The 576,716-nt window shown below is 42.6% G+C and overlaps 9 protein-coding genes across 29 annotated transcripts; 2 read left to right on the top strand and 7 right to left on the bottom strand.

Moving 5' to 3' along the window:
* Window positions 1-16,739: 16,739 nt before the first annotated feature.
* Window positions 16,740-20,684, bottom strand: LOC128916478 (tetraspanin-7-like). The gene has a single exon (XM_054218262.1). The coding sequence runs from the start codon at window positions 20,340-20,342 to the stop codon at window positions 19,626-19,628; it is 717 nt and encodes a 238-aa protein (XP_054074237.1). The 5' UTR covers window positions 20,343-20,684; the 3' UTR covers window positions 16,740-19,625.
* A 17,151-nt stretch (window positions 20,685-37,835) lies between these two features.
* Window positions 37,836-77,528, top strand: TRABD (TraB domain containing). 4 transcript variants are annotated; one of them, XR_008463352.1, is made up of 11 exons: window positions 37,844-37,967; window positions 50,464-50,526; window positions 52,784-52,862; window positions 55,449-55,615; window positions 56,609-56,749; window positions 61,803-61,913; window positions 64,067-64,206; window positions 66,436-66,608; window positions 70,159-70,270; window positions 73,156-76,713; window positions 77,345-77,528. XR_008463352.1 is itself a non-coding variant. In XM_054182073.1 (10 exons), the coding sequence occupies exons 2-10, from the start codon at window positions 50,503-50,505 to the stop codon at window positions 73,331-73,333; spliced, it is 1,125 nt and encodes a 374-aa protein (XP_054038048.1). In that variant the 5' UTR covers window positions 37,836-37,971; window positions 50,464-50,502; the 3' UTR covers window positions 73,334-77,528. The 4 variants fall into 4 exon arrangements, 3 of the variants coding, with proteins under 3 accessions (XP_054038048.1, XP_054038039.1, XP_054038060.1); XM_054182073.1 differs by having other exon boundaries at window positions 37,836-37,971; window positions 73,156-77,528; XM_054182064.1 differs by having other exon boundaries at window positions 73,156-77,528.
* A 2,225-nt stretch (window positions 77,529-79,753) lies between these two features.
* LOC128904423 (uncharacterized) lies at window positions 79,754-84,641 on the bottom strand. Of its 2 annotated transcripts, XM_054188738.1 has the most exons (3): window positions 83,897-84,641; window positions 82,309-82,381; window positions 79,754-81,047 (listed from the first exon to the last, which is right to left on the bottom strand). In XM_054188738.1, the coding sequence occupies exons 1-2, from the start codon at window positions 84,408-84,410 to the stop codon at window positions 82,311-82,313; spliced, it is 585 nt and encodes a 194-aa protein (XP_054044713.1). In that variant the 5' UTR covers window positions 84,411-84,641; the 3' UTR covers window positions 79,754-81,047; window positions 82,309-82,310. The 2 variants fall into 2 exon arrangements, with proteins under 2 accessions (XP_054044713.1, XP_054044712.1); XM_054188737.1 differs by lacking the exon at window positions 82,309-82,381.
* A 168-nt stretch (window positions 84,642-84,809) lies between these two features.
* On the top strand, window positions 84,810-101,515 carry SELENOO (selenoprotein O). Its single transcript, XM_054211597.1, has 9 exons — window positions 84,810-85,394; window positions 86,784-86,987; window positions 87,940-88,120; window positions 91,342-91,472; window positions 91,860-92,140; window positions 92,500-92,650; window positions 94,830-95,015; window positions 96,109-96,265; window positions 96,978-101,515. Exons 1-9 carry the CDS (start codon window positions 84,829-84,831, stop codon window positions 97,170-97,172), a joined length of 2,052 nt encoding a protein of 683 aa, XP_054067572.1. The 5' UTR covers window positions 84,810-84,828; the 3' UTR covers window positions 97,173-101,515.
* A 5,181-nt stretch (window positions 101,516-106,696) lies between these two features.
* On the bottom strand, window positions 106,697-131,156 carry TUBGCP6 (tubulin gamma complex associated protein 6). 2 transcript variants are annotated; one of them, XM_054182019.1, is made up of 26 exons: window positions 131,065-131,156; window positions 129,564-130,371; window positions 127,903-128,066; window positions 126,375-126,585; window positions 125,704-125,877; window positions 124,548-124,669; window positions 124,140-124,215; window positions 123,134-123,243; window positions 121,179-121,270; window positions 120,941-121,080; window positions 119,078-119,227; window positions 118,312-118,393; window positions 118,146-118,234; window positions 117,850-117,965; window positions 117,069-117,207; window positions 116,863-116,979; window positions 115,305-116,616; window positions 114,837-114,892; window positions 114,419-114,611; window positions 113,977-114,145; window positions 112,481-112,622; window positions 111,151-111,345; window positions 110,752-110,884; window positions 110,305-110,518; window positions 108,979-109,178; window positions 106,697-107,162 (listed from the first exon to the last, which is right to left on the bottom strand). In XM_054182019.1, exons 2-26 carry the CDS (start codon window positions 130,308-130,310, stop codon window positions 107,071-107,073), a joined length of 5,235 nt encoding a protein of 1,744 aa, XP_054037994.1. In that variant the 5' UTR covers window positions 130,311-130,371; window positions 131,065-131,156; the 3' UTR covers window positions 106,697-107,070. The 2 variants fall into 2 exon arrangements, with proteins under 2 accessions (XP_054037994.1, XP_054038002.1); XM_054182027.1 differs by lacking the exons at window positions 129,564-130,371; window positions 131,065-131,156 and having other exon boundaries at window positions 127,847-127,913.
* A 446-nt stretch (window positions 131,157-131,602) lies between these two features.
* HDAC10 (histone deacetylase 10) lies at window positions 131,603-173,968 on the bottom strand. Of its 9 annotated transcripts, XM_054188536.1 has the most exons (25): window positions 173,825-173,968; window positions 159,033-160,331; window positions 157,457-157,495; window positions 156,068-156,316; window positions 155,396-155,565; window positions 154,558-154,650; window positions 149,986-150,052; window positions 149,055-149,189; window positions 146,794-146,890; window positions 146,031-146,128; window positions 145,854-145,958; window positions 145,640-145,708; window positions 144,846-144,972; window positions 144,331-144,396; window positions 143,893-143,952; window positions 143,413-143,502; window positions 142,144-142,250; window positions 140,679-140,746; window positions 140,004-140,277; window positions 139,287-139,377; window positions 137,646-137,725; window positions 137,101-137,154; window positions 136,403-136,487; window positions 135,779-135,964; window positions 133,114-133,930 (listed from the first exon to the last, which is right to left on the bottom strand). In XM_054188536.1, exons 4-25 carry the CDS (start codon window positions 156,238-156,240, stop codon window positions 133,739-133,741), a joined length of 2,487 nt encoding a protein of 828 aa, XP_054044511.1. In that variant the 5' UTR covers window positions 156,241-156,316; window positions 157,457-157,495; window positions 159,033-160,331; window positions 173,825-173,968; the 3' UTR covers window positions 133,114-133,738. The 9 variants fall into 9 exon arrangements, with proteins under 9 accessions (XP_054044510.1, XP_054044511.1, XP_054044512.1 ...); XM_054188535.1 differs by lacking the exon at window positions 159,033-160,331 and adding an exon at window positions 131,603-133,069 and having other exon boundaries at window positions 133,771-133,930; window positions 156,068-157,495; window positions 172,855-173,968; XM_054188537.1 differs by having other exon boundaries at window positions 156,068-156,249; window positions 157,457-160,331.
* Window positions 173,969-174,108: 140 nt separating this feature from the next.
* On the bottom strand, window positions 174,109-212,781 carry MAPK12 (mitogen-activated protein kinase 12). 2 transcript variants are annotated; one of them, XM_054188542.1, is made up of 12 exons: window positions 212,568-212,781; window positions 211,801-211,930; window positions 202,288-202,346; window positions 198,357-198,468; window positions 188,017-188,046; window positions 186,221-186,268; window positions 180,679-180,793; window positions 179,959-180,030; window positions 177,765-177,871; window positions 176,891-176,969; window positions 175,120-175,293; window positions 174,109-174,306 (listed from the first exon to the last, which is right to left on the bottom strand). In XM_054188542.1, exons 1-12 carry the CDS (start codon window positions 212,681-212,683, stop codon window positions 174,236-174,238), a joined length of 1,113 nt encoding a protein of 370 aa, XP_054044517.1. In that variant the 5' UTR covers window positions 212,684-212,781; the 3' UTR covers window positions 174,109-174,235. The 2 variants fall into 2 exon arrangements, with proteins under 2 accessions (XP_054044517.1, XP_054044518.1); XM_054188543.1 differs by having other exon boundaries at window positions 177,765-177,844; window positions 212,568-212,780.
* A 7,694-nt stretch (window positions 212,782-220,475) lies between these two features.
* MAPK11 (mitogen-activated protein kinase 11) lies at window positions 220,476-254,262 on the bottom strand. Of its 2 annotated transcripts, none has more exons than XM_054188544.1 (12): window positions 254,070-254,262; window positions 239,924-240,053; window positions 238,904-238,962; window positions 238,152-238,263; window positions 235,647-235,676; window positions 235,465-235,512; window positions 232,947-233,061; window positions 232,752-232,823; window positions 231,056-231,135; window positions 227,344-227,422; window positions 225,786-225,959; window positions 220,476-221,981 (listed from the first exon to the last, which is right to left on the bottom strand). In XM_054188544.1, the coding sequence occupies exons 1-12, from the start codon at window positions 254,180-254,182 to the stop codon at window positions 221,908-221,910; spliced, it is 1,086 nt and encodes a 361-aa protein (XP_054044519.1). In that variant the 5' UTR covers window positions 254,183-254,262; the 3' UTR covers window positions 220,476-221,907. The 2 variants fall into 2 exon arrangements, with proteins under 2 accessions (XP_054044519.1, XP_054044520.1); XM_054188545.1 differs by having other exon boundaries at window positions 239,924-240,048; window positions 254,070-254,178.
* A 57,736-nt stretch (window positions 254,263-311,998) lies between these two features.
* On the bottom strand, window positions 311,999-572,099 carry PLXNB2 (plexin B2). Of its 6 annotated transcripts, XM_054217236.1 has the most exons (40): window positions 572,041-572,099; window positions 563,472-563,574; window positions 489,045-489,229; window positions 460,997-461,317; window positions 429,327-429,395; window positions 391,969-393,079; window positions 390,044-390,226; window positions 387,154-387,276; window positions 383,236-383,336; window positions 381,069-381,195; window positions 379,182-379,332; window positions 376,742-376,856; window positions 375,923-376,025; window positions 375,348-375,449; window positions 369,725-369,817; window positions 368,461-368,548; window positions 363,982-364,154; window positions 361,557-361,705; window positions 358,611-358,719; window positions 345,730-345,866; window positions 344,916-345,083; window positions 343,184-343,292; window positions 341,212-341,439; window positions 340,561-340,737; window positions 339,959-340,098; window positions 338,809-338,909; window positions 336,333-336,562; window positions 335,152-335,333; window positions 334,310-334,376; window positions 334,051-334,197; window positions 330,597-330,753; window positions 329,500-329,600; window positions 328,512-328,596; window positions 322,710-322,864; window positions 321,067-321,227; window positions 320,313-320,460; window positions 319,729-319,793; window positions 318,899-318,974; window positions 316,837-316,911; window positions 311,999-313,904 (listed from the first exon to the last, which is right to left on the bottom strand). In XM_054217236.1, coding segments are annotated over exons 5-40 (5,544 nt in total). In that variant the 5' UTR covers window positions 429,329-429,395; window positions 460,997-461,317; window positions 489,045-489,229; window positions 563,472-563,574; window positions 572,041-572,099; the 3' UTR covers window positions 311,999-313,799. The 6 variants fall into 6 exon arrangements, with proteins under 6 accessions (XP_054073211.1, XP_054069827.1, XP_054071529.1 ...); XM_054213852.1 differs by lacking the exon at window positions 460,997-461,317; XM_054215554.1 differs by lacking the exon at window positions 460,997-461,317 and having other exon boundaries at window positions 563,472-563,571; window positions 572,041-572,083.
* Window positions 572,100-576,716: the final 4,617 nt, after the last annotated feature.

The following is a 576,716-nucleotide window of genomic DNA, read 5'->3' as shown; positions in this document are numbered from 1 at the left end:
GTTTATTCTTTTGCTGTCACAAGTCATATGTAGCTAAGTACATCCGTCCCTCACTTGTGAGCCTTCACTCAAGCTTTGATAAACAACATATTAATATTGCACAGAAAGAGCTTGGAACAGTTTTCCATATACCTATCATGTGTGCTTTGTGTTTATGCTAATTTATTTTATGGATTTATAGTGCTCCCAGTGGTACTGCAATGAAATCAGTGCAGTTATTGTAATTGGGTTTACCTTGCCGGAGGAAAGGTCAGCTTTCAAAGAAGAAGGAATTATTTTACCTTTCCCTTCATCAGCCAGATTCCTCTCCAATGTGTACACATAAAGCTTCAATTTCCACCCACTTTGTTGACTGACAATTTTACTGTATTCTGCCCGAAAATAAAAGCCAGAGTAACCCTCAGCTGAAAGCATTTTCAAGTTGCATTTAGAAATCGCTTTACTCACTCCTGAAGGACAATCACCCCGAGTGAAGGGAAATGGCTTTTCTGATCGGAAGCAGCAACAGACAATTTCAAAGGGAAATTTCAGGGGGAATGGAGAAATCTCAGGCTGTAATTACACCTGGTGAAAATTACCTGGGATTGAAGGCTAATAGAGCACCTCTTTTCACATCCCGTGGGGATGCTTAAGGGCGGCAGAAGGCGGCGGAGAATTCCCATCGCGGGACAGGAGCGGATGAGGTGGAGCAGGCTAAGAGCAGATCTGCGGAAGGGCCCGAGATGGTGTAAAGGATTTGGGCAGCCACAACACAGACGCTGAGACTGGCTCTGTGTGAGCTACACCACAAAAAAGCCCAGCGGGGGAACTGCTCGCTAAGGCACAATACTGTGACCAGGGGACATGCTGCTCTGCGACTGAGCACATCTCTGTGTGGCCCCACGGTCCCCTGCTCACCCACACCAGCCCCAGCCAGCGCTTTCTCAGGAGCTTCAGCAGCCCCACACAGTCTGTCACATTCTTGTGCTCTAAAGTATCTGAATAAGTACATTTATAGGTATCATAGAATCATAGAATGGTTTGGGTTGGAAGGGACCTTAAAGATCATCTAGTTCCCACCCCCCTGCCATGGGCAGGGACACCTCCCACTAGACCAGGCTGCTCAAAGCCCCATCCAGCCTGGCCTTGAACACTTCCAGGGATGGAGCATCTATAACTTCTCTGGGCAACCTGTTCCACTGCCTCACAGTAAACAATTTCTTCCTAATATCTAATCTAAATCTCCCCTCTTTCAGTTTAAAACCATTATCCCTCATCCTATCACTCCACTCCCTGATAAAGAGTCCCTCCCCATCTTTCCTGTAGCTGCTGGAAGGCTGCTATAAGGTCCAAGAACCCCAAGAGTTCCCGGGGAAATTAAAGAGCTTTTTCCGGGCAGGCTTTGTTGAATCATTGTAAAGTTAAACCCCTTTTTGGAAAATATTGTCATCGTATAAGCCGATGTGCTAGCAGAGCAGATTCACAACTGGCAAAGGTGGCTGCAGGTCAGGTCACTGGGCGCAGCTCGGCCTGTGCACAGGATGCACCCGCAGCGCCCAGCAAACGCGTTGCTGCCAGAGACAGCCTTCCCACACGTCTCTGTGTCTCTGCCTGCAAGAAGGATTAAACATTTTTTACTTGCATATTTTCTGAGGGGCAAGGTCAGTGGCTGAGATGATGGATATGGGATCGTGTCACGCCTGAACACAAGCGTAAGTGACCCATGAAATTAAAGGACATTTTCTGGCATTCACTCAGGACAGCTCAATTTTCCTGAAGGTAGATCAGCCTGGAAAGTCCTAGCAACAAAGAAAAGATATTCATCTCTAGGTAGAAGAAATACCTTAAGTAAAAATGCACAAACAGGAAGAATCTAACGTGAGTCCAATGGAATGGAGAAGTGGTGGTGGTTTGGTTGGGCTTTTTTTCACATCAGAGAACAAAATACAAAACAAGGAAAGAAAAAGAATTCTATAGATGTGTTATATCTTGAAATCTTTAAGGAACTGATACCATATAACATCAGTGATTAGAGCAGCTTATTGGGAGCATCGGACAACAGCACTGCGGGGTCTGCAAGGATCTGGCTGCTGCCCAGGCCTTGGCAAGAATTTGTCATCCGCGTCTCCATAAGGAGGGACCAGCCTGTGAGGACTCGCCTCTTTCCACAGCTGTGGTCACAGAGGAGCTCCTCTGATACTCCACCTCATTATAGGGTCGAAGGCTGTTTCCTGTGAGGTCTCGGAGACAAAGAAGCTGCTGCTCTCCGAATCTGAGACCATCCAGACTTGGTGATGCACTGAGCGAGGGTCTCCAGAAGGCAGCTGGGGTCTGCCTCTCTTCTACAGGGCTTTGGAGGGGCTTCCCACAGCTCCCAAAGGGTACGACATGGTATCCAGCCACCTGATCTACTCCTTGAAAACCAACTTGCTAGCTTGATATCCACTACCTTTTGGATTTCACTGTGTTGTCCATTGCATTGTTAAAAACTTGCTGGAGTGCCTACAAACGTGTAGGCATCTCTGTCTTTTTAATAGATTTAATAAATACATCTTCAGAAACTCAATATAAGAGCATCAAGCTGTAACAGCCCAATCTTGCCCATTAGATAAATACCAAAAGTTGTGCAGTTACCGGATGACTAAAAATTCCTCAGCCTGATGGTCTCTAAAAGGGGACACAAGAATTACTTCTCAAACAAAAAATCTTCAGGAGAAGACTGATGTTTGCACCAAGCAAAATATTCATGTCAGCTTTCTAATATCTAATACAATTATGTCAAGCACGGACTTGTTTTTTTTATTGTGTGCAAAGAGCCCTCTATGAAAACGTGCCTATGCAGCGCTTTAATCTGGATGAGAGGCAGGGTTGCCGGGCATTGCAGTGATTTCTCCAACCTACCACACCTACTTGGTATTTGCAGCCTTCAGTTATAATCGCAAGGTACAGGGTGAAGATTTGCAGGAGAAGGAAAAAACAGTTTAGCATGAAACCATATAGTACAATTCTTGTTGCCAGAAATGGTATTAACAGTAGTGACAGCCAAAGTGCAAAGATTTTCTTACAGTCAACTTTATAAAAAGCATAAGGTAATCTGTCCAGAAATGAGATGCCTGGGAGTAAGGTGAACAACTGACTTCTTGTCTGTTCTTTACATAAGGGGGCTGTATGTGCCCTACTTATTATAAAAAAAAAAAAAAAAAAAAATGGATCTTGAAGCTGGTAATTGCATGTTTTAAATGCAGAAGTTTATTTAAAATACAAGCAATAAACCAGGAAATCATTACATAAGGGCATTATGAAAAGGCTTCTGGCATTAATAAGGTAAACTTAAGTTACACAATATTCATGTTTTCTCTAGTGTTCTATAATCATGTTTTCAGAGAGATGTTCCACTAACCCATTGAATTATTCTATTTTTTTCCAAACTTTAAAAGTGAGTGAAAGTATTTATCTTTTCCTACTTCTTATTAGAAGTATTAATAAGCTCTTACTAGCACTCCAAAAAAGTGCTATCTGGATTTCATGGTTTAGCTTTACTCTCAGAATCACAGAATCATGGAATGGTTTGGGTTGGAAGGGACCTTAAAGATCATCCAGTTCCCACCCCCCTGCCAGGGGCAGGGACACCTCCCACTAGACCAGGCTGCTCAAAGCCCCATCCAGCCTGGCCTTGAACACCTCCAGGGATGGGGCATCCACAACTTCCCCGGGCAACCTGTTCCAGTGTCTCACCACCCTTACCCACTCCCAGTGAATGCAACGGGGCACTGTCAGACAGTAAAGAAATTAGGAATATGGTGCTTTGTACTTTGATCTGGTTTCATTTTTGAGCATCCCAGGTTTTCAAGCACTGTATCAGAGGACATGTCAGCAATGAGAATAAGTCTGTCTAATTTTCAGTAACCTTCTCATCGCTCCCAGGGAGAAGATCTGTGGCCCAGAACAGCCAAACCATTCCCTCCTTCATTCTCAGCATCTCTTTGTAGTCCACAACAGCTGACATCTACATGACACATGGGCATGTGCTGGGTCTTCTGCTATTTCTGACACAGAAAATGTCTCTTACTGCTCTTCCTGTGTCTTTTATGCCTCTGGCATAGACCTGTGAGTGTTGTAGAAAACGTCCATATTACCAACCCCTTCTCCTAACAGGGACTTGAGACATTACTAGCCAACAATGTTCTTAGTGCTTACTGTCTTTCCAAATATTTGTCAATTCACAAAGCCCTCTAGGTTCTAATCTCATTTTATTTGTGTTAGAGATACAGCTCTGCCACTTGCATCACCAGACAAACAGCAAGATTAGGAGTGTGCAGGCTGCCGTTCTCAGATTGCACGTTCTTTTGCCAGATGAAAACTGGTTTAGAAATGACTGATCAATTCTGGACATCAGTGATTTTTTTTTTTTTTTTTTTAAATTTACTGCCACTGTAAGGTCAGTAATCTTCACTGAGCATTTGACAGCCACCCAAAGTGCTGAACATCCACACTGAACATGTGAGAAAAGGTGACTGTGTCACTGCCTCCTATTTTTTCACGTGTACATTTGCACAAATGTATAAATGAAAGGTATGAATCTCTTCAGAGAACCGCTTGCCCTTGCAGGGCCAAGCTTGATGGCACGGTTCAACAATAATGTCAGTCCCCAAATCTGCTTGCAGCCCACTACTGCACAAAGGGCTTAACTTAAAGGAAATCTTCCCGCTGTGTCTGTAAAATTCCTATTTCCAAAAAAAGCATCGTCCCAGCAGGCAGTGTACTTCAGCAGAGTGCCTAAGGATACCTCCTGAGATGATACCTTTGGTTTCTTACTTTCTAAAATGTGCCCACACGAATAAAAGTGCCCGACTATAACCTCGAGGCACGCTGTTTAGTAAGTACAGTACCATGATGCGAGCAAGCACCCAACTATTCTGCTGAAGATTATTGTAAAAAAAATGCAGCTGAAATGTGCCAAAAAGCATTGTAGCATATTTTCAAAATCAAGTTTCTCTTATCAGTTAGAATTTATAACATATTTGTAATCGGCATTTATCCTGTCCTCTTCAGAGCGTGTAACACATTCCCATGATACAGAAAATAAAAATGCAGGACTGCGTTTAGCCATATTGTAGTCCAAAAGCTGCTGCATGCCAAGGCTAGGCCTCAAGAACACTTGACTGGTCTGGTCACATCTGTTACTACTCAGTGACTATTGTTCAACATTTGGTTGCGTTTTTCAAGAGGTTTCACTCAATCCTTCAACGAACCAGCGGTTTGACTGGTGTACACAATGAGTAGAGGCTCATCCAAGCTGGTAACCACAGTGAGTAAACCCCAGAAGTGGCATGCAGAGATGCTTCAGTTAGCTCTGTGGGAGCCATCACTGCAACCAGAAGCAGGGCTAGCCACGCCAGAGTGTGCTCTGCCCCAGCTGGGCTGACCTGCCAGGAAGCTTCACAACCCAAGCTGGCAGATTTACATGGTGCTCCACTGAGCCATAGTGGAGCTGGGACATCTGTCCTGGGTTCCTCTGGGTTTCTGCTCCTGGCTATGCCATGGTTCTTCAGTCCCTTCTAAGTGGAAAACCTCCTCAGGAGCGGGTGAGGGAAGGACAACTGCACAATAGGAGCTCATACTGCTTCATCCCAAGTGTCTCCACTCAGCACAATTTCAAATCAGTCAGACCAGCTTGAGAATAGCAATAGGAGATGATGAATGATGTACAAAATCTCTGGACATAAGTATTAACTGAGTTGTCCTGAAATGGCTGGATAAGGTGGTGAAAAATATCACTGCTTCTCGTCTCTGACATAGTGGGACTGAAATTAAGCATTCATCTTCCTCGCAAGTAGAGACGGATTGCCAGGATCTATCTGGAGGTGCGATGCACTGTGTTTGCTCGTGTAACAGTTCTTCTTTTCCCCTCAGTGTTGCCTCAAACCTAAAGTGCGACTATCATGTCTCTCAGTTCTTACGAGTGATCACCGTGTGATTAAACACAGGAGTGCAGGATCTGCAAATGTAGACACCTCTGATATCCAGAGAACTGCACATTGGGCATCCTAAAACCATGCCACGAGACAGGTGAAGACAGCAATTTGATGCCCCACCAAGCCTTTTCTTCTCCAGGCTGAACAAACCCAGCTCCCTCAGCCTCTCCTCATATATCATGCTCTCCAGCTCCCAAACAGGCCTGGTGGCCCTCAGCCGGATGAGTTCCAGCTGGCCAACTCTTTCTTCTCCAAAACTGGACACAGTACTCCAGTCACAACCTCACGCGTGCCAGAGATGGAAAACTAATCTTTTCTCTGGTCCTGATGGCTACAGTTTTGTTAATACAGCCCAGAATGTGGCTGACCTCCTTTGCCGCAAGAGCATCATGCTGACTCTTGTTCGACTCATCCTCCACAGCTGCCACGTCCTTTTCTGCAAAGCTGAAAATGGAACAAACTTCTAGAGCACTGGGCTTCAAAAGTAATCCCACGGAGAATGATTTAATGTTTTCTTCTCGTCTCTACTGTCTACACTTTGATGAATCGATATCCTCAGTTAACATTCCCATTTCACATTAGCTCCTTATTTCTGAACACATGCTCACTTATGTCAGCAAACAGCCCCTACATCAGCTATGATCACCCACGGTACCACCATGGCACAGCTAACATTCCGTATGGAATTATCTGTTTATATGGACTATAAAAATACAGCACCAAAAGCTGTAAAATCACTGGGAGGGTACTACTCCCCCAAGCCCTGCATAAATCAGCATGGATTTGGACAACTGTGGTGGGATGGACAGTGAGGGGACAATTTTTTCACAGAAGGTGTCTGTCCAAGGCAATTGTTCCACCACAAGACAAATGCAAACAATTTATGTATGCGACATGGACAGTGGGATTGTGTACACCCTCTGCAAGTTTGCTGACAACACCAAGCTGTGTGGTACAGTCGACACACTGGAGGGAAGGGATGCCATCCAGAGGGACCTGGACGAGCTTGAGAGTTGGGCCCATCCAAACCTCATGGAGTTCAAAAAGGCCAAGTGCAAGGTCCTGTGTGTGGGTCATGGCAACCCCAAGCACAAATACAGCCCGGGTGAAGAATGGATTGAGAACAGCCCTGAGGAGAAGGACTTGGGGGTGTTGGTTGATGAGAAGCTCAACATGAGCCAACAGTGTGCGCTCGCAGCCGAGAAAGCCAAGGGCATCCTGGGCTGCATCAAAAGAACTGTAGCCAACAGGTCAAGCTCTCATGAGACTCCACCCGGAGTACTGCGTCCAGCTCTGGGGCCTCCAACAAAAGAAGGACATGGACCCATTGGAGTCAGTCCAGATGAGGGCCATGAAGGTGATCAGAGGGCTGGAGCGCCTCTCCTATGAAGACAGGCTGAGAGAGTTGGGGTTGTTCAGCCTGAAGAAGAGAAGGCTCTGGGGAGACCTTATAACGGCCTTCCAGTACCTAAAGCGGGCCTACAAGAAAGATGGGGAGGGACTCTTTATCAGAGAGTGTAGTGATAGTACAAGGGGTAATGGTTTTAAACTGAAAAAAGGTAGATTTAGATTCGATATTAGGAAGAAATTCTTTACTGTGAGGGTGGTGAGACACTGGAACAGGTTGCCCAGAGAAGTCATGGATACCCCATCCCTGGAAATGTTCAAGGCCAGGTTGGATGGGGCTTTGAGCAGCCTGGTCTAGTGGAAGGTGTCCCTGCCCATGGCAGGTGATCTTTAAGGTTCCTTCCAACCCAAACCATTCTATGATCCTATGGTTTTCCCTGTTGCCCCCTATGTATAGCTCAGTAGCACTGCCCTGCACTGATTGAATTAGGAAGAAGGAGTGAAGAAGAGCAGTTTGCTTTCACCAGCACTGGCAGTGATAGAATAAGGAGAGAGTGTTTCTCCCTTTCCTTCTTTTTCTTCTTCTCCTGCCATGTGTCATTAAAGAGTCCTACAGTTTGCCCTTCTGTGTCCTGAACTCAGCCATCTCCCTTAATTAAATGTTTGAAATTCTGTATTAAACATTAAGTGTGTTTTTTTCCCTTTTAGGTCAGAACAGAGCAAGAATTTGTTTCAGCTGCTTATGTTGCACAGGGGTTTGTGTTAAGCTATGTTGGTTATTGGGAACTCAGCACTGAATGAAACCACCCTCTGATAAACACCTTGGCTGTAACCATGGAATCATAGGCTCATAGAATCATTTAGGCTGGAAAAGACCTTTAAGATTGTCAAGTCCGACTGTTAACACTGCCAAGTCCACCACTAAACTATGTCCTTAAACGCCACATCTACCTGTATTTTAAATACCTCCAGGGATGGTGGCTCAACCACTTCCCTGGGCAGCCTCTTGCAATGCTTGATAACCCTTTCAGTGAAGAAATTTTTCCTAATATCCAATCTGAACCTCCCCTGGCGCAACCGGAGGCCATTTCCCTTCGTCCTGCTGCTTGTTACTTGGGAAAAGAGACTGACACCCACCTCTCTACAACCTCCTTTCAGTCACAGTCTATGCCCCGATCAGAAGCAGGCACCTTGATGAAGCCAGGCAGCAAACGCCACAGAAAGACGCTGCTTTCCATAATAAGGCTTCTGTCTGAGCAAGCAGAGCCCAGAGCTTGCAGAGAGGTTTCCACGGCATGCTATGTGAGCACGTGTATCAGCAGCAATGTCATCTTCTCTGTTCCCATACCCAAGTTTACAGGTTCACATGGGCTTTTGGCTTCATGGTTTCATTAAGCAGTGTCTGACCTTTCTGCCGCCAGCAGTGCACAAGGCACTGATAACAGAGCACACCACGAACTTTCTGTGGGCTGATTTCCGATGTGTTACTGCCAGCTGCCCCGACTACACACCCGTCATTGCGTTGGGCTGGTCCTCGTGGCCCTTCCAGGCTCTGTCCCTCTCGCAAAACACAGCAACAGCAGCTGATTCCTTGTGGTTTAATCTGAATTAACACCGTCCTTGGTGAAATTGGGGTTGTCTAGTGTCTAGGGATTGTCCTGGCCCTTCTGTGGAAAAAGAGCAGACCTGGTAGAAACCCTCAGGGCGATATCTCCGTTTCGGCCAGCCCAGTCATGTCGAATGGCTGAGCCTGGGTCATATGATACATGGATATATGCACACACTACTGTACAGGTTGTCCAATCATGCTTTCTATGCCCATATACACAGGTGTCCATCAATAGTGTTACAAAGCAAAAGAATCTAAGAACTCTACTTTTGCGGAATTAAGTTTTATTTTAAGTTCGCGATGGTTTGCAGCTTTGTGCCAACCAGCTCTGGAAAAGAATCCCAGGACTCAATATTGCAATGATTTGGATCAAGTTAAATATGAAATAATTGATCTGACATTTAGGGTGTCAAATGCTTTTTAAACCTCATTTGAAGCAGAACAGTATGTCCTGGAAACATGAAAATACCAGATAGAAATAATCAATATGATAAAAACCAGGCCGAAGCACAAAGGAAACGCAGTTCCCAAAAATGTAGCAACTAAGCAGCTGACTAGCAGTATGCTGGTTGTACTACAATGTCAGAATTAAAAGCCGGAGAGGAAGCAGCATCAGGGGAATTGCGTTAATAAAGCTTAAATAGTACCATTGAGCAAACTCAGAAAAATAAATGGCTTAAACGCAAGCAATGCTTTTTATGTGACAGAATGCTCTGTGGGCAAGAAGATTAATCTGTGTTTCATATCATAAATTAGAAGCAACCAAGATATCGCACAGTGTAAACTCAGTGAAAAATAGTACTGCCTTTTTTTTTTTAAAGAGTGAAATATGTAGGAAGCACTGGAGGAATCTTACTGGATCCACTTGCAGGGACAGAATGGCATTTCAACACTGCTGCTAAGCCTCCTGCAAAAGGAAAAGAACACCATGAAAACTGTCTTGAGCCAAAAATTGAGTAATAAATAAATGTAAATGTCATAAACACACAAGGAACGTCATACAGAATGGAAATAAAGGATGACACCCCTGACACACTGGAAGCATGACATACACAACATATGCTAGAAAGCTGAATTCAAAACAGCACTCACATCTCCATTTCTACTTGTTCCTTGTAGTAACCAGGTATAGGTCTCAATGCCCTCTGTCAAGAGACTTACAATTAATCTCTATTCTGCTTTCAAACCATGAAGCTCATTTTCTGGGAGTCTAGCTGGAAGAGAGACCTGAGTTCTACCTCCACTTTCTCCAGGAAGTATGTGATGACATGTTTATTTTCTGATGAGTTTGATCAATGGTACCTTCTAAACTTCATTAATTAAATTATTACCATAATCACTAGAGCTGGTCCAAACCCACTTATTTTCCTTGTAAAATAATTAGGATACCTTCTATCTAAGTTTCCCAGAGTATTATCATCATTCTAACAAAACAACAGCAACAACAAACAATACCATCAAGACAACAAAGATACATAGGAGGGGGGTAGGGGGTGGTGTTTGCTTTGGTAAGAAACAAATATAATCTAATAGCAAAATAGCTATCTGAAATTATTGTTTAATTATGTCTGCCTTTTTTTTTTCATATAATTAAAAAACATAAAGGTGACTACTAGTGCTAGAAAGCTGCTGTTACTAAAGCCAGGCAGATCAAAAGGCTTCTTTTCAAAAACCTGTCCAGCCAGGAGCTCAGACCTGGACTCCTGGGGTGGGAAGCTAGAAAAGAAGGAGGAGCTGGTTCAAGGGACCCAGAAGATAGCAGAAAACCAACAACTGAGAGGAGCATTACAGCTAATAACACTCCATGAATGTGGTGGAGTTACAGAGACAGGTCTGCGAAGGGCAAAGTGGACAAGAAAGTGTGAACATGCTGCAATGGTGGGAAATTTTGCAATATTAATGAGTTCCCAATTCTGCTTATTACCTAGCCACCCAGCATTTTCTTTACCAGTTTCGGTGAACAGATCTATTCCAAATCATGAGATAGGTATATTTAGCTGTTGGATTTGTGCTTTTCTTTCAGGATTATTTTGGCTGAACTCTGCACCAAAACTCAAGGTACTACTGCAAATGGCAAGCCTCCACCTCTATCTCTTCTGAGAGTTCCTAGGCAAGAACGACTGTACCTGCGATTACAGGGAGACAAGTACACTATGTCAAGGAGCATGACAACTACTGGGAACAGCATCTTGCCAAAAAGGTGGTTTCAAAGTCTACTCAAGGCAGTCCCCTCTCAGCAGTGAGCTGCTATGAGAGAAGACATTCCTGCTGCAAACTCCAGCACAGCAGAAGCTGACAAGAGCAGAAGGGACACCGTCACTCCAGTCCTCCAAGGGAAGCTTTATCATGTGGAAAAGCATTCATGGGAAAAGGTGTATTTATTACCCTTTCAGTAAAAAACTACAAATTTCAAAAACAATGTAAAAGACATCCACTACCTAGAGAGGTTTCCTTTATATCGTGGCAGGGATGTTGAAGGCTCAGAATGTAGAGCACTGTATTGCACGGGTCATTTTCCCGACACTACCACTTGAGTTATTTTGCCTGTAAATTACTAAAAGGTAGCGGGCACCCTACACAGTGCTGTCTGCAAGGTCAGGAAACCAAACAGCAGAGAAACAGCCCTGGAAGATGCTCTCAGAACAGTAACAAAGCAGTAGGACTACTCTAATCGATGCTGACATTTTAACCCAGATATTATCAATCCCAACTCTCCAGTCAGCCCTAGAATTGACATGGGATACTCCCAGCACCCCATCTTTGTGACCTGGAAGAAGTGGAGCTATCAGAAATGGTTAACACTACGCATGAAGGATCCCTTTTCTTAGGTTTTATTATGAGATCATATCAGTGCTTTAAAGTGCTGATAGTTTAAGAAGCATGCATCTCAAGTAGAAAGAGTAGAGCTATAGAACTGTTATTTTGGGCAGTCTAATAACATGAATCACCAGACAGCATTTGACCTATTTGTTGCAATATTAGCATGTAGTATGATACTCTTTGCCATTTCCAAGGAGTTGCCTGTCTTGGTCAATGTGAGCATTGCACCTCCCTTTATTTTGCTGTGGTCTTGCCTAAGACTCGCGATGCTGCTCAAAACCAACAAACACAAATATTATATTCATAATGTATCAGTTTGAGTACCCTAACATGATAAAACAGGAGTAATACGTACAAAATGGGAATAGTCTAAGATTCAAGCTTCAAACACCGCAAAACTGAAAACTTTGCTGCTGTGAAGCCGGCCTAACAGTGACTCTGGACATCAGCAGAATGGGAGAACAGGAGAAGCAAGGCTTCACAGAAACCGCTTGAAGCAGATTAGAGAAATCTTTATAGAATTAGAGCATTTGAAATAATGTTTAATTTGACAATTTTAATCCTGTAGCCCAGATAAGATTCTCTACTAAATTCTATTACATGGATTAAAATCATTAACAAAAGATTTCCTCTCTCCAATAGACAGTACTGAGTGCTCATGCAAATGAAAGCTAACATCGAGGACAGAATGATATGTTCCTTAGATATCTCCTTTTTTTTCTGTCACTGTTTGATCCACAAGCAAATCCACATATCAGACCACATCTGACCACAAATCCAGTAAATACAGAGCTTCTGAAAAACATGTGTGTGTGTGTCTGTGTTCTCTTTGGAGTACATGGGAACACTTTATCCATTGATATTTGAATTTTACTGGCCCAGAAAGTAGATCAGGACAGTAAAGCGCACAAGAAAACAAGGTTAAATGGAGATACTTTTGTCGGTTTCTCAGCAAACTACAATGGTATATTGAACAGATTGAAATTCATCGTTTTCAATCAAATTGAGTTGGCTAGAAACATGTATTTTTACCACGTTGAAGGATAATGGGTGCATGACCAATGAAATACAAACCGATGTAAAACTACACAGATATGTTTAGCCAATTAATGTAATGGTGTCAAAAATTTTACCTTACAAAGATGGCCAGCTTCTGAAACAGAAGGAAACAAAGAACCACAGGAGATCCTACCACTAGATTGTTTTGCACTCTAGATTGCTCTGCATGTCCTTCCATAATATCATCCTGAAAAGTGTAGAATTCAAAGGTATTATGTGCTCCCATTAACTTTTCAAGATGCACAAAGTAAATGTTTACTTTAAAAAGTAAACACTACACGGATGAGAAGGCTAATGGCAAAAGGAATTCACTCACAGTTAAGCCCATTTTGCAGCTCATGCTTAAATTCTGCTCAGAAAATAGTCTCTTTATGGCAGTGCAGAACTTAGCACTGTTTTCTCCGACTTTGCAGTCTCGCTGTCACCACATCTGCCCTCACCTTTGGGCATTTTCTTTTTTTTTTTTTTTTTCTTCCTTCAGGTCTCTAGCCAGATCTAAACTCTTTTAGATTCTGTCTGGAGCTATTTCTTCATGCCCTGGCACTGGACCAAAAACCCCAAGAGACAATATTGGTACAAAATAAACCAATATGAACTGCCTGCTTTCCTAGTGAAAACAAACCTTTCACCACAAATACTTTCTTTAGCTGTTTGAGACAGAATTTGGGATGTTACGGGGAAGTGACTGTGGCTCTGATAAGCTCTCTGAGGTGGAGATGTCTGGTTGGATGAAGGGGAAGGACTGGACATGTAACGTCATTACAGATGTTCCCCTGATCCTTACAGATACCCTTAGAAACTATAGAGATCTTTTTAAGTTAGGAGTATCTTTGGGCTTGCTTTGTTCAATGCTGACGCCAGCACAGCTCAAACAATCATAATACCAAAACCAGTGCTACTTCCCTGATGGTATCTGCTATTCTTCTGTGCTGAAGAGATTTCAGATGAAAAGAAAGTCTCAGACTCTGTTAGCTGTGTGACTTACGTTTAAGTTTCTGACCAATATTTTGTGGTGCTTCGGAACAAGACTGTGGTAAGACTTCTTAACTTGACCACCCAAACTTTCCAAGGACATGCCTTTTTTATTGGAAGCCAAAATATTTGATTGGGAAAACACTGAATTTCCAGCTCTCTTCCCATGCTGTCTGATTTATCAAAATTTCCTGCAGGTTGCTGGACCTATGAAAAAGGGCATCTTTACTGTAATTTATCAGTGGAAATAGAAGGATGAGTACTCTTCTTGTCAAGGGCTTTATACAATATCAGCTGCTATGAGTGGAAGTCACAGAGGTAACAAGTGATTGTATTTTCTCCAGAAGAAAGAAGATAATGTTGTAATAAGATAAATACATAAACGTAAATTACTTTTTAACAAAATAAATCTTTTTTTTCTTCTCTGATTTACCCAATCTTACTGTTTACTTATTGTTCAAGTTTTCTGATGCTAGAAAAGCCACCTAAAGCCTCTAAAAAAGCCTCTAAAAATTCAAGATCCATTATAAAGACCATTTTTAGTTCTGGTTATCTGTAATGTCAAATTCAGTTACACACCAGTCCAGTGAATGATGTTGGACAAAATCTCAAAACACTTTTGAAGTTTTGAAAGAGTCATATTCTTGGTATTCTAGATCAATGTTATAAAATAGTCCTTGTTTCATAACATGGGCCTAATCTTCCCACCCTGTTAATTCTAAATCTCTGTTTGTCCAAACAACAGAGCTATTGTTTCTACAGCTGCAACACAGCTTGCTCCTATACTTAATTTGGTATGGTTTTTAATTGATTAAATAACCAGTGATGTTAAAATTGACTGGCTTTTTGTAAAAGATGGGATCAGCTTTTATTGAAATATACCATTTTGTTGAGTGACTTTATGCTGAAGAGGATGACAGAAAACAAATACATATTCCAGTAAGGGGCAGACGATGCTGTCTGGTGTAACGTTTTCCAGTTACGGCCATTCTGACCATCCAGAACAAAATTAACATTAAATCTAGAGAATTTTAAAAATTAAATTAAAATTTGGTCACTGAGCACAAAGATTTCAAGACAACTGAAACAGCTACTGGGAACCAAGTGGGATCAAGTGTACCCTCAGCAAGTTTGCCGATGACACTAAGCTGAGTGGTGCGGTCGATGTGCCAGAGGGACGGGATGTCATCCAGAGGGACCTGGCGAGCTAGAGAGGTGGGCCCGAGCAAACCTTACGAAGTTCAACAAGACCAAGTGCAAGGTCCTACACTTGGGTCAGGACAATCCTCGTTATCAATACAGGCTGGGGGATGATGTCATAGAGAGCAGCCCTGTGGAAACGGACTTGGGGGTACTGGTGGATGAAAAGCTGGACATGAGCCAACAATGCACGCTTGCAGCCCAGGAGGCCAATCGTATCTGGGGCGGCACCAAAAGAAGCGTGTCCAGCAGGTCGAGGGAGGTGATTCTCCCCCTCTACTCTGCTCTCGTGAGACCCCACCTGGAGTAACTGCATCCAGCTCTGGAGCCCTCAGCACAAGAAGGAGCGGGTTGGAGCAAATCCAGAGGAGGCCACGAAGATGATCCGAGGGCTGGAGCACCTGTCCTGTGAAGACAGGCTGAGAGAATTTGGGTTGTTCAGCCTGGAGAAGAGAAGGCTCCGGGGAGACCTTACAACAAAGCTGGGGAGGGGCTGTTTGCAAGGGCATGTAGCGATAGGACAAGGGTTAAACTAGAGCAGAGTAGGTTTAGATTAGACATTAGGAAGAAATTCTTTACTGTGAGGGTGGTGGGGCACTGGAACAGGTTGCCCAGAGAGGTGGTGGAGGCCCCATCCCTGGAAACATTCAAAGCCAGGCTTGATGAGGCTCTGAGCAACCTGATCTAGTTGAAGATGTCCCTGCTTACTGCAGGGGGTTGGACTAGATGACTTTTAAAGGTCCCTTCCAACCCAACACATTCCATGATTCTATGATTCTATGAATCTGATTAGTCTGGGAATTAATTACAGAAGAATGACATTTCTTACATACATCTACAAAAGTTAATGTTGTTAGTTGTTATTGGAGGAACTAATAATCAACATTCAACTAAAACTCACAGCCAGTCTGTGAAATATTCAGTGACAGAAGTATACTTAACATGTACGTGTTCATTGCCAAGGTTTATCCTGTTTCAGTGAGCGTAGGCCAAGAGTGCAGAGTGATGGTTTACATTTTGAATTATTCATTACATTAAGTTGATGTCCTGGGATTCAGGCCTGGCCACCACACAAACATGCACTGCTACACTTGTCAAATCATTTCTATTTTGGTATTCCTAGCAACTTAAACACACAAAAAAATCAACTGAAGTGAGTATCTACACGAGATTTTTGGCTGAATGAGTTTTAACAGCATCCTTCATTCTGACTGACTGCTGTGTGTCATATAACGTAAGCAGGGTCAGGATCAGAAATAATTTTAGTAATCAGTGGAGTAAAAAAAAGAGCAATGCTATATTCTTGAAAGTTTTCAGAGCTTACTGATTCAGAAAAAGAAAACTGTTGTGATAAACCCAGCGCAGCTCCATGTCCCTTTCCCACGCTCTCCGCAATGCTTGTTTTATTGCTTCTTTAATGGATCTTCTGAATAAAAAAACCACAATATGCTTGTGTCTTTACATTTCATTATACACTTCATTTCACTTGCGCTTAGTTGACCCATATGGAGACATACAGAAATACAAATACTGAATTGGATTCAAAACAGTGACCTGTTTTGCCTGTAGCACTTGCTAAACTTTATTTCTGAAGTACCATTCCCCATACAAACTATACTTTTTGCCCTTTGTTAAAATGGTAAAACATGACATTGATTTCCAGAAAATAACAGGAGTTCCACTGGGTGCATAACTCCAAAAAAGTGGTGTTAAAACAGGGATATTTACAAACAAAAATAAAAAATTATACTATGTAAAACAATAAACAATAAACAATAAACAATAAACATCAGCGCTAGAAAAAATGAGGCATTGTTTTCTCTGTAAAGACAGGTTCCAAACACATTTTCAAAGTTCGTCTATTCAGAAGAACACTCAAATGACTGAGAAGCCTGTTTACATCGCACTCTTCACCTGGAATGTGATTATCGCAGTCACATAGCCACCTAATACCTCAGCACAGGGACAGTTAAGATAAAGCCACAGCTAACACCCAAGTACAACATAACTGTTAACTCAGAATCCTAAGATCCATCCATGCAGACTAAAATTGCTCTCCAAAAAGGAAAACCCAGTTTCTATTTTTTCACTTTTGAGCTTTGGTTGAGAGAACTGACCCTGTGGGAATTATTTCCATGACCATTTGTATAAATTCACTAAAATCCGTTTGTGTGCCTGGACTAACACCCGCTGGCCCTTGTAGATTTTTGCTTGTAAATACCATTCTGGATTCAGCAGTCCTCAGCTGAAACTTCATTTAAACTTTATTTTGTGTATCTGAAGAGTAAAACGTCACTTTTCCATGGAGATGCCTATTTGCCTTGTTTTGGTTTGGGGTTTGTTTTACATTCTCAACTACCATCAGGTTTGCCCAATTGTTAATATAAGTTGGGGGAATTCCCTTTTTGTTCCCTGGACAAACCTGCTTTGCTCTGCAGGAACACTGCACCTCTATGAGGGCAGTCCAACAAGTCAAGGGCTGGTATGAGCAGGTCAAATTGCAGCACCGTCCCCAGGTCAGAAATAGTTACAGTCCTGCAGGAGGAACAAATTCACCATAGAATTAGGGCAATCACTCTCCCAAAAAAAGAAGGCTGGTGGGAGAAAAAAAAGGGGGGTCTTCATCATCACAAAAGACAGGGAAGTGGTAGCATTTCCAGGTATTTTTCAATGGTATAGACCATTAAAAGGAGTAAAGATACCTGAAACCAGAATCTTTCCAAGTGAATACACGTTTTGCCCTAGTTTCACTCCCAGAGCATTGTCAAACAAAATCCTAGAAGCTCATTTTCAGCAGGGGAAAAGCACAGAGATACCATGGCAGGGTTCTTTTAGGTATAGAAAATGTGAGGTTTTAAACAGCGGGAGGAGAGTGAGCTCTGCGTATGCCCTGGTTTTCCCATGGAGAGGCTGAGATGGGTTTGCTCTCCCTTCACCCATCTCACCAGGACCAGCTCCGGCTCCCAAAATGAGCAGGAGGAGAGGCTCGTCCTTGTCGCCAAAGCAGTAGGTCTTCAGTGGGAGGAAGACAGAAAACCAGAAATGTAGTCAAAAGTAGTAAAGGCAAGCCAGGAAGAAAATGACCCCAGCCTTCCTCGCCCCTCACCCCATGCATTCATTGCCCGCGCACCAGAGCTTCACTGCTAGTCCCCTTTCCCCCAGGGGAACTCCGCTCCTCCCATGAAGCTATCAGTCGTCTTCTTCATTCCAGATTTCCTGTCCTGCTCGTATTTGTCGTCATTTGACCATTCTCCACAGCTTTGCTAGTCACGTTCCTAAAAGACGCCACATCCTGGAGTCCCTTTGTGGTTCTTGGCTCTTTTCTGAAATCCTCCCCTCCCCAGTTTGCTGGGCAAGGGGGGTATTCAGCACATCTTTGTGCTGTGAGGCAGAGAAACATGCAAAAGTCCAGTTTGTGGGTTTTAAGGAAGTGAGAAGAAGCAGGGGCAAAGTTCTGAAAATTCAGAACCCTCTGAAGTGCGGGGCCTTTTTTCCTAAAGCTCCAAATGCAAGCCCAGAACTGTTGGGAGAAAAAAAATCCTGTAGATTTACACTGCTGTCCGTCCTGCACACACTCAGGGCTGCAGAGCAAGTCCTGGGGTCCTCTATTTACTCTCCGGTTGTATAGAGCTGGCTTCAAAACTATAGGTGAGGGCACACTTCACAGACAGATCCTTTGAAAAAATAAAAATGTCAAAGAGTCTGAGGGCTGGTTTTCAGAAAACCTTCTATAAAACAGAGAGTCTGTTCCACTCACCCTGAAGTTAACAGCAAAAGTCCAAAAGAAACTTCTGAAGGGCAACGTGCCCTTCCCTCCTCTTGCCACCCCTAGTCAGGTCTGATCCTACAGCTTTTGCCACCTTCTTGTATGACAGGGACACAAGTTTAAGGTCTCATCCCTGCAAAGACACAAGCAGCAAAGCACTGGCTGAGAGCACCCCTGAAGGAGGGAGCAGCACTTGGAGCTGCAGCTCCACCTTTAGATGGAGATCAGCATGGGAAACACCACAGCGGGAAAAGCACCGGTGGCAGCCAGTCAGCTTGAATCTGCTCACCCTGAAGGTAGGAAATCTTTGCGGCGGTGGGGTGCACACTGCAGGCAGACCCGATGGCAGACCCCGATGGCAGCTGTTGGCATGGCTACCTGGGCGTCCCCGGCCCAGACCTGACCTTGGGCACTTCAGCAATTTTCCAGTAACATCATTTTCCAGTCTCAGAAGAACACTCACCCGGTGTAACGCTGAGACACACCTCTCTTGCTCTCCCAGACCCTCTGCTCTTTCCTGGGCCCCATTTCAGATCCTTGGGATGTTTATGTCTCCCAGAAAAACAGTCAGCCTTGACCCAGCTGTCTCCACTGCCCCGGAGGGCGATGACTGTCCATGCTGCCACCACTCTCTGCGGTCCAGAGGCTCCAAGGGGTGCCGTGGGGACCTGCTGCCCTGCATGGCCAGGCCAGGAGGCACCTTCCCAGCTCTGAGGGGCTGCGGAGATGCCTGTGGCATTGATGCACCTGAGACAGGCTCCAGAGGAGGAATGGAGTCTGGAGGAGGAAGCTCAGGTGGAAGTGGAGAGTATGAAGGGAGGGTTTTCCCAATGGGGTGCACCCAGGTCTGGGGGAAAGAAGGGAGCTGGAGGGGATGAGGGGCAGGACCGGGGGGATGTCAGCGAGGGGTGGCGATGCCCAGCCGGTGGGCAGGGATGCGGGCAGCCAGCAGGCAGGCCAGCACAATACCGATGAGCTGCAGCAGGGCCAACCCCAGGGCAGCCGTGGCAACGTAAAACATGTTGCTGCTGACGAAGGCCGACACCTTGCTGAAGCAACCGTCGCGGTGCAGCCCGTGTACGTTGGGCGGGCTGGGCTGGCAGCCCCGGCGGGCCTGGCAGCAGCTGAGGGGCACCGAGCCATTTCGCCCCTGCCCCCAGGGCGAGGTGAGCCAGTCCCGGTAGCTCTTCACACCACAGCAAGACAAGGCACTCTGCAAAGCATCTAGAGCGTCCGCCATCCCCTCATCCTCCCCGTAGGCGAGCAGGGCCTGGTGTAACCCTTCTTGGAAACCCTGGGCAATGTTCTGGCGGTAGAGGAGGGCCGAGAGCCCCGCCGTCAGCCCGGCCGCCAGCACGGCAGTCAGGAAGGTGCTGTAGGCACGCAGGAGGCCCCGGTGCTCTGTGGCGGTGCCAAAGCAGCCCAGGAAGCCCCAGATGATGACAGCAGCGCCGGTGGCCAAGAGGATGGCAGGGGCGCTGGGGTAGTCATTGGCCGACAGTGCCAGGTAGCTCCCCAGAGACACCTTGGCCCAGAGACCGATGATGAGCATGGTCAGCCCCGCTGCCCAGAAGACGAAGCTGAAGGCCATGAGGGACAACTTAAGCACGGTCATGGTGCCCTCAAGCCCTGGCCCCCAGCGGCCCGTGGGCTGTGGTGGATGCGGTGAGGATGGTGCCGCGGCTACTGGAGCTGCCAGGCGGCGAGGAGGGTCCCGGAGCCCTCAGTGCTGCCAGGTGATGAGGAAGGTCCAGTGGCCGTCTGGACTGCTGGATGGTGCGGAGGATCCCGAAGCCCTCGGTGCCGCCGGGAGGTGAGGAGGGTCCCGGAGCCAGCGGTGCCGCCGCTCCCTGGGAGGCCGGTCCGCGGCGCTGGGAGGGGAGGAGAGGGCTCCGTGGCGGTGCTGGGGGTGCCGTCGGGTCCCGCCGGGTCTCCCGGGCAGTGCTGGGTGCGGGGACCGGCGGCAGCCTCCTGTCCGCCCCGTCCCGCGGCAGCCGGTGCCGGTCGCGCCGCCCCGTCCCCTTTTCATCGCCCGGCGCGGGGGCGGGACAGGACGGGACGGGACCGGGGTCGCCTCCCCTCTCCCCGTGCCCTCCTCTTTCGGGGTGCAGTCAGGGCGCGCACCGGCAGCTCCCGCTGCCCGCGGCGGGAAACGTTCCCTCGGCTGGAAACGTTCTGCGAAGTGAAAGCTCGAGGTTGAACTTCTACTGGAATATGCTGCAGCCCGGGTTTATCCTGGGCGAGGGACTAAACAACTTCTCGCAAGCATGAGGAGTAGCACCTAAAAAAAACCATAAATAATCCACTGGAAGCACAAGAAATCTATTAAACGAGAGGTTTTGGTTTTATTTCTTATACTTTCCTATAGCTGTGCTATTAGGAGACTTTGTAGAAACAAGCGTAAATCCATACCTGAATATTAACTAACTACAGTCATCCAGTCAGTCAGTCAGTCTTCATTTTCTCATATGGAAACTATTTTCCAGGTGGCCTGACTCTGTTAAATATTCACTTGATTTAGCCCATAACACTGAGCCACAGAGAAGGCATTAAATGGCCGTGCAGGAATGTCCATGGAGAGACAATGCAATATAACAAGTGGCCCAGGAAGGTCTGATACGAGATTCCACCATCTGTACAGTCTCATTGCAAGAGATAAGCTACTCCTACAAGCCAGATAAGAAAAAGCTGAAAAGGAAACAGTAAATGAGGCAGGATCTCAGGCAGAGGTAGAATTAGCATCCCCAGTGCTAATTCATTGCTTAAGGAGTCTTTGACCAATTTCTCTTTAGCATTTCTTGACAAGACCACAAGAGGTATGTAGTACTCTTCAGTTCAAGATTTTGTATCATCTTCATTACTATGGGTCTTTGCACTGAATACAGGAACTACTCAAAGGCATTGCAAGACATAGAGTTGACTTTTGTATGCATTCACGTGCTCGAGAAATTAATTTTGTTATATGCAAACATACCATCAGGCCTCCATAGAATGCTTTTTAAAAAATGTTTTAATAAAATGTTTATTATTACAGTTTCATTAGCTGGTGAAAGATCTTTAACCTGTGCAGTTTACTGGATCACTGTGTGCTTCCAACTGTCAGTCTTTTTTTTTTCCACTGATACAACTTTGAGTGAAACTGGGGGTTTTAGTTTGTATATGCCGTAATCACCCCAAAAAATCAGGTCAGAGTACCCTGTTGCTCACATCTTTACCAGACTCCTTTGGGACTGAATTCTGAGGTTTAATTGTGTTCCAATGGTAATTTTTGTGTGGAAGTTTGAGAAAAAACATTTTGTTGGTTTCTTTCTATTACAGAATCATGGAGGGAAAGGAGTTGCTTTATGCATCACATTTTATCAAATCTGTTTAATATACAACCAGAAACTCGTAGTTGTCAACGCATTAATATAGCATAATCATCATTGAAATATCATCTGTTCTTTATTAGAGGCCTTAAGAATTTAATTAGCTGGAGACATCATTTTACATTCTTCTACATTTTACAGTTTCTCTTCTTTTGCCTTTTTGCAAGATTAAGCTCTTCATCAGTTTCTTGACAGCCAAGTCTGAGTTAGTTCCTTTGATTCTCAGATCTTCTCAGAAGACTGCCAGATCTTCATGTCTAGATGATTTAGGAATGATGATTTCCACGCTCTAGAAGTCCCCGGTACATTGCATTATCCATCTTAGCACTAAATCATATGACTAATGTCCACAGGGAAGAATAAAAGCTCATGGCAAAGACAAACTAGAGGTCCGCAGGTATGGAATTTCATAACCAATGGCTAAAAGGTGATGGTTTTCACGGTTTCACACCCGAGTGAACAGACAGTGTTGGGAGGCTCTGAAGGTGACATTCATGAAGCTGTGTACCTCCTGAAGCAGCGAGTCTCTGCTGGCCAGGCAGTTGTCAGCCATGCGGGGAAAAGTCCTTGCTGTCCTTGGAATGGGCTGATCACTGCTGCGTTGCCATCTTCCAACCACCTGTTTTTTCTCTTAGGATTTTAGACCTTTTCATAGCAGTGTTTTTTCCTTTTGAATCCTTGACCTGGTAACTATCCACATCTCAAAACTCCCTGCTGCCGTTTTGCCTTTCTTATCTTGCATGACACTGTGTACTTTCTCACGATGGAGCGGTTTTTTTCAGAAGTTTCTCGGAGCTGGTGCTCTCACAACTAGGTCTTGGATCGCAGACAGCTGAAACCAGCAGGAGAAGGGGTAGACTACCCAGATTGAGCAGTTCTAATGGGGGGCGACAGCCCCTTTTCTCGGGACAAACCTGTAAATGCTCTCTCAGGATACTGTCTCAGGTTTGAAGCCACATTTGGCTTCAACACCAATAAAGAACACCAAAGAGAACACCAATAAGTGGTGTTTCCTGTTACCCTTCCCCTTCCTAAAGCAAAATAGCTTTAGAACAGGCTTGTACAGGTACCTCGGGATGCATTATGGAGGAGCAGCCAAAATACAGGCCATATGGGCAGATCTGTTGTCACCCAGGTTGCTTTAGCATGTGCCAGAGATGAAGGATGCTGCTATGGGTACAGAAATCTAAAAATATCTCTGTAAAGATGTTTTATGATCTGTCGGTGCTGTTGTGAAGTATTTGGTGCATAATAGGTGTTGGTTTCACTGGCAGTTCAGTGATGAGCTTCCTCCAAAAATCACATTAAGCATTCAGTGTTAGAAGATGCCAGATGATATCAACATTTGTGCTGTTTTTAACCAGGGTGAAATGTGTATACAGGGCCAAATTCTGCCTATTCTCATAAGCTGTGCCACTGGAACTGTTTGGGTAAGTGAGGAAGCGGGATCGGGCTCCTTGAGTGTATGTGAAGCCATAAACAATGAAAGGGCTTCAGTGTCTGAAAAACAATCTGTCTAGAAAAATACTTACTAAAAATAATTCTTACTAGAATAGAATCATAAAATGCGTTTACATCTAAGTAAGAAAACTGTTACAGAATCTCACAAAGTCATTCTAGTGAATAAACGTTCATGATACCGCCTGTGATATGTGGACTGACAACTCAATGAAAGAGAAGTGATGTTCCTTTACACGTCATTCTGGAAAGCAAAATGTCATGGACATACTGTAAGAAGTGAGGATTCAGAAGCGCCTGACCCGCTAGGGAGAGCAGCAATGCCGATGATTGAAGAGTGGTTACAAACGGGGGCAGCAAGTACAGTGCAATTGACCTTGGAAAATGCAAACTAATATATCCTAGAGAAAACTGGTACTTAGTGGCAGGAAGAAGCCTGCCAAAAAGTGCATCTGAAGGATACGTGGGTGATAGCAGATAGCTAATTAGGCAGCACTTTGCAGTACTATTTGGCAAGGAAGAGCAGTCTGCTTGAAGCATGAATTTTCCTCTTTCCTTACTGTTTTGGTTTGGGCACGCTTTAAGTGTTACATCTGTTCCCTGGCAGAGGCACGATGATTTCAGTAGAGTTCCTGTGGGTTTCTTTTTTAGTCTGAGTTTACACTTGCAATTCCGAAGTGCCTATTTCTGATAGGTCTGTAACAGAGAGAAAAACAACGCAGGGATTCTTCATGGCTTCTCAAGGAAACTGAGTCCTTTTGCGGTCCCCAGTCCACGGCTATTTAAGGTAGCTCTGGCTACAAGAACAAGTGGCAGCACTGGCACAGAGGGCGAGATCAGGTAGTTAGGAGCTTTACCATAAAAACATGGGTAGCAAGAGTAGTTTCAAAAAAGCAGTGTTAGTTCAGTGTTCACAAGTGTGCTCTTAGACACCTGAATGAGATTTTCATGTCATGACTCACGGAGAGGTACTATAGCTGCCAAAGTACCTGCGGTTATTTACCTTGGGGAAAACTAGAATTCCTGTGACGCCACCATAGCATCCTGCTGTTATATCAGTGTGGTTTTGATGTTGTAGTTATTTATTATTGGTATTTTCTTGTCTGGTGATATGCTGAAGAGCTCCTCCCACGGACAAGATGCCTGCTGGGTGGGATCCTTGTAAATACAAAATAAAAAGATTTCTGTTAAAGCCTGATTTTGTGATGCTTTGTCATGTTGAGTGATCTCTTGCACCATAAATTCAATGCCATTGAATTCAATAGAACTGTTAATAGGAAAAGCAGCTATTCAGTGGTGAGGAAAGTTATCAAAATCCAATTCGAATTATTTTTATGTAAAACTGAATGATATATTTATTCTAAATGTAATCAAATGGAACAGAAGTCATAGATTTACACTCTCCCAGGGCTGTGCAGCCTGGATGTAGTGCAAGACCAGTCTGTACGGGAAAAGAAGATGGACTTGGAGGAAGAAGGAATTTCCCCTGGATCTTCCCATTGACTCTGGGAAAGGAATGTGTCAACGTTTCATAACATAACTCACTTCCATCTGCAATTCCCTTCAGGGAAAATTAACAGATTATGAACTACCACCTGGCCTGGGCCCCCTTGCAAAGCCTGGATCCAAGAGGAAATATTGGATAAACCACTTCTGCGCTGTGGGAGAGACTGAGGAATGCAGGCTGAGCAGACCGGAGCGGGATTCGGGTGGGATTGGCACCAGCTTGCCCAGCGGAGCTGGAGACATCTTTGCCTGCAGCAAGTGTGATCCTAAGGCAGAACTCAGCCTGCTGTTTCTTGGAACGTACTTCGCCGACAGTAGTAGCATGAGTGCTATTTTTTTCACACTTCGGTTATTTTAGGAACTCAGGTATACAATCTCTATTATAGATCAGCTACTTTACTATTAATAGCAACGATCAGAGCTCCTTTGGATTAATGATTAACTTCTAATGTGTTTTTTAACCTTAAAATAAAGCATAAAATTTAATTTTAGCTATAGCTTCCCCGTAGCTACGGAGGATAATATGATCCATGCCTTGAGCAAGTCTCTCAAGGAAAATTCAATGCACTTTCCAGTTACCCCACAGAAAATTATTATGTGCTGAACATCAGATATGTTTCAACACTAGTATATCCAACAGCATGCAGGCTAGATAGCTGGGAAAGACTGCCAAAATACCATCTCAGAGGAATTAAAAAAGAAGTAGGTGTTTGAGCTTTTCATTTCAGGGAGAAATGGGAAGACAAGACAAGCGTAAACATTGCCAAGTTTTATGCTTGATCTTAAAAAGATTTGAATATGTTACTACTAATTCTAAATTTCCACTTGTTGCATTAGGAGCTGAGGGTGTTAAGTATTTCACATACGGGGATCTATGTAATCTGCATATTGACAGCTGTTAAGTGTATTTAGCAAGTCATCATTCATCTAATACTTACCTGCACTTATCAATATGGATTTCCATATATGAGGGAGATTTCCAAAATCTACAGTAGCAACAATCTGTTCCGCTTTTCACTTGGTTGGGATAATTTTGTATCCCCTTTACTTCTTTAAAACACTTTTTCTTTTCCTATCTTATCTTAAACAAATGCCATTATACTAATTGTGGATTAGCCAATCCAAAACCAAATAAATCGAGGGTAAATTAGGGAGTCCTCTAGCATAGCGCAACAACCTCTCTGTTTAATTTTATCTCAACACTGGAGGCTGCCAGTTCATGAATGTTGATGCAGGATAGTGGTGTAAGGGAGAAGACTGTTCCCCCATGGATGCATATGATAGACCACAATACACCATGTAATGTTATTTTTACATGTAAATCAAAGGACAGTAGACTTTTTAGTAATATTGCAAGTGTAGCTTTATAGAACGAACACCGGTCATTGCTGCTTATATTAACATTATTATGTACACAGCCTGATATATAGAGGTGATCAATTTGTTGCCTGTAACGTATACGTATCAACAAATATCTACCAGTAGTCCCTTGCTTCCTACCAGTGCTTGGCACAAGGTTAGTGGGGAGAAGGAATATTTGGTTACAAGCGAGCTTTATGCTTTCTGGGTCCCTGCGTCGGGAATTGGGAAATCCCATGGATAATTGCCACAGCTGAAGCATCTAGCAGAAAAACTGAGGTCCAATAAAAAGGTAGGTATTCCACATGCACCGGCTGATCCACACCTGCACGTCTATCTTATCTCTGCCGTGTCTCCAGGTTTTGACAGATATTGCCATGACAGGTAGAGGACAAGGTGACCACGGACTCTCTGTGGACTGGTTAAAGAACGCCACGGGGCACACAGTGTTATCCTGGGGTCACTGAAACCTGCGTCCTTGCTGAGGTGAATGGTTAGGGCATTTCTATAATACAACAACATTAGAGCACTAGAAGATTTTCCAAGCCTTGGGGGCCGGATCCATGGACTTTTACAGCTTCCTTGAATTGCTCACATGGAGTGTGCTGTCCTCAAGCAAGCATCATTCTTACCTGCTGTAAAGGTCAGGAAAGACTTATTTAAAGGAAACAGGCGGCGTTCAAACGACACACCACACTGGCATCATTGCCCTTAATCAGGGCAATAATTTGTCAGCCTGCCTGTCTTCTCTGATACTCTCGGATATGAAGAATCTTGCTTAGTTCTCCCATGATGGTAAAATCTTAAACATTCTTACTGTGATTTTCTTTGAAAAATGCCTGTTGCGCTATTCATTAAATTATATACCTTGCCTGTATGCAATAAAGCATTAATCAGCATGATACTGAATGTGAGAACTACAGGCAGTTTTCCTGAGGTTTCCTATAGTAAGGACTGCTGAATACTTTCTTTTTTTTTTTTTTTTGAGAAATTTTCATGTAATTTTAAAGTTACTGGTCTTCACAGGTTTATGAGGGGGAAGTCCTGCTTAACTAATTTAATTTTCCTTCATCACAAGGTCACCCACCTAGTTGACCAAAGGAAGCCAGCAGATGTGGTGTTCTTTTATTTTAGCAAAGCTTTTGATACTGTCTCTCACAGTAACCTTCTGGATAAACTGTCCAGCACACAGCTAGACAAGTCCATAATACATTGGGTGAACAATTGGCTGATGGGCCAGGCTCAAAGAGTTATAGTAAATGGGGTTACATCAGGCTGGCAACCAGTCACCAGTGGGGTTTCCCAGGGCTCAATTTTAGGGCCTTTTAGGGCTTTAATGTTTTTGTAAATGATCTGGATGCAGGAATCAAATGTACATTAAGTCAGTTTTCTGATGATACTAAACTAGGAGGAGCTGTGGACTCCCTTGAGGGTAGAGAGGCCTTACAGAGAGATTGGGATAGACTAGAGAGCTGGGCAATCACCAACGGTATGAAACTTAACAAGAGCAAGTGCAGGATTCTGCACTTGCTCAGTGGAGGGCCACGAAGATGATCAGAGGGCTGGAGCACCTATGCTATGAGGACAGGCTGTGAGAGTTGTGGTTGTTCAGCCTGGAGAAGAGAAGGCTCCGAGGAGACCTCATAGCCCCTTCCAGTACCTAAAGGGGGCCTACAGGAATGATGCAGAGGGACTCTTTATCACGGAGTGTAATGATAGGACATGCGGTAACGGCCTCAAACTGAAAGAGGGGAGATTTAGATTGGATATCAGGAAGAAATTCTTCACTGTGAGGGTGGTGAGGCACTGGAACAGGTTGCCCAGGGAAGTTGTGGCTGCCCCATCCCTGGAAGTGTTCAAGGCCAGGCTGGATGAGGCTTTGAGCAACCTGGTCTAATGGGAGGTGTCCCTGACCGTGGCAGGGGAGTGGGAACTAGATGATCTTGAAGGTCCCTTCCAACCCAAACCATTCTGTGATTCTGTGATTCTCCACCTGTGACGGGGTCATCCTGGTGATACGTACAAATTGGCAAACAAGAGGCTGGGGAGCAGCCCCATGGAAAGCAATCTGGGGGTTTGGGTTGATGGTAAGTTGAATACGAGTCAACAGTGTGCCCTGGCAGCCAAAAGGGACAACCAGGTCCTGGGGTGCATCAAGCCCAGCATAGCTAGCCAGTCGAGGGAGGCGATTGTCCCACTCTACGCCACACTGCTGTGGCCCCACATCAAGTACTGAGTGCAGTTTTGGGCACCTCAGTATAAGAAGGACTTCAGACTATTAGAGTGTGTCCAGAGGAGGGCGGCCAAGATGGCGAAAAGCCTTGAGCACAAAATTTATGAGGAGAGGCTGAGGTCACTCGGTTTGTTCAGCTTGGAGAAGAGAAAGCTGAGGGGTGACTTCATGGCAGCCTACAGCTTTCTCACAGGGGGCAGCGGAGGGGGAGATGCTGATCTCTTGTCTGGCGACCAGCAACAGGACACAACCAAATGGTATGAAGCTGCATCAGGAGAAGTTCAGATTGGACATTAGGAAAAAGCTCTTCACTGGGAGGGTGGTCAATTACTGGAACAAAGGACAAAGGACAAAGTTCAGCCTGATAAAAGGGGTGACATGGCCGTAAATTGGGAGAAAGACCTGGAAAATGGAATTACAGGCCATTTGAACATATTAATCAAAATAAATTGGGTGGGGGCAGGAAATCAGAGGGGATTTGGAAATCATAAGGAGAGGAAGAGGAATGTCATGCGGAGACAGCCACAGTCTTCCCATTCAGAGTAGCCTGTCTTCTCCAGGAGACGGTGAGTAGAAGCTGAGTTGTGAATATGTTCATTTTTGATTTATAGTATTGATTTTAAATACTCTGACAAAAACAAATAAAATTAAACCTTCAATGTCTCAGATGGATTACCTGAAATCAGTGCACAATTCCTCATTCTAAAATTTCACGTCATCTCCTGCCACAGGATATAATGCAGATAGATTAATCCAGGTTTGTAAAACAAACCAAAACTAATAAAAGGAAGAAGAAAATTACAACATCCAACACTGGAGAAAAAGAGAGCTGTTGTTTTACGTAAGTCATGAATTAAAAATTTGCAGTGAATCTTAACTATACACAATTCTTCCTTTACCCTTGATGAGGAATAAGGACTGTTGCAGTCAACTCAAGGATGACTAATTCCTCCCTAAAATAAAAAATATAGTAATCCATCCTTACAGAACCTTACAGATTCAAAGGAACATCGTTTTATCTTTAAGCTACAGGAGGATTTCTGCTACAGAATAGTATTTTAATTCTTGCTAAACAAGTAGATACAGCAGAACATGCCCCTAGGCATATAACACTTGATTCTTCACTGCATGGAAAGGTCACTCATTAAAAGCAAGCCCAAACTTGAGTACAGCAGTACTGGGCAGATGCAAAGCCAGAGTAAACACAGGCATCAGGACCTGTAAACTTTGATGGGGAGTTTATCTTACCTTTCACCCTCCTTCAAAATATCTGGATGCTATCGTCACCTGCCACATCTCTAATTTACCCCCTTCACCTGTTCTCTGACAGCTTGTAGACAACTATTGTATTAAAAGAAAAAGACAACCAGAGAACCCACACTCTCATCTTCTTGTTCAGTTATCTAAAGTACTTAGAAACCTGTGATCTGCTAGCTAAATCTGGATTTTTTCCTAACAGAATTCTGGTCATTATTACCATCCCCAAGATAAGTTTGTTTGTGAAGAACTTCACTTTTGATATGGAACCTCACCTCCACGTGTGTGAAAAAAAGTTCCCCATTTAAATTGGGTTAAGTCACATTTCCAATTGTTTGTAAATACTTTGTATCACAAATGGTTCTGCTTTGTAATGGCAGCTCTGAGATATGTCAACAGGACATTTATCACGCCAAGTAAAGCTCTTGGCACTGATGTTTACCATCTGTGGGCTTGCAAAGTCCTCTGCCTCGGGGGTGTCTTGTCTACTTCTTTCACAGCTAAGTAGTATTATTTCACAGTCTTCTGCTGCTAACAAGGTTAACTACACAAGAAAACAAGCCTGAGGTTAATATGTTTATTAGAACCCTTAGAAGACATGGTTGTTAGCTCTGGTGTGCCATCTGTGAACGTTACTTTAAAACAATTTATTTTGCATGATGCCCAAGTCATAGGTATCATACACTTCTATACTGTTGTAGTTTTGTTTTGTTTTCACAATAAGAGCTGCAAATGTAGGCAGTAACCTGGCTGGGGGCTATTCTGTTTTTCAGGTGGAGGAATTTTGTTGCAGGGCACAGGTAGCCCTTAAGAAAATGGTTTAGGAAGTTATTGCTGTTAGTTCCTAGATTCTCACAGGAGATGGAGGGACAGATTACAAAAGTGCTTCTTAGGCCACTATCATGCCAGGTAGGATGGATTTGTATAAAACCTCACAAGTTCATTAGGGGCACTAAACTCTGATTGAAGGGTGGTAGCTCTTTAAACCACTCTACCAGGACCTACTGCAGGTGGAAGCTGCCCACTGTGCTCACTGTGCCACTAGTTTTCACCTCCTTTTTTCCTTGACAGACTCCTTTTCAAACTTGTTGCCCTTGTTTCCCCAGTAAGTTCTCCACCTTCTCAGAAAACATTTGGCTTAAGGTGAAATTGCTGCATACAGATCAGAAGCATGTTCAAGACCCCCCTGTTCCACACCTTCAGATTAAGCCTAACAAAGAAAATAAGGAGCATTTCTCTTTCTTGATGATGTCTCCTTCCTTCTCTTCACTCCTACTTATCCTTAGGTTTACGCGCCAGGATTTTCTGCAAAAAATTTGAACAAGCTTTATTTCTTGGAGCTTGCACCTCCTCATTTCAAGGTCTGTTAGGAGACACAGGCACAGGAACTGACATTTTGATTCAAATCCATGGGAGGTAATCGAATATTCTGATATGCAATAGATAAACTTTGGATTTTAGGTTCTGATTCTGCACTGTAAAACTATTCCCTACTACTGAAACATGTACACAAATACAAGGTAACATTAAGGTGGCCTAATGATTTTATTAGCAACTTAATTTTTTTCAGGAGGGGGGCATTATGAAGGGACCTTTCAGGAGTTAAGCATTTTCCCCATCTAATCTATGAAGGCAAAAGCAGCTGGGATTTTTGAACCAGAGGATTTCTAGATATTGGTAATATAGGGATTATAATCATATGCGAGGCTCGATTTTTTTTAATCAAATGACACAACTGAAGGAAATACGATGTTAACAGTATTGATGCTTTCCTGCCTTAGCCCGCTCATAGCAAGCTCCTTGAGCCAGGTCCTGCGGCCACTGAAGTGTGACAGAACTTTGCCAGTGACTTTAATTGTGCTAGCCTTGTCCTTAAATGAACGCATGTACACGTAAGGAGTCTTAGAGCTCACGCAAACAGGGGAGATGATGATTAGGCAAGTTGATTACGGCACTTTGACTAATTCCCCAAATGGACATTGTGTGTGGGGAAGCCACCGCACCACCTACTCCAAATTAATTTATTGTCTGCCTTGAACGATCCCCTGGGAGTCAGTGGAGAGCAGGCAGGACCTGGCTCTTTCAGTCCCCAGCTCAATTTGTTGCAGGACAAGCTGTTAGTCTTTATGTATGCCCTAAGGCTTGTGAGGAGGAAGGAATTTAACAGAAAAGTCCCGTTGCTAAACCAGGGTTTTCAATATAACTTTAAACCAAGGGTTTGGACACATCCTTTTATTCCTTGTGTCCACATCTCGCCTTGACATCAGCAGTGATTTCCAGTGCTTCATAATCTGGCCTTTATCTTCAACTCGTTTGTTTATTTTTTTACAGGGATTACACCCAAAGTCTCCCATAATGCCATATAGCTTTCAAATCTGAGGCAGACTAGTGTGCATTAAGGATTGCAAACTGGCTTTAGCCCAGACTTTTCTGCTCTGTAGCTCTAATCCAACCTGATATTAGTTGAAGGCAGTATTGTGTGATTTGATTGTTCCCGTGTAGGAAGAAGACCGTATACAATAGCTCCATTGACTCTCCTTGTCTTCCAAAGGCTCTGGGCATTAGGCTCTGTGGCAGGACTTCTGGTTTCTTCCAGTGAACAGAAGGATTAAGTTGTGCAATCCTAGGCTCCCTCACAGGGGCATGTCTCTACTTTGCCTTCTTTTCCAGCCTTTCCTTTAGGGAAGCACAAGCTCTCATTTGAAGAGTGAGAGCATCAAGAAGAGTGTGGCCAGCAGGTCGAGGGAGGTCATCCTCCCCCTCTACTCTGCCTTGGTGAGGCCGCACCGGGAGTGCTGTGTCCAGTTCTGGGCTCCCCGGTTCAAGATGGACAGGGAACTGCTGGAGAGGGTGCAGCAAAGGGCTACAAAGATGACGAGGGGACTGGAACACCTCTCTTATGAAGAAAGGCTGAGGGATTTGGGTCTCTTCAGTCTGGAAAAAATACAGCTGAGGGGGGATCTTATCAACACTTATAAATACTTGAAGGGTGGGTGTCAGGAGGATGGGGCCAGGATAGATCTTTTCAGTGGTGCCCAGGGACAGGACAAGAGGTAATGGGCACAGACTTGAGCATAGGAAGTTCCACCTAAACATGAGGAGGAACTTCTTTACTTTGAGGGTGGCAGAGCACTGGAACAGGCTGCCCAGAGAGGTGGTGGAGTCTCCAACTCTGGAGACATTCAAAACCCACCTGGACGCGTTCCTGTGCAACCTGCTGTAGGTGACCCTGCTCTGGCAGGGCGTTGGACTAGATGATCTCCAGAGGTCCCTTCCAACCCTATGATTCTATGATTTGCCTCCTGGGCGATCCTGGAGGAGGAAAGCCCAGAGTGTGTCTCTCGCATCCACCTTGCTGTCACAGCAATGCCGCATTGCTCACCCCACATGCCTCCACCACCAAAGCATTGCTCACAGCCATCGGCTTCCCTTCGCAGCAGCCACTCGTGATGGGCTGACCCCAAGCGCCACGCAGATTTTAAGGGTAAATCGTAAAGTTTGGAGGCAGCCGAGTCAGTGCAGTGTGTGGTTTGGTTCTTCTGATTTACCAAATCAGCCTGAGCCAGTTCTAGCCACGTACAGCAGCTGGCATCGTCGAAGCAGTGCTGAGGGAATAACTCCGAGATCTTCCCGGTGCTGCCGGGGGCCGGAGCCTGCCGGAGCAGACACACCGACACCGCAAAGGGCATTGGGTCTGGCTGGCAATCTTGTGAGCCGGCAATCTGCAATCTCTGCAGGAATAATAGAAAAGCCGTGACGCTTCTGGCCACAGCAGAACCAGAATGTTAATTTTCCTCTCAGGACATTGCATGCAGTTGAGATGGTGCTATTTTGGCGCAACATAAGTACACTCCATACTCTCGACCTTAGGGAATGAAGTCTAGCAGAGCTGGCTGCAGATGCTTTTTTTCTGATAAGGACAATGCAGCGAGTGAGATCGAAAAGATAAATCTGTCTCTCTTCCAGGGACGTCGGTCAAATAAATCCCGCGGTGCTACGAGCCGTTCTACCTGCCTCTCTTCTTCTCACCCGCAGTCTGAAATGTGCGGTCTCTCCGAAAATCGCGTTAGAAAAGAAAAATTAAAGATTCGGGGAGGGGGGGGGGGGCAGGGTGTCCCCCGCCGCTGCGCGCCGAACCCCCGGGGGGCGCTGGCAGCGGGAGGCCGCCAGAGGGCGCCATAGCTCCGCGGCAGCGCCCCTGCCCTCCGCGCCCGCCCGCACCGCTTGCCCGCCCGCACCCCCTGCCCGCCGCGCCCGCCCGCACCGCTTTCCCTCCCGCCCGCCCCTGAGGCGCCTCCCCGCCGCACCGTTCGGGGCCGGCCTCTCGCAGACGCACCGTCGGCTCCGTTCTCCGTCGCCCCTTGCGGCGGCAGGCTCCTGGCCTGCGTGGCCACCGCCCGGCTTGCAGGGCCGGGCAGCAACGCCTGTCTTTCCCTGCCTGAGGCGCGCGTTGCCCCAGCCCGGTGGCGGCCAGGGCTGGCCGTCCTGTCCCGCCGGACCTGGCGCTCGCCCGAGGAGAGCTCTCCACAGAAACCTCGGTTTTGTCAGAGCAAGAGCTGCTGGGCTTGTATGCAAGCAAACATCGGCTTAGGTTGGATGCCTGAACCAGGTTTTTAATGGTAGGGTTGTTCTGGGTGGTGGTGGTGAATCCTTTGTTACTGCAAGTTCTTCAGAACCTGTTGTGACAGGGACAGACAAATAGCGGTCCAGGCCCCGGTGGCTCCCCTGGGCTGATTCAAATGCAGTAACGGGTTTCTATTTCCTACGAGCCAGAGATGGCTGAAGACCCTCGAGCGACTGGAGCTGGTGTCACCATCACTGCTGTCAGTTCCTAAGGAACCTCGCGTCACAATAACTTGCCAAGAAAAAGAGAGAGGAAGAAGAGAGAGGAAGGGAAGGAAGGGTGAGGGCAGGAGGCAGGGAAGAAGGAAAAAGGGAAGGAGGAAGGGTGGGCAGAAGTACACTTAGCTCCTCTCCCTTCTCCTGCCACATCCTGGAAACACCTCTGCCTAAGAGTAGCGTCACGTGCATAACAAACCTTTCAGACTCTTTACACAATAAAATGACCTCAGATATACCATGCTGTGGCTGGTGGCTATTCAGTGAGGCTCAGTTTTGGGGGGGGGGGGGGAAAAAAGGCAGTTTAAGTAGAGTTGAAAAGATGAAGAAATCCATGAATCAGTGCCAAACCCTCTCTTCACTACTGGCATCTACCATTGACCTCAAAACAATCCCACGTCAACAGTGACATTTAAAGAAGATGACATACAAGTATTAAAAACAACTGTTAAGAACTGGATTTATATGTTTCACAAGGCCACTTAGCAGACACCAGCAACCCATCTTGCAATTGCTAATTAATGGAGTATTCAATTAGCACAACCCTCTGCAAATAGGGATCAGAGCACTATCTGCAGCCATGCACACTCCCGCGGTGACACCACAGCTGCCAATGGGATCACGAGCACAGTCCTGGCAAGTGGCCGCCTCACAGGACACCAGCTCCCCTGGGACCGCTGGCCACAGCAATGCTGGTAGCTTTGATGAACTTCCTCCCGTGTCAGCGCTCCCTCTCCGCTTTCAGAAGTGGTGTGAGCCACAGACTGGGCTGAAACAGCCCAGGCAGTCTCCAGCCGTACCGTCTTGCGTCAGCGGAGACCTGCATCTTACCTTGTGAAGGCACGTTCAACCAGCACAGCTCTTGCTGAGCCAGCAAAGGAAACACTGCCTGAAGTAACCGTATACACAAAAGTACCGTCACTGTTGACGTAATCGGGGTGCAGCATCATGAGCTGAAGGAAAAATGGGCTAACGAGTATTCCCACAAGCAGACGACTTGCTGATCAGATCAGGTGAGGCCTTTCCTGCAGGCTAAAGCAGTGCTCCCCAGCTCCGACCAAAAATCACGGAACCTTTCCAGCTGAAGCAGCGGGAAGCGTGGGAACATGTCTGTGGCCTCTAAGGGGCTCACAAAGTTGGCAGAGGATCCCAGCGGTGGTGTAGCAGGAGGAGCCGCCACTCAGAAAATGCTGAATTGTCACTCTTGATGTGCAGCTTGAACCGAACACATCACACTGCAAATAGCTGCAGCCTGAGCTGATAATTGAACAAAGCAGCGTAAGAGAGGATAAAATGTATGATCGGCTGCACAAGGGACACTAGTGTGACTTAAGATTCAGGTTGCTGAGCAGGACCTCTGCCACATGCTGCTTAGCCAACGCTACAGAGTATCGCTCCTACCTGCCACACTACAGCTCCACAGTGGATCCAGGATGTGGAATGCCTGTGGCTGGGCAAGGCCAATGCCTGGAAGAGGTGGGATTAGAAACAGGCTCAGAAGCCGGCAGCTGCGGTCAGAGGGGAGCCTTTGGAAACGGCAGTACTCGGAGTGGGGGTGCCCTCGGATGACAAGGAAGTCAGTCCCCACAAGATGCAACCACCTTGTGCTTGTCCAATACAGCGTCCAATCTTTCCCGGTGGCCTTCCCCCACCAGTTGTGAAAAAAAAGGTATTTGAAATCAATTAAAATGCCCAAGGTCAAATTTTCTTATCTGTCAGACACTGGATGGCTTTTTTTCCCAGAAGTGAAGGTCTGCATAGCTTATACCTGGATTACGTGTATTTTCAACGTTCATGCATGAGATGCCTGCTCTGTGCTTTTATAGCAAGTTGAAACTATTATTACACCAAACGGGAAGTGAAATTCCCAACTGTCTCAACATGTCTGTACTTGATTTCTACATACCACCTACTTCCAAAGCTCAGCCCAATCCTAAACTAACACTGGCTAGAATATATCCATGAAGTAAAATATGTAATAAAAGATCAGAAAAGGTACCCTCAAATATGTTCTAGTGAAACTGTATTTAGATAAAAAACACGTGCTCTGACTGAACGCATGTTTTAGCCATACTGTCATTGAACTATGACCTACCAGAAACAGAACAGAGGAGCAGGAAAAAGAAAATAATCAGTAGCTATAATCAACTCCTGACACATCTTCTTGAAAAAAAAGTTTTCTCGACTAATAGAATAATTGTACGTGTCAGCCCAGTAATTTGAAGTATCATCAAATGCCACTTGTACTTAAACAGGTGGTGCAACACAGATTTTTGAGGTTTCCTGGGTGAAGCACTAACCATTCCACAGCAGACGAGGGAAGGTACGCCGGAGGAGAGGACGGCGCAGCAGCGGCACGCAGCAGGGCTGCACCAAGAGGAAGTCGTGGGGTAGGTTCGGCAATGACGAAGTTTGGGCTTTGACTTCCCTACGTCTTCCATCGCCACTGGACCATGGCCACGGCGTGTTTTCCCGTGGATGCCCCGTGCAGCCCCACACCTAAGGGTGCCACTCTCTTACCCCTTATGCCAAACACACATTCCCACGGAAGGCGCCTGCCACAGCGGCCGGGTGATGGCCAGCATTGTCTTTTCGCTCGTGGCCACCGCGGGCACGGCCACCTGCCCAGCGCTGCGGGGTCACAGCCCAGGACTAAGGGCCAGCTCCAAACCAGGGCTCTTGCCCGGGGCCCGGCGGGCCTGGCCGAGGTGGGAGAGCGGCCACAGCACCCGCCCGAGCTCCAGCTCACCGGGGAGAAGCGGCCTTCAAGAGGATGCGGCTCCATTCCTTGACAAGAGGCCCCTCCGCTCCCGCTGCCGGCTCCACCGAGCCTTTCCCTGCCCCGGGAAACCCCGAGGCGGCCTCTACGAGCCGGCGCAGAAACCCAGCCGTGGCCGGCGGAGCGCAGCCGGGCGAGGCGGGAGGAGGGGGGAGACCGGCGGCTACCGGGCCCCGCGGCCCATGGGCCCGCCCGGTGGCCCTGGGAGCTGTAGTCCGCAGCCGCCCGCTGCCCCTCGCCACCGCCCGGCCCGGAAGCGGCGAGGGACTACAAGGCCCAGGTTGCCCAGCGGCGCCGGGCCCGCCCCCCCCTTTATGAATGACTAATACAGCATGTTGTCCGGCTAGCGTGTCCCTGGCGCCGGAGCTCCGCGGAGTTGCCGCTGCCTCCTCCTCCTTCTTTTTCTCCTTCTTCCCCCAGCGGGATCCGCCGCCCAGCACGGCAAGTGAGAGAGGCGGAGGGGCCGGGGGAGGGCGGCCGCGATGCTCCGCTTCCTGACGGGGGGCGGCGGCGGCGGTGCCATGTTGGGGCCGAGCGCCGGTGCGGGCGGGTGTGTGAGGGGAAACGGGGGGGTTGTCGTGTTTCGCCCGGCGGGTGGGGAGCCGGCCCGGGTACGTGAGGGGGCAGGCGGCGAGGGGAGGCGGCTATGCCGCCTGCCCCCTCACGTACCCGGGCCGGCCCATTCAGGTGGCCGGCACGCCGGGAAGGGCGGCCGGGGCCGGCTCGGCGCTGGCCCGTCGGTGACCGGTCGGACGGGCTGAGGGCCTGTCTCCGTGTGGGGGCGAGCTCGGCCTCTCTCCGTAAGTCCCCGCTCCGCAGGGAAAGGGGTGGCCGCTGCTCGCCCCTTTCCCCGCCGGAGCCCGGCGAGAAGGCCTGGCCGGCCGGCGACCTGCCGCGGGACTCGGGGACGCTCGGGGACTCCCCGCGGTGTGGCCGTTATGGCCGTTTCCTGGCTTGGGGGGGAGGGGGAGGTTGGGGCGGGGGCGCGGTGTGGGCAGAGCACGCCGGGCTGTTGTACGTTTTCTTGGGTGTTTCGTGATGAAAGCGTGGGATTTGCTCGCGGTTTTGGTTGTGACGGTGAGCTGGAGAGGGGAAAAAAAAGAAAAGACTCAGGGTTATTCATCTCTCCTTTTTTTTTTTTTTGGTCGCCAAACAGTTGTGACTCTTTCAGGCCGTCCGCATTGTGCATCGCATGCGATAATCTTTGAAATCAGGATTTTGAATTCACCTCTGAAAATAGATCTAATTAACCCAGGACTCGAAAATAACTCGTGTCCTAGGCATGGCCTGTGCTTTTCTCTTGAGGGGGGAAAAAATACCTGTCCCGATGATTCCGTAGGCTGGTATCCGTACAAGGAATTTTTGGCTAGCCTTCAGGAAGAGAGAGAATGTTTTTGTTTGGTGAAACTTTGCAGAAAGTTGCCACTGCTGAGCAGCTGCTGCTCTGTTGGAAAAGTGAGAGGACGGGCTTTTAAAAGCGAGGTGGTGGTGTTAGCAGTAGTCCCAAGAAATATAAAAGGTACCTGGAATGTCCTCACTTCTCCATTTTGTAGAGACATGTGTCAGTGCACCTACTGTTCAGCTGTTAATGCACGTATTCCTTCTTGGAAATCTAACAGAGTAAAGCAGAAGTTTAAAGACAAAAAAAACCAAACCACAACAAAACAGATTTCAGGGGTTTCCCTGCTGTATTTTAGCAGGGAATGGATCTTATGCAGTAGGGGAAATGCGTACATTTAATTATTATTAATTATTATGAGTTTATTAATTGAAAATGCTGGGTTATGGCTGGGGCGTTGGTTTGTGCCCTGCTGTTTGTGGCTTTCAGTAGACTTTCAAGTTTCAGTGACTTGAATTGCTGATTGTAAATTTGTCAGCCGTCGCAGTGTCTGGCACTCTTGTGTCTTAACTGTAGACTCAGATATTGTTTAATTCAGTGCTAGCAGAGTTATATGTATTTTTCAGTGCATTCTTTCTTCCATATGGTAAATATGATGAAACACTGCTGCTGCTGCCACGACAGCTGTGAATAAAACACAGTGGTATTGGCATCTTATTTGTGGGAGAGTCATCCAATTGCCTTTTTCTTTTTTTTTTTAGTAGTACTTTTCAGAAAGCATCTTCTTTTTCCTTGTGTGCTACTCTGGAAAAGTGGAAATTTGGGGCAGTCTTAGGAAATGAAAAAATGAGAGCAGGCCAAAGATAAGCATGCTCCAGATTTAGTGGGAGTGGTGTGTAACTAGAGCTGCCCGAAGTGGTATCGCAGCGTGTGCTCTGCCAGCCAGGGCCAGTAGGAAGGAAGAGTTCTGCAGCTCTCCTTGTCCTGCCAGGGAAGGTCCACGCTCGTTAGCAGCACCAGTTGTCTGTCAAAGATTTAGTACTAGATCTTGCCAGTAAATTCTGTTGGTAATGGTTGTTACTAGATTGGAAACCTATTTGCAGACACCTACATGAATTGTTTCTCAGGTCAGACCTTCAATTATTGAAGGTTTTTGTAAACGGCTAATCAAATTTGAGATGCTAGGAATGTGTTAGTTAATACTGTGGTCCTGCATTTGAATTTACAAACTCTACAAATGGGAGTGAATTCTTTTTCCTGTCTGCAAAATGACTTGGGGGCATATAACTTCAATGTTAACTGCAACATGCATGCAGTTAGTGACATGCTCTCTTCCTTCCTTTCCACTTCTTTTTCTTATTAAAAAAAAAAAAAAAGTTAGAGAGTCTGTTTTCTCCTCCTGCCTCCTTCCTTACACCCCCCAACCTTTAGTTGGTGTGCTGTGCAGTTTGATTGAAATCACCAAGGGTTGCAGGGACTTAGAATCTCCACATAGATGCATGTAAGCATCCTGATGACACCACATCTCAAAGTGCAGGAGAGGCTACACTGGAGCTCCGGGAGTTCACATTTTCCAGCGATTAAGCCCTGCAAGCTGTCTGCAAAACAACCTCATCTGTATGGAGAGTGCAACATCGCACACCTGTGTTGAGAGGTCTGTGTCTCTGCAGGAAGGGTGTGCAGGCTTGCGAGAGGGAGCAGGAGCCTGCACCACGGCTCAACAGCAACACGAACACTGAAGAAGCTGAAAACAGGTCTCCAGTCACCTATGCAGTACCTCTGGAGATCCTGATCTTACCTCGGCAGGACGCATATCTCATGTGTTGTACAACTGGGAGCCATCCTTCAGAAGGACAGTAAGAGAGATAGTTACAGGGTAGCCAATAAAGAAGTCTAAATAAAGCAACCAGGATCAGGAATTGCTGAGGGTTTTCTCATTTCTTTGGAGGGCAGCAGATAGGAATGGAAATAGAGATCATCTTTTGAGGGAAGATCTTTTTTTTTTTAACTTCTGAGCTTGTCAGGTGCAGGGTGCTTCACACGTTAAATGAGTGGTGCAGCAGCTAGATGGAGTTGCAAGCAGAACGACTTTCCTGATTAGTGTGTGTTTGTAATACTGAACGGTTAATGCTAACACGTGGGGCTCCTGTGTTTGCAGGCTGGAATTAGCTTGCTTTCCTGGGGTTTTGCTTTCCTGGGGTTTTGCTTCCCTGTCGTCTTCAAGTCTGTCTTGAAACCTGACCCTCTTTCTTCAGTTCCCTGCCACAGTAGAGCTGTGTGTCTTTGCTTGTTGACAGTACGTGGGCCCGTGTCATGTAACAAATGTTTTCTAGCTTTTGTGATCACCTGATGATTTTGAAAAACAGATCAGCTTGTTACCGCCACTGTTTGGAGACTAGGATGGAAGGGGCAGGCAGAAGAGCGCTGATAAATAATGTGTTTGGCAGTTGGGCAAAATTATTTTGTCCTACAAAATGCCAATTTTACCATTATAAGGATTGCATTTAAAAGTGTTCAGAACAAAATGAATGAATGTGACACTGTCTGGAAACCCAGCTTCTGCATATCTCAGCAGACAGCCATTGATACGTGGAATAAATGTGTGTGTGGATTTTAAGAATTCTGCAACACTTCTGTAGCCCACAGTCAAATATCTTCCAAGCCACTAGTTAGTTGTCCATGGCAGAACTTCTTGATCCATCTCCTTTGCTGGCTGCTTGTAGGTAATGAACAGAGAGTGGAAAATTTCTTCTTGTTAGAACGCCATAGGAACTGTGCATACAGCAGCTGTGCTCTTTTCCTGTTGCTCTGCTTGAGAATGTTTTGCAGAAGGTTCCCCAGAATCAGAAGTAGCACTTGGCTCATAGTTTCGAATGGCCTGGAGGGAGGAGATGTGCTGAGTGGATATCTTACCCCAATCTGCTGATCGCAGGAGAGTCTAATAAAATTATTTTTGTTCCAAATCTTCCCTGAATTCACATATCTTTTATTCATATTAGAATAGAATAGGAAAGTGACTTGGGTTGGTGTGTAGGTTCTAAGGCAGTGTGAATTTCTGAGTGACTGGCCAGGCTTGGGCCATGTCACTTTGGCCTTTCTGTCCCATGTTTCTGAATGTAGCAGCCTCTTAAAACAGTAAGGATTTGGCCTATTGTTTGTTCTCAATTCTGCTCTGCATTAACATCCTGATTCACCTTGTAGTTAGTCATTTTACCTACTAGCTGTAGTTAATGTAATAACAATAGCTTCTAAAAACACAAAACGTATATGAGAACCTCTTCTTGTCTTTTGCTGATAAACGTGTTTTCAGTGCATCAGTGTCCCAGGCCAGGTATTTTCATGTTCCTACACCTTCTTTCAAACAAAATGAGTTTAGTTGTCTGTGACTTATCTTTTAGCTTCCAAAGCATGCAAATGGATGTTGGCTTCAGTGTGCAGGTACCTGAGTTTAGGCTGCATGCATCAGCACAGTTCATGTTGCACGAACATCTCATTGATGCTTAGAGGGTAAAAATCTGTGTTTTGAAATTTATGAACTTTCTGAGTCATGAGAAACCAGAGCTGCAGTCTACACCATCTGTGATCACAGAACCAGTTGCTCAGTTGAGTTTCAAAGGCGTGGGTTGTGTCAAAGAGATACGTGCAATATGTAGAGTAGGTCACCTTGGTGATGGTTTTGAAATACGTTCCAATTTCTGAATTTGGGGCTGTTGCATCAATTGGCAAGCAGGTTTCAGCTGATGCATCCTTCTGAGTATGAGCAGTCAGTCTATCAACAGAGAAGAGACAACATTTGGAGCTGATGATAGTTTGTTTGTAAACATTTGTAAGATTTCTGTGCATAAGCATGGAAAAAAACTCATCAATCTTAAATACTCTGCTTCTGTTGCAGAGGACGGTGCAGAGACATAAGGGGCTATCTCTTGATTTGGCTTTGCCGCCTTATAGGTTAAATGTTAGGCATGGAAGGTACTTCGGTAGGTATTCCAGACAGCGAGTAATGAGTGCAACAGTTTGTCAGTGGGAGAAAAGTTATGTCTGTATCTTCTGAGGTATTGATACGCCTCTTCTGTTTACATCAAATAAGTGGCCCTGTTAATGGGTAGCAGCATTCACATAAGATGTACTTATGCAGCGCATATTATGAATCTGGAGCGCACAAGCTGTACCAGCTAAACTGAGTATCGGTGGCTAGTGAAACTGCTGGTTTAGAGGATGGAACATGGCACACTTGGTGCATGTAGATGTAAGTTAATTTTTATTGCCACAGTTTATCCCAAGCGGACGAAGCTGTGTTCTGGCCAGGGATACTGGTGTTAGAGGGCTGGGTCAGGAGGCTGTTCATGAATTTAACCCAGTCTCCTTCTATGACAAAGTGACCTGCTTAGTGGATGAGGGGAAAGGCTGGGGATGATGTCTGCCTAGACTTTAGTAAAGCCTTTGCTGTTTCCCACAGCATTCTCCTGGAGAGATTGTCTGCCCATAGCTTGGATGATCATACGCTTCACTGGGTGAAAAACTGGCTCGATGGCAGGGCCCAAAGAGTGGTCGTGGATGGAGTTAAATCCACTTGGTGGTCGGTTACAAGTGGTGTTCCCCAGGGCTCAGTCCTGGGGCCAGTTCTGTTTCATATCTTTATCAACCATCTAGATGTGGGGAATGAGCGCACCCTCAGTCATTTTGCAGATGACACCAAGTTGGGTGGGAGTGTTGATCTGCTTGAGGGTAGGAAGGCTCTACAGAGGGACCTGAGTGGGCTTGGATCGGTGGGCCGAGCCCAATGGTATGAGATTCAAAAAGGCCAAGTGCCGGGTCCTGCACTTGAGTTACAACAACCCTGTGCAGCGTTACAAGCTTGGGGAAAAGTGTCTGGAAAGCTGCCTGGTGGAAAAGGACCTGGGAGTGATGGTCAACTGCTGGCTGAATATGTGCCGGTAGTCTGCCTGGGCGGCCAAGGCGGCCAACAGCATCCTGGCTTGTATCAGAAAGAGTGTGGCCAGCAGGACTAGGGAAGTGATCGTCCACCTGTACTTGGCACTGGTGAGGCCCCACCTTGAGTATTGTGTTCGGTTTTGGGCCCCTCACTGCAAGAAGGATATTGAGGTGCTGGGGTATGTCCAGAGTAGAGCAACAAAGCTGGTGAAGGGTCTAGAGCACAAGTCAAGGAGCGGCTGAGGGAACTGGGGTTGTTTAGCCTGGAGGAAAGGAGGCTGAGGGGAGACCTTATTGTTCTCTACAACCACCTGAAAGGAGGTTGTATCGAGGTGGGGATCAATCTCTTCTCCCAAATAAGAAGTGATAGGGCAAGAGGGAAACAGCCTCAAGTTGTGCTAGGGGAGGTTTAGATTGGATATTAGGAAAAATTTTCTACACCAAAAGGGTAATCAAACATTGGAACAGGCTGCCCAGAGAAGTGGTTGAGTCACCATCCCTGGAGGTAATTAAAAGACGTGTAGATGTGGCACTCAGGGACATGGTTTAGAGGTGGACTTAGTGGTGTTAGGTTTATGGTTGGACTTGATGATCTTAAAAGTCTTTTCTGACCTAAGCGTTTCTATGATTCTATGAAATAGTTGTTTGCATGTGCCTGTGGCTTAATTCCAGCACAGGTCAGTTCTGGCTTGGTTACAGTGTGCCCTGTGTGAGGTGTGCTCCTGGAGAACACCTGCTTTATTGTTCAGCAGCTTGCTCTTGAATCAAGTTCAGTCCTTAGCCTACCTCTCATCTTCCCCACAGTGACGCTAGAGGAACAAGGATGAGTGATGTTGGCATGTTACTGTGAGGAAGTGCTGTCTCAGGGGGGTGGTGATGATGATCATCTTCTGAAGGGTCAATGATTAAAAACAAAGGAAAATTCGCATTGCAAAATCGCGACACTTTGAAAGCTCCAGTAGCCTCCTAATTACTTCCTTAGATACCAGAGGTCAGGTTTGTAGATGAATTTAAGTATTCATGTGCTTCAGTTTCTTATTTGTAAAACAAGGAAGTACATATAATCCCATCTCAGAGGCTGCAGGACTAATACTCTGAGTACAGAGAGGTGTGGATGCCTTCTGCAATGCTAGGGAATATTGTAAGTATCAAAAGCAGTAATACATGCATTTAGATTGGAGGGAGGAGGAAATCAAACATAAGAATTGTTGACTTTCCCTTTCAATAAAAGGTGAAACAAGTTGTGGCAGTATTGTAGCTCCTAGCTTCTTACTAGTTCTTCTGATGCGTATGCAGCACATAGAGAACACAGAGCAATTATAAGACTACAGAGAACTTTATTTCCCCCTAGCAATATCACTGTGCTGAGGAAAGCAAATGCTGCTTCTGAATTTCTGTATTGCTCAGAAGGAAAACAACATTCAATAAAAATCTTTTTAAAGAGTAGCTGACTAGATTGTTTCATAGGTAGAAGGAGCATGAGAGTTTTTAAAAAAGCTTTTTTATTGATTCAGTTGAATCACTGTCTGAAGGAAGCAAATTTAGACAAGACAATAAAGGAAGAAATTCAGCCCTGCTGTAGGAGGATACCTTAATGAACTGCCTGTCCATCCTCTGTGTTGTGCTTGAATTTTCTCACTGAACTACCTAGTTGAAACAAAAGGAGAAAAGGCATTAATTCTTTAACGGTAGCTCATGTTTTAGTGCCTGTAACTTGCCTTGCTAGAACCCCTGACTTGTGAGTATACCTCTTGTCTCCTCGAGACTGCGAGCTAAGAAAGTTTCAGATGCCTAAATATGCAGCTAGAACCGAAACACTTTTGTCAGCTAAGACTACCCAGCATGAAAAATGAGCTAGTAGTTCACAAGCAGATTTCAGGCGAAGAGGAAGCTCTGCTGAAGCTGTTTTACATAAGGAAAGCTGGAGGACTGATGTGAAATAGCATGGCAGGGAGGTCTTTCTCACTTTGCTTTTGTCACACATTGCAGGATAAGCATTGCTAGAAGATGTTGCGCTTACCTGTGGGTTACTTTCTGAACTTGTGTTGTGGGGAAAAAAGAGTAATCCCCAAAGTGTAGGGGAAAAATATAGCCCTTTTTCCACAGTGCTGTTGTCAGTGTGAACGGCTGCCCTGTGTGTGCTGTCAGGACAGGAAGACCTCGAAAGGAAATAGGTACCTATGAGTAAGATGAGTAATGGCTAAATTTTAGGTTTACGGTTCTTTGGGTGGTCTCAGAAATTCCTGTTTGTTGCCTAGGTATCTGAAGAGTTGGGAAAAGGGCTTCATTTGTTCATACCTGTATACATAAAGAACAATATTTACTCACCCAGTGAATGGCAAGCACTCTGGGACTAGCGAGGGTGAAACAAGCAAAAGAATTCCACTTGCTGGGCAAAAAGCTGGTTGAGTTGGAGACTGAATTGTGAATTCAATTATCAAGGAGTCCTTTCAAGAAAATACTAGAGGCAAAGCCCAATCTTACTGGATCGTAAGGAGCCAGGTCAGGCTCCTTCTTGTTTCTTCTGGCTCCAGGAATTTTCTTGGTGGCACTCTCAGCAGGAGGAATGAATCCCAGATCCAGACAGTCTCCTGGCAGATAAGAGAACAGAAATACTTTCTAATCTCTGATCTTTTTGAGTGCCTAGAAGCTGCATCTCTCAGTTTGTCTGAAAGAAATGCACTGTCATATCTGAGATTTTCAGTATGTGATTTATCTCTTGAGGGCCTCTTACAGGCCTTTGAAGTAGCTGGAGGAGAGGGATTTGATTGGTTTCACATGTTCATGCCAAATCCCATGGTAATTAGAAAAACTTGAGGTTATGAGATGTTGTGGTATACATGTTATGAGACACAATAAATAATTGTCTGACAGCTGCTTTTGCCTGTGGCTTTACAGCTTGGGGTTGAATTTCCTTCTGTTCCCTGGCAGATTCTGCTGACCTCTTCTTTTTCACACGCACATGCACCACCTCCTGTAATCTTCAGTAATCTTTTTTTCCTGGAGGAGCAGCACCTCTGAATGACTGTGAGACTCTTACCTCCCTGCCAAATTTGTTTAAAATTTACCTGTGCATTAGCAAGCACAGATAAATAAGCTCTGCCTTGTTACCTAGTCTAATTTCTTTAGGAAGTTCAACCGTATTAAAAAAAAATAAAAAATTAGCAGAGTTGAAAAATCAAGCTCTAAGGAATCTGGAAATGCTTCGATTTAAATTGCCCAGATGCTTGCCAGGATTTGACCTGAATCAGCACCCTTTTTCTTGCTGTTGGGTGCAGTGGGAGGAAGCACGGATTGATTCATATCCTTCAGTTCCTAATCTGTAAAACAGCAAGGTATGTTCAGTCCTCTCTTGGAGGTTTCGGGATTAATATTTCAAGTATCGTGGGATGTGAATATCTTCTGCGAATACATAGGTATACAGGGATGGTAACTTTTCCACGTGGATGAGCTAAGTCAGCCTGGAGTCCATGACATTGGACTAGTTCCCATAACTTTCTCCTATGTTGTTGATGAGGACACTGACTAGCTGAGTAGTCAGCCTTGTCCGTACTCTGGTGTTGACATATTTCGTGCCTGTTGTCCCTCACACTAAGGAAGAGCTTGAACACACACAGATTTTCACAGCAGTTGTTCAGTTGAGTTTTAGTTTACTGTTGACAAACAGTTGTAAGAATTTTCTTAACGTTGACTGAATAACCTGAATGCCTGTGCATGTTCTAAGGGGGAAAAAAATTATAATCCAGAAACAGGTCTTCTGCGTGGAAAATTTCACCTTCAGTGGATCTTGAGTAGGTCTAAGCACCTGAGAACAAGATCTCCTAGAAGAAAGCGATGGCAGACTTGCCTGTTGATGTGGCTGCCCGATCTCTCATTGTGACTGTTGTGCCGTGGGTTCCCTGCAGATGCTGGAACCCAGCTATGGCGGAGCTGGGAACCACACTGAAGAAACAGCTTTCCTTTCTCCAAAGGTTGTACAGGTCAGATAAAAAGCAGTGCTAGTTAGCATGAGTACACTTCAGAGATATATCTCTCTCTCTCTCTCTGATATCAGACACATCGTTTACCCACTGGTGAGAACGGGATGAGGTTTTCTAAAATGTCACTTGGTGGAAAAAATTCACTTGGTGTTTCTGTATAGAAGTCTATTCTTCAACTGAAACTTACAGCTTACTATTTTTAAGAGCACTCTCATAGATAAGAGACATGTTTTCAAACCCCGACAGGCCTTAACCAAGCTTAGAACTTTAGTTTGTATTCAGGGCTGGCTGATTCACTGGCAGAAAAACACTGTGGTATTTTGCACATAAACCAATTGAGAACCGAGCCCATAGCAGAGCATCAGAGTGTTGGTACACCCCTGACTGATGTTGTAGTTGAATAAATATTTTTCTCAGAGGCCAGTGTTGGTTTCAGCATCTCCACTTCATACTGTCTCTTCAGTTTTGCTGTCGCAGTTGTTCCTGCAGCTGTTTGGTCATCTGAGCTTAAAATGCTTTGGTAGGGTCGGGGCGGGGGGAAAGGTTGTTTTTTAACCTGAATCTGCTCTCTGGTCTGGTTTACTGCACAAGTCAAAAAAAAAAAAAAAAAAATAGTTAAACCAGTCTATTGGAGACAGGACAGGATGAAGACAGGTGCAGGGTTCACTTAAGACCACAGTGCCAGCAGACAACTCTGGGCAGGCTGTCTCGTGTGGGGCATGAGTGGGATGGAGTGTCCCCGTTCAGGTTGCAGGTCTCAGGGCAGGGGTTTCCTTCTGCTGTGCTTATTTAGAGCCATCCACACCACATCTAACTCACAGAAACGCTGGAGCAGAAAAGAGCAGTTCAGCTTCGCCTGCCTTTTCAGCTTACTCTGACATCCAAGTTTCCTTGACTTGACTCCTTGGAAAGGGGAAGGCATGGTCCTTGTTTTAAATTTAAAAGTTATGCGTTGTAGCAAAAACAATGGAGTACTTACCTGTGCCGCCTTCTCGCATGTTTTTGAATAAATAGTTGTTACTGAGCCTCTTGGATCACTGGCAGTGTGTAGTTCTTGTTTTAACAAGGTATTTGCCTTGCAGCTTGGGAGCTGTGTCTGTAGCTGTTGCCTGCCAGGGGCACGGGGCTCTGTTGGGTTTTGTGGGGATTTTTGCTCTGCGGAGCATGCAGAAGCCAGGTTTTTGGTCACTGCATTTTTCTTGCCCAGCCTGCAGCTGTGATTCCTGTTTGCTGGCTGACCACTAGCCGTGGACAACGTGAAGGTCTGAATTGCCAAAGTCCCTCCGTACCCGCATGGAGGGAGATGTGCCAGCTGTCTGAATTACTCTTGCAGGCTTCACGCTGCCCGGGAGAACGCTCTTTTTATAGAAACGTATTTTAAGCAAAGCTAGAAAGCAAAACACTTGAAAACAAAGGCTAGAAAGCAGGATGCAGAGTGCTAATCAGACTCAAGGAGATTATTGCATTTGGGAAGGCGGGGGGGCTTTGCCACCACATTCGTGTACTGGAATCTGCCGTCACCAGGCGCCAGCCAGCTTTTCTCCAACCTCACCGGGACATAGGGCAGGAACCGAACTTGTCCCTCCGCCCCTCAGAGCCAGGCTGCAAACGTGTTGTATGAGTAAGCTGGTCAGGATTGCTCTCCAGCCTAGTAAAATAAGGCACTGTTCGCAGGTACTGTGAAACAGGTCAGAGGGACGTAACCCAAAATGCTGAAGTGAAGAAGCAGCACTTTGATTGAGCACTTCAATTTTAGTGGGATAGCAGTGAGGATAAACAGAATGAGAACCAGTGTCCTGTGCAATCCCCTTAGAGTATCATCAAAGTCAAATCATAGCACTCTCCCAGCTTCAGGGAGAATTTTTGGACCTGAACAATGTGGACGGAAGAAGGACTCTTAAAAGTAAGGAATGGAAACCATTCACTAAGGGTTTGAAAACCCAGTTCCCAGGGTTTTTCACACAGGCATGATCTTACTGATGCATGACCCTGGCAAATTTGTAAATATATACATGATAACTTGATGCAGAACAGATAATGATGTGTGTGGCTTTCTAGCTGAATATTAAGACTGTGACTGCTCTCCTGTTCCTTGTAGCAGTGAAGTCCTAGACATATAGATGTTTCCTAAAATATGCCTAAAACCTGTCTTGGTGTAGTTTGTTTGGACAAGACAGAACTACTGATCCAGTTGAGCAAAGGTTTTGCTATTGCTTAAACCTTTTTGGCAGCTGTCCTGTATCTTCAATTACTTAGGAGTGATCTGGAGGAAGAAGGCATTTTTGCAGAATCTTAGACAGCAAAAAAAGCAAATTCTGAGTTCCCATGTAATCCACCCTTGTTTATCAAGGTATTCTCAGTGTGTGTGAGAACAGGACTGTGCACTGGATTTAGAGCCAACTCAAGAACCGGAGTGAAACAGGCTAGTTTTACCCTACTGGGGGCGGGGGGTGTTGGGGTTTTTTGGAGTGTGTGTGTTTGGCATTGGTTTTTTTTAACAGCAGCACGGTTGAAAAGGTGACGTTTGTGCATCTTCAGTTTGCCGCTTTTATTACTTCAACTCTTATTAGAGATTGTAGAGACATCTCTCCTTTTTTTTTTTTTTTCACCCCTCCTTGCAGTTCTTAAATATTATGGGTTATGCCATTAATGTTTAATTCTGTTCCGTTCCTTTTACTTCTTGCAGTTCTTTTGTGGTTGGTGAAAATAAGTCAACGCTGCAGGGATGCAAGAGGAGCAACAGCCTGAGGTAGGGCTTGGAGTTGAAGACTTTTTTTTTTTTCTCAGTAGAGTTGCGGGGAAGGTCAAGACTCTGAATCAGCCAGGTTCTTCCACTCGTCCTCAGGGAAGGTCTGCAAAGTCAGAGGGTCAAGACTACCAGTGTGAGACCCTTTTTAAAACAGGGTGATAGGGGGCTGAGTGCTATTTTTTTGCCACATTTAGGTTCATCTTTTCAGGGTCCTTTTCCCTCCAATTGCAAGAGCTAAAAAGGGTCTTTTGTATTAATTTCCTTGCAAGTGAGGAGTTGTAGAAAATGGCCTAACCTATGAGCTTAACCCTTTAGGAGGAAAAAATGTTTTGTGAGTAAGTTACTCAAATTGGTTGTATACAAATGATCTCACTGCACATAGGTTAAGTACCTTGCCAAATTAAACAGAGATGCTTTTTTCTCTACCCTTTCTGTTGTTTTTCTTCTCCTTCCATATCCATGTGTCTCAAAACCTTTTTCTGGTGTAATAGGTGAAGCTCAGGAAATGTTTTTCTTATGAGATACAAGAATGTCAGTTCCTGTGTCCTGTTAGTTAATTTAAAAAAAAAAAAAAAAAGAATGGCAGACTCTTAATGTGGCGCATAGTGATTATTTTTTTTTTTTTTTCCCCACTGCAATGTTGTAATGTTGTTATGATGACAAAGCCAGCATAAGTGACAGGATTAATTCCATATGTTACAGATGGATACATTTTTACAAAATATTTTTGTGACTAGAGTTACATATGCAAGCAGTAGAGTCAAGCCATATGTTGTGATCAAAAGCTGAGCTGGTGTTAAATTAGATTTGTGAATGTAATTGCAATTTGCAGTGTAATTGCAGTTTGCAGTTGTCAATGAACAGACTCTTGCTTTTTAGTGAAAGGATGATATGTTGTTGTGAATGTTTTAAACTTTGCCCTGTAAAGCTGTTGTACTTTTTGGTCTTACTCCATGAAATGTGCAATAAATTTTGCCTTACCTTCAGTGGGGCCAAGGTAAGACACCCAGGATTTGTAAGACACCCAGGATTTATTATCTGAAATTTATTGTTTGGCATAATGGAATGCGAGAGGAAATTAATTACGCATGTTGAAAAGTCTTAACAACTGTATGTGCTTTGTACAATCCTGTTTTAAATCTTACCAGGTTAAGTACAAAGTGAATAAACCAGTCATTCTAGCTAAAAAGCTGACTTCCTTCATGAGAGCTTGGCTCCCTGCTTGCGGACTCATTAATACTGTCTTTCATTGGGAGGGTACTTGAACGACGATGGATTCACATCCTGTCTCTAACTTTTTGACTTAATCTTGTTCAAGGATTCCAAATTCTCCCAATAATCACCCTGATTCGACTTTGAATTAGTATAGTTGCCTAAAGATAGTTTATAGCTGAGCTTTCCCTGATTCTTAGTCTCTTTTCTACACTAACTCTGCTTCTCTGGCTTGGATGACGTAGTCTGAATGACTGGGATTGCTTGAATTCTATGCACAGGTTTCAAAACTTGCCTGTTAGTTAAAAATAAGAAAGGTTTTGTTAGCCAAAGACCGCCTTATATACTTCTAGTGATAATATTTAAAAGTCAGTCTCTGGGAATCTATTCAATTACCTTCTGATCCTTTAGAGAACAAAACTATGCAGATGCTTTGCATCCTTTTGGCTTTGATTTCTGATCTATATAAAGTCAACATACACGTAAATTTCCTAAGACTGGATGTGCATATTGTGTAATTACCTTACACTTATTTCAACACAGTAAAATACTTAAGCAGACCCTTCTTGAATGGCTGTGTGTATTCTTGTGAGTGCTGATTAACTTTGTCAGACTCCCAACAAACTAATGCTGACTGGTAGTTGAGTCAAATACACCACCTTATAAATGGGAATGGTATTATAATAATAGTGCACATCTTAATTTCCAGCACAGAAAACACTACAGTAGTGGTAGAGATAATTTTATTCTTTTTATTCTAGAATCAGATTTTTTAAAAAAGCAACACCCTCCATGTCAGGTACGAATACTATCTTTTAAAATAGGCATGAAGTGGTTAGTTTTTAGTACGTTCTTCCTCATATTTATCCAGCTAGGAGAAAAACAGTTGTAAAACCACAGACATCTTGAACTATTGACACTGCTTAAATTATTTACTTGCTTGAATATTATATGTAGGTTCAAATCGAGCAAACTCACAAGGGGAAAGATGTATTAAAACATTTCATTATAATTCCCAGCCTCTTTTTGAATTTGTTTCATACAGGCTGCTGCAGATCCAATGTCCTCCTCTGATGCACCAGAAGATGGCCCAAAGGAAACATCAAGTGTATCGCAGAATATCTGTATGTTCCTGGTTTGACTGGGGAGGGTGTATCATGTTGGAAGTATATTAAACTAAATGTCCATGCTTTTTCCTTACCTAATAAGGATGTGGCTGTTAGCACAAAAGGGAGATGCGAATGAGGTCATATCTGACTTAATCTGTTCATGATTTATAGAAAGGCCCAGTTGCATAAACCAAATTTGGAAAGGGCAATGGTATATCGATTATCAGTTTGCTGCTCCCGTGCTTTCAAAAGAAAGTAAATGCATTTTGATTTAATAGGTATACTCAGCTCTTGTTTTAAGATTGGTCATTGCTGTCTAAGCCAGAGATGGATAAGTACATGTTTGCTTCGGCGTTCTGGCATCTAGTGTTATGAAGTTGAATCAGTTGTCCCACATGGAACACTTTGCCTGTACCAGCATGATAATGTTTGGATATGAAGGCCAAGCCTGCAGGATATGCAAATAGTATTCCAGCCAAAACTGTCTTGTGAAGCCCAGGAAGAGTATCAGTCCTTACCTTTTAATGGTAAGGATCAGATGATGACAGACATTTCTTTCTCAGGAGGAGAAAACAAAAGCTTCTTAGGATTTGCCTTGTGTTTATTGATACACCCTTACACTGTTAATGCATACGATGCTCATTTTGAACAATAGGAACATTCAGGTTATGCTTTTTGGCAAATAATCTGAACCACTTTAGGGCAAATTAGCCGGTCATAGCAACATTACTATAATGCTGATGTTGCTGAATAATCCCTAGGGATCACAGCTTTCAGAAATAACAATCATGGGAGCAAGAAGAGCCTTGACTAGTGCTATGGGAGAAGCATTCAGACCTAAAGAAGCAGATTAATTTTTTATGTTGCCTTTTTCTCCATATATAGAAGCTGGTTTAATAAAAATCATAGCTGCTTCTAAGAATGTTTTCCTTGATTATGTCTTTAAATGATAACATCTGGTATTGCACTGTGGTAGCACTTTTTCTTCACACGACATGTTATTTGAATATATGTATGAGGTGAAGGCATGAAAAATTAATAGAAATTAAATCCTCTAAGGGCTACTGAATATGTAGAAACCATTTTCAACTGGGAGAATCTGAGCCATAAATGGCTTTAGGCTAGGAGAATATTTGGGAAAGTATTGTCCACACTTCCCTATTTCTTATATTCTTCCTCAGATATCCACTTTTGAGCATTGCGGGAGGCAAGATATTTGTAGATTTTGCTTGATCTACTATGGCTGCTTTTATGATTGTGTGACTGAGAGTGCTACAAATGCAACAGCCCTGCCTCTTCTCCTTCCTTTTACAGTCATGTTTTCCTCACCCCCTCCTTAGCATCACCATCTGTTTTGGCAGCAAAATGGTCTTAGATCAGTCCGTACTGATTGCAACACACCGTGTTCTTGGGTATTGACCATGAAGTAGTAGGCTGCTAAAATGCTAACTAAGGAGGATGTTGGAGGGTGGCTTTTGTTTTGGGTTTTTTGACATAAAATCTTGTGAGATAAATATTTGTGGGACAGGTCTGGGGCCAGAGCCACATAGTTAAACCAGATTAATGAAATTAATGAATGTATGGTAGGAGGCTGTAATTTATCTGTAACTTTGACGTCCTGCCTGCAAACTGTTCACTAACCCTTGTTTTTTCCTGGGATTATGATCCTATTCCAGGCTTCTGGACCACTTGAGACTTCTGCTAACTTGTGCAGCAGCTTGCCAGAGAAAGAGAGTTGGTTGGAAACAAAACTCTACTTTCCTACTTGATGCTTTTTTTTTTTTTTTCTAAGATGCATTACAGCTTAAAGATGACTCATTCAAAGTTACTGTATTTCCCATTGATGTAAAACTGAAGCTTCTCTATCTCAGTTGCTGAAGCTTTCTGGCATTTAACAAGCGACTGTGATGGAACTGATAGATCTTCCTATTTTCCATGGCAAGCTTGACACAGATGGGCTGAACTCACATTGTACCATTTTGGTCTTAAATAGTTTGTTGTTGAAACTAGGGAAGAATGATTGGTTTCCTGACCTGAATACCTCTTAAGGTTTTATTTTCAATTGTATGCTGATCCCTGGTGTGTTAATCATAGAAAAGGCTAAGATTGGTACTCTAGGTATCCTGTACATGCCAATATGTGCAGGTGACTTTACCGGATGCTCACACCAGTGTACATGGGTTGCTATCATTTATGCAGATAAAATTCCAAAAGGGAACGCTTTTGTTCTAGAATTTAAAAAAATGCTCTTTTTTTTTTTTTCCCAATTTAGTGGATACCTTTTCTAAGTATTCTTTGCTTCTCTATCCACCTCACCTGCCACACAGCTTCTCTCTTTCCCTTACTGAACTGCGTGGACAACCTGTCCCAGTGTCCACAGGGTAGGAAACCTGGACTGAGACCCATGCTTGGAGGCAGCCTCTCCAGTGGTGGCACTCTCAATGATGTAGCCTCAGAATTGAATGTAAGATTACAGTGGTAAACTAATGGCCTTTTAGCTCTGCTCTGCTGTTTAGTGGTGACATTTTTATTTTCTGCTTTACTTGCCTGCACTTTATAGTCATGTGTGCTTTTCGTTTCTGTTTTTCTTTACACTTATAGCTGATGCAGATGCATTTAAAATTCTCCTGGAGATGAAGATGAAAAAGAGGCAGAAAAAGCCTACTTTACCAAGCACTGTGACTGAGCTTGACACCGAGGATGGTTCTAAAGTGTATGTGGTTGGAACAGCCCATTTCAGTGACAGCAGCAAAAAGGATGTAGTGAAGGTAAATACTAAGTGGGAGCCCACTCAGCAGCATGTTTATAATGTTGTCAACTCAGCATTAAGCAGAATGAAGTCCATCTCTCTGACTTGGTTCTGTGGTGTAACCTCCGGACTCTTTTTTTTTTTTTTTTTTCTCGTTAGCTCTTGGAGGGCTAACAGTGCTGTGGCATGAACTAAAAGGCAGACATATTACCTTAATTTTTTGATGCGGTATGTTGCTCCACCATCTCAAATATTTTTACTTGCCCTTAAACAGCAAATGCAGATATAGTGCTAAAAGTAGAAGTCTCACTAGCGAAGCTTACGTTGCCTGTCACGATACAGCATCACATCACACCTACAGTGCGTACTGTGGTTGTTGCATACTCGCTGTGATGGGGATGTGCTGAGAAGATGCAAAGCCTAGAATAGAAACTGCAGTTTACAACTTCTGCGTGCTGGGGGTGTATAATACTGAGCTGTAAAACCATGTTGCCCCAAACTTGGATTCCATTCTCAAGATGCAAATAGGTCTGAAGCTGTGGTGAAAGTAGGACCTATTTCATACTGTACCTCATGCAAAGCCTGCAGTTTAGGGTGGCTTTATTCTTCAGGAGCTAGAGGAGGAGGAATCTTGTGCCAGAATCGTCAACCCTGGTTCTTACAAAGCTTATTCTAATTCAGATCACAAATGATCACAGAGTATGGTCAAAGGAACTTTGTGAATGTGAAAAGTTTAACATCAAGTTTTTCTCCACCCCCACCCCTACCCAATGTGTTCTCCATCTCCCAGTCCCAAAGCATCCAGTAACTAAAGCATTTCACTGTCATCTTCCTTAATGTTTTTCTCAATACATAGCTAGTTGGAGGTCTTATTTACTCTTTCACTGTTCTTTTAATTGAAAATTGCTGGAATGTGCTTTTATTAGGTCCCTTTTCTCATGAAGGTATTGATATTGGCTGCATTTCTGTTTAATCCTTCCTAAACTGGTGTAAATAAATTAATCTTTTTCAGACAATACAAGAAGTGCAGCCTGATGTAGTGGTGGTGGAACTATGCCAGTACAGAGTTTCTATGCTAAAGATGGATGAAAAGACGTTACTAAAAGAAGCCAAAGAAATAAATCTGGAAAAACTTCAACAAGCTATAAAGCAGGTATGATTGCCACAGTAAGAATTTAAGGTTTGTGCTAAGAGCAATTTGTCAAGTTACAAGCAAACCCAGTGTTCCCACCAGCTGGGAACCTAGTGCTGTTCACCGAGGTGAGAGTACCATTACAGTGGCAAAGTTGGGTTTGGTGGGGTTTTTTTCAGCTGCACTATTGAGGGCTTCTGATCCACAGCGAGATTGTGTGGGCAGTTGATCTCATCAGGAATCTTCCTGGGTTTAACAGTTGCTCCATTTGCAGGACACAAGTCTAACTTTGTAACTGTAATGCTCTGCTAATGTATTTAAATATGATTATTATTCCTGCAATCTGCATCTGTGTCACAGCTATTTAGGGAGCACTTAATTTTGGTATTGTCCGTCATGATCTGTTTAGTTGGATCTCTTCTTCATCCTAGTGTGTTGCTCTTTCTTTTCAATTTTCATCACTTGGCTTTTGAGTAGTTTCTAATTGACAGTTGGCCACAAGGGAAGTTTTTGAAAAATCTGGGCTGAAAAATGTGGGATTCCATTCAAATCATAACTACTCTGGCAGTTTGATGCTGTCTGGGATGTGTGTGCAAAATAAGTGTTGTCCTGTATTTTTTCAGTTTCACACAGTTAGCTTGTATTTAAGTAATTTTAAGCTAGGCACAGTGAAACAGCACAACGTTGACTTAAAAATGACAGGATATTTGATAAGAATGGCAGTATGTGGTCAACAATAAGAAGAGTTTCCAGTGTCCAGTTGAATGAACAAATTCATAGATTGTTATTTTGATTGTGTGGTAATTATATATTGGAATTGTTTTATTGATGTTACTGGGGAATTTCCAGGATTGTACCCCTCGTAAGAATATAATCTGCATCCACGCAGAAGCACTTGCAGTGGCTAGGGGCTCGTTTACCTGGGTGTGTGCATGCACATAGTGTCTTAGTGCAGGCTTTCTGACTCGGAGAGTTAGGCAATAATGCGTCTTTCCTGTTTTCTTTATTTATGTCCTGTCAAAGGAAAGAACATTGCAAAACACTTGCATATTGCATGAATTACTGCATCCATCCATTTATTTTAGGTAAGGCGGATTGTTCTGATGCATGTAGGCAAAAGACTGCATGTTCACAACAACCAGAGCAGTATAGCTGTGGGTCTTCTGACCTAGTAAACAGGCACAGAAGCCTTTCTTTTTTTTTTTATATCAAAGCTAAATGCACCAGTTTTTGCTATGCTTCCCTCTTAAGAGGAAAAGGACAATGAAAATAAGACCAGACTTTTTTTCCTCTGTGATGAAAATTTTTGTTGGCAGCTTCATAATTAGCACTTCCTACTAGTGCTTGAAGTGATCTTGCGTGCAGACAGTAGGAAACGCAGACTGTGTTGGCTACACAGCCAGAGAATAATAAAAAGATCCTTCCTATTATTACAACTCAATCTTAGTCTCTGTTGTCACCAGGGATAATGCAAATAATAAAATTTGGACATTGTGTCTTTTAAATAATATATTTCTCCATCTATAGTCTCTCAACCAAAAAAAAAGGAAACCCAACCTTCCCCCTTTGATTCAGTAGCAGCATGGGGTTTATAGGGAAAACCAGAAAAAACAGTCCAACTGTCTCCTGCTAAATTATAGTGTCTTTGTTTTTCTCTAGTAAAAATCAAACCATCTGCGAAGTTGCTCAGTCATGCTTCAGTTGTCCTCTCTCATTGAAATGCGCATTCGGGCCCAAAAGTTACACCAAAAGTCAAAACTGCTTGTAACTTTCATCCTTGAGTATCAGCTTCGGAAAAGAAAACAAGTGTGTGTCTTTATAATCACTTGTATAAATTTTGATGAGTAAAATTGCATTCCATTACTGTCAATTGGGGTTGGAGGCTGAGCAGAGCGTTAATGTGAAACTATTACACACTTGGTGTGGGTCACTGGTATTCACAGCTTATTGAGCAACTGTTGCAGGTTAAAAACAGCCTTTCTCCAGCCCCTCCTTGAATTTCAAAACCCTTACAGTTGTTTGCAGAGAACTGACTGTTTGCTTTCCATTAAGCAAAGCAACACAGTGCAGACTGGTATCTGGCTCACATGCAGGTTACCTGAAGATGCACAGTAACAGTTGGCTGGAACCAAACTGGGAAGACAGGTTTTGTCTTATCTTCTCCCTGGCTTCCTGTTTCCACTCTCCCTTCCGTGTCCACGCCACGGCCGTGTGGCAGTCTGAACAGGGCTTTGTAACTGGAATTATGTCCCTGTGTGGCTGTAGGGTTTGCTGGTCCTGGCACAGAGGAGGAGTTGAGAAACCTTGTTCTGGGGCAGAAGAGAAAGTGGGCTGGTTGCAGCAAAATCTTAGCTCAATCTCACTCTTTTAACGTACTCCTTCAGGCTGAAGTTACCTGTGCAGGAATATATTGTAAAGTTGGATTTTTTTAATGCTTCTGGCCAGTGAAAAAGCTCTCATTTTGCACTGTGTAATACAGCCCTCCATGTTTAGGTAACCTACAGGATTGTCCTGTTAAATAAAATGGATATAATGTGAATTGGTAGATGACAGGTACATCCACAGGGACAGGAGCAGGCTGCTGTCACTTGCTACCTTCACTTGTGCTTTAAAGTCTAACCTCTGGTGTGCTTGCAGCAGTAGGAAAACCAGTTCCAGGCTCCAGGTGGCAAGGCTGTGTTTGCATAAGGATGTGTCCATGGGAATTAGGGTTTTTAAAAGAAGAAATACACAGGATTAAAATAAAAACAGTTTGTTTCTGCTCACAGTTCTGCAGGTAGTGCTGGATCTGTGGCTTGTTATACAGTCCGAGAGTAGCTGCAGGGCCCCCTCCTTATGTCGTGTTTCCATACATAGTATAAGCATGGCTGTGCTGAGGCCGATGGAAGGTTTATCTGCTCCAGAAGCCGTCTTGACAGCTAGCAATAACAGATGCCTGGGGAAAGGCATTAGAACCTGCAGTCGTACTTTACCTGAGTATTTGTTCCTCTCTTCTCCTATCCTTTTCATTGTCTCCATGCTAGTCACAGTGTCCGATTAAAGTGTATCTTCCTCAGTCATCCTTTCCCAAGCCTCGTGAGCATTTGATATGTTTAATCTTTTCTCATATGTTTGGTAGTTCCTTGCACACTTTCTAGTTCAAGTGTCTTGTTTTCAAGGCAGGAGTCCACTAAAGATTGTACAGCAGCACATTGATGTTTGCGTTTTGTTCCTTTCCTAGTAATCCCTCTCACTCTTCTTGCTTTCTGACTGCTGTTGAGCATTGGGGTGATAAAATTGGTATTTTGCTTTCTCACTCCTGCCTGCTAATAGCTCTGCACCCTTCTGCCTGTGCAGTTAAGTTTCTTTCTACATGTGCATTGCGTTGTGTTTATAGCTGTTGTATGTAACCTGTGAAATTATTGCCAGCCACTCAGGATTTAGTGGGGGTTTTTTGTGGTCAGCTTTCCTTTATCTGACATTGAATGATCTATTATTGATGAGAACCTCTTTTACTGTTTGGCTGCCATCGTTTTTCGTACACTTTGCACTTTATCCCCAATACTTTGTGGCTGGCCAGTTGTTGCTGGTTGCTGCTACATATGGCTGCCTGTCACCTTTTATCTCTTTGTTGCTGAGCAAATACAGCAGGCACTGAGTTTCCTGCAGGTGAAGAGCACAAATGACTCAGACGCACTTCAAAGGTGCGTCCCTCTGCTAGCCAGCAGGATGAATCTTTCTGTCACTGTGTAAAAATACAACTTCAAATACATCAATCCTGAAGGGGAGATCAGCCAGAAAATGACCTCAAGCTGCATTATCCTAGTTTTCTTTTCTTCATAGGCATTTTTCCTGAACTTCTGGAAACCTTTGTCCCCCAGACTTTTGAACTGGATGTCAAGGATGCTGAAAACCCTTTTTCTCACTGCCCTCTTTCTTCCTCATCTCTCCCCAGGAGGCCATTGCCCTGTCTTTCTGCCATGCTCACTAGTTTGTAGCATGATAAAGCAGATAATTAATTAGCTTTGAAAATAGCCCCTCTTTTTTTGCCAGTTCTGGTCCTCCATGACTCCTGAGTCCATTCAACGTGCAGAAACTGCCTGCAGCCTTTGGAGAGGTCATACGAGTATCAGATCTAGCACAGGGTGGGTCATTTAAGCTTGTCCCTCAGAGGAACAGAGACCAGGACCTTCCTCTGGTAACTTCAACAAGTTATATTAACTCAGGCTATCCCACGTAACATCATCTTCAGTTGTGTGAAGCTGGTGATATAGCAGGAAATTAACCTTTGGCAAGGGAAGGTGGAATGCTCCTTTTGCTAGTGGTATGGACTGATGCCAGACTGGAGGAGATGCATAACCAAGGTACAGGTTATGCTTGGGGATGGGTAGCAGTCAGACACTGATAAAAAATAATAGACTTTGTGTGGGGAGGAGCCTTTAGTCGGCTTATGGGAGTGAGTCATGCTCAGGACCGTCAGGTCTTTTCTAAGGTCTTATGTGCTGAAGTCATGCACAGCAATTTCTTGCACAACACTGGATTCTCTGTGTTTCTGTGGCTGTTAACCTAACCGGTGCTCAGCCTAGTGTTTCCCAGGATTGTGGAAGTGTTTATGATTAAATGACTAGCTATTTCCCTTTCAGTATCTCTAGCATGGCATTCACTGTACATTCAATGGAATGTACTCTTGTAGTCCCTTTTGTTTTTTTCACCAGATCAAGAAAAATTAAATGCACAGTATGAGCTGTTTTACCATTCAGTTATTTGAATGCTTGCTTCAAGCAGGTGTAATCAATATAGACTGTACATCTGGCTGCCCTCCTTTTCTTAACTCTGCAATACGTTTTTGTTGAAAGGGAGCATACTTTAGCTGCCCACTGAAGTGAAAAGCTGCTTCACAGCAGATAGAAACTGAATTAAAAGAGCTGTATTGATCAGTGAATTGGCTCCAAAAGGTAGCTTCAGTGCTGCTTCTTCACTAAGATAATTAATGTTGTTTTCATGACTGAACAGTGCATTGTTCTTCAGAGAAATCCACACAGGTTATTGATTTTTCTGGTTGTTTTTTTTAACGTTTTTCTTCCTTTTCTGCCAGAATGGAGTCATGTCTGGATTGATGCAAATGCTGCTTCTGAAGGTTTCTGCTCACATCACAGAACAGCTGGGAATGGCCCCAGGAGGAGAATTCAGGGAGGCTTTCAAAGAGGTGAGAACTTGAAATGTTTTTTCTGAAGTCAAATTACTAGCCTTTTGCTCCCAGAGTCAAACTAAATAATACCATTTGTTAGTGACTAGATGTGGTGGTTTTGGCCAAATTGGCCAATGGCCGGTGACAGATGCTCCCTCCCAGCCTCTTGTGCACAGAGAGGAGGAGGAGAGAGAGAGATTTATGAGTTTAGAAGAAACTAAACTACTTTAATAAAATATTAAGAAGAAAATAAAAAGGAAAATAATGAAATAGATACAGTATATACAAAACTGTATTAAGCTCCCAGGATGATGTCACCATCAGGCACTGGGGAAGTCCCAGGCTGGACTCAGCGACGAGTGGGAACCTGGTTCCAGAGATGGAGTCAGGAACACACCGATCGGGACCAAAGGCAGTTGAATAGACAGTGTCCTCCTCGGATGTCAGCCATTGAAGGAAGAGAAGTTGACCCTTTGATCCCTCGGCTTTTATACTGAGCATGGGGCAGATGGGACGGAATACCCCTGTTGGTCAGTTTTTGGTCACCTGTCCTGTCCACTCCTCCCTGCAGGTGGGACCCCTCTGTTCCCCTCCGCCTCCAACCCTCCAAGGGGGCAAATAACGAAATTAGCTGAGCTTGGTTGTTATAGCAGTAAGTGTAATCAAGAGCCTCTCTGCATACCATTCCTTGGCACAAACTGTCTTACCACTCTGAACAAATGGTTTCAGACACAACATGCTGTTAATTTCGGAGAGTTAGAAGAGGCCTAGCTAAGAAGTAAAATTACTAAAACAGAAAGTTGGTTCTGCTTTACCTCAAACCAGGAAACTACAAAAGAGCACTCTGGCCATACTTGTGCTGACTGAAGCCTATGAAGTAATAAGAATCATTTTTGCCTTTGAAGTGTACTCAAAAGTACAGAGGTTTGTAGCCCTAAATGGCATGAAAGCAACTCCAAAAAGGCTTCACATAAGGGTTTTTCCTGATGCTATTTCTGATGGCATTTGTTTTCATTAATAATTTTTTGTTCCTGTAAAATAATTGGTTTTGATTTCTGGATATGGATCTTCGTCTCACCATTGGTGGTGTCGAGGTTTCAGGCTGTGAAAACAAGCTCTAAAGCATTAGTGATAGCTAACGCATTCATCTAGAAAGAATGTTTGGGGAAGTAAAACATCTGCCTGGTCTGTTAGTCCTATCTGGTGTTTTAGCATTCCCTTTTGTACTACTGCCCGCTGTGATACTGGGAAGTATCTGCAGTTCTACTGTATATCACAGCCACTCTCTTTGTCTGGGAATACTGAGACATTGTTTTAACTGTATGTATCCACCTTGCAGAATGTTTCTTGCTATTTTTATGTAAACTGGGTACTAGTAAGGAAATCTGAGATAACATGGATGCTAAAGAATCTGGAATAATTTGATGTATTTATCGTTAAGAAAACTGTTTCAAGGCTTACTTTCCTGAGAATTCCAGGCAAAAGTGAAACATTTTAAGTGTTTTCCATTTTAAGTCTTTCCTACAACAGTGGGAAAGAAAAAATACATATATACTAGCTCTGTCCTGTTCTAGAAGGGTTGTTTGAAATTTTCACACAGGTATGCATAGGAAAGAATTTTCTAGGAATTCCACACTGTGCTAAAATTTGTCAGTCTAAGCTATGGCAAAGTCTCGCCTTGCATTGTGTAGTGTCTGGCATCAGTTCTTGTTTTGTAAGCTCCTTCTTGAATATGTTTTACCATGGTAAGCTAGTAGGTTTGTGATCCTGACAAATCCTAGGTAAAAGCAAAATGAGCACAGTCATTTTACCTTAGACTTTATTCAGACCCAGATAGATATTGAGCCCCATCTGTTCACATTAAGTAGTCAAACGCAGCAGCTTTCTGTTTAGGTAAAAGTAACCTAAAGAGGGAGGCATTACAACTTAATGTTTTTACTTAAGAGTAATAACATAACATAATACCTACTCTATCTTGTAGCTGAGGTATTCTTTTATAAAGTAGTACTTCTGAAATTTTATTTACTGCAAAGCTAAAATATTTTTTGATGTTGAAGTATGACACTACTTTCTCTTTTTTAAGAAACTTTGTATAACACAATGAAACAAACATTCTTTTAATAAGGATGTACTGTGCTGCAGTATGAAATGTTGACTGCCTTCTCTTTCAGGCCAGTAAAGTACCTTTCTGTAAATTCCATCTTGGAGACCGACCCATCCCTGTTACGTTTAAGAGAGCGATTGCTGCACTTTCTTTCTGGCAAAAAGTCAAGCTTGCCTGGGGCCTTTGCTTCTTATCTGACCCAATCAGGTATGAATAAGCATCCCATATGTTATCGAGGTGAATTGTTCAATTCTTCAGTTTGACTTCAGTATGAGCTGGAAGTCCTCAGTACCTAACCTGATGTAGTGACACTTCCTCAAGTTAGTGAGGAGGATAAATATACAAACTGCCCTGTAATAATCCATATTTTTTGAAAAGAAAGCTGCTTTCTGATCTTTTTCCAGCACTGTCTTTGATTGTCTGTTGATAAATTACTTCCAGGTCAAGTGAAAGATTTGGTGCTGGAGAATTCCTAGTGTACTTAAAAAAATTTTTTTTTCTTTTATTTTTATGCTGAAAGTAAAATCTTTCCCACTACTGTGTGTTGATATTGTAAATGGAAGAGAGTAGGGCCTCGGTACGCTAATTTATACTTCCTTAAGTTTTCCAGAGGATGTAGGCCTGCTGCGCTAAGTTCCATCTAAATCAGGGCAGCTTGAGAACTGATTTTGCTGTCTGAGCGGATTTTTGGAACAAGAGAAAACATTTAAAGTCTGTGAACAACATGTGGACTCTTAATGATTACTGCCTCTTTAAAGGGACATTGTTAGGAACTCTTTTGCCTTTCAGTAATACTTCTCAGACAGCTATTCTCTTGCCCAATTTGATTGCCCCTGCCCTTCAGAGACATCCCAGTGCCAAGTTTGCTTCCTCTTTCCTTCTGTCCACAAGTAGGTGTGTGGTAACTTCCTTGAACTGGGTGAGAACGCATGCACAGCTGTCCTCCTAAATTCAGTCTGCTCCTCCCAGACTCGCAGTGGTGGGAGGCTTGCCAGAAATGGGTTCCCCGTGCACATGGTCCCTGAATCTCAGTGCCTTTCTGATACCCCGTGACCAGAGCTCTGCACAGTTCATGGAGTGATCTATGGCGTTTTTTTTCAGGCTTTTAAAGTTGGGCCTAGTCAGGTCAATTAAACCTTCTGTTATCAAGTTTTAGCACTTAGTTAATTGTAGTTTCCTGTAAATACTTGCTGTTACATTCATCTGTAAAATGAGTTTGACCCTTTTTCAATCCATTAACTCCAGTTCGTGCACAAAATAAATTTTCTTACTGGTCTCATACCAGCATGAAACTATTTGCAGGCCTTTGGGGGGCATTGGGGGATGTATTTCTCTGCAACTTCTCCCATTCTTCTATTCCTCCTAAGAATGTTTTGGTTTTCAACTGCATTATTAAAACAATTACAGTATATGCACACTAGCTTCCCCCTGAATTTTGGACATAACATCTCAGTTGTTGTTGTAAATTGATTGATTTTTAAAAATAACACATGGGTAGGGGTTGAAAAGGAAAGGAAGCTGTTGAGGGGGTATTTTGCACTCAGCCATCAAGACGAGATTCTACAGAAAATGAAGTAATAATTAAACATCAAATTTGTCAGTCTGGTGCCTCTGTGATCTGTTGAAAGCTAGCAATGCATTTGTCATTTTGGCTGTGCCTGTTGACATTTGCAGTGTCCTTTAGATCTTGGAAACTTAACGATAAGTGTGTTTGGCGTGATTCTTCAGTAGACAGCAATGCAAAATCAGATTATTCTGTTGACACAAACTATGACTGTACCACAGCTGTGGGTGCAAACAGGAGGTTTAACAGCACCAATAAAAGGATAAAAACGCATTACGTTTACTCCTACAGTTTCTATTTATTTATTTTCTGCCCATTTCCTATTCTTCTGTTCAGGGAATTGATTTATAACTTTGACTTCCCTGCTGAAGACCTGTGATTGACCCTAGGAACCTGCAGAACTCTTTCCATCCCCTCAGACTGTGCGTTACGGTGCGCTTTTTTTGTTCCTTAAATAGAGCCTCTGTGTGTTCAGTGATCAGATCTGCTTCCTGAGGTGTGCTCTGTGTTGCACCTTCTAAGTTTATTAATATACACTGGAAGTGGGGCACCATGACAACTATTTCCTTTGAAGCCCTGGTGCTTTTGCTCAGTTGGGTTGTCAGCTTTCAGACTGGGAAGGGTGAAAATCCAGTTGCACCGCCTACAGGCAAGTGACCTCTCTCCCTTTCCCTCACTGCAGAGGCATTGTTAGGTATCCAGTTTTACAGGTTTAGGGAGATTGTTTTGCAGGAAGAGAACTGGGGGAGAAGTGTAGAGCATGGGTTTAGGCAAATAATGTGTACAATACCCAATTGTTTTTATTCATTGGTTTGTCTGTATTGGGCTTTAAAAGCATAACAGATACTGAGAAAACTTTACCTTTCTTTCAGTAAAGATGATGTGGAGAAATGCAAACAGAAGGATTTACTGGAGCAGATGATGGCAGAAATGATTGGAGAATTCCCCGATCTTCATCGAACGATTGTCTCAGAACGAGATATTTACTTGACCTACATGCTGAAGCAAGCAGCAAAGCAGATAGAACTACCTCGAGCCTCAGAAAGTAATTGCTGGTTATGACATATGCTTTAAAACAAAGTGTTCTTTGTGTCCTAGTCCAAAGTTCAGTTCTTGTCAGGAAATCTGGGATGTTCTGCTCATGTGTGCCACGTGTCTCATACGATTACAGTGCTTAAAAAATTAAAAAGGGATGTTACTTTTCTGTTGCAGCCACCTAGGGCAGTAGACTCCAAATTGTGATTTCTTTCTCATTGTGCTATTTTAGACTGGAAAATACCAGTTAGCCTGACATCTTTTTCAAAAGGCAGGCATCTGGTATTACAGCACAGTATGGGACAGTCTAGGCTTATGTCATCCGTCTCACATCCACCCTGTTACCTCACCAAATTCATTGTCACCACTAGCTGCTCAGGAACACATTTCTTGCTAAATTAATTGCCTCTAATTTCAGTGCTCTTCATGCTTTGCTTAAATTGGGCTGCTAAGAATCCTGATGATGTGGCAATGATGGTGAAACATGTGACTCCACATGTTTCAGCGAGGTATAGGCATAAGAATAATTGCAGTTCTCTAGCCTTTGGAAGTATTTTGCTGCCTTATGTAATCTGCGTGCCCTTCCTCTGTATAAGCATACTGAGATATGGGTTACCTCTGATTTGCTATCTTAAGAAGATACTGTTTGTTAATCACTTCAGTGCAGACCTCTGGCACTGTCATGTGACTGAAAAAATAGCAAAGTGATTGCACGTGTGTTCTTGCATCTCCTTTGCCTAATATTACCTCAATGCTGCCTTCATAAAGTTTGTCCAAACACAGTATTTCCTGTTGGCCCAGCTGCTCTGGCTGAAAGAGGCACAAATGCATTCAGTTACTTGGTGCAAAGCGCAGGCTGAAAATGTAGTTTTATTGTTCGTCCTTGACTGGGTTGTGAGCCACAAGAGGAATTGCGTAGCAATTCCCCTGCTCTTCTTTTTTCCCCCTTTAAATCTACCATTTTAAAAGCTCAGTCTCTGGATCATTGATCAGTGAATGTCTGGGAAACTGGAAGGGGTTTATATGCATTATGAAGGGCTTAAAATAGAAGATGAGATGCTCACGAGAGGCAAAGAGGGGAAGAAAAACAGGTAAGTCATATACTTAAGATTCATAGTAAAATACAAAACCCCACAATTCAAATGAGCAGAAATATAGGACATCATCACCATAGTCCAAATCATTTGCTATTGTAGGGCCAAAGTAAGGGGAAATTCCTGGACACTATTTGCAGGACTCAAATATACTTTTGGTCTGGTATATTCCTAAACTAGGTCTGATTTGTTCCTAACCTTTATCTGTTTGCCTGGGTGAACTCTTCCAAAGAGCTTGCAAATGAAACTTTCATGTTTAGTTTTTTCAGTCTGTCTTTACTCCACACAGAACCTTCTGAGGAGAAAAGTTTCTTTCAGGACTAAGTTTCAGGCAGGGCTTTAACCATTACTGGTATCATCTTTGAATCATGCCCCGCAGCAGACAGGAACACGGGTGGAGGCTGGAGCAGCTGTGATGTGCTGTGCTCTGCCTCTCTTGTTGCAGCTCTGATTTAGAGCAACCCTAGAACAGGCTGGGAAAAGGCAAGTCCAAAGAAACAATTTTGAAAACGTGTGTAATAGGTCTAATGTTTTTTAATACAGCTATGTTTCATTGGGGAGGGTGGGGAGAGGCTGCTTTTGAATTTTTATTTTTTTTTATTCATTCCTGGAGAAAAATTAGAGGTGGATATCTTAAGCAAGGCACTAAGACTTGCTCACATTTTTTATTTATGTCTTTGTCACGTCCCACTCTCAGTGAAGAGGGAGGGTAAGTGACTTCAGATTTGTAAATTCTCAACAGTGCAGACTAAGGTGAGATAAATCTCAAGGTCCATATAGAAACACTTGTTAGCTTACCAAAATGATTAGTATAGCTCTTAACAAGTCCACGATAACTGGTTAGGTATATAACAAACTATGGCAGGTGGTGAGGTATGCATTGTGTTATTTAGCAACAGGTATAGGACAACTTATGTCAAGCGGTACTTAAGGTCGTACTTAAGGTCATTACTTAACAACTCTAACTGTTACTTAACAATTCTAAGAGAAAAGAGAAACTGAGGGATAGAGAAAGGAAAAGACAGAGAAGAAGAGATAAAGAGATCACCCGTCCTGGTTCCAGCGTCTTTTTCAGGGAATCTTTCCAGGCATAATCTTCTTCTTTCTTGGGAAGAATCTTCCCAGGCACGGTCGTCTTCTATTGTTTCTTCTTTGTATCCCCTAGGGGCACTTATTTTCCCCTTTTATGTTTGCTGAATCAGCATGGTCCACCCCCCTTGCTGAGGACAGCCTTGTCTCAGGTTTCTCCCTTCTCCCAGGTGACGTGTAGCATGATTTGGGTGGAGAGACAAGTGCCATAGTCATAGATGTTTAGCATGATCTCTATAATCTTCGTTAGCATATGCAGGGTGTGCGCTTTCATATGCATTTTGCGGATAATGAAGCAGAGGTCACTCATCGGACACAATGGCCTTGAGAACTGAGAACCAGCAAGCTCACCACACGAGTGGCAGAACTGTCCTGTCTTCACAAGACAGTTCTCCCACGCTTCCAGGCGCCAGAAGTGTTAGCCTTATCAGTTCTTTCGAAGGCCAGGCCTGCATTATTGATTTCCTTGTGAGTGTTTGAGGCATTCCATTGAAGGCTTGGAGGGCCTTCTGCCCCTTGTCAGGGAATTTACAGTCCGTCCCTTACAGTCTTGTATTTACATATAACTTTCCCCATAGGAAAGCAGCCTGATTACTATTACTTAGAAAGTTTTCTGTGAATTACTTTTATTGTGGTGCAGTGTCAGTTTTTTTCACTGGGGAAGAGGCAATCCCACAACTTTGAGGAACAACACTTTAACTTCCACTGGGTGTTGTGGAATATGGATGGTAGACGGGAGGTGAGGGTGAGAGCTGGCATGTGTTGAAGTGGTCTAGTGGTGGCTGTCTGGCCAGCCGCTGCATGCAAATGGTACGTGTTTTGCTGTTACTTGCCGAGGCCAAGTCTGTAACAGGAAAGTTAACAGGGGCAGGTGTGGTCTCGAATGCTGTTCTCCGATTGTTCATTCTGCTTGTTAGCCCAGGGCTCGTCACAGTTTGGATGTGTGCCAGCTGCCACTGTCCAAAGCGGTAGAGAAAGCTCTCTGTTCAGGAGGCAGCAAGGACCAGGGCTGTTCCTGATAAGCAGTACAGAAACATGACCCACACAGGGAAGGGAAGGAATTAACGTAGCTTGCATCTGCTGAGCCCCTCACCCCAAGGCTGGAGTATGAGCCCTGGCCAGGTCTGTTTACTGAAACAAACACTTCCTGAAAATCCAGAAACCATGCTGGTTTTATTTTTTACAGACTTTCAACATAAGAAGCAGTAGGTGAGACGAGTATTAACTTTTCATATGTAACAGAGTTTTGGTATCTAGTAATAAGGGTCTTTACCTCTCGGAAAATTCTTTTTTGTAACCTCACACATTACATATGTTTATAGCTTGAAATTAGTTGTTTTACTGATGTGTTCCTCTTTTTCCATCTTTCTTTCTCAGCTGAACCTCGAAAATATATCCCAGCTGTTGTAGTTGGTGTTGTTGGGATGGGTCACGTACCTGGAATTGAAAAGAACTGGAACTCGGACTTAAACATCCAGGAAATAATGAGGTAACAGTCATCCTTTCCAAGTTTCTCTTGCTAAAAGTCAGCGGTAATTGGCTCGTTCGGGGGTGGTTGTGGTTTTGGTTTTTTTTTTTTTCTTGGTTGTCACAGTTTGAAGAAACATCCCTACTGTCACCTCTGGCCTGTCAGTTTACTGACTTGCCATGCAGTGCTTGGAGATTGTGCTTACAGCAAAGGAAAAGGAAATACCAAAGGAAAAAGTAAATAGTTGGATATCGAGGGAAGTAGAGATGAGAAGATGCCTTTGTCTAGAAATAAATTTATTGATCCATGTTTCAGGCTTTTCAAATGAGGTCTGTAGAAGATGGTGAAAAGTGTAGCTTCCAGATGGCTTCCAGTCTAGCTTAGGTAAATGCAGACTTTTGGATTCAAACCTTTTGTTGTGTCAGGGCACTGCTGGCTCTGGCAAGCTTACTATCACAGTTGCTCATAACCTATTTTTAACTGTATATAAAAGTAATAATATGTTTTAATGTATATAACTAAATATGGGCTGATTAAAGCTGTGTATCTGGAGAATTCTTGCTTCAAAGTACCTATTAAAATAGGCGTATGTGCTTTGTAAAAGAAGGAATTGAAGAACCAAAATGTTCGTGCTGTGTGTATTCTGTAAAGCTACAAAGGTCAGGACTTCAGAAATGTGGGAGGGATTATAATACGACCTGGTAATACAGGTCTGTGGTGGTTTAGGATAATAGAGCCTTTCAAGTATTGGTACGTTATCTTATCCCATCTGTTCACTGTGTTTATATAAGCACCTCACTGACTGTTTCTATCTCATCAGAAGCTTTGAAAAACTGAAAAGACTGTGCCCTACCTAAATGGTGTATTTAGGTATCTAAAATATGATTTAGAGAGACTTTTGGTATCTGGATCCAAGAATGCAATGGACAGAAGCCCTGCCTAGCCATTCATAAGTCTGTATCAAGACTAAGCCTGGAGTGACTCCAGACTGGAGTCACAAACTAGGCGTCCATATTCCTCTGCACCCTCACGCATAACCTGTAAAATGAGGTTGCCCAAATCCATGTAATTGTATAGTTAATGTTGGTTCCATCATTGACATTACAGAACTGAATAGCCCAAAGCCTGACTATGCATCTTCAAGTTCACGTACGGGGTCTTTTTCATCAAAGTTCAGGCTCTTTGACTTGATCATCTTTACCATGACAGTGCCATAACTAAGTGGAAGGGCTACCAGTATCTTTCATAAGACATTAATATTCAATTAACGTGACTTTCTAAAATAATATGAAGCAAACGACATTCATAAGACTACTATATTTGAGACCCATTTCTCGTTAAATGTTTTTACCCCGCATGCGGTTGCACTGCAGTTGCAGAGGGGAGTTACGAGGGGGTTTTATGTGTTAGTGGTTGTCACCTCTCTAAAGTGAAAAGTTCTTTAGGCTTTTACAGGTATTTAGTAAGGTTTTACAAGTTGCAAAGGAATGCAATCTTGGAAGATCATCTGGATAGAAACAAACATTTCTCAGACTTCCAATTTTTTAAGTTCATGCATTGAACCTGACTCTGAGCAGACCTTACTATTTCTTCAGATTGTTATGAATTTATTTTTTTTAAAAACTCTTACTGTATATTCTTGTAATATGCAAAAATCTTACCAGTAATACCTCTGCCCTAATTTGAGCACATGGATCTAAACTCAGTCTAGTTGTATCCTAACCTCAGCACATCTAACCTGGTTTGAGTGGGCCCATAACGTTTTTGCTCTACTGTAATTGGTTGCTGCTGAATACATTAGAAACATTTTCTAGAAATAAATAAATGAGAACTTGTGGCTGCTTTGAAACAACACGCAGAGACCACTCTGTCACCTGTGAGAGGCTTATCTGAGTTGCAGTGTAGGCACGCTGTGGGCGCAGGGCCAGCTGAGCTACTGCACAGCCTGGTAGTGAAGGTCCAAGGCCATGCGTGCATGTGGCTGTGCTTTCAAAGCCAGTTTTGTTTTGAAGGTAATAGTAACCGTTTGCTTCGTACACAAAGTTAATAAGACAGCTTGAAGGCAAGGGTAGGCCTGGTGTGCCTGTTGGCCTCTGCCCTCCTGGTTCCAGGCGGCCGGTGCAGAGACTTCCAAGTAACTCTGGGAAGATCTCAAAGCCAGCAGTATCTGCCAGATCAGGGACAGCTTCATGCAAAGCCTCTCTGATTTGTCTGCACTGTCCTCTGTGGAGCTCTGGAGGCCAGGAGTACTGCAGGGGCCTGGTCTCCACGTGCTCGTGCTGGGAGCTGCAGCTAGGCTGGTGAGCCTGCCTGGCTTCCAGGGGTACACCTTGCTGAAACACCCCCCTGAATCTGTGCAGGGGCCAGCCTGGCTCCAGACCTACCTCTCCTGGCTGCACAAACCTGACCAGGTCCCGACACACATTATCCGGAATATCCAAGCTCTGTTTTCCTCCATTACCCTGAATGACAGTTAATTGACTGTACGGGTGTTGGATTTAAGCTCTGTTTCTTCTGACTTCTGTCTCTGTGCAGAGGTATGCATAGTAATTTTATAAACAGTTCAACAAACTATATTAACTTCTAGTATTCTTCAAGAAGTGTTGATGTTGTCTTAGTTATTTAAATAGGGTGATGGCCAAGTCAAGCTCCATAGCCGTTAAGAGTGGCATCATACATAAGCAGAAAAAGCTTTATTATTATTTATTATTGTTGTTGCTGTTACTATTTAATTTTGATGTGGCTTCTTGAACATCAAAGAATACGTTATTCATTCATGACAAACCTGTTACCTGAAAGTCTCCTGCACCCTAGGGGGGCAGGGGCGAAGATCCTTGTTTTGATTGGAAAATGCCTGTTCTTTCCACCTGTGCAGGTGTTAACATTGTTTTCTGTCTCTGCTTCAGCGTGCCTCCTCCATCAGCTTCAAGTAAGATTTTCAAATTTGTCATAAAAGCAACAGTATTTGGACTGATGGGATACGGCTGCTACCGAATAGGTCAAAGGACAGTTCAGTTTATCCTCTCGATGCCGGCAGCACAGAGCTATCTTCAGAAGCTGACAGAAATCAAGTCTCAGCATTGAACGTCGAGTGGAGGCCCTGTGTGAAGAAGGTGGGAAAAAGGGTGACAGAGGCAACAACTGTGAACTGGACTGAAAGAAGAGGGAGATAAGGATTCTAGGCAGAGGTGATTGATGCTGAACAACGCTGAATCGCTGTATAATAAAAGATTTGATACTAAAGTTACACCAGCTATGATCTAATGAATAGGTTTGATTCCTGGTAAGTGTGTTGCATGAAACCACATGATTCCAGATTGAGGTAAAAGAAATATGTACACAAATATATATATTATATATATGCATACTGTATATATAATATATATTACTGATGATGTAGTACAGACAGCTTAAAGAGTGTATGTTCGTGACTTCTCTTCCAGAGGAACAGAACAACACGAAGTAACCTAATTGGCTGCATCTGTTCCGAAGTTCAGGGACACTTGTCTTGAGTGGTTCTTTGCTTTTTTTCCTTAGGTATGATAATACCTAGTGGTCGTTTCTGGTGCCAGACACTTTTACATATCATTTAGAAGGACATCTTCTCAATGTGTGTTTTATACTTAAAACATTTAGGCTTTTTTTAAACTTAAGAGCTTTCCAAAAATTTCAGAATTGTACAGGCTGTCATACGTACACCGCTCAAATTTTTTACAAGCCTTACTGAAGAACAGGAACGTTGCCTTTAGATTGCGTCCCTTGTTACCACCGCCAGTTGAATTGTCTTTCTCCTGCATAGAGAAGGTATAGCCACGCCACCAGAATGCAATGTGGTTTGTGTCAGATGTTTACAGGACACTGTGTTCCTTTAGATTAGCTTATTTAAACTGTATTATTTAGACAAATCCTGCTGGATTCAGTATTGTAAATTTACGAGACTAGAACTACTGTACAATTTACTTTTGTTTCTCGGACCTTTCATTATTGGGACAAGAAGTCTGGAGTTGATAGTACCCGCCCCTCATTTTTGATACATGAAAATATTTTATTTATCAATGTAGCTTCTCAGTGAATTAATGTCTTTAATCTATTTAATAGAAAAACAGTGTTCAATTTAGTTTTTCAAACTAGCTGTAGCATTTTGTTTGGATTACCTCGTATTTATACACAGAATTATGGGTACTTCAGACTGCTGTGATTTTCTTTCTTAATTATGCAGGACAGCCATCCATCATCAATCTACTTATTTATTATTTTTTTTAATCCTAGGTTTGTATTTCATAGGAATCTCTTTTGTACCCTTTATGCAGGATTGTCAGTGATTGTAAAGTGCCCTCTGCAATCAGCTAGTCCCAGTTCAACAGTACAAATAACTGTAATTGTCGTATCAAAATTTTAACCTGATGTATTTGAATGGAAGAGTCCCGTTTGCTCCTCAGGCTCATCTAAAGTTGCTCATCGCTTAAAGTTAAGTTTTTATCTGTATTGATTTCTTTTGGGAATGAAAGATACAGGAACCAGTGTGTGAGGCAGGAGGAGGAGGAAAAGGTGGTGATGGTGTTTTATGTTTCTTTGTCGTTTTCAGTTGGTTCAACAAAATCAAGGAAGCGCTTTTAGTAGGGGATATTTCCAAGGCCTTGTGTTGGAAATTGTCCCAGACAGTCTATTGTTTGCTGAAAGCATGTACATGGATCTTGCGTGCAGTGTTGTCGTCTTCAAGCTTTTTAAATGAAATTAAGGGTCTAATGCTCCTCGCTGTGACGGCACTGACTTTGCTGGGAGCTGGTCTGTCCATGCAACCTGATGCTTTTTCTGCCTTGCACTTTGAAATTTTACGAGTCCCAGTGCAGCAAATCATTTAAGTGCATGTTTATCTTTAAACCTATTAAATCTAACCCGATCCTGCAGAGCTCTTTAGACAATGGTAGGTGCTTTTCTGGATCCGGGCCTTAGAGTTGTGCAGGGAATCAACCTTAGCAAATGAGAATGGCAGCAATTCACGCTTCTTGGACACAAAGTGCAAATGATAATAGAGAATTCAGTGAAGGCGGGTCCTTTTATTTTCCATCTATCAGTGCTTAAGAAACCACCAGCCATCTCTAGCAAGAGGAAAAGCAGCATTTGTAAACAATTTATAGAAGACTAGAGTGACTGCGTGAATTTTGATTCCTGACTTTTTTTTTAAAAAGGTTTTATGTATTGTTTACATTTAAGCAGTCCTATTTGAATAATTCTATTACATGTTATGTACATTTTTAAAAGATGAAAGCAGAAGCTTAAGCTCATTCTTCTCCTGGCTTTACTGACATACCAAAATATTGTTTTGTTAGTTGTCTTTTTGAGAATTTTTAGCTGGTAGAATTCGATATATTGATGTTTTGCTTTAAGTTATCTACGGATTTTTAAGGTATCTGCAGATATTTTAAAAGTTCTGTAGATCTTTGATATCTGTGCTCAGGTAATTTTACACAAAAGAAAATAAATCTAAGGTAAATTTTTAGATATGAGCCTTAAACTTGGGTGGGACTAATGCTAAATGATTGTCATGGAGCATTCTTGCAGACTTAATGTTTTATGCTTTTTAGCCAGAAGTGATTACCGTGTAAGTTGTCCGTTTATTATTCACTCACTTTCTCCAGTTAACACCTTAAGTCTATTGTTTCACTGTGTTTACAAAGCATATCAGCAGGTTTCAAGGAGCCTGTTTGTGGATGGAGAATTTGCAATTTATCTTCCCACTATTGCAACCTGGCAGATCGTACCCACGCGCTGCTCACTCGGTGGCCCCGAAAAGCCTGATGAATTTGCAGAACTCACAATCCTACGAATCCATACAGGAATGCTCAATGTTGTGTATTCAATGTGTTGTACTATTTATGTAACATAATCAGTGTTTTAGGTCCGTTCTTTTCTGTTCTAGTCAGTCCTCTCAGTGTTAACAGCATCCTGTAAAATTTAAATATATGTGGAATTGTCCCAGCCCCGCCTCAACCTTATGAAGCCATATTGTATTTTTTGGTGACATGTACATCTGTTTTATGCATTTGTACATGTGATGTAAATTTGAAGTATTTTTAACAATGTGTGCCTTTACTCGAAAGTGATTTAAAGTAAACAGCAGTATGTTCTATGATATAAAAAATAAAATATTTTAACCACCATTTCTGTTGAAGGCATTTATTTTCCTTATTATTTTTATTGAGAACAAACCCTGGTTAGCTAGATGTAGTACATGATAATTTTGTCATCTAACGCGTTTTTCTGAACAAAGTCAGTTGGAGTAAATACCTCCCACTGAGGGGCAGCTGTGTGTAACGCTGAAGTAGGGGAATTCATTTCTCTACCTACCAGATGTAATGGGTTAAGAGAGGAAAGGATGAGTTTCCCTGCCCTGCTCCACGTGTGAGGAGACTGACTGACATCTCAGCGTGAGTACCCAAATTCAGAGTCCGGAGTTAGCCATGGTGAGTGGACTTTGTTGTTGTTGTTGCTTTTCTTTTAACGTCTCTCCAGTGCTCAGTCGTGCAAGGAGCCGATGGCCTTAGTCCCAGTCCAGCAAAGCGCTCAAACACTGGCCTGACATCAGGCGCAGTCACTTGTGCTTACAGTGCTGCCCTCTGCATGGGAGTCAGAGAGCCTTTATGTGGAAAAGGTGCTGAATTAGTGGCAAAAAGAGTTTAATCTTTCAAATTGAGCCAGGTAAATCAATATGTACCAGCTGAATGGCCTGCTGCCTGTACACTTTGTCATCAGTAAGTCCATACTTTTTGATAGTACGTGTGTGAAGTCCTGTTTCCCTGGGTCAGACGAAGTTCCCTTCAGTTGCACTTGGAGCTGCATCTGCAAAGAAATGCTGGGTAAGCTGTTCAGGTGGAAGAAAAAAAATTTTAAACGCTGTAGTGAAATGCTGTCCGTGGGACTGGCAGATGACACGCTGCGCAGCTTGTCAGCTCAAGCAGGGCCCAGGCAGCCTCAGCGTGTGCCAGCGTGGTGTGCAGCAGCGTTGGGTGCATACTGCTGGCCCAGGTCATGTTTATCATGTGTCTCTTCTATACCCAATACTGAACCAAATTAAAAAACTTGGGTTTTTTTGAGGTGGGTTCATATTTCCTGGATTTCCACTGGAAGCTGTTTCTCTGTGTGTGTACTGTAAAACGTCTAAAAGGCAGTGAGAAATATATCGCGTTATCTCAAAGTGCCAGGCAGTAGTGGGAACTACACATGGAAAAGAAACAACACACTGTCACTTGTGTAACTCTAAGATGCTCATGTACCTACTTTCCTGTTCCTTTCGAAAACTGAAATAAACTTTTAATTTTAGACATGAGTGTTTTGAGACTGATTTTATTGCAAGATTTGGGGGTTTTTTAAGTAGTTGCAGAAGGGCCACTTTTCTGGCTCTGACTGATGGAGAGACCTCAGTGCGGTGCTGAGCCCTTTCAGGTGGCTGTGGAAATGTGCCTGGAAGACATCAAAGATGCAAAGGTGAAATTGGTTTACTGCCTCATCAGGTGAAAAAATACAAGTGCTGCACCTACCCCCACAGCAGCAGGTCGTCTGTGTCTGATTGCATGTGGGGGGGTTGGGGAACATCAGAAGCAGCTGTCCTGGTCAGCAGCCCCTACTGGGAGAGGCTGGGGGGGTTTTGTCTAATTATCCCCTCCCTTGTTGCTTGCCTGCTGCAATCTTACCTCTGGGGAGCAAATGAAGCCTTCTGCGCTCTGGGAAGGCGACAGCAGGGAAGATGGGGCTAGCCTTGTCCTTGCTCCCAGTAGGGAAAAGGGTGGCAACTGGGGGTGCGAGTGCTCTTTTCCACCGCAGGACCTTGCCCTTGGGTCTTGTCCGGCCCCTGCTCAGGTAGCTCGGTGCTGGGGGTGGCTGTGGTGCAAGGTGAGGGAACACTTGCTGCTTTTGGTTGTTTAATGTTTTGTCTGTTGGTTCATTTAGTACTGTGCAGGGAAGCTCTAGTGATGTTAGTTTGGGGGGGGGGGGGTGGTGAGATGTATGCTACCACTTTCCCACTTGCCTTATCCAAGCTACTTGGTGGCGGTGCATCAAGACTGACGCATGAGGGAAAGTGGAAAGAATCAGACTTAAACTTAAAAAAAACCAAAAAAACCCACATAAACCCAAAAAGCTCTGTTATACACTTCCAGTTTCAGTCAGTTGCATCCCCTCCCAGCTAAGTGACATTCAGTGGTAAAACGACCCTACTTTTGGCTACAGAGATGATTCACAAACTGGGCAAAGTAATTAAGAGTAATGTCTTGATTAGATCTTGGTGGTTATTAACGTGCCGTGTCTCTGCAGGGACTGAGCCGCACACCTGCCATCCTCAGGGCCAGGGGGAGTATTTGTGCAGCCTCCCTGCCTCTCCCCCCCTGCTGCCATGCCCCTGCCATCTCTCACCTCATGATCACAGCCCCCCCTCCCCTCCCTGGGTTCTTTGGAGCCCAGACGCAGCCTTTATTTTGCATTCTTACCTAGCTGGAAAATACAAGTAATAGTAATAATTTAGTGCCATCTACCGACTGCAGATGGTTTACCTGGGATGTCTGGTTTTAAGCGGAGGTGTCTCCCAGACCCTGAGGCTGTAAGGGTACAGGTAAGGTACCCCACACACAGGGTAAGTGTGCGTACCTTGGAGGGTTTGGTTTTGACTCACCGCTGTGGTACCTGCTATCAACTGAACACAACAGGAGCATCCTGAATAATTACAGACTTGTAGTATCTGCCCCTTTCTCGTGATTGTATTGATGCTTGAGAGGCAGATTCCCGAATCAGCAATAACATATTAATCTTCACTTAAAAAAATTAAATGGCTACCAAAAAAGCATTATTATCATTATTATGTTGCTTCTAGGGTACTTTATGGAAAATACAGAATTACATTTCTAGAGAAGAATGTCCTTATTCCACCTTAATTTTACTTTTTGTAAGAATCATGATTTTAAAACAATTGCAAGTAGCGTGGATTGCTTCATTTGTTTCGAGGATAGCCTTATTTTGCCTATCATGCAAGACCCAACCTCAGCAGACCCGTACTCTCTTTCTTCTAAAAGTTTAATATATTTTTGTTTGTTGCCTTGAGGGACTGCTGCTCTTCTAGGGCAGCTGGAGAGAACGTGGGCTTTTTACCCAAAACCACATCTACCGTGACCGCCCTGGCAGGCTCTTGGTGCCGCTCTTTAACATGGGGCAGAGTGGGAGGACTTGGGGAACCCACAGTAGCCTCGATGGTTCATCACAGTTATCAGCAATTCCTGCCTGGCCACTACAGACATGGATTTCTACCTCTCTGACTGTGCACAGACAGGCCCATAATGGTGTTCCTGGCATGTGGCGGTCAGACCCCCTCCTACACATGCTCTCTGGGAAGCCCGGGCCTGTCAGAGGAAGGCTGGTGACAGGCAGCACTCCCATGGCACAGACCACAGCTCTGCGACTGTGCTGAGGTGCAGCTCCCCTCTTCAGACCAGTTACCCGAGACATAACCGAGGCACACTGTTTATTGACTGGTGAACACTCTGAGGAAACTCAGCAAACCAGAAAAATCATCAATGACCTAAGTACCATCCCACTGATCAAGTTACACATTGATGCAAACCGTAAGGCACAGCTATGAAGTTACAAGCCCTCCATCGCAGATCTAATGAGTCCCACACACGGCCAGCCCTCAGTGACAGTTTTGTAAGTCCCAAGGTGCAGGTTCGTCCCCCCACACCACCACGTATGGCCAGAGAGCTGATGGAGCGAGTCCAGCGGGTTATCCCAGGCAATGCCCTCCAGCATCCCAGGACTTGAGTCTGCAGGTCAGTGTTGTTACCTGCTGTAAGCGTCCACACTCCCACCAGCAGCAGCAGCCCTCTGGTCTTCTTCGATGGACTTCATACCTCATCCTTCATTCTTTGGCATCAGGGCCCACCTTTTTGCCACCTCCTCTCCTCCACCCAAATCCCTCCCAAATAAACAACCTGCCCCCGATTACTTCCTCCCCGTTGGTCCTGGTTTTGCTACAGCCATACCTAGCTGCAGTACTTCTGATGCCGTTACCCCGGCAGTCAGAGCCTTACATGGTGTTACTGGCAGGGCAGCCTGGCTCCCACAACTCCCTCATGGTTGTCCCCTTGGGTTTAGTTTACCTCCTGCGATTACTAGACACAGCTATTCCACATTAGCCTTGATCCCCATACAAGCTGACCGAGCACTAGCAGGACCTTATCTGGCAGTTTACATACCAGAGGGCAGCAGCAGAGGCACTTGTCACCCTTCTGCCAGCGCTGCTGGGGCCTCGGCTCTGTGGGGCTGCGTGTTCCAGCAGGACCTCTTGCTCACAAGTCACCCCCTGGTCTGCCTGACCTCCTCCGAGGACATTCAGACCACTCTGGGTGCTCATAAACTCAATCCCTTCCGGCTGGAAGCCACCACAACTGTTAGGCTATCAATGCACGCAAGACATTGAACTGGGCATGTGAGCACACTCTTCCCTTCTGAAGCGATCAAATCATATGTAGAAGAATAAGGAACAACGTGACTTCTATCATAACTAATGACAAGTACAGGATTAAGTGCATAAGTGCTGCATAGCGGTGGCTTTTGGAAACCAGCCCATGGATATGTCATACTAACGATGTACAGTTCAATTTCAGTCTCTGGTTCTGACAGTTCCTTACTCGCCAAGGTGGTCCTCGGGCTTGCAACTTGTCTGCTCTCCGGTTTCTCCGCTCCCTTCTGTGTGCTGTCACCTCATCCCGGCGAGGCCTCTCAGCTCCCAGACGGACATCATTAGTCCCTCGGTCTGGAACAAAACCCTACTTTTGAGAACAGGCAAATGAATGTATACTGCCATCGGATGTAAAGCCAGATCTTTGGTCTTCTTCTGGAGCCACAGAGGCCACATTATCCTCCCACTCTCCCATTACAGGTGAGGCAACGCAAACACAGCCCACACTGTTACAAAACACCACCGGCATTCCCATGCTGACTTGCTCCGCTCACATGTGACGATATCCTCCTACGGTCCACAACCAATTGTACAGAACTAGTACATACGTTTCATTTAGTTGTCTATTTGCAACAGCAGCTGGTGAAACTTAGCTTGTAATTGGGATCTCTTTGTTGTACTACCCATGAGAACAGAGCTAACCCAACTGAAAAAGCTGGTTTAAGAGCTAACAATTGAGCTTGAGTACAATAGAAAAATATTACTGAATTTAATCCCTTATAGTTTTTTGTTTTCTTAACTCAGCAGTTGCTTTTACCAGGTGCCGTGTTTGGTTATCCCAGGCAGTTACCATTGCTGTTGCACCAAACAACAGTCTGAAGAGTTTGTTACCCATGTACCTTATGTGAGATTCAAAACTGTGGCCATTTTCATAGAATGAATCACAGAATGGTTGAGGTTGGAAGGGACCTCTTGAGATCATCTGGTCCAACCCCCTGCTCAAGCAGGGTCACCTAGAGCTGGTTGCCCAGGACTAACTCCAGACAGCTCTTGAGTGTCTCCAAGGATGGAAACTTTGCAATCCTAAGAGAGGCGCAACCCATGTACATACGGGTCACGCTCCGGATGTATTCTAGAACAGTTCACACCTCACATATCAATTCCCCACCTCTTTCCTCCATCTTACAGCATTAATATGGATACTGTCCTACAGTGGTTTTGGACAGTTGTGGATGGTGTGATTTTAGTTTTGGACATGCTAAATGGCCAAAACTAAATCCGCACCATCTGAACCACTAAGAGCACATCAGGCAATACAGCTGCATCTCCCCGTTACTACACTTATTGCAAAGGTACCATTTGCATCCCATGCAACTTCTGTGGCTGACCCATATTGGGATCCAAGCTGAATATATAATTTATTAGTTCCACCTTTTTGCCCTGTCCATGCTCTCTTATGGGTGAAATCAGTTAATACAAACCCTCCTTCAACCTCTTGAAGGGGCCCACGTAATCAATTTACCACTGCTTGCTCAAGTGGTGCCCACTCCCAGGGGTCAAAGGCATTACAAAGCATGGATTTACAGTTCACAGAACGGTTTGGGTAAGAAGGTACCTTTAAAGATCATCTGGTCCAACCCCCAAGGTTGCAAGTGGTCTCCACCATCCACATACTCCACACCCCTGGACTTCAACAGAAATTGTAAAAAATAGGGATTTAAAATCATAATCTATTCAGCCTTCATCGCGCTCCTGTATGGGTACTAGGACAGGAAGAGGGGGTCTCCAGCTGGAACCACCTCACACTCTTCATTTACCGCCCTGTTTCTGTTTCACTTGTAGGCTGGCACTTCACTGACTTGGGGACTCCGGTGATCACTTCACAATACAGTTTTCCCTTGGACAGATCTACCTTGAACTAAGACAGGAACTTCATTACTAAAAAGTTTGCCCCACACCCCCACCCCGACCTTTACCAGAATTATCCACCCATCCAGTTTATCTTCCCCTACCCACAACTGGCCTTCTACCTCTTTTCTCCTCATTTTCCCCCTTCCCACTCCCAATATCCAGATGGATTTAGCTGGGAGTGAAGGACCCCGATAATCTAATAATGTTGTCTCTGATCCCGTAGCAATTAAGAAAGTTACTTCCCACCCCACCCCCAGCTTCAACAGACATTGCACTTCCATGCAGCCCCTTCTCCCTGCACACCAGGTCAGTTTGGTGGAGGTAAACCCCCACCGGGGGTTGGGACTCCTAATCTTTAAGGTCCCCTAAGGGTGGGTAGAGCTTTCTCTTTGCAATAGGGGGAGGAGCTGATTGATTCATCTGCTTCAGTTTTTCCCAGATCTCCTCTTGCTTCATCCCCTTTTCCTGAAGGATTTTCTTCATTTTGGCAATTAAAACTCCTGTGGGCTGACTATCTAGCTCTCCCTCATTCACCCCCTGGTTTATTAAATATCTCCAAATTGTCCCTCTAGGAATGTATTTCCTCCCTTTTGGCCCCATCCCGAGCTTCTTGGCCATCCCTTTCCCCTCAACTCCCATCAGGGTCCCCATGTTCTCCAGGGTAGCCATGCATTCACCGAGGGGGCGGCCGATTAAGGTAGACCCCAGGCTGATGAAAAAGCCCTTGTGCAGCTCAGGAGCACGACAGGCCAGCACCCCCACGTCCCCCTGCTCCACGTTCACCCCAAAGATGTCAAAGTCGGGGGTGACCGGTTTCTCCCTTTGCTTTAACACCCGGAGTAAGACATTCCCACACACATAGGCTGACACCTCCTGGACATCTCTCCAGGGTGCCCCCTCCATGTTGTCTTTGAGAGGCTCGTACTCTCCCAAATTTCTGATCACCAGCCTCAAGATCTCCCCCCCCAAGGTCTCATCGGCGGGCAGGGCTCTGATAATCGCCCCTACCTTGGGCCACGGCAGCCCGATGGCCGTCACCACCCGCTTCGCCACCTCCTGCGTGAAGGGAGTGCACTGCTCCAAGGCCCAAATTCGGTTTACCCACACAGGCCATCCCTCCTTCTGTTTCCTCCAAACCTTCTCTTTCCCGGACGCATCCCCTGCTCCCTGGCCTCTCTCCCCCTCCGTCAGCTTTGCTTTCCGAGCACCTGCGGCGCCCACCCCTGCCACCGGCAACTCCTCCAAACTCCATCCCTCCCCATCCCACGCCTCCGGGTCCCAGTCCGCCTTACTGAGAGCCGCCACCTTCCTCTGGTCCAAGCCCTTCCCCAGCGAGAGCAGGGTGCCCAAGCACTGCACCTTCCTCCTCAGCCGGGCGTTCTCGGCCGCCTCAGCCCTCAGCTCTTCCCTCAGCTTGGGCAGCTGCTCGGCCTGCTGGCTCAGCTGCGAGCTGTCGCACCGCAGGGCCAGGATCTCGTTGCGGGCCACCTGCAGACTGTTCTGCAGGTTCTGGATACACTGCTCCTTCTCCTCCACCGCCGCCTGCAACGCCCGCGCCAGGTCGAACAACAGCCACTGCAGGGCCGAGCACTTCTTCTCCCCCTTGGGATGGTACACCGACACGTAGTTCAGCCAGTGCCTCTCCGCCGCCTTCAGGGAGGGCTCCTGCCCCACCACCTTACAGTCCCAGGGGTCCCCGCCGTGCTCCAGCACGGCCTGCACCAGCACGCCCCTCTCCTCCTGGCTCGGCGAGCTTCCTGCCTCCTCCTTCTCCTTCGACTTCCCTGCCCTCGTTAGCCAGGACATCTTAACGCCAGCCAGCCTGGGCGACCGCTGCGCGCCTGGGGCCAGCCCACACCTGCCGCTCCCCGGGGGTCTTCCTCCTCAGAGCCGCGGGGCACCTGAGCCCAACGGACGCGCTAGCCCGCTAACGGACAGGCCAGTCCGGTAATGAACGCGACACCGGGACACCAGACCACCGGCAAAGCGGCCCCTCCCGCACGCCCCCGCGACCTGCTGGCGGCTCCGGCCGGCTGCCCCTAGCGATGCCTCCGGGCACGTTGGGCCACCACGCCCCAGGGACGGCTTTTATAACCCCCACCCTCCCCCTGGCTCCCGGTGCCGAGCTCCCGCTGTTCGCCACCCTCCCTCCGGCCCGGCCGCGTCCCCGCCCCGCGGCGGGCGGTGCTCTCCGGCGCTCTCGCCCCGCCCCGCAGGCAGGCGGATGGCCGCGACGCTGCGCAGCGGCAGCCGCTTCCCCCTACTGCTGCTACCGGCGGCGGTGGTCCCGGTCCGCCGCGGCTCGCTGTGCACTGCCATGCAGCAGCCCGCCGCTGTGCCGGCGCGGCCCGGCGGCCCTGAGGACGGCGGCGGGGGGTGGCTGAGCGCGCTGCGCTTCGACAACCTGGCGCTGCGCTCGCTGCCGGTGGACGCCTCGGAGGACGGCGGGCCGCGGGCCGTGCCCGGCGCCTGCTTCTCCCGGGTGCGGCCCAGCCCGCTGCAGAACCCGCGGCTCGTGGCCATGTCGCTGCCGGCGCTGGCCCTGCTGGGGCTGGAGGCGCCGGCGGCCGAGCGGGAGGCGGCGGAGGCCGAGGCGGCGTTGTACTTCAGCGGCAACCGGCTGCTGGCGGGCTCGGAGCCGGCGGCGCATTGCTACTGCGGCCACCAGTTCGGCAGCTTCGCCGGGCAGCTGGGCGACGGCGCCGCCATGTACCTGGGCGAGGTGCTGGGCCCGCGGGGCGAGCGCTGGGAGATCCAGCTGAAGGGCGCCGGCCTCACCCCCTTCTCCCGGTAAGGCCCCGCGGGGCGGCCCGGCCCGGGGGGGGGAGCGTGGAGACACCCGCCCGGTGGGGCTGCGCCCTGCGGGGGGGTCTGGGGAGGGGGTTCCCTGGCCGCTAATTGCATTAGCGAGGTGCTTTTCCAGCCGGTTTTGTGCTGAGGGTCCTTCCCCATGGCAGAGGTCGTCTCCTAAAGCTCCTCCCTGCACCAAGTGCGATGCTTAAATGCCAAACAAGAAGGTGGCATTTTTTTCTTTGGAAAAATAAGACGCTAATTGCATCTGCTTCAGGTGGTACGTTACTTCAGTCCCTGGTTATTCTCCTCTGAGGTTTTCCTCCCCTTAGGAGGATGCAGACCGCGATGGAAGTGGGGACAGAGGCGTGCAGTAGCCGCCTGGCTGCTCGCTGCCATGTTGTCCCTATGGCCCACACAAATGGGATCTAAAATGCTGGTGTTTGGTTGGTTTGTGCCGCTGGTCCTGCTGCTGGCGGTGCCTGTCCTCCATCCTTCCTGGCTGTGGGAGGGAATGGCGGAAAAGGCCCCCAGAATGGCGTGCTGACCAACCCCTGTGAGGGATGGATATCTTCGTTAGTCAGTTTAGCCTCTACTGCTTTAAATCTCTCAGGTGATTTTTTTCCCGCTTGCATTTCCTATGTTTTCTGTTCCAGCAGTGCACAGGCTCAGTAACACAGTAGTTTCATACATGCGATGCTCTGAAGGCCGCCTTCAGGTCTGTGAAGGTTAAAGAAATCCCAGTGGCAGTCGCAGATGCAGTGGTCACATTGTGGGTCTGCCCTGGGCAGCTCTTCTGCTTGCCCATGGCTTCTGAAGTGCTGGGGCTGTAGGCTGAGAACAACCCATGCCTGCTCTGTTTACTTGATATCTATTAAATAAGCTAGTTTGCTATTTGCTGTCTGTTCAGTTTGGGGTTTTTAATGCAACTCCCATGCATGCTGTTATTTAACACACCATTTCTAGATTACTTACCCAGAAAGATCCAAAATAATATTATTTTTCGAGAGGCATAACAGTAGCTGTTTTAGTAAGAGGAGAACAGTGACTTATAATAAAATAGCTATACTTGTCCAAAACTTTTTTTTTTTAAAGACTATTGCATCAATAAAACCAACAGAGTTAATGATTAGAAGGGATATGTGTAACTGGAAGGTTTATTTTGATTTGTTATGTGTGGTCGTCATTGCAGGTGTGTTGTGTCCATCTAATTGAGCTGTAACAGAAGTTTGAAGGTCCGGCTCTTGTTCTTGGTTCTGCCTCTACTTTGTTGTGTGGCTGTGGACAGAGCACGTCACTTCTAGGCTTTTGTTTCCCCACTGCTAAGGGGGAGACAGGAGTTCCTGCCTTTATAGGTCTCTGTAAATGGTCTCTGTCTTCTCGTTGCAGACAAGCTGATGGTCGGAAAGTCCTGCGGTCGAGCATACGGGAGTTCCTGTGCAGCGAGGCTATGTTTCACCTTGGAATTCCAACAACGAGGGCTGGAACGTGTGTGACATCTGATTCAAAAGTCGTCCGTGACATATTTTATGATGGGAATCCAAAAAGTGAAAGGTGTACAGTTGTTCTGAGAATAGCTTCTACGTTTATAAGGTAGAAACCTATTTTGCTGGCTTTTTTTTTCTTTTTAAAAAAAGCACAGCAGTCTTCTAAAATACCATTTTAAGCATATTTCCATAACAGCACCATGTGGATGTTTCTTGTTCTGGAGGCTTGGAACTCTTTTGCCAGGCTGCAGGAAGCTGGTCTTCTTGCCCAGCGGATGGGATGAGCTGGTGTCTTTGCACACAGACAGATAACGCGAAGGATGCTAGCCTGGTAGAAAGAACAGCTAAGTTCTGCAGATCTCAGAAGAGATTTTTCATGTTTATGCCTGCGCAGAAAACATGCTTTTTTTGATGTTGGTAGTAGTGGTGGATTGTAGCTCTACCCTTAAGTCCAAAGCTATTCTAATATAGTACTATCAACGTTTGGGTGTACTTTCCCTGTCTGAGAAGTGTACGAGATTCCTGCTCTTACACAAAATATTATGAGTTTCAGGAAGTTGTGTTGCTTCTTGTAAGGTAACAGAACATTAGAGGAATGTTAGGCATAAGGCATATGTGTGTGACATGTATGTGTATATGTGTGTGCATGTATGTGTGTATGTGTGTGTGCCTGTGTGGAAGAGTCTGTCTTGCACACTTGCTGTACAGTCTAGTATTTTAAATTAGTCCAACTCCTGTATATTTACTCAGGCTAAGAATTCTTCTGTAAAAGTGGTTGTAAGAAACTTTAACAAACTGATCTTTGTACTGGCTGGGGTCTTGATGTGTCAGTTTATTTACACATGGATGTATGGGCTTCCTTGCCTTGAGTCACTGAGTCGCGCTAGGTTTGGTGTAGGAATCTCGCGGGTCTTTTCTGTCCATCAATTGAAGAACTGGTGTTAAGAGATGACGTGGTGTTATTGCAACAACAGTAAATGTTTTTCCTATGTGTAATATCAAATGAAGTTAATAGTATCAAATAATACTACAACATGTTCTTTATTATTTTAAAACAGATTTGGTTCTTTCGAAATTTTTAAACCTCCTGATGAATACACAGGACGCAAGGGTCCCAGTGTTAACCGAAATGATATTCGAATACAGATGCTCGATTATGTGATCAGCACTTTCTATCCAGAAATCCAGGAGGCTTATTCAGACAACAGTATTCAGAGGAACGCTGCTTTCTTCAAAGAGGTAAGAAAGATCAGGTTCTCTTCATAAATCCATAGCGGTCATCTTTAGGAACTTCACCATCGAGCACAGGTGACTGGAGTTGGTTAGTACCTTGTATCATCCGATTGCTCGAACTATTCTTTTCTTTGAAGAAAACGCTCTTAATAGAACTGCTTATCAATGAAAGCAGTGTTGATCAAACCAGTGAAAGTGGTTTAACCTTTTTAATAGTAAATCATGATTTCTCTGCTCTATGAGAGCTTCCCAAGACTCTCTCCATTGGCTGAGAGTGGCTTAGACTGCGAGGGGGAATTCTGGCCCCGACTGTCAGATGGTGAGTTGACGGTACTGAGACATGACTTGCAAGGCATTGTCTTGTAGAATACTGAGAATGTGGAGTCACTTCCTGTCTCTCATTTTCCAAATTACCAACAGGAATGTTGACTGCAAATCACTTTAACTTCAGGCTTTAGAATTGAAATGTTTAAAGGCAGTCAGGCACTGTGAGGGCTTGCCTGAGAAAGTTGCAAAACCTCCAGCTCTGGGAATGGTAAGATCAGGTGAGATAAATATGTCTTAGGTGTGGTGTGGTATCAGGTCATTCTGCAGTGGCCCAGAGGAGAGGCTGGGTGGTTTCTGAGAGACCCATTTGGAATCCTTTTTCAACTACTGTATAAATTTAGACCTTAATAATCATGGAGATCCATAATAAAAATCGGAACTATAACATGAGTAAATGTAGAATTACTGTATTTCTCTTTGAAGTAAAACAGCTGAATAAATTGGTATTTACATTTTATTGCCTGACTATACCTTTTGCCTTACTGTTGATACTGTGTTGCTATTCTTGACATCAAATTTCTATTACTATATTCCTTTGTCTCAGTGAGCAAAGAAAGAATTTGGGGTCAGGTAATAAGATGCTTCTCTTTGTGTTTTAGTGATTAGTATATAGTAATCCCACCCGTGCAGAAGGGATCCAGTTGGAAAATCCCGGAGAACTGTCAAAAAGGCTCCAGTTTGGGTCACCTGAAATTCAAACAATGTTACAACCCAAATGAGAATGTTAAAACTAGCCAGTAAACAGAATAATTAAAAAATACCACAGTCTACGTAAATGTATTTGTGGTGCTTTGAAATCTGAAACGATCTGGTAGGGACTGAGGGAATGGCTGTGACATGATGCACATTCCTAACAGACCAATAAGGGGTCGAAAGGCAGGCTTAACATCTGACATTCTTTAAATTGTATGGGGTTTGAATTTTTGTTGTGGGTTTTTTTGTGATTTTTTTTTATTTTTTGCTTTAACACAACTTTTGCGTACTTGCATGAGTTCTTCAGATGCAAGATGTGGTGTGTGTGGTCCACCACTGGCTGCTGGAGAGTTTAACTTTGCTGGACAGGCCTTTTGCGTTGAATGAATGGAGCCGATGACAAGGACTATGTCTCGTCACCCCCTCTGTGCCTACCCCACTCTGCACCTGATGGCATGTTTACTTCCTGATGTCAGGAAAGTCATGGGACTTGGGGATCTTTGCAGATGTGTGTGTGTGTGTCCAGTCCTGCCTCTTTCTGCCATTGGCTGCTTTTCCTGGCCCAGTTACTACTGGTTTCCTCTCCATCCTGGCATCCTTTCCTTATTGCCCCCATCTCCATTCTTTTGTTTGCCGTGCTTCTCCAGCCTGTGCCTGTCCCCACTCCATGCCTGTGCTAGCATTGCTTTTTCGTATTTTCTCTCCTCCTCAGTGGAGGTTTTCCATACCTGTCTCCATCTGAAAAGCACCCCGCTCCCTTACCTAGTTTTCCAAACATGTCCATCTTTTTGAATAGCAGGGAAGTGCTGTCAGCTCAACTCTTTAACGTGTTTTGTCTTTCTTTTTGCACTGTGGAAGAAATGGAGGAAAAAAGTACAAGTGATTGCGTTTGACAGCGCTGTCTAGAAAGCAAACAGCATCATCTGGACTTCTCAAATAATTTGTAGATGTTGTTTAAATTTAAATGAACGTGTCCTTGAGATAGTGCTTTTATTTATAAATACACCATACTTGTTTTCTAGTATGGCTAGCAGTAGGAAAATGCAATCAAAAAGAATAAAGGTCAAAGTGAGTGCAAAGCTGTCTCTTTCTAATCAGTATACCCATCTTTGAGTGGTGCCCAAGCTTTAATTTCTTTCAGGTGTTCCCATTAGTGGGCTTTATTTTTTACCAGAACACTGTCAGTGTGGAGTGTATTCATACAAAGACATCCAGCAGTCATGAATTGCCTTACCTCTGGCGTGCTTTCATCCCAACCCTGCTGGCCTGGACTTTTTTCCTTATTTTTAAGTTTTGCCATCTTGCTGGCACAGAGCCATCGTGCAGGGTGTGTCTCCCTTACTGGTTTATGGCATGTCGGTAATCGGTTTTGGACACATATAGCTACTTGGAGTGCCTTCTCCTCTGTTAACTAGCTCGGTTTTTAAACATTAATAAAGTGCACTTAGATTGCAGCTGGAGAGAATATTTGCTTTAAATGTATGTACAGATGGGAAGATGAGTGATTTTTAGCTCTGAAAATAGTTTGATTTAAAAGTTTTAGCTAATGACAACATAAAATTTTTATTTACAGCAATGCAGTAGAATATTTAGAAATACCCAGGTTTATTTAAAAGCCATGTTAGCTTCCAGAATTTTAGATTTCATAGGGCATATCTAGTTGCAGTTGCTAGGTGGGCTGATTTAATTAAATAACTAGAACTATTTTAAAATATTACACTATTTATTTGAGGAATGAGGCACATGCAGTGATTACAGTCAAGGATTCTACAACAATAACTCTCAGTTAAGCAACTGAAAAACTCTGGTGAAGCATGGATTCAGTGAAGAATTGCGTTTAAATAAAATTGTCATTCTTGGAATATTTTTACTTAACCTTGTAGCTTTTTTCCACTCTCAGCAAATTGAGGGAAGAGCTTATCAGTCTCCAGTACGTTTTGAAGCTGTCCAGTTGACTTGCAAGTCAAGCGTGGAAGGAAAGAAGAGGAAGGAAACAGAAATGGGAGAGTGGGAAACAGGGCAGTTACTAACAGGAGGAGGGAGGCAAGCTGTCCTTCAGATATGTGTGTGTATGGCATACTGCCAGAACCCGCTTCCACCGGAGCTGTAGAAAGATGGGTTCAGACTAGGAAATGCTTGAAATACATGAATGTACTGGATATACGTTGCATTCAAAAATAATAATAATAAAAAAAAATCTCTTTTAGATAACAAAACGGACAGCGAGATTGGTTGCTGAATGGCAGTGTGTTGGGTTTTGCCATGGCGTGCTGAATACAGATAACATGAGCATAGTTGGACTAACCATTGACTACGGCCCTTTCGGATTTATGGACAGGTCAGTGTGGCATAATTACTTGAAATGTTTGTGTGTATTTGCTAAATGGAACAATCCTGATGTTCACGATTGCTTTACTATTTTAACTCTAAGCAGATTTATGAATCCTCTTTATGGCAAAGTAGATTAACTTAGTTCTAGTTGTCCTGTAATTCTTCAACTTCTTAACTGGATTCACAACATCCCTAACTGTTAGGCTGTTCTTGTAGCCTGTGGAGTTTTCCGGTGTTTGGGAGTGTAGGAAAATATCTAATAAGGTGACTGTGGGAAAAGAATCAAGGAGGAGTGTTCCCTTTCAAATGTTTCAGTTTCCTAGAGGAGACTAATACTTCTCATGGTATTGGTGGGCAGATAACTAGAAGAATCTAACTATTTCTTCATTTGTAGATATGACCCTGAGCACATTTGCAATGGTTCTGATAATACAGGGCGCTATGCTTACAACAAGCAGCCGGAGATCTGCAAGTGGAACCTGGGGAAACTTGCTGAAGCCCTAGTTCCAGAGCTGCCCTTGGAAATAAGTGAACTTATCCTGGAAGAAGAATACGATGCAGAATTTGAGAAACATTATTTGCAGAAGATGAGGAAGAAACTAGGCTTAATCCAACTGGAATTAGAAGAAGATAGTAAGCTGGTGTCTGAACTCCTTGAAACCATGCATCTCACAGGTTGGTGAGGAACACAGCTGGTTGTTACGTAATAATAACCATCAGTATTTTATAGTTGAACTATAATGTGGTTTTTGTCTTGACCTTACAAGAAAACAGCCTTGTGCGAGTATATGGTCATCTGAGAAGAGCAAAAGACTGAAAAATAATTAACGTTCTTGTGAACTGTGGGCAGTTGTTGCCTTCTCCAGGGCTCCCCTGTCTCGCATTTGCAGCCTCCCTGAGGGAGCAGTTTATTTGCCTGTTCAGAGAGGCGAGACCTGTGTTGCTGTGGGGCAGGGAGGGGTTAGAAAGAAAATATGGGATCTATTTTCCTGCTGATTTATTAGTTTCATCACTCATAGAGTTTACTTTTTCAGGTGGAGACTTCACAAATATTTTCTACTTGCTGAGTTCGTTCTCAGTAGACTCTGATCCTTCAGAGTTGGAAGATTTCTTAGAAAAGCTTACGAGTCAGTGTGCTTCTGTGGAGGAACTGAAAGTTGCTTTCAAACCACAGATGGATCCAAGGTAATATTCTTTACTTAAACGCTTTTGACCTGTGCTTTTAATTTCATCATAACCGTAATGAACTCTGCATGCTGTGTAGTATTTGACTAAACCTGGAAATTTCACTGTTAAGAAGGTGCATCGTGACCTACAGCAGCGCAAATTCTTGTGCGTTTTGTGTCTGGTGAATGCTCAGCAGTGACTTTGCAGCAGTTGGCTCCTGGGCTGAGGTTGTCTGAGCTTTTGTTCGGTCCTTTTTTTTTTTTTTTCTTCACTGTCTTTGCTGACTAAGGCAATGAGAGTGCCAGTTAGCAAAGTGATATAGAAGTATTTTATAGAAGAAATGGATTTACCATGTTCTGCCAGTGTGCTGTCAGCAAATAATCACCATGTTCTGGGCTAAGTATAAACTAAGCACACACTTCAGGCTCTGAAAACTGTGTGGTGCCATCCACGTCCCATTTGATGGCTGCTGTTCTGCAGCCCAGCTGCTCTGAGCATGGAAAAAGAGTAAGTTTTGTTCAGCTGCTGCTTATAACAGTGATCGCAGCAGTTTTTCACTTTTTGGAGCAGTGGAAAACAGGAAATGTGTCACCCATGAATTTGTGGGATTTGTGGGGGTTTTGGTGGGTTTTTTTTTTTCTATCATCTTCCCAGATGGGGATGGGGAATAAAGTTGGGGGTGTTTTGGGTGGGGCCACCCCCTGTTTAGTAAGTATTCCATGAAGCTAATGAACCTAACAAATTTTTCAGCGTTTTCTATGTGGTGATACCGCAGTTAATTTGTGAAAAGCAGGGACTTGAGAAGATGAACTGGTGTGAAACTCGTCCATACAAGTTTGGTGTTATGCCAGCATGGCTGGCTGTAGTCGTGTATCATTTTGGAGATACTACTGATTATTGAAGTTTTAGTGATGATACACTAAAATGAAAGGGAACTGAATTAAGGTGGTGGATGCTGCTTACTTAATTGTGTTCCAGGTTTCAGCTACTTTGAAACTGTAAACAGATATAATGCAGTATGAAGACAGCTCATGTGACAGATGAGGCAATATTTTTTTTAAGATTACATTCAGGCTTAGAGGAATGTGAAAAGTAGCTATAAATCATCATTATATGGATGTAAAGCTTTGGAGCGGCGTAGTACTCTCTTAAAGCGAGTACATAACTGATTTTTATCGCAGCACTTGGATGTCACAGAGCTGGGCATGTCAGATGTGTAAATCAGATTTGGATAGTACTTTATATAAACTCAAAAATCAAAGCACCTAGCTTATCTCTGCTTATTAAAAGTAGGAAAATATAACCTGATATAATGAGTTATCTGTTTTGAGGCCAGGCAATAATGTTTCTTTTTTTCTTTGTTCATAAACGCATTCATAGAAGGAAATAAAAATATTTAGTGTGTTTTGATAAGCTCCAACTTACACTTTTTGGTTTTTCATTTTATCTTTCGCTGTAGTGCAGTTATTATTCCAGGAAAAATAAAAGTGGGCTAGCACGGTATCAAAAATGAGGTGAAGCTGTTGTACAACACCCGCTAACACTGTTAAATGTAAAAAAAGATACAATCCTAGTCAAAGTTGCGGCAAAATAGCCTGGATATTGTTAGAAATTTGCTACTACAAAGCAGTTCTCATTCTGTGATTCAGACTGGCTAAATAAAAAAAAAAAATAAACTGTTGTCTCATACGACTTAAATGAGGTATCTTGCCCCATTTGATTTGGGTTTTTCATAGTAGTGGTAACATTAGTAGGTGTTAGATCCTTATTCTGCATGGTGTTACACTATTAATGTTAGGAAAAAAAAAAATTTAAAAATCAACCCTGTGGATTCTATATTATCCTGGTACGTAAGTAAGATCCAATTACTGATTTCAAATTCCTTTCAAAGTTCCAAAGGTGTTTTGATGGGAATTGCAGATCTAAACCCACTGGTAATTCTGAGAATCTACTGTCTGCACTTCATGTACCACCAGAATGTGAATTGAACACACTGAAGAAGGGGGAAGGAACAGTAAAAGTAGTACATTTTATTATAAATTTGTTCTATTAATTATAAAGTACTGTTATTTAACCTCTCTAGTGAAGTCATAGCTTACTGTGAATGTTTTCATATTTACTTTATGGTTGCAAAAAGATGGTTCTTGACAGGCAGCTCAACTTTAATGTGTAATGTGTTTGTTTCTCTTGTTCCCAGACAACTGTCAATGATGCTAATGTTGGCTCAGTCTAATCCTCAGCTGTTTGCATTATTTGGAACAAAAGCTAATATAAATAAAGAATTAGAACGCATTGAACAATTCTCTAAACTGCAGCAGCTAACAGCAGCTGACTTACTCAGCAGAAATAAAAGACACTGGAAAGAATGGCTGGAGAAATACAGGTATTCTTCCCCATATTCAGAGCAGTATATTTGTTCTGCCGTTTTATTTGAGAACGGTGTGCCTGTCTCACGAAAGACACCCTGTCTCAAAGGATGTAGGTTGGGCGGGATGTCTGGGGCACACAAATCAGGATATTAACTACTCCAAGATCAGCATCTCTGTTGCTGGGCAAATTCAAGGGCATCTGTGTATTTTAGTTTACTGGATTTTGGGGAGGGGCGAGGACATAGAAACCACGTAGGATCAAATCTGTTATTAAAAGTACTTCAAGAATGGTAATCTTGATTCTAGCAGAGACTAATTTAATTTGTGAGCTTTTAAGTGCTCAGTAATTACAATTGACTGACCTTGAAGCATTTCATCCATTTTAGGGTTTTTTTTCTGAAAGAAAAATCTCTGTATTAATATAGAAAGCAGGTTAATCAAAGCGTAACTGTAAAAGAAATCATGGCCAGGAAAAAAAATGTCCGGACTATTTTAATAGATGTAATTTAAAAGCCTAAAATCTTAGTGTTAGCAGCAGACTTTTTTTAGTAAAGACAAACCCGTAGTAGATCGTTAGTTGTTTCTGCCGTGTGGATTAGATCAGGACTCCTTTCCTCACCTGGTTGCCTGTGGTCTTGTTCTCCAGCGGGATTGAGGGGTTTAGCAAGCATTCCTGCTAATGGGTGGATCAAACTGCCTCAGCTCTATTGTATCCCTTTGCTTTTATCAGAATGTCAAAAGCTTTAACCAGTAAACAAGTGTAGAAATACTTAAGCCAAGTTCTGAATGTGGTGATTTTTGCAGAGCAGTGTAGAACAGACCATGCACCAGTGTGTGGGAGCATCTTAATCGGACTTTTCAGTCAATATACAAGGTGTGTCGCTTCCTCAAGCCTTGTCAGGACCTGCTGATGGTCTGTAACGCTGCTTTTAAATAGGGTGGTGTTTTGTAATCTGTTGTTGTGCTGGATTTTATAAACTGAGAGGATTGGAGATGATGTAGTATTTATTAAGAACTGCAAACTGAGAATCTCAAGGCAAGGAAACGAGTCAACTTTTACATGTGATTCTTGAACCAAACCAGTTGCTTTCACTTGCTTGATTTCAGAGTCCGTTTGCAAAAAGAAACAGAAAATGTTAGTGACGCTGATGCCTGGAATACTGATCGTGTGAAGGTCATGAATTCAAACAATCCAAAATATATCTTGAGGAATTATATTGCCCAGAATGCCATAGAAGCAGCTGAAAATGGGGATTTCTCAGAGGTATGCTGTTACTACTTGCCATCTCTCTGGGTTTGTGTGGATGTGCTGCTGTTGATGACTGACGTTGTGCTAGGAGAGATTCATCCTGCCACCGCAGGCAATTGAGGGATTGGGAATTTACTGTCCTGAAGGTCTGCATTATTTTTGAGGGAGCTGAGGTTTTAATGACTGCAGAACAAAGAATGGAATTAAAAATCTGAATTGGAACTCCACCAGCTCTTGTAGGCTGGTCCCAGGACAAGACACTTACCCTTGCTTTTACTGTCTTCTCCAAGGTGTTTACCTTGGGAGGCAGTTGGGGATTAATTTGGACTTGTTCATTGCCGTGCTGTGTGTTCTCTTCTAAAACTTATGGTTTTCACCTGTGGCATTCAGCATGTGAATTGTTACACGCAGAACATGGGAAAACTAGGGGTTTTTTTTGAGAAATTACATAAGAACTTGTGTTTGAGACTTGCCTTTTATGTTATTTGAGCTTGGTTTCCATACAGATGCAAACTCAGCCAGTTAGGACTTTACAGTTTTCAGCCTATTTGATACGCATATTGTTCATATATTTCGTATTTGGATTGTCTGGAGTTTCTGTATTAAATACAATATACTCAGTCATTATAAATACAGCATATTCAATCATTATTTGGTGTGAGGTTCTTCTCTACATCATTTTACCTTTACTTTCTAAATTCTCATAGCCATGCTGTTTTCTTTCTAGGTAAGAAATGTACTAAAACTCTTGGAGAATCCATTCCAAGAAGCAGAAGGCTTCAGGGAGGTAAAGGAAGATGCAGAAGAGGAGGGAGCAACTGCTACAGCAGCTGCTTGTGCTCAGGAGACCCAGAGCAGACTACCATACTGCAGCAAACCTCCGCTGTGGGCTTCGGAGCTCTGTGTTACATGATCTTCATAACTGCCTTGTTTTATTTTTTGCTGTGAACTGAAGACTGTTGCTCCTTCAGCAGCGAAGAATTCAGCAAGGCAAACATCAAAGTGCTATTAAGTTATTGAAACAACCCTACATTTGGATGCATCTGCAACAGTCTTCAGCTGTGCTTAATTTGAAGCAATTGTGGATCATTGCAACAAACCAATGACAATCAGCACATCAGTAATTTAAATGTTTTGAGACTGAAAGTCTTTATTCATATTGCATTGCAAGCAGAGAGCAATATTTTATGTTGAGGCAGGCTGAATTCAAACATCCAAATGGAATTGTTACGTGAAGACAAAAATAGCAAGTCAGGAAACTGATCTGTTTTTGTCTGATGTCTTAACTAATAGTACTTCTGACATTTATTTACTGCTTTCTCTATGCAGGGACTTCTAGTCCTCTTTAATGGAGGAATAGATTCAGCGTTGCTTGTTTTAAGCTGTTTCATTTAATTAAGTCGTTCATTTCTTGTGAACCTCCAGATTAATATTTGTCTATTTTTAGAGAATTTGTGCAGGCCAGGGTTTGGGGGGAGCAATTGAATATGGTGTTGTTTTTGTTTGTTGGGGTTTTTTTTTTTAAATACAATAAGAGCAGAATTAAGGGATACTATAATATTTGCACTTGAAAATCATGGTGGTAAAGTTTCTTCAGGTTCAGTATGTTTGCATACAACACATGTAAATATTTACTAAAATCATGGGTGCAGTTTGCAAGCCAGTTGACTCGGGCAAGGTCAGTTTGCCAAATTAGTGTGAACCTTAAACTACCCCAGTGCTCCAGTCCAGGTTCGCTGGCTGTTTGTTTGTGTACTCTTAAGAGTCTCCTTGTGGGAGAAGCGTGGGGTACCTGTTTGTTCTCCCACCACACTGGTCGGTGGGAGTCTGCCATTCCCACTCTGGTCTTGTACCACTTTGTTGGCTTCCGTGGTCTCTGGAAATCTTTACGCTGAAAGCTGCTGTTCAGGAACGTGCTATTTGAGCTTGTGTAAAAGACAGAGGATACGAGAGGAGGATGGAAGCTGACTTGCTTGCAAGTTACTCATTGATAGTGTTTCAGTTGAGGTTTCAGGGGAAAGTTTTTTGCCATTATTGTCACGGCAGAAAAAAAAAAGTTGTTCTGTAGTTAGCTATTACTTTGCTTTCTGAACTTCTTTCTTAAGGACTCTATTACTGGTTCAGAAACCTGAAATGTTGGGAAAAGTTTGGTTTAATGCAAAGGTTTCTTTTTTCCAAAGAGACCACCGTCTTACACTGTGAGTTTAAGTGTACTCTAGTAAATTCTTCCTCCAGACCTCTGCAAGCTTGGTTAGCTCAGGTTGAATTGTGCTCTTTTAAGTCTTCCTCAAAATACGAGCTATCAAAAAACAGGGAGAACAGTTGGGCTACTGCTTATCCATCCGTACTGATAATCAATCTGTTCTCCTTGCTGCCGCAGCGAATACGTGATGCTTTGAATGTAAACATTCATTCTGTCTTGCCTTCAACCTGGAGAAACTGATTCAACAAGAAGATGAACTGTGTGCTGATTTTGTTTCTCAACTTGTACCTTTTTCATTTTGGGAGGCAGAGGGGAACAGTGTTTTGGAGGAGCTCTGCCCAAGCTTTTGTCTTAGCAGAATGGTCTAAAAAGTAAGGATTTTACACCATACCTAAGGGATCGAGTCTTTTTAACAGCATTCTGATATTAATTTTGGGGGGTTGAGTAGATCTCTATTCATAATGGTATGGAGAAGGAACATAGGAGAACTTGATTTAACTGCCAAATTAGTTTGCTTATAAAGATACAAATTATTTTGCACCTGTAACGCCAAGCCACTTTCCATCATTTACCAGCAGTCCTGGCAAACAGGGGAGGTCCCAGTTGACTGGAGACTAGCAAACATGATGCTCATCCACAAGAAGGGCCGGAAGGATGATCCAGGGAACTACAGGCCTGTCAGTCTGAGCTCAGCGCCTGGGAAGGTCATGGAACAGATCATCCTGAGTGCTGTTGTGCGGCACGTGAAGCACAACCAGGCGATCAGGCCCAGTCAGCATGGGCTCATGAAACGCAGGTCCTGCTTGACAAACCCGATCCCCTTTGATGACAAAGTGCCCCACTTGGTGGATGAGGGAAAGGCTGTGGATGTTGTTTATCTGGACTTTAGTGAAGCCTTGGACACCATTTCCCACTGCATGCTCCTGGAGAAATTGTCTGCCCATGGCTTGGATGATCATACGCTTCACTGGGTGAAAAACTGGCTGGAGGGCCAGGCTCAGAGGGTGGTAGTGAATGGAGTTAAATCCACTTGGCGGCCGGTCACAAGTGGTGTTCTCCAGGGCTCAGTATTGGGGCCAGTTCTAACATCTTTATCAACCATCTAGACACGGGGAATGAGTGCACCCTCAGTAAGTTTGCAGACAATGCCAAATTCTGTGGGAGTGTTGACCTGCTTGAGGGTAGGAAGGCTCTACAGAGGGATTTGGACAGGCTGGATCGATGGGCTGAGGCCAATGGTATGAGATTCAACAAAGCCAAGTGCTGGGTCTTGCGCTTGGGTCCAACAACCCCATGCAGCATTGCAAGCTTGGGGAAGGGTGGCTGGAGAGCTGCCCAGCAGAAAAGGACCTGGGGGTGTTGGTTGACAGCTGGCTGAATATAAGCCGGTAGTGTGCCCAGGTGGCCAAGAAGGCCAACAGCATCCTGGCCTGTATCAGGAATAGTGTGGCCAGCAGGACTAGGGAAGTGATCATCCCCCTGTACTTGGCACTGGTGAGACCCCACCTCAAGTACTGTGTCCATTTTTGGGCCCCTTGCCACAAGAAAGACTCTGAGGTGCTGGAGCGCATCCAGAGAAGGGTAACAAAGCTGGTGAAGGGTCTGGAGAACAAGTGTTATGAGGAGCAGCTGAGGGAACTGGGGTTGTTTAGCCTGGAGGAAAGGAGGCTGAGGGGAGACCTTATTGCTCTCTACAACCACCTGAAACGAGGTTGTAGCAAGGTGGGGGTCAGTCTCTTCTCCCATGTAACAGGCGACAGGACAAGAGGAAACAGCCTCAGCTTGCACCAGGGGAGGTTCAGACTGGATATTAGGAAAAATTTCTACATTGAAAGGGTTGTCAAACATTGGAACAGGCTGCCCAGGGAAGTGGTGGAATCGTCATGCCCAGAGGTATGTAAAAAACAAGTAGGCGTAGTGCTTAGCGACATGGTTTAGTGATGGTTTTGGCGTGTTAGGTTGATGGTTGAACTCAATGATCTTAAAGGTCCCTTCCAACCTAGACGATTCTATGATTCTGTAATGCCAGAATCATGGAGAGAGAGAGATGCTTTGAAGTAATTTGGTAGTAGTTTTATCCTTTGAAAGGGAAATTGAATGTAACAGTGAGGAATGAAAATGTGATGTCATTTCCTGCTAAATATGTTCTTTGCTTACATATAAATCAAGTGCAAGAGGTCTAGAACGCTTGAAATGATGAATGCAGACCCTTGGTGTGCCGCTCAGTGAAGTTATATTTGTAATAGATGCAGTATATGCACCAGCTGGTAGAAATACTGAGAGGGTATTCGCATGGTCTAACTGCGCTGACATTCAACTGCCCGGTTTCTCAGTGCATGCGGTGACATCGATGCTTTGTATTTGAAAAAGTGTGATGATCAGAAGCCAAGTGGAACACTGGTGCTCTTCTAGCACCCTTTTTCAAAGGCAGATAGCAGTTTCAGCTCTGATGATAGTGAGTTTCTTCTTTCTGGAGCAGTCTGGAAGCAGGAGGTTGCTCAGGACAATTCAACCACATTTTGTCCGGGTAAGAACTTTATCTATTAGCTCAGCTCTTTAGAGGGAAGGGAATACAGCTTACAACATTTGGGAGTCTCAATACTTGAACCATAAATTGCTGCTTGATTTTTAAAGCTTGTATTTGCAATACGTAAACCCGAAAATAACATTGGTCAAATATTCTGCTTGTATAAAAGCCACAGACTTGTGCTGAAAATGAATTGGTGACTCTTCACATCAACAGCTTTCTGTGGAAATACTTGATTAGGCGTAGTCTGTGGCTACACAGCCTGAGCTACCCTTGCATAAAAGCAAGGGTATTACAAAACTGAAATGAGAAGCTCTTGGAGACGTGTCTCTGGGTGGTCGTGGGACTGCTGTCACAACTTCGTAAGATCTCACTGTAACTCTGCTTCATCAGCTTGCAAATCAACAATTGGCGAATGTTTTATCGTCACCTCTCGCTTTGGAATGTTTTGTGTTGGGTTGTTTGGTTGTTTTCCAAACAAGTGCTACGGCTTTCTTTGATTCTTTTATTAAAAAAAATAAAAATGCAATTTTAATATTTTTGGTCATGCCTATTTCCTGAAAGAGTTTTGCTGTTAACCGTACTGCTCAGCACACTTTATTTCTTTCGACGTATTTACTCTGTATTACGGTCAGATGCCCAGGTTGTATTACAGAAGCCTTACTAAGTATTTTGGCGGTGTTTCCTGAGGAGTGAATTATCCCAGGTGCAGTCTCCTGCCTCGCCAGGGATTTCAGTCGTATTCTTGGAGCAAGGTAAGGACCCTCACCTTTTTCAGAGGGAAACCTCTCTCGTAATTACTTATATGCTTGACCTGTATGCTGACACTTCTTTAATTCCAGTGATGTAGGGTCCAGAGGCTCGGGAAGCACTTCTTTGGTGAGGATTACTCTCCATCTCCTCCACAGCTCGTTACAGGCAGGGCCGAGGCGTTTATGTAGTCCCACACTTGGCTTTAAATGAAAGCCATTTCTTCGTTAACATTTCATCAGTTATTTTAACAGATTACTTGGGTTGTTTATGGCTTCCTTGAGCAAGGTTTATGACTTTTCCTTGGATTTGGGATGAGAACGGTGTTGGTAGCACACTGGTGGTTTTGGTTGTTGCTGGGCAGTCAGGGCATTTTCTGTTCCTCACAGCGCCCTGCCAGCGAGGGCTGGGAGGGCACAAAAAGCTGGGAGGAGACACAGCCGGGACAGCTGAGCCCAAGTGACCAAAGGGATATTCCGTGCCACGTGATGTCATGCCCAGTGTATAAAGCTGGGGGAAGAAGAAGAAAAGGTGGACATTCAGAGTGATGGTGTTTGTCTTCCCAAGTAACTGTTACATGTGATGGAGCCCCGCTGTCCTGGGGATGGCTGAACACCGGCCTGCTCATGGGAACAGTGAATGAATTCCTTGTTTTGCTTTGCTTGTGTGCAAAGCTCTTGCTTTACATTTAAACTCGTAAAAGTAGCAGAGGGCTGAGGCAACTCCCCGGGTCCACTGAAAGACCTAACTCAAGCTGCAGTTACCCTGAATTCACGTTGTCAGATCCACGCTTCACATGTTTGAGCGTGTGGCTCCACACAGCACCCTTCACTAGATGACACACCACCGCGTGCTCAGTCTGCTCAGTTACGCCAGGTCATGTTCAAGCAGCCACAAGGCCTTTTTTAACAGCCCCTTGAGCTCCGTCACGCAGGCAGGTGGGAGCGGGGCAGCGTTCCCTCTGACCGGAGCGCGTGTGAGCCGGGCAGAGGCAGTAACCTGCACTCGCCCCCCCAGAGCCAGGCGCTGCGTGAGGCTAATGGCTGTAAACCCGACAGGGGGGTTCACAACGCAGTCGGATCTGCTGTAAGATCCCACAGTTGAGGCTCTATTCTAAATAATACAGCCCATACTTATGCTACATCTTTTTGTTGGCTTTACGCTTCAGGCATTTACAGTGGGAGATTGGCTGTTTGTGCAGTGGCAGTTCTCAGTTGCTCTCAACTGCGTAAATATGTTGCATTTGTGCTCCCCTCTCTTTTAGCACCTCTCTTCTCCCCCAGCCCTGGAGCAGCCCCACAGCTGATGGATGCAGCTGCCCTGGCATGTGGGACGTGGCATAGAAATCAAAGGACACGAGGGGTAGTGATAAACTTCCAAACTGCTATGAATATAGACTGCCTTTTTTTCCCCCATCCATAATAAATAACCAATCATTCAGTTTTGACAGTAACTGCCTAATTAACAGTGGAGCAGAAACCCAAGGGGGAAAAAAAAAGTCACGCTTATTTGTCTCCATAGCCAAGGCATGCCAAAAATCTGAAGGTCTGTACTGTTCCTTCTCTTCCCTGCTGCTGCTTTGGCTGGGCAAGGACAGAGCCGCAGCACTGCAGAGCTCCTGCTAAGCCTGCGCGTTCAGCAGGTAAACCCAGAGGTGGGACTGAATGATACTTTGCGCAAGTATAAGCAGAAACAGTTTTAGTAGGCTAAGCTGCCCTACGAAGGTTATTTCATGTGCTTTCTATTCTGGACTTGATTTAAGACAGGAGAAATGGGCATTTAATAATACAGTAGAGCAACAGTTTAAATTGATCCTGAAATAGCATATGCTTCCGTTTTCCTTTTTTTAAAAAAGTTTTACAAAGAAAGATAAATTATGTTACTATTTTTCAGGTGGAGAACCTGAAGCACTGGTAGATTAAGTGATGTTGCTGATGATGGAGAAGCTGTGCTGGCTCCCAGGCCCGGATGGTGTCTGAGCAGGTTTTCCATCCCCGAGCAGCCCCCTGTGGTGGTGTGAGCTGGGCGCAGGAATGGAAAGGACCCTGGGCTGATGTGGTGGGCAGCGGTGGAGCTCAGTCGTAGGCTCAGTCGTAGGCAGCTTTTTACCTCCTCGGCCGCGGTGGGCCAAGCAGCTGCGCAGGGAGGGAGGCTGGCTGCGTGGGTACTTCCATCTGGCCCTCTGCCTTTCCCTGGTGGCTGTCGGCCAGGAAACCTTGTATCTGAAATGCTTTTTTTGTCCATTAATCAATTCAGCACCAGGACTGGCATTGTAACACTCCAGTTAACTGGCTTCTCCCCTCTGTTCTCTCTTGCTACAACCCCCCAAAAAAGGTGCTCTATCCACCCTTTAACTCTTTCCCAGAAGCGGAGATAGCAGATCCCCTCATTAATAACTACGGAGCCAGGGCAAAAGGACGTCAAGGAGGGAATGCCCTTCAGCTGCCTCTGACACTGGGAGCTGAGCTGGCTGAGGGGCCTTCAGCCTTTAATTTGGAGTTACCAGTGCCAGAGTGTGGATCAAAATACTGCACTCCAAAGTTTTATTGTGCATAAAAGCAGGGAGCTACTGCAACCATTTCTATACTGAAGTGCTCATGTAACACCACAAAGTTGGAAGTTAGTTTTTTCTAGCTTGAGGTCATTCTTGGTATTTCCTAACTGGCCTTTCTAAACAAGCAGTATTTTCCAAAGCAAAATTAATTTAACTTTGTGCAGTGTCTGGCTGGACAGGATGGAGTTAACTTTCTTCATAGCAGCCTGTACGGGGCTGTGTTTTGGATGTGCAGCTAATCCAGGGCTGATAAGACAGCAGTGTGTTGGCTACTGCTGAACAGCATCAAGGCCGTCTCTGCCTCTCCCTCTGCCCCTGCCCAGGGGTAGGTGAGAAGCTGGGAGGGGGCACAGATAACCCGAACTGGCCGAAGGGCTATTCTGTGCCCTGTAACGTCATGCTCAGCAATAAAAATGGGAGGGGGGGGAAGAAGTTTTCTTCATTTCCATACTTTGCTCTCATTTTTTTCTAAAGGCTTTTGTCTGTAAGGAAGCAGTTCATCACTGCAAGCCTGCACCTAAACTCTGACCTCTGCTGTTACATTTTTCACAAGTTGCATCAAAAAGGATCAATTTGGTAAAATGATCAGTGTTACAGAGCTGGGCGTGAGGACAGGGAGTGTGAGACAAACAAATCCAAACAGCAGCGTTTGAGCTGAATCAAAAGGATCACAGAACAACTGAGGCTGGAACGGATCTCTGGAGATATCTAATTTTAAACCACCACCCCCCAAATTACTATCTTTATAAATGTTTGAAACAGAGATGTATGAATGTGGCAAAAATACAGGGGGATTAAGAAAAAATAAAGTACTTCCAATTAATTTTAAGAGAAACTACTTGTTTAACAGCAGTTTAGTGTATCTCTCACCACCACGAGGGATGAAGTACGCGCCAACCAACTGTAGCAATGCAGGCTAGTTTTATCACGCCGTACCAGGGAATCTTGCGTTAATATGCAGTGGGATGATGCAGAGCGCTACTCACAGCCTGCATTTGAGAAGTCTCTGATTTGTAGCTGTTGCTAATCTTGCTAGCCTTTTCCTTCATCAGATAGGACTCCTTTAGAAGTCAACAGGCAGAGGGCTGCTCCTCTTGTGTAACAGTGCCAGGAATTTAATTCAGGTGCTCTGAATCACATTTTCTCTCTTCCCTCTTTCTACTCTCTCTTCGCTGCCTACATCAAGGGCCAGCTAAGGCACCTGAGGCATTTCGGAGTGCTGACTGCAGGCAGGCGGTGTGGACCTCCTCAGGAGTTACACTGAGTTCATGGGAAAGCTAAAACTTTGTCTTTTTAAGCTTCCAACTGTCATGCCAAGCGCCGGGGGCAGCCACTCACTCCCTGCAGCAGCTGCACGGCTGCTCTCTAGTGGGGAGTCGTGCCTCAGGACAAGGCATCAGTTTGCATCAGAAGGCAAGCTGGCACTTACACACCTGGCCTGGGAAGTTCCTGAAGGTAAACAACCAGCTCTCCACCTGCCCAGGCAACAGAACAGTTCAATCTGCAAGCCACCTGCTCTTTCAATCTCCTATTCTGTAGAACAGAAGGAAGCTAGTTAATTACATACAGCACAGATAACGAAGGCGTGCATTACAACCGTGCGTTACCACATTCTTACACTGACTTTGGTAGCAGAGCAGGAGCAGAAACACTCAGGTCAACTTTACAGTTGCTATATTCTGACTCTAATGCTTAATTTCTATTTCAGAAAAAAAATAATACATAAAACTACCTACACATCATCAGAAAATAATCATATTCAGTACTGCTAATATGCTAGTGGTGCCTATACTTTTAAATAAGTGGCCATTAATCAGACAATGAGCTCCTGAGGACTAGATCCACATTTTAAGGGACTGCAGAATCTCAAAATCAACGTATTGCAAAGCTGAAAATTTCAAAGCATACTGTCTCTCTAGAACATTTTCATCCCATGAAGTAAATAGTTCAATTGTGTCTTTTCACAATATAGAAAGGAAAAAAAGAAAACATCAAGGAGAAGGAAAATCATTAGCAAATTGCAAATGTGATCCTGCAGTTGAAAGCAGTAGTCAGAATCTATTTGGAATCAGATTTGTTTCACTTTAGTGATGCTGAATTTCCATTTTATCTGTTTTACATAATCACCACAAAATAAGGTGTAAGGTTAAGTGAGGGATAAAGAAAGTTTGGCACAAGTGATGCAATAATTACCAAGTGCTTGAATAGTCAAATACTGTATCTCCCAGGACACAGCCTCACTGCAAGGTGTTTTTATCATGCCCCCTTCCACTGTGACCAATGGCCTTGAAGAAATCAGTTACGTTGAGATTGAGAATTAACAGCAATTTGAAAATAAAACACATCATATGTGTCTTAAACACACATTTATGTGTGTCTGAATATTTGCACCTCATACTCATCTCTCAACAGTTTTAGAAAGTATCTGTTAATTTATTTCACATACATGTATTTACATTGGAGGAAATTCACAACACTGAAAATACAACATTTACACATTCACAAATATACAGTTTTGCACTCTCTCCCCTGTCAGGACCAGGCACTCAGCTTTTCTATCTTTGCAATAATGACAACATCAATTCTCAGTAGATCAAAACACTGGTAGGTGTGGTGGATTTTAAGAAGCATCATTCTCTGTATGTGGTGGTTATATACTTCAAGGTTATTTCACTGAAGAAAAATGCCTCTTGCATGGCATTTGCATAAGCTTCTATAAATGATAAGCACATAGGTTTGTTTCTGGTTTACCATGCTATCAATCAGTGATGCTTACTCTATAGAGTTCAGTTATCCTTGTAGTAGTTATTAAAGTTGATTCGCAGTAGAAAGTCCTCCAAATGCGGTTGGTATCCTCTATTTACAAGCTTTGTTACCACTGGAAGAAAAACAAACCCAAAAAATAAAATAAGCTTCAACTAAGATTAGTATTCTAAAGTCAGTGTTGATAGTATTTGTGCATTTTAACTTAAAAAAAAAAAAAAAAGCAGCCTAATGCAGAAATCTGAAAACAATGGAAAAATGGAAACAAATGTCTTATTTTTGCATAAGAAAGGTTCAGGATCTCTTTCTGGAATTACAAAGTATTTCAAATAAGATTGAAGAGAAGGATTCTGTGTCAGTTCTAAGTGAAGCTGTATTATTCTAACAAAGAAATGCTTTCTCAAGCTGCTTTCACAATAAGATGGTATATTCTTATCATAATGTCAACTGACCAGGAAGCCTGTTTAGGTCCTCTGGTGACCTCTGTGAAAGAAGAAGCTCTGCTGAAGTTTTCTTGACGAAAGTCCATTGGGAGAAAGAAAAAACAAAGAGACATTCCTGGAACAAACCCCTCAAGCTCGATGAATGAACAAACCAACTGCTCTAAACAACCTTAGAAACAGAGGAAAAAAGGCAATAGAAGCTCCCTACGCTCGTAAACATCCCATGCACTAGTATAAAGGGAATTAGCAAGCAGCAGTAGCATGCAAGGAAGACGGGAAAGTGTATAATTAGAAGTTAGGGCCTGAGCCAAAGCCATTGAAGCCCAGACTACTTTGTATTGGCTTTCAATGGATTCTGGATCAACCCATTGTGACAGAGAGCATTTTACAGTACGTGGTGACTGAAGGAACGAGTGTAGAGGAACAAGCACACATTTGTTTTGTAGTGCTTAATGAAGAGAGTGTAAAGAACTAGGTCACTCAGCAAATTTCCTTACGGAACGCTCTATTAATCTCTGTCCATGAAGCAACCATAGATCTCGTAGTATGGGCTTAGGTGGCTCCCAGAGGTGTTCTGACTTCCTGTAGAATTTGGAAGCAGCCATTCTAACTCATCCTGAAATATCTGTTTTTGGTCCTTTGACACCATTTTTGGACACCCTTAAAGAATAAAAAGGGCAGCTCATTTCCTGAAGAATAGAGTCTGACTAAAAAATATTCTAGAAAAATAGATCTAAGAAAAACAGTTGCACTTCCTTCAGGAGTTAAGGAATTCCTAAAAAAAAACCCCAAACCCCATGAACCACCTTTGTACTCAGGGGAAGGGTAAGTAACTTCTACTAAAATCACAAGCAAGATCTGAAAGAGAAATGGAAAGAAAAGACAGATCAACCATTTCTTCACATTATAGGCTAAGCTGACAGTGAGAAGAAATTTTATCACGTTAAAGGAAAAAACATTTGGAATGATGTGCAGGTGAAAAACACTTCCCTGGAGCACTGGATATAAGCTATAACTGGTGCTAGGAGGAGACTCTCTGAGCTTTAGTCCAACATGGGAATCAGAATTTTCAGATCTCGTAACAACAGTAATACTCAGCTAACGCAGACATGTCTAAAATTACTTCTAAATGGTATCTAACTACCTCTCATTGTGGCCAATAAAAAGTTCCAGAACTCAATTCCAGAGAAAAGAAAAATGTGAGCACATAGATAGAGCTAAATACCAAATACTTATTTTGCAAATTAGCAAAAACTTATCGTCAGTTTTGGGATATCTGTTAGATTTCTTGCGTGGACATTTTAACTGATGGATGTGCAGATCTTTGCAAACCATGATAAAGCAGTTTTCATTTGGGAACTACATCTTCTAACACACACTAAGTACAGACATTGTCCTACTTTTATCTTATACTTCCAAAACCTCCTTGTAATTTTTTCAGTTGTCAATTGACTTTTTCTTCTATCTAGAATTTATGCAATTTCTTACCTTTGAATAAGAAGTGGGAGTAATACTTGAACGTATTGTACGACTGCTGCATCAGACCAAAGTTGGGATGAACAGCCATTTGCTTCCCTGTGTCGAAGCTCCACGACTGGGAGATCAGCTGGCTGCGGAACTTCAAAATGAGGCTGAAGATGCTATGGATAATGTTCATCACAGGGGCTGCCTTCTCTGTCAACAGACCCCTAACGGAACAAAAACAACTTTAGAAATGCAGTTGACACGATTTATTGGTTGTAGGGAGAAAAATACAAAGCGGTGACAATCCTTTAGGTTTCCTCTTCACTTGCTTTAAAAAAAAAATTCACGGGACTGCAGCCAACTGTAATTGATTTTAGAAAAGGTGCCTAAACCTAACATCATTCGCTTGCACTTCTAAAGAACTAATATTTGTATTGGTTTGTTTGATTTCTAGGATGACATCTGCATTTGCAAAAGAGATGACATTTAAAAACATTATCATGCTCTGAGTTTCCTTAAACTTTAATCCCCTCTCATCCCATCAGCTGGTATCCAAACAGTAACTTTAGCCAAATTTTTTCTTATTAAAACTGAGAGTCATGAAAGGACAGATTTCTTTTCTTGTTTATAATTTTCTTGTTTATAATTTCTGTTCTTTATCATCTCTTCTTCCTTCATCTCTCCACTTTACCATTCCAGTGTATACTCTTTAAGAAAACAAAAAAACCAGACCTCCTGTCCTCTTATTCACAGCACCTTTCTGCCTCATATATGGTAACCAAAGGGCTAAGAGCTTGTGATTCCTAAAAGACAGATGTCTCTTGCGCTGCTCATAAATCTGGACAGAGGCATCAGGTCACATTTATTCCTTCCAAGTCCAGTCCTGGTCACTGCACATTTATTAAAAGCATATATAATGTATAGAAGAAGCATTACAATCCTTGAGCAAGGCTTACTCGTGCACATTACTCATGCTGAATGAAACAGCATTCATTTACAAAGGCTACGACAAGGATGGGGTGAAAGAAAAACAGAAACTGTGGCAAGTGTGCCCTTAGTTTTCAGGTTAGAGCCGTCCTGAGTGGACTTGAAGATTCCAGAGGCAGGGTGAACTGGAGCTGGAAGCAACTCCAAGGAGTCTGGGGAAATGAAGAGGACAGGTAGCTGAGGAAAAGCACCAAAGCACGGACTTCATACCGTGCCGTGAAGTTTGTTTCCCTTACTTAAACTTTCATATGTACAGACTACTGAGTATGTCAGGTAGAATTCACTTCTGCACAAATACGTTAGGCTAGACTGGCAGCTCCACTAACTTAAATATATGAAGCAAAAATAAGTATGGTAGCTTGCCTGAAGATTGCTTTGTTGAGGTATTCAGCGTGTGTTCTGTGAATTTCTTCCAGGTTGCCTACAGAAGACAGTTTGTTTCCGAATTCACACCATGTAACATGAAGAATCTGATTGGCAATGTAACCTTGAATAACTTTCACAAAATGCTGCATTTCATGTTTATACAGCTGGAGCTGTCGAAACTGAACAGAATTTGATGCACTACTCACTAAAGCTGAAAATAAAAACAGAAATATATTATCATCAGCACCCAGGGAGACTGCCTAAAATCAGATTTTTAAAGGAATGAAGGTTTCTGTCAGTAGAGTCTGTTTAAAATGCCAAGGAAGTTTCTTTTAAAAATTGTGGCTTTTGAAGCTTGGCATGACTGTTTATAAGTGATTGTCTAGCACAGGGTGCTAAAAGCGTTTTAAATAGGATGCTCGCTAGTTCACTCATTATACTTACCAGTGCGTTTTAAGTGAAACCAAACATCCTTGAGAGTCCACACCATGTGCTTCAGCTGAAGCAAAAAGGAGAAGATCTTGTTGTATTTGTTCATGCAGCTCTCAGTAATGACAATGTTCAGAGGCCAGTCAACCTAAAAGCAATAACAGTGCTATCATACCACATTTTTGTGTTAGAAGAATATTTCAGATACTTCAGGAACATTCAAATTACTGTAAGTATTTTAATAATGTAACGCAATGGCCAGGTCAAGTAAATCCTGTAATTTCCATTACACTTTTTTTTTTTTTTACTCTATTCTTAAAAGTATTCCATTATTAAGAACATATTCACTCTACTGTGGTACATAAGAACCATGGTATAATTGCAGTACTACGACCTTTCTCCATGCTTTCTTACCTTGTACCTTAGCTCTAAGCAACTCAGAGCATCAGGCGCATTGGGCTTGAACACTTCTGGAAGGTACTTGAGGGCGAAAGAAAGATTGGAAGCAAGCTGGGTGTCACCATGAAGACTGTACTGTAATGCTTTATTTAGGATAGAATTAAGAACCAGCGGATTCAGCAATTCACCAGGTGTTTGTCCTGATCCAAGCTAGGGGTAAAAAACCAAAAATCCTAATTACACAGTATTAATAAACAGTCTTGGCTCCTGACCACAGGTGAATTAAAGCAGAATGGTAAAGTGGTGACTATCCTGCCTTGCTCCACTGTTCTGACTTGAAGTTTCTACTTCTGCCACAGGGATGCATAAACAGCATAAGAAGCAACTTCTGAACTATCCGCTGTTCACAGCATGCAGGTAATCTCATACCTGTACTGATTTATTTTGATATGTTGGACTGCAGGAATACAGCCTGCATCCCTACTGTAGGGATACAGCCTTTAGGCTTTAGTGGGGCCGAAAGCCAGCGACAGGACTGGTGTTATCCACCTGACTGCAATCTGCCTATCTCATCAACTCAGCACCCTCAGAAGATTACAAATAAAGCTATTCATCGAGTCTAAATCCCCAACTGCTTTCCCTAGTTGGGTCCAAGCCAGTCTTAGGATTCAGAGAAATGCACTAACTATACATAGCTATACAGCCACTACCTCCACTGGCAACCAGCTGTATTAACCCAGGCTATTCCTCCCACCTCACTGTCTTCCCCATGAACACAGGGGTAAGTCATGAAAACACTGTCGCATCAGAGGGCCCAGCACTCTCTTCAGACGCCCTCCCCTCTGCTCATAGGACATTTGAGGTAAGAATAGGTATTCTGCGACACAGGCTTTTCCATTGGATTTTAGCAAATGGCAACAGGCTCTTCTAGCCCTGCTGCCAGCAGATGGGAGGGGACAGAGCAATAGTGCAGCAGTTTTCCCAGAGAGAGTGAAATACCCTTCCATGACTGCTTATCTGTCAAAGTTTGAAATTATTATCTTTGATGTGCCAAATCCTTGTACTCTCTCTACTGCTGGAATTAGCAGTAGAAAATACTACTCTCCTCCTTGGGACCTCCTTGGGCATTGCCATCCCTTCCAAGCAAACACCTTTTTTGCCTCAGCCCTTACAACATTAACATAGTTCCTTGCTGTAAGACTTCTTGGCATGGCACAAAGGAGGAAAACAGAGCAAGCCAGGATTCTAATTCACACCGTTCCCTCATTCTTATCCAAATTAATCCAGAGGTGTCAAGCTAAAGCAGACAACCCAAAACCAAGGGTTAAGACAACAAAACAAATACCTTCTCAAACAACAGGTCACTGAGTGACTGAGCAAACTCCCCGTCTTCCATTAACAAAAAGTGTCTCAGTGCTTCAAAATGCTTCTCTACATTCAGTTCCACAAAGTAGTAATCAACTATTGCTTTGTTCACAAGAGAAACACTAAAAATAAAAACAAATAAAAGGTATTATTCTTACAAGCAACTCCTTCTTTACTGTTAACATTCAGCTGTGGCTACATCAGATTAATGCTCCAGTATCTAACTCCGATATCCAAGACAGGATGATATTCACATAAGCAAAAAAAGATGAGACAAAAAAATCTTCATTCAGAACATATCTCAGAATTAAAAGCTACCACTTCATATAACTGGGTTTTGAGCAGTACTGTGGAAGTATTTTAAGACTGGCTATATATAATGATCTTTAGAACACGCTGCTTCGCCTGGAGCAACATTTTACCAATAGCCTTCTGTCTTATCTCTGTCACCTACACAAACAGATTAGGAATTATTAAATCCCTGAGAAGAATATCCTAATTGGTAAAGCTCTGACACTAAATATTGAGGGCAGGTCTATACTCCAGTTTGCAGTACAGTGTAGGCATTCAAGCTAGCTTTAAATAATTTAACTTGCATATCAGGGACAGGCTAATCCTGCCAGCACACAACTCAGGCTCGCTTACTTTGCTTTGCTGAGTACATGAATCTGTACACAGATCATGCTGGTAGCCAATCTGGATGTTTAAAACTAAGTTAGATAATTACATCTTTCTACAGTGCACCAAACTTTGCGTTTAGCATACTCACAGTTAGTAAATGGAATCCAAACTTACGAGATAGCAGATTCCAAAACAGGAAGCATTTCAACACATCTGTGAGTAACTGTTTGCATGACAGAAGCTAATTTTGTACATAATAACAAAAACTTTTCTTTAAAATACCATTAGATATACTAACAAAATGGTCCAACGCATATATGATTTCCCTATATAAACCAAATAGTAACAAGAACAGCTTCTATTTAACTTCAAAACAGCCTCGAAGCTGGAGTTCCCATAGAAACACAAAATACATCCTTATCAATATGCATGAGCTTTCACATAATCGAAAGATTATTCTTTTTCTCCCCTTATCTTTGATCTGCCAAATAAAAATGAGCACAAACATTATAAATAATACACCTTCTTTTTAAAAGAACAAGGAAACCACTGGTGTCAAAACTACTGCTGCATAATCCAGGAGTCTGAGAGCAAACGCTTCCCTCCAAGCCCCTGTATTTTAAATAGACGGTCAAATTTTTAATTTACAAATGAAAATGTAAGTTTATGTTACTATTTATAATGCAAATCTGAACTTTTTAGTTAGTAATGGTCCATCCACTGAACCAGTTCTGGGAGCAAAGAGAAAATTTAAGCGAACAGCTCTATGCACAACTCTTGTCTCATGAAAGAACTAATAAAGAACATGATGTTAATTGCTAAATTATGGATTCACTATCTCTAATAAATACTCACTGAGATACAAGTGGAGCAGTAATAGAACGCTTCATCAGCACTGGCAGAGACAAGAGCTCACTCAGCTGTACAGCTGTTTCATCTGTCGCTGACTGTACCATAGGATCCACAGGAAAAGTGTACGATCTCGGTATCACATGATGCAAGAGATGGGAAACTGGCAGTTCTGCTAAATTTAAAAATATATAAACATTGTATGTTATTATATTTAAGCAACTTGATAATCTGTTTCTATAAAACTCTACAAACCCCTCTAGGATAGAAAATCATAATGTGTCAAAATGTATTTCTCATTTTTGTGCCTAGAAGCAAACTGTTTGGCTACTCCAGTTCATAGTACTGGTAATTTACTGGAAATTCAGGTATTTTTTCCAGCACTCAGCTTTCTTGCTCAAGTTTACCACATCTTCTATTAATCTACCGTTCCAAGAGTTCTACTCACACATCAAATCGTAACTATCTTGATATTTTTCAATACAATACTGATCCGATAAGGCTTTCAAATAAGCTTGTTCTTTCTTCCATGTATCTTCCTCTCCCTCTTCCTCCTCCTTCGCCTTGGGAGCATTAGGTTCAGAAAATGAAGTTTCCTCAGTCACGGTATCTTTTGGAATTGCTTTTTCAGGTTCTTCTGCCTAAAAGAAAAAAATGGTCAAATTTTATAGAGATGCTGGCTTTGTCTGCTCACACTTAGTGTGTTCTTACAGGTAACTGACTAGTTGTTCCAACTGAAAATAAAAGAGCTGACATGTAAAAACTATACGGTATTACAGTGATTACTAGATTAGGACAGAAACTACCAGTGTGTTTACTCCTTCAAAGGAAAAGGAAGTCTTCTCAACAAATACTTTGTTTCTTACCTGTAAACTCTGTGAGGAATCTGGAGAAGGGTCCTTGTTGACCACATTTGCAATTACTGTAATTACAAGTAAATTAAAGAAAGCATGTACTTAGACCCGCTAATAATACTTAGTTCATACGTCAGATCTGCTCCCAAAGTTCTTCAAAATTTCTCTATAGACTACCAAAGAAACAATCATCCCAATAACTGTCCCTCCCCACAGTCCCACCCAGGCAGTTTCACGCATGTTCTCTACTTGAGATCACACGAGGTCCTGTTTTGTGAAGTTTCAGACTAGGATTTTTAATGCTCTGTTTCTTGTATATAGGAGACAAGACTAAGCTCAAATTCTTTCCTCTGAATTCTAACAGCATCCGACAAGTTATGCAAGGAATTAACTAATAAGTGCCCATTTTGAACATAAACATCTACAGTTACTTTCATGAGCCCTTAAACAAATGCTGACTGAATAAAAATTTTATTTTACCTTCTTGTTTCTCTTCCATTATATTTTCCTTTTTGTCATCTTTAACATTAGCATCAGTAAATACTGGAACACTGTCAGGTGACTGCAACTGCGGCAAAGTCTTCTCCTTAACTTGTGACGTTTTTGCTTCCTTTCTGCTCCCTTCATCAGGAGGTAATTCTTCACTGTACAGAAGTGTCTGAACTGTGGAGTCAGATGAAGGACCCAAAATGGTTTTACGATGAGGTATTGGATCATTTTCTGTAGATGGGGCCCACTTCCCTATTCGGATGCTTGACTGAGATGCGTGACCAAACGGGCTCCAACGAGATTTCAAAGGCTCTGTGTCTGAAACTAGTTCTCCAATTTTAATGTGCGACTGTGAAGCATGCCCATGGATGTTCCAACGAGGTCTAGCTGAGACCACCTCTGACACATTTTCACCAATTTTGATATTGGCATCAGATGCATGACCATGGACGTTCCATCGAGGCCTTGTAGAAGCTACATTTGACACATACTCTCCAACCTTAATATTGGCTTCTGAAGCATGTCCATGAATGTTCCACCTAGGCCTTGAGGGCTCTACTTCTGAAGCATATTCCCCAATTTTAATATGAGCTTCAGAAACATGCCCATGAATATTCCACCGCGGTCGGCTAGATTCAACTTCAGAAGTATAGCTGCTGATTTTTATATGGGAATCTGAAGAATGCCCATAAGGACTTGAACGTGGCTGATTAGTGTCCACATGAGGTACATATTCTCCCACTCTAATGCTGGCATCAGATGCATGTCCATGAATATTCCATCGAGGCCTTCTGTACTCCACATCACATACATTTTCTCCAACTCTAACATGTCCCTGCCAAGCTGCAGACGGTCTGAGAACTGTATTAAAATCATACTCATTTTGCTGATGCAATGGTGCACTGTCTTCTTCCAGCGCTCCTCTCAAGACAGGCTGATTTTCACTTACCTGAGACGTCTCAGAAAGATCTGAGTTAATATTTCGGAATGCCTCATCTAGCAAAGATCCTTGTACGCTAATGGCAACAGGTTGTTCATCTTGTGGCTTTGATAAGAAATCTTCTATATTCACATTGGATTCAGGCAAGGAATCAGCACTGTACAGAGGACTGCATGCTTTCTCTGGACTTTGGAGACTGCTTTCAGATCCTGCTGCTTTAGGTTGAAAATGCTGATCAGCATTATTATTTGTGGGCTCTGGCATGGGCAGTGCATTGTCAGCAGAAGTAGCATATTCCAGTCCAGGTTCAGATTCTTTTCTGCCAACTGTCTCATCAGAATGCAGAGGTTTCACAGAAGACACCTAAAAAAGAAATACTACACTGCATGGCTAGTCACATAATCAAGCTACTTATTAGGGCGCCACTTTATTACAAGTAAGATTTAAAGTTTTCCAATTTTTCAGATGTACTACAAATAATGTGATAACTGCTTACCCTGCTGTTACAGTGAACCTTGTGTTTACTGAACTGAAATGAACCATGAAATGAACTCCCTCGAGGGAGACTTGGAACAGCAACCTGCAGTTTATGTAAGAAAATAAACACACCTCTGACTGTGGACCTTTCCCAACAGGGTTTTTGTCTAAAGCCAACTGGCACTGTTTGTAAGGAAGAATATCTAATTTTCTCCTGTAGTTTCCATCTGGAAGTTTTTCAAGCATTTCCTGTAAGTAAAAATGACAAAAGCAAAAGTCTTTAAGTACCCAGTACCAAAGTTTCTAAATTACATTTCTTAAATCTTTTCAGAAGATACCTCGATGCGTTTTTGATCTTCTAATAGAAACTTAAGACGGGCTGTTTCCAACTTGTGTCGCTGGATTTTCCATAACGCTCTTTGTTCCCTACGGGCTGCATCATCAGAAAGTTTGCTATAATGGTCAATTAATTCCTGCCTAAATGAAGGTAAAAATAAAGCTAAGTTAGAGATTTTCGCATACTGGTCTTCATCTTCTCTTCTAAAGAATAAGACCTTTTAGCACTTCAGAACTGAGAAGCAATTTTTTAAAAGTAGAAGCCAGAGGTGGAGAAAACAGGACTGTATTCTTAGTCAATATGTATTTCTGTAACTATTCTTACTAGTTCACTCATTTATCTTAAGTATTTTTAGATATAGTGGAAGAAAGTGAAATACAACTAGTTGCACAATAACAGCAATTCAAATAATTATCAATCTGACTCCTCTGTCTGCTTTTTACTTCTGCTTTGACATACACATGACCATTTTTGCTGTGGGATCAGCTTTTAGCACAGTTAATTTTTTTCCTGAAATTCTGATCATAATAAAAACCATACTGGCACAAATCAGTGGGTCCCGGATTTTTGTGCCGCTGACCATTCCTACATCACAAAATTTTGATTAGCTCATGGATTACCAAAAATCCTTACATCCATCTTTTAACTGGAAACATTACCTTTGTAGAGCAATGTCTGGGAACTGCTAGTACCATAAATTTTAATATACGATAACTTTTTCTGAGGTCTTTCTGATGGTTTTGGAGTATCCAAGTTTTGGGAGACTACTCAGATACATTTACCTTGCCTTCTTTTCCAGTTCTTCTTCTAAAGCTTTCAGTCTTTTTTCTCTCTCTCTGAGCTCTCGGGCATAGCTGAAATCATCATCAATCTCCTCTTGCTTTATTGCAAGGCGACGCTGCATAAATATTTAACACTTTTAAAAGCCACTCTCAATACCAGCTGTAACACACACATCTGCAAGAAGTTCTTATTTGTACCCCATGAGCTATTCATTCAACTGCAGTACAATAAATCAAGATATCCTTTCAATTATTTGCCCAAGAAATACAGCTGGCCTTTACACACACAGAAATACCTCTTGGTCTTTTGCAAACTGCTCTTTCAATTTCTGAAACTGTTCCCGTTTCTTTGCATCCAAAGCCATTCGTTCTGATATTTGTCGATCTGTATTACAATATAGATATCGTTAGTTTACATTAACAAACCCACTAGAAAACACAGGAGACAGCACTGCGACTTACCATTAATGGCTTTTAGTACTTTGCTAACAGTTTCTCGTGCATGAACAATTAATTCTTGTTTGGCTATTTCCATGCGCAAATCCTAAAAAAAAAAACCAACCAAACAAAAATAGAATCATAGAATTGTCCAGGTTGGATGGGACCTTTCAAATACAGGTGGGATTTTTTTCTATTATTTCAGACTTGCAAATACACTGTTGCAAAGAGAGGTGCACACTTGATAATGGTTATTAATCTATGATTACCATACAGAAATATGAATAAACCAATTAATTAAATGGAACGTCTATAAACAAATACTGAAAGTTAATATTCCAGACCTTACAACAAACCAGATCCATCTGATATATACATTATATTGATGGCACCTGAAAGAGAGAAGTCTCCTTATAACGAAAAGAGTTCTGAAAAAAGCAATTAGCTATGCAAATTATAAAAAGATTCTGATCTGGTTGTCACATTGTTAAATTAGAATCTAACAATCTTTTCAGTACTTTTCCAGTAGGAGGGCAAATCTGCTGCTGCAAAGAACTAAGATGGAAGTCCAAAACTCAGTTAATACATGCAAACAGATGACAACACACCACCTATCCTTTTAAAAGCTATATTAAATAAGTTTATTTGCTGCGATAACAATTCAAACAGCAATTGACCAATGAAAAAGTTCTAACGAAAATTACAAATTCTTTCAAAGTTATAACAAAAATGAAAAATTAGTATTAAAAAAAATCCCAACAACAAGGTCTTTATTCTTTTATTCATTTACCTTTTCCTCCTTGCTTATGGAACTGTATCGGGCAATTCTTTCCATTCGACCTACGTACACTGCACAATCTCTCTCTATTTCTTTCAGTTCCTCAAGCGAAAAAATAACTGAAATCCGGGGAACAGGTATATCTGACCAACATATATAATGCTGAAAAATGAGAAAAATGAGAAATTTCCTTTTAAATACTTTTTTTAAAATTGTAAAATGTTAAGATTATAAACTCATGTTATATACTTTTTCTTAACTTAGCAATGCTTCAAGACACTGAAACAGGATCTAAAATTTTTATTATCAATTTTAGCATTTACATCATTCGAAGTAGGAGACAGAGATATAACGTTCCAGAACCTGGATCACAGGTCAAATTCTCAGGGTTCCCACTTTCCCACTGAATTGGACAGGAATCTAAAATCTGATACATAACATTTATAGTAGTCATGTTCTAAATGACTGAAAGTTTGCTTTTCTGAATATCCAAATTAACTGAGTCTGAGTAACTCAGCGCTGAATGCCTCTCTCCTATCAAAAGTTCGATTTTGTTCATTTATGTTCCCCACTGATCCCCACTTAATAGGAAGTGTCTGGAGCATATTTAACACACACCTACAGGAGAGCGCTCTGTACCAGACGTCTCTCTCAAAAATATGGCCAGTTCACATCGCAGAGTACTTGTTCTCTAAGTAAGTATCTTAGGTCTTTCTGCTCCACACCAGCATCCCTAAATCTCTGAAGCTGTTCTATGCAGTACAGAAAGATAAGTGAGCTATATAAAAAGAAAAGAGCCCACAAGCATGGTCACACTGGATTCCTCAGTCTACTGGTAAAAGCAAGAAGACGGGATGCCCAGAGCTGCGTTCCTGGGACTCTGTTAGCCTTAGCAAAAGGGAAGAGCCAGCTGTTTAGGGCATTATCATGGAAAGGGATGAAATGTGACTGGCACTCTCAGACAGATGGAAGAGGATTGAACCCGGGTGCCCCGCATCCTGGGGGAATGTTCTATCTATTAAGATACTGGGTTAATAACTGATAAAGCTATAATTTATAATGGAAATAATAGCTGACATTGTTTTATAAAAAGCCCAGTACTACTGGCGCACCTGAGTCATGATTTGAGAATGCTTATCAGAGCAGACTCAGGAGAACTTGCAGAGGGTCATCTCATTTGAGACATTATGTTTATGCCCTATACCTGATATCAGGTATCTGATACTGAGCTGCTCAGCTGTGTCAAGACTGGGCAGCTCTGATCTTAAAAAGAAAGAGAATACTAGTTACTGGAAAGAGTGTCTATAGACTTTAGGCACCTCTGTGATTGTTTCACTGTTAAGACATATATAGAGAAAAGGGATGACAAAGTAGTCTAACATATTTTTCTTATCAAGGACAAGACTTGTTCTGCAAAATATGAATAAATAGAACTATTTAAGCACTTCTTGGAAATGTAGGGATAGAGCCAAAATACAAGAGCTATGCAGAACTGAGTCAAGACCTGGTAAGTGAGGCATCTTTAAACCAAAAAATAGCAGTATGAGTTGTGCGAAAAATGGAAGGCACTTGCTTGGAAGCCTAAAATGTTTCTGCTTTCAATACAAAAAAAAAAGAAGAAATATAGTACGTGCGCTGGATATGATAAATTTGATGCTGTTAAAAATTTCTACTTCTGCAGTGAGGTTTTAGCAATTAGAGTGGATAATCGGCTCACAAGTATCTGAGAGCAAGTAATTGCCTTTCATGAATCAACATCCTACTTATGCTATACCAGTTTTCAATAAACGAGCGAACGTGCTAAAAACCTAGAAACTTGCTCTAGAGAGACACGATTTTGTCAATGTAACAGGAAGGAACCAACCCAAAACTTACCCTAGGACAGCACAATTTCAGCAAGTTTATGGTTTTCCCGCATATGTACACATCATTAGCAATATGTTTAAGAAATACAGGGACACAATCTTCTACTTCTTTTGAAATCAAAACATAACCATGAGTCCAGTAATGTTTATCTACACATACAAAAAAAAAGATGAAAGTATATCTTTTTAATTATGTAATTAACAGCACAAATTATATGAATTACAAATGCTCCATATACATACCGTACCTCTGAAACAAAGATAATCCTCATTCACCTGGATCATAAATTCTCCATAAACATCTCTGAATACACCACTGTATACCCAATCGTAGATAAATCTAAAAAAAATATATAATTGTACAATATTGAAAATCAATCTGCTCGCCTTCTCAACTTTATTATAATCAAACAATAAGTATATTCTTTAAAACATCAAAACACGCAAGCTATATGCAGGATAAAAACCAGCAATTAAGTGCTGTCACATTGATATTTAAAGATACACACAGGTTGTGTCTCTACAGTTTTCTTAGAATAAACCATCTTTATATAGAACATTTCAGTGATAATTACTTAAGATGAAAGAACATTGCCTAAATTAAAACAAAGTTTTTATTTCTGTATATTAATTTACTAAGCATATATTAAAAATTTCTAGAAATCTTTGCGGCAGATGCAAAGCATAGGGAGAAATAAGCAGGAAGGATTTATTTTAAAGAGAAGTAACTTTATCAGGGAGAAACTGAAAGGGTATAAACCAAAGATGCAATACCAAGCATCTTTTCCCCAGACCTAGAGACATTTTTAATATACTTGCAATAATGAGAACTACTATTTTGGAATATTTTTTCATGTTTTTTCACAATTCCTCTGGGTGAAACCAAACTTTTGAAGAAATAAAAAAAAAATAAAATTATCTGAAGCTATAGATAAAAAGGCTTGGAGCACCTTGAAGCTAATCTTTTTTTTTCTTACTAGTTGCAATACTATCAATGTTTCTAGATGTTGTGTCAGCGTAACAAACAGGAAGCATTTAGCACAGGAACCACCATTCAATTTTAAGGTTGCAAGTAAAAAGTTAAGAACTTTTAAAGTGTTAAATCTGATCTTTCAATGATTTATGTGAGCAATAACTTGTATTATTTAATTTCTTTCAGGTTAATAAATGAGTGGGGTAACACTTTCTGCACATAACGGAAGTCCCCTTCCACGACAGCCCTGATGCATGATTGATGTTTCAAAAGAGATCTGCAACAAATTTAGGAGTCAATGCTCTAAGTATCACATACTAGTAAGCATACTTTTATATTTTTTAGGTTCCTTGTGATGCCATGACATCCTGCCCTTGCCATTTCAGAAAACTGACTACCTTCTATAAATTGCAGGGCAGGAGCTGTGAAGATATTTCAATGAGTCTTCTGGTAAATCTGAAATTAAATTTCTCTGAAGAACATTTTATTTGGAAGGAATTAAAAACAAGAAGGGTGGCCATGGGAGGAATCTTAAATTTACACCATTTTGACAGATTTGTGTTTTCTCTCTCTAGTATCACTCCATCTATTAAGTATTATTGTAAACTGATGGCGGACTACAGCTAAAATCCCTATAAATAACTATTAAAAAAAATTTAGCATCTCTTCAGAAGTCTATAAACTAACGATTTCCAAATTGATGTCCACTACTTAACAAAACTGTTTCAATCCAAGGAACTCTACTTCCTACTGCTAGCCACATCTACTTAATGAATAACAGATATTTTTTTTTTTAATTTTTGCTCACAAGAAAAAGAGAGTGGAAATAAGCACGAACTTTCCCAGTTTGTGCAACACCAAGAGAAACCTGTTAGCTGCCAGTTTCAGGACTTTACTACAGGTATGAGAAAAAAAATAGAAGTTGTTTATTGAGTCATACTCCAGCATCAATTTCCAGTATCAGCAGCAAGAAGGAAGTCTTACTTACATGTATTTATTTACTAATCTAGTCACATATAAAACCCTTGTGTTGCTACTAAGCTGGAAAAGAGAGGGAAAGAGGATTCAGCAACATGAATTAATTTTTATATGTATTTTGCAGATACAGCCATATTTGATATTTTTTCTGAAAACGTTAAAAGCCATTGTTAAATTAGTAGAGTTACTCACCAGATTACTAATTCAGAACTGCTCTTAAACACAATTATGCAGAGAACAGTATGCACGCACCTTGTGTATGGTTCACAGCTTGTCTTCAACAAAGACAGAAGAACTGGATAATGCTCATTGCTACAGTTGTTGAGAGCCTCTTTGTACAGATACGAAAGCAATTTAACACCCTAAAAAATTGGAAAATATTCTAATATTAGGCAACAAACTTCACTACAACTTTAATAACAAAAGACTCATAAGTACACTGCTTTACGTGTTTTACTAGACACAGAAGGCAGGATTGTTCAGCCTGAAGAGATGGCTCCAGGGAGACCTTACACCAGCCTTCCAGTACCTAAAGGGGGCCTACAGGAAAGATGGGGAGGGACTCTTTATCAGGGTGTGGAGTGATAGGATGAGGGGTAACGGTTTTAAACTAAAAGAGGGGAGATTTAGATTAGATATTAGGAAGAAATTCTTTTCTCTGAGGGTGATGAGACACTGGCACAGGTTGCCCAGAGAAGCTTTGGATGCCCCATCCCCAGAAGCGTTCAAGCCCAGGCTGGATGGGGCTTTGAGCAACCTGGTCTATTGGGAGGTGTCCCTGCCCATGGCAGGGTGGTGGGAATTAGATGGTCTCTAAGGTCCCTTCCAATCCCCAAACTATTCTATGATTCTATGATTCATCTCACTTCCTCTAGCTACCTGCAGTTAAGATCCCTTTATCAGAGCTAGCTACCTCAAGCTCACTTTATAGTCACTGAAGGGAAACAGGTGTGTTTAGAGGTATGTTTAGAGTTGGATTAATTTGACTTGCAACAAACACTGCCTTTAGAATGCAGTGAAATGCACTGTAAGGCTTATTTTGGATCCTTTGTTTATTTTAGGAATTGAAAACACAGGAAAAAATTCCAAATTTTAAAATATCTGGAGAAAGGATCATGGTATTCTAACTGGAGATCCAAGGTCATATCTTTGGTAACAGAGAGACCAACACTAAATATTTTATGTAAAATCCTACCTAATTTTGAACAATATTAATGTTGTAACCCAAACCAAACAAAAACAGCAAATTAATTATCACCGTGGGAAATGAAGCACCAGCTCCACCACTGATCCCCAGCGCTGTTGTTCCTATGCCACAAAGTTCAGCTAAATACCTAGAAAACAATATTAAATCATATGTAACAATTCCAACCAGAAGTCTCTGAGATCATAGTGATAAACTTTGCTAAATTTGAATATCACACAACAACCCTACTGTATCAGCTGAATGATAACAGGGATAACAAAGAAAATTAATATAAAGACCTTAACATGTTTTCCCTAGAATCTTCTGGATATAAAGAAATCTTTCTGTAAAAACAGAGGAAAAATACTGACAGACCATGTAAGAATGCCTGTGTAACACTGTCTCTTTTAGTGTATATGGAGAAACAGATTGCAATTTTTCTGATGTGAAAAGCTTAAATATTTAATATCATTCTCTTACCGCAACTGACGACCTAATTTTCTGAAGAGAAAGCTGATCGTCAGAAGACTTAAAGTAGGAGGTGTTGACAAAACACAGGCTCGGTAATACTGAAGATACTTCCTCAGCCCACTTGTGAACGCCTAGTATCAACAGAAAATATATAGAGTCTTACTGTTAAAGCTGTTAATAATCTATGTCTCAAATCAATTGCATCAGTGTGAAAACAAACCTTTTACTAAAATAATTTGCATATGCAGGTAAGAGGGACTTGTATACCAAAGCAAGGGGAAAGCACGAGTTCATGCAACTTCAGACATTCAAATTGGCCAGATGGCTCCTCTATACTCTATACATCCAATGCATGGAGCCTGTACCCACACACAGTATAATAAAATATCTTGGTTCAGCTTCTTTGAATTGCCCTTTGAGGAGCTATTCATTGTCTAACAGCTATAATAGGAACCTAGGGAAAACAGTTTCATCACTTTCATGCCTAAACTGGATACTGGAAAAAACTCAGCTAGAACTTTTTTTAACAAGACAAAGAGAGAGATCTTCTTATTCAATTTCTGTTAACATTGCTGTAAATCAAATCTTCAGAAAGAATACATTTTCATAACCAATCCTAACTTAGTTCTATGGATTAGAAAGAGATGAAATAACTTGATATTACACAGTGTACATGCAGTTCAGCATAATACACAGAGGACTGACAGGGAAAATTTGCACTTAATTCTGAACTGAGAAAAAATTATTAAAGCTATTAAATATATTTCCCTATTTCAGTTTTTATTTTTTTAAAAAAAAAAATATATATACACACACATACTGTATTAAGAAAGTTCTTGTATTTTAACTTTATACATCTTAAGGCATAAATATGTAATGTTTCTAAAACATCTAAAAATGAGGTTACTTTAGTCTTCAACAGAACAAACAAATCACGCTTCAGGTAACGAAGACCTTTTACTACATGTTTCAGTGCAAGCAACTCCCCTAAGCACCCAGAGCTGTGATTTAAACACAGCGGCACTGTTCATTGCTGACCTGGAATGAGCATTACACTTAAAATGCTTTGCAGTTTTGCAGAACAAAGAAACTCCGTCTTTACACAAAATCAGTTACCTTCTCTACCTGGACATTAAATCTAGATGATTTAATACGATTGTTTTACCTGAAACACAAGGCCTTTGCTGTATGAAGAATCTAAAACCGGCTGAAGAGAAAAACGACTCAGGCGTGTGTAATAGGTTCCATACTCTGCAACTTCTGACAGCAGGTTGTGCATTGTCTCCGGTGAAGTTCCAGACACATATACCCCCTCCTTTATCACAAATGTCTGAGAAGCCTAAAGGGACATAGGAAGCAAAAAAAAGGCAGATTCAAATATTTCATAGCTGTATTCTGATTTAAAATAGCAAACATTTATACACAAAAAGCAGACAAAATTTTTCTCTTTAGATACTCTGATGACTGAGGCTATATAGCTAGAACAGTGTGATAAACTTATTAAACTGTAGCAAAATTTCAGGAGTATTAATAGTACTTCCAAATATACAGAATAAGACTCATTATCTAATTCCTTAAAGAAAATCCAATCTACAAAACTATTTGCACACCTATTTTCGAGTATTCATAAACCTATTTTCACTTAGAGGACTACAAATACTCTTAGCCTATTGCAATAACATCATTATTGCAATATATTGCTGTTAGGTCACATTCAACTTTTTAACAGTATCTGCAACTGCAAGATCTCAAGAGAAATATATGTATTGAAGAGGAAACCTCTACAAAGAAAAAAGGAAAAAGACACAACTAAGCACAGTTAAAAATCTTCCATACCTGATTGAGTGAAAATGTAGTGGATACCACACCAATGAGGACATTCAAGACATCCTTAACGAGCTCAGGTTCTTTCATCAGCACAAGCTGTGGAAGCTGAAGTACAGTATTACTAAACAGTTGCAATTCCCCTTCTCGAAGTCTGTAAAATTTGTCAAAAGCTTCTCTCCCAGCTTCAGTAAGATAGGGTTCCTCTTTTTTACCAGGTGGGCTGTGTCAGAGTAAACACAACATTACAAAGTGATTATATGCAAAGAAGGAAATATATCTCCTAAAGAAAAAAAGGCATTTCAGAATTTTACACAGCCAGTGTTGACCACAGAAAAAGCTACTAGTAATATAGTACATTTTCAAGGGAATGAGCATTCTGTCAATGAAACTGTAGCCCAAACTCAGTACAGTGAAGAAATAGGTAGATAATTTGAACATCAGTTCAGAGACAGAAACCTTGACAGACAATTACCAGCTGCTTCTGTGGCCTTCCCTGATGCAGTTTTCTCATTAGGAAAATGAGGTCAACATATACCAGGGTTCCAGGGTCCACGACTTGTATAATGACTTGTATTAACACATTTTAGCTCTTCCCAATGAGGATCACTATCCCCTCCAAAAAAACTTCTCTTTCTAATTCTTTCAAAAATTCTGAATTCCACTAGCATGTATCACATGAAAACTGTCAGGCATGCGGTCTATATTTGACTCTAAAGATCCTTACAGTCTAAATTGCAGCAAGAAAAACTGTCTTGTACTAGGAACAAAGCCAGAGTGTGCTACAGTGGCTTTGAAAAATCAGATCAGGGAGTTGCTGACTTTCTGAGCTTCTCAGGCTCACAGCTGAAAAAGACTGTATAACGCTGCAACAGACACATCACTAGATTATTACTTAGAATTACAGAAAACATGCAGAGCAGTTTCGCCAAGAATCAGGCTCACCACCATCCATCAGGAATGTAAGGAAGATACCTGCCATACCTGCCTTTTTTTTTTTCCTTCTATTTTAGGGAAGCAAGGAAGCTTTAACAGGGCTATACAGAGCATTCTCTCAGGAGACACATCTTCTACTCAACAGTCAAAAGTCTAACTACACCATCAAGAAGTCTGTTATAACAATTTCTGATTTGGTTACAGAGAGGGAAAAGGAATACAACACTACAATTCTGGGAGATACGGGTTTAATTATTCTAGTGCTCTACAAGTACCACTTTCTCTTTCGAAACTGAAAATATGGAATCATTTTAGATTGAAATAAATTGCATAGTGTATAAGAAGTCAAATTAGTTATAAAAATGCTGCATTTCACACAAACAGCAAGTGTTCCCATAATCCCTTCAGTGTTTTTGACAAAGATGCAATCTGAGAACTAGACCTTTATTCCGTTCTCAATCATTAATGCATTATATTGAATTTTGTGAATTAAATATGAACATTTCACTATTTATACTAAGGCCACTCGGATCTAAGATGACATGCACCTTCATACATTTGCATATGATGCATAGTAAGTTTGCCAGTAACATCAGACACATACTATCCAATTCTTTCCCAACATCGTCGTTTGCTGGGTCCATATGTAAGCACTGCATCCCACAAGTCTATGTCTGGAGTCATGCTTGGCTCTGACTGAGAATCAGGAGTCAGATTGGATGCTGACTGGAATCCCTCATCTTCTGACTGGTCTATACTTTGGGGAACCTGCCAGAGAGAGTTCAAATGTTATATATGAAAACATTTTACTGAAGAAACACATGCTAATAAAGAAGATGTTCTGCTATCCAGTGACTCTACATATTCAATATGCATCATCCACCCTCCTCTTATATGTATTTTAAGTTCTTCCTGTAAGCACTCTTTTCATTTGCTAAGTCTCTACAGTATTAATGCCTATACGTAAAACAACAATCCCCATCAAAATAACATACTGAGTTTGTCAGTGTTAAACTTGAAACTTACTCCTTTGGTAAGCATATAGTTCCACAAATTGACAATCTGAGGTCTGGATATTCAACAATATGTAACACTAATAAAATCATACTGCTCAGTATTTCGTTTGGGCAAATGACCCAGGCCCTAATTCTTCAGATTTCAAATAATTTTGTTAACTATGACTAACATAATTTGTTCCCTTATGCTTATTAACATACAGAAAATCTGCAGGTGTCCAAAGAGCGCATATGCCACATCCTCAACTCCCACTCAACAGGAGTTGTATATGCAGAACAGTACCCAATTTTAGCAAACAACAATCACACCCACATATGAAGCAGCATGTTCTTCAAGAAATTGCAAATTTTCCAGTCTGATGGAAAGAATACAGGACTTACTCTGAAAGGTTCTGCTTCCCCTAAGTTGCAACTTACATCCACATGTGCACATATGAATGGCACAGGGGTTTTCATTTTTAATGTGTCTGCCTTCAAGTTTCAATTAAACCCCCGAGTTAAAGGAAATGCAGGAACTATTCATATGTTAAGTAGAGGGAACAAAATGAGGATTAAAAGTACCGAAGTATAAAAAATCTACCTAGACACAATAAAAATGGAAAGAAAGAAAAAAAATCCAACAAATTTATCTAGTACCTCTTTGAGAGTAAAACACAGCAAAAATAAACAGAATGGACAGCAAAAGGGGGAAAAAAAGACACAGTATATACACTGAAAAGGTAAAAAGACAGCGGGAACTAGGAGGCTCAGTGACATACAATAACTGAAAAAAACGTTTTAAGATACAACAAGCCAAGAAGAAAACACAAGAAGTTAGGTAATGTAATCTGAACAGCAAAACACATACATTCTGACAGGAACGCTTATGCAGTCAGGCAGAACGGTAACAAGTAAGCAACAACACAACGGACTTCAATATACAAAGCAGGCAAAATTGCAAGCTAAAGATTACAAGGTGGGGAAGGCATAGATATAGCTGGTAAGGGCTTAACTTCATAAAGCCTATGGTCACATGATGGTTTTGTACACTGTTATAGGACAAGACCAAGGTTTGTGTTATCATACATCTCTGTATCCAAAAAGCTTAGCTGGTTCTCAGCAAAGAAAAGGATCCCTGCTCCATCTTAAATTCCAACACTGTATGCTTCTATTACAAATTAAACTACTACGTATGTTTTAAACTATAGTTTCAAAGTGGCATATTGAAAGCATGCATATACTCTTAAGTCCAAAACAAATGATACCATACTTTAATTGCAAGTCCAGACAAATCTGCATTGTCAGGCACTGGTGGTAAATCCAACTTGATGTCCATATCATACGTACGGCTATGGACAAGAGCACCAAAGAGGGAGACCCGTGTTTCTTTCTCAAACTTGTCACCAGCAGGATAGTTCTGTGAGAACATCCCTATGGCAGGGAGTCCAGTGCCAGGTGCAGCCTCCATTATCTGAAGCGTCTTTTGAATTGTGTCATTGAACTGACATTCTTCATTGGTTATTAGAGATTGTATATCAGCTTCAAATACACTTACATCATAATAATCATAACCCTGATACTTGACATTTCTCCCAACATATTTGTTGTTCAGAAAATAGTCCCTTTTTTGTGGTACAAGCTGAGGAGGACCTGTTCCAGCGAGCTGTACTAAGAGATCCAAGACAGAATTAACTTCAGTAAACGGTAAGCATTCCGTTGTTTCCAGTTCCTCCACGAGATTCTCCAGTCTATCCGCTTGAGCACCTAGGCCACCAACCCTCAAGTTGAAAGACAGCATCAAAATTTTGTTTTTCACTGGAAGCCTGGAAACGTTTGATTGCAGCTTACGAGCCTCATCTTGGAAAAGGTTTATGAACAGAGCATTATAAGCAACCCTTTTCAGATTTTGCTTAGCCCTTTTCTTGCTGATCTTCCGCCTGCCCAGGTGGACCTTCCATGGCAAACCTGTCAAGTGCGCTTCACACAGATCATTGAACAACTGCGTAATGCTCTCCATTTCAAATCAACTTGTCAGGTTACAGCAGCTACAGTCTGGATTTCTGGTTTCATGCAAAGACCTGAAAAACAGCAGGAAAAGGAAGAAACACTCGTAACGTGTATGAGAAATTGATGAGTATGCTTTAACTTAAGGGAAGACAGCCCAAAATGAGAGAGAACTGACCTAGCACATATTTAGGACATGAGCTATAAAAATAACACTATGACTTTGATCACAAGCAAAGTGATGGTGGTGCAAGCTTAATTCCAGACACCCAATTTTGCTTGGTAGATGCAAATAGAACAGAGATGGTTGTCCTGATCTAACACAGGACGCATGTGGAACACCCGCAAAAGCTTCACCACTCCAGCTCTTCTTAGAAGACCCCTGCCATCTCCCTCCCACCTGTCCAGCGCCCTCAGAAGCCACGGGGCCACCGCAGAGAGCGGGCGAGGAGATGTGGGCAAGGAAAGGCGGGTGCTGATGGTGACAGGCAGCACCGGGCTGGCCTGCGCGACACCGGCCGTCCCCGGGGGGCGGCTCTGAAGCACCCACCGAAAAGGTGGGGGGGTGCCGGCAACACCCCGGCGGCGGGGGATGCCCACGGATCAAGCTGGGCCCAGCTCTTCCACCCCCCGAAACGCCTACCAGCCTCACCCCTCGCCCCCCGCCAGGGCACCCCGACACCATCCCCTGCACCGTCCCGCCGCCCCCGGCCCCTTCCACCCTCCTCCGGCCGTACCCGGCCCCTTCCATCCTCCTCCGGCCGTACCTGAGGCGACTCCCCGGGGACCGGCGGGAGCGGGGCGCCACCACCGCCGCCGCCGCCTCCTCCTTCCCTCAGCGCCGCGCGCGGCGCCGCCGACGTCACCCCAGCGCGACGGGCCTCGGTGTGGGGAGAGGCCGGCGGCGGCGCTGGGGGCGGCCCGGGGCGTTGCGTCCCTCTTGGCCCCGCTGTCGGGGCCTGCCCTCGCCGGAACGCAGCCCAGGGCAGAGCGGCCGGGTGCCACGGTCCGGGCCCGCCCGTCGGCAGGGGCAGGAAGTCCCCGGGGCCGCGGGCCCTCCCGGCCACCCCGCGATGCGGTAACGGCGCGTCTCCGGGCCCACCAGCAGCGCAGGGCGGCCTAAAGGCCGGTCCATAAAGCGCCGGATTAAGACAGCTGAGGATTTTTAAACCATTCCTGTCATACGTGTAGCGCTGTCACTCGGTTTACAAGGGTAACTCGGTGAACCACGCTGGTATCGCGTCCCCAGCCCTGGAATGTAAAGCTGCAGGCTGCTGATGGCGTTCCCAAACTCGCCACACCAAAAGTACTTTTTTAAAATCTTAATTCACGTTTTAATAAATTTGATTAAAAACTTAGAAAAATACACATCAGAATACAACACTGATAAAATTCAAACACTGGCTGTAGAAATCCAGTTGAACAAAGGCAGGTAAAAGGGAACGAGAGATTTCTGAGAAAATGTTTTTTCCTTCAAAGTGATTTATTGTCAAAAAAATGTATTTTTTTTTCAGGGAGTGAGAAGAACAAACCAACAAATCTGTTACGAACTTTTGTTTGTGACATGTTTGACACGGCTTTTAGTTTCGTTTGAAACAGACTTTCATTTCAAAATGTTCAAAGATTGGGTATCATTTCCCATCCAGCAATAACTGAAAACCAGTATGAACGAGGGAATCACTGCAAACAGTTAAAAAAAGACAACTGTGAAGGCAGATTTAGTTATTCAAATTACGTAAAGTTGATCCCAGTAGCAACACCTGTATAAACATAATTTGAAGCGTTTGAAATCAGAAGGTCATGTTATTGAAATCACAGTCACAGAAAAGTCCTCTTGAAAAGGAGCCCTAAATCATATCTGGAATGCTGCAAAACAAGGCACACTATGGCTATTGCCTCGGGATGGTTATTTAATTTTGAGAATTCACATGATGCCAGCCTTAGGCCACAACCAAATCTCTGGGAGGTTTAGGGTTTTATTTGTTATATAGACAATTTACATTTGAAAAGAGGGCAGAGTGAAGTCCTCTTTACGCTGCTTTATTCAATGATGTAATTTTATATATGCAAAATATTTTCCTTTTTTCTCTTATGCCTGGTGCAGTTCAGGAAATTAATCTCAACCATGCAGGTGTGATATAGCAAATGCATACACTATAGCTGCTCAGCTGCTTTTCTTTCTTAACTCTTTGCAATTGGCAATTACTCATTAGAAAAATTAAAAGAATAGACTGTGTTAGGTGAATCCTTTAAATCAGATTATGAAATGAAATTTCATTAATCAGAAGGACCTGTTGTTAAGTTTAAACTCCCAATGAAATGGTGGCAATCGCAGCACTGCAAGCATTTTGGTATTGTATTGAATAATATTAAAATGTTTTGGCTATTACGATTGCTCATTTCAGATTCCTGTCTTCTGGAATTCTTTAACATTCATGCACTCGAGCTACTGCATATGCAAACCTGACTTTAGAATATCACAAGTGACATGGGCCCCAATTTGCAGTAATGAAGTACAGGAGTTGTTTTCAAAAATGTCAGTCTTGAATAATTAGTGCCAATATAGAATTTGCAAGCACAATTCTCTAGCTAAGAATATGGATTTTAAGTATTTTAAAAACAGGAGACAACTGCAAATGGCTTTTTTTCTGTTTAGAGATTGACCACCTCTTTTCCTGATGATTTAAAAGGCAACATGAACAGCAACACATTTTCTTCTGCTGTATAGAATGATTCTGAAGTGAAGTCAATTTCTCGAAATCCCATCCTTCACTGAAAAGAACAGCAATAAGAAAAAGAGTTATTAATCAAGCTCATACCACAATTCCCAACCCCACAAGAACATTTTTAGTGGAACCAGACCACTGCTGTTGGCCATTTCTTCTGAAAGCAAGCAGGGCGTTTTCTTTCAGACACAGATGCCCACCTTTACCAGTGTTTTGGGTTTTTTTTCCTGTTGAAAACCAAAAGTTATTGAGTAGAGAACGGTTTCTGGACAAGTATGCTTGAAAACATACATACCTGCCCAATCTGATTCCTATACAAATGCAGCTATTTGTGAATGTACTTTAAGCATGACTCATCACTATTGAATGATTTGTGGACAAGTTAAATTAAATAAAAATGTAACCTGATTCTGCACTATATTCAGAAAATACATTAGCAATCAGAGCCAGTGCACATCTTATTAACCATTCTTTAAGCACATAGTACTTTAGTAGTTTCATTTCAAAATTTTGGAATAACAGTATTCAAAGTTCCCGAGGGTACAGTTACTACGCTACGGAATTCAGTGCTTTCTGGCTCAAGTAGCAAAATTAAAAGCATTTGGAGTTTCATCCTTTTCACATTAGATCAATGAGCTCCCACTGACTTTAATATCCCATTGACTTAAAAGATCCAGCTGTATTTTATAATATTTTCAGAAACTTGCATGTATTCCTAAGAACTAAAGATAAAAACAGACAACTTACCTGAACACTGAAGCATTTTCCATTCCTGCTGAAATTGGTCTCTTAATATTTTTATTTTATTCACTTTTTCTTGGGTAGGAGGTACATAAACTCCAAAGTGAGGTGCAGATGCACCCACTAATGCTTTGGCTAGACTTTGCATTAAATTTCTCTCTGTGTCCTATTTAAGAAGAAAAAAAAGTACTCCTGGGAAGCAAACTTTCTTCATTTCAGTAATACATGAAATATTTTAAAACAGGCTTTTGTAATATTTGTTGCTAATATTAGTAGCAAGAATGACCAACTTTCAATTTGCAAATAAAAATGTGTCAAAATGGAGAATTTTTTTCTGAAAAAGGTAAATTAATTTTTACCTCCTGTAGAACTTGGGCTTTTTTTCAAATAGGGAAAGAGTATTAGTTTTTCTTTTGTGATTGAAAAGAAACAGTGCTGGGTTAAAGGTAAAAAATGTCAAGAGGGAAGGGGAGCATGGAGCTTTTTTACTTCACACATAATTTTTTCTATATTTGTACAAAATAGCAATATATTTTGCTTCATCAAAAGGTGATATTTTTTGGACTCCTGACAGTCTAAATCAATGTCATTTACCCACAGAAATTATATTATGAGGTGTCCATAGTATATGAGGATTATTTACATTTATTTTGAAGACTGTAACTCTATTTTATTTTTAAAAGATACAAGTCTTTTTTTTTCAATTATTCTAAAAAGCCAAGCCCATGTATTGGAAGATCCCCACACATTAGATAATCCTGTGATGGAGCTACCTGTGGAGTACCAATATAAAAGTCTCAGTCATTTCTTAAAGGTGTATGTCTAACTTCCTTTTTATCTCCAAGTTTACCCTTCACAATATCAGTAATTCTTTCCATTTCATACTCCTAATTAGTAATGTGCAGATACACTATTTCTGTAGACTGTATATCAATGTACAAATTATATTAGCTTAGACAATTTACATATCAGCGCTGTAAATTAAAACAAATAGCAATTGAGAAGACTACAGAACAAAGCATGTCAAAATCCACTTAATTGGCAGCTTAATGAATAGCATGTCTTTAATTGGATACTTGCTAGGAAATGGATTAGAATAAAATTGCATACGTGGGCAATTATTCATTGTTTTTCATTAAAGAAGAACTAGAAGGCACAAAAGCAATCAAAAGTTACTGTTTCACAGAACACCCAGAGAAATTGTGTTACTCACAGCCACAAGATGCTGCAGAGGCCAAGAGTATAAATTGAGTTCTTTAAGAGATTAGACAAATTCATGGAAGATACACTCACTGGCACTTATCACACACTGGTCTGGATACAGCCTCCGACTTCCTAAATTTAGAAATCCTTAATGTGGTAGTGTATGGAAACACTGGAGTAGGGAAAGATCCATATATTCTTTATTTCCTTGCCCAGGCTCTCTATCAGAAACACAAAGCTCGGGTAGATTGATCCTCAGTTATGTATTATGGCAATTATGTTCACTTAAGCGATATGTGCCATTTTAGTTTCTTTTCTGCGTTATGGAAGTCATGTGTGATAAAGAGGGGGAGAAAAGGAGAGGAAATTTAGTGTTTTATGATAAACAGGACAATGGGCTGCTTTCAATCACATTTGATGGAAAGAGGCCATATAATTAACAGACAACGAGTGTTTCTTTTCAGGAGACAACTCTGAGCTGTGAATCCCAAGCAGAAAGGGAAGTTAATCCCCAAACTGTGGCAAACTGTCAGAACATCTACTGTCTATAGACAGTATACAGACAGGCTTGCATTCATGCCTCAGCTTCTCAGTCATGCAGGCTGCCTACAGCTTGGTGTGCATCTGCGTCTGCCCTTCTTCTCAGGCCACTTGGGCTATTTGCATCGCGAACTCAGAGGTACCAAAGACAGTACAGATACAGACAGTATTTTCTACTGGGCAGCTTGAACCAGTTCATACCAAGCACACTGCTGCTTGATTTGAGTCCTGTCTTAGGCACTTTGAAGTACCACAGCTTAGCACCACTTACCTCGATCATTGCCAAAATTCGAGACTCGGCTAATCCTTGTAGTAAAGCAAAAAGCAGAGAAATCTCACTTATTCCAAGGCTCCTGTTTGGTCCAACAGCTATTACTGTCAAGTTAGGTTGATAACTATATGCTACAGGAAGGATGAATCCAAGTACGGCAGAAAAGAAGTCGTTTCCTTCAGCATCCTTTAACAACAGCGAGGAACTGTTTAGCACAAATGTAAAGCCCCAAATTCCCAGATACAAAATAAAACAGCAAGGTGAATCTCAAAAAGCTTTTGATTGACCTAGGAAACAGGATACTGATCTGTTTTCACAGCAATTTTTATATTAAACAGGCAGAATATTCATCTTTTCCTTAATGTCTTCGCACTGTAACTCTGTCTTCTTGAAGATGAACTACAGTAGCTACTGAAGGTTTCCTCAACCCTACGCATTCTAATACGCTCTAAAGAACTGTGAAGGAGTACTACTCTGCAAGGGTAAGTAAAGGAAATATTCTCAAAGGTCCCAATTGCAGTGAGGGGTGCAATTCTCAGTGTCATTTTATGAATTTGTAAATATATTCTACTATTTCTGTTAAAAAGCTTTTCTCTTATGTTGTTTCCAGAAAATGAATCTTACCTCTTTCCAGTTTAGAGAAATATAGTGTTTGGAGCTGCTCTTTCCAGACTGTTCTTTCTCACAAATATGTATCATGAGTATTTTTCTGTAAATAAAAAATGCATCTGAGTATTTAACAAACAACTTCCAATGAGATAAAAAGATATTTTCTTTCATCATTCTTTAAATACTAATTCATAATACAGCAGCAAATAAATATTTGCATTACTACATGCCAGAATGTAAACACCAATTAAAAATGAAATCCTTTTTAAGGTATTTTTAAAAAGAGTGGGCAAATGGGCAAATTACTTTTAAGAAAAAAGGGAAGTAGCACAAAAAGTTACAGATAAGTAAAGATGACTTTCAATAAGGAACTCAGCGTGAGCAGTATGTGTCCCCTGCAGTTACAGGGGGGTACACCCTACATAATTAATAGTTGTCTTCTTTATTACTTTCTATTTGCAATAGCAATCTAAATTTCAATTAATATACAAGGATTATACTTTAAGCCTACAACTAAACTCACAGAGTGGCACTTAGAGATTAACAGTTTGTCTTTAGAGATATATTTGGGGATGTTTTGTATTTTGTTTCAAGCTAAACATAATGAACATCAGCTCTTGACTGACTCCTTAGTGCAGATTTCATCATACGTATGGACAATTAGTAACGTTTATAAAGCCTTTGGGATTTGACTCCCTGAAGTGAAACCTCACCCATCTTCTGTGTTTGGTATGATTTGCATGTCTCCAACAAATATACAAAGCACTCTGCAGAAAACAAAGAAAAATATACATACACTTACATCTAGAATTATTTTTTTTTCAATTAGTGCAATTTGTTTAAAGAGTTTGCATGTAGATTAGATGCATAAGAATATAGTTTCTGAATCTGGTCCATTAGAAGTATAAAGAAAACACATTTATAACAGCTCAAGGGAATTCCTTTTCTCCCACCAAATACTGGGGAGAAAAAAACACCACCAAGAAAATGTCCTCAGGCCAAAAACAATTGAACTCTGACAAAGAAAATGTAGGCTAGCACAGCAGTCATCCTTAAAAATGTTTTGCCTTTGGTAAGGCAAAAGGTTTTTGCTGGCGTATACAATATTGTCTGTACTACATATTGAAAATGGTACGCATGTGGAGATGCTATTTGTTTTAAAATTAAGGTTTCAAAGGCAATTTGCCGTATTTCACACACTTTTATCTTATTTCTACATTTTGTCAAAGGGCCCCAACTGCAAAAGATACAAATTCACCTTTGGAATCCCAAACGAACAGAATGTCTTAGTGCAACAGCAACAGAAGATGCGGGTGATTCTACAATTCCATTGCATACCTACAAAATATATTTTTTCATTCAGAAATAATTAACGCTGCACAAAATTGTATCATTTCTTATTTGTAGCAACTGTATTTTTACTTGTTTATATGTATCAAACAAAGCCACAGCTGTATGAAAGGGATGTTAATGATCTATCATAATAGGGTTAAGAAAATGTTATTAATTCCGTTTCTACAGAAAGGCTGTATTTGATTATTATGCCAAGAGCTGTTCTATTACTTCAAAAGGATAGTGCAATGCTGAAAGGCAACTGTAAAAATAGCTTTTGCAGGGGAAGGTCATCTTTACTGGTTCTCTCAATAGTCTGCAGATCGGATACACTCAGTATGCCAGTAGGTTCTGCGCCAGAAAAATAAACCCTATGAAAAGGAGGTTGTCCCTGAATTCTAATTCTGACTCTTCTTTAACCCAGGCCAGCTATTCCTTTCTGGAAAATACAATGACAGTATTACTCAGTCAAGCTTTCAGTGTTCATTTGTGTTGTGTAGTGCTTTGAACTCTACGTGAAAGCTAAGCAGAAAGATAATGCATGCTCTCCTCACTCCTCTTCGCATTTGTCAACACAAAAAGCTCAGCTTAGCATCTGCAACTTATGAAAAGTTCTAGTTCTTGTTGCCAGTTACCTTTCTTTTTCATTTTTTTATAGGCTCTCCTAGAGGTATGTGCAGTATCTAATGTTAGAAATTTGTCCCCGAGATCTACATATGTGCCTTCCAACAGTAAGATGGCAGCTTACAGGAAAAAGGCCATTGTGGCAGTTACTCTTCCTTGCAAGCCTGGTACTTTAACCAGAGCTTTTCCTTCCAAGGGAGAGACTGATTTATTATGATGTAACAATCTTTTGTTTTCTTAACTTGTTTGCAGTTTTTCTCTATGTATAAAAACTTGTAAAAGCAAAAATAGAAACGTGCATCCTCTAAGCCTGCCTTCTCTTCATTCCTGACCCTGCAAGAATCAAAATGCTGGTTTGGAATTACTCTGTTCAGAATCACAGCACACAGGGGTGTTTTAAACAGCTCCACTAAAGCAACGTGTGTGTGTAAATCAAAATTCACTTGAGTAAATTGTTGTACAAATAATGGTAAGTGGGTGCAGCTTGTAAGGAAGGGTAATGCAGAAGTAAACTCTCTCCTAAAGACAGAAGGCAAAACTCCGTGCACTGAGACAGAAAAATTTTTGACATTTCTTGCTCAGATTTCTTGCTACTGCTCGATACACCAACTTCTGCTCCCCTCAATGGGAAGACTGAATGCCTGGCTTACCTGTATGTCTGATAGTGATGAGAAGGTTATTACTGACTCATATGCTATGACTGCAGAAAAGCAGGACAACGTCTTGCCCAAAGATCATTAGAAAGATGTCTTGGGTTTAACGACTGTCCCTAAATAGTTTTTTCTCATCTTGCATACTCAGACTTGTAGCAAAGCACATTCTAGCTGAGATTAGTGGGGTTGGGAACTACACAGTAACTAGTTTCTGCTTTTACTATATTGTCCAGATATCAGAGGAATCCAACTCTCCGCCCACACCCAAGATCAAAGCACTTTATTATTACCTCCTTTTTCATTATTTTATCTAGGATGGCCAATATACTGCCAAGAGAGAGCAAAGTTTTGTCCTCTTTCACAAGGTCTGCATAACTGCCACTGTAAAATAAATTATATGAAGAAAAACTAGGTTAGAGGCAATAATGCATTCAAAGAGGACAACGATACTGCACTTTGCAGTTAGTACTGACAGGGTACATTTTGTGCAGGAGCTACACATTCATTCTCAAAACCCCAGCTTTAGCAGGAAGATGACAACACTGTTGCCTGACAGTCTGGAGCTCTCTAAACCTATCTCCATTCTGCACTGGAAAGAAAATAGAAATGTCTGACGATATTCAGGAAATAGAGTCCTGTCAAAATTAGACTTTCTAAGACAAAAAGTTGAGCCTCCCAAATCAGACCAGTTTGGTATTTTTTTCAGCTAAAAATGAACACAGAGCTTTAAGGCACCTTCCTAGCAAAATCTCTTTCTATATAAATACATTTGCACTAACTGTTCTATCCCCACTGAAATAGTTTTCTCAAAAAGTATTCTGATTAGTTCTTTAAAGGACTTCAAGGCTACGAGTGATAACCAACACCAATTACTTCATTTTTCAAAGGGAGAAATTCTGTCTATAACTGAGTAGACTAAGGCCAAAAAGATGACCATGGCAGAGACAGTCTATGCAGAGGCCTCTCATCCTCATAATTACATTGAAAATTCAACAGATAGGACCAACCTAACAAGAGCCTTTATTTCAGTTTTGTCCATTTCCTTCACCAAATGAACGGGTACAGGGAGTAAATGTGCTGAAACTTTAGCATCAGTTGTTGTTGCTGTTTTGATGGGAGGCACAGGAAATAGAATATTTTTCATATGCAGTTCCAAAAACCTTTCTACTTTGACAGTTTCATCATTGCTAGGCATCTTAGATTCATGTTCTGTGGAGGGATTTGTATTAGTCTTCTTTAGTAGGTGCGAACTGGTGCTCAGATTTTGTAAAAATGATGTGTCTAGAGGAAAAAAAAAAGAGGGGTTTCACATGTATTAATTCCTGAGCACTGTGTTAATATTTGGTTAAATTTATTTACAAAACAGAGTATATCTGTAGTCATAGTATGTATATTTATTCCCATGCACTAGCTAAAATGTTTCCTGCCACAGATGTTATTTTTTAGTGCTGCTATGTTTGCTCCAATCTAGCAATTACGTTCATATTTTTGAGACAGAAAACAGCATCCTCAAACAAAGGTATCAAAGCGCTTTTTGGTGGGATCACTGCTTCATCAGTCACTTGATGACTAACTGGTAGTTCAATTATTTTAATCCACTAGTATTAATCTTAATCATTTTGAATCGCTGTATAAATCCATTTACCAATCACATTTGCTTGAAGAAAGAGATGAGTAATTACCTTCATACATCAACCATTTCCAGTAGGGTTTATGTGCCGCTCTCACATTCTGAATAGATTCAATTGCACTACAAAAGAAACAGGATTAACAGTATCAGCACTAAAGAAAATATATGGAAAAACAAAACCAAAAAAACCCAACTGAATATGAACACCTTCTGTCTTTGCTCTGTCAGAGATTTTATCTACAGAATGTAAAGATGTAATTAGATTCACTCAAAAGCAAGACTATCTGTTCAGGAAGGTTCAGAGTGGGGCAGAAACCAAGTAAATCACATTCCTTACCATTCTTTGTGTTGAAATCTCTTTTTTATTATCACTGCTATTTTCAGCGCTATAGGCAAATGGTCCTGTTACGCTAGCTATCATTCAAACATAAGTCAGGTCATGTTAAATCCAGAACACATTTTGTGTATGTGGAGATTATTTGCAAGGTGTTCAGGAGCTGGACTGATACAATGGATGAATACATAATCGACTCTCTGTTACCTCAGATGATAGCAACCCGAGATACTGCAGTCTGTAGAGAAGAAAAAGAGGTGATACAAGTACTATGGGATGTGCTAGAAGCAAAATAACCAGCTTTGCTTCATCAGTTTACCAAACCAAACTGCGCACAGCCTGCGTATATCTACACTGCTTCCTTGACTGATATGTGCTCCAAGTTTTAACTAACACAGCCAGCCAGTAGGTCCTGCCACCAAAACACGAGGAGCATTACTGCTGAAAAAAGGCATGGAACAACTGTTTAGGTGGGAGAGAGACTGAAGATGGAACACAGAGAGGTGGATATGGTACAAACAGGCAGAGAGAAAGACACTGTTTACACATGTGACAGAGAGATTCAGAGTGCTCTACTGGGTCAGATTCACCGCTGTGCAAACTTACTGTCTCCAAAATAAGTTAGACCCTAAGTTTAATTATCTCGGTACAGCCCTACACAGTTGAATGCTTTCACACCCCAAGCCTTGATACTCCAAATTCCAGAAACAGAAGGAGTCATCAAGACTGGCTCTGCACAGCGTCAGCTCTCACTGGTGAGAGAGGTTAGCTCCAGCCATTGCTGTACTACAGCAACTGCAGCGGCTCTGGAGTTTGACGAACTAATACTTGCAACTACATACTTTCCCAAATACTGGCTGTTATTAACTAGCATTGCCTTGATCACAGCAAGACTATCTCAGCCTTGAGTGAGATGGATCTCCACAGGATAACAAGGCCCAAAGATAAATAGCATAAAATTATAAGCCATTAAGAAGTTTTCACAACTTGAAATCATTTCGGAAACAAAAGTATACAAAACCATACCTTGGATGACTATTTTGGAAAGCAAGCTATCCAAAGCAGAAAATAATATATTATAAAGCACCATATTAAAACCTTGCTTCAGCAAAATGTTCAAAGCACACGTCTTCAGTCTCTTTGATAAATACATGGGTTATTCTAAAATTCTTCATATGCTTACCTTAGGCAAGGTGCCATTTCTCCAGTTATTTGAGGTACAGGATCTCCAAGCAAAGTTTTTACAGTCATGCAGACTGATTCAGACAATGACTTTAAGTGGTATCCACCCTAGAAAAAAATACTTTGTGTCGCCTAAGGAACAAGTACTTGTAACATCTATCTGAACAGCATCATGGAAAACAGATTAAACTTTTAAAATATATCTGAATTTACAGAAATGGAAGATGATACACAAGTGCATCTAAGTCAATGATTTTCAATATGAAAATAGTAAGTTAGAGGCTACTTGCTGAACTTCACTGGCATCCCATGATTCAACTCACTTTATCATGGTTCGATTCATTTCAGAAATCAAGTCATGACTTTGCCTTGAAAACCCTGGAAACACACGCCTTCTCCATTCCTATCCCTGATATGCCATCTTCAACAATTCTTGTGGAAGATTCCACAGAAGGCAAATACTATCACTGTCCTCTAAAACGTCTGTACAAGGGAAATCTCCTGCAGCCTGACATTTTTAAGATATGGTTGTCTATAACAACCTGCAGGAGAGAAGGATGACAGAAGAAAGGTCATGCAAAACAGATGGCAAGCAAATCAATTCATAAACAGTTCACTCTCTGAGACCTTGTTGGCAGTAGTATTTCTACACATTTATTTATGTGTAGAATAGCCACCATTTTTCTAACATGCAGCAGAAATAGGGAGTTGAAATCTAGATTTCAAAAGGAGGAAACATTTTCAATTGTTGAAAAAAACACACTCTTAAAAAAAGAGCTTGCATAGAAGCTTTTAATAAAAAAAAAAAAAAGAGGGAATCCAGTAAGGGCTCCATTACTAAGTAAGAGTATATTTAGGTTAAAGGTTTTTTAAACTCTCCTGAAGTAAGACATACTTGTAAAAACATTGGTAATGCAGCTTATTCACTAAATGCATTTTAATGAGTTTGTGACTGTCCAGAGCAGCAGACTAGTCACTGTTCACAAAAACTGAACATATCTGTGAAGGATATGGTTTTTTGAACAATGAGCATACGCTTCTCTGCTTCAAAAATGTAAGTTAAAAAAATCAGGTTTTAAGACATACATTTCTTTTAAAGGATAGGAGCATTATCAAATCTTAGCCATTTTTGCAGTCCTGATTCTAAAAAAAAATAAATAAGAAGAATAAATGATTTTGTTAAGAAGTTTTGCTTCCTAGCTTCTAGCTTGCCTTATATGGCTCTAATACAATGACCCTTCCCTTGGGAGTATGTTTCCAAAGTCTTTACCTCTAGGATGACACACAGCTTTCCATTAGCTAACTGCATCAGGAAATGGGTAAGGTGGGCAAAAACCTCAGGAGTGGCATTCATCTGACCCTAAAGGAAAGAAAAAGTGTTAAGAGCTAAAACGCTGAATAAAAAAACATTGGTAACACTGTAACACTCCCCTCCCACCACCTTTACAATCTGAAATACATGACTTGGAATACTGGAACGTTTGCCTCTCATTGTAGCTAACAAAATGCTGAACCAACTGCTTTAAAGGAAGGTGCAAAAAACAACACAGTAATTACACCTATGGATAATTTGCCTTTACATGTCTTCTTGTGGTATTTAATGAGCTGGGGTCAGTTTAAGGACTCAAACATGTATTTTTAGCTTGGTCAAAGTGAATTTCGCCTAGCCATCACAGGACATTTAAGAGGTAGGAATATTTTGTGAACAGATTCATGACTGACAGCAGGAAGGCGACAACAATTTACTTACTTCAGGGTCTCCAATTCCAGAATCATATCCAGAGGAGACAAGAATCAGTTCAGGATCAAACTGTTATAAAACAGAGAGAGTTGTAGCACATTCTTATGTCCTATTTTCAATTTTGTACTGGATTTCAACTGTATCATGTTCAGCTGTTTTTTCAGCTAGAATATGAAAAAAAATAAAGACTCTCCTTGAATAAAAACTAAGAATACCCTTTTACACTATTTTCATTCCTGCTAGAGAAGTTGCAGATTGATATTATTTAAAAGCTAACATTCCATAAATAATGATCAGGATATTCTTCATACCAGCAGAAATAATGTGTTAACTATGCTACTGGCAATTACTGCATTTCTACAAAATACTCAATGATACCTGCTTAAGAAGTACTTAGGAAGCAGTCTTTGGGTTTGCTATTCTAATAGCAGAGCAGTAAAAAATTACCTCAAAAGCCATTGGAAGCAACACATGGAAAAATGCAGCAAGATAATCTGAATTTCCCATCCCAACCTGCAAAATGTGAGAAATATATGTCACATTTTCATGTCGGAATAATAAATTTTCTAAGGTTCTTCAAGACTTTAGGGAACAAAAGTATCAAAAGTTAAAGATAAGGGAACTTTATGAAGTAAAGTAGAACAAACTCAATTTAAGTAAAGTGCATAAATATCCACCATTTTTCTCATCTCCTGAAACACACTCTGTTTTGATGCCTAGGCAAGATATTAAAGAAAAAAATAAGAATATATGCATGTTTCTCTCTCCCTCTCTTTTTTTTTTTTAACATTATAATATTCTCAGTGATATTTCTTAGCAGACATTCCACTGACAGGAAGAAGGTACACTGTGTTAAGACACCTGCCAAGCAAGTGAAGCAGTGCGCTTCTCAGAAAGTGTTATGTAAAGCATCAGATAGAAGGGTATTGTATTTGCTTTCTTGTGCTGTAAACAATATTTACCTTATTCCAAGGCAAATTTATGTTAAAACCTTCTCCCTTTCCCAGACCCACAGCATCATAATTGGATTCTTTGAGTGATGGCCAGAATTCCTGATGTTCATAGCGATGCCAGGAAAAATACAAAACACTGAAAGACACAAGAAACAAATCCAACTTGAGCAAAAGGTTCTGAAACTGACTTTATATCCTGAACCCGGTGGCTGCATTGACTGAAAGCATGAAAATAGAATCATCCTTTCCCCTTAATTCTCTTAACGGACTTGGACTGCAGAACCTGGTACATTAAGTTCTATGCCAAAATTAACCTAGGACAACTGCTAAAAATGTATTGTATGCATGCAATCCCTTCACGTCAAAGACAGGGCATTTTCAGAAAAGCAGACTTGTTTCTAGAATCTAATTCTGTGGCTTTTCAGAAAACAATACAAAGCTCATGTGTTTTATCCAACTACAACTTGAATACTCGAACTGAGAGACTCCTGAAAGAATAGAGAGAATAGAGATATTACCTGAATACTGTCATGGAGGGATCTTACTACTGGCACACCAAGGCAGTCATATTGCTTATCTTGATTGTTATTCTTTACAGTAGAATAAATTTATGTATTTCTTTTTGTTACAATTTTCCCTCTATTTGATACCAAGTGAAAACAACAGCGTGACTAAAATAGCAAGGAGAATGTTTTATAAGATTCTAGTTTTAGAAAGTTAAGAAATCTTGTTCATTACAGAGGAAAGCAATACTTGACTAGCTAACATTAAAAAAAAAAAAGAAACAACAAAATCCTTCAAACCTTGGATCCTCCTCAAATATATATTGAATTCCTTGCCCATGATGCACATCCCAGTCAACAATTAGGATTCTGCATAGATCAACAAAAGAAAATATTCAGCGGAAGAACCACAGCATCTTGATCTAGAGGACATACAGATGAATAATATTTTTCTGTCCCAAAACTTACATGACACCCAGAAAGCTCATTCATCTAAAAGAGTACAATGTCTTACCTCTGTAGACCATATTTCAGTTTTGCATATTCTGCTGCAATAGCAACATTGTTGAACAAACAGAACCCATTAGCTGCATTTCTCTGGCTGTGGTGACCTGGAGGTCTAAAACAAATGGTTAGTCACAACAAAGGAAATTTTGGGGAGAAGTGAAGACTTTCTCACATATTTTCTTACCTTACTAATGCCATTCCATTGCACACTTTTCCTGACATCACAGCGTCCACCAGCTGCAGAGTTGCTCCTACTGCAAGTCTGGCACAGCGGTAAGTGTTCTGAAAAAGAGAATCTCGTAGTTGTCATCAATCACTTCTCATCTTGTTTTAAACTAATCACACATGACGTGCTTTTGCACCCCAATGGCAAATTGTCTTGACATAAGTCTACCCTACTGAGGTGCATGCAGATAGTTGAAAGCAGAATTTTACCATACCAATTCCAATGTTCTTTCTACTAGGTTTATCTGTTTGTTATATCCTTCATAAGGATGTTCTCTCTGGAGCAGTTAAGATGGACAAACTGAACTGACCAGTGGAATAACATGGCATCTTTGAAAAAAAGGAATGAAACCTTACAGAAAGAAAACACAAAAGATTTCACCTCCATTACCTGGCACAACATTTAAGAAAGACTGTTACCAAAATGTGATTTACAGGTCACTAACGGTCTACAGTGACATTAAGTGACAAAAATAGAGCTAAAATTTGAGTAGTGCTCTATACTGGCATGATGCAATTAAAAAAAAGATGACAGGACGCTTAACCAATTTAAATTAAAGTATTACACTAAACTTGAAACAAATAATGTCATAAATATATGTAAATCTACTTAAATAGCAAAAAATGTATTGTTCTTTTTCCCTACTTAGAAAAGTGCCACTAAGATGCAAACCCACAAATACTTGTAACACCCAATAGAGCAAGCAGTTTAACTTACACACCGGATGAAAGAAAAAAGCATCATAATTTCCAGAGACTCTTTTCAGTTCCTCATCATTCATTGTCTGCGTGCTTTTCGCCACTTCCAAGTGTTCCAAACTGCAGAGGAGAGAGAGATTAACACAACACGTAACTAAACAAATAAACCTATAAAGTTTTTTTTAATGCAACATATAATTACAAGTAAAAGAATATATGTTAAAAGGGGCTTCTGTGAGACTTCACAAGTCCAGTAGGTGCTCTGGAACACTAGTTGCAGGATATTGTGAAAAAAATAAGGAGCACTGTGAAAGGGTTCTTGGATATCTTAAGAATTCTTCTCCCTTTTTCAGTGGCAAGAGCAATTGCTTTCAAAAAAAGGCTCTTTGCTCATCGTACACAATTTATTCTGCAATCCACGCGACATATAGATACCATCTCAACAAGAACTAAATTAGGATTCTGAAAGTCATCGGAATACGAATTATAACTCTGAGAATGTGTGTCTAGTGCTTCCTTATTCTATGGAAAACAAGTATTTCAATTAATCCCTTATCAGGTGTGTACTAACTCCCACTTTTCACTGGTTCAAGAGTGCAATAAGTACCAAGGCACAAGAATCAATGTTCCCCCAATTCCCTGACAGTGCTCTCCTGCCCTTGTGTAGTGAGCTGGAAATGGAAGTTGATGGTATCTACTCTCCCATCTGTGTCCTAATCCAGGACACAACAACCACATGTGTTCCTCTAGGTGGACAATGCCAAAGCAACCAGAATTTCACAACAAAATGAGACACACTAATGCTGCCTAATGGAAATAAAGCTAAACAGTGTCTTCAAAATGAAGGCACTAATAGGAATAAAACCACATGAACCGGAATGACTATATAATTAGTAGTTTAAACTTCACCACCAGCCTCATAACTAACTGTGAACACAAACAAAACATTTTTATAGGAATTTTAAATTTGTTTCAATCTACAAGTGTCTTAGAAAGGAAAGAGCTCTATTATCTCTAGCTTACCTATGGAAACCAAGACAAGACTTATTGAAGTCATTTGTCCCCAGTCATCTATCAGGAACAATTCAACTGGAAAGAGTGACCAAGCCTCTCCACAGCCAATCCGCAATGTATTTACTATGCAAATTAATTATATTTGTACACAGCACTAATTGCATTCTAACCAACACGCATGTTCTTAGGAAAAATACTCTTTTGCAATCTGAAAATTTAAGCGTGATTTATCTTGTCACAGGTGTCAGGGTCTCGAGCGCATCCCTTCCCTCCTGAGGTTTGGCTGCTGGGTACAGAACCAGGAGAGATAGGACAGCTGGTCACCTTGAAAGAAAGTGATAGAAGAAACCTCAGCTCTGCTAAGAAGTCTCAGCAGAGGCTCCCCCTCCTTCCCTTGGCACTTGCTTTTAAGATAAGGCTCTCACCCTTGGCTACAATGCAGCTGTGCTGTGTAGCCATGTCTGCGTCTGGCCATGAACCCCACTAATCTGGACCTGCGGAGTGACTCTCTAGCTTGACCTCAGACCTGCCATGTCACTATGGCCTTGTCAGGCAATCTAAACTCATGGCTGAATCTGGTTACCACCACTGGACCGGTGCTGCTGGTCTCATTTGGGTATTGTGGGATTGAGCCCTTGTCCCGGAAGCCACTGCCTCTGTTTGCTTTGTCATCACGCTCTGCTTTCAGAGAAGGCTGCCCTTGTCGCTCCCTGATAAGGGCAAATGAGCGCACAAGCAACAAGCAGAATCATCTGCAGTTGGATGCAGAATCATCACACTGAGGTGACAAATGCCAGAGCAGATTTCATTGCCGTGACTTCAGAATGGGCATGCTGCTGTTCCTCTTAACTTCCACCCCCCAGAATTAGCTGCAAAGTTTTTCAGTTTGGTTCACTGTCTCAAAGATGCTTGGGAATAGGAGGAGATTATTATATTTCTAAGGAAATACCCCTTTTCCTACACTCTTTAGAGTCTTGTCCAAATTTTTATTAGCAGTTTACTTGTAATCCTATGTATAAATCAGCATTCATTGCTTAAAAACCCAAAGAGTGAGAACGGGGCTTTAGTGGAATAGCAGATTCATACTTCAGCACCTACACCATACTCAGCATTATTTGCTTACTAAGTGTGACACATTTTCCATTGAAATTCCTGGAAGCCACTGAATTTTGGAGCAGACCTTTTCAAATGGAGCAAAACATGACCTGGAGGTATGAGATCTGTTATTTCATTGAATTAATCTGAATGGTGATGAAAGTAAATTTCAGACCTGTGAACCAACAGGATCTCCTCCTCGCTGCCTTCTCTGGCAGGCACATGGACACACCTTTCCACAAGATGGTAACATTTAAGCTGCTCATAGGAGGATGACAGTCTTTCTGGCACTTCGATATCACAAACAGGACTAAAAATAAGCAGTAATCATATTAGTACGATAACATACCAGCAGAGCTAACACATTCATAATGCCTAGTTTTTACCTTTGCATTGTCAGAAGATTCATTACCCTCATAGATGGATGTGTGAGAGTAGAAGAAAAATAAAATCTTTAAACACTTTTTGTTTTGGAATTGAGACAAAAACTGGTTCTAAAATATGTAACCAGAAAATTATATATGGTTCTTAAATAAAAAACAATAGCATAATTTTTTGTTTCCTCTCTCCACCGAAAGTAACAATGCTTAACTACAGACACGGTAATGCTGACATGAAAAGCTGTAGACTACAATAAAGGTGAACAGAGGAGAAGTGGGTTTGGGAGAGAAAACACGGGCAGTGGGAGAGAAAACTCTGAGCACTGCAAAAGTATTGGTCTAGTTTATATAAATCTAAGCAAGTCACATATACCAATTTCTAATTGAATTTAATTGACGGGTTTCAGTGGAGTGAGTATATCTACGTATTTTTTACAAGATCAATACTTTATTTAAGGGGCTATTCAGATGCTTTAAGCTAACACTTATCAAGGCCTACAAGACTGGAGGCCTACTGCTTCTCAAATGCAGCTTCAGATTATCATTACAAATTGGGAATAAAATGAACATTTTTTTTCCAAAAGGAGACTTTCTATTTACTAGGAAAATGACAGGGTAGCTATAACTAGGTATTTCCTATTACATTTACAAAAACCGCATCTACTTGGTCCTTCTCTCAGAAGTCCTAGTAAGAAACTATTCATAAAAAGGACGGCAGTGACTTACTCGCTCCAAAGTAGTTTATGAGTGGTCATCTCCTCATCGTAAATCAGTGCTGTTCCTGAAGCCATTGCTACAGACAGAACAAAATAAAAATCCCAAGACACGTATTTCAGGCAAGAAGTAAATATATATTAAAACAAACAATATTGGATTAGCTAATGACTATACGTACACAGCTTATCTTTTTGCATGACACTTTTGCACTTCAGACTTTGTACTTACGGAACAAAATCAAAGAAAATCATTTAGGAGGAGCCCTGACAAGACCCAGGAGCAAGGCAGCAGGGTAAAGCCAATGGCACAGACCCCGAAAGTGGGTGCTGGCAGGCAGGATTCACGACTATCTGAATATTCAAAACCTCAGCGTGGGTATTTCTGGTGCAGGCCAAGGGGTATCTCCCCTCTACCCTCTCTCCAGGCTCCTCCAGCCACGCTGAGGGCCTGGCACGGGCCGTGGAGGACTGAGCGCAGGCCTGCGCAGGCCTCTCCTCCCACAGTACCTACCTGTCGCTGACGTGAAAGGAGATGGCTACTTCTGAAAGCTTCAGTTATAAAACCGCCACGAAGTATGAAAAACAGGGTTATCTACCCCACGGGCAGCACAGTGACAGGGATCTGTTGTGCTTAAAACTCCATCGCTCTTTCAAAAACCCAAAAGAGACGGGTAAGAGAAACAAAGAAACCGATGAGGAGCAAGCGAAGGCTGAACCGCGCGGCCGGCCGCCGGGCCGCCTCACCGGAGCCGCGGGAGGGCGCGTTAGGCTGGGCCAAGGGCCCGCCCTGCGCCGTTCCTCGCCTCCCGCCCGCCGGGGGAGCCCGGCAGCCCCACGCCCCCTCACACGGGGCGGCCGGCAGCGCCCAGGACCCCGCAGCGGGCCGCGGGCAGGCCCCGGCCTTCGGAGGCGGCGAGGGCGGGAGGGCGGGAAGCCGGCGTGCCTCAGCGGCACCTCCCCGCCTTCGGCCCCGCCGCTCCTCCTGCCGCCGCGGCAGCGGCCCTGGGAGGGCCGAGCGGAGTCCCCGCCCGGCGGGCGGCCCTGAGCGCGGCGGGCGGCCAGCTGGGGAGCGGGGCTTAAATTCCGAAATGTAATTGTCGCCGGCAGCCGTGCCGCTGTGCGTGTCACCGGCGGGTAACGGGGGCCTTCAAGAACGTACAAAGGAAAACTTGTACTTTGCCAGAGCGCTCTGAAGTAGGCCTGGCAGTTTGAATTCTGTTTTCATGCCGACGGTAGTTCAGCCACAGGTATTGTGAAGTTTTTAGCATGTAAAAAATCCAAGAGCCAAAAAAACTCCACAGCCCTGGACTGTATGGTATAGTAGAGGCACAGAATGGTTTGGGTTGGAAGAGACCTTCGACATCATCTAGTTCCCACCCCCCTGCCATGGGCAGGGACACCTCCCACTAGACCAGGCTGCTCAAAGCCCCATCCAGCCTGGCCTTGAACGCCTCCAGGGATGGGGCATCCACAGCATCCCTGGGCAACCTGTTCCAGTGTCTCACCACCCTCAGAGTGAAAAATTTCTTCCTGATACTTGATCTAAATCTCCCTTCTTTCAGTTAAAATCCGTTACCTCTCATCCTATCACTCCACTCCCTGATAAAGAATCCCTCCCCATCTTTCCTGTAGGCCCCCTTTGGGTACTGCAAGTGGCTATAAGGTCTCCCTGGAGCCTTCTCCTCTCCAGGCTGTATCCTTTAACATAAAGAGAAATGAAATAAAAACTTGATCTAAAGTGATTACTCCTTCATTTTTGCAGAGTAATGCAGGAACCAGCAGCCAGCCCGTCCTGTCATGTCAAGCCCCCAGTGCTTCTCCTGGGGGTCCTGAGCGGGTCAGTGGCTGCCAGGCTGCCCATTGTCTTGGGCAGCCTCTGACAGACCCCTCCTGGAGCCGTGGGTGTGTGTAGAGCCATAACAGGCTTCTTTAAATATTTACCAGTTTTTCCTGCAGGGACTAGCACAGACTTGTCAGGATCAAATGAACCGAGCTTTTGAACAACCTACTTTTTTCTAAGCAGTGACTTCATTATACAACATAAACCGAATATAGGTTGTTTCAGCTTTTTTTTCACCTCAGTTTCTACTAGTTTTCCAGTTCATGGTAGAAAGTGGTGGAGCAGGTATCATCAGGAGCATGCATGCAAACCTGCACTTAGGGGGGACTGTCAGGAGTACAGATCATTACAGATGGGACTTTTAGAAAGCTACCGACCATAAATTTTCCCCGTACTTGTTTCAAGAAAATATGACCATAATAGAAATTGTATTACTGAAATAGCTTCTAATTTATGTATTATCAATTACCTGTTCTTGGGTCTATTATACATATGTATAAAACTAAAATTAAGTCAAGTTCTGTCCGTCTTCATGTGATCTTTAATGTCAGTGTATTGCACTGACAATGAGGATGTTAATCATGCGTCCACTGTAATATTTTGCATTTCTTTGATATTATTGCTCCATTAGTTCCCTGCAGTCCCCTTAGACAATTGGTGAAGATTCTGCATTGGCTGTTTTAATGTGTCTGGAAATGAGAAGGGACCTTTCAGTAGGGGGGGGCGCAACTTAGATTCCAGTTGAACCATGTTCCCTTCAAGATGGCCACGCAAGAATAAAAGGTTTCAAAAAACTGCATTTAGCCTGTGCTCTCAGGGGCTACCACTGAGACGCTGTCAGCTCTGTCATTGATGCCCCAGTAACCAAATCTTGTAGCTGGGGCCAACCATATTGTGCTTACAGTTAACGCATTCCCATTTATTCCACTTTCATTCCAGCAAAAGTGACCAGCAGAGGGCTGCCTTCTTTTAAAATACTCTAATGGGAGAAAATGAGGTGGATTAATGAAACATTAAGCAAGGGAAAGTTTAGGTAACTGGAGAAAATGGCAGAGTCAGCAGTATAGCAAAATACATTAAAGGTAGTCAGCTGGATTAAAACTGTTTTATGCCAGTTTTTGCACATATTACAAAATATTTTTGCAAAAACTCAAAGAAACATTTATACATGCTCGGCCAAGTTCAGACTTGATGTGGATAGCTAGAACACTACAGAAAGGAGGCCTGATAACACTGGGGTTTAAGTTCAACCTATAATACAATTTAAAAGGAAATTAAGACTTTACATTCCGCTTATAGTACATTCCTATTTACAAGATAGGTTTGGCATGAGAAGTCTAATAATCTTTTTTACAAATAATACGATAGCTATTTACAAGCATTTATGGTATCTCCACTTCTGAGTGGCCAAAGCCAGCTGGGAGTCCCTCCTCTGCCAACGATAAACCTGGTTTACTAAAATGACACCCTCTTCAATATTCCCCACAAGGAGATACACCATGGGGCGATGGGTCAGCGTCATCCTCTGCGTACAGTTTTCATTGATAAGCAACCACTGTTGTATCATACTCTGAGTTTCGTAAGGCAGGAGTGAGCCCTGGGTAATGAATTCCACTTGGCATTCAATGTTATATTCTTGGTCACCAAATACTGCTCTCTTTTTGGACAGCTTTACTTTCACTGCTAAGGAAAAAAAAGGAAACACGTAAGTCACTCTGTTTACTCAAATGCGGAAACAAACACTAACAATGAAAGCAGGATGAGTCCTTAAAAATACTGTCATAATTTATGCTGATAGAGTATGGCAAGGCTTTCTCCAGCAGCAGTATACACTCTAAAATATTTTTTTTTAATAAAAGCTATGTAGTAGAGAATTTTTTAATGGAGTAGTAGAGATTTTTTTCACAAAGGTGAATAATGTATTTTTTACCATCACATTGTATGTTAGACATTGTGGATAATTGGGCTGCCCAGCTTGCCCGAGCAATTCTCCTGGAACTCACGTTGTCCATGTTACGAACCCCTCAGCAAAAATAGCTAGTAATGCTTGCTGATACCACCCTCTTAGATACTCCCTTTTCATTATAGGCATCTACCTGCCCCCCTTGACTCCACCAACACTTTTTGGCATGAAATTTCTCTATACTGCCTGAGCTAAAGCCAGCCAAAGCCGCTGAGAGTCTTTACACTGACTTCAAAGGGCTTTGCAGGAGGCTTCTAGGGCAAACTCAAAAGTATCGCCTATCCCTCCAGTAAGACAACATGAGGTAAGAACTTCTTGTACTGATAGGATTTTCTGAGTCTCCTTTTTAGTAAGCTATGTATCATGAATAACTCATGCCCACAAGTAACAAGAACACACCACTCACTGGTGGAACAACCGAAGCTTTACTTTGGGTTTAGCCGTGAATGAAAGGCAAACCCTTTATTTTTGGCTTTTGCCAGAAATATTTTCCATAAAGCATGTTGTACTACAATGTATCCAACTAGACAAGAACAGAAGAGCTGTTTGGTTGTAAAATATATCATTAATAAATCTTTTGTGCAAAATAAATCCTCCTTATATTTTGATTAGAAAAAACATATTCTGATAAACAACCTAAAGTTGTCAACAGCCAGACTCTTAGGATTAAGACTTTGAAATCCCAACAGAAACTGTCAATTATTTAATCCCAATTTTAAAGCATTTTAGAAGGAGAGCGGTTAGTCTCTCTAATAGCGGCCACATTAGCAAGGACTTACCAAAGTTATTGGCACAGAAAACTTCAAGAACTCTTTTGTGTGTAAAGAATTCCTCCACTGCTGGGCAGGCCTGGCAGGCAGGCTTTGGTAGGACTGGTAAGAAATGACAAAGTTTCATCGTTATCTTTTAGAATCTTCTGTATCAATTTTCTGCTCTCAAAACTGACAGCCCACTGTTTAACCACAGGGATGACAGAGAAAAGACACAATTTGTCAGGGATAATGTAAAAGTACACACTTCTCTGAAAACGTGGATGAAAAGGAGTTTCATTTTCTGTGCCCATTCAGTCCTTGTTCAGCCTGACAAACTCAATTATCAGCATCAAATACAGCATCAAATACCTTTGTATGGTTTTTGCTGTGGCTAAGGTTGGGTGGGGAAGGTGTTAGGTGGATGGTTCTATCAGTGACCCTGCGTTCAGCTGCGCTAGGATTGTGAATATATGAATTCAGGTGTGCCATTTATCCGTGGTAAGGTCCATTATTAAGCCTATAAGAAGACCTCCAAATAAATCAAATACACTGTGCTGTCATGGGTATGATACTGCCCATAGCTGTGTGCAGGGTGATAATGGCCTTCCTCTTCTATCTAAGCATAGACTATCTACACTTTGTGTTATTGAAGCGATGCTGATTTACACCATCTGAGGTCTGCTGCAGCTTACACTGCACGTACCAGCACTTTCCCTGCCACCTGGACAGAAAGGGAGAAGCAGTATGGATAGACACAACTCCATTTAAAAAATCACAAACTGCCTGGGAACGGTGTCCCTCCTGTCTCCTTGATTCCCAGCAACACAGACCGCGGCCACCCTCCCCTCTGCCATCTTCCAGCTACCTTTGTGCAAGTGTTTATACTCCTTGGTAAGAGATGCCAGGCACATGTCCTCATCCGCCGGGAATCGATCGCAGTCCAGACTGTGTGGCCAGGGGTGTCCGTGGCAGGCGAGCACGGGGGCACAGCTGTCACGCACGGCAACACACATGCTTCTACAAGGATGGATAAACCTGCCGCCGCAGGAAATACCAGCCTGAATCAGTTAAACTCACTCAGCGATAACAGAAACTATTGGAACAGTGATTTCTGTGCAAAGTATTTAACATCCTTCAATAATATTATAATTCCAGAAGCAGCAGCTGTGCAAACTGTGCAGGTGATCTGTATACGGACTGGACTGTGCTTACAGGATTAAGTCACAGTTTTTAAAATGCTTTTATTACAACCCGAGAAGAGCTTCAGCATCAGACTGATTCTATTCGCAATAAGTGCTTCGACTCTAAATTAACGAGAATGAAATTTCAACGTGATATCCTTTGACAACAGCATTCATTTTCCCAAGGCAAACAAAAGTTGAACAAGTTTTCAGTACTTTCCTTTTTAACTAAAAAGTTAACAGAATTGTTTCAGAAAAAGTGGAGATGGCCTTTAGATTACGGTAAACATGCATTTCATTTGATCCCTGTTCTGGCAAATAAAGGCTGGAGTTTTGTACCGTGCTGTGGTACTTACGTATCTAAACAGACGGGCGCAAACAGGGAGCACAGGAATGTCCTCAGGTGAGGGTGACAGTCCGTGTGAGCAAGGTGCTGCCAGGTGGTGGATTTCAGGATAACTTCTCCCATGCTTGTGTGTCCCATCAGGTTGGGAAGCCTCATTTCGGAGTACCCAATCTTGTGGCACATGTCCAGCTCCTTGGGTATCACCACACATTTCGTGGATAATCCAATGTCAAAGCCTGCTGCCACACTTAGGAAACCACTCAGAGCAAAACCAAGTATTTTTGCAGTCAAGAACATCTTCCAGTGACTCCTGGGCTGCTGAGCAGGGAGCTGTCAAACCCCCCAGGCGCAGGGGCACACTGAAAACCTTGTGGCTTATATACCCCAAGAGCTTAATAAACCATTGGTTATCAACTGCTTATCAAATCACTCGAGACAAGACCAGGCCTTATTGCCTATTTAAGGGATTGTTGTGATAACCAGGGAGGTGGAGGCAAAGTATAGAAGTATGTTCCCAAAAGACACCGATTTGGTATAGCCTTTCACGCGTCCCACGGTGTCAGTTGCTGCAGCGTGCTATGTGGCATATTAAATTTTGACACCTAAGACGGTTTGCTATGTGCTTTCTAAAACAAATTAAGAGATCCCTCAGAAAAACGGTTGGGCAGACAAGCTGTCTCCTGGGGCTGCTGTGTCTCCTTTGTTTTCAGACACTGCTGACAGGGCAGAAAAAACAGCCCAGATTGACTTATCAACTGAAAATGTTTTGCTTGTGCTAATTGCTCGTGTCTCTTCCACTGTTTTACAATGCAGAAGAGCTACTTTCTTTATTTGGTCAAGCGCTATAAAAGAGACAGCCTCCCGCTATTAGCCAAGTATTTTGTCTGGAAATTTGGATCCCTGTCCTGTGACGTGCTAAAGGTATTAATTTTAATAGACACCCGAAAATACAGAATTGTTTTACTGATTGGATTATGTGCCTATCAGATGGTTACAGAATTCGCATCTTTCATTTATTCAAGTTCAGTGGTGGATTTAATATTGTAGGACTATTGTGGCTATTGGTATTTATTCAGACCGAAAAGGCAGTTATACATATAGAGAAAATTTGTATTACTTCAAATGAACACTTAAAATTACACCAATAATGCAACATTTCACCTCTTTATCAATAAATGATAATTACATGAAGCCGTATGACAGCAAATGATAACCAGATGTGTACTACTTGTTCGCAGCACAAAAAATAGTATTAAATTTCTTAAGTTAAAAGTTAACAGAGTTACTGACTGAGTACTTCATTACTGTTCTCAGCATAGTACTGATAAACACCTCTTCGCTATAGAGAAGTTGGGGAATCAGTTAAGGTGACAGAGGGTCTGAGTAATGTGTAGCTTACCTGTTATGAATAGAAAAGTCAGATTATTAATTACAGGAGCTGAAAATTGAAAGAAAACATTTTGTAGAAATTTTTAATTCCATTAAACCATTTTTGCAATTAGTTATGGGCGTTAATTTTTATTTCCATTTCTTATTACATGATTTATTAGCAGAAATGTTTAGATACTAATAATACATAGGTGAATCTACTGTAAAATATCTGGCTTGATTATTAGGTTAAAATGAATATGTTCTTAATAGTGTATCAGCTAGTATTACTGAAGATTGAAATACGTTTTTCAGAAACAGCAGCTTTTTGTGCTTATACCTAGACGTAGCACAATCAGACAATGCGCTATGTATCATTTACATGTTTATACCTAAATGCTAGATTATTAATCCTAGCGTCTTTGAAATCAATGACAAACCACCACTGATTACTCCTTAGCTGTCTTCTTTACTCTAAGCTACTGGGAAAATTACAGTATGTTTAAATAAGTCAGAAAAAAATGACAGAATGCGAGGTTCCAGGTACCAAAGACATATTTAAAAGAATTGTCAGTTTTTCTTTTCATGTTTTGTTGCCAGCTCTGTGGGTTTTTTTTTTCAAATAAATTTGTTTTCTCTGTATCTGGTATCACACTTCAAAGCGGAGGAACTGAATTCCTACCCTGATTTAGGCCTGATGGTAGCATCCCTTTGCCAGGTGCCCCATGTATTCCGTAAGAAGGTGAAGAGCCTTACTAAAACTCGGTAAAAGTCCTGTTCTTGCTAAATCTCTGGAGATATCCCTGGGGGCTGCACTTTCCCATGGCTGGAAAGGGAGAGGGCAGACCTGCACACGAAGCCATGTTTACAATTCAGGTTGCGCTCAGCAACCTGGGTGAAACTGGGCTCCATTATATGAGTGTCCCCCTGACCCAGCAGGTAACTGCATCCATCCATGATGCTGATGTCTTTACCAAGTCACCCTATAATTTCATGGAATTAATCAAATTCCTCTCTGGCCCCAGTAGTATTCTTCCATAGCACTTTTCTCGTCTGGTTGTTATCTGAAAGTAGGTGCCAAGATCTTTGGTGAAGGAAGCCCTTCCATTTCATGTGGGGCATGGTATTACACACACATTTCTGAGTGATATAAAATATATATTAAGAAAGAGTATTTGGTCTCTGAATTATTTAGATGTTTTTCTCTGCGACTCTCTTGCAACCCACAAGAAAACTGGATTGATCCTAACTCCTGAGTCAACTCTGTTACTCCAGATAATGAGGGGTCACCAAGTCACTTGCTGTGCCAGTGCTGTTCTGCAGGAACAATGTCCTGGTGGTGCTGTCAAAGGGGCTTGCTCTGCCCCTTCCCTCCACCAAGTCCTGGCAAAGCAACCCCCGTGCTGGGCCGAGCTCTGGCTGTGCCCGAGACCGGGCATGCTGCGCGGGGGTACAGCAGGTCTGGTTTTGGGAGCTCCCTCTGGGCCACCACCAATGGACAGAACAGACATAATGAACAGAACAGGAATAAGGAGAGCGTGTGAGATGAGGGTGCTCTAATGAGAGCTAATACCGCTCCTGACAAACTTAGTCTCCATAGGAACTACCTTGAAATAAATAATTGTGTATCTCCAAGTCACTGTTTCCTACTGGGGCTTCGCAGGGGGTAAGTGACTTATGAGCCACCGCAGGGCTGTGCCTTAAGGTTTCTTTTAGCCTCAGATATGTCCCAAAGGAGGCCAGCTATCTTTGGATGCTTTGCTTTTGGCGAGCTGACTTTCAGTGGGTCATCATTCTGTAATGCTGAAGAAAATTTTCTCTGTATGAGGATGGTGGCATCTTTGGAGGCTGAGGGCCCGACCATGCCGGAAGGTTGGTTGGGAAGGAGCAGCACTCCACTGCTCGGCCACGTCTGGTACGACCCTTCAGGGGGGAGCCGGGGGTATTCAAGGGCATGGGGGACACGCCATGGCTTTGCCATCAGAAGAATGGGAAGTCATCCGCTTTGCTTTTGTTCTTGTTTTCTTGCTGTTTTGAGTGAAGTAGCCATTCACCCCAGGATTAGCAAAGCTTTACCGGTTTGTCAGGAATGAGGAACCAGGACCATCAGGAATGAGGAATCAGGACCATCACCAGTTCCAAGAACAAAATGTGCCCAAATGGCTTTGCTTGTCACCTGTGACTGCGTTGGGTTTAAGGCTGGATCTGAAGCCAGAGTGTTATCTGTAATTCGGTCATTTCTGCTAGCCGCCTTCTGTCAAGAAAGAGCTTCATTTAGGGGAGCTTCTGATTCCTCTCCTTTCTGACAGTCACTGGGTTACAGACGTTAGCTGGGTCAAATTCCTTACCCTGTGCCATTCCTTACCCTATGCCATTCCTTACCCTGTCACCATTTACTAAGGAATTTGCCAGTTTGACACTTCTTTTCGCTACGCTCACAAGATGCTTTTAAGCAAGGGAATGACTTTGGCTGTGCTTCTGTTTAGCCTAATTATTTTGATGTTCTTTGTGAGCAGATGCTACCCTGAAACATGGTTTGACAGCAAGTCATTATCATTTATCATTTTTAGCAGGAGTCTTGCAGAACAGTTATTAAAAATGAACACGTGAGGTAGATTGCCATTGCTTGGAGAGTGCTTCGGGTCAATCGGAGGTTGGCTCCTCGGCAGAAGCCTGAGCTGCAGCACCTGCGTTGCTGTGCCATAGATTCTCCTTTCTTCGCAGATGCTCAGCTGCTCGTTGACACGGCGTGGAAAAAACCGCCAGGCAAATATACGCACAGCTTGCTTGTGGGAACACAGTAAACTGTGATTCACTGTTGCCACACCAGCTAAACGTTCAAATTACACAAAAGCTGACAGGGGCGCAGTATTTCTAATAGTGTGTAGAGGTTGCTTGAATAAAGACTGTATAAAATAAAAAAAAATAAAATTATTTGTTTAGCAAACTGCCACGAGAATTGCAAGTGTCTGCGTACATTTCAAACAGGCAGCGTAAAACGCAAGACCTGAGGGTTTAGAGAAACTTCTGCCTCAGAGTCTGGAGCGCAGCTAATGCTCTTTGAGACTTCTGAAGAAAGCTGCGTGGTTGTTCCCTTCACCACGGGCTGCATTTATTGTTCCTGGATATGAGAAACGGTCACCTGCTGATGGACCCTGATAACAGGACCAGCGGCAGGAGGCTGGGTCCCTGCCCACCTCTGGGTCGTCTCCTTTGACTGTTACCAGGGAGACAGACAGAGATTAACCAGGAGCCACCCATCAGACCCCAGGAAGAAATGGGACTGAATTTTTTTCTTCAAAGACAAGTAGGGGTTTGAGAGCAAACTAGCAGATGTAGGGATTTTGGGTTTTCATCTAAACATTTGTTGCAATATTCGGCTGGAGTCATCTTTATCTGACGCCTAATTGCGGAGATGTGAGGCTCTCAGACAAGGATCAAAGCCGTGACTGTGCACCCCGACTCGCAAAAGCCGGCTGGGGAGGGGTGGCCGTCGCTCTGGTGGCAGCTTTGCTGGACCAACATCCTTGCTCTGTGGGGCAGGATTTATTTCATAACATTTCCTTTGCTTTATTAAAAAACCAATTAGGCACGAATGGCATCTGTAAAACAGTGGAAGAAGAGTCATAGCTGGTTTTGAAAAGCCTTGTTAATTTACTCATCGCAATGGCTTTAGCATTGCTTTAATTTTATAGAACAGAAATCCTGCATTTCCTTATAATTCTATAATGCAAATAGTTAAAGGCTTACTGCCCTGGCATGCTGAGCTCTGTCCTTATTGCTCTTAATTGATTAGCTGAGAGGAAATTTTGCTTTAATAGTGAAAGAGAAAGTTGATGATTTGGGTGACCCACACTTAGTTTCTGACTCTGCCGCAAGCTTCCTGCTGAAGCTTTAACCCCACCGCACTGTACTGCTCCACACACGGACTGTCCTGCTTACCACGGCGGGGGCGGGGGGAGGATGCTGGGAGTTAAACGCATTCCAATATGCAGCATTCAGATGCTACAAGAGGCACGTAAATGCCCCCGCGGATTCCAACAGTATCACCTACAGGCACAAAGGGTGCTGAATACTATACAAAACCGGGGTAAGTAGCATTTCCTAACTAGGCCAAGTAAGTCAGGGATGGAAAAGATTAGACGAGTTGCTAATTAGCTAGCAGCTAACGCAGGCGTACAACCCTGAGCTTTGCCATCGCAATATGCATTGACACACTCAGCTTTTGGGTCTCCTGCCCAGCAATATTTTGGTCACTGCAGAGCAGGACAAGTTGCGTAAAGTGATTTCAGGGGAAGAACTGAATTCCTGTGCTGATTTACGAGCGGTGTGCTCACGGAACTGCATCCAGGCCCCATCCCATGCGCATGGCAAGACCTTACGGTGAACACCCTATTGCTTAAATCCTGTGTGAAGCCGTTTGCTCTCAAGGTGGCTGAAAGGAGGGGCCGAGCTCCCGCACGATTATCATTAAGAAAGTGGGATTTTGCTCTTCAATCATAAGCAGTGCGGCAGACTCAACAGTGGTGTTTTGCTCCAGGGGTAAGCAAATTCCAAATAATGGCTTTCAGGTGGGAGAAGAATACAGTCTGTCTGAATTTAGGGGCTTACGCTATTGATCATGTACCAGAGGAGCACCTTCCACAGAGAGCCAGGAGTAATAGCCACTCTTCTCTGGTTCCCCCCAGGTAAAAAATTAAACTTCTTACGGTTTTTTTTTTCTTTGGTTGGTATTGGTTTGCTGGTTTGGCTAATACTGCCTATTTTTCTTTCCAGTTTTCAGTCAGTTTTACTGGGTTTCAATTTAGTTTTGCTCTGATTTAATTTTGTGGAAGAAGGACCATTTGACAAATAGAGTTTCACGTATTTCGGGCACAACCCTTGGTCTGCAGAAAAGCTCCTGTTTCTTTTAGATTTAAGCAGTTTTTGCAGTCTTTTGGCCACTGGGCTGATGCTGTTTTTCTCTCTATCAAATTTCTGTCATAGCCGAGTCCCCTCTCATGCATTGTATGTCACAACCAGCTCCAAATGCAAGAAAAAGGGAGGTTAAATGGAGAGCGCAGCGAATCGTTTCCCAACCTCTGTGAACAAAAGGCAGCACAAGAAGACTCAAGACTGTTTCATAAGGAGGCAGAGGAGCGGATGTTTGGGCTCCAAGTAAACAGCAAGTACATACCAACTATTTGTACTCCGTTGAGAAAGTAAACAGGGTCATCTTGTCTATTCCCTGCCCCCCTGCCCCAGTTCGTTCTTTGTCTGTGGCCTGTAGCCAGCTACTGATCACCAAGATAAGACGGAAACACATTAAGTCTTGAAAATTATGTCTGGCTTCTGGCTGTCACTGGAGATAGCTCTATCAGTTAAGCAAGTAAAACCATGGGTGAGTGCTCCGCTGACTCCAGCACACCTGGAGCCCGTCCCTTTTAAGTCGCTTGATGGCATTTTGCATCTAACTTCTCTGTATCCCAGCCGCCGGAGGAAAAGCTCTCAGCATCTGACATTGCAGCAGTACATGGCAGGCCAAGCTCCCTCCGCGTCAACGCCGAAGGAATCAGCAGACCTGAGGCATCTCTTTAAAAGTCAAACTTCAGCCTAAATGCTTTGCTGAATAAGCAAAATTAAATAACGTCTGTAAGGCTTCACAAATAAATAAATGTGCTTCAAGTATCTGAATTAGACATTATGGCCAAATCTTCTCTAAGCAAAATTCCCTCTGGCATTAGCATGATTTTTTTTCTTGAAGAATGATAGTAAAATGTAATCTCTTTCTAGACATTCAAAATATATTTAATAATCAAAACAAGTGTTCCTGTCGCAAATGGTTTTGGTGAACTGAGATTAAAACAAAGATTTGTTGAGAAATAGTCAGTTACACCCTGGACATGAATTTCAGATTCTGGTTGTTGGAATCCTGGCAGGTTTTTTTGGTTATAAATTTCTCTTCAAGCCATGACTCATATTGGTTTTAAGGGTGTAGATATACATTTTAAAATTTAAAAAACCCCATATTTTCTGGATAAATCCTAGCCTTTATTTTTAAGTTTCCATGTCAGAGTATTTTTTGAAAGAGATTTTTTTCCTAAAAGCATTTGCAAGCTTTTTCATTCAAGTACACATGTGCATACTAAGCTTTGGGTGGCTTAATTAAAACAAGTAGCTGTGTCCTGAACTCAAGTGTGTGTGTAGATAGAGTCAATATTCAAAAACTGTTTTGTGACTCACAGAAAGGACAAGTATTTTTAATTGTGGCAATTACAAATTACTTAAAAGAGTAAGTGCTTCACAGATGAGCGTGCATGATATATAATTGCTACCTGACTGCTATGCAAATAGTTCTTGTCTCTTCTGTTACTTCAGCTGTGTGGCTGAAGAAGAGATACTTGCTGAAGGTCTGAATATTCTCTACTTATTTTCACTCTCCCCATTTTGGATATTCCCTTACCCGCACCTTCTGGCAAAGGATGACCACAAAAGACAGTCTTTTGGAGCCCTTAATGCACCTTCTTACTCCACCAAAAGGCACATTTGCTATTACAGCTGTCACTTATCTACTTTTCTTCAGTATTTCTCATGTAATTCTCAAGGAACTCAAAACGTTTTTCAGGTTTCAGTGAACGAAGCCACCAGCCTTTTGTGTAGCCCATTTTGATTACAAATGCGTAGCCAAATCACACCTCCTCGTGAGGAGTGAAGGCGGCGAGAGGGAGCCGGAGCACGGCTCTGTGGCAGGTGAGCGGCAGGACCATGCCAGGCGTTAACAGGATGATCACGGGCAGCTCCGGACATCAAATGTCATAATGGCTTAACAGACACTACTTCTTCTGAGACAAACCTCTATGATTTTCTCTATGTTGTCATGCAGGGATGGTATCCCTGTAAATAGCTTGTAAGTCTTCTTGTCCATCTGAGAAGACATCTAGTACAACAGTTACGTAAAAGTAAATAGATTTTGCATCTTGTACACTTGCTAAATCTTTTTACATACACCCTAATGGGGTTACATAGTGCTTTCTCATAACACCCTGATACCAGGCCCTAAAAATATGCAAAACCTCAGCAATTGCCCCTATAGAGAGCATTCATATTGCCGCAGCAATTCCTACAGCGGGCCTAAGAGTCAGGTCAACCGCTCCATCCCTGCTCCATTTTGCGGGACAGCCCCATTGGTATTCATGACAGACTTTAAATCCTCTGCAAAGTGGGAGAATTCAGTTAAAAAACCCAACCAAACAAATCAGTCTCCAAACAGAAAGCATAGATGGAATATGCTTTAAAAAAGATGGGGAAGAAAATAAGTTTTCCCTTTCTTTGGCCCTTCAGAGGGCAGATAGCAGGTTACTTCCCTTTCACCCTGGCTTATGTCGCACCAGAACCGTGTCTCTATTGAGATCAAAGACATTTGGTTTCTATTACCCTATCTGGAACAGAAGTTCACTGATAAAGAAGTCTCCACCCTGATGATTAAACCCTCTTTGGATTTAAATACCTGGGCAGAGCCCTTCAGCCGGCAGGATTCGAGGGTCCGTGACTCCAGCGCCCATTTGCTAATCTGGATGCAGACCGTGTTTGGCTTTCACAGCCCTTTACCCTCATCCCAGGACAATCTTTTTCTTCCAGTGGCGCTACCGGGAAATGCAATGGAGATGAATCTGTCCTAAATAGCTACACAACAGCAAAAGCTGAGCAAATAAGTAAGGAAAAATTATAGACCAAGCGCTTAGAAATGGCTCAAAATCAAACAGTATATAAACGATCTTTAAAACTGTGGCTTACATCTAATTAGTTTATGAAGCTAAGGGAGGGAGAAACAGAAAAATAATTAAAATTAAGGTTAATTAGGAGAGGCTGATTATTTTTTTTTTTTTTCATCTTAGGAACCATTTTCATTCTCTAAATAGCATTAAGGGTTTCATGCTGGTTGCAGTGACCAAAGATTAATAACTGTATCCACAGGAGGCTCCTTTCATTATGGAAACCACAGAGGAGCGAATAGTTTAGAGGGGAAGGTATTTTGAAATTAGACTCAGGAACATCCAGAGACAAAAGGTTTGTGATTGCAGCTCTAGTTTCAGACCTTAAAAGGAGCGTGTTTGCCTGACAGCTTCTTCAGCTTTTTTCCCCTGATTATGCCTGTCTGATAAAAGCTATCACCACTCCCCATAAGCCTTGCCTTTTTATACCTACATCTCTACTACAGCATTACTGCTGTTAAATGTACTAGGCCAGGAGGGCTTTTTTTGTTTGGTGAGGGAGAAAAGTATTTTTAGAAAATACATCCAGAGATTGTAACCTGAGCACTCGGTTGTGTGGGTAAATGCTCTGTATTTCTTTTCTTTCCTTTCTTTTTTCTTTTTTAACAATTGAGTGAGATTTTGCAGTCCTTACTTATGCTGAGTAGTATTTTTCTTCTTGATATGCTATGAAAACGGAACAGAAGTACTGAAGTTATTAACAGGTTGATTCTGTACCCAAGGAAGCCACTGACAGCTTCCATAACCCGTGATTATATCCTGAACACTGAGATTCTGCCAATTTTTCTTATGCTGAGAGTTACAATACACACTAGTGATGTCAGTGCCGTTCTCATGGCATACCTTGGTGTGAGCAAGAACCGACGAAGGCGTTCAACACAAACAGGCCACCCATTCCACTCTTTTGGGTGAATTACCTTTCAGGAGGTTATATAAAAATGCTTGGTTTGGGAACAGAATATTAAAAAAGGATTCAGTATGGAAGGTACTTTGCCCTGCCATTTGGTTGACTGAGTAAAACTTCCTCCCCCTAATATCTTGGCTCCGGCAAAGGATGCTGCAGGTGCATATGCCAAGCTTTAAAGGGAAAAAACAACCTATCTCCCTGGGCTTGCTGGGGTCCTTACACAGCCATTCCCTCCATGCATGCCCCTGGGAGAAGCCAGCTTGGGCCTGTGCCCACACACGTGAGAACATTCCCTTGGCCATTTCTCTTTTGGAGGATTAGTGGCATTTGATTTACCTGGTAAGAACACTCCTTGAGTAGATAAAGCTAACACAGAAAAATGAGGGGAACTGCTGCTTCAAACTCTGCCTACTTCCAAGTTTTCATTTTTCTCCTTTCCAAGAGGAATGGACCATTTCTGGTTCAGGCTCTTCATAACCAGCCTTACTGACATGCCCATGGTTTTTTTTAAGGCCTAGTACTCCTGGACAAGAAGAAAGAGATTTTGTCTTCTTTAAACCTAATAATTGATCACAAAGGATGGACAGAGCAGCTGATGATGTCACATCACTATACTAGAGAAGAATTTTTTAACCCTAAGGAGCCCTCAGGCAACCTCTGGTACGAATTTGGCACATTAAGGCAAGTCAGTCTTTGGGGCACAGCGATGCTCTCAGCTTGTTCAACTCAGCTCTTCAGCCTTTCCTGAGCATTTTCTCATGGGTGGTCATGCTTACCCCACTGCTAAGGTTTGAGGTTACAGCACAAAGAGAATCTTCCCCTTACACAAATAATTTATATCTCAGAGTACATTAACAGTGCCAAACAGTAGCTATGGAAGGCAATTCAAAAGCTGGAAGACATGCAGCAAGTTCATAACATTTATAACCGTATCAAATCCAGGTGGTCAAAACCACTAATTCAGCTATAAAGCATGAATGGCTATAAAATCCATTGAGAAACCCAAGGAAAAGTAGTTAATGTTCTGGTTTAGGGATGTAAAATGGCAATACTGAGTAGCTATAGTAATTACAGTTATAGTGAGCTGTTTGTGAAGAGAACCCTGCTCATTTTAGAGTCTCCAGATAGTTGCTTGTTTACATATGGTCATAGTTTCACACCTGTTCTGATAATTCAGCAACCTTAATGTAAAGCCTTAACAGAGTGTGTAGAAGCCGTAAGGGGAGTCGTGTTTAAAGCCAGTAAGGTGACATGGGACTGAGAGTTTATTTGTGTCCCTGGTGACTTAGCCTTCCCACTCTGCCAGCAGGTGGGACATGGTCTCAGCATTCACAATATTCTCACTTCGCTGGTTTTACCTCTCTGTCCGGTCCGATTGTTTATTTAAGATATTAGTAATGCCTTCGAAAAATCCTCCTGTATTGTCTTTTCTTTGTTGAAAGGAAATCTGTGCTCTCTTGCAGTTATTTGCCTTCCTGTCGCATCATTACCTTTTGCACAAATGCATCATGTATGAAAAACTTAATTAGGGCAAATGACCTTGTCATGGTATTTACTTGTTCAAAATCTTGTTAACAACAAATGAGAGACTCACAGGGACTTACAGTAGATTTGCCAAATGGCAGGGGAAACGCATATTATTTCCATTTTATTCTGGAACACTGCCAATAAATCTTTTCAACTTGACCCTAGTTTAGTATCTAGGTCAGGGCAGAAGGCAGGGGGCAGCCGGGGACAGCCCCAGCCCGAGGTGTGGGGCACCTTCCTGGGAATGGGGACAGGCCAGGCTGGAACATCAGCCCGTGTGTGGGACCCATGGCCGGGGGGCAGCAGGAGCTGCATCTCAGGACGGGCCAAGGCGAGATCCTCAGCTGGAAGCAGCTCCCCCAGCCAGAGTTCGGCCCCACGGTGTCTGGGAGCCTCTGCCCAGGGTCACCGTGGGGAAGGGGCCACCCACGGCCGCACCGGCTCTGAGCTGGCCCCCAGCCCCGGCAGCCAAACCTCCGTGAGCCCCCGGGGATGCTCTCACAACCCTTACAGCAGGGCTCACCATCACTCGCTCCTAAACAACTACTTCACAAAGGCTGCATTTTTATTATGTTATGGCTAGAGGACAACGGCACAAAGAGATTGGAGTCATATCCATCCACCCACCCCTTTGGGGTGAGCACAATTCTCCAGGAACTGTTGGCTCTGTGGCCATGCCTGTGCTAGTAAATTAACCCTGCCTGGAGCAGTTTGCTGGATCTAAGTCCAGCTGGCAAGAAACTGCCCAACTCCGCACTATGAAAGCCTCTAACCCTCCGAAGCTGGCCAATGGCATCCCATTGCCTGTTAGGAGCACAACCAGGCCACCGCCAGCTCCTCAGCTGCGCCGGGGGAGTCCAGGAAGATCACAGCTGCCCCAGGCCAAAGTTTGTTAAGTTTGTGAGTTTGTTAATGCAGCAACTACGTGTCCATCACACAGCTCCCGCGAGCTTCCAAGTGCAAGCACAGAGCTTTCCCTGCTGCAGTAGGCACCGAGGTCTCCAGCCAAGCAGCCAAAACAGGAGGGACAGCCAAAGGCAGCTTTGGCGGATGGGGGGAGAGGGATCTATAGCTTCTACAGATGATCATTTGGGATACCACAACCATCAGACTGTGCTTTCATGTCCTGCGCTCCACCTCGTCTTAGTGATCACATAGTTGCTGCCTTCTGCAAGAGCTGGGGTGCAGGATGTAAAAACATCCTAACACAGTCTTAGAGCAGACTTAGTCATTGCCCTCAATGAAGGTGATACCACATGAAGAAAAATAAGATAAACCTGTGTGATAAAACACATAGGGGATCGTGAGTTCCTTGGCTAGGTAACCTGTGTTGACAGTAGCAATGATACGGACAGATTGAGACTGTTGGGACCACGATGAACCCCTGAGATTAATTTCCCTGTAGGTCCGTTTTCGCCTGGGAATCCAGAATTAAGAACTCTAGCTAACACACTCCCTGCAGACACCTTACATTTAATGTAATCATTTAAATGGAATCAAACATTTGCCTGATTTGATCATCTTGTTCCAGCAAGACGGAACAACATACATGTTTCTAGATGAACCTACGTTTCTGAAGGACGCTTTCCGGGAGTTCCCCGCAGTGTTGTGCTTCCCTCATCAATATGCAAACCTGTTCTTAAAAAAAAGGTGCCCTGCTTCAGGACTAGGAGACATTTTGTGTGCACCTGTCATGCTTCCTCTTTATTCAAAGTTTATGCTATGTATATTTTCTGCGTTAAATAAAAAGCCACCTTGAGATCCTTTTAAGAGTTCAAATTCTAACCAAAATGACTTGGTTACTCCAGCCATGGTTCAAGATTCTTCCCGAGTAGCAATTTTAATTCCTTATAGCTGACCTTTATTTTATAACGTATCCTAGATCTTGAGAGGGGTTTGCTTTAAAGAAAGCTTTAGTTAATCTTTTTTATGATTACACTTCTCAGCCATATTTTCTCTCCTTACAGTAGCACACTACCATTTTTATGAAAAAGGAAATTCAAAGTTGACTCAAGCCCAAAACGCACGGGGTTTCTAGGAACATCAACATGGTTGGACACATGCCAAAGTGGTACTACCTGGTGGCAGGAACAGGGTATGGACAAACAGGGCTTTTAAAATGCCTGAAAAAAAGCTGCCTTGGCCCAGGCCCCAGCGGACTAAATGCCCGTGGTTTCCCAAGCAGTGTAATTTTACAGTTATAACCTGTGATAATGTTACTGCTATAATAATAATAATGAATTTCCCATTGATATCAGACTGAATAGGATCAGGTGGCAGTCTTTGGTTGTGTTGGCATCACGAGTGTCACTCGGATGAGAGCCTTGTTGCTGCAGGCATCGTGCAAACGCAGCAGGAGACTTCTGCTCCTTACGAGCACGTGGCCCCCGGACAGCAGAACTGAGAGCATTCTCAAGCGGGACCTGAGCAATTTCTTTCATTACATTTCATTTGGTTGCTTCACTGGTTGCCTCATTTTGCCTCTCAAAGATAACAGCACATTCAACATACTTCAGTGAAAGGCTTGTGAGAGTTGCATGCCTGGATGCAACCCAGCTGGGAGACCTTGGAGTGAACTAGAAAATTCCAGCATGGAAATGTAACGAGGTTAAGCGTAAAGGAGCTCTGTTTGCAGAGCAGGATAGCAGCAGACAAAAATAATGAATCCTTAAGTTATTTTCCTTGCCCCCGCTTGCCTCCTTGCAGAGGGATGCTGTTCCTGGTAGCTAAAAAGCACGCATCATTCCCATGCCCGAGAGCTGCATGTGGTTGCTAGGTGGCAATCCAGTTTTTAGATCATTATGTTACCACCCCAGAGAGCCGCAAATAATCTGCGCGCAAGAGCTGCTCATTAACTGCTAGTCCATGAAGTTTCAAAGGGTGTCTGCACGATGGAAGCCGCCTCCCTTGATCTTTCTCCAACTCATGCTTCTGAATTCTTAAAAATACTTGGGAGGAGATTTTAAGTGCTGTAGTCCATGAAAATGCTTCTCGTATTATTTGACTTGCACAACCAGTTGCCCTACAGTGTTCAGGAGCTGGAGAATTAATCAGCGGAGACAGTAGGTGTTATGAGCCCCGATTCTCTCCCTGGTACCTGCAGGGACCATCTAAAGTCCTACAGGAGTATTTCATACCAAGATCCAGTGAATGACAGCATCTAACAGATGCCCCATTCTCTGACAACCTTAGCTGAAGCAGACCAGAAGCAGCTGATACTTGTATTTGAACAGCAGATCAGAAAGTAGGAAGCTCAAAGAATCCCACCCAGCTCATACGCCTGGTAGTTCTGAATCAAGAACAAAGTGGATCTTCCGAACACATTTTGCAGGCCGCGTATTAGCACTCACCTCAGTGTTATTCTGTAAAAAACCCCAGAAAATAAGTGAAATTGTGAGCCACATTTGGCCCACACCACCACATTATCAAAATTCAACATGAAAGATGAGTCTTCAATGCAATGAAGACTTATACATAAGGGGACAATCTTGCTCTAAAAGAGTCGGGGGGCACATGGGTTTTCAGGGCAAAGGTTCCATACATCCTACTAGAACTCTGTTAACTCAAATTTCCCTGTCTGACTTGAAGCTAAAATCAGGCTGAGGAATACAACTGGGTTTTAAGGACTGAAATCCTGTCCTTCAGAACAAAGCAGAGATGTCTGGTAAAATCCAAGCTGCTGTAAGAAATAATTAGGTGGCAGCAGAACAATCAGATCATCTCCGTGGCTGACTTACAGATTGGAAAATGGGAGAAAGGTTAGGATCTGTCGTCTGACTGACTTCCAAAATAAACTACATCAGCAGGTCATATTACATGAAATGTACCTACAATATTAGGTTTCATACAGTTCCCTTATACCAAAAACACTATTTTCAGGAGTGACTATACATTTGGGAATAGATATGGGGAAAATAAGACCATTATTGTGTAAAAAACAAACCCTCAACCTTTATTTTTCACAATACACTCATTTCAAGTACATGCAGAACGTGTTTACATTTCTCTTTAAGGCAAACAGAAACTGGGTTCTTATTCCTGAGTTGCTTAGCACCAGCAGAAATAGCAAATAAAAACTTCGGAAATGTTGTCTCTCCCTTTGAAGCAGCAGCTGCCTCCTATGCAAAATATTTCTGCTTTCACCTTACATTTCTTTTAATGAACTATTTATACTACTAACCTCTGATGCTGTTTGGAGCCATTTCTACAGATTTCAATCTCTTCGCAGAAACATCACGCCAAGAGGTGACAAACTTTCCGTTTGTTATTTTACCTTGCAGACTGTTTGCTGACTAGACAGCACAGCAGTACTTCTGTCTTTGCTGGTACGTGCATCAAGGTCTTCTCTTCGGTTATTTCCAGAGTTCCGTGTTCGCCCAATATCTAGAAAAAACTAACATTATCTCCTTATGTCTTTCTCACGCAGGCTAGCTGCTTCTCCAGTACTATGTCAAGATTAAGAGAGGTTTTAGGGCTTGACTTCACGAAAGCTAAGAGGAGGGGAGTGAAAATGCCTATTTGAAGTGTTGGCATTCACAAAGGAAATGCAAACCACTTTTTCAAAGAAAAATCATGCTCCCTTGAAGTCTAACATTTGAGCCATTTGGATTATGTTGAGACTTCAGACATTTGCTAGAATTTAGGGTGTTGAATTTCCATTTAAAATACAGAGGGAACATTTTCAAAGAAGTTTGTGACATTCTTCCATCCCCCTCGACTGGCTCTATCAAAACCAAACAATTCCAATAGGCCCTTTTCTCCCGTGACTTTTAAGAGGACAACAGGGCACGATCCTAAAAGAGAAAACACCTATTCAGTAAAAAATAAAGTTCCAGTTCCTATTTAACATAGAAGTTGTAAGTCCAAGCAGAAAGTCAATAGTGCAAAATGGGGTATGACTCTTAAGTGTGCCCTCCTCAGTGACCTGTAGTGTGGAAAAATGTTTTGTTTCAAATTACATTCTCTGCTTTTTTTTGCATGCATTCCTGAAACTATAGTTTTTAATGACTTGTCAAATACATCAATAATCCAAGGCTTCTTTTACCATTTAGTCTCTCTAGATGCCCATCTCGGCTAATCAATGCTTATCACAATTTTTAAAGAAATACTAATATTTACAGGTGTTTAACTTAAACGTTCATTGAAAGAAACAGAACAACTGTGCCTTGATTAAACTTCTGGTTTAAATTGGTTATTTAAAGCAAAAAAACCCCAGTAATTCCTTACTTCTTTTTCAGTTATTACCTGCTAAGATCAAGTGTCTTTTTTCACAACTGTTTCACTCAGTAGCAACACGCAACAGCATATTGCGTTGGGAATAATCCACATTCAAATAGTCAACTGTAAAGAGATTATCTTTAACAAGGGCAAGCAATCTCAGAAAGCAATTCTTCACCAAAGGTTTGCCAATTTTTTTTCCTACCTCTGCGAGATTATTACAAACTAAGCACCTAGGAAAATATAATAAACGAACCCAGACAGTAAGAGGAACTCACAAAGTGTCTAATGAATATCCCATCCGGAAGCTGACTCTCTCTGGTAAGGCACCTCCCAACAGAAGGTCTGAGGGTTCCCCCCCAGGTAAGATGAGTTCAAAAAGGCTAAAAAAAGGAACGGTTGTTATTCTGCACCTGGCAACACCTCTATACGCTGTGAAAAAAACAGCAGTTTGCTGCAGGTATTCCCAACAAACAGCCGAGCGTTGCATTTTTACCCTCATTTTATTCTCTATAATGCGACCCACATGCACCTTTATTTCTAAAATCAGCACCGCTAATTCTATAACCAGGACGTCCTCCAAGAAGATGTACTTTTTCAGTGATCATTTCAATACTAAGATGCTAAAGAGGTTACAAAATTTCAGAAAGTCATAATTTCTCCCTGGAAATCCTTGATCCCTAGTCTACACAGAGACTGCACTGTATCCAGAGGAAAACGTTGTACCCCTTGACCGTGATTGCTTGTCTAGCAACTGTTCATCTAGTGCATTTGTCAAAGCTTGTCCTGCTACACTGGTTTACTTTGAAAAAATCTAGGACACTGACACTTCTCCGCTTCTTGCCTCTTGCCCAGATCTGTGAGAACCGTCCGAGCTCAAGTTGTCCTCCACTCATATAGGACAGGGGTCACACAGGCATTCATTCAGGCTCTCTCTCTGCTACCTGCTGCACTAGCTGAGGTAGCAGAAGCCTGATTAGCCTCCCAGGCATCTTACCAAGATGAAATATTCCAGAGGAAGTCACACAAATGCTTCTTGTATTCAAGACAGTTCAATGGCCTTGGAGAGTTTGGTGTCTCAGCTTGCCCGGGGTGGTAACTTCTGATCTCTGGTTTGAAGAATTAGTCCTACCTGCTTTTTTGAGGATGGCACCAGGTTATCACAGTCGGAATCCTTTCATGCAGAAGAAGGAAGCTGTAGGCAAGAATAAGTTTCTGGACGGTTTCAAAACGCTACTTCCAAAGGCACCAACTTTCACATGCGAGTAAAAGACATTGCTCTTTCTGACAGTGAAGATGAAACAGATTACATCCAGTTTATTTATAAAAGTTTTATACACCTGAAGTATCACAAACATTTACAACTTTCCTGCTTTCTTCTGAGTTCTGAAAAGACCGAGTCGTACAATTACACCGCTGTCTCCTTTGACTCCGATGTCTGTGGCGCCTTGAAGTTCAGTATTTCTTTATATGTAATGCCTGGAAAACAACAGAATAAACAGTCTTGCTGGTCTAACCAGAAAAGAACCTGCACAGATACAAGCAAGGTGCAACCCCCAGCACGGTTAGGCTCTGATGTAGGTCAGGAAGAGAGAGACCTCTTCAGGCAAAAAAGAGAGAAAGAGTACAAAAAGTACGGGAAACAAGGATCGTTTTTTCACTACTTCAGATTTGAAGAAGTCGCCCAATACTGAAATGTCATAGGTGCTTTCAAAGAGATGTGAGCATTGACTTTACAGTATAGGGGGCAATACCCTCAGAAAGAACTACACAGCACATCAGCTTTAAAAGTCAAGTCCTCACTTAAAAGCCAAAATAAAAACCTCTGATGCTAGATGAAAACTAGATTCAGACTTAAATCCCTGCTGAGACAGGTATGTTGTCTCCCTCTCAGAGAACCTCACTTAAAATTAAGACAGCAACCGTTGCAGTCCTATAGAGCAACAGTTGAGGAATCTGTTCACCTGTCCTATCCACTGGAAAGACCATGTTACAGAAATGGTTCCTTTCCTATGTTGCAGAAGATGGGAGGATAGACACGGGGGAGAAGCGGGGGGGAAGAGGGAGAAGGGGAGCCTCTGTTATGAGGCAGAGAAGAAACCTTTGGGGATTGTTCCAGGAGGACTTGACAAGAGGAACACTGGCTTATCAATAGCGTTTCTCTATCTTAATGCTGTCTAATTACTCTGTTCCATCAAAAGCAGAGAAAGTAATTTGTAAAGGGGAATATTCCTATTTCTGGATGGCTTTTCTATCTGGTCATTTTTGAAAACATCACAAAACCAAACTCACGCTTCCACTCATCTAGCGGAAGATCCATGTTATCAAATGTGTCATCATATTTCTCAGCTTCAATTTCTTCCTCAGGATCGTGAACTGGCTCAAAGTAAGGATGTGTCAAAGCCTCAGCTGCTGTGACTCGCTTCTCTGCATCCAGCACCAGCATCTTCTCCAAAAGGTTTACAGCTATTGAGAGAATACAAACACTGCATTCAAATCACGCCACTCATTCCAGCTAGTACACAGTAACGTTGTCCTGGAGATATTTCAAATAAATACACAGAGTTATAAAGCAGAATAAATTGGGTGTTGATCCTATAGCCACTGGAGCCCATCTGTGTGACAAAATAGTGTTGTGAGTAAGGCGGGACGTGTACAAAGCCTGATGCAACGCAGAGATGCTCCCTTGCTTCTGTATGCAGTACAGCCACATCGCCTCAGCTAATGACTTCTCTGCTCCAGCACCGCTGGGCTCGGGGCTTTCCCAGGTGTTGTTCATCACTGCTGCCACGGTGTTGTCGTTCTCAGGTACATCACGACCTGACAGCAGCAGAATGAACAGGTGGGTGTAGAGCTAATGAGAACTGCTCCGTGTGTGACCAAATCCAAGGCCAAGTACGCTCTGAAGTTCACTAAGACAAGACAGTTGTCCACGCTCAGAATCTCAGTGCTGACTTTATGTGTTTTTGACCTCAGCCAAAACAATTAATGAAAATCTTCTGTGTTCCTATCCGGTAGATTTTGGATCAGGTTCACTGTTAGACTGTTAAAACGGGCTAGCGTAAACAGATATAATGAATGATTTGTTTATTCTCTGTTTTTCTATCCTGAAAGAACGTTCCTGGGTTGGGTGGAGCAGCTGAAAGGCAGAAGAGGCAGCAGCGCAGGACAGGATGCTGCAGCTCCTGCTTGCCACACTGTGGATTCTCTCCAGCCTCCTCGCTCAGACCATGAGCAGTTGCTCGTTCTCTGTGTAAGGAGCAGCCAGATGGGCACAGAATTGATAGGAAGAAACATCCTAAAAACTAAATGGAAATGTGTAGAGTTTGCTGTAGCTGAGAAGGTCAGTGAGCTATCATGCAGGCATGATAAGCATGCTGCTTATCATGTTTATTTCTATTGCATCTGAACATGCAATGTTAACATCTTAAATTGAGAAGATTCAATCATCCCAACTGATATTCTAATAAAGATGGCTTTGTGGGCATTCAGGTCATTGGGGAATGGATGAGGTTTTGGCAGAGCCATCTCAGAGCTCTGGCTGCCTCGAGTCATGTTACTGTTATGCACACATGTACACTCTTCTGGCTGCTTATATCTATCAGATCCAAGCCAGTGCTTCTCAGGAACGCACAGATGTTTCTCAGGATGCATTCATTCCATGACTAAAATGTCAGCTTTTTAGTTGCTTGCATTTCTACTGTCGACCAGATTGAGCTTTCAGAATTATATTTCAAATACAATACACAAAAATTTATTACACGTATTTAATTTCTCAGGGCTTTTGAGAAAGTTGCTCCAGTAAAACCATTAAGCAGATGCTGGATTGAAGCCTAAAACACAAACTACTTCTTTTTTGACTCTTCTGAGAAACATCTGATTCTTGGCAGAGTCTAAACTTGGCAAAGTTCAGACACTAAAATCAAAGTTATGAGTTATGGAAAGCAGGAGAGAAAAGCCCGAGAACCATCACATAACCTATCACATGACTGATACTGCTGCTGCCTCCAATGCAAACACAAGAACAAGACAAATGGTACAACATCCACACAAACTGTCTTACCCAAAGGATTTGCGTACTTCAAGATGGATGCAAAATCTTTTTTCTGGACTTTTGGGAGGCTTTTGATATAGTTTTTTGCCTTAAAAGAAACACGAATATTAAATTAGACCTTTGCTGCCTTTGTAATGTGACAACATCAACTGTATGCTTAATGGGTAACTCAACAATGCTTCGATAGCATATTGTACAAATGGATTTTTTTGGGGTCATAAACCCTGATTATAAAACCTTGATTACATTTCACCTTCTTGGTGAACTTTTTTTAAAAAAATCAAGCCTTAAAACAGTTCAAGAAATGATAATGTAAAGCTTTAATTATTAATGCCAAATATTTAATGTATTAATTAGAATAAAAATGTATGCATAATTTGAAAGAATGTCATAGTGAGTTTACAGGAATCTCTAGAAGTGAACCTTACACTTATATTCATTAGTATTTAAACTGTATAGTTAGTCTACTGATGAATTTTAGTTTTTTTATAGTAGGGGCTTCAGGATTCTAGAAGGACTTCCACACAAGAATAGGAAAGACCAAGTCAGAGACACCTACAGAACAACTGCTTTTTCTAAATAGATTCATGTTTTCAGTATGTTTCCGATAAAGGTAGTAATGCATCAGCTCAACTGTTTACATGGTACACACTGGAAACTTTGACGTATTTTAATATCTGGATTTTTCAAGTGTCCTGATAATTTTCATTGCCCCCTTAATCTCCAGTAGCTATTCTGGGCGTGCAAAGCATTTCAAGACAGAGATGTACCATCAGGGGTCATTTCAGTAGTCAATACATATTATCTCAGCCAGTCTAAGAACTGAGCGTGGCTTAAGCCAAATTAAGACATGTAAAATCAACTGACAAAGAAGAATACTCACATCTTGACTCTGCAGTTTTTGAACAAAATCTTGAGTTGGCGTACCTGTTATTTTCATTATTTCTGTGAGTTGGTCCAGATCTGAGTACCAGAAATAAGGAAAAAAGTCTTTCTCCATAAAACTAAACACCTTGCAAAAATTTTGAGTTTCTTCGCTATTGGAGAATAAAGCAAAAGTCATAATGCAAGGACTGAACAGAAGATTTATAAAAGATGAGATGAAAGTTCTCAGTTTTTCTTGCAAAAGGCAAAGACACTGAAAGCATTTGAAATAAAATATCCTGTAACTTAGGAACACATAATGGAATCATTTGCAAACTCCTCTAATATCATCAGGTCTCCTCTATATTTTTCGTCAAAATCAGTCCAAAATTATTGGAGTATCTGAACAATCAACACATGTATCGCATGCATCGCCCTGGTCTATCCGTTACTTAGGTGACATAGAGGCAGGAAAAGTCACAGAGAACATCAGATGGTGTGATAAACAGAACAAAAATCAGAGGAAACCAGTCTGTGTTAGCTCTCCATGTTGAGAAACTTGGAGAAAGGAAGGAAAAAAAAATTAATCCCTCCCCCCCTCATTTCCCACATGCTTAGCTCAATTCCAGAGGCTGAGATGTTGGAGACACTGAGGTAAGGCAACAGAACGCTCCCTAGTCTTCTGTGTCCTAAACCAGCACAGATTAATTAGGAACACCATTAGCTGTTTCAAAGAAGAAACACCATAATCACAGGAGGCTAATGCTGCAGAGAACAGCTTTATGACTCATTTGCTACGCTGGTAAGAGCAGCGGATGAGAAGGCAGAAGGCAGACAAGCGATCGGCACATGAGGATTCTGCCAACCTCTGCAGAAGGCGGAGATGGTGGGTAATGCTGATGAAATAAATAAATAAATAATAAAATCCCAAACCAAGTTTGCAGGATAACCTATTCCTATTACTAAAACAAAAATCCCTTAAATTAGGTGTTTTCTTATTCACCTGCCCACAGCTGAACCCGTGGCTGCATTTCCCTGGCAACCGGTAATCCCCATTCATATACTCAAAGGCCAGCAAGGACTATGATGCTGCGGTAATTTGCTTTGTAACCCAGGACGCAGAACTTCAGCCAATAGTTCTGAAATCTGCAGAACCCAGTGTGACTAAAATGCTAGCTTTTCCACTCTTACATTTACAGTGCAACTTGAAAATTATGACTCATTCATTTCCTTATTTATGTACCAGAATGCTCAAGGTTCTTTGGCAGGCATTCTTGTATTTCCTTGTTAAGAACTAACACATCCTTAAAATCTGTACAGCTGAAATAATCTGATGTATTCTACTTTTCCATAGTCCCCGTCATTTTTTTGTGTGAATGCAATCTTCCTTTTTTATGGTTTTCCTCACTAAATCAGAATAATATGATCCATGCAATGAAGTCCTAATCTTACACGTAAGTACTTAGATACAAATATGACTAAAATGAAGCAATTGTGATTCTGTGATTCTGTAAACAAGTATTTGCAGATAAGCAAAGCCTCCCCTCCACAAGGAGAAAAGCAGTGCAAATTACTAGGCTGAGGTGTCAAACATACACAGCTGGAAAACAAAAATAAAAGTAAAAAATTCTTGCTGTCTTCTATTAACACCGTCTTCTATTAACAACTATCACAGCTATTACTGTCTATGAAGTTGAGGTTGAATTATGGTTTAATCTTAACTATTTTCTTAATTCCACAGCAATTAAATGATAGGACTAGATTCTTTTTGTATATCTAAAACATTTTACTAGGTATTACTTACATAACCTTTTTTGGCAAAAGTCTCAAAATGCATGAAATGGACTAGCACGCGCACGTAACTCTGTATACTACAGCTGAATCTTTTGTGCGTGTTCCAGAGTTGTGGAATCAATTACTAAAAAAGTCAAAATATGCCTTTTCTATCATCACAGAACCTTTTACCTGATGATTTGAGATGTGATTCAAAGACCACCTCTCTTTCTCTATTCAAAAAGTTCAATAACACAAGTTTTAATTTGCAGATGTGCAAAAGTGGTACAGATATTAAATAACCAATTAATGAGAAAGGTGCAAGCCATTTTACTATTCATTTCAATTTATGCTCATCAGTTTTTGAACAGACCTACTGTGTCACATAAAAACCTCTCATCATTTTCTTACATTAGTGTCATAAATTCACTGAAGGATACGATCATTTCCTTTGAACAGAGGCCTCCCCGTTATCATCTCAGCCATTATACAGCCCACAGACCAGATGTCAACTGAAAAAAAGACCAACAGTCACATTAAATTGCTGAATACGTGGCCATTTAAATGTACATAAAGTTTAATTTAAAACATATTTTAAAGAAGTGTAAAATTTACCTTTATAGGCTGTTACAAAATGATGTGTGCCTTGCCAAACATGATGAACAGTATAGGCAAAACTACCAGCCTTCCTAATTAGCAAACGGGAGATAACAGAAATACTGCCAGTAACAGGCAGATGCACGTGGGAAGTAAATTTTCAATGCTTTCAGAAACTTCCATAGCTATCCTAGAGTTACTCGAATTCCCTCCTTCTCCCATTTTACCTTGTCTGTTTGAGTTACAACCAGCACAATCTTTGCAGGAAGATGACAGTCAGTGCAGAACACAAGAAGGTAGACCAGACTGTCACATCTGTATACATCTGTATTGCTTTTCTGTTGTATTGCACTTTCTGTTACTCAGAAAATATACAAAAAAGCCCCCAAACTCACAACCACCAACCCATTACCTGCAATTCGTCTGCAAGGAAGTTTTGCATCATTATTTTGTCATTTCCACCTCCAATTTACCATTCACTTCAGAAACAAAGATTTCCTTATGCGTCGTCTGATTCAGTAAAGGCTTCAGCTCTGTCAAGGCTTTTCTGAAGAGACACTGACCTGTTTGTGTATAATGCATCCAGTTCAGGATGACCTCTGGGGCTCTGTACCACCTTGTAACCACGTAACCCGTCATCTCGCTGTCTGTATGTCTCGCCAATCCAAAATCCAGAATCTGTAGGGGAAGCACAAAGAACATCCCGATCAAACAGACAGTTACCTGTTTTATACATTTATACATACAAATGCAGAAAATAAAAGAATTGGAGCATTCTGCAGAGATTGGCTTATTTTTGCATCTTTTTCCTCATTGAAGCATCTTGTTCTCATTTGAAAAAATGAAGACAGAAGCAGCAAGGAGCTTTACAATATTTTTCCCCATGTTAGATAATCCTATAGCAACACTAAAGGCTGTAAAACCAGTAAAGGAAAGAATAAATTCTTCAATTATTAATTAAAAAGATATGGGTCCCATTCAATGCAAAAAATTCCCTGGCCATGGAATGACTATTGTAGCTTGTTAGGGCTAAACTAACAGCATCCACCTTAGGTGGTATCCATTGCTCTCATATCCCAGGTGGCATAATTATTCAAGAGTGTGTTCGAATAATATTCTGAAGTAAGCAGGAATAATTCTCTTTTTTTATGCATTTTCATACAAGGAAAAGCTTCCTCTAGGTCACACTGAAAACATACAACAAGAGTAAGGAATTACCAGTATTTAGTCCTACTGAGTTTTCCCCAACCTACCGTGTCAACTACAGAACAACCCTCTAACAAATGCAAGGTCCATGCAATTCTTTAAGGGATTATGCGCAACTCATCTTATTTCTAAGACTCTCAGATATTTATCTCTAGATATAGCAATGTGTACAGCAGCAAGATTAAAAATGAATGTTATGGCCTTTCATCAACTTCTACAAAATTGGCTAACGTAAAGGCCCATCTCTACGGACCTTCAAAAGATGGTGCCAAAAGATGCGGCCAACAGCGAGGGACACTCCTGGAATGACAGTCACTTCATAGTTTATGAGGAAGTTCATGCTTCTTACAAGAAGCAGGGGTCTTGGGGAAGTAAAGCCTATTCAGGATAAATCATCATTGTCCACAGATACTTGAATATGCAGCTTTGCATAAACAGCCACTAGTTTCCACGTGTATCAGGCCTCATATATATTGACAGGGCAGGCATTTTTACTAGGAGCACCTGTGCATTAACATACCAAGAGTGATGTGCTTGTAACGCTCTCTGTAATTAAACATTTTGAAATATTTCAGGATAGTTTCATCATTCTCTAGAACTAGCAGAAAGAAAAATTATGTTTTCATTCATAGATCAGGAGTATAAAATGTTATGGCTTATCTTTATTGCCATACTTGAAACATCATTTCCATATCTTCCCCGTAACTGCTGATTACCTACCTATTTAAGAACAGGAATAGGATGCCAAGGGAGGGATTTTTATTCTTACCGATAAAATACAATTGATTACAGCCGAAGTTACCCCTCAGAACTTTGGGTACTGAAGATTTACTGGAATCAAAACATTTGCAGTAACAAAATACACTTTTATATACAGCTTTCAAATTTATTCTACACATACAACACACATTATATCTTCCCAGTAACATGGGAGGAGAGATGGAAGGGATGGAAAAAAAAGGAAGCTTTACATAATAGTTAAAAAGCCACATGTGGTACCCTCTATTCTGTCACAGTTTTTTACGCCTTTTACATACCAAGGCTTGTGACACTTGGAGACAGCTAAAATATAGTCTGGGTTTGTATTTTTGTAAAAGCAGAAAATGACAGTGAGAATTTTTGTGCAATATGTATTAACTTTGGGATTTCTTTTCATTTACATATTCATTAGGCTCAGGACCAAGTGTATCTTAATATTAACTTAATAGTTAGTACTTAATATTAACATGGTACAACTTCAGCAACAATCTTCACATGAAACTATTATTCTCATATTCCAATCTTCAACTTTTCAGCTGGAACTTCCAAAGCAATTTTCAGAGGAAGTCTGCAAAGTTTCCTTTTTATAATGCAGGAATTATGAAAGAGAGAGCAAATTTCCCTCAAGGATAAGCTCCCCTTCTACTCAGCAAACTTAATTTTCCTAACTTGCTTCAGTAACGGTAACAAAAATAACTTGTAACTTCAAGACTGCAGAAAGGGCAGTGATTTCCCCTAAGGCACCCTTCACTATCACGTTTCTGATTCCTATGTAGCAGTTGAGAGCATCAGACAAGGGAGCCAGAAAGCTCATTGTGGAAAATAAAACTGATCACCTATTAATTATTACCAATTCAAGGAACTGTTCCAACTTGCTTACAGCCTCCCTGCCGCCGGAGCTGATGCAAGGGAAGCTGCTGAGTGCATAGACATGAGAGAAAAGGCTTGGACTATCCCTGGCAGCGTGGTCCTGTGCTTTCTTTTTATAGACCAGAGTTGCCTTTTGACAACCAATATTTCCTAATTGCAAATGTGCACTTTTCTTCTGCATGTGGTATCAGAGCTCATCGTACAACCAAGGACAGCATCATTGCACTCAGAGTCAAGAAACAAAACCTAAAGCTTAACACTACATATTCTCCCTGTCGTTTCACAAAATTGTGCTCCGATACAGAATTATTTGCCTCGGTTTATCTAAAAGCTAAAAAATGTCCAAGGTAACAGAAAAATAAATCGTGTTAAATACGGAGATACAGTGAAGATTCTTGGAAGAATATGTTAGACCTGGGCTGCATCTCAAAATGCAATTGCACTGCTGGGGGGGAGGGAAGAGAAACACGTAAACTGTTTTTTCGAGATCCTCTTCCCCACCCACCCCCCATCACTCTGAGACCCGCTCAGCATTTGGCCACCTACAAACCAGGAGGAGACAACAGCTTTTTGTGTTAGATAGGGAAATTCTGAAATGACAGGATGCAAAACATTCAGGTCAGTCTCCAAAGAGCAAAAAAATGTACTACAACAGCTACATGCAAGTATATAACGTGTATGTTATATGCTGAAAAACATTTTTGCAGTGTTACATCAACTTTTAATTAAGAGAGTGCTTCACAACCTTTGATCTTCTGTATCTCTAAGCTTGTACAGTTAAGACTTTTTATATTTATTCAAAGCTGGAATTCCCACATAACTAACTACTCCCATAAAGTCTTATGTCTCTTTTAGGGAGGAAACCTTGGCGATAAGACCTAAATGTCCTTTGATATCAGGACAGAAATGCCCTCATTCAAATTTACTGTTGTTTGGTGAGGATGTATAGGCCAGTCATGATTCAAGCACAGGACAGAAGATGTAGCTTGATTTTGTAATTAACTGAAAAACCCTGACTAGCCTTTCAGATTGCTAGAGCTAAGAGAAGATAGGTGACAAAAACAATTCTAAAAATCAATAACTATCTATTAAAATACAAGAATAGAATTGACTGGGGACTGGAAGCAGTCTGAGGCTACTATCTCTACACTCAAGAGAATAAACTAGATTCATAAAACAAGCAGTGTTGAGTACTACATAATTCTATTTCCTAATAAATAATTGGCTTTTTTATAACAAAGTTAATTCTACGCAGACACATAGATGCATTTTTGCTTGGTCAGGGTACATTGCATAATTATTTCTGAAGTACAAATATACCCACTCTAACAGGCTTTGGAAAATTTCCAGTGTATCTAAAAAGCCGCAACCAGAACTGCTCAGATTCAGTATTTCAGGTCAATGATTTAGAAGGAGGCCTGAGATGACAAACGTTGTGCAGGAGAGAATTACTACTCAGACGGACTCTACTGAGAACACTTCCAAGGAAGCGGCAACAGCTGTGCTTCAGGACAGATAACTTTCCGCAGCGGGTGCCACAGACCAGGTCTCCAAGGGGGCATGCCAGCGAAGGCCACTTTCCACACTGGCAAGGGGTGTGGGTGTGCACCATCCTCCCACCCATCTCTGGAGGGAAGCCCCGATGGGGACGATGAAGGGACTCACGGCACACGCCAATACCTGCCCCACTCCAGAAAAGCAGCAACCAGGTAATACAACAAATGTCATCAAAGGCACCTCTCGTGCAGCATAGCGGCAGAAACAGCCAATAGCTGAACTACAGGAGTCTGAATTAGGAATTGTCCCTCTTTAATATTTTTTTTTTCCCCTCACTACTTCAATTAAGAGGAAAAATGAAGCAGAACTGATTTATTCCTGCTATGAAATACACTGTAGTCTACATGCAATTGATACTACTGTTAGCTGTAACAGTGCAGAAGGAATCACTTTCAAAGAAATAAGATGTTCTCGTTCATGGCGAGCAGTATGTGATTCCTCTCACGCTTCTCTGAAGTGATTAGCTGCAACGTATTATAAAAACAGTTCTCCATTACTGCTCTTCTCCAACTGTAACCACGCCATGAATTTTTCTTGAAAAGTATTTTTAGTTGAGTGACTGCATAAAAATATACCGATATTCATTGCAACACACCCATCACACGGGAAGAGGCTGTTACTGTCACGCAGACGCCCTTGCTGTGGGCACACAGCTGTGGTGTGGACCGCTCCACCAATGCCAAACACACAGAAGCAGTTTCAGTTCTTACACTGTCCTTCGCCCAGCGGGAGGGACCCAAGTCAGCAACTGCTCCCACAAAGCCATGAATGCAATGACTTCCTCACCAGAAATCCTTCTCTACATCTTGGGGTCAACCCCCATCTCTCCCCAGTTAGTGCTGGGTACCAGTTTCCTGGAGCGTCCTGTCGGGACTGGATGTTTTCATCTGGGACATCCTGGGCAACATTTCTAGCTTGAGGCACAGCCATTTCTTGTGCTTGGCTCCAGAATGATCTCAGAAATCGATCATCGCCTCTGCCATTCATATGAAACACACAGAATCACAGAACGGTAGGGGTTGGAAGGGACCTTCAGAGATCATCTAGTCCAACCCCCTCTGCCAGAGCAGGGTCACCTAGAGCAGGCTGGACAGGAACACATCCCAGCAAGTTTCAAATACCTCCAGAGAAGGAGACTCCACAGCCTCTCTGGGCAGCCTGTTCCAGTGTTCCGCCACCCTCAAAGTAAAGAAGTTTTTCCTCATGTTGAGATGGAATTTCCTGTGTTCCAGCTTGTGCCCATTGCCCCTTGTCCTGTTGCCAGGCACCACTGAAGAGTCTGGCCCCATCCTCTTGACACCCGCCCTTTAGATATTTATAAGCACTGATGAGATCCCCTCTCAGTTTTTATGTCAGTCAAGGACATACAAACAGGAGGTGAACAGATTCTCACTACTCAGGACTTTATTTCTTAAATAAATACTTAATTATTCTTGTGGCAACCGAAGTCAGACAAATGGGAAAATACTTATAAGGAGCAGCCTCTTGTAATTTTTTTTTTTTTTTCCCCAAGATTGTTACCACTACCCATCTGATGCTCTTCCCTTTCATTTTCCAGCGTTCCCCTATTTCTCCGTGGCTCCTCAAAGCCCCGGCGCTGAAAGCCTGGCCCATCACCGAAACCAGCCAGCATGTCTACAGCTGTTTCACCTGTTGTCTTCTGTGGTGTTTTTATAATACATCTGACTGTCTTTTCAAATAAACATATCCTACCTTCAATTCACAGTCTTCGTTTACTGCCAAGTTTCCAGGCTTTAGATCCTGTAATCAGATTTGAAATGGATGTTATTTATTTATTTTACAGCAAGCACAATAAAGCACACTTTGTTTCTTTCTTTCATTTAGGTTTAATGTTTTTGATACAACTACTTAGAACTGCAACAGGTAAAACGATGTCATAAATCTAAATTAGAAAATTAAATATAAAAAATAACAGAAACAAAACCACAAACTTGTGTATGCTTGGCTTTTTTCCAGTATGTTTTCCCCCCAGACAAATCAACTTTTTTTCTGCTAGAAGTCAGGAAAATACTTGCCAGTGAAGGAACTCACTCACCTTACTGTGACTGGGGTTTGGACATAAATTTGTTGTTTTTAATACTAACACCACAAAGTTAAGGATTTACATATACTGAGATGGAGTAAAGTAAATTTCCTTCATTATTTCTGGACTGTACACATTGCATATCTAAATATACTTTAAAAAGGTTCCATACCCTGATAGACCTAGAAAGAGTACTGAAGGAATCAAATAAGATTTTACATAAAAGCCTATGCTCTCTTCTGTGGGAAAATCAATTTCCTAATGAAGTCAATTGAATCAAGACTGCAACATCCAAAAAAAAAAAATCCCTTAAGCCTCTTCAGCTCTTGTACAGACTTCTAATGATCTTTAAAAGTTGTACTTCCAGATTTAGCAGCAAAGGGAAGAGTACCGGCAGACTAGTAAGATTTTGCAAAGTCAGTGACTCTTAGACATTCACAGTTATAAAAAGAAAGAAAGAAAAAAAAAAAAAAAATCGGAAATAAGTTTCTCTTCAGCCTTTGCAAACCTTTGTCCTTTTAGCACAAGAGGAAGAATCTTCTCTCTGAACTTTTTAACAAGCATCCAGCTGTTTTAGATGAATATTTTTTAAGATCAGAAGGGCCTTGGAGAGAAACAAATTGGTGCAAAGAACCGTAATGAAACCAAGATGCTGAAGAGCCATCAAGATGGAGCTTAGAAAAAGTCTAAGCAACTGTACACTGAGACCATAATCACAGTAGTTGTAGAAATAAAAATATCAATGTATTACATTATTTTGGCAGTTTGCGGTTTCCACATCCAGCTTAAAGCTACTATACAATGTGCACTTTCTGTGGTACTCCCGATATTTTATTACAAATGGCCTGTTTCTACTGTTCTAATGCAGTTTTTGCTCCTTGGTTCCATGGGGGCATTATTCAGAACTCCTTCTTCACAGTGCAGAAGTGATTTTAGGCGGACTTCAGACACAGCAGGTATTAAAAAATAATCAGATGCTTAATTTCTCTCAGAAAAAAAATTGAAGTTTTGAAGGCTCTAAAATTTTGAACTATTTTTTTAAGTTTCTATGTTTTCGTCCCTGGCCCCTGCCCCAACTTTGAACATTCACATGATGTTTTAACAACATTTAAACATTGCTTTTAAAAGTTTAATCTTAATTTAAAAAAAAAAAAAAAAGCCAGAAAAAGCTCTTATCCATCTCAGTTTAGACACTATTTGCTCTTGTGGGGGCTTACAACTTAACTTCACAAAGTAATTTAAGAAATCCAAGTCTAAGCTGTATTCAGCGCAACTTGAGTGCCTAAATTACACTGATGTAGCCATGCCATCTTTTGTTCCTACTGAACAAGAAACCAAGGCATCATCAAACAGTGTAAATTGAGACACTATAAACAGAAGTTCAGGCATATTTTTGAGCATGCTTATACACAAACACCACTCACATTACCAGAATATAAATATCTTTTATATTGTTTCCACTTACCCTGTGAATTATGCCCGATGAGTGAATATACTGCAAAAAGAGAAAATATTTTTTAATTAATGAGGCAGGGGAGAAAGTACTTTTTCATGGTGCTAAAGTAATCTGAAATTAGAAAATGTTTATTTATTGCACAGAAGATCTTTTTAGCTATGTTTTTAACATTCAGATAATTAAACTAGCATTTTGCCCTTCCCCTCCCACAATGAGAAACCAGTAAATCAGTTTGAGTACTGCAACAGGTCATATAGTTTTTTCTAATTCTTCCCATATATAAAATCTCATTTCCAGTTAATTTTTTACATTTCTATATACATATATACGCACATATATATATAAAAAAATAAATAAATCCTGCTATTTTATATATCAGAAATGCTCTCTTGCAATAGACGCCTCTGGTGTGCCATCATAGTTTAGATTCATATGTTCCAGCAGCACTGAATTTTAAGATATCATTTAAGACCAGCATGAAGGCTAGTCAAGGTCTTAGTTGAGAAGTCTCACTACATGCTTCAATACTTTCTCAGTGAAACACGGAGAGGTCACGTTACAAGACATTCTCCTTTACCGGAACCTTTTCATCAACCTTCCAGTGACCTATTTAAGGGCTCATGAAAGTCAAACCAACAAACAGGACACCTAGGACTAGTTCTTTTGGGAAGACACCTGACCAAATACAGATGTCTGCACCCGTGACTGTCACCAAATGCTCCCCGCTGAGGTACACAGTTCCTCTCACCAGCAGAATGATGCCCTAGGAAGAGACCATTTTCATCACAGAAAATAAAGGGAGCCTCTAGTAACTAGTTCAGACATAGGCACCCCTTTTGCAAGGATCGAAACGCAGGAAGTTGTCCTCAATTGAGGACATGCTTTCCAAGAGTGGCCTGGGATGTGCGAGTACTGTTCACTTCAGGTGTGGGGACCTGGTCTGAAAACCGCACAGACCATGCTACTGACTGCGGCTCATGCTACTGACACTAAGCAACACCAGGCTTTTTAAAAAGTCCCCAGAAAAGATGGATGAGATGTGAATCCCACCAGCTTCACATGGAGGATCTTCATTTTATTTCACCCTGAAGAATGGGACAATAACTGGGAAAAGAGTTACTGGGAACCAGCTGTCAGAGCCAGGAAAGACCAACCAGGGACAGTCAGGGTGGTGTCACGGAGATGCACAGAAGCACTGAACTTTGCAGGATGACTGCCAACCAGCCATAGCCCCAGTAACCATTATCCTCTTCCCCAGCAGCCATGAAGATGAGCAATTAACCTTGTAAATGCAACAGCCCCTCTGCAGAGGAATCCTCACGGTCCACCTGATGAGGGGACCGGGGAAAAGAAAACCAAGCTACAGATCAAAGCCAACTTCTTCAGACAGGTCCAATGCACATTTCAGACTTAGCTTTCTGAACTTAAACAAAACCCATACATCATAAGCAGCACGAGACCTGGATTTAAGGCACCAAGTCTTTAAAGCAGCGACTGAACAAAACCCAAAATCTCTGACGTTTACTTTTTCCTCTCGTACACCTGACACAGCGCTCCAGGTGTGGTCGCATAGGTTCTGAACAGACGGGGGGGGGGGGGAAGTAAAGAATCAATTCTTTTAACCCCATGGCTACAACTTCACCAATTCCCCAATCCAGCCTAGATCGTGGTAGGGCTTTGCTGCGGCACAGGCGCACTGCTGATTGCCATGCCCCAGCTCATGCAGGACCTGGCAGCTGTGGCAGACCGGTTCCTGCTGCACGTTACTTGCAGATTAGGCAAGGTTTAACATCAGCCCTAGGAAACGCCGAAGTGCTTCACAGGATTTCCTGGGGCAGACACAAGGGGCTGAGGGCGCAGGGCTCCTCCCCAGAATGTGGGCTGTAAAACCGCCACAGCAAGCAAACTACTAAACGTTGTTTCTGTCACGGATGGGCATGAAGTGGATTGGGATGGGAGGAACCAGATGAAAAAAGAGGAATTTTGTCATTCGTATGTGGAGAAATAAATGTTAGGCCCCCAACACAAGAGGAAAAAGCTGATGACTTCTGCCAATAGCCATCTTGATCAAGGGAATCACAATGACTACTTCCATTCTAAATCATTGCAATGTCTTCTCACTGAAGCCTCCTAATTTTCCAGGGCAGATGCTCAAAATATTCTATAGGCTATTTTTGCTGGTATGACTGTAGATAGTAAGGAAATAACTGGCAGACCCAGGAATTTCTGCACCTCAGAATGTGGCATGTAGAAACGTGAATTAAAAGGACTGCACCTTTGGGAGCTTTAGTTAAAGTAAATCTCATCTATGCGGGGGGAAGAGCATGGTTTTGCTGGTGTTCTCACCCCACTGAAGGTTTTATGAGTGTTCACCGCACCAAAATCATGTTAACACTTTGGGGAGAACTCCCATATATTCTAAACACTCCTCTTAATACACCACTACTGAGATTACACGAAATAGCACTTATTCCTGGTGCTAATGTACACAACAGCCTCTCTGTAAGATGAAATACTGGCGCTGTGCTGCTGTATTTCTTTAACAATAGCGGTATTTTTTTAACTGCATTTTATTATCTCCTGGCAGGTAGCAGCACTGGAATTACACCAGTCTTTGTTCAGAAAATTTTCCATTTCAGTTCAATAACCTTCTGAAACGGGATCTTATTCTTACTGACTCTCCTCACTAAATTATCCATTTATTGACAGATTTTTCACTCTTAACATGGCAAAACCATCCAGACCAGAGCAGGCATATCCTTCACAATGTTATTACCACTTCACCTGAACAATATTTGATTCAAGAACCCTGTTAAAGTGAGCAAAGTGCCTTGGAGCACAGGAGCTCTGTGCATTATCCTACAGACAATTTTTGGTAGCACGCATAAATCCTTGAATGCAAGCTTCAGATTGCGCTAGGAAGCTATCCAACAGTTGTCTAAATTCTAAGCATTCTTGACTGTATATGCAATCTCTACACAAAATAAAAAGCTAATCAAAAGGGAATAAGAAAAGACTCAGGAGAAAGTATTCTAGGCAGCACGCAAAATGAAAATGAGGAGTGACTTGGCGGGGAAGGAAAAACTGAAGAGGAAAAGGGTGAGAGGGGGAAGGGAAAGCAGAGATGCAGAAAGAACAACATAGATACGAACAAAAGTCATTAAGTAGAGATGACAAAAGGAGAAAACTGGAGCAGGTAAATATTACCATGAGTATGACAAAAGAAGTTTGAACAGGTGTTTGTACGGCATGAGAGCTATCTGTCCTTTCTCAAATACTGAAGGAATAAAGAAACAGGGCTGCCACCCACCTCCCCAGGCCCCCGGGAACGCAAACCCAGCTGGCACTCCTGCAGAAGAGGGACCCAAAACTGAAAGCGCTGGAAGCTCCAGCCCCTTCCCACCTACACAAAAACATTTACGTTCAGCTTGCCTTCTGTACTCTTTGACAATACACAGCTTTCCTGTCAAACAAAAAAAATTGATGAAAGCCCTTCCAAGTTGCAAGCTCATACTTAAATAAAATTTAATGCCAGACTAAAGCCTGACTAGGAAATAGACAAAAGAGAGGCATGTCATTGTTTTTAAGCGGTGTCAAATCACGTTGGTTTTTTCCTACCACAGATGAAGTTAAATTCTTATAAATTACAAAGCTCACCTTGTGACATGAGAAATGAATATTTCATTCTCTATAGAAAGACGACAGTAAAATGGCAAGAACATAAACCAACTGACAAAGCAAAGATCTGAGGGCTTGATAATGCATCTTCCTGAACTCAGTATGAACTTTCCACTGACCTCAATTTAAATATATCTTTTAAATCAAACATGTTTGACCAGCAGGTCGAGGGAGGTCATCCTCCCCCCCTCTACTCTGCCCTGGTGAGGCCACATCTGGAGCACTGTGTCCAGTTCTGGGCTCCCCAGTTCAAGGATGTCAGGGACCTACTGGAAAGAGTCCAGTGGAGGGCTACAAAGACGGTTAAGGGACTGGCGCACTTCTCTTATGAGGAAAGGTGGAGAGACCTGTGTCTGTTCAGCCTGGAGAACCTCATCAATGCAATAAATACTTAAAGGGTGGGTGTCAGGAGGATGGGGCCAGACTCTCTTCAGCGGTGCCCAGCAACAGGACAAGAGGTAATGGGCACAAACTTGAACATAGGAAGTTCCACCTAAACATGAGGAGGAACTTCTTTACTTTGAGGGTGGCAGAGCACTGGAACAGGCTGCCCAGAGAGGCGGTGGACTCTCCAACTCTGGAGACCTTCAAAACCTGCCTGGATGTGTTCCTGTGCAACCTGGTGTAGGTGACCCTGCTCTGCAGGGGGGGTGGACTAGATGATCTCTGAAAGTCTCTTCCAACCCCTACCATTCCGTGATTCTGTGATGTTGAGCATTTTGGTATAAAACCAGTCCAGAACCATTCTACGGGTAGAACGTAGAAAGAAAGCCTGAAAGGAACTGACTTGGGGTCTTAGCAAAAATCTCTCTTATTCCTTCACAATACGTCACTCGTGCAGAGTTTTTTATACATGCATTTAACTGTCACATGTGAACAGGTTGTTACAATAGAAGTATGTAATGTGACAAAAATGATGAACAGCCTTCTTCCCTTGGACCAGCCATAAATATAGATGCCATAATGTGCTTACGTACTTTACACAAAGGAAAAATGCATATTGCAGGCAACATCTTTAACACCAAAAAACACACCAAAGTGGAGTCCATCAAAGCTAAAAGATGCAAAAAAATGACATGCATTACAAAAATGAGAGGTTAGCTTGGGAAGCTGAAAGAGTTTTACAACAAAGACCTACAGAGCAGCATATTCCTCCTTCCCAGGTGTTGCAATTATTTTCCCTTATAATGCCTCAACTGAGCACTAGCTAAGTGTATGCTTTGCTCCCCCTGCCCCACCAAAAAGCAATCTAAGTAAACACAGGTGGGCTGTGTTTAATCCAGATACAGTAGACCTTAAAAAGTACAAGATTTTCATGCAAAACTTGGCACACCCTTTCTTAAACAGCTAAATTACTGATATCTGTAAAAGGAGGAACAAATTGCTGACCCATTTTCTTTTTTCTCTGTGGCAAGCAACACTGCTTTCAGCTTAACCCACTTCCTAGCACAGACAGTGCTGCAAGAATGTCTTAAAGATATTTCCAACTAGGCGTAGTATTGCAGCTGGATGAATTGGTTCAAGAAAAATCCAAAATCTAATGGAACAGATACAGTAAAGACTGTTCCCAAATATTTCCTGTGCAATAGGAAATGACAAAACATCAGAGTCTAGTAGCTGAATAACATCTTATTTCCTGATGTTAATTTTAAAGCAAGTACAGTTGTGCTCTTCAAGAATGTGGGGGAAGAGACAAAATATTCAGGCGAACCACTTCTTATCGAAGATCTAACACAGCTACAGAGACCAGAAATGCCAATTAACTAAGGCTATCTCAGCATCCCTGCTGGTTGCCTTGTAACTGGAATGAGAACTGCCCTCGTTTTTATAAAATTCTGGGAATAGCAGCTTACATCAAGAACTTCCTGCGCTTTTCCCCTGTGGTGGGTTGACCTTGGCTGGCCACCGGGTGCCCACCAAGCTGCTCTCTCCTTCCCTCTCCTCAGCAGGACACAGGGAGAGAAAATACAATGGTAAAGCTCATGGGTCAACACAAGGACAGGGAAATCACTTACCAATTACCATCATGGGCAAAACAGACTTGACTGGGAAAAGATCACTTTAATTTATTGCCAATTAATATCATAATAGTATAGTTAGAAACAAAAACCAAAACTAAAATTACCTTCTCCCCACCCATCCCTTTCTCCCAGGCTCAACTTCACTCCTGACTCTTCTACCCACAGCAGCACAGAGGGACAGGGAGTGGGAACTGGTGGTCGGTTCATTACGTGTTGTCTCATCTCTGCTGTTCTTCCTCCTCACGTTCTTCTCCTGCGCCGGCATGGGGTCCTTCCCATGGGCTACAGTCCTTCAGGAACTGCTCCAGGATGGCTCCTTTCCACAGGATGCAGTCCTTCAGGAGCAGCCTGCTCCAGTGTGGGTCACCCGTGGGCCACAGGTCTTGCCACAAAACCTGCCAGGAACCTGCTCCGGTGCAGGCTCTCCATGGGCTGCAGCTTCCTTCAGGGCACATCCACATGCTCCAGCACAGGGTCCTCCCTGGGCTGCAGTGTGGATGTCTGCTCTGATGTGGTCCTCCATGGGTTGCAGGGGGGCAACCTGCACCACCATGGTCTTCTCCATGGGTTGCAGGAGAATCTCTGCTCTGGCACCTGGAGCACCTCCTCCCCCTCCTTCCTTACTGACCTGGGTGTCTGCAGGGTTGTTTCTCTCACATTGTCTCACTCCTCTCTCACAGTTGCTATGCAGCATTTTTTTACCCCTCCTTAAATGCGGCACAGAAGTTTAGCCAGCAGTGGGCCCATTCTGGAGCCAGCTGGAACTGTCTGTGTCTGACCTGGGGCAGCTCCTGGTGCCTTCTCACAGAAGCCACCCCTGTAGCCCCTCACTACCAGACCTTGCCAAACAAACGCAATATCTCCTCTTTAATTCCGGCTCCGTTTTCTTCAGATGTGTGTCAACCATGCACAGTTGCTCCGCTTGCCTTCCACATTTACTGATCCAACAGACTTCAGTGTCAACCTTCAGTGCCCACAAACTCCACTCTGTTGGCCTCTGTGAGACAATCTAGGCCACTAGGACCAAAATATGTTTCTAAGCCATTTCACTGGAATTAAATTCATTATTCATCCTTTCCACTACACTCAAGCTAATTTTTTTACAGTTCGTATATTGCTTGCCTGTAAAATTAGCCCAAATGATGCTTTTCATCTCTGGTGAATAGCACACCTCTGCTGGGAACCTGTTTCCCCGGCAGTTACCTGCAACTAAAGAGACCACTACGCTTATATGGTCCTTGAGAAAACACTTATTAGTACATGGCTTTGTAATTAGGGAACTAACTACAAAACTGAAATGATAACTGCACGTCAGTCAAAGCCCAGATCGGAGGTGAATTCCCTCTAGTTTAAATAAAGCCAATTTCCCCAAACCTGGCTTTAGTTTCTGTGTTTGTAAAATGGGACTTACAGGATTTAAATGCACAACTGTAGAATAAAAAGTATAATTACTTTGCATACATAAAAGGTTGTGTGAGTGAAAATCTACTAAATGAACACCACAAAATCTGAGGTAGGGTCAAAGAGAAATTAATAATGCAGAACTCAACAACAAAGTATATTTACTAAATTTTGTGACGAGAGTAAAACAATTTACTTGCCCTTCTGTATCTGTTAAGTACTGAGAGACAGAAGAATCTTGGGTACGCTGTTCCCGATGTTCTTGTCCAGGAACAGCATGCTGTCCTGGGATATTATTTATTTTTAATAGTGTTTGGCAATGCAAATATAGATCTGGAAGAATCAGCACCCTGATGGACGTGCCAGACCTTCCTGTATCAAAACCAGTTCTGGATTTCCACTGCACCAGCACAGCCCTGTGCAACACACCTTCCAACACACCAACTGCGCTTATTGCCGTATGAGTGCAGAGCAAAGTCTGCTCGTACGCTGTATGTTGCAGGCACAGGACCATAAAACCAAAATTGCACAGTGGAAGCAGCAGCCAAGGAATGACATTCAATTCCGGACAGTGCAGTTCCACGGCCTTGTTACAACGTGCATCTCCAGAGCAGCAAAGGGAATTAAACAGCCATCGATGCAGCAAAGCCTGGCTGAAAGCTGCAGAGCTTGGTCAAGGTTTTTGTTCTCTTGGAATTGTGTCACCAAAAGAAAAAAATAATAAAGAAGTAATAGCCTTTTTATGATCAACAGTAGTGTATGTCCAAAAAGCAGATACTGTAATTTAAGAACTGCAGTACCAATCTAGACTGAGAAGCAGTTTCACACCACATTAAGGTAGGTTATAGATGGACAGGGAGCTTAAAGAGTATCTTCTTTTTGTGTTGTAAGATAAGAACTTTAATAATCACAGTCCATTTTTTAAAAGTTAAATAGAAGAAAAAATCAGTAGCAATAATAAGCAGTACTTAGCAGAAAGATGAGGAAGAAAAACATATAAAGAATATGACAGCTAATACATTTGGAATCATCTTTGTGAGAGTCAGTAAAATTCAAACCTATGTTGTTTTGCTGTAGTTGTTGGCTCTGCAGTCCACAGAAGTATAAATCCAAGAGATAAAAGAGAGATGAATAGAATCATAAAGTCATTTAGGTTGTAAAAGACCTTTAAGATCACCAAGTCCAACAGTAAACCTAACACCACCAAGTCCCACCAAACCATGTCCTTAAGTGCCGCATCTACACCCCTTTTAAATACTTCCAGGGATGGTGACTCCACCACTTCCCTGGGCAGCCTGTTCCAATGTTGGACAGCCCTTTCTGTGAAGAAATTTCTCCTAATATCCAATCTAAACCTCCCCTGGCACAACTTGAGACCATTTCCTCTTGTCCTGTCGCCTGTTCCTTGGGAGAAGAGACCGACCCCCACGTCTCTACAACCTCCTTTCACGTAGTTGTAGAGAGCGATAAAGTCTCCCTTCAGCCTCTCTTTCTCCAAACTAAACAACCCCAGTTCCCTCAGCCGTTTCTCATAAGACTTGTTCTCTAGACCCTTCACCAGCTTTGTTGCCCTTCTTTGGACACACTCCAGCACCTCAGTGTCTTTCTTGTATTGAGGGGCCCAAAACCGAACACAGCACTCGAGGTGGGGCCTCACCAGTGCCGAGTACAGGGGGACAGTCACTTCCCTAGTCCTGCTGGCCACACTCTTTCTGAAAATGCAGGCCCACTGCTGACTGGGGCAGAGCATCAGGCCAAGGTACCCATCTTTACCAGTAATATTTGCCAAATCCTAGGTCCCTGAGACCACTGGGAAAGTCTGGAGCAAGGAAGACTTACCCTTGGCAGAGCAGGATCAGATTAGGGAACATTTAAACAAACTAGATAAACAGAAGTCCTTGGACTCTGAGGGGATGCATTCATGAATGCTAAGGAAAGTTACTCAATGTCATTGTGAGGCCAGTCAATAACATGTGAAAGGTCATGGTGATCAGGAGATGTTCCTTATGATAGGAAGAAAGCAAATATCATTTGTGTCAAAAAAGGCCAAGGAGGAAGAGGATCAAGGAACTAAAAGCCGGAGCTACGCCTCACTCCCTGTGAAGGTAATGAGCAAGTAATTCTAGAAACCATTTCCAAACATAACAAGGACAAGGAGCAGCCTGACAGCAGTCAACATGGATTTACAAAGCAGAAAATCATGCCTGATTAACCTGTTAGCCTTCTACGATAAGATGACTGGCTTGGTGAATGATGGGAGGACTGTCGGTGTTGCTTAGCTTGATTCTAGTAAGGCTTTTGAAACTCTCTCCCGTAACACCCTCATAGACAGAGGAAGTACGAGTTAGATTAATGGACAGCGAGGTAAAAGTTAACTGAGTCAGTTAGCTGAACTGCCTGGATCAAAGGTTGTGATCAGTGGCAGGAAGTCCAGGTGGAGGCCCATCACTACCAGTGCTCCCCTAGGGTCAGTACTGAGGCCAGTCCTGTTTAACATCAGCATGGTACATATCTACCATACCTATACGTATAGTATGTATACGCCATACCTATATATGTACCATACATATAGGTATGGTATAAATATAGACACACATCCACACACACCCCTCCTATCACGTATATATGCACATAACACACACAAACACACACACATATATAAAAGTCTTCATAAGAGCACAGAAAGATACACTTAGAGCAGGTTGGGTGCAGAGTGCCTTAGCAACAGTGTATAGACCAGTATTGGTGAGACATGGAAAAATTTTCAAGTTAGGCAAATCTGAAGTTGGTGACATAGCTGAGGGCTCAAGTCAATGGGAGTCCTGCCTCAGAACGCGACAGTGGTTTCATTCTCGGTCTCTGCCTCTCCAACTAGCCACAGTAAGAGATGTGGCAAAGCAGCACCACAATCAACTACTGGACAAGGCAACTAAAAATCACAGCAGGGACGTTCTGGTGTACGCAAATAAGGAAACCAAGGTCATCCTGGATCAATGTACTATATACATCTTGAATGACTACCTCTTCTTTTTGCTTGAAAAAAGCCATGGACAAAATCATCACACAAAAAAAAAACCCAGATAACATTTATCATCACAAAACAACTCCTATGCAGAATGTCATTACTTTTACTATACAAGGCGAGATAAATTTTATCCTGCTATCAAAAGGTAAGTCTTTATAGCTCTCCATAATGACTTACTAGGAAAAAAAGATTGTGAAATCAAAATAATAGTAAAAGTGGCAAACCTTTAATCCTTTCAACATCTGATATACCAGGAACTGGATTCGGTCTTCAGTTAGTTTCTCATGCTTCATTATCTTACTCAAGTCTGTTCCCATAAATGGCATGACAAGGTAGCTTAAAAAAAAAAAAAGGAAAAAATAAATTAAAACACAATTGTATGTTATAGTTCAGTGACAATATTAAATTACAGATCATTCAATTTACCAAACAATTCCATAATCATCCCTCTGCCTTCCAAGTTTCTCTGGTTTTATCTATTTTGTTTGTCATAAAGAGGTATTTCCATAATCAATACAGGGTTGGGCAAGTTGCTAGTTATCAAAAGAGTGCAGATTCTGAACTAGTTAGAAAGAACCTAACCAAGAGCCACGTGGTATTTCAAAGACACCTACACAGAAAATGAGGACATTCACGCAATGCTATGTATCTCACAATCATGATCATAGCGTTGAACTTGCAGCAACCAAACCACCTAGATGGTTCATTCAAATAGCCCAGGTCAGACGTAACAGAAATAGAGTCAATCAAATTAGGAGGCAACAATAACTTCCATTAATTTTCATCTGGCATCATAAACTGGGATATTCAGTACTTAGAACTGGCAAGGAACACCAGCAACAGAAAGCTTGCGAATGCCAAGCTGGCATTTCAAGGCTAATCTTCACTTAAGATCCAAAACTGCTCTTCATGTTGCTTGTAGTAAACTCATCCTTCAGAGTCTATCCTTAAAGTCAGGTCTGAACACAAGACAGAGCCTGTCATGTCTGGCATCCACTTTATTCCCGAGGATAAAGTCATCAGTTTTCCTCTTCGTATGAAGAGGAGCAGATGCATTTTCACGAAGAGAAGAATTAAATTTGATCATTGTTGCATAGCTACAAATTTTATTATTTAGACTTAAATGGGTTTCCTATGGTTAAAACATGCAAATTATAATTCTGCTGATTTCTACTACTAAACTTGTATGAAAACTTCATTTATTCTATTAGAATTGTAACTATCAACAAAATAGAAATTGAATATAAAGTCATGAGGGTGACGGGGCACTGATTTAGTCACTAGGAGTTATAGGTAGTATTTTTAACATTTCCTAGATATCAAATATTTTTTTTCCCAGGACTTCAGGGATCAGGACTCAGGCTCCCAGTCCCAGCATTCACAGACAAATTTGCTATCCTTCGGATAGAAAAGATGACAATTTAATTCTGTAACTATGTAAGGACAGAGCAAATATGGAGAAGAGAATGACATTGCTTATCTCTGCCCCAGTATAACATACAAAGTGTTTCCCATCAACAGACCAAGTGACTTAAAAAATGGAGTTTAACTTCTTTGTTGATGTTCCTGACTGTTGACAGCATATTAAGTTCTCCCACTCAGACTTATTAACTATATTTTCCCAGAGGTCATTAATATATGTAATGACTCATAAAAAAGAAAAAACCAAAAACTTTTAGTGACTGTTCTAGAAAAAACAGAGGTAGGAAAAAGTCGGGCAAGAGAATCAGAGAAATCTGATTCTTTTACTTGTGAACTTCTTTTACTACTGGTAGCGATCCTCAAGCATTCATTAGGATTTTCCTCACCTGGCATCATCTGTAGAAATCGCAAGGCTCTGCACAGATTGTGATTTATGTGGATAGACAAAGCCCAAAACAATATATAACCATTAAGCACTGTAAAGAACAGGATGAAAAGGACAAATAAAAGCGTATTTTTACATATGTACAATCTGCTAAGTTTACAAATTGATTACTTCAATTTGACAGACAGAGAGGTGGTGGAGTCTCCCTCTCTGGAGACATTCAAAACCCGCCTGGACGCCTTCCTGTGCAACCTGCTGTAGGTGACCCTGCTCTGGCAGCGGGGTTGGACTAGATGATCTCCAGAGGTCCCTTCCAACCCTACAATTCTGTGATTCAAATCTTTTAGAGTCAGAGAAAGGTCTAGGTGGGTGGAGAAACAAGCAAAATACAAGAGAGTGAAAACCCACTCCTATCTAGAGTATGAAAATCCAAACTTTAGTAATCATTTATAAGCATTGGAACAGCCAACAACGGGATCAAACACTACGGGCTCACTTTTAACACTTCATCTACTACTTAAAACTTCACAAACTTATTTTTATTATTAAAAATGTATTTACAATTGACAACTGGAGTCCCAAAACAAGCTGAGGAGGTTGGGAACCTGATTAATAAGTCACTTAAATGGAAACTTGATGCCTAAAGCATTTAAGTTCTTTGCAAGTTACAGTTAAACCCCAAAATTCTTACAAAATGAGGAGCAGCAACCTGTTCTGGCACATTGCGTATGATACAAGCATGGACAATGCAAGGAATACAGATGAAGGGAGTGAAAAGCTGCTCATAGAGCAGGACTTAAATTGGTAAATATTTATGCATTTCTGATTTTGTACACCACTTCAATCAGCTGAACTTCTAAAACTGAAGGAAGTTCAACACAAGCATGAGCAGGGAAAGGACGCTGAATATTCCTTCATAAAGGAAATGGGACGTTGTCTTCAATCTCTGTTACATTGACTGGTAGAATAGAGAAGCAGGAGAGCAGAGTGGCAAGCAGAGCAGGAGCGTGCTAGAGCTAGATGTTGGCCGAGACCTCGGGTCCTTTAGGGGCTGGCTCTGGTGAAACCACCCACCTTGCTTCTGCTGCTTCTAGCTGCAAACCCGCTTGAATTTGATCTTTATACAATAAGCCACAGATAACATCTCATGACTAGTCAGCAAAAACAAAGTCTCCCTCAAATGACCCGTTTGACCTTTAGTTCACAAAACCAGTTTCTCCACTTTTGTTTTAAATGTACACACATCTACCTCTGCTCATCTCTAACAGCTTTCCCAAAGTCTTGAAAGTAAATTTTGCCATAGGTCCATGCGATGCAGTTTCACTTATAAAAATATCCCCCCTACTTGACTTGCACCTCCAAAACTTGAAGGATGATTTTAGGCTCCCATTTAAAACACAGTGCTTGAATGCTAATCATCTACATGTGTAGTTTGTTATATATGCAATATAAAATGCTAGCACAATAGGCAAGATGGACAACATCCTTTTTGGCCCACATGATCAACATGAACACACAGTCCATGTTTTCTGTACTTTGTTTTCTACATTTTCCTATCAGATAGCTTTCTTTGTTAACACATAAATATGCAAGTTTGTTTTTGAAACATAGCTACATTAGATGAAATCAAGAACAGGTCTATGACTGCAACATGAAATCTACACTAAGCCCACCAGGACTTCTGACCACTGTTTCTCTAGTGACTCTAATTCACAAGAATTGCAGCAGGGTCAGTTGCAACAAGCAAAGGTCAACAAGCAAAACAACAGACTTGCTAAATATCTTGTGTCTGAGATGCTGCCGAAAGGTGAGGGAGATGTACGTGCCTGGTGCTAGGAACGATCTGTATCTGTGCTGTTTAGACCACTGGACTCAGAAACCAATCAGGGAGTACAACAAACCACAGTGCAGATAACCAACTAAAATTCAGCATCATCAGCAGTTTTGAATTAATCCTCGAATTAGGATGGATCGCACCGGAGATGTTTCATGTAGCAGGCATGAATTTCAGCCTATTTAGGTTAAGAATTGTCCTATCATTTGGACAACCTTGGCCTTAGGGAACGGAATCAGTACTTGAAAGGTGGATTAGGGAATCCACCAAACTGCCTTTTACTAAGGGCTGAAAGAAGTACACACCTTATAAGATAGGTAACTGGTTCTAATGATGATCCGAAAACCTCAGCCTACCAATTCTGAAGTTGCGCATTAAGAGTTATATTAAGACGAAACTCAGAAAAAATCCATGAAGCAACAATTTTGGAATTCTCCATTTAAAAAAACAACAGCCCTTCTTCCTGCACACACAACGACACCCTGCTCCCAAACACAAGCAACTCGGAACTTACAAGTCATTAAACTTCTCCAGTGTTACATCTGGTGTGAACACATCCAATATTCCAATGACCTAAAAATAAGGGAGAGAAAAAAAAAAAGCAAACATGGATTAATACTGATTTAACACAAAAAATTCTGAACTGCATAATAAGTGAAAAAATATAATCAAAAATATTTCCACAGTGAGACAGGCATAAAGACAGCAGAAAGAATACCTAAAGTAGTGCCTAGCAACACCAGGATTTGTTATGTGTAAAATTTTATAACTCTGAGGGCTGTTTGACCCTGTGATAAAAAGTAAAAAAATGTATTTACTTGAACAAAAAGTTCAGAGGCTAACAGTTTTATGTAAGAGGAAAGAGTATCTATTAACTCGAACCACTGAAGTGTCAAAAAATAAACCAGACAAATCGGTTTATAACCTGAAGCAGTCTTAAGTGCTATTCTCCTAGCTGGGCCTGCTGCCTGACAATGAAGAACACTTTAAACATCTTCTAATTTCAGTAACAGGGTAATTTAGGTACATAAACTACAATATCCAATCGGGAGTACGAAGAAGAAACTAGGACTAAACTGTTTTTATAGAGAGTAAATTATCAAGACCTTAATATGATTTGCTATGGCTTATACCTTAGGTTCTCCTTAAGAGTACGTTTTGTCAAACAAAAGCAATCACTCAACAGAGGAATAACAATCTAATAAAACAGACTTCCCACCACAGTTTTTTCCTACTGGTATGGTTTCTAGCAGAATCATACCAACAGAGGAGGTGCATTATGGTCACTGCCAGTGCTTGTCTCACCAGAAAATTAAATATACAGAACTCGGTACTCCAAAAGATGTAGCTGGAATTGCCTAAAGCCAGATCTCAGCTTGGATGCAGCTTAACCCAGGTAGTGCCTAAATAGCAGAGGCTTTTGGAGTTGCTTCTCTTCTACTACTAATTCACGACCATTTCTGCCTGCCCAGAGGAAGCCTCCGAAGCCCTGGACTGCTCGTGGTGTCTCCCAGGTGCAGGCTGCCTCATCGACAGGGGTGTGCAGGGGTTCACTGGAGAGCAAGTTAGAAGACTAATAACCTTTAGAACCTTGTTCAGACCTATCTCTCCGGCCGTACAATTTAAGGACATAAGATTATATATCAAACTAAAACCGTATAAAATTGGAAACTGCCAAGAAAGACACCAGGGGTAACGGCATATTACATTGCAAAGTACTAAAAGGAGGACTGGAAAATACACTTTGACAACAATCAAGATGGATTTTGGACATTACTGCTATGTCTAAATTGCTCCACAAAACAGAGGTCTTTTAAAAAAGTGCTTGAAAGAGACGCAAGAGCAGAAATGCAGGAAAACAAATGCAAGCAAAAAAAAAGACAACTTCCGTAATTTAAAGCTTTAAATAAAAATCTCCAACTGTGATGAAATCCTTACTGCACTTATTTTTATCTTTTCCACATTCAGGGGAACTACTACAGTCAGCCTGGATATTATCAAAATGTCACAAAGATGAACAAGACAGGAAAACTAATAAAGACGAAGACAGAAAATTACAACTCTCTTTCTTTGTAGCCACATGTATCTTTGAAAAAAATCACTAATAATATTTTGCTGAAGACTGTTATATGAAACTAATTAAATAACAATAATATAACTACCATAAAACAGTAATTAAACCCACAGAGGATATGGTTATTATTTGAAGTAATACCTTCAGTGCTAACTTTATAGCAAGAATTTTTTTTTATTATTTTTTTTGCATGACAGTTTTACATAAGGTTTTCCATTTCTCTGTGGAGGCAGGGAGAGAAAGGGAGGAGAAAGGAATTAGGAAGATGTCCGTGACAACAATGGAGCATAATGCAGCTCTACGGGCATTTCCTAAGGCAGCGTGTGTACACACACAGAGCATACACAGCCAGAAAAGTTGTGTGCTCTCCAAAGATTTCAGTATTAAAAGAAAGGAAGTTAACGTTTTAACAGTAAGCTTTATCCAATATGCACTTCTTTCCCTATTAAGCCCCACTTTTTCAGAAGTCCTGCTTGTTCTTCTCAGGGAGCTATTTCCATGCCTTCATTTACCTAAGCAAGACATGTAAGAAAATAAACCCCATCACATCTGAATATAGCAGTGAAGACACAGGGGCACTACCACGAAAAGAAGGATGAAACAGTGTGGCGGCTGTACTGCATCCCTCCATGAGCCGAGGCGTTACCAGGCACCGCTGTGAAATGCAGGAGCGTGAAGAACACGTTTCCATAAAGAGCACGCCAGCCCAAAAACACACTTAATGGAGTCCACTAACATTTTATTGCTTCTCCATTCAAGTAACCAGGGTTCCCAGTAGTTACTTAATGCTGCCTGATATACAATATCTGTGACTCCTGAGGTGAGGCTGTGAACTGATGGAGACAAACTTACCATTGCTGCAAATCCTCCTGGGTGAGGAATACCACTGAGACCAACCCACAGCTCCCATTGACGGGAACCGTAAATAATAAACCAGAAAACTCTTTTTAACATACCAAGGATTTCACAATACTTCTTTTTCTTCTTCCTTTAGCTTTCCAAAAATCCTGAAATACATTTTAGGGTCCAAAGTGGTAAGGCACACTAATAGTTAATCAATACAAAAATAAAAGCAAGGGACCCATTTCCTTCTCCTCAGTGATCTTTATTTAATAGCTGTGCTTTGGGATGATTTTCCTGGCCTGGAACAGAGTCACTAGAATTTCCATTTAGGTCACATGTTTCTGCAGATATGTTAAGCACGAGGAGGTAGAGAATAAAATAAATCCTCTGAGGAAGACACAACTCCTGCTATTTCTTCAGGAAAAGAACTAGGCAAAGTATAGGAAACTCCCTTCTCCGTAATATCATGGAAAATCCTGTGTCTGTCTAAAATGCTCTCAATTAAATACAGTATTTGTAAAAAATACTTTATGATACTTAAAGATAATGTCCCAGCACAAAAGTAAGCCACCGTAAAAGAGTTACAAGAATCATTTATTTTTCACAGTGTGGCCTCCACAAAATGTAATGGGGGTATCTGTGAAACCTTCCGTAGCTCTGTTTTTGGTGTTAATTCGACACACTGACTGATGCTACCAGAGATGGAAGCACAGCTGAGGAACGAACCCAGTACACTCTGCGATGGCAACGAAAAGCATCTATGAAAACCAGCAGCAGCACTGGCCTTTCAGGGTCTCATTTTTTTTCCCCCCATTAACTCTGCCAAAAGGCAATTAGCCCCCAAAGAATGCACCTCTTTTTCCTACCATCCACCTGACTGAAAAGCAACATGGATTTCTGCAGCCTCCACTGCGGTACCTTCCTTGCTCAGGGCTCGAGGAGTGAGTGTGATACTGTGTCTCTCTCCCATCTTCCTCCAAAGCAAAACCACAGTAACAGCAAAACTATCCGTCTGCTGGTCTAACTTGTTTTCCATGGTTATGCTTTTCCTCAACATATTTAATTTGTTGATTGTGTCTCTTCCCTACGAAGCCACTGGGGGGTGGGTGACAGCATCTCCAGCCCTTCTTTTCCCTGTTATCCCTCCCCAGAAGACATTGATACTGACCACCCTGACTAACTTTAACTACTGTGAACAAATAACTAACAGCTTTTCATTGGTGACGTGGTTTCTGCCCTTCCCTTCTCAGCTGCCTCCTTTTCCAAACTTTATTCCAGCAGTGGAGCTCCTCATCTCCATCCTCCCCCGCACTTTCACGTACTGGGTTACTTTTATTCAAGGGCTGTTCCACTGCGTTTCTGTAAAGGAAAGTTTCTGATGTAAGCAGCAGCACACCAACAGAAGACTCGGATCTTGTATAAATTAATAAGTACGGTAGGTTATGTCTCTTATACAGTAAGTGCTGCTTTCTCTTGCGGATGTTACGCATGAAAACACAGTGAAGTTGAGCGGCTTTGGCACTCAGGCTACAAACGAAAGTACATTTTTTTAAGGGACATCCCTGCTGGGGTGCACTGAACTACATATTACGCTGCATTAGATTTTCTGCAGGGTTAGCTTCAACGTCACGTTCCTGCGCTGTTCCACAGCACAGGGCACCTGCATCCTTTTCACCACACTAGGAAGTCTCAGTATTTTTAAAATTGTAACTATCCACGCACAAGACTTGCACCACAGTCACCTTTCTTCCTCACCGATGACCACTACGTGACAGGAGGGATGCCTGCTGACGGACAGGGAGCCCCTTTCCTTTTCTCCTGCCACTCAGCACACCGGCAGGCCCAAACTGTACCCACGAGCATCACCACACTCTTCTTTCAAAGGACCCACAGTTAACTCCAGACAGATCCAAATCCTGTGGACTGAAACACCTTCATCTCTGGATTGGATGGCAATCCAAAGAGAAAGTTTGGCTTACAGTGCTGTGTTCCTTATTTTCATTTACTGGACAAGGCTAACCAGTCTGCTTTATTAGTACCCAAGGTCGGGGTGTGAATAAATGGCTCAATAAAGCGGCTGAAGCCTAGCCTAGGTAAAACACATACCTATTACACAGGTTTGTGAAAATAAGCAGAAGTGACAAACGACACCACTATGTTGATTTATTGGCTTTTGAGTACCAAAATAAGTGACTGTGGTGTCCTGTTAGCTCCCTAGCTGCGCTAAGCTTTCAGACCGCGGAAAAGCAGCCAGAAGTGTTTCTCCACTACAATCTTTTAACAGCAATAAACTATCCAGTTACAACTGTATTTTTGCCTTCATAAGGAGATTTGCCATCACCAACCAGAATTCCTGAATTGGAATTTACTGGCACTTGTGTACCCAAAGGATGTGAATTTTCAGCTGGTGCATTCCTGCAGGACTCACTGTGGGAAACCTCTTCTAAAACAGTGAGCATGCTTTCATTTGTAAAGGCATCGCTCATCTACAGCTCCCTTCTGGGACGGATTTTGTACACTGCAGAGGCTGCTGCTCTTCCAATGCTCACGTCAAAACTGCAAAAGATGATGGTTTTAAGATTGTCTCAGGCAGGAACACAGAGTGCCCCATTATTTTCTCTGGAACAAACTCCTCCCTTGGTTGACACTGTGTAGGTATAAATAAAAAGCCCAACATTTTTTCAAAATAAAGAAGTCGACAGAATTAAATATTAGCCAACCTAGAAGTGAAGGCCTGCATCATCCTGAGAAATGTAACTGTAGACAGACAGACAATTTGGTGTTTGTTGAAACCGGCGTTCTTTCCAAAGGGGGAAAAAAGCTTCATGGTTCTCATAACACAGAACACACTGGTCTTCAGATGTGGGAATACACCAGAGAATAATTTCCACTCATGATACAGAGTACCTTTAAACAAATACTGCAGTTGCCTCTTACATACAAGGGTTTCCAGGAAGAAAAAACATCTGTAGAATATTAAGTGACCCAAGAAACGTTTAACGGGCATTTGCCAAAAATTTTATGCCAGAAACACATCCAGAATTTAAGCTGGTACAACTGATCAGAATTCTCTTGTGTGCTTGTATGTATAAATAGGTATACACGTATGTACACACACACACGTACCACGCTGACCATATTTTCACTGCTTTAGGTTTTAAGTCAGAGACATAATAGATAGCTCTAAGGGTCTTCATTTTAACTGAGCTCAAAATGGAAAAAAACAGGGAACAAAAGCAGCACTACTGAAAAAAACAGTAGGTAAACACTCCTCTTCTATACAAGATGCAGCAAATGCCAAAGAAATAATCAAGAGCCGCTAAGGCTGTGGTGGGATGAATACTTCAAGCTAGCATGAATAAATGAAGAAAAAAACCCCACCTACCAAAACAAGTGCTTTCTTCATTCTGCCTTAGCTGTTTTTATTCCTCATTTTCACACCATTCCCCCTCTAGTGCCAGAATAGCTGTTTATGCAGCTACAGAGCGATCCGGCAGCTTATCGCACTGGAAACTAACTTTTCTTTTTGGCAATGTCTGAGGAATTGATCTGGGTTAGACTGCTGCTTAGGCAGTAGAAGTAGCTTATGATAGTTCGTGCAACACCCCAGATCCTCTCAAATTAAAAGGGCTACCAAAAAAAAAAAAAAAAAAAAAAAAGGAAAAGGATAAGAGTGCCATTAAAGACGGTGATTTGTGATTTATCTCCTAACAGCCTGCTCTTGTCTTCACACACAGCCTCTGCCCTGTGGTGCTCAGCACCATTTGTCCTCTGGTTTTGTTTGCAAAGGGTTGATGAGAAGTCCCATGCTACCAAGTTTGCGTGGTTTATATCGGAATATTCCTCACTCCACTTAAGTAATGTCCCGTTTGAGAGCCATTAGAGAGAACAAAGGTCTAGCAGATATAATGGAAGATGGTCATGCCAGCAACCAGAGTTGCCTCCTCCTGAAAACATCTAAATAGATAAGCAAATTGACCCGTGAGTTAGCTTCCTTACAAGGTAAAATACAATTCCAGTAAAATTCAGTAGGATGACTCCTACATTTGTTTTTACAGGACTCCCGGTCATCCTTCAACCCTTCCACATTAAGAAGATTAGCATATTCCTCAAAGGGTCTATAATAGAGGTCATCCAGGGTATTAAACAGTTTTCCTACGTTTTCTTCACTGAAGCGTGACGTGCTGATGAATTATATCACTGTGGCACGGGTTTAATGGTATCTTCTGCTACCTTAATGGAGCATCAGAGATGCTATTTTTAACACGATGTGTCAGACCATTACAATTTCTTCCATCATTCTGAACATAGCATAAGGCTAAATAAACTATGATAATGTATTGCTACATGCTTAACACAACACTTCCCCGAAAGCTATGAACAGCAGAGATGGTCCATCGAGAGGTAATCACAGTAAAACAAACAAAACATCACACTCGGCATGTAATCCAACATCAAATGCATCATGATTACAGAAGTCATTTTAAAAGAAAAACAGATCAGAAGAGCAAACTGGATGCAATTTTAACCATTAAATAAACAAAACCTTAAAATGGTTTATATCCTGAAGTAGGAAAAAAGTAAGATGAAGATTAGTTCTGGCAGATTAGTGCAACGTGTCAACAATATCCCAAACCTAATCCATAGCGGCAGTATGTTAGACCAGCTATCACACACCAACTCCTCTACATACTTAGATTACCAACACCCAAGACAGAGAGCACGCTGGCATCAGTATTTTATTGCGGTCTTTGAAACAATTACTTAAGTTTTATTGATTTTTTTAATAGCAGTTGTATTTATAGTACAGCCAGAAAGATAACTGCTATTTTGTAGAAGTATACTATAACGTATTAGTTAACAGAATAATCAGGAAAGATACTTCAATCACTGTTCTATTCTACTAATTCCTGTTATAGGGAAATACGCACCCACGTGAGTGGGGCCCGTTCAAAACTCCATAGCCAGACTCATGGAAGCCACGATGGTAAGGACAGAGAACGGGCAGGTGTCCTGCCACTGCTGTACGTACCAGTAAAGGTGTGCACAGCACACCGGGGACTGCTGATGTGAATGGGAATGGACCTGTCTGCCTGTAAATCCATCCCTTGGTAGAAACATGCAAAAAAAGAGGCTCTTTGACAGAATGGTGGTGGATCAAAGAGGGGTCTGAAAATCCTGACGAGTAGTGATGCTGGTTTAATTTTGGATGGGTGGAGTGGCTAAATGAGTATCCTGAGATCAGCACAGGGACTAGAAATCCTAAAAGGCATTGTTGCTATTCCTAATTCACTGCGGGCAAAACGACCGACAGGAGGGTGTGAGGCTGGGAAGGTGGATGGAAATTCTCTTGATGGGCTGTACTGCCACCTCAGCCTCATCACGGACGGGTGGAGTAGTCACCTTCTGCCTCCGCAGTGCCCTCAAATCCCTGCAGGACCATTTATTCAGTCTTTGTTCTCTAATGAGTAGATGCCATAATTCATGGCAAAACTTCTCATTAGTACGTAGACCAGATTCTTCTTTCTGTGGCCCAAACTGTTTCCTAAGACTGTAAATTATTCTCTTCCTTCATATATATTGATTTTTAACTTTTACAGATTGTGCTCACGTTCTCCAGTGAGCATTATCTTCTAGACTCTTTAATTATCAAATAAGGCCGTGGAGGGGTTCCAGAGCATTATCCTGAAGAGCATACACCAGGAGTGGAAAACGCTACCCAACAGATTATTCTGGGAAATGGAAGAAAAATAATCTCAAAATTCTGGACACAGTTAAGAGCTTGGCAACTGCACGAGCTGCTCTGCTCCCAAATGTTCAGTAAAGAAAATGCTGCGAGTATGAAAACTCATGCATGACACACAAGTTCCCTGGAAACGTTAACTCTTTAACATATACAGCAGTGGTTATGAAGCAGTTACTCCAAAGGAATCAAGTAAAGTGATCAAATGTGTTAAAAGATTCAGACTGAAATGTTAGCAGATACACAGGTTCTTAAGCCTACAAAAAGGTCCGTTTTTTCCTGGACAGTCAGGACATCCCACAGATCATTCTTCAAAATGAACCTGGATACTGTTGGTACTCACAATGTTAATACCATAACGTTAAATGGCAATAACTGGATATTGTTATTACCAGTTTCTCTTATCCTCACTTTTGATCTCTCAGCTTTCCTTGAAGGCCATCTGAATGGAGCTATGCTCTAATCTCCCACATTGTTAACATTTTAAACCAGACCCTTATGCATCATTTTAACAACTCCCTCCGAACTCTTCTTTTTTCCCCCCCATACATTCACAACGAACCGCATTTAAAGCCACTACTGTGATCCTCCAAGCCCACCCTGGGACCCTTCTCACCTGGAGGCCGTGCTTTGATTCCACAATAACTGCTTCCACACAAATCTCTCCTCCTTTATTTTTTTTCTTAAACGACTAAGCACTATTGGGACTAAGCATCTTTACCTCAATGACACTTTCAACACTTTGTTCTATGGCTGTCCGTCCACGTTACGTGGGAATCTGTGCAGAGCCTGTATCTATTCTCTGCTTCCCAACAAAGCAATTTATTTAGTCATTCACGAACTTTTCCCGTTTCACATTAGTACCAACGTAAAACTTTCAAATGCTTCATGAATGAAAAAAAAAAAGAAAAACCCTACCTTCTCCCCAAAGATACGCATGCGTACCATAGCCATCTTCATGGAAGTTGAGAAGAAAGATGCTGGCACCCAAGACACGCCGGGACAGACCCATGCTCTGCGCTCTCCTGCGTCTCACAGGAATGCAGTGATGGAGTTCATAATTTCTGGTCCTCAGTCTCTCTCATTAGCTCTGAGCACTAATTCCACCACAGTCCTAACCTTCCCCACCCAACCTTTCCTACATGGAAACGAAGTGGTGTTTCCCATAGGATATTCTAGCTTGTGCGAACTGATGTTTGTGGATAAAGGACTGACAGACAAAAGACAGACATGCAGGTCTTGCCCAAAGCCTCCCAAAATCCACGCAGCCACACATCTGCCTCATCCAACCCTGCAAAATTTTCTTTCAGTTTTTAAGGTGTGTAAACTGGGGCCTCGGGGGGAAATCTGCTAGCGACCCAACTCACGTTTTCGTGCTTCATGTGTTTCAGGAGGCGCAGCTCTCGGTAGGCTCGTTTGGCAAACAGTTCGGACTGGAATGGGCGGTACAATTTCTTAATGGCCACCTTGGTGCCACTTCTTCCATCGACGGCTGAGCTTTAAGGGAAAAAGAAGAGTTTGGTGAGTGAGGACCGAAGCCGGACCGCAGCATCCTGAGACCTGCCAGGTGCCAGCGTGGCCACCCTGGGACAAGGCAGGAGACCACCTCCCCAAAACACCTCGCCAGCAGTTCCAGTCGTTTAAAAGGCCTCGTGATGAAAAGCAGCCAATTTTCAAAAGCTTTAAAGAGGAACATCTGGGGAGGAAGGAAAGGGAAAGAAAAAAAAAAAAAAAGGAAAAACCAAAAGAAATAATCCCCAAACCAGCACCAACACTTGGCGTCCCATCCCGAGGGCCAACACCCCGCGTTCCGGGGACGCTGCCGCTCCGGGGGCCGGGTAGGGCAGGGCTGGGAGGGACCGGGCTCCCCCCGGGCTCCGCTCGCTGCGGGGACGAAGCTACGCGTGTGGCGGCGGGCCGGCCCCCCCCGGCGGCACAGCCCGGCTCCGCGGGGGCGGCCAGGTGGGCAGCGGGGCCGCCCCCCTCCGCCCCCGGGCCGGGCCGGGCGCAACAACCGGGAAAAGTTGGCAGGGAAGACGGGGAGAGGGGGCCGGGCCGGGGCGGGCAGCGTCCCCCCAGCCCCGGCCGCCCCCGGCCGCCCCCGCCCGCGGCCGCCCCGCCTCGCCCCGCTCACCAGACGGCTCCGTAAGCGCCGGACCCCACGGGCTGCAGGTCCCGGTAGCGGTCCCGCACTTCCCAGAGGGTCTTGGTGATCTCCTGCCGGTAGAAGCCGTTCTTGGGGGAGGACATGGCGCTGCGGCCCCCCGCCGCCACCCGCCGACAAAGAGCCCGGGCCGGGCCGGGGCTGGGGGGGAGCGGGAGCGGCCGGCGCCGCCGAGCCGAGGCGGGCCCCGGCGAGGGGCTGGGCTTGGGCGAGCGGCACCGCCCGCCCCCACCCCGCCCCCGCCCCGCCGGCCCGGCCACCGCGCACCGACACCGGGCCCCGGGCACCTGGGACTCCGCCGAGGCGGGGGGCGTGGAACCGCAGGGTGTCCCGGCGGTGCTGGGGGCTGTCCCCAGCCGTCCCGCCCGCCCGGGCCTGGCGGCAGGGGAGCAGGTGCCCGGGCTGTCGCTGCCCGCACAAGTCATGGAGTCGTGGAATGGTTTGCGTCGGAAGGGACCTCAAAGATCATCCAGTTCCCACCCCCCTGCCGTGGGCAGGGACACCTCCCACTAGACCAGGCTGCTCAAAGCCCCATCCAGCCTGGCCTTGAACGCCTCCAGGGATGGAGCAGCTTCCCCAGGCAACCTGTTACAGTGCCTCACCACCCTCAACAGTAAAGAATTTCTTCCTGATACCTCATCTAAATCTCCCCTCTTCCAGTTTGAAGCCACTGCCCCTTGTCCTATTGCTACACGCCCTTGTAAAAAGTCTGTCTCCAGCTGTCGAGTCCTGGCCGTGGAGCTGAAATCGAACCCATGCCGGGGCTCAGGTTGTCCCTGTGTCCCCGGGGTGTGGCACCACACTCGGGGCCGGTTGTGCTGTCCTGGTTTGCGTCTGCTGAGGTGCAACCGGCTTTTCCATGAAAGTCCTAAGGAACATGAGGGGCTGTAAACTGACAAGAGCTGGGGGTAAAAAAGCGAGGTCTCAGATGACCTTTGCACAAAGGTGCGCAGCTGAGGGCTTCCCAGTTCATCTCAGGGCCAGACTCCAAGTTTCAGCAATATTTCGTACAGTTACATAGAAACAAGCCCACGCTTGATGCAGTTGCCCAGAGCAAGCGGTCCCCTGCGTGGCTGGTGCAATGTGAAGCAGCTCAAGCAGCAGCTTCAAACAGTTGCAGTCCTGGAGCAGGGAGAACAGCTGCTTCTCTTATCTCTATAGTAAATAGGCCTGGACCAGCACGTGTAAGGCAACAACCTGCTTTAAAAAACATGTTACGTGTTCTCTGTGTGAATATAATTAAAATTCTTGTCCTTCAGGGTCTGTTAAAGCCTTTGTTTTGTCTGACTTCACCCCTGAGCAATGTTGCTGAGGTTAGATAATTCAGACTTGCTGCCACTAGAGTTCAATTTGTGGCTTAACTCGAAAGGGGCGATCTGGCCAAGTTTCGTTGTTCCTGATGCCTTTTTGGTAGCTGCCATGGGCCCGGACCTTTTCCTGCCTGACTATGAACCTGGAGCAGCCCTGCCCTCCCTCCTCCCGGTGTTTATGTGTCGGGTAGAGGGGGAAAATGTCCTTCCACCCAACAGCTGTGAGCTCCAGCGCTGCTCTCTGCTGACGGTGACCTGTCCCACTCCCTGGTTTAGTGAGAATGGAAACCAGCCTTCTGACACTTAGCAAGTAATGTGAGGCTCGTGTCAAGTGTTAGATTAATGATAGACATTTGCTTTTAAAATCCACTGCCCCAGCAGATATATATTTTTTTTTAATTAATTTCTGACATCCCTTTTACGCTGTGTTTGCCACACAGATAATGGCTGGAGTGAGATGTGGTAAGGGCAAGGTGAAGGATAGAGCAGCTTCCACTAAGTTTTGAGCCAGTCCATTAGTTAAATTACTTTTAATGGCAAATACATATGTTTCCTATACAATAAAGGTTAGTTCTGCTTTTGATTCCTCACCTGCTTTTCCTTCATCCAGTTGTGGCAAAATGATGCTTTCTTACTGCTTGCTTTTTATCAAGGCAGAAAGTAAAGGATTTTGATACAGTAGCTGAAAATACTAACCCAGCACCAAGACAATGTCAGTCTTGTGCAGAAGCTGAGAATATTACAGAGCAACTTTTGTAAGACATTTTAAATTCGTTGGCAAAAAGTTGGCCGGTGTTGATTTTCCCATGCTTTTCCTTCATATAAGTACTTAGGTATACTTTGCTATAGATGGATGAGGTAAACGCAAGGTCAGACACAAGATCACCTTTCCCCACCAGGTCACACACATAGCAGATGAATTGATAAACTTACTGAAAAGACGAGGAAATCAGCACAGTTGTATCACGGGAAGCTGTGTCTAATACAACCGTTAAAAGTGTCCACGAAGGGAGTGAGATGAGAAACTTGGATCCATCCACAACTGATCTATCTTACAGCAGCATCGCAAAAAGCATGAGCCTCAGCATCCTGCTAGGCTCGGCTGGAGACACGGTGATGTGTTTTCCCAAAGACAGCCTGTTGCAATGAGACTAATAGGATACTATGGGCGTGTATTATCCCAGGCAATGTGTGCTTGACAGGCTAAATTAACAAAGGAATGCTATCAGACGTTTCTGCTTTTGGCAGATGTTTATTGTAAAGTTTATAGAACAAAAAGGGACCTTCTTCAGGCATCATGAATAAAAGATAATAAATCCATTGATGATGCAAAAATCCCACTTTTCTAATGCCCATCCCATGAAGGGAAGCTTGGAAAGGTTTTACCAGGAAGAAACATTCATTTTGATGCCTTTGGGTTTTTTTTCGAGAGCCAACTTTCCACATGTTGGAAGGCTGCCATCAGCTGCAAAGCATATGAGGTAGCCGGGATGCACACAGTAGTCTCTAATCCCTCCGGGAAGACTGAGAACTCCATTTACACTCCAGCCTGGACGTGAGGCTTCGGTGCTGGAGCTCTGCAAAAAAGCAGTGAGAAAGCTAACCGCGTTTTCCTGAGCAATCCTGCACGTGTGGAGTCTGGTGAGAGAGTCTGATGGCAAGGCTGCTCCCAACAAACTGTTAATTAGCAGTGCTGAATGGGCACAGCTTATTTTGCCAGGAGCTGAACTGCGGGCAGCCGGGCCCCTGGGCGAAGGAGGTGCATCTGTGTGAGCAGGGAGAGGGACTGGGACCTTCATCCCCAGACCAGGCGCCGGTAAGGTGGATTCAACCGGGGAAAAGCAGGAGATATACAAAGTCCTTGGAAAAATCAAGCATCTTCCCACCTTTCTGTTTATAAGATGTCTTTCACTTGGTCATTTTATTCTTGATACACTAATTGACGTATGAATAATTTAGTTCTGTAAATCATACCTTAAATGTCAATAAACATAAAATCTTGCTGAATTGTCAAAAGCCGGTTCCCTGAATATTATTTTTTAACCAGCTTTCTATCTCCCCACCTTCAAATAGTACTCTGTTCTTGTCTACCTAAATATATTGCCATGGAGGAAGTAAGTCCATTTGATTTATTACAACAAGGAGTAAAACTCAAATAAAAAAAAATAAGCTCAGTTTTCATCTGAAGATACTGCCACGCTGTTGTGTCCCCACCCTTCCCCAGCGGAACTGCTGCCAACTATTTTGCAGCTTCTCCGGTTTTGTCTCCCTGAGCAGGGTCCTTCAGTTCCAGTTTCTGTGACACGCCTGGGGGCCTCCCCACGGGGCCACAGCACTCGTCCAGCAGCAGAAAAGAATAAATAAGCAATACCTAAATGCTTTTGGTTTTTTTTCCAAAGAAAGAATCGTTTTTATTTTTTAAACTGGCCGTTTCGTTTCTTCAAGAGGTATTCCTAAGTAACTTTGCTACTCCGTTATCCCTCCTTGCTGGAGCGGGGTGGAGGAAGCGAGGCCGGGTGTAGAGGGTAGCAGACAGCTGGGTGTAAACCAACTGCTTTTAACACCCCACTAACTCTTTCTCCTCAGAGCCTGCCTAAAGGTCCTCTTCATACTCATTCCTACAGCAAACTGTAGGAGTTTAGTTTTTAAACTATCCCAGATTACCACAATCTGAGACGCTGTTGCGCACAGAGGAAAAAAATACCCTCGTGTTGAAAAGTTTCCTCACTTCAATGCAAAAATCATACAAAAAGAACATGAAAATGTATAGTTGATAGCTTTATGTATTTGTCATTACATAGTTGTGCATATCACCTGTTTAAATCACCAAAAACTTAGTGTTACTCTTACCCCGTCCTTCCCATTCTCCTTAATATTACATTCATTTGTTGCCTTTCCATCTCACCCTAATGAGACAGACGGACAGGACAAGAGTACACTGTGTTATTTTTGCACAGAATATAACGTAACTAGGGTTTATTCCTGATTTGAGCCTTCAGGCTTTATTATAAAATAAGTATGAAATAGGAGTATGTTATCTTAGTGCTAATCTACAGGATATTATTCTATAAGGAGCAAAGTGTGGCTCAGTGGAGGCTGCCAGTTACGGCAGATTTAATGTATATTTGTCTCAGGGCTGCCACTGTGATTCAGTATTTCCACTGCGTTCAGTATTACTTCTGATCAAATTGGAACCTAAAAGGACCAGCTAAAACCTCTGCACTACGGTACACATCTTCATTGGTGACAATAATTGAAGCTGGGGGACTATGCGAGTGCAAAATGAGGCGTTTGCATGCACGCCGGACTGAAGCCTAATTGAACAGTTTCATTCATTATGTAGAAATTTCCCATCTAATGGATTAAGTGTCGGATTGGTTGGAAGATCAGCGTTCGCATCGGAAGCTCACAATGTATTCCCTCCTCGTAGTGAAAACTTGGACCCCTTTAGGCAAATCAGCTCAATATTTTATCTTACAGCAGAAAGAAGGTCAGTGGCAGCTGCACTGATGCAGCTTTCTGAGTCTCTTGACACTAGTCCCATAAAAACCCTTACGCTTTTTGCCCGGGCTCATAAATTAATGACACTCGGTACTCTGACGCGTGCGAGCGTGCTGGTTTCCTAAGGACCAGTTTTAGAGGGTTGCGTTGCATCCGCAAACAGCAGCAGCACATTTCATGTGTAAAAGAAACAAGCAAACAGAGGTGTTGCTATTAGGTCCTTCCTACGGAGGCTGAGCTCGCCGCGGCTGAACTCCTTTCTGCTGCTACCAAAGGACGTAATTTACCCAACCTGCAGTGCAATTCTCTTTTAGCGAGAGCTAAATCTTTACCACTGCTCATCTGTCAGGGATTCTTGGGCCAAGTCAGCAATTTGCAGATGTAGCAAAGGATACTTGAGTAATTTGTGCCTGCAGCTAAATACGGTACTTTTTTAACAGATTCACCGTCGACCAGGTCCTGAGAGTGGGGAAGGTGGCGGTCTGTTTGCTTGTTATGACCCAGGAGCACATGTGACGGGAAGAAAGGAAGGAAGTGGCTTTTGTATTGGCAGCTCCCCACCTCTGTCCTTGAAAGGGCTGTCCCCCTCCTGTCCCCCTCCTGTCCCTAGGGTGAGCCGCCCTATCGGGTCCTGCAGCGTACTGACCGCCTTCCCTCTTGCTTTCATCTTTTGCACCATGTCAAAAACATGCCAAGATCACTAATGGGACTTCTGCAACAATGCTGCCTAATTAATGGTTCTCGACCTACTGGTGCGGTGCATGATGTAGCTTTTCATAGAACAATGCCAATTACCTGATTTCTTATTGTTTTTCCCCTATAAATTCCCAAAGTTGTTAGTAACCCGGCTGTTTCATGCTGGCCTAGCCACTTTGTGTGTTCTCTGTGTATTATGGCAAGTGATACCTCCAATGCTGTGCTTTTCCTCTAAACCGTCCTCACTTATTCTTTCCAGAGCACATTGTAAACTGGAGATTTTTTTAGTCTTGTCTTTATTTCTGCTTTGGCTGTGACATACCAATTTCTCGCTGCTGGGCTTCGGTGCTGATGAGGCAGAGAGGTTAAAAAATAAAGATACAGATATTAAAAGAAATGTGGCTTATACTTACACACGTCAAAAGATTGAGATGCATGCAAAAGACTTTTTTTTCCTTTTGCAAGACCTTTCGGTTCCAGTGATGATAAAATTACTAGACTTGGGATTGCACTTAACACTGATTAGAGTGAGATAATAAATATGAGGAGTGATTTCAATTCAGTAGGCGGAGGGATAACGAGCTCTTGTGACTGAAAGCTGAAATTAGGTAAATTCAGATTAGAAGTAGATTGTTAACAATGACAGTAATTAACCAGAGAAAGCCCTTGGAGAGTTGCGTTCTCCCCCAGGTGGAAGCCTGATCTGCCTCCTCTGCCAGCGTCGCCCAGGCCTGCTCCTCCCGGCGTCCCTTCTGCGCTCCGCAGGTGCTCGGGGATGGTGAGCACCCAAATTTAGTGTGGGCTAAAACCTGTGACGCTCTCCTCAAACATGGGATGTGTACAGGACCTACAAAAGCATGATTATAATCATGAGAGTTAAGAGTGGTGTCAGGAGATCAAACCCCCACAGTTTAAGCTGGCTCCGCTACAAGTTTTGCAAGTAAAATTTGGGCCATGTAACCAAGGCCCTAATTAAAGACATTTTTAGCAAATAAAATTTTTAGAAAATAAAATCCTTCCTTTTATATTCATTTACTCTTTAAAATTTGCTTTTAAGTGATGTGCCTTACGGGTTCACCAAGTCTGACAAAGCCCTCACTCCTGGATGTTCACCTCCATTCCTGTGTTTGTGTTGGTTGACAAACTTTTTTTTCCCCATCTGTGCTCAAACGATAAGCGTTGCTGGCGCTCAGCCCTCCACCTTGCTGTCCCGGCGGGGTACCGGCTTTCCAATTACCCTGTCCTGCTGTTGTAAACTGATAAACTTACCACGTTGCATTACCGCAAGGGAGTCGGTTACCTGCTCTAGAAAAATACTTCAATTAGTGGCTTTCGAGGTCTAAGAAATCGCCTGCATTTTGCAAATTTAGAAAAAAACATCTCTCTTCCTACTGTTTTTCTTGACATTAAAATGAGATGATTTATGGGTTTTGATGGTATGTCATTAAAAATAGCTGAGCTCTTGTTACCCATTACTGTCACCTTTGATTAGTTTAAATGTGGCTATGACCGTATGCTTCCTAAATAATTTATCTCCTAGAAAAAATTACATCTTTGATTGTAGAGGGAAATATTCAGAGGAAGATTCAGAGTTGCTTGAAGAACAAATTTGGCAAGTGATAAAACTTTGTTTCTACCCCCCGTAGCAGGGCCATGGCAAGCGCAGACCGTCTGGTCTTTGCCTACCCCAGAGTTTTACGCATCCTTTGAAACATTTGGTGACGGCCACCCTCATAGCCCGGAAACCAGATTAAACAAATGATGGGACAAATCCCACACTAAATGAATTATTGTTGGATGCAGGAGGTTCTTGTGAAATCTCTTTACTTCATCCTTGCCCTTCCAGCTGGAATAGAGCTGCAGAACAGGCTAGCAAGCTCATGATCAGATTTCAGAGAAAATAAAGCACTGAGCTACTTTTCTGTTAACTGGAAAACCAAAAAAAAAAAAAAAGGAAAAAAAATATATTTAAGACATGACTAAGTGATTATTTTCATTATATAGTCAGACAAATAATTCAAGGATTTACAACCTTTTCCCTTTTATCAGTCAGCATGATGTTCAGTGCTTGCATGACCATTACAGGCCTCATCCAGCTTCGTAGGAAGCCAAAGTAATGGCACCCACTCTCGTGAGGACTCACGAGAAATCCACGCAACCATTTACTTTCAGATTAACATCCCTTGCAGAAAATTGAATACAAGTGGCTGTATTCCACTGAAAGCAAGTATTGGATAACTGGCCGGCATTATCAACAACAGTCCACCACTTAGCCCACATTTTCTCCGTGGAATGCTTATTTCTATTTCTCAAAGATGACAAACGATACTGTATCAAGTATCTCTGAAAAATCAAAGTTCTTGGACTTGCCTTTTTTTTTTTAAATCTGTTTATTAAGAAAAAGCTTTTCTTTTTACATAGAAAAGATACAGAGGAAGGTAAATAAATGCAGTAGAGTTCATTACCTCATGTAATAGCTGTACAACTGAATCTTAATGACAGAAGTTGCAGAAAACCTAAATAATATAAAAAGCCACCTCCAAAATAAGACTCTGACAGAGCGAGAACGAGACACAAAAATGAGCAACATTGAACAATCGTGAATCACAAGTACGTAGAAAGACACAGCCAGTACACCAACAAGAGGCCTCATGCCAAAGGGTATTCCTGTTTCAGTACTATGCCTTCAATGAGGAAATCAGATAAATTTAATTCTGTGAGACATTTTGGTACCCAGTGTTTTTATTATTTATTTTCCCAGCTTTTCAGAGCTGGAAAGCCTTTAAAATTTTGCTTAAAAAGAAACTGTGACGAGATGGATATTTTGTTTTTCACAAACAAATTCTTAAATCATCTTGTTTTGTCTTGTCTTCCAATGGCAATTATTAGATTATTTTCCCAAGAATTACGTGAAGGAAAAATAAGACGATGAGGAACACCGAATCCAAAGCGGGGAACTGAACTGAGTACTCTTGCACTGCCGTCTGTGACAGCCTTTGCTGAGGCTTGCAGAAGACTGCAGAGATCTGCCGCAGAGCCTTCGGGGCACCGTCCTGTCAACTCGGGCAAATTCACCAGCGCTCCGCCGACGGCGTGGTTAGGAGTGCCATCAGCGAGTAAAATGGTCTCACAAACGGGTATCATGCAGATTAGAAAAATATACATGGGTGAAAAAAAAATGAGAACGGACACTTGAATGGCAACAGAAGACAAAAGGTTTATTTTTACTGACTCAACTGGTGTTAAGATCGCTTGAGAGACATCCAGTAAATCTGTAAGACCACCACAGAAATGACTACATATGCATATTCTGTCTATCTCACTACCACGCCCTCTCTTCATAAAGGCACTAACTATAAATAATGTGAAAACGGACAGATAAAACACCAGAAAAAAAAAAAAAGGATTGCTTGTATGGATTTCTATGTTTATGTTTGGATACATTCATGCTTTAAATGTACAATTTTGAAATTAATTTCAAAAGTCACCTTTATTTTGGCAATACAACTGATAAAATGAAACATGCAGAACACACAGCTCGACAGAACTCAGTGCATAATTTTGTCAGAATGAAGCAGTTCTTTATCACCCTTTGTGAGTCGGGAATACATTCATATTACAAGGCAAAAAAACCCAACCCACCCCAAACAGACAACATCTGGCTTCTGTGTAACGCGTCTGCTTTTCCACATCTTCTCCAACATCTTTGGATAGTAAAATCTACGTCTGACCACAGGTTAAATTGTATGGTTTTATTTTAACAGTCTTCATAGTGCAGCAAGGCAAGACAGAGCTGCCTGTATTCACTGTTCTATCTCCAGGCTATCCATTTTTAAGTCAGGGGGTTTAAAACTAATCACTTCTCCATACGTAAGCTCTGTAGAGAGGGTACAAGGGAGAGAGAAGAATTAGGTGATGTTCTCTTCAAAAGAAAAATATTCCAGACAAAACAGTTCTACGGATGCACGTGACTTGTAGTTTGTATTTCCAGCCTTTTTAGAGTCCAGATCCAAAAATAGGCTGAACTCACCAGGAATCCTTCTGTGAACCTCAGATTACGAGTTAAGACTCACAAATACTGTTATTGTACAACATGTCTGTCCCCTTCAGCTAATTACTAAAACACACAGGCCCTGAAATGGAAACATCAATTATGCTGTCAGATGACCTGCCAAAATGACGTAATAAAAGACAAAATGTAATGGAAAATGGAATCTTTAAAAGCACCCAAACAGGTTTTAAAATGTACACTTTTAACAGCTGCGAATGTTCTTTATCATCTCCCAGTCCATTTCCTTCACCATAAATCACTTGTGATTTATGTGCTAATGCCTTGCGATCTAGGTTTTGGGTTTGTTTTTTTTTTATATATATATATTTTATTGTAAATAATTTTAAGGTCCTCTGAAAAAAATGTTCTTTTGTCTTAGAAGCACCTAACAGTTCTATTTTCATCAAGAAAGGCTTACCTAGAAACACGGACTCCTTGCTATTTTACCCTGCTTTAGGAATAGCCTTTTATCTTTTCATGCTGACAGTCATGTCCTATTTTGTGCCTTCCACAGCAATGGAGTATGTCGTCATCGGCAACCTCCTATATATTTGCTCAAGTTAGATATTGTATTTTAAGGACCAAATCCTGTTCACACATAATATACGGCTAACAGTGCATTACTTCAGGATCTGTTTCCCAAACAGTGCTGTTTGAGTCATATCACTCTTGTGCCTATTAGCTGGCTTATTAAACAGATCTGCCTGAGACAGCTGCCACACCTGCAAGTGGACCCAGCACTCCTCTAAAAAGCATGTAAAAATCTTGCTTATGCTGTTTGTGTTATGCTGTAGCATGGGAAGCGATGGTGCCTCTGTACTCGGCACTGGTGAAGCCTCACCTCGAGTGCTGTGTTCAGTTCTGGGCCCCTCTGTACAAGAGGGACATTGAAGTGCTGGAGCGTGTCCAGAGGAGAGCTACCAGGCTGGGGAGGGGTCTGGAGACCAGGTCATATGAGGAGAGGCTGAGGGAGCTGGGCATGTTTAGCTTGGAGAAGAGGAGGCTGAGGGGAGACCTCATTGCCCTCTACAACTACCTGAAAGGAGGTTGTGGAGAGGTGGATGTTGGCCTCTTCTCCCAGGTGAATAATGACAGGACCAGAGGAAATGGTCTGAAGTTGCGGCAGGGGAGGTTTAGATTAGATATTAGGAAGAATTACTTTACTGAAAGAGTGGTCAGGCACTGGAACAGCCTGCCCAGGGAGGTGGTTGAGTCACCATCCCTAGAGGTGTTTAAGAAACATCTAGATGTGGCACTTCAGGGCGTGCTCTAGTGGCAGAGACTGTAGGTTGTTGGGGGGTGTGGGTGTGCGTGGTTGGACTCAATGATCTCAAAGGTCCTTTCCAACCATGAAGATTCTATGGTGTATGGTGACCACCGTGCCAGCTTCCGTGAAGGTTTTCTCTGAAAGACACCGAGTGTGTCCCCGAGGTGGAAGAATTCGTTAGGTGACTCTTTCAGTGATTGATCTGAGGCTATTAAGTAGCATCTGGCCAGAGGCAGCCAGGTGGGAGCTACAGCGGTTCTGATTGAACTTGGAGGAAGCCAGCGTCCCCACAAATCACATGCCTGGGACTGTATTAGAAATCATTCCTGCTGGCTGTGCATTACGTGTTTACGAAGCTCTTTGCCCAGTTTTCGTGCCACCTGCTCAGCTGAGAGTACAGATGTTAAGCCGAGACATGTGCAACTGGACATGAGAGACAGCGCACGGCATCCAACTCTGAATAGCATACTCTTGGCCTCTAAAATTTTAAATATTTTCTAACTGATTAAACACGTCAGAAGAAAAATCTATGACCTTGGGCTGCAAGCCTCAGCAGTGTGCGATGGAGGTCAAGGAAACTCTGACATGCATAATGTGTAAGACAAAGTGTCTGAAATCTCATTTTACTTTGGTGCTTGGTCCCTCTTGGGATCAAGCGCTGCTGATTTTTAACTTAGCGGGACAAAAGGGGAAATACACCATTAATGTCTTGAGAAACTGGGTCAACATTTCATCAACAATACGAACATTTTATGCAAACGGTCACCTTTCATGTCATCTTACTTAAATGTGGCACATACCGTACTTGAAAAGAAAAAAGTTTATTCCCCAAGATAAAAATATGGCCAGGAGGAAGAGCTGCATGTCCTGCACCAGTTTGGAGGGTTTTGTCTCAGGCATTTTTTTTTCCCCCTGTATAAAGAAGGAATTTGACCAGTAGTTCCAGCAAGGACAATGGTGTATAAAAACATGATACTGTCCTTCCTAGAGAATTCACCTCCACGTCCTCATTTCAGTTCGGAAAGTGTTAAGCTAAGATTGTTCCTGAAATCATTTCGACGGAGTTTCATCACAAACAGAAATCAGCTTCATGGCTCGGCAATTGTTAAACTTCCCTGTTAAAGACTCAGCCAACTGAAGAAGTAGCAGAAAACAAATCATCCACTGGTAAGTACAGCAGCAAATTGAAGATGCTTCCCAATAAAGATGATGTATGGGTGGTGCCCTATGCTGCCAGGTTTTGCAGAGGAGAGCGTGTGTAAGGAATAAGTGATACCAATCAATCCTCCTTGTTTGTACAGAAGCAATAGGCTTCTAGAAAACCCTTTTCAGGGCTCTAGGAGGTTGCTTTACTGTAGAAAGACCCATGACCCCACTCCTATCTTTCTTTAAGAAGTATTTGCTGTAGTCAGTCTGCTTGTCTCCCCTGCAACGCCCAGGATAAAACATGGAACAAGTGCACGGGCATGAGTAAGACCGGGGAGGTCACTATTTCTCATCATAAAGCTACCCACTATGCTAATGTATTTTTATCAAACCTTTCTGGAGTAAAAGTTATAGAATATACAACTAGAAACAGAAGAACATTTATTTTATAGAATAGATATTTCATCTTAAGTCAAAGAAAGGACTTTATTGATAAAGAGGAACAAGTACTTTTCTAGAATATTAGTCTCAATTTAAAAATGTCTAGTAAGGAATTTTTAGCGTAATATATCCTTATTAGACAATGATGAAATTGGACTGTACTTTTCAGTATACTTACAACCTAAATGTTTGGCCATGTTACTTCCGTGACTGTAGTGCAATATGATCATGATGCAAGCACGGAATTAACTAATAGGAAAAGGTTGTTGCAGTATTTCTCAAGAATGGGTTTTGGGGTGTCAATCCAAAGTAAAATCATCAACTCTCATCTCAAATAGCATCAACAGCGTGGTTTACCTATTAATTCCAATTACTTGGCTAACTAAAGAATGATTAACAAAACACACATCTATGTGGAAAATACTAATTTCTGGTTCTGAAGAAAGGTAGATCAGAATCCCAAGTAATGCCACTTGCCCTAGGACAGTTACTTCAGCTGAGGATCTGACCTAGAAAACTAAAAGCAAGACAGAATGTGTGGTTACCCGCTACAGGGAATCTAGCGAGAAGATGATAGAATGGGGGAAGGGAGCGAAATCCCGAGAGGAAGAACAACCCTTTCCACATCTCCACTCCCACAAGCACATACATGGACTTATCTTGTTTCGCTGAGGCTTAAGAGTTCAAATTGCTCTGGTTAGAGACAGAGGAAAACTGCTATTTAAGTAAGGTTTTGTTCTGCTGTACGTATTAACTACCGTGTGCAATTCTGTTACCTTTCCATTCATCTATGGTTCGCTCCTTATTCTCTATTGACTCATCGTACAGCTCGGCCTCAGGCTCATCGTCCGGATCGTGATACTGTACAAAGTAGGGATGTGCAAGTGCCTCCGAGGCAGTAATTCTTTTATCGCTATCTAATATAAGCATCTTCTCGAGAAGATCTACAGCTAAGGGAAAAAGAGAAACGGGGTTCAAAGCCAGAAGAGACCATCTAGAAATAAAAGAGAAGGCAACTTTTTACACACAATCTATTCTCACTCACCTCAAACATAGTTAACATCATTGGCAAACCCACAAGATTCCGGCAATATAACAAATAAGTTTTGAAGATTTTGTACTGTGAGTACTATTTTCAGAGCTGAAAGAAGCTTCTCGTTTGCTTGTGGTGTGCACAAAGGTTCATTATATTCTATTTGATATCTGATTGACCTCTTCAGACACCCAAGACCTTCATTCTGAAAAGATCTGTGTGCTTAGAAGTTAAAGATACTGTGTTGCGCACCATGTGCCTAATTTGGTCCTGATCAGTGCAAATGTGAGGAACTTAAAATTGTGACTGTGAGATTACACTTTTAATTAGCTGCATCAACAAAATCATCAGATGAAAACCCCAAAGCAACTTTACAGGACCCAGCATAAAGAAAATACATTTGAAGTCAACAGTTGCAGAACATTAGAAACGAGAGAGATCTGTAAGGCTGAAATTGGTTTTATATGGAAAGTTTATCATAACTATTTAAAATATTATATAAAAATGATTTTAGTGCTTTCATTAAGAACTGTTATTAATTTGCCTTTATGTTATTAATATGTAGCATGCTTTCATGTACCTCCTGCAAATAAATCCCATTTTTTATAAGAAAGTGTTCACAGCTACTTGTATTTGTAAAAAGAAAGTTGTCTTTTAATAGACAGAGCAAATTCAAAACATTTTAACTCATTACAGTTCCCCATATGTAATGTTTTAATGTGCACTTGACGGAACTGACCAGGCACTGTAGTAAGATGACTCCAGTGACTCAAACGTCTCCTTTGCCATGTCACAAGAAATGGTTCACAGAAACATCTCTTTTGCACAGGCAAAAGCAATTGGTTAGACATAAAACCAATTGTGCAGGATCAGACTAAAGGTCTAGCCTGGTATCCTGTGTCCAACAATGGCTAATACATTCCTAGGAAATAATACTCAAAAGGGTCATTCAAACGGCTGTACTTCCTGGTATGTTCTGCTCGCCAGCAATTTACAGCTTATGGCCTTCCTGAGCCAGAAGTGATGTCTCTCGTCTAGACCCCGTGACATTTTTATTTATTCCTGCTATATATAGATGGCTTTTGCTTTTCATCCACAGACTGTTTTCCTTTAGGAGGTTCCCGTAATCTCCACCAGAAACAAAAGACACAGGCTTCATGAAGGGAAAAGTCTCAGGGTGAAAGGTTAAGCAATGCTCTTCTCACTGGTCTGATCATTATTATATGGGATCATATAGCAAAGGAAGGCTTGAGTTCCTGTGTTAGTGAAAGATTTAATCTATATCAATCTGACTTTCTTACCTAATGGATTGGCACCACGAAATACTGCTTTCAAATCCTGTTGAGGCATATGTGGAAGAGATTCAATGTATTTTCTTGCCTAGGAATAAATCAATATACATACCAGATGCACAGAGGTTAAATTTTGCCCAACAGCAACCATATAAACTCTAAAAAAACAGATGTAGTGTTTTTTATGTTTCTTACACATGGGCAACCTTCTTCACATAAAACCATAATGTATGACTTTGTTTTAAACAGTCACTCCTGTATATTGCACAATAATCAAGAAAGTTTTAAACAGGTATATTTTCCTCTAAGGATTACGTGTTAGCACTTCTGTTTTCACCTACACTTAGTGGTTCATTGCAGCATACCCCCAGGGAACACAAGCATGTAATGTTCAACCAGAAATTGCAACCTAAATCATCTTTCTGTTACCCTCAGCAAAGTGGTATAATCCAGCCTGCATCCTTCCTTCCTCTCCGTCCTCCATTGAACAGTAGCTTCACTAACCAAAGAAAAAATCCTGATACTCCCAGGGCACAGATCTTCAGATGTTTAACAGAACTTACAGCTTGACTTGTCACCGTGGCTGTGAAAGGCTCATCCAAACTCAGCTAGGAAAAGCCCACCCGCATATCGGACCCACAAATGTCAGCGTGGAGCCTGACATTACACGGGCTACAAATTTCTGGCCTGAGGTAGATAGGTTGAGAAGAGAAGAGGTTGAATGCTGGTCCTAAGGGCTGGGATCAGACAGAACAGGGAATTCTGGAATGGAACAGCTAAAGAAGAGGCAAATGGCTCAAATCTGTAAAAATCCCAGCTGGTCTCTGAATAAACCTTAATCCTTTTGAAACATGTTTGTGTTACAGGGAGGTCTCCCTGCACACGTAGCAATCCTGTCAGGAGGAGCCTATCTGCACTAGGCTAACTACGCATCCTTGGCCTACTGAAGACAGCAAAGGAAATAAGGTTGTTCATACCAAGCAGCTCCATGGCTTCAAGTGAGATACCAGATTGAGAATTGTGGAACTGTCTTCTGGACTATCATGAAGTGACTATAAAATACTCTGACATATCATCTGTGCAATCCTACAACCACACTTGATCCTGTTCCATACACTGTTCTTTCTTGCCATCATCTTAATTTCTGCAGCTATGATGAACTGGTATAAAGATATTTTAAATCATTAGATGGCACAGTGGCTTTTCAAACTGTATTCTAATTTAATGAGGCAGATCTATTTATTTTTTCTGCTTCTTGTAAGATGTAAGCATATTCTATCAAAACTCTAGACTACCATTAGTGACGCATTTCAGAGTCTTACTAAGAGAAGCAAGCCTTCATGTGTTATATCTCCAACCTGTTAAAACTATATCAGCATTTTCCCTTTTTGTTATGGGGGCTGATGGCAAGACTTTCTATAAGGATGATTTCTTCTTAGCAGCTGTAGCCAGTTGTGCAGAGAACAATGGCTAAGGACCAGTCAAACACAGGCTTCACTTCGCCTATTTAATGCTCCTAAAGTTCATAAAGGCAGCAAACACCTGCCAGGCGGTCAGGGTGTGCAGCTCCTATCAGAGTTCAGTCTTCCAGGGCATTAATTTATACATATATATGAACAGCAGAGCAAAAGAGACCTGCCACACATTCCTGCATGGAAGCTACAAACTGGGGTAGAAACAAGAGGTTTCTTATCTTATGACAAACATCTGTGGATTTGTGGATTATTTGTTTCTGTAGAGACATCACTAATCCACATGTGACTGAACAAGATATGGTAAAAATTATCTCCAACCTTGTCCAGAAGTCCTTTGAAAACAACACAGACCTATCAAAGCATACAACCTCTCCCCTCCGCTTATATATTCACCACAGAAACCCAACCAATAGAATCCAGACATTTAAATTATTCTGAAAATTATGAAATGCAATCACCATTTAAAACCATATTAACATGAAATACTGACAAAACAGCACAGTAATTTGCGTTGAAACGTCTCATGAGATTGATCTTTTCGTTTCCCATTCTTTAATCCTCTACTTATAACTGAAAATAGGCTTGGCATTTCAGAAAACCTGACCTTGCTGTTAGAGGAATGGAAAAAAATTGTCCTGGACTGCAAGCTGCATTAAGAAACATCTAAGCAGTATGGTGAAACTACAAGGTAAAGAAGAACTAGAACAAAGGAATAGAATAGACACTCCTTTACAAGAGGCAAGTACCTCCAAGCAAGGAACGTATCTCCTTTGACATTGCTCCTCTAAGCAGGCAGCAGCAGCCCAGAGGTGACCTAGCAGCACTCACAGTCATTAACTTGGGTTTTGTATTCTCCCTATGCTCTAAAGGTATAATTAGCTGCAGTAAGAGAGTTTCAGGATTCCTGTAGTTTACTGAGGTATGCTCTGAAACAAGAAATTAAAGACAAAAGCAGATACTATCTCCAGTAAATATTTAAGGTGCTTAATCTCATAATCAAAAAGCTCACAAATGGACTAGTTGTGGGTAAATCCCACACTTGTATACACCACTCTGAATGTCGTACTGCAAAAACTGTAGGATCTTAATAACACATAAAGGTTACACAAGGACCTACGAGGCTATACAGGGACCTACGCTTCGGACAGCACGGTCTGAGATCTGCTTGTGGATCCAGTCCCTGGCACAGGAATGGATCCTCCTCCTGCCCTGGCCATTCCCAGGTGCTGGGTACCCACAAACTCTGGGGCTGTGCATTGGCCTGCGCTGATGAGGTTTCGTTATGCTTGTGTTACCTGAAATAAGTAAGAGGCCTGTCTTTGGTAACACTTGGACCTTCCAGAAATACGGCATTGCTCTGGCTCTCCTGCTGCTCCTGCTTACTTAACCCACCAGTCTATTCATTAGTAAGTTCAAAGAAAACCCATCAATATACACACAAGCTAAAAAGTAGTCATTAGTATTAGTCTGAGGCGTATACAGAAAAGGTGTAAGAAAACAGCTTCAGCTCAGGAGGTATCTGTGTGCTGTTGTTTATCTGAATTTTTACACTGTGCTCATCACCTGCCTTTATCAATCAATACCACGTCTCACCCCTCAGCTGGATATCCACGGTTATTGCTTAAAGTGAATCCTTTAAGTTCTCTGCTAAAGTGTAGCAAAGTTCATTTACTGGATTACTATTTTAAAGAAGTCATATGGAGAGTTAAAAATCACGCTGTTAACTACAGATATTATCATGAAAGTGGACGTCACACAAGCATTCAGAGAGATCAATAAATACAAATTTCAAATTAGGGATCCAAATAAGAACACCCACGCAGAACCCACATTATTTGACTCTGCTGTCTCTGTTTAGATCCCCTACAAAACAGAAAGCATAAAAATTACAGAGGCATCAGATTTAATAACACCACTACAATGCTCTGAGCTGAGCATCAGTTTGGATTTTTATTATAAGTCTAGGAGCAAAATAAAAGATCATCAGGACCAATTGCAAAACTCCTTTCAAAAACCGAGTACAAGAGAACAAGTATCAAAATGAATCCAGCTGACAGTCAAGTCATTTGGATACCTCTAAAAAGAATGTTTTCTGAACGGTGGCATTCTAGCAGCAAAAAAAGTACAGATCACTTTGAAGTGTCTGCCCATTTCCAAATCAGAGTATCTGTGTAACACAACCAGTGACACACAACGCCAATTAGAACGACAGAAATCCATTTAACTGAATGAAGCTGAGAACTCACATGTTCTGACGATATCTTCTTCAGAAGTTCAGAACTGGGTGTGCCCACAACTTCCATTATTCTCTTTAGTTGATCAATATCTGCATTATTTCAGGGAAATAAACAGCACAGGGTCCTTCTGGGTTTAAACAATTAATGAACTTTCACGCAGGTAATTAAGATGTTTAAAACTTTTCAGCAAGACAATTCCATCGTAGTCCGTGGAAGGACACCAATTCATACCTTCTTAAACCTAGTCCTGGAGTATCAAATTCTCTATTGTACTATATGAATCTGTCAGGTGTGCTTGTACGTGAAAAAGATGCACGAAAAATATTGCTTTCCTGTCCTAGTTCCCAATTTAACATATTGGTAGCCTTAATTTTAATAGCACATTTATGTTTCAGTGATCTGAGGGATTTCTGAAGAAAAGTCTAATATCATATAGCACACAGGGCTAGATTACTCATCTGAGGGCTGGTAACTGGAAAATTCTCATTTGGTAGCTTTAAAAATCTGTTTTATATCAGTCTCAAGACTAAAAGTGTTAATTTTTCATTGCCATATATGACCTGTAAAGTATATTACGTTTTCCCTAGAGAACCAAGTTTATTTTACAGCTTTATTTAAATTGATGTAATCATATAATTGTAGACAATAATTTATAATAGCAAAAGAGACCTTATTTCTTGAAAGCTGGATGTATTGATTTTTCCAAATACCACATATCATGTAATCAAACAGTCAGAAGCACAGTCGTCATCCAGCTGATGAACATCTGGACGATGCCTGTGGTTACAATAGAGCCTAATGATGCTGAGCACAACAGAAAAGTCAGTGGGGAGACTTGGTCCCTCAGCTCTTTTCACACTTTTGCAGGCAATTCTAACCTCATGTTGCTTTGCACCTGGCAATGGCTTAGTTTTCGCAGAAGCGTTCGCTTTTTGAGGGCTTTCAGAGTAGTGAGAAATGTTAATATTCAGTACAGAAGAATGTGCCTTTGTTTCTCACATTAAAAGCTTTCCTCCTCTGATGTGTTGTTTCCCCATTCCTCATTATCTGTTTTTCTTCAGTTTTCTTTTATTATTTTACTTTTTTTTTCCTCTTGTCAGTGCAGGACATGCCAATGGAAATCCCTAATGCTCCAGCAGAGACCACAACACAGTGCTGAAGAAAAAGAGGGTTTTGTTTGTTGCTCCTGTGGCATTTCTGGAACTGCTGGCTTTTTTTTTTTTTTAAATATATATAACAGGACACAATATGCCTATTAATTCACTTACTATTTAAAAGTTAATTTCTTTGCATTTTAGAAACTTCCAGCCTAAAAGCAGTTCTATTTTTAAAAATTATATTAGCTGATCAAAAATTACTGCCTTTACTCAGCTTCAGTTTTCACGTATGTTACTTCAGTGACACACACATGGAAGAAATCTGCTCTGTTGTAACTAGGTTATTATTTAAATACAGACACACAACAAAGAATAAATGTAACTTATTGTTGTTTATGAACATCTGTTACTGTTTTTTTTTCCTCCCAGTGGCTCTCATATTCAGCTGTCATATACACTAAATTAGAAAGATTAGCAAAAATTCTTTACTGTTTTAGAAGTTTGTTACTGCAAAAACATTTCCATAGAAACACTCAAGTCACTAGAAAAAAAAGGAAGAATTAGAGAGTATTTTTATATCTGCATTTTATGTTTTATGTTAAGGATACAATCATTTCCTGGAAATAAGGCCTTCCCTTTCAATAGCTCTGCCATGATGCATCCAACCGACCAGATGTCAACTGCCGAAAAACAGAGAGAGAAATGCGTACGATGAATTGAAGAGATCCTTAAACAGAGTTGCCTCTCGGCTTAAAACCATCGCTATATCCAGCTGTAGCAAAATGCACGTCTTTACAGTTTACCTGTTTGATTGTAGTGCATCCAGTTTAACATAATTTCCGGAGCTCTGTACCACCTTGTCGCAACATACCCGGTCATTTCATCATCAGTTTGGCGAGCTAAACCGAAGTCTAAAATCTACAGAATAAAAATAAAATAAATAATAATTAAATTAAAAAAAAAGCCATTTCACTTTGTTACAGGTACTGATTTTCCCCATTACCCATTTCTGAGTTTATCTATAGTCCCTCGCTATCGGTGAAGTGAACGAGCAAGACCCCGCGGAGGGGCGGATGGGCTCTCCCTCGGCACTCCTGCAGCCTGCGGGTCTGCATAAAGATGCTTCCACGGCGCGGCGCCTGGCCCGCTCTCCTCCAAGGCAAACTTCACTTTCTGCCTCAAGTTCAATTTTCCCCTGACGTTCATTTTGCTAAAAATAAGCACTGTTGCTATAAAAAAAATGAAACGCTAACAAATGGGAATGTTTGCGTAAAATGCCAACGGCAAGTACCACTGGCCATTTAAACATTTAAAGAACACACAACTCTGAAGAGTTTCTGATGTTTCCCTTTCATTTCTATCTAAGCATTTACCCAAATCATGCATCATTCCGGTGCCACTAGGAGAAAAACATATATCCTGCGTAACAAGGTAGATTTAAATCACATACCATCTGTTCTTGGTAGAACTCCCCCACTGAAACAACAAAGGAGCTCTCTTTAGGTACACATATTACTCAGAGGCTTGATGGCAAAATGTTCCCCTCCATATGCTCTCCCTTCCTAGGTTTACATTGCCAGGAAGTTATTTCAATTACATTTTTCCTGCTCATTTCTTTGCTTACTATTTTTTGATTAGTCCGTGTCTCACTAATTGCAGAGCTAAAAGGTATCCCGAACTCTTAAGAGAGACTGGTGTGAAAGTGTACCGTCTGAGCCTCAGCGTTGTTTGTTAAGTCAGTTAACGAAGAGTGTTAGCTAATTAGCATCTCTTCAAATACAAATGTGAAGGAAGATCAGTGGCAACCTCCCATGATGAAATCCAGGATTATTTATTAAGATGATGCTAATCCTTTTGATTGGGAGTAAAGAAAATTTTAAGAGTATCATTCAAAATTCCTCAAAATTATTCAATAATCCAATTTAAAGACATAAAAAGCCTAAAGAAAAATATTAAAATGTAAATAACACATCAACATCTTTACTTCTATTATACTTTAACAGCATTATTTATTTCTTAAAAAGGCAAAACTAAAAGCACGAGGCAAACAAGGCATGAAAAATGGCATGAAACTCAAACACTAATGCCCTTATTTTCATAAGGGTTTTGGCAATATTTTTTTTAATAGCTGATCCCTTTTATCAAATGTGTACACACATGTTTTCCTCCTTTTTGTTTCTATTTTCTTTTTGTTTGTACCTGGAAATATCCACTAGTTAGTTCTATTAGAAAATAATTTGGTATCAGAGGAAGTAAAGCTATAAATAAAAACAAAGCAAAGAGCAGCGTAACAAACGCTAGGCAGGGAGGTGCACAGATACCACAATAATTGGAAAAAAAATATTAAAAGTCTCCTTTACTTACAGTACAAAAACACAGCACGCATTTTAGAGTGCATGCTCAGACCCAGATGACCCATAACATTCCACAGATGCTGAACATACATGCATGAAGACATTAAAGGGATAATCATGAAACTTGCTGAGCATCTGCAAGTGTCACTAAACCAAATGGGAACTACGGTTTCTCACCACAGATCCGGATTAGTGGGAGAACGCAGCTGCGCTGCTCTTATTTGCTATTGTGATTTTTTTGCTGATCTTGTAGTATTTGGACTCTTTTTCTTAAATCCCTCGCAGCTGGAATAAAGTGATTACATCGGAGTCCCAGTCACAGGGAGAAAGATGTTTCTGGCTGTCATGGAGAAATGCTAAACTTCTCACCCTTAGGCTTAAAGGCTCAGAAAGTTGGAAGACATCTTCTCCTTCTCCAGAGTCTTGTGCTTATTATGTAATATTGTATCACAAAGATATGTATTTATATAGATGTGTGCATTAAAATAACATTTGAGAAGTGTGGATTACAGGGTTCTTTGTTTGGGGTTTTTTTTGGTTTTTTTTTTTTACTTCTTGTAACTGTTAACGTAACTGGTAATACTGGTACCTTTTTCCAATTTACTCCATCTAGCTTGTATATTCTATAGATACAAAAATTAAAGTTATGACAAGGCTACATATTACAGGTCAAGCTTTCAAGATATACTCAGTTAAGTACTCACTCATGGGCCAAATCAATAGCCTACGTACCATCTGCGAGGAACCAGGGATAAATATTTTGCAAGGATACTTGTGTTTATACAAAATTAACATTTGGGAGAAAACACAAGTTCATGGAAATGGGTTTTCTATGTCAGGGGAGCAACAGTAACAAATAACTGAAATTAAGGGAATCGGAAATAAAAATGGTAGCTAATGTTTTCTTGGAAAACTGTCATCTTGAGAGCTTTTACAACATTCTTCATGACAACAGCATGATACCTACCCTCAATTCACAGTCTTCATTTACAGCTAGGTTACTGGGCTTCAGGTCCTGTAGCAGAACAGAGAGAGTTAGTCAAGTATGATTTTAGCCTTTTCAAATATAGTATAACTGTGTCTTAGCAAGACGTTTGATGCAGAGGGACACACTCCATTCATTTTTATTATCGCAATGAGTGAACTCACCCGGTGGATGATTCCAGCTGAGTGAATATACTGTGAAACAAAAAGAAAAAAAAAAAAAACAAAACAGGGTAAGCTTTGAAGTTAGAGGTGAAGGAATATATAAGTCACTTGTCTTGTCTTTTTCCTTCTGAGACGGATTGTTTTATATACTTAAAAGACTTACATCACACTACATTTTCAGATCAAACAGAGGTATGACGAACTTCAAAACCTTGTTTTGTCTTATCCAGAGCTGGATATTTCAAGAAAGGTTAACCATGAAGACCAGACTCTACCATAAAAGACAGCACTAGCAGTGATTCTTCTGTTGAAAGTTTCTTACCAATTTGGAATTTGTTCCAGTCTTATCTGGATGCCCATGTTGACCAGTTAGCGGCTCAGTGAAGTCAGCGGCCTAGGAAGGAGTATGGTTGACTCCTAGGTGACGTGAGTCACCTTCCCATACTGTGAACACTGAATGTGAGAGACACTTGCACCCCAGGACAGGTTAGTGACCAAGATATTACCTAAACCACAACATCGCTTCAGGTCCACTTCCAAAGCAGGGACCTACAGCAGAACTTCAGTGGCTATTTAGTGTCTCTGCTTTTTAACATAAAACATTAAAACTCAAAGACTGAGAAAAGCTTACTCCCTAATTGCCTATCGCTCACTTGTTAGAACTAACAGCCAACTTATCTATGATCTTACTGACCAGGATCAGCAAGACCTTGAAAACCTCTTCTGTCCTCTAGAGGCAAATTCACCTCCTTTTTTTAGGAGCAGAGATTACAGGCAAAACCTGTGTATCAACTGGGAAAACCCAAAGAAAACACCAGAGCATTCTTCTTGTTCCAGACCTACGCACTGTTTGTCAGAAGGGCAGGGCCATCCCCAAGTGCTCCTCACAACAGCTGCAAGCAGCTGAGCGAAGAGGAAACCAAACCACCGCTGGCGACAGAAGGAGCTGTGTCCCTGCTCTGGTGAGACAAGGGCTCCTCTCGGTGCCACAAAGAAGCCCTCTATCAGCCAGCTCAAGAACCTGCCAAACTACGCAGCTCCAGGCTAACGCTCCGTCTGCAGGGCGCGAAGCCTGTGCTCTGTACTGCTCAACACACCCATCAGTGAGCCCAAAGCTTACCCAGGTACGAGCATACACATTGTAATGACTCCAGCACAGATGTAAAGGAGGAGTTATCTAGGACCAAATGTTCTTCCACTAATGAGACACGAGGATATCAATTCCAGAAGAGACGAGCCACCATCAACCCCCTCCCCTTCGAAGCAGAGCCAGAAATGCACCTGAGTGCATTTCTGAAATTAATATTCACTTTAGAGCACAGCTCTTACTGTTATTTAGCTCTGACACAACATAGCCTTATATTCAAAACCACAAGAAGGATAATTAACTCCAGAAACCATCTTCGTAATTAAGCTATTAGCTTAAGTAAATGAGAAAAAGCAAATAACGGCTCAGTTCTGCAACTTTTATTCACCAAAATCTGCACTTAAATTGACAGAACGTGCGTGTATGAATAAGAATTACTGTCTCAGGCACCAGGTGACTTGCTGAAAACCATGTAATAAGTATATTTCAGAGCCAGTATTTACCATGGCTTGCTTTCAAACATACAGTTATTTTCCATGTCTAACATAGCAATTACTGTTATCTACTAAAGCAGCTGACCCCTCTCTTCTCTTTTTGCTTATACCTGGGAAAATCAACACTGGTCTGAGAAAATGCGTATCACCTTGTAACGGGCTTCCCGTTTTTCAACTTCTTATCCTGTTTATAGACACTTCTATGTTTAATGTCAGCAAAGCAATACATATTTTAGTTCTTTTGGAAGAAAATTTCGCTACAGTTTCATTGCCAATAGCCTTTGTTATCTAATTGTATGAATTTTAACTGATTCGATTAAAGGAAACAATGACTTTACAGGCAGAGTAAATCCCAGATGATTGTGTGCAACACCGTACATTGCTAGGATAAACTTTTACTTCCAGATGTTTCCCAAAGAACCCAACTAACTGTTATCTCTTCACCCACGTGATGCGCTCTACAAAAATCAGGGCTGTAGTTTTTCAAACTGGCTCATGTCTTTCAAAGCACAAACGTGATTTTCTTGTCATATCATTCTTTATCCATTTCACATACTTCAGAAGTTTTTTCACTACTTTCTCATGAGAGGGGAAGTGTCTAGAACACACACTGTGCACTACAGAACACATTCACTTGAGAGACCGTATAGCAAGTCATTCTCCATCAATAAGAACTTAAACAGACACTGAACTAAAGTTAATGTTCAAGCCGAGTATTCACATATATTGCGCATGTAAACATTTGTAGGTCTGGGGTTTTATTTTTGGTTGGAAAAGTGATCAGATAATTTCTGAAATGATTTCTGCTATCTCTGCACTCCTTAAGACAAAAACAAAAGCCTTTAAGTACTGTCACTGCAATGAACCAGTTGTAACTCCAACATTTTGGTTGCTGACTCTAAAACCCTTGGATTCGGCCAGTACCTTAAGACCTCGAAGTAACTGATAGATGAGAAACTGTATATGGTCATCCGTTAACTTCTGGCACTTCACAATGTTATTCAGGTCAGCACCCATTAAATTTGTCACAAGATACCTGTGAAAATAAAACAGAAGAAAACAAAGAAACACACCTCATTTAAGAATGGCGGGATGTAAATCCTTCTAAAAGCAAGATATCTAAAGACTAACTGCACACTCCTGTGTCAGTTCCTTTTCCATTTTCTACTAACGCTCAGTTTATTCCTTTCCAATCAGCTTGTTATGAGCTCTAATAACGGAATCACAGTTATGAGATTTAATATCACGAACAAGAAAAATCCTTGTGGTACGTTAAAAGCTTTTATCTCTGTTTTCTCCCTGACACACTACAGCAGTTCAGTGAGAGGAGAACACACCCACCGTATTTTGAGTGGAATAGGAAGTCGCACCCAACATCAAAGTGGGAGCCTGAGGCACCAAAGCTGCAGTACTTGCAAGGCCCCAGAATATCTGGTGATGGAGATTAACATTGGATAGGTTGAAATAAGAGTGTTTTGTGTAACTTCCCTCCCTGCTCCCACTGGAAGCTTTATTTTTTGACAAATTTTGATGAAACATTGATTCTTTTCCAAAAAAAGTGTCGGGACAAAAGTATACGTCTGTCATTCCCAGTTCTCATTTGAGTAATTGTGCCCCAGTTGTCAAAGTGGTACTTACCTAATAACTAGTCACAATGATTTAAAAATTTTACTTACACTTCATTAAAGTTTTCTATTGACGTTGCAGGTGTAAAAACGTCTAGCAATCCTATAACCTGAAAGATGAGGGAATTGACATTTTATTTTGAGAAATCTGTAAAGCAACATGTAATTAGTATTGACAGTGCTTAGCACTTCTGGCATTACACTTACAAATACATGACATATCGTCCTCCTGAAAACTTAGTACAACTGGCACAATAGGTGGTCTGTACAGGTATAGCCTCAGCTATCTCCACGACCAATAGAAAATACTATTACAAAAAGGAATTACAACAAGACTTTAGACAATCAGAAATAAAGGCAGGAAATATAACGTCTCACTACACAAAAGCTGACACATGACTTACGCTCTTGTTATACTTAAGATTATGCACAATTTCATGGGTTATCTTGTTCTGCTGTTGATTAACTTTTTTAGCATCCTTTCTCCAGGATAGCTTTCAACCCACTATATTTTACTCATGCTTCAATTCAACAAGGTACTTTTAAGCAGATGGATGCTCCCACTGAAATCAACTGTTTGTCACATAAATTTAGGCAAGTACTGAATTATTTGGGGCCTGAAGTTCTACTGTCTTTCATCTAGATATTACACTGTCATTAATTTCAATGACAGTATCTGCCCTTAATTTCTCAACAGAATCCAAATTCAGCAAAAACAGGTTTGAGGTATTTTTTTCCTAGACTGGTGTTTCAAGAGCATCCAATGGTAATGAAGAGATTACTCTTATTCCTTTAGTTCAAGAAGAACAGGACCACTTGTTTCGGATTTCAGTAGATGCATCTTCAAGACAAAATTAGATTATTTTTCAATAAAAAGGCAGCCTTTTACTGAAAGTCTCTACTTTAAAGTCCGATGACTTTATTACACATAAGATGACTAAATTCGGGTATCTTGGGTAGCCGGAGAGTTGCATATACTTTTCGAAAAAGATTGTACCTAACTGAAATTAAGCCTATATTGCAAACCTCTGTCATAAAAATCCAAAGAGAAAGAACTCACTCTCCACTTACGTTCTCATGCTTCATGTGCTTAAGCAACCTAAGCTCTCGGTAGGTCCTCCTCGCATGAATAAGTGATTGAAAAGGTCTTGAAAGCTTTTTTACTGCCACCTTCTGTCTTGTTTTGGTATCATAAGCTGAACTAGAAAAGAAAAAGTCCACGTTGAAGGCATGTTCTACTTCAAAGCTCTTAATTAGTTCACTGCAGAAACCTGTACTCTCCTGGGGGCTCTTACTCCTTCCCTTGCCCTCTTTTAGCTTCTACTCAGGGACTGCAGCCAGAGGAGCTAGGCAGCAGTAACTCTTGAGTATTCTGAGACAGTTGCCTTGTTTTCCATCTAGTAAATTACTAACACTTATGATAATGTTCAGGACTCATCCCCAGGTAACCCTTCCCCACATGGCAGGGAAAGGAACCAGAGGATTAGCCCCATTAGTGCAGCTCCAGCCTCCAGTTCCGAGGCAAGGCTCGTAGGGAGTATGGGGATTCAAACTCTGGGTCTTACTGAACAAACTGGAGTCTTTACTAATTAGAGGACCTCTGCCATTGTATCTAGCAATATTAATTACTTATTTGACCATTAGCTTGCTAGATGATAATACCACAAAACTGGTATCAAATTAGAATGTTGCCATAGCCAAGGCTATACCATTTCCTTGGGAGATGCCAGTAACAAGTGAACAACAGGTTTGTATCTTACGCTTCAGCCCACAGATCCTGCTGACAACACAGCATGCGCTTAACTTCATACAGCTGGAGATGCCCCGCTGAAGAGGGCACTAAATACATACGTCACCATTTGCACAAGAGGGGGACCCATTGGTTTTTGTGTATCAGAATGACACGACAGGCACAACAAGCCACAAATAAATGGTGCCTGTTACGTAGCACAGGAATAAAAATGATCCGTTTGTATTACTCCATGACACTACATAGTACAATTATTAAAAGATTCAGTTTGCTACCTTCTCCTGTGAAGAAAAAAAAAAAAGTCTTAAGTTGTTGCTCTTATCTATTAAGTTAAAATCGTGTTCAATTAAAATACCTTCACATTCTCTGTGTAAAGTGTGGATAACACTACCTGCACTTGCTGGAGAGCATTAGCAAACCAAGAACCTTCACACACATTTATCTTACAGAACTTTTTTGGAGCTACAAACACAAAAATTAGATAACATGAAAAATGCATAGAGTAGGACGACAACAGCCACACCAAATGCTATTAGATCCTTATGAACACTGATTTAGACACTCCTGCAAGTTGTGATAGGAGACACCTGCTACAGACAAAAAAAACTTTGATCATGCCTGGAGTAGCTCCCAAACTAATGCACCGGGCCTATAATCAGCTCCAAGTAAGTGGACTACTACATGTATTTGGTGCTGTGCTAAAGTCATGAAGAGCCAAGTGAAGAGCAAAGCCTCTTTATTTGCGGCAGCTGGAGGACAAGGTGGTGTTTCTAATGCGACGCAACAAAGGATACAAGCAACAAGTGGGCAGGAAGAATGGAGTGGCATCCGAAAGGTGATTGTGATCCAGTTACCCTAGAATTCACCCACAGGTCAATGCAGGACACAATCCAGCAATGTTTTTGTTTGTTACAAACAGAATAAGAGGAAATAGGTTTAATCAACAAGTTTCTTGCAGGCACCATGGAAGAAGTGAGTCACTTGTGAGATAAATGAAATAGATAAGCAGATTACTTAGCTAGTTTCCATAGAAGTGGGTCTTCAGGAAAATTTTAAAGGTGTACAGGGTTGTGGCTCTGCTGAGCACCTCAGGAAGGGCATTCCCTGAGCAGGAGAAAGCAAGCATAGGAAGAAGGAGAAGACTGGTATCACTCTAAGCAGTGGGTGCAAGGGATACGACAGAGATATTTGTTCCGACAGTAGGGTAGGGACACGGTTATTCAGGACATGAAGTCGCTGCGTTGCTCAAATACGTGCAGCCGCTCAAGGAATGAACAGTGTGAGAAGAACTGACAACAGAGATATCTTAAATTCCACATGACTGGCCACAGGGAAACATGGACGTTGCACAAGAAAATCTGAAGAAATAGAGAGGAAGCCAATGCTTAGCTGTTAATGTTACAAAGATTAGATATAATTGCCCTGTGTGTAATCCTGGCCAACGAAGCCACTGGAGAGTACCTCCAAGTCTCAGAAATACATACTCTCTATATCCTTTCCAACTTTTTTCCAGTGGAAAAGGAAATGTTTATCCAGATAAATAAATAACATTGCCCAAACCAGCAGCCTGTGCGTAACATCTCAGCTCTTCTGGTAATTCACAAGCCTTCCCACTCATGCTTGTACTGGGTTGTGAAATACTGTGTACATTACACAAGGCTAGGAGGAATTAGGTTTTAAATCCTGTTATCATGATAAACATCCCTCTCCTCGCAATTCTAAGGTCAAATGTGGTTTTCGGTGGTTTGAAAACCGCTGATTTTTAAGATGGATTGCTTTTTACCCTCCATATGACTCAAGGCCGCAAAGCTTTCAGATGGTACAAAGCACTATTTTTTTAGCTTCAGTAATTCTTATGACAGCAGCTTTTTAGACCCAGGGTGGAAGCACATAAAGAGAAAGAAGGCGGGGGAGGGAGTGCGTGGGTCGGGTGGGTAAAAAGGAAAGAGAAAACAAACGGCAACCTGAGTCCTAGGACTTCCAATGGGAAATCATGAATTGAAGCTGCACAAGCCAGGAACTGAGCTGGTTTAAATGAGTTCTTCCACAGTCAAGACACTGTACCAAATGATAATCAGAGCTAATGCCTTCAGGCTTTTCCCTTGCCTGGTTTACCATCATCGTAACTCGTTATTAACAGTGAAGCATTCAAAAAATACAGATTTTGCACTGTTGAACTCTCTTGTTTTCCAGATTCAAGGATGGCTTGCATCTGTGATCTCTGCTACTGCCTCTGTGATCACATTTCACAAGTGGTTGGCCACTGCCTGCATTCCTCCCCGTGTACACTTATGCCTTTTATTTTAGACTCGGTCTCCCCCTCTTGCTATTGTATCATCATAGCTGCAATCTGGGTTGTCCCCTGAATCCTTCATCAACCCTGAGTGAACTGTTAGGTGGCAGGATGAGCGGCTTCCCTTTCTGCATGATTTCCTCAAGAGTGTTCAGCCTTCAGACTAGCCCCTGGATAGGACATCTCTGTTCCTGTCACAGTGAAAACATGGGCCCACCTGTGCTTGGCACCTGCAAACCCTTCCTTGGGGCCCAATTAAAATGATTCAAAACAGCTTCTTAAAAAAACAACAACAACCCATGCTGTTAACTAGTTTGATTTTATGGGGAAGAAAATAGGAAGAAATTCTTTACTGTGAGGGTGGTGAGACACTGGACTAGGATGCCCCATCCCTGGAAGTGTTCAAGGCCAGGCTGGATGGGGCTTTGAGCAACTTGGTCTAGTGGGAGGTGTCCCTGCCCATGGCAGGGGGGTTGGACTAGGTGATCTTTAAGGTCCCTTCCAACCCAAACCATTCTATGATACCATGAAAAGAGTTAGAGGCCCTCACCTTCCCTTACCCTGCATGACACCCATCTCACACCCTCCCCACCTCCGCATCGAGACTGGAGAGGGCTTCTCTGCCAGTCTCTTGGTGTTTGTATCACCTCACAAACAACCGCCGGCCACTTACAGCGCCTTTTTCTTTTTCAAGGTTATTTTCTACAGGCTTCAGCTTTGGCCAACCACTTGTGTTTGTATCTGGTTTATATTCACTTACTCCTAGAAAAAAATCATCCTTCCAATGGTTCAGCTATTGTTTCCTGAGTTTCTTGGAAACTACTTATTCTGAAGTCTTACCTCTGACTATGATGTTACCTCATAGCTGGACAGAACAGTACGACAGAGATAAACTTTGATACTTGCAAAGGGATATCATTCCCCATCTCTAATCTATTCTTTACTGTTGCATTTCATTTGTTCTAACCAGTGAAAATAAGTGACTTTTTAATTGCATATCATCAGTGAATATTTCTGACATCATCATTAAGCAGTACGCTCACGTGCGTCATTACAATATAGGAATACCACTTTAGAGACACTGTCTATCAGAATTTAAAAAGAAACACAATTATTAATAATTTTTTTTAATTTACAAGAAACAACTTTGTAACTACCTTAGCAATAGCTTTTTCAGACATGATCGTCCTTGACCCAGAACCCTTTGCAGTTATGACACATTTTTTGCTGTCTTTCCAAGATCAAGGATAAAAAAAGCCATTATTCTGCTTACAGGGATGGCATCATTTTCACACAGATTAGAGACTTTTTCTTAGCGTGATTTTCAATCATTGCTTAAATTAGATATACCTTTTCAGTGTTGTCAACTTCCATATTTAGTAATTCTATTGAAGTTCCTGTAGATGCAATATGAGTCTCTATTTATATACACATTTTCCCAGTTCTTAAGGTTTCAGAGAAAAGTTTGAACATAGGAAGCAGTCCAAAAACTTCAGGAGGCAAAAAGCACAGGATTTTAACAGCTTCATGCTAACTTCATGACTTTGATGGGGCATGGATTTTTAGCAGCTGATGTTTATAAACATGACCGTACACACAGTCATTTCCCTAGCATCCATGGATGGTTTATCCTCTGTGGTTGCAGAGCAGTACTACTGGACAGACAAGCCATTCATGTGCGCAGCCTGCTCAGACCCTTCAGGGCTTTTGGGATTAGGAGCACACCATTCAGCTACGGCTACTTAGCCTTCAGCATCAAATTTGCTCCAGCAGCTGGAGGGCTGCTTGCAGGAGCCTGAACCAACAAACCACGCATGGAGCCAACTCCTACCCTGTTTAGTGAACTCCAGTATCCAATGCAGGAAGAGCTCTTCCTGGGATCAACCGGTCCCCTTGGATGACAGACAGTCCCTGAACTTCCCAATGCTTTGGGCTCAGGGAGGGCCTATTAGCCGGGCACAGTACTAGCCAAAATGCCTGGAAAAAGTTCAGCTTGAGTACAGTGTTTGGTCTAGCGAGTTCTCTTCATTCCTGGAGCCAGCTCAGGTCTAGCTGATGCAAAATGAAGGCACAACCGAAGCTGGTTGTATATGGTGCCAGTCTCGTGTCCACAGCGAACTCTTCATTTTCTGTAGGTTACCTGTGTGAGCTGATATTCCATCCCCATAACCCCAGCTGACCACGAGATCCTGGTTGTCTACAAAGTGATTTTATGCTTGTGGAAGCATTATATCTGTACAAATAATTAGGTGTACTTTTTCTAAGTGATTCACTTGGGGTTAAGTGTAAAAAATACAGAGACTAATTTTTCCAATTTATTTTATATAATTCAGTGTCCCAGCTTGCGAGGCTGTTACCCCTACATCATCACAAGTTTGACAACTGGCTGGACACACTATACCAAACTTGGAGAGAATGCTGTACACACAAGCAGATCCTTAAATTTGCTCCATGTGACAATGATACTGGGTCTGGCTTTTCCCCATATTGTTCTAGGCTTCTATTTTTATTTCTTTCACTGCGGCACAAGGAAAGTTTCTTTCCTTTACTGGGTCACGTTCCCCCAGAACTTGTGAAGACTCCCCATTACATGCAAGTGTTAAGAGAAAAAACAAAGAAAAAATACAGTTCATGCTGAAAACACCGATTCACATGGGTAGAACGTTACTGATTTTGGTAAGAAAGAAGGTAACATCCAGAAAACAAAATGGAAAGTACACAGAATTTCTGCCACATATTTAGTACAGCCATAACTTTAAGCTCTTATCCACAGACCTCAGCATCCTTTGATGTACCCACTGACTCCTTCCGTTACAGGAGACACAAACCTCCTTGTGGATAAACGTCCCTTAATTTGTAAGATCCTGAATTCCTGAGAAAAACAAGTAATAGCAGCAGAAGAGTGCATGTGAGCAAGCATTGAGGGGAAAGAACAGAAGAGGAGTCAACACACAAAGAACCTAATCATTGAGGTAGGCAGCCCTTGCACCGGGCATGGACAAGGAAGACAGAAAAAGGGGGACACACAGGAACCCTGTTTCTGGGACATTTTCTAGTGCCCATTCATATAATCTGGGTTCTTCACAATTGCAGTGAATGACAAGCCTTTTTACATTTCTCATAAATGTCATGTAAGCAAATGAAAGGCATCACATCAATAATATGGATTTTGGTTTTTGTTTGCAAGGTTTAGTTTGTGAGCTTTGTCTCCTGGGTCTTCTCCGTGATCTTACTCTTTGTTAAAATACAACTTTTTGTTGTTGTTGTGTTTTTAAATAAATAGAGCTACTTCTTACTGAGATATAGAATAGTCTTGAAAAGAGCACACGTAGCATCTATCCAGTACCATAAAATGGACCATAACATGTATTGGCAATGGAGCAAGAGAGCAATAGAAAAAGGCCACTCACGGTAAGCTTAAGTTAACCAGCAAAGTACACCCAGGAAATGGTTCATTTTTTTCTTCTTTATAAATATTTTGTTACTGTGTGCATGTTCAAGTGGTGATTTCCACCCTCTAAGAGCTAGATTTAAGGTACAGAGTGTATATTTGTTTACTAAACCACACAAATCATGACATGTATATGCATCAGAAGGAAACCATAATGAAAAATGAGATGCTAGCAAGACAAAAGGTGGGAGGATGAGTAATGGACAGCTCTGAAAAGACATGGTAATCTCCTCATTAGAGGAAAAAAAACCCTTGTTTGATGATGACAGGTTACTGTATTGTAAAATTACATCCCATCACTTGGATATTATTCCAACACACCATGCTGAGCACTGGCATCAATTGTTTTGTCTTTAGCACAATCACTGCCAATTATCGCAGATTAACTTACCACTAGATCTAAATATGAAAGTACAAAATATCTCTTACATATGTAACATAGTTGTTCCATAACCAACATAAAAATATGTACATACTTTTAAGCGGACACTGAAAAATACTAAAGAATAATTGCTATCCATACATTTACATGAATACAACACCAATCTTCTTTCAATGTAACAACATGATCATAATAACACTGTATCAGCCTCTGAATCCACGAGCTATTTTTTCGTTGTCTGATCTGTCTGTTATGTCTCCACAGTGACTTAAATATTCAAATGACTTTATGAAGGAGCAATCACACTTTTCTAGGTGAAGTTATAGACAGTACAGCTTACATCGGTGGGAGTGATACATTTAAAATTGTGCTTGTGAGAAAAACATACAGAAGGCTGGGGCCATAAACTGTTAGCTTCCTCGGTATGCGTAACCAGCTCATGGATACTAAAATAATCACGCATTTTAGATAGCCCTATAAGCCCAACATCAGTATTTAAACAGGAAAATCTGTCAGCTGCCATTAAGCCAGTACACTGCTAATGACAAACCTATTATATTCAGCATTTCATTAAAAAAAGACTGCCAAGTAGTTATAAATTGTGGGCTTAGAAGCTACAGCTAGAAAGGCTAGTGTTAATCTGGATATAAAGTTTAACATGAAAAATACTGGTGCTTTCAAATACACTACATAAACCTAAACAGCCAAAAATCTCACTTACATTCTTGTCACTTTTTCCTATTCCTCCCCCACTTCTCCTTCACATTTCCTGTTTTCTCTCTCTACGTTGGCCAAAATGCTAAATAATACCCATTCATCTCCAGGTCACGTAGGGGGTTTGAAACGCCCTCTCCTTTCCTGACTGTTTACACAGAACTGAGATACTGGATTTTTTGTACCAACTAGCTGACAGGTTCTGAAATTGGAAACAGCTCCTTGGGAAGCTGTGTTGAAGCAACCAGACCTTAAGACTTTAAGGGCTCTGGGACAGGGACTGTGTCCCCTGGCCAACTGCAATCACAAGCGACAGCAGGAGAGAAAAACAGTTAGCTATGCCACTGCTACATCATGTGGTCAGGAAGGAGCGCATTATAACAAATTATAGTGAAGTAGGGATGGAGGAGACCCTTTGCAGAGAATTTTTATTCTGCTAATGTATTCCTACACCCACACAGCACAGAAGGCTGTAATTCCATGAGCCTCGCTGCCCTTCTGGCCACAACTGGCTCATCTCATGCCTCTTATCTCTCTTCTATCCTGTGCCCCCCCCCCGCTCTGAGAAAAGATCTCATGAATTCCTCCTGAATGAAAACCTGCAAAATACAAAGTGGCCTTCCGCACTTCTTGAGCGTGCCTTTTCTTCACCCTTCCTACAACTCCCTCTACCACCCTCCTCACACACATACAGATGTTTCTCATCTGCTCTCGAACTACTTCACAGGCTTAGTAACAGCATCCTACATAGCCATCTCCACCACAGCCCTTCTCATCCTTCTCCACAAACACCTCCTTCCTGATTCAGTCTCCTTCATTAAAAGCATTCTTAGACATTCTCATTTGAAATAGGAACCTTGACTCCACTAATTACCATCCCACTTCCCTTTCCTTTCCGAAGTCTGTAACTACACTATTCCAACAACTGGAAGATACAGGATGAAACAAAGGAACGACAAGCAACCTGCATTCCATCCTAGTGCTCCAACAAAACCACTTTCCACAAACTCCCTAGTGATGTCTCCCTGGCCAGTGCTCAGAAACACTCTTCCATCTTCCTTCACGTATCTTTCACAAAATTTCTTGAATTCCTGACCTCCTTTGGTTTTCTAGCTGCAAACCCCTTTGTGTCTTCCTTTCTAAGAGCAATTTCATCATGGTTCCCTGAGGATCTTACTCACTGTGCGACAATTTTTGTTGCTTCACTTGTTTTCATCCATTCATTCTAGCAATGCTGCTGCAAAGATCCTTCTCCTAACCTGTAACGTTAATCGTGCAACTCCTTTTATTTAGTTCTCCCTGTTGCAACCTCACTTTCAAGGCCTTGTTTCTAAGTATCATTATTACGTATACTCTTAAGAGGTGTCCTGCTGCTGACTGGACTCTCATATCAGCCTTCATCTCTTACTCAGTTTTCAAGCAAGTGCTTGAATAAGCTTAGAAGGGCTTATGGTAAATATCTGCAAAACTAATGAAAGGCTTCAAAACTTCCCTTCTGAATGATGCATACCAAAAATAGACAACTGCTAAGGGATCTTGGACAGCAGTATTTTAACAATATTGTTTGAAATGTTTTCAATAAAATATAACCATAAGCATATGTAGGATGAAATTCAGCCCCTGCATTTGCATTGGAAACAAAAGACTTAACCCAGAAGAGGAACCGCCCAAAGGGAGTCCACTGAAATCAACTGGCTCTACGCGTGCTTGGGGTTCTGCCTTCAGCCTGTAGAGATCTATACGGCCTCCAGCTCCCAGCTGTATTTACATACAGCAGGTGTGTATTACTACTACTCTAAAAGTTTATCTCAGCATTTGCTATTTAAACTAGCATGTAATGCTACAGTAACACATATCATAACTCCAGTAACCTGATCTCATGGTTGAAAACATATACTTAGTATCACTACAGCTAAGTAAAAGACCTCTTTAAAAAACCATCCAAAAGTCAACAAGTACAATCTTGGATGAAGGAAATTTTCTCTTTGTCAGTTAAAGACAATATTTATCAGCTTTTAAAAAAAACCCTCACACGCTACTGAGTTGTCTCAGCATCTCCTTAGAGGTCCTTAATGTGAAAAGGGCAGTATCAGCAATGTTATGCTCCAGTCTTGCAAGCTACTGCCCTCAAAACACTTGTGAGCGAGAAGCTAACCAGAAGCACAGGGCAGGGTGGGCAGGGGGAAAGAAGGGGTTAAACTTCAGGATTAAAGCCTTCTGCTTCTATTTTTCCACTTGTACTTCCTCAAAGCAAAATAGAAGACTAAGCACCACCCCACCTTCCCCTATTTTTACTCAAAATTGCCAGGACGAAAACTGAATGGATCTTAAGCACGCACTTAAAGTTCGCAGGACAGAGGGACCTGCTGAAGGGCTGCACCGTGTCAATGACTTGAGGCAAGCTTTGCTTTCCCGCTTCTCTTGAACTGCGGCCTGTGCTATTACAGTCTGACTGAGCAGGCCTCTTTTTAAAATGAGTTATGTCACCCGAGCTGGTGTTAGGCATTGCATACTCTTAAATTTAAGCAAGACTGACTGCATGATGTAAGTACTAGTGATGCCAACGGCCTCTGAGGAAACAGCGCAGGAGTTTCTGGTTGGGAAGAAGCTCTGGACTCACTTTGGTTCATCATGCAAGGTCTGTTCTTTCCAAAGAAGGCAGAACACGGAGCTTGCAATATGCTAATGGGAAACAACCTGTTGGAGAGATCAGAGACAGCACGCTGCAGAAGGCCGCCTATACCTCCCAGGCAAAAATAGGACTAAGTAGGTTGGAAGACAGTTTACAAAAGCTGGGATGAAAAGAGGCATACAGGCTTTTAAAAGAAAACCCCAACCAGTAAACCAGAAATGTATCCACATTACGTAATTTGTGGTATAATAAGACATGTTTAAAAAAAAAAAAAAAAAAAGAAGAGATGAAGCAGCTCTTTCTCAAGCAGGTGGTAACACCAGTTCCCAGAGGAAAAGGCAGACAGGTACCAAACCATAATGGACCTACCAGAGTAATACATCAGGGAAGTAGAGATGCTGCAGGCCAGAGGTCCAGTTTATAAGCAATATCACCAGGAGAGTCGAAAGACTCAAATCCAGCCAGAATTAGTATTTAAAAGGCAGAGTCACAAGGGACAAGAGTTTAAAAGTGCAGTTTGACCCCAGACGTGAATTGCTTCTTTTCTCTAGAACTGATATGAAATGGTTGTAGATGAAGGTGAAAGTAAGCTTGATGGCTTCCCATCTAAATGGCTATTAGCCTAAAGGCTGCACTTAAAATCAGAAATGTTTTTAAAACTCACAATTATCAGGGATTGTGCCTGGTCTGTAAGAGTCAACCAGCTCTTTGACTTCCGTGAAAGATAAATCCAACTTGGAAGGTTGGACACTGTGAAAATGCATTGTTCAAGTAAACTAAATTTAACTGAATTTTCACTTGAGGAAGAGTTAAAATAATTGTCTAATATAAAAAAACCTCAACTTGATAAGCAAAGAAAACAAATCTAAAAGAAACAGCTGTACATGTAAATTTGATATTTGCTAATATGCAAACAACTCCCGAAAAAAGAAAAACTAACCAAAACGTACTGTTGAAGACTCCATTGATCATTTCAAATGCAATTATACTACCATACACACACACACCACACTTCCACAGGGCTTTAATCCCACCCCCCCCAAAATTTAAAAAATATAATCAGATTGACAGCAGCAAATGACAGAACATCCACCAGCTTGAATGGCTGTAGGAAAGAGCCCAGGTAAAAGGAAGCCCTTTGCAGAGTTTAAATACAGAAGTAACGCAAAACGTATTGCAAGGGTGAGGTACTTGAGGGAAAGACCTCACAGATCTCACTGTGGTTCACGTCGATGCTGAAGTACAACTCCGCTTGGCAGTATGGCCCAGTTCTCCTGAAGATTTCCAAGAGGGATTGTTCTTTATGATGTGTCATTAAAAAAAAGTGAGAAGAGCAGTAGAGCTCTTTATGCTAGGGATGGTTTGCTTTTGATACATAGTCCACATCTAAATAAAAACCAAGAAAAACATACTAGAAAGCACTGTGCTTGATGTAGATACCTCTCTAAAAGTGAATCTGTTTTAAAACAATAATATCTGTCTCCATAGCACATTTGATGCATCTGCATGTAACAACTAACCCAAACACAAATTCTATTAGACTTATGAAACATCAATAAACTGTGCCAAAACACAGCCTCCTGACACAAACTCTTCTGTTGATTTCAAGCTGCAAGCAAAAGAAAAAAAAAAACGGGCAAGCAGAAGTTAGCTTAAATGCAAATATTTACAATGTGTTTCTTATTACCAGTTGCACAAGTCTATCGGATGTGTAAAAAGGAAAGAGTAGGACTAGCAAAGAGTTTCACTGTTGTAGAAAAAGATTTGTTACAACAACTTTGTTCCTGCTTTAAAGTCAGTGTTTGGAGTTCAGGACCTTGGCTTCTGTTCAGCAAAGCACTTAAGAATTTGTTTAATTCCAGCGGTTTCTGTAAGACTTAAATATGTTTTTAGATATTTTACTGAATAGGAGTACAATTATTCACAAAGCAATATAGCATATTACTCAAGGGAATGATTGTGTCTCGTGGGTCTCCTGGGTAAAGCACATGCACATAGAGGGAAAAAAACTAATCAATTTCAATAGACACTAAAAATAGATGGCTCTTCTGAGAGAGATGTGAACCTTTTCCTCACAATCAAGCTTCTGTTTGGGTTTATAGTTCATTGATGTTAACAAGGCTATTAATATAGAGTAATATTTTATTGCTGTATTCCGTTCCTAAATGTATACTTCAGAGTAAACCTTTCCCACAGCATCTTCCAGTCTCCATTTTATATCCCAGTTCCTAGGCTTCTTCATTGTTAAAATACTAGGATTTCCTTGGCTTTGCAGGCAGAAAAGTAGTACACACAATGAATTAACGACACTAACAGTTTTAAAAAAACAAAGCACCAGCTGTGCGGCAAGTGAACCACCACATGTTTTCATTTCCTTCGCAATTTCTCAAAAGTCTTGACATCTCATTACAAAATTCAGCGGAGTAGGTCTTCCCCTTAAAACTATGTCAGCACAATAGGGGAAATAACCAGAAATGCAGGTTCAATTAGGAACACAACAATAGTTACTCTCCTACTGTATATCCAGCTCCTGGTTTGTAAAATAAAAGAGGAGAAAATAAATTAAGATTTCATAGTCTAAATAAGCTAGGTCCTTATGAAACTATTCACATCAGACAGTCACGGGACTATACCCTTAACTACAATGGCAGGTACCAACAGCCACACAGTATTTGCCTAGATTTTCCTGGTGCAAGCATAAGCCTGAAACAATAAAAAAGAATTCAGAGATCCTTCACAAGAGTCTCAAGTGTTTCTGCTGATCGTTGGAGGTTTTTTAAATGCATATTCTGAGTTTACGTATAATTGGGGCATTCCTCAGAGCTAGAGAAGGGAGCAACAAATGAGAAACTCCATAAATGTTCTCTGGTATCTGACTGCGAAGAGAAAAAAGCGAGTAACTATTGCATGAGTTTAGTCCATGGCAAAAGTTAAGTTCTAAAGACATCTTTTTTGTACAGTACGTTTATTTAAAGGCCCATTATGGATTGTTTTTACATAATTCCACATAACCCAGCCTACAAAAGAAACACGATTCTTTATCGGAAACCCCTTAAACATCACTATTATTTCCAAAAATTGATTCAAAGCTTTTATAAGCACAGCAAAGCGTGCATCAAATACGAAAACAATAGCCCAACCTGCACTGGGAGTTCCCGAAAGTGCAAACCTGATAGAATAATTACCAAAAAGCCGGGAAACAGTTTATGCAAAGATGTGATAAACCTTTACGCGACACTAAGGCCTGGGGCTGACCCCCCCTAATTCGGGATTCCCCCCGCAATGGCCGGGTGAACCCCAGTCCCTCCTCTCAGCCGGCCCCGCCGGACCCCCGCGGCCCAGGGGCTTCTCCCACCATCCCCGCGGGCAGGATTCGCCCCACGCTGGGTGTCACGGCCCCGCGGGGGCGGCTCCCCACCTTCTCCGCCCGGGGGGTGCACCGTACCCCCATCACAGACCGGGGCCGGCGGCAGGGAGGGCTTCCCGCAGCCCTGCACCCCGCCGCTGCCTCCCCGCCATGACTGTGCAAGATTCTCGGCTTCGGGGCGATGTTCGCGCCGGCCCCGGCCGACGAACGGCTCCCGGACGGTGTCACCGGCGCTGAGGAGCCGGCGGCAGCCTCGCAACCCCCGCTGTGAGGCGGTGGGCGGCCGGCGCGGCGGCCTGAAGGGGCAGCGGCGGGAAGACCGTGAGGGGCCGCCCCCCGGCGGCGGCGGGCCCGGTTGCCCGGGTTACGGCGAGGCATGGCCCGGCCCCGCGGGGCCGAGAGCTCCCCCACACCCCGGCTGCCCGGCGGACACGCCCCCGCCCCGGCACCACCGGAGCCGGCCCCGCCGCCGCCGTGCGGGCACCCTCCGACCACCCCGCTGGGCGTTCACGACCCCCAGCGGCCGGCCTCCCGCCGCCCCGGCATTGTGTGTCCCCGCTGCCTCCCCCGCAACGCGGCTGCCGGCACCTGCCGGCTCCCGGCCCCTCTCCCGCCGCCCCGCACCTACCAGACGGAGCCGTAAGCGCCGGAGCCGACGGGGGTGAGATTCTGGTAGCGCTGGGGCACCTCCCACACCGTCTTGTTCAGCTCCTGCCGGTAGAAGCCGCCGCGCTCGGACATTTTTTTTTCCCCGGAGCCGCCGCCGGCAGCGGCAGCAGCAGCGGCAGCCGCCCCTCAGCCGGGGCGGGGAGCGAGGCGGGCACGGCCAGCGCCGGCGGGGAGGAGGGACCGGCAGGGGAAGGGGAGGGGAAGGCCGAGGGGGTGGGGGCAGCGTCCGGGGCCGGGGGGAGCCCGGGCGGGGGCGAGGGGCGCCCGGCCAACAGGCCCGGGAGCGCCGGGGCGGGCCCTGGTGTCCTCCCGCATCGGCCGCCCCTGCCGGGACGAAAGTGCGGGAGGGGGCCCGGTCACCCAGCCCTCCACTGGGCATCCTTCGGGCGTTTTAAAGCCTTCCCGACAACTTTCGTCTTTTGCCACGGGCACCCGAAGCTCCCCTGTGGCCCCCCAGGACCCCCTCGCCCGGGTTGTGGCCGGGGGCTGGGTCGGGGCATGGCCCCGCCGCTGATGGAGCTTTGGCCAGGTCTCTCAGATGTGCCGGGGGTCCCCCAGAATTTCCCCTTAAAGCGTTGGCTCCCACATGCCATCACCTCAACACTTCTGCTTTTCATCAAGGAAGACTCAAGCCCTCAAGATAACAGAGGAAAAAAATCTTGAAAACTTTAAAGCTCCAAAACTCACGCACCAATTAAAGTAAAAGATTCTCTGATTTGTTTACTGACTTTTTTCTGTTCTCCAAACTGTGCTTTATTCAATACCTCAATGACTTGTGGAATCATCGCAGCACTACCGCAATGTTACCCGTATATATTGCTAGGTATTGTTTCCTTCCATAACTTCTTATACTTCCTTGAGCACCTCTCAATAACCTGTACGCAGTCTGCTTGCGTAGATTTGGTCTATGGAGGTTGTTCTGCACCTGCCTTTGAATCAGCGTGGAATGTAAATCCCCTCTTTTCAGAACCCTCATGTAAGTTCACTGTGTTCCTACCCCATGAATTGCAGTTCGCTTTGACAAACGGATGCTCAGCTCATGACAGGATGTCACTGTGAGTGTGCAGAACACGTATGCTTGAATAGTTGCGAGCGTGATGAGCCAGAAGGCAAGATTTATGGATGCTCTGAACACTGGATGGTTCAAGTTCCAGCTCCAAAAGCCCAGCCCACATTGTGTGACAGGATTTCCATACCAGGACTACCAGAGTGAACAGTGCTAGCAACTTTGGCATTTGCTCAGCGCATTTCAAATTAAAAAATATATGAATGATGCTACTACAGCCATTTATCTGCAGCCATCCACTCAAGGGGTACATGCCTAACGCTGTAGCCTAGTTCTCACTTCTACACTGCTCTAGTGCAACAGGCATCTCCAGTCCTCTTCACACTGCCCCTTGGTCCCACTTGAATTTCTGTGCAGAGGGCACAGTACTTGAAGGAAGTGGTAGGTGTGAAAAATCCAACAATACATTCACATATCTTATTTTCCTCAGTGCCACCATTTTGAGTTTTAAAATCAGAGTAACAGTGCAGTCACTCTACACCAAGCCAAGAAGAAATATTTCCACCCCTACCCTAAAGTAAGCAGCCCCAAATGTTTTACAGTGACAAAACAAAGCAAATAATCCTACTTGCTGACTTTTACCCTACTTGGTCTCTGGAGGTGTTTTGGCCTCTGGCCCTCACCCACTCACCAAGTATTGGATATTTCTCGCTAACTGCAGCCATGATTTTTTCAAGTTGTGTCTATCCATATCCGCCCAAGCTCCTAACTGTGCAGTTTCCCCAGGAGTTAATTTTCTCTCTTGTTGACATTTACAGTCACTATCAATTTCCTGTCTTCTATGCGCTTCTGTCAGTTATTTGTATTGCAATCATGACCATGAGATTGTGCTTGATTACCTTGTTTTATTGAATATTACATATATGATGTTCTGCTCTATGTAATGAGGGAGATATTAAAAAACAGAGAGGTTGGAGGACAGCGCATTTGAGTTGTCTCAGAGCTGGGTAGGTTACAGGTCTCCAGAAGCCTCCCATAGAGCAAGTCCTGACAGCTGCTCCTTCTGTGGCAGAAGCTGCTCATCCATCTTTGCCAGCACTGTGGAGGCGGATGAGGAAGAGGAAGAGGCAGCTCCCTCCTCAGAAGCACTCTTGTCTTTTTCTTCCTGTTTTACAGGCCAGCCAGGTCTGTGCGTGTACAAGGGGTGAGGAAAGTGGGTGCACTCTGAAGAGGTGTGAGGGCATAAGGACGAGATAAGGTTGTGGCTTCCTCTTTACATATGTTGCCTTCTTAGGAACTTTCATTTCTTATACATGAAAGACTGCCACATTAAACTGTGCCTGAAGCTGTCTTGGGGCTGCCCATGGACAGCTGGAGGCCATAGAACTGATGTGGGCACCACACACCCCCTCCCTTCCTGCCCTGATGGCTGCGTAACTCTCTGTGACACTTCCTCGCCACGTCAAGTGCTGGTGACCAGAAGGTGACAGGTCAGGAGGACTCACTGCCTTTCACACATGGCACCCCAGCCGTGTGAGCTTCACGCTTGGTCAGCAGGGTGTCAGGCGTGGGACTGAGCCTTTGCTGCAGGCATGAGGAGGCCATGTCCCCATGAGGGAGGTAGACACCAGCCCCAGCTGCAGGCATGATGAGGCCATGTCCCCATGGGGGAGGTGGACACCAGCCCTGGCTGCAGGCGTGAGGAGGCCATGTCCCCATGGGGGAGGTGGACACCAGCCCTGGCTGCAGGCGTGAGGAGGCCATGTCCCCATGGGGGAGGTGGACACCAGCCCTGGCTGCAGGCGTGAGGAGGCCATGTCCCCATGGGGGAGGTGGACACCAGCCCTGGCTGCAGGCGTGAGGAGGCCATGTCCCCATGGGGGAGGTGGACACCAGCCCTGGCTGCAGGCGTGAGGAGGCCATGTCCCCATGGGGGAGGTGGACATCAGCCCTGCCATGTCCCTGGGAGGGAGGGGAGATGTGGGGTCCCTCTGATGCTCAGCAGTTCCAGCAGGTACCAAAGGAAGAACACTTGCCGGTGTAACAGAGCACAACTTTTCTATTGTGTCTGTTCTTGCACTGCACAGTCAAATCCTATGTTATTCTCACTAGAACAAACCCCAATGAAAACAAAGGAATTTATTATTTTAGCCAGTTCTGAGTTACTAATTTTCAGTTATTCCTCATTGTTCTTTTACTTCCTTTTTTTTTGGTTTAATACATTGCGGAAAGCTTGCATGTCTTTGCTAACCTCCTTCTGTCTCCTTTCGATTCTCATTTATTCTCTCACTCTAGCTCTGTTTCGATTTTCAGTTTAGGAATCACAAATTTAATACGTAACACAGTTTAAAGATTGCAACTTTCACACTAATAATAAACATGGAAAGAAAATGCCACCTTAGTACTGCAAACGTATCATTTCCTGGTTGGAAACATAATCATGCTATCGTAAACCCAGCACTGATTTAAAACAAGCTTTGGAAAACACAGGACAGACTGTCAGCAGATCAGAGATCAGACTGTTCTCAGTATAATTGCTGTAAACGTAGGGTAGCTGTAACTAAAGACTTGGTAAGTCTCGGTGAGGTTTTAGGATGAACCACTTTGATTCTAACACTTGATCTGTTACAGACTTAATTTTGAGCTTGGAGATGCCCATTAATAAATTTCACCATGTCCCCCTGAAACGAACAAGAGTACAATAAACCCGAGAATGCCACGAAGATGCTTCCTGTGCTGCCTTCTTTTGAAAATGTTGTAAGGAATAATTAACATCTTTATAAAAGAAAAAAATTGTATTGGAATGTTATATACATTACTATTAATAGTAAAGCATTAGGGTAATTAGCTATAGTGCTGGTTTTATTTGCAGGTTCTTGCAAATTTCTGAAACCACATCTATGAATATGTAATTATAACACAGGAAAACTGTCACTGTAATGACAGAAAAGACGAAGTACGGGCAGCGGGAAAGGCTTAATGAAGCCTTCTGTAAATAGCGAGTCAATCATTAGCTAGTGTTAATACATCAGTTTCCATGAGATTGCTTTGTGAGAGATTGTATTTCTTTGTTACTGAATTACAAGACACTTGTTGCCTATGCCTGCAAGGTAGTATCACCCTTACTTCTGCTGCTAACACTCTTTGCTGCTGAACACCTATTTGGAAGCCTTAGTTGATTCAGGTGACCTGCTCCAGCCTGAGACTATTATGTCCTGTTTCATCTTAGATATTTAAACTGGAGAAACTTTTTTGATGTTGTGAGAACATGAAGGGTCTTGCTTTGGAGAAAACTGTTAAAATTTAGCTACTCATTTTGAACCTCTAGCTTGATCGTGAAAAATCCAAGGTATTTCATACCTATGATTACGTATGAAAGCTACTGAGGAATCCTGCTATTGACTGAGGACTTTTAAAATCTGGCTTATAACATAATAATTACATGGAAAGAATAGGGTTTTTATTCTTTCAGAAAAGACAGATTCTAATATGGTTTGAGTTCAGAGCTGGGGCTTTGTTTCCTTCTCTCTCCCATTCTTTATATGTGGATGGTCACTAGAGACCTCTGTGCCACCTTTCCACATTTATAAACTGAGAGTAGGATTGTTTCCCCATTTTCAGGATAAATACATAAGGTTGATATTACCTCAGATAGCATTTGTATTAGCTATGATTATTGTTTGCAGACACTGATAACAACATTTTTCAAATATTCCTTTCATATTGCTGTGGATGCAGGGTGGGAAATATTTTCTAGTATCCTGTTAAATGAATGTAATTCTGAAAAAAAAATCAGTCTCCTTTACCTGAAGTTATAATGAAGTGTATCTTGGTCTCCTGTAGTCTACCAGTACAGGGTGGGAGTGTTTTCTTCATCCAGGAACACTGCATGGGTACCATTCTAAGCTCATGTTGCTATTAGATTTTCAATGTGACTGGGACTGCAAACGTGCTAGCAATTGGCATCAGAACTCCCCAAAGTAAATTTAATAAAATACAATATCCTGCTCAGTCATGTCAACAGCAGCTTCTCGGTGTATGTACATTCAGAACAAGGCCATCATCAGAAAAATAAATACAGATTTAACTTTAAAATAATTCCTAATTAAGTAAACAAAGGTCCAGATATAATGAGGGAAGGCTGAGATGGGCTATTAATATATAGTGCTATATTTTGCTTTGTATTTCTCTTGCAATCCATGTAATTATGTTGCCTGGTGTCTCACAACATCTCCGTGATACTTTATTCTTATGCATAATACAGCATCATTCAAACACAGCCTAATATTGACATGTATAATCAGTAGCTGCGGAGAGCCCAGCACTGCTCCCATTCAAATCAAAGGCAAATTTCATTATGTGAATGGGAGCAAGAACACATTGTTCCAAAGGCATTAATTTGGGTTTACGTCCTGAATAAACATTAGTTGTAAATTTCTCCTGGTTGACTCTGAAGACACTCCAAAGATAAAAGCAGATGTGGATGTAAGAGCTGACGTACACCAAGCTCTGTGCTTTTCTGATGCGTATAAGAAATCACACTCAAGGAAGGCTGTTTAATTGACTATTGTGTTGTCTCTTTTGGCTCCAAAGAAAACACTGTGGGATCTTTAAAATGACTGTGCATTCCTAATCATGAATTCCTCTAATCACAATCCAAAAATATTTATGTGTTTGGGCAATTATATTAACGAGTTGTCAATTTGGCTAAAACTGTGCTTATTCTACTGAGTCAATATGAAGAGAACGTGTTACCTACAGGGCTTCTAAATAGCCTTGGTCGTAGATGTGTAGGAACTTGCACCTACACCTGTAGGGCTGCTCTGCCTGATTCCTATGAGTTTCAAAACCTGGTAAGCACTAATAGAGTGCTTGAAAGATATGCAAATATTTGCAGTTAAGGGAGAGCAACATGTGAGTTCTGATTCAGCTTTAACTCCTTATGAACATACCTAGAGGAAACAGTTACCAATGCTAACACTTGTAAAAGCAGAACACAAATCTCTAGTAAATTATCAGCCTGGTTTAGTATGGGATGCATGTATTCACATGCCTTCATTTGCCATCTGCTACTCATCTACAGAATTTTGTACTTCAATCTGGTGCTGTTCATTTCCCAAAAAGCAGTTACACTCAACCTTATCATACTGAAAATACTGCATCCTTCTCCATCACTGTGTTTTTCAGTCATTATTTGATATATTGTGAGAATGCAAGTCAGGCTATTTGAGAAAAATGGTACAAATTCGGTTGTTCTATTGTATATGAACCTCTGCAACCTATCTGCAGGTTTTTTCCCCCACCATGACTCCAATGCACAGTGGGCTATTCCACAAAAGTGAAAAGTGGAATTTCTACTTGAATAACAATTTCCTCCTCACTAATGTTATAATGCCACCTTCTGATTTTGACTTAATAACCTGTCTTTGGACTCTGCTGAACAGACTTTTGGTTCCTTAAAGTAAGTGTGTCAGCAAGACTCCAAATAACAGTTGTAATGTGACTGTAACGTGACAAATTATACTGCAGATGTTGAGCAGTGTGGACAGTAATGGGCCTGACGGAGGCTTCACAGGGTCTTGATAAACCCAGCGAAATGGTAGTTGTGTGGCTTGACACACTATTCATTTATTGGGCACATTTGGACCTACAACATACTTTGCTTGTTAAATATCTGTATCAAATTTTCTGCTATTATTATTATGGCAGGATGGTAAGACAATAATGTGATGTGTTTCAAATCATTCCAAACAGCCATTTGGATAAAAAACTGGTCCACATGATCTACATTCTGTTCAAGAGCCGCCATCCATAAAGGGGGACAACTTTTCACAGTTTCATCATAATTCAGGATGTGTTTGATACACATTGGATGTTTCAGGCTATTTAGACCATGCATCTACTGAAATCTACTCAATTTTCTATTAATGAACCTACATAGTCTGTATGAAACTTCTGTGAAAGAGTAGTTTATTACTGATCAGGTTTTTTTGTACTTATGGGGGTTCTTATGAACTGAGCTGCATAAGCTGTACCAAAGATTAAGCAATCTTCCTATATATGTGTTGCCCTCTTAAAACAAATAAAGCTATAAACCTTTGTATATAGAGTTGTGTAGACATATGATACATGTCTACTAGTTTTTCAGAAATAAATACCAGGTGGCACCTCGGTTTATCTGTTTTATATTATCGTACTTGACTATAGACAGTTTAATTAATGAATAAACGCAATGTCAGAGATAAGGCTTTTTTGAGAAACAATTAATTGAGGGCCCCGAACCTGAGGATTAAAGCCCTTTAATATCTCTTTTATAAACTGGAACTTAACAAAGGGAATACTAAATCACTGTAAGGTCAGGGGCCCTGAAAGTGTTATCAGCAGTTGCAAGAAGCAAGTGAGACAGATCCTGACTGCAGCTAGTATACAGCCACACAGAGAGGTGAAGGGAACTGTGTTGGAAAGAGCTTTCAAGGGAAGGCTGCTGCGTCGATAAGGAATATAAGACTGGAGGCAACTTCCCAGATAGGTCACTGAGATACAGGTGCTACATTCACCATCACAAACTTACTGTGTGCCAATTTAAAAGTAAATCATTTTTGCTGGCCTTACCAGAAAATTTATACTAGTTCATAAACCACCAATATATATTTGTGCTTGTGCCAATGCTGCTCTGTCACCTCTCCTTGGTGTTTCCGTTTTCCCCAGTGTATTTCTAGACATCAACCCTGTCTGTGGCAGCATTCAGATTAAACACGCTGAGCTCTTTGTATCTCCTGTGTGAAGACAGGCTCACCCTTCCCTGCACGATTCTGAGGAGAAGGACGAGCATCAACTGTAACAGCTCTTCCTGTGGAGTTGATTATTTTATGAAAAATACTGTGCGACGGTTCTCTGTGGCCACCGGGGAGTTATGAAGTAGTCCTTCTTTGTCCTATAGTCTATTGTTTAAACCAGAGTTAATTATTCCCAATTTCCTTGAGGTTTTACTCAGCCTGTAGTGAAACGCACAGACTATCCTCTTTTGCTGCTTGCTTATTGTTATCTGCTTCTAAAGATAAAATAACAAATGGGCTGCATTTTCTTATTGTCGGAGACTCTCAGACGTGAATGGCACAGCACTGGGCTTTCAAAAGTAATGGTCATGCCCATTGCCTTCTTTGTGTAAACATTTAAATGACAGGACAGTGACCTGTGGCAAAACCTTTTACATCCCCAGAGTGCATTTGGCGGCTTCTCTCTCAATGTGAGCATAATTAAGCTTGGCAGAGTTAAGAGACCTACAGGCAGAGGCAAGAGGCATTTCAATACATTTTTTCAATGCATGCAAAGTTACTGTTTCTGTCCCGCAAAGGGGGACCAATGCAAGATGTCTTTATGGCAAAGGCAGCACATTTGTTCTAAACACCAGCCTGTTTTACAGCAATTACCTTGTAAGCGAACGTTTTTTAACACCGCCTCTTATCATCTTCAATCTCAGTTTTATGTAGGATTAGCCTGATTATACCTTAAGGAAATTCTTATCACCAGCTAATAAGGCAAATTGCAGAAAACAGATAGCAATTTCTATGCCATGCCACTGGTGTTCTCGAAATCATCAGAGAGATGGGTGTGAGCCCATCTTTTATTACACTCCATCTTACTCCAGTTAGCTGTCTTTATACATCTAATGGTTTGCCTCTTTTGCAGTAGTGTGAAACAGCGGATAAGCTTTTAAGCAGCCTCTTATTCAAACATAATTTTCGGTTTTATCTGTTCCAATCTGTTCCAGTTTCTTCCTGAGAGACATCAGCCAACTGCCTTGTCCAGCAGTTTCAACAATTTTCATTTTGAAATAGAGCCCACTATTTTCTTTAAAACCTTGGATTGATTGTAAGCATGGCCATCGAAACAAATTCTCTCTGCCAGTCTTTATCCATCCATTTCATAACATAGAGGTTTAGCAAATATTGCATCAGGTTTAGCTAATTCTTCTTCTAGAAAGCTCCGTAGAAAGCTTTTCCCAGTAGGGGTTTTAGAGGCACCAGGATTTTTATAACTTTTCTTCTTTTACTGGTTTTCACAACTTTTCCCGTTTTGAAATATAGAAGCAGCAAACCTTGAATCAAACTTCATTTGAAAGTGCTTTTTGTTATGTATTGTAAATGTCAAGTTCTTTACTGTCTCCCGAACTTAATGGATGCCCTTGCAGAGTGTCCATTTGCTCCTTCTGCCTGATCTGTATCTTGTTTTTCTGTGTGATGCTGTTGCATCTACCTCAATGTCTGGAGTTGCCTCAGTTTGTGTATCCTACACTAATGCATATTTTGAAAGAAGGGTTAGCAACATTTCAAGGGCTCTGTGCTAAACTGTTTTTTCCTCCAATGTAGACAACAAGCATGCTACCAGGGGCTCAGTGGAGTGGTGATGTTTTGCCTTTATACAAGTAGAGGCTGCTGGGTTTTGGACCCCATGAGATCCAAGCACCTGTGAACACTGTTGATATCTCTCCTGAGATAAGGACCTGGTTCTGTACCAGTTTTGCTGTGTGCCACTCAAAAGAGGACACGTTACTCCTCCTGCAGTTTCCTGCCCCTTGCTTTGGTGTGATGAATTGCTAAAATCATAATGTTCTACCAAACTCTTAGTCCAGCCATGTACTGGGAAAATATGGTACATTCTATTTGACTCTGCTATGTCAGCAGATGAGCTTTGCAATCACCGGTGGCTTTGTGGACAGGTGATGCTGCAAAGTCATTCAATCTCAGCACTATTTTGTGTGCTGACTTACAGAAATTGCTAGCTGTAGAGTAGCTCTTTTATTCTCAGAAAATCAATAAATTATGTCATTAACTATTAGAAACCCTCACACTCCCCATGCAGGTGGAGCAGTAGACTTTTTTTTTTCTTTTTTGCAAGCATCCAGCCTTTTGAAACTTTTTTATCTCCTAGATAAGTGGTTTTCTCACATCGCAACAGCTGCAAGGTGAGGAGGTCTTTTTAGTTTATTCAGCTGGCTTCTCCATTTTCCTCATTTCCAGTTTAGGATTCCAGTCTCATTACAAATTGGCAGGACTCTCACTCTGCAAATAACAATAATTTGTTAAGATTGGACACCATCAAGGCATTCATATTGCACAGTTAACATCAATTGTGGTCGTTGTGATAATATTTGATGACAACAGGAGCCTCTACTTGACCTGTGGGATTCCTTCCCAGTACTGTGATGTTCCTATTACAAATCACACGGGCAAAAGACCAAATGGCAAAGAAAAGGAAAAGCTAACCCACAACATATAGATAGGAAACAGCATAAGAAGGAGTGCTCTGGGAAGGCACAGTCCCCCACCTCAACCCCACTGTCTAGTGGCTCATTGTACCTCAAACCCACACTGCACTACAAAACGTAGTTACAACAAGAGCTTCACAATCTTCGCAACTTCATAAAAAGCTGTGTAGACAAGAAAACATCTTTTTTGTTTAAAGTAAGATGAGAAGGCTGGATTCCCTTTCAAGAGTACCCTATTTTCAGTTATTTCTTTCTGTAGTCATGCATATATAGTTATCAGCAGTTCTGCTTTAATAAGGAGAAGGACTTTCCCTAAGTATTCTTAGACTTTCCTTGACATTCACCCCAGTAGTGTGAACATTTTCTTTCATTGTTTCCTTTCTTTCTTTCCTATGTGTCTTAGTCCAAAACAAGCCCTGAAGATGTTTCCCACAGTTGCGCATGGCAGAGAAAAAGACAAAAAGAAACCGAGGGCGGCTGGGCTGGCTAGCAGTAGCCCCCACTGCTGTGTTGATCATGCATTCTCTCTCATTAGCTTACCTAAAATTAGGAGGTTTGCACTACTGGATTCTGGATTCTGTATGCTCTTTTTCTTCCCTTATGTCTACTTTTTGTCATTCTGCTGATAGGTCCAGGCTATATGGCTGGAGGGATCTGCCTAGCTGGGGATTTCCCTGCTGTAGTGCAAGCTGAGGATAATATGAATATGTGAATAGTCTGGAAGGATCATTGTTAAGAGGGCATGAGGAACAAAACTACTGAGCTTGGGCTCAGTGACCTGCTTTCCATTCATGAGTTCTGCAGTAAGCATAATTCAACCTGAACTAATAATAGCCATGAAATACTTGTTCAACGAGCAAACAAAAGAACAGCAATAACTAGAGCTTAACCAAGGTTCATGCTTGCTTTTTGAGGTACGAATTGATAAAAGTCCAGCTTAGATATAAATATCAGTTTCATTAGATCTTTTGGTTAAGGTGATGACCCTCAGCGTAAGGAATATGACAGGTGATGCTTTGAGAGGAAACGGCAACAGATGAGGATGCTTAGACTGTAAATGCTGTAGCTTTCCCTCTTTATTTAATGAAATAACTGTAATCATAGGGAGGAAAGCAGACAAATGTTCCACACATATGGCAAGCTTCAGCAGTCAATCAAATAATTCCCCCAACACAATGAACACAATCTTTCCAGCTCTAGGCCTTTGCCACAAAGCTAATAGCTCTACTGTTCCGGAAAGCAATCACATGCCCCATGCCTCTCCGTGCAGGTGCAGTTTTCCTGGTCAATCCAAGCATAAATACTGTATTTTTGCACTGCCTTTTACAGGAGGAGTAAGCAGAAATCCTGCAATCAGGAAATGCCACGATCAGAAGTAATGTAAAGGCACACAGGGAATAGCTTTCCATGATTTCAAAGCCTTTACACAGAGGCTGCTAGATTCTCAGAAACAGTAACTAGTCACTGAAGCCAAATGATAGCTTATTGCTTCCTCCCTCCCCCCCTCCTTTTTTTCCATCAAACCAGGAAAGGAAATTAAAAAGAAATCTGTTTTTATGAACTAGAAATAGATTTTTATTATAAATAAATCTTGGACAAAACCACAGCAAGCAAGAGCACTGCTGTTTCTCTTTTGGCAGGTAACTTAGTAAAGCATGGGGCAGGTGGCTTCAGGAAGTAAAATACTCCATGCCGCTGCAAGTGCTTGGTGATCTGTTAAAACAGCAGCTGCCCCACTCTCAACCATAAGGAGAAGGCAATTATTATAGCCTCAGCTATGACTATAGGTAAGCAGACAGGCTTCAGCACATCTTGAATCCTGGCTCTTTTGCTCTTGTTTGCCAGAAGCCACACACTGCCCCAGGCGTTTCACACAGCAAGTGGACACATCCATTATGAGCCAGCAAGAGGAAGGGTGTTCACTAATATGGGCAGCTGCCCAGACCTTAAGAAATGTGGGTTCAGTTCTTGTGCTCTCACAGACATTTTATGGGATTTTACACAAATCCTTTAGTTTGCCTGGTAGAGATACTTAAAAAGACTTGCTTATTTTCTAATGCCTAAAACCTTTGCATGCTCATACTCTGAAGAATACACTGTGAAGAGCTAGGTAGCAAAGTTGCACAGGGATTAAACATCTGGCAAGTGTTAGAAACAGAGTCACTCCTTTCTTCTAACACTAGGAGAATCAGACACTTTTCTGTACAAGACTTCAGTGTTTGGAGAACTCATCTAGGAGTGACAAGTATGATTGCAATTCTTCCTTCAAACTTACTGTCTTGAACCCTAAATTTCTGCCCACTGCCTAAGGCTGTCCCAGTTCCCAAGTTCCAAGGTATGGAGGAGGAAGATGGGAAATACAAATGGATCAATATGGGGTGGGAAGGAGAAACTATTCCTCCTACAGAATGTGTAGTGATTTGTACAGACAGAATTTAAAGACCAAGCAAATTGGAGGGCAAGTAAGCTGCTCCTCGATTGTGTAGCATACCTGGATTTCAGCCGTTGCTTGAGTCATCAAGGACAATTATTATTTTTTTTTAATTTAAAATTATTGTATCTCTTTTTCTTAGTGAATATTCAATTCTTGTTTGCTAAATGGAGCTGCTTCAAACAAAGTAAGTAAAAGCATTGCTACGCCCACATAACCCAAGTCATTAAGGTCCTAGTGGGTGAGGGAAGGACAGGGCAAAGAGAGGAAAAGAGAACTTTGATTCTGCATAAGCAAAGGGAAGCACAGAATCCAGCCACTCATTTCCTAAAACCATAACAACCTGGAGCATGTCTTCCAGAGAAGGAGCTCAATGGATGCACTTCAGGAAATTTTTTCGATGCTAGTCAGCTCAAGTATGAGAGGTATGAGTTACTAGGCCTGAAGAGATCAAGACAGTTCCATTTATTCACAAAAGTAGAACTGTAGGCAAGGGACCTTCACTATTAAAACCCTGATAACTACAGACTTAGGCACTAGGAGTACAAGCCAGAGTTTTGAAGTTCATGGTATTAGACTTCTGCATCTAATTGCTGTCTACAAACTGAGGTGGACACAAAAGCTGACCTTCTGGATTTCCTTCTCTTCTCATACACCAATAATTGTTTTTACATTTCCGCAAGACTTTTTATGCGGTTATAAGCCCTAAAAAATGCTAAGTGATCAGCTTGCATGGTAATGAGGTTCCATATGAATATCTAAAAGGTTGCATATCCAGTGGAGGGAAGATGCGAGTGGAGGATATGCACCCCACTAATGTGAGCAGGTAACTATGAGAAATGAACCCCACTCCTGCCTCAGCCCATGCCTAGGGGCATTCTCCCCCACCTTTTGCTATGTAAAGGGGTACAACCTTCACCCTGTGCCACGTATGTCCTCCTGATGTTGAGTCACTCCCTGGCTCCTGGACAATGATGCAGCCTGGTTTCAGTTCCTCGCAGCCTGGAGAGGTGCAAGCTCTTGCTGTCATGGAAGGGAAGAATAAGATAGGCTTGTAAGGGAGGGACCAAACAATCAAGAGTGTAAAACTAAGCAAGTTTTTATTGCCTTGGTATATCTGGTTGTGCCTGCTTTGGTTGCTAGCATGTGCTGAGGACTGTGATCTTAAAGCATCGCAGCTGTTGTTACCAACCCATGATACAATCATAGCTTCGGTTTGCCGTGTGAACTTATCCTGAGGGGTGTATCTGTGCTGCACACCGTATGGAGTAAAGGCGGATGAGCCAACATTGCAGAAAAGGTGGGGCTAGTTATCAGATGTGGAACCCCATGCTACTGTGGCTTGTTTAGAAGCAGCCCAGGTATTCACAGGTAACAGAGAGTTGTGCTGAGCAACATACAGGAATCGGTAATATTTTCAAGTGAATATACTTGGCAAAAACTGCTAGCAAAGTAATAAATTTTCTAGTCAGTCAGAACTGATGCCATTGACTCCCTGCGCCGTGATGATGTTTAAAATATTGCTGACTGCTGCTGTGTTGATACAAGTAATGCAAATCCACGCACTTTCTGACAGTGAAAAACACAGGAAAACAGAGGCTCCAGGGCCAAACAGTCTATTCCAGCAGGAAATGTTTTCAGAACAAAAAGTGACTGGGTCATCCATAAGCTTTGCGATAGCAGTTATTCTGGCAGCTGAACAGTCTGTTGGGGGAGGCGGACCAGTTCATCTGCCTTGACCTAGAGTACTTCTTTCCTTTATTAATTGGCTGCTTTGACTTGCTGCTTTTGGTCCCTAGGTTTTGTTTACTTTTTTTTTCTTTGGTAAGAAAAGAAAGATGTATAGCAGGAGAAGCCACAAGAATCTGTGGACAGAAATGCCTCCATTGGCAACGTTTGATTTTCAGTAACCTTGGCATACGTCATATGAACAGACTAAGAGATAAACCCCAATCCAGGCATAGGTCACTGTTATTGCAATAATCCATTTAGCCTTACACTGACTTTTGATATACAGGAAATTTTCAAGCAAGCAAAGATCTTGTGGGAGGTGGGGGTGCATCAAGGCATGGAATACAACTTCCATATCAGTTTCAGGAACTTTCCCTTCTAAATCATCTAAATGAGAACATTCCTGAGTTAACAAGAACACGTCTCTCACTCTGAGCCACCCACCAAAGTCTTTAAACAAAACATAACAAGTGATTCATGGTGATATGAACTCCCCTGACACATGCACAGCCAAGACTAATATTATGGTACAGTATGTTACGCTTGATTAAACAAAATGTTTTGCTACTCACATTTGATGAGCTTTTGCATAAAGCAATTGTGTCAAACTATGCATCTGAGTCAGGAAACTTTACTTTGTTCCAAGGCTGAGTGTTCACGTTTTTTCCCCCTTTCACGTCCTTGTTTCTCTGGCAAGATACAGCTCACACCATCATTGTAACACCTGAATGTACATTACATGTCCACACCGTCTTGTTGAACGTGCAAGGTGATGCAAGACCTCACTGGAGAGGTGCAAGGACAGTGCTGTGGCTCAATGGAGAGCTTGAGGGTGACTGGACTGTTTTTGCCGTGTGTCTCAGGTGCTTGGAGCATGGGGAGAGAGCACTGAAATTACTGAAAGACTCAGAACTGGCTTAGCCAGGTTCAGGCAACCTCAGTAGCCTGGCTTCAGCGCCTGTTTTGTGGGAAGCAGGTTCAGAGTGAGCAGGAGGAAGCAGAATAAGCATAGGTAAGAAGTGAGCCCTGAGCCAGGAGCGACAGTCCTGGTACTGCTGGAGGAGATGGCTGAGCATAGATAGGGAGGCAGTAACAAAGATCTGGCTCTGACAGGGGCAGAACACCACCGGTCTTTTTCACACAAGCCTCATCCAGAGGAAAGCTGATAACCACTGAAGCAGACCGGATGATCAACTCCTCCCACTCACCCAACACAATTATCTAGCAGACAAAATATAGTAGGCAGTGGCCATTTGGAGGGATGCTCCAACTAGATGCTGCAACTCTTAGATGCAGAACTGCCCGAAGAGATGGATTTTGTTTGTAGCAAGTCAGTCAGTGTGTCCTGATAGGACGTCCCGTGTATGACTGGCTGAAGTGAGCATGATCCTATGGATACAATCATAAGCTAAGAAACCAACTGTCACAGGAATTCTACCATGAAATAACTGCTGATGAGTCTAGCTTGCCAGGACGGGTTTGAAGCCTGATCAGCATATGTAAGGATCAAGACTTTCATTGGCTTGTGTCACCGATGTTTTTATATGCTTTAAATTTTCTTAATTTTTTAAGATCTGCATCCTGAAGTACATAAATCATTGATAAAATATTGTAGGAGTTCAACCTGCTTATAAATCATCTTTAAACTATGTCACATGCTATTGCTTGTACATCTTGATCAAACTGTGAGAAAGGCAGAGAGTGCAAGATCAAAGCAAGCAGGAAACTTCTAGTGTGGCTGGACTGGTAAAAACATCTGCCTGTCGCCGTGTCTGTATAATCACTCATGTCGTGGCTGTCAGACAACTGATACTTGGGTCATTCCGCACACTGCAGTTCAGCCGCAGTAGCTAGGGTGCTGTAGTTTCAAGAAGGAACACACACCAGGACTACATGGCAGGTAACTGCAAGTGAGAGCCAGCCTCTGCTGTTCGTACTGCTCTTCATATGTATTTTTTGAAGTGATTCCTACCATATCTTAGCCAAGATAAGGTTTATTTTAACCTTCTTTTTAACCATCTTCTGTAGCCCTAATTTATTACTTTGGGCATTTATTACCAAGAAGGTGTTCAAAACTACCTTTCCCTTGCATCTTTAAAAAGTGACGCATTATGATTTTTGTTTTAATGCTTCTGTCAATGTAAACTCCTGATGCATTGAGATCTGTGTAGCATTTAAAAGACAGGCACTTTATCAAAATGTTTGCAGCCATGTTGAATAGGAGCAGTGTCTTGAAAAGAAGAAACCCTGTCTCATTTGTGAGACAGTGAAGGCAAGGATAAAGTAGTTAAACTTCCCACTGAGTTGTTTTTAGTGTTGGAAATACACTTGCCGTCCTTGACTAACAATTTGGGACTTCAAGCAGTGCATAAAAAATAAGTATTTAAGAGCAATCTTGCTTTTTTGAAACAGACATTTACTCAGCATGAGCAACCTATGAAGTTTTCATAGGCAATATGAGCAGTTATTCAGACATACAGTAAAAGATCTCAGAAGAGAGAGAATTCTCTTGCAGCACTTACCTTGTGGCATTTTCTACTTCAACCTGGCAGGTTCTCATGTAGCCAAAATCCATGCTGAGGCCTCACACCTTCTCAGCTCCACTGTGTCATTACCAAACGTCATCACAACTATGCTGCACCTTGGCCACAGCTTTCTTAGAAGAGTGCATGGTGCACGCATTGTGAAAAGGGTAATCCATGCCCAAGAACAAACTCTGGAGGAGAGACGATGAGCATCCTTCCAGCAGCTTGTCTTGTTTTCCCTTTCTCCCGCCACTTCCCAGTAAAGATTCATCAGCAGTTGTCACAAGTCCCTATGGCTGGAGGTCCGAGAGAGGCTGGACCTAGGACTCAGCCTGTTGCCCAGCGCTGAACTGGTATCTGCACAAGTTTGCCTTGTTTTCACTGCTGCTAGGCGTGAGAGGAACATGTAGCACATGCAACAGAATCAAAAAAAGGATAAAGTCTCCATTACTGTGCTTCTTTCCCTCCCTAAAAGTCAAGCTAGTTTAGATCAATGAAACAAAAGCAATGTTTCTTCAGAAACCACATGAATTTGAAGAGTAGGAGAAATAAGTTTACAGTCATACCTAGATATCACCACAGCCCCAGGCAAAGACAATTCACCATTAATATTAGGCTGCATTTGGATATTACATATACCTGTGTAACTCTTCTCTACACCATTGCTTCTTCTGTCCATGTTCTCTGTTCTCCATGGGGCTGAAGCAATAGTACTGCAGCAGCTGTGACACTTTAAGGTTGTAAGGGTTGAGGTTTGTGGGGAGAGGAATTAGCCTATATTAGATTTGTTGAGGAGAAGAATTAGCCTATATTAGGTCTGTTGATATAATTGAAAAAAAGACATATGCTTTCAGCTTCATAAGTTCTTCTTGACTTTCACAGGGATGGGCATTTGAAATCAAGAATTACTGTTAAATTCTGTCTTACTGATTATGGACCCAAAAATTCCTCTTACTTAAGCAGTGCCAATTCACTTACCTTTGATAATATTGAAGGTCTGGTGGATGAAAAATTAGATATGAGCCAGCAATGTGTGCTCGCAGCCCAGAAAACCAATTGTATCCTAGGCTGCATTAAAAGAAGCGTGGCCAGCAGGCCAAGGGAGGTGCAAATTAATGTAAGAAAGAGGATGCTTAAAAAAGAAGCTGGTCAGAGGGGAAAGGAACTGAAGAGCACAATGGAAAAAAACGGCAGTTCAGATATACAACTGGTAATGAGGCGGCTCCTGGGTGTCTTTGCCCTGCTCTAGGGATTCAGGGAGGTCAGAACCTCGCTCAGATTAGTTGAGGATCAAAGACTTCTGAAAGCCACATAAAGCCAATTTTTCTTTTTAACGTGGTTTGGGACACCTCTCAGCAAGTCCCATGTATACAACTGGAGTTTAAAGAACAGAAATGGAATTAAAAGACTGAGAAGCAAGAAGAACATAAACTGAGAAAATAGGGCTATTTTTAGCTTTTTTTCCCCATGGTACAGTGTCAAAGTGATGAAATGTAATTAATATTGATCCTCTGTGATTCAGAAACTGCCTGTAGCAGCTCCATGAATACATATGCCACTTGCACAGCTGCTGTTGGTTTTCCAGGGGCACAGAACTGCACCAAGCACCACAAACCATGCAGAAGAGAAAAGGTACCACTGGACATTACTCTGATGTGGGAACTGAATAGAGGCGGTGGTTTTAGCAGGTGCATTTAAATAGATGCCTATCACAGCAATGCTTTAAATTGCTAAGAATTGGGGAAGGCATTCATTAAGTTGGTGCAGCAGTCATTAACACATATGGCCATGTTTGGGAGCACTCTCGTAGACAGAATATATCATAACTACTCCAAATTGTGACAGTTCATCATGAAGTTCATCATCTGTGTCACCTGCGTGCGCCCTCAAACAAAACCTCTTGGAATACCTGTGTTCTGGAAAGCTGGAGGCAAGAAAAGCAGATCTTGCGGGCTGTCAAAGTGCGGTTGCTGATATATTTCTGCCAATCCATTTTCATGACAAAGTTGCCACTCTTGTGCCCAGCCACAGTAAGGCACTGCATGTCACCGTCTCCCAGCCCATCTGTCCTACCAAATTGGCTTTTCTCCCTCTGGCTGTTTTGTGTTTCACTGGCGTATGCAGGTTTTAATCCCTCCATCTGATTAGTTAGGAGAAAAAACAGTCTTAATCTGATAACAGCAGGATAATGGACACTGCAAAGATAGGATGATTTAATTATTGAATAATTTTTATTTATTTACTTACTTATTTATGTGCTCATCAGCAGAATGAAATGGGTTTTGTTTCCAAGAAACTAAAAAGTTGTCCTAAAACCACACTGGATTTAAGAGCACTTCATGAAATACTGATATTCTCCAGTAAGAAGAGATTTCTCTGAGTTCATTTCCATACCATGTTTTTGTGCTGGTGTTCCTAATGGACTCAGCCTGTCCTTGGATTGTCTCTTCTTGGCCCAATTTGCCCAGCCCGGGAAATTTTGTACATTCAGAAAAATAAAACCCAGGCAAATGTTCCCTTATTAGAAAAAGTAGCTGCCCTCCAAAGAAATTTCCTTGTAATTATTTCCACAATGACCTGGCTGAAATAACTTGCAGGTTTTAAAGCTTGAATTGACAATATATCAAATGTTTGTGTTAAACAGAAGTGATTTATGCAGGCCTCAACATGTTAGCTGTCGGTCCTTGTCTCAGACAGATTAGCTGGGCATTTGGAAACACATTTCTTTAAATTGCCTAAGTAAGCTTATTAGACATCTTGTAAGACTTGAAAACAGGTGTTTAATAGACCTTCCCTTTGTACTGAGGTGTGAAACCCTACTTGTTCACATTGGAGGGCACACATCTGGTGCAGTTGGGATAAGGAAAGGCACATCTGGGTTACAGGATGGCAGTGAGCCTCCAGCCTGCCTCCCAAGTGCACCTCCAGAGATCCGCTGGGACCTTCTCTCCTGATATCCATCCTGGTCGGTGACTCCAGGTAACCACCCACAGATGTCTGGCTGCTCTCACTGCAGAGGGTCCCATGGGGTGGGGAGGCTGTGGGGGCACAGGCAGCTTGTCCAGAGCACGGCGTGCCCAAGGCAGAACTCAAAGCACACAGTCAGCAGCTGGACTAACTCAGGCGCAGATCAAGGCCACTGCCACTGACCTTACTCAGACTGGAATTTGCAGAGCCCTTTTGAGAGTCTTTAGCTGCTTCTGTCAGCAATATTTAGGCCTTTGATTTTAAGTTGAAGATATTAAATACAATATAAAATAAATATACATTTTAACTTATCTTGCTGAGTCCAGTTTGGAGGCGTATGCCAAGGGAAAACTGAAATCACAGTGGGGAATCTTCATGAAGAGGTAAAGTCATATTGTATGTAAACACACATATGCAAAGAATTATGAAAGAAGAGCACGTACAGAAAACAGGCAGAGTAAAACTGACCTTTCCCATAATAAGCCATGGTATCATAGAATGGTTTGCGTTGTAAGGGACCTTTGAAGATCATCTGGTTCAACTCTGCCCTGCAATGGGAAGGGACACCTTTCATTAGATAAGCTTTCTTAAAGCTCCATCCAACCTGACCTTGAGCACTTCCAAGTATTTAAGCTGCATTACCTTGTAGGTGGATGTAGAATTCACACAGTGGCTGGGGGCTGACTTCTGGTCAAACCAGTCCATGGCTTCTCCTCCAGGCTGGCAGTCTCTGTGCTAAGATATTTTCTTGTTGAGACTGGACCCACCCGAAGATCACCCAGTCTGTTCTCAACTATCTCCCATGCATCCATGCCAGGCATTCTGAGTGGTGAGAGCCTCCTTCCTAATGATTTGATAGCGCTGAGCAAGCTTGAGTCAGAGCACAGAATATAATATATGAAAGTCTGCTGAAGTTGGATAAATAGATAAACAGATAAATAGATTCATTGATTTTACAAAAGTCCACCGCTGCCTGACTAATTATTTTACCATTTTGGGACATTGGTATGTGCATCCTGTGAATGCTGAAAGGGGAATCAATCCAGTCTGTTTTCTGAGGAAGAAGAGTTTCCTAAGAAAACAATTAACATAATATTATAATGAGAAAGGAGCTCAGAACATTTTTTTTTTCCTCAGAAAAATGAAATGGGGAATATGATTCAAGTCTCTTACTAATGGATACTTTTGGCAGTATAAAATATGGAAGAACATTTTTTATCACAGGCACTGGGATTTTAGCTACAGTGAATTATTATGAATATCTAAAAGACGAGAAGATCTTAAAAGTTGGAGTTTCAAAAACAAGCGATGTAAAAGACTACATCTATCACAGATCAAAAGTACAGGGCAGGAGAGCTGAACAGTCATTGAGTTTACACAGGAAGATTGTAAATACAGTGCTCTTTTTTGGAAGCTTCTGACTAATACTTGGTTCCACTGTAGCCTTCTTTTAACAAGAATTTAAGTGTTGTCTCCCCGCACGAATGACATTTTTTTATGTAGAGTATACAGGCAGTACAGCCTATTATTAATATGGTGTCATACACTTAATCATATTTATAGTCCCACCAAATGTTAATGGTTTTGTTGAAGTTTCCCTGTTGAATATCTGCTTTGCACTGAAATTTTAATTAGAAAATTTTATACAACACAACTGACTTGTTTCTTACAGCTACACCTTGGTCTGCCATGGAACTGTGACAGTTTCCCTGGCACTGTCCTGGGGCTGTGAGCCGGTCCAGCCGAGTCCCACAGCTCTGCTGACACTGTTCAACTCTGGGTGAACCTGTGTAACACCAGGAACTACTCACAGCCTCACCGTAGTGTTTTAAGCACCCTTTATACTTTCTGAGCTCAGGAAAGATACTTAAGCAGCCTTTCATGTCTCATACCTGGCAGGAAATTCCTTCAGAAGGTCTTCTGCCCTCCTGGTCTTTTCTTTCCAGGTTCTCGCCTTTGCACCAGAGTGCCAATGCTTCGTGTGACGGTCACTCAGGTGTGGGTAGGCAGTGTTAACATGGCTGACCACTACTGCAGTTACAGATTTCTCCAGCTCATTACAGAACTCCCGACAGCAATACCCCTCAAGCAGACCACCACATACTCAAAGTACCCCTCTTTCACATGCACCCTTTCCACACATTGTCCCACCAGATGTTCACTCCTTGTCTGAGGAACATGGAGGGAGTTCCTTTCACTTCAGGCTCCCACTGAGAGGGCTGGTTAGAGAGTGACTCCCGGGCCAGGTAAGGTATGCGGGCAGCTGTAGGGCAAGTTCCTGAAGAAGGGTCATGTCATGTGCTGGCCGGGAGGGTGAACCCCTGCAATGGGAGGAAGGGAGTCAAAAGGGGCTGCTGAGGCTGGCTGATAGACCACCCAGGACCCTGCTTGGTCCTGTGGCAGAGCACTGGGACCATTAGATCTAAAAGACTTCGTGTCTTCTTCCTCCTCTCAGCTCCCTGATGGTGTGTCAACCATGGGAAGAATTGTAATAGCTTCTACACGGCCTACTGGTGTGAGCGTTGGTAGACAGCAGCAGGCAGTTACCACTGAATCACAAGCTTTTCTCACTGCGTCTGGGCAAGCTGGCAGTTTCAGTATTTGGGCAAGCTGCAGTAATGTTTTTCGTCAGTTCTCAGTATGTCTCTTTCCAAACATTAATGTGCAAAGCTCATACCTGCCCCAGATAGACTTAGAATGATGGAGAAAACACCTGCTCTCTGAGTAGATCATTCCAGGAGTTAATTATGCTCACTGTGAAAAATGTGGTCTGTATTTCTGTTCTGGTTTTATTTGGCTTAGCTTCCAGCTAAAGAATCTTCATTTTCCTTCAGATTTGACTATTAGAAATCTTCTCCTAAACAGATACTTTGATCAAATCAACTCTGGGCTTTCTCTTCAACAAACTAAATAGTTTGAGGTTCTTCTGTTATTAGGGTCCCTGGGCTTCAAGTAAATCTTCTAAGTCCTTTTGGATGTTCTTTCACATTTTTCAGAGTTCTTCAAAGAAAGTAGCAGCTAATGCCAGGCAGTATTCCAGGTATGGCCACAGAGTCTTCACCTCAATGGTGGTGCAGGAGTGCTCTGGGGCGTGTTGTGCATTCTTGGTCTTCTAACCATGCAATAAATTAAAGCCATGCTGGCCATGAGTTTGGTTGCATAAACCACCGAGTAACAGAAATTGTATCATCACTGCTTCTCCAGACTTCAGTGCTCTACAAGCCTCCCCATGTCTCTCTGAAAGGCCACATGCATCTTTTTCATTTTAATTAAAAAGCCTTAAAGGTTCAGTTTGTTTCCGAAAAAAAGAGTTATTAGAAATCTACCTTTCATAATTTACTTCCAAGCCCAGATGCCTGTATTAGCTACAATGTTAATTCGGCTTTGTATTCACTAAAGCAATTGCAGCTTGTTTGGGAACTGGTTTCATTGGTCTCTGTCCATGTCGCTGTATTTTAACACACAGCATATTCTGCAAGGCTAATGCATTAATCTGGTTAAGAAACCAGAACAGGTATTTCCGGCCTGAGAGGTTTCACTTGTTGAACCCCCAAGGGCATTTTACTCTGTTATTGTGGATTGAATTTATGACTGTTTTTATTTCAATTGAATCAGAATTGTTATGCTGGGGATAAATTTGTCCTGGCTTGTTTACTGGCTTATTTGAATGATTACACAATTGTCACACTCTAGGAAATAATTCTGCTATTCAAAGCATAAGGCTAATCAGAATTTTCTCCTTGGAAATAAAAGATTATGGGTAAACAGCATAGAGGAGAACAAGGCTATATTATCTCATGAAAGCAATCAACAAACACTAATCCCTTTAAGTGCTCAGTTTTGAAGTGGAATAGCACTGTGCATGGTATAGAATTAGAAATCAAATACACCGAATACAAAAGGATCAGTCTGTACTACTAGAGAGGTGGACAAAGTAATTAGACAAATCACTTCATTCTCCAGTTTGCCTGTTTCTGTAAGAAATGCTCTTTCCTTCTGTTGTTCACATGCTGGATTGCTGTTTGCACAGCTCCTTGTGATTTTCAGTTAATACTGCAAGAGACAGAGTAATTACATTTGTTTTAGAAATACTGTTATTATGTCAACAGTAGTATTTCTGTAACCTTATTATTAGTTTGAATCACCCTATGTGAACCTTTTTTTTTTTTTTAAGTTTGGGCAAATGGTTTAGCTGATTACCATAGGCATTTGTTTAACTTGAAAAATGCCCAAGAAAGGACATCAGGTTGTACTTGGCCACATTAGATCGCATTCAAGAACATGAAGGAGACCTGGCTGGAAATCTTTAGTTTACAAAGTTTGCTGATCTTTCTCAAAGCTGCACAGCAAGAAAGCACTCAAGCCAGTTTGTTTTAATTAATGACTTGGGAAAAAATTGGTTAACAAATAATGCAAAGATATTGGATTTAAAAGTAAGGTCTTGACAGCTCACGTCTTCAGCACATCAAGCTGCATTTTAACCTAGGAAAAATCTTTCTCTTGTAATATTTAAATAACTGTCTTGCAAGTCAATTGAAATTTAAACTGTGAATTAAATGCCTCCACACAGAGTAACGTTAAGATCATAATCAACCTCTAGATGATGCATGTTCCACCTGAATAAGTTGAAGAAAAAATGGTTTTGCCAAACGCATGTTCTTGCCTTAAAAATCTCTTGAGCAAAATGCTCTTAACACATGGGTCGCTGTATGAGGTGGGATTGCCAAGACATTAACATCATCTTCATTTTTTCACTCCTTTGGCTTGCAGGTTTTATACATCCTAATTGCTCCTCAGCCCTACAGTGCTATATATGCCATTTCAGGAAAATGTTCACAGCTACTCAGGTCTGTTATTCAGAGTACAGCTCTTAATAGAGTTGTAAAATCGCTTCTAGGGAAGCCTTACCTTCTAAAAATAGGCCACGACAACGAGGTTGCAATTGTGTTTGAAAAATTTTGTCAGAAATGTTTATAAGACCTGGTACAGCCCTGGATGAGGACGAGGGGGTTTATCAGCACTTGACGCACAACAGCCATATCATTTAGGTGAAGGCAAAAGCGAGCAGAAATATTTCACCGTGTTACCAAGAAACGAGCTTCCTTGTGAAATTTATTGCCCATGAAAATAATGGATTGTAGAATTAACCTGTCACACGGAGAAACAGATAACGTGGCCTCGCGGTCTCAGCTCAATGGCCGTCGTCAGGCTGGAGGTTACTGACAGTATGGATGATGCTGGGGTATATACACGGTTACATGAAATAATTGCAGCAGAAATCTCCTAGTTTATTCCCCCCCCCGACCCCCAAACCACATGAATTAATGTCTTCAAGATCTTTTTTTTTTTTTTTTATAAACCCAGGGCTGGCACTACCCCCTGAGCGGTGTTCGGGCCCTGAAGGCTGGCAGAGGCATGCAGGGAGGCTGGCCCACCATTTCTGAAGAGAAGGGCCTGGGCAAAGGGTCACCAGAGAAACGTGACTTTAACACTGGGGCCTCCTAAAATGGCGCCCGGGTGCTTTCTAACAGCCTCTCCATGAGGGCTCCCCTTCCCCTGGCACACTGATGGGCGCGCAGATGTATTTTAGGAGAAACAGGGAAAGTGAAAGGCCAAAGCGGCCTTCTCGGAGAGGCTCCGGCTCATTTAGAGACGTTGTGGGAGCGGGAAACCCTGTCCTTTCAAAGTGCGTTAAAAAATACACGTTTTAGCGTCGCTACCCAATCGCCTGGTTTTGGGGTCGGATCGTGCCACTCAGGCTGCTCGGCCCGAGGGCGAGCACCGGGACACCTCGGTTTCCCTTCTCTTCCTCACCCGCCGCCGCCGTCGCCCTGTCCGCAGAAGGGCCCCGGCCAGGGCCCTCCCGCGGACGGGGCGCCGTCCCCCCATCGCTGTCCCGACGGCTGCCGGCGGCACCCGCCCGCCGCTAGATGGAGCCCGCCGCCAACCGGAGTCGCCGCCGGCGCCATGAGTGAACGCGGCCGCTGGGCGGGGGAGCGGGGCCCGGGCGCCTCTTTGCCGCCGCTTTAAACTTACCCAAGGGGCCTCTGTTTATTTATTTTTAAAGGAATTATTTAGGATTTTAGAATCATAGAATGGTTTGGGTTGGAAGAGACCTCGGAAGAGATCATCTAATTCCAAAGCCCCTGCCATGGGCAGGGACACCTCCCACTGCTCAAAGCCCCATCCAGCCTGGCCTTGAACACTTCCAGGGATGGGGCATCCAAAGCTTCTCTGGGCAACCTGTTCCAGGGTCTCACCACCCTCATAGTGAAAAATGTCTTCCTGATACTTAATCTTAATCTCCCCTCTTCCAGTTCGAAGCCATTACCCCTCATCCTGTCACTACATGCCCTTGCAAAAAGTCCCTCTCCAACTTCCCTGTAGGCCCCCTTCAGATACTGTAAGGCTGCTCTAAGGTCTCCCCGGAGCCTTCTCCAGGCTGAACAACCCCAACTGTCTCAGTCTTTCCTTATAGGAGAGGTGCTCCAGCCCTCTGATATCTTCGTGGCCTCCTCTGGACTTGCTCTACCAGGTCCATGTCCTTCTTATGTTGGGGGCCCCAGAGCTGGACACACTCCAGGTGAGGTCTCATGAGAGCAGAGCAGAGGCAGAGAATCACCTTCCTTGACCTGCTAGCCACGCTTCTGATGCAGCCCAGGATGCAGTTGGATTTTGGGCTGTGAACTGGCTCATGTTGAGTTTCTTATCCATCAGCACCTCCAAGTCCTTCTCAGGGCTGCTCTGAAGCCATTCTCTGCCCAGCCTGTATTTGTGCTTGGGATTGCCCCGACCCATGTGCAGGACCTTGGACTTGGCCTTGTTGAACTTCTTGAGGTTTGCACGGCCCGCTTCTCAAGCCTGTCAGGGTTCCTCTGGATGGCATCCCTTCCCTCCAGTGTGTTGACCACTCCACACAGCTTGGTGTGATCGGCAAACTTGCTGAGGGTGCACTCAATCCCAACATCCATATCACCAACGAGGTTGTTAAACAGTACCGGTCCCAGTACTGACCCCTGAGAAACACCGCTGGCCACTGCTTGCCATTGAGCTGTTGACCGTAACTCTTTGAGTGTGACCATCCATTTTGGCAAATGCAGGTGAGTGCCCAGAGATTTGTGGGCAGGGAGAGTCGCAAGGCGTTGGTGCCCGTTGGGGATGTTCTCAGTGCCTCCCTCAGCCCCTTGGCAAAGGCCCTGCTGCCGGTACCAGCGGGCGAGAGGCAGGAAGGGCTTTTTGCTGCCCCGAGCCCTGTTTTGAACAAACCCACTTGGATCTGATCTTGTGCCCTCTTTGCCTGTCTGGCCTTTTGCACTGAGTGAATTACCGGCACAAACATTCCTCACAAGATGTGTTTAAGTAATTACGCAATTAAAGGAAAACACACCATACGATTTACTGGAAATCTCTCCTGGCCACCAAATTACATTTTTCAATGTGATTACAATACAAAAGGTGGCAAATCACAGTAATATAAAAGCAGTTTTTAACCTACTTTAAACAAATTTAGTTGCATAAGTGTGACATCACATTGGGTCACAACAACCCCATGCAGCACTACAGGCTTGGGGAAGAGCAGCTGTAAAGTTGCCTGGCAGAAAAGGACCTGGAGGTGTTGATCAACAGCCATCTGAATATGAGCCAGCAGTGTGCCCAGGTGGCCAAAAGGGCCAACAGCATCCTGGCTTGTATCAGGAATAGTGCGGCCAGCAGGACTAGGGAAATGATCATCCCCCTGTACTCAGCACTGGTGAGGCCCCACCTCAAATATTGTGTCTGTTTTTGGGTCCCTCACTACAAGACAGACATTGAGGTGCTGGAGCGCGTCCAAAGAAGAGCAACGAAGCTGGTGAAGGGTCTAGAGCGCAAGTCATATGAGGAGCAGCTGAGGGAACTGGGGTTGTTTAGCCTGGAGAAAAGGAGGCTGAGGGGAGACCTTATCGCTTTCTACCTGAAAGGAGGTTGTAGCGAGGTGGGGGATCAGCCTCTTCTCCCAAGCAACAAACAGTAAGACAAGAGGAAATGGCCTCAAGTTGCGTCAGGGGAGGTTTAGGATGTATATTAGGAAAAAATTTTCACCAAAAGGGTTATAGAACATTGGAAGAGGCTGCTCAGGGAAGTGGTGGAGTCACCATCCCTGGAGGTATTTAAAAGATAGGTAGACATAGTGCCTAGCGACGTGGTTTAGTGATGGTTTTGTCAGTGTTAGGTTGATGGTTGGACTCAATGATCTGAAAGGTCCCTTCCAACCTAGACGATTCTATGATTCCATAACATTTCACACTACAGAAATGTTTCAATAATTTGGGATTTTTTCTTCACTCAAGCAATACAGTCTTACTAGTGTCTAGTTTTCAGTTTGCCAGGAGAGAGAGAAAAATTTCCTAGGAGTGCAAGAAGCTATTCAGGCTACAGGTTTATGATGATGTCCACTGGTAATATTTATCAACTTGCAGCATTTTTGCTGTCTTGTCCGGAGGGGAATTCTAGCCAGGGAGTTTGGAAAGTGTGCTCAGTTTATTTTCGTGTTTGCAATATTTTTGCAAGCTGTGTGCTACTTGTTAGAGAAAATGGCAAAATGAAAATGAACCCTAAAGCAGCTGGAATGAATGCAATAGGAGAGAGCACAGCACCAGCTTGCTTTTGTGACCAAGGTCAAAAAGGAGAAACTGAAGGAAAATAACAGTGTAGAAATGTTCCAGAATGTAGTAGTTTTAATTTTCTTAGCATTAAGCTAAGGCTTCAGGGTACTGATGCAGCCTTTCTGATAGAAGTGATTTAGTGTCAGAAGTCTGAGATAAAACTGAGTTTGTGTGGGAGGGAAATAGATGGAGGTTTAACTGAAGAACATTTCTTATAAATTAGGACAACTGAGGAGAACGGCAGCAAGGACCTACTTCTGGTGGTTACAGTTCTGCTGAAATACTGAGTTTTTTCTGTAAAGGCAAAGGAAAAACATTCTAATTAATTAGATTTATTTACAGCAACTGGGTTTGGGATCAAAATAATTGCCTTGAGACTGAAGTGCAGCTGCAACACACATTCCAGATGTGAAATGTAACACTGCGTTGCGGCCGGCCTTATTTTCTGATTTGAAACCCAGAATTGGTCAGGACTGGTAAGTGAATAAATTCATGCCGTCCTCTGAATTAATCCAATGCAGAGGTGCTGTCACATTCCCCACATAATCAGATGTGTTTTGGGGGCAGGTGGGGAAATAGCTTCCTGCCAGATGAAAGGTCACCCAGAGAAAGGTCATCCACTTGGATCTGGGAGGTAGGAAACTGCTACCCCCTGGGGCAAGATCTTAATTTGCGTTGTGGTTTGAAGCCCGACTCAGCAACAAGTTACCACCTCACTCCTCATGTGGGTCACACTGAGATCGTCAGACTAGGGAGTCCTCCAGGAATCCTCTAGCTCCTGGGGAAAGCAGCCAGGTGCGCGCTGCCTCCTGCCGCAGTTTCCCTGCAGAGAGCGTGCGCTTCCCGCTTGCCCTTTTATTTATTCTCCCGTAGTTCAGACCATTTTTATATTAGGCCACTGAGAGACATCGTGTGAACAGCTTAGTGAAAACAAAAAAAATGATAAAATGAAAACCTGTAGAAAAGCTGAGCTTTGCCACTTCCTTCCCGCACCTAATGAGACCTAATGTTCTCAAAAGCATCAAACAAGCTTTCCCATGACTCTCCAGCTTCTTTTCCAGCAGACGGTGATGACAAGTTAGTATCTGTTTTCTCAGTAATTTTTGAAGGAAATTGGATATGCCGTCCCATACTCAGTGGCTATTTCAAACTGAGACAATTAGTCAATCTAATTAAACTGATATGTGTAATTTTTTTCATTCCTTTGTTACTCTTTCCCCAGCATAGCTGGACAGAAATATCTCAAGCATGTGATGTACATCCCCAGTCTACTTTGATTTTTTTACCTCTTAGAAATGGTTTTCTTTAAAACTCCAGGTGGCTTAATTCTCCCGAAGTGTCTTTTTACCTCCATTTGAGGTATCTGATTGAGATATGCTGAATGGGCTGGATTTTTAGAGGCCCAAGAGTCTGATTCCTCAGGGAAAAAAAGGCAGGCCCTTTTGAGAAGCCTTTGTTTTGGAAGAAAATTCAGTGTGTTTGCCATAGGAGGCAGCCTGGGCTTGGTGTAGGCAGAGCACAAAACGTCCCACAGGTCATTAGGTTAGGGAGAACTGTACAAGAAACTCCAAAGTTAACTGAAATGTACTTTATTTCCTCCTAACTTGTGCTATCAGATGCCAAACTTTCTTATAACAGGAAAGCATTTTTTTTGGCATAGGTCACTGTACTGGGTCTCCCTTCTGTAAAAATTTCAGTGCTGCCTCAGCATCACTGAGGGCTCGGTGTAGCAGGGGTTGCTACATTAGAGCATGGACATTCAGCAACTAGTTCCACAGCAGATAACCTGAGAGGGTAGAACGTCCGGGAGGGTAAAACAAGCCATTTTGAGCAATAATTAGTGAATGATCCTTCATGAATAGGAAAAAGAATTCCTACAAGAAGTAGTCCAGGTCCCCACCTTACCTACTCCAGTTTATGATTTCTCCATTAGCAGAAATGTCAAACAAGTTTGAGATGTTCCCTTACGGTGGTTTTAAACATTAGCTTCCTGGCGGAAGCCCAGGCTGCGTTGTAAGGTATTGTAGAGTGCTAGGCGATGGACCAAATTTCATCCCAAGATAGACAAGGATGTTATGGAAAGGAATGGAAGTGTTTATCCTTGAATAAACAAGCTTTTTAATTTGCTCCTTAATGTGTCGGAAACAGCTGGTTTACCTTTCTGTGAGTCTGAACCCTCAAACAAGGACATATCATGGACAACATAGAAAATGGCATAGAAAAGTAGTGCAATGGTAGAAAATTAAATATAGCCCAGTGGAAGAAAGCACAGAGGATTCTTGTTCTGTTTGAGATATGGTAATTGTCTTGGTGTGTTCATTTTTCATCTGTAAATACCATAGCATTGTAACTTTAGAGATAGAATTTAATTAATGCTCCTCATGTAATGCTTTTGCATGTATAGGTATAGGTTTAGGGCATGTGTATTCAAATCATTGGAATTAGAGTTTACCCAGCCATGACATCGGAGAGCTGGGATGGTTCCTGTGTGTGTCTGTCTATCCTATTTCTGTGCTGTGAGTTGTGTGAATACCTGATTTTCTCAGCCAAAATATAAAACAAAATTAACATGAGAATTGGAACCTTTACATCACTGTGCAGAGAAGTTAGCCCAGTAGCCTGCCACAGTGACCATGGCACTTCAGCAGTAATGCTTAGAGAAAGCACAAGACAGAATATGTGAACAGTGATCTATCCTTTCCCTATGCTTTCCTGAGTCAGAGGTCGAATTAAGACTACTTTTTTTTTTTTTTTTTAATTGTTTACCAGTGGACCAGCCCTCCCTGAATTTCTCTAATTACTTTTTGACTTTACACTTTTGGCCTGCATGGCAGTCTGTGACAATATAATTATGCACTATGCAAAGAAATACCTGCTCTCTTCTCCTAACTTGACACCTGATAATTTCAGAGGGTGCCCTGTAGTTTTTGTGTGGTGCGATACAGTGAATATTCATTACCTCGTCACCTCTTTGGCACCATTCATTGTTTGTAGCCTTCCTCATTTGTCTTTTTCCAACCTGAATACTCCTCATCTGCTTGGCATTCCCTTATACAGAAACTGTTCACTGCCTTGGACCATCCTCACTACCTTCATCTCTGCTTTTCAACTGCTGCAGCCCCTGAGGTGAAAGGACCAGACTGCATGCAAAGACTTATCCAGTGTAGAGAGGTTTTGGTCAAAATAAAACATGAGAATAGATTATAACCTTTGATTTGTTCCTGAACAGGTCTGATTGATAGAATAAAAGGGTCTGAGTCACAAAGTGGGAGAACTGGTAGTGATGCTCTTTATAGATACATCTCAGTTGTCATGATGGTGTAGCAGATGGCATAAGCCGTGGAAGGTATGACATCTGAGTTCACATCCTTTCTGCCTACCTTTGAGAAGGGAATGGAACTTGTGACTGAGCTACAGGCTGTTCTGGACAAAATCTCTCTTGTTTTAGCTGCTCTGGTTTTGCGCAGAGCTCTTTGAAAGCTGCTGGAGTAGGGACTGAACCCCAACCATTTCACTCTCCAGGTGTGTGCCTTTAGCGCTTCGTTAGGGAAATAGTTCCTTGCTCATGCTCTTCTCTGCACACCTTTGCTATGAACAGCAAACTATCAAACACCCTTAATTGTTATCAGTTTGTTTTCCTTGAATAAGTTTGGGCTGATGTCCTCCAGGACACAAAAGTTCAGAATCCTAATGGCTCAGGGCTGTTTTATCAAACAACTGCAGTGGCTGAGGGTGTAGTTGCTAATGACTGAGCTGGTACTGCATCCTCCTGAGCAGTGCTAGAAGTGGCTATTCAGGAAAGCATATCTTTGTGTTTAAGAAGTTGTGACACTGGCCTTGCTTTGACTACTCAGAAGTTGTTCTTTGGAAGTTGGGATGAAGGTGCTGCGAAGCTCAGCCCAGCTGCCCACACACTCCTACCAGCAAAGGTGCTTTCATTGATCAAAGAAAGGACAGATGTTTCTTAGACAGCACTTAGGCAGGAGAGAGCCTGTCAGCTTGGAAATTTCTCTTCACCCCAAAAAATAAAGATATAATTTCTGCTTCATGTGGAATACAGCAGCTTCTGATCCAAGTGACACACGGCTTCTGTGTTAAATCTGGCCTCAGTGCCGAGCCCTCCCCATCCTTCTCCCTGCCTTGGGCCCTCTCTCTCCGGGCTTTTGGAAATACAGACACAGAGGTCCCTTACAACAAAGAAGAAAAAACACCTTTTAATCTATTGCCAAGACAAAAAAAGGGCATGTGGCCTATTTTGATTGTACGAGCCTTTTAGGTAGGAGGAATTAGAGACGGCATTGTTGGCTTCCATTAGGCTTAATTAGATGTGGATTGGTAGGCAGCTCTCACTCTGGCCAGTAGCTCTTCCACGTGGCTCCTCCTGCCCTGGAAGTATTCAGGAGCAACACCCAGTGCTGCTTTCTGGCCTCTTTTAGGCCTGGAGTTTTCAAAAATGTACGTGCTTGATCGCAGTTCACCTCACTAACAAAGAGCTATTTCTGTCCTAACATGCCTGGATAACCTCTGGTCACACTAGCCAGCACAGGAGATGTTACATCTTCTAGTTCCAGTTCTACTTGTCCTCACAATGGTCTTTAAAAACAGACACACGCAAATCAGTATTTGCAGCATGAAAAATGGGAGAAAAAGTAACTTGTCAGCAGTTGCCTTTCTGCTTCAGGAAAAGGTTTGTATTTGCATTTAAAAGCACAACCTCATCTGCAAGCCCAGCCACCAACACATTGTCACAGGTTGTTTGGGGACACAGCATTTGACCCGTGCATGACTCAGGGTTCATCTGCAGTGCGAGAGGAGCTAGCTGAGGTTTGCGCGCCACCTCCACACATACCCTCTGGACATAGTGATTCATCTCTCTGCATCTGCTCTATCATCCCATACTTGGCAGGTGAGTCTGAACAGCGTTGCAAAGTGCATGTTACTCTTTCCCTCTCCTAAGAAAATCCTTGGCAAAGTAGAAGGAGCTAGATGGTGTATAGGTGAGCAGTCTGAGCTGGTCTGAAATCAGTGCTCTATAGAATCACCTGCAAGGCAGAATGCTGAGCTTATGGCAATTGCTTCCTATATCCTCTTCCATTCCTAATAAAAACCCAGGCTCTGCTGATCCAGACATTTAAAACATATTCCTTCCAACTTAATCTGTTTCAAAAAGTTGTTGAGAAACTGAAACAAGAGCACTTCAGGGATAAGATTGATAGCCCAGGCAAAATCAGGTTGCCAGCTACTGTGTGCTGTTGTTTCAGCCTCCAAAAAGTGTTTCTTCTCACTGCAGGTACATGCTTAGATTCACCTCGGTGAACTTTGGAGCTTGATGTAGATGTAGATGTCTCATAGGAGTACAGCTGGTGTGGGTTCTTGCTGTGACAAAAGGGGAAGAGCCATATTTGCAGGACAAGTCAGATAGTGCATGGCTTGAATCACTCTTTCAATATGCCTGGTTTTCCCACTGTTGATCATATTTTTCGCAAAGGAAGCCATGTTCCTGATTTAGTTGCCCTGGTGAAGTGGTCGTGGTGATGGTCCTGCTGTTGCAGCGAGCCCTGCGCTGAAGCAAGCACTGAGGTATGCACTGAAAGCACCCAGAGAAACATGACCTTTAAACAGAAAGAAAAGGAAATAAAGCAGTAACCATTTTAAGATGACAGATTGATAGATTGATTTGCCTACCTAACATGCCAGCATTAAACGCTGTGTAACAGATAAAGTAAGCGATACAGTATTGCCCAATGTGGAAGAAAATTATTCTTGTGATATAAGCTTATCTCCCAGTTGATACAGTGACATGGAAACAAGCCATGAAAACCTGGCACTCAGATGAACCCCAGACCTGGAACAACGGAGGGAGGGAGAGAAGAGGGGGAAGGAACAAAGCAGAAGGGAAGGAACATGGCAAGTGCAGGGCAAAAAAAAGCGCTTCCCACCTTTCAACAGCGATGAGCCTTTGATTCAGGTTGTTCATATGATGAAACCATCCCCACAAGGACTCTACCTGAGATGTCTTTACTTTTTGTCTGTTTGAGCTCATGATAAACACTTCCATGAGATTTTTTTTCTCCCCCAGAGAAACAGAATAGAGGGCAGAATGATTTTTATTGATCCAGAAAGTCAAACTACAGAGAACATTAAAAAACACAGTAGAAAAAGTTTTATATCTCCACTGAGAGTATCTTACTCTGCATTTTGTTTTATCTGGGCAGATATGATAGCCTTTTCTGATATTTTTTTGTGAATTTTTGCCATTCAGAAAATAAAATACAGAAGTTTGGAGAAACTCAGGAGGCTGCAATGCATGGATGAAGCTTATCAGATAGAGAAAGATTGATATCCTATCCCTTTTTTCCCTAATATTTCCTGGTCTATGTTATTCTGCTTTTACCAAGAATATATTCCCATAGCCATAATCCTACAAAAATATACAAATGCTAAGTAGTAGAAGAAAGAATTATCAGCTACTGTGAACACATACAGAACAAAATAGGTGATATTTGTTTACTTGACAGTAGTGCATCCAAGACTGCAAATGCTACACCAGAGAGATGTCAGGAACGTTGTTACTGTGAAACTTTCAGTTTGTGCACTAAAGCAAATGATGCTTAAGGTTGGGAAAGACCTCACAATATCAGTTTAACTGCCAGTTTAAAATAAAATTTAGCTTTGGGGAGAAGTGTTTTGGATCACAAGATCAGAGGCAGCTGTGGTCCGGAAAGCCTCTTTCTTCATCCCTTCACCCTGGGACTTGTATTTAGCCTTGCAGGTGATTCATTTCTGAAGTGACTAAAAATCCTGATGTAAATAAGTCAGTGAAAACAGGAACACAAGAAGACTATTTATATTAAAGGAGAATGCAGTAAGCCTGGGAAGCAATAGCATCTGTATCACATATAGCCGGATAATAACATTACCTTTGGGATAGTTACATGTATGAGTACTCCTTTACACCAGTAATTCAACTACTGCCTTGTAGCAATGTAATTACCCTGCTTTCTCTTTGAAGGCTGGCTGTGGTTTCAATTAATTTACATTCTAAAGAAATCTAATTTTTTAGTAATAATAAAAGTCTTCTCCAGATCTTAGCAGGTCTGGAGATCTCTGCTAGGCCAGTGCTGGCCTGAGAATTGTGGACAACTGTGATGTTCCTAAAAAGAGCCAAACAGGCAATTTAAGTCCTGTGTCTGATCCGCAGAATCAGAGCAACCTGCTAGAGGTGGCTCTGCAGACACCCACCCAGTCAGACATGGTTTTGTGGGAGGACAAAACATTCCCAGCTGCTAGCCTGTATTCAGCCTTCTCTCGGGGGTGTTTGTTGTAGTGCTGGTTTTGACTGGACACTTGGACATTGGTGGTGGGGAACAGCGTCCTGCCATCAGCTGGTAATAAACTGTGACGGCTGCTGTGGGTTGGAGACAAGAGCTCTGCCTTCCATCAGCAGGTTGCTGAACACCTGACACGCAAGTAATTGGCTTCTCCCCTCAAAAGTGCCAACAGTCCCAGTAACGAGGATGTGAACAACCCAACTCAGTGTGGGTTTGGATGGTGTGCAGCCAAGAAGGCCTGGGCAAGAAATGTGTTTTCTGAGCAGATTAGGGAAATATGTTGGGCAGGTGCCTGTTCAGCAAGGGCTGCGCGTTCTGGAAGCGGGAGTGTCTGTGGAAAAAATGCAAATATAAAATATGTGGAATGTGAATGTCAAGAGTGTAAAATAGCTGTATACAAATGCTGCAAACCTTTTTACCTCACTTGAGCCATACAGAAACTGGCGTCTAGCCTAACCTAATTCCTTATTGTCCCGCTGTGCATCTCTGTCACCTCATCTGGACGTGCCCATCCTCTTCCCTAATTGTAGAGGGACCATAGAAGAGTAGGTAAGGCTGGAGAGAAACTTAGATAGCTCAAGTTAGGTGATATGAATTAGAACTACATCCCAGGAGTCAAATTAATGCTGTTATGGATAGCTTGAATTCTGGTATTTCCCAAGATCACTGTAGCTCTTTCAAGAGATTTCTTGAATGCGTATGGAAGGGGTCTGTCAATTCCCAGATTGCATCAAAATAATTTACACACAGGCTGCACAGAAAGCTGAACTCTCCAGAGATCAGAGAAGTGCTAAAATGCTCAATTTCTTCTAATGTAACATTTCCAGGTGAAAAAATAAGGCATGTCCACCGAGACCTGATAACCTCAATGACCCAACAGTTTGAGCTGTTCTCACTGCAGTCTCTCTGTTCTTTTAACAAAGATTTTTCACATTTGTGAAGGTGTCACAAGCATGATGTGGAATGAGCTTGTAATATATGATTTTGAACGGTGTCTTTCATTGCCTAGGGACCTTTGAAACAGGCCCTCTGTGTCCACTTATGGCAGTTGTATTGAAGTGGAGACAATTTTACCTAAGCAAAATAAGAAAGTAAAATCCAGGCAAGAATGCTGTTCCCGAGTCTGAATTATATTTAGTGCTAACTCCTTGCAGGCTCTATTTTCACTCTGTCAATAACAGATGTGCTGGTTGCAGGGTATGGCTGAACAAATCTATTTTCAAACGTCTCCTTGACTCCTTCACAATCTGTTGCATTCCATTGATAGTACAATAAGCTGCTCAGTTGGGAGATGAAATATGGAAGATAGGAACAAACTTGACTTTATTAATTTTGAAAAAAAAATGGAAAAGAAATAAAAAAGAGACTTGGGTTCTTTTTATTTATTCACAAATAAGTCAAATTGGGAAGTCTAGTTTTGTAACTTCTGGCTCCAGGAATGGTGATAGGGACAATAATAAATATTAGCTCTTATTAGTGTAGAACTCTCTTTTGATTACTTACAACTGCTTATTTGCATACACTGCTTGTTTAAATTGTATCCACACCAGAAGTGCCTTTTTAAGCAAGCACACGTGGTCTTTCTCAAGGTCTCAAGGCATTGCAACATTTCAGATTATATACCACAAACACATGCATTGATTCTCACTTAACGTAATTATAATAAAACAAATTTTTACACTGAAAATAAAGAAGATTTTAAATTGATAATTAAATGACTCTGAGATCAACAAGAACAGTATGCAGTGCTTAGAAAAATATTTTTTCCCAAGAATATTAAAATTAAAGAGACAGGGTTAGTTTCAAGCAATAGCTGCGTCTTATCTGACTGGGTTTTAATGACTGTCCTTTCAATGCTACCTTACGTCAGGAAGAAAACCTTCTGAAAGCTTTTAGAGAGTGATGAAAACTTCTGAAGCACAGCACTGAAAGCCAGATTCCCAGGGCCTTCCAGGTGGGCACTTCAATAATATGGTCAAGACAAAAAAATACTAGGAAACAGGCTGAAGTTATGATACGTATCCAAAAATAAAATATGAGGATTTTCCTTTTATTAAACTTCTGAATTTTAAACCTAACAATTAGTGCTTCACCATTGGCACTGATTTGTGGGGCTGGCACTTCAAAAGGGGTACAGTATTTCCACAAGAGCCCAAAATAAACTGGTAGTAAACAATTTTGCTCCATTGCTTTCAGCTGAATATATTGGTTAATGCCGGGTGAGGGTGTAGCTCACTTTATTAACCCTATAAATGCAAATACATGTTTGTTCAGCTGGACAACATGGGTGTGTCATTGACAGCAAACTCAGTGCACCCAGGGTTGGTCTCTGACACAGATCAAAGGGTATGAAACAGGCTATTTAAACCATTACCATAAAATTAAACTCTCTTATCTGCCAAAACTGGGTCAACTCACACAGTTTGCCTCCTGGGAGTGGTATTCTAATGCCTGAATTATGTCCAAAAATTATGTGGAGGAATATTTATTTGCCCTGGCCAGCAGTGCGGCAGTGCTGGTCTGAGAATTTAGTGAGTGAGTGTTGACCTAGTCCATGTCCCCTCAGCTGCATGCTGAGAAAGAGACTGTACGCTGCGCATTCTGCTGCACCTCTCAGGAGAGAACAAGGAGGAAGAGGATGTGACTTGACCTTGCCCTGGTTCCCTCTAAACATGCAGAGTTGCTCCTCAGGCTCCCTTCTGACCCTTGATACCATAACGGTCAGAGTGTGTGTGGTGGGTTGGCCCTGTCTAGCAGCCAAACTCCCACCCAGCTGCTCGGCTACCACCCTCAGCAGGACAGGCCACGGGAAACATAGGAGTAACAGGAACGAGTAAGCTCATGAGTCAAGATAAAGAGACTTGGTGTCCCCTCAGCTATTTCTCATGCTTTTTGTTCCCTCCTCCTCCTCTGCCTGTCTGGGATTTCCTCCCCTTTCTTAAATACATTATCACAGCGGGGCCAGCAGTTTTGGCCGAGGGGCTCAGCTGTGCTGGGTCTGTTCGAACTGACTGGAACTGGGCAGTCCCTGGCCTCTCCTCACAGAGGCTGCCCCTGCAGCATCCCCCTCTGCCAAAAAGTTGCCATGAACACCCAACACAGTGTCCTGGAAGGGCAAGGGCAGAAAGGCCTAGTCTGGAGCATATTGTCCAAGCTCTGAATGTGCCTGGTAAGGTTGTGCTTAACAGTCCATGAGATGAAACTAAGAAAACAAAGGGATCATTAGCAGGATTAAATTTGCCTTTTCTATTGGAAATTACTTTTCTTGTCTGCCATGTTAACAGTATGCAAATGGTGGTTCTCAAAAGTATACAATTTGCTCAAACAGATGTTTTGTGGCCGGCAGAAGGCAGTTTTCCTGTGCCATATTTCAGACTCCTGCTCTAGACCATAAAGGCAAGAGGCTTCCTCAGAATGTACCATTTTCGCCAAGCATGAAGTGACTGTAAAGAAAGGAACCATGAAACACATACTCAGTTCATATTTTTTTTTCAACTTTTGTCTGGCAAAATTTTACATAGGAGGAAATAGTGCCTAATACAATGTTTTGAGCAAATTCAACTAAACCATTGATCTCAAAACTAACAACACTTACAGAACAAGAGAGGTCCGTAGATCATTTGTTGTGGTTTCCCATGTGTCACAGACAATTAAGGACACCCTATATTGAAGTGATAATAGTTTCTTTATGAACATATATTTTGTTTTCCAGTAAAAGCCATGTTTGAGAAAGCATATAGACTTAATTTGGAAACCCCAAATGATGAAGAGTAGACCTTCATGTTGCAGTTGATCTATCTCCCTGCCTGCCTCCCTCCCTCCCTTCATCCCTCCTTTTCTCCCTCCCCTTTGCCTCCCTCTTTCCCTTCCTTTCTTTTCTTTTTTTCACCACTGGTTCTTGATAGGTTTTTCACCGCTGGAATTACAAACTGTGTTACTACTCAGTAGCTTCTTCCTTTGAAAGTCCTTACCTAACCACTCTTTGGTCTTCATTTTGGTAAGCTGAAAGAGACCGGGCTTGTTATCTTTGTCACTCCAGCTCTCCAAAAATTTAGTTGCTTTATCTTCTCCGGTCTGTCAACATTCTTTTTAAAAATAGGCCCCAAAGCACACACAGTATTTCAGTCTTCACTCACCAATATCTATAGCGCTTAATCAGTTTACTAATGCTCTTCAATCATAGAATCATAGAATCTTCATGGTTGGAAAGGACCTTTGAGATCATCGAGTCCAACCAAACAACCTACAATCTCCACCACTAGAGCATGCCCTGAAGTGCTACATCGAGATGTTTCTTAAACACCTCTAGGGATGGTGACTCAACCACCTCCCTGGGCAGGCTGTTCCAGTGCCTGACCACTCTTTCAGTAAAGTAATTCTTCCTAATATCTAACCTAAACCTCCCCTGCCGCAACTTCAGACCATTTCCTCTAGTCCTGTCATTATTCACCTGGGAGAAGAGGCTAACACCCACCTCTCCACAACCTCCTTTCAGGTAGTTATAGAGGGCAATGAGGCCTCCCCTCAGCCTCCTCTTCTCCAAGCTAAACATGCCCAGCTCCCTCAGCCTCTCCTCATATGACCTGGTCTCCAGACCCCTCCTCAGCCTGGTAGCTCTCCTCTGGACACGCTCCAGCACTTCAATGTCCCTCTTGTACAGCGGGGCCCAGAACTGAACACAGCACTCGAGGTGAGGCCTCACCAGTGCCGAGTCCAGAGGCACGAGCACTTCCCTACTCCTGCTGGCCACGTTATTCCCGATACAAGCCAGAATGCTGTTGGCCTTCTTGGCCACCTCGGACACCAATATTCCTCTAGCTAATGGAACCTGTTTTTTGTTGCTACAGTTTTGGTCTACTGTACCCTCAGTCTTTTCTTGCATCCTTTTCCCTTTCCTTTTCAGTAAGTCTAGCCTTCCCTTCATCTTTCTAAAAAGGAAGAATATCCTTTGGCTATCCCAGTTTCTTTGAAGGGGCTCATATTACTATGCACTTAGAGCATTTTGTCTGCTCTGTTCTCCATTACTGTTTACCACTGTTTCAGTCTTTGTCCCTAGAATTGTGATTTACACCTTGATCACTTGTGAGAACAGTCAAAGTCCTGATTAGTGAAATTTTCCCACAGTCGCTGTTGATACTATATTTGCAATGGTGTTTTCTACAAGTAGACTTAACTTTCTACCTTATTGCATTTATGTTATATGGCACCAATTTTTAGATCAGTGAAATGTTGTATTAATTCAACATATTTATAAAAGTCAAAGGTAACTGTGGAGCTATGACACACTTAATCAAAGTTGTAATATGATTTTAGAAGTAATTTGGGTTTATTTGACAAGAGCTATTTCCCTAAAACCATGTTGACGAGGCTTTATTACATTCCTGTCCTCTAAATCTTTTTAAAGCTGAAAATGGTATTTACTGATTCCAGAAGGAAGGTACAAGAAAGAAGTTCAAAGAAGATGGTAAGTGGATGCTCACGGTACAGGAACGAGGGCAAGATGGCACTGGTGATTTAGCATAGGGAAACATAGCAATACTTCATTAGCAACCCCAATTATAGTTCTTTTTGCTACCTGCAAGAAGGACTTAAGTCTTCAGATCACTTAAAGAAGGTGAGAGCGTAGTGATGAGAAGTTTCTATTTCAAGTCTCCAAAATAACAAAAAAAATGCAGTCAAGCCATTATCTAAAATTGTTCATACGAGTAAAGAAAGGTTTAAAGAGAAAAAGATGAGATTAGCAAAACCCAAGATTCTCATTGCTATCCCCCAAAGGCTGCGTTTGATAATTAAGACAAATGTCAAATTGGGAAATAATGAACAAAATTTTATGTGCTGCATGCTGGGTCTAATAATGAAAGCATGGGTGGCTGGGCCTATCCACATTTGTGGGGCTGTAAATATCAATGACAGAAGAGCAGATGGACTAAAAGGAGCAAGCTTTGCAGTGGTGACGGCCATGTTCCCACCTTTAGGGTTGTGGAACCCACGTTGACAACCCTGTGCTTTCAGAAGTCCAGAGGTGTCACCCACTCAGCCAGCCAGAACCTGGCTAGGTCACGTCCGCTACAGCTTTCCTGAATACCACCTTTTTTCAACTTTCATGTCTTCTTTCTTCTTTTTTCTTATCTGGTTGTTTATGCCTTCTCTCTAATGGAAGTCTGGTTCAGCTGACTGAGCTTGAATCCTCTATGGCCAAAAAGGCAACTAAAAGAAAAACTTTGAACAACCTGATGCTTGTATACATCTGTGACTGATAGGGCTATGCACGCGTCTGTCATTCTTCAGCAGAGTCACACCAGAAACAGAGGCTGCATTCGTTATCTCTTGCTTTTATGTGACTTTCTCTAATTTGTGTTCAGGAAAGCCAGATCAGACTCCAGCACAAAAAAACCAACGAAATGCCTCCCAGCTCATCTCTAAGTTTTTCTCCCCTTTCTCTTTCCCCTTCCCTTGCCCCTTCTGCGCTCTCTCCCCCATCTCCTGACAGTGGCTCTTTAGCACCATCTCAAGTGTTGCCAAATGGAGAAAGAGTTGGTCCTTTATATAATTTTTCTAAAGTTAAAAAAAAGGATAAAAGGGGTAATTCTCACATGAAAGCCCCTATGTATGCTTTTAAGTGCTCAACTGGGTGGTTGGTTTTTTTTTTCGTTTTTTTTTTTTAATCCTTAGTTTAAAAGTTTTAATGGTGCTATTCTGCCATAGGAAAAAGTCCTCACGAAATCTCTGCACTTCAAACTTCAAGCATCATCTATTTGTTTATCTCTATACAGCACATTTGTACTCTGGACCAATTAATACTCAGGAAATGAACATGGCTTATTTTTATTGAGAGCCCTCTGGCTTGTTGCCTGGGAGGCTGAGATACTTTTTCATCAATCACAAAATCACAGAATGGTTTGGGTTGGAAGGAACTTTCAAGGATCACCTAGCCCAACACCCCTGCCATGGGCAGGGACATCTTTCCCTAGTCCAGGTTGCTCAAGGCCGCATCCAACCTGACTCTGAACACTTCCAGTGATGGGGCATCCACAACCTTTCGGGCAACCTGTTCCAGTGTCTCACCACACTTATTGTAAAAAATTAGCTTTGTTCAGAAATTTAGTAAGTTCTCTTCTCCTTCACAACAGACATGTGTCATGCAGGACTTTTTGGCTTTCAAAATACCACAGTTAGCCCTTCAGCTAACTATTGTAGAGTGCAGCTCTCTCAGGGCCAGACCATCTTTTCCTTCACACATGTACTAAGCTGGAGAATTTGGGATGAGAAAAAGACATCTGTACAAAACAAAGTATAAAAGCATGGAAATGTGAGAAAGTTCCTTTCTGAATGGGATATTTCTGATGGGCCCCTGGTTCTATGTAAGGTCAAAGTCATGGAAAAAGTGCCAGTGTAAAGACTTCACACTCCTTCTCCAATCAATCAGCAAGACTTAAAACGATCTAGTAGGAAGGCATCTCTTTTTCCACTCCAGTCTGGTCGCATCCCTCTCTAAAGGAGGCCAGCAGACACCACCACTCTAAGAACCACCCGTTGGGATCAATAGGGATCATCACACGGCTCCTTCGTGGGGATCATTGTGGTTCACTGGTATCATTACATGAACACACAGCAAAAATCTGATTCTCAATCCACCCCTCTTGTACTGTCAGGCAATTTTATTTCTCTTTGACTATTCTCTAATGTAAAACATTCAAACTACAATTGCCTGCCAACCTCTAAGGTACCACAGTCTGGAGACAAACAATGAAAGTGCTTCTGGGCATATCCACTTTGTACAATAGCAGACATGGCTTTGGCTAGACTGTATTTCACAGTCTATTGCCATAGCAAGCCCAGCACTGAAAGCGGCATAACTAGCTCAGAGTAATGAGAGAGAGAGTAAGTAGTGCTGAGAAGTAGGACAAGGCGGGTTGGGCATGGTGCCATGCTCTATGCAGGTTCAAACCAGTGCCCCTAATGATCCACTTCTCTAGGGACATTTGGCTGTACTCAAATGAGTGACCTGTCTTCACATTCTAGACCACACGGGTGCTCATCCTAGGGGTCCTTTGTAACAATTCAGAGTAGTAGATAATCAAAGAACTGTTTTACCAGGCCTCAGAGAAAGAAGATGTCACAAATAGTTGCAGCATAACTTAAACCAGTTTGTTGGAGAAAACCCAGCACCTACCACATGTCTTCAATTCAGATTTCTGCTAGAGAAATATAGAAGCAAAGTGTGTCTTAGTGGAACTTCTCACTGGCTATGTCTAAGACCTCCTGAGCTTCAAAAGCCCAGAAGGAACTTGAATCCCACAGCTGCACTGTACATCTCCCAAGCAGGCTGTTTATCGGGTTCCCTGGGGGTGTCATTCTGGATCCCTCTAACCTGTTTCTCCTGGCTTGCCATGAGGCTGAAGCTTGCCCAGTGCTGGAGAGTAACTGTGGGTTAGAAGGCTCTCATGAATGCTCTACTCTTGCCTCGTGCTGGCTAGGGAAGAAGACTTTTTGAACATCATTTTCATTGACTTTGGTATACAGAACATATAACAAAAGTGAAGCATTTCACTTTATGTATTCTTTATTATTTCATTATATGTTATATTCCTTTTTTTTCTTTCATCCACTTGCAGCTGTGTGTGGATGACTACCATTCAAGGTGGGATTTTTGCTCTTCAAAGGACATCAGAAATCCAGTAGGGCCAGATAAGCCTGCATCTGCTCTGTGCAGGACATGAAGATAGGGAGGATATGGAATGTAAATCCAAGTTCAGGTTCTTGGTAAAGCTTGTCCTTTAGATTTAATTGGTGCCCTAGAGGAACATGAAAGCCAGAGTCAACTCTGAGGACTGAAGTAACCAGCCTTTGGAGTTAACCTCCCTAACCATGTGTGAAACCACTATTGTGATTTCAAAGTCTCATTAAGTATAAATATAGAGCATGCCAGCAGTGATTTTGCAGTTAATAAAAATGTTCATCTATTTAAATAATCAGACTGTAGTCTCATTACAGCTGTATTGCATGAAACATTATTTGTAGAGAAGAGTTCTTAATCATCCACTTCAGTAAAATTTATAGGGAAACCAGCTTTAGTGAGTGAGTTAATTTCAAAGAATAACATGTTTGGTCTTGGATTATTCTTTCACAGCTGAAAAGAAAATCGAAGTGTTTTGAAAATTATTCTGAAAGAACAGAAAATTATAAACAACACAGAGTGAATGACTTGTAACTGCCCCTTTGCAGAAGAGAAGAAAATAGAGAACTCACCAAATAGATCCTGCCTCCAGTAAGAGAAACTGATGTACAGACAACCCCCCACCCCCAACACAGGAATCAGACACCAAAAACATTTAGAAACAAAAACTCTGAGAGACTTTCAAACCTTCCAGATGGAAGATTTTACCATTTTACCCAAAGATCCTTTTACCCAAGAGACAGTGTTGACATTGCTAATGAGAGATGGCAAATATCTTTGTAACTCTCTCTGTGGTCTTCTGTGTTATTGTAAACAATATACCTAATAATAGTGGAAATAAAGCCTTTGATGCTGTTACTGGCTGGGGGGCGATGTCGGATGACTGATGTAACATGTTAGTAACAGATATTTTTACATTAATATGTATAGATTTGTAGACTTAAAAAGAAATCTTTTGATTTTCTAAACAGGGCAGGCCAGGGAGTGCCACCCAGACAAAATGACGTGTGTTTTTCTGTCCACAGGCGCATCCTGGGAGTTCACGAAATTGGTGTTGGCCCGTGCGTGTTGCCTGCTGTCCTCCTGCCATGTCCCACTGTGAAGAGCCCGGCTCTGTGTTCTTGATGACCTCCCGTTAGGTAGTGGGCGGTGGGGGGGGCTGCTGCTGAGTCTGCCTGAAGCCAGGCTGGACAAGCCCATCTCCCTCAGCCTCCCCTCACAGGGCAAGTGCTCCTGTACCCAACCGTCGCCATGGCCCTACAACTGAACATGTTCCAGTTGATAGATATCTTTCTTGCACTGATTGGGACAGACAGACGAGGCACAGTACTCTAGATGAGGTCCAACAGCTTCCAAGTAGAGAGGGATAATCCCTTCCTGAAGTCCTTTCCAACCTGAATTATCCCGTGATCCTATGAAATAGGTGGTGGCTAGTAGGTCCAAGAGGCATAAAGTAATGAGGGTGCAGGAGGTAAACAGACTTTGTGTGAGAGTAGGTGGGCTGTGTAGGGTGATTGGATGGGGGGGACGAAAACATGAGAGGTATTATAGGAGAGAAGTTGTTGAGGCAACAAGGGAGAAGTCACAATAAATAACGCTAGAAAAAATCACCACCAAAAGTTCAGTGAAAGGGTCCAAGGTCTTGCTAGAAATCACGGTAATCTTCTGGAAATGGAGCTGATGAGGTGATTAACCTCAGAAGAGAAATCCCTGAAACAGAACCTGGTGATTATAGGGTGTAAGATAGTGCGGGCAGTTGTGCTCACTTGAGGTCTCTTTTCTATTATTATTGCTTTCAAATGCAAACACTGAGAGGAAGAAATGGATACGAGAGGGCCTGCAGGCTTCTTGGTTTCTAGGCATGCTTTAGCGTGGCAGTCCATGGCAGAAACCCTCCCTCTTCTCCTGGCTGAGAAGGGAATATGAGAAAGCAAAGGGGAAGGCAACAAGTGAAACCATTCTGCTCCTCTGAGCTGGAGACCAGGCTTGTCACCACTTTGTAGGACTGCATCCTAAACCACAGGATATTTTGTGTTTTCTTAAAGCTCCAGTTGCTAGAACTGAGAAGTGAGCCCTTACATTTTTAGAGAACACCTGGAAAAAATTGAGGACATTGCAAGGTTTAAGGCCTAGAGAGAAAACACTGCTAACTCTCTGTTTCACACTTTTCTCTTTCCCTTTTTTTTCCCCTAGTCCCAGGAGTAGTTGGTCAAACTGGCTATCATAACGGCATCTCTAACTCCTGGGACACTGATGATTGAATATACCATTAGATTGAATACACCGTTCAAGCAAACCTGTGGTGAACACAGGAGATGTTTTCTCTGGGTTATAAACTCTCTTTTTACCTGCTGACAGTGAGGACCTGTGGGCGCACATTTGCACTAGGGCAGCTGGTGGAGGAAGCAGGTGCTGGGCTGTTGGGGAGTAGCAGCAGTCCAGACCCAGGTGCCCATCTCCTGTCTGGTCTTCAGGGGCTGTATGCTGGAGAAAAAGGAGGAGGAGGAGATTTTTGCTTTCATCACAGCTGTGGCATAGGACTGGAGGAAATACCTGCTGGGTTTGGAGCTGTTTCCTACCACAGGAGGTCTTTCTTCTCTCAGGTTACTGGCTACATGCATCAATGTGATGGCGTATAAAGTTGGTACAACGGAGTGAGTGCGAGGTGCACTGAGAAACAGGGATAGGGCACACGAGATGCCCCACAGAGCCACTGGCTTAGCGGGTATGTGACTGGACAAAAAATTATCATCTTGTAGTAAATCAACCGTGAGGGAAGAAGGTGAGAAACGCGATGTGCCCCAGCTCTGAGGAGTGGTTAGCGCAGCGAGCTCCTCGTACTGATTCCAATGATGAACGTCATTGACTTGAGTAGTACAAAATCTGCTTTAAAAATTCCTGTTTCCTTTTTCCTCCTGCCCTTGGTAGCTCTTTGTGCTGTTTGAAAAATGGCTCACCTCTCTCCGAGACTGCTTTATATTCAAACAGCTAAACGACTGCTTTTAACCACTGTTTTGTTGAAAGATTCCCCCTGGCCTCGCCGGCTCTTTTGGGCAAACGCCCTTTCTGCCTTGCCTTGCAGATACACTTATGTGTCCCATCAAAGAGGACAAGCAAAAGGTTTTTGAGATAATTCTTGTCAAAATGGTGAAGGCCAACTTCAGTTCAACATGGAAGTCAGCTCGGGGAGCGAAAGCCTGGGTGTGCAGAGAGTGACCCGTCCTGGGCGAGCCCGAACATGGTGCAGCTGCCTCTTCGTGGCGGGTGGGCAGCAAAACCGACCAGCCCGAATGAAACTGTGCTGATACAGTGCAGCTGATGGCACCGGAGGGGCTGGGGATTCTGGCTGTTTTGGGATATATTGTTGTTACTGGTAAATAGACATTTAGGAAATTTTTATATTCTATGGAGATGGAAAGACTGTCATGCGAATACATCTGAGAGCTAGTGTTAAAAAAAACTATGATCACACAAAGAAAAAAATTATACTTCAACACTCTCCAGAACAGCTAGGAGTGGACAGGATTTATTTTGACCACAAATATTCACAGATTTTACCATCTCTCCTGCAATAACACTAAGTCTGTATTTGCTTCTGGAAAATACTCTAGATGTGTGGCATGGAGGTTAAATTTTAACTAGGCTCTTTCATGATATAGCTGTTCTATTTCTCATTTATGTCTTGAATAAGTGTTGATAAATGTTCACATTTGCAGTAAAATTCAGAGGCAAAGAGGGTTTCATCTTGGTTTTGCAGTGACCATATCTGATCAGGGACTATTAATATTGATCATCACAATCTAATTCAAAGCAGAGAGCAAAACTCAGGGATGTTAAAGCCTTGGGCAAAATTGCTGTAATTTACTGTTATGGGGAAAACTTTATGGTTAGCTGCTTAGATTAAAAATCCCTGAGTGTTTTCCACAGGAAAGTTTTATTAAAGGCATGCCAGGTTAAATATAGTTATACAACACTCCCTGCTCGCATATATAGTTACATATACATTTATGCATCTGTAAAATCAAATTTCCTTGCCCATGTTAGATGACATTTTACGTTATTTAAAGAAGGAAAATCTTTAAAATATCATATAGTTCTTTGTATCAGTTCTATTGCCTTTTTCTAACATCTTATATTTCATTCAGCTCAACCAAATGCTTTCTCGTCCCCAAAAAAATCCTCAAAGTCAAAACCAGAAGGACCAGTCAGCTTCACCGGGACAGCTCATTTCTGTTATCATGCCTGCGTGGAAACATTTTATCTGATCATAACCAGTTTTGCACGATGGAAATATTTAGCCCAGCTTGAGAAAGGTCAGTTGGGTGGTGCTGTGAGTGGGGTAAGGGTGTCCTTGCTGCCGGGCCATCTCCACCCTCGTGCACTCAGGTGGCTTGTGGGACAGGGACCGCGTGGGAGAGGGACCACAGGTTCCCCTGCCACCGCGTCCTGGAGCGTGACAATGCTCAGATCTGACTGTGGTGTGCGGGGATGAGTTTTGTCGGGGCAGTGCAGGCAGGAGCTGGCAGCCTCCCTCCGACACCAGCCTTGTACACCTTGAACCCTGTAAGTGGGACTGGGAGAGGGGGACAGTGCAGCTCCTTGCTGTCCTCCTGAGGTGGTACCGTGTCCCCTGCAGGGCTTTGCTCGTGGCTGGGACATGGACAGGACCCATGCTTGTAAGGATCTGTTTTCACACCACTGTGCCCTTTAGTGAGGTGGGTAGAACGAGCCATAGAGCGGGAATTAGAGGTGTGAATCCCATGGTTCAGGCAGGGACACACAGCCTGGTTAAACATCATCTTAGTGAGGAGAACAGGGTAGCCGTGGCCCTGGGGACTGCAGTGGGGCTGCGGATGAGGCCAGAGACGAGCTGCCCTTGTCCTCAGATGGCACTGAGCTCTGTGCCACAGGTGACCATGCCCAGCTGGCTGTCCCCTGGGGGTACACGCACCACCTATACCTGTACGTTCATGTCTATGAGGGCATTTTAGGCAATAGTAGATGATGCCAAAGTTACACTCTCAAACTCGTTACAGGGCTGGTAGAGTTATATTCTGCCCACGTTTATAGGACGGGTCAGACTACATGCTGAGAAACGCTGAAAACCTGGCCTCATGTATCCCCTTCGCAGATGCTGAACGTCCATAGTCTGCAGACTGCAACTTCGGCAAATTTTTTTCAATGAATACTTGTATATATTTAAGCACAGGCAGGAGTTTTTCTTTGATTGACAGCTTCTGAACAGCAATCGCCCTTGCCAGGTGGGTTTTTGTTGTCCCAATCTTCCGTCTGAATTTTTTACAAAAGCCATGGAAAATTGTCAGCTTGGAGATAGCGCTTTAGCTGGATCAATTTTCATTTTTCTGTACGTGACATGCTGCCAGCAGGTTAGAGCTGGGGGCCAAGGATCTGGAATCTTAAGTTTTATTCCCAGCTGTGCCATTAACTTATTCTCTAACCTTAGGCGAGTGGATTTTGGGTTTCTTTGTTGTGTTTTTTTTATTTTATTTTATTTCTTTTTTTTTTTATTGCATCAACAGAAACAGGATGCCGCCTCACAGGGCTTAATTAATGTTTGTGAAACATTTCAAGAGTTTTGGATGAAGGCAGGAGTGATTCCATACGGTAATCAGAATGTCTAATGGGCAGGCCCAGGGCACCCCAGCCCTCCATTTGCAGAGCAGGCACTAGGAAAATGGTATCAACCTGATGTAGGATGCGCTTGGCTCCCTTCTCTCCCTGCCTTAGCCACCGGCATCAACCTCCGGTTTCCTCTCTCGTGCTGATCATGTTAAAGCAATACTTGTATTGATTTTAGAGCAAATATAATTGATTTTTAGAGTAAAGCGCCCGGAGATTGCAGGAGAGATCCGGAGTCCATTTAAATCACTAGGGACCTCCCATATGCTTCGGTGGATCCAGGGTGAGCAGGGACAATGTTTGCAGCGTAGTAATAGCCAGATCAATGCTCCAGCTATGCTAACGCATAAGACCATGCTGAAAAGATAAGGGACCGCAGGCGGACCTGATCTGATCCATTCATCAGCTTCTTTATTGCTTAGCAAGTAAGTCAGGCCTGTTTATTTTCTCATTCCAGGCACGGGTGATATGGCTGACAGGTAGACACCAGGCAGGTCATTCTTGAATATCATGATGTCCACATTCACACAACAGAATTTGGCCTCTCCCCTGGTTTGAACAATAAACAGAGGTGAAAAAGATTGTGTTGTGTTGCTAGTTATATGAAATGTTTTAAGTGAACTTTAAAAAAAAAAAATAGCCTACTTTTTACCACCAAATCAAATAGGTTTTTTGCCTAATGACTAGTGTCTAAAACTGCATTGTGTCACATTCTTGGATCTTAGAGCCGAGCAAAACACCCACTAGTTCTATTGAGAACAGAATTCAACCCCATTTGCAAAAATAAAATATGCAGGCTTGTAAGGCTAACCTTTCCTTAGTGAAGGAATTTCCTTTAGTAAAATAAAAAAATCCTCATTAAAACAAACAAAAAACAAACAAAAAGAATCAGGGAGAAGTGCCACTGAGAATTTAAAGTGTCTGGGTTTGTTATCGAGAACTGCATGTGTAATTTTTTGTGTGCATGTAGATAGTCCATAACAGAGCACAATTATACACTGCTAGACTAACAGATCTATCTACATCAGCCTCTGCGGAGAAACTTGCAAACAGAGGAGGAGAGTCACTGTGAAGTTTGGGAAAAAATAACTATGAAATTCAGCTCTTGTGGAGCATAATATGGCTGTGAACGTGACGTACCTCTGTGGTGCAGCCATTCATCAAGGAAGCTAAAAAGATCTCATAGCTCTAAGGAAAAAGAAAATAGGGGCAGGACACTTATATGTCCTTAAAATTTTAACATGTGCCTGTTCAACATTTGTAAAGGAGCACCATGATGGTCAGAGCTATAAAGGTGCAGATACTTCACGGAAGATTCATTTGTGTACCACAGACATTTTAATACATACAGAGCAGTGTTTCTCAGGGCTGCTGGTAACTGCAAAGAGCGTGTGTGTGTGAACTTATGTTTCTACCATGCTTTTTAGATTAGGTTCTCTTTATACCTCTAGCGTTCAGAGTTAATTTTGACCTTTGAGGTTTATTTATTCCTCTTAGCATTGCTCTGACTTTCTATAATCCAAGCTAGGATTTAGGTGCTCCTGACAATTAGCCTTTTCCACCACTCCTGTCTCTAGACCCTTTCCCAGGAGCTGAGAGCACCATGAGGGGTGCCTGGACATGGCAGTGACTCTTGGTGCCAGCTCTGCTGCCGCAGCACAACAGACAGGCAGCTGGACCGTGCTTGACCAAGGTCTGCTTATTGTGGCACGTGCATGGCCAGCCATGCAGATGCAGTTTTACTGTTCTCAGGGCTGGAGCAGACTCGGTTGAGCAATGCTGCCCGCACTGTGCCCTGGTGCAGTTCATGTCAGGCTCAGATCCTTGGCAATGGAAAGAGGAGGCACATTGCCAGTTTGCTATCTAATGACTAATGCTATCTAATGTTCCACCTGAGAGTTAGCCTGCCTTTTGGCTTCCTGCGTGTCAGCAAGGCAGAAAACAGTGCATTCACAGTGCTCCCAACTGGGGAGAGCAGTCCTGGGGGGGTTACTCTTGCAGCAGCCATCGCTCAGAGCAGGGCTGAGGGCTACATGCCTATGGAGGCAGCCATCTCCTCCCTCCAAGCTTGCCAAAGCTCAGCAACCTGACCCTCTCCCTGTCCCAGTGGCTCAGGCCTTGCAGTGAACTCGTCTGTCCTTGGGTTTGTCACTTGCTGGAGAGAGGCTAAAACTAGCATCCTTTCCCAGCAGACAGTTAACAGAAGGTTTTTGGCTGCGGACATGCCAGTTGGTCGTCAGTAGTGGAGCAGGTCTTCTGATGAGACTGTGAAATCACCTGTCAGAGAGCACTTTGCGTTAAAGAGGAGCTAACCAAAACCCAGCCTGGAATTCGGTAGGCTCAATCAATTCCCCAGGTAACCGTATCCGCCATTAGCACAAGCGACTCGCAAAGCTGAGCTGGCCCAGCAAGCAGGACGATGGCCACGGGCGGCAGACCAGCAGAAGGGGACCGTGTGGTGGGCAGGGCCTCGCAGCCCCGCTGGCAGTCCCACCGCTTACCCCGGGCAGCACATGGGTGCAGGCTCACAAAGAGAAATTGCTTAAAAGTTTAAAATGAATAATTCAGCACTCCTTTTATTTGTGAGTTTTAACTACTGCAGAATGTGTGTCCTGCCACATTACTTCAACCTTGAAATGAAGTACAAATGGATGTGATTCAGACGCTAAATATTTAAAGCCAGAATCTAATCTTAGATACATTGTGTATGCTGTCATCTCAAAAACCCGACAAAGAGACAATGATGGACAGCACAGATAGATTGAAATTACATTCAAGCTCTGTATTAAAAAACTTGCCCTGCTAATTCACATGAATGATTAACCACAAAGAAACTTAGGTCTGTGAGTTACAGCAGTGCCGAAGTGGTCTTTGTCATCACTGTCTTAGTTAACTTCAGAAAAGAATAGTCCAAAAGCACCTCACAGGGAAAGGACGTCACCTCCCCTTTCCCCTCTCTTCTCTCAGAGATGCAGCTAAACTATTAACATTTTCCAGTTAAATGGCAAACAAAACGTTTCTAATCTTCCTTTCACTGGGAAGAAAGATAAAATCACAACCATAACCTAAATCAAAAGCTGTAATAGCGTTTGGGCGGCTACAGGCCCTTACTATAGATAGGCAGGTCAAAGCAATCAACATATGAGTCCTCAGACATAGAGAGCAAAAACAGAACTCGACACAGCTCTCTATCACATATTATTGTTAGAGGAGTAAGTGCACCAGGGCACGACCCTATTAAATACCAAACCTGTAGCTCCAAAATAGCACAAAACCCAGATGGATGATCTCATCTCGAGCGGTAATGTGCCAGAATACAAATAGAGGATTGCAAGTGCTTCAAGTGCGCCAGAAAAGCAAAATAAGACCACATTAAAATAAAGGGTAGAATATATATTGACAGCTGAGCAGAATGAAGGCTGCTGGATCCGCTGCTGCTGAGCCTGATGGTGGTCCTTCTGTTCCCTTAGCTGGACTTCAGCGCCTCGTTACAGGACTTTTGGGTATCATAACCGTCCAGCAGCTTCACAAGACAAACTTTAGTCCACTAAAACCAGCAATAAGGCTAAATCCCACATCAAGCAAATGAGATACGTGTGTGTTTAGCCTCATCTAAAGGCTAAATGATGATAAGGTCTGCGTTACTTTCTAGTTTGGGGGTAGTGTAGTGCAGCCACCAGCCCAGGGCAGAGAGTGCTATGGACTTTAGGTGGAGCTTAGGTGAACTCAGAAGGGCTGTTCGTACATCAGGCAGGAGTAGTATTGTATGTAACCAGTGGGTTTTTATTAACAAAACAAACACGAATTAGTTTAGACAGATGGACATGTTTTATATTTCAAGTAAGGCCTGTCTGCTCTAGCATAAAAAACCCACTTCGATCATTTTCTGGTGAGCTGAGCCTGGGAGGGCCTGAGTGCCCGTGGGGCGCTTTGGGGATGAAAAGGGCATGGCTAATCCAGACAGCGATTGGTTCCTTCCGCGGGCTTTCAGAGGAACGTAGTGTTGTGGTCCAGCAAGTGCCACCGAAACACAAGGTGAAAACCCACACAAAGAAGGATTGCGTGAAGGAGGACGAGGAAACCAGCCAGACCCACAATAATAAAATTCCAAATAACATCCTGGAGGCAGTTGTACAATTGTGAGCATTGCCATGGACCCAGATGCAGCTGCAGGAAACACGGATTTGGTTTGGTTTACATCCCATGGATTGGCGTCCAGGCGCTGCAACTAGCAAGTATGATCTCTTACTGAATAGGAGCATAGCCACAGGAGAGGAAAGATTAAGGGTATCAAAGGAATACATTTTTCATTTCACTCCTTTCTTATTACAGTAGATTAAAAGAAAAAAAAAGTGTTTTGTTCAACATTCAATTTTGAGGAGAATTAAATAAACCAAAAACATTGTTCAGAATTAGAGCACTGAATAAAGGATTTCAAAACCACAGTGTGTGGTTCATGGTGGGATTTTTATTTCCTTTTAAGACGAGCCATATACAGCTGTACGAGAGCTATTGTCCTCTGTCCCACTGAAGAAATAGTTTCTTTCTGAAGTGTTCAATCTGTTAAGACACATAGGTGCTTTAAAAGCTTAAAAAAAGAAGGAAAGCACTCAAACTCTCTTCTGGTTCAAATGGCAATTACCTGAAAAAGCAGCAAAGAAACAGGAATACATGGGTAAATGAAATAGCTTTTGATTGCCTGGCTATGAATGATAGTAGGATTTGTCCTCTTTGGGCATGACACGCAGCAGCACGCAGTGTGCGCCCGCAAGACAGAAGTCAGCCCTGAAGGATGGGGGCCACGGCAGTGATCTTACACAGCACGGGTGGTTATTACAAACCTGCACAGGAGAAGCCACTTTCTTCTCTAATGGATGGAGAAATGGTCCCTGCCACTGAGCCGTAAGGGGACGCGGTTTGAAGAAAACAAAACCCGTAAAAACTTCCTGACAGCTGTGGGTCTGGAAAGTCTCTTTTCCTTCTCTGCTGCAGGGATTGTCAAACACCAAGACTTCCACCATCAGTTTTAGGCCCCATCAAGACAAAGGCTGACAAAAGGGGAAGGCTGAAAGACCAACTGTGGTTTACAGTTCTACCTTTCAAATTCATCATTCGTCAACTGAAGGAGGGTTTCTCAAAATAAAAAAGACAGAAACATGGACTAGGTAAGCACAGAGCCTGAGAAAACTGAATTACCAATCACTTTAGCTTGTGTGCCACTGTCATTCATTCTTCAGGGAATCCCATGCTCCAGGCAGATCTGGCAAAGCAGACCTCTAGGAAGAGAGGAGCTTGTCTGATGGGGAACCTGGAAAGCTTCAGGCGCTGAGCTTGGCTGCGTTGAGCTGGGAATGAGGGATGAAAGCAAGGCGCAAGGACCGCGGTGCTGAGATTTCCAGCGCAACACCTCTAGTGACTCAAAGTGCCAAACTTCAACCCCTCTGAGAGTAAAGCAGAACAGCACAGGACTCGAGCCAGCAGTTGGTAGAAAATTGGCGGCCAGATGTCCTCCTTTAGACTCCTGAAGTTGACTGTCTCATTGCTCTGACAGATTATCTCTAGACAGAGGAAGGAAAAGAAACCCCAAACAACTTTCTCCATAAGTCAACAGGCTTGTAAAAAGTCTTGAGAGAAGACAATCTTTGCCCAAGATCAAATTCTTTAGTGACGAAGTCCTCAGAGAACTGTTACACCACACACATAGGTGCAAATGGAAAACCTGACTATAACCTTAATTTATCAGGGTAAATCAAGGTGTTGCAGCCATAGGAAGCATGTAAAAGAGGTTTTTCTGGAGCATGGTCACAGATTATTGTTTTAGGCCGTGCAGGTACATATTACCAGGGCATACTATGGTTGAAAATGGTTGTGTTACTAACAAGGCCTGAGAAGCTGGAACAGTACAGGACTGGCCACAAAAATCTCATCAGTGCTGGTAAGTTCAGGAGAGCTGAAATTCAAGCTCTGAGCCATTTCAAGTCTTTATGCAGCTGGCTAAAATTCCTCCCACGTTACGACAGTTTGGGAATCTGTGAATTTACGAATTCCAGTTTGAGTTTCTGAGTTCCCTGAATGTTTTTGTTTATAGTGATGGCTCTGCTGGTCTTCAAAAGGTTGCCAGAAAGGCCAGCTTCAGAGAGTGCGTGTAAACACAGCTCAGGCTGAGTGGGCAGAGAAACACGTGTCCAACACAGCAGCCGGCAGGAGGGGGAGGCTCAAGTCTGGCTGTTACGAGCTGATCAGAGAAACCATCTTGAGGAAGCACTGTGCCTCACAGACGCAAGATAACCGAGTGCCCTCCACCCATAACCAATTGCTTATCAATCTATAGCAGATAGAGAACAGCAAAAAGATCTAGTAAAGTGTCAGAGGGGAAACGTGGCACTAAGGAATAGAGAGTAAATTCCTGGCCAGAGACAAAAACCTAAATTCCTGTTCAGTTGGGCAAGTTACTCTGTATTAAGCAAGCAGGGGCAGGGGCCTTGTCCCATCATCTGAGATCTCTACTTAGTTGTTTGCTGGTGGGCAGACAAGCAAACCCTCTGGAGAGGCTGAGATCAGCAATGGGATTCAGATGTGCTGCTGGTGGTGGACGGCCTGCACCCACCTCTGAACTACGGCTGGGAGACGTCCAAGCAAGGGAGTTTTGTTCCCAGCTGCCGCTATGGAGTAGAGTGGTTCCTATTATGCACAGAGAAGGTTCTTGTGCTCAAAAAAGTGCCCCTTAGAGGGGCTGCAGAGGGGATGAAAAGGAGGGAGACCCCCGGTGGGCTTTTTTCTTTTATCTTGCAGATGAACCAGATGGCAGGAGCAGCAGAAACCAAAGGAGGAGCATGAAGCCTTTAAGGTCGGATTGCTAAAACGTCGGGAAAACTGAAGCCAAAAATCCAGGCCTGGACAAAACAGAGCACCAGAGTGGAAAAACAAGCACTGGAGGAGCTCAGCCAAATGGGGAAAGATTAAAATAAACCAGCTCAGTTCTTCAATTCAAATTCCAACTCTGTGCTTTCAGGAGAGGAGACTTACAGAAACTGAAGAACTGGCATTAAGTCTCCTTTGTAGCTGCAGCTGCTCACCGTTATCTGCCTCCGTGTTCCCTGGCAGACGGCACTGCAGCGCCGAGAGCCTGCAAATTTCCCAGGATGTGAAAAAAGGGCATCAGAGTGACCAACGGATCCATCACAAACTCGCACAGACACACACACACACGCATGTCTAACAGGTAGGAGAGATCCAGCATTGCCAGAGCCCACGGCAGCTTACGATCACCTGCAGCTGCTCTGCATCAAGTCACTGATGGTGGGGGCCACGTAACGTTCCCCCCGGAAGCCTACTTGCTCAAGCAGGGCTTTCTGATCTCCCTGGAGAGATGCTGCGGAGCCTGCATTTGAATTGGCTTTCCGGTCCCAAGACGGATTTCCATCAGGCAAGAAGACCTCGCTACGGGATGTTGCGCTACATCCTCTCCTCTCAAGAGAACTCTCGTTTTTCAGAGCAAGTGCCCACAAAAGGGGCATGATGTCAGGCACACCATCTGCAGGATGTGCCGCGCTCCTCCATTACCAACCGCAGACCGGGGGACGCTGCTGCTCTGCCACCCCTGGAGGAAGCATTACCAACCCCTTTCAACACCCACCCTCCGATTTCAGTAAAGATCCCGTGACACTTGGTGGAAAAAAAACCAACATTGTATTTGATTTACAATTAACAGGATTTACAAATAATGACAAACAGATTAGCCATGAAATTAGGATGCTTTTGTTGATGAAGGAGTAGCTGGCAAAGCACCTTTATGTAGAAGTCATGTACCTCAGTCCTAAACAGTGTAAAATAACTTACAGCCCAGGCAGGTTCAGGAATGATTATACACAAATGCAAGAAGTCGAGTACAAAACAAACTGAAAAAAACCAACCCCTCCCACAGCCTACTGGGCGGGAAACCAGTTCTGGCGAGGCTTCTGATTTTCGGAAACTGAAGGAAAGGCCCACTGACAAATACTAGGAAATTGTCAAAAACGGGGAAAGAAAAAATATCAACAAACAGTAAAAGTCACTGTGTGACAACCTACCGGGCAGGGAGGGCGGGCAGCAGCCACTGCGATAGCTCGCTGACTCAGCAGAGTCCGGGCGCTTGGCAGGACAATGAACGAAGGAGTACAGATGGCAGCGCTTCATTAAAATGCTACTTTACTGCCAAAAACTTGCAAGACGAAGAGGAATAAAGTTCTCTGATGTGCAATACAGCAATTTTAAGAAGACGTACCTAACTTTTTGATTTGTACGGAGCTTACCTATATTGTAAACACACACTTTTCTGACAAGTTATTTCAATTGTCTTTGCTATGGGTTATGGTGTGTATTCAATCAAATGCAGCATTCCAAGGCTCAAAACTGACTGAGTGGTTTTCAATAGACGGGTATATGATTTTTCCAATATCATACTAGCAATTTACATCACAAATACAATAAAATCAAGTGATGGTACTTCTAGGACAGTTCCAAGATTCAAATAAAAAATCATCAGAACCATTCTAAAATAAGATATTATACATAATCAAATCATGTTAAACAGCACACTCTCGGCAAGCAGCTAATTACAAGCATTCTGCTGGTCATGTTTTTCACACAAAAGTCATTCAATAGCACATAAATATTTCTTTTTCTGATCTGCTTCTTTTTACAAAACCATTCATCAGATTCACAGAATTAGTACAAGTAAGGCACATTAGCATATATCATAAAACTCACAATAATAACAAAGAGTTGTAAAGTTTTAAGGACTAATTCCTTCTTTGCAGTGATTTCTGAACCGAATGAGACTTTTATCAGTAGAACCCTCCTACATTGACATTCCTCTTACTTCTGTCACAGCTGACTGTGGTGGGTGCAATACTGTGCATCACCATGGACATAAATAATTAAATTAAGAAGCGTGTGTGGTAGCAAATCCCGTTTTCAGATTCTGCAGAGAAATCAGACGCATTGTTCACGGTGTCCGTTATGAGCAGAGAGTAACTTTTAGAGCTCCATGGAAGTCAATTTCCAGTTATCAAAATAAAAGGGGATATTGCATGTGTCTCTGAGTCTGCTATTGTTTTCCTAGTACAAATATTGCTTAACGTAGAAAGGATGCTACAGTATTGAATTTACTTGCATAATGAATCCTAAATGCTGATGTCTCAGATTCTACTAAATTAAACGAACTATCGGTTTTCCTTCTTCCACCCCCCACCCTGCCCCCAACCAAAGGACTCTCTTTCCCACAGAAGATTCATTTACACACAACACAGCTTTTAATTAGAAGCATAATTTACAGTAAAAATTCTTTACATTACACCTCTGCTATCAAAAAAACATGAAATCTTTCATTTAAAGTTGTAATTATACATTAAAAAATAGAACACTATTTCCTTAACAGGAAGAATGAATTTGAACATCTTCAGATCAGATTTCTTTATTGCGGCTTTTGAGTCAAAGGTCAGTCACTTTATTCTCTAACGCAGCTGCTATTTGCTGTAAACGGAAGGCAAGCTGCATTTTTTGTGCAGCTGGATCCTCTTCAAGTGCATTTATAATCTGGAAGAAATAAACATAGAATGTTTAGAATCATTTAACTTAAAATATCTGACAAGCGTATACCCGGACCAAGTGTTTGATACTACTTTGGTTGTAAAGAGTCTTTTGCATTCACGCTGTACCAAAGATAAAGTCCATCTAGTAGGTCCCGTGTTCTATTTTTACACAAAGGCAATAAAAGTGATCGTCTCCGTTACTTTATCTAAGTTGCTGTAATGTTCCCCATTATGCTGGGATCCAAGCAAATTAATAGGTGGCACTTTATCTTGTGAAATACTACATTCCGAGATGGAGCAGGCAGGGGGAAAACCGTCTTTAGAGCTGTTTAAGAAACAGTGCTTTTACTTACAGTGCACCCGACAAGGCTTAAGTGTCATTTGCCAGCAGTAATTACTATGCCCGTGCCCGGGAGCTTTGGTTATGAGAAGCTCCGGGGTGGTCCACGCGCGGGCATAAGGTTGGGCAGCGCAAGGTCTCTTGTGTCTATAGGTAATAGGATGAAGAAAATGGTCTGGCCAGTGTCAGGGAGCTGCCGGCAGCTCCCTTTGGCTCTTGCCAAGAAATGCCGAGACTCTGGCCCAGCACCGTGTAGCTCAGGAAGCAAAGAGCTCATCAGAGGAGCCCCGCAGCACCCCGCGTGCAGCCTCTGCTATGTGGAATATATATATATAGGAAGGTATGACTCTAAGACACAAGGGATTTGAAAACAAGAGCTAGAAAAGGTCAACTGTTATGAGAAGGCTTTTCTTCAAATAGAGTTTTTTAGGGCTTCTCAAGATCAAATTTCAAAGGTTTCAAAAGGTTTTCATTTCCAGCATCCTTGAGGGAAACTTTTCCACCGACTATTAGATTTCTCCATTAGAAGAATGTGTTACACGGCAAAACCCTTCCTTTTCTAGAACTGGCTTTATTAATAACAGTCAAACACTGTAATCAAGCAGAAACCTTTAGCTCTGTTTAAACACTGTGTAAACTTGCAAGTACAAGAACTGGAGAAATAGAGTTTGCCTGTCACTGCCTGTGGTTCTTACTACTCCTCGCACATCGTTGACAACGGAGATTAATGCAGTCAGTATCAATCTAGCCAACAATTTCACTTTGAAGGGGCTGGTATAGCATTTGAGTTTCAAACACTGAAGCAAATTTGTTTAGAAATAATTATTATAATGGATTTGTTTTTAAAGCGTGAAAACATTTTTACAAGACAGTTAATAAACACTTATTACAGTATTTAAATTGGGCCTAATTGAATTTGATATTGTTCCCTTAATTTAAACAATTACATCGAGCTGTAACTCCTCAAATCTAGACTAAATAATTCATGATTATCTCTGCTGGTGAATATATCCTTCATATAAATATGGACAATTAGAATGTACCCACTTAGTCATTGTCAAGCCCTGCAGAGATGCAGAAGGTACAGCGCATGCTGGGAACCACTGCGTCAGTAATAAAGACAAGGGCAGCTGCAAAATGTTCCAATTTATGCAAATTAAAACATTTTCACGGAAAATAAATAAGCTCGATTAATTTTACTGAATGGTTCTTGACAGATTATCTCCATAACTCCGAATTAGCAGCCTTTTCATCCGCTGCACCTTGTTGTTACACGCTGACGTATGCGAGAGGAAGAGCTGCGGCGACACGTTGGGGTTTGCTGGGCCGACACTGACAAATCCCACAGACTGGTGACGCCACCTGCGCCTGCCACCAAACCTGAAACCACGAGTGGATGCAGGGACATGGGGGTGTGCAAGAATCGAGGTTTTATGGTTCATCTGCCACCCAGGGTCCCCGAGTGTTTCTGTAGGAGGTCAGGCCACGGGAACGTGTCACAGGTCAGCTTGGCTAGTGCTGGGGACGAGGGGACAAGGGGCGAGGAAACCGGTGCCATCAGGTTGGCCTGCACTCCTCTGGGCGCTTCCCCGGCCGACCCCCATTGCAAGAACTCCCCGGGTGATTTGATTTTCCCTGCTTACATCTGTTTTAAAGCTGCAACAGGCTGGCTGCTCCTGTATAAAGCTGCTGGGAAGCTGAGGATGAGACTCACTGCCGTTAATGCTAAATATAAGTGAAAACACGAACTGTGCTGAGGTGCAAGACTAACCGAAGAGAGCTCACATGTGCTGTACTCCTTTTCGATTCAGCATCTGTTCCTATTTGCTTTGATTTAATTCTGAGAGTTTTCTGGAGGCATTCATTTCCATGGAAACCTTTGAATAAAAGTTTCCTTCTCTCTTTTTGTTTTGAGATTAAGTTGGGAGAGCCATAGCCACAGCCCAGCTACTCTGGGATGTTCTTTGTCCCCCTTTCCACAGGGCCTGAAGAACCTAAGAAATATTTTGGACTGAATCTGTGAGTCTCCTTTTGAATCAGACGATATTCAACAGTTACTCCAATTTGGTTTACCTCGGACAGGCACTTCATTTGGCATAGCAAAACGGGGATGGTAACATGCACGGAAGTTATAAGTGCATCTTAACTAATAAAAAAGGCACTGCCCCATTCCTACAAGCAAAAGAAGTCTAATGCGTTGTTCCTAATAAAAAAACCAGTGGATTGAAACCTGATACAGCTCTGACGAGTGCTCTTTGCTCGGTGACATTCTTATGTCCTAGTTCTTAAGAATTACCATGCTTAGGATGGTAGAACTGAAATGATTTTTAAATCTATTTTTCTTACAGATCTCATTAAACTATCACTACCGGAAACAGATAGCCCATAACAAAATTGTTCATTTACAAGAACACACCCTTGACCAGTGTAATTGCCAAGCGGGGTGTAGAATTGCAAAGTCAGAGCTTTCTGCCCCGCATTGTTTTTACCTGATTACCCAGGGAATTCCAGAAGTTGTTCCTCTAGACTGCTGTTAGCCTTTATAACTTTTTACCATTGATATTATTAAAAAATGAAAACAAAAGCCGCAACTTACCTCATCGTAGTATTTGTTAGTATACTGGTAGAGTTGGTGTAGAGCCACGAGCGTATTTAAGGAGTCGGTATGTGCCTGGTAAACAACACAAGCGAGCAGCAAACACGTCAAAATACGATCACAGACAGCTGAAAGTTATCCCCGTGCATGACTGGCAGATACAGTATTTCCAAATGCAAACTCTGCATCCTGTAACTTTTGTTAAATGACAGTTGGGACAGAAAAAAGGGCGAGTTTGGTAATTTTTAGATCAAGACTTTCCCGCTGGTGTTTTTCCAGCCTGTCCACAACTCTAACACTGGAGGTGGAAAATATTTTGAACTCTGAACGTCAAACCACAGACTACAGCCCAAACATCTGTTAACAGCATGGGTATGTATAACTAAAACCTCTAGTCAGTACAATCTACGTATTGTTGAGATATTAAACATCGGTTCTATCGCTGTCACGGCTGTTTGAAATCCTTTCTCCAGCTCCTTTTAACTCTTTGAAATTATTCACACCTCGCTACAGCGAAGGTGTAACTCATCAAGATCACGAGCACACGTACGTTTGGAAAAAGCCATCTGAATCATGCAGATGGAAAGGGGAGAGAGAGAGACAGAGAGAGAAAGGACTTTAAATGAAGCAGGAAATAATCCCTCCATTACCTCTTCCTCCCTCCCTCCCAGACATTTAACTTATTTAGTGAATGTGCTTTACCTGTCTAAACACATGTTTTTCATTCAAATGTAGAGGATTCAAGTCTCTAGCTAGGCCTTTGGTCTTTTAAGTTAGTTAAGAAAATGAAGAATTGCAAAAGGTTGCTACTGGCATAAATGATTACCCAAGGCATAAAGCAGCAGGGAAACATCCATCTTTCCTCGCTCCATAAAAGTCACTTCTAGCGCTGGTCAAAATTTGCAATGTTCGATTACTCCTTCCATATTCATTTTTATCATAATTTATAATGTAAATAGAAAGGATCAACATATTCTGAGGATGTTAAAACATTCTATCGAATTTACTTTTAATCACCAAAAGCTTTAATTTTATATTCATCTCAATTTGTGTAATAAATAAAGTGAACTGGAAAATGAAATGTCACTGCAGATGAGTTTTGTGGTGAATGACTGAAAATAGAAATGCTCTCCTGAGGAAGTTGGTCTGCAAAATGTTAGCTCCTAAGGGCACTGAAAACAGACCACAAAAATTCCCCAAACATCCTCCTTACGCTAGAACTCTTCAGCTAAATTAAACAAATGAGTAAACCAGCCAGTAAGTACACTGTCTCTTTGCTCAAGCTAAACAACAACTTTTAAGACTGGTGAGGGCCTCTCCTGGTTCTCCCAGTTAAACTGAGTGCTTGGAAGGCACGGGCCTGCACTAGCGAAGCTGAGCCGCAGCGCGGACAGGCTCTTTGAAGACCGAAGCAGGTTTTGTAGTGTCTTTGCTCCACCAGTCTCCAAGCAGAGTCCCCAGCTTGCGACCAACCCCCTCTGCTCTTCTCCATGAGAGATAAACCCCAACAACCTTTCACGCAAAAAGTGCCACTGAGAGGAGGGCGCGGGGTGACAGACGGCGAGGTCCTCACATACAGAGTAAAGCAAAAGTACTGCCCTCGTACAAACAGCTCCAAAATAGCCTATACTAAATATATGTGCCTCCCCTTCCATTTCTGAAATCTAATTTTTGCTGTGGTAGCACTCTGAGTTCCCTCATTACTTGGATCAGCATGATCAATGCTAAAAATCCTCTACAGGCTGCGGAGAGAAAACACCACTCAAGAGCGCTATCAGTTTTCCACAATGGATGTGAAAAAATCGGAACACTGCTCGGGCACCTGCCTCACTCAGATAGATTAGTGATGATAAACATCCCTAGTCCCATTCAATAACCAACATTTCAAAGGGCTAAAAGGCATGACTACAGCACGGAGGAGTATTTCAGAGATGTTTGAAATAACTCATTTGATGTTCGCACATATGATAAACCCACTTGTTGAGTTAGAAAGAGAAGACAAAGAAAAACAGTACTATACTTGGCTCCAATTTCAGGACAAGAAAATGGAATTTATTCTTACCCTAGAAATCTCTGCTAGATGGGTATTCATGTCTTGGTCGCTAACTGGCACCATCTGACGAATACCTTTATAGTAACTGCAACAAAGGAAAACAAACTTTCAGCTAGGTGAAATACACTCTGGCTTTCTGGTAATTCTGTATTCCAATTTTGCAATTATTTTAAACAAGCATCCTAATAATGCAAGAAATGTTCTGCCACAAAAGACCAATGATTCCTTTGGTAATCCTTTCTCGCAACAGTCATTAATACCTTCGCAACAGAGGCAAATCACACCTGATTGTACAGGGCCAAACCACAGGAAAGAAATCTATTTGTAATTGCGGCCAATGTTTATTTTAGGTCTTCAAACTTTTGAGGTCATCAGCTAGCAAGGGGTTTGTCCTGCGGCAGACCTTCTGCGGTATTCACAGGATTGCCAATTAGTAAATGAATGAAGTCAGAGACAGAATAGAAAAAAAAAAGGTGTTTGTGAAAATGTTTTCAGGATTTGATTTCTACTGAGTTATAGAAGTGCAGCGTTGGTTAGACAGATCATACGGGTGACAGCAACAGCCGCGGAAAACAGCATTGTCTTTTCTCCTGAATAAATGCATCCCTAAATCTCTCTCTCTGCCTGCACAGACATGAGCACGCACTGGGTCATAACGGTGCTCCGTTTCAGCCCCGCCAATGCCACTGCCAAGGGAATATTTTAACATTCAGGTGTAAAATTTTTAACATTTGACAGTTGACTATGACGATCTCAGCATTCGCTTTTCTTCTAAGTACATTCACACAGGCTTAAGGTCCTAACAACTCTGAATAAATATGAAAAGAGCCCATACTTACTCTTCCACCATTTTCTTATAGTTAGAGATTTCTTTCGCGTAAAGTAATTTATTACTTGGAGAATCCTGAAAAATTTATGAGAGAGAGAAACTTGATTGATTTATGAACATCTCTAGGAAGCAACAGAAAGTCAAGAACCTCAGATCAAACTTTATTTTCACAGGCACTTGAGCTTTACTGATATTAACATTCGGATGCTTATTATTAACGTTTACCTTGGTACATGGGTGGGATTATTTGCCTTAAAAGGATGACGTTTACACACAGCTTTACTGCTGAGTTTTACAAATACATCAATGCAAGATAATACTAGATTATTGGTGGACATGAAATAATCAGTTCTTAAGCTTGCTCCTTATAAAAGCAGTTGATATTTTCTCCTTTTTATGAAAACCAATCGTCAGACTACACAGGAACACTGACATGTTCACCAACCTGTTAAGTGCTGAAGTGCTAACTTCATTATAAAACTAAAAAGAAACTATCAAGGCTGCATCTCCTCAGAGGATGGGTATTGTCTGCGAGGATGCCCTTTGTCTTGTCAGGCATGAGCGTAGTCAGGATGTAGAATGCAAATCACTTACTCTGCTTAATTTGTGCTCTGTTCTTGTGCAAGCATCCATGAAAGTCTGTGCAATGACTGACAAGGAAGCATCCACTACTTCGTGAACGTGAACATCGAAGATGAAATGGGGATTTTTCAGTATGTTTACCCAGAATCTAAGAGGCAGGCTGCAAAGCAAGGAAAAAGATAAATCATCCTTTTTACACAACAAATGTTCTACACCAAGCAAATCGCACGAAATTAAGTACAGGTTTTGCATTTTGATCTCCTCACAACAATGAAGCTTAATTCTCTATTTCAACATTTATACAAGCTATCTGTTGCCTGGTTTCCGTGTCTGAAAACAAAGCCTTTACATCTCTCTCAAAAAAAATGAGAAAACCTCATACGAGAAGAATCTCAAGTGCCCCAAAATAGCAACAGAAGATGCCTGCGTGGTTAGAGAAAGTACCCGACTAGTATTTTATTAGATTTTGTGCTTTGACAGGTAAATCTGGTCCCATTTGTCTCTTGCTTTCCTCTTCTCTGAGGAAAGACAAAAAGTAAAGTGGTAAATCTGCCAATGAGAACCCCATAGGTAGGCTGGTTTCATTTTTGCTGCTTCTAGGCTTATGGGGAATCCTTTTGATCATATAAACACATTATCTCAATGAAAATGATTCTGACAATTATAAACGAAATTTACTTTGATTTGTGGTAAGAGTGCCAGTCCACACCTGGGCATTACACTCTCATTTCCCTGCAATACAAGTATTATTCTGTTCATACCGTACCTGTTTGTTTTCCAGATGTGAATGGTGTCTTCATCCTTGATGTCGTGTTTTTCTGCTTGCTCATCAAGGAAGTCAAAGAAGTATTTCACAGCTGGGGGCACCACATGGTTTGAGTTGAGCACGCTGTGAAAGAAGTTATCTACAAACTGCTGAAGTGTCCCCTAAAAGCAAATTTAAACAAAAATCTATTACATTGTATTACAGGCTGAGCTCGATGCCATCCTAGAGTCTTTTATTCCTACTGACACTAACAGCTAGTTGTAGCCACTGATGGCCTTCATCCTGAGTGCTAAGGGTACCAGGTGGCAAAAAACAAACAACTTCTTAGTGCAGTGACCTTGCAAACTGCCAACACAATAAAGACCTTCTAGAGAACAATTTTACGTTCTAGCCTGAAAGGTTGCGACTGCACCAACTGTTCTGCAGTTTGCACAGAAAGGTGTGCTTTCTGCTTGACAGAAGAAGCAGAATCTGGTTGCTAAGTATACAACACATTTACACTTCAGGGTCATTGTGCACATAAAATAATTGTTAGCCATTTTTTAATGGTTTTGCAGCTTCCCTCCTGCAGTTTCTCTGACCATGCAATTTTTAGGAAGAGAATGAGAGGACAAGTACCAGTGACCATTTGACTTTCTGTTTTAGGAAAAGCACTTGGGTCTCATCAGGGACCCAGCCTGGTCCAGCTCCATGAGCTCCACCGAGGCCGAGGAGTGCAGTGTCCCCAGGAGGACTGTGTGCTTGGCTGGATTCCTGCACCTGCCTGCACCTTAGAGACTGCGACCTCACAGAGTGTCCCCTTGTTGTAGAGATGACTCTGTTGAGGCCACATGCAGTCCGTCCCCATCGACAGTCCTTGGGCTGTCCGGGTAGCTGTGGTCCCAGCCACTACACCTCCGTACCAGTTAGTAAAGCTCCGGATTGGTAATAATCTATAAACTGGCTGTTTGGAATAGAAAAGGGGTGGCTGCATCTTGCTGGCTCTTTGTCCCGAGTCTATGTCAGCTATACACAGACTTTCCTTCACACCCACTTTCACGCTCGGACAAATGGCCTTAGCTGGAGCCAGATCACCCACATTTTCATCAGGAACCTGGCTTCAGGATCATTAAACACATTATTCTACATTCTTTCTGCAAGGAGGAATGCTTCACAAAATCATTTTGATTGTGATCCATTCTGCAGTATAAGCACTAAAAATACACTAAAAGGACTATTATTATTTGAAAACATTTTTCTTTTTTCTTAAATTATATGGCAGCATTGGCCACAACCAAAACCAGAGAAATATAAGGCTCTGTCGCAGTTCATAAAGCATTTGGTTCAAAACAAAACCCAACAGAATATTATCTAAACAGGTGTCTCAGGGGAGAATACCCATCTCTGGCTTGCACGAAAAACCCTTATTTAACAAACACATAACGATGGTTCTCAGCTTTGATCAGTAGTTATACTTTATCTCTTTCCCAGTAATGTTCCTCAGGGCACATTAATAACATGAAGCCCTGAACACCAGCTTGTGTGCGCATGAGACATATTCAAAATTGCAGCCAAACGCGTGATTATATAGTTGCATCATTTTCTTCAGCTCTACCTCAAAATCTACAGATGTAAGGTGTAACCGTGGCACAGCCGAGCCTTACCTTCACAGAGAGAAGTCTGGTCAGGTAGATTTCTGTAATAGCTTTGGTCCTCTCTTTTTCCTTCACGCTGCCCCGCTTTGATTTGCCTTCATCTATTTCATCTACTGGCCGGACTAGATGCCAGACCTTATTTTCATCTTCTAGGAGTGCATGCCCTAGAAACAGTAATTGCAATAATTACAAAAAATGCCTCACACCCAATTCAGCAACACAAAAATAACCATATACCTAAGTACAGGTAAGATCCTGATTCTCTATCCTTAACTTACCTTCTCTCTTGCCAAGAGGTTCTAGATTACTCTGTTCCTGTCCAACAAATACAGCTCAAGTACTAAATGTTCAATAATACATAAGCTGAAAAAGCAGCACTGAAGTAGGATCGTGGCTTGCTTTTGTCAAGAGCCAAGGGAGGGGAAGGAATCACACAATAAGGAAACTCCTGTTTGGTCACCTAAGCACAGTACGTATATTTTTTGGAAGTCCACACAGTGAAGTACTCTACCCCTTTGTGAATTCTTGGAGACATGATCAAACTACAGGAATTCAGCTAGGTCTGACCCAACAGCCACCACATAAAGGGCAATTGTAGCCTGCTCCAGGTACAAGGCAAGATATTGTTGTAGCAGCTCCGGTAAATTTGGCAGTGGCAATTTAAGAATTTATGATATCAACCTTTTTTCGAGGCATCACCATTACAATTTACATTTTTACCCTACCTGCTGGATTCAAAGTATGGTACCTCAGTTCAGATCTGCCTTTATCAGCATTTGACCAGCACCACTTGACTTTGCAGCTGAAAGGAGGAAAAATGCATCCTTTTGCTGAGAGGGTGTGAACTCCAGCCGACAGAGGTAATGATTACAGCTAACTCATAATCCATTCTAATAAGATTTTTTAAAATTTGTTTATCAGTATTCATAGCTTAAACCAGAGAAAGAGTCTGACACCAAGTCTGTTAGCGTATAGCAGAAAGAGGAGTAAGCTCCTGGATACTTGTGACAACTCATCTGATTACAGTGCCTTGCGATGCCAAATCCACGACTTGGTCATGCACCCAGTCCCTGAGCTAACTTCAGTGACCACGCGGTGGAATAAAGGGAGTCTTGCATTTCAGCATCAACATGAACGGCCAGACCAACCCTCTGCTGGAGAGTCTTTTGTTATGAACAGTTCTAAAAGAGACGATGCAATTGTTTTAACTTGCAAGTAATGTCCCTCGAAAAAAGATTCTGTGTCACAAACTTAGTTTCAGACCTCCTGGTTTTGCTTGTTCTTCCTTTAATTTCTGCATTTTGATACCTACTTGGCATAGTCCTTAAAATCAATGGCGCTTTTCCAGTGGAAGTTACTGAATCAGTGCATTTAAAATCATTGGCGTCTTTAAAATGTGAAAGTTATTTTTCCCATAACAACTGTGATTCAGACCGGTTGCACAAATTATTTTGCATTACTGCTAAGTTTTATGCCTTAATATATGTATCTAATGTAACTGAATCCCAGTTACAGCAGAAAACACCAGTTCCTAATTGCATGAATTTTGTCCTTTCAAATTTTTGGCCATAGTAGTTTATTAACTAAGTTCCTTAACAGCTACATTAAATTTACCACCTTGCATGCTGGTGAAAAAAATCAATATTTTACATAACAGGAGAAAATAACATTTGTATGTAATCTGGCCAAACCAACACTTCTGCTTGAATCTACTCCATATATCCTCATGAAAATCATTAGCTATGCAGTCTTCTGGGGCCTTTACTTCTTCTTAACAAGGTAGGGGAAAAAAATAAATGCCACATTAAATCACGCCGTCCTTTGAGAGTCCTTAATTTGACTTGGAAGTTCATGTGAACGGAGCAAGCAAGAAAGAAAAGCTATCACTTCTTTTTGAAACAGCTGCGATTTCGCAATCGATAGCATTCATAGCAATCATCCGCCAGTACAGTAAGAACCGCTGGTGGGCCCGAAGTCTGGAATTTCTTTTGCAATGCCTGTTATTTACTTTTGTAAATTAATAGATCAAATCACACAGTTAGAGCAGAAACTATTTTGCAGCCTTATGTCAGTTGCTTGGCACGTTTCTGCTTCCTCCTTTGATTCAAAGGAATTTACCCTCTCTTTGCCCTCCTGATGGTATATGGCCCAGTTTAACTTTGGAGAGAAGAGAAACAACCAAAGGCATTTCCACTGAGATTACTGGCCCTTGTGTGCAGCTTAATTTGGCCCATGTTTGTTTAGCAACAACAGAATTGGCTACTAGTGAAGTAGTAGTTATTTCACAGGAAAGTAGGGATTAAGAGACTGCAGCTCAACCAGACGAACTCTTGCAATACAAAAATCCCACTTCATTGCTAAAAATAGCAGGAAGAAAGAGGAAGAGCAATTCAGAACATGGGGCAACAAAATATGTTAGCAGTACAGTTGCTAAGAGAAAATAACATTTCTGTGAGATAATATTTTCCCCAATGGAAAAGTAGGAGGAGAAGAAAACAAGGATAGGGGAAAGCACCTCCTGTTTTCTTGCAGTAGCCGCATTCTGTGTCAAGCCATAAGCGGGCAGAAGACTGCACCCGCTGGGTCAAATCCTTCCCCCAAACTCTTTGTCTTGGCCCTGGGGCATTCTTTGGCCAATGTAAGATAACACTGGGATGGGGGTTAATGCCAAATATTGACTGCACTGACTAATGATAGTGGTATGAACCATGATATAAACACGATGGAGGCAAGTGGGATGGTGACAGGCAACGCAGCCCCTTTCCCCTTGCGTGGCCTTCAGCAAATGAGCTTCCCTCCAGTCTCCTCCCCGCTGCGCATACGCTGCTCCGTGGAGGTGAAGGAAGGGCTGCCCTACACGGATCTGCTAATCAGTATTTCTGATCTGCAACCCTCTGGCTATTTTTATTCAGAATTAAAAAAGAAAAAAAACAAACGACAAAAACCCAGAAAAAAAGCCCAGAATAACAGACCGTGTTGTTTTGGCTTATAGTCCAGTACAGAAATAATAGCATGAAATCACTGAAACCATTCTCCATCTTGATACAAATTCGTAATTGCATTTATTATCTGCAGAAGCAAAAGATGCTGCATTTAATTTGTCACAACCTCCAGCTTCTAGTGTCTTCCTGTTAGAAGCTGTGAATCAAAAGCAGCATGGAAGCAATGCCAGGTTTTAGAGGAACATCTCTGAACATGGTTTTACATTTTCGTTCCGTGCAAAGCCTAGTACTTTGGCAGACAGTCAATGGCTTCAGCTGACACTTCTCAATGCAAAAGGTGCAAGTTAATGAGAGGCTCTGGATAAAAGGAAAACCACTTCATCACAAGCCTCATTCATAGAGCTGGGATAGGATTTCTATTTATTCCAACCCTGTAAATCCCTGTGTCATATCAATGTGTATGTGTGGGAGGGGAAGCCTCTGATCCTGTCCTCTCCCTTTCGTGCGCATAGCGTCTCACAAATCACTGTCACTGCGGGATCTTGCTTTGCACTAGCTTTGTACCGTTTTATAGCTTTCCAAAAGAACAAGTTGGCACCAGATAGCTCTGAGGATCCTTTGATGCTAATGAAAATGGCCCAGTCTGGTGTGAAACGCCGTCTTCCCGTCTTGTACGCTATCATGGTGCAAGACAGGGTGTGGAGAAGAAACATGGTGGAAGTTGTCTTCACTCCATACTTTGGGATCTGAATTCTCTGCGTTTTTTTTCCCCCTGTGTACAAGAGCCCTCATGTGACAGCACTGTCCCCAGAAGTCTGCTTTTCCTTTACAATTTAGAATGCCACATGTATAACTAAGGAACTCATCTTGGAGTACAGATCATGTACTTTCAAAAAGCTTCGTCATACTGAATCATAGCTAAAGATAAAATCAGAGAGGAAAAAAAAAAACAACAAAAAAAAGAAAACTGCATGTTCTGGTCCTCTACTGCCTGCCACAAGGGTAGCGAGGTGGGGAGGAAGAAGACTGGGAGCGCAGAACAGGAGACTGAACACCGCTGTTAAGAACGCAAAGCAAGCTAAGGACACCACCTCCATTCATGGTCCACTCCACTTCTTTATAGTGTAGGCGACTACCACCTCCGCAGTTATCTATCTCAGCAATTGGTGCAACCAAACTGAACAGGGACTGGGAATCAGCTCCTTGCCTGGCTGCACTTCGCTGCCCTCTATATTAAACTGGATGGCTTTTTAAGTTAACATGCCGGGTTGTCACCTGCTGTGACACAGTAGTTGCCACTTGGCCAACTATGGCAGGCACTTGCAGCAAAAGGGTGAGAGGATAGCGGAGGAGGAGGAGCCATGACCATTAGAAGACCCTTCAAGGATGCTGGGAAAGGTCTCAACAGAAAGCATCCAGGAGCGGAGAGTAAAAAGTCAACGGCAAGTAATTCTGCCTGTCCTAATTTCCTGGCCAACACTCAACACAAATGAAATGGAAGTCTGCACATTTTTGTTAAATAGTGATATATGTCAGACCTATCGGCTGGGACCCATCTTCTTGAAAAATGAACATTTCTGACATATTATTTCCAATCTGTTTGGCTGCCCAGCCCTTAAAACCTATTAAATCTAAGATTAGTAAATCTGTTTAAAGGAATGAAACTATTAGGTGAAGCAATGGCTTTTGCAATCAGTGCTAGACAGAAAAGCGTATCAAATGAGTTCATAGAAGGAAGAATGATCTCAACAATTATTGTTCCATAAATCTACCTTCTACTTCATGTAAAATAACTGAATATAAGGATAAAAAAAAAGAGAAAGTGAACATCTGAAATGTAAAGGAAACACATGTGACAAAGAACATAAATTTACAAGTAAATATTTCCATAAAAATCTGAGTGCATTTTAGGCTGTAATGGATATTGTGTCTCAAGTGGTTTTCAGATAAAGGAAATTGTTCTAGAGAGAATACTAAAATGTAGAAGTAAAAGCTTTATAAGACCATTTGCAATCTAACAGGTTGCCTTTTGAGTTGAGGAGTCCAGCACCCTGCAGCAGACAGCAGTGTAACTACCATGCAACTGCTGCTGTAGCGATGTGAAAGAGAGGAAACATTATAAAGACATTGCTGACACTAATTTACAGTGGGTTGCAAACCTCAAAAAGAAAAAAGGAATTGTGGAAAACACTGCGAGATAACATGGATGGACTGAACGAAATCAACCAACAAACCCTGGAAAAACCAAACTAGCATAGCTGGTAGTTTTTTGGGTGAGGGAGACACTCAATATGGGAGGGAGACACAAAATATGAACGTAGAGAGATGAGTTTGCAAGGCAACGTAGTTGTAAGAAGTGCAATAGAAAAATTTACATCAGATCCATTATGTCACAGAGATGGGAGCTGGTCTCTACTGGGGTTCATCTAGAACAATGCATTCAATTGTCAGTCTAATAAAAAGTGGAAGAAATTTGGAGAGGAAAGTAAGAAAATGAAGAAGGAAGGAGAAAAAGAGACAAATCTTTGAAAAGATGAAACATATGGTTTGACTATAGATGTAGTGGGATTAAGAAACAAAATATGCAAGGAAATGTTTGCCAAGAGTGCTTTCTATTAAGCCAGCGTATGGACTCGCAGCAACTATGGTTAAAGCCCCATTATTTAAGGCTTTTATAACGAGGACAAAGAAAACCACTGCAAGTGTGCAGCGGGTAACACACAACAAATAAGCTCTAGAGGGTCTGGTGGGGAATATCTATCTCCACAGACACGCTCGATAAACAAGATCAAGACAACAGTGACACTCTCTCTGCGTGGGTTTTGACTTGTAGTCATTTTGGGAGGTAGTGAAGCCCCAAGATACTTACTTTCCCCTGGGACATCTTGCTGATTATCCTCTGGCTGCTGGGAAATTCCCATTTTCGACAAGATGAGCGTGGCACCATCTCGGACCTTTAAAAATACAAACACGGGGATGTTATTGAAAAGAAGTATGCACTGCTGAACCTCTTTCATAACATCTAAACTGTGGTTTCTGTAATCTTTTGTGGGGAATCTGGACCTATGATTAATGCTGCCCTTCAAAGGCTTCTTGGGCAACTGGCTCTGCAGTTCAGACCAGGGTCCCTCCCCCTCCTTTAATAAGAGATCACATCAACACCTCCTCCAAGATTACTGAAAAATGCTAGAAGCAACTCCTAGACTTCAGTGATTCCTCAATCCAGTGTGGGTGACCTTTGTAAAAAAATGGGGTTTATCATGAAGAATCAGACCTGTCTGTTTTCTGAGGGAAAACTAACTTCTGTCTTTCCTAATCAGGATATCTGTTGTCAGAAAGCAATAAATAGCATACAAAGGGAAGATAAGTGGATTGCAAGTGCTTGGTAGAGCACACAGTACAAAACCTAAACCAGACAGTACAAAAATGTCAACATCTGCTCTCCTGACTGGGCTGTTGGAGAAACCAGACCAACCCAAAATCTATTTAGCAGCAGAGCAAGGACACAGATAATTCTCAGGGGCAGGAAGTGGTAGAGAAAAGGAGAGATGAATACGAGACCTAGCAAAAGGAGCTTTTGAATGTTCAAAGGGGAATTTGGATTTGGACACTGCAATGATGAGGAAACCAAAGTGCTGACATTTAGGTGACGTGTTTTTGGTAAGATGTTTAGGCAATATGTCCAGACCTAGCCTTTCACGCTCCCGAGCTTTTACTGCCTAAACCTAGAGCTAGAGGTTTGTTTTTTTTTTATTCTTTATGTAGCACAGAAGTTTCTCTAAAAACAAATAGAGATTTTATTTATTACGAGAGAACAGTTAACAGATGCGAACAACTGCTCTGAAACACCTCCTTACATTATAATGCATTAGCGTGTTGATACGTTTCCATCTGCCATCTCTTTGGGATGTTAAATCCAAGTCTGAGAGGATCTGTGCGGTAGAACCTGGACGCCACTCTAAGGGGTAATTAAAATAAGAAAAAACAGTTTTTAACCATGTGCAAAAATAACTACTCCGAGAATGTTTCATTTCAGAGACCCACTGACGCATTGTGGAACATTAAAAGAAGTAATTTGGCACACGCGTGGTTTTTATTGCTTAATAGTTTGGCCTTTATTAGAGAAGTTTGCGCGAACTATTCCCAACCATGCACACGACTTCTGATTATTTTCCACAGAAAGTTAAATTCCTTTGCATAGAATACTATAAATACATATAATAAGATCTGCTATAAGTCCAAAATAGAGGACTTCTGTATGGAATAGGAAAGGCAATTTTATGTAATTTACTAGGATTTTCTGAAGAGCAAGAATTGCATCCTCTACTGTCAGATTAAGGCAGTAATGAAGATGTTGCAAAATTATTAATTGGAGCTTTTATTATAAGATTGTTAGGCCTTTTAAGTGACGTTTGTTTTTGATTTTTTTTCTCAAGAAGAGAACAGCAATTTTGAAAGCCTTCAAGGAGGACGATTTCCAGAGGCTGGGTGGCTCATCATCTCCAAAAAGTGCAGCTTCTATAACTCATAATTCTTTTGAATAAGCATCATAAAGGCAAGTCAAAATCAGAATCAGTTTCTGAAATTGCATCATTACTTCTCCATCAGTTAATTGTCCATGCTGTCATTATCACATTAATTAGTACCTGAGATACTGACTCTGTCAGACATGAATACATTTGTGCTAACAGTCATTAACAGGCTCTTTGCACACTAATGACAGTACAACAAAACTTTTAAGAGTCAGGAAAAAGAACTCTGTAAGAAAGCATTAATTTTTAATGCATATTAAAACTGCTGCAAAATGCTGTATTTTTGCATCCAGCTGAATATGAATTCAACTTTTTTTTTTTTTAAATAACAATCAATCGCTTTTATAGACATTTTTGAGGAAAATACAAAATCACAGAACACATTCCACCCGCTCAATATAGTATCACAAGTAGCTACTTACCAAGAACTACGCTCTCAGCTTTTGGCCACTGAGAACACGGCAGATTTCGATAGACTTGGTCTATTATCTTTTCCTTTACCTGTGATATAGTGTCACAGTTCAGCACTTTCACAGGGATGGAGTCAGTTCCTCCATCTTGTACATACACATTTACTGTCTGTAAAAAAACAAATGTACATGGTTATTAAGAAAATCAGTGCTGAATTACCCCTGAATCTGTTTTTCTGGGCAATTTATATGCAAACAATGTGTAAAATTCACTGTGCAATGATTATGGCACAGCAGCACGTATTTGCAATGGGAGTATGGCTTATTTGAGCCATCCTTTGCTGTTATGCAGCCAACCAGCTATCCTAAATTCCAGCTAATTCCTCCCGCTATGACAAAAGAGAAAAGATGCAGGACAGATTTACTCGTGTCTAAGATGCTGCTATTAGTGAGTCTTGGGAATTTAGTAAAGAGGGACACAGAAGCACAAAGCAGCTGGACCACTGACTAGTGACATACTTTTCATAGAGCCTGCTAACCTGGGACACAGGAAAGCACAAGTAATGAAGTGTCCAAACTTAACAAGTTCCCAATGATCATTTGAGCTGCACTTTGCTGAACTCCTAGAATACTGTGTGCTTTTGCCTTCCTTTACGCTGTCTTCACGGTTGTGGTTTTACTTCTCAAGTTGAGCGGACTCAGTCTGTACATATGGTGATTTAACATGGCTCAACTGATGAGCAGCGGCTTGTTCAGCTCCCGTAACTTTACCTCCTGTGACCAGCTGTTCATTAGATATATATAAATACACACATATGTGCACACACACACATATATATGTATACATAAAAGCCATTTATATCAACATCTTTGGTGTTTGAAGCTTTCATTTACTGCTTACTGTTGTCACAATAACTCTAATAGCCCCAAGAAACATATCTTAGTAGTTTATGCTAGTTTTAAAATATTACTGTTTTCTGATAGTATTGACATGGGTTTTTTTTAATGTTAAAGAGATTCTTGAAAGCCTGTAATTTGCTAAATACACAGTGATTTTTTAAAAGTAGCTTTGCTATATAAATGTCAGTTTTAATACAGACAAAAGCAAATGAGAAAATGATGTCCAGGAAACCTCCCCAGAAGGAAAAAAAAAAACAAACACCAAAACCAAATAGATGTTATGAAAAGCCTCTTTCTTTCACTAGCCGAATCAGTACCACAGCTCAGAGCCCTCGTGGATGTTTTGCCAGTCAGGTAGCTTTGGAGGCCAGGCACATCTGAAGCATCGCAGCTCTCAGATACATACGGTCCTGCCAACCATAATGCCTGAATTTATCATCTCAAACCTCAGAATAAACTTGCATGGCTGGTATTTTTAAACAGTGAAGAAAAGCTACACCATACGGCAGTCAAATTAAACATGATTGCACTGTCCCTTGACAGAACTCTCAAACTAATCATGAGATTTCACCTTCCTTTTCCTATTAGCTTTATGGTAATTAGACATGATTTTGCTGCTGGTTCAGTATGCAGCATGTCAGTGGAACCAGTGATGCAAAACAGATTCATCTTTTAAATAAGAACAATTAGAGAGCAGACAACTGCTCTATACTGTACTTTCCCACCGTGTCTCACTTTCAGGCAGAAGTGAACTAATTAACTTATGCTTTAACCTACCTTGGTGCACAAATGCTCCCTAACTGTTCCCAGTTACCACAACAATGTCATCATCATGCCAAAGATCCCAATAATTTATAGCAACAGTAACCCCCTTCATAATCTTTCACCATAAATATATATATACATATATATATATCATCATCTTCCATTCATGCACACACGTAAAATCTTTGTTTGATGGGAAATCTGTAAATCTGGACCACATACTGCTAGTGTACAATGTTTAATATCTAGCTCATATGCTTGTTGTGCCCACATCTGATTGCATACACAAATTTTCTGCTTTCCCACTGCATTCATTTAGCTTAATTGCAGGCATTGGCTTTTTTTGTGAAAAGAGACAGAATGAATAAAGAATTATTGCCATTATGTCTTACACAACGTACAGTGCAAGTAAATTTTGTTCTCCATACACAAGAGAAAATATAACCAGCATTGCCAGTCAGCGTGGTTTCTATGGGTGACACGTTCAGCTCAGATATGAAGATGACAACTCAACTAATCCCCAAAATATTAATTGAACTTAAAACATTTCTTCTGGCCCAGCACCCCCTTCTCCTCCAGGCAGTCTAGGTCACAGTCTAGTGATTCTGTGAGTGAAAGTCCTACAGCAACCTCCTCACATCAGCCCTCCCATCAGCATCCCTTAAGAATACACAAAACGGTGATTTTTTTTTTAACCAGGACTTAATAAAGCTTTTTATTAAGTTTCTCTTTCCACACTGCAGATATGTCACTGTGTCTTTCTCAGTTGGAGACAACCACAAATGGCTCCTAACATGTCAATAAAAGAGAAATCAGAGAGGGGAAAAAAAATCCTGTGTTGGTCTTTGAAGGACAGTCTGTGCGTCTTTGATATTCATTACACTGTATCCTCAAGAAAACCAGCAAGACTGTCAGAAAGAGTAAAACTAGAATTTATGCTCCTAAACAGCTAAAGAGTGGGCTGCTTCAGTTTCTTAAAAAGACAGTGAATCTGTGTGCTGGACTCTAGTTGGGAAAGTGATGGAAATTTGTTGCAGTGAACAGAATTAAGTCAAAGAAGAATTCCTAACAGAAGAGAACTGGACCGTGGCACTGGTGATCAGATTCAGGGGGTGGTGGGGAATTCCTGAGGCAGGGATGTCCACTCCATCCCACTCACAGCATCTAACATGGGTCTCCAGAACTGCCTGTAGAGGCAGCTTCCCCTCATCACTGCAGGGAAATAGACCCCTTTCAACACCAGTTGGGCTGCCCACATTCAGGAGAGTTTGACTCACACAGGAACAAGTGCAGAAATTGGTTCATAAAGTGTTTTGGAGATGGCAGAGCCATCTCGCCGGACTGTAGAGGAGCTCCTCCTGGTATACTAATAAAATGATCTCTGAACTGACGTTTGATATGCTGACGAGCAGCAATCACAGGGGAGAAAGACAACCCAAAGTTCAAGCATAATGTTAGTGCAAGAATTCTGCAAAAATCAATTGCCAGTTAATTTAGATGGGAAAAGGGAAGGAGCCAAACACCCCCACCACTGTTCAGGCAGACTTTGAAAATTATGACAGGGATTTATTGAAATGGATTCCACTGTGGCAGGACTTGGATCTAACACTTAGAAGATACTTTATAATTCTGTTTTCCTGCTTGGAGACTCGCTTTGGTCAAACTATCGACAGGCCTAGCCATGACCAGAATTTCTATGCAGATCACAGTAGTCCAGAAAAGGGTGTACAGACTTAACACGACAGGACTTAATTTTAAAAGAAAAAAATATTTTAGAATATATTAATCATGCTCCACTTACCAACTGCGTATACTCTACATCATCTCCCAGTAAGCCTGTGTCATTCAACGTATACTTGGCTTTCTTCAGTACAGCATCCACTGGGCCTTTTTCTACCTGGTGTTTGATAGCCTTGAACAATTTATAAAGAGGCTCCCCGGCATTGTCCTGTTTAAAGGAAAGGAAATTAGACAAAGCAAACCCAAAAGATATACTCAGTGTAGCACGTTTAAGTATTGTTGATAAAAAAACCCCACAGGCAACAGACTTCAACTCTTACCTTGAGGTACTGGTATAAACAAATAGACATCCAGTTAGACAACATTCTCTCAACAACCGTTTCAGATCTGAAAAAAAACAACAACCCCGAGTATGGTAAGGGTACTTAGTGACAAAGTTTTAGAGAAAAACATTGCTTGCTTGAAATATAATATTTTTACATGCTTAACTGCATGCACTCTCCTAATGCAATGATTTCCCTATAGAGTTTTGAGAGCATGTACGTGCTGTAGGATAAGTGCTTTGTATTGCTCATCATTCCCGGGTACCTTCAGCTCATTACTGAAAAGCACACATCCTTTATGCAGAATCTTAAATGGGGTCTACGCTGTAAGAGCTAAAAAATTAACCCAGTTGTGCAGTTACTGGGAAATAACCTACAGATTACAAAGCTACAACATACACAGAGCAAGGTCTTTTGTAATTTATTTGGGATAACAACAGGGTTAAAAACACTAGAGCAAGCCCTCACTGAATGCACGCTGCAAGCTGATTATGTATGCGCGTTACGGAGATGATGTGTGGTATAAATGCTAGATCATTTGGAATAAAATTAGATTAAAAAGTAAATGAAATGTTTGGTATTGTGTTTTGAAGTAAGGCTGATGTTCCAGTAATCTTGATGCAGATTCTAAACTACAGTATTTGAATAAGGAATTCTGTTGCCAACAGCCCTGTCTGGGCCTTCTACAGCTATTCCTGGTGAGCTTGTCTTCCTCATACGCTTGGGACAGGCTATTTCTGACTTTCACGAATAGTTGGCATTTTAATACAGTCACATCGCAAAAGAAATACATTTGCAGGAAAGCAGAGAACTACAGAAAATATGTCAATCATTCAAACCTTCTTAGCATCAGCTTTGGGTTTTTGGCCACAACATACTGCTCCATCAGTTCTAAGAACAGCGTCCTCATGATGTCAGTATAATATTCTAGTTTTCCATGTAAAGCAACTGTCAGTAAGGATGCAAAATACACTTTAGCTCGAGCAGAGAACTCCCTTTGGTTTTCCAGCGTGTGAATAAACTGAAACAAAAAACAAATGTAAAATCAAGTCAGATGACAGAATTCTGAAGAACCTCAACACTTGTCTGCACTAAGAAGACAAGCAATATTATTTTAACATTAATCTCCTAAGCACAGAATGGAAAAGTTTTCGGAAGTTTGAAAAAACTCCTTATAAGTAAATGTTATCTATAATTTGGTTTTGGATACACAAAGAGTGTATTAGACTAACCCAAGGAATGCTTAGATATTTTAACAGAAGAGTTATCTAAAAAGGATGCTTTAATTAAATGAAAAAAGGTGTTCTGTGACAATTTTTTGAAAGAGAAAATCAACTACCCTCTCCCTCAAATTCCCAGTCCTTTCACATCAAATTACAAAGACAGTAATCTAAGTACACCTGGGAACGCGCTCTCATCTGCCATAAACTGTAACGCTACCATTAACTAGCTCAGCACTGGAGCCTCATTTAAAAAAGGAGAAAAAGTTAGAAGCCTAAATCTATATTTAGGTGCCTGACAATCAGCTCAGTTTTTGAGAGTGAGCAATTAGAAGTCTCTTCCGAGCTGCTCTGAGCACTCATCAGGCTTGATGAATAGGCCACTTGAGGAGCCTCTGCCTCTCTGGGACAGAGACCCAGCAGATGGCTGTCCGCAGGTGACTCCTGTGATAAACCAGGATGGAATCGGCATTCCCTGATCATGTTTCTTAATAGGCTAAACCAAACTTGTAGCAGCAGTTTTTATGCCAGATCAGGTAATATTTGTTTTCCTACAGCCACTGCAGTGTTGACTAACTCTGTACTACGTGACCTGGCACAGAAACATGATCATGCCTCCCTGCCCCACCAGGAATCTCTGGCTGCGATGCCACAGATCTGCATTGGCTACTGTGGAACCAGAACTGTATGAAAATCACTTATTCTTAATAATTTTGCTTCCGTTGTGCTTGCAAATCTACTGTCTTGCACACACAGGTATGCCTAGATAAGGGACGAGGCCAATCTACTTCAATACTCACGTTAATGAGAAATGATTTGCTATTAAGGAGGTTGGAGAACTGGTTCAAAGCCTGCTCCACGGTCTGACGCCTGGCCTCTGGAATATCCAGCTTCCCTGTAATCATCACGTCTTTCTCTCCATCTTTGGAGGGCAAGAAGAAGACTCTGTCCGTGTAGGTTTTGTAGTCCAGTACCGGAATTCCAGCTTCATTGATATCATTTGTCTGATCCTCCATCTCTATCATTAGATCTGGAATACGCAATACAGTTTAACGGTTGATTTAAAAAAAAACCCTGCAGCTTTTTTAAGCAACACAATCTCTTTGGGTACCTTGTAATGGAGAAAAAGTAACATAGCACTGAAAACTATTTCATCTCACATTTTCTTTTGCTATTTTTACCAATTATCCTGTTAACTTCGACCACAGCTAATCCTATGGTGACATGAGAATAACTGCCTTTAGCACAGATGGTTTCCTTGTCACTCCCTCTCTGAAAGAGGGTCTTAGCAGACATCTGTGTAAGTTCATACATACGAATGTGGGATTATAACACAGAGCCAAAAAGAAGACACCACAATATTAGTTTCTCTTTTTCTTTTTTTTTTTTTTTCAGTGCACACTCTATTCCCTCTGAGTCCATGTAATAATAGAAGTTCTTTTTAAAAACACATAGCAATCAAGGAAAGAAAGGTTTAAAGTGTTAAGCACACTAATTTAATTGGAAGGAAGGGGATGGCAGGAAGGAAGAAGGTTAAATGGTTCATTGAAATTGATGGAAACATTTCTGTGGGACTCAAAAGCTCTGAAGTTCTTAAAAGGGACAACAATTAGGGAATCATCCTTTGGAGCAGCTATTCTAGCTGAAGGCTTTCCAATTACCCAATATTGCTGATTGACTAGAATACCATGTTAATTAATCTAGTGACCTATTGTCTCAGCAATTTTATTGCTCTTCTTCGTTCATTTCCCCCTTTGTTTTACGGCATTCGGCAAAGCTGAGGCAGAAAGCATCTTGCGGTTTCCGACTTTGCGGTATTTGTACTTCCTCCCTCATGCCCCTTTCTGTGGCTATCTTTGGTCCCATGTATTTTAGACTGTCTGCACTTTGTGCCGTTGACATTACAGTTTCACAGTATGGATCCAGAATGTGTTTTGGATTCGGTGTTTCATTTCACTGTCAGCCAAGGCGGATGCAGTTTAGGAGCTGGGTTACTCCTTGGATGTGCATTCTGCTTCCCCAGTGTTTGTGCTTGGTGGAGCAGAGAGGAAACCTTCAACCCAACAAGCAGCAGCAGCCTGTAGCCCCCTACTAGGAGTGTCAGCAAAAGAAAGGCATCTTCTCCTTTCAGAAATGGATATGAAGTTGCATGGGAGAGGTGGTGAGAGGGAGGGCTGATGACCTTGATTGATCCTCTCAGTTCAAAATGCAGTTTGAAATAAAGCCCATCTGGGAATAGTTCTGAATTCAAAGATTTGCTTCTGGGTTGTGTCCAGAACCTGGAAGGAGTCAGTTTTGCAGAGAAAGCAAGCTGATACAAGAAAAGGAAATCCTGTCCCAGAAATGCCAGGAAAACAAGACTGGGAGAGGCTTCCAGCATGGCCAAAATCTTTGAGGTACCCTGAGATTCTAAAATTAATTTCAAACTCTAACCTCAAATTGCTGTTTAATTCAATCCTGCTTTTTAGCCACTGTCAACATGAAAGAATCTATTTCTCTTTAGAAATAAAACACATGGTTTTTTTTTTTTAGTAGGCATTATTTCAACATGACCCAACAGCAAGTATAACTCAGATAATGAGGTAACATTTCATGGTAATCATTTAGGCCAATATTTGCAATGTTTGCACTCGGATGCCTAATTTAAGCGTTGCAATGAGTGGTTCGACACGTAGAAATGCTGAGCCTTCACACCTCCCGCTGCCTTCCCTGGGATGATGCCTCTGTATTTACACAGAACAATTAGCTAGCTCCTCAAATCAAGCTTAAGGTTTTCCCACGATAAACAGGGCAAAATGCTATTTCTTTCCTGCGAGCTTGCCAAATTATCCCTTTGTATGCTGATTGCTGCAAATAAATTTAGCAGCTCTGAAAACAGTTTTTAATGTGCATCCTTGGCACGTACAGCCACTGAACTGAATATTAAGTCCACGGGTACTCACTATAAAACGTCCTTTCCTCCTTATCAATGGCCACTCACATTAATGGTGGTAAGTAGCCCCAATCTCAACTAGTTTCTATTTCCCAATTGCTAACTCTGTGCTTCCTTTAGACTAAAACTGTCCATTTAATTTAACAGCCTCTGCTCCCTATTTTATTTACGGCTTTCATATATAACAGCAAAATATGTGCTGTATGTCAACGTCAGTAATCAAGACTACTAAGATCTACTAATTATTTGTTCCCGGAAGACAGTTTTAGCAGGATAGCACCATTGCTCTAGCCCATCTTCCGATTGCTCCAGAGGACCCACAGGGGTGCAAATATCTGTCATACCTGTGAATTCCTTCTTGCACCGGTCTCTGACACTCTCCTCCAGGCCTTCAAGTTGAGATTTAATTTTTTCATACTCTCGTTCTGCTTGTTGGCTCTTGCGTCTTTATGGAATAGAGGTAAGAGTTAAAAAAAAGGTTACAAACTGCAAAAGCGTATCATTTGCAACAGCTCTGAGTAGGAAGCCAAAGGACTGGAGGACATTTTCCTGGGTTTGATTTCTTTTTACATGCAGGAGGAAAACAGCAACGGTGGACCAAACCTTCATTAGGTGTAAATCAACCTGGCACCACCATGGGCCTGCTGCTTCAAAGCACACTTGGCCCAGCGATTGTACATCCAGTAAGCAGTAGCTACAAACGCTTACAGTCACGTATCAAGTGCAGAAACTTCAATTTGTATGCACTGACCAAAGATTGCTTGCAACGTGTCCTGCCCTGGCTCTGAGCCACGCAGGAGCGTGTCTGGGATGTTCAGGGAAGGTTGCAGGAGGCCCACGAGAACATCAGTGCTGTACAGCACATACTTCAGCATTGCTTCGGCTATATTGATATGCACCATAAGAGTGAAACCTGCCACCTCCTGAGGGACAGTATGAGGCCCTCATTACTAACCTTACAATTGGGCTAAGTAGGTCTTAAGTGAAATACAGACACTGTTCTGGCCTTTTGTGAAGCATGAGTTTCACCCTTAATCATGAAATTTGTGTGTGGGCTAACACTTATCTCAGCTGGAAAGGCCAAAATGCCCCCTTAGCCAAATCCATCCAGTTCAGACCTACAGTGCTGACTGAGGCAGCATAAATGCTGATGTATATGCGTGCAGAATAAGTTATCTCCTTCACAGGAGGCACTTTAGCTGCCATTTCAAGAATGTATGTGTGCAACTCAGTCTACAATTGTGCACTCGGCAAGCCTGGGACCAATTGTTGTGCTTATGTATAAAAGACGGACTGGGTTGACTGACACCAAGGAATTCAGTGTGCGTGAGAAGAATAAATTGGTGCTCATGCATATTTCCAGCTGTAACTGCCTTTCTTAACTCTGCAGCTCATAAGAAGCATGAAGATCATTTCTGTAGACTGCGCTGAAAACAACCAGGTAGTACTTCGAAAGCTTTAGGACAGCAAAACCACCTAATTAAAGAAACTTACCTGTAACAGATGACAGAAGTGATGATGATTGCTATCATAGGGATAAGTACCAGTGGCAAAATAAGATTCAGTGGGATGTCACTCACACGTGTATCATATTCCACCCTTCCGAGGATCCATTCTCGGAGTCCAAATTTCACCTAATTAGATAAGCACAGACATTTGTTTCAAAAAGTGCAAATGGACAGTGGTTCGCTTCTCAGTTGCGCTCTAAATTCTTAGTAATTCTCACTAAGTGAATTTCTGGCTCGAAGCGCCAAACAAAGGAAACATTTCTGAATATTTTATACTGAATTTAGGTCACTAGCACTTTATTCCATGAAGTAATTTTACTTTGCTTAGCAGAGGAATAAAAATCCCCAGCCTGTCTAGCTACAACTTTAAATTCCTGTGTAACGAAGGTAGAAGGCATTTGGCAGCTTGGGACTGCTGTTTACGTGTGACATCTTCTAGACAGCAGGCAGAAGCTGCAGGAAGACAGAACTGCAAGGAGTTTCTTCATGGTACTACAACAACTTTGGAGAACAAATTACTTCAATTAAGGAGCACGGCATCCATGTCACTTACACATGATATCAAATACTATTGAAAAGGTAACCTACAATGAATTCAGGAAGGTTATTGATGGTATCTCTCTTCTGCCGTTTCTTTGGTTGAGGCTGTACTTCTGGTGGCTCACAATATAAGTCCGTTTCAGTTAGTGTTTTTATGTTACAAGGCTCATCACCCACAAAAGCCTGGGCCTCATCTATCGTCATGGCTTTGTTCAGGTTACTGCCCTAGACAGGAAATACAAGGCTAAGTCACCATCACAAAGTCTCAGGAGACAAGAAGTCAAATTTCCATTTGGATCATTTTGAGCAGTAGATGTGATTCACACTGTGGTGTAGAGAAGAGCAGAGCCGCTGGGAATTATGCAATTCCTCTCCTTTCCTTCCTGGTGTGAGAAGAGATGTCCCCTCCACTCCTTGGGAGCTCTGTGGCAGAGGACATTTCCAAGTGTCAGGCTCAGCAGAAGGGGTCACCATCAGGAAACCCAAAGTATGGCTAAAAAGAGAGCTACAATCTCTGAGAGAGGGAGGGGGGAGGAAAGGACGGGCTGACAATATTCATCATCTAGCCAGAGGTAAGGCACTCTACCAAGCATTTTGGGTATGGTATCAAACAGCTGTTAAGGGTTTGAGAAAGGAAGGAAAAATTCCATACATGCTTCAAGGACAAAATGAGCAACCACCATCTCTTGACAAGTTTACCTTTGCATTAATAAGTTTGTTGACTTGTTTTTTGATGCCATCTGTGAAGTTTTCAAAGGTTGGGTCTGCAACATAGGCAAAGGAGTGGCTTTCATTTTTTACAACCAATTGATAATGATCCATTAGAATAATAGTGGTAATGTTATAGTTTTCTGGGTCTTCCAGTATTGGTGGGGAAGAAAAAACCACTGTGGTTTCATTGAGTCTTGTAACAAGCTTTCCATCAAACTGTAAGAAACAAGACAAGAAGAACATGCACATTTTAGAGTTTGACTCATTCCTGTACGTAACTGCTGATAACTTCAGACTGTAGAAAGAAAACCACTGGATTTATATCCTCTCCATACAGCAGAAATAACATAGTATGAGGTATTTTCTGAAAAGAAAATGAAACAAATTTGTTGATGAATCAATTGTTGATTCATTATGTTGTAGCAGCTGCCTGCAGAAAAAACTTAGGCTACAGATCAGTTTCCATTGCCTCCAAATTCTGTGGCTCTGGACCACACTGGGCTGATATCATTAAACTGCTCTAAGATTAAGAGATTAACATGGCAGCTTTAACCCATATCATTTTCTGTATCATTCAGTATCTCAGGTAGATTCTCTTCTACTGGCTCTGCAAAATACTTCACTGAAATTCAATACAATTACTAAGTAAAATTTTGGAATAAAATTGACCAATTTTCAATCAAGTACTCAAAGTAACAACTCAGTTAACCTGTCCTCCACCCCCAATTACACAAATGTTTTTTCCTAGAAACTCCTTCAGTGATTCAGTAATATCAGCCACAGCCAACAACACTAATAGGAACCCTCAACATTTCTTCTCTCACCACCTCAGTTTTTCACTTTGAGAAATGCAATTTGACAGCTTCTCCCCCACATTTCTGATATTGCCATGTAAGTGGAAGCAAAACAAATATTAGAAAAATTTCTAGTCTTAACCAAGAATGTGTGCTGTACGTAATGCTGACTGAAGCTAACGTGCTGAGAAGATGCTGAGCACACAAAAAGGCAAGGGGTAAGAAATGTTGATAAACACTGCCAAGAATGCTAAATAGACTTTAAGATTGTCCTGGGAGTTAAGGTTATCAAGATAATCACATTTTTCAGTTTATGGCCTCAGAAACATAGGTGGTTTTCCTCTTAAAGTTCTTAAAGGACAGGATTTTGATGGACCCAAATCCAGCTGCCTTTGGCATACTCATACTCATTTGAATCATGCATATAATACAAAACATACAAATTACCAACTCTATATGGACCACAAGACAGTCTTAAATTTAACAGGCAGCCTTAGAAAAAGTCTTGTAACGTTATTACTGGAAGAACATTTTTAAGTCCTCAATCACTGCATTAAATTGTGATCTTCATTAGCAGAATGGGAAATTGAGACTATTGGTAATGTCAGTTCTTTTTAACGTGAGAGGCAGGGTGGGTTCGTGGTTTTTTTTCAAACATTATTTTTTATAACTTTATGTGAACATGCTATAGGTGGAAGATGCATGAAGCAAGAAAGAAAAGAAGACTTGGTTCACTGAGGTGTGAGAAAATAAAAGGCACTGACTGTGCAAAGCTGAGTACTCAGCATTGTCTGGATTTGTCTGTTTCAGGCAAATCTCTAAAGCCTGCAGGGGGAGAAGAAGGAGAAAGATAAAGAAAAAATAAACACTTTCAAATTCTGAAATATATCCACTTTACCACTTGAAGCTGAATTCTTCTATCCTTAATCACATTGAATGTAAATAATTTAAAAGCAGAAGTTTGCAAGGTACAAGTGAACGCAAGCCGAGATGGTAGGAGTAGGCTCTTGTTCCACGGAAACCCTGAACAGACTCAGAAACCTGTTCAAACTTTATTCCACTCCAAGCCCAGTGAAGTCCAGTGGGCAAACTTAAATGCATTTTTTGAACAGATTATATGTTATACATCCAGTGTGATGCCTTTCAGGGGAAAGAAAGAAAATTACCCTTTTGAGATTCGTTTTGGCTGCTTCTGGACGCTCTGCATACACCACCAACGAGAAACTCTGGATGAGCTCAAAACCGGTTCCGGTCACTGTAATATTCCTCCCTCCACTGAAAGGCAGAATTAAAAAAGAAGTCAAGTCATTGGCAAACAACCACAGCTATGGACTGCTTTATCCTGCACTAGTACTACTTCCACTGAAAAGAGCCATGCAATCCCTATATGACAATTAGATATCCTACTCAAGGGACTTCTGTTAAAGCTATTGATGACCACAGGATTTAAAAGCAGCAATGCCAACTTCGAACTCATTTTAAAACAGCAGAATAAAGAAAGAACAAATTGCTTGGTTTGTTATTTGTGGCTTTTCATTGATGCCTATCTTTGTGTGCTTTAATTCTCCCGTGTTTTTGTTAAAATCACTCCACCTACCACACACACAGAGACAAAGGTGACAGTGCATTTTCCACCGGTCTGTAGGGACCTGGCTTCTCTATTCCCTTTCACTCGCAACACATTGTTTAAAAAATAATGCATTCGCATAAGAAGAAGAATGCATGCAAGTTGCCAGTGGGAATTAAAGTCACTGAAGTAACATGGATTTAGAGGGATAGCAATCCTCAAAGCAATCCATTAAAGTATGCTTCAGTTTATACAGAGGGAAAAAAGAAGTCCTTTAAATCCCCTGTGGTAAATCACTGCTGATCTACCAAAAAAAGCCCTCCAGGCCCCAAAAACACCCAAACCAAAAATCAAAATCAAATATTAAAAGCAAATCCTATTTTACATAAGTGACAACTCAGTATTCAAGGAAGCAGGTACAAATTTCTCCAAGAGAAGTCACGGCCAATTTTATTTTAATATTCTATTTGTAAGGTCAGGACGTTACACTTCTTTTTACTGAAAGAAAGTGGAAACATCAGGATGTCCCTCTGCCAACCGTACCCCACTAAGCAGAAAGACCAGAATATTAGGGAACAGCACAGACCAACGTAGAATCAAGGTCACAAGTTTTTCCCTGGATCGGTCACAGAATGACTTTCAAAACCAGAGGTATGCTACAAGGACTTTTATACAGAGGATTTGCCATATTGATACAGATATACGAGTGGCATACATTTCTTTGGTTTCACAGTTACTGGTAGGTGAGCTTTTTTCCAGAAGGAACAGCTAGCAGATGGGGTGTTAGTGAGAACCACCACAGAAGACAGCATACCTTTTAAAAGCACTACTGAACCCTGATCTAGATTTCCTAAGAAAATACTTTTTTTCCTCATGGGACAAACAGATGTCAAGCCATAACTTTTCTGTTTCCAGCATACTTATTAAAAGCTGCACAGAAGAACTGTTAGAAACCTTTCCATTACAAACCTTTTATACAGGTTATCCTTACAGGATAAGAATTTGTAAGTAACACAAGGATCACGTTGTCTGGCATCATGCTGAAATACTTCAAATCTCCTTCTTTGAGACATCTTCATTTAAAAGAAACTCATTACCTTTTCTGGTTTCCGGATTTATCTTTGAAGTGGGGATTAAAGTTTGGAGGTAAACAGAATACTTTCAATCCCCAGCTGCGGTTAAGAAAGATCACAAACTCTATGTATCTAAATGTGTGCATGGTTAGAGTACAGGAGTTTTTATTTCAAACAGTTCTGTATGTAACAGATTTACTACCTATTATGCATATTTTAACCCAATTATAAATGAAGTTATGACAAACATTTCGTTACCTGCTGAAGCTATTTACAGGCAGGAACTTGGTGACAGTTGGATTCTCACGGTATGAAAATTGCCCTGGTACAATAATTTCAGTGCCCCCATAGTCCATTGTGACTTTAACATCTTCAACCTTGCTATTAGGTCCTGTAATGCAAACAATCTTCTCTCCAAATTCAGTGCTAGGTTGGAGAAGAAAAAGAAGAGGAAACAGCTTCAGTTATTAACGTTGCGGTGATTTATATTCTTTGCAGTAGAACCCCAGAAGCAACAAAAAAAGAGCTGTATTTTTGCCAGGCACGGAGTAGTTACAAGAGGAGACAACACTTTCTTCAGATCACTTAGGGTCTTTAAAAAAGATGTAGGATATGAAAAGGAACAGTGTAGAAAGACAAGAACAGTGCAACGTTAGCACACTTTGTGTAGTTCCTTTTTTGGGGGGAAGAGAAGGGCAGCAATTAATAAAAGGAAAAAGAAGGGAGAGGAACAAGCCAAGTGGCACCAAAAGATTAAGATTTTATATGGAACCACTGAGGAGATGCCGAGTGAAACCATGGGTGGGTTTGGAGCCACCAGTCAAGCGGAGAAAGCCGAAACTGGAAATAATCTTTGGATATCTCAGTTCTCCCATTTCGGTTGTTTTTACAGCTGCTTCTTCCAGCTGGAGCCTCTGAGTGAGTTTCTGTCTGAATGTTACGTGCAGAGCTCCATTGCATGGGATGATTCATGAAGAGATAGACAATGGATTTGTTAAATTTCTAAAGGCCAGAAAAGGTCGATGCTTCGTTAGGATACAGCTCGGTATTGTTAGTTACTCAGGGTACGTACACATTGCAAGGCTGGCTACCGACTGAAACGTGAACATCCTTCTTGGAACCGGTGGCCAGGTTTGTGCCAGTGATGGTAAGGTTTGTTCCACCTGCTTGTGGGCCACTTTCAGGTCTTATTTGAGAAGGATGAGGTTCCTGCAAAGAGGAGATGGTCAACTAATGAAGAAAATTAAAATAAAATTTACACCAGTATTAATCGGTATAACGGTTAATAGAAGTTTAATATTACTACCTGAAAAATAATAAAAAAAAAATAATAAAAACCGGACAAATAAACAAAATAAACCAAAATCTTTCATTATTCATGCTGAAGGAAGAAGTGACAGATGATGTGAATACACTTATATCTTTTCCATGCTGTGTTTTACAAGGCTTTATATGAATTTCAATTCCTTATTTACAAAATATAGTTAGCTGCCATTAAGTTTGCGAGAGTTTCCTGTTGGATTCCCTGTTTTCACACTCATTTTACGATTTATTTCTTCCTTATGGCTGAGTCTATCTTCACATTTCCTTACCCTTTCCTACATTCCACGTCAGCTACAGGAGAGACAAAGCAAGGTTTCAAAACTGGTACCAAACAGAAAGAATATTAAGATTCCCTTTATCTTGTAAGGCTCTTAATTGTGGTAAAATTGTTATCCTATTCTTGAGCACTAAGCTTGCAAAGAAAGAAAATCAGAAAATACTACACTTTTCTTTATGCACCTAGAGCCTTGGAGCGGATTTCTTAAAACCAATTGAAACAAGCAGTCACACTTCAAATTGTTACGAAATTTGTTGGATATTTAAATTTCTCAAATAAGTTCCCTCCTTCTGTTCTCAATTCAGTCTTTGTTTCTGTGATTGTATTCCGGGAGCTATGACAAATACTGTAAATTAACAGTGAGGGCTTTTCACGAACAGTGTGATTTAATTACTTCATGGCTAAGTAGTCCCAGCTTCCCATTGAGAAAAGCATCCCTTATTCAGGACAACACTGAAGCTGCTGAATCACGAGGATGACCGAAGCCATGCAAGCCGCAGGAGATGCTCCAGGGGAGTGCTGATCACCGACTCCGTGGCCTGGTGGTGGCCGTGGACGTGCCGCAGCCCTCGTGCTGGGGTGGTGGCTGCAGGCACAAGGTGGTCCCACATGGCCAGCTGCCACCCGCACCACGCACACAGACGGGATGCCAGGTCTGAGCAGGCGGCAGGGACATTGCTACGAGGGACACTGCATTTACCAAGGCACACCAGATCAACAGCTTAAGGGGGCTGGGAGCAGGTCATGCTTTTTCTGATGTATAACTGCTTCTTCATCCATATTCAAACGCAAGCTTTCCTTAAATGAGCCAAATAAGCAATAAGCTTATTTGCCAATCTCATGTATATGTGTAAAATGACATCTGCTGCTGATAATAAAGTCCAGGCTTGAAGCATACGTAAATAAGGCAAGAGCAAAGAAGTTTGAAAACTTCCCTTGCTGGTGAAGGTGTCCCTGATCACCATCACACTGCACTGATCTCCCAGTCTAAGGTGGAAAAGCCCCGCTCAAAAAACAGAGAGCAAGAGGCCCACAGCTCACTAGCCATGCAGCAAAACCCTTTCCCTCGCGTTGTTTCGCTCAGGCACAGATGCCATCTCTGTGTCAGCTCACAGCTACAACACTGAGGGCCCGCGAGTGGCAGGGAGGAGGGGGACCATTGTACAGTTCAGTTCAAAGCTCGGTGAGCCATCGACAGGTTTTTAACGAGCAGCAGGAATCTGTAAAAATGCATCCAATTGACCTCCTGGTTACTTTACAAATTTGTTTTATTGAAGGACAGATATTATAGAAAGACGGGGAACTCATACTTGCTGTGCTTGTTTTATATTTTCATGTCTGAGCAACTTCCCTCTGAAGGAATGCATCATGGTTCAGCACACTTCACAAATCCACAATGACAACTGTAATTTGCTCTCAAGTCATTGAGCTTTAGGAATATGCTTTAACGCTAATTGGGTGTCAATTGCTTTTCTTCCCAGAGAGAAATCTGTTTGTAAACCCTTCACTCCTCAAGATGTACATCGCTGCAGCATATGACTGCTCTCATGCACTAACCTTTGATTTCATTTTAATTTAATACATCGCTCGGGTTACAAGATTTTATGTAGGGAAGTGACTCAAAGTCATATTAAAGCATTTTGTAAGCAAAAAGGAGCCTTGGTTCAATATAACAGAGTTGACTAAAACTTGCTCGCTTAGGTCTATACAACCCTCTTCTTTGGATTTAATTGCTTGCTGATTTAAGCTAAATTGAAATAAGTCACACCAGTGTAAGTAAAAAGTTGGAACAGGTCAGTTTTAAAAAAATCACACTTGAAATTTAAATTAACACAAGTCTGGACATGTGCTTCACAGAAAGGCTCATTTGTGGTTTTTTGTAACACAACTTTGTTGCTAATAATGACAATCAAAATTGCATATAAAATATATCTTGCTTATATATATTATTATATAATTATGTTACATATAAATTGCTTATAAAACCGTATCAAATACTTTAAGTGTAACCTTACCACACAGACAGAAAACCACCCCTTTTATTGACTTAAAATTAAATCTTAATTGCTATAAATATATATAAATATTTTGCTTAATTGCTATAAATATATATATATATAAAAATTAAAATAAGCATGTTGGACCACTGCATTATCTGCAGTAAAAATCCACAGCAATGATTAGCTGCATAACATGCCTGGGATAAGCTTTCAGAAGAAAGTATCCCCCAAGAACCACTAAAGAATCAGTATGGACAAATTCGTTATCCCTAAACCTCAGAAAAACCATTTAAAACTTGTAGCCTTTTCCCTAAATACTATCTCCACTGAAAGCCTCGCCTCTAAGGACAGACTTAGGAAGGAAAGGAACAAGAAGCCACTTAAAGCCAAGCCTTCAAGCAGAGACTTAGGAAGGAAAGGAAGCAGAGAAGGTTTCTGAAGCATCACACACCACTGTTCTCTGTAACCTCCGCATAAAAAATGAAAGGACGCTTGCTAAGAACTTCTGCTAGACAGTCATATTCCTTTCTTCCTGCAAAGATGTGAAATAATTGCCCTGTTAAAGCTCTGCTGGGCTATCTGATGGGTAACTTTGGCAGGGCGTCAGCTGGCTCTGTTGCTACCAACCAGTCAATACCGAGCGAGCCGTGAACTTGAAGCAGAACCATCCAGCACCATTTTCTGTGGGGGACCTTTTAGTGGTGGCCCACGTTTGCCTGCCCAGGCGTAGGAATAGATAGGTAACCAAATAGCAAAGTTATCTCCGAGTAACGCAGCAGCAAGGGGGAAGTGAAACAAATATCTGTTCCATTTTCCCCAGAAACTGATTTTTCTTAGCAAGAATCTGACTATGCTGGAAGTGAAAGCCCAGCTACGCCGGACGGGAGAACATGCCACCCACGACTCACAGCCCCACCACGGGCTCAGCACATCTCAGCTTCACTTCAGGCTGAATGGAAAACCGAGGCCAAGAACCACTCTGGGAGCGCAGGCAGGTAGCAGCTAAGGAGGAGGTGGGATAGTTTTGTTTTAACCCTTATTTTCTCTTTAATTGCTGGGCTTCCAGCAGCTCCTCAAAGGACTCTTTTAAAACAGCTTAATTCAAAGTATGCGTATTTAACGTATTTAAAGTGATTTTGCAAATACCAAGAGCTCTCCAGAGACCAAATAACGTGGACGTCTCATAAAGATGATCTAATAAGGAGAAGCTGAACTGTGCTCTGTGTGCAGAGGAATTCTTCAGCATGACTGCTAAGAAAAGCATCGTATAGTAACTGTTTGTTACTGTAAACTTGTCAGGAAGACGATTCAATTAATTTTTACTTGCTATTTTCTGTTTCGCATTTTCCCCCTTTCCCTGCCTTTTAAGGACCTGCCAGAAAAAATAAGTAGTTAAAATAAATCATCAAGAATTGTAACAATTTTAAATCACAATTTTATTGCAAAACCAATGTGCTACGAGCAAGTTTTAGTGCTCTTCTAAAATATTCATGGATGGCTCAAAGAGCAAAGCTGCATCGGGCCCACCTAGCGGTCTTCTTAAGAGTTCCAATACAGAAAAAAAAAAATTGGTTCATCCAAATGCTCAACCGGAAAGCATTTTTCAAAACTGCAATTAGGCAGCTAGGATCAGCAGGAGAAAGATATTTTGCTGAATGCCGAGATAATCTGAAAAAATACTGTCAGTGGTGGCACAGGCCTTCAACAAGAATCGTGTTACCTAAGGAGAAGTCCCACAACTGACATGGCACTGCCCAGTGGGACACAGAGGTTCAGACCTTTGGAAACTGCCAGGTCTTATCTTACACAGTCTTATCTTATGCAGTCTATCAAAGCTGCACCTAACCCACAGCTCTACGTCGCTTACCACAGCCCTGCATGAGATTCCTTCCCCTCGCAGAGGAAAACGAGGGGCAAAGGGTAAATCCTTCACTGCAAACTTTGTTTGAGGGATAATAAAAATGCTGCTTTTACCAAGAGGCAACTCCCTTTAATTTGGACTCAACCCTGAGCAATACTGAATGATCAGCCCTTACAAACAGCACCGATAAACCCCGGACCTCAAGTGCCGCGAGATCAGTGATGCCACCTTTTCAAAATCCCCACATGGATTTCTTCTCTCCTTGTGTCTGCCCTTTTCTCATTTCAGTCTCTGAACCAGAAGTACGCCTGCCGTCATAATAAATACCCTGCTTCCATTATCAGCCCTCTGCACCTCGGGATCTTTGTTCGCTCAGTTAGAAGGTGCCCGGGGGAAGTTGCACTTTCTATAACACTGCAGCGCAGCGCACCACTATAACATCACACCGCAGCGCTCGGTGCAATTATGAGGTTAAGCAGAACATTTGATTATGTGTCCTATATGGAATTTGTAGCAGCCTTGTAATAATTCTTCTGGAAAACGTCAGCCCTTGTGAGGACTTGGCAATACTTCATTTCTCATGGACACAGTAAAATTTAAACAACCCTGCAAACACTAATTTAACCCTTGTTTTATAAATCCTTAAAGTGTAGGAAACCATAATTCACATATATTTCAGTCTTTTTCTTATTTTGCTCGAAATAGATCAGGGTTCAGTGATCTATAGTTCTCCTTTTGTCACCAGGCAAATATTGTTCGTGTCTTCCAGGTAGTTCGATGTTTAAGCATAAATCTTTTCGGCAGTAACAGCTTACATTGTTATGCGGGTTTCTTGATAGTCTAGTTTAAAAAACTGCCTGTTCCAACGTCTGTCGGTTGTTCAGTGGCCTGTTTCCTGCTGCGTCTGGTAAGCCACCTCTCAGCGGAGGGACTTCCCACCGCCGGGACTCCCCACCACCTTACGCTTTCATGCTCATGTCATGTAGGAAGTGGATTTGCAGTTTGGTTAAACACATGTACATCCACAGCCGTGCTGTTTGGAACCCAACAGAACAGTTCAGTTGGAAGGGACCTACAACGATCATCTAGTCCCAACTTGTCAACAGTGTAACTTTCTCCCTACTGCATGGTTTATCCTGAAAAAAATAATTGGATCTTGACAGGATTTCTTGCTTGTAGGTTCGAGCAGATTGTAGCTTGCGAGTCATCAGAATTATGAGCATTTTATGTGTCTTACATACAAATCTTCTTTAAATCCTACTTAGGTGTAACCGTGTTGAGCTAGAGGTCTCAAAGTCCACCAGCAACCCAACCTTCCCATGTTGTACTGACTGCTGAGTTAGCACTCCTGAACTGATAAGCAGTTTTCCCAGTGCTTTGATAACCATTAGGCAGCTTTGCTGGATGGATAATGATACTACGAATAGGTTACCTCTTCTGTTTTATGACTGTGGTTGGTGCCCATCCCATTGATATGGTTTCCCTGAAAGCAGTGGTTATCTGCTCCAATTCGAAACAGTAAGACAATGGCAATTTCTCAGTCCTTGTACATTGTTTGAGGTATGTAACGTTCAAATAGCGCTGTTTGTTTGTTAGCAAATTCATTTATTCTCTTTGTAATACCAATGAATTCCATTATGTGCCACTCGTGTTCCTGTGTGCCACTGCCTTATCTTTGCATCAGGGACTGACCTGAGCTTCACAAACGGTATTTTTTGGTTTTGCCTCACAGTAATGTCATAGTCTTGCAACAGTATGTTCTCTGAGGGTGCTTCGGTACCACACATACCTCTGTGCTTCGGTAGCACAGAGGTATGGGTTAGAAAAAGAGAAAAATACTGGCAAAAGAGCTTGCACTGGCCTAAGTATGTATATGACTTCACACTCAGGCCATTTTCCAGTGTCCTGTTTTCTTAATCGCAGCCAGAAGTCTTCTCTTTGCTTGCTCTGTTTGTATCTTTTGCCTCCTACTTACAAATCTGTCCACAGAAATGCTGATTTATTTTCCATTGTAGTTTCATGCTTTCTGCGTGCTAGAGGGTAAATTACCTCCATGTCTGTTCCACTTATCATCACATTTAGATGCGAACTTACTTATTAGCAGTGTACATGACTGCTGCTCTTACACAGCTACTGCAGACCCTCTGAGCATTTGCATTTCAGCTCTTCCATTTTTCATCCTGTTTATTAATCTAGAATGAACTTTTTCATCTTTAATATTTTATGACTTGCAGTTAGTCTTTGTGCACAGTTAGGAAGGTGATCTCTTATTTCTTCAGGTTTCTGATTACAATTTTAGTAAAAGATAGCTTTTACAGGCTGAAAATGCTTCAGAGAGCTCACAGCATTTTAGATCTCTGGGATCTGCTGGTGTCAAAGCAAAGCACAGCTTTTACCTGGCTATCAGTGGGGTTACTGCTATTCTCTTTTTTTTTTTCCCAATTTTTGCAATTTTCCAATTAAAGATATGCAGGTGCAAAAGAGAACCATTCCTCCAGTCTCTTTTTCACTCACCCAACTTGTATTTGGGATCGGATCTGGCGAGCTGATTTGTGTTCTTTTTCACTGGGTTTGTTTGCTTTGCAGCTTTCCTGGTTTACACTGTCATGTCCAGCCAACTCAATTCTGGTCCCTTGCACAGTATTCAAGAACAAGAGGAGTGCACTCCCGTGGAGCATCACCTAGGTTCTGCATGTCTTCTTTTTCCATTTCTCTACTTTTCCACTCGTCTCCCACTAAGTACACCCTCAACTTTTTATATTCCTGGGCATGACTCCATAAATAGGGGTATTATCTACTATAATATTCATCTGTGGTAGGCAGTTTCTAGCCCAAGAACTACACCACCGAGATGAAAGTGGTTACCCTTTATCCTTCACTAATGCAGAAAATCAAAGAGAAAAACAACCAGCCACCAAGGACGCTACTGGTGGATCACAAGAGGGGCCAGAAATTCAGGAACAGTTGGAAGGCAACAGAGGATGGGAGCCTAACGGAGATGCAAAGAAACCTTGGCATGAAGTCTATGTGCCAGGCCACAAGCAGAGAGACAACTGGGGAGGGAAAAGAGGACGGTGGCAGAGTATATCCCCGTGATGCCATGAGAGATGCCAGCTGCAGCACGAGGGGAAGCCAGCAACAGATGGATATGTTCAAATGGACATGATGGGCAGCAAATGGCAAAGCCTCCTAAGCTCCTTTCTGCCAGCTCCTGTAGGCAGTGACCTCCGGCTGGGGGTTTGCCTTTGATGCAAGTGCACACCTTCACAAGTAGGAATGGACTCTTGTGCTTCCACACAAGCAGAGCACAGGGATGCTGTGTCAAGGACCTGATGACACTGCACCCACACGTGAATAAGATTTTCACAAATGTGCAGAGCACACTATTGGCCTGCGTTTATCTCACCCATCCTTTCCTCCACAAGTAACCTTTCCCTTTCCTCATCCTGGTCCCAGCTGCAATAAGTTCTGGCTCACGAAACCGGTCTGTGAAACAACTAATTTGTTACCAAAATTATCTGCACCACATTGAAAGCCAAATTATTCTGCCAACACTTGCATATAACACACACAAAAATTAAAGGCACTGAAGGCATAGCCCACAAAGTGCTGTAGACACCGGCCACCTTCTTGGAGGTCAAAATGTCATTTCATGGACTATAAAGGTAACCACAGGAGCTAAATTAAGCTTCTGAATGGGGTATGCAAGTGATTAGGAACTGCTCTTTCCCCCTCCACTTCCCTCCTTTCTCAGACTCAAAGGAGCCTGCTTCTTGTTTCTTCAGACAAGCCACCCACTCACAGGATATTCAACCAGAGAATTTCCATTGTGCGCTCTTGGCAGCCTGGTGTTCGCCACAGTGGCTGACCTGACCCACCAGCTCGCCTCGTCACAGCATCCACAGCACAAGCCAGGCTTCGGTTCCTGGGTTACTTCTGCAACAGCAGAGAAGCGAGCCCAGTCCTGCCTTCCCGGGGCTGCTTCATCCAAACCTCACACCATGTGAGCCGATCAAATGCTTCCAGCCACTCCAGGTGCCCGGGAAAGTGCATTTGCCTGGCAATGCGTGTTGTGTGCTGTCTGCTGTGGATGAGGTGCTTATGCGAAGGGTTGATATTTTACACAACTAATTTTTTGGACTGCAGGCAGCATCTTTTTATCGTGAGGCAGACACCACATGATTTTCTGAAAAGACCACAGAGCTTTGCTGACAGGTTTGATGGAGAAATGGAAGCAAGCATGACCGATACAGCCAGTGTTCACTGGCAGCTTTCAAGCAGAACCACGAGCACTGGATGGTGGGACTCATATTTAAGTGCATAGCTCAGATGGTAGAGAATTAAGTCTAATAATATCCATATGAAGAAGGGCCACTTCCCTAAAACTCTCAACTACCCAGGAGTTCTCCTGGCCCCCACGGAGGCTGATACACAAACAAGATGTGCTCCAGGACTCAAGAATAAAATAGCCACGATCCCCTCTCTGGAAGCAATTCCAGGCTGCGGCGGATATGCGGTTCATCAGCATCAATCATAATGGCAACTAGCATGTAACAACCCCCCCAAAAAACCCCACCCAAAACCCCCAACTACAGCGTAAAATGCACATGTTGAGGTAAAGAGTCATGGAGAAAAATTATGATGTGAGCTAAAACCCTTCACAAAAGCCTCGTGGCACTAATGGCACTGCAGTGGTGAGGGCTCCCAGAGCAATTGCTTCAAACATCAAGCAGGAAAGCAGAGGATGGATGAAGGTAAGAGGAAACTGTCAGGTTGGGAGCAGATTAAGGTGGAAGAGTGCACCCTGTTATATGTAACTGTGCTGTTCAGGTTCACATTCAGACTTCCAGTATGGTGAATAGTCATCTTCATGTTTGTTTTCAGATCAGACCCTAATTTATCCCCCTTTCTTCCTCTTTTTCGTTATCCATCTCATCTTGTTTAGATAAAGAAACTTCCCAATTTACCGAAGTCATTTTTTCCAAGCAAGTCCCGAAACTACCTCCAGCGCCTCAGAAATGCATTACAATTTTGAAAGGTCCTACCGCTAATTTCATCATCTTACAGTTATTGGAGTTTTCTGAAAGCATGTAGTTTTTTTAATCTGCACAGCCTAAAAGTCCCAGAATTACTCTTGCAAACAGACGCTGGAGATGCCAGAACTGGCTGCAAGCTCTCGTTCTGGTGGCTCGAGTCTGCAGACAAGGTATTCTGAGAAAGGAATCACGCTTCAATGGGATCAGCAAATCTGGACCATATACCTAGGAAAAGCTTCACCCCTTCCTTTGACAGTGCTTCTCACTGCCATAGGAACAAGCAAATCAGATAAAGTTAAAAACAAGCGAAAAAGCAGGACTGGCCTTTAGCCATGCCACTGCTCCACCTGCTTAGAGACCAGCCAAGCTGTCAGTGCTCCAGAGGTACCACATAGCTGGATATTAAAATTTAGCATCACTTCATTTCTGTTTCACTAAGCGGGAGACTGGTTATTGCGTGATCCTGCTTATAATGAAACAAGAGAAATGTCAGCGGAGGAGGACTGGGTTACCAGAATTTAATTTTGCTGGAATGGCTGGACTTGACGAGAACTCACATTGGGTAGAGAAACTGTGATAGGTAGGGAGAAAGGGAGCTTTCTTCCCCTGTTATGTGGCAAGTTTTGACGAGCTATTTACTGCACAGCACAGACTCTTGTGGACCAGGGCATTTGAGTTCAGAAATATTTTTAAACTGAAACCGTGGCTTCCCTTTTAACTGGATTTTTGACCCGTTTAACGGAGGTCTGATGCATTCCTTGGCTCAGAAATGCGCCGTGCTGGGGCAGAAGCACAAGTCTAAGCCCCAAGTTGTTCTGACTATTGATCCTCATTGATCCAGCTTTAAAAATACATCTCATCATTCAGGCTGGGTATCAACAACAGACAAATGTAATAGTACTTATCAGAGAGAATGGTTTGGGTTAGAAGGCACCTTCAAAGATCACGTAGTCCACCTCCCCTGCCATGGGCAGGGACATCTTTCACTAGGTCAGGTTGCTCAAAACCACGTCCAACCTGACCTTGAACACTTCCAATGATGGGGCATCAACAGTGTCTCTGAGCAACCCGTTCCAGTGTCTCACCACACTCATCATAAAAAATGTCTTTTCCTACCCATTCTCCTTGAAAACTGACTGTGGTTTTGGTGGTAGACACTAGTCACACGTATGAGGCTGAGACCGTGGGGAGCATGGATGCAACTCTAGTGTACACAGACACATCAGGCTGAGCAGCTGCACTGTCTCCTTGGGCACGGCTTGTGCGCTTCTGCCCTGCACCGCCACGCAGCACACTGAGAGTGGTCACTGCTTTTGTGCTAAAGCTCTTGTGCTTTGGGTGATCACAGCACACAGTACAAACAGTGATAATTACCAGCAGGAGGGCAGCCAATGTGCCAAAGAAAGGGAAAAGTATATAACAGAAAATTTATTTTAGGGAGGTTCTTGTAAAGAAGAATATTTTCTTTCCTTTGTATAAACTGAATAGAAGAGGTTTTAAACAAAGCACAGATTTCACACGTCTGCTGAAAGAAGTCACCAAAGAACTGCCTGAAAACAGCAGCAAAACAAGATTGTAGCTTTTAAGACAACTGAACTGACGAGACTGTCTGCTCTGGTTGTCTGTTCTCACACCAAAAGCGCTTGTGTCACACTTGTAGAGGTGCACATGAGTGCAACGCCCCTGTACTGACTTCAATCCTACTGCAGTCCACAGTTGGCTTCATTTTCTCATGGAATAGAGAAAAATGAAACTAGAAACCAATGTCACCAGTTTTAAGGCATGAACTGTATTACTTGTCATTGCTTTGTATTTTGTATACAGAGTCCCCATGACAAGATTTTTGCAGTAAATAAAAATGCTCTTTATTGGCAGTCAGCTTAGGTATCTGATAGCTCAGTAACCTGAGTGCAGGCAGATACTGGCACAGAGGAAGTCCTGGACTTGCAGGAAACCATTGTTGTGGTTTGGGCATCCACCTGGATGACACCTGTGCAGTGGCTTCTCCTAGTGCCTCACCGATGGGCAATCAAGGAGCCAAGAGCAGTGGCTGCTTATCTCGCCTCCCAGCTGTGCTGAGCAGGGAACCGCACCAGCACAAGTTCACAGACAGGCTTTGAATCCTGCACGGGGGCTCCAGATTACATTTCAACACACTCAACTTCTTCATGTGGTTTTCACGGAAACCATGGGGGAACCCTTACGCACAGGAGAAGCCTAGGAGAACCGGTGTAGAACATACCCAACAAAATGGGTTCATGTCAAAATCTCACCTCATGTAGGGTTTACTGTCATAGCCTCTGTCCTAGAGACTACAAACACATAAACACGGGAGATTACGTTCTTCTTCTCTGGTTAGAATGAATGAGATTTATGAAGAAAGACTTAATTGCAACTTACATTTCCACGAAAGAACATAGGGTATTTTCAAGCAAAAGGTGTGTTTTTGCAGAGATACCACCAGGGAGAGGAGGTATTTTCTTGGAAATCATGGAAAGCTCACTTCTACCCTGTTTTGTGAAAACAAGACTATCTTCTTCTCAGTTGAATGTCATTCTTGATTTATTCTACCTCTTACTGCTGACTTCTTTCCTTCTTAGAAGATATCAAGAATTAATGAGACAAAAGTTTAAATAAGGGAGAAGATAAAAGCCTAACCCACTCTTTATGTTTTACAAATTTACAATTTATAGACCTAATTTTAAGTATCAATATGAAGACAGAGATTATTTAAACTTCTCAACTATCACAGGCTCTTATAAATTTTGAAGACCTCATAGATAGAGACAAAGCTACTTCCTGCTAAAACCACAGGCTAAACCAGCTATAATCTGAGGCCACATTTGGGGTAAAGCAATTAAGAAACAAATGAAATTCTCCTTCATAGTGACACTGAAAACAAAGCACACGTGTAACATGAACACACATCATGCTGTCTGTGGCTCTGCATGCCATATTTTTGAATGAAATAAATTATTAAAAAATTAATGTACCTTCATTACTTATTCTTCAGCTGCTCTGCATCCATTCTTGTAATTAAGAACACTGGCTAGACTAAACATAGTGATTAAAATAGTGCACTAACTGTGCCTAAAGAATACCTAATTTTTTGCAGTGCTGATTTTTTTTAATGCAATAGCGACACTTAAAGAGATATGGTGTCGCTACTGAATAAGACAATTAGTTTATTTTCTTCTATATCTTTTTAACTTGAGTTGCAAACAACATCATCCTATTTTGAGGCTCTGGATCTATTGGTCAGAATAGATTTTTCGGTCCACCTTTTGTATAAAGAAATGCTCAAGTTAAATGTTTTCTAACGTACTTGAATGATAGTGCTATTGATGAAACAAAGTTTGCAAGACAAAAGACAAGCGAGACTGTGCTTAACAGGTAAACTTCTAACTTAAGTCATGCACAAGGTATAAAACAGGTCACTGAAAAAAATGCACTTACCTGGTATGTAAACTGCACTTCACTTGGTGATCTACCTAATTTTCCATTGATGTTAACTTCGATTTGACCTTGTTTTGGTTCATTCATTGGTCCAACTTGACATACAATCCTAGCAAGAAAGAATGTAAGTTTAATCTATTAGAAGTAACAGCTGCAATACCAATGCAATGTATATGAGCTACCACACACACTGCCAGCAAAAGCACTAACTTTGCTTTATCCTGCACAAGGTACTTGAGCTCTGCATCAGATTCCCAGCAAATCACCCGAGAATATTTTATATCTAAAGGAAGGTAAAACTGAAACATGAGCACTGTACGTAGCAGCTACTTTAGCAGCCTGTTAGTAGAGGTGCCTTCTACAGAAGACTCAAATTCAGCCCACAAGTCAGAGATGAACCTCTCCAACCCTACACAAGGTTTTCACCGGACCTGGTGATGTTAAAAAACCAAAGGATCCACACGCTCTGCCCTTGATGTAAGAATCAGGCTATCAGCTTTCTTATAACTTTGAGCATTTTAGCGCTAATACTTTTGTTGTGCATCCTGCTACCTTTCAGCTTTTAACTGCTGTATTTTCACACCGACGATCAAAATACCTTTGGAATTACTGTTCTCTGAAAATAAATCCTCAGGTAGCCCACGCAAAACCAGAGGTCAAGGAATACTGGCCAAGAAAACACTGCCTTAACTAACGCTGCTGCTGAGCGATAGCTTCGATGTTTAAATTTTTTATTTCAAACAGGCGATCCACAGAACACAAGCATGAAAATGCAATAAGGATTCGACACGCTTGAAAACTGGGACAAATGCTTAATGGAGAGCTGATAATACAGTGAGATAAGGACGTATATAATGTTTGCAGCCTGCGCGGGCTTTCACACAGGACACACCCCGAGGATCACTGCTCATTTCCTTTGCTCTTCACCTCCAGGATTATTGCTATTCTTCCTTAAGCAATGCACGACTGCTTAAAAAAAGCCCACTCAAATAGAAAAAAAACCCACAAACCAACCACCCCAAATTACTGGGTATAATGTACTTAAATCGGGACTTATAATAAAAGGATTGTCAAGTCCCTCTGCGGATCACTCCAGACTTTTCTGCCTGGGTACTGGCAAATGGACAAAATTCTCTAAATTCTTGCATGTCCTGGCATGTGTACGGCTGCCTGAGTCTGTTCCTCATCATCTCTCTACTGTATTCTTGGAAGTTGTATCTTCTTGTCAGGCAGAAACAGGAAACGGTGCCTTTGGAGGAATTTCTACCATATGTCAAGGGAAAGCAGTCGGGGGCCGGGGCCAGGGGTGTGTGTGTGTGGGGGGAATGCTGTAACGTGGTTAGCAGGGATTTTAATTGAGAAAAGTTCCCTCCCCTCCCCAGTGTTGGCATTGCCTCCCTTCCCCCACGTTACAAATGGAAAACTACAAAGAATGAGAACACCACTTCTCAAAGGCCAACAATTAAATCACCGCAGAGCCAGAAAGCAGCCTTAAGTGCCTTAAATCTCACTGCTCTCCTGCCCATGGGAGCAACTGTCTCCTAAAAATGACTAGCTTTTCACTGCAGAAGGACAGGGGAACAAGACCAGGTACTTACTATTTTTTTTATTATTATTAAATTAAATAAAAGAAGGTAATAATAAAACAAAAGAATGGAGGAAGAAAAAGACAGAAAATTATAGATACCTATTTGGAGATTCTGAATAACTTCTTTTTCAAGGCTTCCCTAATGGAGAACATCCTTCAAAACTCCTTAATTTGTTGATAAATTACATTATGCAAGTTGCATTTGTTCTCACCCATTACCACACTAGCAGAGCTTAGGAAACCAGTAATGTTGCTATGATACAAGGAACCAGTCATCTCAGTTCTGGCTCCTTTCCACGTATTTAAAAATATCAAAAAGCTTTAGAAAAAGCCAGGAGGCTGGGGAAATTCTTGTAAGGCTATGCTGCAATTCAGTGCAGCTTTTGCAAACACTGAAAATAGGGAATGGGAAAAGGTGACCGTAAAAGAGTTGGGAATTTTGTGGACGGTGATGCACATGTAAACGCACGAGTGACAGCAATGGATTTGGGAAGCAGTAAGAGATATACAGCTATACACACATTCTTAAATCCTAGGGACTTGGGAAGCTTCTAAATGCCTGATCCACAAACTGACTAAAGCTAAACATTTTTCAAAAGCTAAAAACTCACTTAGGTATCTTCAAAATCCCTTTCAAAACACACCACAGAAACAGCAAGATGTCACTGTATTACACTTTATCTGAAGGGAAAGAAAGCCAAGGTTGATGCTCGATTACTACATAATCTGTAGTAAACACCTCACCACCTAGAAGAATTTAGGCACTTTGTTTTAATTTTTGACACTGCTTAAGAGTGTGACAAGTAATCCACAAAACATCTACCAACCTGCTTAGGCAATTCAACATCCATGGACTTGTTCGCTCTGCAATGAAACTTAGTCATCTAAAGCCGAACCCAAGCTCCGGGCTCCCTCCCTGCCCCCAGGAAACTTTGTGGCTGGACTAAACCAAAAAGATGTAAGCTTCCTCTTGCTTTGCCTACTTTCCCGTAAATCTTGTGTGCTTGGCTGCACTGTGCTTCAGATTTAGCAAAGATTTTAATGACTAGATGCACACCTATGATGCCTTTAATTTCAAAACAAATAAATAGCCTTGAGATATCTGCAGTAATAGTTTATGAAAGCTTTTCAAAAAAATAAGGAAAAAATCAGAAGCAGGATGGTACTACGCTATTGTAAATTTGTTGCTGTATTAGAATCTATAACAATTTTAAGTAGACTCAGAAATATTGCAGGTATATAGCACCAGTTCTTTCTTCTATTGATAATCTTGTATAACCACAGGAAGATCTTCTCCTGAAAATGCACAGAAGTTCCTTTTTTCTTCTAAAATTTTGTGAAAAATATCCAACAATTACCTTGTGGAAACAGAGTAGAATTCCTCTTTGAAAAGACATTCCTCATCTGCCACTGTTATATTTTTTACATCTGCTGCTTTTATTCCCAAATTAGATCCCATTATGGTCAAAAGAATTCCACCACTTAGTGGTCCAGTTTTTGGCTCAATCTGTGTTTGCAGGAGGGAAAGGAAAAAAAAAAGCAAAATTAAATACTGCAGTGACCATGTTGCTCTTCCATATTACTTAAAGCTACTTTGACTTACCTGCACTTGAAATGCAAAAGATGTTTCTTGTCGGACCCCCACAAAAACAGGCTATGAAACTTTTTAATGTTAATTAATCATTTGCTAGCTCAGAACCAGTATTCATCAGCTGCGGATTTTGTGTCTCCTGTGGCAGACTGTTACGTACAAAACTCTTGCCTCGTCTTTACTCTAAGTTTGCTCCCTCCACTAAAGCACCGTGACTTTGAAAAGCCAATGGATGGGGCTCCTCTCGCAATCATTCCACAGAGCTTTTCCAGCATTTTTTTGCCATGATTTTCTCCCTTTAGGTTCACATCAGAACAGAGCACCTTCCTAACACACGGTGCTGCCCCACATAGTGTCTTCAAAAGTTCCCCTAGTCCCCTGATCTTCCACACTGCATCAAATGGTAGGATGCTGCAGTACATGGGCTGATGCTAATTAAATAATTTGCAATTAAAATCAGGACTGAGAAAATCCTGCTGTTGCAGTGGACTTCTCAGGTTGAAATATGGCCTGAGCAGGCACTTGAATTCTGAATATTTGTTGGGAGACTAACCTGCTTTCCTATTTGGAGCACCTCCAGCAAGACCTTTCCAGGTCTTCAGCTTTGGAGGGCTGCAAGTTTACCATCAAGAAGAGGGAGGTTGCACAGTCCCAAATGCAGTAATTGGAAGCCAAACATATACAGTTTCTGAAAGTCCGGACTTTAATGTCTGCTCCATCAAAATCACAGTTTCTTAGATCTAAGCAAGTCTGAGCACAGAGACATGGCTGGTGCTGCCTGCTGCCCAGCAGAATCACTCGCTCTGCTCTTCCACTGGTTCAACTTCCTAAAACTTCTGCCCACTGACCATCCCTTTGCGCTCAACCCACAAATCAACTAGCTGAAAAATGACTCAACGGTTTGTGCAAATGTTTCCAAATATTTTGCCCAAATCTGAAGCTAACAAAGGCTTTGAAAAAACCAAACATTTCAGTATCCAGTATTTAATCCACAATCACGTACAAACAGTATCCCAGGTGAAAACACTTTTATTTTTCTTAATTTTCCTTTTCCTTCCTACTTAAATCATCATTATCTGGGAACAGCTATCACACAAGTATTCTTCGCCACACTTTCTGTTGAGATTTCAGGGTATTTGCTTTCCTTGGCAGACTTCAACTGTTTACCTGCCATTTCTTCTTAGACACACCATCATGGCCAACCTCGTCCAGCATCTGCTGGTCTGCCTGTACCCACACCGCACCTCGAACTGCGCAGCCTCAGGATATTCAGCATCTCTACCAGTTTGAGCCATAGGATTTGGAATTACAGAGTTCTGTCTTATTTGAGTGAAACATCCCTGTTACAGCTCTCGGTCTCTGTCACACAGTTACCACATTTTGTGACAGCTTGGGATATGTTCTCATCAAACGCCGTGTCTGAGTTTCAAAGTACTGATATCACTGTTGCAGCAATTTGGATATGCCCAGTGGAAGTACATATCACTCTTTTCTTGGCAATTATGCCCAGAAAAACAGCGTTTGGCTTGTAGCTGAAAAGGACAAGGATTTACCACTTCTTGCTTTGGCTACTGGTCCACCAAGGTGGACAACACTCTTCCCTCACCCTGGGTGAATACTCCAACCGCAGAGTAAGTCAGGGGTGCACATTTGGCCTCTCTGACTTCTTACATTCGACTTCTACTGCCTCGGGTTTGATTCCGGTGTGGACTGGAAAATATCACTGACACCTGCAAAACACATGGTAGTGCAGAAACAACCTGCTCCCTTATTAAATACTATTTAAAAGTCTAGTTTGAAGCCTGTTAATGAGCCTGCTAACTGCTTGTAGTTCCAGGAGCAGTGAACCTCTCTAACAGACTTATTTCAGGTAGAAAGGACTTCAGAGAGAAGAAAAATTCATGTTAATTCCCAAGAACCAAGTGCCACATTTAAGCTTACACTGCTAGGCTGGCTTCTAGCACAGAGAGGACAGGGCTTGAAAAACAAGGACTCTCAAAGACTCCATTCAGTCTCTTATTTTGAGTCTTTACAAATCTCTCACACACATCGCTACTGGCATTATTTCCTTGCAGCTATTTCAGAGGCTTACTTAACACCCTTGGAAAGAAACTGCCTTTCAGTATGAGCTTGCTTGGATGCTTTCTCCTGAAAAATAATACACTGGTGGGGTGAGAAAAAAGCAATCTTACGCGAGTGATTTCTGGATGAGGACACGTGTCGGTGGGAGGAGCGTGACAGAGTTTTTCATAAACGCACTTGCTGGGTTTGCCATCTTCTTCACACCAGACGCACTTATAGTCGTGATGGGCCGCGAGGCATAAGCTGCAGTCACTTCGTCCATAAGAGCAGTTGTACAGAGTCACTGAAATATGAACGGTAAATGCACTTAGACATTTTCCTCTGTTTTAAGGATATTCAGTATACTAAAGGAAGGAAAACTAACCCTATGTACAAAGCCTACCCGTTGCTCAGTTGAGTCGTGTGAAGAATACACACGCTCTGCACTAAACCCCTGAATGATGCTGAGAGAAAACTGTATTTTTCCCTGTATGGGAAAACCCGAAATCTGTCCATGTGCGCAGTATGAATAAACTATCAAATAGAACCCAAACGCATTTTTGTCATGCCGGCATTGTGAAAATGTTGAAGTACAAAGTTCTTTCTTTGCCTGTCCTCAATGAACCTGCCTATACAAGTGCTCAAAGAGTAGCCCAAAGAAACAGGTCCTCCTGGTGTACCAGGAGTAAAGATGTGGAAGGGTATAAACTCTGCATGGCTGTTGGTAGGGACAGATATCAGCTGGCATGGGACCGCTGCCAGCTGCGTATTTAGAGGAAGAGAGCTGCCTTTGTTGGCCGTTTCCAGGGCATTTGGACCTTTGCACAATCATCGCTAAAGCCTGAACTGAAAAGAAAGTTAACATTTAATGAAGTGCTATCCTTTGTTCAAGTTAATACCTCTTCGTTTCTCCACTCTTCTCTGTTTTCTTGCCTTTGTTTTCACTTTTGTCTTGAATTGCCATCCTGATGTACGCCTTATTCCTTCTGTAGTGGAGTTTAATTCTAGTTTTTCTGAGCCAAGAAATCAGGTCTGACAGTCATGCCCCTCTTACTGATGAACCACGCACCAACTGGCCCAGACACTAACCATGTTTTGGCCCCCATCAATCTCTAGCATGATGCGCAGTCACTGAACAAAATTAATTTTCCCAAATAGATGCAAAGCCTGGAGACATAGCTGGGTGGTTCAGCACCAGAAGGAAAGCCTGGGCTTGGAAGAAAACATTTGGAGATGCACTGGAGAGCTAGCCCAGAAGAAAACAGACTGAAAAGATGCCACGAGTTTCTCTAGGGAAAGCATGCAAGTTGCACAGATTACGCGGCGTGTGGGTGCTGTGCTTCCCTGGGAAGGTGAGCCAATTATCATAGAGGGGAACTTCTTACTCCCTCCTTTTCTGCTCCTTCCTTTCATCCCTGCTTCTCTCTATTTTTGCCTGCTCTTTTTTTCTGGCCACATAGCCTTACCCTCTGCCATCGAGGCTCTGGCACTTGTTGAGTCTTCTTGTAAATCAACTTAATTTACCAGAACAGCAGAAAACTATCGAGGTTTCCTCCTGTGCTCTTTCAAGAGTTAAACATGCTCACAGATGGGAGTGGGGGGTACAAGACAGAGACTCAACATCTCCCCTTTCCAGTAGCTGTTTTATGTGCTCATTAAGTCTCAAGAAATGGTACCCTTTGTGACACTGGGTTTTTTTCAAAGGAGTTTCATCCTTAAAGATGCAGGAAGCAAAGCGAAGTAAACAGAGGCGACCAGATGTGGGCGAGAGAGACTATGATAAATCCTTTGAGACTGCATATGGTAAAGGCCATCAAAAATGTCTATTTAAAGAAAGCTTTTATTCTCAGAGAAGCAGGACTCTAGGAAGCACACCAGCAAAAGCACCATCCAGTGACTAACATTTCAATGCACTTGATATCTTCCTAGATAACAGCAGCAGCACTAGTTTTTAAATCCAATTCCAAGAGGCTACCATGTCAGATTCCTACTGAAATGAAAAAGTAAAATGAGAATGCTGGTTTTCCATTATTTTTCAGCAGTGCCATTATTCCCCTACCAGGCATGAACGATATTACAGATGCCCAAAACTTGACTACAGTCTCTCTGCCACTTGCATGAGAGCATACAACCACATAAGGGCAGTTTTTCTCTAAACGATGCATATTGAAAAACCTGGGCGTTCAGTTTCACAGCTCGTCTTTAGTAGAATAACACATTTTTATTCTTTCCCTTACACTGAGGAGTTAATGCAATGATGAAGGCTGGTTTTGACCCTTCTTAAATCTAATCAGAATATCCACTTGATTTCAAGTAGCTTTACCAGCCCAAACTCAGTCGAGACATCATTGGAGGTGTATGCAAAGCCCAGGGACTCTGGCATTTGTAAGAGTGAATCGATGAGAAAGAGCATCCATTTGATTCAACCCCTATCTTGAATTGTCAAGGAATCGATGAGCACAAAGCAGAAGTAGCATCATATACTGAGCACATCAATGCAGAAGTCACTGAGCAACAAATATAACCCAAGCAATATTTTAAACAATCTGCGTGTTAACTACTCGCTCCGTATGTTGGATGTGAACATAATGCTGGGGAAAAGCACCAGACTGACAGCCCCGGTATGCTGCTGTTTGCTTTTATAAGCAGAAGAGACGGTGCAGACAGCGGCAAGGAAAAGTTTCCTCATGTCTACGCTGAAAACTGCTTTCGCAGGAACCAGATTGCTTCTTAATCCAGCACTCTGAAAGGCTGCTACTGCAGAGGGACTTGAGTGGGCAATATTGTTAAACAAATCTTCCCCTTGCCTTCCTAAACCCTGCATTTCCCACCCACGCCGCCCCATGGCTACCTGATACAGCATGGGAACATGTTTCCTGGATTACTTTGTTACCCTGCCTCGGCTGGTCAGGGATTTTCATCCCATCCTTCAGTAAACAATGTCAGCGCTGCAACGCCTTGACGTCCCTCACATCCAATTGCATAAATGCAACGGAGAAAGCTACGGCCTTAAAGCATTAAACACTCCCCCTGTTCACTGATCAGCTCATTAAATGTACCAGCAGCAAGCCACTCATTAGACTCAGACTCTTATCCATCACCTTGAGATACCAGCTGTGAAATCATTGATAAAAAGGACAAAGGATAAAAGGGATATATGGGATTTCATACTGTTCAGAACCCCTGATGGCTAGAGATGTAAAAACGCTATCGTAACTTAGTATTCACTAAGTGTTATACAAAGAAAGGGTTCTTTCAGTGGCAGGTTCAAAGGTGCTTCTCAGCAGCAACCGTATACCCAAAGCCAATTCTTTTCAAGATGCATGAAAAACATTACGCTCCAGATTTCATATGGCAAGGAAATTTAAACGTAGGAGAGAATTTGGATTTAAAAAATCCTTTTTATAATAAAAAGAGACATTTGTTGATAATTTTTCAGTTCCCCTCTGGCAAGGGTTCTATATTTCAATTTGAATTATAACATTTCTTTAATAATTTAGCTACTTCTTTTTTTCTATGTTTTTCCGAGACTGGGAAGAAAGATGTTGGGAATATTTGGTCAAAATTCTGCAGTTTTAAACACCACATTCCTTTGGAATGGAAATTAGGATGGTGTGAGACTGTAATACAACCTCCCTGTATCATTCATGCCAGGTCCTCTTTTAAGTGCTTTCAACACTGCACACAGAGACATAGGGAAAATCTTCTAAAAACGTACTTCTATGCTGCCAACAAGAAAGGGAAGAAATTTAAATATTGTACGGATGGAAAAATATGGTCTGAAGATTTAATCTGCAAGGGACGTTACTCAGGGGCAGTATTAGTTTTCCTGACACTGACTCATCACAAGTGTGTTGCCTCGCAGCTTTTGCAAGTTTATTCCTTAAAGTTCAGTCCAAAGAAGCGTAAGGTACGTCCCAGCTCCACCACCTGCACCACCGATTTTGATGGAGCTTCCTCACCACAGCTCAGGACCAGGCTCACAGACATAATTGCTTCATTGTTGTACATTGAAAGAAATAAAAATAAAGAAATAAGCAATTCATATTGAAGACCAAGTCTTTGTGCTATAAAACTTAATATACTTTTTGTTGCCATAGAAATAAATGAACAAAGTAATCAGCTGAAAGCACACTGTGTGTTGCTGATTGCCAGCAGATGTAAAGACTGCAGAACCTGTCTGAGCTGAGACCCAGCTGAAAGTTGAGATCTCAGGTGAAGTCCATATGTGTGGCAGTGAGAAGGATCCCCTTTCTGCTATTGGAGGGGGGAAGTTAATTTGGGAAGGGAAATGGTCACTGAAAAAACATAAATCAAACTACTTAAGTACGTCTGAACTCTGAAGCTTCGCTATTAAGATCGCCCTTCAGAGCAAAAGCAAACTTGAAAATAATGGTAGCATATTTAAAACAGCCTTTAAAACATACAACACTGATGTTTAATTCATGAGTTTAGTATTAATAACTTTTGATCTGTCAGATTTAATTGTTTCACCTAAACCAGTAAAACCTACAAAGGTAACATTCTAATTCACATGACTCCAAATTATGAAGGAACAGATTTCTGTTTACTGTAATTAACCTCCCTTTAATCCTGTATTTCTTACTTACCCATCAGTTTGCTGTCAATCTTGACCTTATCTGTTCTTGTTCTTATGGATAAGTTAAGTTGTATGGTTTCATTTGCACTATAGGAGAACTGGAAAAGATGACACAATAGAGAGATTTATACCTTCATCTGGCAAGGTTAATTTCACGTGTTTTCTATGGTACTCAATTATTGGAGCTGTGAAGGTTTTAGAAACTGTCCCAAACCTTATGGTCTTTTTTTCATCTTGGCCAAATACACTTACAGAAAAATGTTTTAATGAACCTAATTCTTCACAATCGGAATTTTCAAGTATCAAGGGACAGCAATATCTGAATACCCGCTTTACATTAATTTAATTTACATTTGATTATAAGTATCCAAGTAGCAAAGGTACTGTTCAGATTCAGTAAGTATAGCTGCTGACCCTGCTGAGTTCTCCCTTCCCACACCATCTGGCCCCATTACTTCTGTGGGCACGGCAGACTCGCACCACACGGAGGGGAAATCTCTTGCATCTTTTGCAGTGCAACCCCCTCGTTATAGCCAAAGCACAAGGTTCACATGCTCCAAGACATGAGCTTCTGCTCAGGTTGAAAGACAGCAGCAATAACAACCGGAGGGAAAGAAAAAGAGCAAAGAAAAATACAATGGCTTTATAAAGCAAATGCTTTGTGCTAGGCTTAAATGCTGCATAAATGCTAATCAGTTCTCAAAACTGCTCTGTTAGTAAGCTTATAAGACATAAAGGTTAAAGTCAGCATAAAATTTGTGATTCCAACTTTAGGCTTGGTAAATAGACTATTTTTTTGAATACCATTTCCTTTCTCTGTAAAATAAACCAGAGTGAAAGAAGCATAGCTAGTCAGTAGTTAAACAACAACATACTGTTGCCATTCCCATTTTTACAGATGTAAAATGGGAAAGATAATGAATCAGAGAGGGAAAGCTCTGAAACTCTCATGTTTTATCCTCACTGATTTCACCAGATTGCATAAAAAGTGAAGAATAAACAAGGAACAGTCCCGAATTCCTCCAGGGACAGTTTACTGAATCCATGGATTGCACAGATAAAGATATCAAGGAGAAGGATTGAGGGCTGAGGGGAGACCGCAGGAGCTCTGAATCAAAGCTGCTGCCTTTGACTGCTACTGCCAAAGGAGAATCTCCACAAGAGGTGACTTTCTTCTCTGAGGAAACCAATATTACCCCTATATTTCTGGACACATGTGGACACTGGAACTATAAGAACTACATTTGGTAGGTGAATCATATTTTTGCATTTACCTCTTTACTCATGAATGAAAATTTTCCTTCATCTGATTCATCAACAAGAGCTTCGAATTCAAATTGTCTGTTTCCAACCACAAATTTTTTATCCTGTGGAAGAGAAAAGTTCAGCTTAAAATTTGTACAGCATCATCAGGCGTAATAAAATATTGCCAGGCAATATCCTGGTCAGCACTGGAAGCAATATGACCGAATGGAGAAGGCTAACCAGTTAAAGTCATCTCCTGAAAACAAAGCAGTGAGACATCGAGCCAGCACAATCTGCTGCTTTGCTGCACCCTTCCAACATTGGTTAAAGGTGGAAGCACTAGAGCAGTACAAATAAAGCAAGAACATATCTAGCACTCCGTTTCAGGGAACAATAAAAAAAAGCCAAGAGATGTGAATCCTGGATGACTTCACACATCAGATGTGTTATTAGCAGAGCTGTGTGAGTTCTGCCCTTTAAGGTTTTCTCTGTAGGGATCCCGGGCAGAGCAGGAATTCAAGAATTATGTGAAAAACTGGAATGAACATCTCTCAGACCTTGCTGGCTTTGTTTCTCCTGCCTCACCACAACTCCAGCTGTGTTTGCACAGGATAATCTTTGATGGCAGCACTAGCTTAAGGGTATTCCTGCCTCCTAGATACCTTCTTCCCCCTCTCATCTCTCGAGGCCCTAAATCCACTCATTCCTGCCTTTAGGCTGCAGCACATACTGACCTGCGCTGCACTGGCAAAACTCTCAGCTTGGTTGTTCTGTGACTCAGTTGAGGAACTGAGCTGGCTAAAAACCAAACACATCACCCCATGACACTGTTTCTGTGCTTGGTCATTCTTCTGCTCTGTCCCACAGCACAGCTGTGCAAACAGCTTTGCCAGAAGAACCAGAGAAAGAAATAAGTACCAAGGATATTTTCAGGCAGTATTGTTGGTAAATACTTATGAAATCAGAGCCCATTGGGGGACAAGACCACTTTTACCTTTTTAGAATCACAGAACACCCTGGGTTGGAAGGAACCTTCACAGATCACCTAGTCCAACTCCGCTGCCATGGGCAGGGACACCTCCCACTAGACCAGGTTGCTCAAAGCCCCATCCAGCCTGGCCTTGAACACTTCCAGGGATGGGGCATCCACAACTTCTCTGGGCAACCTATTCCAGTATCTCGCCACCCTCACAGTAAAGAATTTCTTTCTTATATCCAATCTAAATCCCCCCTCTTTCAGTTTAAAACCACTGTCTCTTGGCCTGTCATTACAGGCCCTGATAAAAAGTCTCTCTCTGTCTTGCTGATAAGCCCGCTTTATATATTGAAAGACCTCAAAGAGGTGTCCCCGGAGCCTTCTCTTCTCCAGGCAGAATAACCCTGGCTCTCTCAGCCTGTCCTCATAGGAGAGTGCTCCAGCCCTCTGATCATTTTTGTGGCCCTCCTCTGGACCCACTCCAACAAGTCCATATCTTTCCTGTGCTGTCAGCTCCAGAGCCGGATGCAATATTCCAGGTGGGGTCTCACCAGAGCAGAGTAGAGGGGCAGAAACACCTCCCTCAACCTGCTGGCCATGCTTCTTTTGATGCAGCCCCAGATACGAGTGGCCTTCTGGGCTGCAAGCACACATTGCTGGCTCATATCTAATTTTTCATCCACCAGTATCCCCAAGTCCTGCTCGGCAGGGCTACTCTCAATCCATTCACCCCCCAACCTGTCTTGATATTGGGGATCGCCCCGACCCAGGTACAGGACCTTGAACTTGGCCTTGTTCAACTTCTTGAGAACTTCACTTTGATGCCTTCTGTGGATGTAAGGAACTAGTCCCCGCTTTTGTCCAGAATGGCTTGGGTCTTGGAGTACATGGCAAAAAAATAATGGTTACTTGATTCCTCTTTCCTGCTCCAAGGGTTAGTAAGTTGTCTCCTGCTGTCATCTAAGCCTCGTGTATGAGGATCTTTTCCTATTTATTTGTAGCTACTTCTTCAATGCTGGAATCACTGGTAACTCACGGGCCACTAGGTTTTATTTAATTAGTGCAGTGGAAACCTTTCCTATTGCACCTTCACTGTGACAGGTTGGGTAGCAGACACAAGAGCCCACCAAGGCTTGGGGCTGAAGAGGAGCACACACTTTAACCAGGTAAAGGGCCTGACTCCAGTCTCTGGGAGGTTTAGGGGAACAGACCTTTTACTTCTTCGTTACCGACTGAGCTCTGGAAAGCCTTTTCTGAAAGGTTAATAGGCCATTGTGCTTTACAGAAAACATCTACATACTCCAAGTTTTAAAGCACCTTACAAATCTCTTTTTTGAGGAACGCTGCCTTGCTTTGCCTACCCTACATTTCAATATATCATGTATTTTTCAAAAGCATTCAAATTCTGCTGCTGCTGCGTGAGGCTTTCCCACACGCTTAACAGAAGGCGCTGGGAGAGGAGGGGATTTTCGGTGTGCATGACAGCTGCCACCTGAAGTCAGGAGCTGCTATACCAGGCTCTCGAGCAGAAGGCTACAGAGCTCACATTCAGCAGTCTGGGTGCAAGAGGAGACACGTAGCAAACACTGAGAAGTGCGTTACACATCGGACACACAGGACAAAGACAAATTCAAATGGGAAATTACTTTTAACGAAAATCTTTGGAGGGCTAATAGGCTTATCTTGATGCTGGTACATCTGTCTCTTCTACTGTGCCGATCTCTCAAGGACTCAGCTGGAGAATGCCTCTCAGAAGTCACATGCAATATGACTGATCAGTACTAAACTCCCCCCTCACCCGCTTGTCCTGGATGAGGCTATTCCCAAGAGAACGATGACAGCTTGGATTTACTTAACCTTCCTACTGAAATTCTTTCAGAGGAAGGAGGGGAAGAAAAACAGCCAACAGTTTCTCCTCTTTTAGTCTATTTCCCTCCAGCAGAAGCCTTCATGAGGAGATTTATTCATTGTGCTGTAAGTGTTCACAAGTTAAGAGGTGCATACAAAAAGTGTGAGCTTATTCTTCCACCCTCAGTTCTGCAATAGCAGTTTTGGAAGCCGTACACATCTCTTACTCACTGGGTAAGCCCAAATCTTCACTGCTAATCTCCACCTGGAAACAGAGATGCTTATATGCATAATATTGGCTAGTGCACTTAATCACCCATGATTGTGCATCACCCCTTAAAGCAAAGCACTGATTAATCCAAGATAATAGAGCTAGTAGTTCAAAGTGAACAACAGAACATTCTTGCTTATCAACTTTTTCTAAGCAAGAATTTAGGCAACGAAAATAGGAGGAAAATGGATATATACCAATGTTCTAATCAATAAAGACCTTAAATGCGCTTACATCTGCGTGACTGCTACCTCCAAACACTCTGTAATGCCCAGCATATCTTGTGGCAAAGCGGTCCCACATGAGAAGCCACATGCTATTTTGCCCTTGGGCTGTGGGCCAACCCCTACAAAATATCCATCCATGGCTTCTCCTGAGCTACCCTCCCCTCCATGAGATGTTTACCAAAGGCTGAGGGTAAGTTATGCCCTTGCTCAAATGAACGTTCAGTAACCAAAGTTATTGCTTCAGATAGCATGACCCCACAGGCACAGGTGCCTGTGCAATTACAACTATTTCATGCCTTACTTGTCTGTTTTCACATGTTCTCAGAGGTCTGTGTATACAGCTGCAGTCACCCTGTGTGCCTATTTAAGTTCTGGCACTGAAGGCATTATTATTCTGGCTTAAAAATGCACCTCTGTACCAGGATATATGGGGCTGCTCCCATGACAGAGATGACGTTCCCACATGGCTCTCACCTAAGAAAAATTATTCTGACATCATTTCACACTCATTGCTCTCCAGCATCTTTCTAGCCTAGGGCCTATGCATTCATCTCGCTTCTTACAGAGACTTGAATTCCACGTAAGCCTTCCCAGTTCCAAGTTAAATAAATGCATACTAGGTCTGGTCTGAAGGCAAGCTGTTAAACACTGCTACCCATGACAAAGCATCCAACCCACAGGATGTGTCTGCCTTTGTTAAATAGAATTGATATCTCACAGAAAAAAAAAAAAAGTGCAGGAGCATTTTTGTTCCCTTTTGTCTACTAGTAGTTCATAAAGATTAAAGTTCTCATTCACAGAATGCTAAACTAGATGAAGGAGTTTTTCGGTTCCTGCTGCTATTTCTCCTCCTTGGAGGAAAAGGGTCCTCTAGAAGTCAAATTCAGCACATCTACATTATGCATCTGCCCTGAACTTGTTCTCGAGAGAGAATAGGCTCTTTCACTTATATCAAAGAAGCAGGGAAAGATTTTCCTCTTGTGCAGAAAAACAGCTCTTCACAATGCTAAACAAAAGAAATGTGAGTAAATTCTCTGGAACACTTTTCCTTTTTTAGCAAAGGGAGCTGTGGCCTTTAGGTCTAGTGTTGTGTCCCACATCTTGCACACAGCCAGCCATCCTACCAGGGACCTGTCCTGGCATCTCAGAGAACAGATCAAATTCACCAAATTGCTTTTTTTTTTATTTACATATATTTTAAAGCCCTCAAGTGAAAATGTTAATTTTTGAACTTCTGTTTGTATAGCACTGTCTTGATATATGTGCAACGTAGTGATACACAGCAGGGTCTTCGTATGATTGTAGTGCTTGTGGGTTGCTTTTTACCTTCTCTGAATACCCTTCTTACACTGCTGCTCTCCAGACCTGCTTACCCTTTCCCATCCCTTGGCAGGCACAGCAGAGCTGATAGAAGGACTTTTGTAAGCTACACAGTACTTCAATTTGGCAAAGGGGAAAAAAACCAACTCAAAACCCAAGACCCTTCTTTCCCTTGATAGGTGGCTGGTAGACAAAGCAATCAATGCAATCTCCAGCGTATCTATCATTAATTTGCATTTACACAAAACAGCACAGAATCAAACAATAGAAACTAAGAACAAGACTAAGAACTAAGAAGTGGTTTTTAAGCTTCGTTTTTATCAAACTAACAACAACATTTTATGCATTATCTAGGTTATAAAGCAATTAAAAGCTTGGAGTCAAACTCTGGCTTCTTAGAAGCTTTGTAATTTACTTTCTGGAAGCAAGTACTGAGAAAGAGAAGCCTTTGCTAGAGCTGAGAACATACCTGATCTTCTGGTTTGATGGTCACACACACACACAAAGCCCCCCCCAAAAGATTGTTTCATCCAAAATAAGAAACATTTAATTTCTGAGTGCATTTTTTTGTTTGAAAAGTGAAAACTGAAGTAAGCACACAAGTGATGTCATTCTAAACCAAAAAAGAGTATTTAATTAGAAAAAAGATATGAAATATTCACAATTCCTCTCATTTCATTAGAAAAAAGATATGAAACATTCACAATTCTCCTCTCATTTCATTAGATGAAAAATAATTGTCAAGTGTTTCAGTAGGTCCAACTTACATTCTTGAAAAAAGACCCATATCTAGTAGCTAAGATATCCTGTCCAGCTCTGATTCCGTCTTGGTGATGACTCTACCACAGCAACCAATACTATATCAAACTTGAATGTGTAGCTTTCTGCCTTCTTTAAATACAGTTATGAGCAGGTTCTCCAAGGAACACAAACTAATGCTTCAGTTTAGGGATATGGCCGCAGTTTAAGTGGAATTCAAATGACAGCTAGCTTTGAATTAATATTCTTACCCGATAATAAGCTAGATGTCTTCCCTCAAAATACACCATTGTTCGGTACTCCATAGGTATTATTGGAGGGTTAGGGTTTAGAAACTGCGGGCATTCTTCTTCCTAGGGAGAGAAACATTTTATACGTTATTCCAAGTAAAAAGTCTTATCACAACAAGCTCCGATGTCCTTCGGACAATGGAATGATTGTTCTGAAGAACTTCATGCTTAAAATACAGTGACAGATTTGATTACACCCTTTCAAATTAGACATGCTAAAAATGACTGCAGCATATGTCAAAGCTGTGGGTGATTATCTTTCCCAGCCTTGAAATCTCGTTCCTCCCATTGAAGCAAAATAGTAAAAGGAACAAAAATATCCTTTCAGGAGTTATTCAGTCTCACTGCCCCTCCTCAATCACACCCTTAAATTCCCACCCCCGCACTGTCACTAAAAAAAAAAATTCTTACACTTCTGGAGTTAACTTTAGCATCATTTTTAAATCCCTCATTCAACCAACTGATATGAGAGCAAAAGCAAATAAAATATTGAAGTGTTCTAATAAAAAACTAATAATCTTATTTTTAAACATTACCATATTTTGTTTAATCACATCCTGTACTGAAGAGGACTCTTCACAGATATGTCTCTTCCAGTCCCACTGGCAATTCCATCTATTGCTTGCACAAGAATAGCACCTACAAATATAACATGATAGTCATGACAAACTGTCAGGCTTTTTCCCCCATTGACAAAAAAAGAAAATGAAATTCCATCTTTATTCATTGAGGGTAGATCAATCTGTTACAGCATCCTTACTATATTAAGCTGAAAAGTTCATAGCAAGAACAGTTCAAGAACCCCCCCAAGCTATTTTCTCGCTTAAATATCTGAACAAGGATTGGAAATCCACAGCACCTTGTGCAAACTTTGAGATCAAGTCTGAGAGGACTGGAAATGATCTCGATCAACCTTCCTACATAAGATGGAACAAAGTGGGGTTTGCGTTGGCTGCGCCTGCCTTGGGGCAGCAACGTCTTGAGCAGAGCAGGTGATGGGACCAGAGTCAGCTCTGATCATCCTAGTTGAATGCACTGCAACCCAAAGCACAAATCTAATGTTTGAGGGAACAAGTAGGTAAGCAGATGCCGACAGAGCTCACCTGCAATGGCAATCCCATGAACTGGCCTTTAATTATACGTGCCATGAATATTCCCATTCCACGTGGTTTATGTTACCTTCTGCCCTTCAACCATTTTTCAACTTCATTAAAATGTAAGAAAAAGAATTTGGACACTGGCAAATTGAGTGCCAAAGGCTTAATTATGAAATGATTGAGTAACTCAGCTGCCAGTTACCTGAAACACCACGCTACAGGATCTAAACACCTAAGTTAAGAGGCTGAAATACTTACGGCTGATTTTCAAAAAGATTCATTGCTTCTTCACAGTCGTAAAAAGGGTAAGTATGAGACGCAAAAAATATCTTGTTATTTCCAAAGGTTAACTGAAGTGGAACTGAAACATGATCTATCACAAAAGAAAAAAATATTATCTAAGTGGTTGTTGAATTCTTTAGCTCTTGAGCTGAATGATACAACGATAATGCTTTTATTATTTTACAGGACACAAGCAAATATTTAACTATACTGTTGACACTCTGGATCTCACGACCTGTTATACTTCAGATCTATAAGCTCTGCTTTGTCTTTTTAAGCTTTGCAAATTTTTCCACACATGGTTGTCAGAAGAAAAGCGGACATGGGATAAAGGGAAGAAGGAAAATTATAGAATAGCTTTGTTTTACAGAAGTGTTTCTCAGCAGTGCTATCATCATGCTAGAATTTTAAAGAGTCTAGAAGAACAAGAAAAACTGAATAAGGACATAATTGAACACAGACGAAAACTGGCATGAGAACAGTCGTTTTAAATAAAACATTTTCTTAAATATGGATACGTCTGCATGTAAAATTACTTGTTTCATTTGTGGATTAAAACTGTCATCGTCATGTGAATTAAAGCAAGTGATCTTTGTGGTTAATGCCCAACAGTGCCTGCAACGCTCAGTTACCACAGGCACTTCTGATCTTCAGTTTGCTGTACATGATTTCTCCACAAATGTACTTCTTGTCTGGATCATTATTGAACTAAGAGTGGAAAATCTATCTTCAGAAACTGGTGCTTTCCTCAGCGAAGCTGTTTGAAATACCTTTTGCAGAAATCATTAAGCCCTTGTCGCAAGCTATTTCACAAGCTATTGGGCAATTTCAAACTCTGCTTTCCTTGAACAGGTTCTCTGAAGAAGCTGCTTGGCTGGAAGTCACCTCTGCCTGCACTGGGTCCCCTTGAATATTTCAGACCGGTAAGAATGCCAAGGGATTTCCTAACAACGGGACTGCGAAAAAGCATCCTTCCTCTCTAGAAATGTCTTATTCCCTTTGGAACCAAACACAACTAAAGTAACCCAGACTTTTCCAAACTCAATAGGGTTTCTTAACAGTAAGTGGATGGCTCAGGACCTTTTGTCACATGCTGCCAGGAACCACTGGCTGTGGTAACAACCGTCTGCCTCCTGCTGAAGTGTCTGCCAAGCTTCTGAGCACCTTTATATTACTTCTGAACATCCTTTCAGATGGATCCCTGTGTGACAAACTCAGAGGGCTGTATTATTTCCAGGTGACTTGGTTACTCGAATGCCATCTCTGAGAGGCTTCTAGTCTCACGTTTTATGCTGAAAGACATCAAGCTGTCATATTTATCAACCCAGCCGCTTTATGTCCTGCTTTACAAAATATTTAGGGAATATGAATTGGCGCTAAATAAGGAACTGCCGCTTTAACACAGCATAATCTGATACTGTGACACACCCCAGCTAGTTTAAAACTTGAGTGAGATTTTAATATCATTACTCTTCCTGCAACTGAAACTGGATTTTGATCTGTTTCAGTCTTAAGAGAATTGAAATGTATCTTAAAAAGTGCTTCCAAGTACTGCTCTGACAGTTCATGACTGCTGTGATACATACAAAGGGGATATCCTCAAGGGTACCTCTGCAAGCTGCAAGAACGCCCTTTTTTGTGTTCTGTTTTGTGTTTTTTTCTATTTGTTTCTTTAAACTTGATACATAATAATCAGTGCTGTGTAATCAGTTTTATTCCATGTGTTTATGCATCAAGATGTATGAACTTAAAGCATGAACAAAACACTATCTAGGAAACAGGACAAGAATTATGGCTGGCAACAAACCTTAAGCATATAATCAGTGGTTCAGAACAATGATACAGCCTTTAATTATACGATCACATATTTTTCCACTGGACTTACTGCCACAGAAGCTGGAGGGCACATTGCAGAAGAGGCAGAAGGCTTTATGAGAGAAAGAACAGCCTTGTGACATGGACCAGAAAACAAGCCACTGAACTACAGCTGACTAGAGGAAAGCTAAGACATCAGAGATGAAGAACTTCACATCTGAAGCACATGTGTGGCTCTTCTGGTCCCACAACTCGGAATGATTAGGGTAAGATTAGAGAAGCTGGGCTTTGTTTGTCTGGGACACAGAGTAACACCGCTCTGGCTCTGTGCCTATGGCTCTGCCAAGCTCCTGTTTCAGGTTCCTGGTAGAAACACTTGGAATGCTTGTAAATACAGCAATGGAAAAAGTTTGAGCAAACCTTCTTTTTTTTTTTTTCCCCAAATGTTTGAATGGACAAAGTTCAGCAATAGACTATTTGGGGAAAGGGACTGGAAGAGGAAAATAACCTTGTATGGAGCTCATATAAGGGCATCACATTAGACGCAGCAGGCTATGTTCTTTCCTCTTATTATACGTGGAGGGCAGCAATATTTCTTTACCTTGACCTTTTGGTGTTGGAGGTATTATATCGGGCGGATCACAGATAATAACCCCTTCTCTTAATTGAGCGTCATGGATTGTTTCACCAAACGTACACAAAACCTTGTCACTGTCAGTCAGAGTTGGCAACGGACTTACAGTCAGTTCCACCTGGAAACAAAATTTAAAAAGGGTAAAATATTTGAAAGAAGCAAAACAAGACCCAGTAAGATTTATTTATGGCCAGAGAATTTCAACTGCTCTTTTTTTTTGGCAAACTATGATATAGTATCACAGAAGATGGTTCTCCATTTTTATTTCATCCCATCTACTAATCTTTTCTTCTTATACCTCTACCAATTTTTACAGGCTGGGTATATATTGAATTAGAGTGGTACAAAAACCTCTTGTCCTGTCAATGCATTAGATCAGAACGACAATGTCTGTACAGGCACACCCAAAGCCTTTTATTCTTGTTCTCAGCATCCAGTTTAGCAACAATAAACAGAGTGGTTAACACTTAAATCCTGAAAACTTAATTAAATTTACATTAACCATAGGTGTTACTAGTGAATAATGAAACCAAGGCTGGATGGGCTGGAAAAGCTGGAGTTTGAAAGGGCTGAACAGAAAAGCGGCTTCCTCAAGACTCAATGTACGTGCAAGAAACCCACTGAGATCTATCATTACTGATGAAAAAGGATTTCTGAAAGAGCGATGGTGAGATCTTAACCTCCTTGAGGAAATTATCAATATAGAGTGCATGTGAGAAACTAAAAGCAAAATAAAATGGGAAAACTTAGCAAGGAAAAAGGGAAAAATTGAAATGAAATTTTGGATGCTGTCCTTGATTTAATCTTCAGGTGTGTTAATTATACAGTTTAACTTTTTCCATTTTGTATTGCCAGTAGAAATAACAATCATCCCTTTTACACTGAAACTGGTCATTATGTTATGAGCTGCAATGTTTTTTGGGGAGTAAAGGAATCATGAGGAGACAGTGGCATTAGCGATGGTACAGGCAGCACGTAAATGTTCATTTGAAGTTGGGTTTGGGTTTGGTTTTTAGGTATTTTGGCCTCAGATGCTGATGCGAGATACCAGATACTTGTCAACACAAGTTAACAAGATCTGAACTAAGAGAAGGTGTGGATTTTAAGTGGACTAGTTACACTCTACTAACATTTTTATTCAACATAGAAATGGCCTTAACACAATGCTGTTTACATCATTTAGGATTGGAATTAAACTGACTCAAATTAAAGTCTCTTTTTTTCTGATTAAGGGACTTTAAAAGCCACTTTACTGATTTTACTTGCTGAGCACCCCCAGGAAGCCCTCAGTCTGCACTGGCACGTTCCATTTGGAGTAAGAGCAAGCTACGACACCCTGGTCACAGTCTGAATACTCAGTTTTGTTGCCGCAGAGACATTTTGCACGCTGAATTTACCTTCTGCATGTACCCAGACTTCGCTGTGTAGGCAAATCCACCGCTGATTTTAAAGCAACAGCTTATGGCTTCGCTGCTTACTTAAGTTTATGCTCAAGTAAGCTGAAAGGGCAACATGAAATCTCCCCTATCAGTTACTTTTTATGGGTTATACAACATTGTGCAACACTTTCATAATATTCAGATAAGTGTACGTGCTATATCATCCATACCAGTGCATCATCTTTGGTTTATGGAGAAGGTCAAAAAGAGCATTTCTTAGAAGAAAATATAAACTGCAACCTCTGAAAACAGTAGGCAAGAAAGAGCACTGTGACAAACACCAGAGAAAGAGATACCCAAAACATTATCCTATTCCTAGTCACCACTGTGCATAAAGAAATGCAGATATTCATCTTCCTGGTGGTCACACCAATGTGCTTTAAGAACATGAAGGGAAAGCGCTTTCTTGTCATACCTTTGTGGGGGCTCTGCGACTCATGTTTAGAGGGTCTGCGCTAATGATGGTCATGCACGTGCCACTTGGACTCCACAGCCAGTGGTTCTCCTTATCAGCTGTTCCACAGTCTGCCTTCTTTGTGCACCTGACAAAACAGGAACAAAAAGTCAGAGCAAGGCAATATTATAGCTGGACTCTGCTTTCTCTGAACAACTGAACAATTTCAGGCTTAGAGACTGAAATTACAACACAAGCTGACTAGGAATTTGCTTTAATATTGACTATTCAGGTTGTTAATAGAGAATTTTTAAGACAATAAGTGGATGAATAAGTATTGACGGTTTGACATGTCAAAAGCAAGTGGGGAAACATATACATATAATATTTTGGACCCCATTTCGGACTAGATGACCCAAACTCACAGAGAGGCAGTAATATTTAGCACAGGAGCCATCAGGCAACGGAACCACTGCTGATCATCTGAAACCAGGCTGATTAATCTTAATTGTAAAATATAACAAACTCCTGAATGAGTGGGCACACTCTAGTTTTTCTGCAGGTCAAGTGGCAGACAGCTACGTGTTGCCAGTAAAAAGACACCTGATGCATGAGAGTACAAACGCAGCAGAGTATTGCTGGGGCTACACAGGCTTGTGGAGAGCTCCTGTGAAACCACAGCACTAGAAATGTCACTTTTGCAGTGAATGTTTTCATAAATTCCAGCCGTTATTTAAGATCTCTCTCTGACAGAGCTCCGTTACCACTATGGGAAGACAGCAGCAGTTGTGCAGTCTCACCAAAAATACTGGGAGATTTTCCCAGCTCGTGGACAAGAAGCACAGAAAGAAGAGATGCTGCAGTGCAGAAGAACTGCACAGTTCTGTCAGCCCTACCCTTAAAGATATAATTTACACACAGAGTCTACATTCATATAACATATCCCTAAATACACTATTAATTGCTGTGTGTGATCATGAGACAGAACTTGCTGCAGATGGGAAAAACATTAGAAATTAAAAACTTTTTTTTCCTCATTGGAAATAAATACTAGCAAATGCAAAAATTCATGTTTTCCTGTTCTCAGAGACCATTAATACTTTGAGATATTGAGGTCAGTGGTCATATCAGAAACCTGAAGGGAAATCTAAGGAAAATTGCCTTTTGTATGATATATGACATGGCCTTCAACTCCCAGCAGCCCACGAGGAGTCTGAGGTGTATATTCCAAATCTCAGGTTTCATCCACAGCAACTGAAACCCAGGCTGGAAGAGTTACAGTATATTACATAAAGCTGCACGCACCGCATAAGTTTCTCTGCAGTGCTCCATATTCTGCTACACATCAGGCTGATAGGTAACTTAATGTGATAGTTCACATTTTCAGACAGGAAGCTGGAAACCTGAAATTCATCGGCATACTATAATTAAATAGCCCCTTTGTTCCAACAGCAAGTACTTAGAATCACGGATTCCCAGCCGCTCATGCCACGGGGTTAATTAACTTCGTAGTCAAAAAGAGAGCTGCAGAACCGCTCTTCCCTATTGCCACTCCAATCAACGAAGACTGCAAAGAAGAGACATTCCAGAGCTGTTCAGTGCTGTCCCGGTTTACATGTGTTTGAATATTAATTCAGTTAACCTCTGCAGCTCGTCAGCCAAATGCCGCTTTCTGCTCTCCTAGCAGTTAGGTGAGGGTTCAGTGTAGCTACATGTCTTGATAGATGACGTTTATATAAAAACGGTGTTTGAGCTATATACTTTATTTCAGACATGAACAGTTTTTTTTCCTTTTTGCAGTTTTACACTTTCCTGCTCTACTTAAAATTTATGCTATATTTTCTGAATATTAAATAGGGAGCACTCTTTTAATTTCTGGGGAGAACATTTGACTGCACAGATCAGAGGGTGATAGAACATGCAGTCAGATGTATTACTGATTTTCAGTACCGGCACAAAAGCATATACTTTCCCAGACTAATTGAATCTGCAGAAGTCAATGGGGACTTATATGTGAGCACAGAAGATTGATATCAATGTCTATGTGATAAATTCAACCACTATCAATCAGGAGTGTAAGGCTGAGTATAAAAAGCTGGGGTCATTACACCGAGCAGTAACCCAAGGCAAGTGTCAAAATTTGAGCTATTCCACTGCTTGCACCCAAAAAAGCAGCAGCAGCACTCACCTGCCCTCTCTCACACACCAGCCACAGTACGGATCCCTCGCTTGAGTACACTTCTCACAGTCTGAATATTTGTGGCAGTCCTGCACAGGTAGCCGATACACCTGGAGAACCAAAAGTAAAGCAAACCGTAAGGGATCTGAAGAACGCGCAAGGAGACGGAAACGTTGTTGTGCAGCGCTGTTGCCTGTGGCAGCAGAATACTTGACCCTGTGTTATTATGATCAGAGCTCAGCTTGATTTTAAGAAAATCCATACAAAACCAGAGTCTGGCTACGTCCCCATTAACCAAGTCCAAATTCACACACTTCTTCTGCTTTTATTTTTCACTACAATATTCCCTAATCTCTCTCCAAAGTAGTGTAGGACATTGTTATAATCCAGAATCATGAGCAAGTCTTACAAAAATCGAGCTTTTAATTTCCTCCAGTTATGTTACTTCTAGAAACCCATATTACAGCAGCCACTGCAGGACAGAAATTGCGTCAACAACGCTCTGAATTCAAGAAACAGCTACTGCAGAACAGATCCTTTCAAAAGGCTAACTTGGTACCGGCTAGATAATTTTTTAAACAAAATATCCTTCCCTCCATATCACTAGCACGGAGATGAAAACGTTTGGAAACGCGACCGTCAGTGGCACTTTTAGCCAGAAGGCATTTCAGAAAGTCTGCAAGCGTGAGAGCGCCAGGGCGCTTTGGGTTACGGCACTTCTCCACGCATAACCCTCCACCACGCAATACATTCACGAAAGAAAACAGAAATAATTATGACAGGAAGCAGCAGGGAAAAGAGCATCGTCAGTTCTCATGTCTCAGTCCCCCAGTAAATATACAGCTTCTGGTTTTGATTTCCTTTGGTGCAGAGAATAAACAATTTTGTCTTTCTTTGATGCACAGAAAAAGGAGCCAGCACACAACCATCCCTTTTAGTTTTGCTGCTGAAATGATGCAAGAGGAGAACAGGACACATGTCTTCCTGTTGATGACTGTGTTTTACTTTTAAAGAGCGCAAAAAGTCTAGCAACAGTAACTCTGAGATGTAAACTTTCATCTTTCTACCTAAACCTCTCATTTAAAACAACTGACAATTACAAAGCTACTTTGAAAGTCTGAGTTTGGCCTTTTCTTTCACTTTCGGAGAGTTCAGTCTGACTCAGTTAAGGAAAATATCCATATTGGGTAGTTTTCTTGCATATATCAATACAGAGGTTTACCTTTTCAGCACTCTTTTCCACTCCCTCTTCTTCCACATATTCTTACCTAACTGGAGCTGAGTTACTGGCACTCTGTTTCACTAACTGGTACCCATGAGTAATTTAATATCCAGTGAATGGCTTTTTTATGACAAAGTATTTATTTCATAATTCTGGCAGGCAGAAACAAGCCCTAGAGATTGCTGTCTGTGCAATTTTTATGTAAACTTAATGGATTTTAAAAAAAAATATAAAAATAGCAGCTCTGTTTACAGTCAGCTTCAAAACGCAGAGAAACTAATTTTAGAGATTTTTTCTAATTGTCATTCTTAATCAAAGAGCGTGGTAAAAACTAAAACAAGCAAATAAGCTAGTGATTGTGGTAAGTGACTGCCACAGGCTTCTGCTTTCCTCCCACTACGGTAGGTACCATGAGGAATCTGGGATCCTAGCAGTGATGCTCACTTGTAACCACCCAGCGTGAGCGTGGCAGGGGTGGTACGCTCCTTGCCAGGGCCCCCAAGAAGCTCCAAGGGGTTTCTCCTGCTCTCTGCCCAAGCTCTGGGAGCAGAGCGGGGAGGAGGGGGCTGACTTTTGAAAGCGTTTGCTCCAAGCCACCCACTGCTATTGACACAGCAGGAGAAGCTGGGAGGAGAAGGGGGAGGGAGAAGGGAACCAGGAAAGCAAGAGCTTATTTTTCACTGTGGCTCTTAACCTCTGTAGCATTCTTCCCTGTATTTCTCTCGATCTGATTTCTTTTCAAAGGCTGCTTCAAGTTATCACCTACCACATCATCCCTTTCACTTTGCTCAAGTGCTTACGGAGCCCAAGCAATTCTTTTCCGAATGCTGCATCCGTCAGGCAGCTTAGCATTCAGCACACCCATCAGTGCGGCTAGCCTGCTCTTTATTGTTTACCTTATTTTAAATAACTCTAAACCATTCTAACTCCCAGGGCAGGGTTCTGGTATCTCTATTCTCACAAATCCCAGCAATGCTTAACCCAGAAGTGCACGTTTCAGCATTTATTCTTCTCCCCTCGCTCACGTTGCTTCGTTTCTCCCAGCTCCGAAGGCCTCCATTCTCCTCCTGTCTATCTGCTACTAAAAGTGGGTGGGACTGCTCATTGTAATTAACTCCTGGAGATGACAGTAATGTAATGCCATTACAGAGCTCCCAACTTTAGTTATTCATATTTAAGCTGAACAGGTTTTGTAAAAGAAAACTATTATTCGCATTATTCAGAAACGGCGGTGTCTGAGAGCGCTACTTGGAAAGGATTAAACTGAAATCCTTTCTCTGGTAGAAATTTGCTGCTTTCTAAATTTAAACATTTTGTAGAGATGGAATTATTTTTTTTGCAAATTTTCTTGGAAAAATTGCTCTGTGGCCTTCCTAAATTCTACCAATTCAAGCAGACTGTCACCAGAAAAGTCGTCTTCCTCCAAGGTTGCTGCCACCCCTTATGCTGCTCAGCAGCTCACGCCATAGCCTGGTGGGGACATCAGGGCTCCTAGGCAACGTGCCAGCTTGTCAAATGGGGTGCCAGGCCGCCCAGGCTTTTGCGGACAACATTGAAGTTTGGAGTTTTGTTCCATATCTGAACAGAAGCCAAATGAGAAGTATCAACTACTCAAAAAAAAAATATATTAAGTAACCTCTTGCACACGCTGTCATATTATTAAATGCTTTATAAGTCGCTTATCTGGCACTTTTTCCAATGTGGCTTCTAGCCTGAAAAACTTCAGCTAGAATATAACGTTCCCGCAGCAGGAATTTATATTAATCCTTTTATAAAACAAAGAACATTCTTCTTGCACTGTTTTCCCCAAATAGTCTCCTTTCCCCTCATTTTCCCTGTATTGCTGCTGCCGGAGCATTTCTCATGTCCCATTCTGTGTCCCTGTCAGTGCTGCAAATGGTCGCAGCCTGTCACCCATCCCGTCCTGGAGAGCTGCTGAACCACATGTTTGAGGCTGGCAGCTCCAGCCACCAGAAAGAGAAGTGTCAGAAGAGGGCTGCAGCTGGAAGTGAAGGAGAAATCTGGCATCCCCTGTCATCTCCTACTTGCTTTTTTTCCTTCCTTTCTTTACAAACCTCCATTGTGCCTCACCTGGCAGCACAGAGGAGGGGAACCTAGAAGAGGCTGCCTGTGCCTTTCACAGCCAAGTCCGACCTTTCTCGCTTGGTTCTAGTAGAGGCTCAAACAAAAGTGTTTCCCAAAGTATAATTCTCTCCTTTGCTTCTTAGTTTTTGACGGTAAGACCCACGAAAACTCCTGGCAGCAGTAGAGATGTGTAAATGCTATTATGTCAGCTGCCAGCATCCTAAATCCTGAGTATTCTTGAAAAGGACTGATGGCAGCTAGAGCATCCACTGGTACCCCATGGACACCACACTGAGTGCTAGGGCTGCCTGACCCCATGGAGTGCTGGTGCCGGTGCCAAACATCTCAACTTCGTCCTTCTCCCAGACCCCACAAGAGAGCTTTAGAGGTGAATCCACTTGCCATTCCCAATCCCTAAGTACCAAGGATATAACAGTTCTCCAAGTGACAACAATCAAGTCCATCAGCTTGGACTTGAGAAAGGTCTTCATACACAGAGTGGAAGAAGCCCCACCAAATGGTGTGACTTCCAGGAACAACCGAGAAATGTACATATCTCAGGTAAAGTTGCAGAGAAAGTGAAAGCGGGCCTGGTCCTTAATGCAAGCAGGACACATTACCTTGTCTGTGGTCATCACATACAGATTTTCTTGGGTTTGGTCAAGAACTAGGTCGTTCTTTATGGGTTTGTTTCTTTCAATTGTAAGAGAGCTGTACTCAGTTGCAGCAGATGACAGGAAAACCTATTTCATGGAAGAAAGAGAGGTGGTTAATGTTGCTTTTTTCCCCCCATATATAATTATATCTGGCTACTGCTGTAAAAGACAATAAAAAAGTGTTTCTATAAATACATTAACAACAAAAGGAAGGCTAAGGAGAATCTCCATCTTTTATTGGATGTGAGGGGAAACACAGAGACAAAGGATGAGGAAAAGGCTGAGGTACTTAATGCCTTCTTTGCCTCAGTCTTTAACAGTAAGAATGGTTGTTCCCCAGGTACCCAGCCCCCTGAGCTGGAAGACAGGGATGGGGAGCAGAATGAAGCCCCCATAATCCAAGGGGAAACGGTTAATTACATGACACACCACTTTGACACACACAAGTCCATGGGGCCGGATGGGATCCAGCGAAGGGTACTAAGGAAGGTGATGGAAGAGCTCACCAAGCCACTTTCCATCATTTATCAGCATTCCTGGCTAACTGGGGAAGTCCCGGTTGACCAGAAGTTAGCAAATGTGACACCCATCTACAAGAAAGGCTGGACCACATGATCCTTGTGGTCCCTTCCAACCTGGTATTCTGTGATTCTAAAAAGGGTCAGAAGGGAGATCTGGGGAATTACAGGCCTGTCAGTCTGACCCCAGTGCCGGGGAAGGTTATAGAACAAATCGTCTTGAGTGCCAGCATGCGGCATGTACAGGACAACCAGGCGATCAGGCCCAGTCAGCATGGGTTTATGGAAGGCACATCCTGCTTGACTAACCTGATCTCTTTCTATGACAAGGTGACACACTTAGTGGATGAGGGAAAGGCTGCAGATGTTGTCTTCCTTGATTTTAGCAAAGCCTTTGACACCGTTTCCCATGGCATTCTCCTGGAGAAACTGGCTGCTCATGGCTTGGATGGGCATACGCTTCCCTCGGTAAAAAACTGACTGGAGGGCCAGGCCCAGAGAGTGGTGGTGAATGGAGTTAAATCCAGTTGGCGGCCGGTCACGAGTGGTGTTCCCCAGGACTCAGTACTGGGGCCAGTTCTGTTTCATATCTTTATCAACGACCTGGATGAGGGGATTGAGTGCACCTTCAGTATCTTTGCAGATGACACCAAGTTGGGTGGGAGTGTTAATCTGCTTGAGGGTAAGTAAGGCTCCTCAGAGGGACCTGGACAGGCTGGGTCAATGGGCTGAGGCCAATGGTATGAGGTTCAACAAGGCCAAGTGCCGGGTCCTGCACTTGGGTCACAACGATCCCATGCAGCATTACAGGCTTGGGGAAGAGTGGCTGGAAAAGCTGCCTGGCAGAAAAGGACCTGTAGGTGATGGCTCACAGCTGGCTAAATATAAGCTGGTAGTGTGCCCAGGTGGGCAAGGCGGCCAACAGCATCTTGGATTGTATCAGGAATAGTGTGGCCAGCAGGACTAGGGAAGTGATTGTTCCCCTGTACTCAGCACTGGTGAGGCATCACCTCGAGTACTGTGTTCAATTTTGGGCCCCTCACTACAAGAAAGACACTGAGGTGCTGGAGTGTGTCCAAAGACAAGCAACAAAGCTCGTGAAGGGTCTAGAGCACAAGTCGTATGAGAAGTGACTGAGGGAATTGGGGTTGTTTAGTCTGGAGAAAAGGAGCCTGAGGCAAGACCTTATCACTCTCTACAACTACCTGAAAGGAGGTTGTAGTGAGGTGGGGATTGGTCTCTTCTCCCAAGTAACAAGCGATAAGAAGAGAGGAAATGGCCTCAAGTTGCACCAGGGGAGGTTTAGATTGGATATTAGGAAAAATTTCTCCACTGAAAGGGTTATCAAGCATTGGAAGAGGCTGCCCAGGGAAGTGGTGGAGTCACCATCCCTGGGGATATTTAAAAGATGTGTAGAGGTGGCACTTAGGGACATGGTTTAGTGGTGGACTCGGCAGTGTTAGGTTTATAGTTGGACTCAATGATCTTAAAGGTCGATTTAAGACCTCGAAGACTCTACGATTCTATGATTAATGAAAATCCTGTTTTTACTCAAGTTCACGAATTCACATTAGGGAAAACATTTCAACTTGAAGTATATGTCATCAAAAGCAGCAAGCAAAGCATAAAAGTCATGAAAAGAAATTGCGCACTGGTCACAATAGATAGTATTTGTATCAGAGTTTTTTTGTAAATACTGATTTATTTTAGTGCTGTAAAATTCTCAATTCAGAGCCTTTGCACCTGAACATGTTCAAATCTGTCATCTTCCCTTATGGTAACCAACAGTTTCAGCTTAAAATTTCAAACCATGTAGTGGCACATGGCCATCATCCTCCTTCAAGCAAAAGAAGGTATCTGGCATTGCAGTCTTGACATTTTAACTCCACAAACACGTGAACCCTGGAGCCCCCCACCACACAGTCAGAATTTAGCAGAGCTCCAGCTTGGCCTTTGTATTGCCATCTCTATTCACTGAATGGCCAAAATGATTAAAAAATGAAAAGTTGCTCTTAAACTAGTACGGGCTTGAATAGAGATAAGGCTAGAGCAGCTGCTAGATTACCTAAGGCTGTTTATATAGGGCTCTCAGTAGGTATCTAATCCTTTGGGAAAAGTGTCATTCAGGCGATGCTAATTCAATCTGTGTATCGGATAGCTGAGGTACATCAGAAATAATGTTTTTTTTCTTTGAAATTAAAAATACCAAGCTCCAAGAGAATTTGCTCCTGGTATGTAATCTTAGAAATCCCACTTACTTTCAGAGTAGAAGTATGCTACCACTACAGTTCGCGACCTGTTAAATATCTTCCAGTCTTTTAAGTCCAGTTCATTACCTTAAGAATTTTGCCATCTGACGTTCCCAGAAAGGCCACGGTATGCCCGTTCTCCACAGCCACAGTGACGGCCGTGAGATTCATCCCTTCTTTTTGCAGTACCGGCTTCTCTATAACACCATTCTTACTTCCCAAAAGGTACGGCAAGTGTTCGGAGCCACAGGGGAAATTTTTGCTTGCATTCTAATAAGGAATAGCAATACAGAGCGATGTTAAACATTCAGATCACTAATACAGCACTAAGAATGAAGTGCAACCCTATTACCAGGCAGTATAATACCCCTCAGACATAGAAGAGTAGAAAGAGAGAAATGGATTGTCTGCCCGTTTTCCCCCAGCCAACAGGCAGCAATCAGAAAGCAGCCTGCTAATTGCAAACTGCTTCAATGCTTTCACGTTCCAGAAGACATGGGGAGAGAATTGTTTGTTTCTATTTCAGCATAGCAGCACAGTTGAAAAAGTAACCAGCTTGTTTAATTAAAATGAACATGTCATATAGATTGGGTTGACCAATTTTGTGTTGGAAGACTGTTTTTTTAATGCCATTTTGTTTCTTAATTTGCTGCTATCCATACAAAAGCAACCCACTGGCAACCGTCTCGTGAACTTCAACACATTCCCTCTTCGCTATGCTTTAATCCTGAGCTGCAGGGAGTGCCACCAGAAGGAAGTTCACTCACACCTTGCCTTTTCTGCTATATTTGATAACAAGACTGTCTTTTTGATCTGAAATCCACACCTCCTTTTTGCCGGAAATGAGGGCTGCTCTACTTGTCACATTCAGGATTTCTATGTTTGATGCTCACCTCAGATGCAGGGTACTGCACTGGTATTCAGTGAATACACTGGTACACTGGTGAATACACTGAATACACTGGTATTCAGAAGCAAAAAGTGATCTTTTGGCTTCTTATCAGTGCTGGCGATCTACTGTGTGGGAGAGGGCTGTGGTTTCATGAGATGAAGGATTCTGGGTCAATACCACCATAAGGTATTCCCATGCCCCACCTCTTCAGCTGTTCACTCCTGGACTGTAGCACACCACTTCTCAAGCTGTGCTCAAAGAGCTGCTTATGCAAGTGTGTAACCTGCTCAGGTTGGGGAATTAAGACATTCTCCTAAAAGCTGGCTGAGTTATTTTTAAGATTTTGAAGACACAGTTTAGTGTTGGCTGCAGTAATGAATGGCATGAACAAGCAGGGCTTGGGAATAGGTTGAGTGGTATGAGCGAAAACATCATAAAGTCAACAGAGACACTGAAAACTGCCTCTCAGAGACGCAGTCATGAACTAAAGAACAGTATCTGGAGGGGTGTAACAATGACCTCCAAAAACCTTACAGCCAAGGTAATGACAAACCATAAGAAGAAAACGAAGATGGCCATCATGCTATGGAAGTATTTTGAACCAGAGCAAAATATGAACACCGCCTGAATGTAAGAAACACACGCATTTCCAGTTATCTGAAAATTCAAATCCAAGGGAGCAACAACACTGAACTCAAGATATCACCTACAAGATTCTTAATACCATTTAAAAACATTATAGATATGTTGGCTGAAACCAGAATTGTCTACAGCGATTGTCCAGAAGCTGATTATGGGTGCAACAAATCACTGCATTTGACTCAGTAATTTCCATACCAGAAGAAAACCTTCAAAAGAAATGCATTTATGAAACCAATATTAACCTTTCAGGAGACATCAAATCTTTTTTTAAAAACTCAAAATTATGACTATCTTGCCACTTCTTGCTTGACCTGTTCTGCAACCCTCCCATCCACATTGCATTTCTATAGTGAATCCAGCTATTGAGTTTTCAGTCATCTGATCTCACTATAGGCTTAGCTCAAAGCTGCCCCAAAACATGCAGTTTTATATTTTCCACTGATTCTAACACAGATTGTAAAACTGATAGTGATATTACCAGTCCATGTGATGCACACGGGTTTTCTGTTGAAAAAAGTTTGTAAAATGAGCTGGTGTTCTTTTTAGTGTAGCAATCGTTCCGGTTTTTTTCCATCTTTTCATTGATGTGCCGCAAGGAAAACACACACATGGCAGATTTTAGAGAGCCGTTATCTTTGTTTACTTTGCTGAAGAGTGCAATAAGAACTTTGTCATCTGAGAAAGCATCCGTGGTTTGTCTCTGCTGAGCCATGCTCTCAGCCAGCTCTTCTCCTGGGGTAGTGACGTAAGCAGAATGACAGTGGTCGTAGGCACCATCATCATCTTTGCAACCCAAGTCCATTTCAAAGTAGGAATAATAATGGGCGTCATCTTTGCACAGACGCGCAATCAGTGTGCGGTTATTGACGGGCTGTTTCTCTTGCTGATTAAAAATAAAATAAACATAATTTTTATCCTCAAAGACTGACACAAATTGTTGTGTGCTTGACGAGTGATAAGCTGACTTAACAGCTGCCGAGTCCGTATACATTTCAAAAATGTCTTTTCCATCCCTTTCATAGAGCTGCCGAGTGCTGATTATTATTCCATTATCATTTGGTCCATTCCCTTTCCCAACAAACAGCACTCGGTCATTATTCAAGGAAGTGATCAGTCCCACAGTTGATACATTCTCATCGTTGCTTGCTACAAAAGACTTTTCTCCGCTACTGTCTACATAATACTTCTCATTGCTGATGTCTTCTAGATCTCTGATGGCACAGATTCCCTTAAAAAGGCTTCCACACACCACAATTGTTTTATCTGCCTTGTTCAGCAACAAGAGTTTGTTATAATTGTCAGTCAGCACTGCCTCTTTACATTGATTCTCGTCAATGGGAGGTGTGCATTTTTTGTTGTCCTTTCTTGGACCTGTTTCTACAGACCTTATTACTTCCAGGTTTTCTGTAAGCTGATGCAGAGCATTTACCACTCCCAAATAGATTATCCCAGTGTCATTATCCACTGTTAGATGATTTAGCTCTGAAGTGCTCTGGAAAAATTTCAGTTCCTCATTTCTGGATAAGGTGATGCAAAAACAGCTCAAAATGCTCAGTTTCCAGATCCATAAAGCCATTTCTATGTAATACCTAAAAAGGGAAAGAAAAGAAGAACATGAAACATATTGAAAAATAAAATTTACACAAAAATTCAGCAACATGAATGTTTTTTTCTTTCATGATATCAGACACAAATACACTTATCCTTATGCATGTGTAGACATCATGAAGATTATGGAAAGCCTCAAACCCTGTTAATTGCCTAGCAATTTAATATGTTGGGGAAGGATTAAACAAGGTCATATGTCTAAATGATTATCATATAAACAATTAGATAATCAATCTCTCTGCTAGAGCACAATGAGAACAACAGACAATTTGAAGCAACATAGAGTGCCAAGAAGTGGTACTGCTTCTCCAGACGGCTTCATACAGTGTGAGTTATTTATTGCAGAGATTTTAAAAATAAGCTGGAGGATCCGTGTTTCAAGTGGCTCCTCCTTAATAGAGGGGGAGAATTTACATAAAAGTGTTTGAGACATTGATGGTAGAGCCCTTAATACGCAACACTGCCTTTGACTGCTGGTATGCATTACAGTCCAACATTTCAATTCACTTCAGCACTGCAATTTAATAGTTTAAAATCTGCCTTAAGAACACCCCTTAGAGTTTTATGGGATCAAGATTCTGTTACTGGTTTGGGTTTTCTTCAGAATTTTCCTTCTCAAGCAGATCACCTGGCTGTTTGGAATTAAACAAAGACCTTCTGAAACTTGTAACAAGACCTACCATTTTAACCTGAAGAGTTAAATGAGGAGGCAAGTCCCAACTGGCGTCCTAAGCACAAAACATTTTGTCAATGTTTTCTGCAAGTGTTTAGTTCTGAGAGCAGAAAACTGAAGGTGGCATGCTTGGACACCCCGACGTTACGGGGAAAAGGTAAATACTGCTTGGAGGAAGTACTGAAAAACAAATACGAGCTACAGTGTTTTCATTTTCAAAGATAGCCATGTGCCTCCATAGTCTGATGAGGAAAGAACCTGTAAACTTACAGGGAAACTCAAGTTAAATCTGAAAACGTCTGGAACTGTGAAGAAAAAGGGAAAAAATAAAACCCAGAAAAGAGAAACATTTAACAAAGTAATCTAATGGGCAAAAGCCTTGTAGGAGGAGGAAAATAGCACAGAATGCCAAAACAAGGAACTGAAATAAGAAAAGAAAAATAATAAAAATAATAATAAAGAAACCATGCTCCTGTGTCAGCTATAACTTCTGTTTTGGCAGCAGCAATAGATTCTGGTGGGATGTGAATTGCCTGAATCATCATTTATACTGGGTAACTGAGGTTAAACGTCAACAACCATGCTGCAGAAGTTCGAGCAGGGAGGGGAGGACTCTGGTGAGCACAAGCCATCTGCCAGCTCCCCAAACCACCCCGGCATCGCCAGCAATGCAGAAAGACAACTCCTGCCCTCCAGTATTGCCTGCAGTTTGCTCCTCTACGCAGAAAACCTGCGTGTAACTGTGAGAACAGCTTTTCTAAAAGCAGAGTGATTCTAACTCCTAACAGGATAATAATGAAGACAAAATAAAAAACTAACTTCAATCTTGTTTTGCTGAAGTTTTTATCATGTACCAAACTGAGTAGCTAACTGTAAAATGAGGTCAAAGAAGAGACAGTACATTACTGACGGCAGAAGCCTGACTTCTAATGATAGGCTGACCTCATATGACAGTGACCAAGAAAAGGCTAAGAGTTATAACCCATTCTTCAGACACACGGACTTCAGCACATGCCTTGCAATGTAATGAAGTGCTGGACCTCTCTGCAACAGCCTTAGACCCGCTCTAAGGAACCCAGAAGAATTCTGATATTGTTTGTCAGAAACTGCTCTTTTCTTCCTGCTCCTAAGGACCTCAATTTTCCAAACGAGCTTTGATCCCAGCTTACATCTCCGTGGCTAAACGGTATGTCATAATGCATGTCATCTAGTTTCAAATATTTTCCCTTACAGTTATCTGCAATGAAATAAAAAAACAGCTTGACATACTACTGCAATGTTGTTCCATAAAAAGTTTTATCATTCTACTATCTATTGCACAAGGATCAAACGCCGAAGAATTCAGATTCATTTGTTCCTGTTTTTCCCACAAGGTAATTATTGTCAGATTATTATCATCTCTGCTCTCAGTCAAAAAAAGCCATAAATAGCTCTACTTATAAAATATGCTTCAAATGAATGGAAAGTAATTTATTGTACCTTAATTTCTGTACTCGGTTCACCTCCATGTCCATTTATTTCAGTGCATTAAAGAACCATTTTGTCCATTTGTGGCACCCAGCTTAATGACACAGAGCCTGCACTTGCAGTACACCTGCCTTTGTCCCACGGACAGAACGAAGAGCCTTGCTAGTTCATGCCAGAGCCAGAATTCAAGGAACAGTACACATTGCACCTCTTAACCACACTCCTACAGAAGTAATTCACCTCTCTGTACAAAAATGGGTACTGCTTCCTCCCTGCTATTTGCTGCCTTGTTTACTTATCAAATTTTTGACTTAAATTATTCAGACCTACATGAATTCTCCATTAATTCTGGGTTGCTGGGTTTTGTTTCGGTTCTTTTTTTTTTTTTTTTTTTTGGCATTTACTCCCTGCCACTCCAATCTCATGCCAAACACTGTCAGGTTATCTCAGACCTCCATGCAAGGCACGAGTTCTTCATTCCCTGTACCTACTGGTTTCATTTCCCCTTCCCTCCCCCGCTTCAAAGCAAACAGTAAAGAAAAACTAAATATGCTATGGAAAAGATCCAGAAGTAAATTCCCATGCACTTCTCAAATACCAGGCTTAAGGAAAGAAAAAAGCAAACAAAATGAAATGAGATGCACTACAACCACAGCTCATTCTCACCTGATCTTAACTGGGAAGTAGCAGCTGGAGGAATCCTGCTATGGCAAGCTGATGTGGTAGGACCTGCAGGGCAGATGCCCTATTGAGTTAGGTGCTATGGAAATGTACCAAGTAACAGTTTCCTGTTGTGAAAAACTTCTGCTTTAGATGAAAAAATCACGGAAACACAAGAGAAAATGAGTAAGAAGCCCAGGCTGGAGCACGGAATCCGAGATGTTCAGCACGGCAAATGTATTTCCAATGGCTTAATCACATAGTTTAATTACACGTGGGCCTGTGTGGCTTACTCAAAGTCATGCCCTGGTCCTGAGAACTGACATACACCCTCTGACCTCAGTTTGCACTTAGTTTTAAGCCCTTGGCAGACTCAGGATAAAAGAAACCCAACAGAGCAGTTGACCACATCACTTTTTTCTCTCTCTCAAAGTCTTGTCTCCGTCCTGCCTCTTGATGCCTGCCCCCTGCGATATCTTAAGAGTCATCTTTATCACTCTCCCATCAAGATTATCAAAATTGCAAAGTCATTTCCTTTTTAGATTCCTCCCTTTTTCATCATTGCCTTGCCTATCCCTTCCCCCATCTCAAAACATACTCCTATTCTGATTCGTATACCTTACAGACAACTGAACGGGATTTCGATGAGTATCCTAGAAGGATGGCAGTAATAATAAACACGCTCCCAAAGAGAAAAAAATTATTATAAAAAGGTGGGTGTTAATTAAAAAGAAAGTACAAATAACATACAGACCCTCCCCAGTCTCTCAGAGACTTGACAGGTGACAAGGAAAGTGGGATGGCAGCAATCAAGCACTTTACAAGAAACCCACTGAAAAAAAGTGTCTTGCTGCTACAAGAAATATGAAACTCTAGTGCAGGAAACGCAGAGCACCCAGGAGAACACTTCATACAGGGGAACTGCCATAAAGTGGCACCGTGTTGGAATGACAGATCTACCAGTGCTCTGCCCCACTGCTAGATCAATTTTAATTTAAGTACCCATAACTTTATGTCTTTCTACTCAAGCAAGACCAATAACCTTAAGTAAGTCAATTCTTCAAAAGGCATGCAGGAAAAAAAGGAGCATCTATAATCTACGGGTACAAAGCGAGTTACAAATTGACTACTGAGTGTTATAAATACCCTTAAGAATTAGCACTAGCAACATGCTGACATGGATGTGGCAGGTGTTTTCCTCCTTCACTGCACAATCCTCTGCTGTACAGAACCTTCAACTTTCCAGCCATCCCCAGTCACCTGTTTTTGGCCTTCAATATAACTTTAGCTTTATGTTACTTAATTTCTTACATTCATTTCAGCTGACATGAAAGAATGCCAAGTTCTGCCTGAAATCGGAATAACTGAGAACTAAAACAAGTGATATTCCCATAAACGATGGGCAAGAAAGTCTTCAGCGAAGGAATAATCTCACCAGTTTAGCTTCTGCGGTGTTTTTGCAGAGCTGTTCCTCACTAACCATATATATACACTGAATTAAACTCTGTTACCTCATCCAGATAAAAGTTGTGTTACTTGAAATTATGGGTCTAGAGACAAACACTTCTGCCAAGAGAGGAAGATACTGATGTGCTTTTAACAGTAAGTGATGCAGAGAACTGTGGTTCTCACTGCAAAATTTCCCCTAATAATGGAGATCCAAAAGAGGTAAAAAAATTCATAAAAAGACCAAAAATTTTGGTGAAAAGATCCAAAATTTGCAACATAAATAGGTAAAAATCAAAATTGCTTAGAGATTTTGGGAAATAGGAATTAAAAGAAATTTCTCTTCTACCTCATTTAGATAACTTTGTTGTTAGCTTCTGATAGGTTTGACGTAAGTCAAAAAGAATTCAGCTTTCATTTTCAAGCTAAAAGGAATTCAAAACAGGAATTGGAGCATGCACGTGAGGCAGGGGATGAACAGATTTTCAGTTTGGATTTCAAAGCTTCTAATTCTATGAGAACTGTAGATAAATGTGAGCACTCTCCTCCCCAGCTAAAACTTTTATTACTATTTCCTAAAACCAATGAACGATGGGGTTCGCTGATTCAGAGAAGAAATCACCTGGAAAAACACTCCATGGGATTCAAACCCATTTCCTAAGAGCAAGACAATATGCTGGAAAAGCTTTGGAGAGAGAAGAACTTCTTTTGTAGATTACGGCATAGGTCCAAAATTGGTTTTGTAGAACCACCGAGAACAGGGACCACTGTGCTGGGTGTCCATCCCTTTCGTTGTGACGGTTTGCTGGTAGCAGATGGGACCTGTGGGCCAGTGAGCTGTGGGAGGTCACTTTGCAGAGAATGAAAAACCGATATCCATTTCAATAGAAGTTGTGATAGCCTGTACTGCTCAAACATAAAAGGAGTCATTTTCCTTCTCTTTCACTGCTCTTAGAAACACAATTTGCTAAGATATAGCGCGTCCTCATATGGGACATGGAATCACAAACTCAGGTTACCAAAACCAAAGGTTTCCTATACCATGATTTCATCTGGCAAGAATGAGCTGTACTCTGGAGTAAACCTATCGCTCGTACCTGCAGCATCAGCAGAGGCCAGCGGTGGCCAGAAGAGGAGTGCGTGCACAGGATGATTATCCTGGGAAAGGGGCACAGGGAAGAAGATCCTTACATCACTCCAGAGACTCTCATCTTTCAGAAGATCTGAGGTATCAGTGGTGGCTCTTGCAAAAATTGCTCAGAAAACTCACTCCCAGAGAGAGCCCATTAACTCGAGCAGATACTGAGGCATCCCACAGCCTGGCTAGTTGGGAGCTCAAGGACAAAGGGAGAAGTTTGAAAGGATTAACCAATGTGGCACGCGCAAGGCCACCCAAATAGTATTTAAGGACTTTTCTTGAGCTTTACCTACAAGGTCACCCCTATCAAGCTTCCCACAATGGCAGAAAATGGGTTTTGAGAATCTGAACCACCAGTCACGTTACCAGAGATCATCCGACCTGTTGCCTTCCTTGTGTCTCCCAGCTTCCAAGTGGGGAGGGTGGGGATGAAACAGGGGATCTCATCCAGCTCCAGTATCTCACGCGACTACAGTAAAACGGTATCGCCACATACAAATGGACCAGCAACCCAAACAGAAATGTCTTCCTGTTTCCAGGCCTTTCCAACATGGACAAGGTCTCTCCAGGCACTGCAATTGCATTAACAGCTGAGGAGCACAACTGCTTTTCACAGTAGGTCCTATATCCACCAGGATCCCAGCATCTCCCTGCCATGGACACTCATGAACTTGGTGCAAAATCGGCAGGGTTAAGTCAGAAATTTAAGCGAGGCAAACAGCTAGCAAATTCAGAGTTCACATTAATAATTATGTCATTAGCTTCAAGCTAAATTAATAACACTATTAGCAGTCTGAAGCAAAACCTTTCATCCGCGCACACCTGAACTCCAAAGTATTTAATATTCTGATCCAGATCCAAATTCAGAGCAAGTGGGAGCAATGTGAGTCTTAATTTTTCAACTAGGAGTCACTGAAAAGAGCATTAACAACAGGTAACGAGACTCACAAATGCACTTATTTTGTGATCGCATTCAAGAACTTCCAATAATGTGCTGTCTCTGCAACATCAGCAGGTAAACGAAAAAGGAGAGTAGTGCTTTGCAGATTTATATGTGCTCTTAGACGCAGAGCCGTGCAACACAAATGAACTCTAATGAATTCCCTGGTTTACTACAGCCAGACTGGCAGCGTTTTGATTTTGAAAATCTGATATACCATGGATTCTGCCATAGTTCAAGGGTGGGTTTTTTGCTGCTCTTAGGAATCAAAACAAAAATTCTTCTAAGTGAAAGTATCTTCAAGCGTTCACAGTGCCAAGTAGCTTAAAAAAAAAGTCAATAAAAAGAGCTGCTGTGGAAAGACCTCATTCTACAGCATTAGCTACCAGCAATTACGGAGTATAAACCACTCTCAGACCCAGGTAGCTTGTGCCTGAAAGGTCTCCTCAAATCCTGATTTTTATTATTGCAATTTTTATTATAAAGACAAGCGTTTGTATTATCACCTCAAATAACAGGGCTGCATATACACAATACAGCCCCGCTGATGCAGGCAGGAGCACACGCAGGGATGAGAAACGCTGCCGAAACAGACCTGTGTTCCTGCCCTCCTGGACCACACCTCCCTTTCAATTTGGGCTTCTACATTCAGGCCTCCATCTTTTTTGCGTTCTCTCAGTAGAAATGAAGCGCTCATTTTAATGAGGCCTCGCTTTCTCAGTGTTACAAAGATGTAGTTGATCTGCGAGAAAAGCAGACGAGTGACGTCTTTAATAGCAAGCAGCTGACTCGGCAGGAATCTGAACCCACAGAATCCTCTCTCTGACCCGCTTCACGGTTTTGTTAAAACCATGAGGTCTCCTAACTAACAAAAATTTTTATTTTTTTTTTCTCCCAGCCTCACAGAGCACTAAGCCCAGTGATGCCCTATGGACCAACATCCAGCTCCCATCAGTCTGCAGTCGGCACAGGGCCACAGGCCCCTCCAGACTCTCCCAAAGTTGCTTACAGACACTTTTACGCTCACTGATCCTGCAAATGGCTAAATCTAATTTGGTCCCAAGTGCAAATACCCGCTGCAGTGTCTAGCCGCCCGAGTTTCGAGGGGGGATGGCTCCCTGCAGCAACCGCTGTGCAAGGCGGCCAGAGAAGCCTGGCGGAAAGAAGGGACCGCCCCATGGATGCCCACCAGCTCCACGCAAGCCCTGGGTTATTTTACCCCTTCTGCAACTTGGGAAAACTTTTTTGCTTTCTTTTATCTGAGGGACCAGCAGAAAATGAGAGAGAGTGAGAGCCTGGAGCATGGGAAGGAAAACCCAGGGAGTTGGGATGGCTTTAGTTTGCTGGCTTTCCCTGCAATAATAAGGGTATTACGGCTCAAGGAAAAAAATGCATTTATACTGATAGTAAAAGGACTCTGTGTCACCAGCTCCACGCTACAACAACGCATTGCTTGTTTTCAGTGCTAAGGTCATCTTCAAGGACTGGTTTTGGACTTCCCCTGGAAGAAACAAAAAAGGAGGCGGATTTTTTTCCAGTGTGGGGGAGTTTGAGCATGACCACGTGGAAACAAACACAAACTATTCTGGCTCCTTCCTTGCCAGAACCAGTTCTCCCTTGTAATTAACCATTAATCACATGCACAAAAAAATAACCAAATCAAAAGGATGACGTTTCCAGCATGTGTGAAGCTTTACTTTCCCTACATATTGCACAAACGAGACTGGAGAGGTCGCAGCCAGGCGATCCATCTTGCCCTCCTCTCCTCCTCCAAACAGAAGCACCAAACCACGCTGGGGGTGTCCAACGCAGCCGCAGCCTTTTAGAGCGCCACCAGCTCAAACCCGCATGAACCCCTTTCCTGACTTGAGGGCGGCGAGAGGAGAGCTGGAAACAGCCAGGAATTTCCTCACTGTGATATGGCTACACAGAACGGCAAAGAGACTTTCGAAGCCAAGCAGCATTTTGGCACGAGGCAGAGCCATAGTTTTTTTTCTTCCTGTTATATTACAATGTTATGGGACTTAATAGAAGAATCATGTATGAGCAACAATAATAAGGCTGTATGAAATTTATGCCATAAATCAATGGGATAAATCAATTTTAACCCATAATGAATGAAACACAAATATGGCAAGTGATTCAAAAAGCCCTATGCAAAAAAATCTGTTCCCCCTAATTCTGCCCTGGGCTTGACGATGTTTGCTGCGTGATTCCCTGTCTCATCGTCCTACTTATTCTTCCATTTCTCCTGATTTTGTTTTCCCATTTAGGTTTAACAGATTCCCGCATTCTTCATTTTAATGTAGTTATCTGGCTGTGCCAGTGATTTATCCAGAACTTCTGAGAGGTGGGACAGAAGCTCTATGAAAATGGGAAGCTGTCAACCGCACTTAATGGAGTACTACAATATATATTGTACTTCAGCAGCTGATAATGCAAGCCACAAAGAGAGAGAGGCAGAGGAGGATGGGGAAAATTCTTGAAACGGAAAGTTTATTGAATGTTGGGAGCCAAGAAACACATAGCTGAGGAATGGAGAATTTTCCTGGCTTCTGCTGCTGGAGATAAATCGCAGGGGTTTGTCTTTCTTGAAATTCTTTAAACTTTCATTTGGACCATTTGCATGTCCGTGGTAGTGTTGCTCTTTTTGATTGCTCTGAGATTAAAGTGGGGTGTTTTTTTTCTCTCTGCCCTTCAAATTAATGTTCATGACAGTTTTTAAAAAGCCCTTTTATTTTTCCTCCCTTACACATCTTTTCACATCTCCTTACAACTCCTCCTCCCTCCACCTTCTTCTTTTCTTTTCTTCTTCGGCACAGCCTCCAAGTTTTCCTCTCCTACGGCTGCTGCTACTACAGCTTGAATACTCTTGTGGAAAGTCTCTGATGACAAAGCGGAGACAGAAGGAAAAAAAAGGGAGGAAAAAAATGAACAAGAACCTCAGGTGATTTTCAGACCTTGATGGGGAGCTCAGGCATACTGACTGCCTCATTGACTTCCTATCTCTTTTCAAACCTTAGATCTGGAAACGCCTCTTTTGTTTCCTCCTGCCTTTTTCAGAGAAAAGAAAAATACAGCGAGACAATACTTCATGGCACCTGCTGGTTTTACATACTCAATATTCACTCCAGCTTGCAGAAGGCAGGCACTGAAGAGACGGTGCTGGGTGAACCAGCGTCCTGCCACAGGGAGCCAAGAAGAGGTAGCGGTACACGGGGCAGGTGAAGCAGAAAAAACAAACTGGGGGGAGACTTCTGCTCACAGATGGATAACTCCTGCAGCAGAGAGGTGAGCTGGGAGAACATGGGGAGACAGGTGACAACAGAGCAGAAACAACTCAGAGAAGCAGAAGAGAAGCGTAGCAAGAAAGGCACATGTGGTAAAATATTTGGAGAGGCTTTTAAGGTAGTGGGGAGATGAGTGGAAGAGACTCCACAAGAAAGAGGGCTTGCAGAAAATTGAATGTGCTGAAATAAATACCATACACAGTATAAAGGGTTAAGCACTGGAGATGGAAACAGATATAGAACAGGCTGTGTGTTACCAAGTCGCATTCGATTGCACACATCCATTACTTGTGGTTTTTGGCTGCCACAGGCAAGAAAAGACAAAACAGAATTGCAGCATTTTGACTTGTGTTTACCTTTTCTTTTCAAATAAACACGTAAGGCTCATCTAAATGACTGGAGTGTCCCTGGCTCTAACAGAGCAGCGCTGGCTTGCACCGATCCAATCTGCCTGGACAGACACTGCGTGCGTGCTCTTCTATGTTTGTATTCATTATATTTCACTCCAAATTGATATAGCCAGTTAACCAGTAATTTGCACAGACCTGACAGCAGTATCTACCTGCGCCTGTCTATTTAAGGGCCTGTTGGCAAAAGCATTATAAAAACCCCTTTTTATGGATGCATAACACAGTCATAAAATGTGTTTTCCTAGCTTCAGAACTGTCCAACACGATTTCATCCCCAGGAGCACTTTATTTCAAAAAAGGAGCACGACACAATGTGGTATGAAAATATATTACCAGCCATTTCACACTGGCCCCTGCCTAAGCCCTCCAAAACGGAGGTCCTTCCTTTAAAATTGCAAGTCCTCAGCCACGCTGAACACAAAGCTACAATCTCTGCAGAGGGGTTCTAACACACGTGGGACAGGTAGGAATAAAACCAGCCAATTTGCATAGGTGGGCTGAGGACCCACTCCAGCTGAACCCACCAACCAGGCCAGGAACTGTTTTATGGCCTGCGTTGAGGGCTCTGACAGGATTTAGGTGATGCACAAACTTGTAGACAATCACAGAATGGTCTGGGTTGGAAAGGACCTTTGAAGATCACCAAGTCCAACCCCCCTGCCATGGGCACGGACATCTTTCCCTAGACCAGGCTGCTCAAAGCCCCTCATCCAACCTGACCTTGACCACTTCCAGAGGCGGGGCAGCCACAGCTGCTCCAAGCAACCTGTTCCAGTGTCTCACCACCCTCATCATAAAGAATTTCTTCCTTATGTCCAATCTAAACCTACCATCTTTTAGTTTCAAACCATTGCCACTTGTCCTGTCACTACAGGCCCTGGTAAAAAGCCTCTCTCCATCTTTCTTATAAGCCCCCTTTAAATACTGAACAGAGCTCCCTTACGCAGGGTGCAATTTTCACTTGGAAATGCGGCTGTCCAATAAGTGCCCAGGTCTTTTCCTCTCTGCCCTGAAAAAAAACATAGGCCTAAGTCCCAGAATTTGTCCCTATAATTACCGGTCCCAGATTTGCAATTTTCTCCTGTATCCTCAAAGGCTTTCAAGAACCACAAGTCGTGCTCCTAAAGATCAGAGGATACAATTTGAGATGCAAGGAAGTAAATAGCAACAGACAAGCAGATCGGTCCTTCCACTCCTACCGATAACAACCCACGGTTTGGGGGACTTACTTATCTGCTTGCTGATTTTGCAATCAAACCGTTCTCAAATAGTATTTTAACCTAAAACAACTGCAAGGCTCAGAAATGTATCTTTGAAGAAAAAAAAAAAAAAGGTGGGTGGTGGGTGGGGGAAAAAGGGCTGTTTGAGCTGTAAATAAAGCATCTGGTTCCGGTTTCCTAACACTCAAAGTTGACTCTTCCTAAGAGCTGGTAACTCTAAACCCTCCCTATCCTTGATTGATGAGCAAGGCCAACTACGCTCAAATAAAGGAGCGGCATTTTTCACGCTTCTGGCAGCACAGTTAACCTATTGCTTAAAGAAGTGCTGCCAAGGCATCCCTATGAAAAAACACATGACAAGAAATGCAAACCCACGGGTGAAGCCATGCAAACTCTTACTGCTTCCTTAAGCAGGAGGAGCCGCAGGACAAGCTGGGCACAGCATTCGCCTTGCAGAGAGTCCTGCCTACGGAGACCCCATTTACTGACCCCATTTCATTTTGATGTTTGAGTAAACACAAAGGTATGCCCTGTGAATCAGCTAGTGATAACAAATGGAAAAGACGTCTTGACCGAAACTACTGTCTCCCCACAGACCTGACATAAAATGCCAGGTAGGATCCTGGTGACGAGACCGAGACCACCCGCTCCCCACTGCTGTAGCCTCTGCTGCTGCAGAGCGTGGTTGAATCCTAGTTGCAACAAGATAAGTTTCTCCAATGTGTTTGTAGCAGGACAGAGAGGCCACTGCAAGGCTGCTCGGCAGCTGGTGGGAACATTTTTCTTCTCACTGGTAAGCACATTTGGACACATGAGTTAGTAGAGCCTCTAAGGGCTGGCTCCATTATACTAGGCAAATAGAGAGCAGTGTAAATCCTCCTCCGTGCATGGCCAGTTTCATCCCACAAGCCTAATTATTCAGGCAGCCTCCAAAGACTTCTGCTGGGCAGCTTTCGTCATGCATCTTCTGAGCTCTTAGGCTGAATGTTTCTTTTATGGCACCCACTGATGTGGTTAAAAGGTCTAATCCAAGTATATTTTATAATGTTTGCTTTGTGCATGGGGTACTTCGGTATATATATATATTTCAAATTTGAATTTACAGTGGCTGGTCAACATATTTAGAAACTTGGTACAGTAGATAAACTCTAAGTTCAAACACAGCCTGCACACTTTCTAATGGAGAATATATATCTAGGGAAGTCTTCAAACATGATCACCATGCATAAACACTTTTCTTTAACTGAAAGCAAATAAGCTAAAAATTTATAGGGGTACATTAAGACATAAGGCTTCCAGCACTGATGTATAAGGATAATAGGAAATATGCCTCGAAGCACGACATCATTGAAAACAGAACTTGCACTGCCCTGCAAACACTGAAGGACAGTCAGAACGATAGTGTTTAATATATATACACTGAAGCATTTATTTGGATAGCCTTATTTCCAAGTAACCAGAATACATAGCTCAGTTGTTTCAGGAGCACTTCTAATTTTACATACGGTGCATAAGGAAAAAACAAACTATTATTGCAATAGCTGAAGACTGAGTTTTTGTTCAGGCTGCGTCTTTCATGAGAGAAGTTCTTCTGTAGACTCAAGTAAAAAGGAACAATTTTATGGGCTAGTTTACCCTGTAAAATATTCTTCCTAATCCCTGTAAAAATATGCTTCATGCTAATCCTTCTGCCTGAAAGCATTTTTGCAGACAACTTTGAACATTTCTATCACGTTTTATTAGCTTTAAGCGGATCTAATTTCTCTAATTTTCATCGGGTTTATTAGGATCTGTCTAGATATCAGATTTGTATACTTGATCTGGTTTTATACAAAACCTTCAAACTGCTACATTTTAATTTCCCAAGCAGACATCTGTCTTCATCTGCGTCTTGTAAAGTACTAAGTACCTTCCTGGCCCTTAATTAATTAGAAGCAATGACCTACGCATCAGGTAGTAATAGCATCCAATTAGTGGAAATGTATGATGCTTATCCATCGCATCATAGTAGAGAGATATTTGCCCATTCAGGCTGCATGCCCTGGATGTGACGTACCAGCAATCTGTAGCCATGACAGAGTGCTAGCATAAGACTAAAAATTCCTAACCCTCGGTCTGGTCTTTTCAGTGTGCATTTCTAAAGACATTCAGATGCTAATATTTCATGCCTTTATGACTGCCATCAGAAACATCGTATCTCCAAGCTTTAAATACGCCTACCATTGAGCTCATGACAGTAGGATAACCATGGAGGTTTGTTAAACATGCAAGGCTAGAACCTGCTGGGCACGGGAAAGCTTTGAAGCATTGCAAACTCCCCCGTGGAAGTGTTTGCCCTTCCAAAACAAAGATGGAAACAAATCCCAGAGGCCAGAAATCCCATTTCAGCACCTGGAAATTACAGTATGACTGAGCTCTCAACAACAGACAAATTTCCAACACGTTTTTGCTGCACGTGTACAGAGCCTGTGGAGTCACATCAGAGGAAGCTTCACTCTGAGACATAAATAACTTGTATATCCTACGATGCTTTGCAAATGCTTTTGTTAATACAACCTACCATCAAATAACTGTGCGCCATCTCCCACAGAAAACAGCAGGAGTTGCACATGTGTATCTGAGCAGATTTTTCTCACTAGCTTTCTATAGGATTTAGGCGACGATATAAAGAAAAGCCAGTAGGAAACTCAAACTTACTATTCTGCATTTGTTTGATGGGAGAAGAGCAGGCATGAGTTGTAACTGACAGAGATATTCAGAAATTAGTCACGAAAGTAATGAAATGTGAGGATGTCTGAGATTATGACGATCGTTCTTTGAGCATCTCTGAAATCTGTGTTTGCTTGTTCTCAGAATTCAAGTAACGGCAACTCACCAAGGCATTGTCTCCATATCAGCATCTGTGTCCTGGTTTCGACTGGGATAGAGTTAATTTTCTCCCTAGTAGCTGGAATAGTGCTGTGCTTCAGATTTAAGACGAGAATAATGTTGATAACACACTGATGCTTTAGTTATTGCTGAGCAGTGCTTACACTAAGTCAAGGACTTTTCAGCTTCTCATACTGCCCTGCCAGCAAGGAGGCTGGGGGTCCACAAGAAGCTGGGAGGGGAAACAGCCAGGACAGCTGACCCAAACTGGCCAAAGGGGTATTCCATACCATATGATGCCATGCTGAAAAATAAAACTGAGGGGAGCTGGCCAGGGGGGTCACAGACGCTGCTCGGGGACTGGTTGAGCATCGGTCAGCAGATGCTGAGCAATCGCGTTGTGCATCACTTGTTTTGTGTATTCTTTTATCATCGTTATTTTCCCTTCCTTTTCTATCCTATTAAACTGTCTTTATCTCAACCCATGAGTTTTACCTTTTTTCTGATTCTCTTCCCCATCCCACTGAAGGAGAGCAAGCAAACGGCTGTGTGACGTTTAGCTGCCTGCTGGGTTGTATCACAATAATCCGTAAAAAGCTGGAGCTCATTCCGGCTGAGTACACTGCCATTTGATATAGTTAATGTGACTGGCAAATGAACTCCTAATATCCATTCAAGGAAAGATGGCACAGAAAAGGGTTGGTGCCAAAAGATGGAACCACACTGGACAAGGGGCCCAAGCAAGAAGGCTACTCCACCATGAAGCTGAAGGCTACTCCACCATGAAGCTGAAGCCTCAATGCTTCGGTCTCCAGGCTGTGAGACTGGTGTACAACAGTGTTTTTATTCCTTTGCAAAGAATACGTGGCGCTTGGGTGAAAAACATTACGTAAAATGAGAATTTATCTCATGGCGAGATCCAAAAAACCAAACCAAGCACCCAGAGAGCTCCAGTACATTGCTAAAATTAGCCACTGTATTAAACTTTCCTTAAAGTTTTGGGCAAACATTTTCAGGCAGAAAATTCATACGCATTTCAGACAGAAATGTGTCTCTCCACTTAGTTTTCAAACTGTAGTGTCTATAAAGGACAGCCACGGCCCTTTGGCCGGTCCCTGCTCACAGCAACTAAGTGAAGGCCTGAAGTCCACCACCGTGTCTCCAGCTCTGCTACCTCATACGGAGGAGGACAGAGCCAGGACTCTGCTCTGGTCTCCATCGCCACCACATTTGCTTCACAGTAACATGGCGGGCAGGATTCTCATGCAGGCAAAAAAAGGGTTTTTAACAATGGCCTCTTGGCCATCTAACCACAGGTCTAATCCCATAGGGTCATTAAAAACTAGTAAGCAAGAGAACTACTTCCATGCATTTAGGAAGAACTATGGCTGTGCAGCAGGGAAACTGTTGCGCAGGTTAGTCCACGTTGCCCAGTATATGCCCAGCCACCCTCCTCTCCCTGTTTGAAAGCATCCCTGTCGTCAAAATGCCAAGAAATTCTCATACAGTCTCACCCACTGATTTTAGTGAAAGCACTAAATTGCCTTTAGAGAAAAAGACAACACATTTTTAGCCCCAGCATTCCTATATTTGCACTGCTTTTCCTATGGTGTGATATCCAGCAGGCTGTAAAAGTACACAGTTAGATGAGCACGTTTGTTTAGGTTTCAACTTCACCTATACTTATTTGTTTCATTTGGTTTTTAAATAAGATTTTTGAAATAAGGCACTTAAATACTTTTAATTCAATACTTACCATTTAGATTTGTTTAGACTGAGTGTAAGTATTTATTTAGACATAGTTAGGCTTATGTCAAATAAGAGTATTCAGCTAAATTGATGTAATCATTCAGTAACATTAAACCAACTTGGGAATTCAAACAGGCCTTTGAAAAGTAAAAGCATTAATAGCGCACAAAGATTTGCAGAAAAGAATGAAACGAGAACATGGTGAGAAGTCATTTACTTTTAACTCTCTTGAGAAACTGGCCAACCTCTGGGACATCATCCCCCAACGCAATCACCCAGATGACGCTGCAACAGGGAAACGGTAAAGTGCAATGGGGATAAGAATTGCCTGTGTTGGGTGCATTTGTTATTTCATTGAAATAATCGATCCCTGATGCTAAAGATAGTAACACTGCTGGGATTCAAATACTCCAGACATTAATGAAGTCTCTCTCGCTCTCCGGAATGGATTTAAACTGTCTCTACTCCCACTGCACGGTGCCTTCAACAAGAGAAGCAGTGGTTTAATATTAAAGCACTGCAAGCGTTCAAACTGAGGAGGTTAGAATTCCAAGAGCAAAGCAAGGTCACCTTGCTCAGCCTCACCAGTATGTAAAACACCCTCACTGCCGCAGGAGGAGCCAGGGGAGGGGGACAGACCTCCACCTCCACACACAAAAGAAAAAAAAATAAAGAAAATCAACAAGACAACTACACCCCTGACTTCAGAGGCCATTGCTCGATCTGAGTACATCTGGAAAAAAACACACCAGCTCTACCAAGGTAATTAAACAAACATCTCCCCCCTCAAAAATAGCTCTGCTCAGCAGGACCATTGTTTGCTTATTTGAAAAAGTTCCTCAACTTGTAATGTCTTTCTCATATCCTTCCAGTCTAGGTCAAATCCTGAGAATAAGTTTAAGAACCGCTGACAAAGCAGTCTGCCATACTTTGTGATAGACGGCTGATTTCACTGTACCAGCCACCTGAAACACCACGGTCTCAATCTGACAGCCGCACCCCCGGTCCCGCCTGCACAGCAAGCGTGGTTAACACAGCTCAAAGTGCACTGGGTATTGTACCGATGACACAAACGTAATGTTTTATTAAGGTTTGTGTTAGCCTTTAGGCAGCAGTGTGACAGGGAAAAAAAAAAAAAATCTACTTGGAAGAGACAACCACCTTTGCCTAGAAGAATCAATGGTCCTTATTCCCTCCAGCGCTGCTTCGAGGTATCAGTATGGGATGGCCATAAACATGTGGTAGATGCATATGGAGAAACTTCATTTCTAGTACAAGCCAGGCCTCTCTCTTTTATACATTCTAAGGTACTGTAACAATATTCTTATTCAACTCCCACAGCGGTCTAGGTAGCCTGACAGGGATCAACACTTTTATTAATAATGCTTTGTTTAAACTTACTGGAACTGCTATTTGATTTATGAAGTCCTTCGCAAGCTTCAGAGTGATTTGCACAAAATCACTATGATCTGCACTTAGGAATTGCTTCACCCAGCCCTGAATGAGTCGGGTGACACAGTACCTATTGTCCTAGCGTCACCAACCCTACCCAACAACATCTTTTGACATATGACCCTGTCCAATTAAATAAACAGAGCAGTTTAGATAGGCAGAAGGCAATTATTAGGGCTGGATGGTGGCCAGTTCACTGAAGCAGGAGTACCGTTCTTTGAAAAAAGCTTTATGTTGTTTGGCGAAGTTTAATGACTGGAAGCTTTCAAGAGCTTTGCACTGTACTGCATCCAGCGCTGAAACATCCAAGCGTACGGCGCTCCCTCCATACCACAGCGGGCGACAGTGGTGAGGTCTTAGGCAAGACTGCTTCTTGCAAAAAGATGTTTGGAAATAAATGGCTTTCTCACCCGCTCCTTTTTAGCCCTAATCGCCTATATCTTAATTGGACCCTATTTATTTGAACCAAGAATAGGTAAATAAGGAATCAGGACTGTGCTGCTACTTTCACATCATCTTTTTTCCTTTCCTCCTGGGGAATTGACAAATCCCATTTCTTATGGAAGGATTTCAATTGTTTTTCACTATCCCCGACTTCTTTGCCAAGGGCTTTTCTTTTTTTTTTTTTTCCTAATGGAAGAGAGAATAGAAAGAAAGAGGACAGTGAATAATAGTGAGAGATAACTTAGAAATAAGTCACTTCCTAATGGCCCATAACAATTACTAGAAAAACTACATTTCTGCATGGTAAAGCCTTGATGCCAGAGCCCAGTGACACCAGAGGGAAGAAAAAGGTCTTAGCTCTTCTATATGGAGCTGGATACTCAAAAGACATTTCCTTTTTGTGTATTTAAACTCATCTTTTTTCTGTATAAATATGAGATCTATCAGATGGTCATTTCCCACTGAGACAGGTTCTCAAGCGAGCCTGTGCAAGCGCTCCCCCATCCCACCCACCCAAAGGACTTCACCACAAAATATCCCTGACCTCTTCCAGAGGGAACAGGATGCAGCAAGAATGAATGAATGAAATATTTGTAAAGGCCACATCCTCTCTGAGCATCCTTTCAAATCCCAGCCATCAGTTGGCCCTACACTGAACTTTTTGTTTCTGGCGTGTCTGAAGGAGGTCTGAGTATTAGTTTAGTCTACTCTGGCAAGTTACTCTTCAAAAACCTTTTTTAGCTTGCCTAATTGCACTGAAACTTTAATATTCAACCTGCTGGAGTTAAAAAACCTTCTAATTTTCTTTATTTGGACAGGGTTTTAGAATCACTATAGGATCAGGTTTACAGACTCATAGAATGGTCTGGGTTGGAACGGACCTTCAACGATCATCTGGTCCAACCCCCCTGCCACAGGCAGGGACATTTTTCCCCAGATCATGTTGCCCAAAGCCCCATCCAACCTGACCTAGGACGTTTCCAGGGATGGAGCATCCACAACTTCTCTGGACAACCTGTTCCAGTGTTTCACTACTCTTGTAGAAAAAGAATTTCTTCCTATGTCCAATCTAAAGCTACCTCTTTCACTTTAAAAGGGTTGTACCTTGTCCTGTCACTACAGGCCTTGGTAAAAAGCATCTCTGCATCTTTTTTCTGAGCCCCCTTTATACTGAAAGGTTGCAATAACAGCTCGCCATCTCTCCAGGCTGAGCAACACCAACTCTCTCAGCCTCCCTCCACAGGAGAGGTGCTCCAGCTCTCTGACTGTTTTTGAGTCCCTCCTCTGGACCTCCTCCAACAGGTCCATATCTTTCTGTACTGGGGACCCCCAAGCTGGATGCAGGGCTCCAGGTGGGGGGCATTTTGAATGAGGCGTCCTGGTTTCCAATAGCATCCCCAACCCACAGCACAGATGCTCCACCTGCCTTTCGCACCCCCATCCGTTCAAAAAACCGCTCACTGACCCTGTGCTTACAGTCTCCCCGTTGCCTCCAAGGGTTTAACACCCCCTGCCCCCTCTGAACAACCTTCCTCCCCATACACACGTGTAAGATTTACAATTTTTGTACCTCATGTTTGAGGAAAAAATAATTAAACAAATAAGTAAATGTCAAAGAAAAGATGCCAACTGCTGCAAGCCCACCATGCCTCTTCTGCAGCCCTGGCTTCAGGCGGGTGCTGGCCTTTGCTCCGGCCCCGGGCTACGCAGCTTCAGAAAACCACTATTTTTATATCGCGATAAGACCCAGGGGCCCCAGTGCAGTCTACACCAGCTTGCTCGTGACTGACAAGCAACTGCCGCGTCCCTTGTCCCTGCCGAAACGCCCGTCGGCGTCAGCCTTCTCCAACACATCTTTGGTTTACACGTTATTTAATAACACCCCAGTATAAACGAACAGCTGCCACAAGCAAGTATCCAATTCTGACTCTTAAAATTATTTCAGTAAACTTCTTTCCTTCCTCACTCAGGTATGTTTAGACTAATTAGAGAGAAGTTTCCTCTTCAAACGAGCAGCCTTTCCCTGTCCATTGTCTCATCTCGACAAGAACTGTATTTAAGCAATGTAGGTACTATTAAGATTTGAGATTCCATCTAATTAAACACCGATACAAGAGGAAAATTATCCTTTTAACAGATTACTAACAGCACACTGGTTTCTGTTGTCCACATGGGATCTTGAAAATTGACTGGCTGCGTGGAGCTCAACACTTTATACTATTTCAGTGCAGAAACGGAGCAGAATTAGGAAACAATTATTGATAAGTATGCAACTGTGGAACCATAAAAGCTCCATGGGTAGGACCAATCTAAGGAGAAAGAAATGAAAAAATCAGCTTTCACATTTTTCCTTTTTTTTTTTTTTTCTTGTTTGCACAGTTGGAAATTCATTCCCTGCTGTTTCATATTTCCTATACTGATTAAAAGTGTTACCTACTGCATTATTCTCTTCAAGGCCTGGATTTGCTAGGTGAAAGCATCATTAGAAATAACAGGTCTGAAACGGGGCTGAATCGAAGAATTCTTTCACTGTATGAGCAGAAAAATGTATTTTTCCCAATAAGGTTTTATACATAGCAGAAATTGCTTTTCCACATCAAAGTCAAGACACATTCAAATGAGTTAGTGCAAGAATCTCAAGGATAAGACATTTACATTTTTAGTAACAAATGGACTCGCAGCAAAACAATACTGGGTATTGATCCTGATCAGCACTAAAACCTGGTTTTCTGGGAAAGCTTCTGAAGATCTTTTTGCCCTCCTTTCTCTGCAGAGCCCTCAGGAACTGGCAGAATCAAGTATTGCATCCCTCAAGAGAGCTACACATCTCAGCACAGGAAAGGAATCAGAAACCTCTTTGAGCTAAACCTCTCACACTCTCATCTAGGAGAAACTTTTCTATAAAGCACCAACAGTCTCACCATTATTCTAATAATTGTGTTTTTAGAGGTGAAAGGAGCAGGTTTGTTCTCTACTAGGTTGTTTCTGCCTAACAGAGGTAAGCAGTAAATAACCGTGCCATTAGCTTGCTCAAAAATGTAAACAATCTAATTTTAGTGAGAATGGCAGAGGAAGATAAATACACTCAATTCGATTAATGCTGATGCTAGAAGTTGCAGTAGGAAGTCAGCACTTCTTAAAACTTTGTTCATGCTGAGATTCCACAACCTCCCAGTTGTTTTATCCTGTTTACATTATGCATTCTGGCAGAATGGTGACCCACATAACCTCCACATTTTTATCTTAGATTTACAGTTCAAAAATAGGGCTCAGGTACAACATTTTTTGACTTGTGGCATCCCTGTCAACTGCATTTGGAGTTCAGGGGTTGCCTAGAACCATGTCACCATCAATAAGTACTTTTTTTAACATTAAGTTTTAAAAAGTTTTATCTTGATGAAATCTTGGGAATGAGATTCTTCCAAAATGCAGGAATATGCTTTTTCAGTCCTGTTTTAAAAAGATGAACTTTAAATAGAAAAACAGGAAACTAAAATAACCCGTGAACTTTGTTTCTCTTCAGTGAGTCTCTTAAAGAGTGCAGGACTCTCTGGCCAGCATTTACAGGAATGTTTCAACACCTCCTGATCTGCTGAAGTTCTACTCTCTGTAAATAGGTTAAAATATGTGGCACCCACTTTTAATTTTACTGCTTCTTTCAAAGAGGCATGTGTGAGTTTATTTAATTAATTGGCCTTAGGAGGAAATTGGCCAGTTTATTCCATGTTAATGGCTACATGTTGAAATAAACCATTCTTAGCCCTATAACAACAAAAAACAAAAGTAGCATTCCTAAGGTTTATTTGTCATACCAGAGTGCTATTCTTGTAACTTCCGCCCATGTATACCATTAATTTTCTATTTTTTTTTCCCCCAAATTCCCCAAAATTCTGTATTCTACAGAAGTTGAACTACCTTCACCTTGTCAGCACTCAGCAGCTCTGCTCTTTTTCTCATGCTCAAGTCTGTCTGGGAACCTCAGACTAAATATTATTATACTTATCTCCAGTAGAAGCTCAACCCAGGATTTCGAGCGCTTAAACAGAGAAGTGGGGAATCTCTGCACTTAGATGCCAGAGTCACCTACATTCAAGAAGAAATGCACGGCCTTGGCTGGAGGGAGTGGGGGATGGGAGCGTGTGGACAACGCTGCGGTGTTTGTACACTAGGTCTGTAGTGAGAAGGCTTTTTTTAGGAACCAGGAAACCTCGATTCAGGCTGTTGACTGCATCCGCACCCATCTCTCTGATGCTTTGCTACCAGATGCCTTTGCAGTGCGTGGGTGATCTGGGCTCCTGGCGCGGGACCAGCTCGTGCATGAATGCCCACTGATGAATGCAAAATGCACAACCTGTTTTCAGAGCCGGAATCTGAACTCCCCTCGGTTTGACGTGGTTATCGACCTCTATGCATCCACAAACAGGCCTGGGAAAACCGCTCTAAAAGGAAGGTTTCAAATACATTTTTCTCCTAAGCATTCCTTGCCAACTATTTTGGGCATTCCTGCACTGCATCCTACTTGTTCACAAATTTTGCTCCTATGGGCTTAGCGCTCCCCATGCAATAACTGGAAGCAGAGGCACCTTAATCAAGGCTGCTGATCACACTTGAATTAGTCACTGCTCTGAGCATTGCAAGCCCACGTCCTTCTGGTGGTCTAGCCTTACAGTTGGTGGGCTGAGATAGTAGCTTAAAAAAAAAAAAAAAAAAAAAAGGAAAAAAGCAAGAAAACCCCCAATAAACCCCTCCATGTACTGGGATATGCTGTACTTCTTATTTCAGTAACGTAAAACAAAATTCCAATGTCACACTTCCCCTGTCAGAACAAAACCTACAGCCCCTAATTCTTGTCTCAGAAGGCAACACACTTTTATCCAGTTTGCGTTACTTCCTGCTGCTGGAAAGAACACATTCTCTCACAACCACTGCCGTGAAATACTTATCTATAAAATAACTCTTCCTTGAATGTTTTCTTTTTCTCCTGAAAAAGGATTTGGGAACAGCAGGGATACGAGCACTCACCTCTTTTAAACTCTGCATCATAATCTTTATGACATGTTTTATCATCAACCACCTTTAAGCTTTTACCAGGATAACAACTTTGCCTTTGCAATGGCTCCCACAGCAGTCTTGAGTGAAAATGGGGAGAGCTAAGACGTAAGAGACTAATATTAGAATTATGTGGAATAAAAGAAGCAGGTTTACAGTCTGCTCAGGGAAATCTCAGGAGCTATGAAAATGCTGGATGCTAGCGCTCTACATCAGCAAACAATATCCAGAGTTCCTCAATTTACATAAGAAATGTTTTTAATAGGCACAGTACCCCCAGCTCTCAGCCACCGACTCCATCCCTCTCACAGCTCCCGAGTTAAGTCCGCAAGTCCACAGATCATCAGAGCTCTCGCAGGGATAACGGCGGTGAAGCCTGGCGCCTGCTGTATGCATTTTTCGGAGTGTTGCCATGGTGATCTCCAGCACGCTCATCCCCTGAGAGCTCTGCTCAAAATTCAGAGGGAACCAAAGCAGGACAAAGAAATGACACCCAAGCAAAAGCAACAGGGAAATTACGTGTAATAAGCATACATACACACTTTCAGACAGAAGCTTTCAGAAAACAGTTATTTTTAGAACTGAGTGGTCTGCAGGAAAGAAGCGCAGTCTTCATAGTCCCAACTCTAAACCAGGATGGTCTACGGAATAAAACCTAGAATTTCTAACCCTGTTTCAGCTTCACTATTTGGCACAGGGTAAATCCTCAGCCTCCATACTGCAAAAATCCTGATTTGGGCAGCAAGGACAGAGGACCAAGGATAACTAAGCAGACAAAAAGATAGAGAAGCCTTTAATAATGTAACATTGTAGAGCAGCAACAGATCACCAGATAAACAAAATCTGACATCTACTTTTTAGAACATCATATTTCGTTATTCCATGAAAAAGGTTAATACAACAATTCTTAAGTATTTGAGCAATTTACACTTTCACCAAATACTTTACATCATCTGTTGGTCCTTATGGCAATAATACTCTCTTACTGTACTCTCAATAAAAGGGAATTACATTTGTGTGAATGTGAAAGCAACACTCTGTCAAGTGATGTACGATCTCGATATACAGTTGAGAAACCTGTGGCATGGTGCTTTCACTCCTCCTCTACAAAAGCGCTGTGTTATAGTGGCCATGCACACAGAAATAAACCAGCAAGAAGAGACACCAAAATTCAAAATCTAGGCCATGTCAGATACGCCATAGTCCAGAAATAATACTAAATGAGAGTCAATCAATGTTTTGCCATTAGGCAACATGTTTCAGTCAGAGCTTATTATCAGACACCACCAGGCCCTTTTGTGCCTAGAAGAGCTCTGAGATCAGCTAATCTCACATAGGTTGATGCTCAGCCACTTGCACACGGTAGTTTCTTTTCCCAAAATACATGATACTCTTGTTGTTCCTACCTGGGCTTCTTATTACTGTTACAACGGACTTTTTTAGTCCTCTCCATGTCATCATCTGTTAGATCTTCACGTAAATACTTAATCACGTTATGAAAAGCTGCCTCCTCCCAAACGAGCATGGAGCTTTTCAGTTAGATCTGCTTTAACTTCCATCAGACCTTTCTGGGTTGGTGCACCACTAACCACTTCAGAGCCTTGCTCACAAAATTTGGTGTGCAGTCTGTCGCTTATGACTGCGGGCAGCACTTTACCTGCCGCCTTTGCACTAGTGCCTGACGCTCTTCACCGCAGAAGGTCACCTGCCGAGAGGATGCTCATGGTGGTTTCTTCAGCATAGTCACATTCTCACAGTCCCGTTGACAGCGGATACAGTGCGGAGTAAATTGCCTGAGCATCCATCTGTATGATGCACAAGAATTTACTCAATGCACGTGCCTCTGCTCACTCAGGTCCCTCAGTTAGTCTTTGCTATCTACACATCGAGTGAATTCTCTGTGCTTCCCCAGGCTGTCACCTCCCTGGTTTTCAAACTAGTACAAGACCAACAACCGCTGGCTGGAGGAAGGGATGAGGGAGAGACCCAACTACAGTTTTTGGTATTTATTATTTTACCTTTAGCTCCTTCTCTCCTAAAGGGTGCTGACACCCACCTTGAGCAGCCTCCCTGTATTTTAAGCTTTCTTGATCCCCTTTAACAGTGACTGATTTATTTCCAGCGTATACTGGTACTTCTGCTCAATTGCAGGGAAAGAACTTGAACTTTAACGAGATCCCTACAAAATCACCAATTGCGGTAGGCATAATATTATGGTTCTTATGCGCTCATACCTTGATCCCTTCAGGGAAGAGGTTTTATTTACCACGAATAAAGATGAAGGCTGACAGACAGCCTTCAAATCAAAGCACAAGCCAGAAAATGTCTGATTACTCCTGGAAGCAGCATTTAACAGCTTAACTTAGTCTTTATTTAGATATTATTTTGCATATTTCACCCATAACGAAAGCAAACTTGTCATGAACAAAATCATTTGGTAATCTAATTTATCAAGATCACTCATACACTGACAGACAAGAATTTTAATAAAACTTGCACTTATGAGATCAATTTGTACTAATTTCCGTCTCTTAGATGCTTATGCCTTTTCCAGGGCCGGTGAATGGAAAATTGAGACCCTAGCGCAATTCCAACCACTTCCATAGGTGTACGCTGTAATGTGCATCTGCTTAGGGAATTTATTTAAAAGGCTCTACCTTCCTTACTGTAACAGCATGCACTCTACCACCCACTACTTGTATGACAATATTTTACAAGGATACCGCAAATCTTTAAAGCACGGGGACGAATTAACTACACAGGGGCTGTCAGATATTTACCTTGCCCAAGAACGTTAGATGTATCAGATTAATGCCAAAGACAATAAATGTAGTTCAACTTCAGTAAAGGAGTTGGCAGAACAAGACAAGAAGCATCACTGCAGAGATGCTCGCCTCAAAATCATGTGTCGCAAAACATCAAATGTGCCCTCCCCCCTTCCCTTTCCTCTCCCCAGTTATTCAGCAATTGGAGTCACAGGCAAGGCTCTTGTCAGCTGCTTAACAGATGCATGAGAAAGATCACAGCATGCCTAATATGCCACTTGGGACACCTTCTTTCTCCTGTACTGTCCCACAAGATCAGCGTTTCAGTTTTATCTAGCAAATCTGACAGCAAGCAGCTTGCCCCTCTCTCCACAGGTTGTCCTGCCATTCATTTCAAAGAAAGATCTTGGGTAAATGTTATACTTTGACTAATATCTAGGAAGAACAGTTGATACCTAGTTCATCACTACAGAGAATCTATGTTGCCTGGGTCCCTTGTGCAGTGGTCCCTTGCTCTGAAAGGGAAGTCTTTGCTTTGGGCTGATACTGGCATGCAAGAGGTGGGAAGAGGACACTCGTGGAGCTGCTCCAGCAGAAACTACCTATTTTTCAGCTCCTGGCCAGGTTAGTTTTCAGCTCTTCCTTAGGCTTGAGGTTTGGTTGCACCCATACCAATGCCACCCATGGAAGTGGCAGAAACAAGCAGCTAGGAGAGATGGAAGACCCAACCTACCTTGTTCAGGAACAGCATGGACGGTACCCAATAAAGTAACTGTATAAACATATCCTGACACAATTTAAATAAAACACTGTCAGTAGGTTTCCTACAACTGGAGAAAGAAATGCTGCCTCTCCCCTTGTCAAAGACAACAGACAGACAGGCTTGCTAGGAGAGAATGTTATCTCCGCTCATTCTTCTTTCATGAGAATAAACGCCTGCTTTTGTATAAGATGACTATTTTCAGGGTATCACATTTGCTTGCAATAATGTTAGCATATTCAATTTTGCTCAAGTCATGCAAAATAGATATATTGGGAACATTTTCCTTTCTTTAGTTTTTTTGTTTCCATTCCCCATCTATATAATTTATTTGTTCTTTTCCTCCTGGTCCTATATGTACTTCAAAGACATATTTTCAAAGAACAATTTCTTTCAGCATAGCTTGCCCCCCAGCTGTAAAAGCTTTGCTCACATATACCTCCCTTAGGAGATAATTTCTTTGCATAGAGCTCCTTTAGGCAACATCTGTAATCATGCAAACAGGTAGAACGGTCCCATGTGGCGCAGCTCAAGAAGGCAGCATACACATCCTGCAAAGCAAACCCAGGGTAGCACCAAAATATTTATACGCCAGACAAAATCCATATCCTGCAGCTTGGACCACTATAAACAAATGCTATCCAATATAGTTTTCAAGTCAATCAGCTGAAGAATTCACATACAGATGGATGGCCTGATTTGAGTTCACCCAAGGGTATGAAACACCTGGGAATGCAACGAATCAGCTCATCCCTGGGTTCCTGACCACACACACCTTCCCTTCCTAGCACCACCCTGGCCTTTGAACAGGATCTCCTTGGCTTTGCAACCAAGCAGACCTCTCTACAGTCATTCTATTTCTGGATACTTCTGATGAAGCACTGGCAATCAATGCCACTGCAGAGCAGAGACTAAACTAGTCCGGTTTCTCCTGCACAGAATGATATAGCTCATGTTTTCTGAAGATGCTGGCTGTAAGAAGTGCTGAAGGACTTCAGGAATCTGGTCTACCTTCCCTGACATCAGCTCTACTGCATGTTTCTGCTCATTACAATGGAAATGGTATTGTGACCGCTTTTTCCCTCTGTAAGTACCCTGAAGAGCCAAATGGCCAGTACGTTAGGGTGGAGACTTTTGGATGTGGAACTGATGCAGGGGATGCCAAAGTCAAAACCGTGGCCCAGCTTTCTGTTCTTAGTGAGGGTCCCCCGGCACCCCCTGTGGTGTCCTCAGGACCTCTCTGACATGCAGTTGGAAGATCTCAGCAGAAAACACCTCAAGAAGGGAAAGTAAGAAGGTGTCACAGAGTATAAATCCCCATAACATTGCCTATAACAGGTACCATGATTTGTGAGGTCATCATTTCTACACGAGGGGAAAAATATATATTTTTTTAGAAATAACATTAAACACAGCTCTGTGTTCATATACGAAAAATAACCAGTCAGAACTCACAAAGCAACACACACCTTCTGCCTCCTCAGTGCAACCAGCACCATTGTTCTCCCTCCAGGTTCAAAAAAAACCCAAAACAACAAAAACCAACAAGCTCTAAAAAACATGCTTTCTGAAACCATAGGTCTAGCTTTGAAGAAAAGCGTGGCAAGTCCCTTCAGTTGTCTGGAATTTTCCAGACACATTTTAAAGAAAATACTAGCTGTGTATAAACACAAGAGTTGCAATGTTTCGCAAACTCAGAAGTTCCCAGGAACTGTAATTTAATAAGATTCATTTAACTAGTCACAAATTAAACTGATGCAATTTTAAGGAAAACCAGCAAGGATAAACAAGACTGTATTTTGTGTATCCCTGGAAGACTTCTGTTTACAAAGTCATTGGCTTACTGACTGACAATGAGAAATTTCCCACCTAAAACTAGATATTTTTACGTCTTGACATTACTTCATGACATTGTGCTTGATCAAATTGAGTGCTGCAGTAACAGGACACTAGAATATTGTCTAGCTGTCCAAAGGAACACCTATTTTTAAATATAATGCCTTTTGCAGGTACTGCATTAACTGAATCAAATAAGGTTGAGGCTTGCCTTGAATTTAGCCCTAAAAAATTATTAAGCAGACAAGTATTTAATTCTTACTTTTATCCTTGTTAAATCCTTTAATTAAATATAACGTTAATTGAACTGAAGATTATTATAGAGATTTTTCTCAACTAATACATTTAAATGCTTTAATGCAGGGAGAAAACCAAGAACACAAGCCGAGGTAATAAACAGATTCATATAAACGGCATGAAAAAAGCAACACCCTGAGAGCACATGTTTCATGTTTTCATGTTTACTAGCACAAAAGTAACAGCAAAGGTTAAGAGCAGTGGAGGTGGCATATTCCATAGAAATCAACGCATTATTACAAACCGTTTTCCATTTAGCAAAGTGACGTACCAGTTCACCTAAGCCAACTGCTTAAACATCATCTCCATCAGAAAGCAAGAGGGTGCAGGGCAGGAACGGAGCAGAAGTCCTCAAACTTAGCTATGGAGAGAGCTGTGATGCCCCTGCAGCCAGGCTGTTCCAGCACCAAACCCGGGGGCATCAGCAGCTTGAAGGCTTCAAACGGGCTTTTGGAGAAGCCCTGGTCTCAAAGCCATGGAGTGAAAGCCCCGTGCTGGGAGGCGGCCGTGGGGCAGAAGGGAGCTGTGGGGAGCTGAGGCGAGGGGGAGTAGCACTGCCCTGCCTTCCCCAGGGAGATCCTCCCAGAGCCCTGCTCCCCTGGTTGTGTAGGCTCGGAGTGTGCGTCAAAAATTAATTAGACCTGAAATGAATGGGGCCTCTTAAAATTGCTCGTTTATTAGTAATTGCACAGTTGCTACAGACACAGCCATTCAGAGGCTTCCCCTGTACCAACAAGCAGACAGCAGCAAGATCATGAGCAAGAAAAGCAGCAGAACAGTGCCCTAATCTGTGCCTGTTCACACTGGTATCATTCACTCGCCTTAAATTAAAAAGAAGGGGGGTGAGGAGGCAGACTTCACCGACTCCAACATCAGCAGTCCCATGAAAGGACTCACTTTGGCCAGGAGTCAAAGGTTTATGGAGACAAAGCTAATGTAGCATCCGATGAATGACACTAAAAATTATATTCAGACTCCAGAATCAATGCTAGAGTCAATGCTGACAACTGATTTGCAACAGTTCCCTCTAAGTCCGTAATGCATTTCTTTTTCTAAGCAGGGACAATTCTCAATTTTCATTGTCAGACATGACAAGAAAATCGATGCCAATACTCTCACTTGTGTGAGAATACAGACTAATACTGCAAACAGGCATCGCAACCTGCTTATTCTGTAAAATCCTGTGGGCTGGCACACGGAGTTGAGAGCGTTGCAGGCATCCATCCGCCTCAGTCCCACCGTGGATTAGGAGAAGGAAGAAACCTGTTACATCATGGGTGATAACCAAGCAGCTGTATTCACCAACCTTTGCAGGAGGAAAAGGTGGAAAAGTTTAGGCTGGTACCTTCGACAGAAATTTCTCAGTGAATCTCCTCCCTGCATCCTCCCAAAACTGAGATAACCCCAAAACTTCAAATTTGGCTTTAGCAGGACAAAGCCCTATTTTACTGCACCCAGTTGCACCCAGCTTTTCTGCTCAGTTTCGCTAGGCTTGGGTAAACTGCTTTTTGCTTTCTCTTGATCTCCCCAGGATGCAGGAGCCCTTGCCAAAAATAACTATGTTTTAATTTTCCTTCACAATTCCCTTGCAGAGGTCTGCACTGTTTTAATGCTGTAGCATCACATATCCTTTAATCCCTGCCTACACATTTTAACATTTCAAACACATGATTATTTATAAACGAAAAGCCACCGGGGCTTTGGTGAGGTAAAGTGGTTTAGTGGGGACTGAAACTGGGGAGGGGGGAGAAGGGAGGGTGAGTCATCATTTTCTGGTTTTAATCCTTCACTCCTCCTCTGGTTTGGGCTTTGTTATTAGCAGTAGCATTTATTCACTTTGAGCAGGGCCAAGACAGCAAACAAGTCCCCTGAATTTGAAAGCCAAACAATTCCAACGCCTAATTCAGCCGTGCACGCCTGCTCCAGGCTGTTCAATCCCCCGATTGAACAGCCTTTTTGTAGCCTAGGCTTTTCCCTCCTTTGAGTGCCAAGCCATCGGTGGCCTTTGGCTGGGGTTTTGTCTGTTCCCACCTGCTCCTGCGAGAGGGAGAACAGAGCGGGACGGAGTGACGCCATCCTCAAGTTTCGTGCCGTATTCAGGGCTGGGCATTGCCACACCGAAGGGAGCAAACGGGTTACAAAAACTGTTTGCAGGGACAAAGCAAGGCACTCGAACACCACCGCCGCTCCGATTAAAAACACCACTTGGAAACAAGTTGCACTGCAGACTGAAGGGGGGACAGCACTTGTTCCAAATCCCCTCTCCTTTTCAGTCGCTGCTCAATGGGGCAGCAAAAAAATTTGTCCTCCAGCCCAATTATACCACTCTGCTGACGCTGTAACAAGAGGAGAAAGAGCCATGACAGAAATAACAAGGTAACCCGCACCTCTAATGGAAGCAACAGCAGGGGGTAGAAAAATTAACTGCCATCACACACAATTTTTCTTCCCACTTCAAGCACCCTCTCCCACTCTAAACACTCCTTCTATACACACCTTCCTGGAAAAAAAAATAAAAAAACTCTCAGCCCAGCCTAGGAATCAACAGCATGTGAATCCCAGCCCTAGACTTTTTAGGGATGCTTAAGTTTGGAAAAAGCCTTAAGTGCGGATGCCTCAGGTTCAGCTGCTGTACCCACGTTTCTGTACCAAAATACTTGCACTCCGTTTCAAAAGTGTGAATAGTCTCGAGCTCCAAGTATAATTTAGGACAACTAAGAATATGCAGAACCTCTGAGAATTAGGCTAGTTATTTCAGTAAATTAACTAGGTAGCAACTGTGAAAATGCTGATGTTAGACAGTATTTTAGCTTCCTGGGCTATAAATGGATATAATTTTTACTTACCTGACAGGTGTGTCATGAGAATTAGCTAATATTGACACTTTGATCTTTAAAATGCTTTGCCAAGTATTAATTAAGGAAGGATCATTTTGCATTTAAAATAGCTAGTATTTTGAAGTTGAATTTGTCTCCATCCCTCCTAAGAAGGTAAAGAATCTTCTGTTTGTTTTTCTACATATTCCCCAAGAGATTATTTCAGAGAAATACGAGAAAGAAAGACTGACATGCGGATCTATGCCTCAAGGAAGATGAATGGATAGCTCTAAGTAACACCTCTAAAGGGGTACCTCTAAATAGCTATGTTGTGTTGCAAGATTCTTCTCTCCTGTGGGTCTTGTCAGCAGACCTGCAGACTTAGGTCATATGTTACCAAAATGTGGGGAGAAAGGACACCCTTACCTGCCCATAAACCACCTTTTTATAACTAACCTACTAGGATTTTTTACAAGGCAGGTGAGGTATGAGAAGTTCCTAACATGTTGCAGATATTCAAGTACTGCATCTACTGGTAAATCGTGGCCTCATTTCTCCGTAGAGGGAAAAGTGCCAACATATGGGCAAAACTATTACAGTTTCATCTGTAGCCAGTGATATGAAGTAAGTCCAAAGCTGCGCGATGCTTTTGTTAGATGGGTCACCCATGTAGGCTGCTGCCAGAGAAAGATGGAGAGCCACGGCTTGCCTGCGGAGCCAGCTCTCTCCCAGCCACTCTGCGCTCAATAATAAGGGCAGGACTTCCACCACGGCCACTCTTGTCACAAAGATCTAGCAGCAAAGGCATGACATTTGGCCTTTACACGGCCCAGTGACTATAAACCCAGATTAGAGGGAAATAGAAGACTATATTTGATAGCATATGGGAAAACAGCAGCGTAAGTCTCCAAATAAGCTGCTCTGCGCACCCCAGAGAGATCATTATGCAGGGCTTTCCTGTGGTTGCTACTGCTGGTAGGTACAGCCCGACCTGGTGTCACAGGCTACTCATGCTGGTAGCGCAGAGATGTTGTCTCTCCTGGAGCCACGGTATTTTCCTTACTGTCAGCCAGGCAGCACAGGGAAGACAGAGCCAAAGGGAAAGAAAAAAAGACGGGACACAGGTAGTGGAACAGATGCCAGAAAGCACAGGCATGAAGATAGAAGCAACACCTGTGTAGTGTCCGTCCCGCCTCCCGAAGGCCCTTTAGGGTCTCAGGGTGACGACAGCAGAATTTCTGTGAGAACATTTTGCAAAGCCCACATCTTGCTCTCCCCTGCTGCCCAAGACACATAGAAGATACTCAACAAATGTTACCCGATGTTTCGGTGACTTAAGTCCTATGGATCTAAAGATGGGTCTTAGAGGTGATTCTGGGGACCCAAGTCTGATTGTCATATCTAGAAAATACTACAAGAGAAGTTCCTTATGCAAATCCTTCACGATAGTCTCTATGATGGGAGACTTTTTCCCCTGCTCCCCTGCCTCATTTCATGCACAGCATAGACATTACTTAATGAACTAGCAACTCTTCAATATTTATTTTTCTCCTCATTATCCAGTGTAGCTCTCTGCCTTATTTACCACGCTATCCAAATGCTGCTGAGAATTATTTATAGCATTCATGATATAGGAGCCAAGTTCTTATAAACTACAATTACCAATTGATTTACAATACCCAGCTGGATCCTGAAACTAAGGTGGACGTTTTGGGGATGGGCACTGTTTTTGAGCAACTGCTTTATAATCCTAGAAGTCTACAGAGCATCTCTGCAGACTTTCCAGAAAAAACCTGCCTACCAGCAAGCAAAGCTTAGTGACAGCACATGACATGACGTGGTCCTCGCCCTTCACAAGGGTGTTTGAACCAGGCTATTTACAGTGCCAGAGCACACATTTAACATAAGAAATACTGTTGAAAACAGTGAACAAAACTCTCCGTGCTACATTAACAACTTGTTCCGGGGATCTCAGATTACAAGATGTGCAGTGAGAACCTAATTTTGGTATTTAATTAGGGCTGGGTGTTCTTTCCTCCAGCCCTGTGCACTTTCCTGCCTGTGCTCTACTTGACGGTGCCTGCTCCTGATTCCCTAAAGTACACGCTCCTTTTCCTTCTCCTTGCAGTCATTGCCTCAAGATTTTTCTGATGTATCATCAGTATAATGCAATACAATTACCAGCTTATCATCCCCTCTGGTCCATTTCACTTTTTTCCTAGCCTTTCCCTATTCTTTTAAGAGGAAAAAAAAAACCCCTTGCTCTCCCCACCTCCTCTCTCCTCTTCACCAGGTGAAGAAACACGGCAAACCACCGTTTTGCCGTATTCCTCCAGCATCCCAACTTTGGCTTTCAGCTCTATGAAAGGTCAGTCCAGAAGTTTGTTGGAAGAGAATAAAGAAGAAGATGTTTCTGCAAGTTTATTCCACTTTCTAGCTTTATGGGTAACCAAAGCCAAAATCCTACCAGTTATCCTACCAAGCCATTCATGTACTCCAACCCAAGTTTCAGATTTAATTTTCAATTTTCACAAAACAAAAATTATTAATAAATATCTCTGGATGCGCTAGGCATCGAAATGGATGATTGTAAGAGGAGGTGCTGGATTTCACGGTTTCAGGGCTCTACCTGCAGTTTGTGAGTGGCTGCAGGTAAAGCCACTCACCCTCTTGGTTCCTCTTAAGTGCTTTATTCCTTCCCTTGGGCTCTGCTGACTTTTTACGTAAGAATGCCTCCGTAGCCACTTCTGTGATACAAAACCAAAAGTATTTATGAAAAGGTATTTTCTCCTCTCCACATTAACTTGTTAATTTGGTGTTACTGCAAAAATCCCAGCCAACGTGAGGCCAATTAATCTTGAAAATTATTCAAGTTTAGAAGCATAGATCTATAATTTTCATGTCAGATAGGTGCAAGAGCCAGATCAAGAAGAAGGTTTCCATTTAGGAGCTCAGTCTACACATGCACAAAAGTAAAATATCAGAAAAATAACATCTACTGCAGATCACATTTATTTTTACGTAAAGGATAAAGTACTAGTATGCATCTCTCCGCAAGGATGTGTTTATTCCTTTGCCAGTTTCATGACGAGCTAATAATCACATTGCCAGTGTGACTGCCAGTGCCACTACTACTGTTTCCTGAAATACGGCTCTACTTCGTGTCTTTTATTTGCTTTCGCATAGATACTACATACATAAAATGACATTTTAACTGGGCACGTATCTTTTTACAATTCATCCCTTACTCAAATGGCGCTCTCCTGCTAAACAGGCACTTGAAAAAATACAGACAAAAAACCCCCCCAATATTCTGCTTATTTCACAAAAAATGGGAACTGTGGATAACAGTACCTCTTCCCAAGTTTCCCAGAAAAACAGTTGAAGATCAAGTTGACAAGAATAATGTGAAAGTAACTCAAGAAAAACTTATGCACGTACAAACTTGTCACACACAGGTGGAACTGTTCCAGAAGTGCCACTGGCATGAACAAGGTGACTCGAGATGTACTTTTAAGTAGTTTTAGAAGAAATTAAAGTGACTGGTCCCAGTAAATTACTTCAAACTTTGTTTTGTTTTATTCAATACATACCAGAAGGTTTTAAGGATTTGCTTTTGTATCTTATAAGCCTATATAGCTTTCAGATTGGGTCAGATATCAGTAACGTAGAGAGTCAATGCGCAGCCTAGTCTATAAATCTTTAGCTTAGGTACAATGTTGTCAAATCTGAGGATCTTCATTTCAAGCAACCCCATATCAGTAGACAGCTCTATATAAACCAGACAGCATTTCCGAATGTTTCTGCAGTAATTCACCGTTTCAGTACTATTGGTCAGTTAGCAATTATAGAAGACAAGTTTATAAAAGCCCAAAGGCTAAAATTAAGACTGTCCCAGCTTGTTAGACATTTAAGACAGGATCACTGTCCTATTTGACTTTAAGTCATGAATTCTGTGCTTTATCCAGCATTTGGAAAGGCTTAGCTGACTGCTTCCAAACTCATCAGGCAGGCCCTGGGAAATGGAAGGTGAGATCGTGGGAAAAATGTGATATGAAAAAATACTGGAATGAATCCGTGGCAGCTACAAGTTCATGACTATCGCTACCCCGCACACCAGAGCCACTCAAAGCCTCCTGGGGTACGACTTGCAGAGATACAGCTTTGCTTCACACACAAATATGTACGTACGTATACACATGTGCATGCGCACAGTTAGGGAGTTCACGTTATTATGAAATACAGCTAGGAAAAGCAATTACTTTAAGAAAAATAATGGGGTATTCACCAGCAAAGTAACAATTTCAAAAGTGTCTAGAAAATGAACCAAAGCTCTTATTGTTAGAGAACTATTGACTCCAGGTTTGAAAAAGTGACCTCAAGTGAGCAATGATGCACTTAGCCTGGAACTTGCAGCCACTGTATTTCACTCTAAATTGAATTGCCAATCCACAGTGCAATCTTCTTCTACTATAAACTCACATCTTTGGGGCAAGTATACCAAAAAATACTATATACTGGCTGCATTATTCCAAGTGAGGCTAAATTCCTCAGGAAACGGAAAATAAGTCCGCATTACAGAATTTAAGGATCCCCATGGGTATTTAGAGAGCGGCAGTGCTGTTTTTTTTTCCCTTTAAAGGGCACTTAGTGACAACTTCATGCTGACATTTTTCCTGCGAACCGTTCATAAGCGTGCAAATAACTAAAAGCACGTGGCCCCACTAAAAGCATTTAGGTACGTATAACCGACAGACCCATACGGAAAACCACATAATAGACATTTTACACCTCACACACATATGCACAATGATCAGATCCAGCATTCTCCCCATACTAAAAGCGGTCCTTTTAGTAAATCAGGCTGCCAATTTAGCATGTTTTATACTATCACCAATGCTGATGCTTTGCAAACATAAATAATTGACACATGCTATGAAATACTTACATTCACTTTTCCGCTAAGTCTTCTTCACTACAATCAAGTTATTTTCCAGGACAGTGTTTAATCTTCTTACTAAATAAAAGAAGGCAGCAATTAAAAATATGTTCATATGTGTTAAGCTGTGCTTAATCACCCTAAGTTTATGCACTTTAAAATATTAAGATCATGTATAGTGTCCCATAAACTTGTAATTTGTTTATATATAGGCAATTTTATTACATTTTAAACACAACTTTAGCACACCATAACTTTCAATCCTGAGGCTAAATGGGGCAATGTTCTGTATTTCAATAGCTGCTCGGATAATAAATCAGATGGACAGTTGCTCACAGATGTACAACTAATTACTGGAGAACTGAGAGCTCAACTGAAGTATTACCAGAAAGAATGCCTGGCATTACAGATGGGGTATTGTATGATTTGGCACTCCTCTAGCTAGAGCTTGAACACGCTCTTATCAATGGCAGTACTCAGCACCTCCCACGACCAAACATTTAAGAATGAAAGAGATACAGCGCCTGTCCCCCTAGGGAAGGATAAAATACCATCTGATATTGTTTAACATCACTGTACATGCCAAAAAGTGATAAAAAAGGGCTCATATAAATTCTTCAACACGACCGTGCAAATGACAACTGTCCTCGAAAAAATATCCCCATCAATAGACATAGCGAGTGCTGAATGCCCCAACCTATCTCTTACGCACACGTTATTTCTCAGTTACTTTTTAGCAGCGCGTGCAATGCCCACTCAAACAGTTTGCAGCAAATGCCGATGCATGCACTGAAGTATCACCACATGGCAGTCCCCAGGGGAGAGAGACCCCAAAACCCATCAAAATCCACCACCTTTTCTGCCAAGCCAGCTCAGCTGAACCTGGCTTTGAGGCTTGCATAACGCTGGCTCCCCAGGGAGGTAAGACACAAACATCAGCAGGGCTTTTATTTTCCCTTTGTGTTCCTTGAGGCTGCCCAGTACTAAAACAAGTTTATTTTGTTAATGTTCGATGGGATTTAATTTCTTGTTTGCATTCCTCATATCTAGTTGCTGTGGTAACATGTTCTTCAAGACTCCATATATTCATCTCTTCCCAGGGAAAAGCTGTTTGAGGGAACCTGAACACTAGCTGGAGGATGAAACTCAGCAAAATCATGAGATGAGGGACAGGGGAGAAGAGCTGGGTGAGATATTTAGACCACAGCTGCATGATACGGCCTAACTGGAGAGTGTAGGCTTGGACTGGGACTGAGTGAAGTCATAGGAGGGGAGTATAAGCAGAGCAGCCAACCCAAGAAACAGACAGACAAAAATTTTAGACTTTATGACCAAGGGAAAGGGCAGATTTCTTTCCATGTCTTACTGACAACAGGAAAAAACAGATCTGGTGCAACTTAAGCATATAAAGGAAAAGGAAATACAGAAGCAAAGGGAAGAGCAAAGGGATGTGAAAGATCATGATACTGTCAACAACAGCCAAGAAGGAAGGAGGTGGAGGTAGTCAGCAAGGAAACAAGACTTCATCCTGCTGGGGAGTTCCCTTTATACATCCATGCTGCCTCTCTCCTTTAGAGCATTTTTGCAAGCATTGCTGAACAGTGATTTAGGCACGTCTTGCATAGTTGTTTCACATCTCAGTTTTGCAGATGCAACAACTGAAGTGCATGGAAATTAGTATTTGGCTGAGCCTGGAAAAGGAATTGAATGCTGTCAGCCCTGACTGTTGTGTCCAGCCAGTTGTATCCCCAGTAATAAAGGTACAACCCTCCTAATAACATCAGAAATTGGGAAAACAGGTTCAACCATAACCCAGGAACTGGCAGAGAGTCATCAGACTACTTATGTGTCAGTTCTTACATGGGTACACCAGGCATTTTAGTCTGTAGTTGGTATCAGCTGTGCCAGAGAATGATGCCACCAAACTGTACTCAATTTTCTGTGTTAGAAAATAGGAAGCCTTTTTCATAAGAGGCTTGGGACATGAGCCAGAAATCTCACTCACTGTCTTCCTATTTATTCAGACTGAGTCATCAGATTTTCCAGGTTTCTCCACTCAAATGGCATGCTGCTTTGGCTAGATTTAGATGGACACAGGTGGTACCATCTGCTGCAAGGCTTCCTGGTTTTGTTTGCTTTTGTTTTTTCCTTTTACCTCCTGGCTCATAACACAACAGCTCTTTTTCAGTATCTTATACTGGAACACCATGAGGAATTGGTCTTTCATGGTATGGGCTTGACCAGCTGGCCAGTCAAAATGGACTGCTTCAACTAAAGGAACTAAAATACACATTGCCATCATGGGTCCTCTGACAGCTGGAGGCTCATGCAGACTGACCTGAAGTTATAAGTATTTAGGTGACAATAGGGAATTTGCTCTTCAAAGCTGACAGAAACCATAAGCACAAACGGAGCAAGTGTGTAGGGGGATGCTCATTCAAGCTAACTTCAGTCTAACAAGGTTATCTTCCTGTTTCTTCTCCCTCCGCTGGCTTGACAGAGGGGGTCCTGCCACAGATCACCTTCTGAAGGAGGAATCACTCTTCCCTGAGCTGCTTTTCAGAGGAGACCTCGTCTCCCCTCCATAACCCGCAGAGGACAGCAGGGAGATTACTGCCATTAGACTACATTTAGCTCTTGCCCTTCCCACCCCAATCTGAACACACGTAACTGCTCCTGCTTTTCATATAAAACAATTTCCACCTTTCAAACTGAAGTACCCCTTTAGGACAAAAGGACGAAGACAACCATGGACGTGTCATGCAGTTTAGACCATCAGGACAGGTCAATAACCCAGCAGAGACAGGACAACTGCAAATAACCTCCCCATCCTGCGAGTACCCTCTCCCTCATCAGGCAGCTGCGCCTCTGTATTTAGGGTGAATGTCTCAGATACCATAATCTCAAAAAGATGATAAACTCAAGCTGATCCGTTGTGTCCAAGTGCAAAATTTTGCAAGCGGATAATGTGCTGCCCCAGTGCTGCGGCTGTCGGGGAAATCGTGGCTTCCAAAAGCTGCAAGGAACAAAGCACTGCACCCGTCCTGCGGTGCCTAAAGCCCACGCTGCTATAAGTAGGAGTAAGAACATATTGAGGGTTTTTTTTTTATTTGTTTGCTTCTAGAGCTAAAAACAGATCCTAAACCACATTTCTTTGAGGGAGGCTTTTTGTTTGTTTGTTAGAAAGGGCAGGCACTGGGTCAGGGATAGAAAGTTGTACTATCCGGTTCCCAGACACAGACCTTATTCCCTCGAGCCTTCAGCTATATGTAACACATGGAGCAGATACTTTTCATATAGGCTTGTATACACCCATGGAAATTTTATTTGGCTGTTGAGCTAACAAGCATGGTGCACTTGATAGGAGGGAGCGCATAGGGTAACACTGCACACTGCTCTCTTGAGCTTAATTTTGAAAACGGATCCTCACATTTCAGTGCTGGGAAGGCTACGTTACAACACTGAGATCATGTCCATATGGAGACAGGATATAGAATTTACTATTAAAAACTTCAGGGTGATATCAAATGTCAGCTTAAGACTCTAAACATCGCAGTGTATTTACATCTCTAATTAACTCTGTATCACAATTCTACACTCCAATATCTGGCCAATGCTGTATCTTCCCTCAACTTCAGCTCTCCAGCTTACGTCGCTCTTGGTCATCTCCACTCTGCCCTCTCCACCTCCTTGACCTCAGAGACACCCGCTCCACTTTTAGCACATGAACTCCAGAGTTTTATTACTGACTTCGTTTCTGTCTCCTCCGCTTGGCTATCTTGGGCTTAGTATCCTCCTTGTCTTGAAGCTGCTCAACTCAGCTCTACCTTCAACACACTGAAACCTGAGACTGCTTAAACTCTTTTCTTTTGCTTTGGTTTCCAGTCAATCCCACATACTTTTGACCTCAAATCGATGCACTATGAAAAGACCTTGACCAACTCTGGCCAAAAATTAACAGAATACTGAAATAATAACAGAAGTGTTTAATATTGCTGGATATACCTCAAAGGAACAACCGCTTTCACTCAGCCCTTTCATTTTGCTCTTCCTGTAGTTTGTGGGGCAAAAAGAACAAAAAATTAAAAAAAAAAAAAAAAAGAAAGAAAAGAAAAAGGAAAAAAACCCACATATGCTGGAGTTTTTTGTTCTTAAAATTTAAGTGTCTCATACCAAAATCTGAGTTCTACAGATACACTATAAGAACAAAGACCAGCATAACCCAAAACTGAAACCCAGTAATTTAAGCTCCATTACCCTTTCTGAATATCCTTCATTTAAGTCTAAGGAGACTAAATATCTTATCTCTTTATAGACCCTTGCAGAGAGATTTCTTAACTACAGAATTAAACACACTAACCACAAAGTACTTCTTTCTCTGCTCTCCCTTCTGACCAGTCTAAAAATCGTACCTGCTCTTTCAACAGCATTTCACCGCAAAGATTAAACAGCAAGAACGCTACCCTGTGAACTGCCAACAGGTTCAGATCCAGCATCTCGCATATTAGGGCAAGAATCGAAGTGAGCATCAGTGGAGGAGCAGAGAGTAGCACTTTTTCCAGCCTCTTCAGATCATCATTTATCAAACCTTACAATTGATATTGGACAACAGTGTTCCCTGCCTGGTCACTCACATAAGGCGACAGGGCTCCTCTCTGACAGGCAGGGTGCTGTGCCAGCACCGAGTGTTGATCCATACATGTCAAGCTGCCTGGCCACTCGGCATAAGAACAGAGAAGCAACCCCAATTTCTCAAAAGCTATTTGAGAAGGAGGAGTTAAGGTGATAAATTCAAAATCATAAACGGTACAGTCTATGCCCATGACTTTTCAAATGCCATTTGGCAAATTGTTTCAAAATGAATCTTGTGAGAAGTAACTTATATCACGGTACAGGAGGCTTACACATGCCGATGTAAGTGTCTCATCAAACCTGGTAGTTTCTCTGTATGCAGTACAGCCAAAGGAATAAGGTAGGCTTTTCCAGAAGGCAATTGAAACTGGGTTTCTTTCTCTTACTGTTGGCTAGAGAGGCATCCCAGTCGCTCACGTTAGAAGTCTGATTTGTTAAAGTGAATATCTTCATTATGCAATGGAATAACATCTTACTTTTGTGCCCTCTGGCTAAAAAAGATTCAGAAGTTACTGAAAAACTCATCAATGTCTTTACTCCGATATACTCTGCATAAACACAGACAGTAAAGGACCTCTCTTCAGTAGTTTAGCAGGGTCTTTTCAGTTTTTAAGATGACCACACGCAGACTTTCAACAGCCGTCTTATTAGCCTTTTCACCAAGCACTTTGCTTTCTCCACATCTGTCAGGAGACCAGAGTGGACTTCTCAGACAGTTGCCGAGGCAGATTTTTCATTTCTAACTCACCCAGCTTCCTGAGTAATAAAGGCTGCCTGCAAGCGGGAACCCAATCTCTGACCATTAAGTAAACACTTGCCACTTATATTCTAGCTGAAGGTTAATCATCAAGTAGTTTACAAAACAACTGCTACTTTGGAGGCCAAAGGTGAATTCCTACGGTCACTGAAGCACGAGTTTCCACACGGCCAGAATTGCTGTCCTGAACACACATGCGTGTGTTAAGGCATTCACACTGGAAAAGGCTACAGGAGCAACCAACACACTCTTATGTAAAGCCAGAAAGCACTCACACTTCCACTTTGATGAGCCTGTGTATTTAGCTAGCCTCGCTTAGTTAAAATTCATTCATATGTCTCTACCTGTGAAGAGCACACCGTGCGTGAGGTCCCAAACAGACAAGCCTTTATTGTCCAAGGGGCAGAGTGTAAAATAAATTCAAACGCTCTTTGTGATTACTGTTACTCCCTTGGCTGACTTTAGACAGCACTTTTTCAGCATGTGAGGACACCGAATTTTTCTCCGAAGCCTTCCCCCTTTCTCTGACAGCAAACGGGCCAAGGCCAGCCGCCGTGACACACTGCCTCCATGCAAGGGGCCGATGTATGCAACCCAGTGGTCCCCCGGCAATGCAAGATGCTCCCCACATCACGAGCATCACCTAGTGCAGGTGACAGGAGAGAGACCACTGCTACACAGCAGAACAAAGTTCACTCTTAGTTTTCCAGGAATTCAACATAATACTGGCACAGCCAAGTTTTTAAATTACCCCTAATTCAAAATTACCAAAAGCTCACAAATTCAGTTTTCCTTTCACTTTCCTATTCCTTCAAAGTCCTAAAATGATATTGCCGTTTCCCTCTGTTCGCAATTCTCAGATAATCCTCTTTTTTTTTTTTTTTCTTTTTTTTTCCTTCTCTCTCTCCTTTGGCTGTTGAGGGCCAGGGAAGAGAAGAGACATAGAGAGAGGTACACTGGAAAATGAAGCAGACTGCCATCTATGTTTGTGCTGACGACAAAAACCAGTATAAACACAGATGAGTCAGACTAGTCTGCATTCACCAGCAGTTTTCAAAGTACTGAAGTAGCTCAGTCATTTCAAAATACCATTAAGTATTCCACTGACAAGAATTATTAGGAAGCTTGTATTATTCTGGCGATGTGCAGACTTACAGGTAGCTCTGCACTCGCCGTAAAATGTTCTACAGCTGCTGCTTTGGCTTAAAACAACCCCAGCAACACCAGCCACCCCCCTTCACAAAACACAGCTGTTAACTACTCACTGAAGAACACAAAAATTCACCAAAATTGTCCTACGACCATTACTGTTCAATCAACATAAATCGTGCAACATCCAAGGACACTGCTTCAGAGCCTCCCACCTCAAAAAAGAAAATCAGTATCTGCTCTGTCACATTCCCTCTTTCATCTTCATGTCGTTGAAGGCATTCCACAGGCAGTTTTATTTCTGAGAGCACTGATTTTCGATCGATCTGCTCTGGCCTGGATTTGAAATAGGATACTACATGAAATTGGATCCTGGGAGCCTCAAACATGCCCAGGCTTGCACAGGAGGTTAAACAAAAAGAAAAAGAAGGGTTTTTTTTAAATGCAGGGTGCTAGTAAAACTGTTTTTAAAATGCCCTCCATTTCTCTCGACTGTAAGTAATATATTACCTCTATAAAGTCTTTTATATCAAGCTCCTGAAATTCTTTATTATTTATACAACGCCATTGGTGCACACCTCGCCTTAGAAATATGCATTTTAATAGTCAACTGAAGTGATCCAAACCACCAAGGTAATTAAGACTGCTTTAAAATTGGCTTCGCTACCTTTCCCCATACATCTGCCAAGCTACGGCCCGGTCCTGCAGTCTCTTCATCACGTAGTCAGTGGGAGCACTCGCACAAGAATTTGAAGGTTTACTCCCTAAATTACCAAATGCAGCCTGCCTTATTGGAAAAAAGGAGCAGGCATGACTGTGGGAGTGTGAAAAAGGAGAGGGAAAAATGCTAAGTGTGGAAAGGTAAAAAGGAGAAAAGATCGTTAAATGGGGAATGCGGCATGGATGAGAGGACTGGGTGACATAAGGAGACAGGAGCAAAGGATGGTGTGGAAAACAAGAGGAAAAGCATAAAAGGATGGAGAGCTTCCCCTGAACACTGTAGGGCTTTAAATGCATTTGCAAGACGTTGAAAAGAGAAGACAGCGCAGGAGGAACATTTACAGACTATTAGCTGTATTTTAAATTTTTATTTAAAAAGTAAAAATTACCCAAGGTTCACTTTCCACGCCTTTTTCGTCCCCCAATGGGAAATTATTGTCTGTGGAGCAGAGTATGAGATGCTGTGAGGACTCCTGGCACGGCGAGCCAGGCAAGCCTTGCCAGAGCCCAGGTGGAAGGACTGGTGAAGTTTCTGGTGTCTCCTTTGATTGCGACTGATTTTTCCCAGGATAGCCCATTGCACTGCAAATTTTGTTTCTTTTGTTTATATCTAAAAGTGCAAAAAGGAATCACTGCAAAGCCCCGTTAGAAGCTTGAGGGAAATTTTATCTTCCCCACTGAGAAATGTGTAAAAATCAGAACCTTCTCATTAATACAACAGTGGCCTGGCTGTGCCTCTTGCTGGCCAGATCAGAGACCATCACAGCAATCCAAGTTTAAATACCAGGGATGTCTCATTTGTCCATCAAAACCAAGGAACAAGGCAACTCTGCCTAATTATCAGGAATATAAGAACACTTCCCTCCTTCAAATCAAGCAGAAGGGCTCTTCTCATCTTCAGTGCCTCTCAGGGAATCAGCCTGATCCCCCTCACCCCTCCTTGCTTCCTCTGTGAGCTGTCTTCCTAATCTGGAATCCTTCAGAGCTGGGAACTGGACCCCCTGCCTTGATTCCCATCATCTGCACCGATTTATGTTAGCAAGCCAGGCCAGCTGGCCGCCTGCACACCCAAGGAGCCCACATGCTCTAATACTGTGCCCTTCTTAAAAAAAATAATCACAAAACCAACCCCAAAAAAGCACAACAGGCCAGCAGAGCTTTGCCTGCCAGGTTAAAACTTGCTCCCTGCCCTGTAAAATTAACCTACCTGCTGCTGCTGAGCACAGATACTTACAGAATCATGGGATCATAGAATAGTTTGGGTTGGAAGGGACCTTTAAAGGTCATCTAGTCCAACCCCCCTGCCATGAGCAGGGACATCTTCAACTAGATTAGGTTGCTCAGAGCCCCGTCCAACCTGACCTTGAACGTTTCCAGGGATGGGGCATCTACCATCTCTCCTGGAAACCTGTGACAGTGTTTTACCACCCTCATTGTAAAAAATTTCTTCTTTCTATCTAGTCTAAATCTCCCCTCTTTTAGTTTAAAGCCATTAATCCTTGGTGTAGCTGCTCCTCTAGTGGGTGAGCCCCTCCTCTGCAAATAATTCAAAGGTATTTCTAGGCTGGGGGAAGGGTGCAGACTTTTTGTTTTTGTTTCACTAGGAAAGATACGTATGTTGGTGGGGTTTTTTTTTAAAAAAGAAACCACTCCAAACAGCGATAGGAGCTAGGCTCGGGCTGATACTGCCCTATCTTGCAGAGCAAGTCACGGCAGGTTCTGTAATCGCAGGCTCTGCAAACACTGATTTTACCCCCCTGCACAGGACCTTAACTCGCCCGGGGCTCCTGAGCAGAGGACGCCTGTGTTCGCAGCCACTGGCATCAACAGGGAATGGCCTGGCAAAACCCCTGCTGATGCAATGGTCCAACTAACTTCAGCTCTTCCCTGGCTAAAAACCTGCTTGCTTTTTTTTTTTTTTTTCCTTCCCATTAAATCTCTTTCTTTCGTATTTACCTGGGGCACGAGCTACGGGAAAAAGTGCTTGTTTTTCAGTTCAAGCACTTTTTTTTCCCGCCAGCGGAGGAAACCGTGTTTGGATCCACACGAAGGGAAACGCAATATTTATAAAGGAAGTTCCCACACTTCCTCTTCAAACAAATCGCTCCTGGCTGGGTTTGCAATTACAACCCTACCGTAAAAAGGCGGGGGGAGGGAGGGGTAAACACACATCGAGCGTATTATTTCCTTCTAAAGTCACTTGTCTCTGAAAAGGCACCTTCCAGAGAGGAAAGAGTTAAGCACTTGGGACAAACTGTCAAGTTTTCAGTAACTAATTTACTCTTCCTGTAGGCCTGGAGGAAATCCACAGCCGCCACAAATATTCCTTGCTCGCTTCAATACTACTCTTTGTGAAATGGATTTTAATGGCCAAGCAAAGTGATCCAAACCGCAGATGTAATTAAAGCCGCTGAAACCGGCTCCGGGAAAGGCTGGGAAGCGCCCCGTGCCCCGTCTGGGGGTGGCCGCCGTGGTGCAGGCTGGCGGTGACACCGGGAGGCCTTGGCTTCATCCTTATCGCAACGTGCCATGTCGCTGCTGATGGGACAGACCCCGGGCTCGCTGGGAGGGCGACAGGGGTGTTACAGGACGGAGATGCGCGGCAGGAGATGGAGAGAGAGCCAGCAGCTCCCTGCAGCAGCTCCCCGCGCTGCCAGCGACCCGGGCAAGCCCGTGCGGGACCTCTGCGGAGGGGATGCTGCTCCGGTCCCGAGGAGCATCTGCTCTCGCCCTGTTTACTTCCAATGCCCTGCTCCCTAGGTTATAAACCTCTGCCACCGCAAGCCCACTGGGTTGTAATGCTGCAGTGTTAAAAACCTCTCTCATCCATAGGAAAACTGTATTTGACAAGCTAGATTTCCCTCCGCACGCAGCAATTCATGTCTGCAACAATAGCATAGGAAGGACAGAGATTTTCCTGACAATTCACGGTAAATCAGCTTCCTATTTGAACCGACATACCTTAATTTCTTCTGTGGTGAGTCAAACGGCTAGTCTGCCTGAAAGGTCGGTAATCCCCTGGTATTGAAACACCCCTATTAGATCCATACCCAGCAAAGGAAGAACAAAGTTTTCCCGAAACTCCTGTGCAAAGCGTGGGAGGATGGAAAATAAGATCAGCATACCTTGCTGAAAATAGTTCTTGAGATAAAAGATGTGATTGCTTTGGCACTAACTTCTCCCTCCTCCTTCCCTCCCCTCCTTAGCCACGCCGAGGTGTGAAAGGCTTAGGAAACTCCCTGTCCCTACTCCGTGTTTTTTTTTCATGTTTAATTTTAGATTAGAACACAATTGGATTTGGACTTGATTAACCTTTCATCCAAAGAAAATCCCACACCTTTTAGTTACTAATTCCATTTGATAACAGCTGCAGAAAACTAACTCCATATTTTTGAAGTTAAATCATTGCCAAATTCTGTTTTCAAGCACCAGCTGCCCAGAATAAGACTAAAGAACTTCCCAAAACAATTATGTTTAAATTATTAATTAAAACCACTTGGAATATTATGATTAAAATCAATTAGTTTATGCAAAGAGATCTACAAACCTGAAACAGAGTTACAGTGAAAGAAATTCGTCGGCTGATGAATAATTAATACAGCTCTTCATTTGTTTCACCTCGCGTGCCAAGTAGCACAAAAGAAAAGTCATTAATACGAGCAGATCGCAGAGCTAACAGAGATCATTACACATTTATAACCACTAAACTGTTTAAGTGGAAAGTTTGCAGGGTAAAAAAAAATCCCCCTGCAATATCGGGTTCAGAACAAAGAACCCCAATTTTGTCCATCTGGATGAAACAAAGAGGAAAGAAAAGAAACGCAGAGCTGCCTCTGAGGTTGGTTTGCTGTAGGTAAGCGGCAAGATCTGTCATCAGCTGTAAGGAAGCGAGGTGCTTCTCTGAAACCTCTGTCTTCAGACCTGCGAGTACGATCCATGAAGGCATCTGGCCTGCCTGGCCTCCCCATTTCTGGGAGCAAAACCCCACGGCTTGGGCAATTACCTCCACGTGCTTACCACGAAGGCATATGCTTTTATATCCACACACTCACACGCTTTTTCCTCTCAGCCACCGAAAGAAGCATTTTTCTACTCTGACAGGCTACAGGTCCCTTGGCAAAGTACATTTCTTCTTTTAAAAACAGTGGGTTTTAGTAAACAATGTGCAGATTTCCTGGGGATTACCAGAACTACATACCTCTTGTTAAACAGTGCTTCAGTGACATAAGATGATGTCAATGGAAGATCAGCGTAAATCACTCGTTGCTGCACAACTGAAAACTTAGTGTGTGTTAATTTATAACATTCCTTAACTCAGTTATTTGGGTTGGAGTGGGTGGGAATCGGTGGGGTAAAACACAAGCAAACAGTCGCTTGTCTGATGCTACTCCACTTTCATCCTACTTAACCATTTCTCTCCTGCTAAACCTTTACACCATTTCAAAGAAAAAGTTGGATTTGTACATGTTTGGTTTTATTTTCAAAAAGACTCAGAGTATCTCTCCAAAGAATGTCAGAGATTAAAAAAGCACCCATGGTGGGAGAACATTCATTGCCTTTTTAACGCTGAATTACAGCAGAGAAGTTAAGAAATGAGGTTGGTGTTTTATCAAAGAGCTTCCTGCACGCTCTGTTACCAGCTCCTCTGCTTGAGGCGACAACGGGGGTATTTTCACACTATGAAAACCTTGACTTTGCAACACATTTCTGCTCCAAATGGCAGGCTCACCTGCCTCCCTCAATACACAACATGCCTTCCTTCTCCTTCCCTCATTACGTTACTCTCGCTGCGCTTTTTTTTCAGTGCTTTTCCCCATAGCCTTCTCTGTGTCCCGTTAGCAGAAAACAGAGAGTGCAGCCAGTAACATTAGACTTGAACTTTCTACCTCCTGACATTAGCGGACTCAAAAAACTAGACAAAACAAGCTGTCCCATTTCTCGACATTGTCTGTGCACTGATCTCAGAATCAAACCCCGTTCTGGTCAGGAATGATAAATGATGCGACTTCCTCCATGATAAACGATGCAACTTTCTCCAAACAAAGCTTAGCCAACTGTGTCGTGCAAAGCCTGCCTTGACTTGCCTGGAACTGTCTCTAACATGGATAAAGAACAGCCATGAAACTCATCTTCACTTCTGAGGGCAACTGTGGTTCTGCACAGAGAGTCCCAGCAGAAGAGTACTGTTTTCCTAGTATTGTTTTAAGGCTAATTGCCCCTGCCTCTCGGCTAATACTAAAGCAGCTACATGGCTTACAGAAGTGTTTTGTCGCTGCTAATCTGGGACTATCTGCCCCATGTTTCAGGTCACAGTGTGGACAGCCTTGGAGAAACAGGGCTCCAGTTCACAGCCAGCGAGAGCAGCCAGACCCATCCTGATGCACCCATCCTTCGGAGCATGACACCAAGGCAGGGCGCCCAGTTCCCGAGAGCATTCACTCACCAGCGGCTGAGAACAGGCTTATCTTTCACACCATTTAAAAACGGGAAATCACATTTTGACGGGTCCAGCCTCCCAGGTTAGCTTCGTTGGTTTTGCTGAGAATGTGAAATACACACAGTCTCGCCAGACATGCCATTTGCAGGGCTGGGATAAAAACTTGATCTCTTTGCAAATAAGAGGTGGAATCCTCAGGTGCAGACGGTTTCACTCCCTGGATCTTCACACTCATTTCTCTCCTCACATAAAGGGAGCATTGCTGTCTCACAGGAATTCACTTTGCAGGGCGGGAAGTACCTCTTAGGGTACTGGAAATGAAGGATTTTCCATCCTGGGAATGACCTGCCTTCCTTACAGCACCTCTGCTCGCTGAGTAAAACCAGACTTTTGCGCTCTTCCCAATTCTATGCCTTCTACCAACACGCACTGCCACCGACCCGTTAGCACATACTTTTAATATCTTTCGAACAGATGGAATTTTTGGGATGAATTATACTTGGTTTCACAGTCAGCCCAATCCCAGGCACAGTGTTATCACCACAGACAGAAGAGCCCACAGATCTGCTTCACGTGCCCGCAAAGGTTTGTTCTGCCTTTGCACTGATAAAGTACTTAATGGGAAACACTATGGCTTAAATATTCCCCAAACAAGGCAGACTTTTTACAAAGCAGCAGTAGCTCGCCCTGCTTTAAGGGAAAAATGATCTTTTGACTGAGAAATGCCCTTCACCTCTGCTGTGTTTGGGCCTCAGTGGCTGCAGAGACGCATGTAGGAAGCATGAACTGGAAGCGATGCCAGAAAGGCGATGCCATGGTCTTACTGGCATGAAACCTATTAGTTTTGTAGCCTGTGCCGAAAAAGCGCTTGACATACTATGGTCTGGAACATGCCTGTATAGCCTATGGTCATAAAGTGGCCAATTTTGATTGCTGGGTGTAGGCGATAACCAAGTAACAAAGAAACAAGTAGTTTTGCCTCTAATTTGGGAGTGTTATAGTGCAAAGAGATCCTCGGTGAATGTGACGGTTTTTCCCGCTCTGTAAGGAAGTCACAGTTTTTCTCAGTAGTTCCCCTCTGCAGAACTAGCGGGCTACGACAGACACACAGCAGCCCATGGCAAAGCCCTCTCTAATTGGCACGCCTATCTGCCCATCTCACCTCCGAACTCCTGGAACAAAAGAAAGCATTAATCCGCATCTCGGAGAATTCAATAGTCGTTTAAGCAGAAGGTCGAGTACCTAATGGTCTGTCAAGTTCAGGCTGTCTATCCGCCTATCTTCCCGGCTCCCCAAGTTCCCAGGCCTTGACTGACGGTCCTCGGCAGCTGGGGACTTTGTTTTCCTGCACGATGAAGGCCTGAGCACAGGCGACCGCTTTGCAAATTTAAGTTGGGATGACATATTCTGCCTTCATTGAAGGAGACAAGGAAAAATAAAAGCAGCCGTGAAAAGGTACACAGCAAGGCCTGCGAAATATATTAAGGATGCTATTTGTTCCTGTATCGCTGGCACACTTTAACAGAATATAAATGTACTTTCAGATATCTGCGTTGTGCTTTTTGATCCGAACCTTAGTATGATTGTAGTAGTAGATACCTCATAACAAGGATAATTGTGTGTAAACGCCACGTGGCACCAGTAAAGGTAGCATGCATAACTACACATTTCCCAGATCTTTTTCAGTGCCACAGGCTACAGAGTGAGTTTGAAAACTCCAGCCTGGAAGGCAGGAATATCGCTACGTCTCCCAGAAATTTCCAGGAGGTACACAAAGAGGAGGAAGCGCTTTCCAGATTCGCTAGGACACGGCCTGCTGCGCATACTTGCTTTTGAACACTCTCGTAAAACTGAAACATTTTTTTCCAAACAGATCACAGGTCACGTAAGCTTCCCAAGGGATATATTGGTTACAGATGTTTTCATGTAATAAAATATTCCACTCAACTGCAGTATTTCTAACTGATAATGCTAAAACTAAATTACCCTTGGCTAATGGTTATGTCCCCAACGTACTCCTTACCATGGTAAACACTGGCTCATTTGTTACCGTTTATCCAGCAGAATATTTAATTTTTTATAAGAGTATGTCACAAAGACAATGTAGTTCAAGTTTGCGAGAGCTGCAACATAAGTTTGAACTTTTCAAAATATGTACTTAAAATTCATTTTTTGCATATTTGTAGAATGAATTATACCTCTAAGTTTCAGCATTATCATATCAATTTGCATTTAAAAGTTATCTAATTTTTTAAACATGAGTAATTTTAATAATTTTCCAAGATTTCACTCTTGAACTTGGAATGATTAAAAAAAAAATTAAAAAAATCACTCCTTGATTGTCTGAATGGTATGGGGCTAATAACGAAACATTCAATTTGATTTCCTCCTGGCAGAGCTGTTAAGAAAGAAAAGGTCATTGTGATGGTATCTCTAAAATGATTTAGTTCAAAATAAAAATAATTAAAAAAAAAAAAGGAAAAAGGGGAGGAGGAGATTATTATTTTCAAAAAATGCTTACAATATAGCACTAACAAGAACAGCTATGAAAAAGGAAAAAAAAATAATTGAAAAAGGCAAATGAACTAGTCTTCTCCCGTAACAAGGAGCCTCCCTCAAACCAGGGAAGCTTGTGCTGTTGTACTGTACTAGGTCTCTATGAAAACTAACACCTCCAGATTTTTATTTAAAAGATTAGAGCACTAGGCTTAAACATCCACTCCTCTTCGCTCTCTGTATTGGACGATTCGGATCACCCCTGCTCGGATTTCCAGTGCTGCCACTAAGAACAATAGAACAAAGTGGCTCTTGATGCAATATCACTGTTTCTATGTTGATGCTTCAAGGATAACATCAACACGTTTTAATTGAGTTTTAGACTGGAAACGTAGCAGAAGCAGAGCATTCTGTGAGGAGGGAGACGTAAGCTACTGTAGCAACACTGGCATCTTATCAAAAGTAGAACCTGTCTGTTTTTAAGAAAATGTGGAAGTTAGTAAAATTTGGAAGTTGGATGTTTTAGACTAGATCAAAAAAAGCATTATTCTCCAAACTCTACAATGCCACGATCCCGGTATTCACTACATAATGTTCGATGTTTACCATCAGTAAAATATTGTATCCTTTCTGAGGTAAGTGTAATCACCAACCCCGATAAGCAATTTTTGCAGCTACCGAACTCAAACGTAAGCTTGTGCTTGGCAAAGTAAGGCAACATCACTTTGCATTGCTGTGATGATCAGAAGCACGCTTTAAACTCTCGCTATGGGGGAAAAAATGGAAGGAAGAATTCACCCCCCCTCTTCAAATGAAAGACTAATTCTGTCTCCAGCAAATCACTTGGGGGAAAAAGTCGTTTAGATCAATGACGGTGGTTCTTAAGCACAACAGGGGTGAACGTGACCTAAACAGCTATACAAAGTTTGGAAGAGATGGACTTTGCTTGGTTCCAAGCCACGCACCAGGAAAGCTTTACCCAGCAGACATTTTTATCATAGCCCTGCTAGTCTGCCTATCGCTCTGCTTCTCATCATCATATTTGATTAGCTGTATATTTATTCTGGGGCTAATGCGGTAATTAAGATTGCCAGCATGTGCGGGAGGCAATAATGCTTCTCTGATGGCTCCAGCATTCGGGAGGGAGGTCACATGAAACAGGAAGCCAACAGCCCTGCTCTCATGGCTAAGGACAACATCTGAGACAGGAATGAAGCGCTGCATTGTGACCAGTCACTCGATTTCTAAAAAAAGTGCAATCCAATTTTTCTAAGCAGATACTCTCACACAGAAAACAAAAGCCCAATCTGCTGATATTTGCAAATTTTTTAACTGCTTTAGCAGTTTTTAGGGTGGTATGACTAAGCAGCAGTAAGAGCGGTGGTTGCTGTGCATTCAGTGACTTGAAAACGCACGACGAGTCTTGCAAACGTGAATGCTCCTTTCCTCCTCCCTTAAACAGCCTCTAGCATGGTAACCACCAGCAGCGTGCAGGCGTAACTCCTTTGAGATCCAGCAGACTGGGAAAAGGACCAGCTCTCTGGAATCCAAATCACCTGGACTCAGCAGCAGACCCGATCTGCCAGGGCTGCCCCTGGGAGCTGTGTTTCTGCCGGTCAGCAGGACGCTGCCCATCGCGCACCGCCTACCACAGAGTCTTCCACCACTTCCCCGTTTCCCTCATTATTTTTGCTGGCTGCCACAAAACCCCCTCGGCTAGCTGACGTTACTCCCTGGGCAGCAAATCCCTCTGTATTTTAGTGCAAGCATAATGCAGGTAAAGCAGCAAAAAGCACAAATACAACCTTGAAGCTCATCTATGGGAGGGGATGTAAAGCAGAACACAACTCTTGAGAGATTCTGCAACTCCTGACACACAGGCGAACAGACAGTTTCCAGGGTGAAAAATTATGATTTTGAATTCATTTTTGGTATGTTTTGCAATATCTTTGCCTTGCCCTGGTTGCTTAAGGATAGCACCCAGCAAGCATTGCTAACTAAGATGCCCAAGAGTGTCATTTTTCTGTTGCTCATCTGCCTCCTGTCCCTGTCCCCTTTATCTACGCAGCCAATATCATATCCAAAACCACACACTGGCTTCCCTGAATGTTTTACTTTTCAAATAAATGCCTAATTAACTCACCCTTAATTTTAAACCATCGTATGCGGCAAAATACTCCAATTAAAAACGGAATGTCTACTAATTTAAGCCCAAAGGTTCTGTTAAGGCAAGTTTCACGAATCCTAAAAATAGAAATGCATTCATAATTTTTTCCTCACTTTAATTAGGCTTTTTTTTTTTTTGACTCGAATTTAAATATCCCTCTGCAGTATCTTCAGCTGCATTGCAGTAGTAGGAACCCCACGTACAACACAAGAACCGTAAGAGGAAAGATGACTTGCCTTTTTAATTCTTCCACTTAAAGGAATGTAAAGCGGAAGCATGCATCCCACAGAACAGAATTGTTGCAATTAAATAGGAAAGACTTCAGAAAGACAGGACTCCCGGAACAAAATGAAGCCTCTGGTTGATTTGTGTATTGAGAGATGTTGGTCCTTCTCTAATCTATCGTCTTAAGTGAGGTGGAAGAAAACAGCGTTGTGGCAGTCAAGGTGAAGGTGATGTGACTAATGGTACAGCACCCAGACTAAGGGCAAGTCAGTTCAGACTGAGCTGAAAAATACGCTCCATGGGGCAACTTGAATGACATTACTTATAGCAGTTACAGAATGCAAGGTCATGGTTCTTCAAATACGGGTTAAACTTGTAAGGTGGTGAACTAATCTGGAAAGCAGAGACTTGAAGAATGACTTCAGGGCCACGGTGAGCCACAACTAAAACTCTGACAGGGATGCAGTGGCTAAGGCGATTAATGAGATCTTTCAATACATGAGCTAGGGGAAGACACAAAGCACAAAACACCATTGTAGCACTTCAGAGAAGCATTATCAGGAACAGATGAAGTTGAGGTTATCCGGGGCAACGGGGCAGTAAGCAAAACAATGCTAAGTGGTAGCGACGGACCTGCTGCCTGCTTTGCCTAAGCCAGAGCCGAGCTTCCTCCTGTTACTGCTGGCAGAAGTGGCGATGGGAGGAGATGCGGGAACCAGCGCCTCCCAGCCCTGGCCACATTCTCTCTCTTCCTTCCCTCTTCCACAGTTGGGGTAGCAAGCCCTGATCTCCAGGGTGAAGTCATTTTACCCTCAGTCCCAAATCAGCAAAAATTCAGTTTCTTTTACATTGCTTAGATGCCTGGGACTGGTTCTGTCACTTCATACAGCATTACTGAAACTATTCCAAGCGTACATGGCCACGCCTGGCATCCACACTGCACAAAAGATGTTGACAAATTGGAAAAGATTCAGGATGGAGCTGCAAGAAGGATTCAGAGTCAGGAAAATATGCCCTAAAGCAAGAGCCAGAAGTAATTCAGTCTATTTAGTTTGACAAAGAGAAAGTTCAGAATGGCTTGATCACAGTCCATAAATACTTACATTAGTGAGAGACATTTAATAAAGGGCATAACAAGATACAGAGTTGAAAAATGGAACTTTGAGGCAAAATTCAGGCTAAAAATGGGGGGGAAGTGTTAGAAATGAATGCAATTAAGTCAGTGGAACCTTTTACATTTTCACGCAGTAAATTTGCCATCACCTAAAGTCTTTTAAAAAAATTGAGATTGGATGTCTTTTTAAAATGATATTATCTAGCTCAAGCAGAACTTGCAGGCTGAGTGAAGTAGTGAATTTGTACAAGTGTATAATACTATAGCTGAGCAACCTAGATGATCATAATACTATAAAACCGATGAGCATATATTTATTTCTTGAGTGGGCCTACGAAATCCAATTTTTCCTGTATCTGCTTTAAATGAATGCACCAGCTCTGCTGAACTCATCTGAACTTCTAACTTGAGTCTTCTGCTGTAGAAGTGATACATGTCCAGCTTCCTTCTCTTCAGACACTGTGAAGAAGCAACACAGATACCTGAGGTTGAGCACAGGTGAATACAGTGAATTTGAAGACAAGACAACATCTGTAAGCTTTCAAGCAGCTCTCCTAATCCAGAAGCCTGAAAGCACTGGTGTGCTTTCCAGGGGCATTTCCAAGCAACCTCGGATCATTCCAGCATGTGGGATTAGATGGAAGGCAGGGACTTATCAGCTAGAGCTCCTTCACCCTGGCCGACCTAATTATGCTAAGCATAACAGTATGGGAGGTATCTTGGTATTTAAACACCAAACAGGTATCTTGGTATTTGGCCACCAAAAAGGTAAATAGTTTAACCAAGAGTGCAACACAGAAGAACTGGGCAAAGCAGGATAGCCTGGGTATATCCAGGTTTAAGCTAGTTAAATCCTATACCTTTGAAATCCACTGCAAAATTAACTCATGCTTCAGTTTAATAAAGGTATTAACATCTCAGGAGTGATATTATGCGATGGCAGCATTTTGTAGCAGTCCGTGAGCTTTAGGAATGATGCCTTTATGGGGACAGGAGACAGACTCAAAAAAGGCACGTTCTCCCCCCGGTTCAGCTCCTCTGTGAATTGTTTGCAAATCCATAGTCTTTTCTTCTCTCTACCACCGTAAGAGGCATTTACTGTTTTTATGATCTCAGGATGGAAAAATATTAATCAGAAACAGCAGCAACAATTTCTTTTTCTTCTCAAATCTGTGTGGCATTAAGTATAATTACATAAATAACTGGAATGGCAGAAACAGACAATTGCTGGCTTTGTATGGGTATTGGAAAAGATTATACTGTTTTTATCATGTCTCTCAAATAATGGGTATCTTCCAAGTCTACTGTCAAGGAGACTGCTTGCTGCTTTAATGCTGATATGAAAATAATCTTGTAAAAATACTGAGAGAGGGTCTTTCCACATACTTTGCGCCAAGAAAGATTACTTAAATAAACCGTTTAACCTGCTATTGACCTAAAACCTAGTTACATAAATGTTTTTAAAATTACTTATCCATCTTGAGTAGATAAAAGTAATCTAGTGAAGTCAAGGATAACATAGGAAGTCCCTTAATGATGCCTCCATTCTCCACAGTCTCTATTTGCATATGGTTTTTCTGCTGGCAAAGCAGATACGAACAAACTGCAAGAACACAGTCGTAGGATAGCTCTTCCTCTTTGTAAAGGACTGGAAAGAGACAGATACACATAAAGGAAGAGTAAAAACCTGCAAAGAGCTCTTACAAGGGGAACCTCAACTATTTTTTCCTCAGTTTTTCCATTATAAACATTGCTACGCTTTCTTTTTAAAACCAACAGTAAAAATTACAGAGGCCATATGGAAGTTGAATATGGAGGACGCGTCTACCAATACCTGAGCTAACGTCATTCCAAAGTCAATAAAAAGAAGTGCATAAAACACTTGCTCCATATTGCTGAACAAATGCTCAAAAACCAACTAAGGCAAATTATACCAAATTCAGCACGGATACGCTAGAGATACAAAGCGTTACAGGCATCCCACTGCAACGTGGGCAAAGAGGACAGCGTGTTTACCAAGCCTAATGAAGGCTACCCCAGGAAGGCAGACAGCGGCTTCATTTACCAAAAAGTCCCAGATCTTTAACATCGTGGGTTCGTTGGCAGCGAGAGCGACCGCTCTGCTTGCTGGTGTGTAATGAGAAAAACCTCCCGGGTGTCTCGCCTCTCCTCCCCTGCAATCAGGGCGGTAATGCCAGATGCAAGTTTGGAAGTCTTCAGCATTTCATCTGACAGCATAAATGTTATGTTTTTTCATGAACCCAACCAGTCATCTGCTCCGCTGCACGCTTCTGCCACCTGCTTATATTGGGCACATAGGATGGGACGTTTGCGTTTCACTGGCTGGAGCTGGCATGTATATAAAACTCTGGCTGCTATAGCATTATCCAAACCTTTGGTTGTTTTTTTTTTGCCAAACAGACCACACTTTCAGCATTCCCCTTCCTCACTTTAAGGAAAAGGCGCCTTTTCTACAGACCCAACAACAGCCACACAGCCCACAGCGGTGTGCTGGAAATGCTTAGGATGCTGTTAACATTGTCCATGCAACTCCAAAGGGCTGCAGCCACCCCAGGAGGGGTTTCCTAGCCCTATACCTGCCCAAACTCTGCAGGACCAAAAGCCGAGGCCTGATGCCATTTTTTCCACACATGCAGATCATTTTCCCTTCTACTTCCTTTGAGAGGGTGGTATTTTTTTTGAAAAAACACTCATTAATAAATTCATAATCTCACCAGCCACATATATTTCCGCCTCCTGAAGTGTTAAAACAAAAAACAAACCAGCTCTTGATACTTCTGTCAATAAAGAGCACACTCAGGATCAAAGGAATAAAAATGCTAATTATGGTGCACTCTGTAACACCTCTCTCCTGAGCCAAGTGTTCTGATTAAGTTAACCATCATGCTAATTATAATAGCGTTTAGCACAGCTGGGGCCAAAGAAAAGCCACCTTCTACCAGAGCATGGTTACCAGCCTCAGAACGAGATCAAGCACATTTGTACCGTAATAGAAACTTGCCTATGAGCTGCAGAACAGCCACTGCTCGTTTTAAATACTCAAAACCATGTTCAGTCGCTTTTACCACTCACAAAAAATTTGTAGGACATATAAAAAAAATTGTTGGGGTTTTTTTGGTTTTTTGTTTGTTTTTTTTCTGTTTTTGGTTTTTTGTTTTTGTCATGAAAAAGAATGCTGGATTCAGAAGTTTATTGCCCAGAAATTAAGTTATTGGCTCCTACGGGAACATACAGCAAGATAACACATCTTTGCAATTGAAACGGCAGCCCACTCTTCTGCCTTTTCTCAGTCAATACCCCATGGCTGTGAAGTATGCCAGTGACTGGAGAGGAAGGTCACTGTACTCTATACTTTCATTTAAAATGGAATGAAGTAGCAGGCAATTACTGGCAAAACCACCTGCCACATTTCAGCAACACATTTGGATGGAGGACGAGGCTGATAGTACTGGTGAAAAATGACGTTTGACTCTAAGTGAGAGTTAATCCTTCCCATCAATTCCATGGAGGGGAGAAAAATATAATAAATTGATAAATCCCTACAGCTCAGAAAATTGTATCTTCAGTGGATGCTTACAATCCTTGTTGCACATAGCATAATTGGAAGAAAGTGATTTTTAAAAGGTTATGTAACCATATCTTCCATTCATCACTTCCCTCCTTGAAAAACTCATCTGCGTTTACTGGCAGTACCTTCCAGTGCACCTGGTTGAAGGATAAGCACTACTTTCCACAAAGGAGCTACAAGGTAAGAAAATTACCTTCACTTCAGTATCACTCCTCTGGTTTGTACTTAGCCTCCCGGAGACTTTGAATAGCAGCAGATAAGCAGACTGTTTTTCAACATGAATTCAATAATTAACTCTGAATTAAACAAGTCGTCTAAACACAATGATGCAACTAATGCTTCTGAGTGGATACGTACTTTCCAAATTCCAGGCAGTGTTCAAAGTGCTCTTGTTTCACTGCACAGATTCAGCAATCACCGACACCCTTGTTATGGGGCACCTTCCCATTCACTTCTCACTTACTGCGTTGGTTCACTTAATTATACATACACGTATAACTGTACATAGTAATAAATACAGTGCTGTTTTATGTAAATTGATAATCTTCATCTAAATTCCTTACTGCTTTGATGGGCCGGTAAAGGTTTTAAGTGTCTTTAATCCACTGTCTGGGCAAAGAGGCTTATTACTACTCTGGTTTGGAAGGGAGAGAGGAGAGGTTCTTCAGAGGGGAAACCCAATATATTGGCTGAGCTGTTAGAGAAGGTCAAAACCTGGGAACAGCACCCCTTGAAAGGATGAAGGCTACTAATATCCTGTTGCCATTATCATTATCAAGAAAACAAGTATCATAACACCATGTAGTATTAAACCTCTTGGACAGAAGTCAGTGCTATTTCAGGGGTCTGTGAATGAGGCTTAGAGCTGTCCGTGAGGGATTTCAGCCTGTCACACACATAATAGAAATATAGCAATACGGTGAAAATTGGGGCATTTGAATCCTCTACTTTTTCACTGACGTCCTCGGACGTGTGATGAATGGGTGACCACTTTATCAAGTATAACCCTGTCTGCCTCCCGCCTTTCTGGGACTCACAGACCCTTCTAGATGTGGCTGCTTCACTCCAGCACCTTGTTCTGCATCCCTTCCTATGGGTGGGGGAGATGGGCATGGGAAGAAAAACAGGGAGGGGAAAGCGATGTCTCATCATCTGTCAATCCCTCCCTCTCTCAGCTGCTAATTGGCAATGGCCAAGCCCTATGGAAAGAATCACAGTATTACAGGGTGTAAGCAGAGGCTGCAGCTGGTAATGCACCAGACTGGTTCTCTGGCTGTTAGGGCACTACTCGTTGCTGTGTACATTTAGGTTGACAATACTGCTTCATATTGTGTATATCTTCCACTGCTTAGGTAAGCTCAAACATTAATTCTTATTTACTGCTTGCATTTCACGCCAAATTAATTTCCACCCTATGCATGCATACTTTCAGGACAGGTGGAGAAAAGATTATGCAGTAGATACTCATGTACCATGGTGATGTGCATAATAAGGAAAAAAATGGTGGAATAATAGAGGAAGCAGAGGAGTAAATTGCATACTATAACATTAAGACAGATAGTTTCCTGGGAGGACTGTATATGGGCGTTTGCATTGCCTACACCCAAAACGTTCAGGAATTACAGGTCACATCCTGCTGTTGCCTCTCCTATAACCCATTCCAAAGCACTGAGAACCTGTCAGTAGAAAATGCAAAGCAAACTAAACAGACCTGCCTAGTTTCTTTTTCTCAAGTTTTATTACAACAGTGCTTTTTTTTTTGACTGAGAAAGAAATGTTGCTATAAAAATCAACACCGTTATATACTATCTAATTATCTCTAGCATAAAGTAATCAGAGGCGCTACTAAAACATGGTCACCAAAATATTTGGATTTGGCTGAGTTTTAAAATATTAGTTACACAAACTTTAACTCTTGAAATAATATCAGCTAACGATACGTGCTTCACTTGGGAGTTAAACATGTAAAGTAAAAAGCTGATGTCTGACAAATTGAAAGTAATTTCATGTTGAAGTAAATTAAACGAATTTCCCAGATGTTGCTATAAGAAGAGACTCAAGGAGGTGAAATGAAAGTCACTGCTGATGCATTCAGACACTTACCATAAAGTTCCCAAGAAGTAAACATTTTAAAAGGAAACTGTGAAAAAGGAGAAATCAGAGGTGGGAAAGTTTACAGTCCCAGTGACAGTCTTCATATGAGCGTCTTGTGGCTCTGTGTCATTTCACAGGGAGTGGTCCACATTTCTGCATGGGAAATGCTACGTAAACACTAGAGTGAAATCAGTCTTCTTCAAAGGGTGCTGGGTAGTCAAAAGGAGCTGCTCCTTGCTTCTAGGTAAGGTGAAAGAAGGTGAAAAACCAGATTTGCAGGCCTATCTGTAGTTTTCAGTACTTTGCTGTAGCAGATCTCAAAGTACACCTAGGATTTGGAAATCCCAACCTCTCCCTTTAAAGCAGGTTTTCCAGCAGGTAGAAATACATATAATTGACTCGGGCAAACGTCAAGAGCTAGCAGCATCCTTGCACGAAAACCCTCAGGAATACCTCTCCTTCCCTTCTTACCCAATTATTGCCACTCTGTTGGAATAACATACCCTTCTACCATAGCCCAAACTGAGTAAAGAGTCCACAAGTTTAGGAGGATAGGGAGGAAAGGAAGTTCACAACCTCTCCCTTTATTAGCAGATCCCAGAGAAGCCTATACGCTCACCTCTCTCCTCTCTCACTTGCAGAGGGAAGCCCACACACGGGGTGCACCAGCATGGCACTGCCTACAGACCAGCCAAGGATGTTCTTTCACTCAGGGTGATCACATATTGTCCACATTCTCTGCACTTTTCTCTCAGCCGCTAGATTCCAGAAGGTATTTAGGCTACTATTCCTGTAAATGCTGGAGATGTGGAAGAAAGAAAACGCTCTCCACATTTGACTCCAGCCTTCAGTATCACTCATAGATCAGGATTTTACACTATGGATTCACAAGACCTGTTCATATCAGAATATCGATATGCTATGCTTACCTGTTTTGTTAATGTAGCCATTATATTTTTCTTAGCCCCTCTTATTTTTTTTTGGTCATGTTTCACTAAATTATCACCCAATAAATTAGAAACATTATTTTCTTAAAAACAGTGATTATGTCAAGTTCATCCTCTTACTAGGATTACAGATTTTCTACAGTTTACTTGTAAATCTGCTTTAAGACATAACAGATGTCAACTTTCCATGCTAGACTAACAAGAGCATCTATTCCATTCTCATCTCATGACCAAGGCAATATATTGGAGGAAAAAAAAGAAAAATACTTGAAAATTACAAGAGGGTCCAATTTCCAGAAAAAAAACCCCACCCCAAAGTCTATAATGGAATACCACGGAAGAAGTAACAAAGAGTTATAAAATCTCAAACCAACAAACATCTTTGATAGTCATATAAAAAGCTCAATATTTTGGCTAGACAGTTATCGCTAGACAGTTGCTGTAAGACCTACTTCAGATTCCTGGGACATACCAATTTTCCTCACTTAACATTTGAAAGATAGGTAACTTGATAGACTTGGTAGCTACAGACAGATCATAATAAAATAAATCCTAAACTTCAGACATGTATTTCAAAAATATTTTGGTAGGTAAGTTGACAAACTGCTCTATAAATACTTTTCCTATGCTTTGCACTGTCTTTCTTGGGGTATGTCAAGCCACAATGCCAGAATATTACACTATCCCCATCCTTTAACTACAAGAAAAAAAAAATTCTGACCAACCCCTCCCACATTTTTTAAAGATATAGGGCAGTGAGAAAAAACACATTCCAAATGAAGCCTTCACCAACACCTCCAACTCCACAAATACCAGCAATCCTGGCTGGTACTGCAGGCCCCTCCTCGGAGACTCAACTGCAGGCCAATACTCATTTGTTTCACATTGCTCAAGCATAAACGTGAATTACTGGGGTTTGCAACTAAGCGTATCAGGCAGAAGTGGATCACTTCAGTGTTCCACAGAGGGATGGAGGGAAGCTGCCAAAACCCTCCATTCTGCCACCCCCCCTTCTCTTTTTAAGATTTCACGAACACGCCTCATACCAAAGGATCCAAAATTTATCCAAATTGAAAATAAGCGCTTTGGCCCACTTTGTAAGACAGAAAAGCTAACCACGTAACAGTGGGTACACCAGCTCCTTCTCTGCAATTCTCTCTTAACATCTTTTGTCAATGAAAGGAACCTTGTCGTTTCCAGATATTTCATTCCGGTACAACAGACACAAGCCATTTTCTCTAACACAACCTGATGTTGAAAAAAGAAGCGTTTTTGAACACAAGGAACATAGGCAAACATGCAAAATAAAAGTAAGACAGAAGACAACGAGACCCCTAAACATTTCACAGTACTATGAGTCATTTTGTTATCCTCAAAGTATGCAACACTGGTTATCACTCTTAGTAATCATTTGAAGTGCCAACCCTCAACAAATTTAGGCCCTATATCGAAATACTAATTTTTGATATTTTAAAGTTCTTAAAAAGAGGAGATCCCCCACTCTTACCAGTTTAGGATAATGATGTTATTGCACAGTCTCCTCCTCACTGTCATAATTTATAACGGAGGAAAAAAAATCACAAAGGACAGCACTGAGCAAAACTGAAACCCACAAGTACCTTTTCTTTTAATAGCGACTTTTTTTGGCTTGGGTACAGATGAATTCCCTTTCACGTTGCCCTCTGAAAGCTGCTATAAGCACACCACCGTACTGGATGACAAGGTGACCTTTCCTTGGTGAAAGGAAACAAGAAAATTTTGGTCTCTGGTACCGAGACCTATAAATGCATTTCCTTGCTTTTGCTAGGCTATACAAAGTTCATACGCATAGAGCAAGGACATTACTTTCAGATAACAGAAAAAAAAGAAGTAAAGCAAGAAAAAAAATCGAAGACTTCAGTGAAGACTTTGGTCTGGATAAACAAGGGACTCATTTTTACCTCCAAAAAGGTTAAGGTCACCAGACTAGTGCTCACAATTTCTTACCACAGGGACAATAGAATACACCACAAAGCCAGTAGCGCACGTATCACAATTGGCAGCTGGCTTGAAAATGCTCAAGTTCAATTGACGATGAAGAATGAATTACCCTTATGTTTGAACAAAAAAAAAACCCCAACCTGATCTCACCAGGCCAGAAGCAAAACCACATTCCAGGCGCGATGTGTGACAGCACACAGAAAGCGAGTTTCAATTTATTCTGCGCATTTAAGCACACACAAAAGCCTATATGGTTCTCATTAAAATAAAAGATATCTCCAGACTTCTAAAAGAGCACAGAGTGATTTAGGTTCTTACTGTCATACAGAAGAAATAACTTACCCTCCTGTTTTTTGTGCTTCCTCCTGGATCTAGGATTTAAGTCACCTATACTATTTTCATATCTATAAACAACCACCAGTGGATTAAAGATCCTCCCGTATTCCTTCCACTTTTTTTTTTTTTAATGGAAATTTCTTTGACAAAGAGCAACAAAGCATTCTCTCTGAAAGAAAGAGCACTGCAGATACACACCACTTTCAGCAAGGACATTCAGATGCAACTCCGCAGAGTTTACTTGGATTAGCTTAACAATGTTCTCAAAAAGGAGCTATAAACCTTTCATGAAGGGTAGCTTTAGTGGCGGAAGAGGTTTAACAAGCTCATTCATTAATGACCGGTGTCTTTGGGGTGCTCTTTTGGTGGGCCTTCAAGGAGCAGGTGTTTCTGCCACAGCTTTTCTCCCTGTGTTTTACATAGTGTCTGGCACCTTTGCCTGGCGTGCCAGGCCAGCCAGCGAGCTGGGCTCCTCCACCAGACCGAGCTGAAAGGACAATTATGCACTATAAGACAGAAAGAACAGAATGTCCGACAAAAAGAATTTGCAGGATTACCTTCTCCTGCATTCACAAGCTTGCTCTTATGTATATTTGTGTGAAAAAGTGATTGCAGTATAAGTACACGCGAGGCAAATGCGGCGTGAGATGTTTCATCTGGACCTTATGTAGGACCAGTTCAGGCAAACACTGAAGAACAAAGAGCTCGAAGGGCAAGTGAGGAGAATACCTATTTAACAGGAGGTTAGATATGTAGGATATCTAGAAGGTATCTATTTAGCCTCCTATCTATATAAATATCAATATAAATAGGTATCTAGGAGGTATCTATTTAACATTGATCAAGAAAAGACACTGAGGAATTAGAAGAGGGCTACAATTAAGAAGGTCTAATGTGACCACCTTATTCTGGTGCTTAGACCCCTACCTATGAAAGGTTTTCCTAGCTGGAACATCACCACGCCTCGCAGAGGCTGCTGCTTGCCTTTGAGAGAGACTATCAAATACAGTTGGAAATACTGTGCAAATGAGTCAGAAGGGGTTGAGAGACAGCAGGAATCTACGAATACAATGAATTAAACATAACTAAACTGCACACAACAGAAATCAAGAAACAGTCCATTTGCATCAGCTGTAGGTGTTTATGGAAGAAAATTATGGCAGTGTTCGTCATGTTACAGGAAGCGTTCTGGATTGATTCGTGATTAAAAGGGAAGCTTAATGCATATAGCTACTTTAAAATTATGTAGTTACAATTTAGGCAAACTACTGGTTTAATTTAATTAAAAGCTAGTCATTTTATTACTTTGCATGTAATATGAATCTCGAAAAAAAACCTATGAAATTAAATGAAAATTTTGCTTTCTCATTCTGCTCCCCTCCAGCAAGCTTAATTCAAATGCTATTAGTAGGTTTTTGCTGACATATCATCTAATGGCAGGTCAGAAAGGACTGAAAAAAAGTGTTTGGCAAGAACAATAATTAGCCCTAGTTAAGTCAAAAGCTACCAAGAATTGCACTCCTAAATATTAAAGAGAACATTAACTTAGTAACAAATTTCAACAGGAAGTATTTTAGTGTTTGCAGCCTGCAACAAAATATTTAAGAACAAAACATGCTATAATAATATCAGTTCTTACCCAAACTGCTTTAATGGGTACTTTTTGTTTGTTTCTCTAATGGAAGGATAACTATCTTAACACTTCAGTCACGCTTAGGTGATTTATAAGACTCTGAAGAAAAAAAGAAAAAGTAAATGAAAGTGAAAGGAAATGCCTAGCTAGAATTTGTCTCGCCACTTAAAACATCCGTGTTTTATTAGGAGAGCCAACAGTGGTGCCAGTGGGCACACAGCCTCTCATTAACTCCAGAAAATTATTTTGCAAAGTAAGAATGCCCTTGCAAGTGACAAAGATGCATAAGGTCTCTGCTCAGGAGTTACATATGAACTGTATACTCCAGTGATACTATAGGAAATCTATACTCTAAGAAACAGTCCACCACAGCCAGCGGCACGCCCTACAGCAGAACAAAACAACAAACCAAAACCAAACCTAGAAAACAGAGCAGCAAGCGTTAACTAGCAAACAAACTACCTTGGAAGATGTAGGAGAAATACTAAGATACCATGCTGACCACAGCAACACAGTTATTCCCTCCTGGAGGCTGAGCCCTGGCTCTGTTGTCTTTACAGTCTTCACCTCCATATGGGTTATTACAAAAGGCAAGTTGCATTCCAAAAGGTAGTCTTTTTTTTCTCTCCTTTTTCTTTTTTTTAAATGAAAGACAGCACTGCTTTCTCTTCCCCTAGCAAATAGCTCTGAGCTGGAATGCAGAATAAATGTCTTAAAGACTCCTCTGTGCTGGAGGGCTTAGCAGAAACCCAGCAGTCTCAATATAAACCAGATGTGTCACAACAAGTTTTGGGTGGAGAAAAGTGTTAGCTCAGGGTATGAGAGCGCCCAGGAGGGACTGCCTTTTACAATACAGACACAGTAACAATTAAGAAAGGCGGGAGTAGGCTCAGCAAAAACTTGCCAACAGAAGGACTGATGCCGACTTTCTTTAAAGCACCACCATCATTCATTCTTCAGCACTTTAACAGGGCCCCAATGAGATATGCACAGCATTTAGTTTGCATTAAATACATACTCTCTCAGAACAGTGCAGAGCCAAGAGCCCCAGAGACCTTGAAGCTTTTCCACGAGGGCAAGCAGGATAATGCATGTGATGATTTTGCGAGGAAAATCTGGACTATCCTCAGGTTGACTATGATCTTCAAGCTGTTGTGGCCTCCCAAAATCCAGAAGGCAGAAGCCGAATTTAATCCTGGGTAGATACCTCTCACTAGCTACACATAATTCAGAATTATTCTCTTACGATGTAGACATGCAAGGCACTTAAAGAATATATGCCTGCCCCAAGCGATCCAAGAATCTCATCTAGACGTAATTAGGAGTAGGCAAGTACTTAGGGAAATTAGTCATTAGTTTGCAAATTCAGACACCGGTCTCTCAGCTACAAGCCTCCCTTTGGTTTAGTTCACTTTTTTTTTTCCCTGCCTTTTGTGGTGAAAGAGCAAAGGGACGATGCTGTACAGCAGCAGAAATTTGGGAGTCCCTGCACAGATCATCCCACAACAATTAGTTTTGTTAGATGATGTAGAATTCTGGAAGAAAATGTTTGGGAAAAAACTATTTCTAAAATTAAACAGAAGCAAACTAAAAGAAAGGCAGAATAGCAGGAACACTCAAAACCAAAAAAGTTGGAAATCCAGGGTGCAGATAGATGTTAGGAAAGAGGGAGGAAGGCAGCAGGGAGAAAACAACAAATTTTTCTCCTCCCCCCACCCACCAGTTTTGAATTTCAAAATAATATCCAAATGAGCTCCCTTCCAGACAGTGTAATAAGCACAAGGACCCACCTGTAGCAGGCAGCCAATCTCTCCTCCCAAAACCTCTCTGCATTCATTTCAGGCCCAAAACACAAGGAATAGGCAATTAGCAAATGAGAACCTCTGTCTGAAGGCAAGCATACTCAAAATCCCGCTGCCATATGATGTAAATACACAAGTACAGTAATGCCAATAAAGATGTTAAGTGAAAACCACTGCCCTGCCGAGTAGCGGGCTGAACTCGACTTTCTTGTCTCGGATGTGTTTATCGGCCCAGCATAACCGCATCATCCTACTTCTTTTTTGCATAAAGGGGAAGCTTGTAAAAATGCCAGAAGATGCTGGACGTTTCTAGGAGAGACCTGTGGTTTCCCATGAGGTCCTGAGCCTGACTATGGGGTTCCTATGTGCTGCGGTAATGGAAGCTGTAGCACAAGCTTGAGCCACGCTCTGCTGCTGGCCGGGATCCCCCAGCTGACTCAGTCTGCAGCAGGTCATAAAATGCAGGAGAGTCCATGTGGTGACAGTTGGAGCTAAAAAAAAGCAGGTATGGCTGTGCTGGGTAATTGGTCGGCAAGCAGCAAACGGCGAGGAGGGCCTGCATGCCAGGAGGAGAAACTCAAGTGCGTGTAACATTCCTTACCTATTACTTCAGCGAGGAGCCGAGACCAGCCCGGCGTGATCCAGGCTGGAAATGGGCCAGTGGAGCAGCTATGCGGATACGGTGAACAGAGGAGAAATCATAAATGACGGGTCTGGGAACGGCAGCCAGGAGCCAACGTCGGGGCACTCACGGCAGTGTCGCCCCTCTCCAGGCTGTAGGTTTTGGGAATCCCTCAAGCAGCAACTGACATGCCCCACGGCTACCAGAGGCGAAGGGTACATACACTTTGACTCCAAGTCAGGCTTCAAGCTAACTTCATCCTTTTTTGTGTCAAGCAAGCTCTTTAGTTGGAAGGATGATCTGGAGGGAAAACAGAGACAGACACTGAAGTGTTTGGCGCTGTCAAGTTGCACGGGGATATTTCACGCATTTCTTAAAGGGCGTGCTCACTCCTTGGCACGCACACCGGGCACTCACTCAGTAAAGATCGATTTTTTAGTCCTTATGGCTTCAATTTACTTGAAAAAGCTGATCCTGATGCACCCTGAAAGATGAGTGAACAAAAGCAGTCTCGGAGCACGTGGGCCAAGCGAGCTGGGGAAGCACACAAGGCACTTTTGAAGAGGTCCCAGCGCTACGAGCTGCAAAAAGTCCCTCCCGAGCAGGTCAGGCACTGCAGCTGGGATCTCCACGCTCGGAAGTCATTTATGGGTGACTTGGCTGTTCAGACAGATATATCGTAGGTACCCCGTAGGCAGCCCAAGAAGATTGCCTGCTGTTTTTCCTGTCCCCGGGCAGATGACAATGATATCGTGAGGGAGACCCACTTTTGAGATCAGCTCTGGGAAATGTATTCCTAAAGGATTAGTTCAGCCAGGCAAGAGACGCTCTTAGCTGTTGGCAATTTGGGAGGATAAGAAACTTCCTAACTCACTTAGAAGCACACATCTTCAAGATTTCTTATCAACAAGGTTTGAAGTAAAACTAAAGCTCAAACAACATGGATAATAAATGAAAATGACTTGTACTCCTACACTCAGCAGGGCCCAGGGATTTTAAACTCCCTTTCTTCCCAATAATGCATTTCTTTTCCTCCTGCTGTGTATCCCAGTATGGGCTACGTGGTTTTGCTATTCCAGAGTAGAAAACCTGTCCTGACAGCTTGTGTTGCCGTGCAGGGGAGGAGGTGGGACCATTTTATACAGTTTGTAAAGATGAGTGTCAAAGAACTGCATTAAAGTAATACTGCAGCAAGTCCAAAGAAATACTAGCAATTATATAGCAATTAATACTACAGCAATTATGGCATCTTGGTGCTAGAAACCTGAAACACAAGCACACATGGATGGACAGACGCATGGACACACTCTCCAAAAAGCCCATTCCAAGGCATGCTACTTTGTGACTTGAACCCCTCTAGCCAGGGAGTCTGAAAGATCCACAAAAAGAAACATAAACAACGTCTGAAAGTTGCTTGACCAGATATTATTGGCTCGATGGATGACAGTCCCTCTGGAGCCTATACAGCTAAGTCAAGAATGCTGATCTGAATATCCTGGACAGTCACATAGTTTTCCAGGCGATTTCAACTATTTTAGTAATACAATGTTTGATGGCAACACTTTGTATGTTAAGTCTAACCACAGCTTGAACTGGGTGGACTACTAGGGCAGGAGTAGCCACCAGGAGAAGTTCAGGGCAGTAAATTTGTGCTGAAAGCAACAGCTACAAACCATATGCATTATTTTTTTTTTGCTAAGGAGCCTTATTTGCTTATGTGAGTATGATGTTCTGAACAAGAGTAAAACATGCATGAAAAAAAGATTAGGAGCAAAAGAAAAGTGAAATAGGAAGTTGAAGAACAGGTAAAACCGGATCTGAACAGTTTCACTTCATTACAAAGGAATTCAGCCCATGGCTTGAGGATAAATGTGGGCAGGATAGCTCTTTTACAAAGAAAAAAAATAAATACCCAAACCTGTCTTACTTAAGGAATTAACTTGTTGACTTTTCCCTTGGCCATAGGGGTACTCAACATTTTCTCAGTCTGACAAATGAGTTTGTTCAGGGTGTTTGGAAAACTGGCAGATTCACATCTTTTCCCCTCTGGTCAGATGAGGTTATTATTATCGCAGACGTTCAGACAAACTCTAAAGTCCCTGTATTCTTTTAAAATTTTTCTAATATACATTGGGTGGCAGAGGAGCAGAAGGAAGGAGACTAGGGGGAGGGTTTTCTCTGTAATACTACATAAGGCTACAGAGAACTATCAAAAAACCCACAAACTGTCATGACAGAAGGACTAATTCCTTCCCACTATCGCCATGGATCAAAGAGCTCCGAAATTCTGTACTGAATCCTAAAATAAGTGAAACACAGCGCTGGCACTGGTCTGCCATTCAGACATCCCACGCGCATCACACATGAGCAAATCCAGCCTACCTAAACACATCTCTTGGTGGCTATTTCGGAGCTCTAAAGCATCAGCCACAGAAAAATTATCGCATGTGCTCAGTTCCTGCAGCTTCAGGCTTCCAGCATTGCTGCCGCTGCCCTTCGCTCGGCTCCGGCATCTGTTGCTCTCGTTCCTCGGGCTGAGCCTGCTCACGCGAGCGTAAGCGCTCAGCGGCGTGAATCATCCCTGCACAAACTCACCGAGACCTCAGCCCTGACAAGCCCAGATGCTCTCTTCAAGTCAGCTTCGTCCTTAAAGATCTCCAAAACTACATCAGAGCAATATTGTGTAGCTGGTCGGAGTCACGATTATCCCCCTCCGTCCTGACCAACAACTACACCACCACAATTCTAAGCTTCGCCTGGAAGACCTTTTGCTAACCCAAGCCTTTTTTAAACAGGAAATGATGAGCTTTCCCAGCGCAAGTTTTCATCCCTGGAATGAATCAAAACAATGGAGTTTCTGACCAAGTAAAATTTGAACCTTTATCGCCCGAGTTGAAAAGGGTGGCAGATTTATTTTTTAACATCTGCAGTGACCGCAGCAAACCGTTTCAAAAACAACCCTCTGCAAGAATCCTTGAATAAAAAAAGTCATTTCCATTTTGCATTTCACGTAAGTGATAAACAATATCACTCAGGCTCTTAACAGTTCAAGTGGGAGGGTTTTCAAAAGATGCTTTTTTGTTGTTACTACTTGCCACAGTATTTTTAGTGGGAAAAAGCCCAAAATGAAGACAAGGAACTTCCAAGTGAAGCTGCATCAGAAGGAAGTCAGAAAAACTGTCAGAAAATACCTATCAAACACAAATATCATCCAAAATAAAAGTGTCTACAAAACCACTACAGTCCCGTTATGCAAGTCCAAATTATGCATCTCTACTCAAACACCAGTGCCAGCCACTATTAGGCAAGAAATCTGAAAAGCACCTTTTAAAGCACCTTCTCTCTGTTTTTCTCATCCTCGTCTCTCCTACTCTCTAACCAAGTGAACAAACCATGAAATTATCTAGCTCCAAATCAACCCATCCATGCAATTACCTCACATTCCTCTGCAAAGTTTTATTGCCTAACAGGAGAAAGAAATTAAAAGCTTTACTTAGAAAGTGTGAAACTTACCAAAAGCCAATTTTACAGACTGAGACAAAACAGCATTGTCCAAATGTACAGAGACCCCATCACTGACCGAAGTCTCTCAGTATGGTTGAAAGGGACTAAATCAAATCCACAAAGTTACTCTGTGATCAGAAGTGTTTTAACCTTAATTAGATATACAACAGTGAGGATCTACTTATCCTAAAATAAGGCTCCTTTTCTACCTATCGTGCATAATATAAACAAAACACTTGCAGATTACATTAGACCATTAGCAAATACAATTTACAAATTAAGAAAACATCAACAAAAAAAAAAAACCAACAAAAAAAACCTTGCCAGGGTGAAAGAGAGACCTAGGAACCTGAAAAGTATGTGATATACATCAGCACTTTCCTTTTCCAAATAAAAATGCAGTGCTAAATCAGATGCAACCAGATAGCTGAATGAGAAGATAGTGTGTCACCAAGAATGTGACCAACAGTGACTTCCCTCAACAATTTGGTGTCCACCAGTGAGGAGGACAAGACTAACCACTCCACCTCAGAGGGACTTTGCAGGCTGTAGGCACAGCCGGGCACGGTGACAAGTAGCAGCTCTACAGAGGCAAGGTCACAAGTTGATTCAAGAGGTGGAACACGGAAATGCAGGGTGCAGCCAGAGGTTTTGCAATTTCATGGGTGGCTGAGATTTCCCACCGGATTGCAGCCTCTCCTTGCGTTGAGGAGGAGACATGGATCCCCCACCCACCTATTGCATAGCTGCTCTGATTAGAGGGTTGCTCTTTACTCCCTGATCTTTACTCTCCCTGGTGCTCTGGCACGAAATCTGTTTAACTGTGGATTTGTAGAAACAGAATATACGGCTCCCATTAGAGAGAAGAAAAAAAGCCCACAACAAACCTTAAAAAAGCACAAAGCAAGAATATACCCAATGTCATTTTAAGATACAAGACATATAAGATCTAACACATGTAAGAGAAGCATTTATCAGGAGACATATTTGATTCACTCTACCCTTTTAAAAAAACCAAAACCAACTTTTTTGTCCTCAAGCAAAACTAGCCCCCTGTGAGATGCAGACACTGAGCTACGCTGCCTTTTCCTCTTAAAAAATGCCTGGGAAACAAGTTTTCAGTAGCTCCACAAGCTCCCAACAAAAATACAGATCAGTTTGCATTCTGCAGTCAGTGAATGATTAATGTCATTTGAAATCTAATCAAAAACCCATTGACCATTTAAACATTATAATGGAGCTGACAAGTAGAACATACACTTCCAGCTAAAGGACTTCAATGCATCGCCTTTCTGCTGAGAAAGTCTTAGTTTTCACACAGAAAAGCTAATACCTACAAAGAAGAGAAGACCGGGAAGAAGGCAAAACCATTTAAGATGAATGACTGCAATGTTTCATGCATCTTAAAGTCATGAAAATGTAACGCTTATTTAAAAAGAGATCGTTCAATTGACCGAAATGAGACATAGTTTATTTTAAACATCATGGTATATTTTGCTTCGCAGTCTATAGGTGAAACATATCCTACGTTCTCTGCTGCTGTGTAATTATGATTAGATGGTCAGTGTGTTTTTTTTTCTACCAGAGGTTCCCATCCACCACACCCTTGGAGAAACTGGTGCCAGAACTGGTTATGAGAGGGTAAGGGAGCAGGGATCCTGTTGCTAACGGACAGGGAAAATACTGATAAGGTGTTTGCTTACTATCTGTAAGCCTGAGAGATGTCAAAATTGCTCCTCGAGCTGCAGTTCTTGTGTGCTCACCTGGCAGAGGGGTGAAAGCCACAGCAGCATGGCATGAGCACACCAAGCAGGACGAGGAAAATGCAGCTCGTTGTGCACTTTTCCCGTGGCAGATGTAGAAACGGGAAAGAATTCCTGTTAACTACAAAATTAGGAGATGAACAGACACAGGAGTGTGAAGGCCACACTCACACAGGGTGCTCCAATGGTTTCCAAGCCATCTGACAAGTGAAAGCAGCATCTAAAACTGCAAACAAACGTGACATATGGTACGGCATAAAGTTATGACATACCCATGTACCATGTCTACTGTGGAGATGCCTACTATTAGAGTAGAGTTAAAAATTTGGGTAGTGTGTGTTTTATGCGTGCGTGAAAGGCCCTCCTTTCTTTCCTGCCCCAGGAGGTCCTTCATCCCAGATAGCAGGGAGTATTGACCTCAGCCCTACCCAAGGCTGGCCAGGGTCCCGGACACCCTTCTGCGTCTGATCATTTAATGATCTATAGCATCATTTAAGTGGTAGCACGTTCAGCACAATTCAGGAGAGCAGCGTTGCCTTATATGAAAGAAAGAGATCAGCACGTTTTTGCTGGTAAGGCATTTTACAATTGTCAGTATTAAGCGTTAAAGGTACTTAACTTGACTTGGAGTATACCCATTTCACCATTAGTGATTAATAATGCTACGTGGACTGAGAAAGTATGGTCCCACTCCAACAAAAAGCATCTGCCAAATGAAACAGGGGATTGATTAACATGATGCAAGGCTCCTCTTGGGTGACTCGAGGGCACCGAGCAGCTGCCTGCTTCACCCCGCATTTGAAGGAGCACCAACAAGCAGGGCTGGAACTGCCGCTTTGATCTGGTACCTCCACGTTCTTGCTCTTGAATCAACCTGCATCTGTATTTTTCCTGCTACAGGAAAATAAAAGAGACCGTCCCTGTCTGGAGTATTGCGACATCGCCCCTCTGAAAAGAATGAGGACTGTGTGGCTGGTTTATAACACCGTGGTATCCAGCGGGAAACATGGTTTGAAAGAAAAGAGCATAAAGACAGAAGATCTAGAACAAGACGTACTTGATTAGTATAATGATGAGGAGCATATGAGTATCAATTAAAAAAAATAAAATCTGTACATATGGGAATGAACAAATGTATGGAAAAATTAAGTCAGAGAGGCAAACTTAACTTGCTTAATTAAATTAATGCCTACACTTCACACCCTCTTTCCTGGCTAGTCAGGCCTGCTACGCTGTATCTAGTTTAGATGCAAATGGAACAAAAGTATTGCTTACTTACTAGTTTATTTCCAACTTCCATGAAATATGAGGGATCTAGCTAAGAAATTTGCAGGAAGGGAACAGGATGGGGGACACGTGGCTTGGCATTCTCTAAAATTTGCTCCAGCCTTCTGGCAGCCTCCCCCTCTTCCTCTTATATTTTACTGGAAATGATCCTTCCAGAGGCTAGTTGGCGTCTACAAATCTAGCTATTAGACACTACTCCAAGTAAGTGAGCCTCATTTCTCTTGCCGGCAAAAGATTTCCCATTTTTCCCTGGCATACTGTACGACGACAGAAAGGCAGCAGACAAAATGCTTTTGCTTGTTTTCCACCCCTAAACTCTCCCGGATGCAGTGCTCCACAAATTATGTGCCTGGAGTTAGCAAACGTAAGCTTTTGGTTGCAGCATAAATTGGCAAGGGTAGCTCTAACCTGGATAAAGCAATTCACAACTCTTCAGCATCGTTTAATCTAGTTTAATATCCCAACGTGATATAGTGAGGACTGTAGGCATAAAATTATTTAAGTGAAATGTTTACTCTTGACTAACTTATATCCCCGGATACCTAATTTTTTTCCTGATCATCCATAAAATTTAAAATTTATACTTTGATGGAAAAAGTATACTTTGAAAAAGGCTGTTAATCTAGGCAAGTATATTATAACATATAACGTTACCATATTTTGATAGTATATGCTCATAAAAAACATCTAAGTATTTCTGGACTTTCACCTAGTACAATAGACTCTCTAATCCCACAGAGGTGAATCTGGAAGATCAATAAGGTTTTTGCTGCCTACTTTAATGAATGCCCATAAATAATGAAGGCGGCTTATCTGTATATGCTCCAGAGGGACTGTCATCCATCAAGCCAATAATATCTGGTCAAGCAACTTTCAGACGTTAAATTAGATTCTCTTTAGAGAAGATTCATCAGCTTTTGTATCTCCTCTCCTGTAAGAAACATAGCATCTCCCCCGCTGATCAGCAAAGGAGTTGACAGGAAAATATTCTCCCAACCGTTCAGTATTCTTGTTAGTAGACCAGCAGAGATGAGAATTATGGTTTTGCATAGGCAAAAACTAGACAGAAATCCCCTGGTAGCACCGAGATGCGAGGCAGCTGTGAAAAATAGAGGAGATTGATACTGAGAGCTTACAGTTAGTGAGTTTTAGGGAAAAAGGCCCTTGTTCCCCAAAGGCACTAATAAGAGACTAAAGTGGAATAAGTAATGCATTGAGATGCTGCATAAAATCATAATATTTTTGAAAAGCAAAAGGTGTCCTCCCTCAAGAGATACTCTAATAAAGATATTGTAATTTTCATTTAATAAATATGAATATACAGAGTTTACTATCATAAAATAATTTACTAAGCTTGGACAAAACATTATTATTATTTTTTTTAACCTTCACTTTCCCAAATTTTTACTTTCCAAAATGCCCAATTAAGGGAAAAAAAAAAACCCCAAACAAACAACAAACAAATATCCCACCCCCCATTTGATTTCTTAGTCTTGAAAGCTGTCTAATGAAGAAGCAATTTATGCCTTTCTTTCCCAATTACCCACTTAAGAGTCAGAAGTTTAATTTCAGAGTAATCTTCATTTAAATCAAAATGCACCTGCACACAGGGCTGCACATACTAGAAGAGACTGACAGTTATTTTGGTGTATTTCTTTAAAAATAATAAGAATTAAAACTACTATTTTTTTTATTAGTGTTTATAAAGTCAAATGGCAGCACTTATGTTTTAACAATAAGCAATAAAGAGAACATCGCTTTCTGATGACTACTCTAAATTAGCAACAGTGCTGAACATAAATATTTTATTCCAAAATGCTTATACAGCCTGTGGTTTACAGCACAAGAAAGTTGCACATTTTTGGTTGACCTTTGATAATCAAATCACAGTATGTTAATTTTGATATATATTTAATACTATTTCTACTTGCGGAAATACTCATCATAACATTTCGTTACAAAACAAAAAAAAAACCCCAAAAGATGTTCCAACTTAATCATAGGCCTATGATCATGAGGCTGGCTTTGTAGTCTGCCGTTACGCATTTCTCTTTCAAGTACCGTTAGAGATAATCTGTTCTTAATTTTCACATCAGCAACTGCAGTAGGTTTCTACCAGTCCTTGGAAGAGAAACTACAACCTGAAAGCAGGTTGCCACTGAACGGCAGCACACTTTTTTAGAGTATTCTGTTTTCTCAGCAAAGCAAAAATAAGCATTAAAAAGTGCTAACTTGCACTCTATGCATTCAATTTCAGTTGGACATGAATTCAGATTGCCGTTCTAAATCCAAATCCACTTGGAACAACCATTCTGCTTTCCTGGTTTCCAACATCATCATGCAAATTCCCAGCTCCAGGAGTAATAAGATCATGGGAACGTCAAGCATTTCTCCCTCCTTCTGAAACTCTCCTCCCTCCCTACTGAAGGAACTTTGTGGTTTTCAGAAGAGGTGGTAAATGATCCCCAAGGTCCCCAAAAGAGAAACAAATAAAAGTAACACTAATTCAGGGTGGTTTCTTTCCAGGAGGGTGGCTTGGTATTATTGCTCAGTCTTATAAAAGGTTTACTTAAGTCCCAGCTCTCCTCCCTTTCACATGGTGTGATAGCTTCATTACCAAAATGCCAAAAGATGCCCACCTTTCCTGTATAAGAGTACATGTTCAAAGGTGCTCTTTCTGTTTTGAGCATTTCTGAGTACTCCCTTTTGGCCATGAGCATCTGGACTTTACTGAATAAATTTTAATAATTTCATAGAAGATATAAGAATATATACTTGCACATATTTAAGGACTGCTCATAATTTTTTTACATATGAGATTTTTTCACATCCAAAAATGTGTTTTAAGCATGGTGTCAAGGGTTAGGCTGGGATGGCCACTAAATTAATGTGTTTAATCTCTAACGTGGAGGGGCAGGGAGGAAGAAGGAACCTCACTTCATGGCCTAAGATTTAACCCCAGCATGCAGTTAAAAATATATGGAAGCTGATAATTTATCAGAGCACTTCCCTCTGTTCCAGGCTGCCTTCCAAAGCATCATTTCATTAATAGGTTATTCTTGAAAAAAATCATTGTAAGTCTTAAAAGAAAGCTGAAGGTTTTTTTAACATTAGCTTGCTCAGCTAACGAGCTAACATTCCCTTTCAATTAATTCTCTAATTTGGCCAGGCAGTTGGTAGATATATACATCTTCATATTACCTGAGACGCCTTTCAAATTATTCCTGTATTTATACTATTTAAGCCCCTGCAAGCCACTGACCTGACGTTGTTTTTAACCACTTGTTGCCCTTTCATCTAGTTTAAATATAACAAGCTTTAAAAACAAAACCCACACACAACACACCCAACCTGCCACTTTAATAGATGCAGTTCTGAAGCTAGCAAAGGCCATGAGGAATTATTATCAACACTAGGTTGATCTTTTCATATAAAAGCCAAGGTGAGGTTGCATTTACATCCATTACAGATGTGGCTACTGAACTGCAAAGAGAAAAGGACTGAGGCACAAGGAGAGCAAACACGGTATGAGGGCAGCAAAGCCCTTAACCCATATTGGTGGGGGATAGTTGTGCCAGGATCAGATACAGAGGAAAAGAAGCATGGCCAGCAGGTCGAGGGAGGTGATTCTGTCCCTCTGCTCCGCTCTGGTGAGACTCCACCTGGAGTACTGCCTCCAACTCTGGAGTCCTCACCACATGAAGGACATGGACCTGGTGGAGTGGGTCCAGAGGAGGCCCATGAAGATTACAAGAAGGATGGAACACTTCTGTGCAGGCAGGCTGAGAGACTTGGGGTTGTTCAGTTTGGAGAAGAGAAGACTCCAGGGAGACCTTACAGCTGTCTTCCAGTATCTGAAGGGGGCCGACAAGAAAGCTGGAAACGACTGTTTAGCAGGGCATGTAGTATGAGGGGTAATGGCTTCAAACTTGAAGAGGGGAGATTTAGATTAGGTATCAGGAAGAAATTTTTCACTATGAGGGTGGTGAGGCACTGGAACAGGTTGCCCAGAGAAGTTATAGATGCTCCATCCCTGGAAGTGTTCAAGGCCAGGCTGGATGGGGCTTTGAGCAACCTGGTCTAGTGGGAGGTGTCCCTGCCCATGGTGGGGGGGTGGGAACTACATGATCTTTAAGGTCCCTTCCAACCTAAACCATTCTATGATTCTATGAAAATATAAACAGAGAGAAGAGCGTGGACAGAACAGGGCCAGGATGCAGTAAGGAGCCGAGGTTAATGAGATCCTGCAGGAGGTTGTGAGGAAGAGCTGAGCAGCCCAGGGAAGAGAAAAGCCCCATCCCAGCTGCAGGAGGTCCCTGGCACCTGATGGTGCCCATGCAGGCTGCTCCTCCTCTCACCATCTTTCCCTCCATGTCCCCCAACACTGGAGAGAAGCCATGGGCAGTCAGGATTGTCCCTGGTCCAGCTCTTCGTCTGGGGCATGGCTGGCACGGAGACCCCGCCAGACCTGCTTGCTCCCTGCCTGTGCAGTGCTCCCTACAGTGCCCTTTTCTGACCAGCCAGCTGCCTCCTCTCTGCATATATTATTTTTTTTACACCTATGCAGTTGACCCAAAGTGTATGAATTCGGTGTTGAAGTAGGTTTCAACTCTCCCACAAGGGCTGTCCCACTGCAGGCCTGAGAGTCTTCTCAGCTGCCTTGCTGCAGACAGACTGTTGACTCTACACCAACACTACATCATACCTATCAAGTTTAAAACAAACCCAGCTGTCCCTGAAGGGCCAGGTGATTTATGTGCATTAACAACCTTGGAAATACATTTTAAGAGCCGGCAGGATCCCACAGATGCCTAAAAGTCCTTCTGCCTCTCAGCTGTGCTCCAACTTTGGAGCTATGGAGCGTGAGTTCAGCATCGCAGTCACCCCCAGGAAGCTTCACCCACATGCTCCCCCCAACAGACAAGACTGTATTCAAAATCAACACCCCAGAAGCAGAACCAGCAGGTTATGCCAGTTGCATTTATCATCCACAACTGTGACGCCACAGCCTAAACTAATCACACAGACAGGCACTTACTCTGTATCTTCCAAAGTCAACACAGGCTCCAATTTTTAAAGAAAGCGTTTTGATCTTCATAACTTCCCTCTCCACCCAAGGCATCCTGAACACGCTGTAAAACCATCATCACATTTATCCCAGATCCCTTTGTACTTATTTTTTAATAAATGTAAACCACATACAGAAAAGTCCCTGGTCTGTGCCCTAACTTTTCCGGCTGCTCAGAGGGAAGCAGCAGGCTTAAGGAGGCAGTAAACTGGAGCACGCCATTCTGCGCAGGGACGTATTGCACAGCCTTATCAACTTGCATCTTCTAGGGATGGCTGCATAATATATTGCAATTTAGGTTTTACAACTGGCAAACTAATGCGCCTCAACCTGAAAACAGCCTCTCTCTTGTTTGTACAGTACATTTACTTCATTATGTCAATTAAAATAATCCAGTTCTGTCAAGAACCTCAAGGTGACCGTAAGCACGCTAAACCCATGGTTTTGGTACGATTTTGGGAATGCCATTGGTTAAGCTATTGACTGCTAACAGATGCAACATAAAGAAAATGATATCCCTTGGTAGCAGTAAAGGAGCAGTAGAAACACACCATCTAAAAGTAAAGCTTAAAACGTTAAATATATATTGGGACTACCTGTTGAGATCCCAAGATTTATTGGGGTTTTAAGAACCTTCTCCTGAGTAATCACCTTCTCAGGCTGGAAAAGAAAGAGCCCTCTCAAAACGGAGATAACCTCTCTCACTCACCTGTAACAAAGAAGGACATACCATGTCAAACGCTGAACACCACCAGAAAGAAAAACAAGCCCAAGAAGAATAGCATCTGCTTATCTTCAGACGCCTAAAGATTTTCTGGGGCTTCACACTAACTCAAGTAGATTTTTATCCTTATTCCCTTTGTTTGCCTCCCTGACTTTCATTTTCCCTTTTCTCCTCCCGCACCATATTTCACCCTTTTATAACCGTGCACAAGGTTGGCATCCTCTCTGCTCCTGCCTCCGCTCTGCGGCGCGTGAAGCAAACCGAGCAGCTGGGTAAAGATGAAAAGTACCCCTAGCTTGTCCCACAGCCATCCCCATTTTCTTTTCCTCTGCATGGAAACTCATCCATCAGCTCATGATAATGTGGTTTTACTTCTGTACTGTGTAGTTGCTTCAAGGGTTTGGGGTACTGTCCCTCAAGGGAGTTTCTGCAGCAATGTTTTTCCAAGCCTTGTTACCATTCTTTTTTTATTATTTTTTCCCTCCATAAGCTTTCTTACCTTTTGCTGTGTTAAGTAAATTCATAAACACATCAAAGTTAAACAGACATTGCAGATACAACAGTTGGTATACCGGTAGCTATGCAGGAGAATATTACCCTCAGATGATTACTTTGATAAAACCAAATTGGTCCGCCCATTACAAGGATACATGTTTTGAATTACAAATTAAAAGACACAGTAAATGATCGATTTCTTGATATACAGAGAAGATACGAACAAGGTGGTCTGCAGCTCCAGAAAGAATTACTTCTCTTGTCATTCCATATATTCTCCCTTGCTCTCATTTTCCAAACCGAAGCAAACAAAACAACAAGGACAGCTGAACTGAATTAGTGAGCGTCCAAAAATATCCAGCCCATCTTTCTTAAACACACACAAGAATGTTTCTAGTTTGCCAAAAGAGAAGCAGTATTTTTAATACTGCTGCCCTCAGAGAAGCTGCCTCTTGGCTGTCTGAATTACAAACTACTGTCTTAGGCAGATAAAACAAAGAATATGTGGAAATACAGCCGTGTATAGAACGAGTAACACAGGAATCAGTCTCCAGCCATCTCTACTCTGTTCCACGTCATGTTTTTACTAATTTTTATTCAAACCAATGGCCTGTAAAGTCAACAGGATTTTGCCTGAGTAAAATCTCAGCACTTAGCCTGGATTTTTTTTTTTTTGTTTGTCTGGAGTTTGCCTGTCTGGAGTCACCTGCAAGATATTTTTACCTTCCAAGACTGAGTTGAATTTTTTCCATTGGATTAGTGGCAGAGGAGACAGCAAAGAAAATTTCTTATTAATAGCAGAAGCGACAGGGGAAGAGGTGGGGGGGGGAAGCATTACAGCTGACAGCTTGGAAGTGATACACTGTTTATATACTTTTCTTAGCACCCATTACAGGTTTCACCAAAGCATAGCTTCTCTCCATTGGGGTAAACTTCAAGCTGAGGAATGCAAGGGAAACAAAAATTCTGGAAGCACTAGTCCAGTTGCAATCCAGATGTTAACATCAGAAGAAACTAATCTCATGTGGTGTCAGGGTCCAGTGAAGACATATTTGAAATACTGGGCCTAGCCACTTCTTTACAACAAAAATGTAGCCAAGTTCCCAAAAGCTGCAGGAATCCTCACCATTGCAAACTATTCTGGGAGCCAGAGCAGTGCGTGTTTAGGCCATATACTGAGTATTTACAGAACAAAAATCTTTTTCCACCAACTTCAAAGGGAGTTAGACATCACGTATGGGTGGTTTAAACTGGAAGAAGTCCATGCATAAAGAAGGGAGAACTTATTTGGTTGGCCATCATCATGGGACTTCCCTCTTGCAGGAGGAGATTAAAAATAGAACCACCTAGACAAGTAACTACAATGTGTTGCATTTGGAGATACCTTCTCACGGATAATGCACACGCAAATGAATTAAGCAAGGGCCTTTGTTGTTTCTATACTGTGATCATTTCTGTTTTTAAATGCCTGGGCGGTGTTTGGAAACTCTGGGCGAAAGGTAACTTGGTAGAGTGACAAATAGATTTGGACTTTGAGGTAGGGCAGGGCAGGGCATTAAAATAAAGCCGAGTGGTACCTTCCTACCATATAAATGTAGATAGGTTTGGAGAGGGAAGAAAACAACTACACTGGTGTAGGCTGAACTAAGGAAGAATTTGCGTGTTTCTTTTTTTTTTTTTTTTTAAGCAAAAAACCTTCAACCATTGCATCTTCTTGTTCTGTTTTGTTTCCTTGCCCACCCAAACACACAGTTAAAAAACACAGGGAAGCCATACAAGGCTCATTGGGTAACGAGGCAGGAAAGGTGAAACAACAGCGGGCACTCAGAAGCCACCCCTCCAACAAATTAGCCAGGTTTATAGCTTTGTAGGACTCCTCACAGGGATCCTGATGGCAGGGCTGTTTGCCAGGCCTGGGGAAGGAAGATCAAAGGACACAGGCACTTGGAGAGAAGGGCAGCGTTGAGCGAGTTCAGAAACGCTGCCCTGCGCCTCCAGAGAAACAAGCTGGCTGGCTGGGAGCACCACTATAGGAAAAGCTGCACCATCTGATAAAAAAAGGCCACAAGCAAGCCAGCTCGGCCTGAAACATGGGGTGAGGATCCCAGCTAAGGGAAATGCGCACACAGCTCCCTTTTTTCTCTGTTTAAGTGCAAAATACAATTTTGCACATTTAGGCAACTGAATTAGCGATAGTCTTGGGAAGGACTTTTCCACTCACTCCAGCCAGCTGTCAAATGAGACTCTGGAGGGGAAAGCTCAACAGGTGCCCACCCCCTCAGACCTGCTGGGACCCCCCCGGGCAGAGCCCAGGGGGTTGTCACCCCACAGAGTCCTGCCTTCAGGGATGCTGCATTGGAGGATGCATTTGAGCAGAGGTGCCAAAACTTCCCACCTTATCCAGCACCCAGCAAGAGCCTGAGAGAAGGAAGGGATGCAGACGGTTCAGGAAACAGTCTTCCTTCAGAAGTGAAAAGCAACAGATCAAAGCTTACTACTGCTGCTGCTCTGTCCCCTGTATCAAAAAAAACCCGCCTGCAGTCATGAGTCAGAGCCCTTTTAAATAACGTGCCTATCACTTTGGAAAAGTGCATTTCAGTGCTAAATGAATAAAGGTATTAGCTTTATTCATTTATATATATATCTCTCACTAGGTGATGCATAATTAATTAATATCAAACACATGCAATGCAGCTCTGGAAAGCTTCCATATGAAACAAAATTGAAAAGGCTGAGAATATTTAGTTAAGAAAGAAAATGAATAAAATTAAATGATAAACAATATAGACCCAAGCACATCAATTCACCTTGTAAAAATCCTCAAACTAATAAAAAGAAAATACATTTTGAAAAGAAAATACACTGCACAAGTGACTGACACTGTCATCAAGGCCAGTAAATACAACACGACGGAGACAAAGATGGGGCATTTAGTGGCTAGCAGAAAATCCCATACAAAGATAGCAGGAATTTAACCAAAAGCACAAAGCTGGTTAGAGGACTGAAACTTAGACATCACTGGGGCTTCGGACAAGCTCTTTCTTGAAGGGGTAGTTGGAATAGTACCATATTATCACTGCCCCCCAACACTCACCACACCCTGACCCAGCACAGACAGGGTGGGAAGCACACAAAAGCCCCCCACGTCATTTTTCCACAAGGTCATTTCTTTGCTCTATCAAAGAAAGTATCTCTTTTTACTGTAATTCGCCTTGAGCGCTGCGGTTGGTAAGAGTTCTACCCAAGTCAGCTCACGGCACTCTGGGTGGCAGCAGACCTGGCACCGAAGGGACGAGGATGGCTCAGCCGTTCTGCCCATCCGGCTCTGCCTGCCCACACCGATGTCCCCCAGCAGCCCAGCTGCTTTAGCCTGATAACCACCCCGTTACCTCATGCATGCTCCAGAATATCATGTACTTTCACAGAAAAACAATATGCAGCGCTGTGTGAGACTAAACAGAGGTGGACAACTGCACTGATATGGAGGGAAAAATCCTTTGTAATATATTACAGATATACAAATTGTTACCGTCCCCTACATTTTCCATCCTTGCCTTCTGTACAAACCATCTCTAGCACAAACAACTTTTCAGAAGGCCACCCACAGCCCTAAATACAAATTCATGGAAGGCAGGAGTCAAAACTACCTTGATCTTAAATAGTGCATCCCATTTTCTGCTTTATCATGAGCATAACAGTGCGAAATATAACGTAGTCTCAAAAAGTCAATTTGCACCGAGTTCCCCAAGCATAGCAGCGAAAAGGCTAATGTTAGAGAAGAATAATCTGTTTATTACATGTATTTGGTAAAGCTTTCCCAGCACTGGTGTGCAATACTTTTAAGGAAGGGGATGCGAACAGCCTATTTTTGAACCACTTCACCAGATTCAGTTTTAGTCTGAATATTCGAACTTTAAAGCAGTCTTCTTGCATCCAAGCAAGTAAAAACCCCAAATCCAGAGTAGGGGGTGCAGAGAGGAGAGAGGACCTCACAGATCTACTTTGCCATGTGATCTGGATGCACAAGTAAAACAGTTTTGGGACCCTTTTTGTTTATTTTTAAATAGAAACACAGTAGAAGACATACAGGTCCTTCCTTAGCTGTGCTATTCATTGCTGAAACCGAAATGCCGGAGCCCATCTTTCCTAAAATGCTGTAGCAACAGTGTGGAAATAGCTCTCGCAGTGAGCCAACTAACCTCTCTTTATCAGCCGAGAAAACCCGGCACTTGGAGAATGCAATTAATCTTCTCCAAGGTGGAGAGCTCAAGGGCTGCAGTGGATAACGTTCCAGAAGTGTCCATTTTTCCTCTACTGATTACGAAGTAAGTCCAAATTTTTCAGTTTCTGCTTCATTTGTATTTTCACCAAGAAGTGTTTCATTCCATTCATGAAGAAAAATAAGCAAAACTCTCATCACTCCCAAACTGGAACGTTCTTGTCAAAGAATTTAACACATTACACCAGCAAGATTTAGGAGACTTGATGTGAAAGAACACAAGTAGGCAGCGATAATGACAAAAGGGTAGCTTGACAGCTTATTGACTGAGAATGGCTTTCACATCAGGAGGAAAAGAATAAACATCATTTTTTGTGTGGCAGATATGAAACATGCAGTACTATAGGTAACTATACAGATGGCTGACTCTAGAGCAGTCCTTATGGATAACTGCAGGGTAACAAATAAATTTTAAACCATACAATGCTTTTTAAGCAATTTACAGGCTTCTGTTTCTGCATTCTGTATTCCATACATAAAACAAATTAATTTGGTTTTATCCCAAACTTGTGAATATTGCAAAGTCTAAAGTCAAATTTCAGCATGCCTGTCACCAGAAAGAAGTAAGATCGCAAACAATAAGCAGGAACATCAACAAAAGAATCCGACAGGATAAGTTCTTTAAATGAAAAATAATAAAAAAAAAAAATATCTTTTTTTTTTCATAGATATTCTGGCAGAAAAGGATGGGGATAAAGATCCCTGGCACATTCAAAGAGTCAATGGGGTTTATGTTCTTAAAAGCCTGTAGGTCTGGAGTAACAGATTGAATACTGAGACCATACCTGAGCTGCCATCGGGATACACAACTGCAACACAGGTTGCAACAACCTGATGCTCCAAGCTCCAACTTTAACCCGACTTGGTTAAAGCTGAGCTGAGGACTGGCAGCGGGGAGCCAGAGCAGCGCAGCTGCAAAGCTTCCCGCTTCCCCGACATTTATGCTTAACCTAAGAGCTTAGTTACTCCCCTCCTTGTGTTTCAGGGTACAAACACGTTCTTCTCTGGCACCAGTAGGATTTGAACAGGTCCCCCAACTTTTCAAAGTAGCAGGCAGCATCCAGCTCCTCAGGTTGGCTTCTGCAGCCCTTCTAAATCCTGTGATTTAAGTTCTGTATGAACTAACAGGCTTGAGGTGACGTTCTCAGACTTCCTCTCATTGCAACCCCCTCCATCCACTACCTTATGGCAACGTTTCTATTTCACATGAACGCATATGAAGGCTGGCAAGGACAAGGGAATGAGGGAATTTCACACATCGCTAAGAGTAACACGAATGCTGTGGAAATGCTCAAAACCAGCAGGAGACTATTTAGAAAGTTGACAGAGGAAATGGTTACAGCTAGACAGAAGAGTTAAGAAAAGCAAACTGCTTTTCTGTATGGTATATAATTGATCAGTCTGACACATTGAAGAACAAAACTTTGTAACAGAAAGGCAGGAACAGAAGGAGGTAGGAATAGGATGGACAAGAATGTTACAGGGCACTTCAAAGCAGCGACATTTCTGCTGGGTAGGGCTTGAGTGAGTGCAACTTTGTGGAAACTATGCTAGCTGACACTTAGCCATGAAAGAAAACTATTTTTCATACTTGGGACAGAAGAGAGAGTTGATTTGTCTCTCATTTAAAGATGCTGTATGTCATACCGTGTAACATGCCATAAAAGAGGCAAGGCACAGGAAGAGACCGGAACGGTTTTGTCAAGCCAAAATTACCTCATTAGGAACTGAGAAGCAGCGGGGCTCGGAGCCTTTTCAGAGGGATGGGACTTTGCTGGACTCTGAACTCAAAATCTTATCCTTGATCCCCCAACTGTTCATCTGCCTCATGAGCTTTAGATGAAGGCCACTACCAGCACTGTAACACTACAGACACTGGTGTCTGTTCAGGGCACTGAGGTGTTCTTTGTCAATATAACATATATTGAATAAATGAATAAATAATAGTTACAGGTTGGTGTATAAACAAGACTCCCACTGAATTTCCATAAGGTCTTACTTTTCTCTCCATCTCTCCAAAAATTACTATATCTTCAAGCTGTTACCAAGGGATGCATAGTCCGTTTAAAGAAGAACAAAACACATTGGTGATCCATGACCTAGACTAAAATTGAACGAATCTAAATCTGGAAGTGAATTAATATAAACCATTTTGCATCAAGACTCAAGGGACTGGAATCACACAGAAGGGATTTTTTCCTTTTATAGTTTTGCTGCTACTTTTTGGCAGTTACGAACAAAGAGCCATCCTTAAACAGAGCGCTTGGAGAGCATCTTTAAGCAGGCTCTTTCATTCCTGTTCGGGAACCTGAACAATAGGAACTGCGATAAAAGCAACTTCAAGTCACAATAAATACATTGTTCCCGTTTAATTAATGTTTTCCCAATACAATCGGTGTGTAAGAGGTCAGAGGAACAGAAAATTGTATACTGTAGAGATCACGCTGTCAGGTAGCACATTAAAAATATTAAAAATGTTTTCCATGACTGTTCCACAACATACACTGAGATGGGACTAGCAGAATACCACGTGCACTAACCAATTCTTTATAAGTGGGAAGCTGAACCCTGTAATCTCTTTATCATCCTGTCAGTGAGTTAATGGTCATTACCATGAGCAGATTCTTATTTTATCAAGCAAGTCAAGGCATCACTGGTGCTTTTCATATGATAATACTGATGCTTTACACCACAATTAAAACGAGTACAAATTTTTTAGCTTTGCCTAGGCTTAGCTGCAACCTTTCAACTTGCAAACACCACCTTGAAAGTGTTATCAGAGACACTCGTGTAGTACACTGTTCTCCTTATGACCAAACCCCTCTTTCTCTCATTCCCTCTCCTCTAAATAAAAGGCTTAGAGGTGGAAACAATAGAGGAAAGTGTTAGCTGAGAAAAACCTTGCCTACACATAATGTAACGTGACCATCAGAGCTGAGCAACCAGAGCTTAACATGTGTTTTTGTTCAAGATTACCAAAACTCCAATGAATGTTCCTTTCCTTTATCAGCACTAAAAACATTCTAACAAACATCCTCATGTCAACAGTTAAATATTTTCAAAACAGAAATCTCCCACTGGGCTTTGTTTGTAATCAGCAAAAAGTTGTTTTGCAATATTTTGCCTTCCAGCTCCCCTCCCCCAAACAACAACCATGACCATTGCTGATTTCTTTCATTGCTAGAAATGTTTTACTTTGTCCAAACAAGCATAGAAATCAGTTTTCGTACAAATATGCGATGAACTCAAGAGTTAAGACTTTTGCCCAGGTGAAAGATATCCTTGTGTAATTAAATTGGATGGTAGTGGTGGTTTGGTTTTCAAAGGATCCTTCTAATCCTACCACTAAATAAAAAAAATAAATCAAAAACTGGACTGCAGCTAAGTGCAAGGACATGTAAAACAGAACTGAGACCACGCAGGGCAGTGTTGATCTTGGAAACCAAAAGGAATTCTATTAAAAGTTCAATGATCTTCAGAGGTGACTCCCCCAACCTCATGATTTTCTGTGTTATCTCAGGACACCTCATGTACAACAACATGAAAAAAAGAAATAGCTGTGTCTCAAGTCAACTTCTGCAATATCTCCAAGATAAGTGTTCCTATTTCTTCTTTTTAACTGAAAATCTAGTGAATTAGGGAAGGGGGAGAGAGCACAGGGAAGGAATAGCTTCCCTCAGAGGAGTACTCCAAGCTCATGTGCACTTTACAGCAGTCTTTTGTCAGGACAGAAAACCCATTCACCATGTAAATCTATTAAATATGGGAGTTGATGAAAGACAATGAGAGCGCTGGAAAAAAAAAAAAAAAAAGTAGGCTGTGAATGCTGCCAGCAGTCCCTGTTTGCACTGATGTCTCCTCCTGAAGGGAGCTAAGTCCCACACCATGGGCTGCCCATCCTCGATATACATGAACATCTGTGTTGCACCTACCCGGGGCCAAAAGCAAACCTGTGACTGGTGGAGGAAGGTTCTTTGCTACAGTGCCATTCTCCTCCACAGCCGTTCCTCTTTACAAAACCATATTTAATTGGTATCAACCCAGGTACTGCCAGCCAGCAAGACACAACGTTAACAACCCATATGGTAATCTCCTACGTATAAAGGGGGAAGCTGAAGCCAAGATTTTACAGTATGATTAATGATTTCTGGGTGCACTGTTCAAGTTACTCCGAAGAAATGCTGAGTTCAGCTTCTGGAGAGAAAAAAAAAATAAAAATCAGGCTCCTTTAACAACTCTTAAGCTAAACCAGCTTTGGGTTGAGGTACCCAAATCACTGGTTGCTTTGGGACAGTTGCCACGAGGCCCTCGAGAGAGCTACCTTGGGAAATGAATTAAGCCACAATACATCAGATTTAAAACTTGGCGTCCTTGCTTCAGGTCGCTCTTCGATCTTTGCTCAGCCAGCCTCTGTGGGTGGGGTAAACGTGCATTTAGAGATGGGGGGAAAAAAAAAAAAAAGGTCTTTCCTGAGGGCCTGGGCAGGCGAGCAAGTTTCCATGAGTTAAGCAAGGGCGTGAGCCCACGGGCGTGCTGCGACGGCCCCGGTGCATGCTCTTCCCCTACGGTACACACCAGGTATCCTGTTGTGAGCACGCCCGCGGTGGGTACCATCACCATCCCTGTTGTAGCTCATCCTGCAGCCATTGCCACGTGCTCCAGCACATCCTTCTGCAGGGGCGAGAGGCCAGCCAGCTGCCCCACCACTGCTCCCTGCTCCTAGCCTCTTGGCTAGGCCACGACGTGCTTCTCACATACCACCAATTGTTTAAACATCGGTCAAACACTGTTCACACCCCAGGCCACAACAGCTACAGCTTGGTCTTCACGTAGGCCTTCTCTGTCCCTCTTCTCTCCATCTGTGGTCCCCAAACCCGAGACCATCTTTTGGCCTCTGGCTTACCTGCAGCTGCTCCTCTCTGAGCCATCAACCAGCATGGATGGCCACCAGCTGCATCATCCAAGCTGGCAGCCACCCTGGTTGAACATATCCAACATGGCAGCTGTCCTCCAGCGACAGTCCCGTGGTACCCAAGTGCCCACCAGGTCACTGGCTGACCTCAACTACCCTTGCTTCCCTGATGGACTGAGGGCCCAGAGGGAGCTGATAAGCACCTTGGCGGGGCCTGTGGAACAGGTAGAGATAAAGACCAGGTCTTTTTTCACACAAAGCCAACAGATAAATTGGCAGAAAAAGACAGAAAAACAATTTGGACAGTGTTATGAGTCTCTGTTCAAAGGCTATCCTGCTGAATCCTGCTGAAAGGGGATTTAAGGGAGCATATGACAGCTAGGAATAACTGTCTCAGCCCAATGAAGTTCAAGTCTTCCCCTCTCCTGACATCTAATATGCCCCCCTGCCCCGAATCAACCTGTGTGTAGGGGCCATATGAGATAGCTACACTGGTTCTACCGCTCCTGGGGACACTCCTGCACCAAAAAGATGCTGACAGCAAGAAGCAACGCAGGTCACCTCCTCTGTCCTGGCACTGCCTGAGTACCAGCAGGCAACAGAATAAGATGCATCTTTTGTCTCAATATTTAACTGCTTTTAGACCTTCGATGTGTTTACAGCTCAGCCTAAAACACCTGAAAGGCATCAGTTTGTGTACTAGGCACACTGGAACCATTCAGCAGAACCTAATTTTACAGGTGAGATGAAGCTCAGCCTTCTTTCCACACTCACACAAGACACACATCCAGAAGTAAAAAAGGCAATCCTTCATGTCCTTTTGCTAACCAAAGGTGCAAATCAAATGGCACTGGCAGACTGTTCTCCTTCCTCAGCTCAATAAAGAGTTTCCATGCAGGAAAGGTCTTATGTGCCCATTGAATTTTTTCTTCCACAATATGCTGTTAAACTCTCAATTAGAAAACAAAATAATAATTAAAAAAAAAAAAAAGTACTATTGCACTGGCTGTTTCCATGCACTGGTCAAGAACCTTCATCGTAGCCACAGTACCTGTAGTGCAACTATCCACCTAAGAGAAACCTAAATTCCATGGAATTACTGCTGCAGCGTTGAAGTGCGTAAACTGCCAAAGCATTCAGGAAGTTAATAGATTTGTTTATGGACTAGACAAGGCTTAATTAAACCAGGCAGCTCCAAAGAACAGTAAATCCTCTCTTCTCCTGTCTTCCCCTCCCCCCCCTTTTTTTTCCTACAGTATCTTTCTCCTAGTGGCTTTCCTCTTCCTAATAATCCCATCACAAATGACAGATATGTTATCAGCCATCACCGGGATTTGACACGTTCTTAATACCTGTCATGACAGCTCTGAAGTCTGCGTGCTACCCCATTGTATTCCAAGGCATTTGCGGGAGGTAATGGACACATCAAATAGCAGTCAGTGGCTCTGCTTTATGGGACTGCTGAAGGCTTGCAATATAGAAGTAGATGCTTAAAAAAAGCTAATCCATGATTATTCAAAATTACGCAGAGAATAATTAAATATAAACCAGTACAAATAGCTTTTGTACTTTCTATGCCTATGATCATCTTGGCCACACTGTAGAATTTATCATTATATATTTATTGATAAGAATGCTTTAATATTTAAGAAAAGGTACCAGTATTGGTAATAGTGAAGATCACATTAATAATCCAAGGTCTTCATTGAAAGGTTCAAAGTATCATACTCATGCTGGCAACGTGGCAGTGTATTGCTGTGCCCCTGTAGAGTCTCTCCTGGTTCCTTGGGTCTCTGCTTTAATAGTGAATCTGATGCAGAAGCCAGGTGCAAGCCAAGGCTATAACCAGAGTTAATGTGAACGTTAACATTAATTCACATGTTAATTCCCATTAACGGGTGAACACCTGAATTGATATGAAGACAATGGGATTGTGAAGTGTGTCATTCACAGTAATTGTCAATACTGTAAAGCCGAAGACGAAAGGTTGTGAGTGCAGTAGAACATGAGTTTGAAAAGAGCTTCTCCTTGATGGGGACACAAGGAGAAGGCAGGGTGTCTTATCGCTGAGTGATAAGGACAAGGAACACCAACTAGTAGGGATTCCTGTGGACCTCTTAATACAGGTAGTTTTGTTTGTCTTTGTTCAAGCCCTCAGAAGAGCTGTGACAGATACGGAACTCCACAGAACAAACTGAATACAGAACTCTCTAAAGAGATACATTTTCTTTTAGTCAAATCCTAGTATTACTTCAGATGACTCTGGTCATCTGTGTGCAATACTTTTCAGGCACAAAAATAAAATAATTTCTTACTGTAACATTTCTTTGGAGCCTGAAACTTGCAGAAGACATTCTCTCAGGTTAGCTGAGCTGCTGCAAAGCATCATATAGCCACAGTCTCTGCCAACAGCGTATGAGCTGCCTGACAGCAGTGCGCCTTGTCATTAGTAAATGCAATAGCTTGTTGTACTCAATGCATTTACAGTTTTGCACAAAAGCAGAAAAAACCACCCCCAACAAAAACAAAAACCCCACACAAATTAGACACAATGCAGCCCTGTGCACCCGATTAACTTAAGGTTCTTTCAGCAAGGCAATAAAGCTAAGGCAGAACTGTGAGCTGGAGTCAAAAGGAAGTGTCCCATTGACATAATGAGCTTTGGAGAAGATCTGGAGTGAAGAAGACAGGCAAAACACGTTCAACCACCTAAGTAACTGCATGTCCTCTGGACAAAATCGTTAACTAATACCAAGGGTCTCAAGGGATTGCTTTCACCTACAAGAAACGGATGAGCAAACCGGGCTTTTTTACAGTGCAGTTTTATTTAGGAGGGACACAAGAGTAACTCTTGCAACTGTAAGCACTCAGGAACAAAGTGATGGCATTTGTGGGGTGGGAGGGATGTTGTTCTCAGGATGCGGCTTGACAACCCAGCAAATCCTGTTCCAGGGATCTAAACCACTGTAGTAAGAGCACCGGCGAAGTATAAACTCACCCTGCCAGCTGAAGCACTTTCAGAAAAGCTGAAAGGTTAAGTTTGTATCAGTAGGCGTCACACCAGATCAGATATTGCCCATTCTCGAGCAGACAACGTAAAAACATACCACAAACAAACTTGGTATCATATTTTTTGATCAACAGGCCCTTATGCTAGGGCCTGTTGCGGATCAAATTTGCCGGCTGAGCCTGGGTTGCACGGAGGCAAGATCATGGCAGCACGGCCCCATCGAGGAGTCTTCCCAGCAAATATTCCCTTCTGGCTTTGCTCCAAGGAGCATTACTGCCTCTCCTGCTGTCTACACTCCCAGTTATTCCTTTCATATACCCTCTCAGCTGTAAGCAAATCAACATGCCAATCCCTGGGGACACATGGCTTAGCTTATACTTAAGAATTGCCATTCTGGTTTGTGCTTTGGACATTGATTTCCATTGTCTCGGCTATCACTCAACAAAAGGGCATTTAATTGCTGTCTCATTTAGTCTGGGGGAGAGGGGGTGAACAACTTCTACCAGCCCTCTGATTGATGGCAGCCATTAGCACCTTCTACCACAATGCAGACTTATTAGAAGCTCGATTTACATGTGAAGTTCATTGCCACACAAGTGAATCAGATTTGCAGCTACGCTTACTTGAGCAACTTTAGAGACAAAATCTTCACGTGAAATGAATTTGCAGAAATGCTTACGCTGGCCACCCATTTAAAGGGAAAACTTTGAAGATTAATGAAGTTTGAGGAAAGCTTCTAGAAAGAAAAGAAAGTTTAGTAGAGATCTCAAAGTTTTTGTTTCTCTTTTTAAGCACTACCATGTAGGTACTTCAATAGTTGTAAAAAAACCCCCAACCAACCTGACTCATACTTATTTACACACAGCTAACACCAGGAAAACACTTCATATCCACTATGCCTCAAAGTTCGTAATTGCATGCTATGAAAGGCAATGCCGAAGAATCCCGTAAACTATTTCCCCCTCTTGTATGAGCATTTTCTATTTTCTTTGTGAAGAAGGAACAAACAAAATTAATATCCACATTTAATATCCTCCATGTTCTGTAGAGCAATGAGCCACAGACTCTGGTGTTCAAGCCAAACTGCTGACAGTGGATTTTTAGTACGTGGCTCATTTTATTAAAAAGCACAAGGATGCTAATCTTCCTTTCAAAGGAACAGAGCTCAAGAAACAACTAGATCAGTGAAAGCTTCTTGAAATACTATCCTTAATCAGTCCAGTTGTGTGAAACCTGCAGTCATTTCAATAAAAGTTTGATGTAGTTTACTGCGACTTATCAAAATGTTTAATCATTGCAAAATCTAAGACCAAGCACCTTTTGAACATCAGACTTTCCAGTCAGACATAGAAACAAGCTGAGGCACTGGGTATTATCAGACACACCTTTGTGCATTTTTTTGGGAAGATTTACCATGGGAGAGGCAGACCGAGAAAGGCCGACGTGCAGCGAGGCGGCAACGTACAGCCAAACACGGGAGCACTCGCGCCGTCCCAGCTGTGGGAGCCCTAACCCTGGCCAGGCAGAGGCTTTCTGAAACCACGTTAGCTATACCCACAAGAAAGCACTTCTGGCTACTTTCAGAACATATCCTCTGTTATTCACATAATTGGTTTAAAATTCCACAGCTAAATTACTCTGCTATTACTTGCTTTCAGTAAGTCCACCCTCATGTTTGCATCCCCCACAGGATCCACCTTTGTTCCTTCCTGATACTCATCTTCCCTGATGTGTATTTCTAAGTAAGCTTAAATAGTGGCTATTTTCATGCTTTACCCTACATTTTGAAAAATCATGATTTTAGGTACATAAATGAATGGGTGAAGGCAGAATGTATGTTTTTGTTTCAGAACAGCTGTCTTCACTTTTATTCATTCCGCAGCTCACATGCATGTAAAACTGTATTTTGATCCCTCCTTCTCCCCTTAGTTTTTAAGGGGAAGTAAAACTTTGTGAACAGAAGCATCCAAAAAGAAAACCACCCAACCTAAACAAAGCCCCTCCCAAACTGGCATGCAGCCAGCTACTAGCTAAACACTAGAATACACTTGTTTTCTTAACTTGGCTCTTTTATTTTCCTCTCCCATTGTTTCGTTTCTCTTTGGTGTCAGACAGGAGACACATGTTTCTCCTGCTGGAATAGCTAAGTGCTATCTTCCAAAAAGTACGGTCTACAGCCAATTATTACCGGTAGCCGAGATGAAGGTGGCACAGGCAATCCCAGCAAAATCCCTCGCCTTCCCCTCCAGGCTCACGCCAGGCTGGAACCAGTGCTCCCGACAGCAGCGCTTCCAGGAGCGTCGCCAGCATCAAGCAAGCTGCCAAAACGGTTTTAAACCACTTTGCAGCTAAAGAACAGACCGAGAGCCATGTTTGTGCAACCCTTCTGTCAATCTTTGCTTCAGGTCTCTTTGGCCACTTGAGGATAAAGGAAATTCTCAGTTGGAAGAAGGCTTTACAAGCTGGTTTCTGAGAAACCTGTCAGGCCAACACATGCTAATCAACACGAACAGGTCCTGGAAAAGAAGTTGATCGAATCTCTCCGATCATCCTCAGAGGCGCAGTCAAACCCGCGCACCTTCGAGATTCAGGTCAATCACACATCTGCTCAGCATCCCCCTGGGAGACTCAGAATGTAAGTGCAAAATTAGGGCAAGCACTAGCACAGCAGTAGGCTGGAGCATCTTGCTGGCAGAGGCACAAACCTGCTCTTCTACCCAGTACATCATCTATAAATAGGATTATGAATACAGAACCTCTGCCAAGCTGTTCTTTATTTTTTTTTTTCTTTTGCTAATTTTTAATGCCTCTTGCAAGATTGGCTCATAGAAGTTTTATCTCCATTAGTAGCAATAAACATTTATTATATGCTCCATCAACGTCCGAAAGTCTTGATGAACAGCAACAAATTTGTCTAGAAAAATAAAATATAATTTCCCATTTAGAAAACTCTAATTTTTTAAAAAAAGGGAAAAGTGAGCTTACCTTACAAAAAATTCACATGAGAAGTCTGTGTGCACACCACAGCTTGGGAGAGAGGAACCCACTTCTGGTGGGACTTCAGGAGGAGGTGGGGCGGCGTCAGTGTTTAGTCTTGTTCAGCTGTGCTCCAGCGGGTACCAGGCGAGCCCCAGAACTGAGCCCTGGGCTGTCCCCCTCGCTCTTCTCACCTGGAACAACAGAAGAGGCTCACAGCTCCCTCAGCACAGGAGTGATGCAACATTCCCCATTCCAGACCCAGTGAGGGATGTTTACGCTGTCTGACTGCTGGAGATTCAACACAGCCTTATAAAAGGGGAAACTCATTATAGCCGCCATTATCAGTAAGCGTTGTTCTCTGCTTTTCTCTACAACTTACAATGTCTTGGGGACAAGCAAAGCACTAGAAAGCTATTTACAGAACATCCTAGCTCTGCCTTGGAGGGGCCACTTTTCTAGAAGGTAACGGTAGACCCATAACAAATTTACTCAAGCCCAGTCTGTGGCAAGAACACTGCATGGTAAGAATTTGACTTTGAGCTGCCAATGGTTGGGCGACCAAATCAACCAGTGCTAATTTCAAATAGGGGCATTAACCAAGGGCTTAAATTACCTTGTACTTTCATCTACTATCATTCTCTTGCATCTCCTTTTTTCCCCTTTCCCTCCCAGCCCTCACACAGTTCACCATCCATTTTCAAGGATGGATGCCTAAATGAAGCCCTTTATTAAGGCTCAATTTTCAAAAGCAATGTCACCTTGCAGTTTCCTTTTGCTTCAGAAATTAGCTTCTAGGGGCATATTCTCGAAAAGCCTACATCTATACTTATTTCAGCTTTCTGGGGAATAATTGAATATGGAAAGTAAGGTTTAGCCTGATGAAATTTTTATTTCCATCTAAAAATAAAAGGAAATGCATAGTGAAGAACTTCTTTTCTCAGCCTCCTTTTTTTTTTTTCCCTTCTGAAAGGTGAAGACAAAGGAGACACATTACAATTCATTTTTTTCCCTTTCAGAAATCCCAAGAAACTCACCACCATATACTTAAGTTTTTAGAGCAGACCACTAAATACTTCTGAGCAACCTGATCTCACCGTCCCTGATCTGAGCAGGGTGTTGGACTACATCACCTCCGGTGGTTCCTTTCAACCCAAGTTATCCTATGATTTTTTCCAAAGGGGACGAAGACTGGTTTGTACCTCTCAGAAATGCAAGCCAACCTTTTTTCATGTTTACCACCATTTTTACCGTATGCATCTTCTCCAACACGGAGTCTTTCAATATTTCAACTCTATAAGCATTTTACACATGAAAACGTATTTTTAATCTTAAATTAGCAGAAGTATCTTTTCACAGGTCACAAACTGAAAGTATTTAAAACATTTAGGTAAAACTAGCCTGGTAAGAGAACTAAGAGAATGTATCTTAAGTCCTCCATTAGGTAATGCTAAGGGCGGCCTTGGTATTTACTGTGGAAGAACTGCCAGCTTTACACTACTATATTTTCTCTCTGCATTTCTGAAGCCAGAACGGTGTTTCTAAAACCAGCCTGAGCTCGGGTGGCACATAGAGCTGTCAGAGCCATTTGTAGTGAAAGCAGTGGGATCCCTCGCACACTCCACACCTCTCCCTGCCAGCACCCTCCTCCCGGTAGCGCCTCCTCCCTCTGCCAAGGCACAAGGTCACCCACAAGCCCACATCCCTCGCAGACCATCACACAGCCGGCTCCCAGCCCCGAGCTCCATCATGTCCATGAGCCGAAACTTTTAGCTGGCTGGCAGGTTTACTGAGCAGCAAAAAGCTGACTTTTCAAAGAGACTCTCAGAAGACAAACTTTCTCATATTTTTCTTTGGCCCCAAATCTTTAAGCATATCAGTGAATCTTGATTAATACTAAACCCAAGAAAAACTTGTGTAATGCAGAAAGGTCTTTTTTTTGTTTCACTGTGTACCTGCTCTCATTGGAGAGCAATAGAGACTTTATTTAATAGACGAGATATCCAGGAAATAAAGTACAAGAAATCCAGTCCTAAAACTTCACAAAGACAAGATATTAAAACAAAAAATAAACAGACTTTTTCCATTATTAAGGTGAAGGAATGCCATATGGGATTGTGAAGTTCTCCTCAAGTTCAACAGAGCCTTACTTCTGTTGCTCTTCAAAGTTTAACGCTTTTGCCATCTCTGCCCTCCTCTCCCTTCCCCTTCCCTTCCAAGGACTTCAGGTAACTTCTGCCACTAGCAACAGGCACGTTGGCCACCAAGCTTTGTCACTGCTACTGCTGCAAGGGCACGCTGAGGCAAGAAAAGCCTAATCCCCTCAGAAAACCACTGACATGGGTCTACCAAGCAAGGGGATACACATTCTTCCTTCATTTTTCAAGCATCACTGGTACAATACAACACATTTACAGCTTTGTTCTAACAAAATGATCTCAAAGAAATAAACCACCATCATCAGTTTTAAAGCTGGGCCTTAGCCTCAAACAGAGTCTAAGAGACTGCTGTGAGACGTGGAGGGCTTTTTCTTCAACAACCCCATAAATTTACTTCAAAGCTCATTATATTAAGTGGGAGTAGTTGAGATGCAAAGTCAAATTTAAGCATCCTTGGAACAGCTGTACGTGATGCGCAGCTGGCAGGCAGGTCTGCTGCAGGGATGCGGTTCTGTACATGAAGTCAGAGAGTGGGATTCCTAATAATGTGTAGTTACCAAGGCATGGAAGAGAAATCAGTTCACAAGTTAGTCCCCAGCAGCAGAGAGATGAAGTTTTGTTTGTTTCTCTGGAAGGAGGACAGCTGATACTGCTCAAATCAACGCCTGGATCCACAATCCTCCAGGCTTAATTAGAAGACCACGAAGAGTACAAAATGGCATTGGACACAAAAAATGATCATTTTTCAAGTAAATTTAGCGGAATGAGCACTGTTACATTTACAATCCGCTCTCCTCCATCCACCCTTTTTTCCTTGTTAATGATACAGAGTTGGCTGCAGATGCAACAAAACCTGTCAGTGACCGCAGCGTGTCCTAAAGCAAGTCTGGCCTATTATTCCAGCTGGCTGGATGAAGGTCGCTGACACTGCTAACACCTCTGACATTTTATAATCAATTGCCAGCATTTACAGAGGAGAAAACACCACTAGCTCTGAGCGCACTCGGAAAGAAAGAAACTCTTTTCAATTAATTTTCAGCTTGCTCTCTCTGATAGCCAAACCATGAAAAGACGAGGCAACCTAGCAAGCCAAATATTAGTGAGATTGGTTTCTGGCAGCCAATGCCATATTCTGTTTGTATATAAACAATTGTAGTTTATCCGCCTCTTTAAAATAACTGCAATATGAATCATCTTAAGGACAGCAGCAGAGAAAACAGCCAAATACTTGTAGCTGAAGAAAAACATCACTTAATTCTCAAAGAAACTATGAATATCAGACTATCAGCGCATTGCTAACACCAAATACCTATTTGAGAAATCTAGTATTTTGTGGAAAGTCTCTTGGAAGAGAGGCTGACCTTTACCTATCCCTTTGCTGCTGGTAAAGGATGACGAAGCTCTTCCTGTGCGCTGCACATTCATCCTGCGCCCGCTTTCATCTTCGGGACAGGAACAGAAACTGCTGCCTTTTACACTATTCCTGCGTTGATTTTTAGCCAGCTGTTATATTCCACTGCTACAAGTGAGGATGGAGGGCTAAGGAAGAGAGATTTTCAAACAATAGTTTGTAAACAGTCCACAAGTCCCATCTGATTTATAAACTGCCAATGTGCTGGGTAAGTTCAGCCCTGGATTTGACAGCGCTGCCCTTACCCGATGGTTCGAAGCAATCATTTTGAATTAATACAGGGCCTTGGAGACCATGGGGATCTCTAACTTAAGACCTCCTGAAGACCTGCCTGTATTTCGGTCAAAATTCTTGCTCCTGACAGTCCTCCTCATCCTTCAGCTCCTAATTCAAGCCATCAGGCAGGTCTTGCTTTTCACAGGAGCTGGTTGCTGTATGGTATAATGCTTGCATCAAACACAATTGCCAAAGGCGCTCCAATTCCCACTAATAATTGTCATTAGGAGAAGAAAAAAAAAAAAAAAAGGTTGTATTTTTGTCAGAAAAGAACCATTCCCGATGTTTAACATAGGCAGGATAATGGTCACGAGCAGCATCTTGGCTCAGCGGGCAAAGCTAGTAGGTGGTAAATGAGAGTGCTGCAGAGGGGACAGATCTTTTTCCAGGGGGGAGAGGGGGCAGTGCCTGCTAAAGGGGGCACCCTGATGGCAGGAGATTTATGCATCCCCTCTTGTGTCGGTCTAGGAGGAGGGAATCATTATGCAGGGCCAGCTGCAGGGGTGTGCGCTGCTGTCGGGAAAAATTAGAAGCCTAGCAATGAACTATAAAGAAGGGAGAAATGACAGAGTGAATGAAAACCCCATGATAAACCCATTTAGGCTCTCTTCTCCCCGGGATGAAAGATGAAGTCTAATCTCTTTGGCATATATCCTGGCCGAGACTCAAACAAATATGCCTACGTACGCACACATGCACGCCCCTGGAATATGCAATGACGATGTCCACCAAAACTGCAAAGGGTACTGAGCAAGGGTCCTTTTTCTGCACGTTAAGCTAAGTTCTGGGGAAAGATCAGAGCAGACTAAGATGCTTTTGATCACAAGAAATCTCATCTGCTGCCGAATGCCTTCTTTGTGCAAATACCTTTGAAAAAAAGCCTTTCCATTTGAATACCTCAGGGGAGTAACGGGGGGGGGGGGGGGGGGGGAAAGGGAGAGGAGAGATGATGGGAGTGTAAGACAGTGAAAAGTAACTGAACTAAGGCTCTGGTATTTCACTCTTATTTGAGTGAAGGAGAACTTTCCAATTTCATGTGGCATTCCTTTGCCTAAGAGAATTTCTGGCTGAGTCGGGCAGGTCTGCGTAACTTCTCGTCCCATTTAAAGGTAGAGGTTTGTTTTTTTTGTCTCCTTCATTAATACACTCATGGAAATGAAATATTCCAAATATTTCTTCACTGTGCTTGGTAATAAAAACAGGGTCAGGCTCTCGGGTCATATTGCTGTTGGCTAGCAAGGGAATAGGGCAAGAAAAACAGTGATCTTCAGTACCCCCCCGAAAGCTGCTGGTTACAATTCCAGCCCTAAGCCTATGAGGGGAAGTATTTGGAAATTTTCCCTTCTGCCTCTCCTGACCGCTATTAAGGCCTTGGGGCTGGTGAAACTCTTTCTGGAGCACTAATGCCCTGCAGGAAACGGGGAGGTACAAAATGGGAGCTGTTGGGAGAACACCTTCCTGGGGGAGAAGGGAGGGAGGGATGTACTCCAATACCTTATTTCAAGTGACACACCGACCCATGGTGTTAGCCACAGTTTTTACCAGGAACAGAAGAAATACATTTTGCCCAGCATGCCGACATTGTGAACTACGCTATTGTCTGTCCTTCAGTATAAGCTCTTCCAGATACTGCTTTATGAGAAAGTTTGCTTCACTTATGAGTGTGACAATTAGGAAAACAAAACAAAACAATTCTACTGTACCAGTTTTCCTTTCTACTATACGTGCACATTCAGAAATGTATGTATTCGCTTTTTTTAAAAAATACTTAGAAAAAAACATTTTTTTTTAAGGCAGCTCTTTTATAATAGTCTTCCCAGTGGTATCATCTACCAAGTCTAAAAAGGATTGATGCTATCAGGTTTCAGATTAAGACACCACTGACCACATTCGTGACTACCTGGTGTGTTATACAAGCACTTACACCTGCACACTGTGGGTCTAACTGCTCAAAAAAACCACAAACACTCAAAAATACAAAAAAAAAGCAAGCCAAACTATGATAGTTTGGCAACTTCTAACATGGATTCATTAGGGGTACTGAAGTGAAGAATGTGGCCCTCTGATGAATTAAAGCAAATGGAATTTACCTATACACACAGTAGCTCAGAAAACATAACTCTGAAGGCCAGTGTTTGATCAAAGTTGTGTGAAAAAACACAGAAATAAACCATAAGTTTTTATAGTGAGCAACAGAAATAAAACTGGAAAATTCTTAAACTACAAAACCATATCATTGTCAAAGTGCAAACAATACTTCTACAGCAACACAGTTATGTTTTGGGTTTTTTTTTTTCCTAAGGAAAGTAAGGACAGGCAAATGTATAATAATATCAATTCAGGAAATACTTTCATAGTGAGATATCAAATATATTTTGAAAGGACGGAAAAGAAACATGGTTATTTATCTGACTTGAAAACAGCACAGTGTCAAGTTAATTTAAAATTCAATTTCAGTTTAAAGCATTACAAGGAAGAAAGAACCCTATGTATCACAGGTTGTAAATTGAAATCCTAGCAAGGTTTTTGTCTGCCAACTATTTGTGTAGCAGCTATAAAGCCCGATTGCAGGTGCTTCTTTTAGGAGATTGGCTGCAAGGCTCTCATAAACCATGTTTGGAGAAGTTTGTCATTTACTATTCCCAAAGACATTTTATTTAAACTTTTTTCATAGTCAGATATTTAACGGAAAGCCGGTGCTACAATAACCCAGAGGTACCTTCTGCAAGGAACAGTATGTGACGCAAAGGCATGGAGGGTCCTACCCTGTGGAGGTCATGAAGAAGGCCCTTGCAGCCCTCACACAAACGCATCTTTTGCAAAGGCAAATAAGCAAAAGCAGTTTGTCTGCAAAAACCGCTTTTAGGCTGACATGAACTAAAAAAGGAAACCGTTTTACTCCCTTTTCTAGAAAGCACACCTACACAAAAACACTTCATCAAAACTCCACATAAAGCCTTGACCAATGGTGGTTTGAGGGATGAGGCAGGATACTTTTCCAAATTTTCTGGGCCGAGGGATTAATAAATCTGATAGAAGCAACATTTAATACACCCCAAAACTACAAAATCAAATGAAAGCCTACTCCGATTTGGTACATATTATGAAATCGACTGACCCAAGGACAAAAGCTGGGCTTCCAGCTGCCCCTTTCCAGCTCCAGGAGGCTCACGTCACGCAAGGTGGACCGGCTGGTCTGATCAGAAGGGCAAATTCTGCTCCTCGGCCATCAGCCACTAACGACCCAGCTGGCCAGCGGACAGAAACAGGACTGGAAGGGCACCAAAAACCTTCACTGACAATGAAAATAAATGTATATCTATGACCTTTGCTCCTCCAAAAAGAAGGCAAGGAAAAGCTGCCACTGACAACAGCTGGGGCTATTTTTATTTAGTTACGTGGGCCTTGAACCTCCTTGTACAAACATTTTGCAAAACCTCAAAACCTCGCTGAGGGAGCAAACGACCACTTCTGAAAACTTTGTTTTTGGCAAAATGGAATTTAAGGTGTGTGCAAACTGGCACTCAGGAAAGGGTAATATTTGAGGACGTGAAATTTATCTCCACTGACACATCCACAGCTGGAAACCAGTATGAACAGCTTCCTCGTGCTGATCTAATTCACTTCTATTTGGAAATGGAGGGATGTGGAAAAGATTATTAGAGGTGATAGAAAAATGTTTTCTTATTTCAGTAATGGCTTTTATCCTATCTTTGAAAACTACATAATTATGTGTAAGTTTCTAATAATTACCCATTATATATAATTACCTTTACATTTTTCATAAAACAATAATTTCTAAAAATGCTGGGGGATTAAAAAATGCTAAGGAGGGAGGAATTTGATACAGCATGAGATGGAAAAGACACTTTTTCCTCTCTTCCCCTCGCTTATGTTTTTTTTTTTTTGAAATACATCTGGGCTTCCTCCTGATCCCACAGCAAAGCGTGAGACTGTAGTTACGTCCCCCTCACGGTTCCCACTTCACCCCTCACCATTTAAATGGCTTATTCACCTTTTTGCCTTACCATGCATTTTTGGACCTACCGCTCTGCGGTGGTTTTTAGAAAACTTTTGCTGGCACTCAATATGGAAACTACCACCGCTGCACCAATATTTATACATGTGGTGTTACAAAAATATATCACTTGCTTTGATGTACTGCTCTTTCCTCACTTCCCACTCCAGCAGAAAACACAAAGGACATTTAGCAGTGATAAGGGATCCTACTGACGTTATCAGTATCCAGTGGCATATTCAAAAGGTTTTAAGTCTGAATTACTCGTTCAGTGGCCCTTGCAGAATGGCCAAAACAAGCTTCAGTGTTGCTTAAATTTCGGTGGCAACTAGGAAACATTGGTTAAAAATAAATAAATAAAAAGAAATCACCAAAATCACCCAAATTTACAAACAGGCTGCATCTGTTACTAGGAGAACCAGGGCGCAGCATGGGGATGTTGCACACAAAGAGGACACAATACTTGCTTTCTTTCCAAGCTATCCCTCCTGCAGCATGTGACTCTATTCTAATGCTACTTTCTATTAAAACTTTTGTGGTTGCCAGATGTTGCGCAACACAGATAAGGAGGACTGGAAGCTGGAAATGCCAGCTGCTCCTAGGTATAAGCTACCATGGGACTAAAGCAGCCTGAGAGTGGGATGCTCCTGGCACGATGGAGGGAGCCTTCTGTGCAGGACTTCAGGCTTCAATTTCTTGCCACTTTGATGGAGATTGCGAATTCAAGGTTTACTGGACTCTGTAGCGTTGCTTGATACTATCTGATCGCGAGACGAGCCAAAACATCTTGCAAAGGTGAGCAGAGATATCAGACGCAGACACAAAACGGGATGTTTTCATAGTAAGGCTTGCCATACCAAAAAGGTTGGGTAACATCGGGAATTGCTGCATCAAACACTGGCCAGCAGCGCACATGAAAGAAAAGAGTGGTGCAGAGGATGAGCACAAGGAGACTAAGACTTTGCATTTCATTTTCAATCCTTTCATCTTTAAAAACTAAACAGACTGTTTTAAAATATTTTCAAATATTTCAGATGTTCCCCTTACATTTGGTTAGCACAGAAGTGATAAAGGAGCTTCAAATGTTCCAATATTATGCTAAAAAAGTTTTAAAAGTTGTCTCCAAATTGGAAGTACTTCAGAAAAAAAAAGGAAAGATACATATCAAAACCCCCAAATATATAATCAAGTTCTTTGAAGTCACTTTCTGCTCCACTAAGACATTTATACTAATTGGCGAGTTTCTCATTTCATCTTTTAAGGCACAGATCATTTCTAAATGACTGAGATTTAGGATACACTATTTTAATACTGATGGCGTACGTAATGAGATCAGATTTTAATAAGATTCTAGGTATTTATGCTGGAGAAAGGCTTTGACTTGGGGGTATATTTTTACCAAAAAAGGAAAGTAGGTATGTTGCTGTATATCATAAAATGAGCTTGTGCAGTTCATTATAATCACCATTTGTGATCCTATTTTATATACCATTACATGGTATAAGCAAAAACCTCAAAAACATATCAATCCTCAATGCTAACACAAAGTCTTCATGTCCATTTTTTTCCCCCCATTCTCAGCATATACACAAACCTCACAGTAAACAGATGTGCTAAGGAGGATAAACACAAGTACCTTGTGATTAACTTAACCAGATCTAATTTGGCCAGCAAAAAGCTTAGCTACTTCCTAACTTGTCTATTTGCCACTAACAGAGAAACAACAATTGAGCATCAGGACTGATGTTCTAATTTTAGGATTAACACTTTTTTTAATACGTATCTTGCCTGTGAAATATATCATGATAAAAATAAGTTCTGATGGCATAGGTATAGGCGCCAATAACTACACAAACGAAGCAGTAGAATTTTTATAGTAAAGTAGTATATATAGAGATACTGCAGGCTGCAAATAAGACTGCAATGCGTCCAGATGTTAAGACTACACACAGCTAAGCAAATGCTGAGGCACATCATCTTTTCGTAGTACAGCAATTTCAGCCTCGTGCTGATTTTTGTACAGAAAATTACAACCAATACAACCAATTAGTATTCAATTTTGAGCCGTACCAGAAACACTCCTCCAGTCGTTGCAAGTACTGTGATCGTTTCCAGCAGCTCTTTTTAAGCAGCTAACGTGAAAAATTTAAACAGACGAGAATGCTTTATTCCTGCGCCGTTCCTAAGTTTATTGCAGCTCCTGTTACTGTGCACTTCCCTCCTTCACTTGGGCCCCGTCCAGGCCACCCCCTCTGGGAGGAATCCCTGACCCACACTGAGAGGACGACTTTATGGTGGGCTTCTGGGGTTTAGCTCAGCCAGCCCGACATCACCTGCACGGCCGCTCTCTCCAGGCTAACGACACCGAGCTCTCTGGATAAAGTACCGTTTGTTCAGAGGAACAACAATGCGAAGAAAAGCCTGGCCGAAACAAGGAGTGAATCCATCTGCATTGCTCAGAGGGAGTCATGTGCCTCCTGCATGAAAACCCTGGAAGGGCTTCCCTGGCCGCTCAGCTGTGAATTGAGATTCTGTCTGGGAGCTCTCATTTGCTACAGTTTGAAGTCCTCTTTCAACAACTTAAATGAGGGTAGAAAATATCTGTGGTTTCTCTCTAGGAAGAAGTGTCTGGAGAACATACAGAAGGTATTTTATCACTTCACCTACTCAGCCTGGAGCATAAAGCCCAAGAGAGCTCAGAGAAGGAGACGCACACGCAATCTGCCAACGCTACAGTCACTGACAATGCTGTATATCTCAAAAGCATCTGATGTTGTCCCTATTGATTTTTACCTGCTGCCTGGATTGGGGGAACCCATATTCTACACCTATAACCCCATCATTCCTGCAGAGAGAACTGAAACGTAAATGTAGATGGACTTCTGTATGTACCCAGCAGAGTCTTCCGAGCATTTTCCATAGATTTAGCTGATTGAGAAATTAGTTAACTCACTACCTCCATTTTAACTTTCTTATAAATAAGACACCGAGGTTAAAAGGAGATTTCGCTCCCACCAGAAATCCTTGTGTGTGCCGAGAGTTTGTGTCGGTGCTAGTTACTATTCCATTCTCACAACTCCACTGCACGTCAGCCTGAAGAGAAGGTGTCCTCCTATTGCCAGGTATTAATCAGTTCACAAATATTGCGCGCCCGGGAAAGAGACAGAAACTGTTGCTTAAGGTACAAGATTAGTGCCAGAATGCAGATGTATTATGCCTGCACGTTATTACTGCAATTCAAACATACCTTCGCCTAATCTAGTTCTGAAATGTATTAGCTTCAGTTAGAGAGTAAATACTATTGTAATGAATACTAATAAATAGCCTCCAAATAAATAAGAACAAGATGGTTTTGCCTTTGCCAGGGAACTATTACAGGGGACTTACGTGCAGACAGAGTGGCTATTCCCTGACACAGAATCCATCACTGTCACTTAACATATGACCCTCTTGTAATGCTGTGTTAGGAGACAAAGTCAAATAATCTCTTTTGCTTTGATGAAAGCATGAGGAAGTTGACTCAGAGAAAAGCAGGGAGTAATCTGTTTAAACAGCTTGGGTCCAAAGTTGAAAATTCAACAAAATCAGTAACAACTACAGGCTTGCTGCTGGAGAATGTTCCTTGAGTGTGACGTAAAAAAGGATGAAATGCTATACAAAGATATTTCATGCCAGAATATCCTATACGTGAACATCATGTAGACCTTCAGCTATTTTAATTTACATGTATTTATTAATTTATAAATCTATACGATGCCCATTGTTTGCTAGTAATGATGTAGTTAAAGAAGCTTTTGGCTAATTGAGAGGTAATGAAGAACATCAGAGTAAATTGGTATTTATTAGAAGAACAAAGAAAGAAAACAGATAGTGAAAGCCTTCAATCTGTTCCCAGGCTCCAATCTCTGTCAACACAGTTCTGGCACATACCTATTCAGGTCAGGTTTTTATCTGAACTAGTGATGTGTGCAGAGGGAGCATAAAAAAGCGGTCACAAAATTATTTTTAAAGACCTGGCCATTCACATGTTCAACAAGTCCTCTCTGCCTTTTTAAGGAAAGATCAAAAATATGCAACTTATGTTTGCAAGGTAGGAGAGATAGCACCTTCCCACTCAATACACAGAACATTCAGCATAAATACCTATACAGAAGATAACAGGAATGTTGACAAAATAGGTTAATACTGAATCTGGATTTGGATCACTGTAACATGCCTCAGTAGTCAAAAGCGTGAAAAGAGCTGCTGAGAGAGTAAACATGTGGTCTTTAACTGATAAATATATTCAGGAAAGAAAGCAAAGCCTAAAGTAATTATTGCAGGCTTCTGAGAAAAGATATTAAACGTGCATGGGCATTTTCTACATCAACAACTTGCAAAGACCTCCCCATTAACCTGTCTGAGCTCTTCTGAAGTAAAAACAAACCAAAAAACCCAAAGCACCTTTCAATTTCCAGAAATGTTTTTCCCTAACAGTCAGAGAAAGACGAGCAAAGTCCATGCTACCTTAGTGAGGGCAGGCAAATGTTTAGAAGCGTAACATCCAAATTCAAAGTGTGTCTGTGAACACAGAGTTTATTAGATTCTTTAAAAGTGCAAAAATATTGTAATCCTAGTGACAAGAAGCACGTAGCACAAATCACCAACTTTATAACTGACTTCTTTCTAAAATCTGAGTGAAGATAGCTTTGCAGATTTTTACTGCTCTTCTCAGCAGTCAGAAATAATGGTCCTCGTGGGATTGAACTCGTGGAAAGGACAAAATTTTCCACAAGGAAGAGGGAGGATGACAACATATTAGGCTGGCCAAAATAAATAGTTTCAGATTCTGATTCATCAAGTAGAATACTGTGAATCGTATTTATATCTTTTTGTAGCAAGAAAAAAAAAAACAAAAAAAACAACCAAACAAAAAAAAAAAAAACAAAAAATCACATTCCTTGAACTGTGTTTGGTCTTGCTAAAGGTTCAGAGAGGGACATGTTGAGCTCCAGTCCTGTGATCAGAGTGACTTGGGGTCTTGTGACTCCAGTTGTCACGGAGCTCAAAGTTTTTGAACAAAACCCATAACACCCACCTGGCCAAGGGTTAAAGCAACCTTTAACAAGGAGTGAGTCTCCATGGTTCTTGGGATGGCTTCAGGCCCGTAAAGAAACAATTGCCTCATGCCCTAATTACTCCAGCTGACTCGATGCACGAACTGGGATCCCTCTGCAAGCATTTCAGAACGTTTTGTAATGTGGAAAATTAAGGTGTTGCATTATCTTTCCCAGACTCGACAGCAAATTTTTCTGCGGAGCTCATTTAAAGTAGAACCACTATAAAGAGAGAGGAACAAAAGGCATGCCAAAATTATACAGAGGACAGGACATAAGGAGAACAACTTTCAGATATAACACTGGACTCTCATATATGGCTTTCAAAAATGGTAGCAACTATATTCCTGCTGCACTATTTCCCCCTGGAAATTCATCTAAGCTCTTTTCAGTGAAAAAAAGATTTGTTATTTTCCCTCAGTAAGTAACACCACAGTTATTCTTGCCTCCTTGTAAAAATGAGAAATATCTGCAGCAGATGATCTATAAAGTTTCCCAACTTTCCTGGGAGGAATAGTATTTTATTGTTCAATTTGGTTTCTCCATAACACGTATCTCAATCTTCAGTAGCGATGTATAAGGAGCTTTGATCAAGCAGTTTAATATTGGGGAAAACAAACTTGTATTTCATAAGAAAAATATACATACAAGGACACAAACATACAATAGAGGATTACAAAAAAAGCTGCAGTTTCCTCTATTTAGATGTATCTCTTTATATGTATTTTTCCTGTGTGTGTACTTCTGCGTTATAGATACGCTAGGAGTAGCAACAGTGACTCTCTTTCTGTATCTCTTTCTCACTGTATACGTATTCCTGGAATTCCATCAGTTACAAGGACAGGCAAACATCTAAGACACCGCCAGGCAGCTGCTCATCTTTCAGGCAAGGCATATATTGCTGGCTAATTTCATGCCAAAATATAATCATAAGGTCTATATATTAATTCAACATAAACTGAGGCTGGCAAGCACTGATGATGAAGTGCCACGCTGTAATATAAAACACAATAGGTGGCCGTTTACATTCCCACAGTGGGCTGTAGAGCGGAGGAGCTGAGGAGCGGAGATGTCCCCCCAGCAGCCCTGGCTGGTGGCTGCCGTTTCCAACACAGGGGCAAAGCTGCTACCGGGCTGGGGGGAAACGCTGCGGCTTGCCCAGCTGCATCTGCTCGAGTCTGGGAGTCGGAGCCTTACGTAGGAGACTGGAATCAGAACTTCAGCGAAAAGCAAAGGCAAAAAGCACTGAAGCATGTTTGCAATCTCGACTGCTCACCCTGCATCTGCAGCAACATAATCCGTTCCCCCCATTCCCAGGCCGCTTTCCAGGGGACTTGCCTATTCCTTGGCATTCACTGCAAGGTTTTGATTCCACTTTTGTACACAAAGACCTTCCCAGGATGTATTTGCTTTCTTAACGCCCTAAAAAGATATCGCATGTCTACTTTGCACTTTTCAAACCACCTTCCCCGCATTTACAGCCCAATTCCACAGCAAGCTCTGGGTGGATGCACTGTGCTTATGGCTTAGAGATGCTCGGCCTGGGCAAGCATGTTTATCTATGGATTGCAATGCAATCCTGTAGCAAGGGGGTAAACAAATGAACAACCCACTCCCTCGTGCAAAGGGACCTGCAGACCTAAATGTAGTTCCATGTCATGAGAGCCCGTCAGCAGTTAAACTACCCACCTTCATCACCATAATTCAACAGCAGGCTTCTCTTTATACAACAGGATGAAAATAAAGCCACTAGTAACTAATATTTTGGGGTGTATCTGAACATAGGAACTGGCAGATGGAACATAGCGTATCTCTTCAACCACCTACTGAACTCAGTTTTCCTGTGGTCAGAGCCATCAAAGCCACTTTGACTCATCTCAACCCCTACCTTGGGTAAATTTCTCTTTTGGCTTCTCTGTCATGACTGTGGGGCAGGCAGCAAATGCATTTGCTTCCCCAGGGAGGGTAGAGAGCGCAGCTGCTCTTTGGTGGCATGCAAGAGGAAACTTGGGCCTTTTTTTTTTCTTTTTTTCTTTTTTTTTCTTCCCTTTCAATCTTAGGTCAGACCCACAGGTCACCCTGGGTACACAGGATTTTAAGTGGAGGTCAGCAGCTTGTCTGTTGCACGTAATTAAATTTGTTTTACAAGCTTGTCTAGGCAGTAAGTAATTAAATATCACTTCTCAGACTGAGATTTTTGTTGTCCTGAGTTGCCTGACAATAGCATTTTTCTCAGTCTGCTTTGTTCCCAAGCAAATGTGAAATTTCAAAAGAGCTACCACTGATAGTTCTACAAGAACTACAAAGCAACAAGAAAGGTTCAACTACTGATAGATTTAACGACAATAACAAACAACTTAAGTATTCCTAACACAAGTTCCAAAAGCGTATCCAGATTTTCATCATCTTATTGACAATGGCAATGTTAAAACACACAGAACATTCTGCCTTTGTTTTTATGATAGCCAAGATAAATCCGGAGGCAGATCTGAATCACAGTTTTGAATTCAAGTCGGTTTTTTTCAAGTCAGAAAAACATCAAAATTACCGTAAGAATATTTGTAGATACTTCCCTAATTTGAAAACTCATTAACCAAATAAAAGGATTATGCAGCCCTAATTCCAAGTATTATTTTAAATTATTCCCACTGTTTCACAATACACTAAGAAACATCTTGAATTCACAAAAACTTACAAACTCCCTGAATGAGCCAGTACCACAGAAACTTTTCAGATGTGGGACAAACCTATTTCCAGGGTCTGAAGTGCCGCATACAAACTAGCAAACTATGTGCCTGCCTCTGCTGTAACAGCACTTCAACAGCAGTCCCCCTGCAAGGTCCAGTTACAGGACATATCCGTGTTTTCAAAACTCTAAAATGCAGTCTATTTTACACTGTATTTTGCCATAAATAGCAGACACCCTACACTAGGTTTTGGAGGAAAGAGTACAGATACTCCAAGAGCTGGCGCTGGTGCAGTCAGATACAGGGCAGAGGTACGGGTACGGCTTCCCACTGATGGGCGGGGTTGTGGCTGTTCATTAGAGAAAGTGAAAAGAAAACGATTTTCACCATATCTCACAACATTAAAAATGACAAGCTACCCAACTGCTCATCGGAAGTCAGATGTGCAGAAGGTGGCTCTCTACACAGCTACATTCCGTGTCACTGGTTTATAGCAGAAAGGGTCTTGCAAGGAGAACATACAACTAGGTCCATCAAGAGCTAACAAACAAAACAGTCCCAATGCAAGCTCTGATCCACTAAATCCCTAAATCTTTAGTTGCCAGAAGCTGGGGGGCATATGGCAAGGGCTTGGTGTATAGAGGGATCATTCATACAATTCCCGGTTCCTGTTCTTGTCCTCATAGTTAGCTGACCTATGTAGACACTTTACTATGTAGAACTTCGATACAATTATTCTCATCTTTGTCTCACATTTGTTTGCTTTTAATTGAACTCTCTTATAATTTCCAACATAATTTACTTAGAACACCAGATACTCTTGCATGACAATCACAGAATCATTTAGGTTGGAAAAGACCCTTGGGATCATGGAGTCCAACCATCAACCCCACTCTACAAAGTTCTCCCTTACACCATACCCCTTAACACCACATCTAAATGACTCTTAAACACATTCAGGGATGGTGACTCCACCACCTCCCTGGGCAGCCTATTCCAGTGTCTGACCACTCCTTCTGTGAAGAATTTTTTCCTAATGTCCAGTCTAAACTTACCCTGTTGCAGCTTGAAGCCATTCCCTCTTGTTCTATCGCTAATTACCTGTGAGAAGAGACCAGCACCAACCTCTCTACAATGGCCTTTCAAGTAGTTGTAGAGAGTGATGCGGTCTCCCCCTCAGCCTCCTCTTCCTCAAACTAAACAGTCCCAGCTCCTTCAATCGCTCCTCATAAGATTTAGTCTCCAGGCCCTTCACCAGCTTCGTTGCCCTCCCCTGCACTCGCTCCAGCACCTCAATATCTCTCTTATATTGAGGTGCCCAGAACTGGACACAATACTCAAGGTGTGGCCTCACCAGTGCTGAGTACAGGGGGACAATCACCTCCCTCCTTCTGCTGGTCACACTATTTCTAATACAAGCCAGGATGCCATTGGCCCTCTTGGCCACCTGGGCACACTGCTGGCTCATGTTCAGCTGCTTGTCAATTAGAACCCCCAGGTTCTTTTCTGCCGGGCAGCTCTCCAGCCACACTTCCCCAAGCCTGTAGCGATGCATGGGGTTGTTGTGGCCCAAGTGCAGGACCCAGCACTTGGCCTTGTTCTATCGATCCAATCTATCCAAGTCTCTCTGTAGAGCCTCCCTATCCTCATGCAGATCGACACTCCCACTTAACTTGGTGTCATCTGCAAACTTGCTGATGATACACTCTATGTCCTTGTCAAGATCATCAATAAAGACATTAAACAGAAATGGTCCTAACACTGAGCCCTGAGGGACACCACTTGTGACTGGCCACCAGCTGGATTTAACTCCATTGACCACCACTCTTTGGAACCGTCCATCCAGCCAGTGCTTGATCCAGCAGATCGTATGCTCATCCAGGCCATAAGCAGCCAGTTTTTCCATGAGAATTCTATGGGGAACAGTGTCAAATGCTTTTCGAAAGTCTAGGTAGGTAATATCCACAGCCTTTCCCTTGTCCAATAATCAGGTCATCTTGTCATAGAAGGAGATCAAGTTCGTCAGGCAGGACCTGCCTTTCATAAACCCATGCTGACTAGGCCTGATCCCCTGGTTGTCCATTGTATGACTTGTAATGGCACTCAAGATGATTTGCTCCAAAATTCCAACATCATCCAAAAATGGTTTCACTATTTGTTCTGATTTGTGTTCAAGTCACAAATTGGGATTTTGAAAGGAAAATGGGTACTCAAATACAGAACAGGCATATGGTGTGTCCGGTTTAGATGTTCAGTCTGGGGGGAATTTTATTCATTGATTTATTTCAATTTAAAAAATTAAAAAAAAATCACTGAGTGTATCCTTCACAACTACAGTATTCTCACATTGTCTCTTAAATATTTCATATTTCCCACATGACATAAGAGGATGATATATAGCTTAACTTATGTGTGATGTGATGACGGAGAGAGGTGCTTTGTGTTTCTCTCCATCCTTATTCTTTTTCACCTGTTTTTGGATGTTTGACCACTTGCATTCCTGCCTTGCTCATAGTCTCATCATTTTCCCAAAAGCACTCTCCTGACCTGGGGATAATAGTCATCAAAGGGAACTGCTAAGCTGCAATTGCTTTAAGACTATACAGTGGGGGGAAAAAAAAGTCTTAAATAATCTATGAAAAATCCATCACAAACTCCTAGGGCAGTATCTCCCTAGCACCTGTCCTCTATTTGACAGAGACAGTTCACCCGATACAGATTACTCAAACTACCTTGTGTTTCTACAGTGGAGTTTAGCAATTGTAATGGGTGGCAGACTGAGAACCCGAAAATTAAGTTCACATAATCCCTTAGAGAGAAGTGACAAATCTGCATGGACACTGCTAAGCTGCAACAAGTGATTCCAATAATGAGTATATGTTTACAATGTAATTACTGTCTTTCTAAATCCCAAAGGAGCAGTATGTGATGACTTACGTAAAGTATTAATGCAGTTTAAAAAACGATCTGACTGCATATCGAGTTATGAGCCCCTAAAAAAATCCTACTTACATTTCAAATGAGTGTATTTGAGCTAACCGGCTTATAGCGCAATACTCCCAATCATTATGGACTGCTGACTATAAAAAAAGTGATTTGTGAAATTATTTTTATTATGACAATTATAATAATCTCTTTCACGGGGTATGCTACCAGTTGTGCAGGCTAAGGTCTGAATAAGAAACAGTGTCAGCCGATGCACTGATGCAGCAACATACATCTGCAATTCCACGTTCACACACGCACTCTGGGCTTCAGGTATGTGTAAGGTGCCTTTGAAGCTGCAGCCTGAAGATGGTCCAAGCTCAGCATCAGCCTAAGTGATTCATTGATGATTATCAATTATTCACTGCGATAAATACAACCACCAGCACCAATTTTTTCTACTTGCTAATGCCAAACCACAGGCATGGTTTCTGCAGTTTCTGTATTAATAACCTACTATTCTTTGAAGACTGTCTGGAATAGCCTGAGTTCTCAGATAAAACATTTGGAAATTTGAGAAGAACCTCATCCTTCTACCCCTTTTCCTGGATTTATAATTATAGTTAAGAGATTTTTAACCACATTCAAAGAGAGAACAGCCATGGCACCTCCTCTTTCCCCGCTCGCTGGAGAGAAAAATGTATGGAATGTATTTAAATAATGCAGTTGAACTTTTTATGAGCAAAACCCCCTTCTTCATCTTGAATTACTTACTTGTAATCAGTTACTTGTTCAACACTGGCCAAAATAAAGTTTATCCACTTACAAAGAGCTAACCGAGTCAGAACTCTTAGAATTCTGTCTCAATACTGTTAATCTCTTATTGTTAATTCAGCGTGTTAAGAGAAAGGAAGCTGATTTTAATTCATTTAACAGAACCCCAAAGACTAGATTGTTCTGTTATGAACAAATGCTTCAAAGATTTTCTGCCAGTGCTGTTTCCTCTCCAGCTGGGAATAAAGTTTTTCCCCCTATTAATACAAGTCAATCATTCTCTCCCTCAAATTCATGTTTGAAGCTTCCAGTGATCTCAATGTTCCTTTTATGAACACAGATTTCTTTTTAGTATATAAGAATTCCTTTTTATTATAAGATATTTTAAGTCACATTTGTTGATTAAGTTTAGAAAACTTGAACTGTAAATTTCATATGACATGTACTAGAAGTACTGGCAATGATTGATGATACCTATACACAGTATGATGGTCAAAGGATGTTGCCCTGGTACTTTCAGGGAGATAAACATGTTCTGCAGTTGCAAAACGCACATCCCTCTGGACGTGTGGGTAACATACACTGTGCTGTGGGGTGACCTGTGATATTTTCATCGGAGTCCTGTGAAAGGTGATGGCTGCAAGGAAAGTTCTCTGACACCAGTAACACAGTGAAGAACAGTGCAACTGTTCCACACAACAGTCTGTTAACCTCACAAATTAGAGTAGCAAGGTAATTAATTTCCATAAAGCAAAGCGCTGCAGGCCCAGCAGTAGGCTTGTCTCTGGAATTCAATTCTAACATGAGAAACTAGAAGAGTGCAAGTACTTTGGAAGGTTTATACTGCACCAAATGTAGTAACAGAGATACCTTTTGCCATAAACGACCAGTTTGATTAACAGTGTAATGGGGCAGAGTGCTCCTCACTGTGTCTAACCTCGTCACTCTGAGTCTTTATATACTCTCTCCAAATTCTCCTCTGGGAAGAGCAAGTTTGCCGTATTTCAAGCTGATATTAGTCTTCAAGCATAAATAATATATGGAGATGAGCTAAAACGTCTCATCGATTAAAATTCTACACTGTGAGCTTGTCACATTTCAATGTGCAAATTGCTTCTGTCTGGCCTGCGTTCAGAAGTCAGTCAGCTAAATATACGTACACACTCGCTTGATTTTAAGTTTGGTATCACAGCTGAACCGCAGAGCAGAATCAGGAGAGATTTTTCTCTACAATGAATTTGTAAGTAATGATGTATCTGGTCAACTGATTCTCTAACGAGACGACAGTATTACACGATGTGGCTGCCTTCACACAGCGGTGAAGAACTCAGCTGAGTCCTGGGTTTCCAGCATTTGAACTATAGCTAGAGTCCTCAGAGAGCCCCAGAAATCAAGCAAAATGTAAGACCACAGATACCAAATCTGCATAGTAATAACTTTTTACATGTTTGCAAGCAGTTTTTAAACACCAAATACATCTAGGTAGTTTCCTCGGAAAGCAAACACAAAAATCAGCCCCAATAAGAGCACAGATTAACTTTCTGACCTTATGTGTTCATGGTTAATAATGCAGAGGGACTGTACACAAAATACAAAGGTGGTCAGGAAATCATGACACGTGTTACCCTGTCACATGCCCAACTCATACGTTTATAGGATTTTGAAGTCCAGCGTTCAAGGACTGAAGTGTTCCTTTTGAAAGCAGTGGTCAGGCTTGCATAGTTAACTTTAGTGAAAAGGGATGTCAGGGAAGCCATACATTTGTCCTGTCATGGTTTCAGCTGGGGTAGAGGTGACTTTTTTCCTTGCAGCTGGGTTAGTGCTGTGTTTTGGATTTGGGATGAGAATGGTGTTGGTAGCACACTGGCATTTTGGTTGTTGCTGGGCAGTCAGGGCCCTTTCTGCTCCTCACACCACCCCGCCAGCGAGGGCTGGGAGAGCACAAAAAGTTGGGAGGGGACACAGGCAGGAGAGTTGACCCCAACTGACCAAAGGGATGTTCCATGCCATATGATGTCGTACTCAGTGTATAGAGCTGGGGGAAGGAGGAGGGAAGGGATGTTTGGAATGATGGCGTTTGTCTTCCCAAGTAACCATTACGTGTGATGGAGCCCTGCTTTCCTGGAGATGGTTGAACACCGGCATGCCGATGGGAAGTAGTGAATTAATTCCTTGTTTTGCTTTGCTTGCATGGCTTTTGCTCTACCTATTAAACTGTCTGTATCTCAACTCCTGAGTTTTTTCTCACTTTTACTCTTCCAATTCTCTCCCCCATCCCAGCTGGGGGGAGTGAACGAGCAGCTGTGTGGTCTTAGTTGCTGGCGGGGTTTAAACCATAACACATGGTAAGCCGTTTCTTAAAAGCACCTCAGAAGAAGAAATGTCAAAGTGACTTCTGCTATTTGAGAGCAATATGTTCATAAAAGCTCTTCTTATAGGAGTTTGCTTTTAGGCTGCAGCTCAGATAACCAGACTATTTTCTAATTCAGAAGGCCTCCAACAAACACAGTATTTAGCACAACCCAACTGCTGAGCTGAAAACTCAACAGAAATAACAGTCCTACCTTAACCAGAAGCATATTAAAACATACTGCTATGTGAAGAAGAAACTTCTTTCGGGAAGGCACACTAATTCAAACATGATAATGGAAGTAACAGCATTAACAACCATCAGCAAGAGAAATGGGAGGAAAAAATATCCATATAAGCCACTGTTACGCTTTCTGCAAAGAGTTGAAGAAAAATAAAGCAGAAACATTCATCCCCTCCAGAGTATCTTTCACTGTTTACTAGTCTGTGGACCAAGTCTTTTCTTCCTTACCCTATTATAAGTTAAGAGCACCTGCTATTATTTTTAACTGGTGAATGTGAGGCAAAGTCTGGTAAGGTGTCCTTGCTTACCTCCTAGGAAAAAAACCCACAAACACAGAGCAACGGCAAAGAACCACAGGATGCAATTCTCCTAAGAATGAAGGTTATTAAAAGCAAATTATTCCTGAAGTATTATTTTCTGTACCTCAGTCTCTTTCAAAAATGCATACTGTTGCTTTTTTTTATTTTTACTTCATGCTGCCAACCGACAGTTTTAAAGAAAAATATAGCACCTGCAGAGACCACTTTCTCAAATGAGAATTTTAAACAACACTTATTTGACTTGTTATAAAATTTGTTACTTAGTTATTATTACATGCTTATATAACGGAGGGAGGAGAAGCCACTCAAAACAGAATTAATCTATTGCATTAAATTTGTTTAGAAAGAATTTAACATACACAATACCTGTAGCTCAAATAAACACGCACACAGAAAACCCATCAACGAACAAACAGAAAAAAGGGCAGATAAATGTCTGCTGGTAATTCCAGATTATACATGACACATTCTGGCATGTGCATCATACTGATACGCGCCACAGTTTCGTGTTTGTCCATTTAGCTGTGTGCGACAGGCGGCGGTACAGAAGGCAAGAGCCATTTCAGAGAGGGAAATTGCATGGAAATAAAGTCATTTTCAATTGCCCAGCATTTTCTGAGGCTGAAGGCCACCCACTCTGACAGAGAGCTATGAGGAAGGTGGGACTGATCTGTAGCAGCCCGCGAGTGCTGCATTTCACCCAGGTTATTACGATAATGTTACAGTAGCTGTGTTGACATTTTCAATGAATGAATAACCTCAGTTTTCCACGCTAGTAGGAAACACTAAGAATCTACCAGAAAATCAAAGCCATACAACGGTAAGTAACCCCACAGTAAACTGAGAAACCATGTAGCTATAAAGGGGTTTTGGTAGGCAACTGTTATCTCCATAACTTTGTCTGCATTGCCAGCCACCAAGACACAAACCGAAGACACCTGAAATGGGCTAGAGTAATCTGCAGGAGCTGAGGGTATGCCCCTGACAGAGCTCTTTACAATGGGCAAGTCACTACAGAACAGGCCGTATAGGAATGACCTGAATCAATCACACTTTACAGGAAACGGCAAATCTTGAAAGACAGGTATGCATTTGATTTTTGTTTGTAAATTATTCTCTTACCTGTTGCAGGGTTTCTGTTAAGATTAAACAATACTTTATGTTTCATGAAACCTATACGCTTACACCTCTTCAAAATGCCAAATGGTATCTAGCCTGCAAAAGGATTGTGATTTATTCCCAGGGACCAGATCCGGAGGAAGGTGAAAACCCTAACGCCTGACAGCAGGGCATGCAGAGCTCCAGTGAAAGTAGTCCTTTAACAGCAACACATTCCTCTAGTTTTCTAGAAGCTTCAAAACTTGTCTGACTTGAATTTATTTTATGGACCTGACAGAAAAGCCTTCCCCTCCCTCCACTTCCATGAATAAGCAGAAAAATACCTTCAATACTAGAATTATTTTAAACCCTGCCTTACACGTGAAGAAAGGTTAACATCACCAGAAAGCCCAATTTTGAATGCCTTGAAACAGGGAACACAGCATACTATAATAAAAGGAAAGAAAAACAAAACCTCAGATGGGTTTTTTTCACAATAAAAGAAGGTACTGGAAGGGCTCTTTGGAGAGGTGAGATAAAACATACCCTTACCCTTCCTAAAATTATGAGGGAAGCCCATACCAGTGTGTCCAGACACGTGCCCTCATGAAACCCTGTGAGTTTGCTTCCCCAGGCAAGAGGCATCTCGCATAGGATGTAATTCCCAGTAAGCAACTTGTTCTTTGTTGATATGAGCACATAATCTATATCATTTTAGTGAAGCTCTTGGCAAGCGACCACAAAGACCAATCTCCTAACCCTAACGTAATGCGGCGTGGGCATAGGAGCCCAAGTGGTTCATGTCTGGTGGCAGATGTCATCCCAAACTGTCAATCCTGCCCTTCTGCTGGAGGTTGCCATCTCTGGAAAAGGATGGCCAGCATATTTCAGCACAAGTTAGCGTACCAGGCTGTGAACAGCGATGAGGGGGAAGTCGACTTTCATTTCCTTCAACCATCCCTGCTAAAGAAACATAGCTGACAGCTGGAGCAGTAGCTTCTTAAATCAATTCAGTGCGAAATTCCAGGGCATTTCTGTTGGTGCCCTCCAAAACTAGATGGCTTTAATCAGCAGCTGGCTGAGTAACTGTAAGTAGGTGGGCAAGGTGGCATGCTTGGTGTTCCCTCTTGTTATCTCTTTATACAGCAGCGTCCGCAGGAGACAATGTACTCATTAGCTCCTGCCATGGTTAGTCAACAAATGCACCCTGCAGGTTGCAAGGGTCTGGCTAGCTCTTTAATCTTTGCTAGAAAAAAGGGATGATTAGCAAAACACCCTGTAAATATGCACAGTTCAAGCCTGCTTGTCATTGCCAAGGTGAAGACTAGGAGTCCAGTCCAGCTGTTAAGCACCCACCACAAGACCAACACTGCCACAGAATTTTGCATCTTTCCCCTGAAGTAGCTGAAAAAGGTTTTCAGGCGTTCAGACTGAGCTGCTGTACAATGTTCGAATAACGTGTAACCCTGCTGGAGGCTGCAGCACCCTCTCCTTGAAATACTTTCCAGCACAAGAGGTTCTGCCCAAGAAACAAACTATCACATCCCCAAAGCGATACACTTCCATTTCTTCTGTTCCCACAGAGATACAGCAGGCTTGTATTTTCCCTGAAATATTTTTTCCAAGTTTTGTTGACTTTAATTAACATACCAAATGAGGTAAAATACTTTTTTTAAAAAATCCATTTTACTTTAAGACATGGGCATTTACAATAGTCAGCGACTTGTGGAAGCTGCTGCTGTGAGATACAGAATTACTGAACTGAAGAATAATACTTTCCGTAGCCTTGGCTTTAATATTTTAGGGTGAGGGATCACCTGTGCTGACAGCGGCTACACTTCGCATGACTAGGAAATAGGAATAGCTTCTCTGACATCCATTCATTTTTACAGGTTATAACACAAATGGTTTTATGAGCACTGGGATGAATGAAATTTGTTTTCTAAACCGATTTGTCCTCTTGTGCTTGACTGGCTCTTTTAACAGAATTGTACGAAAGCAAAGAATATCCCCCAAAGAAATATGAGAGAACCCACACTGAAAAACAGATGAGAGAGGCAGAAAGAGATTAGCAGGGTCTTTCTACAGGGTAAGCTTCACTGAGTTTTCATCTTGGTGGATACCCAAGAAGGAACGCTTCGGGTATGGCTATGAGACAGCCAAGCCAGCTGATCCATGCCACCAGGCAGAGTGACCTTCTGCCTGCACATAGCCTTCTCCCTTCCTTAACCTGCACTGAGCAGTCACAGCTCCTCGCTGCAGCTGGCCCTCAGGAATAAACTGATTCGACTCGCTAATCTAGAAAAAAACCTCATTTTCTTTGGTTTGGCGACTTTGTGTCCACGTGGGAGAGTTGAGTTGGCTCACTCTGCAGACGGGATAACTCCAGAGGCGATACAGGGGAGAACGGGGCAGGACCACCTCTTTGGGCAGTAGGAGTCAGTAGAAGGTGGCTGAGAGGATGCCAGAACTAACATGGAGATCACCCAGCTTTCCTGACCAAGAAAAAAATGTGTCTAACAAAACATGTATGGGAGTACCTGAGGCAAACCTATAATGCCGTTTTTTAATCCTAACACCTGAATCAGGAAAACCTCAGTGGTTCAGCTGAGGTTGATCATTCTCCTTTTGTTTCTCTCCCATCTTCATCTTCATGGACAGACTGCTCCGTGCAACACAAAACGGCCTCTCCAGCAGGCAACCCCAGGGACAGAGGCTCTCCAGGCATCTTCCAGCAACATTTTCCTTTCAGACAGGCCAGTCTTAGGGCCAACAAACCCCTGGCAAACGCGAAGCCAGGTTTCTAATGGATTCTGCCGAGTAAACTGTCTGGGGACAACATGCAGGGAGTGAGTGGCGGGGGGGCGGCCCTACGAATGCCCAGATCTGGTGAACAGCTGTAGGATCCAGTTCTCTCACAGCTTACAGTTTTGTTTCCAGCTTAAGCTGGATCAAAACCAAGTCATTTGTCAGCAAACTGTAAACCACTGTCTCGCCACCTTTGCGGGCATGCGTTTTCACCAACAGCCATGCAGTTCCTGTGCCTTCCTCCATGAGGTTGCACGTTAACTTATGCAGGGCCAAATAAGCAACAGATTTCCCCCTTCTTCCCTCCTCTCCCCCAGGCTTCAGGGGAGCTAATGTGGGAGCACTGTCTTAGACGTGAAACCACGGGGCAAGGGCTGTAAGCTTCACTTCCAGTTGGCAGTCACACCGTGTGATTTTGGGTAATGTTGTCCTTCTGCCGAAATTCCTCTCCCGCGCTAGAAGAATCACATCAACCCGCCCCGCTGAGGGACCATAAGACTAAACTTAGTCAATGGCTTTTAAAATGAACCAAAGCCTCCTCAAAGGGCTTTTTATAGACACAAAAAAGGCCTAAGGAATCATCCTGCACGTCACTCTAGAGCATCACTTCCTTTTGCGAATATGAATTACTCAAAAGTAATTTCTTTAATTATTTTTTTCAAATTGTTACAGGGATAGAAGCCTCCTGTCACCCAGATTTTTAATTTATCCACAGTTCCTCTAATTTTAAACAGGTATGAAGCTTTAAAAGTAATTTAAAAGAAAAACAGATATTGACACATTAAAACTTAATAGCTCTTTGCGAGACATTGCATTTCATAATCAAAACCTCCTTAGCATTTTCATTAGAAAATGAAATCGCTGATCCAGCAAACCATAACAGCCGCAAATTGGGTCTGGAAATAAATACTTATGCATTAAAACCTACTTATTAATATTTTGATGAGGCTGAGGTATGTATTTGAATGAAGAAAAGGCACTCCACAATTTTAAAAAAAACCAACAACACAACAAAAAGAACTATTGACTTTCATGGGAGAACTCTCAAGTGGCTTAGAAAGTTATCTCAAAGGTAGTTATTAATGGCAAAGGTGACTTATCAAAATTAGAGAACCTGTTTCTTTTTGGCACTGAGGAAAAAAAAAAAAAGAACAGAAAAAAGTTCAGAAAAGGTATCACCGCATCCCATAGGGAAAAAACACACAAAACAAAAAAAACAACCCAACAGTTTCTTATACGCTTGGAATTGAGAGCTTGACTGCAGCAAACTCGTTAATAGGATGCCTGGAGACAAGAAAGCAAAAAACATTTTACTCAACATTGTCAGGACTAGCCTTTTTAAACTTTAATTATGAGAAGTCAAGCTTGGTTACCCAGTGGGGTTTCTCCTCTCAGGATCCCTCTGGCCCAGCACAGCCCCCTTTGCTGCAGAGCCACACTGCGTCTTCTTGTCCTGGTGAGACTCTGGTAAAATGTTGTGCCACAGGGAATCTGCAGCAATGTGTTTCCTTTCCTTCCTCTACAAGAAGCCCAGGGCCATTACGCACTTCACCCTTCCCACCTCAATTAGCAGGTTCTGGATCAGAAGCAGTGGCTGGAGGTAGCACCCTAGCAAACCAGCAGCCACAGCCCAGAGGGAGGAGGTGACCCCAGCCTCCTCCATGGCCTCCACTAAGAAAGTGCAGTGCTGTGGAGCACTGGGCAGCCATGTAGGAGAGCTGTGAGAAGAGGAAAGTAGAGGGTCAACAGGAGATAAACAGGGTCTTCACGGTCTTGCCAAAGAAAAAGCCCAAGCCCCACAATGAGAGGAAGGAGGGACATTGAAAGACTTCGTGTGAGCACATAGTGGATGTATACTCCTGAGCAGCTGGCAGCTTGGGACTTCTGGGCCAGAACAGAGATCCCTTTTCTGCCCTCAGGTCTGAATGGGCAGGATTGGTACTGTGCCCAGGATGGGAAACAAACCCCATAAAGTGAGGCTTCAAGGCCCACAAGGCCTGAACTGAGCATGAGCACCATGAGGAGGGGCTGGGTGATGCTCTTCTGCAGTGGTCAAAGGAACCCATTACTGACCAAAGATGCTGTCGTGGGACATGTTTTACTTGTGGGGTGCCAGATTTGGGATGATGCAGAAAGGCAACTGAAGCTCATCTGTCCCTCCAACTATCACCCCTTGTTGCTCATCCCTGTAGGCACTGATGACATTGCCATGGGAGACCTGGAATACATTAACTATTGCTACAGAGTTCTATGGGCAAAGATGGGAGTCCAGATGATGCTCTCCTTGATCCTAAAGGCAAAAGCCCAGGTAGGAGTGGACAATTCCTGCAAATAAATGTCTAGCTGCATGACTGCTATCCCAGGCAGCACCTTGCCTTTTACGACCATGGGACTCTCTTGAGCAACAAAAGCTACTAGAGAGATCCACCTAAGAAAAGGGAGCAATGAAGAATTGTTGCCCTTTACATGAAGGGGCAGCTCAAATGCATGGAGCTCATCTATGGGATGGATGATAGGCTGGGTGAATGCTTGTGGGCTGGCATTAGAAGACAGACCAATAAGGGTGGCATTATGATGGGAAGTTATTGCAGACCACACAGTGAAGAAGTAGATGAGATCTGTAAGCAACTCAAGGAAGTCTCCAGACCACAGACCCTAGTTCTCATGGGAGACTTGAACCTCTCTGAAGCTTGAGGAGGGAAAGGCACCAGAAACCAGATTTCTGGAGGGTGGCATGGACAACTTCTTAACATAAATGCTAGATGGGCCACAAGGGATGACACTCTCCTAGTAGCAGTGGTTCTTAAGGATGTTGTGGTTAGTCTTAGTGAGATGAATTAGTATCCAGTAATATATACATAAAATACATATACACACATACACACAGTTAAAACCATAACACTACAGTCCACATACCCATTACATGCTTCTTGACTTCAAATATGTTCCATGTGTGTTCTAGAAATGTGGTTTAAATCACATGCACGAGCACATACACAGAGAGCAAAAGATTTTTAAACTAAGTGTAAAATACCAAGCACTTTCCTTTCCTTTTTTTTTTTATAGCTGCCATCTTATCTTTCAATTATATCTTCCAAGGCCAACAACTCAGACCACGTCACATAGCAAAAAGAAGATATCTATTCAATCTTTAGGCACGTAACTTTAGCTTGGAATACAATTAGCAAAACTATCCCCTCCTAAAGCCCTCAAAAACAGTCATTAGTGCAAGTATTGCTTCAAAATGAGAGAGGGTCACAAACAGCAAACAAACTACATCTTCTGTAACACATTGAGCCCTTATTGCTAGAAAACACCGCTGTCAAGCATTACCTGAAGTAATTTTGCTGTGGAGCTCAAGTAGTTTAAATTAGCCAAGTCCTCAAATAGACTTTCATACCCTCTAATCATGACACTGAGTATCAGAGGGTTCTCAGGGTTGGTAATCTACATAATTTCCCACTCGTAGTCAAGAAACTCAGGCCTTATTTGAAGTAGCTCTTATTATTATTGGCATTTCTTTAAAAGAACACCTTTTTGCCAACAGGCATAAGAAAACCCTAGCTAATGTTTTCATATGTTAAGCCAAATAACTCGTGTTCATTGGACAGCAACTGCCTCTATTTTGAGGTATCTTCACAAACTAGAGTGACTTGCCTCTGGAGAACAAGGCGTGAAACGCATCCAAAACACACAACCACGTGCTGCCTCAGCAGTTACCTGGTGGTAACGAACGCAGACCCTGCAAGGGAAACCTTGTAGAACAGCTGTTGAGGCAACGCACCCACAGCAGTTGTGCCCCACCGCCAGAAACCATCCACTACACTATCTGCAGGCCCCGTTACCTCCTGCTTTTAAGCAGTTCCTAAGAAAAGCAAACATGTTGTTGGGAGATTTAATTTCAGTGTAGCGATGTCCAAGTTTACATTAGAAACTTTGACAGTGTCACAAGGCAACAGGAGATTGCACAATCAGACAGACAAGACTGGGACAGACAAAGCCCATTCCCACTCTGTTTTCTCAATCCAAATTTCAAATACTGGAATTCCATGGAAATTATTAAACATACATCAGATGGAACTACATTAGCGCCATTACCTAAAACTCCATCCAAAAGCAAGCCATGGGATGTCAGTAGTTCTCATTTCAAATAGGTTTTTGTAGAGGCCAAACCTATGCTGATTGCAACTTCAAAGGCTACATTACTTTGGCAGAAAATGAAAGTCCAGAGAAAATACCAAAATTCAGCCTTCTGAATTACTTCTCCAAAATTAAGGGATCTATTAGCATGACCATAATGAAGGAGATGAAGCAGATTTGAGAATGCAAGCATTTGGTCAGAAGAATGTACCCAAACTGAATTAATTATGGATTTACCTGGGAGAGAAAGAAAAGACGTCAGGAGCTCATTTTCCCATTAAACTAATTGAGAGAAGAGCATATTTCAATGTGGATCCGTTTTTCTCCTGTTGAGAGACTGTCAGTCAAAGTCAGTCTTTCTTGGTAAACACCACCACAAATCACGGAAAGAAAAAGCCTGTAGTTCTGTAGTTTCACTTGCTCAATAGGTTTTTTGTTGCCGCTGTTGTTGAGTCTGAAGGCAGGCTCCAAGGAAAATGAAGACTTAAATGAAGTTTTATCCAAAATAGACAGACACCTTTGAAAGAAAGAGAGGCAAATTACAGCTAGGGCCCACAGGGAACCTCAGCTCCTTCCCCACAAAGGGAGCAATGCAGCTTTATGCAACGGAAGCAGATTTTATCAGTCGGCTTTGGAGGAGAGCACGGTTACCTCTTACACCATTGAGAGGAACAGCGGCAGAGCTTTAGGGCATTACTCGGTAGAAGGGATCCTCTGAAGACAGCACTGACTGGAGGCGTTTCCAGTCCTTCCCCTTCTTCTACAGCGATTAGTTCCTACCCCCTCCACACCCTCTGCTAGAGGTGACCACTCCTTCCACAGAAGTGCTTTTTGCAGCTTTTCACAGACACGGTTTTGAGCACGGGCACACAGACAGCTCGACAGACAACAGATGAGGCTGAAGATTCACAACAAAGTCCTGGCAGCACTCTCTGCTTACACCACTGCTGATGTGTCCTCCCTCCATTGCCCACCATCGGCTGTGCTGACACACTGTGCCGCATGGGAGCAACCCAGCTCAGGAAAAGGCTGCCAAAAAAATGGGGAAAAAAATAGGCCGGATCAATTCTGTGAAAAACTATTGAAAGTTTTTCACAAGTACAAAGGATGGGTGTGTATCTGTGGGCTTTGTTTCACACAAATACATACACACATATGCCAAAAATTCTGTCCCACAAAACCACAATTTAAGGTAGTGGTGAATTTCGGTGGGGACAGAGGAGAAACCACAGAAGCTGGAAATTCTCCCTTTGGTTTTGCTGATGAAGGATACAGAAGAAGGTCCAATTCCTCCTTCTGCAGTATCACCACGTAAGCGGCCTTCCAGCTCACAGTGCTTCATGAAGCATCTCCTCCTCAAAGTCCCTATTCATACATGGCTGTATGATGGTGGAAGAGCACTGTAGTTTAACTAGACTATGAGAAGACCAACAGATCCTTTTCCTGCCACTAACCTAACTTAATTCTCTGTTGATAACTGCATTTGTTGTATCTTGAGGTTCTCCAAGAACCATGAATTGGATGTTGTATGGACTAACTTCTCCTAGCACCGAGTTTTGTTGTCAGGTCCAACCACATGCTTGCTGTGCTCCACCCACCAAGGTCTAAACTGGGGTGACCCTCAGCAATCATCTCTAAAATAACCTCTTCTCTTAACACTCAGAGAGCAAGTTGTGCCCACCAGCCATGACAAATTCTCTTGGATCCCATGACCACATATCAGAGCTAAGCATGCACATGACAACACAGCTCTAGGTTTGAAGCACACACTTCCTTGACTATGTTCTTATCCAATTTCTTCAAGCACAGCCTAAGAGAAATGATTTGCCGTAAGGCAAATCAAAGGCAGTAGTCACAACTTGTGGCCGCACACCATCTCCCAGCTCCAGCTACACCCATTGAAGAAGTGACTGTCCTAAGCCCAGTGCTTGTCTGGACCCCTGTGGAGGTTACCAGCCTTCAAAGCTGCCAGAAGAGCCATTGGGATGATGCTCCTTTGCCCATTTCTGTCAAAAACAGCCAGGTGTGTGAAGACCTACTATTTAAACTGTTTAAGCTACCCCTGCTAATTCTGACCATGGGAACAGCAGACAGAGTTGTGGTTAGAGGAGGAGCTGTGATCTTCCCAACAGCTCTTGATATCAACACCTGTGGCTTGGAGGATAAGAGAAGAAAGTAGATGCCCTTCTGCATGACCAAAGGGGAGCCTCTCTGACCATCAGCCAGGGAGTGTTGGTAGCACATGTTGTGTTATGTCTTCAAGCAGTAATGGAAGGGAATAACTGCAAAAGCAATGAACTGAAGTGCAGGAAAGCTCTGAACTGCCTGTGCTTTCAGACAGAGCAACTGAGGCACACCACCTCCCCTAGAGTGGCATGAGGGGACTGTGGAAGAACTTAACCTCATACCAGCTTCCTCAGGTAAACTACAAACAGATGAGTGGTTGTGGAACCTGCCCTTTCTAATGGAAGGGTTGGCGGGGAAAAAACAGGGTCGGGAAAGTACAGGGTGGAGAAAAAATAGGAGTTAGTAACTGGAAAAAGGAGTAGATCCTGAGTAGTCTTGTATATTAGTAGTTCTGTCACAAACAACCCCCCAAAACATCCCACAAATCCACCAAAGCTGCTTCCGAGTCAATTCTGTTCTCTCTCCAAATACTTGTATTTCTTAAAGCAATGCACCTAGTTTCTCCCCCTATAAAGGGAGAAACTGCTGGTGCCACAAAACATATGTGTAGTGAAGTGGTGAGGAAGTGGTTAAAAACAAAACAAGCATATGTAATGGGAGAGAAAGTGTTCACTGCGCTGAGGCTGCAGAAGGTCGTAAGGGACAGTGGCACGTAACCAAAGAAATGATAAATGGATTTGGCATCTGCGCTAACTTCTTCTCCATAAAATCCCATGAAGACTTTTGCTGGCTTTTCTTACCATGTGTGCACAAATCCAAAACACACATGCTGCATTGATTCAATGCACCACAGCACTTTTAAGTGTCTGCTGTCACTCAGGTCTGAGGCCTCATTTCTTCCTTTTTTTTTTTTTTTTTTTTTTGCCTGCAAAGGCAAAAACCTTCTCTCTTTTTCACAAGCAGAACTCTTCCTGAAAAATAATTCTGTTTACACCGAAATGCTTCCCAACCCTTCCTCTTGGCGAGCAGAAAGTAGTAGCAGAAAGCTGTGAAGGAGCCAAACTGTGAAAAAATTTTGGGGACAGAGCACTGCAAACGCTAAGGCTGGCTTCTCACATCACGTTACGACAGTGGGTCTGCACAGCATGCTGAGTAAGTGCAGGGCTCCTCCGCTTCCCTCCTCTGTGATTTCATTTTTTAAATGGATGTCTATAATTATAAATGTATAATGGGTTTGAAAAATAATCTTATTCTGGGCAAATGGAAAACCTAAATCATCAACTTTGGCAAATGAGGGGTTCTGCTAAAAATAATTGTGGTATTTCTGGTTTTGCAAAAAACAGTATTTTCAAATAAGTTGGAGACTAATGTATCTCAGTGGCCTCTTCCTGAGCTTGAAGACAGTCAGGAATAGTCTCTTGCTCCTTACAATCAAGAACAGCAGAATGAAATTAATAAGTGCAGGCAATTTAACTGCTCCATGATGAGTTTACCAATGGCACTAATGAACAAGGCAAGAATCATGCCAAGTGTAGACTGCTGCTCTTTGGAAGAGCCATAAGGAACTGCTGAGAAATGGAAGAAGAGGCAGCTGGCGAGGCAGGAGGACTGGAAGAGGCCGAGGAGGGGATCAGAGTAGCAGAGACTTCCCCTTCTGAAGCCTCAGGGGAAGTACTAGAGGGATGGGGAACTTAAAGTTCTTAAACCGTTAGGAGTGTATAGCAACAGAAGAAATAATAGCTTTTCCCTCCGAGCATTTGAAGAGTGAATAATACAACTTTTAGGCATCTACTAGCAAGACAAAATCCACAGGGAACAGACAGCGTTTAGTTCTCAAAATACAGGCCAGGAATGATAGGACAGCAGTGCTCCCCCTGAACGCCTGCCTCCTGGAAGAGCCGATGGTGTGCGGCCCAGGTTCCCCATCCAGGTGAAAATCACTCCCTTTGCTACTTGTTGTCTGTTTGGTTGTGTTTCTTTTCTTCAGCATACAGTTTTGTCAAACTCAGAAGTTGCCAAAACCTGGGAACGTTCAAAATGGAACTCAGAAGCTTGAGAACAAAACGGTTGGTCTCTGCAGCACAACTGTTGCACAGAATTGTATTTGGGGAAATTTAAAAAAAATTATTAACTCCAGAAAGATGAGGAAAAAACGAAACCTCATAGCTTGATAGTTGAACCATGACAGTTTGCCTATTAATGCGACAGAAAAAACAGAGTTTTCTGAAAGTTTTCTATAGGTCACACGAAGAGAAAGTGCAAGGGCAGTTTTTATAAGAAATATTTGGTAGCAAAATATTTAAAAAAAGACCAATACCTAATTTTCTTATTTGAAGAGAGGAACAGCTGGTATGTTTTCCTGAAGATAAACATCCAGATTCTGTCCTTGCTGTTTGAGAGTTGATCTTTTTTTAATAAGCTTTTCCAAGATTGGCTGATGCCTTACTCGGCAGCAGTTTGCAACAGAAGAGGAAGCTGCTGCTAAGTATCGACTAATGAATTTTGAAGTTCCAAGAAGTGGTAATAGCAAATATGCCTATCTGTATACTTTGGTGAATTATATACACACAGAAAGAATAGGAACTGTAATACAGCTGTTGAAAAAAAAAAAAAGCAAGCAAGAAAGAAAAAAGAATAACACTGCAAGATTTCCTCTTCATTTTAGGTTTTTTTTTATTTTTTTCAGAAAAATGTTTAACAATTCAAATAAAAAAAAAACCCTGCTAATAAGGTGTTGTGTCACACCTTCTGGAGGAGAGTATAAAATGGGCATTTTGAAACAGAAGACTTTGTAGACACAGATTGTGTTTTCCACATCAGCTGCAACTTTTCCTTTTGTAATTTATACTGTAGTTTGAAATTTATATTTAAATTTAATTTATACTGTAGTTTGAAAATGCCAGGAGTTGAAGGGTTACACAAGCTTCTGCTGGTGGAAGGTGCTTCCACGTTTCTCTCCAAATTAAAATGAAGCCAAGAGATCAAATACATTCTAATTAATGGAAATTTTAAAAAGCCTTCTTTTCAATGAGTTTGTTGTACGGCGGCTTCCTTCTGTGATCAGATTTATATTCTTGATTGAGTATCTCAGCTTGTTTTTTTTCTAATGATCAAAACCGTACTCACAAAGGTCCCCCATGTTCACACACTCATCTTCAAGCCGGCAGTCCTTAGTGCCAATATCAAAGTCGTTAGCATGAATGGTTTCTATACACCACATGACTGGTGGCTTTTTGAAGATGGCTGAATGAACCTTTGGCATTCACCACGCTCCCCTTGGAGGTTATACATGCCTCTGTTTACAGGTATGCTAGAACACGCTACGTCCTTGTAATGTCCACTCCAAGTAGCTGTTCATCCAGAGAGACCACCTTGAGATGCAGTGTCTGCCCAGGCCCTGCCTCACCCTTTCACTCATGCAAGAAGCCCTGGTCTTGCACCTCTGTGCACCGAGAGCCGGGCAGAGGCCCCTGCCTGCCTTGTGTCCCTTGTTCTTTACATGGTCTCGCCTTCTTTCTGCAAAAGGCTGTCACGGTTTGGTTCAAATCCATGTTTCGTGACTCCTGCTGGAAAGCAGAGGGCCCAAATGAAGAGTGTAATGCAACTAGTAGCGTCAGCAGCTGCTTCCTACCACGTGCTTGCCAGCAGATATAGGTGAGGAAGCCAAGAATGTATGTGTATAGAGGCACATATGTTACCACTCTTCTCCTTTCTATTGTCCTCCCAGGCCAGCTAGGTCAGAAGTTAGCAGCAGGGGTGCCAGCAGGGTTTGAATGGCGTACAGCAGGATCGGGGGCTCGGGGCCAAGGGATCTGCAAGAGGCAGCAGTTCCTGGCTCCCATGGGGTTTTGAAGTATCTCGCCAAGAGACAAGGCACGATGGCCTCCAACAGCATGTTGTCTCTTCAAGGGACAGGATTTCTCAACTCTTGGGTTTACGGGCGCAGCCCTTATGGGTTAGCCTCTCATTTGAGAAAGCAAAACCTGGCATAGCCCTCGGAAGAGACTGCCAACCTACAGCTGCTAATTTATGAATTACTAATTCATAAATGCAGAGCTTTGGGGAGGTCTCTTTGTCAGAAAAGCAGCGTGGATTTTCCCTTTCTGACAAGCAGCAGCAGTACGGCAGGGGGTGGCGGGGTTATGAGATACGCCCCCTCCCTGGCCTCTAGCCCTCGTGTGCGTGGTTTTCACATCTCTTCTCTACAGCAACGGTTCAGAGGCATCACTCGGCTGCCGGCCCTGCTAGCCTTAGGACTACTGCAGCGCTTCATGAACTTTAATCCTCCCCCAACCTATTCACCTTCATCAAATGAACATCAAAGCCTTCCCTGAAGTGTTTGGGAGGGAAAGTTAACATTTACTGTATATTAAATGTGAACTGGATACACCTCAGTTCACCTTTGCTTTCACGTACAAGCCAGAAGATTGAATCATACTGAGACAGGACTGACCTACTCAGGTTTTGCTCAAGTTATTGAGGTTCTTAGTTACTCCTTTTAAGCCAGACTCTTAAGAGTCTGGCACACAAGGCTGCAGGGGAGCCTCAATGTTTCTGAAAATCTCATTAGGCATCTAGCTGTAATCCAAACCCACAGCCTTAACATACAAATATTTGACCTTTCATTACTAGATGCACGTTCTGCAGAAGAGAGGCTGTTGTGAGGGCTCTGCCCTGTCTCCTGCGGACAATCTCAAACAGATACATTAGACATCCTGAGGTGCTGAGAAACTCCAGCACTGCAAGGGATAGAAGAGGACAACATACAATAAAGATATATGTTAAAGAGGACTTCTTACAGCTTCTGGCACCTTGCATTAGACATGCAATAATTCCAGGTTCAGAAAAAACTGGACACTTCCTGAAGCTTAAACCCCTTTATTCAGAATTAACTGCATGCCTGCGTACACAACTGAGGCACCTTCTGCACAGCCAGTCCCTCTGCCAGCAGCTGACTAAGCCTCAAGGATGGAGGGAAAGATGGGAGAAAGAAGCAGGCTGGATTTTTGTCTCATCTGCCAGACTTCTCCCTAAAATTGAAAACTTGACTTGTAAGGAATGAGTTTTCCTACAAGTGCATTTTTAAGGCAGAGTATGGCAAATGCTAGCCTCTAGCTCTGCAGCAGCAGCTTCTGCTAGGGCAGATGTAGGGATCATAAAACCAAGGGAGGGTAAAAAAAATAAATAAAAATCATGATTCCTTACATTCTTCATTCCTTACATGGCAGCTCAAGAGAGCACATCAGGATACCAAACCACACAGTTATATTTTTCATGCTAAAGGCAAATAAATCACATTAGACACTGACTTCTTAAACACTTAGGACAGATTATAAGCACAACTAGCTCATCGCTTGCACAACCCCTCCAACTTTTAACAGTCAGTTTATTTAAAATGTGCATGCTAGATTTGAGCCTTCTGCACAGCGAGCTCCAGCATGCCAAGTTGCAACCCAAAATGACTCTTACTACCAGACTATAAACCCCAGCAAACAGGACTAAGGGTTCATTATGAACCTGGTGACAGACTCCTAATTATAGTGGTGCTATCAAGCATGATAAAGGCTGGTTGGTTTTATTTTAGTCTCATCCAAAGACTTGTTGGATGCTGGATTAGCTCATCTTTTCACTCCTGTTGAACTGCCATATGTTTCTTTTTCTCCTTTATGTAGCATTTGGCAGGAGTTATTTGTCAGCATTTAGAAAAAGAAAACATGTCTGCAGAAACTTCATTTCCAGTTCTTTCCATGCAAAGTTTCTTGTTTTACCTGATAAAGCCTCAGATATTGCATTTTCATGTCTAAAGCAAAAATGGATAAGAAAGGGCTGCTATTAAAACGTGAAATATGGATGCTCTTACACTGTCCTGAGCACAATACTGCAGCATAACATTTCTGTTTACTTCAAAGAAACAGATACCTCAGTAAAAAGCTGCCTCTCTCCCTCCCCTTCCACATCAATTCTGCCTGATTTCAAATCCACTTCAAATATCTGTAAGTAAATCAGAGTAAAATGTAGTATTTTACTAACAACTCGATTATTTATTCATCACTATCTTCTACTAGCATTGTTGCAAAGACTCAAGTTGCACAAAACAAGTCACAGGATAAAAATAATATTGATGCAAGGGCTTTGAAAAAAGCCTCTTGTTTGGCATCTATAAAACCACTGAATTTCATAAGCTTAGCTAATGCACCATAGCAGAAAGGATTTAATTGCTTCTTCCAATCCCAGAAGTCAGAGATCTGGGAAGAACTAAGCAGCACCTGTATGGAGATAAACCTGGAGGCCCGTTAGCAGTACCTTTGCGAGACAGAAGAGAGAGCCTCAAACAGTTATTTCTTGGCTTCATAGGAACAACGGAAGCGATGGAAGAGCTTTGCAGAGGTAGCCATAGGAGAGGCTGATATTTCAGCTTCTCCACAAAATGTGCCTGGGAGAGAGAGGGGAGGTGGCACCACCAGTCTCAATTATGGAACAGAATTAGGCAAGGAATGAGCATTTTGCTGTCCTGTGCAATTTGAATCAGATACGCTCAGGCCTTCTCTTCCCACTGCCCTTCCTTCCCTGCCTCAGCTTCTTCTTCTTCAATGAGAGCACTTCTGCCATGGCAAGAAAGGCATTCTTCCACAGGCATCTCCTGTGAATGATGTACTCTCCCAACAAATGACACGGATTCATCTCCAGATGGAAAGAAATACAGTTTATTTCAGAGGAGAAAAAGAAGGGGCCTTGAAAGGCCCCCAAAAGTGACCTAGAGGCAAGATAATGAGAACTAATAAAGCACTTCTGAAAAAAGGAAGGTCACCTGCCACAGCTGCTATTCAGCTCTGCTAAGTGGTTTTATTGATGGGTCATTAAAGGATTCCCATCCACCTTCAGCCTGAGAATGGTTTTACAAAGCAGACAATAAGGAAAAAAAAATGGAGAATACATCTTGCAGTGTTTCTTTTATGTGTTTGACAGCCTTTTGAGTTATATTCTGGTTTACTTTTTTTTCCATAATTTCCTCTATCTGTGTGGGCTTCTCATGCCAACCAGGGAAGCAGGAGAAACACTGCCTGTTAAAAAATTGTGACTATGAAAATACAAAACTGCCTTAGGTTTAAAGTGTTTTAAACCGATATCATTATGCACTGAGAAGGTGCATAATGAAGGTATGAGTTTTAATTAAATTTTCAAATGTTATTTTTAAATTTAAGTGCGGTCTTCCTGCAGCCATGCCTCATCTCCAACTGTAAGCTCATGTGTTTGGATGGCTGAACTCCACCGTAACCCAGTCTGCCTGGAAATAAGTAATATAATTGATTTCATGACTCTCTGAGCCCTTAGGTGTAGGCTTTCAGCTGCCCTACTATTTGCAGCTGTAGATATGTAGTAGATAAAGACTAATGCTGCTGAGATGCTGAGTCTGCAGATTTTAGGAGCTCTGCAAGACAAGCCATGAGATGCTCCTGCAATTTCCCTCTAAGTAGCCTAATAGAAAACTGAAAGGGTAAGGCAATTTTGGTAGCTAGACCGTAGCTACTGTAACCGGTAGAGTGGCAGCATAGCTAAAAGCAGAGACAGATTTCCTTGCTTAGCTAAAGGGACTTAGGTGTTTTTCCTCCTTTTCCCCCTCCAGCCACTGGCAGTGGCCCAGGGAAGCCAGGACCCAGGTCTCTGTAGGGGTGGATCCAAATCTCACCAGAACCTCCAGTAACACACAGGCAACACAGCACCCAACTTCAACAGTGTCTTTACGGAAAAGCAAAGAATAACTAAAGAGCCACATGATACCAGGGAAAAACCTACAGTGAACAAGAGCAAAAGTAACTCGATTTTGATTGCTTGTAGTGTTTTACGATAATAATCTGATTTCTACCATTACATGTGGGAAAAAAAGAGAAGCCATTGACAAGAACTATTAACAAATTTGATTTTTGGCTTGCATTTTGTAGCTCAACACATTACAGTCACAAGGAATGTATTAAGCTAACAGACAGCATGAACAATGTATAGGTGTATGCACATCTATTATCCATAGAGACCTCTACCCGTATTACACGTGCTGATTACACACAACTTAAAAGCTCTCAAAAATTATCCTTGTGGTCACTATCACATTCTGCTCCATTTAAATCTTTCAACCCCCTCCTCTGTACGGCCTAGGCTCAGTCGGGAGCCACGGGGAAGCCGGGCACACTATGTCCCCAAGCGCCCGCACGCAGACCCAGGTTCCCGGGGCTGGGTAGGAACCGGCTTCCCTGCCGCAAGGACCAGACCCGCACAGCCCACAGGCATCACCTCTTCAGGGAAATTTACTGCTATGAGTTAAAGACCTGCTAGCTGGTGTTAACTGAAATGTTTTGTGGACTTGTACTTCAGCCTATTTTGGTCAATATTCATAGAAAGGAAAGAGCACAAGCATCTCTGACAGCAGCTCCCCCCCTCTTGCCAAAATCCTGCCTCTGAGCCGTTAAAAGAAAAGGTCACCTAAATTTAACAGGACTAACAAGATATTTTCTCAGTCCTCTTTCTCAGAAACAGCTGAGCTGCTCTGGCTAAGTGCTGGTTTTTCTTTTCAAACAACAATAACAGAATATTCAGCAAGAGGCAGACATCGAGTTAAAGAAATCTCAGTGCAAGCTGTTAAAATTTGGCAAACTTGTAAACGGCTGAAAATAGAGTCTTATAATGGGAAGTGTCAAACAACCTTGATAATAGGCAGCATTACCAGTCTGCTCTGCAATTCTAAATTATGTTTTATTACAGTGTTAAATATGCCTGAGCTCCGTTTACCAGTTCCACCATTGCCAGGCCGAGAGCAGCTGCTGGCCGATGGCAAATTAACAAGTTGTAGTTTTCCTGGTGTAGACAAGAGGGTGGTTGTTTCTGGCTTTCAGCAGCCGGAGCAGGTTCATCTCAGCGGTTTTTATAGAGCTGAGTGCGTTGGCATATGGCCGTTAACACATTTCTCAGGTGGCTCCCTGCAGTAATGAGGTGGCTTGAACATAGGAGAAGTAGGCTCAAGTTAGATTTTTCCAGAAGCCGGTGTAGATGCAGTCAGCAGGTGATCGTGAAGAAAGTACCAGAAAATACCCACATTCCAGAAGTTTTGCTATTTTGGAAAATAAATTAAAGCACAAGCTGGCACTCAGGAGGCCCAGGGCCTTTACTATATCACCGGGTAAGGTTTATAAGGGCACGTCCAGAAGGGAGTCCAGGGACCTTTCTTCTGCTACAGGGTAAAAAGTGGTCCACCTGTGCTTTTCTTTCAGGAGAACCAATACCCATTAGGGAGCCAAACCTTGAAGATCATCATCTTTTTCCTGGGAAAGACGAGCCATATGATTTCCCAGCCTAAAAGACTGGCACTTTGTGAGAATTGAGGAGTTTCAGCCAGTCTCCAAAAAGCTCCTCAGACAAATCATGCAAACAGGCACTCTTCTAGGGTGCCAGACTTGCATGGCATCAAACAACCTTTCACCACCCAGCACCAGTTAGTCTGTAAGAAAGGCTGCCACTTCTAGGATAGTCCAAAATACTTTGTTAAAACTACAGCTCACATTGTTCCTATGAAATAAAAAAGGTGGGGGATGGACGTGACACCCTGCCCAGGTTGCACACCCTGGGGAAGCCAGATTTTGGCCACCACAACAACTCTGGAAGCAAACCATCACCTTGGGTGTGCCAGAGAGCAGCTGCCCAGTGCCAGCAGTACAGAGGATAAAGCTTCACATGAGAACAGATCAGGAAAGCATGAAAGATAAGTAGCTGCCTGTCAGAGCTGGACTGGGCACCCACTGCTGTCTCTCCTGGCCGAGTCACAGCAGGGAGCTGAGGCAGCTGCTGGCACAGAATCATAGTGACACAAACAGGGCTGTATCTCCTTCTCCTTCTTATTCCCCAGTTACCTTCTCAGTCACCTCCATATTTTATTCTCCCCTCCACAAACCAGCCCCTGGGGGACCAAGGGCAAGGCACGGTGATGGTTTGGGGACGTGACACACAAGCTCCTGGAGAAGCCAGCTTTTTTGCCTCAGTCTTTACTGGCAGCCTCTCTTCCCAACCCTCTTGAGTGATGGACCACAAGGCAGAGACTGGGGGAGCAAAGTTCCTCCCACTATAACAGAAGATCAGGTTTGTGACCACCTGAGGAACATGAACATACAGAAGTCTATGGGACCTTACATGATGCATCCCAGACTCCCCAACATAAGAAGGACATGGACCTGTTGGAGCAGGTCCAGAGGAGGGCCACAAAAATGACCAGAGGGCTGGAACACCTCTCCTATGAAGACAGCCTGAGAGAGTTGGGGTTGTTCAGCCTGGAGAAGAGAAGGCTCCAGGGAGACCTTATAGGAGCCTTCCAATACCTGAAGGGGGCCTACAGGAAAGATGTGGACAAACTCTTTAGCAGGACCTGCTGCAATAGGACAAGATGTAATGGCTTTAAACTAAAAGAGGGTAGATTTAAACTAGATACAAGGCAGAAATTTTTTGCAATGAAGGTGGTGAAACACTGGGATAGGTTGCCCAGAGAGGTGGTAGATACCCCATCCCTGGAAACATTTAAGGTCAGGTCGGATGGGGCTCTGAGCAGCCTGAGCTAGTTGAAGATGTCCCTGCGCATTGCAGTGGTGGGGGTTGGACTAGATGACCATAAAAGGTCCCTTCCAACCCAAACTATTCTATGATTCTCTTCAATTCTATGATTCTCTCTGGCAGAGTTACAAGGATACATTTTTGAATGCTCAAAGCATCCATATACAACGGTAAAGGATCCAGGGAAAGATTCTCTAAGCAATATATAAAAGCAAGAAGATGGCATTCAAGTCAACAGGGCTGCTCAGCCTTTCACTCTGTAGATCTTGGGAGGTGCATCATGAAGCATCAGGGTAGAGGGGCAGAAATCACTACAGACACAGGCGGGTGCTGCCCCAAAGGCAGCCAGCGTGTGTTTTGGCGTGCTGGCACGCAGAGCCGGGGGCCAGTTTTTAACTACTGGTAATGCCGGCTCCTTTTTTGCCTGGTACATGCACCAGCTGAAATGCAAAGCGGGCACTGGACTTTTTTCAGAGAGATTAAATAATCTTTTGATCTAGAGAACAGAGGGCAGCAGCTTCAGAGGCTGCATGCTCATCCTTTTCTGATGATCAAGTCCCTTTGAGGTATCTTAGAGAGGACATGCTCAAAACACCTCAAGTCTCAGGCTGTTTGTCTAATCCAGACTCCTGAAGTCTTGCCTATATGCAGGGAGAATATTTTTTTTTTCTTCATCATCTCTTACAACCTCTCAGCTTTGATCAACATTTCCCCCACCCCAGGAGCAGAACTCCACTTCTCTCTTCCTTTCTGTACGTCTTCCAAAAAGCAGGATCCTCCACTAACCAATTCATGCACACCTGTGCCAAAGGACTGGCTGAATGTCTCCCTCCTTCAAAGACACTTTTTGCCGGGCCCCTGTTGCTCGTGAACAAAGTGTACTCTGAAAAGCATCAGGCCATCCAGAACAGGTGAGATTTTAATTCCGAGCCTGCCAGAGCCAAGCTGAGAAACTTCTGAACTCTCAAATAATCCAATACAGAAGAGTGAGAAGAAAGGGAGAAACAAATTGGTTTCTCGTAGGAGGTAACGGGGACAAAGAAATAGATACAACTTGGGCTAAACCACGTCTTCATTTCCTGCAAGAAGGAATTGGTAGAAAATAACTGCATTTTTACAAGTTGTACCTCTATGATAATAGGACCGAGACTTGCTGGACTACTTGTTCTCAGGGATAGAGATGCAGCAGGCTGGATTTCTCTTTTAGATTCCAGGTAAAGCTCTTCCCCTTACAGTGGCTGATGGTTACCATTTATTCCTTCTGCAATTCTCACCTCTACCCTTCAGAAAACAATCTTAGAAAAATAGCCTTATGAGGCAGGACAGCAAAAAACTGCAGTCCTTCTAAAGGCTCTAGCAGGTATCAAGTACTGTGACTGAAGGACTAGTTATATATTAAGTCTTTTTAGGCAGCAAACATGGCCTAAGAAATTGCCACCTCTGCTCACCTGTGCTACTGTACAATTCCACCTCAGCTGTGCCAATACTTGTACCCCACGTTGTTGACTGGCACCTGAGACAACATGGTTTTATCAAAAAAAAAAAAACAAACTCAAAAGCTTTTTATATTTTAATGTAAAATAATAAATCCACTTATTTCAGTTGTCTGTGGCCACGCAAGCATTCAGAGCAACAAAAGCAGGAGGCATCCTCCTTAGAGAAAGGAAGAAGAAAGACACTTAGTGGAAAGCTTATAATTCTATCTCAAGACCACAAAATGATGTGAAGTTTGGAACACAACTGGAACCTGGTACACCTGTGTCCCAGTTCTACCTGTCTTCCTATAGCATTGGTATGTACATGGCGGAACAGTCATTTTAAAAAAAAAAAAAAAACAAAACAAAAACCAAACCCAACATCTTGCAGTGGTTCAATACGAAAGTATTCCTGGTAACTATGTCAGCCACAGCTAAAAATAAAATATAACCATTAGTCACACGAGCACTGTCCAAAAGCCTGGACAACTCATTGCAGGAAGTTTCTCTGAGAAGCAAGGAGAACAGTAATAATATCCAACACCTCCTGAAGCTATGACTGCTGAGATGGTATTTCTTTCTTACATAACTTTCTCTCCTATAATAGGATATGGTGTGTGTATATATATATATATATGTATAACAGTCTTTCAATATTGATAAGGATTTTTCCTTGCAAACTACTGTATACTTCAAAGGAGCACCCTCAGCAGTGGAGAAGCTCCTTGGTCATGCAGGAAGGTGTAAGATAACACAACTGCTCTGCATGTAAAGTAGAGAACTAACTACTCTGTCCCAGCTCTCTCACTAAAGAAGTACACTGCAAATCTAGAGTGCTCTTGTTTACAGGATGTCCATCATGGATTTCTTAAAAATATGCATGTTGCTATTTGAAATGTGGGAAGATTTGGGTGTCAAATTGGGAGAGAAGGGGACGCATTCCAGTCCTCTGACTGTTTTAGGGAAGGGCCCAGCTATAGCTCCATTAAGAAACTGGAGAGACTGAACAAGGGAGTGAAATAAAGTGCTGCAGCAAAACCTCGATGGTGCATACCAGGAAAGCCGGGCAGTTTTGCTGCCTGAGAAGAGAAATGAGCAGAGACAGCACAACACAGCAGCTCCCTCATCTCCTCCATGCCTGGCAGAGCATGGCAACCCCCAGCTCCCTCCATCCCTCCCCAAACCACAAACTCCCTTCCCACTGCTGTGGGGAGGGCTCCTCTTCCTCTTCCATTCCTTTGCCCCTGCTCCAAGTTGCCAAGCAGGTAAACAAACCAGAAAAGAGCTGAACACGCCTGCACAGGGAACAGGGGACATCCTGTGCTGTGTTAACAGACCATAAGTGTTTTGAGCAAGAATCACCTTTCTGATACTGTTGGAAAAATCATTAACATTATATATGGATACCTTGTTTCCTCGGCTAACTTTCTACTCTGTTTCTCTCTCCTCTCCAGCACACCCATCCTTAAATGAAATAAACAGCCACTAGCAGTGCAATAACATTAAGTCTCAACTAGAATAGGAAGCAGAACAGCAAAGTAAATATGCAAGAGCAAAATATGACAGAGCCAGCAGAAATAGCACCACTACTCAGCTTTCTTAATGGGTAGCTGAAATCTATTTCAAGATAAAAGGCATCCACCAGGACTAAGTGATGCTAAGAGCAGGAGGAAAGAGCTTCAAAGAACTCGCTTCATAAATACCCCTCAATATTGTAGGATATTACCCTCAAATTAAGTTAAATCAAACCACATCTGTGAGATTAGACTATGGTTGAATTGCAGGTACCAATCGCAATAGCAGCAAAATGTGCCACCCTGACTGCGACTGGGTCACTGTTATATGCTCATCAGTCACCTTTCAGAAAAATGGAGAAGCCAAATGTTCCCAAAAGCTGCCATTAGCACAGCACGGGGTGCTGGGCACACCTGGCTCAGGTGCCCCGACTTCAGAGGTGGCTTCCCACTCACCAGCCTTCTGCTGGAAAACCTGAGGCTTTCGAGTACATTGAGACAGAGACTCCGTCACCCCCTCACCCTACCACAGCAGTACTTTGCCTGAGCATTGAAAGTCAGCAGGTACTATTTTCTGAGCAAGTTACAGAAGACATTATACAGCATTTGTTATAGTTAAAATGTTGAAGATCCGTCAGACTGAATAATTTGCTCCCACAGGTTTTAGAAGTGTAGGCCAAGGAGCCACTGGGGTTGAAGACGGGTTAAATACCACATTTTAAGAACATTTTAGAGGAAAAAGAATGAAGTATTTTAGTAATATTTAGGAACTGTGAATGAGGTCACTGTGGCAACTGCAGGCCATTTAAGTCAACATTGGTCTTGAGCAACAGAACCTAAACGTTCATAGATGAAGACTGTACAGAATTAAGGTACAGCATCCCCAATAAAACAGTCAATATAGCTTTATAAAAATCAGACCTTATAATCCTACCCAGAAAATGTCCCCAGTCTGATAAGTTTAGTTAATAAAGGCACATGGTGTCTTTCAGCAAACTAAGCAGGTATTAGCCTCTTGTAACAAAACAGTTCTATTGAAAAACATGCCACAGAAATCAACAAAGCAGATTAAATAATTCATCATTCTCAACTGCTGGCATTCAGTCCTGGGTATATCAGCTCCCCTGGACTTTATGGAAATCAAGACCTGAAGCAAAAGTCTTCCAGGAATGTGGAAGTCCTATTTAAGAAAGTCAGTGCTGGTATAAATCTACCGTTCCACCAATTTTCATGTGACCTGCACAAAAGGACAAGTCAAGTTCAAAGGTGTGATGATGTGGAGATCACACAGTACAATAGACTCAATTGAACAGCAGCATTATTACTGTAACCAAACAAGATCACACAAAAAGCAGACCCAAAATGTAGGTCACCGTGTTAGAATGTAATTTCGAAGACAGTAATGTAAAAGAACATTAGGGTCACGGTGGTTTGCCCGCTAGCACAATCGCTCTGGGGAAGTGGAGAGAAAGCAAATGTGATACTCCAACACACATAGCATCAAAGTACCATGTTTAAATTGTGAGACATAATCATGTCATTTAGCATTGGTCTCCCTAAAACGTATCTTCTCCTGACATCGACTGCTTCCATCTAATGTCATTAAATTGCTAAGAGTTCAGATGAAAGCAATAGGCTCTATTTAAGAACCAGACTTGAAGACAGATACTGTAGCCAATCTGTTTCATTTATCCAGGAGAAGGTAAAGAGAGGATGATAAAGAGGTGATGATCATTGTCTGTTAAGTGCCAGCTTATAGGTGATAAGTCTTTTTTCTAGAGGTGATTTGATCACAGAACACCATTCCACCGGATTGAAGCTGTTCTTAGGAGCTTGGCAGATTTGATAAGATTGATAAGAAGTTTCTCAGGTCCCTGATGCTTTGAGCTATTCTGTCAGCCATCAAACCACGGAATCTCTGTGTAAATCATCTCTACTTTGACTAAATTTGAACGGAATTTCCAAGCTCAGTCTTTCGTCTCCCAAACAAGACACTAACCCACCAGCTCCCCTGCTCTCTCCTACTCACCAGAGCTGTTTCTCTTCACATACAGAAATGCTTTTTGGGCCAGAGGAAGGAAGGAGAGAGAAATGACAGACTGACGGGTTCAACTAGTGTCCTGTGCAGTCAGCTGCCCAGCTCAGGCTGAAGGTACTCCCCACGTCCAGGCATCCCCACACCTTGCAGATGAAAGCCTTGAGGAAAGACCACTGTCTACTCCAGACTTAATTTTCTTCACAGAAAAAAAACAAGGCAAAGTAATGTCTTGGGCTCACCTACATCTGAACTGAAGAAAGAATCCAAAGTGCTTTGTTCAACACAAAATTAGCCACTACAGACCATTTCATTTTTCCTGTTTTTTTCCAGTCAGCCTCTCACCTTTTGGTCAGGGATCAACTGCTTCAGTAGGTCACCTCTGACCTTCAAAGCGACAAGTGCAGGAGCTCATTTCCATTGAGACCTGACCCTAAACCAATTCCAGAGCCAACCCAAGAGCCTCCTCCCTTGGATGGACAGCCTTTGCTGCTCTGACTTTCCTTCCTTCACAATGTTTACTCATATTCAAGACACACCAGGAAAAATGAAAATGTGACTTTAGCTCAGGAATAATTGAGGAGCATTCAGAAACCATTCAACAGACGTTGCAGAAACCAAGTAATATACTGCAACTAACTTCTCTAAAGTCATGCCTTTAGCTCTCAAGCTTGATCGTTACTGGAATACGGCACAGAAGTTTTAATTATACTGCTACTATGAAGTGGTAATGAGCATTAGCTGATGACTCAGAATAATAATTACTAGGTGGTGCTATCATGAAGGTACAATTTTAGAAGCCAAGCAGGTGTTACTTTCCTGAATGATTCAAAAATCACAAGCAGCCAATCCTTCAGCTAATTGCACACGGAAGCTATGTGCATCTGAAATGCCTTTTTCAAATGTCCAAAAGGGTAGGGAAGGAAGTTTTGCCTTAACGCTGCTAAGCTGATTGGTTGTCAGTGTTCAGAAATAACTCCTCAAGTACAAGATTTGGATTTTTCATGATGTGTCAAGCATCTGCCTATTAAAAAGGTAAGGTTGCCTTTTCTCAGAGAAAGAAACATTTCAGACTGGCTTCCACCTAAACCTCCCATGGTCCCCATTTCAGTGTGTCAGTCATTTTGCATCAGTAGCAGCAATAAATGCCTACTTGCAATTACACATAAAGGTTTTTTATGTTACAGGGTCTGTATAAACAAAATAATACAAAATAAAACAAAATAAAAACAAATATAAATAAAGATACATAAAAATAAAGATACATTAAAAAAGGCACTCTTCTTTTAGTAGGGGAGTATGTATTTGAAAACAGTAACTAACCCCGCAAAATTGTGCAAAACATTCTTGTAACATTGAGTTTTCGTAACTTGTTGGAAAATACCTGTCATAAAAGGCTTCTCTTTCCTCATGGATCGTTGTCTGGGTCACCCCACTGCATCACAAATTGAATCACGAGAAGGTTTCTATGTCTAGTGAAAAGCCAGCTGACTGGGGATATATCTATCACATTTTTACCACAGAGCGTTTCAACATGAGATTGTTTGTGACAGCAATTCAAAAGCACTGAATCTCCCAACTCCCTTCTCCCCTGGGTGCTTCAGTAGTTCTTTTCCAATGACTCTTGAAATAGCTGTACGATGGACTTTGCTGTGGGAACAACAGATAGCGGAGAAGTATGGGTTTGTTTGGTTTGTTGTTTTTTTGTTTTTTTTTTTTAAAAAAAACCAAACCACCAACTTTTCCTTTTGCATATCGTATCTTAAATCCTCCCCCACATCACTGCTATTTAAACAATTCAATTAAAATTTTGAGTGATAGCACGCTCTTAATTTCTTTCTTCATTAACTGGTGTAAAAAAATGAGGCCAAATGGGAAATCCTTCCCCCATAGTATGGCGAGATTTTTTTTTTTTTTTTTTTTAAGGGGGTTGCAAGGAGTTAGCAATAGAGGCAAGAAACAACAAAACCCTGGGCGTGCTGGGCCACCAGTCGTGCCGTGGGCCGGCAGAGGAATCCTGCCTTCCACCGCAGGCATGCCCACGGTGACTAATGCCTTCACACGCTGCAGCCTGGGATCATGCTCGCCCCATGGTTATGTCATTTTTAAAGCATCTGGTGGTAATTTAGAAATCTAAACCTAAAAACCAGACAGGCGTGTATTTTAGAGGCCTGCTTTACAGAAAAGCAGCGATGTAGTCAAAGGTAAAAAAAAAAAAAAAGAAAAGAAATTGAAGTTTATCCTTTTTAAATTTGAGCTGGGGAGTTTACCTGTTTACTACCTTGTTTAGAACACCAAAAAAGATGAATTATCCCACTGTTTCATCTGGCAGTAGAGCAACACAGAAGAGATGTTTGCACCCGTAGATAGATGAGCTTCATTACTTTGGAACTAGTCTCCTGTAGCGAGATGCTGTACCCATTTCAGGCCCTTAATAAAGCAGATTACCTTATTTATTATCACCGCAAGCAATCTCCAGAATCAGATGTGTGATTAAGTTATCATATGTCAGGCGAGTTGCCCTCACGGATGACATACACCCAACTAGCCTGTCCCAAGTGCAAGGCAAACTTCTCTTAGGCCTCCTCCAGCTCCCTCACGAGCTCACCGGCTCGGAGCTCCTTGATGGGCTCCTCAACTGGCCCATGTCGCAGCACTCAGCTCGAGAACCCCCAGCACAGACCTGTGGAGCTATTTATTATTGCATCTAGTCTAAAGATAGCAACTTTTTATGAAATTAATCACATTTTATTCTCTCGGGCACCAGTAGAACGTACTGAAGTGCACTCAATGTAAGGTGTAATTCAGGAAGTGTAATTACATTAATTAAAGGTATTTAAATGTTAATCTGTAACAATATTTGTCCCTTGTTCAGCAAGATTTGTTTCCATTCCCTTGAGCCCCTCACCAGACAACGCCACCTCCGTTAGAAGGCTGGAAGCAAAAGAAGGTGACACTTAGACCAGAGCCCCTTTTCACACCCATGATCACCCGCAGTCACCCCTCGCCAGCCATTGCTGAACGAGCTCAAGACACATTTGGAAGCCAGCCCAACATACCCACTGTCATTGTGCTAACCCATTCTGAATTAAGGCCCGTGATACCCACCTACTTCAATGCTCGGCTTTTTTTGTTGTTTATAAACCTGTGAGCGATCGCAATAAGACAGGTGAAATATCCTCTAGCACAACACCCTTCCCTAAGAACAGACTTCATCTCACTTTTTGCAGAGCAGCCCAAGCTAGTCATGAGGTTATTTCTGTTTTCAAGGAGACCGAGCCCTCCCGGGTGTGACCCAGCTCCCCTAGTTTAGGTGCTTACCTCAGGCTCGCATGAATCACCTCAGCCCCTCCTTCCCTGCCTCCCCCGATGATAGAGGTTACCTTAAATAACCGTATAGAGCTAGAAGGTCAGCGTCTTGTTGAAGGAAATAAACCACATTTTAACGGCGGCCAGCGCACCAGCCACTGAAGATCATTCATTTTGCATCCCAAACACCCTCCCAGATTCCAAAGAAAATGGGTTTCATGACTTTCAAATTTGGAAGTTGCATCAAGACTTAAAAGTTACCAAAGGCCTTCGTAACCATTGGCATCCAAAAGCTTCCTGCAGTAATTCCATGATTTAGCTTTGCCTTGAACAGGAGAAGGGGCAGAAGAGGGAACTGGTCTTACTTTTCATTTATGCCTGCTGTCTGATAATTGTATTGTTCCTAGTCTGTACTTTTGAATTACATCATATTCTCTCTCTTGTTTCCCCTCACCCCAACTGAAGAGGTTTTCTTCAAAGGAAAGTTGCCCCAATTGTTTTCACCCTAAAGTCTCCTACACTGCTCCATTTCTGGTTTTGAGGTGGGATGACCAGAATTCTCCAAGCTATCTAAGCTGCAATATTTATCGATCTGTAGCATCATAGGGATAATTCTGGTTTTGTTCTCTACTCCTCTCTCAGTAATTCTTATTGCTCTATTTACTTTACTGAGCACCGCTGCACACTGAACTGACATTTACAAAGAATTATCCCCTCTACTTCCAAGAGGGTGTTGGGTTTTTCACCCCCTCAGCAAGAGGAGGATTATTTCCTTTCCCCCTCCACGCATTATTTTGCATTCGTTGGCACTGCATTTCATTTGCCCGTATTTCCAACTCTCTGTCGAAAGAGTCTCTGCAAGTAGTTTCAGGCAGCTTCAGGTCAGATTATTATAAATAATTTTGGTATCCTTTACAAGTTCTGTCATCTACTTAAACTGAAATCATTGATGAATATGTCAAACAACTCCGACAACAGCACAGATCTTTGAAGGACTTCATCCCAGCAATAGCTGCTATAGAACACGGAAGCTAATCAGCTATTCCAGTTCTTTGTTTCCTATTTTAACCACTTCGCAATTTGTGAGAAGACTTTTTCTTTCATTCCCTGATAACTGTGGTTCTAACATATCTCTGTGAAATATAGCTTGTACTTTTATTTTCAAAGAGGTTTTGACAAGGTATCAGCTAGATCTGCTGTATCCATATTGAAGCTTCCTTCAAAAAACTTCTACAGATTCATGACAAACAAATTCCCTTCACCCAAGACATGCCGTCTCCTCTCTTGTGCATTCTATTTCTGTTATCTACTACTTCTATTCCTCTTCTGATTTCCACCAAACTACCTAATACAGCAGCCAGATTTACTTATAATCTCCCTGCATGACCCCAGAAGCCCTCACTAGATTGGTATATTATTGGTTTATTTAAGCAGACGGCAAACCAGGAGCAATTTCTTATTTTCATTCCTTTAGAGCTCTTGCATGAGCAGCATCCAGCTACAGTGCCTTGTTACCAGAATATTTTATCCTCCTTTTTTTGCGAAAAGCCTTCTAGAGCTGACATTTCAAACAGAGCCAGGCGACTATCAAAGAGACATGTCTGGTCCGGTGAAGGCAAGTCCCTGCAATCCAGCTGCCTTGAAGATACCAACAGCGGTTTTAGCAAAGCTAATGATCTGTAGCCTAAGAGGAGCAAAGGCATGAGAAAGGAGGGAGTACAAGGTAAAGGGATAAGGGATGAGTCATCCTATTTAAAATAACTGACATCTAAGCTTCTCTTCATTGTGGCACCTAATAACATGCGTGTCCTCAGCCCACTCATATTGGAGGATACGGGTGTAGGCAGGAGCTCTGTTATGAGCCTACTGCATAAAGTTGCCACCTTTGTCCCCTAGGATGGGACACCCTTGTGCACAGTAAGTTGGTGTGTGGTAACACCTCTGTCAACCTGGATGATGCATCATTTCCCAGTAACAGCAGGGACTTACAGTATTGGGGATCCCGCGTCACTTAACAAGGTGGGGGGAGGGGGTGAACAAGCACTCCCATCAACTCCAGTAAACATGCACTTATCCTGCATTTAGGGTGGTGACAGCTGTAGCTTAGGCCCATTGGAAAATGATGAAGGAAGCGATCAGAGTGGGTTTAGCACGTTACCACGGTTTCCTTTGGTGAATGGTACCGTGGTTTGCAGTAGTTGTGCCAACCCCAAATACTTCCAAAGCAATGATTCAGATGACTCTCTTCCCATGAAAAATAAAAAAAGAAACACAAAGCCCAATATATACAGAGCATCCCCTTCCCCTTCCATACAGCTTGACTATAATCTCATTATTTTTGAGCAGCTATGCACTTTTATTGGTTTTATTTGTCTTTCGCTACAGCTTTTGAAAGGTAGGAATTTAATTGAAAGCTGGAATTATTTCTAACGTGACTCTGAGGAGCTGCGCTTAAACAAAAAGCACCCCATGAAATACTGCAAGATTCACGGAAGAAGTTGGACTTTAGACTCTGCTTAAGTGGTGCGGCAACACTGAAAGTTTAGCATGTACATCCGGAGGGAGATAATTACATGGGTTTGCAGCTTTCAACCACGTCGCTTCATAAATGCACTTGCCCAAGCATTGCTCAACGTCATGTCAGTGCAAAGAGGCCAGGATTTCCAAGGCTGGACTGGTTTTACATTTTCTCTCAGAAAACGTCTCATTCAGGAAAGCCTAAGTACTTAGAATTTTGGGGTTTTTTTTTTTTTTTTGTTTTTTGACCATAAGGTCCAACCAGAACATAGCTTTGCAATTCCTTGCAATAATTTAAATACTAGCAGCATAAAACTTAAGTACCACAGTTATAACTCCATATTTAGAATAACATCCAAAAAGCTAGGAAAACTTATTACACTCAGAGGACTGTTAATTCTCCCATCTTGAAGCAAAAAAAAAAAAAAAAGCAAACAAAAACACAGGTTTAAGTAGTTAAATCGGTAACACAATAACACAATAAATAACACAAGTAAATAGATTTTTAAAGAAGCTGTGGGAATTCTCCAAATTCACTTTTGCCAAGGACCCATCTGGGACTGACTTCCACCACCGTGCTAAGAGAGCTTCATTAGGAAGATGTTAGAACAATATCCCAGAAACAGCAGCAGAACCAAGGGGCTTTTTTCTCCCTTGAACACAGCTTGCAACTTCTCCACACATGGAGGTGAGCAGGAAAGACTCTGTCTCCCTACAAAAAGCCTACCTGCAATTTCCTTCTTCGGCTTCATACAGACGTAGGAGACAAAACAGATTACCCCATGAACGAACAAGCAAACTAGCTGTCAGTCAGACCAGGCAATCTCGGCACAAATAGAGGAAGATTACTGCAAAATACATAGTTTGACACGCTGACAGAAATCACTCTTGTCAAGTTGTATCGACACACAATGACTTCCGGGCTACTTTGGGTGCTTTACTTCCCCAAACTTCTTTTTTTTTTTTTCCTCATAACTGTAAATGCTGAACTACATTTTTCTTATGTCCCCAGTACAGGGTGGTTGGGGTTTTTTTGGTATGATTCATAATCAGCTGCTTTGAGATCTATTTTTTTTTCCCCATGACTTAAGTGAATGTGTCATTGTCACTTGAGAACAAGCAACAGAAAGCACGAACAGGAGCATGTTCAGCACAGCGAGCAAGGCCAAATATTTTTGGATCTCCATCTTCCAGCACTACTAGAATGATTTCAAACTTTCTCCCCTAGACCTCGCTTGCTGCTGCAAACTCCTACCCCTCACTGAGAATTCAGAAGTGGCTGTGCCAATTCAGCCTTTCATTTTAATTAAATCTAAAAAAATCAGGAGTTATTTAACATTATCTTATACTGCTCAGAGCCAGTAATTGGACTCCATGTGCCTCTTCTCCTTGCAGCCACGGGCACAATTTTGGCAGGTTCACATCGCTTTTGCTCACAAGCCCCGAGTACACAGATCCTTTGAGCCAACTGGGATACAGCTAACAGATGCTCGGAGAGGATGTTATGGGTGGTTTTCATAAGGGCTAGGCTCTCTCTGGCTGTTAGACAGGATTCCTCACCGAGGTGAGCCAGGAAAAACTAATACCTAAGTAAAAGCTCCTTAGCAAGGCAATAACCATGCAGCTAATGCCCATGTCTTTTCCAGGGCTATGATAAACTCAGCTCGGTGCAGGGAAAAATGAGGTTATTGGAGAGGAACCCGGGCTCGGGTACTTCAGGTCTCACTTGGCGTACAACCACCTTTAGCTTTGACCCCTCTCCAGCTCCACCACGGCACAACCGTTTCCACTGACCTTGCCACTCACACCCCGCGAGAAGACTAGCTATATTTGCCGATATGGCCCAGCCTTGATCACTTTGTTTTGGACCAGGAACAAGATGAGAGCGATTTAGCTACAGCGGTGTGAACAAGGCGGACAAGGGACACCCGGCTCAGCACCGCTGTCACTGTGCAGCCTCCCTCCATGGGCAAACGTCCCTGGCTCCTCGCCAGCCTGTGGCTATGGGAGATGGGGCTGTGCCTACAGCCCTGCCACCAAGGAGTTGGAGTAGAAGTGCCCCCCAGCTCCCAACATGGTGCCTTGGACTCTGTTTTACCAGCTTTCAGCAAGCGGGCAGCAACCTCAGGGAGGGGTGGGAAGCGCAGCCAGCACCTGGGGAAGGATGCTGCTGCTCCAGTGGCAAAGCTGGTTTGGGAGCCGCCAGCCCCATGCCTCCCTGCCCGCACAGGAGGGCTCCCACACCTTTCCCCTGCGCCAGTTCAGCTGCTTGCCTAACCACAGGCAAGCCGGGTGCGCCTTCACACCTGGAGTTTAAAAATGAAACCTCCGAAAGAGCACCGTGTTCTTTTAAAAAACCCAAACAAATCGCCCCCAAATCAAAACACCTCAGAGGTCTGGCGCAAAGCGCAGCCACGCCAGAAGCTGAATCAGCACGGGGAGGAAGCAGCACCCGCCAGCTGCAGGGAAGGAGGGAAGAGAGGCACAAGGAACTGCGGGCGGGATGGAAACCACTGAACTCCACCCTGCCCCACAAAAAAGGGGGAACAGCACTCAGCCTGACAGCTACTTTCGCAGACAAAGGATGACTGCAAGCGTATTAAGGTCTCTGGGAGGTAACCCCACCGGCTCGATGCGCACTACAACACAACGCATGTGCCCTGCCAGCAGCGAGCCTTCGTCACCGCGTGCCTGCAGTCTCACAGCCCCCGAGCCACCCAGGCACTGGGCTGTGCAGGCTACACAGCAGTCCAGGCTCCAGCCGTACTGACAGTCCCGGGTCCACAAGTGGCAAATAACTCATGTTTTTATTTACCTTTCATTTTTAAACACTTGGATTTACCTTGACATACCTTCTCAAGTTAATCCCAGGAATAAGGAAATTATTATTCTTTTAAGAAAATGCTGACATTCCCTCAGCCATTTGACTCCAGAAGCTGGGAATTTAAGCTTGGGATAAGCTATTTTCAAGACTAGTGATAAAAATGTACAAATTGGCAATAACCTAAAAGACGAACACAGATCTCTTCCCCCAAAACCTCCCCCCTAGCTGTCAAGCAAGGCTTCTTGTGAACACTGCCACACATCTCCCCGTGTCTCCACTCCTCACTCACACCAGCTTCTCTCAGGCCCCCAGCAGAAGCCAGTCAAGGTGCTTTTTAATCCCACCTCTCTGCCACCCAAACTCCACCACGAGAAAACTCATATGCTTCAGCAGCATGATGTTGAGTTGGAGGCCAGTGACTAGCAGTGTATCCCATGGGGCAATACTGGGTCCAGTCCTGTTCGGCATCTTCATCAACCAATGATCTAGATGATGGGACAGAATGTACCCTCAGCAAAACTGGGAGGAGTGGCTGATACTCCAGATGGTTGTGCTGTCATCCAGAAGGACTTTGACTGGCCTGAGAAATGGGCCAACAGGAACCTCATGAAGTTCAACAAGGTGAAGTGCCAAGTCCTGCACCTGGGGAGGAACAACCCCATGCACCAGTATATGCTGAGGGCCACCCAGCTGGGAAGCAGCTTGGCAGAAAAGGAGCTCAGGGTCCCAGTGGACACCAACTTCAACATGAGCCAGCAATGTGCCCCAGCTGCAAAGAAGGGTAACGGTGTCCTGGGATGCAAAGTGTTGCCAGTAGGTTGAGAGAGGTAAGGCCACACCCGGAGTACTGTGTCCAGTTCGGGGATCCCCTGTACAAGAGAGACATGGACATACTGGAGAGAGTTCAATGAAGGGCCACAAGTATAATTAAGGGACTGGAGTATTTCTACTATGAGGAAAGGCTGGGAGAGATGGGACTATTCAACCTGGAGAAGAAAAGGCTTGGGGGGGAATCTTGTCAATGTATATAAATACTCAAAGGGAGAGGGCATAGAGGACTGAGCCAAGCTCTTTTCAGTAGTGCCCAGTGACAGGACCAGAGGCAATGGGCACAAATTGAAGGAAGTTCCTTCTGAACATCAGGAAACACTTTTTCCACTGTGAGGATGACCGAACACTGGCACAAGTTGCCCAGAAAGTTTGCAGAGTGTCCATACTTGGAGATAATCAAAACCTATCTAGACATGGTCCTGGAAAAGTGGCTTTAGGGTGCCCTACTTGAGCAGGAGGGTTGGACCAGATGACCTCCAGAGGTCCCTTCCAAACCTCAATCGTTCTGTGTGATGCTGTGATCTCAGGAAATCAAACCCACATCAGTCTGTCCCCTAACATTATTATCAACAATGGTTAGCATAAGCCAATACCCAGACTAAGTTTCCCCATGCACAATAAGATCTCATCTTGAAGGTGGAAAGCCAGTAGTGCACTTCACTAGTTGTATAAGAGTGTGCAAATCCACCAGGACCAGGGCAGTGGCTCTCAAACTGTGGTCAGATACCAGGTGCCATGGAAAGTGACACCCAGCTGACAGCAAAACAATAAGCCGTTTGCCACGGCCGTGCCTGGATAGTATCGCCAGTCAACTGTTTATCCATGCAGCAGCACGGCAGGGAAGCAAGAGATGTTAAGAGCTTAAAACTTGGAGGCTTATGGGATAGGAAGGTGAGCAGGGAAAGAAGAGCCCGCATCTTCTACAGCACATTAGCATAGGCGCAGGGTTACAAAAATAAACGAGCCAGCACAACACACATTCTACTTTTTTTTTTTTTTTTCCTGAAACTGAATCTCTTTTGAGCATCTGAAGAGCTCTTTGGCCTAGAAGAGTTTTAAAGGCCAAAAACGTATCACCTTTAAATTTCATATTATCGGAAAAGCGAAGAATAGGGATGTCCTCACTCAGCATTCACCCCTATGTATCTATTCCTATTAAAGAAAAAGTTAAATGTCATATCTAAAGATCCACTTTTATGGCCTCTGCAGAAAAGCGCCATTGCTTTGCTAGCTTGACAAAAGCCTGTGTACAGCCTGAACTGGCAAAAGAGTTAAACTGTCGTACAGACACACAGGTAGGGAGGTTGGGGGAGATTGAAACATACAGGAATATGTATTACAGTCTACAGAATCGGCTTCCAAACACACCCCCAAACCACTCAATACCTACCAGAGCATCCTGGAGCTAATCATTACTGGAGGTCCTAGGAGACCCTTCCTTGTGGGAAGCTGAGCTGCTGAGCACTGGCCTTCAGCCAGCCCCATCCTGTGTCACCACTACCAGGGCCAAGGGTGTCAGCATCAAACGCTGAACTTGGTCCAGCAGAATGAGGAGCTTTGCCCATGCTGCAAAATGAAGATACACTGGGTCAGACCCATCACTCACATCCCTGCCACTGCTAGCCATTTTCCTCCACCATCTTCTCATTTGCAGCTTGTCTGTGCCTAAAGGCAGAGCAATCATCTGCCCTGAGCAGAAAAGAAAGCCGTGAAAGCTATAAACTTCCTAAACATCCCTCCTGCCAACACCTGTCATTCGCCTCTACATTTCCTATTTGCTCTGTTTTCATTTAAGGTATTATATGACTCAGACGAGGCCTCAACAGCTTCAAAAGAATTCCTGTCTCTGACTGCCTCAGCTTTATTAAAAGCAACTGAGCCATTGATCATCATCAGGAGGTGTAGTCTCAGGAGAAACGATATCATTTGTAAACAAATGATCCTGTGAACACAAACACTCCACCAGCCGCGGATAACAGGGAAACAAGTACGTGGTTGGGGAGGCGAGAAGCCCCCCCAGCACAGCGGCAGATCATTTTAGGGATAACAAAGAGAATCACACCTTTACGAGCAGCCCGGCTAACAAGAACATGCTCTTCCAAAGGCAGGGCAAGGGGGAGAAGTCATTTTCTTTTGCTGTTGTCAAATGTCTAAAGGCAATTTCATGCCGCTGTCTTCGGAGGCGAGCAAGCAAGACTGCTCATCCCTAATGTGACCAATTCCCTACCTTCAGAGAGGGTGGGTTTTTTTAGCTGACAGTTCCCATGCACGCCCTCGCGTGCTGCATTTCATGGCTGACCAACGTGCGAAGGCTGGAGAAGGGAATGCATGACTGCATGGCAACACCTGTGAAAAATCAAACTGTTTTCCTTCCCTTACCTCCAGCTAGCTACAAACAAGATCAGCCTGTCTGGGATACAAAACTTGCTTCTACAGAAACAAATTAATGAAGATCAGCACCATGGATTAGAGCACCTAGAGAGTGAAAGATGCTACATAAAAGTCCGTTGAAGCATCTGTCGGGTACAATCACTCATTTTTCAGGAGCCGTGGACCAAATATCTATAAAAATAGGTAGGAAGACTTTTTAAAATAAATGCTTTCATATGAAAGATCAATGTTTCATATTGGAAAACTTAATGGACAACTCCTGGCAAACATTTAACATAAGTATGGTGGAAGCTCAACAGCTGCTGCTGCTAGAATGGAGCAGCTATTGTGCAATTCTGTTTTTTGGAAGAAAAAGGATGCTGAAATCTACACCAGATGCCCCTGCATTCCCCAACCAAGAGCACATTTAGCATATCCGGTTTAACAGCACACAAATGATATGGAAGCCACCAAGAACCTGCAGAGGTCTGTCAAACAGAAAGCAGACATCTAACCAAGAATAGCCCCAGCAGAGCAGACATGGCCAGAATCCTCAGTACCTAGAAATAACAACTTAGTAAGGCAGTGTCCCTGAATCAGCTGGGGCAAGTGCCCGCTGTTCCAGGAAAGCTGCTTGGGAAAGTCCTCTTTAAAGAAATCACTGTGCATGGAGCAGGGAAACAAGAAACAACTTCACGTTATCCTCACTCTTGGGCAAATACATCATGTGATCCATACGTGTCAGCTAGCCACCAAAAAGCCCAGCTGAGCTGATGCCTTGAGGTGAAATTTGGCTTGGTTAAGTTCATGCAGAGTATGTGTATCAGCAGCTCACTTGTTTTGGAGGGTGAGGGTGTTCATCAGTGTGTAAAGGTGCCGAAAAGCACTGCCATGCGGTTCTTCAAAAGAAATGCTGTAGCAGCCGGCAAATTCAGGGCTCATCTAAACTCAAGCAGCTTCTCCAGGCGGTCTAGAGTTTCCTTTGAAGTATGTATCTATGAGCACATATGGTCCTGGAGCATATCCACACACATTCACCAGAAGGGAATGAGAGTGGGTGGAATACATAAGACTACCCCTAAGAAAGGGAGTAGGAAGAAGAGAGAATAAAAATCCTGGCATAAACAAACAGCTTCTATTTCTGGCCCTTCTGGTTGAACCCCTCCTCCACCCCGATGCCACTCTGCAAGATGCCTTGTTCAACTTCAGAGATAACGGGAGAAATAAAAAGCGCAAGACCACGCACTTTTACAGCCCAATTATGACCACTTACAAACATACTGTAAATCTATTCACTGCTTAACACACCAGGTACGTCCAGCAAATGCATTTGCTCAGTGTGTACCCAATGTAGCTTGATATTCTCCATGTAACTTGAGCGTGCACATTCAAGCAATAAAAAAATTAAATAAGCCAAGTCTGGATTAGACTCAGTCCACAATAGCAAGGAAAAAAGAGTAATTATTGACAGTGGCTTGGTTAAGCTTAGAAAAGCTTAACGGAAAAGGATTTTTCCATAATTGCCATCTCTAACCTTTTATCCAAGCTCAGTGGGTACATTACCTAAGTCAGCAGGAAGTTTCGCCACTCCACATGAAATTAATAACGTTTATGGGCTGACCCATCGCCCACAGCCTTCTCAAAGCTTTTTAGAACAAGAGCTATGAAGATGTTTCTGTCCCTCCATCAGGAAACGGTCCGTACCACGCTTAGCTGCTTAAAACAAAACAATCGCTCCCCTCCCCGCCTTCAGCAGGCAGCAGTCCCTGAAGACCAAGCCTCCCTCTTACACATTCTCGGGAGTAAATTAACCTTACCTACTAATTACAGGAATAAAAAACAAGCTTCTCAACAGCAGCGCATCCCATCTGCTGACCCGCCAGTACCTCGCGGGGCGGCAGCTCCCGCACCACCAGGGTATCCCGCTTCCCTCGCCCCACATCGGGAGCTTCCCTGCTGCCCTCGGGGCAGCCGCCCCCTGTGCACCCAGACATCAGTCAGCTCTGACGTCTCTCCGTCCCGTCCATCCACCCACCTGCAGAACAGAGCTCACCGACGTTTAAAGGATGCATTTCAAATTTGTGTGCATGTAAAAGAGCTGCAGAGTGAACCTGCGAGAGCTTTCAGCCTGGCTTCGTGCTCTAGGTGTACGGAGAACAAGACAAACTAGTTTAACAAACGCTGACCCAGTTTCGCACAGGAAAGGGCCAAAACAGACATGAGAAGTTAAAATCTATTCCTTAAGAGATGCTGTTAATCTGTTTTGAAATGGCAAGCATGAAATATTTGAGTCTCCACGATAAAATACTAGGCGAGGGCTGAATGAAGCAGAACCAGGTCAGCACCCCGACTTAACAAAATTGTGTTGAAAACCATTAACAGGAATACCGCACACATGCTTCATAAGACAGAGCTCTCTTCAGTGTCACAGTCCAAGAAGAGAACAAGAAAAATCAAGAGAAGGATAAACAAGGCTGGCTGGGAATAGATTGCCGCCTTTGAAATTTTAGTGGAACAGTTGGAGTAAGAAGCTGACTGCAGCTGAACTGAAAAATCACTATGTGTAGCTAGATTACTCATCTACTGTTAAACCAAATTAAAGTGTTCTTCCCACAGGCAAGGCTGAAGATTTCAGAAAAGCCATAATTTATAACTCGGGAAAGTTTAGAAGCAGGCTCTGCAAAACCGAAATGAATTTTGTACTTAATGGGCAGGAAAACAAAGGACAGATGAAACTTCACGTTGCTCGATAGGACAGTAAATACTACACAGCACGCAGGAGGCGACTGAGCCCAGCAGCTGGTGAGCTGCTTAAAGGAGGGTTCACCCCATTCACATCCCAGGTACAACCCACCTTCCCTGCTCTGAAAATCACTGTTTCAAGCTGTTACACAGTAGCAGAAGCGGGGTGGGGGGGAGGGAAGAAAAAAAGTAGATTTTCAGCAAGCGGAACCCTTATCGCAGCCAAAGTTAGGAAGCACTATCAATATGAATTGATCCAGCTTGAATAGGTGATTCTCCTTAATGTTTTTTGTAATTAGGTAGTGAACTCATCTATAGGAAGCGCAAAAAGGGAGTGTGCAAGGCACAGGCCTTTCAGCAAAGCGCCGCAGTGAGTACTTTTGTCCAATTTATTTTCCAGGAGCGATCACACTTTGGATGGAAGCCCATTTCTAACAATTTATTTTTCATGTCTGGACAAGGCAATATAACTTCTACACAATTTAATCTCTTTGCTAATAGACTTAGCTGTTATAGCTGAAATACACAAGCTTAACAATAAGGCCAAAATACCCAGAATACTTAAATCCAAGAAATGTGTTTGCTGGCGTTCGTTCAGGACAAGTAGAAGCAATTGACTAAAATGCCACAGACAGGGGAACTGCGGCGACGAGACCTGCCAAGAGGTTACATTGGACTCCACACAACTGCCTACAGAAGAACAACCGCTCCAAGCAGGACACAAAACCCGGCTATAAAAAAAAAAAGAAAAAGAACAACTTTAATCGCCAGCGAAGCTCCTCCAAAGGGCCAGGAAGCACCTGGGCGTCCCGACAGCTCGCCTTGGCTCTTTGGGCCAGCGCTACCCTAAAATTACAGGGACGCTGGGCCGAAAACCCCCGAGGATCATTGTGCCCATCACGTTTCCCCGCGCAGTTGTTTCGTTCTGCTTTCAAGCTGCAGTTCAGTGAACAGGCTGCAATTTACCTCTTCACCCTCACCCTCAAATTTGTTTGGATAAACAGGCTCTCCTTTGTTCCAGGCTGCTACTATATTTACACATTGTATTGTAAATCAGCCGGTACAAAGCAAGGCAGGCCCTTGAACGAAGACACTAGCATTTTTGTTCACAGCAAAATTAAACAAGTGAGAGGCACAGAACTCCATTTATAACCCCAGCCTGGAAACAATTGGTTTTTAGAAGGTGAGAGGTTTTAAAAAGTTTACTAAACGAACCTAGCCAGTAACAGAGTCTATAGAGTCAGCTCACAAACAAGTTCAAGGCTGTATAAATTGCCAAAGCAGCGTTATTTCTGAAGAGAACTTTAAACAGTTTAAAAGCTTGCTTTCTCGCTGTTTCAAGGGCCCAAGAATTATTGGCAAGTGATTTAGCTTTTATTGAGTACACAAATAGAGAGGAATTATTCACAGAGGAAGGGAATGAACTATTCACCATGTCTATTAAAGACAAGAGACCTAAATGGCATCCAGGAATTGCAGGATAAACATCAGGAAAAACTTCACGGTAGTTACAGTTGAGCATAAGAATAGACAGCTACGAAGTCTTCCCTGTCAGAGGTCTGGAGAAGAGGTTCAACAAGCACCTATAACGAATGGCTTAACTACAGCTGATTCTGCCTTGCAACAGAGGATGGACTCTGTATACGGCCTCTTCAGATCCCTCCCTAAACCCGTTTTCCATTATTTTAAATATTCTTTTAAATAAACTGAGTTTGCTGAGACCTCTCCCATGGGTTGATAGTTCAGTACAGCCCAGCAGAAAGGAGATCAAAAGTAATCATCATCTGATACATGCCCAGGTTTTCTGGAAAGTTATCATCACAGTCCCATAAATGAGTATGTATCCACAGTAAGAAAAAAATAAAATAACATTTGTGCTGCCTGATCCAAAGGCCAGGAATAAATTGCATCTGATGTTGTCTGTCGTCCAGACACGAGGCCCTCTGATGGGATGCTGTGGAGAAGCTTCAGCTGGACATATGCAGGATGTCATTCATCGCTGCCGACAGCCCTGCACCCTTCATAAACACCAAGCTTAAAAAAATTAATCCCAAGTCTCAAACGTAAGTTTGAGTGGCAAAAATATTTTTATTCCTTTGATTAATTTAAGCGGGGGAGGGGCAGAGACATTATGGATTTGGGTTTAAAAGCTTTTTGCCCTGATTACAAGAAGTATGTTAAAATAAGAAGTCTACAGACTCCTTTCGGTACATCTACCATCTGTGGTCCAGAGAAACTCTACATTTGAGGAGTTTCAGATCAAAAAGAAAAAAATTCAGGAGAGAGAGGGCACACCCCTGTTTGATGTTTTGGAAGCCATCACTGTCCACATTGTAATTCTGACATGATCTGATGGTCCATGTTTACCCTCAGCAGCAAAAGCAGGAAAGGGAAGATGGGTTACAAGTTCCCACTCGCTCTGGTCCCTTCAGAGGCCAGAAAGCATTTGCTGAGCACGATAAAGGGAAGCTCGACCTCTGCTTCGCCACCGGCCCCAGCAGCACCGCAGTCAGCTGCCGTCGTTTCTTCCCTCAGGTCTCCCCAGGCATAAGAGGTGCAACAAGGCGACCAAGTCGTTGTGCCCTCGGCCACAAAATAAAAATAGTAATCTGATGTGGTTGTGAGCATGACGACTGCCCCCTGAAGCCCTCAGAGCAGCCGGCTCCCACCGGCACGAGGGCAGCCCTGTCTTCTGGTGGGGAAGGAGGCAGAGAGGTGCTGCCGTGGCTGGTTGGAAGCACTGGGGACCTCCATGGCCAAACCCTTCTCCCAGGCGCCGCACGCATCCCTGCCAGGGGAGCACAGCTCGAATGATGCCTCCCACGAGCCTCCTCAGACCCTGACTGCCTCACATCGTCCCCCGTGCCCTGCCCTGTGCTTCCAGCCCTGCCTCTTGCCAAGTGATCTACCCTTTATTCCACTTCTCCGTCTTCAAACACATCATTAGCAGGTTAATCAGCACTGGAGTGCTTCCCTGACTGCCAAGCATCACTCGGAGCACGACCAGGTCTTTGCCCTCTCTCCTCCCTCTCGTCAGCTGCCCTTCTCTCTCTGAGCAGCGTTTCATATGGGGAGTCTTTGCTTTCATCCTTTTCACCTGAAGATGCCATAAAACATGGAGAGAGCACCTCATGGGACAAGGGACACTCTCACCTGAAGCCAGATCTGTTTGTGCCCTGGGCCAACACAGGCTGTATGGAAATGACGTTCGAGGGAGTGAAAAGAAGCCAACAACCCACAAGCATCTGAGGGTCTGGAAACCCTGTAATTTGTGCCGTGAAGAGAGATTACAGCCCATCTGTCCCGGCCGGAGTACAAAGGAATTCAGAGTGACTTGTGCTCCCCCTCCTCGCCTCCCCCAGCCCCCTGCTTAGCCAAATAACTACAGCCAATCTATGTAACCGTGTCCTTAACTTGTTGACATAATCTGCCACTTTGCCGCCGCTGCAGCCTTCGCGGGGGCCCGGGCACTGCACTTGGGAAACCATACGTTATCCAAAATCCTCTCCTGAAATCTGGCGTGACACGGGCTTTTCCTATGGTTTAGTCTGAGCCTGCGCTGATGGGCTCCGAGTGCTCCACCACCAAGATTTATTTTCCTGCTTGGAGATAACACTGCTGAAACATCTGTAAAAACAAATCCATACACTTTAATATTAAGCCCTCGCACTAAGTATTAAAGTGACATTGCCAGATGAAAGAGACCGCAATATATATTTTTAATACCCCATTTTAAACTCCCACTCAGATTATTACCCGTGAAAGAGATTTTAATATCTATTCTTTGACTTCGGTGTGTGACACCTGCCCGTCCTCCATTTTTTGCCCTATTTTTGCTCCACATACGTGACACTTATCAAGGCCCACCCGGTGTTTTACTAAGCTCTGGTCTGAAGGCAGTGGAGGTCGGGGGGACCCACATGCCACCCACCGAGGGCTGGGACAATGCGCGCCCGTGACTCCCAGAGACACACGGCACAGGAAAACCGGGAGGCAGACGTCCCACAGGGAGGGAAGGCACTGCCGTCCCGGCAGCAGCACGGCCCCAGCTTCCCACCGCCCGAGCATCCCTCGCTGCGGACACCAGCTGCTCCTCTGGCAGCACCTGGGCACTGCCGCTCACTGCCACCGCGGGACGGGAACAGGTAGTGAGATGTCATAACGATGGGCAACTCACGCTGTCACTGCTCGTTTTTGTAATTTCTTATTCTGACAAGCAGGGGCAAATTTGACCAAAAAAGGCTCCTAATAGCAAGACCATACTGAGTCCGGAACAAAGAAAAATGTGCTTAAAAGCTCTCAACAAATATCGCTGTGGTGCACACAGACAATAAGGAGCTGTAAGAAGCTTTTCCGTCTAACATGTCTTTGACTATAGGGTGACTAAAAACCAGAGCAAAATCATTTAGCAAAAAAACCCTCAAAAATCAAAACAAGTAAACATCCCCCAACAATATCCCTCCAAAGACACAAAGAAATAACTCGGTGCCTTTTTTGTTCTGAAATAAAGGCAGGCAAGAAGAAAGCGGGGCTGCCCCTGGAAGTGCTGTGAGCGGGAACGGCCGGAGGACGTGACAAAAGGGACCCAGCGCCCGCGATGCCACCGCCTCAGCCCTGCGCCCAACAAGTTCCCTCAGCTACTCTGGGTCTTGGTCTCCACATCTGCAGAGTGGGGATAATAACAGGTCTTTACATCACAGGGGTGTTACAAAGATCAATTAGTTAATGCCTGAAAAGCGCTTTGAAGATATAGCAGGTGGTGAGTATTATTATGCAAATAACATGATTTAAGAAAATCACAAGTGCTGGATTAATACTAATCCCTTTGATATTTAAAAGGCACCATTTTTTCATATTTTAAAGCAGCGAGCGTTTATGTTATAGCTTTCCACGGCTCCTGCGATAACAATTTTTTAACCTTTTCGTATGGCTCAATACATAAAACTCCTCTGCAGACATCTTCACAAAATCCGATCTCGACTGAAAGCTAGGAGTAGTGGAAGAAATTATGCATGTTGATGAACTGGATAACTAGATCCTATGCAGGAATATTTCTCACATGATAGAATGTCACAGGCCTAACTTACTGTAACAAACATTGCAGAGCCTTCCTGGTTTAGGGCTTTTTTTGGAAGCACACTAATTTCACGCATAGAGGCATTTGTAAAACAATATAGCTGCTACCTAATTATGCCACTTTATGTGGTGGAAAAAGCGGAGAAAGAGAGAAGGATATGGTTCATTCACTTCTTCCAAGGCTGCTTATCTGAATTGTAAAAAAAAAAAAAAAAATAAAAAAAAAAAGTCTAAGGACCTCATTTAGCGGTCTCACAAGAGATCAGGTCATTGCAATGGCTGCTTCAATGCCCAGCAAGTGGCCGCACAACCACTGCTGGTTTCGGTGGGCGCAGGGAGCGGGGCAGGTGGCCACAAGCCAGCTCAGGCACACGTCCCTGCTGAAAGCTTGCGGGCTCGCAATGGGAGACGGGCAAACACGAGTCCACAAGCGAGCCGAGGTGGGATCTGGATGAAGAACCTGAGGCGAGCAGCAGTGTCAGAATCCAAGGAGAGAGCACAGCCAAGACCAGCCATCCCTCTGGTCTCCTGCCTGGCCTTTGCCAGACCTCTCTGTGAGAGCAAGACATCCCACCCAGCGCCCACAGCCTCCCCGCGCTTCCAGGATCCACTGCCACATTCCCTTTCCGTGAGGAAGCCTGTTTCTTGTCTCCTGCACCGTAAAATCTAGCGCAAACCAGCTGGTGCGTTCGGTCTAGGAATCTGTACAATATTGCCGCGGTTAAAAACAGCTTAATATTAACCCCCTCTGGAATGCATGCCTGAAATTGATGTTAATGAAACAAGATCAGATATTAATATTCTGCACAGCCGGTTCCTCAAGCTGTGCTGTAGGGTCAAATCAAATCTTTTCCCAAGTCAACGCACAAAATACAAATAGAGGGTGGCAGGTAGTATTGACGTGGGAGGAAGCAGCAGGAGCATTTTAAAACTTTAGAAGCTCTGAAGTTTGCAGCTATAGGCAGCTGCGCTTCCTCTCCTGCCACTTCTCCCACAGCAGCCATATTAATAGCTATTCAATACAGTAATAGGATCCAAGCTTTACGCTTAGTTGTTTGGGCTTTTTTAATCTCCTGGTCAATATTAAAAGCATTTGGATGCTCTTTAGGGGAGAGGAATGATTTTGCACTCCAGGAACAGCGAGGCATTTGCAGCACTCCCGAGGAACGCTGGTAGAGGATTTCCTTCGCGTGCCTCTGCTCATGATTGATGTGGTGACACTTTATTTTAATCGGACCCAGTTGTACAGACTCACAATTTAATTTTCTTGTGTAAACATCCACTCGGTGTAATCTTAGTGTGTTCTTGTTAGTTGAAGTTATACAATTTATGTACAATATAAGTCCAAACCACCACCTGAGGGTCATTCTTCAGCCAGGAGGAGACCCTAGAGGGTCCTTTGCACACACGATTTCTACTCCTGGATCTGCCAGGCCTGGGGGATAAACCCCCAGTCCTGATCCTGGGCAAATAAGTACACCCTCGTCCTTCACTTTGCTCTCCTGGAAAATGGCAGCCAGCTCCTTTTCTGAAAAAGGATCTAACGATGAAGAACTCCCAAGTGGGAGCATGAAGCAGCATCAAGCTTTTTCCACCTTCACAGGGGATCAAATCCCCCTTTCTTTCTAATCTAAAGGAGAAAGTGAATTTCTCTCTCAAAAGTACACCCTGCCCGCAGGCAGCTTGAGGTTTGGTGTGCTCCATCTCCACACCTTCGGTTAATTCATCTTTTCTGTATGTTTTGAGTTTGCGCAACTGCTCACTTGAGGAAAGCAATCTGATTTTCTTGTAATCAGCTATTCAGTTTGAGGTACGTGGGTCCACCTTATTTAAGTAGGACACAGATATTAGTAACTAGAATTAGAAACAGGAAAAATACTAAAGCATTCTCTAAACTTTCACATCTGCAGCCTCATCACACCAAAGAGATAAAACCCAACCCAGAGGCCATCTAGTTTTTTTATCCCTTGCTTCAAACAGCCAAATAATATGAAGCGGCTGTAAGGATTGCTCCCATTAGCCAACCTTCCCAGTACTCAGCAATATGCTGCCAGATTTCTCCAGAAGAAAGGACGAAAAAGAAACATATTGTCCTCACTATACTCAGCATACACAATCCGAAGGAAAAAAGAACCATCTTTAAACTCTGCAAAAAAAGGAGCTATTGTAACTGTGACAGAGAGGTAGGTAAGACATTGTCTTCTCTGACCACAGAGCAAGAGGAAAGCCATTCAAACAGCCACTCAGGGGACAAAAAATAAATAAAAATCTGCATTCCTACATGGCTTGCTGATCTTTGCACAATGTAAGCCACGAAGGTACAGTCTGTCCCACTGACTATGGCTGCCTTTTCTTCCCCGGGAGATGGGGAGAGAATGGGAACGGGTATGTACTAAAAAGAAGGTTACTCTGATGATTTGTAGTTCAGCCACAAAGCTTCCAGACTGCTGATCTCCTGGCTTTGGTACGATCTGCATCGCATGTGTAATTGCATTTACCTGGACAGCTTTAACCTCATTAACGATTCACAGGTAAAAAGCAGATGCTGAGTCAAATCTCACAAAGCAGTCACTGCCTCATGGGGGCTAAGGTAAGCAGAAGGCTACCTCAACTCCTCGCCTCTCTTAGGTTTGCAAAGAAGATATTCATAATTTCACTCAGAAAAAAAAAAAAAAAAAAAAAGAAAAAAGTCAATTGAGGTGAGGTTTATTTGAACTAAAGAGGAAAAAAAGTTACTGTGTGGTTTGGGATGTTTGATCTCATGCTTTATTGAAGAACAACTATTTAAAAAGAAATTATTCCAAGAACACATCATCCTTTCCTTGTGGCTAATATATATAATAATAATAATAATAATAGAATTTACTCAAATTGTAGTATTTTCTGTCCTTTCAGGTAAACATAAGAGCTTAACATTAAATCTGTATTAGAAAAAATAATAAATTACTCAGCTCATGCAGTCAAGGGACTACAAGTACAGCCAAACTAGCCCCTTACAGCTGAGTTCACTGCTCTGAATTTGGCACAAGTACAACTGAAATATTCCAGAAGACAGAAATGTTACATTCTTTCAGGTGTTTTGAGTTAACATTTATGTTACTCAAGGAATTTCTATTAAAAAAGCCCTACCTTCAGCGAGTTTCAAAACCTTCACTTGGGAAACATGAAAGGAAAGTTTTCACATAACAGAGCATATTTTCCTTTAAAAACACATCAATTGTAACTATAAAATATATTACACATGTTGTATAGAATATATACAATTTATTTTTTATTTTAAATAACCGAGACCCTGTTTCTGAAAAGGAGTAGAGAGCACTCCACGCATATAGCTACTTTTATGAAGTGTTAAGAAATCTGTGAAGGAGAACAGCCCTGGGTTATAATACTGCCTTTCGAAGCATGACAAGGGAGTGAAATTGCTAATGAAGGGTCTTCTTCTGGGACGGGTGGGCTCCAGCTTTCTACTTGTGCTGCCACACACCTGAGCTTTAAATGGAAGTTGTGTTTCTGCTCCCGGCCTCATTAGATTATAATTCGACTGTTGATTTGAATTCCTGCAAGCCTCGTACACTCGGGACCTGCCCTCTCTCATTTGGAGGAGATCACATAATGGTTATTCCTCTTTACAGCCGCGCCATCCCCTTGTAGCTGAGCCCGGGGTCGATAACCTCAGGTCGAGTTTTCACATTTAACAAATTTACCTATTGCTCAATTGGCAAAGGCTGTTCAGTAACTGGGCTGGAGCTAAATATATTAAATGTTAACCATTTCTTTATCAACTTTTTAAAGTCACATTTTTTAATAGTTGCCTACACTTCTCTCCTTGAGCAAATACACAAATCTGCGTATCCTGTTGCAGCCATAGTACCCTGCAGACTGCTGTGTACCCACCATTCCAGCCTCCAGACCCACGGTTTCCAAATCAAACCAAAAAACGTCACGGTAGCAACTGGAAATCCTTCTAAGATTCCTCCAAGAGCCTAACAAAGGTAAGAACCCTCATACTCAGGTAAAGTCTGCTTCAAAGTTCTTTTTTTATATGTGAAGAAATTTGTCTATACTTCTTCCACCCCATCCTTGATATTTTGATTTTTTTTTTTCACTCCCGTGAGCAATAAAACATCTTTACGTTCAATACACGAATAGTGGAGTGTTTTTTTAAAGCCTCACATTTTACAAGGTTTTCCTAAAGCTTCTTAAGAATGTGAATGATCTGTGCAATAGCTCCATACATTAAAACACAACTTGGGTGTACCAATCTCATTCTCTCCCTTTATTCATTGCTTAAAGAGCTACGAGCCATCCTGGGATGCCTTGCACTAGGAGGGAAGGTACATAACTAATTTCCTAACTGCTCTGTTTACTTTGCATACCTTGTGGGCAGAAGTTGGCAAGAAAGGACTGGAAGCTGTTTGCTTTGAAATTATCACCCCATTTACAAGATTCAAGAGCAAAGTCTTCTAAAATGAGGTAAGAGGGAAAAGGAAATGACTATGTGCATGGTTAACACTACGGAGTACGCCAGCAGTGCACGGGAGGTCATTAACTCGGAAATAAAACCAACAGGTACCGAGAAAGCTCCCCCACAAAGCACATACGGACACGATATTTAGGGCACCCATAGAGAATAAAGGCACTAGCCAGTTCTATGCAAACCGGCTGTATTCAGCTGAAAGCCACCTCATATTATTCCCAATGGAAGCCAAGCTACACAGGGGCATGGCTGCTATTGAAAGCACAAGATCAACACCTGAACTTTGTTTGCAAAATTCTCCTCTTCCCTGACTAATAAGGCCACCCAGGAGGGGATGGGCAGGAAAAGAAGAGAGCTACAGACACAGGCGGGGCTTGGTAACACAAAGAATTTGGCAACAAAATTAGTTTAAGTAGGTCTTGAATTTTTTTTTTTTGGCCTTCCAGCTTCTCAATCCAACATCGCAAAATAACGTGCTTGCAGGGCCCTGCTGTGAAACACATCAGATATGCAGTGAAACCTCTAAATATTTTTCTTTTTTTCCCCCAAAGCCATATAACAACCACATATAATCTAGCATAATGCCAGATGAGCTCTCCTGTCCAGTTCATAGCTCCACAAAACACTCATGGTAGCACAACGAAGCAGCTCTCGGCCAACGATGGCAGGAATTACTTACAGCAGAGCTGCCACCAAAGACTTCCTATCACCAAATGCTGGGCTGTGCACGCTCCGAACCCACTCGGAACAGAAACGCTGCCCTGTGCCAAGTCCTCTCGTGGGTACGGAGAGCCTGATGTGAAAGTACTTTGTAGAAGGCTTTGCTCAAGCCCGGAAATCTGGGGCTGCAGGTCTGCTTTTGCATAGGGGCTTTTGGGGAGAGGACATAGGACAGCTTGCAGACATAGGAATGCTGCAGCATCCACTTGCCCTACTTATATATGACAAAACTACCACTAAATTGTATTTTTCATCTACAGATTCCCCAAAATTCCCCCTCAAAGAGGCAATACCAAAATAAAAAACATAAAAAGAGAGATCAGAGAGAAAGGAAATTACTTGCTAAAGGCAGAAACAAAACCAGAACGCATGAAGTCCTCAGTCAAGAAACCTACGGTGTATAGCACAGAGGGCACTTTAGGCACCAAACCCACACACAAAGGCAGCCCAGACTTCTGGTATTCCAGCAGATACGCCTGTTTTGTCTGACCGATGCCAATGAATTATTAGCACGGTGTAGAAGCATCTCAGTTTGGGACAGAGACACAGCAGCAAACAACCGGCCTTGCCAAGTTACTGTACACGAGAGGCGTGAGTAAAACAGAAAAGTCTGTGAGAAGGAGGGAAAGGAAGCATGTACATAGCCATTTCTGGCCACAAATTTACCAGTCTCTTCTTTCCCCAACAAGCTGAGTAATAACGTACAGGAACTCTTCAGTGCTGCCTCATTCAAGAGCTCCTAACTTCCAAGGCTGCTAAACCCTCTTCTGATATCAGAGCTGCCGTTCAAGTATAATTCAAGTAGATTAATTATGCCACAGACAACAAAAAAACGCAGGCTGCCTCTTCAAATTATCAGTAGGCAAAAATACCGTGAAGAGTTTAGTTTCAAGGATTCTGTTTACATTTACTCACTTATTTTACAGGCCTCGAGATCAAAACGAAAAGATAATAACTAATTGCTACAACTGGGAAAAGTAAATTGGAAAGTCCTTACCGAGTACACCTGTACACAATAATTTGAACAGCGGCGGTATAAGCAACACAGATTGCAAAAGTGCAATTAGAGAAGTGGAAAGCGTTACTCTGAGCAATTGAGATACTATGTTTTGATAACTAAGTTACCTTGGAGATGATTCACACGCACAAGTTGCTTAATGTCATTTTACACTACAGGTCCAGGAGGTACAAAAATTCGCATAAAAATCACTATTAAATCAGACAGTGTCCCGGACAGTTACAAAGTAAATACATTTTCATGCCAGATTACTGCACTAAAGTTGAGGCCATAATATTTCAACCTAAGCCCAAAGCACGTAAACCCCACGTGGCCATCGCTCTTGTTGATGCACCAAGCCAACCGCACTGCAGTGCTCTACAAGAGGACCCCCTCCTTCTCAAGTGAGCAAGATGCTGCTTTGGAAGAAGAAAGGGAGGTTAAAAAAACAAACAAACAAAAAAACCACACAACACAAAAAACCAAAACAAAACCCATAAAACCTCAGTCCAAATAAGTTCTTAGCCCACCTGAGCAGCACGACCACCGCTAGTGAAAGGGACTTCTTGGGGCTCAGGCTTCTGTGCAAATAGCTTCCAGGATGAAGTGCCTTTTGACGTGTACTTGTTCCTGCTGGGAGAGACACAGAAAAGATGCTTCAGAGAAGACATAAGACAAGGGATTGGGCAACACGTGCCATCACAGAGAAATAGCGCGCTCAGCGGGTTTATGGGTATCCCCTAAGCAAGGACTCATTTTGGGGCTGGCATCTCAAGACACTGTAGAAAATGTCTCGTTTTCATCTATGTAAATGCAAGAGGGGGAGGAGTAAAGAAGGTGAAATCTATTGATTTCACACTGAATACAGCAATTGAAGACTTAAAGATGGGTCATAACAGCCACCAAACACCAAATCCACAGGATATCAAAATATATAGGCCAAATAGATAACAAATTAGTTAACTGAAAGACCTCAAAAAAGTTGTCACTACTGAGTAACGCCACCATGCAACTGCAATGCTCCTTTTGCAGTTCACAGTGACTGGAATTATGGTCTGTATTACCTAACTGTTTTATTAGCTACCTGGAAAAAAGTATGTCCTTGGTGGTAAAATTAATGGATTATATGGTTTAGTAGCATGATAAATAAAAATAGAAAGGAAATAATACACAGTTATCTCAATTACTCATCAAGTTGGGCTCATTCCAGCCCAAATAGTCTTAAGATACCTGAACGCAGATCTGTGTACCCAGTAATAAGGAATGCAGGTAAGGTTTGCGTAATCAGAGGACCATGACCTTAACAAGCAAGGAGACCAAAATGGATACAGAGATCATCATAGCCATGCAACTAAGCATCAGGCTCGGAGCTTCTGTTGGTATTAAAAGGGTTAATGCTGTTCATGGATGCAAAGATAAGACAGCGAACAGAAATACTGAATGGGGTCAGACGGGGTATGCAGTGGTAATGAATGACACTGAAATACTGTGTGCAGCCCCATGGTTGATGCTCAAAAAAAAAAGATGTTGAAAATTAGAGAACATGCAGAGCAGAGGCGCAAAAACAATTAGCATCCAGAGGGGGGAAAAAAGCATTATGTATAATCAGATTTAAAGATTCAGTCCTTCTGATAAGCCACACAGACAACTGACAGCTTGCTTGATCATCTTTGAGCAAAAAAATAAGCAATAAAAAACGCTTTAATAGAGCCACAAGAAGACTTGAAAGGGACCAACAGATGCAAGTCAAAAGTATAGAAGGCTCCTATTAGAAATGAGATATAAATCTGAACAGGGAGAAACAAAGAGGAACAACGTTCTTAAAGATGGATTCTCTTTTTCTCAGTATTTTCTGGATAAGATATGCTTTAGCCCAAGGGTTTGTTCAGCCCATGAGCAACAGCCGAGTGAGATGGTCAAACAACTGCAAGACTTGATGGCTCCTCTGAATGACAGTCTCCAAAAAAAATAACCAAACCCCAAACAAAACCACACACCCAACCAAAAAACCCTCAAACAAAAAAAAGCAAGCCACCCCAAACACAAAAACAACCCCAAAAGAGTATTGCCCTGCATTTTCACTAATGCTACTGAACACTGAATTAAATGCACAATGGACTGTGAAATGCTTCCAGATCTTCCCCCAGCTAAATGTCAAATGAAGAGGTCATCTGTTAATAAACATAATCTCTCTGGAGTTTTATACAATGTACTAATAAGTAAACTCCTACCATACCACCATTTAGTGCTACGGGATTGCGAAGGCAAGTGAAGTCTTTTGGGTTTTCATCTCAACAGCTTGGGTGGGCAGAAGGAGACAACATCTGGAGCACACGGCAGATATATATATTTCCAGTCACGAAGCCAGCTTCGTGGTTGTAGAGTTATTGACTCTTGAAAAACTTCTTCAGAGTACTCACAAAGACACTTCCTGCCTGAGTAAAAGCATTTCAGACAAAACCACCTCCATTTAGCATGTTTGGGAGGAAAAATAAACATCCCAAAAGCCACCCATTTCAGTTGCTTTTCTAGGTTTGTAATTTATACAAGTATGAGTGATATGCATGCGTCGCAATCCCAACTACAGTTCACACAGGCTGTTAATCAGTTCATGAGCGGAAAAAGGTCCAATTGCTGATGATGTGAATCAAAATAGCACAGAAAAACTTTTTAAAGCTTTTTCTTTTTAACTACTTACTAATCCCACAAGACTGGAAATAGAAGAGGTTAAACTCTTGCTTTCATTGCAACAGGCCCAACATTAAGTTCATTGCAACCATACTGATTAAATGAACATAGCACGTAAGTTCAACACATGTTGTGGCAACATATTAAGGAAGGACAAATTAACGGTCTTCTGATGTATTTAAGAGAGAAGCTGCATATTTTGGACTTCCAACTGCAATGAGCATAACCAGATCCATTAAAGGGAAGCGACTAACTATTACAAGCTGAAGGAAACCACAGCCTACTACTATTAACCATTCCAAGCACTATATGTCTTCAGGAAAGAAGCTTTTATTTGCTGTGTATGCCTAGGCTAAGTCCAAGCCAACGATTATTAAATTGTATTTCTGATTCAGGATAGGAGACCTCACCTCATATTTCAGTTGCGCCCTTTTTGCCAAATCAATGTGTTTCACTTTTTCTGCCCTTTACTTTCTTTCTATGGCTGCATACATCTGAATAATCACCATTTTCTCACTGGGCAAACACTGGTTAAAGGACTCATCCTTCATAAATTCTAAATAGTAATGCACCTAGGAAGGTAAAGAGCTAGATCTTCTTTATATACAGCTCTTACATACACCTGTCAGAAAGCGGTACTATCTCTTCTTAAACTATCTAGAAGATAAACAAGAGCCCCAGGGAAAAAGATGCGAAGAATTCACTTCTGAAATTTCTACATATTTAAAGCACAGTCAATTACTATAGACAGAAGGTTAAGCTTGAAATGTGAGAAATCTTGATTTCTGCATCACTTCTCCAGGAGACCCAGCTACCACCCAAACGATCCCTCCAGACACAGGAAGATTTATGTCAGGTTTATGAGAGCTTCCTTCGATCCAAATCGACACGAAGATCTAATCCAGTTTAACCAGAAATATGCTAGCCAGGTCTATTCAGCAATAAGGATGAACGTAGCTTGTTCTAATAAGGTAAAATCTGTAACAATTCAGTTGAAGTGCTAAAAATACCATGGATTTTTATTTAAAGTCACATTGATCACGGGCAGTTCCGATGTACTTAACCTGGCAGAGAGCTCCTAACAGGTCTCCCTGTGCAGGTCCAGCACAGCAGCAGGGGAAGGACAGCTGAGGGGAAAGCTTCTCCACAGCTTCCTGCTTCATTGCAGGTCTGAGAAGGCTTTTAAACAACTTTAACGGAAAGAAAGAAAGAAAGATGACATATCTGCAACAAAGAAAACTGTGACTGTCAAGTAATACAAAATCCATTCAGTGCAAGATGCTCCCACTTTTTACCTGTGGCCTTAAATTAGTGATGCTAGTTAACAAGAAAAGCAAGCAAAACACTAGAAATAAGGTCTTCATTAGGTAACTAACTTTTTGGAGAAGACACACTTCCATCAAATAAATCATAACTCCTAATTTCACTTGTTTCCAGGACGGCAAAGCTGTTTGCCCTAGGGCAGGTGGTGGAAGAGGGCATGTCGAACATGACCCCGGAAAGGCAGAAACTTGGAAGCTAACCACAAAGGTGGAGCCAGGTTGGAAATGCCTTAGAAGGCACCGGGTGAACTCTGTCCGCTGTTGAGCACCGAAGCTCCCAAGCCCAGAAAGCTTCTCATGGAGCTAATCATCAATCCAGACCGGCACCGGCTCCCAGAAGCCAAATTCCAAAGAGAAACCAAGCGTACCAACAAGCACGTGGCTGGTGACCACGCCTCTGCTGACACATTCCTGGGGACGGACTCTGTCCCGTGTTATGGCAGCCTCAGACTGAGCAACTGAGCAGGGGCTGGTCATCAAGTTTGCTCTAGGAATTTTTTTTAATCATCATTACTAACATTCGTTAAGCACAGGCACTCCTGGACGTTACGTCAAGAAGTCAGTCTTCCTTCAACCATCTGAGAAGGAAAGAAACTTAGCGAGATCTAAAAGTTAAATATTACCAGAGACTTCACTGCAGAGACAGAAATGAGAAACGCTTAATTTTAACAGATAAACAATTTGCTATCTGCCTCGAGAAAATAAGTCCTAAGCCCACAAGGTCCCTTGAACAGTTCTCCAGTCTGCCCTGCCGCTCCAGGGCAAGCATGTGCCCTCCCCCTGCTCCACCCATCTTCTGGGGCCTCCAGGAGCAAGGACTCCATGGCCTCTTTTTGTAGCCAGATGCGAGCAGTTTTGTAGACAGTTAGAGAGCTTTTTCTAACACTAAGCCACTGATGGTTAGATAAAATGGCTATCTTCAACTTCTTATTTCCACTTTGCCGACATGAATTTTGACCAAGCAAAGAGCAGGAGGTTAAACCACTTACTATCCAAATACTGGTGGTTTGGTTTTTTTTTTAAACTGACACCCCCTCAATGACTTACTCAGGCTGTGTTGGTCTATTTTATTTTTTTTTTACCAAGGATTAACAGACCAACGTCAAGTCCAAGCCAGCCTCACACTTAAACAAAACTCTTAAAAGTAATACTGCTCAAATTCTAGTTATCCCTGGCTTTATTATAACTAATAGTGACTTTTTAAAAAGTTTTTTTATTCTAATGGTAGCTATTTAAATAGAAGAGGACCCCCCACACACACTATAAGCTGAGCTTCACAACTTCCCGTGGCACACGAGAAAACCTGCCAGAAAAGCCAAAATAAATATCCACTACTGCACTGAGCTAAAAGATAAAGGTAAAGAAGTAGGAGGAACGCCACATTGAGGTTGTTTGTTTACTTAATTCCACCTTAATTATTTAGACTCTCATCTCACTAACAGCTGTGCAGGTGCTAACTTTACTTCAAGAAGGACCTACAGTTTTTGTTTGCATAAATCAAGTACGTTTAATCAAGTGCACATTAGCTCATCAACACATTGGATCTGATGAGGAATTGCATAAGTGACAATGCCAAGCTATTTTGGTGAATATTCATTATATCTCTGTGAAACAGTCTGACTGGAGGAAAGTGAGAACAAAATGACAGTAAAAGAACGGTAGCAATTACTTTACTAGCAGTTAACATTGCCATTAACTGCTTGCTGGCAAGAGCTTAAAGTTGCAAACCCCAATTTAAGCTCGTTACCTTAATTTTACAATTGTGATTCAATATTCAGAATGTGACACTAGTGTAATAAATATCTTCTTTCAGTGCTTCATACAATAAATAATTTAAAAGTGTATGAAAAGTTCCAAATTATAGCCGTTACAGAAATACAAATGCTTGGTATTACATCTTCATAAAAATAAATGAACATGCAAATCATTTTCTCAAAATCAAGCCAGAATCCAAACCCATTAGCAACAAGTCACCGGATTATTTTTTTTTTTTTTGTTCATAATAAGCATTCACGAAGAGATCTCCCTTCAAAATGTAGATTTGTTCTTAGGGAGCTTCTGCATGCAAGGCAAACAGCTCCCAGTTTTGTAAAGCTATTTAAAGCCTTTATCCCACTTCCAATAACATCTGTAGGAAAATTCAGGCAGAAGAGGGCTGTGCCATCAGTAAGGATATTTTACAGAATAGGTCTTTAAGGTAGAGGGACAAAGCAAGACTTGGCTAAAAGAAAAAAACAAAATCAAACCCTCGTTCACTTGCTAATTCCCAGAACGGATGAAGGAGGAGGGGAGGAAGAGGAGGGCTGTTTGGGCGCGCTGTCTGCTGCGTCCTTCTGAAGCCCAGAACCCCACGTGCTGTGACTGACCTACCGAGAAGGTCACCCAACCTCTCCTTGTGCAGAGCTGCCTCCCCGCTGCCACTGCCCACCCAGACACCATACGAGGCGCTTTGTTGGAGTCGCGTTTGCCATTTCAGAGGAACGTAGGTGCTTACGGGCTCCGGTTCCCAACTGCAGCTCGATGTAGCAGACCCCAGCTGCTTGCCTTGCCCCTCTGCCAGAACAGAGGGACAAACAGGAGGCTCATGCCACTGGACTCCACAACATTACACACTAACACCAACGGCCATAAAACGCCGTTTACATTCATATGCCAGGCTGTAACCTCTGGCACGCTCGAAGTCCAATAGGAAACAAGGCTGAATGGCAGAGTAACCTCTGGCAACGGGACAGGATGAACAGCTGGATGCTTCAGCTCCTGAAGCATAAGTCAGAGTCACAAGTGTACTTAATTGTGCTATCCTTCCCACGTCATTAACAATCCAGGGTTATCAAAGAAGTCTGATTATCAAAATTGTTGTACTGACTATCACGAGCATCCAAGGCTTCGGGTGCATGTTTTGGGGGTTCATTTTACTACAAAACACAGCATCGCATTTTGGTGGGTTGACACCAGCCTCTCAACAGTTACATCACATCATTTAAAAAGCTTTCGGTATTCAAACCATTCAAACTCCTTTCCCAACCACAGCCATCGTTTACTTTCTGCATTGGTTTAAGTAACACATTCTAAGAAAGACAATTTTCTATTTCATGCGCAATCAGACTAAGTTCCTGCCAGGGCTTCGGAACCACAAGAATTCAAGGCAAGGAGGACAAACCACGCCAGGCTCGGGAGTAGACTTCCTCCCTTTTGTTTTGGCTGGAAGCGTGTTTGGCTTTTCCATCTCAGGCAGCAGCCCCTATACCCCAAAGGGTGCCGGATCTGCCCTGCGACCCAGGAGGCAGGCTGGGCATCAGGCGCCAGCCCAACGTACATGTGCGATCTCACTCCCCAGCTCGCAGCAAGCGGGTCACCCAGCTGCTTTGCCTACAGCATGGTACACAACCCCACTCCCACAAGGCCAGTTATATATTTCAAGCTTTGGAAAGAAAAAAAAAAAAAAAAAAAAAAAAAAAAAAGAGATATTTTTCAGCCCAGCTTTGGCGCTGACACCCTTAGAAAAGAAGCATAAAGCAAGCTGAAGCCAATCCTAGGTACATACCAGCAGCCTATTACTTACCAACCTTTGCTTCCTTCTAGATTCCATTGTAATGAGAACATAAACAGTAAAATAAGCATGTATCTCCCTCGAATGAATTACCTATTCAGAGTTCCCTCTGGTGTTCAATAAGCTAATCATCACATTCAAGGTAACAGCGTTAGTTACAAAAGCATCAAGTTCCCTCACAAGCAAGTTATCATTCGATGACGAGCTCAGCGACAGGGACCGGACCATAGTATTGTAATTCACGGACAAAGGCAATGTTATTTTTCCATGAGATTTCAGAGACACCATAAACTTATGCTTCCTTCTTTGTACATTCACCCGAGCGTCTGATTAACCCAGAAAGGGCCCAAACCGTTATTGATCCCTTCTGTCTCTGGGCGTCACCGAGACAGACTCAGTCCGGGCGAAGGCAAAGTCACAAGTCACAGGTACAGCCCAGCCAAACAAGGAAGGCAGAGGTGTCCTGCAGCTCCTGAATAACTACGCCTTGAGTCACAAGCCTCTCCAGCCTCGCACTTTCATTCGCCTGCACGAAACACGAGCAGACTACAGTGTATCTAATTAACAGTTTGGAAAGAAAGTTTAAAGCTGCCTTTAACGCGTTTGCGGGAGAACCCGACCGCGCGCCCGAGCCGGCGGAACGCGGGGCCGGCGCCGGGCCGGGGCGAGTCGCCACGGCGGAGCCGCCCATCCCGGCCGCGCCGCGGAGGTTGCCCAACTCCCGCGAAGAGCAACCGGTCCCCACGGAGCGGGGCCGCGCTCCGGCGGCGGGGAGCTCCGGCCGGGCACCGGCGCTCCCCGGCTGCCGGGCGGGGGCGGGGAACCGCCGCCGCCCCGCGTCTCCCCCCAGCCCTGCGCGGCGGCGGCTGCTTGGAAAAGCAGCTCAAAGTCCGGAGCCGCCGCCGCTTGGGAGCCCCTTAACCAAAACCATCTGGGGCGCGGGCAGCGCGGCGGAAGCCCCCGCCGCCCCGGCCCCGGGGGCCGCAGCCGAGGACGAGGGAAGTTGTTTTTCCTGCGATCCAGCAGGAAAAGGATAACAGGGAATGGGGGGGGTGGACCTCGCCGCCAAACCCGCCCCCCTCCAAGACCCATCCCGGGGCGCGCAGCGGCAGGATCGGGGGCTGCGTTACCTTCAACAGGTGCAGGCGCCGGCGGGAGAGAACCGGCCCCGCGGGCGCGGACCCTCCGAGTTGCCCGAGCGGGAGCGGCGGTGCCCGGGAGCCGGGGGCGGGCGGCGGCGGGCTGGGCAGAAGCGCTACGGCAACCCCCGGCGGCCGCCCATGCTCCCGGCGGGCCCCGCCGCCGCCACAGCAGCCGGAGTCAGGGTGAAGGCGGCAGCAGCTGCGGCCACCTCCGAGAGGAAGGAGGAGAGCGGCGGGGAGCGAGGGAGGGGAAGGCAGAAAGAGAAAGAGGAGAGGAGAGACAGAAACCGCCCCGAGAGAAATTAATCATCACATGACGGTCGCGATCGGCCGCCACCCCCCGACAGCCGGAGCCAACGCCGGGGAGCCGGGGAAAAGCTGCGAGGAGGGGACACACCTGTAGGCGCAGCACATATCCGCTGTGAGCACAATGCGAGACAGGAAACTGAAAAAACAGCCCAGGGAAGGAGAGAGGCTCCCGTTCGTCCCTCCTTCCCTCCCTCCCTCCTCCTCCTCCTCCCCCTCTCTCCACCCCCTGCCCCCGGTCAGGATCCGCTGGCAGCGCTGTCTCACGCAGGGAGATCCAGGCGGAGGGCCGGGAGGAGGAAGGAGCCGCACTTTCTCTCCCTTTTCCCTTCCTTCTCCGTCTCCGCTTTGTTTTGCCCGCCGGCCCGGCAGAGCCGGAGCGGGGCCGCCCGCGGGGCCGAGCGCTCCCGGGGAGCCCCGAGCCGGGACCGGGCCGGGCCGGGGGCGGCTGCTCCGGCGTCGGGGGGCGGCGAACCCCCAGCCCCGCGGGCGCTCCGCGGCGGGGAGCGCAGCCCCGCGGGCCCCCGGGGTGGGGAGCGGGGAGCGACGGCGGGACCCCCCTCTGCCCGCGGCTGCGGCCGGCTATGGCCCCCGCCGTTCTCTCCGGCGGGCAGGGGGCACCGGCGGGGAAGGGGTTCCTCGCTGTTCCGTAGGGAAAGGCCTCGGGGTACGTGGCGTTTTGGGGACGCTCCTGAATGTGGAGGGAGCCGCATAATTTTCACCCCTCACCCCCTGAGCTGAGACACCTGGTCACCCAGAGCTCGCATCTTGTCCTGCATGCCCTGACCTGTCATCACGGGACCCAGAATAGGTGACCGGCAACATTTTTAGCAAACTTAAAGTACTCTAGGGTTTATCTCTTTCAGGTAAACTCATTGTAATCGCAGTTTCTGAAGGTCTTTTCTCCCTCTCAGGCACCCCGCTAAAAAGTCTGCGTGCAAATTCCTCCTCCCCAGAAACATGCCAACAGGAGTTAATGGAGACCCCGCTCCCACACAGCATTGTCTTGCTTTAGCATCATGCTCCTCTCCACCTTCAGTTGTCAAATTTGTCTCCACTGTATGTAACGTCGAGATAATCTATTAAAAAGAGGGATGTCTTAGAAGAATGGCTTAGGTAAGCTTTGGGCAAGTTGTTTAGACTTTGTAGGTAGCTTTCCATCAGTCAAATGTGGACCAGCAATGTTGCAAAGAGTAATTAATTAGGTGCTGTTGACACTTTGAGTGCAGGTTCATTAAATGCTGTGTGCGTTGGTCTTCCCAGTGAAACAACAGGGAAGAGCTGGTCAGAAAGGCATGCTTCTCAAACTGCACCCTGGAAGTTGCTGAAAAATTGTCATTGTATCTCAGAATTGTATCTCAGAAATGTATCATCTCAGAAATACCAATTAAATAAAAATCTGTTCCAAAATCTGGGAAAGAGTAAAAAGCGAGAGACTGTTGGAGTAGATGTTAAAAGTGGCTTTCAGGCCTTGGTCATGCAAGGCACCACCTCTGTCTTAATGGCAGGTTGGGACCATTCAAATGTAACATGGTGTTTTGTGGGTTTTCCCTCTGGGGTTGTGCTCAGGAGGTAGAGTCTGTGCTGGCTGGGTCTCACCAGTCCGGCCCAGTTTTTCCGCTTGTCTCCACCAGAAGGCCCCGGTCCTTGTTTGTTTGCCTCTTTCCTGCTCTTCACCTGACTGGGCTGAGTCACTCTTAAGATGAGAAAGAACGGCTCTGGTGTAATTGTGGAGGGTTTGGGAAGATCTGGATCCCCTCTCTGTGCCTCTTCGCTTGCTGGAAGAGAGAAGGGGAATCTGAAGAGGAGGGAGATGGGACTTCCCTAGGAAAATTGGGTTAGTCGCATCCTGCAAGACCTGGGAGGGATCCAGGGCGGAGAAACTCGCAGGCTGCTAATGGGCTTAGTAAGACTTCACTTTTCAGGCTGCTTTTTCAACATCTGGGCTCCTAGCCAGGTTGTGCCCAAACTTTTGGCAGAATGCCCTGGAATTACCGGCCAGGCGGCTCTCCTTGTGCCCTGGCCTGTGAATCCCTGCCTCCCGGCGTGCTCTGCCCCAGGGACTTTTTGCTGGGGGCTCTGTCGCTTGTCCCCCCGCCCTGCGTGCTCCAAACCTAGTGTTCTGCTCACCGTGCTAGGGGAGCGAGCCTCGGTAGTGGGCCCACACCTGCTCCATCCGATGGCCACTGGCCAGGGCTGTACTTGCTGTACACTTGCCGTACTCTTGCTGCCTCATGGTGGCTGTCCCCAGGCTAAGTCTAAGTCTTAGACCCCTCCCGGCACGCCACACGGTTCCCTCTGGTTGGAATGATTTCCTCCGGCTCCTGTTCCTCTGGCCACATAACAGCTTTTTGTTGTTTGTTTTTGTTTTTTTTTCCAGAAACCTGCCTGTGGACACACACAGAGCCAGAGCAGTGGTGACAGTTTATTTAATTTGAAAGAGGAGCTGGTGAAGTGAAGCCATGCTGAATCCTCGTCCAGTCCGTAACAATTACCTGCTGTGCATTTGACCTTGCCGAGTGTGGCGGGGATTAGGAAGCTGAACTAGAGCTTGAGGTGGCCATGCAGCATCCCGTCCCAGGACAGCCGTCTCCTCTGCTAAGCCTCTGCAAGTTGCTGCTCTGCCGGGCACATGTGGGTGTGCTAAAGCAGCAGCGTGGCATCTCAGCCCGTTGCTCCTGTCAGCTGGGGCACAAATGTGTGTCGCAGCACTTTTGTTACCGAATTCAGTGCTCAATTCAGCACTCAGCCTGTTTGCAAAGGTGCAAAGTGTTCTCAAGATGGTCTTCCGCCTTCCATCAGCCCTTCCTTGTCTTGGAGCCAGCACATCGTCCTTCTCCCCCATGGAGAAGTGTGTGATACAGGGAGATATCTCCCCGTTGAACCCAGATAAACAGCTGCACATCAAAACCTGCTATTTGCAGCTGAAGGATTATTCCCCTCCCTTATCACCACCCACCAAAAAAGAAAAAAAAAAAGAGGTCAAATCAAATCCTAAACGCCGAAATGCTTAGAAAAGAGCAACAAGTAAAGGATTGAGTGATTAACGGCTTCCCAGGCTCTCGGGGATCTTCAGTGCCGGCGTGCACTTACAGACGCGCAGACAGCGCGCGGCTCAGGGGGTAGAGCCGTGCTCTCTCCCTCTCCAGTGTAAGGACACGGATAATGGGGCTGCATGTGAATAGGACTCTAGTCCAGATTTCAATTTCCAATTATTTCCTCCCTCCGCACTCCCTCTTTCTCTCCTCACCCTGTTATCACCCGATTGTTGTTACACATATCCCTCTGTTTTTTTTTTCTCTCCCTGTTATTATCTTTTACACTGGATGCAATGTCTGTGCCTCTCTCCTGCTTCCCTTCCCAGTGCCGCCAATTCTCAATTTTATCTCGGGCGCAGCAATACACAGTATCCTTCCTACTGCTGAGACCTTCGAGACCTGTAAAAAAAAAAAAAGAGCCGGATTTCCAGCTGTCATTATTAAAAACACCTTGTTCCACGAGCAAGAGAACTAATGAAGCCGAGTTTCCTGTGGCTTTGTCTCTGACTTACTCTAACCTCGTCTCTCATTTCTCTTTCATGTCCGATGTCACATCTCTTCTCTGCGGTGAGTGGTGGCAGCCGCTGTTGCCGGTCCGCAGCGACGCAAGAGCTGCCCGCGCTGCCGGGGCGACTGGCTGCTGCCAAGCACAGCCCCTCACAGCCCAGTTCCTCCTGCATCTCTCTCTGTTGGAAAACTAATTTGAGTCTCTAGTCACTGATGCTCACAAACCCCTGGGAGCTTAATTATCTTTGAGGCTTCTACCTCTTTTATGCATTTGTTTGCAACTAGCCAATGTGTTCTGACATTTTTATGGGGGAATGGTGGGCAGATGAACAGCCCGATGATTGATATCAGCCTTTACGAAGGAAGGTTGTTGCCCTGTGGTCACGGAGATAACCTGAGAGCAACCAAATCAGCTAAAAAGGAACCTCAAAAATTTCTCTTTCTGTGTGCAGAAAATTTTGACTGTCTGTGTGCCCACATATCCGAGCAACCTCATTACATCCTGCTTGAGGATCTCCCGCATCTCCGCTCTCTTCTGAAGGATGGGGAGGGGGAAGAAAGGGCAAAGGGTTCGTCCTCCTGCAAGCAGCAATGCATCAGCTGTAGCGGGCAGCAGCTGTAGTTGAGATTCAGTCTGCTCCAGCACCGCTGCTACCGCCATCCTTTGTAAGAAATTTATATCAATAAAGGCACTGTAAAGAGCACAAGAAGTAGGGCGCTACCTGAATGGTTTTCATCTCTTGACAAGAGCTGTACAAGACTTTTTCATTCTCCATCTGGGTGCAGGGCAGTGTGATGTCTTCGGTGCCCTATCAGGGCACCGCATCCTCTTCCACTAGTGACTGAAATGACCCAAATATACATATTTATATTTTCACATCCCATAAATCACCCTGGGATCTACTTTTTCTGGATGAAAAGTGCCAGATAAATCTAAGGTGTTATTATTAGATTTGTGAAATGTCACTGCGTGCATCCTGACTTTCATGTCCTTTGCACCAAACTCCCATGGCAGATCAATTTGTCTGTATTGGGGTTTTTTTTTTGTGGTTGATGGATTTCTCAGTGTCCATTTTCCAACAGTCTAGGAAAAAAATGTTTAAGGGTAAAATAACCTAAGGTTAATTGTACGATTCCCTTCATTTTTTTTCCCTTTGATGCTGAAAACCATTTGAACCACCCATAGCAGGTGGTTTTTTGGTATTTTCTAACCAACCCTCAC

This window comes from Rissa tridactyla, chromosome 1 (genome assembly GCF_028500815.1).
Source record: "Rissa tridactyla isolate bRisTri1 chromosome 1, bRisTri1.patW.cur.20221130, whole genome shotgun sequence".
Lineage (NCBI taxonomy): Eukaryota > Metazoa > Chordata > Aves > Charadriiformes > Laridae > Rissa > Rissa tridactyla.
Note: the sequence above shows the minus strand (reverse complement) of the source record. Positions and strands in the feature narration are given on the sequence as shown.

Coding starts and splice junctions, on each gene's coding strand:
- LOC128916478 (XM_054218262.1), bottom strand. CDS start 20,342: ATGACCGTGCTTAAGTTGTCCCTCATGGCCTTCAGCTTCGTCTTCTGG.
- TRABD (XM_054182073.1), top strand. CDS start 50,503: ATGCAAGAGGAGCAACAGCCTGAG. Junction 50,527..52,783: donor AAGAGGAGCAACAGCCTGAG/GTAGGGCTTGGA, acceptor TGTTTCATACAG/GCTGCTGCAGATCCAATGTC. Junction 52,863..55,448: donor AAGTGTATCGCAGAATATCT/GTATGTTCCTGG, acceptor TTACACTTATAG/CTGATGCAGATGCATTTAAA.
- LOC128904423 (XM_054188737.1), bottom strand. CDS start 84,410: ATGTCCTGGCTAACGAGGGCAGGGAAGTCGAAGGAGAAGGAGGAGGCA. Junction 81,048..83,896: donor GAGGAAGGTGGCGGCTCTCA/GTAAGGCGGACT, acceptor GTTTTGTTCCAG/ACCGAGGGACTAATGATGTC.
- TUBGCP6 (XM_054182019.1), bottom strand. CDS start 130,310: ATGGAGAGCATTACGCAGTTGTTCAATGATCTGTGTGAAGCGCACTTG. Junction 124,216..124,547: donor AAATTAGGTCGTCAGTTGCG/GTAAGAGAATGA, acceptor ATTGTTTTCTAG/GTATTTAGCTGAACTTTGTG. Junction 123,244..124,139: donor CTGGTGCTTCATTTCCCACG/GTGATAATTAAT, acceptor CCAATTTTTTAG/GGTGTTAAATTGCTTTCGTA.
- HDAC10 (XM_054188531.1), bottom strand. CDS start 156,354: ATGTTCTTGACTGCAAAAATACTTGGTTTTGCTCTGAGTGGTTTCCTA. Junction 150,053..154,557: donor TTTCTGTGCCAATAACTTTG/GTAAGTCCTTGC, acceptor TTCTGTCTGTAG/CAATGGCTTCAGGAACAGCA. Junction 144,973..145,639: donor ATATTTGAGGAGGATCCAAG/GTTTGAAGGATT, acceptor TGTGTCTTTCAG/TGTTTTGTATTTTTCCTGGC.
- MAPK12 (XM_054188542.1), bottom strand. CDS start 212,683: ATGTCCTCCCCCAAGAACGGCTTCTACCGGCAGGAGATCACCAAGACC. Junction 180,031..180,678: donor GATGCATTATACACAAACAG/GTCAGTGTCTCT, acceptor TCTTTTTTTCAG/TTGACATCTGGTCTGTGGGC. Junction 176,970..177,764: donor AAAAACTGCAGAGTCAAGAT/GTGAGTATTCTT, acceptor GTTTCTTTTAAG/GCAAAAAACTATATCAAAAG.
- MAPK11 (XM_054188544.1), bottom strand. CDS start 254,182: ATGTCCGAGCGCGGCGGCTTCTACCGGCAGGAGCTGAACAAGACGGTG. Junction 235,677..238,151: donor AGTTACTTCGAGGTCTTAAG/GTACTGGCCGAA, acceptor TTTGTTTCACAG/TATATTCACTCAGCTGGAAT. Junction 235,513..235,646: donor CAGCTGGAATCATCCACCGG/GTGAGTTCACTC, acceptor GTTCTGCTACAG/GACCTGAAGCCCAGTAACCT.
- PLXNB2 (XM_054218076.1), bottom strand. CDS start 422,786: ATGGATGCCTGCAACGCTCTCAACTCCGTGTGCCAGCCCACAGGATTT. Junction 368,549..369,724: donor TTTCATTCATGAGTAAAGAG/GTAAATGCAAAA, acceptor CATCTTTTCCAG/TTCTCCTATAGTGCAAATGA. Junction 343,293..344,915: donor CCTGTAAATAGCTTCAGCAG/GTAACGAAATGT, acceptor TCTGCCTTTCAG/TGGAGGGAGGAATATTACAG.